At 43.5% G+C, this 576,716-nt stretch overlaps 1 long non-coding RNA gene and 1 pseudogene across 1 annotated transcript; one reads left to right on the top strand and one right to left on the bottom strand.

Moving 5' to 3' along the window:
* Positions 1-228,759: 228,759 nt before the first annotated feature.
* Positions 228,760-490,530, bottom strand: LOC124790109. Its single transcript, XR_007016225.1, has 3 exons — positions 490,420-490,530; positions 348,338-348,484; positions 228,760-228,874 (listed from the first exon to the last, which is right to left on the bottom strand). It is a non-coding gene; the product is annotated as an uncharacterized LOC124790109 (long non-coding RNA).
* LOC124790431 lies at positions 266,975-267,092 on the top strand (annotated as a pseudogene).
* Positions 490,531-576,716: the final 86,186 nt, after the last annotated feature.

Here is a 576,716-nt window from a genome sequence, read left to right as displayed (position 1 = left end):
CTGCGAAGAAACCATAGGTAACAGAAGGAATACTTCAGTTGTTCGATGAAGGAAGGAACTACAAAACTGTTCAGATGAATACAGGAATACAAAAGTACAAGTCAGTTAGGAATGAAACAAATGGGAAACGCAAGGAAGCTAAGACGAAATGGCTGCAGGTAAAATGTGAAGAAATCTAAAAATAAATGACTTCCAGAAGGACTTACCTAGCCCACACAAAAATCAAAACTGTCTTCGGTTAAATTAAAAGCAAAGATGGACATTAGAGGAAGAAATTTCTGAGAATTTACGTTTGCGGCACAGGATTTTATGTTAGATATACAGGGACTGTGAGAAAACCACGAAAGAAGAGAATCGGAGCATTTTAGGTGTGTTACTACAGAAGAATGTTGGAAATTAGGTGGACTGATAAGGTAAGAAATGAGGATGTTCTCTGGGAAATCGGCGAGGGAGGTAATATACAGGAAACACTGAAAAGATGGAGAATGGTAAGACATCAGTTAACACTTCACGGAATAACTTTCATTGTACTAGAGAGTTGTAGAGGGCAAACACTGTAGAGGAAGACGGAGATTGGAGAACATCCAGCACTTAATCAAGGACGTAGGTTGCAAGTGCTACTCTGAGATGAAGATGTTTGCACAGGAGACGAATTCGTGGAGGGCTGCAACAAAAGAGTTAGAAGATTGATGAAAAAAATTAATAAATAAGAAAAATTCTACCTGTCAAAGAGGTGGGGATGCATACGGATAGTACCACATGACGCTTGAGCACCCGTAATTTAGTCAACCAGTGTTTGAGAATGAGAGCACTTAGGGACTTACAACTCTCTTTACACCTTCAAACTCTTACGAAACTGTTTCTGGCTGATGACCCCCACAAAATGATGGAGAAAAAGTTTTTGCTTACTACATTTCCGATGCTCATGTAGTAAAACTGCCGCATGGATCGTAACCGTTTACTGTAGCATTTCTTTACTGCTACCTGAATTCGCGACGTGTTTTGCATATATTATTCACAAATACCACTGAGAGTACGCAAAAAGTCATCGTACGACACATGGTTCTGGAAATATAGCGTCATAAACACTGAGATGCGTCTCGCCGCATCATGCAACATGTTTAAATTTATTACTTCGTTGCTACTAACACTGTTCGCAACAGTTTTCACAGACAGTATCCGCACCTATAAAAATACGTCATTGTACGGCATATATTTTTGCCAAATACTGAATTGCGTGAAAAATTGTGGCGTACTGTATGACCTTTTAATTTGTCACTTTTTTACTACTAACTACCAATTTCGCATATGATTGTAATACACATAGTGCAGGAGATACGATGTCATAAGCGCCGTGATGTATGAAAAACTACCATATCATATGTGACGTTTTAGTTTATTACTTATTTCACAAGACATTTCGTAGAGTAGCCACATATACAAATGGAAGTACCTGCAAAATTATGTCACTGTTCAGTACATAGTTCTCGAGATACGACGTCATGGACATTGAGTTGTGTGAAAATGAAATTGCAGGGCGAAATTCGCTAGATATACAGGTGAAATATATGAACAAATACGTGTGAAATATGTTAAATATATGTGAATTATATTTGACACGAATATCCGTGGAGAAAACCACGGATAAAACGATCATCCTAGACAGCTTGAAAGATTTCATCCAAATTTGGAACACATACTAGTTACGGTCATGGGTTGAGAACCATCAGAATCCTATATTGACGAGCGTAAATAATGCCTTATGAGAAATGGAAGGGAGGAGGAGAGGTAGGCACAGGTAGGGGGAGGAGAAGGTGGACAGTTAGAGGGTTGAGGGAAATGGGCAGAGAGAGGGGAGAGGAGGAGATGCACAGAGGACAGCAAGAGGAGGGGGTGGACAGAGACAGGACAAAAAGAGATAGCTAGGGAGTGGGGAGAGGAGATGAACAGGGGGAGGAGGGAGGAGGATATGAACAGACATAAGGGGAGGAGGAGATGGACAGAGTGTGGAGAAGGAGGGGATGTAATTAGAGGGGGAGGAGGAGATTTACAGTGGCAGGGAAGGAGCATATGTACGCAGGGGGAGGACCAGATTGATTAAGAGAGGCAAAGGCAGAGGAGGAGATCTATGGAGAGAGGTGGGAGAAGGAGATGGACAGAAAGAGGGGGCAGGAGGAGACTGACTAATAGAAGATTGGAATAAATATACACTCGAGCAAGCCCAGATACTCATCTAGTAGAAATTCCTTATCTCTAGAGATTGATTTTTCACTTCGCAATTGGGCATTTCACATGTGTATTAATGTATTTTCGAAATGTATTTAGTGCTTAAAAATAGATCATATATGACAATGGGATTCCCCGGTTGGAATATCAACAATATTATGAAAAGTACAGATGTTAGTCACCGTAAAGATAACACGCTGAGCTGAAGCCTGGTACAACGAAAAGGCTGTTACACATTCAGTTTTCGGCCAAAGACCGAAGGACTCTTTGTATTGAATAATTATCATTCAATAATTGTTAATGATCATATCCATTTGTTACTACGTAACACGGTTACATGCAGAACCTGATTCGAGTGTACCACAACTTCGGTCATGTAGTTAGTTGATTCAGCAATGAATTTCGTTGTCGGTTTTAACTTATATTTAGTCGAAAATTTTAGTTCTAGACCTCTTTTACTAATTCTTGTAATGTACTTATAGAGTTCAGTGTTCACGTTGTATTGTGTCTCTTATACACTCCTGGAAATTGAAATAAGAACACCGTGAATTCATTCTCCCAGGAAGGGGAAACTTTATTGACACATTCCTGGGGTCAGATACATCACATGATCACACTGACAGAACCACAGGCACATAGACACAGGCAACAGAGCATGCACAATGTCGGCACTAGTACAGTGTATATCCACCTTTCGCAGCAATGCAGGCTGCTATTCTCCCATGGAGACGATCGTAGAGATGCTGGATGTAGTCCTGTGGAACGGCTTGCCATGCCATTTCCACCTGGCGCCTCAGTTGGACCAGCGTTCGTGCTGGACGCGCAGACCGCGTGAGACGACGCTTCATCCAGTCCCAAACATGCTCAATGGGGGACAGATCCGGAGATCTTGCTGGCCAGGGTAGTTGACTTACACCTTCTAGAGCACGTTGGGTGGCACGGGATACATGCGGACGTGCATTGTCCTGTTGGAACAGCAAGTTCCCTTGCCGGTCTAATTGGAGAGAGCGAAATCAAGGACAACAGGAGAACCAGGAGATTGAAATTAGACCTCCAAATCCTAATGCACGTCAGAGGAGGGGGAGTCTAAGAAGGGATTGACGCTAGTCCATAGGACTCCACCACTTCTCTCACACAAAGAAGTTCGTGGAATAATAGTAGTTTAAGTGGTGTACATAGTAGAATAGGCAAATATACGAACCTTTCTTCGGGGAACAATAATCGTTGCATTAATAGATTAAGATTGTTAAAGTATTAACACGCTGCGTTTTCTCGCATAAGAGTTTACTGCTGTTAACTTTTTTTTGTCTATGTTCGCGATCTCCTCTGTCGTTGCGATAAGAGGCACTACCTTTCCATGAGCAATGTTTTTGTCCTTTCCTATCTGGTGTCCATGTTAAGGGATAAAGATGAGTGACGAGATGTCGCACAAACGGGCGCATACAAGAACGTGCTCTTAGAAGCGTTCTGAGAAGTCGTGATACGCTCCATAGCGGCCACAACCAGTTCGTGAGACGCTCATACCAATGCTTGCAGGCACGCGTCAGTGCACTGCAAGATTGTGGTATATTGCTTGATTTCGAGGATGAATATGGGCAGTATAGTTTTTGCAGAGCTGCGCCAGCATCGTTGTGTTGCAAGTAGGGGTGAACCTGTGAGCGTTTGACTCCAGTGGTGCCCTAGACGATAGAAATGCGGGCATAAAGCCTACCATGCCAATGTGCTGGTTGGGGATTTAGCGTGCTGCTCGTGACTGTCACAGATGAATAACCAGGGAGTTATACTTGGAAATTCGTGACATACTGTATAGCTGGTGTGTGGTGGGCGACGGAATCCTCAACAGGAACCAGTCCTGGCTTGGTCATATTACATTGCCTCTGGAAAGGTGTGCTTTGATCACGAATACTGCATAACCTAGAAAAAGAAGTTGCAACTATAAATTTATTGTCTTGTATAGCCATGGCTAACACAGTCTCTGGAGTTTCAGTGAGGCGTAGTGAGAACTCGGAGGCCATGTCGTACGGCGCGCACATCACTGTCGTCAATAGCGGCGAGCAGCGAGACATCTCAGCGTAACAGGAATTATGTAAGAGTGTTGTATAAGGTAAAAAAAATAAAAAAATAGAGAGAGTACCATATACTAGGATAAATTAAACTTTAGGATTTTACAATAACTAGATCCTTATTATTGTGGCGGTTTTCTACCACAAGTGTTTGACGCGCGCCTGTTGGGATGCTATTTTTCAGGTCACCAAATCACAGACCCGAGATGGAGGGACGACAGGCGAGCGAAAGTAGAATAGTTGCATGTTCTTTATAGCACAGTAAAACTTAGACCTGCATAACAACATAATTTAATTAAAAGACATAGAGTGTAGATCGTTGGCAAATGGTAGTTAATTCTTGAGCATGTCTACTGTCGATCTATATAATTAATAGTAATATTAGTGCGGGCCCGCACATTTAATTGTTCATCCAGTACAGTGTCACACACCATGTACAGTAGTGAGATCGGTCTCTACACAAATGTCAAGATAGATTATTTCCATGTCTAGCTTAGATACACCAAGATTTGGTTATAGTGATAGCCGTAGATTGATAACTATAAAATTAAAATAAGAGTGTCTGAAATGACAGACCATCAATGTATCGTTATGTAAATTTATTATAACATAGAAGGTCATGGGAAAAAGTTAGGCATAAGATTTTTGTCAGAACTGTGCAGATGACGGGAATCGTGGCAATGCAGAGGCCAGGCAGAGCAAAAACAAGAGGTCATCGGCTACCTGCAAGGAGAGCGTCAGCGCGCCACCTGACGTGAAGGGCGCGAGAGCATCCGGTCCTACAAGCTGACAGTCACCGGGCCATATACCGGAGGGATTAGGCGGCAGACAGCCGTCGCTGGGCCACAAGCGAAAGTGAGGCTCGCCGTTGACACTCACATGCGACCCACACGCGACAGCCTGCCAGCTCTCCGGACGCAGCAGCCGTTTGGAGGGATTCCCTGCAGCAGACCATGTTGTCGTGAGTACACGAAGATCACATATCGTGTCAGAACCTGCGCCTCATGTGCCTCAGGACAGAAAGGGACGCTATATACTCACCTGTTTGGGTTTTTACAACTCACTAGCATTGGTCGATCTGCATACGCAAAGCAGTATCGTGCCACACTAACAAATGAATGGTCTCATTTCTAACTTCTCCTCTCTATTAGAGAGCAGTTGTAGCAATCGTCGCTCCTAGTTCGATCCTGTATGGATGACCTCACACACTTGTGGAGTCACTCCACGTGCCATCATCCCTCTTCGGACTGCAATATTGGGAAACGTAAAGTACTGTTCAGCGAGAGAAGAGACCTAGACTAGTGATGTATCCCAAAACAAGTAGACCTCAGAGACAATTAATCGACGTGAGGAGAGCCTATCACTGTGTCTTCCTACCGTACTGCCGTGATCATATGCGTGGGTCTTGGTGCAATCTCAACAGAGTACTGCAGATGCTCTAGCACACCCTATTGCCGTTGCAACAACGTAGCAACAACACCCGACGTTTAGCCCTATGTGATGTCAGTACTGTGGAATTTGTGAAGTGCTTCGAATATTTCTAACAATGTGATTTAGTGCCTCATTCTCAGCACAGTCGTGAACATTGTGCACTGTGCACGCACAACTTGACGCCCCATGAACCTTGTTTTTTTTCTTAAATTTCTTTCTCTAGTGTTGTTTTTGTAATGTATGTTATACATTTATGTGTTTGTGTTTTACACTGTAATTCTTATTACAAATTACTGTATTGTTGTCCACACCATGTTTTTTTTGTATTTTGTATTTATTGTTGTGTGTATGAAAACAGTGTGCCTGAAGTCCACATAAACTGAAGCAGATACCACCACTATCATTGTGAATGGACCATCAGTTCAGGGAACATTTTGTAAAGGTTATTCTTGCTGCAGGGAGACAGAATGAATTGGAGGTTGTAACTAGATTCTGAAAGCTCACAAAGAGATTGTTAACTTAAATAGTATCATGTGTGAGTGAGTTCAGGTTAGTTTCATGATTCAAATTGTAAAATCTTGGGCATTTAATTGCGGAGCACTCCAACTCTGATTGTAAAGAATAAACTGCTCCAGATTTGGCTCACATGCCGGGCCATATTTAGAGCGTGAATGTCTGTGTGAATCGGTATTTGGAAGGGGCTCCCTGGGTATGGATTTGTGATGTGTTACTGTTCCATATTAAGAAGGTGAAGTTGGCTACATCATAAATAATCCTCCCTCTATGAGCTGCATTTTTCAGTTGCAATGATTTTTTTAATAGAGTGCGGCATGTGGAGTCAGTTTGTAAGATTGTTCTTGGGCGATTGACTCACTACCTTGCTCCTAAGTGAGCCAACCGCTCACCAATTACAATCTAAAATGGCTTAGGGGCTATGAGAGGTGGCATGAGCCCCTTCTCATATTTCTATCTTACGATTTTCGTCTCTAATTGCATGTGGTGAAAAGTTGCTATTCCTTCACACGCGGACTTCCCACGCTCCGTCTCTCGTCACCTGGGTGGTCCGGTGACAGGCGGGCTCTGCTGATTTTGAAAGGGTAAGCCGATGAGTGTGAGAGAGTCGAGTGAATGCTTTCCAGACGCCGACATTGTCAAAAGACACGCCCGGAGGGGTCTGAAGTAGCGGCTGGGCTAGAGGTTCCGTTACTTCGCAGAAACTTAGCGAAAACACTTTCTGGCGAGCTACCAGCGAGGCATGGGAATGACTTGTGTACCCAGGCAGTTGTGGCGGGAAAATTCCCGCGCTTTCTGCAAAATAGTAACTGTGATTGGCTTGCTCAGGGCATAGCTCCGTGACGTAGCAAAATCAGCGAAGAAATTGGCGCCAAGAATCTCCATTGGTGGAATGGTAGTGTTCCGGCAATAGAGTGGAATTTTCCGCCGGTTTTCGAGTTGCTGATTGTAACGGTTAACCACGGCCACTGTCGTGGGGGCGGGAGTGTTCTGTGTTCGGTTTTGTACGGGTGCTCTTGTGAGTAGTCGTCTCTCGCCTTTCGGTGGAAGTAGGTTACAAGACTGAGCTCTTGCTGCTCGGGTCGGCCTGCCTTCTGTGGGCTGCCTAATATGCTTTTATTTTATTGTAACTGTTTGACGAAGTTGCTGAAGTTTCGGCTTCAACGTAACTTTCCGTGTACAGTTGGCAATTGAGCGTTCTGTGTACAAGAGGCCTATGTAGTCTGTCTTGAGCAGATTTGGCTAATGTTGACTGTATCGGACTTACTGGGTGACTTCGCTTGTTAAAAGCAATCACTGTACCATCAGTGATTGTGTGGCGAGCTTTCTTCGTCTCCCTCAGAGGCGCATTTGTATTGCTAGGAAGTCTTTAGTCTGGAACAACCAGGCCAGGACAATTTGTGTCGGGCTATACTCGCGACGTTATCATCACCATGACGGGCCGTCGAAGCAACCAGCCATCGCCTCTGGTACGCCAAATCGTGTTCTTGCAGTTAAGAAGACAGATTGGTAATGTATGTCCGCAGCACCGGCAGACAGGGATTTTCCTAGGTGATAATCAGAGCTCAGCAGAGCGCGCCTGTTCGTCTTTTTCTAACTTTGTTCTGTCTTGGGTAGCAGCAATTAATGTTGGGTTGGCTATGTGTTTTCTCTTAAGATTTGAGTTGCAAGGAATTGGCTCCACATACCACTTCGTCATAATCCTCACAATCTAGTTTAGGCACAACTTCACATTCACAGCGTTTGTTTGAGTATCCAATTTGAGCCAATTTGATGTATTGTAAATGTTTCATGTGTTTTTGTTTATTATTTTGTGTTTAGTCTTAATAAAGCATATTGTTATTTTGGACAGAACTTTCATTCTGTTAATCGGTAGAGCAACCCTATCATTCCTCACTATGTTAATGAAACCTTCGTTTATTTAACTTATTTATCAAATTAAATTATTGCAGGTGCCAAACTCTCTTCTACTCCACTGGCAGGGTTGATTAGAGTCAGTTCGCGTATTTTTTTTAATCCTTGTGCAACAGCAAAAGTCGGAGTTAGAATAGGGGGGGGGCTTAGAGCATCATTTACATATGTAGATTCTAGAAGAATTTAGGGTTAAATACACTGCTAGCCCCGGCACCTGGCAACTTCCTGTTGCACATCCTCTTCCGACAGGAATCGTCGATCCTTCAAAGACCATTTTTGAGGGACCGAGGGCGTGCTAATAGCATGATGAGGACTATAGGGCGGATGCTCGAGTGTTTCCCATTTCAGAGGGCGTAACTTCTTCGTTGCGACAATTGTGGTATGGGGATGTGCGTTATCCCGAAGCAGCGGCACCGCTTGTAGCACCATTTCACAATGGCGGTATCCGACAGACATGGCTGCCCCATACGCATTCTCCGGTAGATGTCTACCGGTGTTCGTCCCGTTGGACACTTAGTTCACGTTTCTGCATTTGCCGCACGCGTTTCGGAAAGACACAAATGCAACAGTAATCGTTTGCCTACCCGCACCGGAGTCCCACTACGTTGCCTATACGCTGCATCAGCGTCCTCAAACGGAAACTTGTAGTCGCGTCTTGTATTTCAATTTTGTCACAGCAACGCGTGTTGCCGGACAGCTTAACAATCGCTCTCCAGCCTGGACTGCCACTGCCGGCCGCAACGGGAAATGCTTTGAGTGCGGAGGAGCGTCTATAATGTGACTTTTAGGCGTGACTGTTTATGTTGGGGCGCCGGACCATCTTTTTGCCGCCGAGTGGCGGCTGCGCTATAAAATTCGGAACGAATTAGGGGCGGCCGAGCGGTATCTGGTCGTGTTTCCGAGCTGGCGGCGGGCATAAAGATAGGAGGGGACGAGTGGGCGGGCGTCGCACCGCTGCTCGCAGACCGCCTACGGCTCCGGAAGCTGCGCCGATGTCGGCCGGCAGCGCTCAGCAAGCAGCAGAGAGACAGAATCAGCTCCCTGCCGACATCGGTGAGGTCAGAGAGCGACTTCCTTGGCCTTAAGGCAGTATCCGTATAACTGGCGTACTCAGTCCTCTATATAATTTTGGGCCAGTAGCCCGTTGGTGATCTGTTCCACTAATATAAAGATAGCTCGAACAGCAATGCAAAATTCACAGTACCTCGTAAATGTAAGCACTACAAAAATGAAATTTTGTGGGGCGATGCAGTGGTGTCGGATAGGTCATTCAATATGTGACCGGTTTGTTTCACTGCAGTGTATCCCATCGTTGTTTTCATGAAGTGATTGCACTGACGTAAAAGTAGTGAGATACGGTATTGCATAAATGCATGAGACCTTGATTTAGCTCGTTGTCATCTCGTAACGTTTCCCACAAAGTGTGCAGTATGTATCTTAGTACCCAGGTAGATGGCACCAAAACAAGGAAAGCCTGATCTCACGCTGCCACAACGAAATCTCATGTAGCGTTGTATATAATGTCGGTTACTACAATACTGACAATGTGAAATAAAAGACATTTGTCACATGGAAATCATGTGTCAGCCCCCTGACAACTTGTTCGCCAGTATTACCCAAATACAAAATTTTCTTCTCTTTCGTCGTTGTTCCTGTAGCCCCTTTCTATCGATCTCCTGCTGTTCCCTTTCTTTGTCCATTTTCTCCTTCTCCTCTGTATGTTCAGCTCCTTCTCTCTCATCTCTCTGTCTATCTCTTCCTTCCTGTATCTGTCCATCTCGTCATCTTTCCTTTCTCTGTTCATGTTCTCCTCCCCTCTTTCTGTCAATTTTCCCCTCCCATCAATCCTTCCAACTCCTCCTCCTCCTCCCCCCCCCCTATCCGTCCCCTTCGCCTTCTTTCCCCTCGCTATCTGTCCATTTCCTTCACGTTATCACGCTCACCTCAATAGGGTGCTGGTTGTTCTTATCGCACAGTATTTCTTTCCAGATAGTAACTAATTTCTGTACTAAATTTGGCTGAAATCGTTACAGAATTTAGAGTGAGCTTTCTGCCCATGGCGTTGCCAATTTCACATATATTTAACATATTTCACACGTATTTCACTTGTGTCTCTCGCGAATTTCGGCCTGCAGTTTCATTTTCACGCAGCTTAATGTTCACGATGTCGTATCTCCCGAACTATGTGTGTTAAAATGATATAAGCTTGCAGGTACATCCAGTGCTATATGAGGCTAATGCCTGCAAAGTTTGTTGTGAATAGAGTTAGTAGTAAGGAAATAATGAATTAGAACGTCATCCATGATGCGGCAGTTTCAAGCATCTCAGTGTTTATGAAGTCATACTTGCTGAACTATGTGTCATACAATGATATAGTTTTCTAGGCACATTCAGCGGTATGTGTGGATACCATCTGGTAAATGGGTTGCGAATTGAATTAGTAGGAAAGAAGTAATAATCTAAAACTTCATACAACACGCTGCAGTTTTTCACGCATCTCACTATTTTACGTCATGTGACCTGAACTATGTGTCGTACAGTGATATAATTTTGATGCAACTTTCAGTAGTGAATGTGAATACTGTGTGCAAAATGCGTCGCGAATACAGATAGTAATGAAGAAGAATAATTGAAAATGTCATTCCTAATGTGGCAGTTTTACTGCATGAACAGTTAAAATGTAGTAAGGGGTAAACTTTTTTCTTTCATCATTTTATGGAGGTGGTCAGCGAGAAAAGTGTCACAAAGATTTTAAATTATATGTAAAGTTCGTTGCAAGTCATTAAATGCTATCATTCAGAAATATCAGATGACTAAAGTATGGCTATTCACGTGCCGTGAACTACACTGCTTTTTCGTGCCCGTCACCATAGCCTCGACAGGTAGATGCTCTGTACCCCTGGGTAACAATTGAAATTACTCTCAGCCACCTTATCTTTCCCCTACAGAAGCGTTGTGATGTTTAACAGAAATAGCGCAGGGCGTATCTAAAGATCAAAATTGAGATAATGCCCATGAACAGTGAAAGCTTATCAGCTAACAGTGAAGAACTTCTAAAAGCTATGTATCGAGATATAAATTGAGTAATGTCGACCTCTGCCACCGAATGTATCAGGATGACTAAATGCTGTGGGAAGACACCAAATGTAGTGGATGGAGCCAGGAGGTGCCGTATTAAAACTCGGCGAGAACTTTCCAAATGATTTATTTGTTTCCACTACAGTGGCCCATTCACCTCGGTCTGCATCAGAGGGTCTCGCAATGCTGAGGCCACCACCCCAGCAACCCAGTGCAAGGGGCTGCTGTATGTCAGCCTTGTAAGACTGTGTCATAAGGGCTGCACCTGCAGCCAGCTGAGCAGTCTTCTTCCCCACTGACTCTGCACTGCTCAGCTGGGAGCCACCGAGCAGCCCTCTGCTTCCTTCCTCCCTGGCATAGCTGAGACCACGGCATCATCGAGTGCCTGCAGTCTGGCGTATGAATCTGCGGCCCTTGCTTCGGGATGCCTCCGACATGTGTTGGAAGCCAGGATGCCTGCCCACAGTAGCGAGCCGTGGAGTGGCCCTCCACTGGCTGGCTGGCTGGCTCGCTATGGATCCCGCATTGGCTTCAGGGGGTCGAAACAATGACCAGCCATGGGCTGGAATGCTGGCGCCTCATCTGCTCTGCATGCAGCGAGTGGTGAGACATGCCCCACCATCCAGGAGAGCTGCTACACTTGAATGAATCTCGTTAGAAAACGGCACCTATTTATACTCGGCTGTGCGCCTCTGTTTCGCTAACGTGCTGCTCTGAGTCATGTACGTACATCACCTGGGTTGCGCCAGTGGGCCCCTTCTGCCTGTAACTTGCGACATGAAAACCGCTGCGTTTACTCTTTTCAGCGGTTTGACAGCCCTGTGGCCTCCATTCAACTTCGCAACCGCTGGTCAGTGTCACTTACTGTCGTCAGGCCTGCACCTGGCTGTAACTTGTGTGCTCAGGAATCTAACTTTCCCATCTTAAACTGTGGTGCCACTTCAATTGTGACGTCTTGTGAATGCAAGAAACGCACCGAGACATTACTCAACGAAGACCAAAAATAGCAGGCATGCAGACTACCATTGAGAGACCCCACAAGCAGTATGGTAGTGCCATTTTTGTGAGACATGGTGTAGCAGTGCTCTGTTTCTCTAACAGAGGAGAACGATACTGAAATCTTAACAGTTTAGCTTAGCAGTTGTACAATAATATCCATCTACAAGCCTCCTGATGACAAATTTAACTTCAGTCCACCAGTGAATTTTCAAAACCAGGACACTCACTTTCTCGTGAGCGACTTTTAACAGCCACAGTAATGTATGGGGCTACAAGGATGATGATGTAAACGGAGACAAGGTATTGGAGTGGGCTGACTGCAGAAGATTAACTCTCTTATTTGACATCAAATTACTATCTTCTTTTAACAAACAGGTCTGGGTTACAATCAATTTTCCAGGAAAGGGGGTTATCACCCCGACCTGATTTTCGTCAGCGAAGACTGTACCATTACCTGTACCTGGTACCCAACATTGGCCAATCTGCTGTCAGGTATTTGCAGCCACCAAACCCCACGTGGCTCCGTTCTGTAGGCTGTTCAACTTTAAAAACTCCTACTGGAGGAGTTTTGCGGAAACTCTGGATGAGGCAGTACTAAGCATCGAAGCCGTGGTAGACTCCTACGGCAGTTTCGTAGATGCTGTGAAGAGGTGCTCTAGCGCTTTGATCCCCAGAGGCTGCCGTACAACCTATATTCCAGGTGTGAATGAAGAATTAGCGTCAAATCTGCAAGAATACCTTAGATGTTTGATGACGACCCATTCAGGACGGATGCAGTAAAATTAGGACAGATACTATCACAGGAACTGGCGAAAGCCAAACAACATCTATGGATTGAAATGGTAGATAGTATTTACGTGTCTAAGAGTACCACAAAAGCTTGACAACTGCTCGAACGATTCAGTAGTGACCCTGCTGTCCCCAAAGTAAGACCAAACGTTACCCCAAATGAAGTCACCCACCAGGTGCTGCTAAATGGGGAAATTGAAGGAAGAAAGGAAAAAATAGGGATAACCCGTCAACATCCAGAAACAAAAGTGCTGTCCGCTAAGTTTACTTTGGAAGAACTGAAAACTTCTGTAAAGAAGTGTAAACCCGGCAAAGTGCAAGAACTTGACGATTTACTGGTGGAGCAGATGAAGCATTTTGGGCCTGCGATTATGGGATGGCTACTACAATTCTATAATAACTGCGTAAAATATGGAGAAGAACGCTACACTGAAACCCGGCAAACCAGTTTGCGATGCCTAGAACTTCCGTCCTATCTCTCTTTTGTGCCATCCTTATAAAATCCTCGAAAGAATGTTGCTCAATGGTCTCAGCGCTGTCATCGAGCCACAACTGATTACACAACGAGCTGGATTTACAGCAAATAAAAATTGTGTAGCACACATACTCAATCTGACACATAATACTGAGTACGGTTTTGAGCGGGGTCTGATCGTAGGAGCAGTATTCAAGGATCTCTCCGCATCTTATTGTACTGCGCAGCACAATATCATTTTGCAGATACTATATCAACTATCGAGAGATTATAAATTTACGAGCTTCATAGGAACTCTAGAACCGTAGATTTTACGTCGAACGAGAAGGCAAGAAGAGTAGATGGAGAACACAAAAAAGTGGTCAGCCTCAGGGTAGGGTCCTAGCACCAACCTTGTTTAACATGTTGACGATCTGGCGCTAATATCTCAAGCCAAAGACTTTGAAACAGTAGAGAGACATCTAACAAATGGACTTTACACTCTCGCGGCATACTACCAAAATAACTAGCTGAAACCGAATCTGGCTACAACTCAAGTATGCGCTTTTCGTCTACGAATAAAGATGTCATCAGAAAATTAAAAGTCGTATGGAATGGCATAGAGCTGTCACAATGCACAATATCCGGGGGTCACGCTGGACTGTGCTCTGACAGCTTAGGAAGCACTGCCTAAATACAAAACAAATAGTATCCGCCCGCAATAATGTCATCAGGAAGCCCACAAATAGCGGATGGTGTGCCTAGCCGAAAGTACTGAGAACATCGGCACTTCCCTTATGTTACTCTGCCACTGAATACGCCTGCCCTGTTTGCTTGTCCCAGGCATTTGGACGTTGCCATCAATGAGGAATGTATACTAACATCAGGATGCCTGAGAGCAACGCCTACCTACAAACTCTACAGCCTATAGATGGACAGAAGGACTAGGAGGAGACTAAGAGAGACATGGTGGAGGAGGAGGAGGGGGAGGGGGAGGAGGAAGTAGACAGAGAGAAGGAAGAGGTTGGTGGAGGGAGGGAGGGAGGCGTGGAGGAGAAGGGCAGCAACATGGGGGATGGATAGAGAGAGGATGGAGGAGACGTTGAGAGGATGGGTAGTGAGAGGCGTTGGAGAAAGTTCGCAGAGAGGGGGAAGGAGGAAATGGACAGAGAGAGAGGGGCAGGAGGAGTCGGATAGAGAGAGGGGGCAAGAGGAAATGGAGTGAAAGACGAGGGAGGAGGAGATATAGACTAATAGGGGATCGGAATTAATAAATACCCAGGCAATGTCGGGTTTCTCGGCCAGTAGGTTATAATTACGTGCAGCTGTCCTATGACCCTTGTTGAATCTAGGAACGACCTGCACTTTTCGCCAGTCGCTATGTATTATTTGTTGCTCCAGTAATCTACGATAGTTAGCCTTAGCTTATCTAAATCGCACCACGATATCTCGTTGTGGATATATTAGACATGGCGTGTCGTGACTGCCCCACACTGTGTGTGTACACAATAACAGTGGAGTTACCTGTAGGAAAACCGACGGTAAGAAATAGTGCCCATCTGTTACCTGTTAGGCTCTCTTCATTGAATTAAAAACCAATCCAGTAGTCGCCAGCCGCTCACCAAACATTCGTATCCCACTGCCTCTGATATTCGACCAGCCTCACCGAGCAAACGTTTGACCAAAACGCATAGAACGTTCATACAACCATGTGGAACTCTTAGAAAAGCTCCTCTTTGGGATGTTGTTCAACTCGTGCCTCACATTGATTTGAATGACGGTTTGTAAGTAGCTCGTTTACCCTTCATCTGAAAATCTGTTATTTTACTGTAGTTCTATTTGATAACACCATGTCTGATCACCCGTGGTGGTTGTTTCCAGAAAAGAAATGTCCACATTTTGCATTTCAGTCAAGTTGCGGTAGGAATTCAGTCCTCCTTTTTATTCTGGAATCAAAGTGTGGGGGATAAACTTTGCACATACTTTAATCTTATAAAAAGCATCCTGGAGAATGTCTCGAACACTCGATTTAGAGCTGTTGCTTCACTGCAGTTGCCGCGCGGAGTGGCCGCGCGGTTTGAGGCGTTATATCGCGGACTGCGCGGCCCCTCCCGTCGGAGGTTCAGGTCCTCTCTCGGGCATGGATGTGTGTGTCGTTCATAGCATACGTTAGTTTAGGGACCTATTACCTAAGCAGTTTAGTCCCTTAGGAATTCACACGCATTTGAACATCCACTGCAATTTGTGAGACAACAACGTTGGTATACAATGGCATCTCGTCAATTACTTAACACTGCCAGCTCACAACTGACTGGTCAAAAGCATAGTTGTTGTTTTCAGTTCTTAGTTTAAATTATGATTGGTGTTGTCACACAAGGAATGCAATCAGTCTCGCAACGTTTTAGACGGACCGTGTACATACTACAACCGTGCGGAAGATGAACAAAATATATTGATGATCCAAAGTTTTACTACCAACTGCTTAATATCGCGTTGTGATACTTTCTGAATGCAATACAGAAGCTGTTAAGCGTGGCATAGATTCGACAAGTCCTTGATGGGTTTCTGGAGGTATGTGGCCCAAAGATGCCTAAACACAGGTCACACAGTTCTCATAAATCACGCGACACTTGTTTGTGACTATGTCCCAGATGTCTGCAGTTGTGTACATAATAGCCGAATTTTGTTGCCAAACGTGAGTTCAGCATCGTGTTTCTCCAACCTCTGCAGCCCGAGTCTGGTGTTGAGGCACCAACAGTTATCCTGCTGGAAGAAGTGATCACCGTTGGGAAAAATCGGGCAAGTTGTCAGAAATAATGTTCACGTAGTCCGCAGCTGGCATGGTGCCCATGGAAACCGAGATGAATATCCCCACAGCTTAATGCTATCGACCTGTATTGTGCTATGATGTGTATCTCAAACGGTAAATCAAATGGATAATGCATATCTGGACATTACCATCGACGTGGTGTAAAGAGAAATGTGGTGCATGCGACCAATCGACACATTTCTCTCTGTTTTCGGTCCAATTTCGATGATCCTGTATCCACTGCAGTCCCAATCGACAATGCTGCTGGGTCAAAAGGAGGCTCCACAGTAGAGGGCCCCTAAGCCTTCCTGTGTCCAATAATGTGTTCTGATCGTTCTGTTACGAAACACTTGTGCTGGCACGAGCATTGTACGCTGTCATCAGGTCTGTCACAGAACTCTCCCATCTTACTTTACAGACAAGCGTCCGACCTCCACGTTCTGTGATGAGCCTTGACTGTCCTTCAACAACGTTCCATATACACGATGTTGCAGTGCTTTTGTTATTCTGAATTCCGACTACGGTCGTTATGAAGTACATTAAATGTATTCGCAGTGCTATGGAATGACGACAGTGAAACTTTGTGCCAGATCGAGATTCGAACCCGGATTTCCCGCTTATCGCGAGCGGTCGCCGTACCATTTGGCTATCCCTGCACGACTCATGACCTGACCCAGTTTCCACATGTTGCCAACCATGCACGCATGGATGTTTGCATGTCCAAAGGAACTTTGCATCGTAATTCGGAATGACGTAAACACTGCAATATAGTATTTATCCTTTGACAATGAGCAAGCGACTTTCAAGTAAAATGTCTCACCTGCAAGGGGATATACATAATGGATGTAGGAGTACAGATTATAGATGTATGGTTGACTACATATGGAAGTTTGGATATGGCTATGAGTCATGCACGGACAGCCAAATGGTAAGGCGACCACTTGCGATAAGTGGGCAATCCAGGTTCGAGGCTTGGCACAAATTTTCATTGTCGTTATTCCTTTCTGAGCTTATCGTTGTCTGTCTTCACAAATGCGAATACATTTAATGTACTTTCCATAAACTCTCACGACAGTGGTTCTCAGACAACCAACCAGCTTTCTCGTTTTCATGATTCTCGTTTCAAGACGCCGGACCATAACAATTTGCCCTTTGACGAAGTTGTTTGCACCAGTAGATTTCTTATTTGCGGCCGGTATTGTCTCTTGAATGTTACCCCATTCGTCTCTGTTGTGCTTATATACTGGGTGTTTATAATTAAAGTGCCCCTACACACAAAAGTCCATTGTGGACTATAACTATCATATGAGAGCGACACCTGGAAGATATGCTAATGCGTTAACGTCGAACCGACTTACGTAAAAAAAAAAAAAAAAAAAAAAAAAAAAAAAAAAAAAAAAAAAAAAAAAAAATATGTTCCAGTTTTGGCCACCAGGAGCAAAACTGGCGCTGTACAGCATGCAGTGCTCATACTGAACAAATTGTGTAAGTGGCAGTTAATAATAAAATCAGTTATTTGATATTTTTATGCCCACATCCTGTTTCTAACCCATTACACAAGGAAATATATCCGTATATCTTTCTTGCATTCGCAGCACCAGATATGCATATGGTAGCCAAAATTTGAACTAATTTTTTTCCTGTATACATGTAAATCAATTTTGCATTCAGGCATTAGATGATCTACCAAGTTTCGCTGCCATACGACAATTACAGCCCACACTGAACCTCTGGGAGTAACTGCACTTTAATTACAACCAGTTGGTATTTTTCTTACTGCATCGCTTTGGCCAGTGGTAATTACGTTTTGGTTCATACATGTAGATGAGCTGCTGAGTGTTTGCTTCCCTTCTGAGGTGGAGGAGCGTTACTAAATTTAGTTGACGATAAAATACAATGAAACAGTATTCAAACCTCACAGCTGAAAACAGATAAGCCAATTTTGAGAATAATGGATGCCTAGGATACTTCGTTACAGAAAGACATCACACAACTCTGCTAATCTCCTTGACCGAGCGCCAAAGAATCGACTGCGCCCAAATATACAATCAGCTAACGGCTCTGTCTCAGTGGTAGCACAGGTTCCCGTCAGATCACCGAAGTCAAGCGCTGTCGGGCTGGGCTAGCACTTGGATGGGTGATCATCCGGTCTGCCGAGCGCTGTTAGCAAGCAGGATGCAATCAGCCCTTGTCAGGCAAACTGAGGAGCTACTTGATTAAGAAGTAGCGGCTTCGGTCTCGTAAACTGATGTACGGCCGGGAGAGCTCCATATCCGCATCCAGTGACTCCAGTAGGCTGAGGATGACACGTCGGCCGGTCGGTACCGTTTGGCCTTCATGGCCTGTTCGGGCGGAGTTTATTCAAATACACAATCAATCGTCTTTGAGTCCCATTCACATTCCAGAGAGTATGCGTTTCCGGACGGTAGTTTGTTTTGTTTTTCTTGTCTAAGTGACTTGTAATTTTTTTTATTTATATGCTGGCATTGACTTCTCATCCGCTGCCTATGTACTGTAGCAAGTCGTGTTACACCAACCATTATTGTTTTCGATTGTGCACGTTTTGTCATCAAAAAGATGTGAATATTATCCAGCTATGTTACGCTATCGAATTAGTAGCTTGTAATGACATCTTACATTAATAACTTAGTGTATTAGTATGTTATAAATACGTCAGAATTACGCTGTAAGCTTAACCGATGTTAATTTAATCGAATGGACTATTTGCTGTTACACAGATGTAGGTTTGCCTTTCTACAGCCCATTTTCGAAGAGAGTTGTAGGGTCACAGTATTGCCTTGCGTGTTCCTATAATATCTCTGGAACCTATACTGAACTTCCTCGAGTCCGGATTTCACCAGTTCTTTCATCTTTTTGCAAATAATTCGTGTTAGTACATTGCATGGCTTAGTAAATTGATATTCATACCTGTCAGTACTTGTTCTATTTGGAAGTGGCCTTCCTACATTGTTCTTGAAATCCGAGGGTAATCCGCCTGTGTCATATTTCTTGCATACCAGGTGTAATAGTTCTGTCATGGTTTATTTTCCCAAGATCTCAATAATTGTGAGGAAGTGTTGCCTTCTTTCAACTTAGTCCATCAGTGCTCTATCAAATTCTTCTCGCAGTACCGTGTCTCTCATCTCATCTTCATCTACCTTCTCTGGCCACTCTATAGCGTTGTCTTCATTTAACTTTTTTTCCTTTATTGTATTTCGATTCCCCACCCAAGGGGGGGGGGGCGGTAGAAGTGTAATACGGTGCTCTGCAGCGTACAGATAAAGTTAAAAAACGTAATGAGGAGATATAACAATAAAAAGAGGTGATAAAATGGTGACTTTAAATCTGGTACATGGCGAAAAAGTTGTGAAGAAAACTTAAAAAACAAAGAGGTCAGAGATGCTCTACTTCGTGTAGATGCTCTACTTCGTGTAGATGCCGCTCCTGTCGTGGTGGCGTCCTAGTCGGCGTGCTATTGGCTGACGTCCCGTCTCGCAGTCCTCTCTGTTGTATCGTTCTTGATCTTCGTAACGACGCTTGTCGCTATGCCGGGACAGAAGTGTTTCCATATGTAGTGGATTAGGAAAAATACGTGAGCAGAAAAGGGCAAACAAGTGAGAACGGCATCATGTTGATTTTGTTATTGACCGCCACTTACACACTTTTTTCATTGTGAACACTGGAGATATCGACGAGATGCTGCATCCGTAAAACGACGTGATGAATAGCGCAAAATAGGAAATAATTTTTCCCATCGTAAATCGATTCCGAATTTAAGCATTAGCAAATCTACCAAGTTCCGCTACCATATGATAATTACAGCCCACACTACACCTGGCGTGAGTAGCTACACTTTAACGATAACCACGCGTTACATTCCCACCACATTTCAGCTTTCCATTCCTTCATTAGTACTGGCTAGTCTTCTGAGCTCTTGTTATGCATACAACTGCTCCTCTTTTCTCCCAAGGTATATTTCATTTTCGTGTCGCCAGTATCTATCTCTCCTCTAGCCTTGCATTCTTCTGTAGCTTTGCTGTTGTTCTCTAACAATTTCCGCTGAGGTATTTTACACTTAAAATATTTTTGTAGGGTGTGGGATGGGGATGGGTGGGGTGGGGGGATGGGTGGGGGGTGGGAGGGAATCAGTCTTCTGATTGGTCTGATACGGACGCTCACGACAGCCTCTTCTGTGCAAATCTCTTCAGCTCAGAGTAACGCTTGCACACAGCGTCCTCAATTACTCTTTGGATATATTCCAGAAGAATGTTGAAAATTAGGTGGAATGATACGGTAAGGAGTGAAAAGGTTTCCCGCAGAATCGGCGAGGAAAGAAATATACGGAAGACACTGACAAGAAGAAGGGACAGGATGATATGACGTGTGTTAATACATCAGTGAATGACTTCCATGGTACTGGAGGGAGCCGCAGAGGGTAAAAACTGTAGAAGAAGACAGAGATTAGAATACATCCAGCTGCTCTGGCGCATAAAAATAGTTAGGAAAAAACATACTGATGAAGTAAGCTCTGCTTTTATTCATATTTAAATATATTTAAAAATCTCATTTTCAATGAATATTCTATTTATTTTTCATTAAGTATAAAATTAAAATAAAAGGTTTGTTGTATATATTTTTTTAAATGATGACCAATTACAAGAGCTGAAGCAATATATCATCGATTTGGACTGAAGAGGTTTTGGACACAATAGGCTTCGGACTGACAAGGCGTGACTTTGCTCCAGATGTCTACGTACGTGCTGAATTTGAGAATATAGAGTACAGATTCGGCAAAGCCCAAAAAATGACTGAGAAAGATTTTATTCAAATTTTCCTTTCATAAAACAGAACCTACGTCGGCAGCTAGATTAGCTGCTTTTAATAGTAGAGAAACTTTTAAATACATATAGAGAAATAAGAAAAAAATACAAATTTGAGCCCAGCAGATTTTTAATGTTGATGAGGCACGATGTTCAGATGTTCCCACGAAGGTACCACAAGTACTGAGCCGTACTGGCAAAAGAAAGGTAATAAAGGTTTGCCCTTTTGAGAGAGGAACATATGCTTTACCTCTTTTACGTCAAGCTGCACCTAAAGAGGGTCCAAGAAAACGAGAAAATAAGTTGCCATCTCTAAACACATCCACCAAACCCGTGAAAATAGCTCTGGAAGAAAGAGGAAAATGAGAAGAAGAAACAGGAAAGAAAAATGAAGAGAGAGACAAAAATTAGAGAGGAATGCAGATGCAACTTAATTTCGTCTACTTCGTGGCTCCAATTCTGATATTAAGTTTATTTCTGATCTCATTTCTGCTACTTTTCGTAATATTCGCCTTCCTTCTCGGCTCAACATCGAGGGAAGTGGTGCGGTGGTTAGTACACTACTGGCCATTAAACTTGCTACACCAAGAAGAAATGTAGATGATAAACGGGTATTCATTGGACAAATATATTATACTAGAACTGACATGTGATTACGTTTTCACACAATTTGAGTGCATAGATCCTGAGAAATCAGCACCGAGAACAACCACCTCTGGCCGTAATAACGGCCTTGATACACCTGGGCATTGAGTCGAACAGAGCTTGGGTGGCGTGTACAGGTACAGCTGCCCATGCAGCTTCAACAGGATACCACAGTTCATCAAGAGTAGTGACTGGCGTAATGTGACGAGCCAGTTGCTCGGCCACCATTGACCAGATGTTTTCAGTTGGTGAGACATCTGGAGAATGTGCTGGCCAGGGCAGCAGTCGAACATTTTCTGTATCCAGCAAGGCCCGTACAGGACCTGCAACATGCGGTCGTGCATTATCCTGCTGAAATGTAAGGTTTCGCAGGGATCGAATGAAGGGTGGAGCCACGGGTCGTAACACATCTGAAATGTAACGTCCACTGTTCAAAGTGTCGTCAATGCGAACAAGGTGTAACCAATGGCACCCCATTCCATCACGCTGGGTGATACGCCCGTATGGCGATGACGAATACACGCTTCCAATGTGCGTTCACTGCGATGTCGACAAACACGGATGCAACCATCATGATGCTGTAAACAAAACCTGGATTCATCCGAAAACTGACGTTTTGCCATTCGTGCACCCAGGTTCGTCGTTAAGTACACCATCGCAGGCGCTCTTGTTGGTGATGCAGCGTCAAGGGTAACCGCAACCACAGTCTTCGAGCTGATAGTCCATGCTACTGCAAACGTCGTCGAACTGTTCGTGCAGATGGTTGTCGTCTTGTAAACTTCCCTATCTGTTGACTCAGGGATCGAGACGTGGCTGCACGATCCGTTACAGCCATGCGGATAAGATGCCTGTCATTTCGACTGCTAGTGATACGAGGCAGTTGGGATCCAGCACGGCGTTCCGTATTACCCTCCTGAACCCACCGATTCCATATTCTGCTAACAGTCATTGGATCTCGACCAACGTGAGCAGCAGTGTCGCGATACAATAAACGGCATTCGCGATAGGCTACAATCCGACGTTTATCGAAGTCGGAAACGTGATGGTACACATTTCTCCTCCTTACACCAGGCATCACAACTACTTTTTACCAGGCAACGGCGGTCAACTGCTGTTTGTGTATGAGAAATCGGTTGGAAACTTTCCTCGTGTTGGCACGTTGTAGGTGTCGTCACCGGCGCCAACGTTGTGTGAATGCTCTGAAATGCTAATCATTTGCATATCATAGCATCTTCTTCCTGTCGCTTAAATTTCGCGTCTGTAGCAAATCATCTTCATGGTGTAGCAATTTTAATGGCCAGTAGTGTAGCATACTGGATTCGCATTTGGGAGGACACCGGTTCAGATCGGCGTCTCACCAACCACATTTAGGTTTTCCGTGATTCCCCTAAACCCCTGAAAAGGCACGGTCGAAATCCTTCCCCATCCTTAAACAATCGGTCTCTAATGAACTCTCTGTGGATGGAATGTTAGACCCTAACCTTACTGCCTTGCTTCTCCTAGGCATACGGAGAAGTAAATACTGTGAGTTAGTGCCAGAAGGCCCGCGGAACGGGAGGCAACCGGTCGAGGGTTTTTGCTGCGGCTGCTGGATATTGTCCACACAAGACAGGGCGCGTGGTTTTTGTGGCGGGCGCCGCGGCTGGAGCAGCCTCCGGTCCAGCCAGCGCAGGCGCGGCCGCTCCCTGTCGCCTCGCGTGCCGCCGCTGCAGCAGGGCTGCAGCCACTCGCCACTTAGGCCGCAGTCGGTTCCGGATAAGAGTACACTCGCCAGGAGATACTATGAGACCAGGACAGCGCAACAGATTTCTCCCCTTGTGTATACACTGTGTGGCCAAATGTCGCGGGAAAGGCGCTGGGTGCGATGTAGATCGCCGGCTGCTGAAGCCTATGCTTTCGCTGTACAGTGCTGGCCGGAACAGCTTCCTGACAACCTATATTCGAGTCGGGGGCGCTGTCTTATTTACAGTGGCCCGTCGATCGTCCAGCACGGGTCTGCGTCAACTGTTCTGTGATTCGGATTTACGCGCGTGGCGTGGTTGTCCCTGAGGAATTCTAGGTACTCTTGATCCCGGAATTATTGATCAATCTCCGATATGGTATGACTCATAAGATTTGCACCGACTGCAAAGCCCGTTAACTCGACAGGTGCTGCCGCGCTCGCTACACACTTGCTTGTAACAGATTGTTCGCAGAAACTCAAGTATCGTACACTTTCATACAGTATGATGTCAGATCCAATTAATAAACAGGAAGTAGTAAATACATGAAGTATATTCGTAGCTGCGGATAAAGACGACCATCAGCTGTATAACGGAATGACGATAATGAAAGTGTGTGCCGGACTGGGACTCGAATCCGGATTTCCCAATTATCGCGAGCAGTCGACTCACCACAAGGCTATCCGAGCACGACACTCGGCCAGACCCAACTGCTATATGGCGTAAAGTACGTGGATACAACCTGCACCCGTACATCCATTATGTATATTCCCATACAAGGAAGACACCACCGAGTAGTTGAAACGTCGCTGGTGAGAGAATCGGATATGACTGATCATATACTTTAACAAACGAACGTGTCACAACACGGACGGAAACGAGAAGACATGCCGGGTGCATCATTTCCACGTGTCTGTTACTACTGTTATTTTTCGTTTTTCTTCTCAATGTCTATGACACGCTAGAAGCGTCGTTGAGTTTCCTCCCTCTGACTTAGCTCGGCGTGCCGTATGCCTTCCCCTTTGGTTCTTCATGTATGCATAAAAATGAGATAAATAAAATAAATAAAGAAAATACATAACGTAATTGTTCCCAGAATGAGATTTTCACTCTGCAGCGGAGTGTGCGCTGATATGAAACTTCCTGGCAGATTAAAACTGTGTGCCCGACCGAGACTCGAACTCGGGACCTTTGCCTTTCGCGGGCAAGTGCTTGGTAGAGCACTTGCCCGCGAAAGGCAAAGGTCCCGAGTTCGAGTCTCGGTCGGGCACACAGTTTTAACCAACGTAATTGTTGTTCTAGGGCTGTCAGGCTGCAGTAGCCGAACGAGACAGACGCAGCAACAAGGAAGTAACCGCTTTTGTGACATTTAAGAGTTCCTAACCAGGAGCGAATTTTATTATATCATCTGTGTGCTTTAATAGTTTAGTTTCTTGAGTTTCTGCGTGTAAATTTAGTATCTAATAGCCACTGTTCTCGCGTTTTCGTTTGCGTCGGAAAGTAAACAGACTTTGTGACATATTACAAGTTTCCATAATGACATTTTCATTTTGCAGCGGAGTGTGCGCTGATATTTTTCATATTAGCGCACACTCCGTTTCAGAGTGAAAATCTCATTCTGCAAACATCCCCCAGGCTGTGGCTAAGCCATGTCTCCGCAATATCCTTTCGGCCAGGAGTGCTAGTTCTGCAGGGTCGCAGAAGAGCTTCTGTGAAGTTTGGAAAGTAGGAGACGAGGTACTGACGGAAGTGGAGCTGTGAGAACGGGACATGAGTCATGCTTGGGTAGCTCAGATGGTAGAGCACTTGCCCACGAAAGGCAAAGTTCCCGAGTTCGAGTCTCGGTCCAGCACACAGTTTTAATCTGCCAGGAAGTTTCATATTACAAGTTCCTAATCAAGGGTGAATTATTTAGTTTCACCTGAGTGCTTCGGTAGTTAGGTTTTTAAATTTGAACAGTTCTCGGGTATCCGACCGGGTAGCGTCGTAATTTCTCCACAATATTTCGGCAGACGTACACGCTGCCATCTTCAGGTGGTTCCTTACGAATGCTCAAAAAAAAAAAAAGAAAAAAAACGTTTCAAATGGCTCTGAGCACTATGGGACTTAACAGCTATGGTCATCAGTCCCATAGAACTTAGAACTACTTAAACCTGACTAACCTAAGGACATCACACAACACCCAGTCATCACGAGGCAGAGAAAATCCCTGACCTGACGAATGCTGTGCTGTTCCTCTTGGCGCCCTATATATACTAGCCGTTACCCCCTCCACCGATCCTCTCCTGGTGTCTTCGTTGCGGCCGGCGCGGCGGCTACTGGAGGTGGTGGGGGAAGCGGCGCCTGGGTCTGAACTGGGGTCTGCAGTCTCCCTGCTGCCGCCGTCGAGGGCGGTCCTCGTTCTCTGGGATCACATCTTTCTCTGCAGGCTGAGTGCAGAGTTCCAAGCCTGACTAAGTTGAAGGCCGCTGTCTTTATTAATTAGATCGTCCTGTAGTCGGATTTCGATGGCCTCTTTAGTAACGCAGTCTCAGAAGTAGGATTATTGACAGAGTATTTTTGTTTTTTTTTTTCATAGTCCATAGTATGGACGCTGCCCCGTCGGATACCTGAGAACTCTTCAAATTGGAAATACGCTGGGAAAATTTCAGATCGCAGGTTTTTGAATATCTGCGTATTATTAGACACAATTCCTGCGTTTTCGTAAGGGTCTATAGTAGAGTTGCGCAGCACGTGCCGATAGTCCGTTTATCTGCACAGTTTAGTTTTCCACGGTCTTTAGTGTGGACAGGGACTGTGATTGTTGTGTGCAGATGCGAGCCGATTTTGTGACACTTCGCTGTCAGCTTCAGGCTGTGATGGCTTCGGTTACACAGATTGAGGCTGCAGTGAATGGGCACCACTGTTGTGGGCCGGCCGTGGGGATCCAACGGACGTCCAGCACGTCAGAGTCCTCTGATCGGTCCTCACCGGTGGCCAACCCAGTTACTGCTTGCACTGAGGCTGACCCCTCACCTGTGGTCGAGTGGGAGGTCGCCCCGGGGCGAAGCAGGCGGCGTAAGACATCCCAGGCGGACGCACGAAAGGCCTCCCCGGTTTGTCTGACAAACATGTTCCAGGTGCTCTCTGTGGCTGACACCGTCGCTGAGCCAGATGCTGTCGCCTGTCATGCTTCAGAGGAAACCACTCAGCCTGCAAGATCCGGGCAATCATAGAGGGTGGGATTATTGGTAGTTGGGAGCTTCAACGATAGGCGCGTTATGGGGCCCCTTAGGAACTTGGCTGACAAGAAGGGTAAGAAAACCAATGTGCTCTCCGTGTGCACACCGGGTATGGTCATTAGAGATGTGGAAAGGGTCTTCCCGGACGCCATGAAGAGCACAGTCTGCAGCCAACTGCAGTTGGTTGCTCACATCGGTACCAATGATGTGTGTCACTTTGCATCAGAAGAAATTCTCTCTGGTTTCGAGCTGCTAACATAAGTGGTATAGGCTGCCAGTCTTGCTTGGAAGATGAAAGCAGAGCTGACCATTTGCAGCGTAGTCGACAGGACCGATTGCGGACCTATGGTACAGAGCCGAGTGGAGGGCCTGAATCAGAGGCTCAGACGGTTCTGCGATCGTGTAGGCTGCAGATTCCCCGACTTGCGCCAAAGGGTGGTTGGGTTTCGGGTTCCGCTGAATAGGTCAGGTGTCCACTATACGCAGGAGGCGGCTGCACGGGTAGCAAGGGATGTGTGGCGTGGACTGGGCGGTTTTTTAGGTTAGAGGGTCTCGGGTAAACACAAGAAGGGCTTCAGTCACAAAGGGTGCAGGGTGAACACAGGAAGAATGTAGATACAGGAACCATTGGTATTACAGTTATAAATTGTCGTAGCTGTGTTAGGAAAGTACCAGAGCTAATAGGAAGCACTGATGCTAAAAACGCTATAGGCACTGAAAGCTCAGCCGAAATTTTTGCGAAGAACCTCACGGTGTTCCGAAAGGATAGGCTAAACACGTTTGGCGGTGGCGTGTTTGTTGCTGTTAGAAGTAGTTTAACTTGTCGCGAAATTGATGTAGATATTTCCTTGAGTTAGTATGGGCAGAAGACGTTGTTGGCAACCGGAATAAAATAATAATTGGATCCTTCTACCGATCTCCCAGTTCAGATTATACAGTTGCTGAAAGGTTCAAAGAAAACTTGAGTTTGATTTCAAACATGTACCTGACTCATACGATAATAGTTGGTGGTGACTTTAATTTACTCTCGATATGTTGGCGAAAATACGTGTTTAATTCCGGAGGTACGAATAAAATATCTCCCGAAATTGTGCTAAACGCATTCTCTGAAAATTATTTCGAGCAGTTAGTTCATGAGCCCACGCGAATAGTAAAAGGTTGTGAAAACACACTTGACCTCTTAGGAATAAATAATCCTAAGTTAACGACGAGCATCAAAACCGATTGAGGGATTAGTGAACACAGGGTTGTCGTGGCGAGATTGAATACTGTAATCCCCAAATCCTCGAAAAATAAGCGAAAAATATACCTACTCAAAAAAGCAGATAAAAATTCACTTGACGCCTTCCTGAGAGACAATCTCCATTCATGCCAAATTAATAATATAAATGTAGACCAGATGTGGCTTAAATTCGGAGAAATAGTATCGGCAGAAATTGAGAGATTTATACCAAATAAATTAACAAACGACGGAGCCGATCGACCTTGGTACACAAAACGGGTTAGAGCACTGTTGCAGAAACAACGAAACAAACATGACAAATTTAAACAGACGCAAAATCCCCAAGATTGGTGATCTTTTACAGAAGCTCGAAATTTAGGGCGGACTTCAATGCGAGATGCTTTAACAGTTTCGGCAACGAAACTTTGCCTCGAAACCAGGCAGAAATCCAAAGAGATTCTGGTCGTATGTGAAGTACGTTAGCGGCAAGAAACAATCAATGCCTTCTCTGCGCGATAGCAATGGAGATACTATCGAAGACAGTGCTGCCAAAGCAGAGTTACTAAACACAGCCTTCCAAAATGCCTTCACAAAAGAAGAGGAAGTAAATATTCCAGAATTCGAATCGAGAGCAGCTGCCACCCTGAGTAACGTAGAAGTAATTATCCTCGGAATAGTGAAGCAACTTAATGACTTAATAAAAGCAAGTCTTCTGGTCCAGACTGTATACCAATTAGATCCCTTTCGGAGTATGCTGATGCATTAGCTCCATACTTCACAGTCATATACAACCGTTCGCTCGACGAAAGATCCTTACCCAAAGACAGGAAAGTTGCACAGGTCACACAAATATTCAAGAAAGGTAGTAGGAGTAATCCACTAAATTACAGGCCCAAATCGTTAACGTCGATATGCACCAGGAATTTGGAACATATATTGTGTTCGAACATTATGAATTACCTCGAAGAAAACAGTGTATTGACACACAGTCAACATGAGTTTAGAAAACATCGTTCCTGTGAAACACAACTACCTCTTTATTCACATGAAGTGTTGAGTGCTATTGACAAGGGATTTCAGATCGATTCTGTATTTCTGAATTTCCGGAAAGCTTTTCACACTGTACCACACAAGCAGCTCGTAGTGAATTTGCTTGCTTATGGAATATCGTCTCAGTTATGTGACTAGATTTGTAATTTCCTGTCAGAGAGGTCACAGTTCGAAGTAATCGACAGAAAGTCATCGAGTAAAACAGAAGTGATTTCTGGCGTTTCCCAAGGTAGTGTTACAGGCCCTTTGCTGTTTCTTATCTATATAAACGATCTGGGAGACAATCTGAGCAGTCGTCTTCAGTTGTTTGCAGATGACGCTGTCGTTTATCGACTAATAAAGTCATCAGAAGATCAAAGCAAACTGCAAAACGATTTAGAAGAAATAACTGAATGTTGCGAAAAGTGGCAGTTGACCCTAAATAACGAAAAGTGTGAGGTCATGCGTATGAGTTCTAAAAGGAAATCGTTAAACTTCGGTTACACGACAAATCAGTCTAATCTAAAAGCTGTAAATTCAATTAAATACCTAGGTATTACAATTACGAACAACGTAAGGAACACACAGAAAATGTTGTGAGGGAGGCTAACCAAAAACTGAATTTTATTGGCTGGATATTTAGAAAATGTAACAGACCTACTAAGGAGACTGCCTTCACTACACTTGTCCGTCATCTTTTAGAATACTGCTGCGCGGTGTGGGATCCTTACCAGATAGGACTTGCAGTACATCGAAAAAATTCAAAGAAAGACATCACGTTTTGTATTATCGCGAAATATGGGAGAGAGTGTCACAGAAATGATAAAGGATTTGGGCTGGAAATCATTAAAAGAAAGACGTTTTTCGTTGCGACGGAATCTTCTCTCGAAATTCAAATCACCAACTTTCTCTTCCGATTGCGAAAATATTTTGTAGGCACCGACCTACATAGGGAGGAACGATCGCCACGAAAAATTCGTACGGAAAGATATAGGTGTTCATTCTTTCCGCACACTATACGAGATTGAAATAATAGAGAATTGCCAAGCACTTAAATGTGATTTGCAGAGTATCCATGTAGATGTAGATGTAGGCTATGTTGTCTTTGTTCCCTCCCTCCCTCCCTCCCTCCCTCCCTCCCTCTCTCTCTCTCTCTCTCTCTCTCTCTCTCTCTCTCTCTCTCTCTCTCTCTCTATTTCTCTCCCCCCCCCCCCCCCTGGAGTTGTAATGGGGACACCGTGGCCAGCCCTCGGATTGTGACCTCTTGGGCACTCTACCCTCTGACCCCTTCTTTGTACCTCAGACCTTTTTTATGAAAAATTCGTAAGGCGACCGCTCGCGGTAAGCGGGAAATGCGGGTTCGACTACCGCTAAGGTACAAATTTTCATTGTCATTTCATTATAGAGTCGACGGCCATCCATATTCGCAACTGAGAATATATTTCATGTATTTCATAACGGCCATAGACACCACAGATGTAACATCGCCTCATGCTTCTCAACAACACAGGCACTGCAATATCGTATCGGTAGTAGTAAAGGTGATGAAAAGCATCAAACACAAAATAACAGCAGATGCAGACGAACTAACAGTGTTGCTTATAAACTGCACTGCTTCACGAATTGCAACCCTCTTCCTACACATTGCTAATTTAACATTCACTGTGGCAGTGTTCCCACACAGATTAAAAATTTTGAAAGTGGCACCTGTACTCAATCGTGGCATTAAGCATAAAATTGAAAATTATCAACCTGTATCACTCCTCTAGGCATTCTCAACAGTATTTGAGAGATCAATGAAATAAGAAATCTCCCAGTACTTAAACGACCATGAGCTACTGAATAGCTTTCGATCAGGTTGAAGTATAGAGACAGCAATAATGAATTATACAGATGTAATAATTAGAAACTTAGATAACAACAACAGTGTTGTAGGAATTAATTTAGATCTTTCCAAAGCTTTCTGTATTACATATTAGTCGTGAAATTCGTATAGCTAATTTGGAAGTAAAGGCATAAACAGAATAGCAAACGAGTAGTTTCAATCATATTTGCAAAATAGACCACAAGTTTGGATCTTACTTCATCTCATTTTAATGATAAAAACAGATTATTATCTGATGCAAAGTCGAAATAGGTTACCACAGGGTAGTGTGTTAGGTCTACTTCTGTTTCGTATTGATACAAATGACATACAGATCTCAGTAAGAGCAGCTAAGATCATATTGTCTGCAGATGATGCTACTGTAATAGTGAGAGACGTTAACAATGCTCTGTCTACAACAACTGATCATATCATCAAGTCCCTATATTCACTGTTCTCTACCAACAGGCTGGCGTTTAATGTGAAAAGAACAAATTACTTTCAGTTTGAAAAAACGAATTAAAACGAAGATCTCTAACTGGTATTCGGCGGAACTGAAAGAAAGTGTACGATAGACAATACTTTTCTAAACGTTTGTTAAACAATAATTAATTAAGGATGGGTCCGTCTTTTTGGAAGTACACAATTATTGTTTTTCTATAATACTCAAACATGTTCCATCACAGTTATGGCATCCTCAGAGAGCTTTTTATTTTTGTTTTTCTGAAATACCTACTGATTATATTTAGGTTAGGAAATGTGTTACATGGAATTTTGCTATTGTTTAAATTAGACATGTACTACTTTATCTTGTAATTTACGTTGTGTGTTTGTCCTGTGGCTCCCAGTGGCAATCAGGTACAGGTCTAAATTAGTACACAGTGTCGTCTACAAATATAAGGAACGTTAGGATATTGTCTGCACTGAATTTTTGTTTGTAATCCAACATTTAAAATATATTTTCGGGTAAAAATCGTAGCATGTGCCCTTTTCGGAATTACCATTGCTGTATTTGGCTTGTCCTGAGCTGTGACTGGTTTGTACTTGTGTGCCGAACATGTTTTTATTGTTTTTATGTAGTGTGATTGACTCTGGACATCGGTAAAAAGTTTGTGAACGTTTGGTATGGAGAATTGTTCGGAGCAGTTGGTTTCTCATTAATTATATTTCGTATTTTAACTATGTTTACTCACGCTTTTTAGAGCTCATTTATGACTACTGTGTCTAAATATAATCTGTACTTATGTATTTCAGAAAAATATGAAAGTACGAGATGAAGAGATATGCTTGAAGTCCTTTGAGGGTGTAGATACTGCGGTAACGAATAGGTCAGTAGGCAGTTCAGTTGAAAAGAAATGGGCATCTCTCAAAAGCGCAGTCACGAAAGTTGGAAAGAAAAACATAGGTACAAGGAAGGTAACTGCGAAGAAACCGTGGGTAATATATGAAGTACTTCAGTTGATCGACGAAAGAAGGAAGTAGAAACCGTATTCAGGGAAATTCAGGAATACAGAAATACAAGTCACTTAGGAGTGAAAGAAGCAGTGAAGCGAAGATGAAATGGCTGCATGAAAATTGCTTAGAAATCGAAAAGGAAATGATTATTGGAAGGACTGACTCAGAATACAGAAAAGTCAAAACAACCTTCCGTGAAATTAAAAGCCAGGCCGGCGACATTAAGAGCGCAATGTGAGTTCCACTGTTAAATGCAGAGGAGACAGCCGATAGGTGGAAGAAGTACATTGAAGGCCTCTATGAAGGGGACGGCTTGTCTGCTGACGTGTTGGAAGAAGAAAAAGGAGTCGGCAGGTAAGATATAGGAGATCCTATATTAGAATCAGAATTCAAAAGAGCTTTGGACGACCTAAGATAAAATGAGGTAGAAGGGATAGATAAAATTCCATCGGAATTTCTAAATCATTGGTGTCAGTGACAACAAAACGACTATTCACATTGGTGTGTTGAATTTGAGACTGGCGATATATCATCAAACTTCCGGAAACACATCATCTACACATTTCCTAAGACAGCAAGAGCCGACAAGTGCGAAAATTACCTCGCAATGCGCTTAATAGCTCACACATTCAAAAAGCTGACGAGACTAATATACATAACACTTGGAAAGAAAATTGAGGATCTGGTAAAGGCGGTTCTGTCTTTGCAGTAGAAAATGGAAGCAAAACTGAAGAAAAAATGAAGGCACGGTCACAGGATTTGTTGACCTGGGAAAAGCGTTCGACGAAGTGAAATGGTGTAAGGTGTCCGAAATTCTGAGAAAAATAGGGGGGAGTTGTTGGGAAACTCGGGTAATTGCAGTATTTACAAGAAACAAAATGGAACAATAAGGCCGGAAGACCAAGAACTACACTCCTGGAAATTGAAATAAGAACACCGTGAATTCATTGTCCCAGGAAGGGGAAACTTTATTGACACATTCCTGGGGTCAGATACATCGCATGATCACACTGACAGAACCACAGGCACATAGACACAGGCAACAGAGCATGCACAATGTCGGCAATAGTACAGTGTATATCCACCTTTCGCAGCAATGCAGGCTGCTATTCTCCCATGGAGACGATCGTAGAGATGCTGGATGTAGTCCTGTGGAACGGCTTGCCATGCCATTTCCACCTGGCGCCTCAGTTGGACCAGCGTTCGTGCTGGACGTGCAGACCGCGTGAGACGACGCTTCATCCAGTCCCAAACATGCTCAATGGGGGACAGATCCGGAGATCTTGCTGGCCAGGGTAGTTGACTTACACCTTCTAGAGCACGTTGGGTGGCACGGGATACATGCGGACGTGCATTGTCCTGTTGGAACAGCAAGTTCCCTTGCCGGTCTAGGAATGGTAGAACGATGGGTTCGATGACGGTTTAGATGTACCGTGCACTATTCAGTGTCCCCTCGACGATCACCAGTGGTGTACGGCCAGTGTAGGAGATCGCTCCCCACACCATGATGCCGGGTGTTGGCCCTGTGTGCCTCGGTCGTATGCAGTCCTGATTGTGGTGCTCACCTGCACGGCGCCAAACACGCGTACGACCATCATTGGCACCAAGGCAGAAGCGACTCTCATCGCTGAAGACGACACGTCTCCATTCGTCCCTCCATTCACGCCTGTCGCGACACCACTGGAGGCGGGCTGCACGATGTTGGGGCGTGAGCGGAAGACGGCCTAACGGTGTGCGGGACCGTAGCCCAGCTTCATGGAGACGGTTGCGAATGGTCCTCGCCGATACCCCAGGAGCAACAGTGTCCCTAATTTGCTGGGAAGTGGCGGTACGGTCCCCTACGGCACTGCGTAGGATCCTACGGTCTTGGCGTGCATCCGTGCGTCGCTGCGGTCCGGTCCCAGGTCGACGGGCACGTGCACCTTCCGCCGACCACTGGCGACAACATCGATGTACTGTGGAGACCTCACGCCCCACGTGTTGAGCAATTCGGCGGTACGTCCACCCGGCCTCCCGCATGCCCACTATACGCCCTCGCTCAAAGTCCGTCAACTGCACATACGGTTCACGTCCACGCTGTCGCGGCATGCTACCAGTGTTAAAGACTGCGATGGAGCTCCGTATGCCACGGCAAACTGGCTGACACTGACGGCGGCGGTGCACAAATGCTGCGCAGCTAGCGCCATTCGACGGCCAACACCGCGGTTCCTGGTGTGTCCGCTGTGCTGTGCGTGTGATCATTGCTTGTTCAGCCCTCTCGCAGTGTCCGGAGCAAGTATGGTGGGTCTGACACACCGGTGTCAATGTGTTCTTTTTTCCATTTCCAGGAGTGTATTAAAAAGGATAAAAGAGAGGGATTTTCGCACCAACTGTTAAATATATACATCGAAGAAGCAATGACGGAAACAAGAGAAAGGTTCAAGACTGGGATTAAAATTCAGGATGAAGGGATATCAATCATAAGACTATCTGATGACTTTGCTATTCTCAATGAAAATGAAGAAGGATTACACCCTCTGCTGTATGGAATGAGCAGTCTAATCAGTACAGAACATGGATTGAGTGCAAACTGTAAAAAGCAGAGGTAATGAGATATGGCAGGAATGAAAATAGAGAGAAAATTAAGATCAAAATGGGGGACCACGAAATAGACGAAGTTAATGAATTTTGCTACCTTGGTTCAAATGGCTCTGAGCACTACGGGACTTAACATCTGTGGTCATCAGTCCCCTAGAACTTAGAAGTAATTAAACCTGGCTAACCTAAAGACATCACACACATCCATGCCCGAGGCAGGATTCTAACCCTCGACCGTAGCGGTCGCGCGGTTCCAGACTGTAGCGCCTAGAATCGCTCGGCCATCCCGGCCGGCTGATAAGACATCAGGGAATGACTTTCATGGTACTAGAGGGAGCTGTAGAGAGTAAAAACTGTAGAGAAAGGTAAAGATAGGAATACATCCTGTAAACAATTAAGTAATTGAGGATGTACGTTCCATTTGCTACTCTCAGATGGTTGGGACATGAGGGGCATTCGTGGCTGGTCGTATCAAACCAGTTAAAAGAAAAAACAAAAAAAAAAAAGAAAGAACTCGCGAAGGTTTACAAAGTTCCGGCTGATACAGGTTCAGTAGTAGTAGTTTATCATAGGCCGATAATCAATAAATAAACCTTTCCTGTATTCTGTTAAAACTGACAGCAAGGACGAAAACAAATACAATATTTGTTGAAAAGAAAAGGAATATATTATACGGGAGAAACAATTTATCTAATGGTTTAAATGGCCTACTATCGCAATTAAAACTGATGCGAAAAAGAAAACTAAGCCACACCTTTTCACATCACCACACGGAATTTTCATTCTCATAATCGGTTTTAACATAAAACCTGCACATTATATTTTAAAGTAACATGTAGCAGATGTCAGTCTGTATGATTATTAGAGCATCTTGAAAAATTTGAGGTAAATCGGTTGATAACTTCGAGCTTACGTCCGTCCAACCGCTTAATTAGTGTATCGTGTGTAGCTTTGAAGTAAATCTTTCAAGGACTTTCCGAGATTTTTTATAACAGAGATAAAAGATCTCTTGTCTTCGCGTATAAATGACAGTCAGACAAAAAGGAGACAGGTGGAAAAAGTAAGTAAACTGTTTATTATCTCAAAAGATATCGCCAGCACCGTCAATACGCTCTGTGCGACAATATGGTCAGTGCTATCATCGAAAAATATTTGCTGCTATCTACGGAGCCTTGAATGTAGTCAGGTGTGCACCGCTTCATCCGATGCAAATCAACGCCCACGAATGTCTTTCTTTAGGGCTCCACAAATTTGGAATTCGCATGGGGAGAGATCTGGAATTTATGGAGGCTGTGTAAGGGCTCCCCAGCGAAATGTCTGCAGTATAGTCGAAACAACCTTGGCAGTATTTGGGCGGACCACATGTTACCAAGGTTATTTGGAACGTTAGCAGCCATAGCAGCGCGGTTGCGGACAGACATTGCAAACATGTCTAAGGAAGTAAAGACTGTAAAGATTAGGGAACGTACGTAGAATTGCACAGTAGAATTGCTCCAAAGGAGGAGTCATTGCAACAAGATTTTGACGATTGACGTGCTAAAAGCCCCCAGCATATTTCTGTAGCAGTAAGGAATATTAGATCTCTGAGGGGGTGTGAGAAATTAAAGAAGAGTACTTGCGCAAAAGCAGAAAATAAGGAGAAAAACTTTATGGTGTGAGTTTGCTTGATGCGCAGAAATACTAGAATGGAGAGCAGCTACGTAGGCGGGTGCGTCGCGCGTTCTGCGCAGAGAGAGAGATAGAGAGAGAGAGAGAGAGAGAGAGAGAGGGGGGAGGGGGGAGATACGTTCCGACGCTGCCAATTTCCTTCCGTCATTTCACGCACAGAGACAGCTGACAGTGCGCTAGCATAAACATCGTTCCACAGTGAACTTTAAGAACTGCATTTTTAGTAACGAGAATCCTTTCGCGCGTCCGCAGCTCGTGGTCGTGCGGTAGCGTTCTCGCTTCCCACGCCCAGGTTCCCGGGTTCGATTCCCGGCGGGGTCAGGGATTTTCTCTGCCTCGTGATAACTGAGTGTTGTGTTATGTCCTTAGGTTAGTTAGGTTTAAGTAGTTCTAAGTTCTAGGGGACTGATGACCATAGATGTTAAGTCCCATAGTGCTCAGAGCCATTTGAACCATCCTTTCGCGCGCGCACACACAACCTTCCACATAAAATTAATTAATGTTGAACTCATTGACAACATTCCCAGTCGTATAAGATATCGAGATAAATAATGTCTCTACATTAGATTCTATATGGTTGAAGACGCCAGACTCTGAAGGTAAAAGAGTTGTAAAGAAAACATAAAAAACAGGAAAACCACTGCTTATGGTAACAAGGTGTATATGCAAAACTTTATCCTGTGTTCAGGTTTGTAAAAACTTTCTTAAAAACTCTAATTTACATATATGCAAGTAATAATGAATATTTTTCCTATTGTATAACAGAAAGCAATTAAAAGCCCGGCGATGATGCTTAAACGTCAACGAAACGTCCAGTGCGTGATAGCACAAAAAGAAACAATTGTGTTTTGCTCAAGGCGGATCCCCTTCAAAAGACCAGTTTATTATTATTGAGCTTCAACCTCAAGACACACACTATTTTGTCAGTAATCATGATGGAGCTTCATTCTTTTTTTATATACTGTCAATGTTTAATGTTCCGTCTTTTGAACGACAACGATTTATTTCGTTAATCAAAGGAATTTTTCATTGGTTACCTTAGGCACTGACAGTGATCGAATACATTTAAAGCATTTTCAAGTTTTAAGAATTTGTGACCATAAGGATATCAGAAACAGATAGTTTAATGTGTTTCTAGAAGCTAATTTCCTTTCACTGTGCAACCTGCTCCGGCGTGATAGTATGCGTTCTTAATTGAACTAAACATGTTTTACGAAGAAAACGACATTACAACGTGGTCAAAGATGAAACTTGAGCTACTAATAATTTTTTATTCAGCAGCAGGCACGTCTTCGCTGTCCAACGTCGATGAATCAGACTCAGCAAGATTTACGACGAATGGTTCCATAACAGTGTCCCTGCCGATTTCCCTGTTGTAATCTTCATCTTGCAGTTTTTCTGGGTGTCTTACTCGTTCGTAAGTCTCTCAACATCTGTAATTTTGAATGTATTTTTCTTTTCCGCAATATATGCTTTCGTCTGAACCCATACCAGCTCGATCGGATTGTAATAGCAGTAGTGTGGGTGTAATCTAACGATACAGTGACCGTACTGCTTTGCAATTTCATCTATCTCATAAACTCTGTATGCACGATTGTGTTGACAAGAACCAGCAATTCTGCTCTGGCCTGCGACGAGTTATGAGGTATTCGGTTAGATGACAACCATACAGTAATGTCTGCCTTTTTGGAATTCGTATTTGGAGCTTTGTTCACTTGCACTGAGTGGCTGCTCGCATTGTCCATGACTATAACTTAGGACGCAGGGATATGTGGCAATAATTGTTGTGTAAACCACCTTTTGAAGACGCTGTATGTCATTTCAGAGTGGTTATCCTCAGAATTCGTAGCCTTTGATGCCTTAAAAATCAGCTTACTCTGGGGAATAAAGCCAGTATCTGCTGATGTGACATGAAGCTCTATAATCCTGTTACCCTTAACAACTGAAACTTTTAATCCACCATACCTATCGCTCATTTTCCAGCACATAGCCCTTGCCTGGATCTGATTAACGAAAGCAGGAGAGCTTCTGTGAAGTTTCGAAAGGAGGTACTGGCGGAAGTAGAGCCTGAGTCGTGCTTGGTTAGCTCAAATGGTAGACCACTTGCCCGCGAAAGGCAAAGGTCCCGAGTTCGAGTCTCGGTCCGGCACACAGTTTTAAACTTCCAGGAAGTTTCATATATGCGCACACTCCGCTGCAGAGTGAAAATTTCATTCTGAAAGTTTAATATAAGTAATACATTCGAGATGTGCCAGCTTCTCTGATCTCGTGCATTCTTACCAAAAACACAGTCCTTGCAGCTTCAGTATAGCTTCTTTCCGTTAATAATACCTGAACCCCATGTATTTCAGTATCCTTAACATGGGCCATTTGCTTCCATTAAAATTTTCAGCTTCTTTCATACGCGAAACTAGTTTCTCTGCTGTTGGATACTCGCCTTCAGCATACATGCTGAACACTACGCTCCGCAAAACGTTTTTCGCGAAATCGTAAAGCTCACCAACTTCTTTTTTGCGATTGTGTTGCTTCCCTGGTGATTTGAAAACAGCTGAGCCACAGGCTTGCATAGACGCCTCTGCTTCGCTGGATATTCTCGGAACGTTCCTCAAACCATCACCACAGGCTTCAGCTGTCTGCTCCTGGCATTTGCCAACGGAGCGACCCGCGCCTTGTGCCGGCGTGGATTAAGCGGAAGATTGTTTCTCAAAGTATTGGTAACACAGAACACTATTCCTCTTGCTGTTTGTGTAGCACTTGGCGTGATTGCTTACCATCACTCATAATGAACACTATGAAGGCAGTCAGCACTCAGCACGGAACACTATGACTGAAATAAACAGTTAGAACTTCCGAACACAGCACGACCCGCACAGAACGAAGACAAGAATGTCACTGGCGCGCGATTGACTGAGAGTCACGTGGTACACTTCCGCATGCTTCTGAGCATCCGGCCCTCACCCGTCTTCGTAGCTGCTCTCCACTCTAGCGCTGTAGAGGTTAACAAGAGTAATGCAGAATTATCAGCTTCAATAATATAAGAAATAGTGGCGTCTACAGTAGGTATAGCACCAGGCGAAGTGTGTGCTGTACTGAAGTAAACGAGTGTGTGATCAGAAACATGGGTGATTGATTTAGGTGAAGTAGTATCTACTCCATTGTGTGACAATGGCTGTTCTTTGGAAGCCATGGAGTCTGGGCCAGATGTACGGGGAAGTACATGTGCCACTGGTTTTTGCGTCATGTAGAGTGGAACAGCAGACATTGATTTTCTTGCAGATACCACGGAGGGTACACAGGAAGCTATTGAGCAGTAAAAAGTTTTCGATGGTGTCGAGACACAGTAATGCAATATTTTATTTTAGAAGACCCAGGTTCGTCGCTACCTTTGGGGGCACGGCCTCCTCAGGAGGAGATAGGAAGGAAGGGAGGAAGAGAAGAAAGAGAAAAAAATTCTTTTAAGACTAATGATCGGCCAACAAGACTGCTGATCAGTAGGTTTATGAAGCTCATGATAGTTGCAATGATATAGTTATTGAGAGTAAGAAGAGATGTCGTGTAATTATTCTTGCGCAGCACACAGTCAAATACAAAGAGATGCAGATGATACATTGCTGTAACTTTTTGTTGTCATGAAGGTAGAATAAGCTAAGCTGAGTACGAAATCATTAAGATTCAATTCGCACCGTACAAGGATGTTGGTTTTGCTAAGAAGAAGTGGAAGAAAGCATGGCATTCCAAGAAGCACTCAATCTGTAATTGAAGTAGAGGGAAGATTTTGAACTACCGACCAATTTACTGTGAGTGGTAGTACCTATGTAGTTTTTTATGAGCATAGTTTTAAGGATGTGCTTTCTGAGAAAACGTAGGTGTAACTTTTGTTTCAAAGAGAATGTTTTGGATGATGTGCCAAAGTTGCAAGCAGAGGAACCACCGAAAAGACGTGTTAAGCAGGAGATATCACAGGACTAGGATCATTTACTGCTAAAGACGACTGCGTAGTATGTTTTGTTAAGGGGCAAAGAGTTTTGCAGTATTATTTTTAGTTCTTTCTGTATTTACTCACATAACACGTTATTGAAATAATACTTATTTAAGTAAGAATTAGATAAGAGGCCGCCTGATAAATGGAAATGCTAACTATGAGATGAGTTTGAGATGGACTGTTTACTGTTAGGTGACTGTTGAGGAATTTGCCGAGAAGGAAGAATTTGCTGATGTTATTGCACTAGTCTGTAAGTGAAGGTTCAGTGGAATCATGTTACTGTAGTGAAGCAAAGAAATGCAGTGGTCTAAACGTAAGAAATAGAGTTTAAAATTAAGGAACGTCTAATAAACATCTTGGTTTGAGCAGAACTAGAGTAAAGGAGAAAACCAAATGTACTGCATGTAATCATCAGCTTGTAAAATATGTATCGAGATATTGTACAGCTTATAATCTCCCCCCTCCTTCCTCTTTCCACCCATTGTCCACAATAAACAATCCCCAGTCTAAGTAAGAATAAGCAGAGTCTTTTCTGAAGATTAGAAAGGAGCGAATATTATAATACATTTACAAGTTTATGTAGCTTGTCATGTTGAGATGGCTCCGGTTCTTCTTGACTAGGGTCTGATTCTTGAAGCTGAAACCTAACATCAGGTCTTCACGGTTGGCTCGAACCAAATAAATCGGAAGATTGTCGTTGCAGAATTTCTTACGTAAATATTTTTTCCACTGAATTTCTCATATTTTTGTATATCATACAGTATTTTGATTTTTCACATTAACAAAGCCTAAATTACATTGTTCGCACCTATTATACAAAAATACGTCCGATTACATTAGAGGGAAGCTTACGACTCTCTCACTATGCGGAAATAACAATCTTCCAAAGGCTTTACAATTTTTCTTAACAAATCAAATCCTACTGGTTTTCGTTACATTATTAATTTTGATTATTATTTTATAAATGAATCCAGAAATAAACGTAGTAAACGGTACAGGATTGAGTAATTAAAAATAGAGATTTAAGTTAATTTAACTGTACATTCAGAACTAGTACTTATCGATTATAACATCGAAACTAAAATAATTTATAACTTAATTCCTTTTCATGAATTTTAACTTGAAATATAACACACTGTTTCTAAAATTATATCAAAGTTTTCTGAAAAGCAACTGAGATAATATTTACCTGTCCAACATTCGAAAAATAATACTGGTATCGACTACTACTATTGAGGAAAAGTAATGTTAGTGGAGGATATACCGTTACAAGCTGACGAGAGCTGTAACTGACGGGCTGAATCTACTGAAAGAGGATGAAGAAATGTGCCACAAATAAAATTCACTGGGCACGGCAAAGGGAAACTGATACACCTTCCACGGCTAATGCAAGATGTCCCGGAAGCGGGTCAATTTGGGTTTGCTAGGCGAAGTTACAACAGGGCATACCTGCCGATATGATAAGTACTGCCTCCATGGCATGGTATGGTTCTGGTATGGCTAAGGTAATAGAAACAATGTAAACAAGGCTGCCCAAGCTCGTATAAATACTATTCATTTCTAGTCAGTCTGCCAGCCACCAGCTCCGAGAGGGACCTTATGGCAATCTACTTGTCTACGAGTCTATATGGTTCAACAACTCACCACTTCTTGACTCTGTCACTGCCAGCTGCTATTCAGCTATTTGCACTGAATCCAGTGCTGCTGACTTAGCGTCCTCTGACTAGTGGACCACCTGCGGGTACGTCAATCAATGCCGGCCTCCTATCCTGGAAGTCTCCAGTTCGAGGTTCGTACCGTGCAGCCGCTCAGCCGCCAACGTCCATGGAGGCAACTCGTTGCTGCACACCTTTGCTTGCGGGAACAGACGCTGCTGCTGTGGGCCGTATCGTCAACACTGGATCCACACGTAATTGCGCGCCCAGGAGCTCCCCGTCCTCAGAAACCATGCTGCCTCTGGTCTGCATTGTGGGCTGCCGCCCACTGCTGCAGTCAGCAGTTCGATCGATCGTGTGACGCTGCTAGCTGCCGCGCCGCCTGCTGATGGCTGCACCTCTTCGCCGGCTGTGAACAGCTTTCGTCCTGGTGGCTTTGGCCTCTCTCAGCTTTGTCATGACTGCTGAAGTTTGTTGACGGTTCCCTCGGTGGCTCTCCAGTCAGTACGGCGGACTGCTAACCGTAGGGATCCGAGCTCGATTTCCAGCCGGATGGGAGATTTTCTCTGCTCAGGGACTGGATGTTGCGTTGTCCTCACTTACATAGCGTCATTTTGACATCCTAAAGTTGAGATGGCTGTATAGGCAGGTCCCAAAACCCACTAAATTAAAAAAATAGTACGTTTAGCAATAAATGTATCTTTAACAATGATGTTTTCATGACGATACGGCGTACGACTTCTCGCTCCACTGCTACCAACTCCAGGGTGGTGAAACACTGGCCTCCTGACAACCCTGTTCGACCACCCACCATAGAGATCTGGCAGCGCCGGCCTCTACAGTAGCTTCTTTTAAAAATATGTTTCCATAAAGAAATTCATAATGCGAATGATGAACGCAGCATGTCATTCTCAATGGAGAGAAGTCTTCCGAAGTAAGAGAGATTTCAGGTGTGCCGCAGGGGAGTGTCGTGTAGGACCGTTGTTATTCACAATATACATGAATCACCTTGTGGATAACATCGGAAGTTCACTGAAACTTTTTGCGGATGATGCTGTAGTATATCGAGAAGTAGTAACAATGGGAAGTTGTACTGAAATGCAGGAGGATCTGCAAGGAATTGACGCATGGTGCAGGGAATGACAATTGAATCTCAATGTAGACAAGAATAAAGTGCTGTGAGTATATAGAAACAAAGATCCTTTATCATTTAGCTACAATATAGCAGATCAGCAACTGTAACCAGTTAATTCCATAAATTATCTGGGAGTAGGCATTAGGAGTGATTTAAAATGAAATGACCATATAAAATTAATCGTCGGTAAAGCAGATGCCAGACTGAGATTCCTTACAAGAATCCTAAGGAAATGCAATCCGAAAACAAAGGAAGTACATTATACTAAAATAAAGACCACAACTGCATCAGAAAGCACAGAAGCGTTAAATACGTGCAAATGGTTCAAATGGCTCTGAGCACTATGGGACTTAACATCTCAGGTCATCAGTCCCCTAGAACTTAGAACTACTTAAACCTAACTAACCTAAGGACATCACACACATGCATGCCTGAGGCAGGATTCGAACCTGCGACCGTAGCGGTCGCGCGGTTCGTCAAATACATCAAACACAGCAATTAAACTACAATCACATATCTTCACTAACAGGAAAATATTTTACATGGTCGAAAACACATATTTGTGAATGACATCTTAACATAAAATAGTAAAACAACGACATAAGTTGTCTCATACCGTACCGTATTTTACAGACTGTAAGAGCCTACGGACTATAAGATGCACCTTAATTTTTAAGCAACATTTAAAAAAATAACATTTTAAAATTTTTATTACCAGACTGCAAAGCCAGACTAAAAAAATTCTTAGTTTTTATAACCAAACTGACTTAGAAAATCACTGAAAATTATCATCTGAACTTTCTTCTTCTTCTTCCTCTTCTTCTGCCTCTTCGTCGTCATCGCTGACGTCTTCATAAGATGGTCTTCCCTATCATCGAAAACATTTCTTATGCCGCACTTCTTGAATAATTTAACAATAATTCTTCTCTCACTCTAGACCACGACTGTTTTATTCACTGACACACCTGTTTGATTATAGGTTGTTTTAAAGCTCCTTTCGGCGCGAATTCATGTTGGGTTTCATCTGTCATACACTTGTTCCATTCCCCTCTCATTTACACTTTAAATAGTTTATTTATCGAGACATCAGGAGGTTGCAATTACGAAATAAATCCGCCCGGAATAACGGCAAGCTCTGTATTACCTGCCTCAATTTCTGTTTCAAAGAATTTTTCAGATGACTACTCGACTGATCCAGCACAAGAATAGAACCCATCATCAGTAAAGCACTTTTCATTTTCTCCCACACTTTGTTAATCCACAATTTCATATCAGCCTCGCCCATCTTACGCTTGTCATGTACGTGAGCAACACCTGGCGACTTTTAAGAAGGTTTTGGCATAGTTTTGCGCTTGAAAACGACCATTCGACTAAGTTTAGTGCCGTTAGCATAACGTCAAAGGACAACTGCTTATTGCCTTTTTCATGTCCACTTGTTTTTATAGTACAGCTTTAGCATCTTTCATGGCAACAGTTCTCTTACGAGGCACCTCAAATATCAGAGGAGCTCCGTCCATATTCGCCATTGGGCTTAGTTCTACTCTGGTTTTCTTTCGGTGTTGAATGATAAAGCTATGGAAACACAATACTTTCGCTTCACACTCTTTCGACAGTTTCTGAATTTCTGTTTTGGTTGGCATGCTAAGTCCATGACGCTTCATAAACCTGTAGCACCTACCAGCTCCACCCCTAGTCTTAAGTTCCATTGTAACGCTAGCTTACGAACGAGTATTTGAATTATTTCTGTATTAATTCCAGCGCCATTTTGCCAGTGTCCTTGAATCCATTTCAGTACGTCACCTTCTAGATTTGGCCGTTTTGTATTCAGTGCTCTGTTTTCGCATTTAGTCTTCCTCATTTTTTTCAGTTCTTCCTTACTAGCCCGCTAATTGCGAATGGTTTTTTCTGTTGGTGCAAGACCTAAATGCCGCTCAGCTGCTCTGTTTCCATTTTCTTCTGCATAAACTGTTACTTTCAATTTAAAGGCCGCACCATGTGAATACATTTTATTTTTTTCCATTACGAAACTAGGTACTAACAAAAATATTGTTACCGATAACACAAATCACAGTTCAAGTTCCCTGCCACCGTGGACTGCAGTGATGCGTCATAGGCTAGACGGTGTTCCGGGTTTGTGATGGGTGGACGGGACGGAGACAGACAGTGTTAGCAAGCTTGTGAATACCCGCAACTGGTCTTAGTCACACCGGTGCACTGCTGGTGCCAGTTGATTCCAGTGTTGCCAGATAAAAACAGGTCCCTCGTGGTTCGAATATTTTTAAGACCGGCGGGAATTTAAAGTTAAGCACTGGACATTTTTATATTAATTTCTTGTATGGGACGCACCTGAATTTTTGAAGACAATTTTAAGAAGCAGAAAGTGCGATTATTGGTCTCTAAAATACGGTATACAAGTTGTAAATACAACAAAGCAAGAACTGTAACCTCGTCTGTGTTGATAGAATCTTGTCAACCAGCAAATAACGGTCGAAATAATATAATTATTGCAGTTTTGAGAAATTACACCAAACAGGTAGTAACACAGGCGAAGAACTTGCAGTAACTTATGTAGTATCTTAACAATGTAAGTATGCCACTAGCCAAACATTCAGGGGCCAATAAGAGATTACAAATAAAAAACCCATAATACTGAGATGTTAAATAGTCTAAAATCAACCATAATCACTAGTCATACAAGGCCTTCACATAATGTATGTGGTTGCAAACACTGGTAAACATTTAAAACCGCGCCAAAGAGTGCAACTCTATATCAACACATGATCGTAGGTAAGTGACATGAATAAACAGCTAGGATACAAGAAACTGACATGGGGATACTGCGATAAGCTGCACCATAATTATGAATAAGCCAAAGAGAGCATTCATCATTGAAAGCTTTATCAGTATTAATTGTAGTCTAAGCCACAGAGAAAGCGATTCTTCAGACTCTGGGTATAATAAACACAAAAACCACATTGCTGTATCTAAGTTAAATGGCGGGGAACGTAGGTAAATTTAAAAAATGACTTTCTGTGAAGAGTTTGGACGGTTTTGAACCAATTGACAGAACTGGAATTGTAATTAAGACAGTAAATTTTATATATATATATATATATATATATATATATATATATATATTTGCGTTTTGGTTCTACGTCTCTGTCTGGACTGAAGATGCTCTTGTCAGTTTAATATTTTTGTTCTGTTTTGTAAGCTTACAAATGGCACTGTATTGAAATGTGTTCTTCAGTCTATTATAGGATACAATTCGTGTTGAAACAGTTCCAGTACTTCATTTTTTATGCTTATGTGTTTATATGATTGTTTTAATAAAGAAAAAAAAAGATAGTAGAGCACTTGCCCGCGAAAGGCAAAGGTCCCGAGTTCGAGTCTCGGTCCGGCACACAGTTTTAAACTTCCAGGAAGTTTCATATATGCGCACACTCCGCTGCAGAGTGAAAATTTCATTCTGAAAGTTTCATGTAAGTAATACATTCGAGATGTGCCAGCTTCTCTGATCTCGTGCATTGTTACCAAAAACACAGTCCTTGCAGCTTCAGTATAGCTTCTTTCCGTTAATAATACCTGAACCCCATGTCTTTCAGTATCCTTAACATGGGCCATTTGCTTCCATTAAAATTTTCAGCTTCTTTCATACGCGAAACTAGTTTCTCTGCTGTTGGATACTCGCCTTCAGCATACATGCTGAACACTACGCTCCGCAAAACGGTTTTCGCGAAATCGTCCAGCTCATCCACTTCTTTTTTGCGGTTGTGCTGCTTCCCTGGTGACTTGAAAACAGCTGAGCCGCAGGCTTGCATAGACGTCTTAGCTTGGCTGGATATTCTCTGAACGGTCCTCAAACCAAAAACCACCACAGGCTTCAGCTGTCTGCTCTTGGTATTTGGTAACGGTGTGATCCGCGCCTTGTGCCGGCTTGGATTCAGCGTAAGATTGTCTCTTAAAGTATTGGTACATACAAGACACTACTCCTCTTGCTGTTTGTGTAGCACTTGGCGAGATTGCTTACCATCGCTCATAATGAACACTATGAAGGCAGTCAGCAGTCAGCACGGAACACTATGACTGAAATAAACAGTTGGAACTTCCGAACACAGCACGACCCGCACAGAACGAAGACAACGATGTCACTGGCGCTCGATTGGCTGTGAGTCACGTGGTACACTTACGCATGCATCTGCGCATCCGGCCTTCACCCGCCTTCGTAGCTGCTCTCCACTCCAGCGTTGTAGAATTTAACAAGACTAATGCAGAATTATCAGCATCAATAATATAAGAAATCGTGCCGTCTACAGTAAGTATAGCACCAGGCGAAATGTGTGCTGTACTGAAGTAAACGAGTGTGTGATCAGAAACATGGGTGACTGATTTGGATGAAGTAGTATCTACTCCATTGTGTGATAATAGCTGTTATTTGGAGGCCATGGAGCCTGGGCCAGATGTACGGTGTAGTACGTGTGCCACTGGTTTTTGTGTCGTGCAGAGTGGAACGGCAGACATTAATTTTTTTGCTGATACCATGGAGGATACACAGGAAGCTATTGAGCATTAAAAAGTTTACGATGGTGTCGAGACACAGTAATGCAATATTTTATTTTGGAAGACGCAGGTTCGTCGCCACATTTTGTGGCACCGCCTGCTCAGGAGGAGGAAGAGAAGAAAGAGAAAAATAATTCTTGTAAGACTAATGATGAGGCCAACAAGACTGCTGATCAGAAGGTTTATGAAGTTGATGATATTTTCAATGATATAGTTATTGAGAGTAAGAAAAGATGTCGTGTGATTAGTCTTCCGCAGCACACAGTCAAACACGAGATATTGTTTGTTCAAAGAAGATAGCTGCAAATGATACATTGCTGCAACGTTTTGCTGTCACGAAGGTAGAATAAGCTAAACTGAGTACGAAATCATTAAGATTCAATTTGCACCGTACAAGGATGTTGGTTTTGGTAAGAAAAGTGGAAGAAAGCATGGCATTCGAAGAAGCACTCAATCGGTAGTTGAAGTAGAGGGAAGATTTTGTACTACATTGCTGTATCTAAGTTAAATGGCGGGGAACATAGGTAAATTAAAAAAAAAAGACAGGTAGAGGAAGAGGGCATGAATTAAATAATGAGAGGACTAAAAAGGGGGGAAGAGAAAGAGAGAAGGTGGGATTGAGAGGGCGTGCGAATGGGGTTATGGCAATGAGTTACATTAGTAACAGAGGGCAAAAATTTTATTTACCTTCTTTTTATGACAAAATGGTTCAAATGGCTCTAAGCACTATGGGACTTAACATCTAAGGTCATCAGTCCCCTAGCTTTAGAACTACTTAAACCTAACTAACCTAAGGAAATCACACACATCCATGCTCGAGGCAGGATTCGAGCCTGCGACCGTAGCAGCAGTGCGGTTCCGGACTGAAGCGCCTAGAACCGCTCGGCCACAGCGGCCGGATCTTTGACACATTGTGAAGTTGCATGAGGACTTGATATTGTTCCTTTGAGACTTGTCCAACACGATACACCAAATATCTGGAAACAAAAATAATTATTTATGTTTTAGAATACCTGGACAAAAAAAACTCCTGCATTGTGTATATAGGGTGAGGCAGCTAAGAAAAGCCTCCACAAATACATCCAGAATGAATAAATATATCGAGGTGCGCAATTTTCCAAGTTAGTTAGCAAATAACTTTTATCGTTCATAGTCGCCGAATTACGACACTGACTTCCTTTTTTTGTAATGGAACATATATACTTTTCTCTGTGGCTTTTGAAAGAAACTTCTGAGAGAACTGCAACGACATAAAATGTATGGCACTTGATCAAACAATATCAAAATAACAGGGACGCAAACTCCTGTCCCATCGTCAAGAGAAGAGGTTCCACAAACGCCTATCCTATTATACTAAATGTAAACAAACACGCAACTGAGGTACGGTTTGTGTGTTTGTGATCACTGCGTCATACCAAGTATTCGTGATGTTGGTCTTGAGCGTTGCTAGAAGCTACAAAGTGATTCCGCAGAAACAATGCTGCATATTGAATTTCATCAAGAGTTAATGTCAGCACAGGCACGTGTTATAATGCAATTCATGAATTCTGGAGTCGTCGATGCTTCTAAATAGACCTCTTGTTTTAATTTTCGCCGTACATAAAAGTATAGAAGTCTTAAGTTTGGTGAGTATGCACACCATTACGTATTTCGTGAATGGCTGTTCCAGTGTTCTCCAAATGCTCTCTTAATAGGGTCTGTCATTACATGTGCGGAATGGGAAGGACATACGTCATTTTAGTACCACACTGATTGAATTATAAAGGTATTTGAATGTGTTTCGATTCCTGCGAATGACATAGGGACGAATCATTCGGGTCACGAAAACCATGCGCCAAATGTTGTTAGACCGAGAGCGCTGTTTTTATTCACTTCTTTGAGTCAGAGTGGATTTTCAAATGACGATGAGTACATATTTTCCTTTGTCTTTCCTTTCATGCCTTTTATGAGAGGAATATGTACAATACATTGAGGATTACTTCCGTTTATTTACAGGGGAAGTAACGTAAAAACTGAAAATTAAAAAAATATTTTTTCGTGAATGACGCCACTCCATGACCCGTGGCTTAATGTTCTGTACTTTTTACGCTGCGCCAACCGCAATGTAGAAACAACGCTATCACAAATGGGTCTTGCCTCATCCGACTCGCACCAAAAATGTTATTTCTTCCAAACGCTTTTCCTTCTGCGGCTCCCACTTCTGTCACTTCCATTTATTGCCATGTCCCACATTCTTTTCTTTCTTCTTTTTGAGGCATAGGTCTTTTGACTGCAATCTACGTCACAATTATTTGCTGAATATATTCTAATCTCTGTCTTCCTTTACAGTTCCCAACATCTCCCTTTAGTACCGTAGAAGTTATTTCCTGATGTCTTTACGAATTCCCTATCACGCTGTCTCCTTTTCTTGTCAGTGTTTCCCATATATTACCTTCCTCGCCGATTCTGCGGAGAACATCATTCCATAGCTTATCAACATTCTTCTGTAGCACCACATCTCAAATGCTTCGATTCTCTTCTGTTCCGGTTTTCCTGCAATGCATGATCCACTGCTCTACAGTGCTGTAGTCTAACTGTACATTCTCGGAAATTTCTTCCTTAAGTTAAGGCCTATGTTTGACACTAAAAACTTCTCTTTGCCAGGGATGCCCTTTTTGGCAGTGCTAGTCTGCTTTTCGTGTCTTCCATGTTCCGTCCATCATAGGTTATTTTGCTACGTAGGTAGCAACATTCTGTAATATCGGTTTAAAGACCACATCAGTAACACTTTGGTAGTTATTCACAGCTTCGACAATATCGTAGCCAGCGTTCTTCCATGCATAAAGAAGTTTTGGTCTTCTTGTTTCCACAGATAATTGAATATAAATGACAGAATACATTTCTATGACAAAGAATCTGTCATGCAGTTTTGGCTGCATGTTCCTGGAATGTAGTTTAAGAAAGTCTGTTATCCTCTTTGCATATATTTTGTATTTCCCGAAGAAATACACGTCCAAAGGTTGTGCATATTTTGTAGTTTTACGTGGAATAATTTTTAAAACTGCATTTTTTCCTCGAGAGGCTTCCAGCAGTACTTGTTACTCTTTGTGTCCAGATCAGGAGTCACAGGGTACTAGTGACTTTGTCGGCAAATGTTGATTCAAAACTGACAGAAAGAAAGGCGTCTCAGACGATCTTTCATCATCTTGTCGTTCCCACATGCATCTTCAAAGACATTTTGTGGGCACCATTTTTCTTTTTACGTTGACTCGTGGGCTACAGACTTTCGATTTGGTTCTTGGAATCGTGTATGAAGTTTGTCTGCCAATCGTCCGTCTATTGGTATAGCAACATCGATCGTGTAGCTGCATGTTGCACTGACAGCTGAACTGTCATCACAGTTCCTTACAGGACCCGTATGCATGTTTACTGTTTGTTTTTCGCATTGACTTAAGCAAAAAATGTTTCAGCTCTTTGAATCGTTTCTACTTCGTCATTACTTTTCGTGTTTGGATCTGAATTACACGGACTGATGTTATCCTAAATGCCTTTTTAACGTAAGTAATAAATCCCAGAGATGCTGTATTGTATAGCCAAAATTTCTTGCTGCGCCCAGTGCCAGGTGTTCTAAATGAAAGAAATGATGAGAAGAACCGCATTCTCGAGCTTCATTAGATTTCAGCATTACAAGCTGCTTGATCATATTGAGCTGTAGCGTACGATTTTCTTTGAAAACGGTATTGCCATCTCTTTTCTTCGTCACACAGTCCTATACGCTTTTAATATTAGTTGGTAAATGGTTCAATCGGCCACAAACACATTTTAAATGTTTTATTTTAGTGCCATAACCGGCTTCGAGCTACCATGCCCATCTTAAGTTGGATAGTATTTTTCGTTACACCATGTCGTCTGCTCCACACTGTAGAACAATCTTTGAGTATTTAGTGCCATATTATCAGTTGTTTCATTGATAAAAATACGCTAAAGTGCATATATGCAAGCACTTCCGCGTGTTTTCATTAATGAAACAGCTGATAAATTGGCGCTAAATACTCAGATATTCTTGTGCAGTGTGGAGCAGACGACATGCTGTTGATCAGAACATCTGTGTAACGAAAAATATTAGCCATCGGAAGATGGGCATGGTAGCCCGAAACCAGTTATGGATCAAACTAAAACATTTAAAAAGTATTTATGGCTGGACGCGTAATACACAAACTATCAGTTAACGGCCGCGGAGTTCACAAGATCCAGCATGGAAAAAATTGCTTTTAATGTTCCTTTTTAGACTTCAGTTTAGGGTATCTTTTCAGGAGATTGTTATATGTGTTGTGACCCGTGACGTGATAGTCATCGTGTGTGTTCTCTAATGTGGTCTCATAAAACATAGTGGTGACATTTTAGACTGGAAACTTCTTATCAGGAGAAGATAGAATTCACTTTCAGTGGTTCCATTGCCTCTTCTCGAACTTTCCGTGTAACTACCGTTTGCAGTGAGGTGTTCGTCTTTATCATCACTAACATAGTAATTACGTGTTAGTGTTACAATTGTATTCGTTTCCAACTGGTGCTAATGTTTTTGCACTATAATAGATACCAGAAAACATACGATTACCTTCTACACTATCCTCACGAAGAAGTGTTCATCGTAACTTCATCTGAACCAATTGCAGTATATTGGGGGGGTTGATTACCAGTCGTTGACCCATCTGAGGCTTCATTACACCTGTAACTCCAAAAATGCAGCTTCACATACACACTGTACCGTCTCTAGTGGTCTCACTGGCGTAGCGGCAGGCAAAGCTCGAAATCGTCATGCCATACTCAGAGGCCTCTGATGGACGACTGCAGAGGTTTGCAGGTAAACGAGTATCACCGTTGCAACAGGAGACCTTTAAATCATCCCTCACGGGTTTGTGGTGTTCAAATGGTTCAAATGGCTCTGAGCACTATGGGACTTCTGAGTTCATCAGTCCCCTAGAACTTAGAACTACTTAAACCTAACTAACCTAAGGACATCACACAAATCCCTGCCCGAGGCAGGATTCGAACCTGCGACTGTAGCAGTCGCGCGGTTCCAGACTGTAGCGCCTAGAACCGCTCTTCCATCCCGGCCGGCGGTTGTGGTGTAAATGAGGTTGTTCGAGCTCAAATACCTTTCTCATACCACGTGTACCGGTATGAAATGAGCGTTAAGATACAAATGTGTCGATAGGGAACATTTGTTGTGAACGAGCCTTAATTTTTTTTTGTTTGGTTGGTATGACATTTGTCAAAGATATTTAGTTTACATCAAGTCATGGAACAAATATCATCATATGTTTTCATCGTGTTAACAATGTCAAATTTTGTAACAGAAAGTGATGATTTGCGGAAAGCATTAATTTTTTGTTTTCATTTGAAAAAAAGTGCTGCAGAGTAGCATCGAATGCTTGTCGAGGCATATGGTGATCGTGCTCTATCAGAAGCAACTTGCAAAAGATGGTTTCAATGGTTCAGAAATAATGATTTTGATGTAAGAGATGAAGAACGAGGAAGACCACCAAAAAAGTTCGAAGATGCCGAATTGCAAGCAACATTGGATGAAGATGATACTTTGAGTCAGAAGCAAATGGCAGCAATGCTAAATGTTGCACAACAAACAATTTCTGACCGTTTGAAAGCTATGGGAAAGATCCAAAAGTGTGGAAAATGGGTGCCTCATAAATTAAATGAAAGACAGATGGAAAACCGAAAAACCATTTGTCAAATTTTGCTCTCTGTGTTTGGTGGGATCAGAAAGGTGTGGTGTATCATGAGCTTCTACAACCCGGTGAAACTGTGAATACTAATCCCTACAGACAACAAATGATCAATTTTAATTACGCATTGATCGAAAAAAAAAACAGAATGGGCCAGAAGACATGGCAAAGTAATTTTTTTGCACGACAATGCACCTGCACGCAGAGAAAAACTGGTTCAGGATACAATCAAAACACTTGGTTGGGAGCTGCTACCCCACCCGCCGTATTCATCGGACTTGGCCCCTTCCGACTATTATTTGTTTTCATCATTGGGGCACTCAATGTCTGAGGAACATTTAGATTGCTACGAAGAAGTCGAAAATTGGGTGTCTGATTACTTTGCTTCAAAAGACGAACATTTCTATTGGCGTGGTGTCCACAAATTGCCAGAAAGGTGGTCAAAATGTATAGAAAGCAATGGTGAGTATTTTGAATAAAATGTTTTTACTTTTCAATTCAAAATTAGTGTTTCATTTTCACAAAAAGACGCTCATTTCATACCGGTACACCTGGTAAGAGCAGTAATAACGTTCGAGGAACGCTGCAGTAAATCTGGAGTCACGAGTACTCGGCTGAGACCAGGAAATCAGTCACATAAAAAGGATTTGAAAGAAGCTGAGTTCTTGCAAGAGGCCGCAAGAGTGTTCTTTTCTCGCAATACTCTATTACCTCCCATTGTCATGCCGTCAGCCCCATGTGAATTCAGCCGTATATTAAAATAATAGGAAAATATAAAATGACATTTTCCAGTTTCGACTGTATTTATGATCATGCGGGATGTAATCAGTAAATACAGACGGAGGAGGTAAAGATTTATTTCACGGGTTCAGCAGATTGCATACCTGCCTTATCAAGAATATTCAGGTGCAGTCGCACATGCCTGCGAACAAAATGCTGATCACGACCTACAGTACTACCTTTTCCGAAAGTATTGAGTACTTGCTTCTGCGGAGCTGCCAGTCTTGCAGAAGGATCTGTGCAGAACCCGTAAGCTCAGAGACGAGCTCGTTGAAAATTAAGGCTTTGAGTCAGCCCTGGGGGTGATGATAGTGGTACCTCACAGTAGTACTATGAGTACACTCCGACACATGTTGCGAGGTTGCTCGCGGCTTATAGATTTAGATGGCATACAGTTTTAATACAAATGGGCATCGCATGGTTTACCCCGTTACAACTGCATCTACAGCTACGTACATACTGAGTAATGCACCTCACGGTGCGTTGCGTCATTTCCATTCCTGTTCCACTTGCAAACCGAGCGAGAGAAGAACGACTGTCTATACTCCTCTTACGAGCTCTAATTTCTCTTATCTTATCTTCGTGGCCGTTACACGAAATGTATTTTGGTGGCAGTAGAATCGTTCGGCAGTCAGCTAAAAATGACGATGCCCTAAATTTTCTAAACAGTGGCGAAAATTGCTGCTCACCATTCACCATGTCCGCCTGTCATTTGTGTATATAGATTGCAAAAACTGCAATAAAGATGTCTTCTGAGACGATGTGATCATTCTCTATGTACAGATGCTAAAAATACTTCATATATGTACAAACAGAGCGTCGCATTTTTAGGCACATGTTCCAGTGAGGTCATCAGCCTTTACTTTTTTTCCGTAGTGGGCACAACTGATTTCACGGTGCACTAGAGGCTCTAAATTCCGCGCTCACCGCCGTATCTGCCGACACGGATAACCCCGCTACACTGCCCGCCGCGCAGCGTATTATTTTGAAGAGGACCAGCTGGCGGACGGAGCTATCTGCGGCTCTGACCGAGCCACGAGTGTGACCCAAGCCCGCGATTAGGGAGCGGCTTATCTGCTGCGCCCGCCGCAGCGGCTCACTTACGAAACTGCGTACTCCCCGTTCACCCTCTCACGTTTGGAAGTCCTGCCGATGCTCTCCTCTCCCTCTCCGTTTATTTAACCCTGTCACTATTTATCTGCCACACTCTCGCTGGCTATTTGACCAATAAGCTCACCTGATAAAATTCGAGGGGCGTTCAATAACTAAAGCGACACATTTCTTCCTGAAAGTACACTACTGGCCATTAAAATTGCTACACCAAGAAGAAATGCAGTTGATAAACGGGTATTCATTGGACAAATATATTATACTAGAACTGACATGTGATTACATTTTCACGCAATTTGGGTGCATAGATCCTGAGAAATCAGTACCCAGAACAACCACCTCTGGCCGTAATAACGGACTTGATACGCCTGGGCATTGAGTCAAACAGAGCTTGCATGGCGTGTACAGGTACAGCTGCCCGTGCAGTTTCAACACGATACCACAGCTCATCAAGAGTAGTTACTGGCGTATTGTGACGAGCCAGTTGCTCGGCCACCATTGACCAGACGTTTTCAATTGGTGAGAGAGCTGGAGAATGTCCTGGCCAGGACAGCAGTCGAACATTTTCTGTATCCAGAAAGGCCCGTACAGGATCTGCAACATGCGGTCGTGCATTATCCTGCTGAAATGTAAGGTTTCGCAGGGATCGAATGAAGGGTAGAGCCACGGGTCGTAACACATCTGAAATGTAACGTCCACTGTTCAAAGTGCCGTCGATGCGAACAAGAGGTGACCGAGACGTGTAACCAATGGCACCCCATACCATCAAGCCGGATGATACGCCAGTATGGCGATGACGAATACACGCTTCCAATGTTCGTTCACCGCAATGTAACCAAACACGGATGCGACCATCGTGATACTGTACACAGAACCTGGATTCATCCGAAAAAATGACGTTTTGCCATTCGTGCACCCAGGTTCGTCGTTGAGTACACCATCGCAGGCGCTGCTGTCTGTGATGGAGCGTCAAGGGTAACCGTAGCCATGGTCTCCGAGCTGATAGTCCATGCTACTGCAAACGTCGTCGAACTGTTCTTGCAAACGTCCCCATCTGTTGACTCAGGGATCGAGACGTGGCTGCACGATCCGTTACAGCCACGCGGATAAGATGCCTGTCATCTCGACTGCTAGTGATGCGAGGCCGTTGGGATCCAGCACGGGGTTCCGTAGTACCATCCTGAACCCACCGATTCCATATTCTGCTAACAGTCATTGGATCTCGACTAACGCGAGCAGCAATGTCGCGATACGATAAACCGCAATCGCGATAGACTACAATCCGACGTTTATCAAAGTCGGGAACGTGATGGTACGCATTTCTCCTCCTTGCACGAGGCATCACAACAACGTTTCACCAGGCAACGGCGGTCAACTGCTGTTTGTGTATGAGAAATCGGTTGGAAACTTTCCTCATGTCAGCACGTTGTAGGTGTCGCCACCGGCGCCAACCTTGTGTGAATGCTCTGAAAAGCTAATCATTTGCATAACCTAGCATCTTCTTCATGTCGGTTAAATTTCGCGTCTGTAGCACGTTATCTTCATGGTGTTGTTGTTGTTGTTGTTGTTGTTGTGGTCTTCAGTCCTGAGACTGGTTTGATGCAGCTCTCCATGCTACTCTATCCTGTGCAAGCTTTTTCATCTCCCAGTACCTACTGCAACCTACATCCTTCTGAATCTGCTTAGTGTATTCATCTCTTGGTCTCCCCCTACGATTTTTACCCTCCACGCTGCCCTCCAATACTAAATTGGTGATCCCTTGATGCCTCAGAACATGTCCTACCAACCGATCCCTTCTTCTGGTCAAGTTGTGCCACAAACTTCTCTTCTCCCCAATCCTATTCAATACTTCCTCATTAGTTATGTGATCTACCCATCTAATCTTCAGCATTCATCTGTAGCACCACATTTCGAAAGCTTCTATTCTCTTCTTGTCCAAACTATTTATCGTCCATGTTTCACTTCCATACATGGCTACACTCCATACGAATACTTTCAGAAATGACTTCCTGACACTTAAATCAATACTGGATGTTAACAAATTTCTCTTCTTCAGAAACGCTTTCCTTGCCATTGCCAGCCTACATTTTATATCCTCTCTACTTCGACCATCATCAGTTATTTTGCTCCCCAAATAGCAAAACTCCTTTACTACTTTAAGTGCCTCATTTCCTAATCTAATTCCCTCAGCATCACCCGACTTAATTAGACTACATTCCATTATCCTTGTTTTGCTTTTGTTGATGTTCATCTTATATCCTCTTTTCAAGACACTGTCCATTCCATTCAACTGCTCTTCCAAGTCCTTTGCTGTCTCTGACAGAATTACAATGTCATCGGCGAACCTCAAAGTTTTTATTTCTTCTCCATGAATTTTAATACCTACTCCGAATTTTTCTTTTGTTTCCTTTACTGCTTGCTCAATATACAGATTGAATAACATCGGGGAGAGGCTACAACCCTGTCTCACTCCCTTCCCAACTACTGCTTCCCTTTCGTGCCCTTCGACTCTTACAACTGCCATCTGGGTTCTGTACAAATTGTAAATAGCCCTTCGCTCCCTGTATTTTACCCCTGCCACCTTTAGAATTTGAAAGAGAGTATTCCAGTCAACATTGTCAAAAGCTTTCTCTAAGTCTACAAAAGCTAGAAACGTAGGTTTGCCTTTCCTTAATCTTTCTTCTAAGATAAGTCGTAAGGTCAGTATTGCCTCACGTGTTCCAGTGTTTCTACGGAATCCAAACTGATCTTCCCCGAGGTTGGCTTCTACTAGTTTTTCTATTCGTCTGTAAAGAATTCGTGTTAGTATTTTGCAGCTGTGACTTATTAAGCTGATAGTTCGGTAATTTTCACATCTGTCAACACCTGCTTTCTTTGGGATTGGAATTATTATATTCTTCTTGAAGTCTGAGGGTATTTCGCCTGTTTCATACATCTTGCTCACCAGATGGTAGAGTTTTGTCAGGACTGGCTCTCCCACGGCCGTCAGTAGTTCCAATGGAATATTGTCTACTCCCGGGGCCTTGTTTCGACTCAGATCTTTCAGTGCTCTGTCAAACTCTTCACGCAGTATCATATCTCCCATTTCATCTTCATCTACATCCTATTCCATTTCCATAATATTGTCCTCAAGTACATTGCCCTTGCATAGACCCTCTATATAATCCTTCCACCTTTCTGCTTTCCCTTCTTTGCTTAGAACTGGGTTGCCATCTGAGCTCTTGATATTCATACAAGTCGTTCTCTTTATCTCCAAAGGTCTCTTTAATTTTCCTGTAGGCGGTATCTATCTTACCCCTAGTGAGATAGGCCTCTACATCCTTACATTTGTCCTCTAGCCATCCCTGCTTAGCCATTTTGCACTTCCTGTCGATCTCATTTTTGAGACGTTTGTATTCCTTTTTGCCTGTTTCACTTACTGCATTTTTATATTTTCTCCTTTCATCAATTAAATTCAATATTTGTTCTGTTACCCAAGGATTTCTACTAGCCCTCGTCTTTTTAGCTACTTGATCCTCTGCTGCCTTCACTACTTCATCCCTCAAAGCTACCCATTCATCTTCTACTGTATTTATTTCCCCCATTCCTGTCAATTGCTCCCTTATGCTCTCCCTGAATCTCTGTACAACCTCTGGTTCTTTTAGTTTATCCAGGTCCCATCTCCTTAAATTCCCACCTTTTTGCAGTTTCTTCAGTTTTAATCTACAGGTCATAACCAATAGATTGTGGTCAGAGTCCACATCTGCCCCTGGAAATGTCTTACAATTTAAAACCTGGTTCCTAAATCTCTGTCTTACCATTATATAATCTATCTGATACCTTTTAGTATCTCCAGGATTCTTCCATGTATACAACCTTCTTTCATGATTCTTAAACCAAGTGTTACTTCATGGTGTAGCAATTTTAATGGCCAGTAGTGTTAGATGGTTTTATTCGGGATTACAATACACCATATTATTCCTCATTCTTTTGGCTGCAAAAACTTGTTTTTCAAAATAATCTCTTTTCAGTGTGACAGCCTTATGTCACTTTACTAGGAGGGCCTCTATGCCCATATGGTCTACTGGTCGACGTCGGAGCCAACGTCTTGCTACTTTAGTAATCTCCCCATCATCACGTAACGCTTTCTGACGAGTGCATCCTTCAATGGGCCAAACAGTTGGCAGTCGGGCGGTGCGAGATCCGCGCTGTAATGTTGATGAGAAAAACTGTCCTTTGAAGTTTTGTGAGCTCCTTTCGGGTGCGCAAACTTGCCTAAGGCCTTGCGTTGTCGCGGAGAAGGAGAAGTTCGTATGCATTTATGTGGTGACGAACACGATGAATTCTTTTGTTGTGTTTCGTGAGGGTAGCACGGTACACTTGAGAGTTGATGGTTGCACCGTGACAGAGGGTGTCAAGCGGAATAATCCCTTCAGAATCCCTCAAGACCGTCGCCGTGACTTTATCGGCTGAGGGTGAGCTCTGACCTTTTTCTTCGGGAGAGAGGACATGTGGCGCCACTCCATGGATTGGCGGTTTGTTTCCTATTCGAAGTGATCAACCTAGGTTTCATCGCCTGTGACGGAGCTAGACAAGCGATTCCGCAGAGATGGTCTCTCGTTGCTCTTTACGGTCTTCTGTTAGGAGGCGAGGAATCTATCGGGCACACACCTTTGAGTACCCAAACTGGTGGAGGAGTATGTCAGCAGTTATGCACCAAAGTCTTTGATTGTGATCCGTCGATCTCCCCGAGTGAGAATGTCCGCACGTTCCAACAACTGCGTGCGGCCGGTCGGCTCGCGGGAGATCGGACGGGTTTGCGCGATCCTGTTGTGATGATGACAGATGCCTCGCCCAACGACTCACCGTACTTTTGTTTACTGCCAGGTCTCCGTAGACATTCTGCAAGTGCCTACGAATATCTTCGATGCTCTGGATTTCCGCCAAGGAAACTCAATGACAGCTCTCTGCTTTGAACGCACTTCCGTTACAGACTCCATTTAGACGGCTAAGTGTAGCGCCACCACCTATCGCAACGACGCTAAACATATTCCACGAATTGTGCATTTTTATCAACTGAAATTGGCTGCGAAAAAAAAATGTGTTGCATTAATTATTGAACACCCCTCGTATTAGCGACCTCCTTAAAAGATTGCAATGATCGCTTTGCAGCGATGTGCATGACTGTAGAGCTGGTGCCACGTGGCTGTGTGACACGCAGCTGCTCACGCAAAGCTGTCCTCGCACCCCCAATATTACTGACAAAATAACATTGTGCTAATACGTTTTCCAATGCACTACACCAAAAACACCACAATATTACTGCGCAATATTTGTCTGGGAGGCATCAATTAGAATTCTGACTTCATAGCGGGGCAATGACAAGGAAAGTGTTTCTGAAGAAGAGAAATTTGTTAACATCGAGTATAAATTTAAGTGTCAGGAAGTCGTTTCTAAAAATATTTTATGCAGTGTAGCCATGTATCTAAGTGAAAAATGGACGATAAACAGTTTAGAAAAAAAGAGAATAGAAGCTTTCGAAATGTGGTGCTACAGAAGAATCCTGAAGATTAGATGGGTAAATCACATAGCTAATGAGGAGGTACTGAACAGTATAGGGGAGAAGAGAAATTTGTGGCACAACTTGACTAGAAGAAGGGATCGGTAGGTAGGACATGTTCTGAAGCATCAAGTGATCACCAATTTAGTATTGGAGGGCAGCGTGGAGGGTAAAATCGTAGAGGGAGACCAGGAGATGAATACACTAAGCAGATTCAGTAGGATGTAGGTTGCAGTAGGTACTGGGAGATGAAGAAGCTTGCACAGGATAGAGTAGCATGGAGAGCTGCATCAAACCAGTCTCTGGACTGAAGACCACAACAACAACAACAGCGGACGTGTTGGCACTCGACGATGTGGATGTACGCAGCCCTGTCACATTAATGCAACCACCTGTCAAAATCCTGAATAGATACATTTTCCAGCACGGACCAGTCAGGTTGTGGAAGGTACTGATAAGGATGTGGAGTCAGGCTGGCACCACAGTCGTGGCCAGCTGCGTTAGGTTTCTCGGTTGAGGATCCACGGCGCGAACAGCCGGATCGGGGTAGTCCCACAGATTCTTGACTGGGTTTAAATCCGTTGAGTTTGGTGACCAGAAGAGTAAGGTAAACTCATCCTGACGCTCTTCGGACAATGCTCGTGCACTGCGACCCTCGTGGTACGTTGCATTGTCCTGCTGTTAGACGCAGTCGTGTAGAGGGAAAAACAGACTGCATGTGGACCTTCAAAGATAGATGCATACTTCTGATGATCCATTGTGCCTTCCAGAATGGCGAGATCGCCCAGGGAGTGCCACGAAAATATTCCCCAGATCATAACGCTCCCTCCTGCGACCTGGACTGTTCCGACGACTGTCGTTGGGCCATACACGCCAACGGCCATCTGTCCGCTGGAGCGTAAAACTGATTCATCTGAAAAGGCCACAAACCGCCACTCATTGATGACCAATTTGCGACACTGGCTTGAAACTTCGAGCCTCTGTCGCTGACGAACAGCAGTTAATGTGGGTACATGAATGAAGCGCTTGCTGTGGAGGCCCATACGCAGCAACGTTCGATGATCGGTCGTTGAGAAGATGTTGTTGGTAGCCCCTGGTTGATCCGCTGGTCAGCTACTCACCAGTTGCACATCTGTTCTCCCTTGCCGGCAGGTATGGCCGAGCGGTTCTAGGCGCTTCAGTCTGGAACCGCGCGACCGCTACGGTCGCAGGTTCGAATCCTGCCTCGGGCATGGATGTGTATGATGTCCTTAGGTTAGTTAGGTTTAAGTAGTTCTAAGTTCTCGGGGACTGATGACCTCAGATGTTAAGTCCCATAGTGCTCAGAGCCATTTGAACCATTTTTTTTTTCGATTCGCCCGTACACATATCCGCAGCCGTTGTTCACCACTGACATCTATGGTCCATGGTGCACCGCAGTTGTCTCGGCGCCGTTTTTGGATAGTGCCATTTTGCTAAACACGGTGTACTTTAACAACAGCAGCCCGTGAACATCTTACAGACTTATCCGTTTCGTAAATACTTCCACCCGTGGTCCGAAAGATAATGGTCATGCCCTTTTGGACGTCAGATAAATCGCTCCGTTTCTGTATTACGAGGACGACTGCACTGTTGTCCGCGTTCCGCCAATACGTTTTGTATACCCTCCACTGTTAGTGCTTCCACTTTCCGCCTGTAAGTTGTTATTGCACGTTGACGTCGAACACAGGCTGTGGTCTGTTTAAAGTGAGCGTGTATTTCTATACCATAACAACAGTTGCAATCGCAACTGCAAAAGGAGTAGTGAAGCAACTTAAATAACTTAACAGAAGCAAGTCTTCTGGTCCACACTGTATACCAGTTACGTTCCTTTCAGAGTACGCTGATGCAATAGCTCCATACTTAACAATCATATGCAACCGCTCGCTAGACGTAAGGTTCGCACCCAAAGACTGGAAAGTAGTACAGGTCAAACCAGTATTCAAGAAAGGTAGAAGGAGTAATCCACTAAATTACAGAACCATATCATTAACGTCGATATGTAGCACCATTTTGGAACATATATTGTGTTCGAACATTATGAATTACTTCGAACAGAACGGTCTATTGACACACAGTCAACACGGATTTAGAAAACATCGATCTTGTGAAACATAACTTCGTCTTTACACACAAGGAGTGTTAAATGCTACTGACAAGGGGTTCGAATTGAATCAGTATTTTTATAATTCCAGAAGGCTTTCGTCACTGTACCACACAATCGGCTTGTAGTGAAATTGCTTATGGAATATCGTCTGAGTTATGTGACTGGATGCGTGATTTCTTGTCAGAGAGGCCACAGTTCGTAGTAACTGACGTAAAGTCATCGAGTAAAACAGAAGTGATTTCTGGCGTTCGCCAAGGTAGTGTTACAGACCCTCTGCTGCTCCTTATCTATATAAACGATTTAGGAGAGAATCTGAGCACCCGTCATAGATTGTTTGAAGATGATGCTGTCGTTTATCGTCAGGTAAAGTCGTCAGGAGATCAAAACAAACTGAAAAACGATTTAGAAAAGATATCTGAATGATGCAAAAATTAGCAATTGACCCTGACTAATGAGAAGTGTGAGGTCATTCACATGAATGCTAATAGGAATCCTTTAAACGACAAATCAGTCTAAAATAATGTCCATAAATTCGACTAAGTATCTAGGAATTACAATTACGAAAAATTTAATTTGGAAAAAGCACTTAGAAAATGTTGTGTGGAAGGCAAACCAAAGTATGCGCTTCATTGGCAGAACACTCAGAAAATACAACAGGTCTGCTAATGAGACTGCCTGCTCTACATTTGTCCCTCCTCTTTCGGAGTACTGCTGTGCTGTCTAGGATCCTTACCAGATAGGATTAATGGCGTTCATCGAGTAAGTTCAAAAGAACAGCACGTTTTCTATTATGGCGAAATAGGGAGAGATGTCAAGGACATGATACAGGATTTGGGATGGACACTATTAAAACAAAGGAGTTTTTCGTTGCGGAGGAATCTTCTCATGAAATTTCAGTCACCTTCTCCTCCGAATGCGAAAGTATTTTGCTGGCGCCGACCTACATAGGGGGAAACGATCATCATAATAACATAAGGGAAATCAGAGCTCGCACGGAAAGATATATTCCGCGCGCTGTAGGAGAGTGGAATAATAAAGAATTATTATGAAGGTGGTTAGATAAATGTTCTGCCTGGCACTTAGGTACGATTTGCAGAGTATCCATGTAGATGTAGATGAATGAAACAATTATGCTGATTGGTAGCTTACATGTTCTTATGTCTGTGCTCTGACAACTGTTGCAGGAACAGTAACCATGTGAGGTCGCTGATCAGCTATCCTGATCTTATTCACTAATTCTGAAAACAGCTGCAACTAAAATAAACATTTATGCTTTCATGGCACCGTGATCTTCTGCTGTTGTGGACATCGAGGTATCTTCAGAGTTTCCTGATCAATTAGGAACTTCATTTCTCCGATTACCACACGGTGCTTTCATACACCCCTTCCAGCCCCCTTTCTAGTGTTTTCTCTTATACTTCTTTAATTCTTTGTGGAAACGAGTGCGGAGCGAAATTTCTCTCGGTCTCGGCAGGAGATTCAGTAAATTGCCCAATACCATCCCTACATGGTACAATTTATTGGGCAATATATTGAATGAGAGTTAATATTTTGAAAGCTCTGCAGTCCATCTCCAAAACATCAATAACGATCTCAGATGACTAATATTATTTCTCAGCACTAATAAATAAATACTGAGCGTGTGAGGGCCTCTTAAGTCGTGGTGATGAACTATTGTGTGAGTAGTACTCAGTTGTGTGGAATCGTAGCAGTAAAACTGGCCGAAGTGGAAATGTGACAGAACAGCAGAAAGGAACCGTCGTGTTTAGATATGCCCATAACCACAATGAGTACGAGAGAGCCCTATTGCAGTATATCTTCACTGCACGATACGAATGCTAATATTAGCGATGACAGCGCCATTAAAACGGAATTATTAAACAAAGTTTTTTGAAATTCTTTCACGAAGGAAGACGAAGAAAATATTCCAGAATTCCAATCAAAAACAACTGCCAAAATGAGTAACTTGGAAAGCGGTGTAGCGAAGCAGCTTAAAGAACTTAATAAAGACAAGCCTTCCGGTCCTGATAGCGTACTAATAAGGCTCCTTTCGGAGTATGCCTATAAAATAGCCCCATACTTAGCAATCACACACAACCGCTCGTCGACGAAAGATCCGTACCAAAACACTAGTAAATTGCACAGGTCACACCAATGTTCAGAAAAGAAAAGAGGACTAATCCACTGAATTGCAGAGTCGTATGAGTGACGTCTGTTTGAAGTAGCGTTTTGGAACATGTACTGTGTTCGAACATTATGAATTACCTCGAAGATAACGGTCTATTGACACATAAAATATTGATCCATAAAATATCGTTCTTGTGAAACACAACTAGCTCTTTATTCGCACGACGTAATGATTGCTATCGAGAGGGGAATTCAAATTGATTTAACATTTCTAGATTTTTAGAAGGCTTTTGACACTGTTCCTCACTTCTAAGCAAAATTGCTTGCCTATGGAGTGACTCTTCAGTTGTGCGACTGGATTTGCGTTTTCTTTTAATGTTTTTTAGTGGTAAGGTCACACTACACAGTAATTGTATATATATATATATATATATATATATATATATATATATATATATATATATATATATAATAGAAATGATATCCTCTGCTGTTATTAATCTGTATAAAAGACTTAGGAGACGATATGAGCAGACCCTTTAGATTGTCTGCAGATGATCGAAACCGATTGGAAAATGACTTAAACACCATATCTGTATGGTGCAAAAAGTGGCAGTTGTCTCCTGTTCAAGAAAAAGTGCGATGTCATACCCATGTGCACGCAAAGAATTGAATTAAATTTCGGTTTCACGGTAAATCACGCAAATTTAAAGGCTGTCAGTTCGATTGATACCTAGGAATTACAATTAGGAAGAGCTTAAATTGGAACTATCACATAGATATTGTTGTTGGGAAGGCGAACCAAAGACTACATTTTATTGGTAGGACACTTATTAGGTGAAACAGGTCTGCTAAAGAGACTGGTTACATTATGCTTTTCCGTCCTCTGATAGAGTACTGATGAGTGATAGGACATCGAGAATGTCCTAAGAAAGGCAGCTAGTTTTGTATTATCACGAAATTGGGAAGAAATTGTCACAGTACCTGACTGTAACAGTATAGTCTGGTCCGAAGACCTGCTATTTTCCCTCTTTGCAAATGATTCATGGGTTGCACTGCACAAACATCCAAACGAGGCTATTAACCAGAAGCTTGTGGTGGATGTATTTCACGGTGGAGGGGGTTCTGTGACTTTTTGGATTGTTTTTATGTGCCATGACTTTGTCCTCTCATCCACGTATCCACGTTACCTGAACATGAACAAGGATATTTATCTCAAAATTCTCTATAACCAAGTGTTGCCCTTTCCTCGAGTTTTTCATGGTGAGTGAGCTTGGGACTCACATCTTCGAAGCTCACAAAAGCTGTTTTCACAGGATTGTACGCATAAGTTACCGGTTTGACGTACGCTGAACACACTAGCGTGCCTAGGCTGTGAAAGAGACGACGTAGCTTGTGTATTTTACATTCGTATGGAAACAGGATTCGTATTAAATTTAATTTGCATCTAGCAGCTTGTGTACTCAATAGTTGTATTGAAACAGCACTCATAATTTATTTAATGTGAATCTGGTGACGTACACGGTGCAGTGCTTCTGCACCTGCTATTTTCCAACGGTTTCTGGAACAGTGTCGAACTGTTCAAACTATTTAGATAATATAGTAGCAGATCGTAACCTGAAGATCATATTGCAAATTCGCATGCTTCGTTTCGTGTGTTATCTGATGCAGAACTAAAGTGTAGAATGGACAAGTGTGATATTTTTAAACGTGTGTTGCAGTATCTTGGTCATGCCATAGACAGTTAAGGTGTACATCCTCTTCATCGTATTTGTTAGCGATTCGAGATTTGCCAGTTCCTCGCTCTGTCACAGAATTGCAGTCAGTCTTAGGGAAAATTAACTATTATACTCGGTTCATACCGAATACTGCACAAATCGCAGCTCCATTGCATCGCTTGCGTCGCAAGAATGTACCCATTGTCTGGATGGATGAGTGCCAAGAAACTTTTCAAAACCTTAAAGACGCATTGCTCAGAGGTTGATGCTTAGTTCAATTTCATCCTGACAAAACAGTTGTGTTGCAAGTTGACGCTTCCTCTTACGGAATCGTTGCAGTGCTTTTGCACAGAATTGTTAATACAGACAGGCCTATCGCTTTCGCATCAAAAGTTTTTTCCAAAGCTCAGCCACGCGGGATAAGCCGAGCGGTCTAAGGCACTGCAGTCATGGATGAATGTCGGACATTTGCCACGCCGGACATTTGCCACGCCGGACATTTGCCACGCCGGACATTTGCCACGCCGGACATTTTCCACGCCGGACATTTGCCACGCTTGCCCCTTCGCCAGGTAGCGATCCCTCAGGTAAGGGTTGCCCTTCCTCGTACTACTTCTGTCCGCTTTCAAACCGCCGTCTCCACATCTTACTCGATACAACCAGTATGTAAGGGACCTTCTTCTTCGACATCTTGGTCAAATACAGAGCTTCTTTTCTGAAATCGAAATATATATAACTTTTGGGAAACGAAAGAAATGCCGACGATTATGTCAGCATGTAATTAGTTCTGCCAAGTGTAAATATAGATCCCTTTGTCTGTACGGTAGCTTCCTTTCACGTCGCCATGGGAGCAACAAGGAAGGAACGACGTAAACAGAATGCGAATGTACGCTAATCATTTCTTTTTGATCATTGCATTTGTGCCTACTTTAATTACTACAACTGCATGCCCAAAAGACAATAAGGAAAGAAGAAATGGGTGTGTGAATGTTTGAAAAGAAGAACGACATACTCCATATTAATTTACTCTCTAAAATGCGATATTCTTTGCGGTGAAACATTAGTTAATAAAGTGTAGCGGGAAAATGTTCAAAACATCGCTGAAAATACGTTTACTAAATAGAGATAAGAACATCTATGATTGACATGTCATCTAAAGTCGACGTACAATTTTAAAATTTTAGAAGTAAGGAAATGAAGTAATACAGAATGCTATGCTTGTGACGTACGTTGTTGTTCTACATTGTTTAGCTCTGGTATTTACAGGGCCACAGAGAAAGCATCCTAGGTTTTGGAGGGAAAAGCCGTAATTGTAATGATATGCACTACAACAGAAACAAGAAAATACAACTTAAGGAAAAATAATGTAATGTGTGTTCCAGCTCACAAACGACATTGAAGCAGATAGTTCCTGTGACTTAGTATGGACAGAGGTTATATTCGACAACCGGAATAAATTAATAACTGGCTCCTTTTACCGACCCCCGGTCTGAGATGAAACAGTTGCTGAACAGTTCAAAGAAAACTTGAGTCTCATCACAAATAGGTACCCTAATCATACAATTATAGTTGGCAGTAACTTCACTCTACCTTCCGTATGTTGACAAAAATACATTTTCAGACCCTATTGTAGATAGAAAACAACTTCCGTGATTGTTCTAAATGCTTTTTTTAAAATTATTTTGAACAATTAGTTCACAAAGCCATTGAAATTGTAAATGGTTACGAAAACACACTTGACCTCTTAGCCACAAATAATCCTGAGCATCAAGACGGATACAAGGATTAGTGAACACACAGTCGTAGCGAGGCTCAATTCCGTAACAAAGAAATTCACCAAAACTAAACGCGAAATATATCTATTTACAAAAGCAACTAAAAATTCAATTGACGTCTTTCTAAGAGTCTCCAATCCTTCCAAACTATGTAAGTGAAGACCATATGTGTCTTAAGTTCAAAGAAATAGTATCAACAGCACTCGAGAGGTTCATACCAAATTAATTAATAAGATACGGTGGACTCTGATCACAATCTATTGGTTATGAACTGTAGAGTAAAACTGAAGAAACTGCAAAAAGGTGAGAATTTATGGAGATGGGACCTGGATAAACTGACAGAGGTTGTACAGAGTTTCAGGGAGAGCATAAGGGAACAATTGACAGGAATGGGGGAAAGAAATACAGTAGAAGAAGAATGGGTAGCTCTGAGGGATGAAGTAGTGAAAGCAGCATAGGATCAATTAGGTAAAAAGACGAGGGCTAGTAGAAATCCTTGGGTAACAGAAAAAAATAATGAATTTAATTGATGAAAGGAGAAAATATAAAAACGCAGTAAATGAAGCAGGCAAAAGGGAATACAAACGTCTCAAAAATGAGATCGACAGGAAGTGCAAAATGGCTAAGCAGGGATGGCTAGAGGACAGATGTAAGGATGTAGAGGCTTATCTTACTAGGGGTAAGATAGATACTGCCTACAGGAAAATTAAAGAGACCTTTGGAGAAAAGAGAGCCACTTGTATGAATATCAAGAGCTCAGATGGAAACCCAGTTCTAAGCAAAGAAGGGAAAGCAGAAAGGTGGAAGGAATATTAGAGGGTCTATACAAGGGCGATGTACTTGAGGACAATATTATGGAAATGGAAGAGGATGTAGATGAAGATGAAATGGGAGATACGATACTGAGTGAAAAGTTTGACGGAGCACTGAAAGACATGAGTCGAAACAAGGCCCCCGGAGTAGACAACATTCCATTAGAACTACTGACGGCCTTGGGAGAGCCAGTCCTGACAAAACTCCACCATCTGGTGAGCAGGATGTATGAGACGGGCGAAATACCCTCAGACTTCAAGAAGAATATAATAATTCCAATCCCAAAGAAAGCAGGTGTTGAAAGATGTGAAAATTACCGAACTATCAGTTTAATAAGTCACGGCTGCAAAATACTAACGCGAATTCTTTACAGACGAATGGAAAAACTGGTAGAAGCCGACCTCGGCGAAGATCAGTTTGGATTCCGCAGAAATGTTGGAACACATGAGGCAATACTGACCCTACGACTTATCTTAGAAAATAGATTCAGGAAAGGCAAACCTACATTTCTAGCATTTGTGGACTTAGAGAAAGCTTTTGACAATGTAGACTGGAATACTCTCTTTCAAATTCCAAAGGTGGCATGGGTAAAATACAGGGAGCAAAAGGCTATATACAATTTGTACAGAAACCAGATGGCAGTTATAAGAGTCGAGGGGCATCAAAGGGAAGCAGCGGTTGGGAAGGTAGTGAGACAGGGTTGTGGCCTGTCCCCGATGTTATTCAATCTGTATATTGAGCAAGCAGTAAAGGAAACAAAAGAAAAATTCCGAGTAGGTATTAAAGTCCACGAAGAAGAAATAAAAACGTTGAGGTTCGCCGATGAAATTGTAATTCCGTCAGAGACAGCAAAGGACTTGGAAGAACAGTTGAATGGAATGGACAATGTCTTGAAAGGAGGATATAAGATAAACATCAACAAAAGCAAAACGAGGATAATGGAATGTAGTCGAATTAAGTCGGGTGATGGTGAGGGAATTAGATAAGGAAATGAGGCACTTAAAGTAGTAAAGGAGTTTTGCCATTTGGGGAGCAAAATAACTGATGATGGTTGAAGTAGAGATGATATAAAATGTAGACTGGCAATCGGAAGGAAAGCGTTTCTGAAGAAGAGAAATTTGTTAACATCGAGTATAGATTTAAGTGTGAGGAGGTCGTTTCTGAAAGTATTTGTATGGAGTGTAGCCATGTATGGAAGTGAAGCATGGACAATAAATAGTTTGGACAAGAAGAGAATAGAAGCTTTCGAAATGTGGTGCTACAGAAGAGGTAGATCGCGTAACTAATGAGGAGGTATTGAATAGGATTGGGGAGAAGAGAAGTTTGTGGCACAACTTGACTCTAAGAAGGGATCGGTTGGTAGGACATTTCCTGAGGCATCAAGGGATAACAAATTTAGCACTGGAGGGCAGCGTGGAGGGTAAAAATCGTAGAGGGAGACCAAGAGATGAATACACTAAACAGATTCAGAAGGATGTAGGTTGCAGTAAGTACTGGGAGATGAAGAAGCTTGCATAGGATAGAGTAGCATGGAGAGCTGCATCAAACCAGTCTCAGGACTGAAGAAAACAACAACACAACGGAACTAATCCCCCATGGTACACAAAACACGACAGAAAGCTGCTGCAGGAGCACCGAAAAACGCAAGTATAATTTAGACGAATGCAAAATCTCCAAGATTGGAGAAATTTTAATGAGGCTCGAACTTTGGTGCGGATTGTAATGCGAGACGCATTTAATAGTTTCCACAACGATACTCTCTCTAGAAACGTTGCGGAAAATCAAAAGAGATTCTGGTTCTATGTTATGTAAACCAGCGGAAAGGCTCAGTAAGCGTTGAATAGGAGGAGGAGGAGGGGGAGTAAGGGGCCCAACCCTTAGGAACAAGTAAAATCGTGGCAAATATCCGGCGTGGCAAATGTCCGCACATCGTCATGGACTGTGCGGCTGGTCCCGGCGGAGGTTCGAGTCCTCCCTCGGGCATGGATGTGTGTGTTTGTCCTTAGGATAATTTAGGCTAAGTAGTGTGTAAGCCTAGGGACTGATGATCTTAGCAGTTAAGTCCCATAAGATTCCACACACATTTGAACATTCTTTCCAAAGCTCAGTGTAACTATTCACAAATTGAGAAAGAGGCTTTGGCTATTGTATGTGATGACAAAAAATCCACCACTATTTGTATGGCAGAAAATTCTACCTAGTAACGGATCACAAGCCATTTGAGTCCTTGTTTCATCCGACTAAACCGTTTCGTGTAGGAACTGCCGAAAAGTTGCAAAGATGGGCTTTGTTCTAATCTCAATACCAGTAAGAGATTGTGTGTCGTCCGAGAGCTCAACATGGTAATGCGGATGCACTTTCACGTCTTCCAATTGGCCTTGATACAGTCTCTTATGCTTCTGCTGTATCTTGTTCTCACTACGATGCTCAGGATTCTGAATTGCTTGAATCTTTTTCGATGAACAATAGAAAAAATGCGCAGGCCACGGAAGCTGATTCAGATTTGAACATTTACTAACACATTCGCTCATCTTGGCCTCGTTCCTTGCGTAGCATAAAGAACTCTGTAGTGCGCCGATACTTTGCACGTCGACATAGCCTAGCTATACAGAAAGGTGTGATTCTTGTTCAAAATGACAGTGGACAGTCACGTGTGTTGATCCCTAAACCTTTGAAAAAAAAGTGTTGCAGTTACTTCACCAAGGACGCTGGGGATTGTTCGTACCCGTTAGCGCGTCGACACTGTGCTTGGCAGGGTATGCATACCCAAATAGAACAGATGACGTCACAGTGTCACGGAAAATCAGTCCACTCTACCACAAAAATTCTCTGCTTTGCCTAAGCCGCAATCACAATAGCAACGTGTGCACATAGACTCTGAGGGATCCTTTGGGAACACTCGTTGGTTGATTGTGGTTGACTCGTATAGCAAGTTTCCTTTTGCTGTGCCAATGAACTCGACAACGTCACGTAGCACAATTCAGGTGTTGTCCTCTATTTTTTGCCTCAAAGGTTAACCTGAAGTCATAGTGTCAGACAACGCCCTCAGTTCACGTCAAATGAATTTGAAACGTTCTGTGAACGCAATGGCATACAGCATCTAACTAGTGCACCGTTCCATCCACAATCAAACTGTGAAGCGAACGTTTTGTCAGAACCGGCAAGCAGCAGACGGCTAAACTTCGGTCCGCACACACGAGATATAAAGCTTTGCAACTGTTTCTCGCCTCCTGTTGCTCGCGTCCACGAGGTCGACCACCGCTGGTGGAATTGTTTCACAGCCGCCGCCATCTGACACTGCTCCACCCTCCTCAGCATCCGGCGCCGAAGGAAGGTTGCAAGTATCGCTTCGCACCGCATGATATTGTGTTTTACAGGGCTTTTAGCGGCAGCAGACGGTGGGGGCTTGCTTGTATCTCATTTCAGGTCCAGACGGCTTGCAGCGCCGACATCAAAATCAACTTCGCCACTGTCATGTGCACGGTGATCCTTCTGTGTCTCTTTCCCTAGATTCAAGGGTCCCAAAGACTCCGCGGCCACAGCAGCCTCCAGAGGGTGTCATCACGAGACCGCGGGACGTCCCCATGGAGACGGAGCTTTCGCCTCCTCCGCCTCCTCTCGTCCTACCGATGGAGCTGGACTAGCCCACACCGCAGGAGCCGACGCCTTCTACATCTGGTTATTGGCTTCACGAGGTGGACGCGTACCCTTCTGGTCGTTTTCCGGGCCGGATGGCGGGGTACGACTGGAAGCTTGACGTCCCCTGCAGCCACAGCTTCCGGTCCAGCGAAGCGTCCATATTCCTACCTCCCAAGCCGTTGTCACCCTCCCTGTACGACGACGGTCCGTCGCTTTGGGGGGAGGAATATTCCGGCGTAACGACAAGCGCCGGCACGACGATCAAGAACGAAAAAGCTGACAGGGCTGTGAGACGTCAGCCAATAGTACGCTGCCAAACCCCCCTAGGACGACATCAAGACAGGAGCGGCCTCTACACGAAGAGAATATAAGTGCCGCGCCGCCTAGCTGCGAGCGGATTGGATGACGAACTGTCGTACAAACGCTACAGTAGTGGCTTATGAACTGTATTGTTTTACTAGCAATGACGTTGCATATACCGAACGACATTGATAATTTGCGTGTCGCCATTTGCTTGCGACACACCTTTGTCAATACGCAAAGTTAAGTATTCATAATATAACTTACTGTAATAAACTCCATCAATACGACTTGCTTGAATTTTTGTCTAGCGATCAGAGAGAACAGCTTCCTAGGCACCCTATATTAGACGAGTATTGCATCATCTCGGTTCCCAGAACTTCTGAAGACAGACGTTGACTGTGGATATTGTATCACAGGCACAGTCCGTTTGACGATTCAGAGATGTCACTAAACCAGCACAAAGATTTGAACAACCATGCATGAGCAGCACCTATTAGACGGAGGGGGTCCGACAGCCGATCAGTTCCAGCCATTCCACCAGGATGGAGGTACACGGCTCGTGTTGTCTATAGTTCAGCCATGCCTAGACGGTCAATACCGCGGTTCTATCGCGTCCGCATTGTTACTGTGTGCCAGGAAGGGCTCTCAACAAGGGAAGTGTCCAGGCGTCTCGGAGTTAACCAAGACAATGTTGTTCGGGTATGGAGGAGATACAGAGGGGCAGGAACTGTCGATGACATGCCTCGCTTAGGCCGCCCAAGGACTACTACTGCAGTGGATGGTCGATACCTACGGATTATGGCTCGGAGGAACCCTGGCAGCAACACCACCATGTTGAATAAGGCTTTTCGTGCAGCCATAGGACGTCGTGTTACGACTCAAACTGTGCTCAATAGGCTGCATGATGCGCAAATTCAGTCCAGACGTCCATGGCGAGGTCCATCTTTGCAACCACGACACTATGCAGCGCGGTACAGACGGACATAAAAAAAAAAAAAGGTCCAAATGGCTCTGAGCACTATGCGACAACTTCTGAGGTCATCAGTCGCCTAGAACTTCGAACTAATTAAGCCTAACTAACCTAAGGACATCACTCACATCCATGCCCGAGGCAGGATTCGAACCTGCGACAGCAGCGGTCGCTCGGTTCCAGACTGCAGCGCCTAGAACCTCACGGCCACTCCGGCCGGGATGGACCCAACAACATGCCGAATGGATCACTCAGGGTTGGCATCACTTTCTCTTCACCGATGAGTGTCGCATATGGCTTCAACCAGACATTCGTCGGAGACGTGTTTGGAGGCAACCCAGTCAGGGTGAACACCTTAGACGCACTGTCCAGTGAGTGTGGCAAGGTAGAGATTCCCTGATGTTTTGGGCTGGCATTATAGTGGGGGGGGGGGGGTCGACGTACGCCGCCGGTGATCATGGAATGCCCCGTAACGGCTGTACGATACGTGAATGCCATCCTCCAACCGATAGTGCAACCATAAGGCAGCATATTGGCGCGGCATTCGTCTTCATGGACGACAATTCACGCCCTCATCGTGCTCATCTTGTGACTGATTTCCTTCAGGATAATGACACCGCTTGACTAGAGTGGCCATTATGTTCTCCAGACATAAACCCTATCGCACATGCCTCGGATATATTGAAAAGGGCTGTTTATGGACGACGTGACCCACCAACCACTCTGAGTCATCTACGCCGAATCGCCGTTGAGAAGTGGGACAATCTGGACCAACAGTGCCTTGATGAACTTGTGGATAGTATGCCATGACGAATAAAGACATCCATCAATGCAAGAGGACATGGTAGATGTACCGATGTGTAGAGCAATCTAGACCACCACTTCTGTAGGTCTCACTGTATGGTGGTACGACATGCAATGTGTGGTTTTCATGAGCAATAAAAAGGGCAGAAATGATGCTTATGTTGATATCTATCCCAATTTTCTGTACAGGTTCCGGAACTCTCGGAAACTTTTTTTGGTGTGTGTAAACGACATTTGGTTCAACCCTTACGTAACAGAGAAAGCAGAAAGCAAATATATCTATAGATAGTCATTTATTCTAGACCAGTTGTAAGACGTGGTAGTCTCCTGACCTTCAGTGCTTACATATTCCGCCCTCACAATCATGTTCAGCACATCAAGACGCTTCATTCGAACCCAAACTCGATAAGATAAAGTCAGTGTTGTATGGATTCATGTAAACGATATGCAATTGACAAGTGAGCGCACAGTGGTTGAAATACTCCAGACTGCCATGCACACAAACATTCCAGACACGATGGTCACAGAGGCTTTTAGTTCGGGAGAGAGGCCGCACAACGGGATGCCAGGCCCTTCAGAGCACGACCCAGCCCATGTCGGCCGGTGACAGCCTATAGCGGACAGCGTGGGCCCGAGTGGAAAGGGGGGAACAACCCTGTGTTCAGCTTAAAAGCAAATTCCGCTGCATTGTGTGGGAGCGGCCAGCCTACGCATTCTTTACACATAGCACGCAGTTTCAGAGATCTTCACAGGGAGATAGCAAATGCCAAACGCCAAAGCTACAGGTTTCCGGGTTTGTCGCCTTAAACGAAACGTCATTCTCCCGTTTAAGAAGAGCAGTGCTGATTGGCGGACGATATTTCTGACGCCTTGAGCTGAAGGAATAATGGAAGAGACCGAAAGATATACTCCTTCATGTCTGGCGTGGAGAGGCGCCATTCCGTTTTTGCTCTTGGAGCGAGAACACGTAACGAGAGCGTACTCGCTCGTATGTGTACTCGAAAGAGCGAGGAACTTCACTGGGAGAGCACCTCTGTCGAGAGCGAATCGAAGTGCGACTCTATATTGAGTTCTTGCGATTAAGCGTTGTTCACTGTGTTGGCTGACACACTTACTGTGCGGTGTGAACGGACAGAGTTATAGTTAAACGCCTGAGAGCGAATTTTGAGTGGCATCGCGGTGGACTGGTTATCTGACCGGTGTACCATGCCAGTAGTTAGACTAAGGGCGAATAGGAATCCTTGACTTCATCAAGGCATAGGGAGAGTTTGATTGGCGAAGATCAATCCAGATGGAACGAGAGTTATCTTATTTGTCAGCAGCGAGCGGCGCAGACAGCAGTCATCGCAGCTTGCGGTATTGTGCGCTACAGCTATTGCGAGCCCCATATTGCCTCCACAACAGTACACTTCACTGCATTTGACATGCGACAGCCTCGACCGTGCCGAGCAACATTCTAAAGGATAATTATTCAAGTTGAGTAGGCGCGCCTCTCAGCCATTCTGCCAAGGCAACAAGCATCTTAAACTTTGTGTAGAAATTTCATTAGCGAATCCTATCCTTGAAAGGTAATTTCACGTTCCGAAAAGAACCAGGATATAACTTGTTCAATTCATAACTAAAAGTGTCATTGTGATTTCTCAGAATTTTTGCAAAATAAATAATAACTTTAGTTAGTTCCATGTTTTTCTTACACTAACTAGCACTACTCCAGTACCCAAGTATCCCACTAGTTACGTAAGAAGTTTTGTGAATTTTTGTGTCATTTGCTTACAGCGGACGACTCCAGAAAATATTTATTGCTGAAAGTTTTTCAGGCATTTCTCTTTAGATCGTTAGGAGCGTCTTTCTGACTTCTGTAGTAGTGTGGGGGTGAAAATTGCATCTTGCAGGAGCCACAGGGTAAAGGGTACATCTCGGATTAATCCGTTGCGCAGAATAACAGAATAACAGATCAACCCCACACACCTCAGACATTCAACATTTGTTGATTGACTAGGTCTTAGAACACACAATCAACATTGTTTTATGAAAACGCGGGACGCTGACACAATCTGTAAAATTGTTCTTCAAAAAGTAATATTAGCTACCGAGACACTGATACGGATGTTCAGCTGACCTGTTGCAAAAACATTTTATATCATGCGACACAATTCAGTTCATATTTACAGAAAACCTATAGTGCCTGTAGATGCCTGTAACCTCGCGAAACTAACATAGTTGGAGAATAAAAAACAACAGTACGACTATCTGAAACCTTTTCTGGATCAAAGATTTTAAGCTGTTTGATTTGTATCCTCCCTCTGTAGGATCTGGTAACAGTGATGGAAATAAATTATGTTCTCAACGTACACTGTGACAGTTTTAGGAGATTTCTGCATTTTCGTATCAACAACACACAGCGATTTGCCATTCACCACAGAACCAATTATTAGAAGGTCGGAGACGTGTTTGGAGGCAACCCAGTCAGGGTGAACACCTTAGACGCACTGTTCAGTGAGTGCTCCAAGGTGGAGGTTCCATGATGTTTTGGGGTGGCATTATAGTGGGGGGTCATGGAAGGCCTCGTAACGGCTGTACGATACGTGAAAGCCATCCTCCGACCGATAGTGCAAGATTACGTCTATTCTTGCAGGTACAGCTGTTCGCAACTTAAAATGGTTCAAATGACTCTGAGCACTATGGTACTTAACATCTAAGGTCATCAGTTCCCTAGAACTCAGAACTACTTAAACCTAACTAATGTAAGGACATCACATACACCCATGCCCGAGACAGGATTCGAACTTGCGGACCGTAGCGGTCGCGCGGTTCCAGACTGAAGCGCCTAGAATCGCTCGACCATAGCGGCCGGCAGTTCGCAACTTACATAACGATAATAACCTAGCTTCTGTCCATGAAACGAAATAGGTTTTAGTGTCCCATATCAATATCAAGGAAGGAAAATTAAGATTTAACTCACCTTCGACATCGTGATCTTTAGAGGCGGACTACAAGCTCTGGTTGAGAAAGGATGGGGAAAGAAATCAGCCGCGCCGTTTTAAAGGAACGATCCTGGCATTTGCCTTAAGCAATCTAGCGAAATCATGGAAAACCTAAACCTGGATGATGGAACGCGGATCTCAACCACCAGAGTGAAAACCCAGTGTGCTCACCACTGCAGCATTCCGCTCTGTTATCAATATGAAAAACCGCGGAGGATTTTGACACAAATGGAGCTTTGTACCTTAACCACATACAATCTTTGAAACCTAACTGTTACTAAATTCTTACAGACTGTAGTACTAAGTGTCGCTTTGCATTGCCTGAATACGGCGTAGGGATATTGGATCATGATTTTCAGTGACGTTTTTCCGTTACATGTGTGGACTGTGTCTCCACTTTTTGTCTGGGGACGTCTATGTCTCATTACAATCATACCTGGGCAACGATCAATGAAATGCTCCTGAACTTCTCCCGTATAAAAGCAGCTTTGAGGAACGTTGACTAATTCAGGAAACTTACCCCACCATCTTATTTCCTTAAAAACATGACAATATATCACATTATCTTCCCAAATGTCCACAAAATTCTGTGCAGGCGCCCGGCTTCTGAACTACCACTGTGCGGCACACATGCTCGCGATGGCAGAACAGCAGTTCTTAATCATAGAGTATGACGTCTTTAGAGCTGGCCTGAGAAATGGGGTAACTGATGCATCAGATTAACTGTCCCCATTTGTTACATGATCCTTCGGTTCTCTGTTGACGTCTCGTCTATCGGACAGAGCAAATTAGTTCACAATATTTATTGCAGATTTCAAAGGTTTACTAATCGGCATAGCTTTGTGCGTCCGTTGCCACAGATTGTTAAGTATACAATGCATTGTAGGCCATCATATATTTTTCACTGAGCAGAACCTGAGAGGGCGTAAAGGGAAACCAGTGGCAGACGCCCAATCAGTGACAGTGCTGAGGCGTGTGCGTATTTCGAGCTCATATGGCATAATCCTTTCCATAACATGAACCTGTCAATAAATCGATCTCTGTTAATCTAGTGGAAAAGTCTACTGTGACGACAGCTCTCGCGATAGTGGTGCGGCGAGGTGAGCCGATATGGAATGATATCCGTCATTGACAAACATAGAAAGTCCACTTCTCCCATAGAGCCTGTTCTTTCTGTGAACGCTACGTCTCCATACAGCAAGGCCAGAAAAATGCTTAGAATGATTTTCTTGTGGGTAGAAACCTCTAATTTCTGCAAGACTAATTTCTATCTTGAGAAGGGAAGCATGTGACAATGGTGAAACGTCATTGTACAACGGCGTCTATATTAGGAAAAAGTTACAATTCTTTCCTGATAGTTACATTTATACTATTAGCAACAGCCCGACCCCTAACTTCACGCAGGAGCTTGAAGAAGTCTTTGATGCCCGTAATTCTTTCTTTTCTCTCAAAGACCGTAACAGATTACGAAGCATCACTCCAGGGACACCAATTTTGGGTTCGGAAGTTAAAATACATACACATATTTGGCCCATTCGTCCAATTGTTAATTCAATTGGTAACTGGTTATTTCTTAACAGGAAACTACTATTTCTTCTCAAGAAATATTATATGTATTAAACATCTTTTTTATGAACGATAGGAAACAGCTATGTAGCTGTTTAAATAATTCCACCTTTCCCCCTGGCCATATGAGTACACCACTTGATACTATAAATTTTTACGCCAATATTCCAATAGAAGTAACGATTATTACTATCGAAGAGAATCTCACTAAGCACAGGAAATTAAAGAAATCATAACACTTTCGAGACTTACTCCTAAATATAATTGAGCTATATCAATAGGATAAAGGCCTCGCCGTGGGGAAATACCTCGGTCGGTGATACTACAATCGTATTAAAAGGAGATGTGAATTATGTCATATCATTTGAGAGTCCTTGAATTGCTGCCAGCCTAAAATTAAATTTACAACTGAATTAGAAAATGACTGTCATGTATTTAGCTTCTTCGACCTGAAATTGGGTCTAGAAGATTGACTTTGGCATTTACAGGAAACGCACCATGACTGATAACATCATTCATACTTCTTCCTGTGACCCCCTCTGAGAACAAATTGGCATTTCTTCATGGTATGATTTGACCGTATGTTCGAGGTCCCCCTAACCCATTCTGCTATTGTTACTGGACTTAATACGAAGTACATAACAGTGAACAACGGGCATCGGGCTACTCTTGTACAAAAACTTTCTGAAAGAAAAAACTTATTAAAAGGAAAACTAATAAGAACATTGATTCTTGTTTGAAATATAAAATGACTTCGTGGTAAACAAATATTTTGCAGTACCTTACCTAGGTGAAATTTCTTTTTGTATTGCTAATGCGTTTAGAAAATATGGGCTCAATGTCTCTCATACCGCTAATAATGTCTCTAAGCTGCTTTTTATATATAATAAGAGAACTGTAATAGTCAAATTTCTCCAATCTGGGATAAATAAAATTCAGTGTAATGGATGTCTGAGTTTCTACACAGGACAGACAGGGCGGTCATTCAAGATCCAGTTTCATGGACACTTGCTCAACAATGACGGTGAAAGCTGTCTTTTATTATAGCCAATTTCCAAGTATCATGTTTTACTCGACTGTCACTAGCGAGCAATCTTTACTGAAATATCTGTGCTCGCTAATCGACTATCCTTGCAGTTTCTCCCGCTACTGCTGCGCTGGTTTGTCTTCGGAGCGAGCGCTGGTTCAGCTATTGAGAACTCAAGGCGATCGTGCAGAGAGCATGGACTGCGTGTCTGAAGGTGGGAAAAGTTTTTCTTTTTTTTTTGTTCCGCTTGGTGCAGGTTTTCGTTCTGTTCACTTATTGCATATGTTATGGTCTGGTAAGAATTATACCGAGAAGGATACACGGTGATGCATGAATGCAGCCTTGGTTTGTATATGTGAAGTTACGATGAGAACTGAGTACAACATTTCTCCATGTACCTGCACAGGAAAAGAAGGTGACATTTTTCTGTGAATGCGAGCTTGGTGAACCGTATTGGAACGAGGGCTTCCTGTCTGTAATGCAGCATGAGTAGCGAATTAGCACTAGCAGTTACGATCAATGTGGTTGTTTGATCTGTAATCGGGTTGAAATCCAAATATTTTGACCATAATGAACGTCCTATAATAAAGTATCGTAAGTTGTGACCGTAATACTCTGGAGATACATAACTGTTCTCAAGTCCAAATACTGAAAAAGGCCTGTACCGCGGCTTAGAAGTCGTCACTGTGACAGGTTATGAACATTGACCTAAGATACAAATGCCAAAGTTTCAATTTCCGGAACTGGTTATCCTCGTATGCCACTTGGCGAAGAACCCTGGCATGATATATACCTTTTCTCTGTCAGTCTGACGGTTGAACATAAGTCTCTTAGGTAGGCGATATTTTCCATGTTATATAATTTGCTCTGTGTTTCATCTCCTTTTTTATTACATATGTTCCGACATACTATTACCGTAAGTAGCTGACATTGTACAATATTTTATGTTTAACTCGATGTATTGTACCAATGGTTTTGCTGCAATATTGTACAAATTAGAGTATGTACTTCAGGGAGAAATATTGTAACTGCAGTATTATGTTAATAATTCTTATGGGTTATCATAAAGTGGTAGACCAAATTTCATTTCATTCGCCGATTGTAGCTTGACCTGTGCAGCTCTCTCGAGCAGTGATTTTATATTAATGGTGTATATTAAATCCTGCAGCATTACTAATGTAAATTACACTACTGGTCATTAAAATTGCTACACCAAGAAGAAATGCAGATGATAAACGGGTATTCATTGGACAAATATATTATACTAGAACTGACATGTGATTACATTTTCACGCAATTTGGGTGCATAGATCCTGAGAAATCTGTACCCAGAACAACCACCTCCGGCCATAACAACGGCCTTGATACACCTGGGCATTGAGTCAAACAGAGCTTGGATGGCGTATTTGTGATCAGGGCTAGTAAAATGTTCCCACAAGATGGCTACACCATTGTTCATCATTTTTCAGGTGGTACGGACTGCTTGACAGCGTGAAATTGCTTTCAGCATTCTAGTAGGTTTCTTTCAGATCAGAATTTCGGATGATCAGCTGTGCTGCTGTTTTCCAATCAAAGTTCTGTGAAAATTTTATATTATCAGCTTCCTTGTAGAAAAGTCTTCGGAATCATATTCAAGAGGAAAGCATGCTCGTTGCACCTGGTTTGCTTATAAGGTGTAACATAGGAAATGTTCACTGGATCATGTGTTAGTTTCTGTGATATGAAGGCCGTCATTATTAAACAGTAAGTAATTCAGTGGCCTGTTTTTACTATTGCGCTTCGTATGGGTGTCTGTGTTAAATTGTTCCTGAAGGGTGGTCAGAATGTGTCCTGATATTACGTTTGTGGGTCAATATTCATAAAGAGAAGAATATAGTTTTCGTTAGGGCAGTTTTCTGTAGCACTTCAATATTTACTAGTTCAAACATATAGAACTCACAGATAACATACATATGGACGACCCTGCCATGATAAAGAGCAGAATTATCCTTAGTTGCTTAATAAATAAAATTTCCCCTTTTAAAGAGTATTCTTATCAGTATTTTGAAAGCTTTTTATCTGTTTATTAAAAACTTTTTCTTTGAAGCGTTTATCTGTTTGGCATACATTTTATTACATAGTATAATTACTTACACTTAGAACACAGAATTATTGCATTAAAGCTTACGAGATTCTTTTAGATGTTTTCTTCATTAAGGAACTTAAATGTTCAGTATCAATATCTGGTGAGATTCCGTAGAATTTAACTACATTATTCAGGTAGTAAACGAAAGTCGTAATAAGTGAACATGAAAGTGGAATATTTTGCGTTAGAAACCGAATTATGCATGCTAACGTCAAGAGATTATGATAAACTAGAATACCTAACTGTGTGGAACAATGATAAAAATTATATTTTCAGGCTTTTGTGAGAACTACTGCAATAAATAAGGGGGTCTCGGTGAGTGATTCTTCGGTTTCATCAGATTTATCCTGTTACACTTACATAATACTTTGGGACGATTTGGATTAGTTACTTATGCTCTAAGAGGTGTACAGGTTGTTAATTATTACTTACTGATACTGTTCTGTGAAATGAAACAAGAGAGTGTGGAAATTTAGCAGATTTTACTATTTGGGGTGCAATCAGCATTTTTGTATGTAAGTGTAAATACACAGCAGAACTTTTTTCAGATGCCTGATGGGCAGATGCTAGCGGAGAGAGTGATTACTGGCAGGTTATTGCGTTGTTAAGTAATACACTTTTCTTGCTGATTATTTTTTGCTTGAATCAGATGAATATTTTCTTGCATTGTATTGAAATGTTTATTCAGTCTCTTGAGAAATGGATCTTGCAGTGTTAATTTCCATTTTTAGTCTATGCATGTTTTGATATGGACTTGAATTTCAGAGTCTGGGTATTTGTTCACTAGAAATGTGTTTTCTGTGTAGAATGCAATTGGGAATATGGTTATTTCACTGAAATTGGAAATCTGCTCATAAGTAAAGGGATGTTTGAGAGCTCTGTGGTCAGCAATTCATTTAGTTATAGTGCAGACAGAGGTACAATTCATTAGATGATCCAATATTTGTTGAGCTGTAGCTTAGAGTTGAGAATCCACCCAAGGCCCCTTCTTCCCCACCCCCTCCTACAAGTGCACTTTATTGCAGCTGTGCTTGAAGATAGATTGATGAGGTATTGCCAGTTTTTTCAAGAACTCTAGATATATTAGTCACAATATAATTATGTAATTCAGTTATTAATCTGCTGATTTTGGAGGGAAGCATCTGCGACTTAGAACCTTTGCATGAGAGTCTAGGTCTGGAGTGGTGTTACGTACACTGAAGGATTGTTGGGAGTACTAAGGTTACTGTGGACAGTAGACAAAACTTGTGATCAATATCTTCCAGAATGTGGTTAGTTATTGTTGTATTCCTGTTTTGGATGGTCACAGATTTTACTGAAAGGATTGTTAGGATAATAAAATGTTTTATGGTGAGTTATTGGAGACATTGTGGAGTCTTTTTCTAACTCGACTTGAGAAAATTCTGGTCAAGTTGGTGTCTGGCGAAGACAGTCTGAGGTTTTTGTTTGGTTCTTGGTCTATTACTATGTTATACATGATTGAGAAGCCCCGAAAATTAGTCAGAGGGAGACAAAGAAAGCACATTTTGGGAAAAGGAAGGAAAGAGGTGAAGAATCTAAAATGATGGAACAAATGATTCAGATGTCTTATCAACTGCTGCTATTCAACAGAGTGATAATGCATTAAATAGTGATTCTGTTAGTACATCTGAGAGGCAGGGACAGTGTGCTCTAGCCAATGAAGTTAGCACTGAAAATCAGGGAAATAGTACATTGTCATAGGTGAGATGCTGATATTTCTTATGTGGGCAGGCATGTGACTCTACTAGAGAATCATTGTAAAGGCACACTGTAGAAACAATTTACATATCATATCGCAGTTTGGATTCCAGAAGGGTTGCTCAAATTCACCCACCGAATATTACACGCCTAAAATAGTAAAATATTGCCGGTTGTATTTTTTTACACGTTGAGAAGGTGTTTAATTGTGTATATCATACTGAACTACTGGAAAAACTTGAGTTTTGTGGAACTGATGGCTTTGCATATAACTGGTTTGACCCATACTTTACAAACAGAATGTAAAATGTTATGCTGTATATTCAAACAATGTTGGGATGGTAGAAGAGTTTAATGACTGGAGAGAAATCACAGAGGGAGTCTCACAGGGTTCAATTTTGGGTCCACTCCTACTTCATATAAATGTGAATGACATTCCACTTAACATTCACCAAACAAAACTGATATTTCTTCCAAATGATAGTAGTATTATAATAAAATCCCATTAGAGAGAAAACAACAAAAGAGTTTTTAATGACGTTTTTCAAAGACTTACTAAGTGGCCACTGAAACTATACGGGCCCTAAATTTTGAGCGAGTATACTAGAGTTATCTTTGGACAACAAATAACAATAGGTTATCAACAATTGATGCAGCACTTGAACAGGAGTCAGTAAATAGGGTACAATGTTTCAAATTTTTGGGTGTATGTACAGATGAAAATTTGAGCTGGAAGAAGCATATTATTGAGCTTCTCAAACACTTAAGCTATTGTTTGTTACTCTTTGTATAATTGCTAATGCTGGATACAAAAGAGCGAACCTGCCAATATAATTTCATTTTCCCACTCAGTGATGTCTTACAGGATATTTTTCTAGTGGCTAGTGTAAAGAAAAAAGCAAAGATAATAATAAAGAACTGAGTAAGGAGTTACCAGAGAATATAGAAGCTAGTGTTACTTCGATACAGGGACAGACACATACTTTGAAACAAAAACGTTAATCTATTAATGAGTTGTGTAAAAGGAAATTTAGTGTGCTTCGTACACAGCTGAGGGAAGAATTCCATACAGAGTTTGATGGGAGAATTTCTAATGTTGAAAGTAAACTTGCCACATTAAACATGCTGAGATAAAGTTCCAAGGAGCTATAAATGAGCAAAGTAAACTGTTTCAAGGTGAATTTCAAAACTGAAGAGTGCAGTGAAAAGAATAATGCAGATTTCTCAGAAAAAATGGAAGTGATGACTAGACAGAAAGTAGTTACTCAGATTAAAGAATATATTTCTAGTGATGATACATATAACAAGGTTTTGAAAATAATTTTGTGGAATTACTTCAGAGAAGAAGATATCAGATGGTAAAGAAGAAATTAAACATTTAAGAAGGTAGGTGTTTGCTAATTTCTGTTGCAAAATTTGTTGTTTATGATAAGTAAATGCTAGTGGTGCTGCGCCTGGAGCTGTTGCAGAGTTTAAAGAGCTGAAGATGTATTAAGGTGTAAGAAAGCCCAGAATTAGCAGGAGGAGAATGAAATTATGTCAAGAATTAAGTGAAAGAGTGTCTAAGATTGAGGAAAGGTCAGGTGAAGGTGCTACAGGGAACTGTTACAGTAGATGTCATTGAAGTGGTGATGTGGATTAAAATCATGAAGCTGAGCCAGATACTGTGTTCCAGTATGCGAGGAGGAGAACCCACTGTAGTCACTGAGAAATCAGTTGGGAGAATGTAAATAGTAGAGATATGTCTTCAAAGTTCAAATGTGTGGGTCTTAACTGATTAGGTCATCAGTCCCTAAGAGATATGTCTGTTGTTGACTATAATCATTTCTTATCTGTCAAAGTTTTAAGTGTTTAAAAATACAGCAGATGGCATTCATCTTCAAGTTTGATTGAAGAAATTTAATTTTACACTTCCACCTACTTGGCTGACTGTCCACAATATTGCATTGGTTGTAGTTGGTGGAGGCCTTTGGATGGTGTTTAAAGGATAGATAGGGGTGGAGATGTGGACACCTAATCCATGGAATAATATGATATGAAATGCCCACTATCACATCACATAGCGTACAAATTTTGCGGTAGTTCTGGGACTGGTGATATAGTAGGAGCTGTCTCTTTTCCTACACTCCAAGCAGTGTTGAATCTATGTTTTGATGAATATGCAAAAAATGTTCCAATGTGTGTGAAATCTTATGGGACTTAACTGTTAAGGTCATCAGTCCCTAAGCTTACACATTACTTAACCTAAATTATCCTAAGGACAAACACACACACCCATGCCCGAGGGAGGACTCCAACCTCCGCCAGGACCAGCCGCACAGTCCATGACTGCAGGGCCTTAGACTGCTTGGCTAATCCTGTGCGGCGATGAATATGCAGTCAGGTAGAAGAATTTGAACCACTTCATTATATTTATTAGTAGGTCTATCTTTTGAGTGGAAGTTTGTTGTGAATTACGGTATTGCTAATGCAATTCCATTATTAGTTTGCCAACGAGGTGTCTGCAATGTACAACAGACATGGAATCAGGTTGTGTGTGTTGGGAAGGTAGATGAAGTAGTGAAAGGAAATTTATTTGAGGTTATGCATCATCATTCCCCAGTGTTCTCTTAACACTCTGATAGTAACGTGAGGTTTTTATATCAGTTTGAAGATAAGGAACATGAGAGATTTATAATGAAGAGATTGAAAGAGAAATTGAGATGATGTTGCAGCAAGGGGTAATTCAACTTACTATTACTTATTACAGTATGTTGTTAAGTGTGCCACGACCGGAGATTGTATTAGCTTGGTGATGGATTAATACAATTATTGTACCAGAAACTGATAGACTCTTTTCATTAGATCAGTCATTGCAAAAAATTTATGGTATTAAGATACTATCTTCGACTGACTTAAGAGTAGGCTACTGGAAGATTTAGCTGAAGATGCGTAGCATTATTTTGTTCTTGCTCTCGCTATCAATTTCACAAGTTACCCTTCAGACTGAATTCAGTTCACCTGCACTTATCTGAGGATTTAGTAGCATTCTTCGCCTTGATCTGAGAAAGAGACTGACCACCATTGCTGACGACATTTGGATTGCAGACGAGAGTTTGTAGGAAAATAATGAAGTTTTGAATAGGTTGTTAGATACTTTCAGAGAATATGGTGTCTCTGTTAATCAGAATAGAGCCTGCACATTCAATCACTAATAAAAATGCAACCCACGAAATGTTTTAGTTACTCCAGTGGTTGACTGAATAATAACTGAAAACGATACTATCACTGGAACTGGGATTAATGGTGCTGTGGCAACGGTACGTCCCCTTTGCAAACATCAGTGCCCTCCTATTGCCGGTGCAGATGCATAAGCTGACCCAATCTGCATGGTCGAATGTGAAGAACCAGAATATCGCTCGTCCTGAACTTCGAGTCCTCGACATTAAAGCGACCTTTCACATCCCAGATACAAACCAAGGGTGTCCGTCTTCACGTGTCCCTGCTCCCGTCTCAGTAGTTTGCACCGTTCTGGCTGCAACCGCCAATCGGGAAAAAATGTTTCTGTCTTCCAGCAATAGCGTGAAAAGTGTCACGTTTAATGAATTCCCACCACAGAATGTCTCCAGACACGTGTCAGTCAGAGCACACCTTCACCGTCAGTTTGCTCTAGAGATTCTCGTCTGACTTCTGTATGCGATGGGCGAATCAGATCGTTGTTTGTACAATTTTCAATTTCCGGAAGTCTAAGCGAAGAACGGTAACTCCACAAGGCTCTCCTCCCACAGCGTAGACCATACACTCCAAGACTTGTGATTTCTCGCCATAAACTATTAGGTGGCAGCTAGCACTTGAGACAACTGCTCTCAGTCTTCTACAGAGCCGAACCGTGCCGTATACTGCGAACCCCGTCCTACCTTGATTCACAGGGGAGTTCCGTGAGCCTTCTCAGATGATTCCTTAACACGTGTAAACCGGAACAGAGCCTCTGTATGACGCGTGGTCTCCCTTGTCACACTCAGAGCTCTAAATGAACTAAATGGGTCTCACACATTCTTAGGCTGGAACTACCAGCCTCGACTGACAGCCACTCAAGTTTGATAACATGCATTCCCCAGTATTAAATACGAATAACATTATGAGACTTTTAGCATGATGAAACTAGTGTTGTGCCTACCGCCAGGGGATGAATTTAGCATATAAATGGAAGTAGGCAAGTCAGACGGCTTGTAACCCATCACTCGGAACACCGTCAGTTTCATTATTAACTCCCGGTACGTTTTAAGGCCTTTACAATATAGAGCAGGCACTGTTGAGATGTTTGCTTTTGCGACAGCACTTGTAGGTAGCCGTGACCGACAGCTGCACAATGTCTGCACGAGCGGTTCTTGCGGCCGTGCAGAAGCAGGGAGCCGCCTGACGGAGAGACGGCGGCGGTCCCCGGGGACGCCGGCGCCGCCGCTATCTGTGTGGGCATCGCGCCGCGCCGTGCTGTGCTGTGCTGTGCTGCGGCGGCCTAATTTGCCCGTCGTTGGCTGCGTCCAGCTGCTGGCCGGCGAGCCTCTGCCGCCTTCCTCCTTTTTTGACCCCTCCACTGCTCCGCCGGTCCGCCGCTACGGCGTTGTTTGCTCCAGCGCGGCGGTCCCGCTCTTTTTTGAGGCGCCCTGCACCGCCGCCGATATCTTAATCTCGTCTACGTCACTTCCGGCAGCGGCCGCCCTCCCGCGCTCTCGCCGCGAGATGCGTTGCCGCAGATACCGGCCCGCTGCCCACTGCGGCCGCCGGCCGTCCGAACTCCTCCAGGCCAACGCCGTTTAGCGTTACCGACGAGTCCCAAAATTTTCTACTTGTTTTGTTATGAAAGCGACTCCTCCACGAGTGTCCTACTGTTTTGGCAATTCGAAACGAACCATAAGTTGAACGAAACGGATGTCACTTGTTAAAAATGTAAAAAGACATTGTTTGCTGTGAGGCAAAATAAAGGTATCGTAAAATTTTCTTCGTCTTGCAATAGCTAGCTAATTTACGTAGTGAACTTTTGTAAACCACAATGATGCGACGGGAAGGTCTGTCAGTCATCTATAGTTGACGATTATCTGCTGTCACGCTAACGTTTAATTTTGATGTGGCTATGTTTTCTTTACTTGTTGTTGTCGTGGTGTCCAGCCTGTAGAATGATTTGAGCAGCTCTTCACACTGTTCTTACCTGTGCAAGCCTCTTCATCTCAGCATAACTACTGCACCTTACGTCCCTCTGAATCTACTTACTTCATCTCTTAGTCTCCCTCTACGATTTTTACGCTTCACACTTCCCACCAGTACTAAATTAGTGATCAATCGATGTCTCAAAATGTGTCATAAGAACTGATCTCTTCTTCTAGTCAGACTGCGCCGCAAATTTGTTTTCTCCCCAGTTCTTTTCACTACCCCGTCATTAGCTACGCGATGTACCCATCTAATCTTCGACATTCCTTTGTAGCAGCACATTCCAAAAGCTTCTGTTCTCTTCTTGTCTAAATTGTTTATCGTCCGTGTTTCAATTCCATACCTGGCTACACTCCACACAGATACTCTCAGAGCAGACTTCTTAACATTTATTTGATGTACTTGCTAGATATTCGACGTCAACAAATTTCTCTTCCTCAGAAACGCTTCTCTTGCCATTGTCAGTCTATATTTTATCTCCTTTCTACTTCAACCGACATCAGTCAAAATTGGTTCAAATGGCTCTGAGCACTATGGGACTTAACTTCCGAGGTCATCAGTCCCCTAGAACTTAGAACTACCTAAACCTAACTAACCTAAGGGCATCACACACATCCATGCCCGAGGCAGGATTCGAAACTGCGACCATAGCGGTCGCGCGGTTCCAGACTGAAGCGCCTAGAACCGCTCGCTCACATCGGCCAGCGCCAATATGTTATTTTCTTGCTCAAATAACAGAGCTCATCTATTTCTTTAAGTATCTCATCTCCTCATTTCATTCCCTCATCTTCACATAATTAATTGGGCTACTTTCCTTTACCCTTCTTATACTCGTAGATTTATTGTTGTTCATCTTACATCCTACTTTCAAGACACTGTTCATTCCGTTCAGCTGCTCTTCCAAGTCTTTTGCTATCTCTGATAGAATTATGATGAAAATTCAAAATTTTTAATTCTTCTCCGTAAACTTTAATTCCTACTCCTAATTTTTTTTTTACTTTTCCCTTACTGCCTGCTCAATATACAGATCGAATAACATCGGGGATAGGCTACAACCCTGTCTCAATTCCTACTCAATGGCTGCTTTCCTTTCATGCAACTCGAGTCTTACAACTGCCGTCTGGTTTTTGCAAAGTTATAAATGCCTTTTGCTTCCTGTATTTTACCCAGCTACCTTCAGAATTTCAAAAAGAGTATTCTAGTCAACATTGTCAAAAGCTTTCTTTTACTCTACGAATGCTATAAACGTAGGTTTACCTTTCCTTAACCTGTTTCCTAAGTATGTCGTAGGGTCAGTACTGTCTAGTGTGTTCCTACGTTTCTCCGGAATCCAGACTGATCTTCCTTTTACCAGTTTTTCCATTCTTTTGTAATAAATTCGTGTAACTACTTTGCAACCATGATTTATTAAACTGATAGTTCGGTATTATCCACACCTATCTGTACCTGTTTTGTTTGGAATTGGAGATATTATGTTCCTCTTGAAGTCTGAGTGTATTTCACCTGTCTCATACATCTCGCACACCAGATAAAGGAGTTTTGTCCTATGGTATGGACATATATATTGATCACTTGAGGAAACCTTCGGAAAAAGGAAAATCTTACGGAATCAGTTCAGTAACTATGCGTTTTCTGTCTTTCATCATAACGAACTGTACTACGAGTACCGGTGCAGAGGTACTGCACGAAAAATTTAAGTTCTACAGAAGATACACCGCCATCAGTGCCAACCGCGGACGCGAAAATACTTCTACATTAATGGTTCAAAAATGGTTGAAATGGCTCTGAGCACTATTAACATCTGAGGTCATCAGTCCCCTAGAACTTAGAACTACTTAAACCTAATTTAACCTATGGACATCACACACATCCATGCCCAAGGCAGGATTCGAACCTGCGACCGTAGCAGTCGCGCGGTTCCGGACTGAAGCGCCTAGAACCGCTCGGCCAACGCGGCCGTCTACATTAATGGTCTAAAATCGAAGGACACAGATTTGGCGCACCAATGGCTGATGCCGAGAGACCTATCAAAGAAAGCTAGTGGCCCCACAGATAGAGCGTTTGCGGTTCTAGTGTCTATTTATCCGTATGAGTTCACGCTTCTTGTTTCGCCCCTCGGCTTGTCCCACATTAGCAGTGGTGGCTGTTGTCCCACATCAGCAGTGGCGACTATTGTCGCAGATCACAACAGCACTATGGCTCTGAGGACTATGGGACTTAACTTCTGTGGTCATCAGTCCCCTAGAACTTAGAACTACTTAAACCTAACTAACCTAAGGACATCACACACATCCATGCCCGAGGCAGGATTCGAACCTGCGACCGTAGCAGTCCCGCGGTTCCGGACTGCGCGCCTAGAACCACTAGACCACCGCGGCCGGCAACAACAGCACTATGGGAAGCCATCGGTTTGTTGAAGTTTTTATTATTTTACGAGCTCCTTGCCAGGCCGTCAAGATCCAAGGGATGTCTACCGGCCGCCTTTTAGTCCTCTGCCTGTCGGCGTCATGCGGATGCGGTATGGAGGCACAGATGGTCAGGACACCTCTGCCCCGTCGTTTTCCAGACTTTCCAGACCGTGGTGCACTACTACTCGGTCAAGCAGCTCCTCAGTAGGCATCAGGAGGCAGAGTCCACCACTTACCAGTCCTGATACCAAGCAAAAGTTCTTGGCAGTACAGAGAATCGAAGTTTGGTCCCTCTATAGGAGCCATCTACGATGACCACTCAGCTACGGAGGCTACGTATTTATTATGGCGGCGGCGGCGGGGGGGGGGGGGGGCGGCAGGGCTTTAATTACATAATTGTTGCGTTATTTGCTATATAATTTTTACACCCCACACTTATCTCCATCACGAAACTGACGATTACCTGATGCCTCAGGATGTGTCCTGTCAACCGATCCCAAATTTTAGATCTAATCGTCTAGTATTTCGTGGACGTCTACTATCCAACCACCCTCGGAAAAGACTTCATAACTCTTAAATGTATGTTCGATGTTAAAAAGTTTGTCGGCACGGGCTGGGCGAGGCATGCCGCATTGTTCTAGCGTGCTTTCCTGACAGCTGTTGGCGCAGCGGAAGGCGTACGAAACTGTAACCTGAGGATCATATGGTCAATTCCCTATGATGAAACCTTTTCTTTAAAAAAAAATCAGTTTTTACATTACTTACACCGAAAATAAACCGAATAATGCTCATTATATTGTATTTGTTCATATTTTTACAAAAGGCATTACAAGAAAAGGTAAGGGAAGCTTTGTTGGATGAGTACCTGACATAATACAGCAGTGTCGTCATTTCTTCATCAAAATCTGGGAAACATACAACGAAAGTACACAAACCTTTTTTGATGATGTGGTCAAGTCTGCTGTTAATTGACTTATGGGGAGGACAAACAAATCCACAGTTGTAACACGAGATTTTTCCAGATGAAAGTGGGCTTCCATCATGTAGTACCTATTCAAAAGGCTATCTCACCCCCGTCCCCTCCAATAGATTCACTAGTGCAAACCTGCGATGCCTCTTTCTATCTTCCAGTAAGTAATTTGACCAAAATGCTGCAAATCTCTCTTTGCCTCATCGAGAGAGAAATGGAAATCACATCCCCAGCAGATTGCATAAAAAGGCATACCATTGCATATCACCAGCTATCGCTGTTAGTATTTGGAAAAATGTTGGTTTACAGATGATTTGCTGCCAAACAGTGCGCTAAGAGAGAACATTTATAAATGTAAACCAAGTTTGTTTCTCTCTACGTTTATGATGTGTGCAACATGCTAAGAAAATTACTGCTTCCCATGTTTTCACGATGAGCATCGTTTCATCACACGTGAAACATAACCTCTAAAATAACACATATATCTTATTTTGTGTACGTAGTTCTCGTGTACGCCGAAAGATCGATGCGCGAAGCGTATAAAAATTTCCAACGTCATTCCTTAGCAAAAGATCTCGCCGAGAACCCGAGACAATTCTGGACTACGGAAAATCGTTTAGCGGTCGAAGGTTTCTATCTTGTCATTCCTTGACCAGTCTCGTGTGGCAACAGAAGGCGCCAAAAGGAATCCTGAAGGCATGTCTTCATTGGTCATCGGGGCTCAGTTCGAAGCGGGACTCATCACTGAAGACAATTCTACTCCAGTCAATGAGATTCCAGGCCGATGACATGTCTGGAGGCGCCCCGGAGAAGCGTGGGATACCAAAGAGACTGTCGTCCGCCAAACGGGCGGACATCCAGGAATAATGGTTTGGGTCGCCATTTCTTTTCATAGCAGGATCCCTATGATTGTCATCCGCAGCACCCTTGCAGCACAGCGGTACGTCGATGATATTCTACGCCCGGCTTTGTTGACGTTCATGGCAAGCCTACCTGGGTTTACATTTCAACAAGATATTGCCTGCTCGCATACGGCGCGAGTTTCTACTGCTTGTCTTTGTGCTTGCTAAATCCTGCTTTGACCAGCAAGGTCGCAGTATCTCTCCACAACTGAGAATGATTGGAGCATTATGAGCAGGGCTCTTCTGGCAGTGCTGGATTTGACGGTCTGTGACGCCAGTTGGACAGAATTTGGCACGATATCCCTCAGGAGGACAGCCAACAATTTTGTCAATCAATACCAAGCCGAATAACTGCTTGTATAAGGGTCAGAGGTCGTCCAGCGCATTATTGATTTGCTCAATTTGTGAAGGTCTTTCTTTTGAATAAATCTTCCAATTTTTCTGAAACTGTCTGTACATATGCATTATATCTACAGATTTACGTCACAATCGAATAATTCCTTCGTGATGCCTCAATTTGTTTGTTTCTGAGTGTGAGTACGGAACGTTTTGTCTCTTCTTAGTTGTAAATAAGGCTCCAATCTCCCGTATGAGCTACAATCAGCAGGGTACGTCATTTGTTTATTTTATTACGAGCTCCTAAATAGAAGTCTCGTACTTAAATTTCTCCATGTGCTTCCATAGTTAGAAGATTAATTTCTTTTGTGCTTGTGCACTAACGAGGCATAGAATCACTTATATTTTGTAGTGCACCTTAAAGCCATCGTTAACGCTTAACACCATTGTTTAGGCTGGATAGGGCTGTGAATGTAGTATTTGTATACTAGGTGAGTTCCTTCGCTCACAGCTCCACGGAGTGCTGACTTCGCAGTTCTCGATACGAGTAATATCGTACTACTTTTCTGCGAACTAACAGACATATTTTTGTGACAATATTCACATTTGATTTTATTAATGTATAGGTACTCCGATGTATCGATATATTACAGTGATATGGTTCTTGTGTGTATTCATTTCTGTGAGACTATCATAATCTTTGACTTACTTGTAACCGTTTTGGCGCGAATGCGCACAGAGCAGTCTTTGTTTCACTTTGCAGAAGTTAAATTGTTATTTCGTTTTGTAAAAGAACAGCCAAGTCTTATGTTTGGTTAAAGTGGAAATTAAATATATAAAGATTGATGCAAAGCTGTTTTCTTGATGATGTGACAATTAAGAAGAAGTATATGTGAATTTAAAGAAGTTTAATAAAAATGTGGATCGTGAACACCAAGTCAAAAATTATTTCTACCATACAATTGTTCTGATCTGGGATTGTTTGATGATTATGAATTTCCTGAAAAACGCATTTGTTAGGTCTTCAAATATTGCTAAAATACAGATCTGGACCTTCCAGCAGTCAAAGTGGAATCACCCTAGAATGACCAAGATTAACCATAACAACTTCGACGAAATCTAACTGGGAATCCATTCAAGACAATGCCAAAATTAATGACTTTTTTACAGTGACTTCATTATTCCATTCTGACGATACCATCCACAGTCAATAACTTTGTTGTTGCCCGATAAAGCGAACATATGCTGCGTGAGCAACATTATTAATCTGATTTATAACCTACTTTGCAAGAGGTGGTATTTTTAGAAGTTGCTGCCAATGCCATCACTGTAGGGGGCTGGACTTGATGGTCTAAGGGGCGTACAGCATTTTCCACCTGCTCCCCGATAGATTCAGTGCTGTAATGGGCATGGCTGCTGCTCGCGTTGAGGTTCACCCCTCGTGAACGGTCAAATGGGACGTCGTTTCAAAGTGTGACAATCTGTGAAAACATTTCCGGGTGATTTATCAACGGGTTTGTCTGATAAGTAGGTATCCGGTGACATCTGTGCTAACAATGATCCTGAGCAGCTGCAGTCGTTTGCGCCGTATCAGAGTATGTCTCTCAGTCTGCAAGGTACGTACACTCACGGAGGGTGAGATTACTGTTGGTTTGGATCTCCACTTTTAAGTGTGTGATGGAATTATGGCCGCCAACGATAGGAAGAAATCCAAAATGCATTCTGTGTGAAGATCGGAAATTCGGAAAATGCTGAGGAAGCAAAAGCTTTTGCACTGTCGGTTCAAAAGAGAACGCGCAAATGACGACAGACAAAGATTAGCAGAGATTTGTGCGTCTGTAAAAAGATCTATGCGCAAAGCACATAGCATCTGCTACGTCATATCTTGGCTAAAGATCTGACGGAGAACCCGAAAAAATTGTGGTCCTACGGAAAATCTCTAATGGGTCTAAGGCTACCACCAACTCACTCGTTGACGAGTCTGGTGTGGCAATAGGAGATAGCAAATGGAAAGCCGAAGTTTTAAATTCCACGTTTAAGAAATCGTTCACGCAGGAGCTTACAAACGTGCCGTCGTTTGACCATCGCACTGAATCCTGTATGGATGACATGGTAATAAGCATCCCTGGAATAGAGAAACAACTGAAAGAGTGAAAACAAATAAGTCACCAGGTCCGTATGGAATCCCCGTTCGGTTTTACAACGAGTACTCTACGTCATTGGCCCCTTACTTAGTTTGTATTTCTCGCGAATTTCTCGACCAGTGCAAAGTACCAAGCGAAAAAATGCGCAGGTGACTCCAGTATATAAGAAGAGTAAAAGGACGACCCGCGAAATTAGAGACGAATATCATTAACGTCGGTTTTCTGCACAATTCTAGAGCATATTCTGAGTTCGAACATAATAAATTTCCTGGAGACCGAAAAGCTCATGTCTGCAAATCAGCACGGTCTTAGAGAGCATATGTCGTGTGAAACCTAACTTGCTCTTTTCTCACGTAATGTGCTGCGAACGATGGGTGAAAGGTAACAGGCAGATTCCATATTTCTACATTTCCTAAAAGCATTCGACGCGGTACCCCGCTGCAGACTGTTAACGAAGGCACATGAATACGGAATAGGCTTCCAGATGTGTGACTGGTTCAAAGACTTCTTAAGCAATAGAATCCAGAATGTTGACCTCGACGGCGAGTGTTCACCTGAGACAGGGGTAACTTCAGGAGTGCCCCAGAGAAGTATGATAGAGCCGTCGCTAATTTCTATACACACAAATGATCTGGCAGACAGGCTTGACAGCAATCTGCGGTTGTTCGCTGATGATGCTGTGGTGTACAGGAATGTGTCGAATATAAGTGACTGTAGCTTGATACCAGATGACCCACACAAAATTTCTAGTTGGTCTGATGAATTGCAGCTTACTCTTAATGCAGAAAATTGTGAGTTAAGGAGGATGAGTAGGAAAAACAAACTCGTAATGTTCGGATACATCATTAGTAGCTGTTTGACACAGTCACATCGTTTGAATAACTGGGGCCGCGTGGTGTAGCCGTACGGCCCAAGGCGCCTAGCAACGGTCCGCGCGGCTTCCACCGTCGAAGGTTCGAGTCCTCCCTCTGACATGGGTGTATGTGCAGTCCCTGGCGGAAGTTACCTTAAGTTAGGTTCAGTTGTGTGTAAGCCTAAGGACCGATGACCTCAGCAGTTTGGTCCCATGGGAACTTACCACTAATTTCCAGATTTTCCAAATATCTGGGAGTAACGTTGCGAAGCGATATGAAATGGAAGGAGCATGTGAGAATTGTGGTAGGGAAGGCGAATGAAAGAAGACATCGAAGCAGTTCAGGAGCGAGCTGCTAGATGTGTTACAGGTAGGTTCGATCAGCATGCAAGTCTTACGGATATGCTGCAGAAGGCCAAACGCGAAGCACTGGAGGGAAGAAGACATTCATTTCGAAGAACACTAAGGAGAAAATTTAGACACCAGGCATTTGAAGCTGACTGCAGAACGATGCTATTGCCGTCAAATACATTTCGCTTAGGCACCACGAAGACAAGATACGAGAAATTAGGGCTCATACGGAGACATACAGACAGTCGTTTTTCTCTCGCTCTACCTGCGAGTAGAACAGAAAGGAAACAATTAATTGTGGTAAAAGGTACCCCCCGCCACTCACCGTGCGGTGGCTTGCTGAGTGTGTATGTAGATATAGAGGTAGAAGTCATTCAAAAGGAATAATGATTCCTTCCTGATGCCTTGAAGGACAGAGGGTGTAATCAGCTGTGTTTAGTGGCTCACGGCGGTCGCACTGATGTATGTCGCTTCAGATCAGACGAGGTGCTCTATGGTTCCCAGCGCCTATCCGAGGTGATGAAGACAGCCAGACTTGCTTGCTGGCTGACGACTGCAGCATAGTTGACAGGACCAATTGCGGACCTTTGATACAGAGCCGAGTGAAGGGTCGAAATCATAGGTTCAGATGACGCTGCCACCGTGTGGACAGAAGATTCTTTGGTTTGCGTCGTAGGGTGGACAGATGTTGCGATCTGCTTAATACATAGGAGTTCGCTACACACATGGGCGACTACACTGATAATGGAGTTTGTGTGGAGTGGACAGGGCGGTTTTTTTAACTCGGAGGCTTACGAAAACGTTCAAACACGGTACGGTTTAAAGCGAGAAAGTTGAAAACGGGACGAGTGTAGCGTCAGTAAACATCGGTATCGTAGTTGCAAACTGTCGTAGCTGTGTTTAGGTAGAACCAGAGCTGCATTCCTCGAGAAATCTTCCAGCACCTGATTGAACGTATGCCTGCGAGAGTGGAAGCTGTCATCAAGGCTAAGGGTGGGCCAAAATTACCGATGGAGGGTGCCACGAACTTGTAAGTCATTTTCAGCCAGGTGTGCAGATACCTTTGATCATTGAGATATATTTATGTGTGTCATGAATGTACGTATATACATCAGTACTTTGGTTACTTTTTCACTCCATCGGCAGAAAAGGCAGATAAGAACTCTCTTAATGCTTTTCTAAGAAGCATTCTCCATTCCCTCTATACTATGTAACCGTCGCTCAAATGTGGCTCAAAACCAAAGAAATAGTGTTCATCGAAAGTGAGAGTTTTATATCGAGTAAGTTAATAAGGGCTGGAAGAGATCCTTCATGGCAGAAAAAACAGTTGAAAACCGTGTTTCAGAAGCAACGAATCCAGCATGCCACATTTTTTAAAAATAAGCAAATTCTTCTACGTTGTCGGTTTGCAGATGCTCGAAACCTAAAATAGACTTTCAAGGGGGGTACTTTTAATAATTGACCGCAGCTCGTAGTCGTGCGGTAGCGTTCTCGCTTCTTGCGCCCGGGTTCCCGGGTTCGATTCCCGGTGGGGTCAGGGATTTTCTCTGCCTCGTGATGACTGCGTGTTGTGTGATGTCCTTAGGTTAGTTAGGTTTAAGTAGTTCTAAGTTCTAGGGGATGTTAAGTCCCATAGTGCTCAGAGCCATTTGAAGCATTTTTTAAATAATTTCCTCAACACAACTCAGTCACGAGGGCGCCCATGAAAAACAAGGGATCGTAGGGCACTGAAGCTTTGTGCGAACGTTTGTAGGGACATGCGGAAGAGAAATAAACGAGTAAACAGTTGAAAGAAACACATTCTAATTTCCACTTGAGAGGGAGACATTTGTTTATTGGATACAACATTTACGTTCCAGGTTATAAACGTTGCTCAATGACGACTATCAGAATCGAGGACGGCCTGTAACCGCGCTAGAGATACCATTTCACAATCGTTTGCAACATTGCTCCCTGCCGCCGTTGGATAAGCAGCTGCCAGCAGAAAGTCGTATACTCCTAGCTCACTTATGTTACATAGTTTAATTCTTAATTTCTTTTCGTGTTTTTGGTACTTGCATTGTTTAATTCATAAATTTCGGGCGTATTATAGTATTTGAGAGTTGTAGCATCGCATTTTAGTACCTGAATAGTGTAAAATCGCGTAGTCTCCTTCCGCCGCCGAGCAGTGTGTCAGCAGTGCGCAAGTAGCAGCATTACTGCATTTACTAGGCAATCTTGTATTTCAATAACCGTTTAAATTTTGTGTCGATTTGTTTGTGCTCTCTGTAGATTAGTTCAGACGTTCTTTGCACAACAGTTTTTATCATGGATAGGGACTGCAACTGCAGTGTTCGGATGCAGGCTGAGTTGGCATCCCTTCGCTCCCAGCTTCAGGCAGTGTTGGCTTCGGTCACACAGCTTGAGGCTGTTGCCAATGGGCATCACTGTGGGGGTCCGGATGGGGGTTTGTCGGGGACGGCCAGCTCGTCCCACGCATCCCCCGATCGGACTACGACTGTGGCTGCCCGGGATACTGCCCACATTGAGGCTGATCCCTCACCTGTGGTAGAGTGGGAGGTCGTCTCGAGGTGTGGCAGGGGGCGAAAGACATTCCGGAGGGCTGAACGGAAGGCCTCTCCAGTTTGTCTGACGAACCGGTTTCAGGCTCTGTCTCAGGCTGATACTGATCTTCGGCCGGACATGGCTGCTTGTCCTGTTCCAGAGGTTGCCCCTCAGTCTGCAAAATCCGGGCGATCGCAGACGGTAGTTGGGAGCTCCAACGGCAGGCGTGTAATGGGGCCCCTTAGGGATAAGGCAGCTAGAGAGGGGAAGAAAACCAATGTGCACTCCGTGTGCATACCGGGGGGAGTCATTCCAGATGTGGAAAGGATCCTTCCAGATGCCATGAAGGGTACAGGGTGCACCCATCTGCAGGTGGTCGGCACCAATGACGTGTGTCGCTATGGATCGGAGGAAATCCTCTCTGGCTTCCGTCGGCTATCTGATTTGGTGAAGACTGCCAGTCTCGCTAGAGGGATGAAAGCAGAGCTCACCATCTGCAGCATCGTCGACAGGACTGACTGTGGACCTTTGGTACAGAGCCGACTGTAGGGTCTGAATCAGAGGCTGAGACGGTTCTGCGACCGTATGGGCTGCAGATTCCTCGACTTGCGCCATAGGGTGATGGGGTTTCGGGTTCCGCTGGATAGGTCAGGAGTTCACTACACGCAGTAAGCAGCTACACGGGTAGCAGGGGTTGTGTGGCGTGGACTGGGCGGTTTTTTAGGTTAGATGGCCTAGGGCAAGTACAGAAAGGGCAGCAGCCTCAAAGGATTCGGGGCAAAGTCAGGACACGCGGGGACCAAGCAGCAATCGGTATTGTAATTGTAAACTGTCGAAGTTGCATTGGTAAAGTATCGGAACTTCAAGAGCTGATAGAAAGCACCGAAGCTGAAATCGTTATAGGTACAGAAAGCTGGCTGAAGCCAGAGATAAATTCTGCCGAAATTTTTACAAAGGCACAGACGGTGTTTAGAAAGGATAGACTGCATGCAACCGGTGGTGGCGTGTTTGTCGCTGTTAGTAGTAGTTTATCCTGTAGTGAAGTAGAAGTGGATAGTTCCTGTGAATTATTATGGGTGGAGGTTACACTCAACAACCGACCTAGGTTAATAGGTGGCTCCTTTTACCGACCTCCCGACTCAGCAGCATTAGTGGCAGAACAACTGAGAGAAAATTTGGAACACATTTCACATAAATTTTCTCAGCATGTTATAGTCTTAGGTGGAGATTTCAATCTACCAGATATAGACTGGGACACTCAGATGTTTAGGACGGGTGGTAGGGACAGAACATCGAGTGACATTATACTGAGTGCACTATTCGAAAATTACCTCAAGCCATTAAACAGAGAACCGACTCGTGGAGATAACATCTTGGAGTAATAGAAGGCAGATTTCAGACTACCTAACAGATCAAAACGAAAATTTCTGTTCCGACACTGACAATGTTGAGTGTTTATGGAAAAAGTTCAAGGCAATCGTAAAATGCGTTTTAGACAGGTACGTGTGGAGTAAAACTGTGAGGGTCGGGAAAAACCCACCGTCGTTCAACAACAAAGTTAGGAAACTACTGCTGTAAGTAGGCTGTTTAGGTTTTCTTATTGGTAACGCCACGCAGCGCTCTGTATGAAAATCACTGGCTGTGCTGTGTGCACTCGGTGGCTAGTTTGCATTGTTGTCTGCCATTGTAGTGTTGGGCAGCTGGATGTTAACAGCGCGTAGCGTTGCGCAGTTGGAGGTGAGCCGCCGGCAGTGGTGTATGTGGGGAGAGAAATGGCAGAGTTTTGAAATTTGTAAGACTGGATGTCATGAACTGCTATGTATATTATGATTTTTCAACACTATTAAGGTAAATATATTGTTTGTTCTCTATTAAAATCTTTCATTTGCTAACTATGCCTATCAGTAGTTAGTGCCTTCCGTAGTTTGAATCTTTTATTTAGCTGGCAGTAGTGGCGCTCCCTGTATTGCAGTAGTTCGAGTAACGAAGATTTTTGTAAGGTAAGTGATTTGTGAAAGGTATAGGTTAATGTTAGTCAGGGCCATTCTTTTGTAGGGATTTTTGAAAGTCAGATTGCGTTGCGCTAAAAATATTGTGCGTCAGTTTGAACACAGTCATGTATAATTGTTCTAAGGGGACGTTTCACTGCGAAAGCAAAGAGAGCTTCACTCCAAGTTTAAATGCAGTCAAAACCTCTCAGACAAACAGAAGCTAAACGATGTCAAAGTTAGCGTAAGGAGGGCTATGCGTGAAGCGTTCAGTGAATTCGAAAGTAAAATTCTATGTACCGACTTGACAGAAAATCCTAGGAAGTTCTGGTCTAACTTTAAATCAGCAAGTGGCTCGAAACAGCATATCCAGACACTCCGGGATGATGATGGCATTGAAACAGAGGATGACACGCGTAAAGCTGAAATACTAAACACCTTTTTCCAAAGCTGTTTCACAGAGGAAGACCGCACTGCAGTTCCTTCTCTAAATACTCGCACAATCGAAAAAATGGCTGACATCGTAATAAGTGTCCAAGGAATAGAACTGAAATCACTGAACAGAGGAAAGTCCACTGGACCTAACGGGATACCAATTCGATTCTACACAGAGTACGCGAAAGAACTTGCCGCGCTTCTAACAGCAGTGTACCGCAAGTCTCTAGAGGAACGGAAGGTTCCAAATGATTGGAAAAGAGCACAGTTAGTCCCAGTCTTCAAGAAGGGTCGTCGAGCAGATGCGCAAAACTATAGACCTATATCTCTGACGTCGATCTGTTGTAGAATTTTAGAACATGTTTTTTGCTCGAGTATCATGTCGTTTTTGGAAACCCAGAATCTACTATGTAGGAATCAACATGGATTCCGGAAACAGCGATCGTGTGAGACCCAACTCGCTTTATTTGTTCATGAGACTCAGAAAATATTAGATACAGGCTCACAGGTAGATGCTATTTTCCTTGACTTCCGGAAGGCGTTCGATACAGTTCCGCACTGTCGCCTGATAAACAAAGTAAGAGCCTACCGAATATCAGACCAGCTGTGTGGCTGGATTGAAGAGTTTTTAGCAAACAGAACTCAGCATGTTGTTATCAATGGAGAGACGTCTACAGACGTTAAAGTAACCTCTTGCGTGCCACAGGGGAGTGTTATGGGAAATGACCTAGTAGATAGTGTCGGAAGTTCCATGCGGCTTTTCGCTGATGATGCTGTAGTATACAGAGAAGTTGCAGCATTAGAAAATTGTAGCGAAATGCAGGAAGATCTGCAGGCACTTGGTGCAGGGAGTGCACCCTTAACATAGACAAATGTAATGTATTGCGAATACATAGAAAGAAGGATCCTTTATTGTATGATTATATGATAGCGGAACAAACACTGGTATCAGTTACTTCTGTAAAATATCTGGGAGTATGCGTGTGGAACGATTTGAAGTGGAATGATCATATGAAATTAATTGTGGGTAAGGCGGGTACCAGGTTGAGATTCATTGGGAGAGTCCTTAGAAAATGCAGTCCATCAACAAAGGAGGTGGCTATACTTAAGTATTGCTCATCAGTGTGGGATCCGTACCAGATCGGGTTGACGGAGGAGGTAGAGAAGATCCAAAGAAGAGCGACGCGTTTCGTCACAGGGTTATTTGGTAACCGTGATAGCGTTACGGAGATGTTTTGCAAACTCAAGTGGCAGACTCTGCAAGAGAGGCGCTCTGCATCGCGGTGTAGCTTGCTCGCCAGGTTTCGAGAGGGTGCGTTTCTGGATGAGGTATCGAATATATTGTTTCCCCCCACTTATACCTCCCGAGGAGATCACGAGAGAGATTCGAGCGCGCACGGAGGCTTTCAGCCAGTCGTTCTTCCCGCGAACCGTACGCGACTGGAACAGAAAAGAGAGGTAATGACAGTGGCACGTAAAGTGCCCTCCGCCACACACCGTTGGGTGGCTTGCGGAGTATAAATATAGATGTAGATGGACCTTGGAATGTTCAGCTGTCGCGACACAGCTCGTATGCTGCTTGAAGATCGCATAGTGCATCCGGCATCCTCAGCCAAGCCACAAATCGCCAGTTATTCGAAGTTCCGAATACTTTTCTACAATTCCGGTATGGAAGGACGACCTCTCCGTGTTCCTTTAGTACGTCGCTACTTGCCACACCTTCACGATTTAAGTCCTACTCATCTTGTTCAGACCCATGTTGACTGTCTGGAACTGTAATGCACACTGATTCTTGTGTTTCAACCCTATGGGAAGTTGTGACAATAATACGACTAACAACGCAAGTCTCGCAGCGGACAGTCTGATAAATTCTGTTGAGTTGGTACCGTTACGGTAAATAGTTTTCTGTCCACACTGACTCAAATAACGAAAGTTTAATTAAACCACCCTCTATACTAGCGGCAAGACAAAATCAAACCTCACTATGTGATAGTAATTATAATGTTGCCAACAAGAACGCAACTACATTTGAGTTACTAAACACAATTTTGCGAAATTATTTAATAAAAAAGCTGCAGTAAATGTTGCAGAATTCGAGTCGTTGCCAACATGAGAAGTCTGGAAGAAGATACCTTGGTGTAGTGAAGCAACTTCAGTCACTTCGTCGGTCAAGTCAAGTCTTCTAATCCATATTGTGTACCATTTTGGTTCACTTCAGAGTATGCTGATGAAAAAGCTCCATTTTTAGCAGTCATATAATATCGTTCGCTCGACGAACGATCCGTACCTAGAGACTGAAAAGTTGCACAGAGGACACAAACAGACAATGAAAGAAAACAAGTAATCCACTGTATTGTAAACCATGTCAATGATAATGATTTCTAGTAGATTTCAGAACATGTGCTGTATTCCAACATTATTAATACCTCAAAGAAGATAACCTATTGACACAAAACCGGCATTCATTCGAAAACATCATTGCTGTGAAACAAAACCCGCACTTTATTCACACGAAGTAATTAGTGCTGTCGACAGCGGATCTGAAATTGATTCCATTTCTAGATCTTGAGAAAGCTTTTGACGCCATTCCTCACGGATTAATTTGCTGGCCGTGGAGTATCGTCGCAGATATGTGACTGGATTCGAGATTTTCTATCAGAGAGGCCTTAGTTCTTAGTAACTGACGGGAATATATCTAGAAGTGATGTCTGGGGTACCCAAAGGAAGTGTTATGGGCTCTCTGTTGCTCTTAATTTACGCAAATGATTTAGGAGACAATCTGAGAAGTCCTCTTAAATTGTTTGCTGATGATACTATCATTTTCCGTCTAACAAACACACCAAAATATCAGAAAGAATTCCAAAATGATTTATAAAAATTATCTGCATATTGCGAAAATGCAATTCCACTTTATGGTGTGATGGCTGTTTGACGACGATGTTTTGTTTTGGGGCTCTCAACTGCGCGGTCATCAGCGCACGTACGAAGTTGCAATTTTTATACGGTCCGATCTAGCCACTGTCACGAATGATGTCGATGAAATGATGAGGACAACACAAACACCCAGTTCCGGGCAGAGAAGTTCCCCAACCCGGTCGGGAATCGAACACGGGACCCCGTGATCCGGAGGCAGCAACGCTAGCCACTACACCAGGAGCTGTGGACATGGCTGTTCGTATATCACATATGAAATACATAATATCTAAATAAAATCAGTAGTTCTTCACAGTTTTCTCTTAAATGTTTTCATGTGTACAGTCAGTGCATCGCTTAATGCTGTGATTATTGTTACGTGTTGATATGACTTAATCTTATAATTAATTAACATACGTATTATAAACAAAGTTTAGAACTAATGAATCAACTGAAATAGACGACTTTTTCCGAAAACATTTTTATATTCCTCTCGATTCACTGAGCCTTCAGCAGTATAGAGACTGACTGCACACAGTACGTCCGTTATGCTCCACACTATAACAGAAATTTGGTCGACTACAGTTTGAATCACACATAACAAAGAAACCTCTTCATTTTTAACGCTTCTCACATAGTAGGTGCTTTCTTCGCATATGGAGAACATCAATTTATCTGAAAATCTAATCAGTGAAATAGGTAGTTAGCCAAAGAGAACCGATTTTAAAAGGCTGTCTGAATGGAAGTAGTATTCAGTCCCATTTTAATGGTATGTCGTAAGAAAGATTTTATTTTGAAAATACTAAGAAATTGTAAAATTGATCCTTTATATCGCTTCAGTCACACCCAAAATGATTTTTTAACCTAATTATTCCAATCGAATCCCTTCTTAGCCATTTCAGAAGTTAATTAGGCTCTCTTTTTTTGACCTCTGGTCCGTGAGTCCTACAGTAATGCGTTTCTTCAAACGGTCTAGTTGTGCATGTACTCCTGGTTCTTCTAGGTATTTGTTGAAACCTTGCTTTGCAAACTGGATGAGTCTACATTGTATTATTGTACTCACTCTGTTGTGCACATTTGCGTTATAAAGCAGAGTGACAATTACGCCTGTTATTTAATCTTGTAGTAAGTCTATTTTAACAGAAACATTTTTGGTAAAAGTTCACTTTTTCTGCCATAACCTCAAAACATTAATATCTTTACAAAATACTAATATATTCCTTAAGCCGTTATTAGAAGATGCATCACGTTTAAAATTTATGTATATAATCCTTGAATGAAATAAATTTACGCAAGTTGTTATTAAGAACGCACAAAACCACACGAAAAACACCTGAATTGTTCCAGCAGTGTTATCGACACTGCTTAGTACACAGGAATAACGAATTCATCAAACTTATTACATTTCATGCTTTATGAATATATTTCTTAGAGTGAAAGAAAGGAGTAATTCCAAAAAGAATTTCGTTTTGAACCTTACAATTTTCACACTTCTGTAAATTACCTAACAGGCAAGCTACAGACCACAGCCGTCTAATAAGGGAGCAGTCCAAACCGAGGGTCTGAACCTGCCACGAAATGTTTTATTACAGGAAGAATACACTGGAAGAAGCAACATGTCAAAATTTTAGTGCCAAGACAAACTGAAACTAGTTTTAAGAAATGTTGAAAATTGCCCAATTTGTAACTCGCCAGGTGGCTGGAGAAATGTACACCCCCACTCTAGCTGTAGCAGACGGCGTATGCGCAACTTGGCAGGCTCTAATACTTGGCCGACGAGACAACGCTAAACAGATAACACTGAGTAACGGCATCACAATTTGTTCAGTGAATTTCAGTTTCCATTGACAGTTTGTCTGGCACAGTTGTTGAAGTTACTATTCACCCGAGTTATTAACTCATTAAATATCCATAATGATTAGCAGTTGCTTTGCGGGATCGCTAAATGTTAACAATGGAGATAACGCTGAATAAGTGTTTTTTTTCTTTGTATATGGTTGCCAATAACATTTGTCTCTGTGCAGGTTCCAGAGTTTCACAGTAATGTGTAACCCAGTTAATGTCTCAACTTGCCAAAAATGAAATGTGAACAACGTGATACGCAATCGAAATGATCTGTTTCTCAGGAAAACCTACATATGTGTTATTTATTCGTTAATTTCTTGGACATTCATACGAATTATGTCGACATTTCGTTATAAATCGTGGAAACATTATAAGAAACAGGAAATAACTCCGACGATTCCATGAACTGTGATTCGGACGGTGGCTGTATTGCTGATGAAAGTCAGGAACAAAGAGACAGTATGTTCCTAGCCCAAAGAATACATTACGTGAATTGAGAAGGTTGTACATTTTTTGTTAAATGAAGAAAGGAGGAAACGCTAGAAGTTAAGCAGTGTGCTAAGCCACTTTCGTTTCGTAAAATCTGAACGTTTATTGTATAAACGCAAGGAAGAGTTACGCTAAGTATGAGATAAGCAGCAAAATGAAACTTATAAATGTGTGAAACAAAAACTATTAGAAATATTTAGAACTGTTCGTGATTCAGAGCTCCGTTACCGAGGGAGATTTTCGAGAAACAAGTGGGTTGAAAATTACTGATTTCCAAGCTTCATTGACCTGGTTAAAGAAATTCAGGACATTATATGGAAAAGGCTGAGGTAAGAACTCATGTCAAACTAGTGCATTTCAAGATTGTTATTGTCTAGAACACCACTACCTCACAGTGCTCCTGTATGAGAGAGTGAACTGTGATGCTGATAAATTTGGAAATTTTTGGTAAGGACTATGGGACCAAACTGCTGACATCATCGGTCCCTAGGCTTCCACACTACGTAATCTAACTTAAACTAAATTACGCTAAGGACAACACACACACACACCCATGCCCGAGGGAGGACTCGAATCTCCGACGGGGGGAGCCGCGTGAGCCGTGGCAAGGTGCCCCAGACCACGTGGCTACCCCGCACGGCGATGATACTGATACGGTCATCGTCTCAGTATGTTCCTCTAACGTGTTTTCATAAACGCAAGGAACACTCGCACATCTTAACACACCTTCTCTGTACTTCACTGCTGGCGTTACACATGATGGTAGGCAACGTTCTCCAGGCATTCGCTAAACCAGAACCCTTCCGACTGATTGCGTGATTCTTCACTTCAGATAATTTGTTTTCAATCATTCACGGTCCAGTGTATTCGAACTTTACACCACCTCCAGCGCCCCTTAGCACTGAATACAGACATGTGTGGTTTATGAGGAGCTGCTCGAATAGGGTACCCATATTTTTTTGGGTGTTCTTTTTAACTTCATACTTACATTCATTGTGCTAGCTGGGCTGCTGGCACTACTTTGGTACTCAAGAATGATTCCTTATACCGATTTTAAGCGATTTTTACAAGCATCATCCGCAGTGAGTCCATCCATCTGTAGATGTGGTCTTCCCGGTCTTCATATGGCTGCGAGTATTCCTTCGAGATGTCACTTCACAATCACGTCATAAACAGACGCTCTGGGTAGCCTTAGAAGGGTTGAAACGTCCCTGATGAATTTGTTGGATGATATCCAATGACTAGTCCACGTTCGAAGTCACTGAGGTCCCCTGAGCGACCCATTTAGCTGTTGGTGCTTCCCTGCTGACAACACAATATTACCCGCATGTTTTTATACTGGCAGGTACGCTTCTCGTGAAATGTAGTATAGATTTCGGCATTGCATATGTACGTTTGATCAGACAGTGTACTTAGGAAATGCAGGAGAATTCTAAGAAGAGAGATGCGGGGTATAAAGATTGAATACATTAAAGGGCCGAATATTGTTAGGCTACACGATCAGTGATTTGTACCAGAAATTAATCAGGAGTATTTGTGTAGAGCGATTTAATGTTGAATAAAAATGCAACTTTAACTTTGTTTAGGTGGCTGATGATGATCTGAGATTTACTGAAGAAAATTTGTTGAGCTGTAATTCATCCAAGAATTAATCCACCAACAAAATCCTTGTGTGACAAATACTTGAGCAATACCCCTCGGTGTAAGTCTCTCACAAAGCTTGTTTTACGAAATAGGCGGAGAAGATGGGATTAAGAGTGCCCAAATCGTTCCTTTATCAGTTTAATTATCGCAAGAGCGCCACAGAAGTATTCAATACTCTCCAGTCCGGAAACGTTGCTAGAAAGGCTATTGTGTCACAGACACATGCCTCGGGCATGGATGTGTGTGATGCACTTAGGTTAGTTAGATTTAAGTAGTTCTAAGTTCTAGGGGACTGATGACCTCAGATGTTAAGTCCCATAGTGCTTAGAGCCATTTGAACCATCAAAATTCAGCGACTCCCATGTTCCCGTATCAATCAGGGAAATATGTTATTTCATTTCTACTTTCATTTCAAGTAGTGGCCTCTAAGTTGTAATGTATCTGACAGACGAGACTCACAGCCTGCCCCCGGATCTAATACCCACCCGACGACGGAGGTACAGGTCGGATACAATATCCATCCGACGTCGGAGATACAGGTACCTATGTAGCTTGAAATCAGAGACCGAAGGACGCCATAGTGCTCCATCCTACTACCCGCCCCCATCCTCGTGTCCCCACCCCAATTCCTATGCCTCCGTTGTAGGCCGAACCTGGGCCCATATCGTTAGGCAGGCTTAAAAGCAAACGTTTGCAGATTTGAAGGCACTTTTCGAAGAGAGGACAAACTGCCTTGCTCATATGAGACAGGATAACTTCCTGTATCATGCGAACCAGTCTTTGAATTTCACCCAACAAGTTCATCAGGGACATATAAACCCTTCTGACCCTACCCAGAGCGTCTGTTTATGATGTGATTGTGAAGTGAAAAAAATGGTTCAATTGGCTCTGAGCACTATGTGACTTAACTTCTGAGGTCATCAGTCCCCTAGAACTTAGAACTACTTAAACCTAACTAACCTAAGGGCATCACACACATCCATGCAGGATTCGAACCTACGACCGTAGCGGATTGTGAAGTGACATCGCGAAGGAACAATCGTAACTAACTGAAGACCGGGCAGCGCACTACGTGTTAGTACACACTTAATAACTGATTGTTCCAGGTCGTAATCAGTTAGTATTTATTTTCATTCCTCAAAAAAACTAAAAATACTAACAACTTGTTCAGTATTGAATTAGTGTGCCGAATTGACCTAATCACAACTTAGTTATTGATAAACAATAAAATCTGTTTAGTCTCTGTCCATGAAAGTGCTTGAAAGACTATAAGTTACACAGAAGTATTCACTAGGACGGGAGTCACTGCAGTTTAGAATAGGAGTAATAAGTCTTGCGTTCATTTAGCACTGGCCCCTATTCATGAATCACGGCGACGTCTGTTCTGTAGTACAGTGACAACATCTGCTAAACACGCGCGCAAGTCTACGTTTCAGGCGAGAGTTCCGGTCTTGGAGCATCGAGTGCGCAGGAGGCCGAGTCGGAGGAGGCGCAGTTCTTTGCGCGACGGCTGGCTGCTAGTAGTGACTGCGTTGCAGTACCTTCCAGATTGGACTGCTGTCAGAACTGTGTGGTGTAGATGCAGGTGGTCGTTCTGCTCCGAAATTATTTCCAGTGACTCAGCAGACTGAACTGACAGAGAGTGGCTGGGCGCTGTACCGATCGCCCGGCAGGGTGTCATCTGCTCAGTACTTGGATGGCACCTGATCCGCGGTGGCAAAGCAGTGCCTTCAAATGTGGCGCTGTTGGTAGGGATGCACGCGCTGGTGTTTCGAGGATGCCGCCTTTCGTGGCGAAGCCATTGACGTAGCTTACCACTGTTACGGCTGGAGATCCACTTCAAAACAGACCGCCACGGTTTGGACACCTCGTTACCATCTCATTCTGCCAGTGGAGTGTCTCCTAGGTAGCCAGAGTATGGGCAACTTGCTGACCGTGCCTGTAATACAGCAGCTGTGGTGGCGGGCCTTGGATACACCGAAAGACACACAACTTGTCCAGCAAGGGATTGCCTACCAAGAATAACTTCATTTGCTCTTGTTTGTGGTCTTTCTGGCAGAAGTATTCTGGACGAAACCTAAAAGTCAAGAAAGTCCTAAAATAACTTTATTGGCCAGGAAAAGAACATGAGCTGGCCAATTGGTACAACGTCAGGCCCAGAGAGAGATCTCCACAGAATGCTAAGAGAGATCGTTCTAGGGGAGAACTTGATTTAGAAGCAGCAAAGGGGACATTTCCCAGAGAAACTGTATTGTTAAGAGCTTACTTGGAGACGCTAGAGAAGAGACATCAGTGACGATCTTGGCTTCTGACCGTCACTGCCGCTGACGTAGGATATTCAGCTCTGATTACTGGCGAAGTACACGTACCGCCCACTGCATCCGTGCTGCTGCCCTGATACGCTGCCAACCGACTTCGAGGTCTGGAACAAAGTCCAAGTTCTAACTCATTCCAACGCTGTTCCATTCGTTTGGCACAGGGAGTCAGGGCAGGCCGGTCCGTTCAAGAATGTTACTGTCTACAAACCAACTACATCTCAGGTGCTGATCTCTACAACCATATGATACTCCTCAAGCCACCTAACAAGCCTCAGCGTACTTCTTGCACCACTAACTAATCATCCCGTCCTTGTTCCACTCGCGAATGGTGCATGGGAAGAATGATTGTCGGTAAGGCTCTGTATTAGCTCTAATTTCTCGAATTTCCCCATTGCGGTCATTTTACGAGATGTATATGGGAGGAAGTAATGTGTTTCTATGATTCCATTTTGTATAAATGGAAAAATGATACTGCATTTGGTCGACGACTTGCAGAAAACAGATATCCAACAGCCGTAAATATATAGAATAATTTTATTGCACTAGTAGTTTCGGTGCCACAGTCACACCATATCAGACCCCTAGATACTAAACCAAACATTATATCAAACTAGTTTTCGTAGATACGTACACAGCAGACGTGGGAACTTCACACAATAACGACGATCTTTGGTTAATTAATTGATTAAAGTAATCTATCATCTGATGTTACCTACACAATTGGTAAGCTCTTGTTCTTGTGCTACCTTTGCACTCGAATTTCTGAAGACGAAAATAATTCCGAAACACGTCATGTACATTTTGTGATCAATAAAATCATTCTTCATCTGTTGTACGACTTTTATGCAGCCTAGTCAGCTTAACCACAGATCTACGCATATTTACTAGGATAGTCGCTAGCCTCCGACGTTTCTTTATGTCACACCTTTATTATTAGGTCTTCCATCTGCAAAATCTTTCCCTTTTAATTCCCTATTTCTCAACCGTACTAAAAATCTGTACTTACACAGTGAACAAACTCGGACATTGCTTCACATCCGTCTGACAACTGAAACAAACCTACTGTAGACTTCCGAACTGACATGACCCCCTCTGAGTACAGTATTCGCGAATTTACGCTTATTGTTAACAACAGACAGAGACACAACGGTTGTAAATATGTGCAGGTATTATCTCAAAAATCTCATTCATTGCAGCCCGGCTCCTGACCGATTCTCCCCATAAACACTCATGTCAGATGTCAGCCTTGACTCCAAATTTCAGACAGGTAATCCATGATCTAGCGATTGATTCGAAGTTGCAGTACCCAGTACTGTATTTAACTTCTTTTATACATTCTCCATGATTAGCTTATTAAAATTGTTCTTTTACATAATCTGTTCAGCTATTCAGCCGGCCTTGGTGGCCGAGCGGTTCTAGGCGTTTCAGACCGGAACCGCGCGACCGCTACGGTCGCAGGTTCGAATCTTGCCTCGGGCATGAATGTGTGTGATGTCCTTAGGTTAGTTGGATTTAAGTAGTTCTACGTTCTAGGAGACTGATGACCTCGGATGTTAAGTCCCATAGTGCTCAGAGCCATTTGAACCATTTTTTTGTTCAGTTATTGTGAATGACTCTAACTCGAATTCTTCCCACAACTCTGGTCTAATACGTACCACGCGGTCTATAGGTAGATTCACAGGCTCTCCCTGCTAACACCAGAGGTACTTTATTCTGCCTGACTGCTCCTTACATTGCCTGTGTTGCTCCCGTTTGATTCTTAAATTACGCTGCACAGTTTCTTTGCACTCTGTCAATCTCCTGTTTAAATTTTTCATTTCCGTGATAAAATCCTCACTTTGTTTTTTCATTACCTCGATAAAATCGTCATTTCTTTTACGGTATTCTCCCATTTCGCCGAGTAACTTCTCTTCTTGTTTGCTTGCTTTTTCACCAGTTTTCGTTTCCCTGAGAAAATTCTCATTTTGCTTTTGATTTTTTTAATCCTGTGATTAAATTTTTATTCTCTTCTTCACATCGTTTCCTTATTTCAACACTCACATCCTTAATACACTCTGTGAATCCTGCTTGATTCCAAGGTCCAACAAATGTACTTCATCTTTACCCAGCTGTGTGCAATCCCATGCCATTTCATGTAAAATTTTATGCTCATACACAAACAAAATTCAAATTTACCAAAAGCAAACACAATAAATTAGTAACACACAGCTATCAATTTCCCTACACTTCTCCTCACAAAATCACACAACTTACAACGGAAATAGGAAAATCCAAAACCACAACACAAATAAAAGCCACAGGAGAAAACTTCCACCCACAAAACAACACTATTCTGTACGACACTGATAGACAACAAAAACTATTTGTACCTTAAAAACGAAATCATTCATTAGAAACCCTCTTTATCCTATTTCCTCTCTTTATCTAATGGTTTATCAGAAGATTCGAACTATAGTTCATTACTCCAGGTGTGGTCGCCAATTAAACAATGAAATTGCAGGGAAGTCAACTGAAATGTTTTTACTCTGTGGAAAGGTGAATGAGAAATCCTAGCAGGCCCACTAAATAAAAGGTACCTACTCTGTCCAAAGCCGGGTCAAATTCAAGCATATACAAGTGCAGCCATCAGCCCTAGTCAATCAATAATCAAAGAGTAACAGAGGTTAACTATCTGCAGAAACAAAAGGAAAGGGATTCAGTGTCTGCACTATTTGTTCTACAGGAATCTACATATGTGGGAAAAAACATAGCGAACATCTGTATTCAAAACTAACAAAAAAGAACATGGAGCGTTAAACCAGCTCATTTACTATTTATAAGCACATGACTGGCCCACGAAGTACTGGTAAACAATATAAACAACTTGTTACTTCCAGGGATCGCGACCAATTCAACTTTAAACATTAAGGCAGAAATAAATGCGTTAGCCACGATAGGAAGAGGAGTGCTTTTCAGGAATTAATACATCTATTTGGCAAAATAATGGCAAGCCCTGAGAGTAGGAGATTAATTGTAATAAGAATTCACTCTTGATTCTTGAAAGAAATGAAACAACTAGTTAGACAATCGTGAAAATGGCATTCAACTGTAAGAAACGGTACCGTGAAGTTTCTGGCAATCACATGAGGTACATCTTATAAGCTTTCAGTTGAAGATAAGTCCGAGGTGAGATACACTAAAGAGTCAGCACAACGCTTATCTCAAATGTCCAAAAACTCAGTGTCTATAACCTCCTGGCTAACTATGAAGAAAGGAAGTACACCAATCAAGGCTCGTAGCTATTTGTTGACCTATCAGACAAGAGGAAATTGTCGCCTTGAAGCCCCTCCACTTCTGTTGGCCCCGAGATAAGTGTGCCCCTAAAACTATAAGTGGCTTCGTTATCCTGTGAGACTAGAGGAACCGCTTGCACCATTCCCCTTCTCTTCTGAGAATAACGAAATAAATCACAAGACCAACCAAATACCAAGAAAAGGCGTGCTTTAAGGGGGGTAAACATGCAACGAAATGCTATTACTTCAATAAAATATGAATTGTTCATCTCTTTCTATGTAAAATGTGCATCCCGTTGTACATAAATGCTGTTAAAATGGTACTTGGTATTTCTCATATCACAATTACTTCTGCTCTAACTGATATCTGCTCGTTCTTACATTGGAATGACTATAGGGAATAAATCTTAAAAGGAGGTAGAAGTTGCATTCCATGAATCAAGTCAGCCAGAAACCGACTGACACCTTTAGGACAGAAGCACATTTAAGGAGTTATCTATATTGATCTTGTTACGCACCAAGATTGTAAGGTCATAGCGTATCCGTAACACCCGCCAACGGAAAATCTTACTGGGCCAACGGGTGGGCAACCCGCCACACTCCAAATCACCTGCGTAATGCAACGATCTTCAGCACATTTGAGTCTTGCTTTGGATTCAGAGATTCTGCTCCGGCTTACGAAGCCACTGAAGACGCAGTGACAAGACCTACGTTGAGAAATAAAAGAAGTGATGTTTAATCTTGTTTTATTGCGTCTGATGACGGTGCACAGGTTCCTCGGTCTTTGTCCTGATGAAACAGTAGGGGTTTCAATCTCAGGAGTTGATGACCCCACAAGCTTATTCATTTCTCTTTTTGTTACCAGTATTAGACCGCAGGGCCATATTACCTCGTTTGGAAAAGAGGTAAGGTATGTGAACCCTAGTAATTATTGATCTTGAAACCACAGAGAGTAAGATTACTCGTTTTCATCTGAGAGGCTTACTACCTTTGCAGACAGGTAGTGAGTGGGAGAAAAAAACAAAGATAATCAAGAAAAGTAGTAAGATGTATTAGATGGATCTGACAGATCCACCTCAGTATGCCGCCTTGGAACACATTCCGGTCCTGCACACTCATTATGCCAGTCATGCAGAGCAGCCTAAATGTCAGGGGTTACCAAACTTTTCACCCCCAACGCTGTGGGAGCTCATAGATTCATACGCCCATTGTACATCTTTCCTCATAATACATATAATTTGTACCAAATTTAGCCGAAATCGATCCAGAAGTTTAGGAAGAGATGGGGAACATCTTACACCCAATTTCATATATGCGTTGATTACACAGAGAATGAAAGGAAAGGAAACCACAAAACAAAAAATGCTATAGAAAAAAATTATTATAGAAAGATAACATTCTATGTTCCTCTTCACCTTCTCCTCCCCCTCCTCCTTCTCCTCCTCCTACTACTCCACTGCATATTCTAATGCACACTTCGTTAATTTGCTGACAAAACTGTCAAAGTTCATCATAATCCATTTCTTCTTTCTCCTCCTATTCTATCTCATCCTGATCCATAAAAATGTCAATAACTGTAGAGAAAGAGAAGAGCATGAGATAATGCAGTTTTCCATTCATGATCTTAATTATAAGAAACTGTGAAATGTTATAAATTCAAATGAAAATGAACTTACATTCGATGGTTCTGTTACCCTCCTCTTCTTCCATAGCATCAATTTGTCCAATAATTTCATTAATTCCATCACCTTCTTCTTCTTCACCATCTATAACAACCCCCTGCTTGCATTACGTCAACTTTGGGACTGATATTTACAAGGAAAGAACAAATCATGATATAATGAATCATGATATAATGCGTTAAGCTACAGACATGAGGAGAATAGAAGTTTATGAAATGTAGTATTTCAGAATAATAGTGATTAGTTAGATAGATGTGGTAATCAATGAAAGGGGTGCAAAATCGGCTTATGGATGAAAGAGCATTACGGCCCAATATGTCTACATGAAAGATTAGGTTGCTAGGACACATCTGAAATGTCAAGTAGTAATAAATTCGGTAATGAAATGAGATGAAGGTTTGAATAGAGTAAGCAGGTATAAAGAGATGTGCACTGGACAGACTAGCATGAAAAGTAGCGTGCGTTGTTGTAAATGACAGAATCTAAGAAGAAATACCTAAATAGCTCTACCACCACTGTAGCGGTTTACTCATAGACATCTTAGCATTTCTTAGCATTTTTTTCTGTATGCTTACGTGAATGTGGGAAAACTACGTCTTTTTGAGGACATTGCACCTGTATATTCTTCTCGCCACAACAATGCATTTCGTAATCCTCATCTACATGGAGATTACTGTTAAAATGCTATAGTCGTTTGCATTTTAGAAGTAGATATTTTTGCTGTAGCGAAGTAACTTACGTCACTTGATTAAGGCAAGTCTTCCAGTCCAGACTGTATACCAGGTACGTTCTTTTCGGAGTACTCTACTATATACCTCATTATTTAAAAATCATATACAAGTGCTCGTTTGACGAGGGATCCGTACCTAAGAACTGGAAAACTGTACTGGTTATACGAACACACGATAAAGAAAATACACGTAATCCGCTGAACTATAAACCCGGTCACTGACATCAATTTGCAATGAGATTTTGGAACACATACTATGTTTGAACATTATGAATTATCTCGAAGAAAACGATCTATTGACACAGAATGAACATAGATTCAGAAACGTATCATTCTTGTGAAACATAAGTAGCTCTAATAAATTATAGAGTGCAGCAATCAGTCGTCCTTTTTTAGATTTTATTACGCAAGTCCAGACTTCGGCTAGTGGCTAGCTATTCTCAATGCACTATTTTCTATCCTCGATGCATGTAAGTCCCTGTTGTTCAGGCCGCAGTCACATTTCTTTGAGTAATACGTACATCGAGGATAGAAAATAAAGCATTGAGAACGGCTAGCCACTAGCCGATATCTGGATTTGCGTAATAAAATCTAAAAAGGGACGATTGATTGCTGCACTCTATAATTTATAAGCCACATATGAGTCGCTGAGTGCACCTACTTTCCGAATGGAAGGTAACCCAATAAGTAGCTCTTTATTTAGACGAATTAACGAGTGCCACCGCCAGGGGGCTCTCCAATTGGTTCCATAGTTTTAGAAATTTCATAAAACTTTAGACACCATTTTTCTAATTAAAATGCGCTTCTGTGTAGTATCGTCGCAGTTGTGCGACTGGCTTCGAGCTTTCCTATCAGAAATGTCATAGGTCATAAAAACTGATTGGAAGTCTGCTAGTGAAACAAGGGTGATATCTGGGATTCCCCAGTAAAGCCCTATAGACACTTTCTTTTTCTGAATTCTTACAAACTATTTATGAGACAATATGAGCTGCCCGCTTTGGTTGTTTGCTGATCATACCATCGTTTCCCGTCAGGTAAAGACATCAAAAAATCAAAACGAATTCCAAAATGATTTAGAGAATTTATCTTCATCGTGCGCAAAGCGGAAACTGTCCCTCAATGATAAATAGAGTGAGGCCTTGCACTTGAGTACTAAAATAATTCTGTCTAATACGATATATTTCAAAACTTTAAAGTTTTTTGATTCATCTAAAAACCTCTGACACACAAATAGGAACAGGATAAAAATGAACCATTACACAGAAAATGTCGTAAGAAAGTTTAACGAAAGATTGTGTCTTACTGGCAGAACACCTAGAAAGTGTAACAAATCTACTGAAGAGAGTACGTACATTATGCTTGTCTGTCATCTGACCTGCTTAGATCGCCTTCTCTCCTGCTCTACAGATCGGGTAAGACCTTGACTTCCACGTTCTTTCATGAAACATAGACGTCAAAAACCTTGTCGCGTACTTGTGATTCCACCATCTTTCAACCACATTCCTTAGATGATCACGACAGCAGCACGCAAACAGACGACCAGCTTCACCATTTCCGTGGTAGACGTCCCCAGGCGCGATGAGTTAACAATCGCCCCTCCCTCACTGACTTACGAGTATGCCAGTGACTTGCTCCATCAGTGCCCCACGTTGTCGCTGGACTAATTTCCCATTCGTCTCGCCCTGCTGATGTACTTTCCTTAAAGAGTCACTTGCCTACAACGCCACCAGACGGGCCGAATTCAATCTCGCTGTGGGCAGAGGTCACAAAATGTTTTGTCCCATGAGTGTACTGTTATAAACAGATTAGATGATAGAGGATAACATAACTTTATATTTCTCTTTGTTCTAGTGTTAAATCTGTACAGGTCATTATTCGAACAAAACAGGTAACAGCAGTTTCAAAACGCGATCTACAATGGTTTTTTATTCATTAAATAGTGTTCTAGTGATTCACATTCCCTCTAACAAAAATGTATTGACCTTCTTCGGTACTTAAGGCTAGCTCTGTTCTGTTGTTTTGCTTCTTGGATAATAGCAAGTCGTGTCTACGATCATGAATCAACTGCACATGTCTGCTGAATTTCAAACAATTTTCAGTAAATAATGCCTGTAGTGTTTCATATTGGATATGGTACCGTATAAGGAAATTCTCAACAATTATTTCGGTGTCCACTAGACATTGCCCACAACGATTACCGTTATTTCCAAGTCTGGTACATGCTACGCCCATTCACTGCAATCACTCGATACTACGTAAACATACTCCCTCTTTGGAGTCTTAAGGTTTTACCGCAGTGGTATCCCGTCCCTTACCAAGTCTGGGTATGTCACCAAGAGTACCGTATCGTGATGCGAGTCAGAGTATCTAAAACAAAACAGACTGCAACACAGAGTAAAACAATGAAAAACAAAATCTGTTCCGCTTTGGGTGCATTCTGTAATTATTAATGACAGATATCTGCCCACTTGGGGATATCTGCTGCTAATACTAATAACGATTACTTTCCGGATAGAAGCCTTTGTAGGCATGGAATTTATGGGTTTAGTTTCAGATACTGGACTTCCTTGTGTAAAGTTGATAGATACTACCGCATGAAGCTGCATCGCAGTCAGTTTTAAGGCTAGCTTTATGTATTGGAGTTTGTATGGGAGGTCCAGGTTTAGCGTATGTCTCCTTCCGTCAATGTAGCGTCTAAATATAACCGCATATATTGCCTTCGAGTTTCCAGGATCTTATCTTTGTTCAATATGTGAAGCGTAATCCTGAACACTCCCCTAACAGCTAGATAAATGGAAACTAGCAGGGTGTTTCCTATCGTGAGATCCTTAACTGACATGCAGGTTATGAGGCAGAACACGAAGTTATGCAAATCACATCCAAGTGGGTTTATATTGACTCTGCACGATATAATGGCCCTGACATAATTCCTACGTGGGGTGGTTAGACTCTCGTGTACTTTATTTATTAAATTAATACATTAAAGTTTCCCTCTTAAAATGATGATGGGCAAGGATTCTGCTTAGTGTGACAGCTTAACAGCTGCCACCCTAAAAATTTACAATTACATTTTTTTTAAATGGGACATATATTGATCATGAATTTTTCAAGGAACAATGACGTATATTTACATAAACCAAACAAATCAATAGTCCTCACTTGATAGAGGTGTAGGTAACAATCTAGTTAAAACGACACTGCATGTAATATAGTGTCCTTCTCTACTACAAGAAGGGGGAGCAAAGAGAAAGGGAGAAGTGTGTAACTTCGATAAACAAGTGGCTAATCGAATGCTGTACCACGATGTCACCTAAAGAGGTAAAGTGGTGCTATGCATGCTACATCTGAGAGACCTCAATTCGAATTTTCGGTGGCTGAAAAATAAACTGAAATCCTACTGGCCGGAGCTGCGCATATTACAGACAGTATGGCGCAAGGCTATGTGCTGGTGGCGGTTGCTATTAGTGGTCGGCTGCGATGCATGGAGATGGGGCTCGGCCTTGGAGACCGATCTCCTTTGAGTTCCTCATCGCTCCTCTCAACGAAGCCAATGAGAAACCATGGCAAGGTGTCAGCAATGATGTTTGTACTGCCCTTTATGTGACTGACCTGAATATCAAACTCCTGATGAGCCTGCTTAGATGTCAATTTCGCCGTGAGCAGAAATTCCAAAGCTTTGTGTTATGTATAAAAACTTATCCTCCGACCGTATAAAAATACCTGAAGTTCTGGAATCCCCAGGCCAGGACGAGTGCTTCCAGCTCAGTTATGAAGTAGTTTTTCTCACTTTTCGTGAGCATTCGACTCCCAAATTCGATTGTTCTTAATATCAAATTTCCAGGATTCCTATAATTTTGGAAAATCGTCGCGCCAGGTCAGGAGTAGGCGTTATCTGTCACCACATAGACATTCTCCGCAAGGTTGTGGGATAACAGAATAGGGGTCTCAAGTAAGGCCCAGCTGAGCTCCTGGAACTGCAGATCAGCCTCCTCGTCCCATCCTCAGGGCATATTCTTTCCCATCAATGTAGCAAGCTGCGGACAAAAAATGGTTCAAATGGCTCTGAGCACTATGGGACTCAACTGCTGAGGTCATTAGTCCCCTAGAACTTAGAACTAGTTAAACCTAACTAACCTAAGGTCATCACAAACATCCATGCCCGAGGCAGGATTCGAACCTGTGACCGTAGCGGCCTTGCGGTTCCAGACTGCAGCGCCTTTAACCGCACGGCCACTTCGGCCGGCCAAGCTGCGGACAACCCAAGTTATAGTGTGCAGTAATCGCTCTATAAATTGATGACGCCGAGAAATGCGCGCAATTGTCGCATTGTCGTTGGGCGAGGGTACTTCGCTATGATCTCTGTTTTCTCTGGATTTGGTGCTATTCCCTCTCCCGTAATCACATGTCCTAAGAAGTCAACTTTTGTTGATCGGGAACATGATTTTTCAATGTCGACTGTAACACTGTGTTCCTTGAAGGTGTTCAATACGTCTCGTAGGTCCATATTGTGTTGGCACCAGGGTTTCTCTCCTATGAACAGATATGCAGTGACTCTCTCCTTGAGGATAAAGTTCTCTGATAAAGGGAGCTGACGAGATATTCGAACCGAACAGCTGCCTCGTAAGCTGATAACACTTGTCGAATGCAAGGAAGGCTATGTACTGCCTACATTCCAGGTGGAGTTCAGTATGCCAAAATGTACTGCAAAACCGATCGACGAGAAAACTGACACACCGTGATAATTCTGGAGCAGTCACTTCAGCGTCTTTATTCTATCGGTCTCCGTATCGATTATCGTGTTAATTTGTTGAAAGTCTAAAACAAAGCGACTCGACCCATCTTTCTTTTCCACTGCCTCGGCAGGATTGTTGTAAGCAGAACTTGCTTGTTCTATCTCCCTGTCTTTTGACATCTTCGAAATTTCAGACGAAACATTTTTCCGATCACATGCGGATTGGCATGAGGCGCAAGAATTTTGCGATTTGACCCTAAACTCATACGCAAAATCTTTGATCGTGGTTCGGTTTGGCATAAACAATTGAGTGTTTGCCATGAACACACTTTCGAATTCCTTGTGTTCCGTTATCCCTACTTTGTGGACCGAGATCACTTTCTCTTTGATGATCTCCTCAATTTATCTTTCTGTGCGGATCTTTCCTTCCTCACGAACGTATTTAGGTTGGATGGCCACTCTATCAAAACTATTGTTGTGTGGCGCGTATTGTGAGACTATTAGCCGGTAGCTGAGCTCAGATAGCTTGTTCGTCAAATTTTATAGCCATCTCGGTTTCCCTATTTAGGGTAAACAGGCTCCTGTTACCTCAGAAAATTCATCCCAATTACAACTCCAATCGAGTGAGTGGGATCCACTAGATATTTGTCTCTAGGCGGTGCCCTTGGCACTTAAATTCGAGTCTGACCTGCAAGTTCACGTTATTAACTCCCCCTGCCATTACACCTTTTATTTTAATTGTTTTCATTAAGAGAGTTGACCAGTACTTGTCTTCAGTACTCGACGGAACGCCTGTTGACCGTAAAATTGCTTCCACTATCAACAGTCCCACGCAGTTAAACATTTCTTATTCTGACCATAATTACTGGATGCAGGTCCTCCCTGCTAACCACCCCTTTTTCTTCTTTAAGCAATTCACGTATGTCCTCATAACCGACTGCATTTTTGCGGTTCTGAGCAAATTTCGATGCAGAGTTATTCTGAACCTCCTACGCACGTTGCTGGCGTCAGTTATGATTGCCACTGATTCGGACCACTAATTTCGATTCTGTCACCGTCGTTGTTATTATGGTTACGTCTACCCCATCTGTTGTTTTCCTGCCAGCTATGCCCTTGTTCACACCAGTTTCTCTCAGACCTATGGTCATTCTCAGCTCTTTAGCCCTGGTTCCCGTAATCCCTTCAGTCTGATCGTGCTACTCTTTCCCGTCGCACACTTTGCTGTTAGTTTCACTCATTTCTCCTTTCGTTATCCTTGCGGGTATGTTGATTATTCCCCTCGTTTGCCGTTCTTCTTTCCCATGTATTTTGTTTGTCAACACAAGTTCCACTTCATACAGCAAACATTTAAATGATTCAGTGTTGTCACCGCTGTTGTTCTCTATATACGTAAATGATTTGGCGGGCAGGGTGAGCAGCAATCTGCGGTTGTTTGCTGATGGTGCCGTGGTGTTCGGTAACTTGTTGAATTTGAGTGACTGTAGCGAGATGCAAGACGTCTTAGACAAAACTTCCGGTTGGTGTGATCAATGACAGGTAGCCTTAAATCTGGAAAATGGAAGTTAATGTTTATAGTAGGAAGATCAAACGTGTAATGTTCGGATACAGTATTAGTAGTGTCCTCCATGACACAGTGAAGTCGTTTAAATATCTGGGTGTCACGTTGCAAAACGTTATAAGATGGTACGAGCATGTGAGGCGAATGGTCCACTTCGCTTTATTGGGAGAATTTTAGGAAAGAGTGGTTCATGTGTAAAGGAAGCCGCTATAGGACGCTGGTGCGACCTATTCCTGAATACTGCTCGAGTGTTTGGGATCCGTACTAGGTTGGATTGAAGGAAGACATCGAAGCAATTCAGAGGCGGGCTGCAAGATTTGTTATCGGTGGGTTCGAACAACATGTAAGTGTTGCGGAAATACTTCGGGAACTAAAATGAGAATTCCTAGATGGAAGGCGATGTACTTTTCGAGAAATACTGTTGATAAAGTTTAGAGAATCGGCATTTGAAGCTGACTGCCGAACGATGCTATTACCGTCAACATACATTTCGTATAGGCACCAATAAGATAAGATACAAGAAATTATGGCTCATACGAAGGCATACAGACAGTCGTTTTTCCGTCGCTCTATTTGCCAGTGGAAGAGGAAACGGAAAGGCAAGTAGTGGTGCAGGGTCCTCTCCGCCACGCACCGTACAGTCTTGCGAAGTATCTATGTAGATGTAGATCTCCCGAGTAAAGCGTGCTGGTAGTGGGTGGAGAGTTTGCTAAAGCAAAACCAAATTATCCTGGACATGCTAATTGGAGAATCTAAGAATTTATTTTTTCTAAGCAACGTATCGAACAAGTTGAGAGTGCTTTTGTATCTAGACGTTTCTACATCTGGCCACATCATTATTTCTTGCTTAATGCGGTATTGCATTTCTCGCAGTCATTATGTACCCAGAAACGCGTCTCTAAATCCGTCGAAGGAACTACAGCGTGCTGCAATGTCTCTTATTTTTTCCGCACTGTTACTCTTCACGCTAGCACAAATAAATTCCAGCTTCGCGTTCAGTAGCCGCGAAGAGAGGAGTGACTTGCTAAATTGTCCAAGCCAAATCCCTACCTCTTTGAAGCTTTTAAATGTCAGGACGGGCATAAAGTGTTTGGATCGAATGGGGATGTTCCTTCCACGCTTGAACATTTCATCGACTACGATTTCTGAGCAGGTTCGACATGATGTGTTAAATCATGTCTACAGCGACCAGATTATGAACCCGAATTACAGATAAGGGTGTCTGGGCATCTGCTGTTTCTCCTCACGTGTGTCTGGAGTGGATCTCCGAGTACAAGTTGATCGCATCTGTGCTCAGATTGAGTGAGACGCCGCTTAAACCGGAAACCGCAGGTAAATATTGAATCTACGGTGACTTACATAACTGCACATGCTCCTGTACATATTCCCTTGCAATGCACGTTTTGAATGCTTGTTCAAGACACGAAATCATCCATTTCTATGATTATATTCGAGATGCTCTCGACCACGACCTCACCATCTCTTAGTCGACTGGTAAACGTCTTTTATTTTCTGATTCGCTGTTTGTTTCGCATGCTTAGCTCTCCCGGGCTGTAGTGATCGTTATCTTCTTGGCTCCTGCCACTTCTAATTTAGCCAAGCGAGCAGCTCTTGTAGTGGCAATTGCAGTTTGTTTTGCTCCTGCATACGATTTTGCTAATTTAAACATCTTTTTTCTGAGTTCACTAATTTCAGTGAAAATGTTCTTCGTAAGTTCTTTGGCCTTCTCTCATTCTTCCTGCTTTGTCTCTTCTTTTATCTGTTTCCTCTCTTTTTCTTTCCGCCTCCCTCAGAACAGCTAAAATAGCATCTTGTTGTAGTTCATATGCCGTACCGTTAACAGGGTATGCAACTCTGGGTTCTCGGGCTGGGCGTCTGGTGTTTCTTCTCACGTGTGTCTGGATTGTTACCATGACTTCAACAGGTTCCATACAGTGTGGCTCAAGCGAAACCGCATTGTCCTGAATGAAGTGTGTTCCCCTTCATGATCTATCGCAGAACAGTGAGAAACACTGGCATCTGGAACTTTCTGCTCTGTGTTCTCCATCACCTCATTCTCTGACAGGTGGTCGCCTCTACGGTAAAATTGCTCCATCATGTGATTTGAAATTGTCCGATTCGTGTCTCTTAACAACGTCTCTTTACTCCTTTTAAGCATTCAGAACTAAATTACATTACCAAACCTCCCAAATTCAAGCAAAAACGGATACAATAAACTACTTTCTCGATACAATGACTAAAAAACATACTCAAAAACAAATCTCATAAAAGTTTGCGACACTATTTATAACTCTGATTTGCGATAATCTCCCCCATGAATGTGGTACAGAAACCACAAAAACTTAAGGGGAGGTTTTCTATCTTTGGCCCGAAAAAGCATCTTTTTTGAGAACATTTTCTCGGGATGTGTTATAGACATCAATGTAAAATTTGGTCAAAATGTTTAGTGATATTTCCACTACAAACTGGAATTTTTTTCGACCGGACATGTCGGAGAGCAAAGGCGGAAGTGCAGTCGGAACGAATCAAAATTTCTTTGTAGACCTCCACGGTCGGTGTGTAACAGGTCAGGACGCTCGTCTGAAATCAAAAGTGAGTTGACGTTAGCGACGTATGTAAGATTTTTTAGGAGTTGTACCTCGCTTAAGTTATTTGGACCATAGGAAACAAATTGGCGGCCATTGAAAAAAAAGGTTTTTTTTAATCGATTTTTCGACTTCGTCGGCCAAGTAAAAATATTTATAGTTGATGGAATGGAATAAAAGTGGTACAATTCCTAGACAATTTAGTTAGCTTCGTCGGAAACAAAGAATCGTCCCAATCGTCATTTCGAGAAAACGCGTTTGAAAGTTTGACTACATATAAATGCAATATTATGCAACTTACGTTCAATCTTTTATTCCGGGTCCATAAACTAGTCCTTCCTCTTCCTCACAGAGGGCGTTCTGCTCGACGTGGGCCACCTGCGCTGCTCCAGAGCCGCCCGTACGGCCGGTGACAAGCTGTTTTCGGCCGCTTGAATCCGGTGGTCGTCCGAATGCTTGGCGAACTGCGTCGAATAGAGTTCCAGGGTGACATCAATCGTTGTCATGGTCCTCAGAATTGCTGAATACCCTTCGTTGAAGCTTCTCACTGCCAGGAAAGTCGCAATCTCCTCAGTCTTCGCACCGGAATGCAAATGCCTGGGGCTAACTTCCAAACACAAGCGTTCAAACTTTCATTTGAATTTTGTGTGTTTCCTCCCAAGCGCCGGTACAATAACTCGACCTCCGAAAGGAAAAACTGGTGCGTGAAAAAGGCCGATTTTAGGCAGGTGCATGATATTGCTCAATCGCGAATAACAAACATTTCCGTTCCGTATTCGGAAAAACCGTTTCAGGAGTAGATTCTAAACACTATTATGGATGCAAAAATGCAATTTAAAAAAATTGATTTTTTGAACAAAAGATAGTAAACCCCCCCTTAAGACACCATGGAAGGCAACTCACTAAATAAGAGATAAAGAAAACATAGGGATTAGCACATAGGTGCCGCCAAATTACATCTAATGCATATCTAAAAAAATAATTTCAGGTAAAATAATTCCAGGTAACTGATGAGAAAGAGGAAAAGAAACTAAGTAGTATCAGCGTGATCCGTAAGGTACGAGTACTAAAGCAAGGATCGCCAATACGGGAAGTGTGCGGGCGTGGGACTCTTTAACTGATATGCAATGAGGGTACAGAATCACGACGTTAAGGAAATCACACCCAGACGGGTGTACACTGAATCTACATGAGGTGTGTAACGCGATCTTATAATGGCCCTAACATAAATCCTACGCCACGTTGCTAGCCTCTCACATAACTCACTCATTAAATTAATGAATCAAAGTTACGTTCCAAAAATGATGATGGGAAAGGATTCTGCTGAGTGTGACTGTTTAACAGATAAAAGCTGTCCCAAAAATTTACAGTTACGTTTATTTTCTTTATATGGAACACAAAACTGACCTTGAATTTATACAAAGAACAGTCATGTATATTAACATAAACCGCACATGTAGCAATCCTCACTCGATAGACATGTTAGCAAAAACCTAGTACAGACTCCACTGCGTGGAATCTAGTGTGCTTCTCTACTATAAGAAGAAGGAGCAAAGAGAACAGCTGAAACGCAAAATATCGATAAACTAGTGGGTAATTGGAAGCAGTGCCACGATATCACCTGAAGAAGCAAAGTGGTTCTATGGATGCCACCGCTGAGAAAGCTCAATTCGTATTTTAAACGGCTGAAAAATCAACTGAAACCCTACAGGCCGGAGCTGCGAATATTACCGACAGTATGGCGGAAGGCGTCGTGATGGTGAAGGCTGCTAAACGTGGTCGGCTGTGCTGCCTGGAGATGGGGCTCCACCTTGGAGACCGATCGAAGTACGAGTGCGAAAAAAAAAAAAGAAATAAAAAACGTTGTTTGTCCTACTGGCCGGGCAAGTGAAACTACTAATGGAATTGCCGACAGTCACTACAAACACATGCTGACGTAACAGTCGAGCAGTCCATCATAGCCTCCGCCAGGGCTTTGCGCACGTATCTTCAGAGCGATGGGCACCACCAGAATTGGGCTGCTGTGTGTGGTGCCATTCTGTTGGCTATCCTGTGGAAGTCGGCGACCATTTCTCCAACACGTCCCAAACAATAGCATAGATGTGGCGCAAAGCTGGTGCATTTCTGCCCAAACCACGAGGCTTTCACTAGAAAACGGCTCCCAGCCGTCGTAAAAATAGCGAGCGTATATCACTCTCGCCCCTGAGAACTGACATCAAAAGAGAAAGCCGCAGCCCAGGGGTCGGGAGGCTGTCCGCAGTTCCCAGTGACCGGATGCCCCCACTTTCTGCTATTGTGAGCGGCTGGCCTCTTCACAGCCGAAAACTTCCCGCTTGTCTCCTGTGTGGAATGAGCAGAATAATGAAATGCATGCATCCTACTCCCTCTCATGTACATGTCGGTACATTGCATCCCATTATCTAGGAAATGAATTTGCGTGTAAGCAATGTAAAGTATGTATGTAGAACTGTAAACGGATCCTAGCCAAGGCTCGACATACGTTACGGACCGAGAATAATGGAGATGTAACCCTTGTGCGCAGTTTCTGGTTAAGCCATCTCACAAGGAAAATTATAAATTTAAAAATAATAGGGTCGCAACCAGCCCAAGCCTTTCCTAACAATTAAGAAAAGACCGAACTGGAAATTATCAGTTTAATTAAATTAAGAATTTAATCATACGAATGTAATTTTTAAAAGAAACTAACAAGATGAACAGCGTTGTATGTCGTATATCAATTAGCTTAGTTAAATGCGATAATTTCTTAATTTTGAGACAGTACACCGTTCACTTTGATTTTTTCTCCCGTTTTTGTTCATTACAAGGAAGCAGATAAGCTTAAAAAAATCAGGGAATAGAGAATTAATTTGAAAACTGGCAGCAATGAGAAAGATAAAGGACGCAGAGTTTATCTTTCACGTATCACGTTTATTTCATTACTGAATTTGATGCGCATCCTATGAATACACATGACTGGTGCCTGAATAAAAAAGTTTAACTAAATAATTCGCAAAAAATTGTAGAATCGCGCAATTAAAAATGGAAAACACGCAAAAGGAAAGTGGAACACAATAATTCAATCATTCCACCTGCATACCCACGACTGTCCGAAAGGAACAAAGCAACTTCCACACTTTTAATTTCAACCACCATCATCGCCGATTTTTAACAAAATAATTATGCCATATTCCGAAAATACGTAACTACACACTCTTCAGTTGAGCTGAAGTACTTAAATATGCCATGAATTTAGCAAAGGGAAGATCTGATTCGAACTACCTCCTATCATCAGAAACCCACTCTAGGAGCTACTAGCTGTACTCACCAACCGCTAGCTGCAAAGTGTCCTTTCTCTACCGAGTTTCGCCTAACTACCGGTGCAGCGGAAGCTACTAGAGGGGTAGGCTTCCGCCACCAACCTGACAGACAGACCAACCTCAGACTAAAAGGGGTAAACCTCTCTGTCCAGGTACTGGGATCTTAATTTGGTCATCCTGTGCTGCCCTCCAAACGAGAATCAAACGTCACCTGCACCTAGCATACGACAACCAACTCAAAAGAAACCCGAAACCACTCGTAAAAACACTCGTTCAGTCACGTTCACGCACACATAGGGTAGGGTGAAGAGAAAAAAGTAATCAATACAGGACATGATTTCCTGTTGTTGTTGCGGTCTTCAGTCCTGAGACTGGTATGATGCAGCTCTCCATGCTAATCTATCCTGTGCAAGCTCCTTCATCTCCCAGTACCTACTGCAACCTACGTCCTCCTGAATCTGCTTAGTGTATTCATCTCTTTGTCTCTCTCTACGATTTTTACCCTCCATGCTGCCCTCCAATGCTAAATTTGTGATCCCTTGATGCCTCAGGACATGTCCTACCAACCGATCCCTTCTTCTAGTCAAGTTGTGCCACAAACTTCTCTTCTCCCCAATCCTATTCAATACCTCCTCATTAGTTACGTGATCTACCCACCTAATCTTCAACATTCTTCTGTAGCACCACATTTCGAAAGCTTCTATTCTCTTCTTGTCCATGTTTCACTGCCATACATGGCTACACTCCATACAAATACTTTCAGAAATGACTTCCTGACACTTAAATCTATACTCGATGTTAACAAATTTATCTTCTTCAGAAACGCTTTCCTTGCCATTGTCAGTCTACATTTTATATCCTCTCTACTTCGACCATCATCAGTTATTTTGCTCCCCAAATAGCAAAACTTCTTTACTACTTTAAGTGTCTCATTTCCTAATCTAATACCCTCAGCATCACCGGACTTAATTCGACTACATTCCATTATCCTTGTTTTGCTTTCTTCAATGTCTTCGTCATCTGCAGAGCTAGTTGGCATATAAACTTGTACAACTGTAGTAGGCATGGGCTTCGTGTCTATCGGCATATAAACTTGTACTACTGTAGTAGGCATGGGCTTCGTGTCTATCTTGGCCACTATAATACGTTCACTATGCTGTTTGTAGTAGCTTACCCGCACTCCTATTTTTTATTCATTATTAAACCTATTCCTGCATTACCCCTATTTGATTTTGTATTTATAACCCTGTATTCACCTGACCAGAAGTCTTGTTCCTCCTGCCACCGAACTTTATGGAACACAAAAAAATCAAACATAATATCAAACTTCCTGGCAGATTAAAACTGTGTGCCCGACCGAGACTCGAACTCGGGATCTTTGCCTTTCGCGGGCAAGTGCTCTACCATCTGAACTACCGAAGCACGACTCACGCCCGGTCCTCACAGCTTTACTTCTGCCAGTATCTCGTCTCCTACCTTCTCATTCTGGAAACATAATATCAGTAGACAAGCCTTACTTTGATTGCTCAATCTTTCTGGAAGAGTCAAAAAATTAAACCACAATTAGGCGGTGGACAGAATAGTATGCACAGAATCCAGCGAGACAAGCGTCTGTGAAACGACTCCACAAAGACGTTTCAGCTAATTGAGCTTTTAGAAATGCAAGATGGGCTGATTTGATGGCACTGAATAAGTGTGTGAAGAGGCCTTCTGCCCTGCTGCCTACTGCTTTGCATTGCTGCTTGTGATGTGGAAGTTGTGAAATAGTTTGCTACTACCAAAATAATGTATTGTAGTACAATCTGCACAAAAGACTTCGCCCGTCTATGCACAGAGGGCGTGGTAGAAGAGGGGACAGTGGTAGTGTTCGAGGTCTGGCCTGAACGGCCACTACGCTGTAGGGGAGCGGGACGGGAGCAGTTCGACTAATAAATCCTATGAAGAAATGCATGTTCTGCATAACGTATAAGTAGCAACTAGCAAGTCTGCAAACTTTCGTATTAACGAGTTAATTAACAATGTAGGAATAGACAGATTGCTACTTACCTTAAAGAAGACACATTAAGTTGCAGACAGGCACGATTAAGAGACACTTACGTAAAGCTTTCGGCCACAGCCGTCATCAGTAAAAGACACACACACACACACACACACACACACACACACACACACACCATTCATACGCAAATGGAAGCATACCTCATGCACGCATGACCTTAGCTCCAGAATCTGAAGACCGGAATGCCACAGGTTTGTCAATACTACCAATCATTCGACAAATGTACGCCTTCAAAGCCATTTTTTCTCACTAGAGTACCGAAAAAGAAATACAGCTTTGTAAACAAAGGATCAACCAAAGCAAAACAAGTTTCTCCACGCGCTGCCAAAGGAAAGTCCATAAAATAACAAATAATAGCAGGCAATGTCGCTAACTGCATATTGACCATGTAAAATGAAGTACGGAGGCCACGTGGAAATTATGTGTAAGCCACATTGAAAACCTGTTCGGCAATCTGTATAAATACAAATATAAATTATCGTTTTTACAAAATCGTAAATCTCCGAAAGTTCTTCACCTATTTGCTTTAAAATTTTGACACAGTATTGTATTTGAATACATGGGTGATTTATATACCCACCGGAGGGCCATATGGTATATCAATGCATGTGTATTAATGAGGGGGATACGTTATTGGCAAAAATCTCATCTCCGTTTCTACAAAATAGTAAATCTCCAGAAGTGCTTTGCCAGTGCCTTTGAAATTTTGACACAACATTGTATTCGAATGCGCGCATGTCTTTATGTAGCTGCTTTAGTGCCATAAGGTATATACACACACATGTTATACACATAATAAACAAAAGTTTAACAAATAGCAGCGTGGTATTAGCCGAGCGGTCTAGGCGCTGCAGTCATGGACTGTGCGGCTGGTCCCGGCGGAGGTTCGAGTCCTCCCTTGGGCATGGGTGTGTGTGTTTGTCCTTAGGATAATTTAGGTTAAGTAGTGCGTAAGTTTAGGGGCTGATGACCTTAGCAGTTAAGTCCCACAAGATATCACACAGATTTTAACATTTTTTTGTAAACAAATATATTGTTCATACCAATAGAGACAGCGTATCGTAGGTGTAACCACAATGGAGGGGTATCTGTGGAGAAGCTAGACAAACGTACGGTTTCTGAAGAGGGACAGTAGCCTTCCCAGCGGTTGCAGGGACAACGGTCTGGATGACTGACTGATCTGGCCTTGTAAAAGCCGGCCGCGGTGGTCTCGCGGTTCTAGGCGCTAGGTCCGGAACCGCGTGACTGCTACGGTCGCAGGTTCGAATCCTGCCTCGGGCATGGATGTGTGTGATGTCCTTAGGTTAGTTAGGTTTAAGTAGTTCTAAGTTCTAGAGGACTGATGACCACAGATGTTGAGTCCCATAGTGCTCAGAGCCATTTGAACCATTTGGCCTTCTAAATCAGCCAAATAGCCTTGCTTTGCTGGTACTGCAACAGGCTGAAAGCAAGGGGTATAGCCTTCATTTTTCCCGAGGGCATGGTTAAATGACGATGGTCTCCTCTTGCACAAAATATTCCGGAGGCCAAGTAGTCCCCCATTTGGATTTGCGGGCGAGGATTCTTCAGGAGGATGTCGTCATCGAGAGAGAGATAGAGGGAGAGAGAGAGAGAGAGAGAGAGAGAGAGAGAGAGAGAGAGAGAGAGAGAGACGATTCGGAGCGCGGAATTTTAGGTCCCGTAATCGAGCAGATAGGTTAGAAAATTTAAAAAGGAAATGGATAGGTTGAAGTTCGATATAGTGGGAATTAGTGAAGCATGGTGACAGGAGGAACAGGGCTTCTAGCCAGGTGAATACAGGGTTATAAACACAAAATCAAATAGATGTTCAAATGGCTCTGTGCACTATGGGACTTAACATCTGTGGTCATCAGTCCCCTAGAACTTAGAACTACTTAAACCTAACTAACCTAAGGACATCACACACATCCATGCCCGAGGCAGGATTCGAACCTTCGACCGTAGCAGTCGCGCGGTTCAAATAGATGTAATACGGGAGTGAGTTTAATAATGAATAAGAAAATAAGAATAGGCGTGTGCTGATATGAATAGTATAGTAAACGCATATCGTAGCCAAGATAGTCAAGGAGCTCACGAAGTCCTGTGTTGGGACACAGCAGTACAAGTTTATGTGCGAACCATCACCGCTTATGATGAAGAGATCCAAGACATGTATGATGAGATAAAACAAATTATTCAGATGGTTATGGGAGACGAAAATTTAATTGTGACGGGAGACTGGATTTCGACAATAGGAAAAGGAAGAGGAGGAAAAATAAAGGGTGAATAAGAAACAAAATGAAAGAGGAAGCCATCTGGTAGAATTTTGTGCAGAACTTAAGATAATCGTAGCTAATACTTGGCTTAGGAGTCATGGAAGAAGGTTGTGTGCGTGGAAGAGACCTGGAGAACCCGGAAGGTTTGAAACTGGTTTGTAATGGTTAGACAGAGACTTCGAAACCAGATTCTAAATTGTGAGACCTTTTCAGGGGCAGATATGGAGTCTGACGACAATTTATTGGTTATGAACTGTAGATTAAAACTGAAAAAATTGCAAAAAGGTAGGAAATTAAGGACACGGCACTTGGATAAGTTGAAAGAACGAGAGGTTGTTGAGAGTTTCAGCGGGGACATTAGGTAGCTGTTGACTAGAACAGGGGAAATAAATACAATAGGAGACGAATGAGACAGCTTTGAGAGATGAAGTAGTGAAGGCAACATATGATCAAATACCATAGGTTAAAAGACAAGGCCTAGCAGAAATCCTTGGATAACACAGGTCATATCGACTTTAACTCGTGAAAGGGGAAAATATAGAAATGTAGCAAATGAAGCAGGCAAAAGGGAATACGGACATATATGAAAAAAGGTTGACAGGAAGTGCTAAATGCGTAAGCAGGAATGTGCAGAGGGCAAATGTAATGATTTAGAAGCATATTTCACTACAGGAAAGATAGATACCGTCTACGGGAAAATTAAAGATACTTTTGGAGAAAAGAGGAGCTACTGTTTGTATTCAAGAGCTCAGATGGAATACCAGCCCTAAGCAAAGATGGAATGCTGACTGCTGGAAGTAGTATGATACAAGTGAGATGGGCCACAAAAATAATGTTAGAGACATCAAAAGCAGACTAGCACTGGCAGAAAGGACATTCTTGGCCAAGAGAAGTTTGCTAGTATCAAACAAAGGCCTTAATTTGAGCATGAAATTTCTGAGAATGTGCCTTTGGAGCGCAGCTTTGTATGCTAGTGAAACGTGGACTGTGAAAAACCGAAACAGAAGAGAATCGAAGCTTTTGAGATGCGGTGCTCCAGAAGAATGTTGAAAATTAGGTGGACTGATAAGGTAAGGAATGAGGAGATTCTGCGCAGAATCGGCGAGGGAAAGAATATATGCAAAACACTGACAAGAAAAAGATACAGGATGATACATCATCTCTTAAGATATCCACGAATTACTTCCATGGTGCTAGAGGGAGCTGCAGAGGGTAAAAACTGTAGAGAAAGACAGAGACTGGAATTTATCCAGCAAATAATTCAAGACGTAGGTTGAAAGTGCTATTCTGAGATGAAAAGGTTGGCACAGGAAAGGAATTCGTGGCTGTTCGCATGAAACCTATCAGGAGACTGATGACTGAAAATAACAATAGAAAGGGTCAAGCTCAGAGAGAGGGGGGAAGAAGAGATGAACGGAGGAATAGGACGAAATTCACATAGAAAGCAGGAAGGCGGAAATGAACAAAGAGAGGGGGCATAGCTAATAAGATAAAGAGAGAGGGGAGGAGAAGATGGATATAGAAATGGGGAGGAGATGATGGACAAAGAGAGGGGGAGACAGAGGGGGCAGGAGGAGGGAGGGAGGGAGGGAGAGAGAGAGAGAGAGAGAGAGAGAGAGAGAGAGAGAGAAGGAGAGGAGAAGCTGTAAGCTGTACGCAGAAAGGGAGGATGAGGTGATGGACAGAGAGACCTGGAGAGAGGGGTAGAAAAAGGATAGAGAGAGGGGGAGGAGGATGAGATTTACAAGGAAAGGGAGAGGAGAATATGGGCACAGACAGGAAAGAGAAGGAGATTAGGACTTATATCCAACTGCCATACATGCCAGAAACGTGTGCTTTCGCTTGTGTTCCTTTTCCATTTAACCAGAATGAGTCATACTCGTAGCAACGTTTTCCCGGGAACTGCTAGTACTACATAAAAATTAAATTTTCTTCTCCTTCTTCCACTTCTTTTGGGCGTAGTGAAATCCTTGAAGTACTTACAGCAACATCCCCCCCCCCCCCCTGCTCCCCCCTCCTTCTTTATTTCCTTTATTGTGCACTGTTGAGCCCTCCTACGTGCAGCTTTAATGAAATTTTTGGTTCCTTGTCTATTTCTTCAGATATAAATTTAATAGCACTGCGTGTAACCACATGTGCCTTATTACGAAAAACTTTCTCTGCGGCTAGTTTGCGTGTAGATTGCGGTGCCATACTACGTAATGAAGAAATATCAACGAGAATGTTCGAAGCACACAGGTCGGCACGCAACTGGCGACTCAGGCGGAACAAGGGGGGCGGACTTGCTCAGTGTTCAGGACGAAATCGCCTTTGTGCGCCAGGGCTACCACGTTTTGTGTCAGATTTTATTGAAAGTTAGTTAAAGGGTGCGGCCTACGTTTATTGCGGATTTAAAGATGTATTGTTGACGTTTGCGTGGACATGAGACGGCCTTATGATTTTCTTCCTGGTTTCCCACAAAAGTACATGTGCATCCAATTTCCGTCCAATCAACAGCTACCTGAAACCTGAGTCACTTATTTTGTGCTTACAATAAAAGTGCTAAATTGTGCAGTTACCAAGGCCGCCACAAAGTAACGTGTAAGTTGTTTTAGAATGCTCTGTTCGTTAAAATCTCCATTTTGTGGTCTGAGTAATGTTTGTATCACACAACGTTTGCACACAATCAGTAGCTCTTCACAACTTTCTCTTAAATGTACACTCAGTGAAACGGTAAGACACCCCGAAGGGTAGTCAGCATAGATTCAGAAAATATCATTCTTGTGTAACATAACTGACTCTTCATTCACACGAAGTAATAAGTGCTATAGACAGCAAATCAAAGGGTGAACGGTAAACTTTTAAATGGTGAAACGGTTAAACGGGTAAACGGTTTAGAAAGGTAAGTGTTTAAATGGTTAAACAGACTAATAGAAAAATAGTTAAATAGTAAATGGTTACTTGGTAAATGGCTAAATGTCTAAACGGATAAATGGTAAATGGTTAAATACAATTGTAAGTTAAGACATCGATGCCAGCATGTCAGATGATGATGATGATGACGATGATGACGATGATGAAGCACATGTGGAAATATTGTCAGCAAGTGCTAGAGAGGGGATTCCCCGGAATTTCTTATCTCATGTGAAACGCCGAGTTGCTGCCACTTTCCAGGCGAGACCTGACAGGCAAAAAAGCGATCGCTACATGTGAGCTGTAGTATAAACAACATGTTTGCTCATAATCGTTTTAGTTGTTGATTGAGCGTAGCGGTTGTTAAGATGTTTCTCAATTGCACTGTCGTAAAAGTCAGGTGTTGAAATCTCGATGAAATATCCGCAGGAAATTGGCGTTACTGCAACAAAGCTAAGCGTAAGTTGAATCTTTACTGGAAAATAAGTTTAAATCGATTTCTCAACTGCGACAGAGATTTGGAAAGCTATTCCAAAAGAAGATCTACCGAGGCGGAGAAGATGAAGCCAAAGAAAACAACAGAATTAAAGCGGATGGCGGAGATATTGGAGGAAGACAAGAAGGAGACAAAGAAGCTGGATGCGACGTTTAAGATGACGACTGAGATGAAGAAGAGTCATGAAAGTAAACTATAGTAGGGAGAGGAGTAAAATGGCACCATCAGTTTTTGTTGAACCAACAATCAAAATGCGGGATGCTGTATATGGCATCGGATTTGAACCGGTATCAAAAGTTTGTATGATTGGTGGTTCACCAATAGATGTTGATGGAGATGACTAATAAATCATACCCGGGAAAGAGAGGATTATATGATCTATATTTTAAAATTAAACCTCTTGTAAAGAGTTACACAACATAAGGTCTTCAAAATTATGGTAAAATTCCCAGGGTTACCAACGCTCGTAAGAAAGGACATTTCTCCTACAGCAAGTAAATTCTGATAGAAGCTATAAATACACCCATATCGTTAAGCCTGCACTAGATTAAAATGCTTGTGAATCATTACTGAGAGATGACATACATTTTCATGGGAAGCAATTTCAGATTCTAATCCAGCTGTGCCTATGGTTGGATGCAAATATCTCGCCAGGTATTGTTTAAGGAGAACTTCGATACAAAAAGTACACAATTCAGCTTCCTGTAGACCCGTTTTTCAACTGCCACAGAGACTGGAGCAGCTATTCGAAAAGAAGACAGAGCAAGATGAAGAAGAAGCAAGAAGAGGGTAAGACCGGAGAAAACAATAAATTGACGAATGCTGAAAGTGGAGAAGGAGGAGAAGAAGAAGAAGAGGAGGAGGAGGAGGACAGTTATCATGAGGATGATGATGGTGATGATTACGAAGATGAACAAGAAGATGATGAAGAAGAAGAGTATGATAATGATGACGGTCACAACTGGAAGACAGTCTCCAGTGAATCACCAGCGGATATCGACTGGAATAACCCGAATGAATTGGTATGGCGATGAGTTTCCTTGCTGGCTTCAAAAGTAGTAGGCAATAATACACATGATAATGAAATAATATCTTTTGTCGAGGAACTTCGAGAAGCGTCAGTAATTGCGTGAAGTAGGGGGAAATATAGTGAAAACCTCAGTGATAAGTTGCATATAACAAAATTAGGTCATACCTAGAAAAACAAAGTGCTTCGATACATAATGATGAACTTACTTAATTGGTACAGACCTGTGCCTATTGAACTGAAACTGGGTAAGTTGATGTGGGAAACAGCTCCACCCTCCCAGAGGTTTCCTGTCATTAACAAAAAGCATTCCGCATGGGATGAATGGTGAACAGTTTTTTGCGAGCACAATACATTGCCATTGTTTACTGTGGTGCCTTTCATCGAGAAGTGTACTTTGAATGTAAGTAAGATTAGTAATTGTACCCAAGTGGGTGTATGTGTGCCTTTTTTTTGCAACCTATTTTTATGTATTTAGATGAATTTAATGCGTGGTTCAGAGATAGAACTATGATCATATACAAACCTATAATTAATTTCAGTAGCATTAGTAAGAAAGCCATGTGTATTTTATGTATTTTAAAAACTTATTCAGACAATATGGAGTCCATTTTGCTTACAAAGTGCATTTTATGCTCGAAATCTTATATATAACACAGTGTTATCTTGCCGAAAAACTCTAATTTTAGACATTCGTAATATACTTGCGTACAACCTGTTTGCGTTTTGATAAACTGTTTTATTTTCGAGATATAGACTCAGTCTTGTTGCACCATCGTCCTTGGTGATGTTAAATCTCCGTCAGCATACGTGGTCATTTTGTGTGTAAATAAAGCAGGCTTTCGCATTGCATACTGAAAATTAAGTGATACATCGCAATGAAATTTTTATGCACTTTTAATAACTTTTCTCATATCTTGACCACACTTTTATTTTTCAACAACCTTACGCGTTTCGACTTCCCGTCATTTTCAAACCCGTAAGGTTGTTGAAAAATAAAAGCGTGGTCAAGACATAAGAAAAGTTATTAAAAGTCTACGTTTTCTTTTCGGTGTAACACTTTTAACCTTCTAAGTCAATACAATCAAAAATACATGCCCATTTATGTCACATACTTTCAATTTCGCAAACTCACTCGTCAAAACCGGTAGGGTACTTCCCTTTGACATAGACATGAAATTTGCCGAGAAGCAAGCTTTTACAGTACAAGTAAAGGAAAAAATTAGCATATTGTTAATTTGTAATTACTGGAGACTCTCGACCATCCGGCCTAATACGGCGGGAGGTCAAGCCGAATAACAAAAATCCGGATAGGTCAGAGTTCTGTAAATTCTCTCTTTCCCACTTTCACTGTATTTGGCGCGAAATTTCTTCCTAGCCAACTTTAAACATTTGTCTCCATTCTAATAGCGATACATGTTTTTATATACATTCTCTATTTTTCTTCGCTGCTAGACATCTTTGAAGTACTTTATTCTAGGTTCTCCCAATGTCAATTTTACTGACCAATTCATTAAGATCACAATGTAATTATGAAAACGCATCAGTGACACAATACCTCTCTTATCTGACTCATATTAAACTCAAATTGTCGTATTAATAACATCCGTCGTATCAGTTTGCTGTGTAGCAGACAACAGTTTTTCTGAAACGTGCTCTTAAGTGCTCTATGATCAACATAAAGCACGACTTTGTGTCACCACAGAGAGCCTTTAACTTTTTTTTAAAACCCCAGACAATAGCTACAGTGTCCTTTTCGAAAATAGTATAGTTTTTCTCGTACTTAAGTGGATTCCTACACGTGAAATCTGTTGTGTGATGCTCTTTATTTTCTCCTTTCCCTGCTTCTTGGAAAATATGGACTGTGATATCGTAGTTGCATGAATCAGTTACCACATGGAACGATAAAGCCAGATCAGGGTCATGTAAAATTTGACCTTCCATGAGTTCTTTCATACATTTTTCGAAGACTGCTTGGCACTAATGTATCCAGACAAAAGTTATATTTTCCTTTAGCAAATGACACGAATCCAGGTTATTAAAAGCTTGCCTCTCCAGAAACTCTGAATAGAAATTGCATAGTCCTACTATTGTTTTCTTGTTTTAGGAGGTAGACAGTTTTCCCTTGCTTCTACCTTCTGAGGATTCTTGATTATTCCTGACATTTTTATAATGTCACCAGAAAATTAATTTTTTTCTTCAAATTTTCATTTATTTACGTTTAACATCATTCCATCAACTCATATTGCTTGGAAAAAACTAAATTCATTAATCTGCAATGTTATTCCCATGATGAAGTTACTATTAATAAGTAATCATCATAGATCATGACTCCAACATTGACTGCTTTTCCTAGTATTCTGTGAAGAGCTTGAATGAAAGCTGATAGCGATGTGTTCAGTCCAAAAACGAACAACTTTATGCGGATAACATTTCCTGCCGAAGAGAAGAGCTGCAAATTTTCTCTAGTCTAATCGCAAATGTATTTACCAGTAACTTGCAACTAAACTTCTATAGTACTGCAAATTATGATATTTTTGCAACATTTCACTTAAACATTTTGGACGATCTGCCTCACATTTAACAATTTTGTTTAGAGTGTGTGTGTTTATCACCTCTGTAATGTCCTTTTTGTCTACAGTCATCAGTAGATTACTGTCTTGGCTCTTACACCTCTCGATAATTACTCATTCTTCTCTATGGTCTGTTTCCTGATCCACCATCTGTTTATCAGATAACAGTATTTGTCATGGATGTATATAATGGTTTATAGAGCAGAGTTTCTGTTTTCTGTAGCAGCGTGTTGCACCTGGAGGACAGTGTACATAGGAACACAAGATGTTTCCAGTTGGTGTTTTAGTCTAGTGACTGATTTTAGAATCACATGAAGGAATGCGCACTACAGTCCACTACAAGCAATTTCAGGCGTTTGCTTTGTGTATAGTTTGTAAATATAACAAGTTATACATGTCTAAGTGCTGCATAATATACTAAAGCTGTTTGGGCGATATTGTGAATTCTACAGTTAGTCAATCTAATCGTGAGTGAAAAACTGTAGATTTTAAAACTTGTGGATTGTTAAGCCATACTTTGTTGGTCATGCACCATCTTGCACCATGAAACAGAAGAAGGTCTTCTACTGTGGAACTCATGATACATGCAAATGAACTGAGTTTCTTTAATGTCTTAACAATTTTTCTTGTCTCGAAAATAGAAGTTTGTGTTAACTGCCAATATCTTCTATTTCAGTTGTTTTTAGCTTCTAACTGGTATCTACAAGATTTTCTCGTTTAAAACACTTTTTAATTTGACTTCCCATTAGACAACATGCTGGGTGTCAAGTGAGCACCGTTCTTGAGCAATTCAAAAACTTACCTGTACAGAGAGAGTTTGTAACGTATTCCTAGGGGCCTGCAGGCAGGCAACTCCTTGACACCTTCGACTGAGTGGCACTACGCTGTTGCTCTAGTGCCTGATTGTGGGCATTCGGAATCTCGGAATCCAAGAGGTATTTGGGGGGGGGGGGGGGGGGGGGTTAGCAGCCTGCAGGCTCCTAGGAATACATCACAGGTTATCTCTGTACAGGTATATTTTCAAAGGCTCAACGGCTCAACAAAGGTGTGCAGGTGGCACTGAGGGTGTTCCCAAACTAGGCATCTTCCACCCAGTATCAAGCCACAGAAGGTTTCTAACGATCAATAGTGGTTCCACCCTGTACACCAGAGCAAAAATTGCGGTCACACTCACTCCGAAGGGGTGCTGAGCCACAATATCCTGAGAAGTGTTGAATGATCCGGGAGATGTCGGCAGTGCCAAAGGTTGCCAATAGTGTCGTCCTCTTGCTCATCGCACTGCTAACTGTCGTTTTCAACTGTGAAATCTGTGGGAATCAACGTCCCAAGGGAAGGGGTCGTTTCATTGTCGCCCTTTATCCCGCTTCCTGATACCTTTTCGTGTTGTTTCTAAGCGATGATGTGTCTGAAATATTTTCCTCGGCCACCCAGGACCGGGTGGTTTCAACGTTAGACGTTGCGGTTCTCAAGTCCGTCGCAGCGACGACAAAAGAAAGGGTGAAACTTGGGTAGGGGGGTGGGGGGGGGGGACATACGACGACCTTCCCGTCGTGTGACACGTCTACGGTACCATAGCAGAATTGCGGTGAAATTTTGTGACAATGAGGGTCCAACTTTCTTGTAACAGAGCTCTACAGATAAATAAAACTACCACTACTACCTCATAAGCCCACCTTACATCTCAAATGAACTTCTGACTACGGACTTTTCAGCTATTACATTCAACACTTTAAAAAATTAATTTAAACCAAAGCTGATTGACTTGTTTCACATGGTGAGGTAATAGCTAAGTAGCATGACCTCACAGTAATGTTCAAACAGTCTAACTTCGTTACAGATAAACGTAATAGTTTACTATGAACAGCGTCATAATTATCAGTAATGCAGCCAAGTTTGATACAGAAAACCAATAACTACACAAAACTGAATAGTACATCTGAATTAAAGATTAAAATTTACTATTCTCTGTAAGACGTATTGCTGGTGTTTAAATGTCGTTAAAGTTGTATTAGTATTATATTTATTAACGGATTAGATTAACCGGGAAAATGATTTTATTGAAGTTGGAAAAAAATTAAGCTTTTGTTTTTTGGAACACTCAGTTCTCTTAAATTACATCCTTTTCTTCTTTATGTGTGGCATTGGGATATTAGGAAGACTGGAAAAGGGTGCTGCTTATGTAATAACGATTTGAGTAAATAATTGAGGTAGGATTAGGGTTAAAGTTTTACACATATTGTGTATTGCACAATAAAAGGCTCTATGACACTGGCAAGTTCTTTGCAGCTCTAATCGTATGAAATGGTACGGTCTTACTTGACGTGAAGCTACTGGCGAGACGTAATAGTTTGGCGGTAACAATTACTTAAGCGAAGGTTTAGCTTCCAGTTGCTGACAGCTTTTGATACGCTTTGACCACCCGCAAATTTTCTTGAAGCTTCTTCCTTAAATGATATTGTACTGTGATCCACAAATTGCATGCTCATCACATCCACAGAGCTTTGCTACAGGGTACTATGCTACCACGCCGTCGACAAGAGCAATCTTTCGCGCACTTCTCTCACAATAGAATAGCATCCAGCAATCTCTTCCACAGTCAATTTCACACTCTCCAGTTTCTCTCGTGTATGCCACAGATGTTGGTACCACTCAGACCGTACATCTGATTTTATACAGAGCAAGGACCCCGACATTTTCAGCATGCCTACTTACAAAATTTACAGGGCTGTTTTCAGCTATTTACAACAAAGACGTTTCATAATATTGCAGTTTATCATCACTGACAAATAAAGGATGAATATATATTTATCGTCAAAGAATAACATTGAAAAATGCAAAAGAAATACTGTATCAAAGTATGATGTACTCCGTTGTACTGCTACTTGCTGTTGTATATCCATATATAGAATACGATACAGAAATGTTGAATGTCGTCTAGGAAGATGACTTTACATGTAGATTGCATTTGTTGGCTGTGTTAATTAAGGTATGTTATCGGCAGTGCATATCAGAATAGACGGCATCCAACCACGTGCCACACATGTTCATTGTTGGACAGGAATTATCAACATACTGACCAGGGAAATTGACCAAAACCTTGCTGAGTGACTAAGGTTGGAGCTGTTCCCATGTGTACCGGCGTCACATTATCCAACAGTTGCTAGTTCTCTGGCTGAGACCGCACTTGCAACAGACGAACAGTGACGGTTATCAAAAGTTTGCGTGGTGTCTGGCACTACACCTTCGAGATGAACTGACTAGTGATGAAGTGTGAAGCCCACAGAGCAGCTCATCTGATCCTAGCGTATCTTCCTCTAAAGCGTTCGTGACAGTGCTGGCTGGCGCCCTTGGAGCTAGTACGCCGTGCGATGAGCAATGAATGTTCATCTATTGCGGCGAGCAAAGCTTGAATTCCGATTTAACTACTGTCCTTAACCATATCGATACCAATGTGTGTGCCCTGGGTCACACCACTAATACGCTGTTATCCTCTCATGTACGGCTGTATATTTGGAAGACCATCCAAGCTTCAGGAAACCAAAAATACGTCTTCCCTGAAGTACAGTTAACTTCACGAATTATGCAGATCAGCACCGTCTTGTACGTTCACTGAACCGATACAATGCTCATATCAACGAGCCAATTTCACAGAAATTGTTTTGCTCCCCGTGATTTTTCCTCAGAACATTCTTCTTGCTCTCTTCACAACCAGGTAGACTGAAAACAAGGAGAGGAGATTACTGTTTATGATCCTACCGACGACGAGATAATTAAAGTCGGGGTTCATGCTTAAGGATTGGGGCGGATATTAGAAATGTTCTAACTGTCGCAGCAACCATCTTAAGTGAGCTTGGGGAACCATTGAAAAACTGAATATTGATGGTCGTACGGAAAATTGAATCCAACTCTTCCAGAATGTTAGGCATGTATTTATCACTTCGCCACATTTTTTGATACCTGTGGCCTGAAACACTGCCTTTACTGCCCTCTCTTGCCCCTGATAAGATGCCCATGTCATCAGTGTTGACGGGGTGTATGCTGCATCTGAAGTTATTGAGTAATGTCAGAGACCACAGGGAAAGCAACGCATTCATGTGAGACAAAAATTGGTAGAACTTGACAGATTCTGGCAACAGGGTGTGAATTGAGGTAGTGCAATAAACAATGATGTGGAGCTTTCCGGTCTGATAGAAGGGCAGTGTAGGACTGTACGGGAATCTGAGGGAAACTACGCGTAAGAAACTGAGTGACCAAGTCTGGCAAGACCAATGGAGGCTAACCACATTGTGCGCCAAACACGTCCTAAGCCCTTCACGTCCGCGACTGCATCCGGACACAGAGGAGAGTCCCGCTAGAAAATCGCTTGTCATCTCACACTTATGATCGTATATTAATAGAAGCCGGGCTACCAAATCGTCGTCTAATGTATGGGTTGCCATTAACACCAGCGTACGACAGCTTCGTTTGTAGTGGTCCTTGCCTGAGAAGCATAGACTGCTTACAACTGGCGTTGCATCATTTTCAGTGAAAAATCTATATTCTGCGGTACTATGGACTACAATTGTCTGCTTGTATAGAGGCGCCTAGAGAAAAGGCCATGTTGTTGTTGTGGTCCAGAGACTGGTTTGATGCAGCTCTCCATGCTACTCTATCCTGTGCAAGCTTCTTCATCTCCCAGTACCTACTGCAACCTACATCCTTCTGAATCTGCTTAATGTATTCATCTCTTGGTCTCTCTCTACGATTTTTACCCTCCACGCTGCCCTCCAATACTAAATTGGTGGTCCCTTGATGCCTCAGAACATGTCCTACCAACCGATCCCTTCTTCTAGCCAAGTTGTGCCGCAAACGTCTCTTCTCCCCAATTCTATTCAATACCTCCTGATTAGTTATGTGGTCTACACATTTAATCTTCATCATTCTTCTGTAGACCACATTTCGAAAGCTTCTATTCTCTTCTTGTCTAAAATATTTATCGTCCATATTTCGCTTCCATGCATGGCTACACTCCACACAAATACTTTCAGAAACGACTTCCTGACATTTAAATCTATACTCGATGTTAACAAATTTCTCTTCCTCAGAAACGCTTTCCTTGTCATCGCGAGTCTGCGTTTTATATCCTCTCTACTTCGACCATCATCAGTTATTTTGCTTCCCAAATAGCAAAATTCATCTACTACTTTAAGTGTCTCATTTCCTAATCTCAATCCCTCAGCATCATCTGATTTAATTCGACTACATTCCATTATCCTCGTTTTGCTTCGGTTGATGTTCATCTTATATCCTCCTTTCAAAACTCTGTCCATTCCGCTCAACTGCTCTTCCAGGTCCTGTGCTGTCTCTGACAGAATTACAATGTCATCGACGATCCTCAAAGTTTTTATTTCTGCTCCATGGATTTAGATTCCTGGTCCGAATTTTTCTTTTGTTTCCTTTACTGCTTGCTCAACGTACAGATTGAATAACATCGGGCCGGCCGCTGTGGCCGAGCGGTTCTAGGGGCTTCAGTCTGGAACCGCGCGACCGCTACGGTCGCAGGTTCGAATCGTGCCTCGGGCGTGAATGTGTGTGATGTCTTTAGGTTAGTTAGGTTTAAGTAGTTCTAAGTTCTAGGGGACTGATGACATCAGATGTTAAGTCCAATAGTGCTCAGAGCCGTTTGAAGCCATTTGAATAACGTCGGGGATAGGCTACAACCTTGTATCACTCCCTTCCCAACCACTATTTCCCTTTCATGCCCCTCGACTCTTACAACTGCCACCTGGTTTCTTTACAAATTATAAACAGCCTTTCACACCCAGTATTTGACCCCTGCCACCTTCAGAGTTTGAAAGAGAGTGTTCCAGTCAACATTGTCAAAAACTTTCTCTAAGTCTACAAATGCTAGAGACGTAGGTTTGCCTTTCCTTAATCTATCTTCTAAGATACGTCGTAGGGTCAGTATTGCCTCACGTTTTCCAACATTTCTACGGAATCCAAACTGATCCTCCCCGAGGACGGCTTCTACCAGTTTTTCCATTCGTCTGTCAAGAATTCGTGTTAGTATTTTGCAGTATTGACTTATTAAACTGATGGTTTGGTAATTTTCACATCTGTCAACACCTGCTTTCTTTGGGATTGGAATTATTATATTCTTCTTGAAGTCTGAGGGTATTTCGCCTGTTTTATATATCTTGCGCACCAGACGGTAGAGTTTTGTCAGGGATGGCTCTCCCAAGGCTATCAATAGTTCTAATGGAATGTTGTCTACTCCCGGTGCCTTGTTTCGACGTAAAATCCAGTGCTCTGTCAAACTCTTCACGTAATATCATATCTCCGCCGCACGGATTAGCCAAGCGGTCTGAGGCGCAGTAGTCATCGTCTGTGTGGCTGGTCCCGGCAGAGGTTCGAGTCCTCCCTCGGGCGTGGGTGTGTGTGTTTGTCCCTAGGATAATTTAGGTTAAGTAGTGTGTAAGCTTAGGGACTGATGACCTTAGCAGTTAAGTCCCATAAGATTTCACACACATCTGAACATTTTATCATATCTCCCATTTCATCTTCATCTACATGCTTTTCCATTTCCATGATATTGTCCTCAAGTACATCGCCCTTGTGTAGACCCTCTATGTACTCCTTCAACCTTTCTGCTTTCCCTTCTTTGCTTAGAACTGGGTTTCCATCTGAGCTCTTGATATGCAAGAAGTGGTTCTCTTTTCTCCAAAGGGCTCTTTAATTTTTCTGTAAGCAGTATCTATCTTACCCCTAGTGATATACGCCTCTACATCCTTACATTTGTCCTCTAGCCGTCCCTGCTTAGCCATTTTGCGCTTCCTGTCGATCTCATTTTTGAGACTTTTGTATTCCTTTTTGCCTGCTTCGTTTACTGAATTTTTATATTTTATCCTCTCATCAATTAAATTTAATATTTCTTCAGTTACCGAAGGATTTCTACTAGCCCTCGTCTTTTTACCTACTTGTTCCGCTGCTGCCTTCACTATTTCATCTCTCAAAGCTACCCCTTCTTCATCTACTGTATTTCTTTCCCCCATTCTTGTCAATTGTTCCCTAATGCTCTCCCTGAAACTCTCCACAACCTCTGGTTCTGACAGTTTATCCAGGTCCCAACTCCTTGAATTCCTACCTTTTTGCAGTTTCTTCAGTTTTAATTTACAGTTCATAACCAACAGATTGTGATAAGAGTCCACATCTGCTCCTTGAAATGTCTTACAATTTAAAACCTGGTTCCGAAATCTCTGTCTTACCATTATATAATCTATCTGAAACCTTCCAGTGTCTCCAGGCCTCTTCCACGTATACAAGCTTCTTTCATGATTCTTGAGCCAAGTGTTAGCTATGATTAAGTTATGCTCTGTGCAAAATTCTACCAGGCGGCTTCCTCTTTCATTCCTTACCCCCATTCCATATTCACCTACTACGTTTCCTTCTCTTCCTTTTCCTACTATCGAATTCCAGTCACCAGTGACAATTAAATTTTCGTCTTCCTTCACTATCTGAAAAATTTCTTTTATCTCATCATACATTCCATCAATCTCTTCGTCATCTGCGGAGCTAGTTGGCATATAAACTTCTACTACTATGGTAGGAGTGGGCTTCGCATCTATCTTGGCCACAATAATGCGTTTGTAGTAGCATACCCGCACTCCTGTTTTTTTTATTCGTTATTAAACCTATTCCTGCATTACCCCTATTTGATTTTGTATTTATAGCCCTGTAGTCACCTGACCAGAAGTCTTGTTCCTCCTGCTACCGAACTTCACTAATTGCCACTGTATCTAGCTTTAACCTATCCATTTCCCCGTTATAAATTTCCTAACCTACGTGCCCGATTACAGGATCTGACATTTCACGCTCCGATCCATAGAACGCCAGTTTTCGTTCTCCTGGTAACGAGACTATATCCTGACAATATTTTGGGGAGCAATCTGGTGTGACGCCTAGTGTCATGGTGTGTGGAGTGATCAAGATTGACTTTAGAACACATCTGGTAGTGATTCAAAGAGTTCTGACGCCTCAGCGGTGCGACACTGACATCCTAAATTCTCAAGATTATTCCTTATGGGAATATATACTTTGTTAGTATCTATGAACTGCCTACATTATGCTGAGTCACTCCGTTTATCAGCAAGACCCCCTATCTGTTCCCAATAGCGAACCAAGTTGGAAGTCAACTCCTTCCCAGTGCCATTATTAAGGACACTGCTATCTACAGTAGCTGATTGCCAGTTTAGCCTGGGAGAGACCACAATGGCTAGACGACACAGTTTCTAACTGAAACAGTCATATATTCACGACCAAAGTGGGTGTAACGTCCTACTCCAAAGTACCAGCAGTGGCGTCAATTGTATTGATCATTTAACGTGACTTTGTACCAAGGAAATAAAATCACCTAGCCTCTCCACGCGCCATTTTTTTAAACCTTCGGTATATTGTGTTATGGTTCTATGTTCCGCTACTCATTTAAAATACTGTAATGATATCATAGAACGTGCTGAATAAGTACGTAGTGAAATGTAGCATGCGGAACTTTTGACGCAAATTGAATAAAATATGAGAACACCACGACTGAAGTGTTATCACGTTAAAGGGTTTAAGAGCCGGTTTTGCGTAAATTATGTTATCGACTTTTGTGTGCGACGCGTGAACAGGGCTTTTACCCACTAAAACTGGGGTGAGTTCAGAATGTACAGAGTGATTATAATTAAAGTTAAACTTTCAAACTGTTGTAAAAATAACACCACTGATCAGAATGACGTTAAATTGCAACGGAATATTATCGGAGAAGTGCGAAAACGTATGGCAGAAAAAAAAATCACAAAATGTAACAATAGATGGCTCTGTAAGTTTCATAATTTAATAGTGGTCGACTACAAATGACAAGTGAATCACACAACAATGCCTAAAGTCTATGTCTGACGCTAAACAAACTGTACTCCTCTGTGTGCATGGGTGTATAGGTGTGGTACTGTTAGTAACGTAAGCCCATCCACCACGGCAAGGTCATATCACATCGGATGGGAAAAATCCGTTTTTAATTGTCCTGGGGCCAAAAACCGCATAAAAAGCATCACTCACATCTGTTTTGAATTGTCCTGAGACCAAAAACCACATAAAAAGCATCAATCACATTGTCTTTTAATTATCCTGAGGTCAAAAACCGTATAAAATCCATCAATCAAAATCAAATTGGATTTTTAATTTCCGTGTGACTGGAGCAAAACTTTCAATATGCTGTCCACCGTTTTCTGCAACAAGCTGAAATCGAGAAACAGCATGTTCCACAACTGATCGAAGTGTTTGCAGGGTCACGTTGAGAATGCGTTGCGCAATGCGTGCCTTCAATGCAGCTAAGTCTGCAATCAGGATACTGAACACATCTTTCAGATAGCCCACAGCCAAAAGTCACACGGATTAAGATCAGGTGATCAGGATGGCCAGGCTGTAGGGAAATGCCGGCTGGTAATTCTAGCACTTCTGAATCGGTGCTTCAGCCACTGCTTAACTGGATTTTCAATGTGCGGAGGTGCACCATCTTGCATAAAAATGATCCCATCTACACATCCACGCTACTGGAGAGCTGGAATGACGTGGTTGAGCAAAAGACACTCATAGCGCTTACTAATGACAGTGCAGGTAACAGGACCGGAAGCACCTGTCTCTTCGAAACAATATGGCCCTATGATAAATGATGCCGTAAACCCGCACCATACAGTAACCTTTTCAGGATGAAGTAGACTGGTTGATTTCCGTGTGGATTTTACGTTGCCCATATCGACAATTCTGTGTATTGACATATCCTGTCAGATGGAAGTGGGCTTCATCTGTCCACAAAAACTTCCACGGCCAATCATTGTCCACTTCCATGCGAGCAATAAATTCTAAAGCAAAGATCTCTCTTGCTGCCAGGTCAACAGGAAGCAACTCGTGCACGTGGGTACTTTTGAATGGATAGCAAAGAATGATGTTTCGTAGGATTTTACGCACCGTGCTCACGAATGTGTCCGAGCAATTCTCCATGCACTACACGTTTGCGCACCACCACTCGTCTCCTCCTGCATTTCTGTGGCCACTGCTTCCACTGACGTCGAATCAACTCGTTTCCTCCCTCTATCAGGCTGCACACCAAAAGAACCCGTCTTTTCGAATTTCCGAATCATTTTCTCCAGAACCATGGAAGTAATCGGACCAACGCCTTTATTCAAACCCTTCAGTGTCCGAAAATTCTGCAGAGCGACGTGTGGACAGGCATCATTCTCGTAATACAGCTTTACAAGCAGAGCGCGATCCTGCATTGAGACAGTCATGGCGGACGTCGCAGACGCGAAAGGAGGAGAAGCCGTGTACCCGGCGTGTTTTTATCAACTTCAATGGGTCGTGCGCGTCACAGGTGTTTCATTTACGTATTCAGACCACACAGCGCCCTCTAGTGATCAACTTTCACACTATTTTTTTTCTTCTGCCATACGTTTTCCCTCTTCTCCGATAATATTCCGCTGCAATTTGACATCATTCAGACCAGTGGTGTTATTTCTACAGCGTTTTGAAAGTTTAACTTTAATTATAATCACCCTGTATTGCACGAGTTGGCTATACTGGACATAGAGATTATACACGTCCGCTTGCTCCTGCCGTTTTGTAACCTGTCTCTTGCTTGTCTTCTTTCGCGGTAGACTGAATGATGAAATCAATACGAACAATTCAGCAAAGGGAAGAAAAAGAAAAACTGGCAACTTTAAAAGAAAGCGTAAACGTGGCGTAGGAGTGAGTTGTAAATCATATCATACATAGCATGCAAAAGAAATACCCACAAAGATTAAATCAGACAATGACTTAGGTTTCGAGGTTATCTTATTTTGTTTTCTGGTTCTGGGCTTTTGCCCCTGTTTACATTTGGAAACTGTGTTATTGTCTATCTCTGACTTTTCCAGAATCCACATGACTGTCATCTGGAGTACCAATCAGTTTCACCCCAAATGAAGGAACGACTTTTCGAACAGTTAGTTGTATATTGAAAATAGAAAAACATAACAGACGTTTCCAATGGGTTTTATTCACGTCATTTCTGTAAACTGCAGACGAACTAGAAAGTATACCAACAAAGCCGGAAATCATAAACGAATCTGTAAGCGTAATTTCGCGGATATTGAAAGAAATTGAGTTCTCTGCTAAAAAGAAGAAGAATGGTGATATAATATATTGAGAGGCACCCACATGCCTTGCTCATACTGTGGCATCAAGCAGTCAGGCCTGCAAGATGAGTGGTCTGCCAAGCGAGTGGATTCATTCTTATTTATCGAGTAACATGAACTCTCGTACTCACACTTAAGTTACAAATTATCCTCCTATATGAATGATACCCAACGGAAACGCACATCTATCAGTAATTTACAGAACTCTGACTGTTCACTACGCACTGGCAATACCACATTTTCTTTTTGTCTTTTATTTAACGGCTTTTGTCAACACGTGGCCACCGCACTGAATATGAATGGCGCACACATTATAAATTCGGGACATTATGACAACATACAATTCGAAGGAAAAGTCCACCAATCTTTTTCTTTTCACTATCTTATTTATTCCGATAGATTCTCTAACCTAAACACACAAATTCTATAACCTACAACAATAACACATGAGAAATTGCGCCCAGTGGGCATGGCTTTACAATGGTGAATCTCTATATTATGGTCTCGTAATTATTTTAACGCTACAGTGCACTTTCTGGATAGGATGGTGGATCTTTTATTATACCTCACACTTCGACTCTCACAATCATCATCACTAAACTTTCCTCCAGACCGAGCGGTACCGAAGGAACAAGCATAACCCACTAATATTTTGAAACTACCTCGCTACTCTTCCATGTAAACCACACATACCCAAATTACATGACATACACCACACTACAACATGAAATACTACACAGAGAATGGTCACAACATTATCACTTTCAGCTTTCCCACTTCAATTAATATTTATCCCAATTTCACACGACACTGCCCCACTTCGTAATTCTACTTTCCTACTATGAACTCTGGAGATATATGCACGTCTTCCTGTGCAATGCAAGCCAAGTGGCGTTGCTGGATAGACGGCCGACTCACCTTGCTTCTCTCTCAGAGTTCGAATCTAGCGTCACACGGAATCATATCACGCAAAGTAATATTAAGAATGTATTCATCACACACGCGAGTCCTCAACTGATACCATGGACGAGTACTTCTCTTTATCTTTTGTCTCATACACAGTTTGAGAGTCATACAGTACTCACCACGTGGAAGTACTCGTCTCTAATTTCAAGTCCTGCACACGCCATTTCTTAAATATTTCAACTTATGGTACACACGCTATTTCTTAAATATTTCAACTTATTGTACACACGCTAGTAATTCAGCTTAACTTAAGCACACGGAAGTATTTCAACTTATTGCTACATGTGGTTTCATTGTGACCGATGGTAACTTCCGAAGATTACTACAATCCCATTAATATTACCTGCCTGACATTTAATTCTCCCCAAAAAAGTCCCTGAAACAGAGAAATTATTATTTCAAACTACTCTTAAATATTCCACATGCATACCATGTCTCCACTCTTTTGTCATTACGGAGCACAACTAAAACAGGTCTTAACAGCACAAGATCCAGCGGCAGAGTGCTGAAACATGGCCGTTCTCTAGGTCATCTCGCACCTCTGTCGAGGTGGGGGAAGACCATGCAACCGTATTGGTCAGCCACATTTCAGGCGCTCAAAGCTCAGGTAAATTTCATCTCTTTGGTCCCACCAAAGGTGGCCAAAGGATCGTCTCAAAGATGATCGTATATTCACATTCACTATCTGCAGTTAGCAGACGACCATACATTCATTCATTTCACAGATCTCACCAAACTGGATGTAGGGATTTATTTTGTGGGAGTGCACATGTGATCAATTAAATAAATAAATTGTCATTCTTTCCCACACTAGTATCCGGCTTCGCTGTATTAATTGAAATTGAGTTATTTTACAAAAAAAATTTGTTGTTCTGACAAAAAATAATGAAGTATGTTGTACCTATTTTCAATGTCGGGCGGTACTGTACCCTTTCAATATCATGATGGTCGAGCAGGAGAAAGCGTCACAAGTACTTAGATCATGATCTATGCCAAATAAAACAACATATAAATTCAATACTAAGAGACACTGTTTACTATTTTCAAAATATGTGAAGCAAAGAATATCTGTCTCCTGACCTCAGCATTAACAGTCTTTATAAGGCACTAAAGTTAAGTATTGAGAAAGGAGAATGCATTGGTTATATTATAGACGATTGTTTGGCGTCATTTTCCACATCCGAGCTTTAGGCGTCCTAGAACAGACACATGTAAGACGTTTCATTTACATAACATGCAAATTGAAGGAAATACAAAGGATTCTCCATAGAGCAAAAGACTATAGCAACTATACCATACAAAATCTAAAAAAGGCAGTTGAATGTTTGTAAAGAAGACAGTACAGATTCATGTAGACCTGGAAGTGAAGTTTGAACTTCGGCAGTAGACCTGCAACAGGTGTTGTTAGCCCCAATCTAGCGCATTCAGGCATGCTTTATATGAGGCAGCAGTGATGCTGTAACTACGTCATATATATGACACAAGTCATAAAAAAATCTCTTCAATCCAGCCACACAGCTGGTCTGATATTCCGTAGGCTCTTACTTTGTTTATCAGGCGACAGTGCGGAACTGTATCGAACGCCTTCCGGAAGTCAAGGAAAATGGCATCTACCTGGGAGCCTGTATCTAATATTTTCTGGGTCTCATGAACAAATAAAGCGAGTTGGGTCTCACACGATCGCTGTTTCCGGAATCCATGTTGATTCCTGCAGAGTAGATTCTGGGTTTCCAGAAATGACATGATACGCGAGCAAAAAACATGTTCTTAAATTCTACAACAGATCGATGTCAGAGATATAGGTCTATAGTTTTGCGCATCTGCTCGACGACCCTTCTTGAAGACTGGGACTACCTGTGCTCTTTTCCAATCATTTGGAACCTTCCTTTCCTCAAGAGACTTGCGGTACACGGCTGTTAGAAGGGGGGCAAGTTCTTTCTCGCACTCTGTGTAGAATCGAACTGGTATCCCGTCAGGTCCAATGGACTTTCCTCTGTTCAGTGATTTCAGTTCTATACCTTGGACACTTATTTCGATGTCAGCCATTTTTTCGTTCGTGCGAGGATTTAGAGAAGGAACTGCAGTGCAGTCTTTCTCTGTGAAACAGCTTTGGAAAAAGGTGTTTAGTATTTCAGCTTTACGCGTGTCATCCTCTGTTTCAATGCCATCATCATTACAGTGTCTCGATATGCTGTTTCGATCCACTTACTGATTTAACGTAAGACCAGAGCTTCCTAGGATTTTCTGTCAAGTCGGTACATAGAATTTTGCTTTCGAATTTACTGAACGCTTCACGCATAGCCCTCCTTAGGCTAACTTTGACATCGTTTGGCTTCTGTTTGTCTGAGAGGTTTTGGCTGCGTTTAAACTTGCAATGAAGCTCTCTTTGCTTTCGCAGTAGTTTCCTAACTTTGTTGTTGAACCACGGTGGGTTTTTTCCCGTCCCTCACAGTTTTACTCGGCACATACCTGTCTAAAACGCATTTTGCGACTCCTTGAACGTTTTCCATAAAAACTCAACATTGTCAGTGTCGGAACAGAAATTTTCGTTTTGATCTGTTAGGTAGTCTGAAATCTGCCTCCTATTACTCTTGCTAAACAGATAAATCTTTCTCCCTTTTTTTATATTCCTATTTATTTCCATGTTCAGGGATGCTGCAACGGCCTTATGATGACTGATTCCCTGTTCTGCGCTTAGAGAGTCGAAAAGTTCGGGTCTGTCTGTCTGTCTGTTATCAGTAGGTCCAAGATGTTATCTCCACGAGTCGGTTCTCTGTTTAATGGCTCGAGGTAATTTTCGTATAGTGCACTCAGTATAATGTCACTCGATGCTCTGTCCCTACCACCCGTCTTAAACATCTGAGTGTCCCAGTCTATATCTTGTAAACTGAAATCTCCGCCTAAGACTATAACATGCTGAGGAAATTTATGTGAAATGTATTCCAGATTTTCTCTCAGTTGTTCTGCCACTAATGCTGCTGAGTCGGGAGGTCGGTAAAAGGAGCCAATTATTAACTTATCTCGGTTGTTGAGTATAGCCTCCACCCATACTAATTCACATGAAGTATCCACTTCTACACTCCTGGAAATTGAAATAAGAACACCGTGAATTCATTGTCCCAGGAAGGGGAAACTTTATTGACACATTCCTGGGGTCAGATACATCACATGATCACACTGACAGAACCACAGGCACATAGACACAGGCAACAGAGCATGCACAATGTCGGCACTAGTACAGTGTATATGCACCTTTCGCAGCAATGCAGGCTGCTATTCTCCCATAGAGACGATCGTAGAGATGCTGGATGTAGTCCTGTGGAACGGCTTGCCATGCCATTTCCACCTGGCGCCTCAGTTGGACCAGCGTTCGTGCTGGACGTGCAGACCGCGTGAGACGACGCTTCATCCAGTCCCAAACATGCTCAATGGGGGACAGATCCGGAGATCTTGCTGGCCAGGGTAGTTGACTTACACCTTCTAGAGCACGTTGGGTGGCACGGGATACATGCGGACGTGCATTGTCCTGTTGGAACAGCAAGTTCCTTTGCCGGTCTAGGAATGGTAGAACGATGGGTTCGATGACGGTTTGGATGTACCGTGCACTATTCAGTGTCCCCTCGACGATCACCAGTGGTGTACGGCCAGTGTAGGAGATCGCTCCCCACACCATGATGCCGGGTGTTGGCCCTGTGTGCCTCGGTCGTATGCAGTCCTGATTGTGGCGCTCACCTGCACGGCGCCAAACACGCATACGACCATCATTGGCACCAAGGCAGAAGCGACTCTCATCGCTGAAGACGACACGTCTCCATTCGTCCCTCCATTCACGCCTGTCGCGACACCACTGGAGGCGGGCTGCACGATGTTGGGGCGTGAGCGGAAGACGGCCTAACGGTGTGCGGGACCGTAGCCCAGCTTCATGGAGACGGTTGCGAATGGTCCTCGCCGATACCCCAGGAGCAACAGTGTCCCTAATTTGCTGGGAAGTGGCGGTGCGGTCCCCTACGGCACTGTGTAGGATCCTACGGTCTTGGCGTGCATCCGTGCGTCGGTGCGGTCCGGTCCCAGGTCGACGGGCACGTGCACCTTCCGCCGACCACTGGCGACAACATCGATGTACTGTGGAGACCTCACGCCCCACGTGTTGAGCAATTCGGCGGTACGTCCACCCGGCCTCCCGCATGCCCACTATACGCCCTCGCTCAAAGTCCGTCAACTGCACATACGGTTCACGTCCACGCTGTCGCGGCATGCTACCAGTGTTAAAGACTGTGATGGAGCTCCGTATGCCACGGCAAACTGGCTGACACTGACGGCGGCGGTGCACAAATGCTGCGCAGCTAGCGCCATTCGACGGCCAACACCGCGGTTCCTGGTGTGTCCGCTGTGCCGTGCGTGTGATCATTGCTTGTACAGCCCTCTCGCAGTGTCCGGAGCAAGTATGGTGGGTCTGACACACCGGTGTCAATGTGTTCTTTTTTCCATTTCCAGGAGTGTATTTCACTACAGGATAAATTACTACTAACAGCGACAAACTCTCCACCACCGGTTGCATGCAATCTATCCTTTCTAAACACCGTCTGTGCCTTTGTAAAAATTTTGACAGAATTTATCTCTGGCTTCAGCCAGCTTTTCGTACCTATACCAATTTCAGCTTCTGTGCTTTCTATCAGCGCTTGAAGTACCGGTACTTTACCAACGCAGCTTCGACAGTTTACAATTACAATACCGATTGCTGCTTGGTCCCCACATGTCCTGACTCTGCCCCGCACCCTTTGAGGCTGTTGCCCTTTCTGTACTTGCCCGAGGCCATCTAACCTAAAAATCCCGCCCAGCCCATGCCACACAGCCCCTGCTACCCGTGTAGCCGACCGCTGGGTATAGTGGACTCCTGACCTATCCAGCGGAACCCGAAACCCCACCACCTTATGGCGCAAGTCGAGGAATCTGCACCCCACACGGAACGATTTCAAGTGGAATGATCATATAAAATTAATTGTTGGTAAGGCGGGTGCCAGATTGAGATTCATTGTGAGAGTCCTTAGAAGATGTAGTCCATCAACAAAGGAGGTGGCTTACAAAACACTCGTTCGGCCTATACTTGAGTATTGCTCATCAGTGTGGGATCCGTACCAGGTCGGGTTGACAGAGGAGATAGAGGAGATCCAAAGAAGAGCGGCGCGTGTCGTCACAGGGTTATTTGGTAAGCGTGATAGCTTTACGGAGATGTTTAGCAAACTCAAGTGGCAGACTCTGCAAGAGAGGCGCTCTGCATCGCGGTGTAGCTTGCTCGCCAAGTTTCGAGAGGGTGCGTTTCTGGATGAGGTATCGAATATATTGCTTCCCCCTACTTATACCTCCCGAGGAGATCACGAATGTAAAATTAGAGAGATTCGAGCGCGCACGGAGGCTTTCCGGCAGTCGTTCTTCCCGCGAACCATACGTGAGTAGAACAGGAAAGGGAGGTAATGACAGTGGCACGTAAAGTGCCCTCTGCCACACACCGTTGGGTGGCTTGCGGTGTATAAGTGTAGATGTAGATGTGAGGCAGTTACGTGTTTTTGGCATGAAGGTCTAAGGTGGTAGGAGCATCTCATCTCTTTAAATTCTGTTCGCGATATCATGCCAAAGGAAAAACTCATTACGTGGAGTTATAACTTTAGCGCCAGCGCTGAAAACAAAGATCGTATCATGATGTTTCTCCATATGTTGTATTTAAAGTTGTTCAGATGAAGGGCGGTTATGTTATGGACTTTCGATAAGGAGCTAAGGCTCTTGTAACTTCTGCCTCATGGATTAAAATCATCACGCCTGGGTAAATTCAGATAAAAAGGACATTTGGTGAAATAGAGGGATGGGAAATGATAAGAGTGTTGGAAAAAGATGGCAAGGTGAATATTTCAAAAATATCTCATTCACTGATGTCACTGACGCTAAAGGATTGTCGGGATCGTGCCAAGAGATAACTTGCTTTCCTTAAGTCAATGAGCAAGTGTTAATGTGGAGTCAGTTCTTATTTATGTTCACGTTATTTGAATTCAATTTATCCTGAATAACGTAGAAAGTACATTTTGATACTTAGCCCATTTAGCGTGATGACTGAGCAAAATAATTTGTGTTAGAACTTAAAATACTTTTGAAATGTGCAAAATTCGTGTGGCTATTCCGGGTAGTACAAGCGACGTCACTACTGGCATCACTCTGAACAACAGCACAAATCGCACTGTGAGTTTGGTGCTGTGATTGATGTTGTCTATGAGCTACACAAGAAGTGAAACTCTTGTTACAAAACTGCCGAGAGCTCTGCGCGAGGCTGATGCGGAGCACTGAGAACAGATACACAACTCTCAGGAGCATCTGCAAGCTGTCCAGCGACATCAGGATGTAGAGACGATCAGTACGAATGCTACATCTCTGTGCACTCAGTAGCTAGGGGGTGCGGCGATGCCCAGTAGCAAAGGTCAGTAGTGTCGCGGCTGCCTGCAGTATGTACTTGGAAGTGTGCATTTAGCATTTAACGATTATTTCTGTTTTAGTACACCTTTGAGAATGCTTGTTTTGCCACTACAGCGGTTACTATAGGAGCATAAAGAGAACACCATAAGTGTTACGTTACCTACCGACGGTGCTGGCATTCAGTGCATACAGGGTGACTCAAAAGTAACTGTACACGTTTCATGGGTGTATTGTTTGCATAAAAATAAGTGTAAAATGTCGAATAAAGTTTTGTCTGAAACGGCTTTGTTTCAGAGTTATGGAGTAGAGTAGGGGCCACAAATGGAATACAAACAACAATTCTTTACGGAAAGCAACGACACCAAGGGACCCGAAATACAACTCAACTGCGTATTGTACGTTTACCCCAGGACATGTTCAAAACGATGTCCATGTAGAAGACTTCCTGTCGCTCTGGCAATATTGTGGGCTCCATTCATCTCATTCTGGACAGCTGCACAGGTGTTTTCAATTCGCTGCTGTAGTTGTGCTGCATTCTCAATTGCAACACCATAGACTAACCACCCGAGACGGCCCCAAAAGTAGAAGTCCAGGGCTTAAGATCCGGAGACCTGGCGGGACAAGCTAATGGACCTTCACAACTCGTCTGCTTATCGGGACAAGCTACCTTGAGATACTCCGTTGCCTCCCGACTGAAATGTGCAGGGCAATCGTCGATAGAGTAGCATCGGTCGATAAGCAGGCGAACACGAAACGTCAGAAGCCTGTACTGGCCCAAGATGTAATGTCTACTGCAAATGACACTATGCATCATAAGTCCAAAATAGTAGCTTCAGAAAAACTTTTTTAACATTTTACTCTTATTTCAATCCATTAATTACACCCACGAAATGTGTACAGTTACTTGCGAAGATACTGCTTGTCCAACCACGTCTAATAATTCATAAACAGTAAAAGTGATGCACCTGAGCGTAGAAAAAAAGTATTAAAAATGAAAAGGAAGCTCTCTGAAAGGAGACGTCACAAATCTGTATTAGTTTTAGTGAAGCCCTTACGCCCTTTCAGGGATGGTGATTTAAGACGTTCGGAGCCAAGTGCAAAATATTTGCAAAGAATTTGTTGCACGTTATTTAGCGCTCTATGATAGTGTAGATACCACAGGCACACAGCTGTATATGACACTCTTAGCAGTGTTGAAGAAAGTTTAGGAAATATGGGTATGTCACGGAATATATTAATTTACATGTCTGCAGACAAACGCCAGTCATGCTGGAAAACAAATCAGGATTCATAGCGCAAGTGAATGGGAAAACGAAAAAGCTTCCAGTCAGCAGCTTACACTGACCTGCAGCTTGAAGCAACTGATCTGCAGTGCTTCAGGGAGTATGAGGATGTATAGATTCCTCCAAGTAATTCCGCTCAGGATTGATTTTCCCGTTTACACGTGCCTCCACACGGCTCCCCACCCTGTTCCCTGTGCTCCCAGGCTCGCGCTCACCGCCTCATCGTGGAACACGCTGGCTGTGAAGCCCTGCCCTAGACGACTTTAGACAGTGGTGTGTATCCCATCTGACTTCCCCACTCTCTCGGCACGAACTGTGTTACTCTCAAACGGGTAGCAGTCCGTGACGAAGCCATGACGTGGTCCTATTGCTACTCCGCTGTTTTGCATTCACAATTTAACAGACGACCACACCGATGATAATGTAGTGACAAAATCCTCAGTCGTCATAGGTGCCTGACTGCCTTTGCAATAAAATGTATTTTTTCCTACAGGAGTCAGTCCAGTAATGAAATATTTTAGAAAGTCATAAACAACAGAATTTCTTTGGATAACTTGATCCATTTCTTTCTATCCACACATCAAGAATATCATATGAGAGGAACACAGACTGCATGTCTGTGATTGACGATCTTTCCTCGGTCTATGTGGAATATCTCCTTTTACATCCATACCCCACAAGATAACGTCTGATCTATGGTGGAGGGTACTTCGTGTATGGCTCCCATTTATCCTTGTCGCTGTTCCAGTCGCGAATGGTCCACTGGAAGACTCCGTGTGGACCAGGGTCTCTGTAATTTTTCTTTTACGGTCTTTTCGTGAGATATACGTAGGCGGGGCCAATATATACCTTTCCTCCTCTAGGAACGTATGCACTCGGAATATTAACAGTAAACCACTCCCAGTAAGTGCAACAACTCTACAGAAGCGTATGTCACTGCAATTGACTGAGCTCTTCTTGACGCTTTCACACTTACAAAATGAACCTCACACGAAACACGCTCCTCTTCTTTGGATCTTCTTTATTTCCTCTATCAACCCTGTCTGGTACGAATTTCAGACTGACAAGCAATATTCAGATGTTGGCAGAACGAGGGTTTTGTAAGGTATCTCTTTTGTAGGTGGATTAAAATTCCTCAGAATTCTTCCAATGACTCTCAGCCTGGTATCTGCTTTACCTGCGATTGGTTTTATGTGGCCCTTTTCACCTTAAATCGCTCCCTATCCTTATTCTTCGATATTTATTGCACGTGATTGTTCTGTAATCGTTTAACCATATAATAATGGGTATTTACATCTATTTAGGCGCAATAGCTAAGATTTGTTCATGTTGGGGGTCAACTTCCACATCCTGTACTAAGTGTCGATCCTCTGCAGGTCTTCCTGTATTTCGCTATAGTTTTGTAGCTTTCAGACTTCTTTTTACAGAGTAGCATCATCCACAAACATCCTCACAGAGCTTCCAACGTTATCCACTAGGTTGACTGAGGACGGTGTACTGAACAACATTACATCAGTATTTACGTGTTATCTGCAGACTAATAACTATAGCTTATAACCATTACAAGTTGTGTGTTTTTAGATTGATTAGTATCTTCAAGTATATGTGGCAAGAGGAAGCCATTAATGCTTATTTTCCGATGGGCGGCAAGTCAACTGATTGGTCTATGCTGACAGGCGTTGTCCACTTAGTGGTGCAGTACGATCGTGTAGAAAACATCAGGTCGCAAAGTTTGTGATGTGTTCGTGGGAAGACTGTTAGGTGGAGAGAGAAAGTGAGAAAGTAACTGAAGCACTGATGTGTGTACGTACATTCATGCCACACATAAAAATATCTCACTTACACTATGTGATCAAAAGTAACCGGACGCCTGGCTGAAAATAACTTACACGTTCGTGGCGCCCTCCATCGGTAATTCTGGAATTCAGTATGGTGTGGGCCCACCCTTAGCCTTGATGACAGCTTCCACTCTCGCAGGCATACGTTCAATCAGGTGCTGGAAGGTTTCTTCACGGAGTACTGCACTGAGGAGAGGTATCGACGTCGGTCGGTGAGGCCTGGCACGAAGTCGGTGTTCCAAAACATCCCAAAGGTATTCTATAGGATTCAGGTCAGGACTCTGCGCAGGCCAGTCCATTACAGGGATGTTATTGTCGTGTAACCATTCCACCACAGGCTGTGTATTATGAAGAGGTGCTCGATCGTGTTGAAAGATACAATCGCCATCCCTGAATTGCACTTCAACAGTGGGAAGCAAGAAGTTGCTTAAAACATCAGTGTAGGCCTGCGCTTTGATGGTGCCACGCAAAACAACAAGGGATGCAAGCCCCCTCCATGACAAACACGACCACACTGTAACACAAACGCCTCCGAATTTACCGTTTGGCACTACACACGACTGCAGATGACGTTCACCGGGCATTCGCCGTACCCACACGCTGCCATCGGATCGCCACATTGTGTACTGTGATTCGTCATTCCATACAACGTTTTCCATTGTTCAATCGTCCATTGTTTACGCTACTTACACAAAGAGAGGCGTCGTTTGACATTTACTGGCGCGATGTGTGGCTTATGAGCGGCCGCTCGACCATGAAATCCAAGTTTTCTCATCTCTCGCCTAACTGTCATAGTACTTGCAGTGGATCCTGATGCAGTTTGGAATTCCTGAGTGATGGTCTGGATAGATGTCTGGCTATCACACATTAGACCCTCTTCAATTGTCAGCAGTCTCTGCAATCAACAGACGAGGTCGGCCTGTACGCTTTTGTGCTGTCCGTGTCCCTCACGTTTCCACTTCACTATCACTTCGGAAAGAGTGGACCTGTGGATGTTTAGGAGTGTGGCAAATGGTTCAAATGGCTCTGAGCACTATGGGACTTAACATCTGAGGTCATCAGTCCCCTAGAACGTAGAACTACTTAAACCTAACTAACCTAAGGACATCACACACATCCATGCCCGAGGCAGGATTCGAACCTGCGACCGTAGCGGTCACGCGGTTCCCGACTGAAGTGCCTAGAACCGCACGGCCACACCGGCCGGCGTAGGAGTGTGGAAATCTCGCTTACAGAGGTATGACACAAGTGACACCCATCACCTCACCACGTTCGAAGTCCATGAGTTCCGTGGAACGCCCCATTTGCCCTTTCACGATGTCTAATAGCTACTGAGGTCGCTGATACGGAGTACTTGGCAGTAGGTGACAGCACAATGCACCTAATATGAAAAACATATGTTTCTGGGGGTGTACCGATACTTTTGATCACATAGTGTATAACCATTACATCCTGTTAAAAGTAATAGTCCAGTAACATTTGCTATGTTTCTGTTACGTCTGAATATTTGCCCCATTAAAAATGTCATGCCGTGTTTTCTTTACAAGCAACTCTTCAGTAACAGATAGGAATAGGAAATAGTCATTTGTGCAGAACGTGGAAACCTGTTATGTATAGCCTGCGAGTTGGTCAGGTAAAAACACTTAGGTGCCATTTAGATGCCAAGCCGAGAAAATTTTCATTCCTCATACATATTTCCTCAGTGAAACGCGAGTGTTGTGGCTTAAGCGCGACTGTTTATTGCAAGTGAGTGCGAGGAGTCCGTACAGACTGGAGTGTCGTATTTGTGTTATCTGACGATTCAAGAATTGAGGCAGGGAATATAACCTGGTGGAGAAACGTAACATGACGCATCACCATAAAATATGTCAGTTCCGTCTCTCCATGACATGCTGGTTAATATGATTGTATCAGCGACTGTTCGTGGTATCGTCTCCACACCTTCTCGGCCAACTGCTGACGATAGGACCGGACAATAGACGAAGGAAGGAATGTATGGGAAACACTGAATGGAAGAAAGGGCAGGCTGATAGGTTATATCTTAAGACGTCAGTGAATAGCTTCCGTAGTACTGAACGGAGCCGTAGAGGGCAACAGCTGTAGACGTGGAGATTGGCACAGAAATCATGACGGGCCGAATTAAACAAGTCAGAAGACTGGTGGGAAAAAAGAAAAAGGATCCGACAATACACAACCGCCAGATTGATCACCACTGCAATGGCGTTCACTTGGGCTTTCGATTACAGTGGAGGAGTCCAGTCCGAAGCAGTTATCAGTATTATCTACTCTCTTTAAGAAAACAACACAGTGATGATCTCGCGATGAGACAACATTGAATGACGCTTTGGCGGCTGCCAAAGCCACAGCCACCTGTTGAGAAGGAAAGAGTTTAGCTGCTTCCTTATCGTCGAGGCGACGAGGGACAGGTTGTGCTGGTGTGTAGAGCGGGGCAGCTGGCGGCTGGTGGAGGCCCCCAGGGCCCCTTATCGCGGCAGCAGGACGAGGATGCAACACGACGCTGCAGTGCGGCGCCACGCTGCTCGACGCGTGGGAATTTCACGATCGCCGAGGAGGCCGGCGGCTGTTTGTCTTTCCCAGCGGCGCGCAGACCCTGCCCGGCCAACACGGTTCGCCGCGGTGATTGGCGACGCCTCACGTTCGCAACTTCTGCATTCTCAGAAATCGACGCATTTGCCCCTGGCGTGACGTCAGTGCTGCATTGAGGAGGCGTGGATGCCGCCGATCGATAGCCATAAGAATCTTAGCACCGGCAGATTTGTCCACCATCATCACTACCATTATCATTATTATCATCACGACGTAATCTTTTCCTACTGTTATATCGCTTCGTTTAGAGGTCCAAAACCTGATGAAACCACTCGTTATGGAAGTGGTACACTTTTATACAGGCTGTCCCATTTACGAGTGGCGTTCAGTAAGTAAAACAACACTTTTTTTTCTCGGCGAATTTAGGTTTAAGAAATGCTGGAATTGTTTTGCGACATTGCAAAATGTTTCTGCTTCAGTCCCTACAGTTTCATGAAGTTCGGAAAGGTGGCAGCACCACACGTGATCTGAAAAATGACTTCAGTAACGAGGATGAATTCCAAGTAAGGAGCTCTTATTAAGTTTCCTTTGGTGGAAAACTAGAGACTCGCAAATATTCACAGGTGCTTGCAAAATGTCTACGGAGATCTGAAGTAAACAAAATCACGGTGAATCGTTGGGCGAAGCATCTGTCATCATCACAACAAGGTCACGCAACCCTGTCCGATCTCCCTGTGTCGGCTGTGACTCTTGACGTGGTGAAATGTACGGACACACTCATTCGAAATGATTGACGGATCACAGTCACACACCTGGCAGCACAACTGGACGTCTCTGTTGGTAGAGATCACACACTCGTCCGGCAGCTTGCTTACTCACAGGTGTGCGCCCTCTGGGTTCGTCGCCTCGTGACGAAAGACCACAAAGAGCATCGCTTCCAACCGAAAACAGAACGGTAATCTATGGTGTAGCGCCACACCACCTCCTCTCGGAAGAAAAAGTTCAGAGCAGTACCCTCAGCCGGTAAAGGAATGGCGACGTTCTTCCAGGGCTCTGAAGGGGTTATTTTGTTTCGTGTCCTCCATGTTGCAACGATCAGCTTTGAAATGCATTGTGCTACCGTGAGGAAACTGAAGAAACTACTTCAGCATGTTCGTCGCCATAAAAATAAAAACGAACTTCTCCTTCTCCATGACGTCACATGGCCTCACACGAGTCTTCACACCCGTGAGGAGTTCACAAAACTTCACTGGACTGTCCCTTCTTATCCAACCTACAGCTCGGATTTCGTACCTCCTGCCTTCCATCTGTCTGGCAGAATAAAGGATGCACTCCGTCGGAAGCAGTACGAGGGTGACGTGGAGTTTATTGATCCAGCAAGAAGTCGGCCAGTACATTGGTACCATGCGGGTATACAGGCCTTTCCGTATGGTGGCGTAAGGCCGTCTCATTGAATGGAGATTATGTTGAAAAATAGATTTTTGTATCCAAAAGAGTGGGAAATAAACTAATGTATTGGACTACTGAATTAAACCAACCTGCTTTCAAAAAAAAAAAAAAATACGTGTTGCATAGCTTATTAAGCGGATCTCTTATTCACCACTCCAAAAAACTACTTGTCCAGAAGTAAAATATAAAATTTTGTTTAGCTGGCGGGGGGACATCAACCAGCATGACTGATTTCTTTGTAACTCTTTGTTACAACTATAAGAACAGCAGTGCGTAGTTTTTAAATAGCGGCCTATATTTTTTTATTGGGTAATATGCTTCTTACCCTGCAGACCTGTCCAGAAACATTACAGGTTAACATTCACATAAAGATGAAGTAATTAAAAACGTAAAACAAGACTGACTGTGGTTCAAAAATGGTTCAAATGGCTCTGAGCACTATGGGACTCAACTGCTGAGGTCATTAGTCCCCTAGAACTTAGAACTAGTTAAACCTAACTAACCTAAGGACATCACAAACATCCATGCCGAGGCAGGATTCGAACCTGCGACCGTAGCGGTCCTGCGGTTCCAGACTGCAGCGCCTTTAACCGCACGGCCACTTCGGCCGGCTGACTTTGGTTCTTCTGTACTAGGAAATAATGCTGATATCTGGGTAACATAACTAGTCCCCTTGCTGAAAACACAGTTGACAGTAAACAAATGATGCCTGTGTATGAGAGTAATTTCAACATTCAGTTTGTTGGTGTGCATTGTACGCACAAAAATCTTCAATTGAAGACACCTGACCGAGTGACTGGTGTGCATTTTTCTTGTGTTTCTACTTGTTAACGATCAAGTTACACGTTATATCACACCGGTACCTGCTACTAAACAAAGATCTTCTCTAGTCCTTCGATAGATGCTTCCTGGCACTACTGCCGGCCGCGGTGGTCTAGCGGTTCTAGGCGCTCAGTCAGGAACCGCTTGACTGCTACGGTCGCAGGTTCGAATCCTGCCTCGGGCATGGATGTGTGTGATGTCCTTAGGTTAGTTAGATTTAAGTAGTTCTAAGTTCTAGGGGACTTATGACCACAGATGTTGAGTCCCATAGTGCTCAGAGCCAGCCTGGCACTACTAACCTAGTTACTGCATTTCGACATGATGCTAAAAATATCAACAGAGGTAGAAAATACCGCTTCAGCTGTAAATTACTTTATTTTCACACGACCGGTTTCGGACTGTTATAAGCCCATCCTCAGGTGTCGTAGCTGTGCTACTTACTGACAAAATATATAACATACTGCTTGAATGATGCTAGGTATAAATTTTACATACTCATATGTATTAACAATTATCAGACATCCAATTTACTGATTATACACGGACAAGTTTGGTACACTATCATATCATTAGTAAGGTACTGGAGACAGGCGCAGAAACATTCCCCTCAAGACACCCCATTTCGGAAAAAAACACACCATACACATCACGATTTAGTATCGCATTCCCTATATCTCACGGAGCAGTGAGAATGAAACATTTCACTTTAGAAGCTCGAAATTTTGTCCATGTGCACTGTTGACGAAAGTTTCAGACTCATTACCGATAAACTCTAACTGTGAACAAGAAATTGGGTTTTAGTGACTACACGTTCAGTTGTTAAAAATTTAAAAACTAACAGTATGTGCAGTAATAGACGTCCCAAACAGAATGAAACACTTACTTCAAACGTCAGTGACCTACGGTTTCAGTTTGAATCAAATAGAACCTCCTGACACTACAACAAATTCACTAGATGCTATTGTCATGGTCTTCAGTCGAAGACTGATCTGCTGCAGCTCTCCATGCTAATTTGGCCTATGCAAGCTTCTTCATCTCCGTATAACTATTGCAATGTAAATCCATTTGAAACAACTTACTGTAAACAAGCCATTGTATCCCTCTACAACTACACTCCCATCCCCATCCCATCCCCTGTATCCACTTCCGTCCACTACTAAAACTGACGATTTCTTTCTGCTTGAAAATGTGGCCTCTCAGCCAATATCTCCATTTAGTGAAGTGCTACAAAAATTTCTTTTCCCCTTGATTCGAGTCACTACTTCTTCAATTGTCATATTATCTTACAGCACCACATTTCAAAACCTTTTACGCTACTTGCCTGAAGTCCAAGTTTCACTTTCGTAAAAGATAAGACTTCCTATTACTTTAAACGATTTTTGCTATTGCCAGTTTGCATTTCATATCTTCTCTAATTCGGCCGTTATCTGTTTATCGTTGAACAAACAACGAAACTCATCTATTACTTTCAGTGTCTCATTTCCCGATCTAATACCCTCATCATTGTCAGATTTAAATAAAGCGTTTTCGATTATCTTTGTTTTACTTTGGTTGATATTTGTCTTATTACGTCTCCTGAAGAGATTTTCCATTATTTTAAGCTGATTTCCGAAATACTTAGCCGTTTCTGTGTAATGAAACAAGTCTTAAGGGAACTTCTAAAGAAAGCGTAAATTTGCAATAACACTTCGTTTTTCAGTAATAATGTAACTAAATTTCAGTTACAATTTATGTGATACATGTCTACCAAATCTTTGTGTCGTACATTGATGAATTTAACAAAATTTCCCCATTTCCAAAATTGGTAGGTAACATAATAATAATTTTGCATATTTCTGTGAATTTATGCTGCTCTAAGAAAAATAGCGTTCCTATAGATTCTACTTTGTAGGAGTTACCAAAGAGGTCACGTGTTCCACGTATTTGTGATTATTCACGAAAAATATTTTTCATTAAGTATAAAATCGTTATTATACACCAGAAACAGATCTAATTTTTCATAAATACAGGCATTGTCTTAAGCACGTGGCATATGTCGACGTATTTTAAATTATATTTTTAGTTTATTTAAAGCAAACTAGACTACTAAATTTGTTCTTGCATTTTTGTAAACTTCAGAAAAGATATCTTTGCTTAAATTATTTACTACTGATAAATAGGAAATGAACTGACCTGACAATGAATCATTAGCGTTTTTGCAACATTCCAGAAAGAAATGTTCTAAGGTATAGAAAACTGGAAGTCGCAGTCGACAGTCGTGGTACGTTCGTTGTTGAGGCAGTATCAACCATCCAACTTATGCACGAACCGCTTTATCTTTGTCTCATATAGTTCTTTACTGATCGACGTAAAGCTTCTTTGCTATAAATCATCAAAACCTGAACCTATCCATCACTCTTGAACACCAAAGAATTGAACCTCGAACCTAGAGCCATATACAGATGAGTACAACAGCATTCTTTCGTAAGAGCTTTCTTATTATCTGTTATTAATGTCCACCTTTCTGATAATGTTAGAAATGTACTGAAGAAGCAGTGTCTGTTGTTAGAAAAGTGCGTATTTCAATACAAAATTGTTTATTACATAGAATAACAAATAATAACGGGGGCATTACATCTGATAGATTTAAAATATCACCTTCGAAGCTCAAAGATCATGGTTTTCCTCCCTGAACGTTAATTCCCTCCTAATATGCCGAGTTGGTGACTTAGAGTGTCAGTGAACATGCTGAATTTCACTACAGAAGTCAACAATCAATGAAGAAATATTTTATTTAACGGCTAAACTGGTTTTGACTTTAATGTCATCGTCAATACTCAAAATACGAAAACATCATCTGGGAAAGATGAGAAAATGAATGTTTCTGAGGAGTCTGAAATTTGCAGCACCTACAAAAATGAGCCGGAGACTTTACTTAAAGAGCAATATGGATAGAGTATGAACGATATTTACAACATGTTCAACGACTTCCTTTGAGACTACCACTCCAGTTTTACGTGTTTTAACACACCAATGTCCGTTGTTTATTGTTTTAAATCATGTTTACCTTTATTGTTATTATTTATTATTATGTACTAAATACGGTGCAGTTGAGGTATACATCGAACATTTTACATCCGTGCTTGTTATTTTCCCGCCACCTCAAGACGGTATAGAGTGCTGTTATCTGGCAACGCTCTGCGGACCAACGCAATGGCAATCTCGTCTACGAGTAATCGCTAGCCTGCCTACGATATCAAAAGACATCTCTTCAGTTACGCCGCCGTCGCTAAGCGTCAGTATGCTGCTCGGCCAGCGCTGATGTTGCGTCAGCTACAATCAGTCAGTTCTAGCTATGTCTGCTGAAAGCATTGCTAACTTCTTATGCAGCCTCCATCTTTGATTACACACCATCAGCTGCAGACTGCCATACACGTGACAACGCAGTTAGGGGGGGTAGGACGTCAAAGGGGCTGACTTGGAGCAGGAGAGGCACCACAGGACATTTTAATTTCCACTGTCTATACTTTTACAAATATATTCATGTAACTTTGTCAGCATGACCAGGAAGGATTCAGAATTCACGCTCATAGCAGTGGAAGTTCGAAAACATAACGAAATGATCTTTGTTACATGTGAAATTTCATCATTTTTTCACTTGCTAATGTCAGTATTTGTTGCTATAGGTACACTTTTCTTCATAACTAAGAGAGATTCTTCGACGAATTTTGCACAGCATACAAACCATATTTACAGGTGTACGAAACTCTAGAATTTTCCAAATCTATTAAAAACTGTGGTAAAAATTGAGATAATTAACTATAAAATTTGAGTTTTTTGTAAACATGAAGTTTAAAATATAAAATTTGAGTTTTTTCTATACATGAAGTTTAAAATGTAACACCACATTTACTTTTTCATAAATTAAATAATTTCTAAAGTTTCATACACCTGTAAGTATGGTTTGTATGCTGTGCAAAATTCATCGAAGAATCTCTTTTACTTATGAAGAAACGTGTACCTATAGCAACAAACGCAGCCAATAGAAGTGAAAGAAATGATGAACTTTGATATGTAAAAAAAAATTATTTTGTTATTTTTTTGAACTTCCACTGTTATGATTGCGAATCCTGAATCGTCCTGCTCATGCTGACAAAGTTTTATGAATTTATTCATAAAGGTATAGACAGAGGAAAGTAAAATGTCCTGTGGCGCCTCTCCTGCCCCAAGACGGCCCGTTTGACGACATATCCCCGTTAAAAAAATTGAACACGGATTTGTTTTTATTTCTAACGGAGAAGCAAAATACAAAATTTTCGTAGCTTGAGCTCCAAAAATGCTTCCACGATGAAATATTTCGATAAAAACTATTTAACCCCCCCCCCCTGGGCGTTGAATTTTCAAAAACAGTGCAACGCTGAAGCACGTATTTTTTATTTCCAACCGAGAAGTCGTATGCCTGTGTTTACAGAGGTAGCTTTACAAACGTTTTACTAGTACTTTAATATTGATCTACTTTAAAAGACATTCACTATTTTACTCCCTCTCTGGCTGAATTTCAAAAAATGCCGAAATACATATTTGTTTATTTCTGACCGAGTTACGAAATACCAGTTTTCGTAGTTCTGGTTTCAGAATTGATTTAATAGCGACATAGTTTCATAAAACGTTTCATCCCCCATTTCATGGCTTTAGGGGTGGAATTTCGAAAAAACGCTTCTTGAAGGACGCCTGCAGTATAAGGTTACACCAACTCCAAATTTCAGTTGCTATTCACTGCGGTTCAGACTTGGCAATGATGATTCAGTCAGTCAGGACATTGCCTTTTATGCACTGAAGCGCCAATGGAACTGATATAGGCATGCGTATTCAAATACAGAGATATTTAAACAGGCACAATACGACGCTGCGGTCGGCAACGTCTATGTAAGCCACCAAGTGTCAGGCGCAGTTGTTACATCGGCTACTACTGCTACAACGGCAAGTTATCAAGACTTAAGTGAGTTTGAACGTGGTGCTATAGTCGGCACACGAGCGATGGGACACATCATCTCCAAGGTAGTGATGAAGTGGGGATTTTCCTGTACGACCATTTCACGAGTGTACCGTGAATATCAGGAATAAGGCAAAACATCAAATCTCCGACATCACTGCAGCCAGAAAAAGATCCTGCAAGAAAGGGACCAACAACGACTGAGAAAATAGTTCAGCGTGACAGAAGTGCAATCCTTCCGCAAATTGCTGCAGATTTCAGTGCTGGGCCATCAACAAGTGTCAGCTTGTGAAACATTCAACGAAACATCATCGATATGGGCTTTCGAAGCCGAAGGCTCACTTGTGTATCCTTTGTGACTACACGACGCAAAGCCTTACGCCTCGCCTGGGCCCGTCAACACTGACATTGGACTGTTGATGACTGGCAACACATTGCCTGGTCGGACGAGTCTCGTTTCAGATTGCATCAGCGGATGGACGTGTACGAGTACTCAGACAACCTCATGAGTCTGTGGGCCCTGCATGTCTGCAGGGGACTGTTCAAGCTGGTGGAGACTTAGTAATGGTGTGGTGCGTATGCAGTTGGAGTGATATGGGACTCCTGATACTTCTAGATATGACTCTGACTGGTGACACGTACGTCAGCATCCTGTCTGATCACTTGTATCCATTCATGTCCATTGAGCATTACGACGGACTTGGGCAATTCCAGCAGGACAATGCGATACCCTACACTTCTATAATTGCTAGAGGGTGGCGTCAGGAACACTCTTCTCAGTTTAAACACTTCCGCTGGCCACCAAACTTCCCAGACATGAACATTATTGAGCATATGTGGGATGCCTTGTAACTTGCTGTTCAGAACAGATCTCCACCCCCTCGTGCTTTTATGGATTTATGGATAGCTCTGCAGGATTCATGGTGCCAATTCCCTCCAGCACTACTTCAGACATTAGTCGAGTCAATGCCACGTCGTGTTGCGGCACTTCTGCGTACTCTCGTGGACCCTTCACGATATTAGGAAGTTGTACTAGTTTCTTTGGCTCTTCATTGTATATATAGACTGTTAACGTGTGCAGTTTAATTCTCTTTATAAAGTTCTCCTTAGTTTCTCCACAGCTTTCTTACTTTACAAAAAGAATAACAACAGGGATGGGCTACAACCCTGTCAGTATTGCCTCGCGTTCCTAAACTTTTCCGGATACCAGACTCAACCTTCCGAGGTCGACTTCTTCTAGTCTATTCAAGCCAGTATTTTGCAAAGATGAATTATTAATCTGATGGTTCGGTAATAATGATACCTGTCAGCACCTGCTTTCTTTCGAATTGGAATTGTTATGTTCTTCTTGAAGTATGAAGGCATTTTGCCTATCTCATATACCTTACATACCAGGTGGAGTAGTCTTGTCATAGTATGCCTAGTTAAATTTGCTTGTATCCCTTGAAGATATCGATCGAGGTGGCGCGATGGTTAGCACACTGTACTCGCATTCGTGAAGATGACAGTTCTAACCCGCGTACGCCCATGCTGATTTGGGTTTTCCGTGATTTCACCAAATCGCTTCAGGCAAATGCAGGGATGGTTGCTTTGAAAAGGCACGACCGACTTACTCCCCCATCCTTCCCTAGTCCAATGGGACTGATGACCTCACTGTTTGGTCCCCTCCCCCATTTCAACCAACCAATCCTTGAATACGTGCCTTTGGCTTTATTATATTAGAATATGTTTTAAACAGGTATGTTTCTTCACATGTTTAAGCTCTTTTTAGACAGACCTGAAGATGATTACCGTGGAGCCAAATCATAATCTGACAACAATTTCGATTATCATAGATTGGAATTAAAGAAAGAATAACTATGGGTGAAGCAAGCATGCCTATAGATTCCCCGCCCCGGCCGATGTGGTTCCACCTACGACATGGCAATTATTATGTAACGTTGAGGCACGCAAACCACTTCACTGTGGAGGGTCCGCTGTTCGAGCAGGGGAGGGTCATTAGATAGAATATCTGAAGTTCAAAGCATAGCATAAATGTTCTGTCACACAGAGAATTCTATCAGGAAGAAGTAAAACTGTTATTCTATGTATTTTTGTGTTTCGCCATGAATGAGATCCACTTATTTTCAAGGAATTTGCCTTCATGGCTTTAGCGTAGACAGTCGTGTTATATTAGCAGTCAGTACGCCAATGCCGTTCCATAAACCGTTAATGTCGCTGAAAACTAGACAGACTGTTCAATGTTTATCTAAATCCCATCTCTTGATTTCTTGGGATAGTGCAAGGATGTACATGGCATGGTCTGTTGCTCTGATCTTTCCATTGCTCTGAAAACCGAGTGTATTTTATGGGTCATGGAAACCAGGTTTCAGGTTACGTTTTAACATGCTGGAGCCATCAACTTGGAAAACCAAAAACGTCCATCATTATGTCATCTGAAAAGGAAGTCACCACTTATTACTTACAGAGTAAAGGATATTGAATGTTTGTAGTGGCCAATGTATACCTTATTTTACGCCAAATACGGTCAGTAAGAAACGATTATAATTGAATTTACTTCCAAAGACACTAGACGTGTCCCATCCGCCCCCGTTTAAGAAAAATTCAATTTGTGAATAACCCAGGTGTAATTATGAACCACTATAGAATCTGTATGATTGCCAAAATTGGAAATTATTCTTGGAGTCAGCAACACCATGAAGCCTCCGCCGTTTTCACCGAGGCTGCAGACTCATCACAAGTGCTTTGAGCGGTGGTGCTGGAGGGGGGGGGGGGGGGGGAGGGACTTCAGTGTGTATCTGCGTGGCATATCGCCGCAAAAGCCACCAGTCTGCAGCGCGGCCACCGCAAACGTGTTATCGCGTGTGGGAACAGCTAGGCAATGACCCTGACGACTTGTACATAGCAGTGGTTTAGGGGAACTCCGAGTAACGTTTATCGCGATCTGTGTATGTGAGTATGTTTGACTAAAAATTCAATGCGTAGCCTTTGCGAATCTTTTATAATGCGTATCACGAACCGCCATTTAGCCGTCCTGTGCCTGTCTCTACCTGCACTAAAATCTTGGAGAGTTCGAGCGCTGCTGAACTTCTGATGCTAAGTGAGATGAAAGTATTGGCGGCGTTTGGCGACAGTCGTTACTGACAGGGTAATAAACTTGTAAATTAACGTACGTATTTAAACAAAATTCTTGCATACCTAGTGTATCTGCACCTATTCTGAATGAGCTACTATTCGATTTTCAGATTTTAATTGAGGTAGGAGTAAATTATAATAGACAAGACAGCTAGAATAGGACAATAAGGAAGAGAACAATGATTGCATCACACAAATCTACATCTACATCTACATCTACATGGATACTCTGCAAATCACGTTTAAGTGCCTAGCTGAGGGTTCACAATTCTCTGTTATTCCAATCTCGTATAGCACGCGGAAAGAACGAACACCTTTGTCTTTCGGTACGAGCTCTGATTTCCCTTATTTTACCGTGGTGATCCTTCCGTCCCATGTAGGTCGGTGTCAATAAAATATTTTCGCATTCGGAGGAAAAAGTTGGTGATTGCAATTTCGTGAGATGATTCCGTCGCAACGAAAAACGCCGTTCTTTTAATCATGTCCAGCCCAAACACTGTGTCATTTCTGTGACACTCTCTCCCATATTTCTCGATAATGCAAAACATGCTGCCCTTCTTTGAACTATTTCGATGTACTCCGTCAGTCCTATCTGGTAAGGATCCCACACCGCGCAGCAGTATTCTAAAAGAGGACGGACAAGCGTAGTGTAGGCAGTCAACTTAGTAGATCTCTTACATTTTCTAAGTGCTCTGCCAATAAAACGCAGCCTTTCGTTAGCCTTCCCCACAACATTTTCTATGTGTTCCTTCCAATTTAAATTGATCGTAATTGTAATACCTAGGTATTTAGTTGAATTTACGGCTTTTAGCTTAGCCTGATTTATCGTTTAACAGTAGTTTAACGAATTCCTTTTAGCACTCATGCGGATGACCTCACACTTTTCGTTATTTAGGGTCAACTGCTAATTTTCGCACCATTCAGATATCTTTTCTAAATCGTTTTGCAGTTTGTTTCGATCTTCTGATGACTTTATTAGTCGATAAACGACAGCGTCATCTGCAAACAATCGAAGACGGCTGTTCAGATTGTCTCCCAAATCGTTTATATAGATAAGGAACAGCAAAAGGCCTATAACACTACCTTGCGGAACGCCAGAAATAACTTCTGTTTTACTCGATGACTTTCCATCAGTTACTACGAACTGTGACCTCTCTGACAGGAAACCACAAAAATGGTTCAAGTGGCTCTGAGCGCTATTGGGACTTAACATCTGAGGTCATCAGTCCCCCAGAACTTAGAACTACTTAAACCTAACTAACCTAAGGACATCAGACACATCCATGCCCGAGGCAGGTTTCGAGCCTGTGACCGTAGCAGTCGCGCGGTTCCAAACTGAAGCGCCTAGAACCTCTCGGCCACCGCGGCCAGCCCAAGAAATCACAAATCCAATCACATAACTGAGACGATATTCCATAAGCACGCAGTTTCGCTACTAGCTGCTTGTGTGGTACAGTGTCAAAATCCTTCCCGACATCCATAAATACTTAATCGATCTATCGATCTGAAATCCCTTGTCAATAACGCTCAACACTTCATGTGAATGAAGAGCTAGTTGTGTTTCAGAAAAACGATGTTTTCTAAACCCATGTTGACTGTGTGTCAATAGACAGTTTTCTTGGAGGTAATTCATAACGTTTGAACACAGTATATGTTCCAAAATCCTGCTGCATATCGACGTTAACGATATAGGCCTGTAATGTAGTGGATTACTCCTAATACCTTGCATGAATATTGGTGTGACCTGTTCAACTTTCCAGTCTATAAGGAGCGTTCAAAAAGTTTCCTTAAATGCTGCATCTTATATGCAACCAGCGCTATTCCAATGCGGGCGTATAAGCACTACTATGCAGGGAAGGAATTAGTGTGCATTCGTGTCTTGCCGACGTACTTGCGATAAATGCGGAAACGTGAATTATAGCAACGTCGTTACCAAACACGTCTAAATAGGACCAACGTGCTGTTATTCTTTCCTCAGCTGCCGAAGGACAAGCATGCGTAGACACCCATCGGAGAATGGAGAAAGAGTATGGGGCAGCATGTCTGTCGATATCCATCTGTGAAATGGCGCACCAAGTTCCGTGCTGGTCGCGATTTGACATAAGACGCCGGTCGATCAGGAAGGCCAGCCTCATCGGTTACCTGGTGTCTCCATCACTGGGGAACGCTACTACACAACGCTTGCTTTCAGTTAAGGCCAAATGTCCGGTAAAACTGCGACAAAGGCAGCTGGTGCTACATGATAACTGTCGTATTAGTATTGTTATCGTAACGCAGAAGTTATGTCAACTCAAGTGGGAGATACTCGAGCAACCGACCTATGGTACTGATATCTCCCGTGCTATTACATTGCATTCAGTGCCTCAAAAAAGCTTTAAACCTCGACGGTTCCTGTAGGATAAGGATATGCAGCAGGCAGTTAAGGACTATTTCACGTAGCAGGGCACGGTGTTTTGCCGAACAGGTAGATGTCCAGTCAGTAAGGACATCAGATTAGATGAGTTTCATTACACAAAGTGCCAGACAAATTTGCAGACCTTCTCCCACATAAACAATCATTATTTTATCATTCTCACGTTGTAGTAAACCCCAAGGTTCATTCTTACTTGGTCACTGCTTCTGCAATGCGCATCAGAATCGAAGGATCACTTTTCTGAAACCCCCTAATTGTCTCCCATTTCGAGGCATAAGTTTAAAATTTAGCTCAAAGGTGCCTGTTAATTTCTTCTGTAATGACGCAAAAGCATGGCGCCCTTAGAGGTATCTCTCCGTCCCCCCCCCCCCCCCCCCCCCCCACCTTTCCTTCCCTGGGCTCGAAGACGCTTCAAACAGCACGGTATCGACAAATGTGAGAAAAAGGCCAGAGGTCAGAAGTTCATGCGACGTGGTAAAATGGCACCAAATTACCCTAGAATTCTGCCCAACGCCACCGTGGACGTCCCACGCGATAGTAAGGTCGTCATAGCCCTTCTTACACACATTTAACTCCTTCTTTTGACGCCTATCTGCTGGTAGTCGGAACCGCGACGCCCAGCGTTGTAATTACAGTTTCCTTAGTGGTAGCGGGAGAAAACATTTCAGACACACTGCCGCTCAGAATCTAAACGGAAAGGCTTCAGGGGGTCGTATGAAGGGCGTCAATGAAATCCACCTCATGCCTTGGGACGATGACTCCCACACATTTCGCGCTCGAAAATGGCAGTTCGCGGTGCCAAGAGCAACGGGAAGACTTTCTTGACAACCTTTTGGACTGTTGACACACCCTGAACGATTCAAAACATCTCGACAGGCACCACAGGTTAAAATGGTTCAAATGGCTCTGAACACTATGGGACTTAACATCTGTGGTTATCAGTCCCCTAGAACTTAGAACTACTTAAACCTAACTAACCTAAGGACATCACACACATCCATGCCCGAGGCAGGATTCGAACCTGCGACCGTAGCAGCCGCGCGGTTCCGGACTGCGCGCCTAGAACCGCTAGACCACCGCGACCGCCCGCACCACAGGTTACAACACCGTTTAATGTGTTCTCGTCTCTTTTGAAGCTCTGCTGTACAGTGAAGAACCACTAGGGACCGTACAAAACCATTCCACGATATTTGAACGTGATCTGAAGCAGTAAACGGTTCTTACGCTTTATCAGTGCTCCTGTTTCACACCCTCCTGTGTCATGATCATGGGGTGTGACACTGACACATATGTGGATAAAATGGCAGAGCGTCCCTCTTACGCACCCCAGTTCGGTGACACCCGCCCGCATTTATTGAGTATTTTAACGTGCATTTACAGGGATACATGTGAAATACTGCTAGGAGTCTTCAGACAGGTAACACGCCTCAGAAGTGTGTCAAGCGGTTGCCTACCTGCAGCCCCCTTGGGGTACTTGGCGGGTTTTCTCTGTAAAGGTACATTTCTAAAATTCTCAGTAAATGTTGGCGGCTGCCACCGAGGGTATTGGTGAAGTGGGTGAGGCGAGGGGGTCTTACGGGGACCCTTTGCCGTTTTATTCACGCTTGTGTCAGTGTCTTGATAATGCTGCAGGAGGACGTGAAGTAGGAATGCTGAAACAGGGTAAGGATTCTTTGCTGCTTGATCATGTTCAAATATCGTCGAATGGTTGTCAGTGGCTCCTAGTGGTTTCACCGTATATACCGAAGCAGAAATTGCACTACAAATGAGTGAGATCACTTTCAATGGAGATAGAGCTTCTGATGTCACTCGGGAAGAGCTGAATAGCCCAAGAGGTGTCAACAGTGTTGAAGGTTGTCAAGAACACCTTACTATTGTTCACCGCCTTGCAAACTGTCGTTTTCGATCGCAAAATGTGTGGAAATCAACGTCCCAAGGAAATGAGTGATTTCATTAACGGCCTTTATAGCACCCCTGAGGTGGTGTGTCTGAAAGGTTTTCCTCGGCCACCCATAAGAAAGGTGGGTGTCACGGTTCTGACCTCCATAGCAAAGATGTCAAAAGCAGGGATGAAATGTGGGTAAATGGGGCTGTGTCGACTTTCCTATCGTGTGACACATCCACTGTGACGTTGGGCAGAATTGCGGTGTAATTCGGCACTATTGTGACACCATTAATCCATATTCGACGTCACATGTACTTCTGAGGTCTGACCTTTTATTCGTGTGTGTCGCCTCGTTGCTTCTTGAATTTTCGTCGTGCTAGAGGGAGACGTCTAAAGGGCATCACGCTTTCGCACCATTACAGAAGAAGATAGCAGGCACCTTTGAACCAAATTTCAAACATATGCGTAGGAATGTGAAACTATTAAGGGGCTCCGAAAAAGTGATTCTTAATTCTGATGCGCAGCGTATTAACTAGCAGAATTTCTAGAACATGTGAAATATAAGACTTGGAACAAGAGAGTGCAAAATATTCTACTGCAAATAGTGATGATTTTCTTATAGATTAAGCCGAACGTATTATTAATTTAGTGCAGTATTACTGTTATATTTCTTGTCAGTATGTACATGTGTGTGTGTGTGTGTGTGTGCACATAATCATGAATAATAGTTATAAAAGAATTATGTTTTTTTAGATAGGTAAATAAACAATGAATTGTCATGGAATCAGTCAGTGATGAGGAAATCAGTCTTGGAATTCGTTGTTCGATGTTCCTAGTATATTCGCATATTCAAAGAAATTAACTCTTGATGGAGAGTACACTTATTATTTACATAACATCGAATAATACAGAACATACTTCTATTAAATTAATAAGAAAGTCCTTGAACCTTTTAGAAAACATCAACGTGAATAAAAAAATTTAATATAGTGAAACATGGACCAACCACACATAATTTTATAGCTCCAGACTGTATCCACTACACTGTTCTAAACGTGTGTAACATTGGCCCATGACTTTTATTTTAAAATTTTCTGAAGATCTTAAGCGCAAATCATGTTAACTGACACTTAATTAAAACTAATCATACTAAAAACAACGCTTTTTCGTTTAACCTTCAATGTGCTCTTGCCTTGAAACAGCATACATTCATAATACGCAAGTTATAATACGAAAATAACCAGATACGAGAATTCTTTAACGACGAATGACGATTTCCGTCATTTTATTACAACAAATCGTAGCAATAATGTGCTGCAGTACGGGACGTAATATAACAATATAATGATATAAAACCAATCCAACAAGGGCTTCAGCTGAATACGATTAAAATCAATATGGTGAAAGGCTTTTGACTAACAGAAGAGACTTGTCTAAGCCGGATTTCTGTGTTAGTAAGACCAATAAATTCTCTAAAATCGTGATTCTGTCGGGCATAATAGGGAAGCTATCTTTCCTGCAGGTGAGAAAGAGGGTTACTCTCTATGCTGAAGATGACCGCTCGAAGAAAAGTCATGGAACATGCGTAATTAGACTGTAGACCACTTATTACAAGAATTCAAGGGAACTGGCTTGACGGTGAATCTGTGGAAGTATGTTTTCAGGTGTAATGAAGCAAAATTTCAGCAGTATGTGATTACATCGAAAGGATTCTGTCCTGATCTGAGAAAATTACGAGCTACCTACCTTCAAATGTCATGTCTGTGCATTTCTCACAGTAACAAATTTTTCTAAGAGATTTATCAAGAGCATAATAAAAACCCTATCGTTGTGCCAACTAACCAGCGAGAATGTAATCTTGTGTGAGTATGGATAGTTACAACGGGAGTTTGAAGTGCTGAAGGACGATCTAGTGGATGCTCCAGCCACGGTCCATCTGGATTGGGACAAGGAGTTTTGAATTTTGTCAGATAGATCAAGGATCACGGTAGGCATTCATCTTTTCAAGGAAGTTGAGCAAGACAGTGCGACAGTCCAACATATTGTCAAATTCGCAAGTCAAATTTTGGCAAGTCAGAGGTAAATTACTCTGTGAATGAGTTAGAGGCTCTTGGAATTGTTTGAGTTTCACCAATTTTTAGCACTTCCTATTTCGAAGGACTACTGAAGTATGTAGCTACCATAAGGCTCCTGCAACTCATTGAGACAACAAAGTTGGCTCACGTTCGGCTGGGCCCCTAGTCACTGTTCTTACAGGGATTCATGATTACAATTCAATATCTACCAGTAAAAGACAGTTTAGTGTTCTATGTATCGTCTTGAACACCGGCATGACTAACGAGAAGGGGTGACAAGGACTTATGTGAAAATTGTTTTGATGTGATGTACGTGAAGGACATGGCCTTTGAGAATTATGTTGGTGTAACCCTGACAAATATTGCCCGTGAACTGAACAAAGATCCAGTCCTTAAAGTAGTAAAGTCAGAAATCAAGTGAACATTCATCGGTTCTTACAAATAAATTGGAGTTTTGTTCCAAAAAGAGAAAGTAGGGGAATGATAACTTGTTTCTGCGCTTCCATGAGGAATTTACAAACAAGTTTTGTGGTACAGAAACTTGAATTACGGACATTTTGGTCCAAGGAAGTGCTACAACAAGTTGTGGGCCTCTGCATCCTTTAATAACATGGAGAAGAGGATTTGGAGAATACTTGAAACTTACAAGACCTGTCAGAAAGTGAAACCCCGATTGTTTAGTACAATAGTTAGTTGTTTCTGGTTGTGCTGGTGAGATTGCAGGAATTAGCCGCCGTCAATTCGTTGGCCCGTTACCTCAAACATTCCATGGTTTACAGTTTACAGTATGTCTTGGCTGCGCTGGAGTTAAATTCCAACTTCGTAATGTTTTCCCCCTTGCATATGGCCGCAGTGAGGTCTATGACCAAGGCATTTGTGGATAAATTCTCGACAGATGCAGGAATAGTAGACAAGGTTGGTTCTGATAATGGTGGCCAATTCTGGTTACATAGATGGCGAAATCTGTTGCGACAGAGGAAAGTGAAGGCTATATATACGTCTCAGGATCGTCCTGCCTGCAGCCCAGCGGAAAGAATGATGATACTGCGAGGGAAGTTGTGCCGACTGTACAACCATTCACATAAACGAACCTGGGACATCTCCCTCAAAAATTTCCAAGATGTGGTCGGTAAACTGCCACGTTAGCCCACAGTGATGACTCCCATTCTTGTTTTGAAATTGCAGTGCCTGGCTGCTAAGTTTAGAGAATCGATTATCTTTCCCACTGTGAGGAGAAGTAGGGACTCTTTGCTTATGACATCAGTGATTGAGGGGATACTAAGTCATGCATAAAAGCAAAAGAATCAGAAAAAAGGTGTTTCATGTGAGATAAGCCTAGAAGTTGAGTTGAAAGTGTTAATCAAATCGCATCAACTATCAAGGAAACATGTACTGCAGTTTATTTCTAGTATGTAAGGTATTACATTCGAATGTTGTTAAAGTGGAAATGTTGGTACCAGGAGGTCGTGAGGAGTGCAGCATGTAATGAAAGAAGAAACTACAACACTGTGGTGGATGACGAACCAAGATGCCAGAGCCCAGAAGATGTAAAGATCAAGCAGCCGAGAAAGTGAAAGCGAGAGATATGGAGGAAAGACAGGATCACCTTTCCCCATCATAAGAAATCCTGTAGGGGAGTGAATAGATGAGTGAGGAACAAGGTAAGATTGATACGTCGACACCCTCATTTAATGTCATCCAATGAGAAGAACTTATTGTAACACTTTTATTCTAACTGCGAGAACTGTATAAATCTTCATTATCTTTCAGAGCTGTTTTTTTCTAACAAAATGTGTGGAGAAAGGAGCTTTGACGCATACATCGAAGCCGGCCGCAGTGGACGAGTGGTTCCAGGCGCTTCAGTCCGGAACCGTGCGACTGCTACGGTCGCAGGTTGGAATCCTGCCTCGGACATGGATGTGTGTGATGTTCTTAGGTTAGTTAGGTTTAAGCAGTATGTTCTAGGGGACTGATGACCTCAGATGTTAGGTACCATAGCGCTCAGAGCCATCTGAACAATTTTTAAGAATACATCGATATGGTGAAGTATTAACAAAGTGTTCTCTTGTTGTGAAGGCCGTAGAAAAATTGGAGACCATACATTATTTGATTTCAGACGAATGAAGGATATGGAAGTTAATAGGAATATGAAAAAAGGGAGGAGGGTTTATCTGTTTAGCAAGAGTAATAGAAAGCAGATTTCAGACTACCTAACAGATCAAAACGAAAATTTCTGTTCCGACACTGACAATGTTGAGGGTTTATGGAAAAAGTTCAAGGCAATCGTAAAATGCGTTTTAGACAGGTACGTGCCGAGTAAAACCGTGAGGGACGGGAAAAACCCACCGTGGTTCAACAACAAAGTTAGGAAACTACTGCGAAAGCAAAGAGAGCTTCACTGTAAGTTTAAACGCAGCCAAAACCTCTCAGACAAACAGAAGCTAAACGATGGGAAAGTTAGCGTAAGGAGAGCTATGCGTGAAGCGTTCAGTGAATTCGAAAGTAAAATTCTATGTACCGACATGACAGAAATCCTAGGAAGTTCTGATCTAACTTTAAATCAGCAAGTGGCTCGAAACAGCATATCCAGACACTCCGGGATGATGATGGCATTGAAACAGAGGATGACACGCGTAAAGCTGAAATACTAAACACCTTTTTCCAAAGCTGTTTCACAGAGGAAGACCGCACTGCAGTTCCTTCTCTAAATCCTCGCACAAACGAAAAAATGGCTGACATCGAAATGAGTGTACAAGGAATAGAAAAGTAACTGGAATCACTTAACAGAGAAAAGTCCACTGGACCTGACGGGATACCAATTAGATTCTACATAGAGTACGCGAAAGAACTTACCCCCCTTCTAACAGCCGTGTACCGCAAGTCTCTTGACGAGCGGAAGGTTCCAAATGATTGGAAAAAAGCACAGGTAGTCCCAGTCTTCAAGAAGGGTCGTCGAGCAGATGCGCAAAACTATAGACCTATATCTCTGACATCGATCTGTTGTAGAATTTTAGAACATGTTTTCTGTTCGAGTATCATGTCGTTTTTGGAAACCCAGAATCTACTCTGTAGGAATCAACATGGATTCCGGAAACAGCGATCGTGTGAGACCCAACTCGCTTTATTTGTTCATGAGATCCAGAAAATATTAGCTACAGGCTCCCAGGTAGATGCTATTTTCCTTGACTTCCGGAAGGCGTTCAATACAGTTCCGCACTGTCGCCTGATAAACAAAGTAAGAGCCTACGGAATATCAGACCAGCTGTGTGGCTGGATTGAAGAATTTTTAGCAAACGGAACTCAGCATGTTGTTATCAATGGAGAGACGTCTACACGCGTTAAAGTAACTTCTGGTGTGCCACAGGGGAGTGTTATGGGACCATTACTTTTCACAATATATATATAAATGACCTAGTAGATAGTGTCGGAAGTTCCATGCGGCTTTTCGCGGATGATGCTGTAGTATACAGAGAAGTTGCAGCATTAGAAAATCGTAGCGAAATGCAGGAAAATCTGCAGCGGATAGGCACTTGGTGCAGGGAGTGGCAACTGACCCTTAACATAGACAAATTTAATGTATTGCGAATACATAGAAAGAAGGAGCCTTTATTGTATGATTACATTATAGCGGAACAAACACTGGTAGCAGTTACTTGTGTAAAATATCTGGGAGTATGCGTGCGGAACGATTTGAAGTGGAATGATCATATAAAATTAATTGTTGGTATGGCGGGTACCAGGATGAGATTCATTGGGAGAGTCCTTAGAAAATGTAGTCCATCAACAAAGGAGATGGCTTACAAAACACTCGTTCGACCTATACTTGAGTATTGCTCATCAGTGTGGGATCCGTACCAGATCGGGTTGACGGAGGAGATAGAGAAGATCCAAAGAAGAGCGGCGCGTTTCGTCACAGGGTTATTTGGTAACCGTGATAGCGTTACGGAGATGTTTAGCAAACTCAAGTGGCTGACTCTGCAAGAGGGTCGCTCTGCATCGCGGTGTAGCTTGCTCGCCAGGTTTCGAGAGGGTGCGTTTCTGGATGAGGTATCGAATATATTGCTTCCCCCTACTCATACCTCCCGAGGAGATCACGAATGTAAAATTAGAGAGATTCGAGCCCGCACGGAGTCTTTCAGACAGTTGTTCTTCCCGCGAACCATACGCGACTGGAACAGAAAAGGGAGGTAATGACAGTGGCACGTAAAGTGCCCTCTGCCACACACCGTTGGGTGGCTTGCGGAGTATAAATGTAGATGTAGATGTATAAGGATGAAGAAACCACAACGGGGAAGAGGAGATGACTGCTTGAATTGTGTAGACCATCTTTTTGTACATGGTACTTAGTGAACATAAGCGTAGATTAGTTAAAGAGTTGTCAGAGCTGCTTTGGAAAACACATTGTAGTGTAGTTTGAATTTTCGTGGTAATAGAGTTGGTAGTTTGGTATGAAGTGCGAGCCACATCTGTATTGGCGGATATCTGCACCTAAGAAACTGTAAACGCCAATATCTTGCATGGGAACGTAGTTGACCATGCAAGGCATTTGGTGTTTTGTGTATCACTTTCCAACCCCACTGTGTGAGACCTTATTCCCCAGTTCTCCAAGAGTAATTTTCCTCATGTAAATAGTTTGCGGACTAGTGTAGAGGTACCCCAATTATGTTGCAATTTTTCGGTACGAATAAATAAATTTTGCATCTCATTCAAATGATGGAATAATTTAAAGCTGTATCGGACGCATTATATTTTGTCTTGTAAATACTGTTTATCGGTTATTATGTTTTTTTATGTTCAGGGATGACAGTTGTAATACAATGTTATTACCTCTGTCAAATGCATTCCGTTTTGTAAATCTTGTTTTGTTGCCTTCGACTTGTGTTGTTTCCCTGATTTGTGTCAAAGGTTTCACATGCAAATCACGCCATCCTGTGTACTTTCATTATTATTATACACTGGTATGTTATTTTCATGATGATGAAGGTTTTCATGGCGAGAGGGGGAGAGAAGAGACACCCTCAGATTTGGGGGTAGGAAGTGGTGTAGGTGTTATTCTTTCTTGTTCCTCTCCCGCCGGACCTCAGGCTTTACGAGATCCTGCCACCACTGTCCTGTTTGCGGTGACGCTTCCCCCCCTCCCCCCTCCCCCCTCCCAGCTCCGCCTGGAGGACACCAGCTAAGCGTCTTGCAGTGTGGACACCGCCCTGACTCCTCACCCAGCCAGTAAGGCCACCATCGGCTGCTCGTTACTAACGTAATACAGCCAGTGGCAGTCAGAACGGTTCGAGATGACTCAGTTTCTGATGTCACGTAGAGCTGCAGGGTGTGCGGACCATTGTAAAGAGGGTCTGAGAGAAGTCAGCCTTTTGGAAGGCCATTAGAGTTGGTCAGCCGTGGAGCCTTAAGGTGGCAAGGAAAACAGGCAGGCTTGCTAGTTACCTTCTGGAGATAGGTGACGAATGGAAAGGCATGTTGCCTCGTCCCTTGGGTACGTATGCATGGACAAATTTTGATTCATGAATAGTGAGCACACGACAAGCATCTTTGCCTAAAGTCAGCTTATGCTTCAGGCCAATTTCTGATAAACTAATATGAACTCTGTGAGAAGATTAGACGCGAGAACATTCGTTAAAACTATATAGATACCTACACAATCATGAACACTTTCTATTACTAGGTGTCTTGCTCATTGCTGATGGGAACTTTGAAAACGAGTTGTTCCGGGGCTCATGCGATTTGATCATTAGTAAACAATATTTTACTAGTCAGGCCTGTGTAAACGTCATGGAGATTGAATATTAACTATCTGTCACGGATGCAATAGAAGTCGGTGATGTCTGAATGGCATTGAAAGGAACTAATTAATAGATCGAATGAGAGACAGTCAAGAGGCCGTAATTCAGGAGTGTCTTCAGGCGAGCTGCATCAGATAATTTGCCTTCATATTCGCCATCAATACATTGCGGTAGAGACCCTCATGCCAATGTCCGTCCGAACTTCGAAGTCATTTTTTGTGTTCCTGTTGTACAAGCGTCGTGCCTTCATAAGATACTTGTGTTTCTGTGTGAACTATGATGCGATGTACATCTCTTCGTTTGTTGTTACTGTAGACAGACAATTGATACTTCAGTGCTTAAATGTTTGTTTATGTCGTGGCTGATGGTATCCAAGTGACCACATTTCTTTCTAACTGTAAAAACGTTCAATAACCAAGATTACATAAATATTTCTTTATTTACAACAATCAGTTTCGACAAACTTTGCTGCCTTCTTCACGTCTTCAAAGGTCTTTTTTTGTGAAACGTGTTCATTTTACGTCGGACCTCACGCCAAGCTGTCGTGTGAATGAAAATCAGCACATTATAAAAGACTTGTCAAAGTGAAGTATTTAAAAAGATAAAGCACCTTGCGCAAACGGCCATATCCATATACATACGGTTCACAGATACTTGTCACGTTACAAAAATACAGTGCGCAGCAGCGCATCTGTTTACATAACCTGGACATTAGAACGTGACTTGAAGATGGCAGAAAAGTCTGTCGAAACCGGTTGTTTTAAATAAAGAAATATTTGTGCGATATTGGCTGTGGAACGTTTGTATCTTCTCAAAATGGGATGATTCAGTTCTATCTGATGTGTGTTTTCCCTGATTCTAACAAACAGTATTAGTTTTTGTGTGTCTTTTTTTTTAATGTATAGCTAAATCACATTTAATGTTACCCAAAAGAGCTATTAATCACTTCTTATTTCCTTTCTGTCCCTGTTTGATATCATTTCTGACTGTTCCTTGGTTCAAGGTCTGTCATTAATGTTATGTACTGATAAGTTTTTGTAAACGTCCTTGTAATCTCTGTTACTAGTCCAAGTCCTGTCAACCTATCCTCTTAGTTTGAGATATGTGCTAATTTTCAGTAAAACAAGCTTAGTATTTGCGGGTATGTCTCATACTTACATAGACAGTCATTTCAGCTGATAGGATTTGTAGTGTTTCTAATTTTCTTTCGTTTTTTAATACGTTTGTCAACTGGATTAATAAGAGGCGATTATTGATTCTAATTTTGCGTTTGATGTTTTGTCCTTCAACAATCAACATAAATGTAATTTTGTCTTTAATGCTTCCCTTCCTTATACAAGATACTAATTTTGTCTTAATGTTTTTGTTCTTACACAATCAACATAAGTGTAATTTTGCCTTTGTGTTTTTGTCTATGCTATTGACATACAGACACACTAAGAGTATAGTTGTTTTTTACCTCTTTAATTTTTTGAAATACTGCACAATTTCAGTGATGACCTTTTTTTTGCCCTTCTCAAAATGATTTCTGCCTTATTTCTTTAAGATAAAATTTTAAAAAATTGCTTCTTCTGTAAACTTTTCCGAAACATCGGCGTGATGAAAGGGATACCTTTTTCGTCCGCTTTCATAATTTTTGATTCCAAGGATTGCTGGTATCTCTAGTTTGTTGTTGTTACTGTATAATTGAGGTCGTACCGATATTTGTGAATAAATGCAATGGAACAATACTGTTTTATTTCTTTTGAGATCAACAAGATTTTCCTTTCCTCTTGTCAAGCCATGAATGTCTGTCTGTCCAATATGGATGTTTGAGCGAGTGTTATCAAATGTTCTGGGGCCGATCAGAGGAGTTTCTTTCCCTCAGAGCGTACCAATACCAATCTCCCTGTTTCCATTCCATACAGCATCACAGCATGCTGCAAATCCAGAGCTCTCTTGCTTCTTTCGTGTTCACTCGACTGAACAACCAAATGTCGTCCACCCACTCCGTACAGAAAACGTTTTCTTGAGGTACTCTTGCTGCCGTCTCCAAGATGTGACTGTGCTTAATGTACTGGAACTTGTTTCAGTCTGAGTTGGGTTGCTTTGTGCTTGTTATGATGTCGTTAAGGATGAACTGCAGTATCGTGTACACTCATAATTAATAATACTTCGTTTAGTGATGTTTGCTTATGAGTCTTGTTAAAGTATAAGATCTTGTGGACATGCTTTCTCCTTAGGCAGTATGCGGACACATGGGCTGATCGTGTTAATTGCTAGATTCAGTATTGCATATGTTGTTATTGTTTAATATCACTGGTGCTACGAGTGTTGGTTCCGCGCGCTGTTCCTCTGTAAATTCTACTTATAATCCCTTCGTTTAATCACTATCGGTAAACTTTCCTGTTATCATTCCACCGCCGTCCGTGTTGCTTTCGTTCATTCCATATTATATGTTCAGCAGTTTGAACCAGTCCTTTGTGTAGCGCTCAGAGTATGCTGATGAAATAACTCAATATTTAGCAATTATATACAACCACTCGCTCACAGAAAGATCCATACCTGAAGACTACAAAATTGCTCAAGTCACAACAACACCCAAAAAGGGAAGTAGGAGTAATCCTCTGAATTACACACCTATATCACTAACGTCGATTTGCAGTAGAGTTTTAGAACATATGCTGTGTTCGAACATTATGAAGTACCTCGAAGAAAACGATTTATTGACATATAGTCAGCACGGATTCAGAAAATATCGTTCTTGTGAACCACAACTAGCTCTTTATACTCGTAAAGTAATGAGTGCTATCGACAGGGGATGTCAAATTGATTCCACATTTTCAGATTTCCACATTTCGACACCGTTCCTCACAAGCGCCTTCTAACCAAACTGCGTGCCTATGGAATATCGCCTCAGTTGTGCGACTAGATTCGTGATTTCCTGTGAGAAAGGTCACAGTTCGCAGTAATAGACAGAAAGTCATCGAGTAAAACAGAAGTAATATCCGGCGTTCCCCAAGGAAGTGTTATAGGCCCTCTATTGTTCCTGATCTATATTAACGACATAGGAGACAATCTGAGTAGCCGTCTTAGATTGTTTGCAGATGATGCTGTCATTTACCGTCTTGTAAAGTCATCAGACGATCAAAACGACTTGCAAAATGATTTAGATAAGATATCTGTATAGTGCGAAAAGTTGCAATTGACCCTGAATATAGAAAAGTGTGAAGTTATTCACATGAGTACTAAAAGAAATCAGCTAAATTTTGATTACGCGATAAGTCACACAAATCTGAGAGCTGTAAATTCAACTAATTACAAATAACCTAAATTGGAACGATCACATAGATAATATTATGGGTAGAGCAAACCAAAGACTGCGATTGATTTGCAGAACACTTAGAAGGTGCAACAGGTCTACTAAAGAGACTGCTTACACCACGCTTGTCCGCCCTATTCTGGAGTGTTGCTGTGCGGTGCGGGATCCGCATCAGGTGCGACTGACGGATGACATCGAAAAAGTACAAAGAAGGGCATCTCGTTTTGTATTATCGCGAAATAGGGGAGATAGTGTCACAGACATGATAGGTGAATTGGAGTGGCAATCATTAAAACAAAGGCAATTTTCGTTGTGACGGGATTTTCTCATGAAATTTCAATCACCAGCTTTCTCCTCCGATTGCAAAAACATTCTATTGGCACCCACATACATAGAGAGAAATGATCATCACGATAAAATAAGAGAAATCAGGGCTCACACAGAAAAATTTAAGTGCTCGTTTTTCACGCGTGCCGTTCGAGAGTGGAAGGGTAGCAAGACAGCTTGAAGGTGGTTCATTGAAACCTGTGCCAGGAAGTTTATTGTGAATAGCAGAGTAATCGCGTAGATGAAGATGTAGCGATGTCTTCCCCGTGGTTTCGAATCTATGCTTTACATTGAGAAATCTATTAGAGGGAGAACAATGCACTGTGTACAGTGATCACGACATCCATGATAACAATTTTCTGCAACCGATTTTACTGGATTTAATTTGTTCTGTTTTCACACAGTAGCTTCTTCTTCCCGTATCTGTCCGTAGGCTCCCTCTCTAGTCGCATGACACTTATTATCCTTATGTGCATGATAACCATCCCCTTGTTCAGATATCATCGGAGTAATTCTTTTATACTGGGTGTGCCGAACGTATATTTCCTCCTACTCTTGTGTGGTTGGTCATTGGAGGAGATCCAGTTTTATAGGTTTTTTTTTTTTTTTTTTTTTTTTTTTTTAGTAATTCCGAAGCATCAGATCCCACGTTGCCCTCTGAGAGATGGTTGCTGCTTATCAACTGAGTTAACGAGGTAAATATTTCCCTTGTGTAATGGAATTTTGTGAAACAATATTTCTTCGTCGTATAATGACTGATTTCGGTGCGGGAAAGTAATTATTTGAAATAAAATGTCAGTTTTATTGGAACTAATCTTTAACTGGTTCACCCTCCTTTCATCCTTTATACCTATTAGTATTTCATATGTGTTAAAAATGAGTGGGCTTCCCCCTCCCCCCCCCCCCCCCTTAAAAGACATTTCTTAGAGCAGAAGCATTTGTGAGATGTGTTCACTCTCGAAATGAGTAATGAACTCATGAAGAAACGACGGCCACCATATAGCCTCGCAGAATCCCAAGCGTTGTTTTCCTTTGCGCGCCTTAATGTTTTAATCGCCAGTTTAATCTAGCATTTAAACGTTAGTGCAGTACGACCTTCCGCGTACAGTGAGCGGCGATATTATTTATATAAGAGTAACAGTAGAAAAGCATTTCGTCACAGTTGTCTGAACTATCTCGGTAATCAAATAAAATCCACTTGACATATAAAAAGAGAGGATACGCACAGGAAGGCTAATCAAATGTTACGAAACTGTAGAAACCATTCTTGGTAATCCTCAGGTTAGACATAATCGAGAGAAACTAGGTAGGGATCGTTTTAAACCAACAATAGGGGGCATATTTTAAGATGACTTTTGGTTTGACTAATGGCGATGAAGCCTGGTGCACTGAAAACAAGAACTCAGTCAAATTTTCTCTATATCCGCTCTAAAAATGCCCATTCACTACATTTTATTGTCAAACGTGGGCTCTATACCACGCGAAATACCACCCCCAACTTGGGGCTCTAAATCACGTGAGTTACAACAGAGCGTTGTACTGTACGCAAGAGAAATATGGGTGATGAACACATCGAACAAGAGGAGTAGATGCTTTTGATATGCAATGCTACAGAAGAATGCTGGTGATTGGATGAGTTGACTGTCTTAGATAATGACAAAGTACTGAATCGAAATGAGGAAAACAGAAATTTTTGGCACACTATGACTAAAAGAAGGGATCAATTGATGGGGCACACCATGAGACATCAAGGAATCATCAGTATAGTACTGTAGGATAGTTTGGTGGGGGGGGGGGGGGGGGGGTGTCGAACGTTACGATTGTGTAGGAAACCTATTGTTTCACTACAATAAACAGGTTCAGATGGATACAACCTACAGTAATTATGGAGAGATAAAGAGGCTTGCATGATATAAACTTGTGTTGATAGCAGCACTGAACTAGTCTCCAGACTGAAGACCACAAGAACAACAAGTACGTATTTAAAACAAACGGTTAAAGCAGGATGGAGGTTGGAGAAGCACTGAACTATCACGTTGAAGGAAAAGCTCTAGTGCTGCAGGAGATTCCGGAAAACCGCATGCAACTTTACACTGCTATGATGTCGTATTTAACAAAACTGATCCCCTATAAAGAACGTATAGGCTGAATCCTGCATTCTGGTCCCCGATGCGGACCACCCAAATGCTGCAGCCGATGAAATACATCTTCAGTCTCAGATCTTCTGGTTCAAAAAAATGGTTCAGATGGCTCTGAGCACTATGGGACTCAACTTCTGAGGTCATTAGTCCCCTAGCACTTACAACTAGTTAAACCTAACTAACCTAAGGACATCACACACATCTATGCCCGAGGCAGGATTCGAACCTGCGACCGTAGCGGTCGCGCGGTTCCATACTGCAGCGCCTAGAACCGCAGGGCTACTTCGGCCGGCTCAGATCTTCTGGAATGTGTCAAGTCTTGCACGGCTGTACTGTGAACTATGTGCGCCAGATCATTCGAGCTGTGGCTAGCTGGCCGCGGTGGCCGAGCGGTTCTAGACGCTTCAGTCTGGAACCGCGCGACTGCTACGGTCGCAGGTTTGAATCCTGCCTCGGGCATGGATGTGTGTGATGTCCTTAGGTCAGTTAGGTTTAAGTATTTCCACGTTTTGGGGGACTGATGACCTCAGATGTTAAGTCTCATAGTGCTCAGAGCCATTTGAACCATTTGGACTGTGGCTAAAGACTACGTAGTACACGAATGCCTTTTAAAATAAATGAAATTAGGCAAGTTGATCACGGCAGAGTTGTGCTTAGGAAATGATCACAGATTTAAGTTCCAGAAACTAAGATCCATGCCCATCCAGATATGTCCAGAGATCAATTGGAGAAGAGGCAACAGAGATTCACATTATGGGAAGGAACTTTATTTCGTAAGTGCAGCGTGGAAAGAGGGCTGGACACGACGATGCCAGATTGACTGGTATTAACAGCGGCAGCTGACGCAGTACACGGTAGTCGGTAAGCTGTTCACCGTCATTCCAGTCTGATTAGTCCGGGGGAGGGGGGGGGGGGTGGCTGAGGCTCTGTCTGTCTCCCATTACTTTCCATAGATATTGAAATTATCAAGTCCACCTTGCGAAATGAAAGGAGCGGCTAGACACGCACTCGTTTGACATGCTGTGCGCTGGGGAGCGAGTCCAGGGTCAGGCGAGCATAGCTCTCAAGAAGGTAGCAAGTAGAGCTGTCCGTCTGACCAGCAGGCGACGACTGACCTACTGCCGCGCGGGATTAGCCGTGCGGTCTGAAGCGCTGCAGTCATGGACTGTACGGCTGGTCCCGGCGGAGGTTCGATTCCTCCCTCGGGCATGGGTGTGTGTGTTTGTCCTTAGGATAAAGTAGTGTGTAAGCTTAGGGACTGATGACCTTAGTAGTTAAGTCCCATAAGATTTCACACACATTTGAACATTTTTTGACTGACCTACTGATATTGGCGAAGAATACGGACCACGAAATAAGTCGGCTGATCAGATGGGTATCAGGTAGTCTGAACGGTTAATGCAACTGGTTTGCCCCAGCCGAGTGGCCATTGCACATCCGTGTGGTGGCTTGAGAGAGCCGCCATGGCAAAAACCCGAGGCCGCAAGTTATTTCGCAGCCACCACATACTAACTCTACAATAACAATACAAAGAAGACAAAGGCACCACATGAAAGAGAGACAGGGGGGCGAGGAAGCACGTATAAACACCCACTCTCTACACTTAATAGTACTTTAGATATTGAAGATGTAAGATATGAATACTTTTAATTTCTATAAAAATTAATAACTTCTAAATACATTGAGCGATCGTAGCGACCGAAGTATTAACTGATATTGCTTGAATAGAACTACCGGAAAACAGCTTTAGAGTTTGTATTGAAGCATTATGGTTTCAATTATGAGTCAGAATGTTGATTCTGAGGTAAAAAAATATATTTTAACGTGAAATAAATTACAAAACTATAACTGTTACATAACATATCACAATATTATCGAATGAAACTGCAAGTTTACTGCTAACAGTCACTATATATTTGTATTCGCAATGCGTGTCGATGGTGTAAACCTCTATCAGGTGAATTTATATGGTGTCAATACCACATATGTGTGTTATGTTATGACTCTGGAGTTACCTATGGTAATGTCTAGTGGAGAAACAGAACACTATCTCAAATGATGGTTTTGAGGAAGACTTTGACTCAAAACTAAACATAAACGTAAATGTGAAAATGAAACGACTAAAACATAATAACTCCAGTGGTAACAGTCTCCTTTTTCTGTCGTAATATGTCTTGTGAACAAAGATGATGTCTGGAATCTACCAGGCGCAAAGGACATATAGCAAAAGCAGAAACATTATTTCGAAATACGAAGAACATACAGTAATCCAACGTAATTATATCAGAGTAAGTTTTAAAGAATTGTGGAGGTCTTTGGTTGAGTTGATAAATACGTACAGTGGGATAAATATTTCAAGTGATATACAACTCCTTTTCTCTCAAATTTATATAGATTCATTTTCGTAATCGCTTGTGTAACCATGTGACATGTCGCAAACCTTAAGTGCAATAATCATTTTGCCAACAATGGTAAATTTATACATAAATAACGATTTTGGATGGGATTTACAGATAGAGCATGAAGGATTGTGGGAAAGAGAGCTATGTTTCGGATACGCTAGAGTTGTAGATTTGTTAAACTTACATTTAATAACTAGAAAATGCTGAAGTAATACCTTGATGCCTAGTTGAAAATATGCAGACAGATATGCTATAAGTCATATAAGCAAGTATACATGTAATATCAGGCTGACACGGGGTACAAATTTTTTGCTTTTTTTGGATGGATCTATTGAGTTTTGTGACTTAGGCAAATTAATCTCAGTTTGGAAAGAATCAAAGGAAACATGCAAATAACTAAATTAATTAATTCATGGAAAATATCCTGGGGAGAGGAGAGAGAGAGAGAGGGATAGGGAGAGAGAGAGAGAGAGAGAGAGAGAGAGAGAGAGAGAGAGAGGTTCAGGTATTCATGTACAGAGAGTAAAGGAGTGACTGAAGCACCCCAGGGGGGGGGGGGGCGACGGTATTAAGATTATATTTCTTGCATGTTGTACCTAAGTAAAGCTGGAGTAATTCATTGACTATACTTTAAAATATGTAAATAAATACCTTTCTGCATATTTCTAACTTGGCATTAATGCGTTAAGTCAGCGTTTACTTAGTTATAAGACGTAACAGATGTAAGTTCAACAAACTTATAGCTCTGCATATTCAAAACTTAGCTCTCTTTCTTAAAATCCTTTCATCCTCTATCTCTGAAACCCAAACAGAATTGTTATTTATGTACCACCTTACCACGGTTAGCAACATAATTATTCCATATCAGGTCTGTAGCACGTCAGCTGACTACACAAATGATTACCAAAGTAACGCCACACAGAATTGACAGAAAAGGACTTGTATACCATTTAAAATTTTTTTTCTAGTGTATTTATTCGTCAGTTCAACCAAAGATCTCCATAATGCTTTAAGACTTTCTCGGGAATATTAGTGTCGTTGTGCTATATATTCTTTGCATTTATGAATAATGTTTCTGCTTTGCTACATATTCTTTGCACCCAGTAGATTCCTGACAACAGCTTTGTTTACCAAATGTAACAGATTATAAGTGATATTTTACGACTGTGGACGGAACCTCTACCAATGGAGATACTCTCTTTTAGTTGTTTCATTTTCACATCCCCAAAAACATGTTCTGAAATATTGTTTTGTTTCTTCACTAGACAGTGCCACAGATTACCGAAAAGTCGTAACAAAAAAAAATGGCTCTGAGCACTATGGGACTCAACTGCTGAGGTCATTAGTCCCCTAGAACTTAGAACTAGTTAAACCTAACTAACCTAAGGACATCACAAACATCCATGCCCGAGGCTGGATTCGAACCTGCGACCGTAGCGGTCTTGCGGTTCCAGACTGCAGCGCCTTTAACCGCACGGCCACTTCGGCCGGCCAAAAGTCGTAACACATTAGACATGTATCGTATTTACACATATCATATAACTCCACCTGATGATGGCGGCTTAACCCTTCTAAAAGCGTTGTGGATGTAAATAAATAGTGACTGATAACAGAAAACTTGTTTCATTTTATATGCTAAAAGGTTGCATTTAAAGCTACAATACCTAGTTGAAGAGGTTTGATTCTCCTTCAAAAAATCAAATGTGTGTGACTTAACTGCTAAGGTCATCAGTCCCTAAGCTTACACACTACTTAACCTAAATTATCCTAAGGAAAAACACACACATCCATGCCCGAGGGAGGACTCGAACCTCCGCCGGGACCAGAAGCACAGTCCATGACTGCAGCGCCTTAGACCGCTCGGCTAATCGATTCTCCTTAGTATTAAAATAGGTAAATAATGCTAGTTTTAACAGTATCACTGTATAAGCCCGCCCGGTTAGCCGTTCGGTCTAACGCACTGCTTTCCTGGCTGGAAGGCGTGCCGTCCCCTGGCCCGAATGCCGCCCGATGGATTAGTGTCGAGGTCCGGTGTGCCGGCCAGTCTGTGGACTGTGGATGGTTTTTAAGGCGGTTTTCCATCTGCCTCGGCAAATGCGGGCTGGTTCCCTTTATTCCGCCTCAGTTACACTATGTCGGCGATTGCTGCGTAAACACTATCTCCATGTTCGCGTACACCATAATTACTCTACCACGCTAACATTGCGGTTACACCCGTCTGCTGTGAGACGTTCCCGGGGTGGGCCGAACCGCACTATAACCCTGGGTTCGGTGTGGGGCGGCGGTGCGGTAAGTGGACTGCTGTAGTCTGTTGTTGTGTTGTGAATCACTGACAAGGGGACCTCCCCATCGCACCCCCCTCAGATTTACTTTTAAGTTGGCACAGTGCATAGGCCTTGAAAAACTTAACACAGATCAATCGAGAAAACAGAAAGAAGTTGTTTGGAACTGTGAAAAAAATATGCAAAATATACAAACTGAGTAGTCCATGTGCAAGATAGGCAACATCAAGGATGACTTGAGCTCAGAAGCGTCATGGTCTCGTGGTTAGCGTGAGCAGGTGTGGAACGAGAAGTCCTTGGTTCAAGTCTTCCCTCGAGTGAAAAGTTTACATTCTTTATTTGTTCGTTCATTGACGTCTCTGTTCACTGTAAGTTTAGGGTCTGTGTTTTGCGACCGCACCGCAAAACCGTGCGATTAGTAGACGAAAGGACCTGCCTCTCCAATGGGAACCGAAAACATTTAATCGCAAGGTCATAGGTCAACCGATTCCTCAACAGGAAAACACATCTGATATATTCTATACGACACAGGTGACGACATGTCCGTCACATGACAGGAATATGTTGTCGACCCACCCAACTTGTACACTTGACGAATCGGTAAAAAGATTCTTCTACCTTGCCTGATGTAGCTTTTCTAGTGGTTGTGATAATCACACCCAAAAAAGTAATGAAAACATAAGAGTTTGTCAATAAACTGCAACAAATGAATGCAACAGTTTCACAGTCGCACAGTTTTCCCTGTGCTCTGTCAAAACATATGTTTTTAACGTTTTCAAATTTTTCCTTATGTAGACCCGTCTGGTGTGAGACGTTCCCGGGGTATCCACTGGTGGGCCGAACCGCACTATAACCCTGGGTTCGGTGTGCGGCGGTGCGGTAAGTGGACTGCAAATGTCCAAGCAAATGTGAACATGTCCTGGAATTTTGGAGAGCGAAGCTGATTATGTGTGAGTGCCTAAACTTTGGTAATTGTCTGAAAATAGAAATTAAACTTTTCACTCGAGGGAAGATTCGAACCATGGACCTCTCGTTCTGCAGCTGGTCACGCTAACCACGGGACCACGGCGCTCCTGAGCTGACACCAAGCTTGATGTTGCCTATGTTGCCCATCGACTACTCAGTTTGTATATTTTGCTTATTTTTTCATAGTTCCATACAACTTCTTCCTGTTTCCTCAATTGATCTGCGTTCAGTTTTTCAAGGCCTATCCACTGTGCCAAATTAAAACTAAATCTGAAGGGGGTGCGATGGGGAGGTTCCCTTGTGAGAGCTACGGCGGGGACGGAGCCTCTCTGTCGTTTCTAGATTCCCAGTTCCATATCGTACAATACAATACAATCACTGAATAAGATGCAAATACCACAAAAGAACTAGTCATCAAAGCAAAAATCGAGGACGCCACAAAAGCTGTTGAAATTCTAGACTTGAAAAATGTGTGATACCTATAGTAGGGTTAAGTTTAATGTTATTTTTATTCACTATAAAACTGATAAAAAACAAAAATCCTCCAAACAGGCCTTCAAGGCTGAACGGTACCGACCGGCCGCCGTGTCATCCTCAGACCTTGGGCGCCGCCGGATGCGGATGTGGAGGAGCATGTGGTCAGCACACAGCTCTCCCAGTCGTTGTCAGTTTTCGTGGCCAATGGCCTCGGCGCTGTGGTAACACTGTTTCTTGTCACATCACCGAAGTTAAGCGCTGTCAGGCTTGGCTAGCACTTGGATAGGTTGCCAAGTGCGGTTGGCAAGTGGGGTGCACTCAGGCGTTGTGAGGTCAGTTGAGGAGCTACTTGATTGCGAAGTAGCGGCACTGTTCACGAAAACTGATAACAGTCGGAAGAGCTGTGCGCTGACCACATGCCCCTCCACATCGGCATCCGGTGACGCCTAAGGGCAGAGGATGACCCGGCGGCCGGTCGGTAGCGTTGGGCCTTCAAAGCTTGTTCGGATGGTGTTTGTTTGTTGTATAAAATTTGGAAGCAAATAACGAATGATATTATGTTAGATTTTTCTGATAAAAAACAATGAAACTAATTTTCTTTAATCGTTCATAGGAATCAGCACGCGACTGTGTCGTATAAATTCTATAGACAGGTATTTTTTTTCTACTAATATGTCCAGTATGTCCAGTTTTGTAGACTCCGCAGCGATGAATCTAGGTTACATAAGGCTCGTGGCCTCGATGGCCTGGGCAGTTCACTTTGCGAGTTCCGTTGGTCAGAAGGTGCACTGATTAGCGACGTATCAGACGCGATTAATGTGTTTGAAATTTTCCGCGAAAGAAGTTTAGGGATTTTTGTGGAGCTGCTCGGGAACTTCGACAAATTTTCGACAGTCGCGTACATGGACTTTAACTACGAACAGTGGAGCAGTGTTAAAGACTTGTAAAATTTTGTATAGGTGCAAGGACTGTTACTCTGAACAGCCTCGTGATGTTAAAGATTTGTAAAATCGACTCGTGGATTTCAACTGTGAACTGTAATAGCGTGTGAAATTTCTGTACAAGTTCGTCGACTTTGAAAAGTTATCCACAACCGACTTTTTTAGTTTTAAACTGCAATGTGGTGAGTCTTGTGCATTCTTGCTCGAGATCCCAGATCAATCTGTCATTACACTCACAGTATTAAGCAAGGGCTCAATAAACATTGTGTTTATTGAACAGTGCCCAGCTTGTGTTACGGATAGGTATACATTTCGCCAACCATAATGCTGCTTGGAATTTAATCAAGTTATAGAAAAGTTAAAATAACGGTAACAGCGAAATGTGATAAGTGTGACGCCGTCCCAGAGACACATATTAAACCAACAAACGTAAAAAAAGTGACATTTAGTAAAGATATATTACAGAAAGAGAGTGAATAAGGAGTTGGAATGTAGCAATCTGTGCAACATTTCGCAGGTCTCTTGTTTTCAACGTATATGTAGATGACTCCCTGAGACACGATATCGGAAACTGTCCAATGTTGGCAATTAACAACCGAAATGACACAATTTAACAAAGTGAAACGCCTCCCTTTAAAAACAGCGGGTACCCATATTGCTTCCTAGATCTTTTGATCTGCAACTACTGTAAATTGCCCTTTGGGATCTATTTACAGTATGAAATGAACATCATATTTTGGTTCAGAAAACTTGTGAAATAATCTGAAAAATTGTCTGTAAGCCCTTAACATTTTGTAAAGTCTGTGAAAGGATTATGTCGTACCGATAAACATTCTATTAAGGGGTTTTTAAGATTTAATTTTATGTGTTCTTGCCTTCTGTTTTATTTTCTCTTCAAAACCTTAATCATCTTCGCATCACCTTACATTCCACCACCTGAGTGTATTGTTACAAATAGATACAATCTCTCTCTCTCTCTCTCTCTCTCTCTCTCACACACACACACACACACACACACACACAGAATAATATATTATAGGGTTCAAACAGACAGAGCAGGAAAAACAGAAAACAAATATATAAAAAAAGCGATATAACAAGCTAATATCAGATTCTATTTGTATTTCAATATATTACACATTTTAAATGGTGTTTCAATAGACACAAATACAACAAGGACTTGCTTTTATCAACAATCATTGGTATAGGCTCGAACATTTAACACATTCATATTTGGTCTACAGTACAGCACAAAAACAATATTGTGTCTCAACCGACAGTTTACAACGTAAGTACATATATTTTAAGTTTCCATTAAAATAGCACAACAAGTAAACGATATGAATCTATGGCGTAACATGCAACATACTACCTAATCAGTCCTCAGTTCGTATTTTTTTTTTCAAAACAGCACACATGCGTAAACTATAATATATCGTAAAATAATATTCTTCAAAATATACTTAATAAAACAATGTACAAAGTTTAATACTTCCGGGGATGAAAATAAAAGGACATTAAATGATTTTTCTTACATTTTTACTTCGTGAATGTCTTTCTACAGCTGCAAATGTCAGCTGCGCGACAAGTTCAGAAACACACGGTAATAACACAAAGGCAGCATGTACTCCTGGACGTAGTAGGAACTTCTGCGTTTCAGGCCAGGAGGAATAATGGGTCTGAGAATTTCTTTCTGTGCGTCGATGTATTCTGAAATCTGTGCAATGACTGTATCAAAATGAGTCGTCATAATTCGATGTTTCTGACATGTGTGTACAATGTTACTAAATAACGAAATCAAGACCGAGCGTATCCATAATACCTATTTACTTCCTTCAAGATAACAATTCAATTTTTCTATTAACAAAAGTTTCCCGTTTTCTTGCGTGTAATGCAAAGCTCCATTGCTATTCTGTGTCAAACGCTCATCTGCAGGTGTAAATATGTATTACCTAAGTCGTTACGTCACCGCTGATTTTGAGTGCCTTTCTTATTTCTCTTTCTTTCGTGCTCATGAAAGTAGACGGCAGCCGACTGGCGTATTCTTCTCCTCCTTTAGCTTATTTTGGTCGTCCGAGGCGATTGGGCTCGGCTCTTCGGCCGAGAAATCGACGCCGGCCAGTGGCCATTGGAAGTGCAGCGCCGCAGGACACAGTATATTTGTGCCGGCTGACCATATATACCGTATCGTCATGTTTACGGCGCGAGCAAAAAAGCCCGGCCCCGTAATGAAATTAAGTGTTTTCTTTCTCCGGCGACGGCGGCGCGGCCGCTGCACGCCGCTCTCGTGTTTCCTTTTGGGCGGCGGAGTGTTGAATGCTGACGTCATAGGCATGGCGACCTGACACGAGCCAGAGGGTACAGTCGCTGCGCATACTGCGGCACCCATGCGCCTCCCACCCTAACAAACATGGACGCATTTTTGTCTTTCTGAGCGCGTAACGCCATTTGTGCTGTGAGCCAGCTTAGGAGACTGCGGGAGAAGGGTTGTGGGCCTCTCTAGCCAAGCGTGCGCCGTGCTCTTGCGCAGGTGGTTTTAAAAATGGAAGTACTCCTCTCAGAAATGGAAGTTCTCTCTTAAGTTATCGATTTTACGTCCCAAGGCTAAGGGAATGCGCTTAGAGAAATACAATTGTCCTGTAAAAATACAGGACAATGAATGACAGCGCAAGACCCACATCGCGCCGTATAGCGTATGGGTGAGCATACAGGGACAATGAAAGATGCATCACATAGTACCCAAATGTTCCCTTACTTTGAATTGTGCGCACAGATTGCCATGTGTACAGTGAAACGCCGCTAGGTGTCTCCTCAAACATCCCTTTTCAAATCAGTACAATAAGTGGCGGTGAGCTGAGTGATTCGTTTAGTTGTTTGTGAGCCTATTTCCAACGTAGTCTTCCCGTCAGTTTGTAATTACACGACGGATGACTTGAAAGAGCAGCTTGTCTACACAAAAGTTTGTTTTAAATTTCGTGAAACCGCTGCAAATATCCACCAGATACTGAATTAAGCTCTTAGAGACTCGTTTCAGATTAGGCACAGAGTTATGACTAGTATCAGATTTTCGGTAAAGGGCCGACAATACTGATCATAAACGACCTCTTCGGTCGGCTGTCAACTAGGGTTACACCACAAAAGTTCAAAGTGAGGGATCTGATTCTGTAACATCCCTGTCTTCAACACCTTGGGGACACCTTATGGTACCTGCGAACGTATTCTGTGAGCACGAGAAGAACTGCGGCGAAGTTTGTGCCCCGTCTGTTTCAAGATGACCGGAAGTGACATCGCACGTAACTTGGCAGGGAACTTAAAGGACTTCTTGAACCTGATCCAGACATCCTGTCAAGGTTGACATTGGAGACAAAGGTTAGGTCTATGGCCATGCCCTGGATCTGAGCAGCAATCATCGCAGCGAAAGATCATTTTTCACCTCGACCTTTTACATAAAAAAGTTCGTCGGGCTTCGTAATGTAGTCCATCAAGATTTCTTTCGCGTTTTGGGTGAGAACATGAGTAGAATAAGAGTACAGAAACAGCGTACAACGACTGGGTTCTCTAACACGATAATGCCCGAGCGCATACAACCGACGTTATCCAGGAATTTTTGACTAAAACCAAGATGACAGTACGTTTCCCATCCTCTGAACTCACAAGATTTTGCTGCAAAGGTGATGATGCAGAACTACATCTCTATAAGACGTAATAATTTTAAGCAATTTATGTCGGAAACTTTTGGATATTACGTTATTTCTGTGCTATAACACATAGTACGGAATTCGGCATTACCCACGACTGCAGTAGTAGCACCATCAAACCAGAAAAGTTTAGAGGAACTTCAATGAACAAAGAGTACTGCGCATATATTCTCTTTTAGTCCTACGGTCTCCGAGTGATGCACATCAGTGTAGTGTATAACAAGAAACTTGTATTACTTAAAACGAATTTGTAGTGCTCGCTATAAGGAGACGTTGTTTATGGATATGATGCCATTTTTAGAGGGTTCTAACGAGCTCTGATGTAACAATTTTAGTGTGTGGTGTCAACTATGACAATTGCACGGTTGACAATTTTTGACCGAAACTAGCAGTGTTTGACAGCAGACCACAGTGTAGTCTGAAATGAGATCAGTTACAGAAAATGCGACAGATAATTATATCTTGCTTCTAGATCGAAGCAAAAGGCCAACTGCATCAAAAACAAATAAGGCACGGATGCATCCAACTCACAGACAAGATAATAAGTAAATGGTGTGGAACATGTGACGAAATTGATTGTTTTTAACAAAGTGATGCACAGCAACTGTACAAATCACAGTTTTTTCAAAAATATTGTAAGCTTTATAATCGCCTTCTTAAGACAACGAGGAGTTTAATAAGTTTACTGCTTGAGAATATCAATCGATAAATTATTTCTTGGCACAGCGTTCGTCGATGAACACACACAAAAATACTTCAGGTAAAAATAATACAGAGCAAAAGAAGAAATGATCGTATTATTACGCTGGCTGCCCTGTCAGCGACTAATATCTCTCCCAACATAAGATGTGACAGGTACAGTCTCTCATGTCACTTTGTGGTGATTTATTAATGTGCTGATTAAAGGTGTTCAAACGAGTTGTTGATGCTGTTTTTATGGACATTTCGACAACCCACATAAGTGCGCATAATGACACAACTCGCAGCACTTGAAGGACACGATTCAGTCACTGACTGCATTATGGGGATAAAAATGAAATCAACAATTCGGCGGAACATCGGAAAGCACACCATTATGAGAGGTGGAACGCATATTGTTTCTTCCAAATGTCAATAACCTTACATATTGTCCTTAGTGAGAACCAAAAGCATTTCAACGGGGTCTCGTGAAACTCAGGGGTCTTGGACGTCGAGCACGGTGCTGAAGCTTCTATCCATTTAGAAAGACCAGCGAAGGAAAGTTATGAGACACTTCAGTGCTCCTGTTCACTGGCATCACTTCGTCACCAGCGTGAAAAACTGTCCATTTCGCACCACTACAGGTGGAGACTGACACTGGTAGTTTTTGAACTGGGGGAGAATATTTCTTTGACAGAGGTGCTACCGCCCAGTCAGGAGAATGGAAGGGCCGGTGCCAGAGGGCGTCACAGGTTGGCGCTGCAGTCCGGGTAGCCGGCCCACAGGTGGGCGGGCGACGCGTCGGCGTCGAGCGGCGTGTGGTAGGCGGCGCGCTGCGGCAGGTACTGGCAGTGGGGCAGCGCGTACTGCGCGCCGTAGCCGCCGTGCTGCGGCGCCGCCTGCGGCTGCAGCTGAGGCTGCGGCTGCGGCTGCGGCGGCGCCAGCAGCTGCTGGCCGTACGCGTCCAGTTTGCCCGGCTGCAGCTCGTGGTACGACACGTCGGCCGCGCCCGCGCCCGCCGCCGCCGCCGCCTCCAGCAGGTACTTGACGTTGTTGTTGCTCTCGCCGGCGGCCGGCTGCTGCGGCGGCGCGGCCACCCACTGCTGCTGTTGCTGCTGCTGCTGCGGGGGCGGCGGCGGCGCGTAGTAGTACTGCTTGAGGTACTGGTCGAACTCGGCGGGCTCGAGGCCGCCGCCGTCGATGATGTCGAGCAGGCCGTAGCGAGGCAGCTCCGCCAGGTAGGCGGCGCCCGAGCGCGCGTATGCCGGCGCCACCAGCTGCGACGGCTCCGCACACAGACCTGCACCCGAGCGTGCGTTAAGTCATACATTGTATTTACATGTACACTTATCAAAAATACAGTGCTGGCTCTTCCCTGTAGACAGCAAAGCAACAATTGTCAGACTGCCACTAAGTGTACTACATAATTGGATTCGCACTTGTCATGCGAACGTGGAAGTGGTAGATGTAGAATACTCGACGCCATACAAGATCTCAGCGGTTCCACGCGGCTAGTGCCAGAGAGGACAATTGTTCTCTCATTTGTGCAGGATTGTATAGTCTCGTCAGGTACCACGAGTCAGGAAATGGGCTTGTCTACAGAGTGGCAGCCTAATGACGTCTGCTACGCTACGAACTGTCAGCGCGCAATATTTACTGTGGGTTCCTTCCCGTGGTAGGACAGAGAGGTGCCCTAACAATGGTGTGCTCAACAGCATCACTGGACGGAGGACCGATACCGCGTCGTCTTTCCAGAAGAGTCTTCTTTCCCTGCACAGCATCCGAGTGTTGATCTTCCGAGGAGAACGAACACTGCCAGGATGCTTTCGTCATCATCATAAGGGATCAACAGCCGACGTGATTTTGTGGTACCGTTGGGTACACAACGCAGTCACCTTGCGCTACCACACGTAAACTGACTGCCACAGTTTTCCTAACCCAGGCAGCATGAATGAAAGGTGCTTTCCCCAGTTAGCGGACGAGGTAAATACTGACAGGCAAACGGGATCTCATAATTCCACCCTGTATCAGACTGTGGGAAGGCATGGACTAAGGCCCTGTAAGGTGGTTATAATTTCGCACCTTACAAGCACCCATCCACATACTTTGCCGTGACCTACAAACACAATTAAGTATCATGTGATAGGTTGTACATCGTATATATGAATATATAAAGGAGACTGACACTGTCACGTACGCCTTGTAAATAATTGTTAACGCTTATTGCATGAAAGGTGACGGAATGTCTTTATTATCACACTAGTAGAGGTTGGAACGACAGTGGAAATGAAATGGCAGGCGGAACTCAAGCCCTTGGTGGAAGTCCCACACAGGTGTGTTGGTACTGCTTAAACACAGGAAGTAGCAAGACGGACATTCAGACGGCTGAGCGCTGGGGCACAATGGAGTCGCGACTGGCCGGTGTTGTAGCCGGACGGGAAGGATTATACTTCAGAAACTACGAAAATCTTGACGCAGCTGAGAGGAACGAGGAAGCGTCACCTCGGAAAACGCGCAGGCTGTGTTATTTCCAAGGGAAGGCTAACCAAAGATGCGTTTTATTGGCAGGACACTTAGAAAATGTAACAGACCTACTAAGGAGACTGCCTACACTACGCTTGTCCGTCCTCTTTTAGAATACCGCTGCGCGGTGTGGGATCCTTACGAGATAGGACTGACGAGTACATCGAAAAAGTTCAGAGAAATGCAGCACCTTTGTATTATCGCGAAATATGGGAGACAGTGTCACAGAAATGATACAGGATTTGGGCTGGACATCATTTTAAAAAAAGTCGTTTTTCCTTGCTACGGAATCTTCTCACGAAATTCCAATCACCAATTTTCTCCTCCTAATGCGAAAATATTTTGTTGACACCGACCTACATAGACAGGAACGATCATCAAGATAAAATAACGGAAATAAGAGCTCGTACGGAAAGATACAGGTGTTCATTCTTTCCGCGCGCTATACGATATTGGAATAATAGAGAATTGTGAAGGTGGTTCGATGATCCCTCTGCCAGGCACTTAAATGTGATTTGCAGAGTATCCATGGAGATGTAGACGTAGATGTACTCAGAAGCGTACCATTGTACGAGTATAGGTTTTTCCTCGCAAACTTTCTGCGCTGGACGACAAAAGACTAAAATATGGTTGGTCGGAATTCGGAAGAGTCTGTAGAGAGGGAGAATATTCCGTGGTTTCGGCAATATGATTCGTTTACGGAATTACGATGGTGGCGAGCCGAGCTTTGCTGGGAGGCCAGTGGTAGAGAGACGTAGTCTTCCGTTGAGACGGTCGCTCGATATCAGCTTTGTTGGTACGGACGGACTTGCTGTCTTTGCTCTCAGGAGAGTTAATAGTTAGAACAGTTAGTCACTGTACTGTTGCGTACCTATACGATTCTGGACTTCACCTCTGGGTTGGAAGTCGTCGTTGAGTGCGCAGCGTTCAGTAATTGAGAGCACTTCTTTTGCCTGTACTTATGTTGAGACGTTATCTGAACGCCGTCCTTGTGGCTGCGAGTTCGCGTTTCTCGTATGTAGAACACAGAGAGGAGAAGACAGTATTAGAGTAGTATATTAGTCAGAGGACCGCCTTCTGCCGCCCTAGTGTTTGAAAGACTTTATTGGTGGCCGGAGTTCTTCCATCGTCGCAGACGAGTACGAGAACCATCATTTCGACGCACCGGATATAGTGTATACGGTGATATCGCAAATTGCTTCGGATTATTAGGGCTATGAAAGTTAAGCAGCTGTGATTACGTTAGTTTATTTCCACTGAGGTTCCACACCACCGTAGATCATCTCTGAAAGTAGTGTCTTCTAGTGTTTGTTAAGTAGATGATGTCAGTCATTTCGCGTTATTGATGTTAGACCGTGCTGCGTATAATAAGGGGCAGAGCTGGGCAATTGATTAGAAATCTTACTTAGGAAATGTAAACTTTGTAATATAAAGTTTTTTTTAATCTGCAATAGTATACAAGCAGAAACAACGTTTATCATTTAGTAGGATTAGTAGCATTCATCATTCATTTATGTTTAGATTGTAATTCATAGAATTAAGAGATCCTAAGAGCTGCTTCAGGGTGTAGTCAGACAGGGCCAAATCTTCATTTTAGCGTTAATTATTCTTCGCTGCGCACCCGCCTGGAGTAGCATATTGGAGTCCTACCTGCAGGAAGCCACTGATCCGAATGGACACTGGGGGAAAGGTGGCAGAAATCGCAACACAAATAAAGGATTTAGAAACTAATACAAAGAGATATATTCTGAAGTCAGCATGGATCATAGTACTGTTATCCTGGGGCAGCCTCCATTTATATAGAGATAATCACAGCACGACGTATAGAAATAATATACACCCATAACCACACGAGTTTTGTGTGTGAGCACCCCCGAGAGAGAATACTAAACTATGAGTACCAGGTTTCGACAACAGAAATGGTGAATCTTACGCATGACTGGCGCTGCTGATCCCCCGTAGTATCGCGACATACCCACGATCGCCAAACGACTGAAACGGCGATCGTATCCGAGCAGTGTTACTAGACTGTGCCCGAAGTAACGATCCGTTTGATCCGCGTGGCGTAGCGTAACTACAAACAAGAAGCGGTCGCAGGGGAGACTGTAGTTGGTGGACCTTCCAAGAAGGCGTTACAGAATGGGCAGGAGCAGCGATGCTCAGGTGTTCTGTTAGCTGGTCGGCACCTCACACAGTGTGCCTCCGGCTCAAAAAAAGTAGTTCTGGTGGCAACTTGCTGAGTAGTTAAGCAGTTAGATGTCGCCTGTTGAGCCATAGAACACGCCGCTTCTCTGGTACAGCTGGGGCAGCGGGATGCTCTGTGTTGGTGCGCGCCGCTCCATCTGAACTTGAATCTTTTTAACTGAGCTGCCATGTTGCATAATTTATTCATTCCTCTCAAAATGACGGCAGCTGAAATCTGTTTACAGATATCGGTTCATTTGTATGTAGGGAATTATTATTATAAGGTTTCTTTAGTTTATGTAATTACGTAGGTGCTTTAATTTGGGGGTTGAATCTTTAGATACTTCAAATAAAATTGATACGCAAATTATGGGTGGAGGAACGGTTTGTTCATCGTCAGTTGGTTCCGAGTCCGTCACCTAATTTCATATTCTTTAATTGCCTCTCGACTCATGCTTGTGCAGACGCCTACGTGCTCATCACTGCACGTGACTTTCTTGGGAGGGTTCGTAACAAAATGTGTTATAACCTCTGGTTCGCGTAGCCGCATTTGGATAGGATGCGTTGCATTTCTGGTGAGCAGAGTCCGTTAGCTTTCCCATGACTTCGAAGTCTCTATGATACTGTCTTTCAACAAGATAATCAGAGGCCGCATGCTGCCCGTGCTGTCCTGACCTTCCTCCGCACAGACGGTGTTACCCTGGAGAAAGGTCCTCGGAATCACTCATCCGTTGGAAACATTGGGTCATGGGCGGCCAAGGAACTGTCTCTGTCCTCATAGCATAGAGATGAAGCAGCATGGAATTACGAAACTGTATCTGTCACCCATGCTCAGTTCGAACAGAGACCCAGCCGGGATGGAGGTGGCAGACTTAATTTCGCACACTGTATATTACTATACTGTATACGCACAATAGCTAAAATTTCGTTATTTGTTTCCTTCTTGGATAGAAGTTTTAATGGCCAGCTGTTTATCTTTCGGTGGAAATTGTGGAGATCTCTCGTAAGTGCTCGTAAATTATCAATACGCTAGAAATCTGCAGTCTCATTCTTCCTGCACTGTAGCAGTAGATGCAGAACTGACAGCTAGTATCAGAAAAATCAATTCAAGCCAAACAATGCTAATACCCACACATGCACCTTCCACTTACCAAACACTATGGACTCACCAAATTGATCGAGAGGTAACCAGTTAAATCACTGCCCCGCACCAAATATATTTGGGAGTGACACTAAAGAGGGACTTACGTATATTTACACAAATATTTCTGAAGTCACATAGGAACAATAGCAATCTCCTTAATCAGTATAACAAAAACATTCAACTGCTACTTGTTATTCACTGGCACATTTTATTATGTGCGCAGCTCCGTGTACTGGCTCCAATGTCACTAAGGAGTTAGTGGTCCGAAGATGGTAACATTTTGAAACTGGTTACCACAATAAATAAATGTTAGTTGTGATATAGATTGAATGTTCCTGTTATACTATATATTTATCTACTTACTGTTTTACATTTGACTCCGTTGTCTTGTGACATTCTGCAATGTGGCACAAAATAAAGGATCACTTTTTCGAAACCTCATAATTGTCTCCAATTGCAACGCATAAGTTTGAAATTTGGCTCGAAGATAACTACAACCTTCGTCTGTAATGTTTCAATAGGTTGGCGCTCTGCGATATCATCCTCGACCTCGGTGACATCAGACAGCAAACATTTCACTCCTTTTGACGCCTCTGCATTGAAGGTCAGACCTGAGGCACCCAGCACTGAAATCAAGCGATTTTCGTGTGGATCGCCGAGGAAAACATTTCAGACACAGCTCCGCTCAGAATTGACACGAAAAGCTCTGGAGGTCGCATGAAGGGCGTCAATTAAACCACCTTTTCCCTTGGGGCGCTGATTCACACACCTTTCGTGGTCGAAAACTACAGTTCGCAGTGAGATTAGTAACAGGAAGATGTTCTTAACAACCTTTGGCACTGTTGACACCTCCTGGACGCTTCAATCCTACTCTAGGGACATTGCGTGGTTGCAGCCTCACTGAAGATGATTTCACTCCTTTGAAGTGTAGTGTAACAGCAATTTTTGCTGTGCAATACAGGGTGGAACCATAACGGACCGTTCAAAGCCATTCGACGAAATTTGAACGTGATCCGAAAGCAGTATAGTGTTTTATGCTTTTTCATCCCTCCTTTTTCACGTCGTCCCGTAGCGTGATGATGAGAGGATTCGACATTGAAACGTGCACGAATAAAATGGCAAAGTGTCCTTCTAATATCATACAGTTCGGCAGCATCCTCGGTGCCACCCTTGCACCCACGTTGAGCTCGTCAAAAATGTGCCTGTCAGAAACTTTGAAACCAATTCAGTCTGACGCCTCCTCTAGCGCCTGACTGTTAGGCAGCCCCTTCGACACCATGAGGATGAGTTTCTCTGCCTTCAGGCCCTAGAGCAGTTGCGGGACTAAATTGGTGTCCAAGTTTCTGACATGTAAATTTTTATCGCGCTCAACAGAGATGCAAGCGTGGTACAGAGGGTGCCGCTGAACTCGGTCATCTTAAAGGGACAGTTTGACATTTTAATCGAGCATGTGTCGATGCTGAACCCTCCAGTGATCAGGCCACAAGAGGACGCGGAAAAGGAAGGATGAGAAAGCGTAAAAAACTTTTCTGCTATGAATCACTTTCAAATGTCGTCGAACAGTTTTGAATGTTCTCTAGTGGTTCCACCCGGTACAGCACAGCAAAAATTGCTGTCACGCTACGCTCTTAAGTGATGAGGTCATGTTCAGAGGGGTTCCTGCACCACAATGTCTTCAAAGGAGGGTGGAAACGTGCAGGCGGAGGCATCAGTGGCCAGATTTGTCAAGAACGACATCGTCTTGCTCATCGCACTACGAAATGTCGTTTTCGACCATGAAATGTGTGGGAATCAACGCCCAAAGGGACAAAGTGGTTTCATTGACACTATGTATGGTATCTTCTGAGGCCTTCTCGTGTCATTTCTGAGCGGAGGTAGGCCTGAACTATTTTTATCGTCCATCTATAAGAAAACCGCGTGATTTCAGAGCTGGATGTCGTGGTTCTGACTTTCATCTCAGAGACATCAAAATAAGGGGTGAAATGAGGGTAAGAGAGGGTGTGACGACATTACCATCGTGTGAAACGTCCACGGTGATGTCGTGCAGACTTATGGTGACTTTCTCTCTCTTCCATGTTTTTAATGCGTGCCACCACGACATTTCTTTCCTAAATTAGGGCCTATGTTTGATGCTAGTAGACTTTTCTTGGCCAAGAATGGCGTCTTTGAATGTCCACTCTCAGCCATCATCAACTCTTCGTCACCGCATGACTAAGGGCAGCATGGGCAGTGACACAGGTGATTCATTGTCTCCACGCCTCTGCAACAAGATTGTGACGGCCCTTTGGAGTATCTCCTTTCGACAAGGTTGTCTCTGAGTTTACCGACACCTGATCTTGGCCTCTTCAATTATCGCCAGGTGGACCCATCTAAAATGCCTCAAGGCGGTAGACGGTCAGCAGGTTTCATCCACATTTGAAGTTGGTCACATCTAGATGCCCATAGTGAACCTCCGGCAGTGCGTGGAGACATAGTCAGTGTTGACGCTGAACTGAGGAAACTTCATCTTGATTTCACCCGAGATCTTGGTGGTTGATGACCATGAAGTGAGTGTAAATGATTATTGCAACCTTTTACCTTTCAACGTCTTCAGCCACTTTATCAACGTACATCCCTTGGTGCAATACATGCCATGCGATTAACTTTGTCTGCTGGTATCGGGTTCAGAAATACAGTGATCAGTACTGCTATGAAATTTCCTGGCGGATTAAAACTGTGTGCCGGACCGAGACTCGAACTCGGGACCTTTGCCTTCCGCGGGCAAGTGCTCTACCAACTGAGCTACCCAAGTACGACTCACGCCCCGTCCTCACAGCTTTACTTCCGCCAGTACCTCGTCTCCTATTTAACAAACTTCACAAAAGCTCTCCTGCGAACCTTGCAGAACTAGCACTCCTGGAAGAAAGGATACTGCGGAGACATGGCTTAGCCACAGCCTGGGGCATGTCTCCGCAATATCCGTTCTTCCTGGAGTGCTAGTTCTGCAAGGTTCGCAGGAGAGCTTCTGCAAAGTTTGGAAAGTAGGAGACGAGGTACTGGCGGAAGCAAAGCTGTGAGGATGGGGCGTGAGTCGCGCTTGGGTAGCTCAGTTGGTAGAGCACTTGCCCGCGAAAGGCAAAGTTCCCAAGTTCGAGTCTCGGTCTGCCACCCATTTTTAATCTACCAGGAAGTTTCATATCAGTGCACACTCCGCTGCAGAGTGAAAATCTCATTCTGGAATCAGTACTGCTGTTTCATTCAGTGCAACGTTCACTTGTTTTGTACGGGCACAGCTACACCATACAGTGCACGCACTCTCTCCTACAAAGAAACAGAGTAACATGGCGGAGGTTCTGATAACATGAGACTCGCTTCCCAAGTTACTGCAAGTGACGTTACAAACAATGTTTTTTTCTGGCTGACATTTAGAATCAGGCGTTGAGACAGTGTTTTTGGCCTGTTGAGATCTGTCTGAAGTTACGCCAATGTATTTAGGTGTAAAACAGTGCCCGAACTCGGTGCAATATAAATCAATATTATTTAGTTGGGTTGCTAAGGCAAGACCGTCAGCAATATATGAAGCTTTAGCGCGTGCTAGGCCTTGATTAGTCATTGGTGTATATGTTATAGAGAGTAAATACGGCAAAACGCTTCCTTCGAGCGAGACATTCTTTTGGTTTCTCTAGCGGCTTCGTATTCCTTGAGCAAATGTACAACGAAATGCCTAAAATTTCCATGGAGCCACAATTGTGTGTCATGCTGTACACCTACTGCAGCATTACATGAAGGTACATCAATAAAAATAACCCAGTTGATGTCACCTGTTTCAAATCCGTCCTGTATGTATTTGGTCTGAAGCATACCTGTTCAGGTATTAATAGACGGATAGGCACAGGGTCAAACGGTCCAAAAGAAGCCATTCAAATACCTTGTAAAGATGGCAGAGGAAATAAGCGGATAACATTTGAGGTTGGATGGTTCTCTCCCAGATTTCAAGAAGGCAACTACTTTGTTTTTTTCTCGATATTTAAGTGATCTGCTTCTGTTGAAAGCAGTTATTAAGAAATCCATGAAGCCATTTCATCGGTGCTTGTCCAGATCGTTCATTTGCATCCAGGACAGTTCCTATACGAGCGGTTCTAGGAGCTTCAACCTGGAACCGCGCGCCCGCTACAGTCGCAGGTTCGAATCCTGCCTCTGGCGTGGATGTATGAGATGTCCTTAGGTTAGTTCGGTTTAAGTCGTTCTAAGTTCTAGGTGACTGATGACCTCAGATGTTAAGTCCCATAGCGCCCAGAGCCATTTGAACCATTTGAACAGTTCCCATATGCTTTTTGCATCCCTCAATTAACAAGTGCCAAATACTAGTAGTCAAAGGGTGTTGAAAACTTGTATTTCACGAAAGAAAAACAAAACTTACGTAAATCATGAAAGTGGTGCAATATTTTTTTAAGCTGTTGTGCTGTATGGAGACGGGCAATGATTTTATAGAGAAATGTGCCTGAGATTATAAATGTCCACGATAAGTAGCACGAAGTATTAGGAGTAATGTGTAAAGTATAAGAGGCAGTCAAATGAAAACGACACAGACAGAAAAAAAGTAAGTAAACTATTTATTATTTTAAATCGTCATAGCTGTTAATGTGTTTATTCTACTGTGAGAGATGTCGGTCAATGCCCTTTATGGAACAATGTTTGCAGTTGCCTACAGAATCATGATTCTACCCAGGCGTGCACCCTAAAGAAAGACATTCGAAGCAAAACAGCTGCTACGAATTTCTTTCCTTAGGGCTCCAGAAATATGGAAATCGCAAGGGGTTGGATGAGATTGTACGAAGGACGTTTAAGGCTTTCATAGCCAAACTAATGTAGTATAGTCGAAATAGCCTTGGCAACATGTGGGTGAACATTATCCTGTAACAGAATGACGCTGTCTGTCAACACTCCTGGGCGTTTGCACTTCATGGCGCGCCTCAATTTTTGCAAAGTACACGAATACCGCTGTGCGTTAACTGTGGCTTTGTGTTCCATAAAGTCAGTAGGCAATGGGTTGACGAACATCATCATTCTGTTTCGTGATAATGTCCGCCCACATGACGCCAATGTTGTATCGACTACGCTGCAGAAGTTTCTCTGGGAAGCTGTCACATATCCCTCACAAGCCATTTTCCTGTGGTGGTGGTCAATTTGGTTCGAACGAAGTGGTGCACGCCTGCGTACATTCTGGTTCCGTAGGCCACGGCAAACATTTTTCCATGAAGGCACTGACCGTCTTGTCTCACAGTAGGGTGAATGTGTTAACAGTTATGGCTATTACATTTGAAATACTGTAATAAACAGTGTACTACTTTTTTTGGATCTATCTCGTTTCCATTTGACAGCGTCTTATACGTACGAGATGTGGTGATGCCTATAGAAACGGCCATACGAGATGAAAAGGAAAAGTTTTCACATAGACTGGCTTATGCAGCCGCAAGGTTGAGGTACAAAATGATACCACGAAACAATTATGTTTAATATAGTGCGAGAACCTGAATAATAGGTAATACTGAGACGGTGGTTCCGCCCCATTCTTTCGCCTCGAGGTACCCTCATTACTTTATCATTAGTGACACACTATTCACTTTCACGTCTTTCGTCGAGTACCGAGAGCTAAGAGAAGTTTACCAGTACCAAACATAGGCCTTCATGTGAGGAAGAAATTTCTGAGAATGTACGTTTGGAGCTCAGCGTTGTATGGGAAACCGGCACAGAACAGAATCGAAGAATTAGAAATGTGGTGGTAAGGATGAATGTTGAAAATCAGGTGGACTGATAAGATGAGGAATGAGGAGTTTCCCCGCAGAATCGATGAGGAAAGGAATGTTATGGAAAACACTGACAAGAGCAAGAAATAGGATGATAGGACACGTGTTGAGACATCAGGGAATAACTTGCATGGTGCTAGAGGGACCTGTAGAGGGTAAAAGGTGTACGGGAAGAGAGATGTTGGAATACAACCAACAAAGAATTAAGGACCTAGGTTGTAAGTGCTCTTCTGATACGTAGAGACTGGCTCGGGAGAGGAATTCGTGGCGGACTGCATCAAACCAGTCAGAAAACTAATGACTCAGAAAAGAGAGACAGAGAGTGCCTTTGGCGAAGGGATGGACACACGATTGCTTTTGTTTATGTATTTCATATTGCCCATTCTTTTCCTATTCCTGTTATGTTGCTCTCAGTTATGGAATGACTTGAGTGTTTTGAATGTGGTTTCTTGAACTGAGCAGCTGTACTATAAAGATACACGTTTTACTTAAGCATTGGTGCTAACCTAATGCCTGGGGTGAACAGTCCACGATACACCTGTGCTGGTGGAATCTTGTGGTTGGTAGGAGCCTCTTCTCCTTCCCCTCGGCGACGAGCAGAATGACTGTTAGCTGGCACTTCGCAATTATCAGGGATTCTGTTCTCAGGTGGCCCAGAGGATAATTGCACGGAGCAAGGACCATCTGCTTCGTAAGTTAGTTAGGAATAGGGTTTGCGTGTACTGCGAGTGAAATTTTGCTGTTAATTCCAGATCAGTCCCACTCGGTGAGTGGGTATTATATTTCTGGCATTGACTTCCAGTTGCCCATGTAGTCTGCACGGTCACTGCAAATTTATCGATCTATTAGAATTTCAAGTAGGCTAAACGTGTGATCGTGTGAGAGATTTGTTAGGATGTTCTGATGATTTATATGTATTTTATCATGTGTGTTTCATCTGTTTGACCCAGTTTTATGATATCTTGAAGTTACTCGTTGATTATTCTCGCCAGAACTGAAACAATAGGCATGAGCCAGTGTATGGATGGCATGAAAATAAAAGTTACGTATCGGAATCACATTAATCCTAGAAGTTATATATTTTTCCTCCTAATCCCACGCATAATAACTTACGAGGCCGCTTAGGTTTAGACACTGGCCCCCTCAGCGCCAAATATATCATATATGCTTTGTTCAAAAAAATGGATCAAATGGCTCTGAGCACTATGCGACTTAACTTCTGAGGTCATCAGTCGCCTAGAACTTAGAACTAATTAAACCTAACTAACCTAAGGACATCATACACATCCATGCCCGAGGCAGGATTCGAACCTGCGACCGTAGCGGTCACTCGGCTCCAGACTGTAGCGCCTAGAACCGCACAGCCATTCCGGCCGGCTGCTTTGTTCACCATTGAGATTTGGACCGAGTCCCAAAATAAACGGTATCTTTAACAAGAATCAACGTCTGCGTTCACGGTAGTAATTTCAGTCACCTGACCCCACCTGATAATGCAGTCCTGAATAGTTTTTTCTCCCAAAATAGCACTGAAACAGTCATTAAGTAAATGATACACAAAGGTGGGTACTTATAGTGGCAGACAGTGGTCTAAATGCTTTCATTCAGCTACCTCCTATGGCTGCTTGCCCCCTCCCATTGCATTGTGGATTGTGCTAAGTTGTTCATTTCAAGGTTTATCTAATTAATTGATTAAATAAATATTGGGGCAGCCCTCCCAATTATTATCAACAGCAAACATTGAATCAGAGAGAGCAGCACTACTTTAACGTCCGTCGCCAGGCAATGATTCAATGTAAATGAAACAGAAAGTGAAATGGGTCCTCTTGTCGGAGAAGTAAAATTGTCAATAGAAGCAGAAAAGTTAGCTAATGGCGTGAATATCCATTATCGTTATTTCTGTATTATAATAATATGGTTCATTCTACACATGCCCGTATCGATTTGAAAGTTGTTTGAATCCAACAGGAGTGAATAATATTATTAAAAGCCATCGATGTCAGTCTTCTGGAAACGGACATCTTGTCGTTGCAGGAAACTAACATTGGCCTGACAAGAGGTCGTTTTTCAGAATCTCGCAGCTGTTTATGCAATGTTCCAGACAGTAGCATCTCCTAAATTTTACAGGCATTTTAACGAGCTCGGAGTAGTTTTGCGTAAAACAACATTTTATGATGACAATAAAACCAAACAAGACAAATGATACCTTTTTACATTACAGTTATAGATGCCTACAGATGTTACCAATTTGCTGTTGGCTACAACACAGTATAAAAATACCAATACTTTGCCAAAAGATAACAGCACAGAATTGACTAATTTCTCTCAATCTGGGGCCAGTTTACTTGGTTTTCAATTTATGTACACTGCAATGTGCTATAGATGTGAAAAGGGTTAAGCACATAATATGTAAAGTTAACTTAAAAAACTGCATATAGTGTTGAATTTGTTTCTTAAATATGTGCAACTAAACAATGGTACTAAAGTGAAACTTTAAAACACATTATTTCAAAAAACCCATCTTGCGTCACAAATATTCAAACTGTCACTCAAAATTAGAGATAAAATTCCTTTTTTTTTTACAAATTGTTCAAATTTAATACTGCACGTAGAATTTTAAGTTAAAATCCAAAAGTTTCGAAAACAGGTCCTTTTCGCTTTCCGTTTCACGTACTATTCGACGAATAATAAAATCATATCAGGCGAATTCTACCCGCGCAGAAGTAAAAGCAGCACTGTGCAAGGGAAGGAAAAAGCGAGCGGACTACAAGTGCTCCCGCCGGGGCAGTGAAAGGGACGGCAGCTGCAGCTGCAGCTGCGACACTCACCGCTAGTGGGGCTGGGCGAGCCGTGGGCGGCGCGGCGGTCGCGGTCTGCGGCGCTGCCCGGCGTGGTGGGCGGCGTCAGCGACAGGCTGCTGCTGGAGCCCGCGTCGCCCGCCTCCTCCTGCTTGAACACGCGGCTGCCGGCACACAGAAGACACACCCACTCACACACCACGTCTGCGACTAGCTCTACAATACTAAGTTTTACACTGCCTCTTACAGTAAAGACCATTGCCAAATTCTTGCGAGGACTGTACAATCTACTTTTCCATACATTTTATTTCAATATACAAGGCTTACAGAAACAGTTCCTTCCTCGAACATACGTAAAGGTAACCAGAAAATCTCCCAAATCCATACGTATAACACTGAAGGGCCAAAGAAACTGCTACACCTGCCGAACATCGTGTAGGGCCCCCGTGAGCAGGCAGAAGTGCCGTAACACGACGTGGCATGGACTCGACTAATGTCTAAAGTAGTGCTGGAGGGAACTGACACCATGAATTTTGCAGAGCTCTCTACAAATCCGTAAGAGTACGAGGGGTTGAGATCTCTTCTGAACAGCATGTACCAGACATACCAGGTATGCTCAATAATCTTCATGTCTCAGGAGTTTGGTGGCCAGCAGAAGTGTTTAAACTCAGAAGAGTGCTCCTAGAGCCACCTATAGCAATTCTGGACGCATAGGGTGTCACATTGTCGCGCTGCAATTGCCCAAGTCCGTTGGAATGCACAATGGACATGAGTGGATGCAGGTGATCAGACAAAATGCTTGCGTACGTGTCATCTGTTAGAGTCGTATCTAGACGGCTCAGAGGTCCCATATCACTTCAACTGCACACGCTCCCCACCATTACAGAGTCTCCACCAGCTTGAACAGTCACCTACTGACGTGCAGTATCTATGGATTCATGAGACTCTCTCCATATCCGTACACGCCCATCCGCTCGATACAATTTGAAGCGAGGCACGTCCGACCAGGCAATATATTTCAAGTCATCAACAGTTGAATGTCAGTGTTGACGGGCGCAGCAGAGGCATAAGACTTTGTGTCGTGCAGTTGAAATACTAAACACCTTTTTCCAAAGCTGTTTCACAGAGGAAGACCGCACTGCAGTTCCTTCTCTAAATCACCGCACGAACGAAAAAATGGCCGACATCGAAATAAGTGTCCAAGGAATAGAAAAGCAACTGAAATCACTCAACAGAGGCAAGTCCACTGGACCTGACGGCATACCAATTCGATACTATACAGAGTACACGAAAGAACTTGCCCCCCTTCTAACAGCCGTGCATCGCAAGTCTCTAGAGGAACGGAAGGTTCCAAATGATTCGAAAAGAACACAGGTAGTCCCAGTTTTCAAGAAGGGTCGTCGAGCAGATGCGCAAAACTATAGGCGTATATCTCTGACATCGATCTGTTGTAGAATTTTAGAACATGTTTTTTACTCGCGTATCATGTCATTTCTGGAAACCCAGAATCTACTTTGTAGGAATCAACATGGATTCCGGAAACAGCAATCGTGTGAGACCCAACTCGCTTTATTTGTTCATGAGATCCAGAAAAAATATTAGATACAGGGTCCCAGGTAGATGCTATTTTCCTTGACTTCCGGAAGGCGTTCGATACAGTTCCGCACTGTCGCCTGATAAACAAAGTAAGAGCCTACGGAATATCAGACCAGCTGTGTGGCTGGATTGAACAGTTTTTAGCAAACAGAACACTGCATGTTGTTTTCAATGGAGAGACGTCTACAGACGTTAAAGTAACCTCTGGCGTGCCACAGGGGAGTGTTATGGGACCATTGCTCTTCCCAATATATATAAATGACCTAGTAGATAGTGTCGGAAGTTCCATGCGGCTTTTCGCGGATGATGCTGTAGTACACAGAGAAGTTGCAGCATTAGAAAATCGCAGCGAAATGCAGGAAGATCTGCAGCGGATAGGCACTTGGTGCAGGGAGTGGTAACTGACCCTTAGCATAGACAAATTTAATGTATTGCGAATACATAGAAAGAAGGATCCTTTATTGTATGATTATATGATAGCGGAACAAACACTGGTAGCAGTTACTTGTGTAAAATATCTGTGTGTATGCGTACGGAACGATTTGAAGTGGAATGAGCATATAAAATAAATTGTTGATAAGGCGCGTGCCAGGTTGAGATTCATTGGGAGAGTCCTTAGAAAATGTAGTCCATCAACAAAGGAGGTGGCTTACAAAACACTCGTTCGACCTATACTTGAGTATTGCTCATCAGTGTGGGATCCGTACCAGATCGGGTTGACAGAGGAGATGGAGAAGATCCAAAGAAGAGCGGCGCGTTTCGTCACAGGGTTATTTGGTAAGCGTGATAGCGTTACGGAGATGTTTAGCAAACTCAAGTGGCAGACTCTGCAAGAGAGGCGCTCTGCATCGCGGTGTAGCTTGCTGTCCAGGTTTCTGGATGAGGTATCGAATATATTGCTTCCCCCTACTTATACTTCCAGAGGAGATCACGAATGTAAAATTAGAGAGATTCGAGCGCGCATGGAGGCTTTCCGGTAGTCGTTCTTCCCGCGAATTATACGAGACTGGAACAGGAAAGAGAGGTAATGACAGAGGGACGTAAAGTGCCCTCCACCACACACCGTTGGGTGGCTTGCGGAGTATAAATGTAGATGTAGATGTAGACATAAAGGGTACAAGAGTGGGCCTTCGGCTCTGAAAGCCCGTATCGATGATGCTTTGTTGAATAGGTCGCACGCTGACACTTGTTGATGGTTCATCACTGAAATCTGCAGCGATTCGTGGAAGGCTTGCACTTCTGTCACGTTGAACGATTCTCTTCAGTCGTCGTTGGTTCCGTTCTTGCAGGATCTTTTTCCGGCCCCAGCCATATCGGACATTTGATGTTCTACCGGATTCCTGACATTCATCGTGCACTCGTGAAATGGTCGTGTCGTAAGGGGAAATACCCACTTCATTGCTACCTCGGAGATGCTGTGTCCCATTGCTCAGACGCCGACTATAGCACGACGTTGAAACTCACTTAAAGCTTGATAACCTGCCATTATATCAGCAGTAACCGATCTAACTACTGTGCCACTTTTTGTCGTATATAGGCGTTGCCGACCGCAGCGCCGTACACTGCCTGTTTACATGTCTCTGTATTTGAATACGCATGCCCATACCAGTTTCTTAGCACTTGAGCGTATCATTGTGCAACGCATAATTCAGGAGATAGTATGTCATAAACATAGAGCTGCGTATAATATGTTAAATATATGTAAAATACATCTGACATGTGTGTATGCAGTCAAAACCATGAGTAGAAAGCTCCTAAGCCCCCGAAACGTTTTCAACCAAATGTGGAACACATCCCACGTACAGTCTGGAAAGAAATACTGTGGGGGTAGGAACCACCAAGCTCCTATTGGCGTGAGCGTGAAGGAGGAAGAAAGACGTAGAGACAGCAGCAGGGAAGAAAGATATAGGCACAGGTTGTGGGGTGGGTTAGGAGGGGTGGTTTACACAGACAGTGGAGCAGGAGTAGATGAACCGAGATTGGACGGTGTAGGAGGTGGACATATAGAGGGGGTGGAGGGGATGAAGTAACAAAAGATTTGAATAAATATGTACCAAGTCCACGCCGGATATTTAGCAGTATATTGACTAAACTTATCAAGTCTTAGCTAGAGCTTATTCTGAACCATCACCTAAAAATTACTCCCAATGACAGCAAAAACACCGATCCCATCACTTATGCTACTTTTTAAATGCACCCTGTCATTGTACTTTGTGTGGGGATCCCTTAAGTCTAAGGTGTATCGCAATAACCCTCGTAGTCTTCAAGACTTGCAGTAGAACATTTCGAATGAAACTGCAACAATTCCAACAGCTTCGATCTGTCTTTAGTTGCTTGCTGACCAGGTCCCAGAAATGCCAACAGATGAATGGCGCTCACTTTCAACATCTGCTATTGTCAAGTTGGTAATGTGTTTCTTTTTCTCTGCTGTGTTTCTTTTAACACTGGAATTCTGTTCTCCGGGCCACTTTTATTTGCCCCATCCTGTATTATTTTCTGTTAATACCCATAAATTTTAACCTAAATAGAAAAATGAAGCTCATTTAAAAAAGTAACTGTAAAGAGAAGTCAATTGCTCATTACAACTCTACAAAGGGTTTTTAAGCACTTTCGTTATCAATTTATACTTTTTCTATAAGCGTTGTTATACCTTCCTGTAACGGAAGCGTTATTTCAGTTGTACCAGTGAATGAAAGAGACAGTCTCCTGATAGAATTTTGCACGTAACATAATTTAACCATTGTTAACACTTTGCTTAAGAATCATGAAAGAAGGTTGTATACGCAGATGAGACTTGGAGACACTGGAAGGTCTCAAATTGTTTAAATTATTGTAAGGCAAAGATTAGACATTTCCAGAAACAGATGTGAGCCCTTGCCACAATTTATTGGTTATGCAATACACTTCATATTGCGCCAGTAACAGCTGTAACAATGCATTCGCGTAAAACAAAACGGTAGCAGTTTTTGAATAATCCTTTTTAACTACAACCAGTTCAGCAACCTAAAATTGCGTCATCATGTACACAATCAAATCACTCACAGCGAAATGTAGAGATTACTGGACGCTTCAGTTCTCTCAGACCTTTAAAGGAAAGAATTTTTAGTACAACTTGACTGAGAGTGATAGGGGGTATCCAATTGTCTCTACGTTTTGCTGTACATGATTTGAATATGTGTCTGATAATGCAACTTTAGGTTGCGAAACCGGTTGTACTAGTAAAGGATTATTCAACAGCTGTTGCCATTTTGTTTAATAAGAAAGACTGGTCATGAACTGTAGATTAAAACTACTGAAGAAATTGTAAAAAGGTAGGAAATTAAGGAGGTGGCACCTGTATAAACTGAAAGAACCAGAGGCTGTTTAGAGTTTCAAGAGAAACATTAAGCAAGGACTGAATGGAACAGGGGAAAGAAATGCAGTAGAAGACGAATTGTTATTTTTGAGAGATAGTGAGGCCAGCAGTAGTAAAAATCCTTGAATTTCACAGGAGATATTGAGTTTAATTGATTAAAGGAGAAAATATAAAAATCCAGCAAATAGAGCAAGCGAAAGGGAATCCAGACGTTTGGAAACGAGACTGACAGTGGAAAATGGCTAAGGAGGAATGGCTGGAGGACAAATGCAAGGCTATTCAAGCATGCATAACAAGGGAAAAATAGATACCATCTATTGGAAAATTAAAGAGACATTTGGCGAAATGAGAAGTAGCTATACGAGTATCAAGAGCTTACATGTCAAGCCGGTATTGAGAAAAAGCAATGAAGGGAAAGCTGAAAGGTGGAAGGAGTGTAAAGAGGGACTATACAAGTGCAAAGAGGCCACTATTACAGAATGGGAAGAGGAAGTAGATGAAGAAAGGATACGATACTGCGAAAAGAATTTGACAGAGCAGTGAAAAACCTAATTCTAAACAAGACTCCTGGAGTCCATGCCCGAGGCAGGATTCGAACCTGCGACCGTAGCGGTACTCCAGCTGGTGTGCAAGATGTATGAGACAGGCGAAATTACCCTCACATTTCGATAAGAATGTAATAATTTCAGTTACAATTAAAGCAGGTGCTGACAGGTGTGAATATTACCGAACTATCAGTTTAATAAGCCGTGGTTGCGAAATACTGTGACGAATTATTTACAGAAGAATGCAAAAACTAGTAGAAGCCGATCTCAAAAAGATCAGTTTGGATTCAGGAGTAATGTAGGAACATATGAGGCAGTACTGAACCTACGACAACTCTTAGAAGACTAATAGCTTTTGGCAATACTGACTGGAATACACTTTTTGAAATTCGAAGGTAGCAGGGGTAAATATAGGGATCGAAAAGATATTTACAGCTTGTACAGCTTGTACAGAAACCAGATTGCACATACCTCCTATAAGGGACAAAGGGCATGAAAGGAAAGCGGTGGTTGAGAAGGGAGTGAGGCAGGCTTGTACCCATTTCCCAATGTTATTCAATCTGTACATTGAGCAAGGAAACTAAATACAAATTTGGAGATGGAATTAAAGTTCAGGTAGAGGAAATAAAAACAGTGAGATTTACCAATGACACTGTAATTCTGTCAGAGACAGGAAAGAAACAGCAGCTGAAAGAATTGGACTGCGTCTTGAAAGGAGGGTGTAAAGTGAACATCAAATAAAGCAGAACGAGGGTAATGGAAGGCAGTCGAATTAAACCAGGCGACGCTGAGGTAGTTAAATTAGGAAGTAAGATAGCAGATGATTTTTACTATATGGGGAGTGAAATAACTGATGATGGCGAAAGTAGAAATGATATAAAATGTAGATTATCAGTGTCAGGGAAAGCGTTGCTGCGTAAGAGAAATTTGCTGACATCGAATGTAAAGGAATTTTTATAGAGTGCTTTTTTTTTAAAAAGAAAAGATCAATTGCCAGTCACCTGACTTCTCCTGTGCTAACCTCTTCATCTCAGAGTAGCATTAGCACACTAGATCCTCAATTATTTGTTGGACATTTTGACATACACTCTACAGCTCCCTCTAGTACCATGGAAACTATTGCCTCATCCCTTAACTCATGTCTGATTGTTCTGCCCTTTCATATTATCAGTGATTTCCACATGTTCCTTTCTTCGCCGGCAGAGACGAAAGACTGCATCCCTGCCTCACATCCTTTCTAATCCGAGTACTTCGTTATTGGTCTTCCAGTCCTATAGTTCTCTCTTAGTTCTTGTACATATTGTATATCAACTGTATTTCCTTATAGATTACTCGCATTTTTCTCAGAATTTCGAACATTTGCACCATTTTACATTGCTGAACTTTTTTTCCAGGTATAGATATCCTGTGAAAGTGTTTCTTCTACACATCAACTTGAATCTCAGATTTCAGAAATTTAGATGGAATCTATACCTTCTGCCATATTTGATCCGCCTTGTATGGGAGTGAAACGTGGATGATAAGTAGTTCAGACAAGAAGAGAGTAGAAGGTTGAGAAATGTGTTGCTACTGAAGAAATCTGAAATTGAAATAGGCAGATGGCCCATACTAACGAGGAAGTATTGAACGGATACAAGAAAAGAAATTTGTGGCACCACTTGATTAAAAGAAGGGAAGGGTTGACAGGACTGGATGCAAGGAATTATCAATCTAGTACTGGAATGTAGAGTGGAGGGGGCAGGATTAAAAATTATTGTGGAAGGGGAACAAGAGATGAATGCAGTAAGCAGGTTCAAATAGAAATGGATACAGATTGCAGTGATAGTAAGGCTTTCGCAGGATAAAAGATAAGAGTAGCATGGGGAGCCGCATCAGAGTAGTCTTCAATTACGCAGGATGTATTCATTAGTAGAGGTAGGCGACGATTCAAATTTCACACAAATTGCAGTTATGGAAGTATCTTGATCGCATAATTCTTTATTAAATGCTACTCATTTCAAAAAATCATTTTCAGACATAAACTGTGGGACAATGTACATAAATTATGAAAAATGAATGGCACATACCTGTATAAAGCATAATCGCGGCAAACGCTCTATGCGCAGTTATTTCAGTACTTGCATGTAGATCTGGTTTTAGGCTCAAAAAACTGAGTACATGGTATCTATACCGTAATACAATTCTCATTCCATAAAGATTGCATATGGTAGTACAAAAAATGGTTCAAATGGCTCTGAGCACTATGGGACTTAACAGCTATGGTCATCAGTCCCCTAGAACTTAGAACTACTTAAACCTAACTAACCTAAGGACATCACACAACACCCAGTCATCACGAGGCAGAGAAAATCCCTGACCCCGCCGGGAATCGAACCCGGGAACCCGGGCGTGGGAAGCGAGAACGCTACCGCACTATGGTAGTACAGTTATCCATTCCATGAGAGCAGGTGTTAAACTGGCTGTAGCTATATGTCGCTGTAGTTTACTTCTTCGTTAGCTTAATACTCTACAGCCAACTTGGCACTTGCTTTCATTGAATTGATAACTTATTACCATATGCAGTCTTTTTGTGGGGTATGGAGCATTGTGAAAAACAGTCAATGTGCGTTCCCATCCAGCTCCAACAACATTGGATAATATGCGACCGTCGCCGCACAGCAACAGAAGCCAATGCAGTAATTCTGCAAATGGACGCAAACGTATGGAACGACTTTAACTATCGTTCGCAAGTTTGTCCTTTGTGATTAGACACTGATCGTTTACGAAATGTAAACGAAAAGTTAAGTCTTCCTCCGTAGCTGAGTAGTGAGTGCGGCGGCTGCAATGCGGAGGACCTGGGTCCAATTCCTGGTGCTGCCACGGTTTTTTTCTTGATGAGAAGACTAGTACAGGGTGCAGTTAACCTCGTGAGGCCGACTGAGGAGCTAACCGACCGATTAGTAGGTTCCAAAGAAAAAAAAAAACCAAACAAAAAACGACAAAGACCGAAAGAGCGGTGTGCTGACCACGTGCTCCTCCATTCCGCATCTGATGACGGCATTGGCTGAGGATGGCACGGCTGTCGGTCAGACCGCATTGACGTTTTAGGACCAGAACGCGGAACTAAATGAAAACTTTGATCTCAAACGTAATCCTCAAAAGCAGCCGAGGTTGTGTATAGGTGTAAGTAAAAGATATTCATTTATAAATCTCTTATTGTTCTGTGTAGTCCTACGCTTAAGTCGAAATTCACCCCCCGTTTCTAGCTTAATTCAAGTGAAATCGGAAGGATTGTTTTGAACGGCCTTCCATGCTGCTCTACCCTTGTTATGGACAGCAGTGGCTGTTACATGGACAAAGTAGAGCAGGGCCCCATTCCTGAGAGCTTAATCTACGGGATTCGGAGTCGTAAAACGTTGGCTAGACACGCACCTGAAGACGACTCCGTGTTGGTGCGAGACGGCGTGCAGCGGCGGCGGCGACTCCGCGGCGGCGTGCGAGTGCGCGTGCGCGGCGGCCGGCTCCTGCTGGCGCGCCAGGGCGCCGCCCGCACCGCCCCCGCCGTCGCCGGCGCCGCCCCCGCCTCCGGCCGCGCCTCCTCCGCCCCCGGCGGCCCCGCCCTTGCGCCGGCGCGGCTGGTACTTGTAGTCGGGGTGGTCCCTCTTGTGGATCATGCGCAGGCGCTCTGCCTCCTCCACGAACGGCCGCTTGTCGTCGTCGCTCAGGAGCCTGCGGGCACGGCGCGAGACGTTGGCTCAGCTACTTTGCTAAGGCTGGACGTAATCGGCGCTGCACTTTACAGCAGCCGTACTGCTTAGGAGTGGGTCCTGCTCTCCGTACATGACCCACTATTGCCACCGACGACATGGACGAGGCGTGAATGCTTAGAGAAGGTAAATTAGAGGTGGCCTCTGGTACCGTCGCTAATTACATTTACATCCTCCTGAAAAAGAGTAGTTAAGTGAAATGAGGATACATACTGAATATAAAACTGTCACTGTCGCGAAGTTACTTTTATTTAAAGTAAAGCGTTTCCCCGTGTTTAAGCATCATCAAGTTACATAAAAGTGTCACATGAAGTTCATTGCGCCGGTTACCAAAGCTCTATTGCAACCACATACACATAAAAAGACTGGATGGAAATCCGGTCGTCAGAATAACTAAAAGGGACCGTGTAAACTTTTGAAAAGTTATAGCAGCCAGAAGAGCACAGCGCAGACCCATGGGTACATCACGGTGCCGTTATCAAGAGCATTTGGAATTGGCATTCTCAGTATATAATATGGATATATAAAAAAAATTATACACATAATAGGAGCTGTGAGGCAGTCCTCACATATATGCAGTCTAACTACAAAAAATGTTACATAACTTACGTCATGCTGCAACGAGTAGAATAGTTTTTTTTCCTTTATTGGATTTCGATCACCCCCCTTCCGAAGGGGGCGGGCTGGCAGCAGCTTAGTACGCCGCTCTTCAGCCTACAGAATTTTTAAAACATATGAAGATAAGAAACAATAAAAACAGGCGATAAAACGGTGATGTAAAATGTAAATCGGCGGAAAATTGTGGAAAGTTAAAACATAAAACTAATGGTGGGTGATGATAACAAAATAGAAAGGAAGCAGACATGGAAAAAGTATACAGAGAATTAAAAAAAAAAAAAGAAAAACACGGCGACAGCATGATGTCCGTTTGCAACACTTCGCAAAAGACGCACAACACTGAACAATCAGTAGGAATACTGCACTAAAAGGTCAGCACGAAGATGACACTCCACAGGCAAGGGCAAAGGGGAGATGGGAGGGGGGATCTGGACAGAGGAGGAGGAAGAAGAGGGGGAGGAGAGGAAAAAACGGAAGGCGGGGGGGGGGACGACGACGAAGGGAGAGGACTCAGAAGGGGGGAGCAGGGTAGACACGAGAGGGAATGGGGAAGGTCAGAGGAAGGAAAACGCAAAAGGGCTTGGGGGAGAGGAGGCAGAAAGAGGGTAGGAGGGAAATAAACAGGATGGTGGGGGGAGGGGGAAGTGGAGAGGGAGCCTGGGAAAAGGACAAAGGAAAGGAGGGGGGAGGATCAGAGTTGATAGGAGGGATAAATGGAGGGAGACAGGCCATCATCAGGGAGGGGGGTTGATGGAAGCCACCTTGGGAAAGGAGATGAAGAGTGTAGAGATGGAGGGTAGGGGAGACACAACAGTGAAGGCGTGGCAGAGGGCTGGGTGGGAGAGGAGAGGAGCAACCAGGGGGTGAGGGGGATCAAGGCGACGGGAGGTGTAGAGTATGTGGATATGTTCGAGGAATAGGAGCAGATGGGGGAAATGAATCAGGTCGTAGAGGATCCGTGTGGGGGACGGGAGGCGTATATGGAAGGCGAGGCGGAGTACGTGACGCTCAAGGATCTGGAGGGACTTACAGAGTTTTGGGGGCGCGGATATCCACGTGGGACTGGCATAACAGAAGATGGGACGGATTAAGGATTTGCAGGTGTAGACGATGGTAGAGGGGTGCAACCATCATGTCCGGCCAGAGAGGAGTTTGAGGAATCGGAGGCGGTTATGGGCTTTGGATTGGATGGAGCAGAGATGAGGGATCCAGGTGAGGTGACGATCAATGTTGAGGCCAAGATAGGTGAGGGTGGGGGTGAAGCGGACAGGACGGGCGCAGACGGTAAGGGAGAAATCTAGGAGCCGGAAGGATCGAGTGGTACGACCTACGATGATTGCCTGGACAAGAATAGTAAAAGTCAAGTGGATTTAAAAGGTTTTGCGCCGAAGGACACCATGAGATAAAACTATAGGCCTGCAGTTCTATACGTTAAAACTACTAGGATACATTAGCTTAAGAAGAGTTATTCGAGAGTGTTTCAGATTTTCATATTGCATGTGTTTTTCCAAATAAATGCTAAAGTTAATTATTTGGATTTAATAAAAGTGTAACATATATGGAACGGAGGGGGCGTCCAAGTCGAGCGTAAGGTTACGTCCTCTAACGTGCAAAATTTAAACCACTAGAAACTGTTAAGAGCTCCAGCACGTTAAAGAACGTAACGTGCCGTTCACTGCACGTATCCTACTTATTATTAAATCCAAATAACTACTTTTAGACTTTATTTGAAACACATAAACGGTGGCTGGCCGTGATCAGGTTGTGTGGCCGATGGCGGCGGCCGGCCGAGGCGAGGCGAGGCGAGTTCCCGTCAGACAGGACGGCGGCCCGCGGCCCGCGGCTGTTTGCTGACGCAGCGCCTAATGACGATGACTGGCGGCGGCGTGTTTACGCTGCACGCCGTGATCCCACGCGCACCGTTTGTTGACGTTCGGACACGCGACGACGGTCGCTGTGGCCGGACCATTGCTCCGGGAGGCCGGGCAGATAGGGCGAGCGGCCGAGACGACGACTAACCCGCTCGCCTACTAGGGGCCCGCTCTCACGCTTTCATAGCTAACGAATACTCGCATCATTTCGAACGCGCAGCCAACAGCACACTAAGTCCGTCGAAAAGATTCCGAGCCTGATTTTATTCCTGGCATGTAAGCGACGTCAGCGTACTAACTACGGTGGCATATTCAACTACCAATTGTAAACAAACGATGTGCATTCCACCACCACTCAGCTGCTAGCAGGCAGTGTTCAGTAGCGGACGTACGGCCGCAGGGTGTCAACGTTGTTGCGTCATAAATCCCAACGCAGCAACATATCTAAAGCAACTATGCACGGCATTCTGTAGAAGCTTTTGGAGAAGGGAAAAGTTTGTGGAAAGTGTGTCCCGCTCATTTTGACTCCAGAAAAACACAAACAATCGTGGACGCCTGCCGTGAATTGATTCAAATTCTAAACGCGAATAAATCTTTGTTGTAAAAAGTAGTAGCGACAAAGTGCCGAAATTCAAATGAACGGTCAACGATTTGACGACATGGCAGACTTTAGAGGCAGTGTCACGCATGAGTTGAGCACGATCTCAAATAAGGAATTTTCTGATCGTTTTATGCGGTTATATGAAAGACCGGTGCGTTATACTGAAGTCAAGGAGGACTATGCAGAACACCAGTAGCATTAAAATAACCTTCTTAAATTTTCTTTGGTTTTTCTTCATCCAGTCTTTGTGGTATCACCCATCGAGATCACTCTACGGCGTATCAGGGCTGGTAACAGAATTACAAGTTTCCGCCTGACACCGACAGCGGTGGCGCGGGGTGCAGCAGAGTAAATGGCGTTTTCACCGCTGGGCCAGGCCTGCAGCGGCTGTGTAGCAGGTGCGCCTTCCGCTGGCTCAATACAAGACGGCCGGCAGCAGCCTCTCACCTCATCTGTGTTTAGAGCCGCTAAGCTAGGACACATTCGTTCGTGCTCCAGCTTTGTTGACAATGATGAGCTGGACTATGCTTCTTGCTGCGGTATTCATAATTAATCTTCGTGCGTTTGCAGAAATACGCGTTAAGTAAATAAAAAAAATGTCAAATGTGTGTGAAATCTTATGGGACTTAACTGCTAAGGTCATCAGTCCCTAAGCTTCCACACTACTTAACCTAAATTATACTAAGGAAAAACACACACACCCGTGCCCGAGGTAGGACTCAACGTACGCCGGGACCAGCCGCACAGTCCATGACTGCAGCGCCTCAGACCGCTCGGCTAATCCCGCGCGGCTGTTAAGTAAATCTTCTTTTTATTGTGTTAACTTATTCGCTAATCATATCTGCTCCCGTGCAGCTTTTCTACGATGACAGCTGCTGCACCATTCTGTAATCCATCTTTGCTTACCGCTGTGTGCGAACTGTACACAATAGTCTTGAAACTACACTCCTGGAAATTGAAATAAGAACACCGTGAATTCATTGTCCCAGGAAGGGGAAACTTTATTGACACATTCCTGGGGTCAGATACATCACATGATCACACTGACAGAACCACAGGCACATAGACACAGGCAACAGAGCATGCACAATGTCGGCACCAGTACAGTGTATATCCACCTTTCGCAGCAATGCAGGCCGCTATTCTCCCATGGAGACGATCGTAGAGATGCTGGATGTAGTCCTGTGGAACGGCTTGCCATGCCATTTCCACCTGGCGTCTCAGTTGGACCAGCGTTCGTGCTGGACGTGCAGACCGCGTGAGACGACGCTTCATCCAGTCCCAAACATGCTCAATGGGGGACAGATCCGGAGATCTTGCCGGCCAGGGTAGTTGACTTACACCTTCTAGAGCACGTTGGGTGGCACGGGATACATGCGGACGTGCATTGTCCTGTTGGAACAGCAAGTTCCCTTGCCGGTCTAGGAATGGTAGAACGATGGGTTCGATGACGATTTGGATGTACCGTGCACTATTCAGTGTGCCCTCGACGATCAGCAGTGGTGTACGGCCAGTGTAGGAGATCGCTCCCCACACCATGATGCCGGGTGTTGGCCCTGTGTGCCTCGGTCGTATGCAGTCCTGATTGTGGCGCTCACCTGCACGGCGCCAAACACGCATACGACCATCATTGGCACCAAGGCAGAAGCGACTCTCATCGCTGAAGACGACACGTCTCCATTCGTCCCTCCATTCACGCCTGTCGCGACACCACTGGAGGCGGGCTGCACGATGTTGGGGCGTGAGCGGAAGACGGCCTAACGGTGTGCGGGACCGTAGCCCAGCTTCATGGAGACGGTTGCGAATGGTCCTCGCCGATACCCCAGGAGCAACAGTGTCTCTAATTTGCTGGGAAGTGGCGGTGCGGTCCCCTACGGCACTGCGTAGGATCCTACGGTCTTGGCGTGCATCCGTGCGTCGCTGCGGTCCGGTCCCAGGTCGACGGGCACGTGCACCTTCCGCCGACCACTGGCGACAACATCGATGTACTGTGGAGACCTCACGCCCCACGTGTTGAGCAATTCGGCGGTACGTCCACCCGGCCTCCCGCATGCCCACTATACGCCCTCGCTCAAGGTCCGTCAACTGCACATACGGTTCACGTCCACGCTGTCGCGGCATGCTACCAGTGTTAAAGACTGCGATGGAGCTCCGTATGCCACGGCAAACTGGCTGACACTGACGGCGGCGGTGCACAAATGCTGCGCAGCTAGCGCCATTCGACGGCCAACACCGCGGTTCCTGGTGTGTCCGCTGTGCCGTGCGTGTGATCATTGCTTGTACAGCCCTCTCGCAGTGTCCGGAGCAAGTATGGTGGGTCTGACACACTGGTGTCAATGTGTTCTTTTTTCCATTTCCAGGAGTGTATTTGGATTGATGTGGTAAACGGGATGTTCCATGGGCGTGGCACTGGCTAGCATTACAGAAGGACAAGTTTTACTAAAAGATGAGAATATTCGCAAGTAGAATTAATAATTTTAACGTTTGTATTTGCCGACATACATTGCGTACAACGGTAACTGTAGATTTTGTAAATGGGGCGAGGTATCCTCTTAACTGCACGCTGTAACTCTCTAGAAGAAGAAAGCAGTGATACGAGAATTATTCTGAAACTAATGCTTCCTATTTCTTTAGTTACCTTTGAGTGTCAGAGACAAATTACGTTCGCCTAGTACCAGTTATTGAATATTTCCGGAAATTTGCTGTTGGTTCCGGTGTTCTACGCTAGATGGTGGCAGAGTTCCACAATGACGTCTGACGTGGAGCTGTGTATAAGACAGACACGCATCTCAGAATTCGTCATTGCTGAAAAAACTGCGGTAAGTGAAATATATCGATGCTTACTAAACGTGATGGGAACGGTACAGCATGAGTAATGTAGAGGAAACTTTGCACCTTGAGGATAGTGTATCTAGTGTACTTAGTTTCTGGTCGATGTTTCTGCCTAGCGACCGATTTTAGAATCACACAGAGGAACTCGCCCTACAGACCGCCATAAGCATTTTCCGGCTTCTTTTACTCTTTCGGCTGTTGGTAGACATTAGGCTGCCTTATTTTTCCAAATGTTTTAGAGTCACGTAGTATTTTGATGATGTTGTTACTTCTTCAGTTACAGAATTTCATAGTGAGTAAAATTCTGTACATTTTTATAACTAGTTACTGAACTTGTGGGCTATTAAGTCATACATAGTCAGTCGTGCACCATCTTGTGCTTTAAAAAGAAGTTCTCTTTATAATAGGACTCGTGATATTTGGGGAGAACTAAGTTTCCCTAATGTCTTAACAATTTTCTCTGTCTCAAAAATGAAATTTTGCTTTACCAGTCAATAGCTTTTATTTCAGAATGTTTTTATTTGCAAATGGTTTTAATAACATTTCTTATTAATTTGATTTCGGTGGCTGTTTATTGGTCAATAGCGTAACGCAAAGCAAGCACTGAACAAGTGGGAATGTGCGGGCTCTACATTACCTACATGCACTTTCCACAACGTTTTCTCGGTTGCAACATTTTTAAATATGAATAGAATATTCGTCCCTAGGTACATGAACATGTTGTATCTTTAAAAAAATTTTCAAATTTGGAAAAACCTTATTTTATCAGAGTAATTTTTGTAATTTCAGAAAAAGACTTCAAGACATATAACGTAAATGCTTTAATTTAAAACAGGTTAAGAAAATTTATTAAACTTCTAAACCAAGGCTTGCTGGAGGTGGAAGTCTGAGAGCTCTCATCTACTGTGTTTCAATGGCGCCGAAAATATCCTGAAGAGCCATGTCCCAACCGATCCCGCTCATCCGTGATGACTGGGGGCTTACGTACAAGGAACTGTGTATTCGGCTCAATGTCAGCTGCAATATGCCTTAGATAAGACGTATCGCAACCTTGATTACTGCAAAGTGTGTGCCGGATGGATTTCACGAAGCTCACCTGAGGCCAAAAATTATGGGATGAAAATTTGTTGAAACCTGCTGAACGAACGTAAACACCATCATCACAGGAGATGAGACGTTGGGTCATAATCTGGAATCTAGAAAGCAATCTGTTAAGTGGCAACACCATCAGAGAAGAAGTTTCAGACGCAACCATCAGCAGGCAAAGTGCACAGTTTTCTGAGATGGGCATGGTGTGGTTATTTGTACTGGGGCCAATTCAGTACGCTACAACATAAGCTCAGTTTCAGGAGTCAGGCCAGAGAATAAAACAAACGTCCCCTTTCACGACGATAATGTCAGGCCACACAACACTGCCAAATTTGCTTGAACTGTCCTATCACATGCATTGTATAGCCCTGATTTAGCATCTTCAGGCTTGCATCTTTTTGGGCCTAAGAAAGATGCACTGTGTAGCCACCATTTTTACAAATGCTACCATCAAAGCTTTAAGACAGTGACTGGTTCCAGCTGTTTAATTCTGGAAAAAAAAATGATAGTATGTAGCTGAAATCTTGCTCCTAACTTTATTATTATCCCTTATATATCTTCTATAGTTTCTGTGAGAATGAATGGGAGGAATTAATTGATTTTATATGTGAAGACATGCGTTTCGGTCTGTGATACCGTGCAGTTTTATATTTGCTTAGAGATATTTATCGGAAAGTTGGAGGGAAACCTGCGCCGGCAGTTTTGGTCTTCATCTTCGGAACACGGCCAATCTACTTCTTGCCCCATTAAAAGCCATTTTGAAAATTAACTAAAAGCTCTTTCGTAAAATGTGCTAAGCACGTTACAGTGTTAATTTGGAGAGACTGACACGATATTGTTCATATTAGTTGATGTGTAAGATGATTTTAAACAAAACAATGTGAAAACTTGCTTTAATGTTTTTGTAGGAAAAAAAGTTGCTAGAGTACGGCTAAATCCTCGCACCTCTTCTTGCAATCAGCTGTCTGAATCGTGATTTGAATATAAATCTGTGGACTTCCCCTGCTGCTAACAATTGTATTAAAATCATCCGTGGTGTACTGGCGTGTTATCATATTAAAAATTTAAAACAGTAAAGAATGTCAATGTTTCGGACGTATTGCAGCAATTTTCCTCATATACATTGATTTTCTCGGCAAAATATTTGATCAGAGGCACATCCGCAAATGAAGGACATATTAATAGAACAAAAATCTGGTCCACATTAAACAACCGCACGGGAGCTAGTATCAGAAATTGTGGCGCACGCTTCGTCACCACTATTCGGAAGTGATATTGGTGTGGCTGTGACTCCCCATGACTGACTCGACCGCCACATGTTTACGGCTCTATAATTACACTATGTGATCAAAAGTATCCGGACACCCCAAAAAAACCTACGTTTCTCATATAAGGTGCATTGTGCTGCCACCTACTGCCAGGTGCTCCATATCAGCGACATCAGTAGTCATTAGACATAGTGAGAGAGCGGAATGGAGCGTTCTGCGGAACTCACGGACTTCGAATGTGGTCAGATGACTGGGGATCACTTGTGCCATATGTCTGTACGCGAGATTTTCACACTCCTAAACATCACTATGTCCACTGTTTCCGACGTGATATTGAAGTGGAAATGTGAAGGCACACGTACAGCACAAAAGCGTACAGGCGACCTCGTGTATTGACTGACAGAGGCCGCCGAAAGTTGAAGAGGGTCGTAATGTGTAATAGGCAGACATCTATCCAGACCATCACACAGGAATTCCAAACTGCATCAGGATCCACTGCAAGTACTATGACAGTTAGGCCGGAGGTGAGAAAACTTGGATTTCATGGTCGAGTGGCTGCTCATAAGCCACACATCAAGCCGGTAAATGCCAGACGACGTCTCGTTTGGTCAAAGGAGGGTAAGCAATGGACGATTTAACAGTGGAAAAATGTTGTCTGGAGTGACGAATCACGGTGCACGATGTGGCGATCCGATGGCAGGGTGTGGGTATCGTGAATGACCGGTGAACGTCATCTGCCAGCGTGCGTAGTGCCAACAATAAAATTCGAAGGCGGTGGTGTTATGGTGTGGTCGTATTTTTCATGGAAGGGGCTTGCACCCATTTTTGATTTGCGTGGCACTATCACAGCAAAGGCCTTCACTGATGTTTTAAGCACCTTCCAGCTTCCCACTGTTGAAGAGCAATTCGGGGGTGGCGATTGCATCTTTCAACATGATCGAACACCTGTTCATAATGCATGGCCTGTGGCAAAGTGCTTACATGACAATAACATCGCTGTAATGGACCGGCCTGTACCGAGTCCTGACGTAAATCCTACAGAACACCTTTGGGACGATTTGGAACGCCGACTTTGTGCCAGGCCTCACCGACCGACATCGATACTTCTCCTCAGTGTAGCACTCCGTGAAGAATGGGCTGCCATTTCCAAGGAAACCTTCTAGCACCTGAGTCAACGTATGCCTGCGAGAGTGGAAGCTGTCATCAAGGCTAAGGATGGACCAACACCATACTGAATTCTAGCATTGCCGATGGAGGGCGCTACGAACCCATTTTCAGCCAGGTATTCGGGTACTTATGATCACACAGTATATTTGGTGACACCTGAAGATGAAGCCTTTGGCTTCGAAACCGGTCGTGCAATAAATAAGAAATTACGAGTAAGTGAAGCGGAATTTTTATTATATTAAAATGATTTGTCGAAGTTGTATACAACGGTATATTGCATTTTATTGCTGTCAGTAATTTTCATTCACATTGGCCCTGAAAAGTTACTAATCCTCATACCCTTAGTTAAACTGATACTTGTTGTTTTAGCATAACGTACACACTCATACCGCCGTTATCATGAAAGAAAGCTTCCAACTACCCAACTTCCACGGTAATGTAAAACGCACCTCTCTTGATACCTGACAGGTATAGCATCTGACAGATAAGGACCGGGCAGAAACCCGACACCTGTTTATTCCGCCATTCGGGCACATCTGATTCAATGACACTGTGGAGAAACCAGGAAATGATAGTGGGAATGGAGTGTGGACCCTGAACCTCCAATGTCTTAACCAGTGCGCTACACCAATCATGTCTGGACCACAGAGACCTCGTTCTCGTAACGCATTACATCGTTACGTAATGCAGAACTGGTAGTCCGGTTTCCTAGCCTTTTTCCTTTTTCCATCGATTATCTGAGGAAAAAGGAGAGAAGTGTTATCGGCAGGAAGTTAGGTAACGGTGAGACTCGGAGGGCCGGCAGAGGCGCTGCCGGCGGCTGCGAACTGCGGCGCCCTGGGTGGTCTCGATGGCTTCTCCTCGCCTCTCCTCATGTCCACTGCACTTCTGTCTAGCGGCCACGTACTCGCTGCGACGCGATGCAGACCAGCCGCTCGGAAAAAAGCATCCAATTCCAACCGCTCACCGTCTACTGTTGGCCAACACTGGGCAGCGAAGCTCCAGAAAGAACTCTACCGAGGCATCAGAGTCTCGTGAACTGTAATTATGTGAGTAATGAGTAACCCTGCCTACTATTCCGCGTATTTGAACTTTATCAGAAGTACTCAAAGCTGTTATAAAATGACGCAGGCATTTCGTTAACAGTGACACAAAAGTAACTCAGCTCTTGTCATATAAAGTTCTTTACGTTAATTTAACTCAGCGCTGGGGCAAATTACAGTAATGTAGTCCTTTCTGTCACATCCTTTCTTTATATAGGGCTCCATCAGCTAAAGTACCTTGCACCCTACGAAAGATACCGAACTTCGCATGCACAGCAAAAGTTAAAGCTAATTTTATTCCTGCTATGAATCAGTTGTTCGAGATCAATAACGGCGCTATTTGTTCTAATGAACTGCGTGATTAACAATCGATGGTTAGTGTTTTCTTTTTTTTTGTAAGATCTAACCTGTATAGGATTCTTCCTTCGACAAAACTAAAATTGAATTCTACACCGATTTTAATATGACAGCGTTTGTAACGATGTCCTCGCCGTATTCATAACCTGTCTGTAAAATTAAAAATCGATAGCACTTCGAAATTCGTCAACGCTAGTATTATGGTGATTATGGTAATGGATTCTGCACGTACAGACTCATGCATAGCATGTAAAATTTAGACTTACGTTGAGGAGCTAAAAACAGCAGCTGCTGATGGTCATTGGTGGCCTGGGAGATTCTACAAAAAAAAGTACCAGTTGCCTCTCAGCCACCAAATTTTTGGTCGTGCGTATTAATGAAAACTTAAACTGCAAGAAGCATATTACTAGGCAATTCAAACAATTAATTCACCTGTTGTGCTTCTTCATATTTTCGTGGCGTAAAGACTGTTCCATAAAACTTCGAGCGTGCAGCCGCATAAATCCATCTTCTTCTTCTAATATTTCGGCTGAATACCGTCCAGCCATCTTCAGAGTGAGTCGAGGTGACTAACGCTGCTGCACTTGCTCCGTCCTTTTACACCCGAGCACCGAAGCACTGAGTATGCGGCCAAAGATACACATGGCGCCAGAGACGTTGGTAGGCGGCAAAGAGGTGTAACATCTGCATGGAAATGAAATACACTCCTGGAAATGGAAAAAAGAACACATTGACACCGGTGTGTCAGACCCACCATACTTGCTCCGGACACTGCGAGAGGGCTGTACAAGCAATGATCACACGCACGGCACAGTGGACACACCAGGAACCGCGGTGTTGGCCGTCGAATGGCGCTAGCTGCGCAGCATTTGTGCACCGCCGCCGTCAGTGTCAGCCAGTTTGCCGTGGCATACGGAGCTCCATCGCAGTCTTTAACACTGGTAGCATGCCGCGACAGCGTGGACGTGAACCGTATGTGCAGTTGACGGACTTTGAGCGAGGGTGTATAGTGGGCATGCGGGAGGCCGGGTGGACGTACCGCCGAATTGCTCAACACGTGGGGCGTGAGGTCTCCACAGTACATCGATGTTGTCGCCAGTGGTCGGCGGAAGGTGCACGTGCCCGTCGACCTGGGACCGGACCGCAGCGACGCACGGATGCACGCCAAGACCGTAGGATCCTACGCAGTGCCGTAGGGGACCGCACCGCCACTTCCCAGCAAATTAGGGACACTGTTGCTCCTGGGGTATCGGCGAGGACCATTCGCAACCGTCTCCATGAAGCTGGGCTACGGTTCCGCACACCGTTAGGCCGTCTTCCGCTCACGCCCCAACATCGTGCAGCCCGCCTCCAGTGGTGTCGCGACAGGCGTGAATGGAGAGACGAATGGAGACGTGTCGTCTTCAGTGATGAGAGTCGCTTCTGCCTTGCTGCCAATGATGGTCGTATGCGTGTTTGGCGCCGTGCAGGTGAGCGCCACAATCAGGACTGCATACGACCGAGGCACACAGGGCCAACACCTGGCATCATGGTGTGGGGAGCGATCTCCTACACTGGCCGTACACCACTGGTGATCGTCGAGGGCACACTGAATAGTGCACGGTACATCCAAACCGTCATCGAACCCATCGTTCTACCATTCCTAGACCGGCAAGGGAACTTGCTGTTCCAACAGGACAATGCACGTCCGCATGTATCCCGTGCCACCCAACGTGCTCTAGAAGGTGTAAGTCAACTACCCTGGCCAGCAAGATCTCCGGATCTGTCCCCCATTGAGCATGTTTGGGACTGGATGAAGCGTCGTCTCACGCGGTCTGCACGTCCAGCACGAACGCTGGTCCAACTGAGGCGCCAGGTGGAAATGGCATGGCAAGCCGTTCCACAGGACTACATCCAGCATCTCTACGATCGTCTCCATGGGAGAATAGCAGCCTGCATTGCTGCGATAGGTGGATATACACTGTACTAGTGCCGACATTGTGCATGCTCTGTTGCCTGTGTCTAAGTGCCTGTGGTTCTGTCAGTGTGATCATGTGATGTATCTGACCCCAGGAATGTGTCAATAAAGTTTCCCCTTCCTGGGACAATGAATTCACGGTGTTCTTATTTCAATTTCCAGGAGTGTATAATGTCGAAATTTTAGCCTTTCTGGGAATCAGTAGTGGAAGAAGCAATTCGGTTGGCAACGAATTTAATTAACAGAGATGGCGGCTTCAGCTTGGACAAATCATGGAATCCCGCAATTTCCGTAATTAAATCACAAAGACGTCGCGACGGTGCTTCTCTCCGTAACACATCGATATCACCGTGTGGAACGACTGCGCAGCCATAGATTTAATTTCCGTGCATATGTTACACCTCTTTGCAGCCCATCAACGTCTCTGGCGCCCTGTGAATCTTTGGCCGCATACGCAGTGCTTCGGTGCTCGGGTGTAGAAGGACAGAGCAAGTGCTGGAACGTTAGTTACCTCGGCTCTCTCTGAAGATGGCTGGACTGTATTCAGCCGAAATATTAGAAGAAGAAGCTGAATTTACGCAGCTGCACACCCGAAAATTTATGGAACAATTAATTCACCTACTTTTCCGCTTCGTGTAATTGATAGTATTGAAAAAAGAAAACGAATCACCTCCTGCAATATTTTGCGTGTTTACACTCAATAATGTGTTACGGAATAATTTTCTGGGGGGGGGGGGGGGGGGGGGAATTCACCACTCGGAACGAAACTACTCATTGAACAAAAGCGATCAGTCAGAATAATATGTGGTATTCACCTACGAGCATCATGTAGGTTGGTACTTCTTTAAGGAAACAGCCACTTTAAATGCGCCGTCACAAATTCGTAATAATTTATCTATCACAATTTGAGAAGAACGGTGACATCCACGACTACAACGCTAGAGGAAAAAAATGACCTTTATTTCTCGTTATTAAACCTGTCAGTGGATCAGAAACGAGTTCAGTATGCAGAAACAAAAAAATTTCATAATTTCCCCAACAGCATAAAATGTCTGACTGGTGCCAAAGCAAGTTTTAACTCCTACCTAAAGTCAGTTCCCCTTGACAGTTCCTTCTATACCATGGAAGAACTTGTATTTAAAAACTGGTATTCTGAGAATAAAAGACGCCTTGGTTTTGAGTCTAGTTGCATTAGCAGGACTAAAAAATAAAGTATTTATTACTGTCAACAGTGATCACGTATTTATACTGTACCTGGTTCATTCCACATAATTTCGATAAAAGAATCGTTCAAATGATATATGGAACATGTAACTAACCACGAGAAAAAAGAACCAAAGGATGAGGAATGTCTTTTAACATTTTACGCAGGAGTAAAGAGAAAGACGCACAATTGTGGCGTACATCGGATCTTTACCAGAGTCAAAACCCGCACTATGTTTGAGGTGAGTGAAACGTGATGGCGTAGTGGCATATTTTCGGAGAGTTGCAGTGGACAAGGATGGACAGATGACTTACAACCCGCAGAGAAGTCATTACAGCAGGATCATCACTTCAGCTGGGTAAGAAAGAAGCAAGAAAACGTACAGGGCCCATTTGAAGCAGCCATGCCAACACGCACCTCAAGTTATTTAGAAAAACCGCTGGAAATCTAAACCAATGTTGTCGAACTGAAAGCTATCCTCATTCCTTTCAACGAACATAGTTTAGAACTCAGCGTGCGGTTCGATTTCCAGCTGTCTGAAAATTTTTCGTGGCTATAATTGAGGTCGAAATGGACCGTATGTTCCCTGATCACAAAACATGGAAATGCTAACTTGCGTTAGATGGCAAGCGTCTCTGCGGAATCAAATAGCGTGAAGGACCCTATGGTGCTACACGACAGGAAATTCCGATAAAAGTTTCACCATGTTCCTTTCCCTCCTTACACACTCTTCCGTATCAAGATAGGGTCAGTATCCCAACCCAAGCACATATCACATGGCACGACATACGACACAATTACACGTTTGGCCCTTCAGCCCCATGTGGAACTGTGACAACAAGCTATATCCATAATGTCTTTACGAAGAAGATAAACCGATATTTGTCCTGAAAGCTCATTACTGAGTGTGTACTTTCCATTTCACCGCTATCGAAAGACTGTCCGACGCCTAACGAGCAACATGTGGCACTCTCCAAAATAAAAGTTATAGTCATTAGTCCCATCATTATCCTCATCATCATCATCATTATCGTCTGTACCGTCGAAAGAACATCCTTATGCCATCCTCCAGGGAGCTGGCAATTGGTGAATAACCGATAAAGGAACATGGAACAGAAAGGAAATTAATACGAAGAATTTCCGTTTCAATGGGGAAAAATGGCACTTTCAAACTAAGTGGAGATAGCACCTCCTAGGAAGTATAACACTTGCAAAAATTTCTAGAACTGAATACTGATTCACAGTTGAAGTGGTATGAACACACATAAATACCTGCAAGCAGAATGTCATCAGCATGGTATGCCCTTAAGAGTTGAGTCATCAGTGTGCAACAGGCAGTGTGTTTTAGTTACGTGCTATACACATAACTAAAGCTATGACATGCTTTTCCGGGGATCAAATGCACAAAATATAAATACAGTTTTCAAACTGCACAAGAGAGTCATAAAAATAATAACCAAAAATAATAGCCGAGGTCATTGTGAAGATCTATTGAAAATAATGAGGATTTTAAGTGCTTTATGTGAATACATTTACCAAACAGTTGTACACATCAGAAATAAGATTGGTAATTACTGTACCAACAGCTGTGTCCATGGCCTTGGTACAAGATCTAGGCTCAACTTATATAAACCAAGAAAGAACGAAGATAAAACACAAAACAGCATTTTCTCCCAAGAGATAAAAATTTACGATAAATTACCAGTGGAGATTAAAGAAATTGCTAAAACAAACTTATTTAAAAACGCAGTTAAAATACCTATTGCCGAAACATTCTCTACATTGAAGGATTATTTAGACAACACTGAGTACAGGGTTGGTAAAAAATGTACCACAAATAATAAATAACGATAATAAAACATTTAACATCGCATGTAACACTTTCACATTACTTTTTCCCTTCTTTTTTTCCTTTTCTGGAAATACTTACTCTCAAAGCTATGCAATGTACTATCTTCTTTCTGAGCTCAATATTTCACTTGCTATAGAGGTTTATAGAGGGATGGTGACTCAGTTTTTCAGTCCAGCCAATGGGAAGTTGCGATGCACAAAATGGTCCTTATATCAGCTGATAGTATGTGCGGGGATATCAAACAATGTGTATGTAGTATGAGCAGTGACTGGGGGTGAGAAATAATTGGAAAGTGTATCATTAGACTTTTATCATTATTAAATAACTTATTTGTAAAACAGTACTTTAGGCTGTGGATAAACAGAATGAGATAGCACTGTTTTAAACAGAGTGTCCCTGTATTCGCGAGGGTGGAAGATCCAATCTAGATCCAACCATCCTGATTTATGTTTTTCATGGTTCCCCTAAACTATTTAAGGCAAATGCTGCGATAGTTCGTACCATCAGGCCACGGCCGACTACCTGTCCCATCCTTATCACTCTAGCCCCATAAATCTTTCAATTCTATATGTGTGAATTACTTTATTTTTGTTGTTATTAAGCTGTAATACCAAGACATGTCCATTGTCCTTGTAAAAGAGATCTACGGATGAATAAAACTACTACTACTGCTAATACTAGAACTACCACTACACAAGTCTCTTGACTGGTTTGATGAAGACCGATGCCGAATTCTTCCTCTCAGGGTAGCACTTACATGCAACGTCTTCAATTATTTGTTGTATACAGGATGCTCAAACCAGTTCGAAAAGCTTGCTATGGTGCACGGTAGGCTGAGCCGAACGATAGTTGTTAAGAAAAAAATCTATATGTTGCGCCGTTTTCGAGTTAATTAGCATTGAGGTCAGCCAATCAGGCCGTTATGCTTGCAAATTCAAGCGGCCCGCCAGAGACGGTGTCGGCAAATGTGTTCTTCTTTTGGTTTCCTATTACCGAACAAGTGAGTGATACAAAAGTTGGACACGGGACGGTAGTCAGAATCGAATCCGACCCAAAGACTAGGCAGTCTCGTGCGCTCCCATGCACGCTGTGAGAGAGCAACCGACAGTAACTGTGTCAAGGCGCAACGGCTTGACTGGCTAATTTAAATGATCATTAATTCGGAAATGACGTAACGTATCGATATTTTTTTCTAAACATTTATTTCTCAGCAACTCCCATACAAGCTTTCCAGATTGTTTCTGACCAACCAGTATCTGGAATCTATATTTTCTGGGACAAGTTTTGCCCTCTATAGCTCCCAACGGTACGGTAATGTGGAAGTTATTACCTTAGGCGTTACCACATGTCCATTTATTTTGGTCGGCCGCTGTGGCCGAGCGGTTCTAGGCACTTCAGTCCAGAACCGCGCTGTTGCTACGGTCGCAGGTTCGAATCCTGCCTCGGGCATGGATGTGTGTGATGTCCTTAAGTTAGTTAGGTTTAAGTAGTTTTAAGTTCTAGGTGACTGATGACCTCAGATGCACTCCCATAGTGCTTAGAGCCATTTGAACCATTTATTTTGTCATTTCTTCGAGTCAGTATTTTCCTCGTATACCTTTCAAATGATTCAAATGGCTCTGAGCACTATGGGACTTAACAGCTGTGGTCATCAGTCCCCTAGAACTTAGAACTACTTAAACCTAACTAACCTAAGGACATCACACACATCCATGCCCGAGGCAGGATTCGAACCTGCGATCGTAGCAGTCGCGCGGTTCCGGACTGCGCGCCTAGAACCGCGAGACCACCGCGGCCGGCCGTATACCTTTCCTCAGGTTTCTGTGAAGAACATTGTCATTCCTTACCTCACCAACCTACATAACTTTCAGCATCGTTCTGTTACACTCAACTCAAACACTCCTGTTTTCCTATTTCCCGATTTTCTTAGAGTCCGTGATTCACTCTCACATTGTCCTGTTCTCCAGAAGTACATTCTTAGAAATATCTTTGTCAACTTGACGTCTACGTTTGAAAGCAGTCAAGCTCTTTTGCCAAGGAATGCACGTCTTGTCTCTGGTATTCTGTTTCTGAGAACAAATTAATGACTAGCAGCTTATTATTTCTCACTTTAGGTAATAAATAGGTATTTAGGATTAAAGAATTCACTCACAGTTAGAATCAGTGTTAAGAACAGATAGTTCTCGTACTTCTGAGTATATAGTTGGAACGAGGAGATAAATTGGAGATTACCTCGGAATAAGAGGCCGAAATCTTGTCACTGAAAGGATAAGATAAAATGGAGAGCAATGCGACCATGAACTCGGTATATCGGTTACCAGATTTGTGTGTTTTCGTGTCACACGGTGCGGCGAACCGGCTACTGTGGCGGGAGATATTGACTGAAATAGTTTAAGGCCGGGTCCGGAGTGGCACTTGAAAGCTGTGTCGTCACTTCCGGTGCACGTGGGCTACACTTCTGTCCAAGGGCATTCTGAGTGTAATAACCTCTGCGAGCGACTGACAGCGAAGTTCCGTTGTAAAAGCCGCGACTCATCCGCTAAGACGAAATTAAAAAGTTTAATAGCGAAAGTGAGAGAGATTATCATTTAGGTCGTGATTAACATGCCAAGCAGAACTTGTGCACTCACCCTCTCATACTTTGCATAATCATTTAAAAGCAGTTGAAACGTCGCTATTTGTGATATGTCCCTTGCGGATCGAAGGGAAATGATTCTTAAAGCGATAATGAAACAGAAATAAAAAAAACTGCAGACTGTTCCCGCAGCCGAGATGCCGGCACGGTGGCTCAGTGTGTTCGGAGAGAGGGTTAGCTACCTTCTGCAATAAAAAAACTGAGTGAATGGATCAACAATCAACTTCAGCGGGTATCAGGGGACGTCCGCACCGAACAAATACAACGAACAGTAACGGACAAAATGAGATTAAAAAAGAGAAAAAAAGATAAAAGGGTCGTTGGCGCACGCCTTTGGAATGGCGCTCGATACGGATGTAAGCCGGTTCGAATCCTGACGGTGCACGAAATTTTCACTGCCAGTATTTGGCCGGCAAGGGAAGGAGGGGTGACGGCTTATAGTTTCCGATCAGCAGTCCTTGCGCCAATGTCCTCGATTAAATTCCAAGCCTCTCCGCAGTGTCTCATGAAGTGACGGCATTTGACAACTGTTGACGGTGATCCGTTCTTCGGAGGGGGACAGTAAGCACAGCGGTCCCCTCGATGCCTTTCGAGAGGAGTCGGCTATGTGCCCGCACCGGGTTTCATCCCCTCCCTTCCCTTCATCCACGACAACACAAACCCGACCAACAGCGCACTGTTTGAGCTGTCATCACGGTGGTCACAACACAGGTACGTACTTGACTCTTCATAACAGGTCGAAGGAAGGCAACAGAAGACCACCTCCACCGGGACCATTCCATGAGGAGAGGTGCAGGATTCGTGTAACAGCTCTCCCTACCACCATTCCCCGAGTATGGAACTCTCATTCATACACAGAATATAAATAAACGCAAGCAAGCACCGAAAAAGTGGGAATGTGTGGGCTCTACATTACCTTGATCAACATTTTCGTTTTTTGTGAATGTATGGAAGAGTTTAATATAGTGGTGTCTGTAGCAGTAAGTTTCCTGTGAATATTAACAGACCCCTGTTGGTACAGTTTTGAGAGCTTCATGTCGGAAAACGTACAGTATTCTTTTCTACCTTAATGGCGAATTGGGAATCAGTTGCTCTAGACGTCAATTTCTTTCCGCTCCTCTCCCCCGCCCCTACCCCTCCCCAAGCATATCCTCCAATAGCCACTCGATTAGAAAAACATTTCATAAAATTTTAGCTGTAGTATTTCTGTGTTAATTCAGACTAGTCAATACTTCTTCAGTTACATGTATATCTGTATGCATGCTCGAAAATCGTAATGTTACGTTGCACTAGAAATAAGATAATTATAAATGTGACTGGTAGCAGCTTAACACATAATTATTCTACACTGTCGTTGTCTCTGCACTCAGTCATTGTGCCCGCAGTTAACTATTCAGCGATGTTGGGACGAATCGCCTGACCTCGACAGAATCAGTGATGAACGTCTCGGAGAGGTTCGGCGAGCCAGAAGTACCGCGCGCTTGAGTACCGGAATTAGCGGCACCCACGTTAAGGAAAGCCACAGCGACGGAGGTACTGCTGACCCAATATTGACTCAGTCCGGTCACACGGGCTGCCGCCGGCCGCTTCTCACGGCTGACGCGCGATTTGCGACCCGGCGTTATCTGGGCAACCCTCCTGTTTACCTCGAGTGCCCCTGGCCTGCAAACACGGCCAGGAGAAAATAAAAGGCCGGGGCACGGCGCCACGGCCGTGAATTATTTTCAAGGTCAAGGCCGCTCTGCTGATGATAGTGTGCGAAATTAAATTTTCACTGTGCAGCGGAGTATGTGCTGATATGAAACTTAATGGCAGATTAAAACTTTGTGTCGGACCGAGACTCGAACTAGGGACCTTTGCCTTTCGTGGGAAAGTGCTCTGCCGGCTGGAAAGTAAAAAGATAAGGTACTGGCGGAAGTAAAGTGGGCATAGGTAGTGGTTGGCTGGCCCTATCGGTAGCCGCCACGTCATCGCGTACAAGACTTGGCATTGTGGAATCGACCCGAAGACTCAAAGTAGATCTAGTTACGTGTCTAGTAATATGCCTTTTACATTGTATACTCGTTCCTGTAGAAAAGTTAGTGATGATGAAAAAATACATGTATGGATGAAAGGACTTGGTGTACTTGCTGATAATGTAACTAACTGCAGATATTACTTTGTACTCTAATTATTAATAAAGTGTGATCCTTGTCTCCTGTAACCGCTAGACTTACATCGCGAACCGGGGGCTCAAGGATGCAGCAGTTTGAAAAGATTCGAAAACATAGTGCCGCACTGCCCGCTGAGCGCCTAGCGTAATCAAGGTCACTCCCTCTCTGTATAAGCGGGCAGTGCACGCCAGCGGAACCATTCCGCTGTGAGCTCTATCTGCAACAGCATTGAAGCACTATGCCTCGTCGACGTGTGTATCGTCAACGCCGCCACCGCATGCCAGTCTACAAACATATTATAAGCCTCGAAAATAAACTTGAAGGCAATGGAACACCTCAAGCTGTAATCTTAAATGGGCCTATATTCTTCCGAGGCTGTAGGGTTAATTTTACTTTGGATGTCGCTACCGGAAATTCTGGCAGTGGTTGGTTTACCGTAGCCACTGTTCGTTGTGAAAACGCCTCCCTTCCTGGACTGGAATCCTTCGCCGATCGAGATATCATTGCGTACAAGACTTGGCAGTCAGAGGGCTGGTTGCCCTCTGTAATAAAAAAAAAAAATTAAAAAAACGAGTGAAGTATTCAACGATCAACTTGAACACGTATCATGTGACATCCGTCCAAAGCAAATGCCGAGAGCAATAAGTATCAAAATGTAAAAGAAAGATCATTTGCTCCCTAAAGTCAAAAGTTCCGAGTCCGACTCTCCGTCCAGCACCACCACACAGTCTTAGCCTGCCAGGAATTTTCATATCAGCGCACATTCTGCTGAAGAGTGAAAATTTCAATCTGTAAACATCGACCAGGCTGTGGCTTAGCCCTGACTCCGCAGTATCCTTTCTCCAAGGAGTGTTAGTCCTGCGAGTCCTGAAGTTTGGAAGGTAGGACATGAGGTACTGGCGACAGTACAATTCTGACAACACGATGCGAGTCGTGGTTGGGTAGCTCAGACGGTAGACCAGTTATGCAAGACAAGCAAAGATCCCGAGTTCGAGTCCTCGTCCGACACATAGTTTTCATCTGCCAGGAATTCTGATGCTATGTGGGTTTCTGTGGGTACTATCACAAATAGATAAACCCTCAGTTTTATTTTCCTCTCATTACTCCTGTGTAACTCCATCATTCAGCTGAAGCTGTACTGCCTTATACCTGCCACTTATCGCCCCTTGGGTATCCACGTCATCTGAATCTGAAAGAGATGTGCGTCATCTATCGAAACACTTTTAAATTCTGTTTTTAGTTTATAATCTGCATATGTACGCCGCAAGCCATCTTATATTGTGAGGCATAGCGTACTTCTGCTACCACTATCTTGCCCCACCCTCTTCCCCTCCTTTCCTTCCGTGTCCCATTTGTGAAATGTTCTTGGTAAGAATTATTGTTAGCAAACTTCCAAATGAGTTTTAATTTCAAGATTTTAAACATGGCTGAGACAGCAACTGTTGAAATTCTTCACGCTAAATGATACTGTTTGGCTGTTATCATTTAGCGTGAAGCTTTAATTTAGCTAATTTTTGGATTGTTGTCATTTCGCGAGACGTAGTTGTATTACGTAATTGAGGCAACAGAGTGGAACTATCGTGGAATTCTTGCAAACAGTTGTGATATCACAAGCGGGGCGCTCGGGTTCTGTGTGCCGTTGATTCTGGGAGGATACTCAACGTATAGAACGATTTTTAAAATACGCTGGTATGCAAAACCTAACGACGAATGTAACTTTCGCATGATGTGTCACTGCCAAGTCACACAGCTCGATGAAACTAGGATGATAGATACAAGGAACTACTGCAATATTGTACGGAAGGTAACTGAAAGAAATAGGCAATGAGACGAACAGAAATGATTATTCAAATACTATAACTGGACTGAAGTCGCCGTTATTTGTGACTGCCCACGGACATTACGCAAGGCGAGACACCGTTGTCAGTAGAGTGCGTGGTCACCACGGACGGCAATATATGCTCTGCAGAGTGCTGCTGGCCTACAAGTTAGCAATGTGTTCTTGTGGCAGGGCGTTGCATTCCCCCACCACCGCGGTAGACTAATGGAGGATGGTTGTTGATGTATGTGAAGGTACTAAAACGTCTCCCCAAACCCATACCACACGTGTCCGATGGGCTTTAAGTCGGGGTAAGGGCAAGCCAATCCATTCGCCGAATATCCTCTCGTTCCAAAAACTCCGCCTGCGCTGTTCTATGCGCTTTCGGATTGTCATCCATAAAAATTAAGTCAGGGCCAAATACATACCTGAAAAGATGCACATGAGGAAACAGTGCAATGTCACAAACTTGTATGTACAGCACTTAAAGATTTGGAGGTCATTATTCCCATGCAATAGTGCCTCCAGACATTGCAACGTCCGGACCACCAATACTATCATGTTCGCGGCGCATTACGTGCTCCCGCCTCTCGCTATGTGATGGTACGTTCAGAATCGCTTCTCAGACTGAATGTGATCACATCTGGGAAGAGCACGCGACCGTGCTCCTCGTTGGTACAGTCCCTGTGGTTCAAATGGTTCAAATGGCTCTGAACACTGTGGGACTTTAACATCTGAGGTCATGAGTACCCTAGACTTAGAACTACTTAAACCTAACTAAGGTAAGGACATCACACACATCCATGCCCGAGGCAGAATTCGAACCTGCCACCGTAGCAGCAGCGCGCTTCCGGACTGAAGCGCCTAGAACCGCCCGGCCACACCGGCCGGCCCTATATTAAATGTTGGTCTCTTCGTAACATCTGTGAACATACCGAAATATGTACAATGCCTACTTAGATTTAAGACAAGGTCTGATGTTCCTAGTCTTGACAGGATTAATACATCATCTAATAAATAAAATGTCAAATTCGCGTGTTACAAGGTTTTCTCGAGTAATGCGAGTTAGACACGTATTTAATTGCTGTTTATGTTTGTATAAGGCTGTCTGCATGTATAACTGGAAATGATACACAGTTGACTGTGTTTTATACACTGTGGATTTTTAGCTGTGGTGTAATACAAAGTCTCTGGCGTCCGGAACCTCAATAGAAACTAAAGAGGAACTGTTTGGTACAGTTGCAGCTGTTTTCTAGCTGTACAGTAGGAATATTCGACACTTAGTAAAATTTTATGAAACTCTCTTATGCATATGTTGAGCCTGTCGGTCGTCACTTTCAAAACCACGTTAAATAACAAGGTAAGCGCGGTCTTTAGTGCTTTAAGATTAGGACGCCTGCGCGTTGCCTGTAGGCACAGTGAACTGCGCAGCAGAGGGGTGCGGCGTCTTTCCTCGGCTGCAGCGGAGGCGACCCGGCAGTAGACCATAACAAAGTTGCCACCGAAAGTCGAGGAAGTCTGTATTTACTTTGGCCCGGGCGGCGCCGGCGCGGCAGTATTTCGCGACCGTAAAAGTGACGTCACGGTGGGCGGAGTGTTTAGCCGCAAGCGCACGTAATGAGGCCGCTTGTTGAAAGTGGGGGCAGAAAAAGCCCGCCCGACACGTGCCACGTGCCTCGGCGCCACCGCCCAAAAAGCGGCGCCTGCTGTCTGCTGTCTGGCGACCACGTGGCTGAGCCGCAGGTGCGGGGCGACCCGCTGCACCAGTGCCGACACTCCAGTTTATCCACGCAAATATCTTGTCAACACTGGACGACCCTAAGGATATCTACTGTAGATTCATCTCGTCAACATTTAGGTGTGACATACTGAATCCAATTTGGGTTAATATTTATGTACGACACAGGAAACTGTGTTGTTCTTCGTTTCTCTGGTTTCGAAGAAGTACAGTGTTTCTAAAGTACATGGACTGTAAAGGTGCGTTCAAAGGGGAATATTCCCGAACAGTCTAGAAAATTCTAGAACATTCTGGAATATTCTAGAAGTCTCTAACCTTCTGCAAGATTATATAAAACTCCGCAACATTCTAAAACATTCTCCAGCATTCTCGAAAATTCTAGAAGAAACATTCTGGTCAACCGCAGCCACATCAGCTCTCGATTGCCAGTTGCTTCACCGATTTCCCACCAGAAATCCGTTGGTGCGATGCCCTCTGTTGATGCCCACATCTTCGAATGCAACCCCCCTCAATTCCAAACAGAAATCTTGTTCATAGATGGGAGCTGGACGGCTACCATGTCATTTAACCTCCGTGGGGCTGCAGGGATGTGTTGCTGAGCTATAACGGCACACACGGAGAAATCACTCTTGTGTTCATCGTGTATAGTGATGTGAGCATAAAGTGATGCTATGGACCTTGATTTCTGAGATACATAATTAAAATTTCTGAACGTACTAAAGCTACCCGTCACGCTCCATTATTTTTAGCTCCATTCGCATAGCAGGGAACAGTCACTACTTACCAGTAGTAAATATGTCCGCCACAGATCTGAGATAAACTTTATGGTCCATTACCTACTTCGGCTGCGTACACACTGAAACTGGCCTCGTGTTCGTGGTCTTGTTTACTCTAAGACAGAAGACTAAGATAACCACCGCTAAAGATTGACTTTTACCATAGCATAACCAACTGACAGAACTGACAGTTGCCCACAGTTGCTGATTTGTGCAGATTGCCTCGAAATTCATTACGATTTGTTAGGCTCAAATTAAAAAGTAGAATGGTTCGTGTTAAGTCTAGAACTCCGCTAGCAGAACAATATTTCACGATACACATCATAGTTCTGTGCCGCTGGCTGTTCTACATTTGGCTCAGTGGCGGTAAACGCTCTCTGCAGAGAACGACATTTCAGACGTTCTGGAGACGACAGTGATTGCTTATTTTAAAAAGTAATGAATTTTCCGTCACAACTATAACGATTCCATTACCAGATCTGAAAAAGGCCGGCAACAGTTGGAACTGGGAATTTCGTATTGAAACATTGTTGCCGTTACGCCGGCAAATTCTCGTACATTGTTTTCCAAATAATCTCTGCCAGCAATTCTGAGGTCCAAGTCTTGAAAAATGCACAGTCTACAATTGAGGAACACAATCTTAAATAATAGCCCTGCGCCAGTTTGTAATATATAACATGTGCTTTAACGAAACAGAATTATCGAATATATTCTGAAATCATTCGAAGACAGATTCGGTTTTTGAAAGGAGAGACAGCATTGGTCGTATATTTTTGTTTATTATCGCAAAATCGATTTTCGGTCACTTAGTGACCATCTTCAGTGCTGTAATATATAACTTAAATTAGTAAGCACTGGTGTCAATAAGCTTACGGCGATCACATAGACTGCTTACTAATTTAAGTTATATATTACAGCACTGAAGATGGTCACTAAGTGACCGAAAATCGATTTTGCGGTAATAAACAAAAATATACGACCAATGCTGTCTCTCCTTTCAAGTATACCCATTATCTGGTCGTAGTGCACAGGACACTATGGAGTCGCCAATCAATAAGATTCGGTTTTATGTCACGGATGCTGTGGTATCGATAGCTACGATGCCACGGCGTAGGTGAGAGTTAAGTTGGCACCACGACCGACACCGACGATAGCGCCCTCTAGCAGGCGCTGTGGAGCTCTACGAACTTCACTCCGGATTCAGCCCATTTTATCAAGAGCACACGGCCGGAACACTTCACTTCAGCTTCGCACCTACGTACTAAGTTATGTATGCCTCTGTAAATATTCATGCACCAGTAAACCACTTTTACTCACTCTCAGTACCGACGTGTTTTACCTCACCTGCTCCTAGTCGCTTCCTTCATTCGGCCAACCTTTCAGTTTTCAGGAGAACCCACGCGCAGCCTTCCAGGCGGGATAGAAAAGATGTATTATTTCTAATGCTTTAAAAATACTGCACATCCATGTGCACTTCATGTTAAACAGTGTCATTATTTTCATTTCTTTACTGCTAACGGTTAATTTTTCCCCGAAAAATAGGCATTGCTGTGTCGGGCTCCAGACAGCGAGCGGCTCGTAACACGTGCTTCGTTTGCTATACTATACTTATAAACCGCCTCTGTTCTGTTTGTCACCACGTTGACACGAGGCTTCCAAAACCGAATTTCGTGAACCGATTTCCCAATACCGCTTCTTGTTGGTTATGAAGACATTCCATTATCGATTCTTGAAATGCTGTTCTAGTTGCCAGATTTCCTCTTGCACAGTCGTTTTTTGCTCTATTGTAATCAATCGTTTTTGAAATGTGCTCGAGTTGTCAAGTTACGCCTTGTTTCCAAAAATTTTCGGCCAGCATGATTGGAGTGACACTATGTCCAGTGGAGGAGAAGTAGAAAAATTGGACTCCGTTATTTAAATAAAGAGAAACAGCCACTGTACTGACTAAATTAGAGATCGGAACATCTTATTTCCAGAGGCCATTTCCGTAAAACAACTGAGGATCGGAGAACCTACGTCTGACCGAGCTAACAGAACCCATTCCGGCCTTAACATATAAACACGACAGCGAGAAACGATTTCCGAAGTTCGAGTCTTGTCTTTCAGAAGTTGTGTCTCATATAAATCTAACATGTACACTGTGCGACACTATTAAAGGATCACTTTTTGGGAGGAATCCGTAATTTTCTCCCATTATCACATATAAGTTTGGAATTTGGAACGAAGATGCCTTCATAATTTGTAACGGTGCTGTGATGGCACTCTCGGGATTGCCGACGCTTCAAACAGCAAGGTGTCCCACACATGAGGAAAAAAAAACAGAGGTCAGAGGTTAATGTAGGCTGTAAGGCGGATTAATGTTGTCACATTGGCACCAAATTTCACCGTAATCCTGCCCAATGCTACCGCTATATCACGCGATATGTAGGTCGTTACATATCTACTTACCCACATTCCACCGCTTTTTTTTTATGCCTCTGCGGCGGGGGTCAGAACCGGCGGCAACCAACGTTGAAATCACGAAGTTCTCTTATGGGCGGCCAAGGGAAAAAGTGGTTCAAATGGCTCTGAGCACTATGGGACTTAACATCTGAGGTCATCAGTCCCCTAGAACTTAGAACTACTTAAACCTAAGTAACCTAAGGACATCACACACATCATGCCCGAGGCAGCTTTCGAACCTGCGACCGTAGCGGTCGCGCGGTTCCTGACTGACGCGTCTAGAACCGCTCGGCCACACTGGCCGGCCAGAGGAAAACATTTAAGACACATCGCCACCCAAAAGCTACACGAAATGACCTCAGGGGCTGGCGTAAAGGACGTCAATGAAACCACACATTTTGTGGTCGAAAACGACAATTCGCAGTGCAGTGTGGCTGCAACAAGAGACGCTCTTGACAACGTTTGACGCTGCTGCCACCGCCGGGGCGTTTCAGTCCTATTCTAAGGACATTGTAAGGTTGCAACACCTCTGATCCTGATCTGACCCCTATGGAGTGTAGGGAGACTACAGTTTTTGTTTTGATATACAGAGTGGAAATACTAGGGACAGCTGAAAATCATTCGATAAAATTCGAACGTGGTATGAAGCAGCGAAGGGTGTTTAGGCTTTTCCAGCCCTCGTGTTCCGCTTCTCCCGTGACGTGATCACGCTGGGGGGGAGATGGAACATTAAGGGTACGTCGAAGACACCCCAGTTTGGCAGCACCCTCGGTGCCACCAACACACCTTTGTTGAGCAGAGGAGCGAGGAGGAGGAGTGTTTAACGTTCCGTCAAGATTGAGGTCATTAGAGACGGAGCACTGCCTCGGATTAGAGAAGGATGGGGAAGAAAATCACCCGTACGCTTTCAAGGGAACCAGACCGGCATTTGCCTCAAGCGATTCATGGAAATCACGGAAAACCTAAATCATGATGGCCGGGCGCGGGTCCAGTGTGCTAGCCACTGAGCCACTTCGCTCGATCTTTGTTGATCATGTTAAAAATGAAGCTTTCAGAAACTTCGATACACTTTCGGACACGCGCTGTTCTAGCGCCTGAGGGTTACGCAACCCCTCGGACACCCGTTAGGTTTCAGCAGGGCATTATTGTCTGACATAATATGTAATGTTTTCGTAGTTTGATGTACTTTTTATATGACCTAATGAACCAATGTCCTTCTGAATGGAGAATTAAACAAAGTAGTATGAAACAGAGGTCTTAGTTTCCGACTGCACTTTCATTTTCACCTTAATTACTTGATAAGTGATCGAATCAAAACCGTCCACTGCGACTGTCATACTACCTACAGTAGGGACGTCTGCACAGCGTACTGGCCTTATTCGCTCTACCGGGAGAATGCACGACCCTCTTACGAGAAGTCCCGGTCAGACACAGAACTGCCACATCCAAACCTTAAACACAAAATCCATTATAGTGCTAATACCAACTGGCTAGCGCCGTTTATACAATAATCAGCACCTCATGAAAGGAGTAGTAAAAGAAATCATAAAAGAGAACCAAATGTAATGCTCTAATTACTAGTCAAAGTCGAAGGAAAATTCGGAAGGTTGTGGACTTCATCACACTGAAAAAACCATGTAGATCGTAGAGTAATTCAAAATATGAAGCACTCTTATTTCCAAATATTAGATTTTCTTACTCCACTTTTTGTGCCGTTTGTATTTTAGTGCCGCACGTACGTTCGTCAGCTTAGGTGTCCGGTCATTCCAAGTTGTGTAGTGACTATGATAAGCGTACAGCATCTGTGTTTCTAATTAAATGAATGACGGAAAGCAAAAGGATACGACCCAGATACCTCTGAAGGAGAGCTAAGGTTAGCGTTCCCCTACACTGGACTGGAATGATCACCAACAGCCGGCCGCTGATGGCCGAGCGGTTCTAGGCGCTTCAGTCCGGAACCGCGCGACCGCTACGGTCGCAGGTTCGAATCCTTCCTCGGGCATGGATGTGTGTGATGTCCTTAGGTTAGTTAGGTTTAAGTAGTTCTAAGTTCTAGGGGACTCATGACCTGAGATGTTAAGTCGCATAGTGCTCAGAGTTATTTGAACCATTTGATCACCAACAACAGTATTTATACCTCCACATAATAATAAACTGCACAGAATTTCGTAACTGAATCTAGGAAATTGACTTATAATTTGGCACTCAAAAAAATGTAAACGACGACCTGCTCTCTCATTGCAGATCAAATTCCAGCAGGAAAAAATCTTCGAAGTCCAAGATTCGCACAGGATATCTCCAGATCGAAGGTTCTCAAGCTAGTAACTGGTAGCGACATCTCCCACGGATGTGGGAGAATTATTCAGTTCAGGTGGCATGAATAGATTCTGAGTTGCCCCGTCGACGCCATCATCATTATTAACGGAGAAGAGGGTTTGTAACAAGATGTGCCACTGTTTCTCACGTGTTATAACGCTGGCTCCTGTCCACAAGTGCTGACCTCTACGACTGTTTGCCAAACGTTGGGCAACATTCCTTGGAAATCTTCCATCCGACGTAAAAACGCGCCCTGCGGAAATTGGATGATTATATAATAGTATTTTGATTCAATTAGTAGCCACGCTGTCATAACAGTCTATCATTCACGACTGATTGACATTGCTGTGAAGAACCAACGTTAATCCGACGGTATATTTTTGTCTATCAGCGATCAAGTATTTGAATCAAGTCATGTAATTTTCTTTAAAATAACCACGAAACTACAGATTTTGTTGTCAAATAATTTGCTTCATTTACTGACTCTCCATTCATAATATTTCCAAGGCTATATTTCTAATATTTTAGAACAGCGACTGCTATATATGAACCCTTGTTGAGGAACCTGCCGGCTAGCCTCCCGTTTCGAAGCTCGTCATTTGTACTCTGCCCTATTTCTCTTACTGTGGATGCCTGGTAATCTCTCCACAAGCTCACTTCTCTTATTGCGGCAATTTCACACTTTTATGCTGCACCATTTAAACATAAATCGTTTCGATAAGGCTGACAGCACTGGTTTAACAGTGGAATGCCCCAACCTCGCTGTTGTTCTTGTGAGTTAGTTTTGTTGGTTCAATGAACAACTTTATTCCTAACGACTTTGGAACATTTCGAGTCCCCTGTTGTCCGTATGCACCAAGAAAGAAATAAGGAGAGTGGTTCCTATTCTGTACTCTGACGACTTTAAGCTGCGGAAGTCATTCGCAGACTGCAAAATGACTCTGAGCACTATGCGACTTAACTTCTGAGGTCATCAGTCGCCTATAACTTAGAACTAATTAAACCTAACTAACGTAAGGACATCACACACATCCATGCCCGAGGCAGGATTCGAACCTGCGACCGTAGCGGTCGCTCGGCTCCAGACTGTAGCGCCTAGAACCACACGGCCACTCCGGCCGGCTCGCAGACTGCAGATGAAGTATGATAATATAACTATCTTTATGATCAAAAAATTTTCGATTGGATGAATCGCTTTAAAAGTAAACGTGTATTCGTCTGCGACGAAGAGCCTTCTCGTAGACCATCCACTACGAAAACTTACAAAAACTTTGATACAGTCAGCAAATAATTCGTGCCAGAATTGACAATTGTATTGTATGGAACTTGGTACCTGGAAACGAAGGAGAGAGGCTTCGTCGCCGCCTAACCCTCAGTGGTTCGGGCGGATTCGTACCGGGGACTGGCACCCTTGCAGCCCGGAAATTTTTTAAACATAGCTGCCCTTCAGCGACGGTGCATGTAGAATCTTGAGAATACGGGAAAATAACAGCCAACCAGTTGTACAAATACAGGTTTATTAATCTTTTACCATGGTTTCAACAAACACAAATTTGTCTTCCTCAGAAGGAAACTGGACCAGTTGAACAAATTATCACAAAATAGTTACAAATGGCAACCAGAGAAGGAACCAAATTTGATAAACAAAAATTTTTTTGGAAGAGTATAGTCACTCGTGAAATCACATTTTGACACAAACGGATGCTTATGCCATAACGGTCTTGTCTAGTGCAATTGTGCATGTCACCCACAAATATCAACAGTGAAAATGCATAATTGAAAGTAGTAAGCCAATAAAACAGCGCTTTCTCGTAAAACCTTAAAATGAAACACACGTGACATTGGCTCCAGCAGACCTTTAGTATGTCACACACAAGGCTAGTGATATAAGCCGACTGCCTAATAACGTGCATGCTCTGGCGACAGTAAACTGCGGCAGGTGACGCTTACTGAGCAAACGTGTAGCTGCACTGAACAGCCAATGTCTGATCCAGCAAATAAAACGGTGAATAGCTAATATTGAAACAGAATAAAACTAATGAAAATAGGACAAAAGCAGAGAAAACGGGGAGGGGGTAGGAGGGCCTTAAAGTTGTAAATAAAAACCAGAAGATTCGAACGTAACAGTATAATTATGAAACCAATACACTTCGTAAGGCATGTTGGCATAATGTATGAAACCATAAATACATAGAGCCGTGTTAACGAGCACGTAACTCACTTGAAAGAGAAGATGCTTATGAGAAGGAATGTAACAGATTAAAAGACAAGCAAAAAGGCGGGGGAGGGGTAGGCGTGGAGGGGGATTACTATAACCTATGAAGTAACAACTAAGGAATTAAATTTTGATGAATCCTGCAGAATCGGTAAGCTCCACCTATCGTCAATGCCTGCAGATCTTACAAGGGGAGGCCAAGACGTTGGAATGACGGATTTACTTCAAACTTCGTACAACTTTAATAGGACATTAAAACACAAAGTAGTGAAGTGCACTATTCTGGCAATTCCTAGAAAATCACAAGAGAAGTTTTACACGTCTGTTACGTGACTGATGTATCTGTCCATAGGTGACGAACGTTAGGGTTCATGGTGGTCGAATGGTTAGCGTACGAGCTTCGTAAGACGAATGTGTAGGAGGCGACGGTTCTTGATTCCCTCCGAAACCTTCATTTTTGTAGTACAAGTGTAAACTCTATGATATTCACAAAATTTGCACGTACACTATTCGTTCTTGCTACATTAGCAACGTCTCCCCGCTGCGCAGGTTAAGCACCAAATGAGGCCTGCCTCTGTGTCTACAGTTCGACGTCGAGGTGCAAAGTAGTTCCGGGTATCTTACGAGGTTGATGTATAAGGGATTTCGCAAACCACAACAGTCATACATTTTCAAGAAAACTCTATGCGTTTCTTCATATACTTGTCGATAGTTGTAAATATAGTTGTTCTAATAATTAAATTTAATTAAAAATAGTACGTAGTCAAATAACATGAAATTCACTAATACTTCATGCAAATACACTTGGAATTTTTTAATCATATTACCTCTCAAATGCCATATAAAATAAATAATACAACCAGTGATAAAAAAATGTAGATTAAAAATTAAGTCACCTCATACACATTTGTCTTACGAAGCTCGAAGGCAAACCACATGACCATTGTGAACTCTTAACATTTCGTTCCTGCGCACAGATACATCAGTTACATAATAGACACGTAAAACTTCTCTTGCGATTTTCTCGGAATTGCCTGAGTGGTGCACGTTACTACTTCCACATTATGTTGTTTTAATGGCCTACTGAAGGTGTATAAAGTTTGAAGTTAATCTGCGATTCTAACATCGTTGTCACCCCTTTTTAGTCAGTCGGCTCATGCCTCTAGCCTTGTACGTGCCATACTAGATGTCTGTGGGAGCCAAGGTCACTTGTGTTTCATTTTAAAGTTTTATGACGAAGCCTTACTCTATTGGGTTACTATCTTTAAACAGTTGATATTTGTGGGTGACATGTACATTGGTCTAGCCTTATGGTTTCAACATCCATTTATGCCATTACGTGATTTTACGAATGAATACGCTCTTCTAAAAAAATTGTAATTATTGTTTATCGAATGTCGTTCCTTCTCTGGTTGACATTTGTACCTATTTTGTAATAATTCGTGCAATAGGTCCATTTTTCTTATGAAGAAGACAAATTTATGTTTGTCGAAACAATGGCAAAGATGATTAGTGCTATCATACAACTGGTAAAATAATCCATTACATTCACGATCTTGCTTTGAGATGCTGGAGCTCCAACCATATAGTCCTGACCTAGCTCCTAGTGATATTTACCTCTTTGGTATGATGAAGGAGCACTTGTGTGTAGTTGTCGGATGTCGAGTTTGTGGACGTGGTACAAGACTGGATGTTCATTATGTTGCAAAACTTTTTACAGGACGGAACTAGTGACCTTCTCAAGGGATGGACCATGAGGATAAGTTGAGAGAGGTTACGGAGAGAAAAATGTTACTTGTGACGTAGTTTTTCCAATAAAAAGCATCTTTTTAGTGAATAGCCTTTACAGTTTCTCAATTTCCTCGTTCACAGGAGTAATACTACTAAGTGATTTGAAACACGACGAAAAAATAATATTAATAGTAAGGATGATGATGTAAGAATATGGAGAGATTTCTGGAAAAGTGCAGTGTATTTCTTAAGAAAAGCTCATAATGTACGATAGTGGTACATATTCTAAGCACTGCTCCAGCATTTCAAGCTTTTGATTAGGTTGGCTTTACGATTTACTTCAAATTCAGAGACGTGTTGCTGTATCTCTGAGGTCGTCCTGTCATAGAATTTTGGAACATGTTTTATGCTCGCTTAATACTAGATTTATGTAGACAAAAGAAATCCTCTTTAGGAACCAACATGGGTCCCGAAAACAGCGATCTTGTGAAACCCAGCTCATTCTGTTCGTGCACGAATTAGTTGAGTTCTTGACTTAAGAAAGGCGTTCCACTCTGACACCTAACGAACAAACTTCGGCCGTGCGAAATATCAGACCAGCTGTGTGACTGGACTGAAGAGTTTCTAGCAAACAGAACACAACATCTCATTCTCAATGGAGAGAAATCTGTAGACGTCTACTTCGTGCCTATACCGAGGTTGTGTACGGGACAACAACTTTTCAAAATGCATACATAAATGACATAGAGGATAAAGTCGTTAAGACCCCTGAGGCTTTTTGGAGATGATGCTGTTCTATACATAGAAATCGCGACGCTAGAGGATGTAACGAAATGCAGGAAGACAGCGTGGGATCGACGCTAGGTACAGGGAGTGGCAGCCGATCGCCAACGTAAACAAATGTAACGTATTGCCCATAAATCGGCAAAAGTCACATTCTCTTATTATCACACGATTGCAGAACAACCACTGGAAGCAGTCACATGTATTAAATACCTAGGAGCATGCGTGCGAAGGGGTTAAAGGAGAACGACTGCGTAAAAGTAACCGCAGGTAAGGCAGATGGAAACTGAGATTCACTGAAAGAATGCTCTGGGAGCTCAGTCCACCCTCAAAGAAGGTAGCTTACGAGACCCTAATTTGATCTGTAGTTCAATTTTGTTCATCTCTTAGTGGTTCAAAAATGGTTCAAATGGCTCTGAGCACTATGGGACTTAACTGCTGAGGTCATCAGTCCCCTAGAACATAGAACTACTGAAACCTAACTAACCTACGGACATCACATAGATCCATGCCCGAAGCAAGATTCGAACCTGCGACCGTCGCGGTCTTGCGGTTCCAGACTGTAGCGCCTAGAGCCGCTGGCCACTCCGGCCGGTCATCTGTGAACCATAGCAGATGGGGCTGATCCTGTAAATAGAGAAGATCCAAAGAAGAGCAGTACGATTCTTTACAGGTTCATTTAGAAAGCACGATAGCGTCACGAAGACGCTCAGTCGACTCCAGAGGCAGACGCTGCAGTAGAGGCGTTCGCATCACGGCGTGGTTTACAGTTAAAGTTCCGAGAGCGAACGTTCTTCTTCCCACGAATACCTCGCGGAAAGACCGTGAAGATAAAATCAGAGAGTTTCGAAATCACAAACAGGCTTAGCACTAATCGTTCTTCCTGGAAAGTATTCGTGACTGGAGTAGGAATGGGCGTTAAGTGACATTGGTACACAAAATAACCTCCGTCGCATAGTGTGTAGACACAGTGTAGATTTACAGGGGGCGATAGTTCGTACGAAAATGCATCGGAGAAGCTGAGGGAACATCATTGCGGATGCTTGGATGAAAACTTTGCCTTCGCGACACCCTGTAGGTTAATGTAGAATCCTTATTTAATTAAGAGCACACCAGAATTCTGCTGCTTTCGTCGTATATCTCTCGTAGAACTCATGAGAATCTGACTGGAATGTTTTAAAGTGCAAATGGGAGAGGGACGGAGGGGGGAGGGAGTCCATTCAACCATTTTCCCCTCTCTCTATACTCAAATGTTTAGTTTTGGGTTGGTGCATAAGTTCGGAGTGCTTTCCCACAGTTAAAAAAAGATGCGCATAACAGAGACTTCAATAATGAATAATATATTCTCCTTCATTATTTACAACACTCTGCCAACGCTGGGGTAACTTTTCGATTCCGCGACAATAGAAGTCACGTGGGTTTGAGGCGAAGAGTTTGGTCAGCCATGTTCAGAGCTCATTTTCGTCCAGAAAGAAAGTTTCTTTAACGTTGTTCGATAGAGGGCTGTAAAGGTGAAAATCCGAAGGCGGAAGATCAGGTGAATAAGGTGGACCCGGAATGATTCCCCGAAACAACTTCAGCCTAGTGTTTTTTGTCAGTCTAGCAGAATGCGGGCTGGCGTTTCACGCAGTCTTCCTGGTCATTGTTCTTGAAGTGCATCTGCAAGATGTTTCAGTTGTTGACAATGAACTTCAGCAGTAACCAGAATGAGATTTTCACTCTGCAGCGAAGTGTGCGCTGTTATGAAACTTCCTGGCAGATTAAAACTGTGTGCCGGACCGACACTCGAACTCGGAACCTTTGCCTTTCGCGGGCAAGTGCTCTACCATTACACAGTTTTAATCTGTCAGGAAGTTTCGACGTCAGCAGTGGCGGTCATATGTCGGGGAAATAATTCGTAGTACACCACACCGTTGCTGTTCCACCAGGTGCATAACGTTACCTATTGTGAACGTGCTCAGGTCTTTTTACAGGGAGTTGCTGCTTGTTTGGGCTCAGCCATTCCTTTTGTTTTCCGTATGTTAACGTAAGAACAGCATTTCCTGTCACCAGCAACAATACAGAACAGGAATGATCGGTGTTGTTCACGGCCCAGTTGATGACGTGCAAGCAGAGATGCGCATTTGACCATCCGCAGATTTTTGAGATTTTTCGCTTAGACTGCAGTACCCATACAACCGATTTTTGAACCTTCCTATCGCATGTAAATGTTACACGTTGGTGTAATGACTACAATTTAGCACATCTGCCAGTTGCACAATGTACTGACGTGGATCATTGTGGATTAATACGTTTAAACGATGTTCATCAAACCCCGATGGTCTTCCTGAGCGTGCAGCGTCACTAATGTCAAAACGGTCCTCCTCAAAACGAGGAAAGTATTTTCTGGCCATGATCTGTCCAAGGCTCTGAGCACTATGGGACTTAACTTCCGTGGTCATCAGTCCCCTAGAACTTAGAACTACTTAAACCTAACTAACCTAAGGACATCACACACATCCATGCCCGAGGCAGGATTCGAACCAGCGACCGTAGCAGTCCCGCGGTTCCGGACTGCGCGCCGAGAACCACTAGACCACCGCGGCCGGCATCTGTCCAAGGCATTATACCCATATACAGCGCAAATGTTTCTAGCTGCCTCCGCTGCTGTCACCCCTCTAACAGAAGAGTATTTCGGAAATGTTCCCATTGGCACTCCATTTCCTTGCGTCCACAGCTCCACTCGCTATCTTCAGATGACAAAAAGACAATATGTAAACTGAAATAGCAACCGTGAACTACAAATAAAAAAAGTTACCATCGATAAATAAAACCATACCAACCAGAATACCAACGTGCAAAATAAAAACGCTACGTATTTACGGACCAACCTACAAATACAACTTGCAGTAAGAGTACTGGCACGAGCTGTCTTCCGCCATGCAATCGACAGCGGCTTGCGGTGTATGGGCGAAGGAAAATATCACTAGAACAGAATTCGTATACAGTTTTAAATTATTTTCTGTGGCATACAGTGACGAAGTTTCTAACGAGTGAGAAAGACTCGAAACATCAACGGAAGTTTCGTTGACGCCCTAATGCCCCGCCTCGACATTTTTTTTTATCGATCTCATTTAGGCGTCGTCGCCTGTGCCGACAGTAAGTGGTGCCGGGGCCGCAGGCGTGCCGGCCGCCCAGTGTAAACCACGGCTCAGCCGGAGGGTGGCGGGCCGGACGCTAACGAAGCGGGCGGGTCGTAAAGCGCGGCTGAGTGGCGGGGGTGCGGGGGCGGCGAGTGACGGCTTCCAGCAGCCGGCAGCGGCGGCCGGCCGCCACCCAGGAGGTGGCGTGGGGCGCTGCGCCGCGCTGTCAGCGTCGGCCCGCCGCCGCCGGGGCTCTCGAGCAGCCGCTGGCCTCAGACAGCCCTCTCTGACTCACCGACCACTCGCACGCTCTTCCGGAAACCGCGCCGCGCTCCGAGTGGACGCCACAATCGCGCTCCGGCTCAGCCCTCCTTTGAAACCACACGCCATGACCACCGATAGTTTACAAAATTTTGAGTAGGTGTGAGCAGAACTCGCCTAGGGTTCCGTACAATGTATACTGTTAGTTCATGGGCAACGGCCTTGCCGCAGTGGATACACCGGTTCCCGGGAGATCACCGAAGTTAAGCGCTGTAGGGCGTGGTCGGCACTTAGATGGGTGACCATCTGGGCTGCCATGCACTGTTCCCATTTTTCGGGGTGCGCTCAGCCTCGTGATGCCAATTGAGGGGCTACTCGACCGAAAAGTAGCGGCTTCGGTCAAGAATACCATCGTAACGACCGGGAGAGCGGTGTGCCGAGCCCACGCCCCTCCTATCCGCATCCTCCACTGGGGATGACACGGCGGTCGGATGGTCCCGGTAGGCCACTCGTGGCCTAAAGACGGAGTGCTTTTATATATATATATATATACAGACAGTTCATCCATCCCACGATTAGAGAATCTCGACGATTTTTGCCTGTTATCGATATCGGTAATGGCAAGATATACGTCTATCCATCGCTGAGAAAACGCGGTCTTAATGGAAGGACGGACAGTCGGATTACAAATGACAAAAATTTTTTTCGTTTGATATAGTCACAGATTAACCATTTTTGAGTTTTTTCGTTCGCTTGTACTGTGAATCCTTGCTTCCAGTCAAATACCAGCATTCTAGGTCAGTGGAAACTACCATATACGTCTTGATGACTAGATTAGTATCAAAATACCTTACATAAATGGCCGTATCTTTTAATTGCATTGACTTAGAAGCGTCAGTTCTTTACACTGCTAACATGCCGTAGCCCTTAATATGTGACAATTCAACTTAATACGTGTACCCGTTTCTGAGAAAAGCGGATTTTAAGAGTAGCACTGAGACAGGCTGACAGACGGACAGCAAAGTGATCCTATAAAGGTTCTGTTTTTACCGATTGAGGTACGGGACCCTAAAAAGGACCTGTTACCGAGTATGCAAGGTTTAGAGTTAGTACTTCAAATATTATGCCTCTCAAACGGCTATCGAAGATACCCATTCGTTAGCAAAACTGAAAAAAAAAAAAAATGGTTCAAATGGCTGTGAGCACTATGCGACTTAACTTCTGAGGTCATCAGTCGCCTAGAACTTAGAACTAATTAAACCTAACTAACCTAAGGACATCACACACATCCATGCCCGAGGCAGGATTCGAACCTGCGACCGTAGCGGTCGCTCGGTTCCAGACTGTAGCGCCCAGAACCGCTCGGCCACTCCAGCCGGCAGTAAAACTCAATTTTCACGTATTTCAAAAAATGAAAGGTCAGAAACGGTCATCCGCAACTTGTTTGTTTTTTTTTTTTTTTTTTTTTTTTAACCGACCGATTCTGAAAATCAATGTCGTGTGCATGTGTCCCTCTAACCTAGGTCCATGCTTTCATTTGAACCTATGATATTCAAAGTTAAGCTTATGTTTATTGAGGGACTTTATCAGGGGCCCAAATACGGAAAAAGTATAAAAAAATCTGTACCAAAATACTTTTATTCTCATCGCAATGAAAAACACGAAATATCACATACAAATTTTCCAGATGAATGTGGCTTTGACATATCACTTACCAACGACGAATATACAGGGTGTGGGAAGATTCCCCCTAACACCTAGTATCTAATCTAAATTGATTTGTTTTGTTTTAGCACAAATACTTACTTACGTATTAAATGTCCAATATCTTAGTATGTTCTCCATCATGCTGTAAACAGACTTCCACGCGTCTCCATGTTCTTCTTGTCATGCCTCTGAGCGTGTCCGGTGACATAGAGCGAAATGCATCCTCAACAGTATTGTGCCGTTCTTCGTTTTTTGCGTAATGACGTTCTGCCTCAATGACTCCTCATAAGGAGTTTTTAGGTGCTGTGAGGTCAGGACTGCTTGGTGGCCGTTTCAAGGGAGCTGGTGTTGCTGACGAAACACGACCTGTCCACGTTCCTCGACGTTTTTCATCTAGTAACTCACTCACTGCAAGAGCGTAGTAAGGACGGCTCCTTCTTTCTGCAACCATATGCGTTCTTTATGGTCCTTTTCCTCAACATGAGGTATTAAAAATGTTTGTAACACGTGCATATAATTTCCGCCACTCATAGTCCCTTCAAAAAAGTACTTGAGGCGCATTTGCTATATAACTCGACTGTGTAATGAGGATTCTCTTTGGCCCAAACGGTAATATTTATAGCACGTGATCTGCGATAAATGGCACATTCATCTGAAAACATTATGTTGGCGCGGTTCCCTGCATTTGGAAATTGAATTAACAAAGCATGGTGTGCTAAAACGCGCTGATTTCGGTCTCTATCCGGTAACTCGTTTACGAACGACGGCCGAAAAGTCTGACCTTAAGGTATTTTTTCACATGATCTCGCCTTGTTGTCTTCGTTATACCGACTTCCGAAGCACCTTTACGTGTCGACTTCGTAGGAGATTGTTCAATCGAAGAAGAGAATCCGGCGCATGCTTCTTCTCGTCTCTTCTTCCTTCTACTCAGTTGTCTGTCTTCGTTTCTGCCAAAACAAATGCGCGTCTTTCCCAGTCCATAAGTGCTGCCGTTCGTTGTGGAGCCCTATTAAACTTTTTTCTGGAATGCTTCCATAATCCATCTCATTGTCTGCCTTGTGTGTTGTCGTTCGTGCACCCACACACTTGTCTTTAAGCTCTCATTAACAGTGTACCTATGACCGCTCACATATACCATGGTACAAATTAAAACTCGACTACGAGTGCGACTGCGAAAACATATACCACAAGAATTCCAACTATTGATAAGAATTAACGTAGCTAACAACCTCCACAATAACATTTGATACGGCGTACGAGAACTTCTCGTCCACCCTGTACATCCTACTAACTACTATGATGTGCAAACACCCCAGAACTAGTAAGGCGTAAGAAATTTTTCAAAAATAATATCTTTATATTTTTGAAAAATAAATCATATTTACCATTGACTGTATAAATAATTTATTTTCCCTATTGCAGTTTCTCCTTTAGGACCATTATCAAGCGCAAAAGCTAAAAAGTAAAGAACGGAGTGTATACAGGGTTGTCACAAACAGTCTGAAAGGCTTGTAAGTGTGTTGCAGGGTAGATTGTGCTCAGAAATTACTGTAAAATGTAAACTTTCAAGGCCGGAAATGTCACAATTAATAAAATGTTAGCCGGCCGCAGATTCGCTGATAACATTGCAATACTCAGTGAAAGTGAGAAAGAATTAAGGCTCTTTAGAACAGACCGTACAGTCTAATGAGCAGTGAATATGGACGCAGAGTGAACCAACGATAATGTAACTAATCGAGAGTAGCAGAAATGAGATAAGCAGTTAACCTGACATCCAAACTCGGGCCACGTCTTAGATGAAGGGAAGGAATTGCGCTAAATTGCAAGCAGAATAATGCAACAAACTATAGATGAAGGATATGAGAAACAGGGTAGCACAGGTCGTGCTGTCTTCATCTTGATCAAACTCGATACAGAGGGTGTCCGCCAATTGCCTTGACCAGCACATTTTTCACATATCTTCTTCTTCTCTCTCTTATGCCTTTGTCCCGCATCATCGCGTGGTCCGCGGTGGCCAGATGTTTTTCCTGTCGCCACCCCGTTTCCGTGAACCCCCTGCCCCTCGCCCCCAACTGTACTGAGGCGGGACTTGGCTGCCGGCCCGGTATTCACCTACTGGGATGGGGGAATCCGTCTAAATATCACTTCGAGGCTGGCCGGCGCACCGACCCCCGTCGCCAACCAACCGGGCGGATCCAGTACGCGGCCGGCGCGCCTCCTCGTCCTGGAACGCGAGCTTGAACGCGTGCGGTTACGCAGGAGGGTATTCTCCAGATCTCTTCCCCGTCGAAAACCTCTAATTTGCTGAGAAACTGACACATCATCTCTTGTTACCCACTACAATCGATAAAATTTGGGATAGAGTCGAAGCAGCATGATCTCATGTACACGTATCTGTCATCCAGATCAGTTCAATGCGACACCTATCATCGTTACAGCCACTGTGTTTACCAAAGATGGCATCCGTCCTTACTGAATCTAACGCTCTGTATACTCTCAGATCACCCACAGATTTAACTGGCACGCATGCTACAGCATACGCTACCAATATATTCCGAAACGCCGCGCATAAAAACATGATTTTTCATACTTGGGGTTCTATTGGTGACCGAAAGGTAGGGTCATGTGTTTTGGGTAGCCCTGAGGGTGGCACCTTTTGTATACCCGACATAAGGATCGTCTTACTGTAACCATCCTGCAGTACAGGGTTGAAGTTAGAATATTACACACATCCTCCAGCTTAGGCAAATGGAGCAAATGAGTTTGTTCTTTCTGCGTTAGATGTAGTCTACAGTCTACCTTAAAGGGCTTACGAAGGCATCATTTAGTTCATGGGCGGTTCCTCATTAAACCAGAAAAAAGGATTTTCCACGATTTCTTCACCGTCCGTTGCGGATATCTAAATACCTAACCTCAAAAAATTGCTTAAATTTTAACGGTATACTCTTTGGGCATTTATTTAGAAGTTCCATCTTCCCGTTTTCAAAAATCGTCGTCCATTACCGAGAAACACCCTAAAAACGTGGTTTTTGGGTACCAAAACCAAGACCGTGATGCGCAGCATATTCCAAATATCCAGATCTAGAACAACTTTGAAAATTTTCTTTATATCTTTGTCTGTTTCCAAGCTGTAGGTGTTCGAAGTTACCCTACATGGACACGTAAACTACGCACGTAAAATCCGTTGTGAAGCGAGAACATTGTTTATAAAGTGACCTAGAGTGGATAAATATACTATAAAGTCTCTCTGTTTTGATCATAGGGGTTCTTGGCACCTCATGTTGTCATACTAAAGCACATGCAAAATTTTTGTGCACCCAAGATCTTGTCCAAGGTGTAAAATTAGTTCTGCGTTATTTTAATTTCATACAAAAACTTTGTGTTCTGCCTTACGGCAGGTCTTGTCATGGGGGGAGCCTCGTCAGAGAGGTCCACCGCATGAACGTCTAGGGAAGTGATTCCAGTGGTGATTTCCCGTTGCCTTCCACTGATGATGATGAAATGATAATGAGGACACTTTTTTTTCACTAGCTGCTTATTTTTTATGACCCACCGTCTAATTTCTTATGGTGGGTCTTATGTTGCCACTTAGCCGCTGTGACTGGGTCCGGGGTTCGAAGTGACTGAAAGTAACACCACCCCAGTTCCCGTCCCCACTCACACCGTTGCCCGGGTCCCGCCACGTGGAGGCGGGCTCTATTTGTTTACATTCATTTGATATCTTTTTTGTGCAGCATTAGAAAAACTTATAACTAATACAAAATCAAGTGAGATATTAATAAACAAAACGAAATTAAATATGAGGACAACACAACACTCAGCCCCTCAGCGGAGAAAATCTCCGAACCAGCCGAGAATCGAACCCGGGTCCCTTGGCGTGACAGACCGCCGCGCCGACCACTGAGCTATCTTTTTTTTTTTTTTTAGGGAAGCTAACGCTCTTACCGAACACGGGTTTTTTTACCCTTTTTTTTAAGAACAAATTGTGAGGAATAAATAAGGAAAAGTTTTTTTTTTTCGAAAGAAAACAAAGACTCCGATTATACTGGTTTCTCCTTCCAGTAGACAAAAATGAGTCTCCTTCGTCTTGTTGGCGAAGAAGCAATCCTTCGGAACAAAAAAAAGTTTCTCAAAGCCAAAATCAAATTTCTTTTTCCTTTAAGAACAAACTATGAGGAAGAAATAAGGAAAAGCTTCTTAAGTCGTCATGCGACTTGTAGTTAAAGTCCAGTTCTTACAGGAGCTCCTGAAGTGTATCCGCCTACAGCATGCCAGCTCGTCCAAACGTGTCTTCTCATGGCGTAGGCGTGAGTTCTGGGTAGCAGATCTATTCAGTTCGGTTCGTTTTATACAGTTTTCAGCTTCTCAGGGCTTGGACGTTCCAGCTACTAGGTGGGTCATCGAAAGTGCTCCGTAAGAAATTAGAAAAATATTGTTTATAGCGTGGGTTGCGTATCAGGACGCAGTGTCGTTCGTTGAGATAAGTCCAATATCCTAGCGTAGACTTGTCGCCTGAAGTAAAAAGATAGCGGATCGTGTGGCCACAGATCCAATTCACAGAGTTAGTTTTGGCTGAGGGGTAGAAAGTCTTATCGGGGTACAAAAGCATGTGGACGTCGATCTGAGCCGGTGTCTGGCGAGTAAGAAACGCCAAAATTCGCCGCGCAAGTGTCCAGACGTCTAGCGCTGTGCCACAGTGGAACCGGTGGACATCCGTGTCATCCACGCCACAGTGGGTGCAGAGGGATGAATCGGCGAGATGGATGCGGTGCAGACGATCTCGGTTAACTTGTTTGCCATTCACGGTGATGTACCACGCTGATTGAACGTCTGATTCGAGAAAACGCGCATGGATCGCCTTCCATATGTGTCGCCACACGTACTGTGGATACTTACGTTCGATGGGGTTGGACGGGCGGCACTGTTGTAACAATTCGGAGACTGTTTTCGTGAGGTACAAACGTGTAAGTGGTAAGGACCGGTAGATATAACTGAACTCCAGGAAAAATCGTTGGATGTAATAAAAGGGGGTTGGATTGGTCGATATCAGTACTGGGGCGGACAAGGAGGCCGGTGCAAAGTTGTGAAGCAGGAGGCTAGTAAGGCTCTGCGGGCAACGATGCCAAAGTTTGAGTTGGGAGCTGACTTATAGTGCCTTGACACGAGTCGGCACGTGGACGAGTCCCACCCCGCCACGATCTCGTGGCAGTGCAAGGGATTCATACTGCACCTTGAATAACATCCCCGAGCTGACGAAGGAGCCGAAAGCCATCAACAGTCGTCGCGCCAGGAGATTTGGGACTGGTAGTACTTGAGCCACGTGTGGTATACGGGAAGCATGATACATGTTCACGTATTGCGCGCGTTGGATAACGTCGAGAGCTCGCAGCCGGTGATCTGCGAGATTTGCTCTGATTGTAGCAAGCGTCTACCATTGATAGCCGCTGAGCGGCGCAGGTCTGCTGTGAAATCAAGTCCACAGGTCGACACTAAAGGGGGCAGCGCATCTCTCCGGCAAGCCCTCACCAATGAGCAGGACCTTGGATTTTGACACGTTGAGGCAGCTCCCCGACGCTTCGCCGTAAGTCGCCACCCATGTCAGTGCTGCTCGTACTTCATCTTCACTGCGCAGATATAGTACTATGTCGTCTGCGTAGGCTGTACAACAAAAACGGTGGCCTTGCACAGCCATGCCTTCCAAACGTTGGCGCATGCCCTGGAGCAGGGGTTCCAAAGCGAAAGCATACAAAATCGTGGAAAGAGGGCATCCTTGCCGTACAGATCGGGCGATGACCAGGGACGGTGTAAGACGACCATTGTACATGATTTTAGAGGTTGCACTACTCAACAGGCGCATAACCACTGTTACAATACCGCCAGGAAAACCCATATGCTGAAGAACTGTCCGTAAATAGAAGTGGTCAACACGGTCGAAAGCCTGGCTAAAGTCCAGTGAAGCCAAGGCGCCAGAGAGACGCTGATGATGCGCTAATGCTATCATGTCTCTGTAACGGCAAAGGGCCGTACGGATGTTGTTGTCGCCTCCTAGGGAAGTCTGGTCGCAGGATGTGACGTAACGTGCGACCTTCTTGAGTCGCGATGCCAGTAGCCGTGTGAAAATTTTCATGTCGCTGTTGAGCAAAGTAATTGGTCGATAGTCCTGGACCCTCGATAACCCGCGCGGTTTATGTACGGGGATAATAATTCCTTCTAGAAAGGCGCTCGGGACCACTGTCCTCGGTGACATCAGCTCTTGTGCGATTGCCGTCCACGTGGAAGCCAACAAATACTGAAAACTTTTATAAAATTCGATGGGTATACCGTCAGGTCCAGGAGACCTGTTATCGGAACCCGCCTTGATAGCATCTACTACTTCATCTGTGGTTACGTCGTCTTGGAGGTCACGCACTGCATCCTCCGGAAGAGTGTTCGTAGTGAGCTGAGCGACTTCTGTGATCAGTGCTGCAGAATGCGGTACGGCTGCGTATAGCCCGGCAAAATGAGCATGGAGAGTACGACCGATGCTTTGTTGGGTGTCGTGCCGGCGCCCTTCCACATCAGTGAGGACTTGGATCAGAGCTCGTCGTCGTCGTTGTCTTTCCTGAAGGAGGTGGTACATCTACGGACGTTCTTGAGGGATTCGATTAGAAGCTCGAGAACGGATTACAGTGCCTTCCAAGTTACGCCGCATGATCAAGGAGATCTGCGCCTTCGTGCGATGGACCATCGACTGCCGGGCTGGCGAGAAAGGCATCGTCGCACAGTCACGTAGAATGGTGTAGTAGAAGTGCAGGATATTAGTTTGCCAAACCTTTAATTCCTTCCCAAAACTCATCAGAGTCTTCCTGAGGGTCGGCTTTGCACAGGAGAGCCACCATGATAAGGTGGAGTCATAGGCTGCTCGACGATGGTGGCAGCGTGCCCACGCTTCTTCTACCATACGGCGACAGTCTGAGGAGGTCAGGTGAGCGACATTGAGTTTCCACAGACCACGACTATGCCACACTTGCTGTCGGGCGAGAGTGACGTCACAGAGGTATGCATCATGGTCTGAAAAGGCCAAGGGCCAGACTTCGGCATGACGTGTGCCATCAGCAAGGGAGCGGGTAACGTAGATGCGATCTATGCGGCTTGACGAGTGAGAGGTGTAGAATGTATATCCCGGTTGAATTCCGTAGAGCTTCTTCCATGTGTCAACAAGTCGGAGACGGTCGATGACCACTGAGAGAGATGCACAAGGGGAATGTCGCGGGAGTTGGTCCGCGGGCTCTTGTGTCGAGTTAAAATCCCCACCGAGTACCAAATCGTCCTGCGGACCGGTGAAGAGGGGTGTGACGCTTTCGGCAAAAAAAGTTTGTCGGTCATGACGGCGGCCAGTGCCGGACGGAGCGTAGATATTAATAATACGCACGCCGAACAGTGTGAGGGCCATACCTCGCGCAGTGGGGAGGTAGATGACGTCCTCTGCAGGGAGTCCGTCGCGTAGCAGGATGGCGACGCCGCTACCAGTATCGGATGCGGGGGAAACATGGGCGTTGTATCTGGTGGGAACTAGGAAGTCAGCCACAAACACCTCTTGTAAGAGTGCTATATCCACATCCGCAGAGTAAATAGTGTCTCTGAACGTGGCCAGTTTATGGGGGGCACGAATGGTGGCAAGATTCATCGTGGCGATACGATATTGCTGTGTGCGGCCATCTTCAGTATTCGCAGAACGTGCGGTAGAAGTAGCCGGCAGGTGGAGACCCGCCGGTGGTCCCGCAGTGGTGATAATTACTGGCGGGGCGCCAGCCCCAGTGTCGCCGAGGTGGACTCCTGTGCAGACACGCTGGCAGTCTGTTCCGCTTCTTCTTCAACGTCATCGGCCCAGGAAGCTGACGACGTGGACATGTGACGGTCACGTACTTCCGGAACGGGTGTTGTGGATTCCGCAACATGAGTGGCAGGGGGACCGCCGTCATCATTCGTTGACAACGGCGAGGACACGCCCCTGGCTGGGAGAGTAGGCGTCACAGGAGGGGCTCCTGTTGCTGCCACGTCGCGTGACTGGACGCAATGTGGGAGATCACCGTCAGACATCAGGTCGACATCTCGTGGGGCCGTCTGAGAAAGGGCGTCATCGGAAGGCGTTCGTCGTCGTTTCCTGTGTTTGCGAGGCGACCGCTGTTTTCTGATGTGGCCTTCTGAATCAGAATGTGGTCGCCCGTCGTCTGACGCCAAACCCGTCTGGACAAAGGCAGACGTCGGCACGACACCGAGGTCGACGTCCATGGTTCCAACAGGAACATCGGTTTCGGTCTGCAAACCGGACGGTCCTGAAGCGAGCACTGGAGGTGACGCCGTGCTTGTGTCCTCGGCGGGTGGCGTTGACGATGCTGCTGGCGCAATCGAGATTGGTACGACGGGGTCCTGTGCAACCTTGGCGTAGGTGATGGGTAAGGACGTGACCGTCGAAGCCTGGGTCTCTTCACGTAACGGCGTCTGTATTAAACGGCGGTGTAAGCATTCGGAACGTACATGTCCCTCCTGGTCACATCCTGCGCACGTTCGTGGCTGTCCATCATACATGACGATGGCCCTCACACCGCCAATCAGCAGGTACGATGGGACATGTTTCGTCAGCTCAATTTTTATTTGCCTGACGCCATTTTATTCGGGGTAGGTCGTAAATGTTTGCCACTTCTCCGCGACGTGATCCAAGACGGTGCCATATGGTTGGAAAGCGGCAATGACCACATCCTGAGGCACCTCGAACGGGAGTTCAAACACCCGCAATGTCCGGAGACCGAATCCAGCATGGGCGACTGTCACAGCACCCATATGTCCATCAGAGTGTTTAAATTTCAGTCCGGTGGCGTGACGGTGAATTATGTCATTGCAAATTTCCTCCGTCGACATCTTGATGTAGACAACACTTGCAGTGATGGAAAAATGTATGCCGATTACGTCCTGGGGATTCAAACGTAGATCCTCACGTATGAACTGTTCGACTTCGAAAGCTCTGGGTCATGGATGTTCGGCCTGAAACGTTACTTTGATCGTTGCACGGCGGTACGAGTGCGCCATGGTGTACGTTAGTACTGGACTCGATAGACACAAACACCGCGACGCGGAAGTAAACACCGCCAAGGGCGGAGCGTCACACGGCGCGCGGAGCAGCTCCGCACGCTAGCACGGCAGCGAGCCGACTATCCTACTATCGGGGCGGACTTAAGTTCATATACGAGTAAGCAAAATATCAAAATTTTACTGTCCCGTAAAATTCTTTTCATACGTCTGACATAATTTTATGTAGTAGGGAAAAGATGGGAAACAGCAGGAAAATGCAAATATGCTCCTCCCTATTAAGATACTCTTAGTAAAAAGTGGGGTCCAAGCTGCCTCGTTCTTCCTTCCTCAGTGCCTTTAAAAATTTTCGAAAAAGTGTTGACGTGCGAGCACAACCGCGTTTTTTATGCTCAGAGAGAAGGAGACAGTGTCAGTGGAAAATAGACGCAGAAGAATAAATACCGGAAGATAGTAGACAGTAGCTACAGTACAGTAAGAGCGAGGGAGAAAATGGCAGCGTGAGAGAAAGATTGGGACGCATTGCCAGTGGGATGTAGTAGGCAGTAAGAGAATAGCGCTAGGAAAGGAGTGAAGGAGACAGTAACAGTGGGAGAGGAATAAAGAGCAGAAGAAAGTGTAAGTGGATGAGTCAATGATAATGAGGGACAGAGTCTGTGACAACGACGAAGAGGAAGAGGGAGACTGTGGCAGGGAGAAGAGAGGGCAGCAGTGGGAAGGAATGATTGATAAGAGATGGCAAGAGGAAGGCAGTGGCAACGAGAGGAGACAGTGACAGTACGACAGAACTGTGAGATAGGAGGCACAAAGAGACTATGGCAATGAGTTCGGCTGAAGGAATGAGTGGGAATGAGCAAGTGGGAGTGGACAGACATGAGCGACTTAACAGGGATGAACTAGTGGCTGTGATCAAGTTACAGTGAGGGGAAAGTATGGAAGTGAGAGGTGAGTTGCATATTAAAAAGAGAGCGAATGTGTTCTCATGCCAAAATTAGTTGAGAAATCTATAAAGGTGCTGAGAGAGGTAGAATGAGGTAGATGGTACCCCACCTTTTAGACCGAGTCTCTCAAAACACTAGCATATCAGCCTTTTTGGCGCTACGATAGGGGCGTTTTTCTGCTGGTCGTGTATTGTTCTCACTGTACTGTAGGCGCACAATAAATGAAATTCCGTTATTTGCTATTTTTCCTGTTGTTCCAATTTCGATGAGCAGATACTGTGCCTTCGTGGTGTACGGGGGGGTGTGAGACGGCAGGGAGTCAGGTGCCGGCAGGTGTGGCATAAGCTCGGTGCGCCGTGGAACAGGCGCGGCAGGGCGCGGATCTCAGATCTGCACGCGAGGAATCTGCAGCTGCCTGGCCACCTGGCGCCCCGGCGATACGCCCACAATGCGCCTCTGTTGCGACTTGCGTAACCCCCCTCCCCGGAGGCGCCGGCGTGTGCCGGCCGCGTGTCGCGTGCTCTGCTCCCCCCAGCGTCTCCGTCACCGCGCTGTGCGTCGCGCCTTGTAAAGAAGGTCCCACTCTCGAGATGTCTACTGTCTCAGGGGCTAATGGTAGACTTCTTACAGCGCAACCCAGGGTGAGAAACAGTTGAAGTAGAAACACATCCCTAGTAACGAGCGGCAGTTCTCTTTCGTGTTAATTACTAAGACAACGCCAACTGTAAATCTGGCTGTTGTAGCTGCACATTTTTGCTTGGCACTCGCTTTAGAGATGGCCGGTTCGTTTTCTGGCGGTGGACGTAGCTTTCAACACCGTTTTCTAACTGACAGGGGGACTGTAGGTGGCGGCGAAAAATTTCTGATCGTTGGACTTCCTGCCAACGTCTCGAGTGCAAAGCTCTCCGCGCTAATGCAGTACAATGGCATGTGCCTTCAAGACCCAGCCAAAGGGTGGTATGGAGACTTTCTTACACCCTTTTCCCCCATAACATTACACTTCTTCTGTCTTTCTCGGCATAACAATGACTGAAATATGTTAACATATTTGAAAATTTATGCTAATAAATTATGTTATAAAGGTGATCAACAAGTTTTCGTTCGAAGGCCGTGCACTCCAAAATCGGTAGGCCAAACAAAAAAAAAACATTGCCGTGTACGTTGAGGCAATCATCCCATCGACTTGTTGATACCCGTTTGATAAAACACCTCGTCCTGCTGCGTGATAAAGTCCGCAACTGTCTGCTGCACTACAGCGTCCGACAAGAATCGTACACCTTTCGAGGTCTTTTTTAAGGGGCCGCATGGGGAGAAATCAGGACTACGGGGAGGGTGCGCAAGTGTCTCCCAACTGCGTTGGCGTAATTTCTGCTTCACGACATTTGCGATATGGGGACGTGTGTTATCATGAAACAGTTGCACCGTTTGTCGCTGTTTTCCTCGGACGTGTTGCTTCAATTGCACGCCGTAATTTCTTCTGCGTTGCACAGTACCGTTCCCCTGTGGTGGAGATATCAAGTTCCTCGAAATCGATAAGCAATGGGCCCCTCCCCGGACGTAGTACTTTAATTACACGCCGTAATTTCATCAGCGTTGCACAGTACCGTGCCCCAGTGGTGGAGACAGCAAGTTCTTTGAAATCAGTAAGCAATGGGCTCTTCCCCGGACGTGTTGCTTTAATTGCATGCCGTAATTTCTTCAGCGTTGCACAGTACCGTGCCTCAGTGGCGGAGACACCAAGTTCCTCGAAATCAGTAAGCAAATGGCCCTGGTAATCAATCGACCGGCGCCTTGTGTCGAATCGCTACCAGTGCGGATCTTTGCACTTTCGACAGGCATGCTGCCCCACACACGTTCTTCATTCTCTTTGGATGTCCACCGGCAAGTCGATAAGACACGAATGTCACACTATCCCCTAGCCTTCATGGCGGTGCTTATCTACTACACGGGAGTCGCACTACGTTATATGTACGCTGCAACAACGGCATCAATTGGAAACTTTTTAATCGCCGCTTATAATAAGTGAAACGCGAATGATGAACAGCCTGGACAAGAAAAGAATAGAACCTTTTGAAATTTGCTGCTACAGAAGAGCGCTGAAAATTAGATGGGTAGATCAGATAATTAGCTAAATGTAATCACTCGAACGGGATAAAATAAATTTATGCCAAAAGAAGGAATCGGTTAATAGAACTTACTCTGAGATATCTAGAAATTGTGGCAGTAGAAGCGAGTGCAGGGGCTTAGACTGTAAAGGGAGAGAAAGGTTGAAATAGATGTAGGTTGCAGTAGTTATACAGAGTTGAGCCTTGCACGCTGAGAGCTTCATCAAACCAGTGTTCCGACTCAAGATAACATCAACAAACAACTAGTATGTACAACTCTTTATGTAACATTTGGTCTGTTTTGTAATCTAAAAGCACTCCGTCTTCAGGCCATGAGTGGCCTACCGGGACCATCCGACCGCCGTGTCATCCTCCGAGGAGGATGCGGATGGGAGGGGCGTGGGGTCAGCACACCTCTCTCCCGGTCGGTATGATGGTATTCTTGACCGAAGACGCTACAATTCGGTCGAGTAGCTCCTCAATTGGCATCACGAGGCTGAGTGCACCCCGAAAAATGGCAACAGCGCATGGCAGCTGGATGGTCACCCATCCAAGTGCCGGCCACGACCAACATCGCTTAACTTTGGTGATCCCACGGGAACCGATGTATCCACTGTGGCAAGGTCGTTGCCACGTTTTGTAATCTAAACAACAGGTTAAAATAAAACAGTGAACAAACAAATAAAATATCCTGGGTTCGAACCTCGCTGTGGCGGCCTGTGAAGTGAGGGTATGTCATACTTTTGATACTGATGGTGTCTTTAAGATGGGTGACTCGACGTATGCCTCTGAATGTGTGTCTTAAATGGTTTATCTGTTAGATGTTTACGAAATGGAGTTATATAGAATACTTGAACACGTTCCCCCTGAAGTGCTTGGTCTGAAGGTACACTCATATTCACTACCTACTTCAAGTTAAATCTCAGTTCATAAAGGGGTTGGTATTCTTCCTGTTTGAGAACAGTTTCTTAGCCATGAGGCTGCTTGAGGTTCGACATGTAACATATAACTTCCGCCTCTCTGGCCAAGGACAATCCAGTCTGGACCGACCGACCGCTGTGTCATTGTCAGCCAATGGCGTCTTTTGGATGTGGTATGGAGGGGCGTGAGATTAGAACACCTCTCTTCCTGCCGCTGTCATCTTTGCAGCTCTCGAAGCCGCTAATTCGCACTCAAGTTACTCCTCAAGGGGCATCACGAGGCAGAGCGGACCGCGTTCCAGTCCTCCTGGGAATACCGGGAATTGAATGCAGGTCCTTCCCATGGCAGCCCTGTATGCTGATCCCTCAGCTAAGGAGGCGAACTCGATCCATTTTCCTGCACATTAATTCCGATTCTTTGTGATGAACATTAAGTAGCGTTGCATCTGGTTGTTCAACATAATGAAAGACAATTCCATTTCCCGCTTTCTCTGTGTTACGATCGCAGTCATACACTTCGTACGATCAGCTGATTTCGGCGATGTGCCTTTTTGAAGTGCTTACGTGTAAGAGGTATATTTGTCATTTAACTATACAGGGTGTCCCAGAAATGCTACAACAAACTTCGATGATTTGTAGAGGGTATCTTGAGGAACAAAATGAGGAAGGCGTTTCCGGAAACGTCATTCAACGATATTATCGGGCATGGAAGCTATAGGCGCCAGCACTTGCCACTAGGTCACCGCTTTGGCAGTAAACGTGACTTTGCACACTCATGGATCGTAGGCGGAACGTCTCGCAATGTTGTTAGTTATTCGGTGATCGTGACTGATTGCCAAGATAGCCAGTGGAGAAGCATTTTTACGCGAAAAAGTGGGCAAGTTCCTGTCCAAGAACTAAATATTAAACTAAAAGTAGTCGGCACCAACATATCAGTTATGTACATTACAATAACAGTCGATTGCGCTATTCGATAGTCTAACTGAATTCGAATATACCCTGGCCACAAAAGTTTGTTCCACATCTGGTTGTGTGTATTTTATTGCCATAAAGACATAGAGTAGAGGGAATAATAATTAAACTCAATAAATTAGAAACGAAGTCATTACATGGTGGGAAATTAAGCCATCCGTGACTTACTCCAATATTGCATTTTAGGCTACAGACTAGCCCCAATGACAATAACAATTTGTAATTAAGACTGTACTTCTGTACCCAGCGACGAAAGTAAAGAATATTAATGGCTACAGGGAAAAGAGTATAGGTGTCACAAAGATTCAGCCCCAAACTAAAGCGAAAACTTTCAGATATCAATTCTTTGCAGGAAACGTAAATATCACCAGGTCGAATTAGAATATTAAAGAATGGAGTGTGAGGAACACAGAGTGAAATGTATTCACATCTTATGTAGTCACCAACCTTCTCCTCTGACTGCGAAAATATTTTGCTGACACCACCCTACACAGGGAGAAATTATAATAGTAATAAAATAAAAGAAATTAGAGTTCGCAAGGAAAAATTGAAAAGTTCGTATTTCTCACGTGCTCTTCGGAAGTCGAACGGTAGAGAAACAGTTCGATGAACTCTCTTCTAGGCACTTACATGTGAATTGCAGAATAGACTTGTAGTATGTAGGTGTTTTTGAAGCATTTGTTCCGTTGCTGATAGGTGAGAAGATATTGAAAATAATTCTTCGGTGACTCTGTAGAAAATACTGCATTAACATTAATCAGTTCCTTATAAGTAGTTCGCTGGATATGACAGTAAGTACGTAAAAAGAGAAAAATACTTTGTTATATACCTTATGGACTCCAAATAACGACCAAAAGAAAAGCATGTTTCTCCCGAGACGATTTGTGTCTCGTACTCAGTAATTTGTAAGGAAATGGAGAGTCCTTTTTTTTCCTGGTCCAAACGTAATGTACTAGTAGTCAAAAATATCTTTCAAACGTTATGATGAAATAATGCGTGATAATCACGATTTTCCTGAACCAAGTGAGAAAGTCTGTCTAACTAAAGCAACACTAGAATCTGGCAGATTTTTTTTGTTATTGTTGAGTAACGTCTACCTCTAAAAGACACGAGTAGCTGTTGGCTCTGCCACTACCCCCACGTACCACTCCCACCTCTAGTATCACATGACCTGGCACCATGAATCTACCAGTGTTTTCACAGTTGAAGAGGACATGAAGAATATTAAGTTGGATAAAATAACCAAAGCAGCGAGTGAAATGGAACTTCCTTTGCAGACCAGTCTCCAGGATTATTCGTGTACAGGTTCAAGAGTTTTAACTGAGTTGGAGTGGTGCTGCTTATTCAGAATATTTCTCGTTAAAAACCTGTTCATTGACACCCTCGTGATTAGAAGTTATCATCACATTAAGAACGCCTGGGAAATAATTCGTTGGGTGCGGAAGAAGGCTGAGTAAATTTGTTTTAGTGTTCATCACAGCAGAGGCCGATCGATATTTTTGGGGTCACGGAGAGGCTGAGACAGATAAGCGGAAAACGCCAGCGGAAGCGAGGCGGGACATGATATATCGACAGGGCGGCCGTATTACCGGGCCAGCGCGCGCCCTTTATCTGTACCAATATTTGAGGCGCACAACGACGGCACCGGCACCGCGGGCGCACCGTCCACACGTGGCGAGTGCCGCCTTCTCGACGCAGACTTCGAGCCTCTGGACTGCACTTTCGCCGTCTCCCTCCTCCTCTCCCTCTCATTCTTACTCTCACTCTCATTCTCATTCACCCTCCCCCTCTCGCTCTTAGTCTCATTCTCACTCTCACTTTCATTCTGATCCTCGTTCTCCCTCCCCTTCTCCCTCTCATTCTCACTCTCACTTTCATTCTCCTTCTCCCTCCCACCCTCGCCTTCAGTCTCATTCTCACTCTCACTTTCATTCTCATCCTCATTCTCCCTCCCCTTCTCCCTCTCATTCTCACTCTCATTCTCCTTCACCCTCCCCCTCTCCCTCTCACCCTCAATGTCAATCATGCTCCCTCTCCCTCTCCCCCTGTCCCTCTCCCCCTCCCTATCCATCTCCCTCTCCCTCTCCCTCTCCCTCTCCCTCTCCCTCTCCCTCTCCCTTTCCCTCTCCCTCTCCCTCTCTCTCTCCCTCTCCCTCTCCCTCTCCCTCTCCCTCTCCCTCTCCCTCTCCCTCTCCCACACCCTCACCCTCACCCTCACCCTCACCCTCGCCTTTCCGTATTAAAAGTATTATTTGTAAAATGGTAGAACTATAGTGTTGTCATACATATAAAACGACACACCACCAAGGAGTTATCTGAATGGGACGGAAAACGGTAGATGTGATGAGTTCATGTACAGACAAACAAATATTACAATTACAGAAAAACTGGATAACTTACCCAAGAGAAGGAGCTTCGCAAATTGAGCAAGTCAGTAACACGTTGGTCCACCTCAGACCCCTATGCAAGGAGTTATTCAACTTGGTACTGAATGATTTATTTCGTGTCCTCCTCGGGGATATCGAGCTAAATTCTGTCCTGTTAGTGCATTAGGTCATCAAAAGCCCGAGATGGTTGGAGGGCCCTGCTCATAATGCTCCAAACATTCTCAGCTGGGGAGAGATCTGGCGTCCTCGCTGCCCATGACAGGGTCTGGCAAGCACGAAGACGAGCAGCAGAAACACTCACCATGTGCCAGCTGGCTTCATCTTGCTGACATGTAAGCCCTGAATGGTTTGCAACGAAGGGCACTAAACGGGACTTAGAATATTGTCGACATATGACTGAGCTGTAAGGTAAGGGTGCTGCGGATGACCCAAAGGGGTCCTGCTATAAAAGGAAACGGCATCCCAGACCATCAATCCTGGTTGTCAGGCTGTATGGCACGCGACAGTCAGGTTGCTATCCTGCTGTTGTCTGGGGCATATCCAGATACGTCTTTCCTAGTGACAGGCGCTCAGTTCAAAGCGGGACTCGTCACTGAAGACAGTTCTTCTACAGTTAGAGAGACAAGTCTGGAGAAGCCCCAGACGGTGGTGGAATAGCAACCTGACTGCCACCCGTCATACTGCCCGACAATCAGAAGTGACGGTATGAGATGCCATTTCCTTTCATAGCTGGGCTCCTTTGGTTGTCATCCATGGTATCCTTAAATCAGAGCAGTGCGTCGACGATATTCCACACACCGTTTTGTTGCCCTTCATGGTAAGCCGCCCTTGGCTTAAATTTCAGGAGCATAGTATGCGACCGCACATAGCAAGATTTTCTACTGCTTGCATCTCTCCCCACGTGAGAATGTTTGGAGTACTGTGGACATGGCCCTCCAACCGGCTCGGGATTTTGACGGTCTAAAGCGCCAATTGGACAGAATTTGGACGATATCCCTCACCAGCACATTAAAAACTCTGTCAATCAATGCCAAGCCGAATAACTGCCTGCACAAGTGCCGATGTACACCATCGCGTTGTTGACATTCTCAATTTGTGAAGTTCATCCTCTTCTTTAAACCATCCATTTTTCTGAAATTGTAACCATTTGTATGTATGTAAATGTACGCCATACCTAACGATTTCCGTCCCATTCGGCTAATTCCTTTGTGGTGGTTCATTTTCTTTCTTTTTTCCTATCCTGTACTGTAAATTTTACGGTGAATGGGTAACGTTCCTACTTCCACCGAGAAGTATCCAGAGATGTATCACATTAAAACATTTCAGACACAATCGATTATGGATCGGCAGTAATCGTACGTAATGTGACTACTACGCATCCTGACACACCATTCCGCCCCTTCTTCGGAGTGAATCACGCACTTTTTCAAATACACCGGGCTGAATTCTGACTGCGTCACAACCGCTGGTCACATGCTACTGGAACGACAGCACATTGTCGACGGGTTTGGCATACACAGCTGTCTCCACAGCCAGAAATCCAAAGGATTCAGGTACGGTGAACAGAGAGGATGTACCACCAAGTCCCCATAATCAATCTGTAGCCCGTGTGAAGTTTTGGTGAGCTACTGTTTCACGTTCCGTAAAAAATGAGGTTGGCGCCTCGTCGTGCATAAACCACTGTTGTTTTCTTTCTGCAAGGGTACAGTACTCCAATAGCGCTGGTAATTCATCGCGCAGAAATCGGCGATACACTGCACCTGTTAATCTTCACGGTAACGTGTATGGCTATACGAGTAAAAATTCCTGTCCATATTCTGCTACTGGAGCGATCCTGATGTCTCACCTTCATGATCGTTCCATGATTTACATCTTCCCGCACGTGCTAGTTGTGGTGATCTTTTGTACTGTCTCTTGTGAATGCTATAAATCGGTATGGACTACATATGACATTTACGCCCGACTTTTAACCTGTGTGCTGTGTTGCTTGAAATAGATTATCCCGCAGGACAATAGCAGGAAATGCCAATAAATGCAAACTAGAATGTGTTTCTAGTTTGGCAGTGACGGTGGTAGACTTTCAGTTTAGGCCACACATGGAAACCAGTTCTTTGACACTCGCCAGGCTTGTTAAGGGTTTACAGTGGAAGCGTAACTGGTCCACACCTTCATGTGTTTTTTCATCTTCGAAATGGAGAAGCCAGAAAGAAACCACTGGAACTGTTCTGGAGTATTGCTGTAAACGTGAACATGATAAAGAAACTTTGGAAAGCACTCATTCGTTCAAGCATAAGCAGCGTTGCAGCATGAATAACCTCCTCTCCAAAAACGTCTTCTAGAAGAGGCCAACTTGCCCCATCACCCTGCGCACAAATACTTCTCGCTCTGCCTTTCAGCAGTAGAATATCTTTCTCGCGCGGCGTATACTTTTGTGCATGCATAACACGTGAGTTTCTTAGTAAATGAAATCTGTTGTACCTCTGCGGGTGCTTCAAAAAGAGTGGAAGCGTTTAATATGCTTCTGATGTGCGGAAGAGCAATAATAGCATTGCGAAAAGCGGTTGTAGTTGAGGTCGAGGTCAGTGAACTGAATCGTGTTGTCACAAGCCTTCAAAACAGAGGCGAACGTCGAGAAGGGACTTATTGGCAACCAAAACATCTTTCTCTCATGGGCCGGCCGCTGAGACCGAATGGTTCTAGGCACTTCAGTTCGGAATCGCGCCACATCTACGATCGCAGGTTCGAATCCTTCCTCGGGCATTGATGTGTTTTATGTCCTTAGGTTACTTAGGTTATCAACATTCCTAGAGTTAAGATATAACCATTGATCAGCTTTAGATCGTAATTTATAAATAACATATGTATGTTTAATGATTACTGTAATTGTGTTACACGATTCCTTTGGCGCCTTTGACACGTTGACTAAACATATTTACGCGAATGATTATGTTTCAAAACACAGCATGTTTTCTAAAGTCTGCAGAAATGAAGTGGTTGCTTAAAAGGTCAACGGCACTTTTTCATGGTATTTGAGCTGTAATGTTTTATGTTAGTCATATAATACTTGTTTTTTTTTCTTATTTTGAGCTAAGAATACTACCTACTACAAAGCATTATAGTAATTATGAAATTTTTCGTTGCTTTGCATCCACAAACATTTCCATCTCTTCCCTTTGAAGCACACCGCAGCATATCGTTCCCCTCACAGTCAGAATACACCGCACTTGGTTGGACTTACTTTCGACCCTTGCTACGTTAAAGGAAGTGAGCTATCCGTACCTTAAGTAGTATATGACAGACTCCTCCGTACACTTTTTGAAACGGAGATGGAGATAGAAATGCCGTGTGGCTAGGGCCTCCCGTCGGATAGACCGTTCGCCTGGTGCAAGTCTTTCGAGTTGACGCCACTTCGGCGACTTGCGTGTCGATGGGGATGAAATGATGATGATAAGGACGACACAACACCCAGTCCCTGAGCGGAGAAAATCTGCGACCCAGCCAGGAATCGAAACCGGGCCGTTAGGTATTACATTCCATCGCCTGACCACTCAGCTACCAGGGGCGGACTGAAACGGAGATGAGCAATGTTCTTACAACGAAGACATGTTCTTGGGATATAATTATATGGAGGATATGCACTGAAACATGCCAGTGTACCTCGGCGTAGAAGCGACAACGTCTGTAGTGACGTCAGCCTCGTGCCAAGATCTGATCAGTGACGGAGAAAAGAGCATAAAAACCAAATTTCTGTTGCTTGAAATGCCAAACATTGAGACTTAAATGTCACAGAGAATAAAAAGAAACGCTGAGAAACAAATGAAGGCAGAATTAGCTTGGGAAACAGTTCCGTTTGCGTCAACATAGTCCAGTCCAGATGGCGTAGGTCTCCAGTCCCTAACACTGTACAATATAGTGATTTTTCTAAAATTAAATACTGCGATATTGCCTGCATACATGTACAAAGGAACTTGGGATCGTAATCAGAATAGCACATACATTGCAATATCGTATTTATCTGCCAATAACGGGCAAGCGACTTTCAAGTGCAACGTCTGAACAATGGATGTAAGAGTTCAGGACATAGACTCATGGTTGACGACATATGGAAGTTTGGGAGTGGCTGTGAGTCGTACACGGATAGCCAAAAGGTAAGGCGACAGCTCGCGATTATCAGGAAATCCGGGTTCGAGTACCAGTCCAGCACAAATTTTCATTGCCGTCATTCCATTCTACACCTCATGATAGCCCTTATTCGCAATTGCGAATTAATTTGATGAATTAAATACTGGGTTACTAAGAGATATTGTTCGAAAATTAACCACAGAATTCAGAGGATACAGTGCTTTTGTAGCATCTGACATTGTGCTGAATTGCTGGCTTACACAAAATAACTTGAAAATGGCAGTAAAATGCACTTGGAAGAACCAGTTACCTTTTCCAGGTGCCTCTACCCCGTCGCTACGTTGACGTCAGAGTGAACAGTCCTATCATGTTCGGGGAGGAGGTGACACACTCTGATTAGTGAGGTGTAACCATGCCCTTTGGGCGACTGCAGTTGCAGGCTGTGTTTATTGGTTCCCGCTGCGTGTGTGTCCTTCTCAGTAACTTAGAGGAAATATTGTAATACTGAAATATTGTAATACTGTATTCGTATATCATTTCCTGGCAGTCCGAGTGTGATAGCTCTGTTCGTTGTTGCAGTCACCTCGAGTAGTTACCAGTTGCTGGGAAAGGGGCTTTTCGTTCCACTTGGAGATCGTGGGGTGGGTGTAATCCTCCTAAATGGGTGGTGGTCAGCGCCGACTAAGCTGACTTTGAGGACCAGTGATTTTCCCACGACGGCCTGTGTTTTCCAGTATCCGTGCCAGAGAAACTCCTAAGAGTCCTGTGAGGAAGCATCACCTTGCAGAAGCTCTAGTACCAGGAATAGGAAATAACCCTACTCCTGGTTCTGATTGGCTAGAAGACCGAAACAAAGAAAAATTTCGAGAAGCGCTTTGGTAGTCCGCGAAGTTGGGAGTTGGTCAGCAGCTGTCGAAGAGTGCAGAAGTCGTGTGCCCCCTGGGGAAGAGGTGGTGTTTTCGCAGTGTACCTCACGAGTTGGTAAAAGGTGATTCTTCGTGATCTTGCAGTACGGAAGACTGAGGGATTCGAAAACCGCGTTTTTGTGCGCCACCGTGGATTTCAGGTTGAACCACAAAAGTTTTCTAGTCGAGTGTTGCCGTATAACTAGCTTGCAGACGCTCAGTGGCCAGGAACTTTAGAAATCGTTCAAATGGCTCTAAGCACTATGGGACTTAAGAACCGAGGTCATCAGTCCCCTAGACTTAGAACTACTTAACCTAACTTACCTAAGGACATCACATACATCTATGCCCGAAGCAGGATTCGAATTTTCGACCGTAGCAGCAGCGCGGTTCCGGACTGAAGCACCTAGAACCGCTCGCCCACAGCGGTCGGCCAGGGACTTAAGACTAAATTGTGGGGCCTATAAGCTAACTGGGTCGTGGCATTTAGCTTACGAGACGGACTTGTCTAGGTTTCCGTTGAAGCCAGTGAGCTGTAAGCGGCGACCAACAAATTTCCGTTTGAGGGCTTGCTGCAGCGTATATGGAACCTTATGCGACTCCTATGTGGGTATATACACTGAGGTGAGAAAAGCCATGAGATACATCCTGATATCGTGTCGGAGCTCCTCTTTCCCGGCGTAGTGGAGCTGTTCGACATGGCATGAAGTCTACAAGTCGTTGGAAGTTCCCTGCAGAAATACTGAGCCATGCTGTCTCTATAGCCGTCCATAATGGCGAAAGTGTTGCCGGTACAGGATTTTGTGCACGAACTGACCTCTCGATTATGTCCCATAAATGTTCGATGAGGTTCATGTCGGGCGGTCTGAGTGGCCAAATCATTCGCTCGAACTTTCCAGAATGATCTTCAAATCAGTCGTGAACAACTGAGGCCTGGTGACATTGCGCATTGTTAGTGATAAAAATTCATTGTTGTTTGCGAACGTGAAGTCCATGAATGGCTGCAAATGGTCTCCAAGTAGTCGAACTTAACCATTTCCAGTCAATGATTGGTTCAGTTGGACCAGAGGACCCGGTCCTTTCCTTGTAAATACAGCCCACACCATTAAGGAGCCACTGCCGGCTTGCACTTTGCCTCGTTGACAACTTGGGTCCATGGCTTCGTGGGGTCTGCACCACACTGGAACTCTACCATTAGCTCTTTTGCCAACTGAAATTGGAACTCATCGAACCAGGCCACGGTTTGCCACACGTCTAGGATCCAACCAGTACCGTCACGAGCTCGAGAGAGGCGCTGCAGGCGAGGTCGGGCACTCGTGTCGGTCGTCTGCTGCCAAGGATCATTGATGCCAAGTTTCGCCGCACTGTCCTAGCGGATACGCTCGTCGTGCGTCCCACACTGATTCCTGCAGTTATTTCGCGCAGTGCTGGTTGTACGGTAGCACTGACAATTCCTCTCAAACAACGCTGCTGTCGGACGTTAAGCGAAGGCCGCCGGCCATTGGTTTGTGCATGGTGAAAGGGAATGCCTGAAATTTGGTATTCTCGGCACGCTCTTGACATTGTGAATCTCGGAATATCGAATTCCCTAACGCTTTCCGATATCGAATGTCCCCTGCGTCTAGTTCCAACTACCATTCCCCGCTCAAAGTCGCTTAGTTATCGTCGTGCTACCACAATCAAGTAGTAAAAATTTCCACACGAATCACTTGAGTACATATGAAAAAATTTGGAAATTTGTTTTAAGATCTTATGGTACCAAACTGCAGACATCATCGGTCCCAAGCTTACACACTAATTAACCTAACTTAAGCTTACTTAGGATAAGGACAACAGACACACCCATGGCCAAGGGAGGGTGTTTTTATATAACATTAGGTGCCAAATGACTAACAATTAGAAGGATGAACTCGTCCCGTTCATCGTGTTTTCCGGACTGGAGAAAAGAGTGTGCGAATTCTTAAGGGTCCAAACTGCTGAGGTGATCGGTCCCTAGACTTACACACTACGTAAACTAACTAACGCTAAGCACAATACACACACACATGCCCGAGGGAGGACTCGAACCTCCGAGGATCGAGATGACTGGGTGTTTGTTTGTCATCATTTCATCATCACTCATGAAAATGGCGAGATTGGACTGAACAAAGGTTGAAATTTGTACGGGCACTGATAACCGCGCCCTTTAGTGCCCCACAAACCAAACATCATCATCATGGTACCTCCGACGGGTGGGGCCGCGCAATTCGTGACATGGCGCCTCTAACCGCGCGGCCACTCCACGCTGCCCGGGCTCGAGAAGTACCTATTCATTTCAACTACTGCTCGCTTCGAGAATGTCCCAAGAAATGGTCATGAATAAAAATATGATAGTGGGAGGTTATGGTTCAAATGGCTCTGAGCACTATGGGACTTAACATCTGAGGTCACCAGTCCCCTAGAACTTAGAACTACTTAAAACTAACTAACCTAAGGAGATCACACACATCCATGCCCGAGGCGGGATTCGAACCTGCGACCGTAGCAGTCGCACAGTCGCCTAGACCCACTGGACCACCGCGGCCTGCTGGAGGGGGGAGCCGCGCAGACCGTGACAAGGCGCCTCAGACCGCGCGGCTGCCCCACGCGGCAAGAGTACAAATGACAGCTCCGCCCATGCACTGCCCTTTTATAGTTTGCATACGCGATACTGCAGCCATATGTTTATGTACATACCGCTATACCATGACTTCTGTCACCTCAGTGCAAGTCAACTACCGCTACGGTCTCGCACAGTACATGCGGCATGGTGCTGGCGATCGCTGGTGTCATCACCACATATAGGGGATGTAAACACGGCTCCGCGGCCGTGGGGCGTGGCGGGTCAGCTAATCCGTGTTCGGGGAAGGCCCGGCGCCGCTTCCTGGCCGCTTATGGCCGTTTTCCCGCCATAAAGCGCCACGCCGCGCGGATGTTCGCCATATACCGCGACACGGCGTCGCCCGCTTCCTGGCAAACAGGGCCGCCGCCGCCGGCGCCGCCGCTATGGCCTTCTCTCGCGGTTCCCGTAAATTCCGCCGTCCGATACCCTCGATATCTTCTCGCCGCCAGGAAGCGCCGCTGCCTCCCACACGACCTCCAGCAGACCTTGGTGGCCGAGTGGTTCTAGGCGACTGCGTGACTGCTACTGTCGCAGGTTCGAATCCTACCTCGGGCATGGATGTGAATGATGTCCTCAGGTTAGTTACGTTCAAGCAATTCTAAGTTCTAGGGGACTGATGACCTTAGATGTTGAGTCCTATAGTGCTGAGAGTCATTTGAACCATAACCTCCCATTATCATATTTTTATTCAGGACCTTTTCTTGGGACATTCTGGAAGCGAGCAGTAGTTGAAAGAAATAGGTACTTCTCGAGCCCGGGCCGCTTGGAGTGGCTGAGCGGTTAGAGGCGCCATGTCACGAGCTGCGCGACCCGACCCGTCGGAGGTTCGATGATGATGATGATGATGTTTGGTTTGTGGGGCGCTCAACTGCGCGGTTATCAGTTCCCGTACAAATTCCCAACCTTATTTCAGTCCAATCTCGCCACTTTCATGGATGATGATGAAATGATGACAAAAAATGGTTCAAATGACTCTGTGCACTATGGGACTTAACTACTGATGTCATCAGTCCCCTAGAACTTAGTACTACTTAAACCTAACTAACCAAAGGACATCACACACATCCATGCCCGAGGCAGGATTCGAACCTGTGACCGTAGCGATCTCGCGGTTCCAGACTGTAGCGCCTAGAACCACGCGGCCACTCCGGCCGCCAAATGATGACAACACAAACACCCAGTCATCTCGAGCCTCGGAGGTTCGAGTCCTCCTTCGGACATGTGTGTGTGTGTGTGTGTGTGTGTGTGTGTGTGTGTGTGTGTGTTGTCCTTAGCGTAAGTTAGTTTACGTAGTGTGTAAGTCTAGGGACCGATTACCTCAGCAGTTTGGTCCCTTAAGAATTCACACACACATTTCTCGAGTCCGGAAAACACGATGGACGGGACGAGTTCATCCTTCTAATCGTTAGCCATTTGGCAGCTAGTGTTATATATATACCTTCGCACGCATTTTGGTGTTCAGAGAATTCTAATGCGCTTAACCCATCATCTGTTGGGTCGCAGTCTGTCAAGCCATCATAAAACTACGAAATCGACTGTAGCCTCGCTGGCGGAGTCATCCTGACACGATTTAGAAATATAGCGAAAATCCCAGATCGGAATAACAGGGCGGAATTCTGAACCGCGTTCCAACTGACTAGGCGTCCAGCGTTTCAACCTCTGCTCCCATTCGCGCGGTGATTGTGTAACTGTTCTTAGCCACAAGCGGATAAAATGAAGATACAGAAAGCACAAATCGTGTGAAGAGAATCTGGAGTTCTGAAAAATAAGAAGCATCCCCATGTACCGGCACCCATAGTTCATCTGCTCCCATTACTTAATCAGTAGTTATAACATGAAAAAGGTAATATATGTCAGTAGACAGAGTGAAAAGAAAAAAAGCTTATGTAGATCCCGAAAAAATTTAAGACGGACTGGAAAGAATGAAATTACAATGAAATGAAGGGGCTGATGTAAATCAACGGGGACAGTTCAAAATGTGTGCCCCGACCGGGACTCGAACCTGGGATCTCCTGCTTACATGGCAGAAGCTCTTTCCATCTCGGCCACCGAGGACACAGAACATTGCGCGACTGCAGGGACTTATCTCTGGCACGCCTCCCGTGAGACCCACATTCGCAACTTATTGTCCCGCACTATATTCATAGTGCCCTTGCCCATTATACTCATTACTCGCGGCTTTACTGCCGATTCCCGTAAGAGTTCGGGCACTGTTTGTGCATCTGCACAGAAGAAGATGGTCAAATGGCCGGTGAGTCTTAACTATGTCCGAAAGAACAGATACCATCATCATATATCTATATGGAAAGAATGAAGGTCATTAAGCATGATATTTTTGTCGACCCTGGACGCCATACTCGGGTGCGAAAGCTGTTTGCGGATCTCGCCAGGATTGATGCTTACCGTGAACGGCGGCCCTTTTAACGCCGTGGAACACCAACTGTACGTGAGCCAGCAACCTCTTCTGCCGCCCCCTAACGCAACTGAAGGTACAGCGTCCCAGTGGTGAAAGCTGGCGTGAGCGATGAGCCACTATCGAGTACCTCTGTCAATACATTCTATCTGCCGAGTCAGAAATCGTAGTTTTTTTTTATAAAAAATAAAACAAAAAGTCCAAATTTTACTTAAAGGATGACCCTTGTCGCTTCAAGATACAGTTGCGATAACGAGACGCAGTGGCAATCATTTGTGGCTTATCACACACCATTCTGTGTCCCTCTGTTAGACCCTCTTAGGTTGTAATAATCGTGTGTGGCGATGGTGTTCAACACATCTGTTGTGAATGGTGAGAATTGTTTGGCCGACATACGTTTTCCCACAATAGTAAACACCGGACTTCCTCTATCCTGCCTCATCTTTTATCGACAAAAGAGGGATCTAATCCTGGCTGGCGGACGGAACACTCTTTTGATGTTGTTAAAAATCCTCCCTGTTTTTTCTAGATACTTCACAGCATACAGCAGGAAAGCCACCGATCGACACGCATGTTCTACTGGTTCCGAAGAAGCTCCAGAATCGAAGGCTCGACAGTTTTGTTTGTCTGTGTAGTCATTTTGCTTGAACACGCGCTTACGGTGTTCCAGATCTTGTGTCAAGCTTACCGCGTCTGAAATAGCGTAAGCCCTCCTTTCCGAAGTCCCCTGTGCGTTGGTACGGTGGATGCCAACTTCTATGTAGACACCAATCCGTGGTTTTTCTTTACACTCTTTGTCCCAGAGTCCCATCATCCTTTCTGTCCATTAACCGGTCCAGAAACGTGAGTTTTCCATCCTTTTCGATCTCCGTTGCGAATTTAGAGTTGGGCGCAATTGAAATTATCAGGGAAATGATTCAGAGCGACCGTGCCATGGGGCCATACCATAAAGGGCCGCCGTTCACGGTACGAATCAGTTCCGGTGAGATCAGAAAAGTGTTTTCATTCCTGAAGATGGCGGCCAGATATACTGTAGAAATACTGTATCTAGATGATTATACGATCCGCTACAGACTTGACAAGAATACCATCATTTAACGCGCCCGGAAAGTCTATGCGTTCATGTCATTTTCTATGTGACACAGTAAATAAAAGTTTTCTGAGGCTCATGCTCATATTTACTACACCACACTCCGCGTAACGGTGTGGAAGCCTTCGACAAAATGAGGTTTGCTCAACGAGCGAGAAGTAAAGAAAGACATGCTAGAAATTACTGAGAGGCATGTGATAATGAAATACGTTGTTAACACTACAATGAAAATAAAAAGGAAGTCATCTGTGCAGGCGGATAAATTCCATGGGATAAGAAAAGACCGAGATGACGGACTAATTGGAAGAAGGTGAAACATATAAGAAAACATGAAAAACCACCATGAATGCAAACAGTTGTAGGTTATACTGCGTGGAAACTTTTATTTAGCGGTCTACTTCATATAGCATAAAGTAAAAGTCAAAACAGAGAAAAATCAAGAGATGAAACTAAAGTCGGCTTGTGTAAAACAAGGATAATCTTCAGTATTTATCTGAAACAAACAGAAAAGACTTCAGTAAGAAGAGGGAATAGCGATAGATCTAAGGAAAATTTGTAACCATATTAGGGATTTTCAGTGAAATGAATATTAAATTACTCTCTAACCTAGTTGAAATGATTAATTACGGAATTACGAGTATTACCTGAAGACGAGAAGACAGTCAGTAGCAGTTCGAAGCTGGGTACAGTGTAATATGAAGACAGGTGTTAAAAAGACAAGGCCGTTGGTGAATGCCAGGTTCAAATGGTGCAAATGGCTCTGAGCACTATGGGCCTTAACATCTGAGGCCATCAGTCCCCTAGAACTTAGAACTACTTAAACCTCAGGACATCACACACATCCATGCCCGAAGCAGGATTCGAACCTGCGACGTAGCGGTAGCGCGGCTCCAGACTGAAGTGCCTAGAACCACTCGGCCACAACGGCCGGCGGTGAATGCCAGGTAAAAAAGAAAAATCTGAGAAACAGAAGAGAGAAAAGAAAGATCGTAAATTTAAACATGTAGCGGAGAAGAAGCGCAGTGGATGTGAAAGTAAAACTACAGGCCTTTTTTTAAAGAATAAAGGAAATGTTATGCCAGCAACTTGATAAGTAGCTAGGAAAAAGTGAATTGCTCCATAGGGGGTGTAGAGACGAGGCAAAGAACAGTGTTTAGAAGGCTTCTAAATGTCGAACGGAATGAATATAGAAAGATTAAACTCAATCCGACATTTATTTTCTTCATTGTAAAGGCATAGCTAACCTACAACCAGGTTAGCTACGCCAGCGTTTCTCACCTGCCGTGTCGCGACAAATTGATGTGTCGCAAATACATGTAAGGTGCATAACGAGATTTTTAATGTCTTCTAATATTCCTCAGGTAAAATATTTGGAACATAAAAAAATTATCACCATTTCGATTCTCGGAGTAGCTCAGTTTGCAAGACATCTGCCATCACTGTACGTAATTATACGCATAATAATAAAAAATGTGTTCTACGTGCTTTGTGTTTGCCTTTTTGCATCTAGGGAAAAAAGCCACACGTAGCTGTGTCGCAGAAGTTTGAAACGTACGTAGATGTTCCCTAAGAGAAAAAAGTTAAGAAATGCGGAGTTGGGCGATAGGGCTGCGACGTTTGAGCATCCAAACAAACCTAATAAGGGCAATTCAGGGTTTGTATGATGATAAAATCAAGATATGTGTCGGCTCAACTACACTGAGGAGCCAAAGAAACTGGTGCACCTGCCTAATATCGTTTAGGGCTCCCGCGAGTCGCAGCACGACGTTGGCATGGATTCGACTAAAGTCTGAGGTAGTGCTGGAGGGAACTGACACCATGAATCCTGCAGGGCTGTCCATAAATCCGTAAAAGTGCGACGGGGTGGAGATCCTCTCTGAAGAGCACGTTGCAAGGCATCCCATATATGCTTAATAATGTCCATGTCTGGGGAGTTTGGTGGCCAGTGGAAGTGTTTAAACTCAAAAAAGTGTCCCTGGAGCCTCTCTGTAGCAATTCTGGACATGTGGTGTGTCCTGCCGGAACTGCCCAAGTCCGTCGGAATGCACAATGGACGTCAATGGATGCAGGTGATCAGACAGGATGATTAGGTACGTGTCACCTGTCAGAGTCGTATCTAGACTTATCAGGGGTCCTATATCACTCCAACTGCACACGCCCCATACCATTACAGAGCCTCCAGCAGCTTGAACAGTCCCCTGCTGACATGCAGGGTCCATGGTTTCATGAGGTTGTCTCCATACCCGTACACGTCCATCCGCTCGATGCAATTTGAAACGAGACTCGTCCGACCAGGCATCAACAGTCCAATGTTGGTGGTGACGGGCCCAGGCGAGGCGTAAAGCTGTGTGTTGTGCACTCATCAAGGGTACACGAATGGGCCTTCGGCTCCGATAGTCCACATCGATTATGTTTCGTTGAATGGTTCGCACGCTGACACTTGTTGATGACAGAGCATTGAAATCTGCAGCAATTTGCGGAAGGGCTGCACTTCTGTCCCGTTCTTGCAGGATCTTTTTCCGGCTGCAACGATGTCGGAGATTTGATGTATTACCGGAGTTCTCATATTCACGGTACACTCGTGAAAAGGTCGTACGGAAAAAATCCCTACTTCATCGCTACCTCGGAGTTGCTGTGTCCCATCGCTCGTGCGCCGGCTATAACACCACGTTCAAACTCGTCGAAATCTTGATAAGCTGCCTTTGTTGCAGCAGTAACCGATCTAACAACTGCGCCATTTAGGTGTTGCCGACCGTAGAGCCGTATTCTGCCTGTTTATATATCGCTGTATTTGAATACGCATGTCTATAACTGTTTCTTTGGCGCTTCATTGTAGTACAGGAATGAGAAGAATCATACAAGGAATCAGACAATGACGTCCCTTATCGCCCACACTACTTCACACATAAATGACAATGTCAATAAATGGCAAACGAATATGGAGGATTCTTACCCACCCAGTTGGACAGTATTTAACTCGGTTCTTTTCGCAGCTGACCAGGTTACACTGGCGGATACGGAAGACAATCCACAACGAGCTATATGGTGCTTACATGCAATGGGAAAACAATATAATTTGACCGTGTCCACGAAGAAACCTAAAATTATGGAAATGAACTTCTTAAAGCTAAAACCGCAATAAAGAATGAATATTGGAAAAGGTCCATATATTCAACCACTTGGGCTGTAATATCTCTTATACTTATGATAATAACGATCGAAAGAAACTAGAAAGACACTGCACTTGAATTCTACTCGGTGTTTCCGTAAGTGCGTACAAAAATTTAACAGGACATAAGAGGATGCTCCACTGAACAATTTGAGGTAGGGAACCTGGGATCGAAGAAACCAGCTTAAGGAGATAATAGGAATAAACTCACATTACTGTCTACTCTTTTATTTACATTAGTTACATTTAATTGCAAATACCATCTCTGACACAAGATTCTGACGTATCCTGACAAATATCCCTGGTGTGTTTCGAATCACGTCATAGGCAGTTGCAATCGTGGCAACTAATTCCATCTCCGTATCCACTAGGATCTCATACACAAGTGACTTTAGAAGTCCCCATAAGATGTATGCTCCACTGAACAATTTGAGGTAGGGAACCTGGGATCGAAGAAACCAGCTTAAGGAGATAATAGGAATAAACTCACATTACTGTCTACTCTTTTATTTACATTAGTTACATTTAATTGCAAATACCATCTCTGACACAAGATTCTGACGTATCCTGACAAATATCCCTGGTGTGTTTCGAATCACGTCATAGGCAGTTGCAATCGTGGCAACTAATTCCATCTCCGTATCCACTAGGATCTCATACACAAGTGACTTTAGAAGTCCCCATAAGATGTAATCAAGGGAGTTCATGTCAGGTGACCTCGCAGGCCATGTAATAGGACCTCCCTGAGCGAGTGGTGCTCATGTTGCCACGTGCCTTGTTTCTTCTTTCCAATGAACCAGTCTCCCGTATTCGTCGATCGAGAGAAATAAACACTCGTGGTGACGGATGGTGCCTATTAGGAAATCGTTCCCTGTACAGCCTTTCAGCAGCTAGAGCATTACAAGGTATTTCCCCACACACAGGATGCATGTCAGTGAGTTCTGCGATACTCTACCGGTACTGCGCCATCGTGTTGCACTGTACGTCTCTGAATAGCATTGAGTAATGAATGGGTCTATCGTTGATTCATAGCACGTTCTGTCATGGGATAACGTAAATACCATACAACCGAGCCAAAGTAAACAAAAAACCTGCATCATGACTTCCTAGTAAACAGGCTCGTCCTCCTTGTGGCACAGTACGTGTAAACTTGCAGGGATGTTAGTTGTTAACAAGCTGGAAAACAGTAATGCTAGACAAAGCGATAGACAAGTTTACTTCCACATCTCCTTAAGCAGGCTCCTCCTTTCCTTGGTTCCCTACCTCAGATTGTTCTGAGGAGCTTTCTTTATGTCCTGTTATATTTTTACGCACAAGGAAACACCATGTATAGTGCTATAAGTGTACCTTTACTGCTCTATAGATCTGAAGTGTGGGCTCTAACGTCCAAACAATTACAGAGAACTGAAGCGGCAGAAATGATACTTCTAAGACCTTTGCAGAAAAAAAAGTTTCAAATGGCTCTGAGCACTATGAGACTTAACTTCTGAGGTCATCAGTCCCCTAGAACTTAGAACTACTTAAACCTAAATAACCTAATGACATCACACACATCCATGCCCAAGGTAGGATTCGAACCTGCGACCGTAGCGGTCTCGCGGTTCTACACTGTAGCGCCTAGAACCGCTCGGCCACTCTGGCCGGCAGGCCTTTGCATGATACAAATTAAATCATGATAGCCACAGCAGGTTAAGAAAAGATCTTCTTGTCCTAGGAATAGCAGAAAATATCCAGTAGCTTAGAAGTGAATGAGAAGACTATCTGCTACATATGTTTCAAAGTAAGATACGAAGAAAAACATGTGACTCAAACCAAACGTTAGAAGAATTATAAGACGACCAGGAAGATGATGGTGCGGCCAGCTTTAAATTTCTTAGCTTCAGAACAGGCAAAATTGTCTAACTAGAAAATTTACATGATGATAATGAACTGTAAATTCAAAATAATGAATGCAGATAGATGTATGAGAAGAATGGATGATGGGAGGCAGTTACTAAGGATAATTAGTAACAAGAACAGAAATTATAGTAATCGATGAAAAAAAACTCCATAATCGAGGATGTTTTACAAGGAACTGTGATTGGACAAACAGTCAAAGGATGGAGAACAGACGATAAGATTTTAATAGCGGAGAACTGAAATATTGTTTGCGAGTATGGAGGGCAGGGGTGGAGGAGAATAGATAGACTGGACGTGTTGCATTTTATGTTCCTCTAAGGCAGACACTTGATGAGTATTATGGGTTATGACGTTAATTCGATTTCCGTAAAAGATTAGAGTCACAAAATTTCGACGTGACGCCATATCTCACTGGCAATCGGTTTATAAACGTTGGAAGACGTACCAGGTAAATAAATTTCATCCTTTCGCCCAAAGCTCTCCAGGGGGGATGTGTTTGCGAGAAGAGGGAAGATGGACGCCATGTACGCGCCGACCGACAGCGCAAGTGGCTGGCCAAAAGCCAACGAGCGCTGCTGCTAATTGTTTGTCTTTCTCGTGCGGCCTTGTTTGCTGAAAGAGTAAAACTGACGCACAGGGAGGTGCCAAGTGACGCAGAATTCTTTCTCCGCTAGCTAAATGGGGGAGAAAAGAAAGTATTCCGCCTGTATTGTTTGCGCAATTGCGTAGCGTTCGGCGCTAGCTAGCGAATGCTGGCTGACGAATAGGCCGCGTTTAGCGAGCACATTCTCGGCACCTTGTGAAAATTCCGTTCGGCCCGCGCGCTGCAAACCAAATGCGACACTGATCCGCTAAGAGAAATGGGATGGAGTACTCGTTGCTCATTTCAGATCTAACTAAGCATATTCCGATTCATCATTTCTAACACTAATTTCTTGTGACATATTACACGTAGAGTCAAGAATCGAAGATTCTCTTATGGCGAGAAATATTGGAACAACCTACTGAAAGAATTCTGTGTGGAATCATCTTATGCATCCGAAAGTGTAACCGGGTATTACAAGGCAGTTCATAAGTTCTAATTGATTCGGGCCTCCCATCAGAAGTTTTCACAGGAGCTACTTGGGACCAAGATCACTGTTGATAATGTTGTAACATGTCAATGTCAGGGCTGTAGTAAAGTCCATCTCCAATCTGATACACCTAAAAAGGCAACAGAAAGGATCTCTGCTGCAGTTCGGGTACATACACTATTGACAAAGTTATCTGTCGTGAGTCCACTCTGCTGTCCAAGATCGCTGACCACAATAGCCACTAAACGACATAATGGTACAAAGTATGCCGTCGGTGAACTTTGGAGCAGTGGGACGAAGTTAAGTGAAATAACTATTCGCAATACGTAATGGGGCAGTCAGATACGTGTGTCTAGACCTAGAGGGCGTCTGGAGAGTGGTGCTTAACTGATTTATGTTTTGGGAGTCAAGAAAATTATGAGGAGATACAGAATTTTGTTAAGCTCGCACCATTAGTTTTGGTAGATTACAGAAGGAACGCGGGTGTTTTTTTACGTTTCTTAGGCAGTAGCACGCTTCCCACGATAGCAAAGTAGATTCTACATCTCCATCTCCATCTACACTACTTCTATGCAATCCACAAATAAGTGATTGGTGGAAGATTCATCGAACCACTTTCAGATTACTCCTCTACTGTTCCAATCTCGAACAGAATGTGGCAAAACCGAGCACTTAGATCATTCCGTGCGAGCTCTGATTTCCCTTACTTTGTTATGTTGTTCACTTCTTTTAATGCAGATGGTGTCAGCAAAATATTTAGCATTCGGAGGAAAAGTTGACGAAAAGATCTTCGTTTTAATGATTGTCACCTCATCTCCCGTTTCATATCCGTGATACTTCTTCCTCCTTTGCGCCATAATACAAAACGAGCTGCCCTTCTTTGCACCTTTTCGATCTCCTTTGTCAATCCATTCTTGTAAGTATCCCACACCGCACAGCAGTACTCCAGAAGAGGACGGCAAAGTGTAGTGTAGACAGTCACTTCATTAGATCTCTTGCAGGTTCTAAGTGTTCTGCCAATAAAACGCAGCCTGTGGTTCGCCTTCGATGCAATATTTTCTGTGATCTTTTTCGAATTTAAGTTCTTCGTAACTAGATATTTAGTTGAACTGATAGCCTTTAAATCTAACGAACTGCTTTTAGAACCCACGTGGATGTCGTCTCACTTTTATTGTTTAGAGTTAAGTGCCACTTTTCGCTCCATACAAATATGTTATCTAAATGATTTTGCAATTTGGTTTCACCTTCTGATGACTTCATTAGATGATAAAAGGTAGCATTATCTGCAAAAAACCTAAGAGGGCAGCTAAGATTGTCTCTTAAGTCGTTTATATAGATTATGAACAGCAGGCAGCCTACAAAACGTCCTTGGGGAACGCCAGATATCGCTTCTGTTCTACTCGATGACTTTTCGTCAGTTACTACGAACTATGACCTTTCTGACAAGAAATCACGGACCCAGTAGCATGATTGAGACGATACTCCACAAGCACGCAATTTTCATAAAAGACGGTAGTGAGTCTTCTCGAAATCTAGAAATATGAAATCAGTTTGAGATCCCATGTCGATAGTAATCATTACTTCGTGTGGATAAAGAGCCAGTTGTGGTTCAGGAGAATTATATTTCCTGAATCAGTGCTGACCAAGTGTCAATAAATTGTCTTCTTCGAGGCAATTCACAATGTTACAACACAGTATAAGTTCGAAAGACATACTGCAAATCGATGTCAGTGATATGAACTCAAGCGCTGACAATAATGGCTCCGAAGTTTTAATCATTTGCATTGAACACTCTGTTTCGAGTCACTTGCGCTATTTCACTGTTGTCTGACAATTTCCTTAGTGTTTATTCCTTGGTGTAGTATAATATGGGTCTGTAGCGTGAACGGGAGTGAAACAGAAAATAATTTACGCTAAGATCTGAATAAAATAACGTACGCACAAGTAAGAGCTTTCACTAGTTTCAATGTTCACATTCAAGGATTCGTTGCGGAATACCTATACCGTTAAACAACAACTTCGTAGCAAGCTTCATGTTATACACTGTCCAGTATCATTAATACGACCATCGCCTGTGTTCGACGTTAACGTGCAATAATCACTCACAGCTGAAAGGTGGGAGCACTAGCAGTGGAGGTGATATAAAGCGTATGAGGTGGACGCAGAAAACAGTGCAGTCATTGTCGTAGTGCGGAACCAGAACGATTTGTATAACTTCCAGAAGGGCAAGATTGTTGGCTTTTGGGCCAAGAGTGGAAGCATTTAAGAAACGGCTAAGTTCTTAAACTATTCTCCTGGCGCCGTGGTTTAAGTATACGGTGCATATCAAAATTGTGCTATTCAAAACTGGCTCCGAGGCAACTGTTGTGCATCACGGGAACAGGTGACATGGGTGTGGAGATGTGTACGGGCGAATAGAAGTGCAGCTGTGTAGCAATTTATCACCCAGATGGACTATGGGGCTATCAACAGTGTCTTCTCAACGACCATTCAGCGAAAGTTTCTGCGTTCATGTACCCTTGCTGACTGATGATCATCGGCGACGAAGGCTGAAATTTGCACGCCAGTACCGTAACTGGACGTCCAAAAAAATGGTTCAAATGGCTCTGAGCACTATGGGACTTAACATCTGTGGTCGTCAGTCCCCTAGAACTGAGAACTACTTAAACCTAACTTAAACCTAAGGACATCACACACATCCACGCCCGAGGCAGGATTCGAACCTGCGACCGTAGCGGTCACGCGGTTCCAGACTGAAGCGCCTAGAACTGTACAGCCACACCGGCCGGCTCTGGACGTCCACTGAGTGGCGACAGGTGGCCTTTTCAGAGGAATCACGTTTTAGGCAGAATCGGTCAGATGAATGTTGGCGTATACGAACCTGCAACAATCCTTTTACGGTTACGGGCAGCAGGCGGGACCGTTATGGTCTGCGGAATGTTTTCGTGACGTCTTGCACCAACTACCATCACGTGCTCGTTGTTTGTTAGCTCACAACGTGCCACCATGTTCGCTACGCATCTACCTGTAACAGATTGATCAGGTACTGTGTCCACACTCGCGCCATACTCCCATCTAGCGGCCATAATCGGGCGTCACACACGGCACATCTTCAAGTGGGAGAAGCCTCCACCGATAGTTTACAAGATGCTGCAGAGATAATCGTAACTGTGATACGAAAAATGCCAGACAAAACAAAAAAAGTCACGAGGAAATGTCTATTTTAGATCTGTATTTCGGACGGAAGGCAAGAGTTCCGCGATAGATGTATAATTCGCCTACCGCGACTTCTTTAGCATCAGAGCAGCGCGACGGGCGGATAAGGACGGTATTAGAACCGCAAAGTAGATGAAACCCTCTGGCCTGAAGCGGTTTCAGAGCACCACAAAAAAGAATATATTTCTCACCTGGCCACCTGGATTGCAGGATTGTAACATGAGCTTCAACATAACTGTGTCTCATTCACGACAGTGGCGAGATTGGGCTGAGCAAAGGTTGGAAATTTGCACGGGCGCTGATATCCGCGCAGTTGAGCGCCCCATAAACCACACATAATCATCATCATCATCATCATCAGAACTGTGCCACTATTATATAAGCACACAATGCACTTAGGCACGTTCAATCACCTAACATTGAAATATGGAGCCATTACGATACATTTGTCATGACAAGATATACCAGTTTCTTTTCCTTAAATTCACTATACTAATGTTTAGTGATCCGTGAGGAATAACTGTAACGACGAAATTATTTAAGTTGTCCCGAGAACTGTCCAGGAATACCAGTTGCTACAGCAAGATAACCGTTCCTCTCTGACTGATGGATCGACTTGAATGACGTGTAATTCCCATTTTCTACGAGACACGTCAGCTTTCGTTTTCATCCAGGGTTCGAGATACAATCTGTCGATGAAACATCCTTACTAAAGTATGAATCCAAATCAATTGAATTTCAGCTGACAAGCAGTCTTGTCCAGGAATGTATAGACACGAGACGCTTGAAATGCATGAACTGACAAGAATCAGAAAAATACAGAAAAATGGTGACACTATTGTAGTAAATATCTTTGCAACACTAAGAGAGCATTTTCACAGAGTAATTAAAAAAAATTTATGAAAATCCGTCCTCGCTTACAAGATTCTTTAGAGATTATGGGCAAACGGGATTCATGTGAGCTTCCGAAAAGTATGGACACCAGTTTTTGGCCAGTATAAAAAAATTATTTCACAAACATTATCATTTTTGTACGCTTCGTACCATCCTATGTGAAAATTTGTTACGGTCGCATTTTGCACCTCTTGCCATTTATATGAACGTCTGCAGCAGAAATGCACGAGAGGAAACTGTAGTGTAAAAGTTGGTAAATGGATGTTTTCCCTTATGAATCTGGTTTCCATTTTAGCGTCAGTTTTCTGGGTCGTTGTGTTCTTGCTATCTATATTTTTGGCGATACTCTGCCAGTCACTACAAATTGCACGGTGCAAGATGCGGTTCATAAAGAGATTCAAGGTTCTCCTACTGCTTCCCTTCTATCCGAACACCATAAATAACTGGTGATTTTCTGATCGTTTCTTGTGATTGTACTAATGTGAGTCAACTGAATGCTTCGGCGTTTACTTATGATCTTCAAACAGAAATAGAGCAGAATGTGAGTCTTGAATCTCACGTCTTGCGCCATGCAGTTCGCAATGACTAGCAGAATATCGTCACACATGAAGACATCAAGGACACGTGTATTCGCAATCTAGACATACTATGCTGATTACCTTTCGGGTCCCTGTGGTTGATGGACTGCAGATGTTTGTCGATTGTTTCGTTACAGTTAAAGAAATAGCCTGTCGGATCAGAGTTACTGTCTAGCTTCTCGATCGCCCTCTGCAGCTTGTGTCCCGTACGTGCGCACCGGACTGTTTACGAAGCGATACGCAATCGGAAGCAGCGGATAGTGGCACGGCCTGCGGCAGTCAAACAATGCCGACCGCTGGGAGCCCGCGAAAAGCGAGCCGCCGACACTCGCTGCTATCTGTGTGTTTGCTCAGGTGGTCCGCGAAACCGACATCTAAGCGATAAGGAGGGGGAACTGTCTTAGGAATCGTAGTGGTACCACTCAAACACTGCGGAAGTGGGCACGCCTATTGTGTAAAGATGCTCTGGGTTGTCCTCGACTTGTAGACCCTATTTCTGTCTTGACAGGATCGAGGTCTCATACAGGCTGACTGTCCTACACTTGTACACAGCAGATATAAATAAAGACCTCCCGGTAAACAAAGGTAAATAATGATCGAAGAGAAGAAGAGTTATTGCGTGTAAAGCATCGTACATGTGCTTTACTCATACTAGCTGATAGTTTCACGACAAACCTAGGAACGGCAATTATCTAATTTCAGATTTTCATTAATGGCAAATCTGTCAACGTGTGTGCATGTAAAAAATACAATAACGGCATGTGCCAGATAAATGGCTGCTAGTGGTAGTAGTAACGCGTGTAGTGTTCGCGCCAAGAAAATCCTTTTCAGGGACGATTTATATGAAGCCGATGATATTGTACATAACTACGACTCAGATAAAGATCCTGAATATTTTCCTGAACGCAAATGCGCTTCGGAAGTTGTAGGTAATCAGGCAAAAGTGAATAATTAGTTTAGCAAGTGAACAACGTTATGTCCCTTACCATAGTTTTGTGGATTTATGTGACAGTGTGATGGCAGAAATTTTAACGGCCGTCCTTAACGTTATTTACGTGCTGTAGTAAGACGACAGTGACATTAAATTTACATTGTGCTGAATCTTAGATTAATTTTGGTGGTTGTTTTGCTTTATTATTGCAAAAATTGATAAAGCAATTCGAACCCCTCTAATTTGTGTTTTTGTAAAGGTCCATAGTAACGTTTCGTTAACTTGTGCAGCAAGTAAACAGTGGTAAGTCAACGCTAATTCATGTTACTTGCACTCAGTTTGCAAGTGAACAATGTTAAAGTACCCATTGACGTACTTTTAAGAAAACAATTTTGAATAGAAATTACAATTTAAAAAAATTGTTACTAGTTCAGAAATTTTTGAAAACAATGACTTACCTGAATAAAAAAATCACAATGGACGTACCTGTAATATCTCATTATTGAGATTTTATTGAAACCCTATTGTATAATTTCTCTAAATAGCGAACTTTTCACTTACCATTTTTTACGGCAAAGGTCTTCAGATGCCAACGGGCTTGCCGCAGTCGTAACACCGGCTCCCGTCAGATCACTGAAGTTAAGGGCTGTCGGGCTGCGGTAGCACTTGGATGGGTGACCATCCGGTCTGCCGAGTGCTTTTGGCAAGCGGGGTGTACCCAGCCCTTGTGAAGCAAACACAGGAGCTACTTGATTGAGAAGTAGCGGCTTCGGTCTTGTAAACTGACATACGACTAGGAGAGTGGTGTGCCGACCACATGCCCCTCCATATCCGCATCCAGTGACGTCTGTGCGCTGAGGATGACGTGGCGGCCGGTCAGTACCGTTGGGCCTTGGCGGAGTTTAATTTAGTTTGTTTATAGGTCCTCAAATATACAGGGTAGTCAGAGACAGTCTGGAAAGCATGTAAGAGCGTTGTAGGGTGCGTTGTGCTGAGAAATAATTGTCAAGATAAAAATTCGATACCCTGTGCCGTTTCCGAGTCGATAAGCATTGAAGTAGGTCAATCAGGCAGTTGCGAGCGCAAATTCAAGTTGCCCCCCCCCCCCCCCCCCCACAGATACAGTTAGGGCCGGTTGTTCTCGCAGTGCAGATGACAGCGCATGAGACAGCTCACACTTTGGCTCGGGTTAGATCCCATGTTCAACTTTTGGATTGTTTTCCCGTTCAGTTTCAGGGAACCAAAGGAAGAACACGTCCAGCGACACCGTCTACAGCAGCCCGTTTGAATTGGCGCGTGCAACGGTCTGATTGGCCAACTTCAATGTTAATTACGTCTAAAACGGCGCAGCGTATCGAATTTTCTTCTTAACTATTATTTCTCGTCGCAACCAACCCTTACAAGCTTGTCACACTGTTTCTGACCAGCCTGCATAAGGATCATCAGGAGGTGCGTTACCCGATTACTGTATACTCACCCTAGGGGATATCGACAGTGTAGGTAAGTATCTGACTGTCTGCTTGTGTTGTAGTGATCCGCCAGCATTCACTGCTTACCCAGCAATTTGTTTCTGTGGTAGAGTTTAGGGTCAACCGCAGCTTGAAAACATTATTCCTCATTTTCTACCCTTCTTTGCTCTCTTTGTAATTCAAACTTTTAAAAATGTAGCTTTGCGTCGCCTGTGACACCACAACTATACGGGGTATTCCACAATTCCTATTACTTACAGCGGGCACTTAGTAAACAAAGTTTTGATAAGGAACCCTGTTCGGAAATGTACCGTTTGCGTATGAAATAAGTTTGAAAATCGGACCACACACAGGTCTCCCGCTTCTCGCTACGCACAGAAACTGAGAAGAGGGTGCCGTTGTCAGCCATTGTAATAATTATGACATTGCCTACCATTTTCACCCGACTGCAAAACGGCTTCGAGAAACTGATACGTTCGCAAGTACAGTGGTAGATTCTGGTGCTTCACGGACGCGTCACACAGAAGAGAACCCGATGAAGAGATCTTGAAACACCGTCCATGCCATGGTCTCCTGTAGAGCACACTCCTCAGAGCTCACTGTTTCCGCCGTGCGTACCGTTAGCTTTGGAAGTGATCCAATCTTCAATCTTATTCCACAAATAATGCGAGCTTTTCCGGACATGAGCTACTTACCAAAATTTTTTCCATAAGGTCCCTCTACAACCTCCAGAATGCAGTAATAGGAACGGTCAAAAATCTGTATAGTTTTACGCCTTGTTGCAGTTGTCTCGCTCTGTCTGCAGGTCGTTTCCGGTTGCTTCGGCTAGTAGTTCCTTTTGTTTTCTTCGAGACTAATGTGTAAACACAGGAAAATGTGGCCAAAACTAGGAACAATGTTGACCCCGCGGACAGGCTTCATCTGCTGACCTTGCCTTCGGTGATGTTGGGCACATAATGTACAGACTGCAGCGTCCGTGCTACCGCGGAGTCTCGTGACATACATTATGTTGTTGCGCCGTCCTGTGCAGCTAACTCAGTCTGCTCATCCTTACTCGAGAGTGACTGGTAATCTACAGTAGGTTCAAAATAAATGGGTGCAGGTCGAATGTTGTCTTCTACCCCTTAGCAAGTTACACGAGCTGCCGCCCTGTACTGAGAGCACACGTGAACCAGTAAAGAATACTTCATCTGTTGAGCCGATAGCCGATCTCCCAGGAAAATCGGAACAATATGGTAGATGTGTTGTTTAATGGCAACTACAACTTTGCCGGGGGGGAGGGAGGGGAAGTGGGAAGAAGGTCCTATACGTATCCCAGCAGAGAATTTTACTCGACATCTATGAAAATTACTGTGAGCAGTTAGAATACCCGCTATTCACGGTAACGTCTTAGATCTACTGACTACAAAAAGAGCCAAACTTTTTGATTCAAATATTGCAAAGGAGTGAATCAGAGGCCACAATGGAGATGCAAAGCTGAGATTCATTGGAAGAATCCTCAGGAAATGTAGTCCGCCCACAAAGGACGTGGCTTACAAAACCCTCGTTCGACCAGTGCTTGAACGTTACTCGTCAGTCCGAGGATCCGTACCAAAGAGGACTGAAGAAATAGAGAAGATCAAAGAGTATCGCGTTTCGTATAACTAGGTAAAAGCTGCATCTTATTTGTTGTCCTGGAATGAACTCATCGCTTTGAGTTATTAAGTGCGACTATGCGCTGTAGAAATGCTGCTCCTTGAAAACTGATAAACAACTATCGACGTGATATCACGGAGCACTGTCAAGAGAATATTTATATGGTAGGGAGGCACCTGTACAAACACGGCCGCCGATAACAAGATGTCATATTTACGTTTCACTTTCCTCTGCTCCTTTGTCATCCCCCCATTCGTGCGGCAGATTACCATACTCTTACGTTGCACATCCTGCTTTGCGAAATATTGACACGGTCACAACTTCAGCGAAATCTTTACTTTGCTCTTTTGGTTATCAGCTCCCAGGACCCTACCTCGCGATATCTTTCCAGGTTACTGCGTCTCAGACAATGCACTGCTTCCTGTCGGAACGAGTGACGATAGAGGGAAAGTTTCAAACTTCCGTGAAAAAAAAAGACAGCATGCGTTGTTTATGTTATGTATATGGTAACAGTTCACTTACAGATACATCTCCCGCGGCTAATCAGTCGAGGTTTTTAGCTCATGTTGTATGAAGTTTTTCCAGAGACATATGTCACTTGTTATTACAAATATTAGAATAGAATAATAGAATTCTAGACTTCGCTAAATGCATTTAAATAAAATCTACAAGGCATAGAATTTTTCTCAGAAAAAGCTATGAGCATTTTTGATCATTTTAATATTTCGAACTTGCTCTTGGACCACCATCTGTGACTTTCGTGGCAAATGCGCTACGGACCGACACAAATATTCATCTCGTCGGTATTTTCTCACCATATATATCAAGGCGCTTTCAAGTTGTGGACAATATCCAGGTCCAAGCTCGACATAAAGCCTTACCTTGCTATAAACGTTCATAGCACCACAAACCTCGCCAAAGAGTACACATATGTCCAGGCAGTGAATCTAACTCTGCCTGGTCACTAACAACTAAAACAACGCGCACTGAGGAACTAATGAAATGGGTACCAGGAAAAAACCTCATACCTAATACTAGGATGTAAGGGTACTAAGCTAAGAAGAAAGAGAGTGAAGAACGAAATCGCACTCTGTAGACATACGCAGAAATGAAACAAATAGACAGCTTTTTGTTGTTTTATATTCATTGACTTCGCTTTAAAAGTGTGTAATTCAGGGCACGATCACTTTAGATTACATTATTACCGTTTTCTTCCGTATTCAAGGAACGTGAACTGAAGTAGTTACTTGCAGTTTTACGTAACGTTGATACTGAACTGAAAAAGGAATGAGCATGCTAACTTTTCCATATTTATCATTTTTGGTTACACAACAGATATTTTTCTGGGAGATAAGAGTTGCGAAACTAGTATCATAATTTCGTCAACAGAAACGTAACAACGAATGTTTAATAGACGCTAAGACCCATGGTCTACGGATGGCACCTTTAACTAGTAATCAAAGCATCATCGGTCGCGGATTCAAACCCAGACACTGCTTACATTTTGTGACCCGCCTTCTGCCAACGGCCTTGTCAAAGACGGCGGGAGAGTGGACAGAAGTTTGGGGAATCCTACTGCCCTTGTAACGGAAAACTACCTCTAAAAGGCGGAAGAATCAGCACTGATGAACGAAATGTGTATCCACAGGACATTTGACCTATAATAGAAAAAAGTCTCATATAACCTCTCAGTTTGCGGAAGATACTGGATTAGATCCGATGCGGATCTCCGGAAGAAGACTGGTAAGGAGGAGGTAACATTGAGAAAAATATTTATAAGTAACGAAAGAGTAACACTTTAGAAGTTGGAGAGTGGAATGTTGTAAGTCTGAAAATGGTGGGGAAGTTAGAAAATCTGGAAAGAGGGTATATAAAGGACCGTGCTATGTAAAGTGGGCGTCAGCGAAGTGAAATAGAAAGAAGATCATGACTTCTGGTTAGATGAATACAGCGTGATAGCAACAGCAATAGAAAATGGTATAACGAGAGTGGGATTCATCATAAATAGAAAGTCAGGGAAAAGAGCAAGTTATTGTGAACAGTTCAATGATAGGTTTATTCACAACAGACTCGACAGCAAACAAAGCCAACAACAATGTTTCAGATATACACACGAAGTCTCAAGCGGAAGATTCAGAGATAGAGAAACGGTACGAGGATATTGACCGTGGATTGCATTATGTAAAGGAAGATGAAAATCGGATTATCGTGGGAAATGGGAAAGGTGTAATAGGGGAAAGAATAGAGGAAAGAGTTACGGGAGAATATGGGATCGAAGGATGGGACAGGGGAAAGGTTCAGTTCTACGAATAGTAATAGAGAATACACTATTCCGAAATCACAACAGGAGGAACTATACTTGGAAAAGGCCCAGAGATATCGGAAGATTCCACTTGGATTGCATCACGATCAGACAGAGCTATAGAAACCAGATATTGGTTTGTATCCAGAAGCAGCTATAGACCCGCATCACAATTTAGTGAAAATTAAGAGTAGAGTGGAGTTAATAGAATTGTCCGTAAGAACAAATGAAGAAAGTTGTGGGAAACTTATGCTCTCAGGAAGGATGTGACATGTTTGAAGTTTTCTAAAGCTGCTGACATACGATAATGAATGCCATCATACACACCTAAGGTGAAGAGCAATGGACATCACTAACAAGAGTTGAGCGAAAGGACGACGTTCTTGTCAATGTTCGATACTGCTGCCTTCGTGGGATTGCAACCGCCTCAAACGGAATCTGATCCCTTTGGAGTGTACGTGACCGCAATTTACAGCGTGAACCAACTAGGGGCCGTTCAAAACCATTCGATAAAATATGAACATCATCCGAAGCCCCAAAGAGGCCTTCGGTTTCGCGCCATCCATTGTCGGAGGGAGGGGGGGGGGGGGCGACGGGAGAGAGGGAGGCAACGTTAATATGTGAATAAATAAAACGGTACAGGGTCCCTCTAAAACATCATCCGTGCCATCCAAGCACCTTTGGTGAGCAAGTTAAAAATGGGCCTGTCAGAAACTTCGACAGTAGTTCAGCCTCACAGACGCTCTAGCGCCTAAGCGTTATGCAACTCCTTAGACGCCCGTTACGTCTACATCTACATCTACATTTATACTCCGCAAGCCACCCAACGGTGTGTGACGGAGGGCACTTTACGTGCCACTGTCATTACCTCCCTTTCCTGTTCCAGTCGCGTATGGTCCGCGGGAAGAACGACTGTCGGAAAGCCTTCGGGCGCGCTCTGAGCTCTCTAATTTTACATTGGTGATCTCCTCGGGAGGTATAAGTAGGGGGAAGCAATATATTCGATACCTCATCCAGAAACGCACCCTCTCGGAACCTGGACAGCAAGCTACACCGCGATGCAGAGCGCCTCTCTTGCAGAGTCTGCCACTTGAGTTTGCTAAGCATCTCCGTAACGCTATCACGCTTACCAAATAACCCTGTGACGAAACGCGTCGCTCTTCTTTGGATGTTCTTTATCTCCTCTGTCAACCCGACCTGGTACGGATCCCACACTGATGAGCAATACTCAAGTATTGGTCGAACGAGTGTTTTGTAAGCCACCTCCTTTGTTGATGGACTACATTTTCTAAGGACTCTCCCAATGAATCTCAACCTGGCACCCGCCTTAGCAACAATTTATTTTATATGATCATTCCACTTCAAATCATTCCGTCTGCATACTCCCAGGTATTTTACAGAAGTAACTGCTACCAGTATTTGTTCCGCTATCATATAATCATGCAATAAAGGATCCTCCTTTCTATGTATTCGCAATGCATTACATTTGTCTATGTTAAGGGTCAGTTGCCACTCCCTGCACCAAGTGCCTATCCGCTGCAGATCTTCCTGCATTTCGATGCAATTTTCTAATGCTGCAACTTCTCTGTATACGGGGCTTACCTGCCTTCCAGCGTCTAAAGAAGGTGTGATTTACGTGTAAGAGTGGGTGTGAGAACCTTTCCACCGTGTGGCATGTCTGCAGTATATTTGGCAGTGTTGTGGTGAGATTTGGTGTCCATGTGAAATCCTTAACCCACCTTAAAGCTCATATAAGCTCCTGAGATGTGGTCCTTTTTTTTGCATGTGTCGACGTGTTGTTTGAAGTGTCGCCGAGGCCGAGGATGATGTCTCAGGGCGTCAAGCTTTTGCACAGTTATAGAGGAAGGTTGTAGGAATCTTCGAGCCAAATTTCAGACTAACGTGTCGCAGTTTTCTTTCTGAGCCCTTCCGGCGGTGTGGGAAGAAAAGTGAATGAGGCACTACAGCGATGCACAAAACTAGGGCCACACTTGTCAGGCTATCCAGAGAGTGGGCAGCGGGCTGCGGCCGCGGCCGTGACGCGGCACCGGCGGATAACGAGCCGAGGACCACCCCGCGGGCCGCATTCCGCCCGTCACCGCCCAATCAGCGCCTCTTGTCGGAGACAAAGCCAGCTTTTGCGATCCCCGCCTCCCCGGCAGCGGCGCGCCTTTGCCGGCTCCGCCGCCTGCCCGCCACTCGACATACCGCTGACAACACTCCTGGCTGGCTGACTGACTAAAGGACCGCCGCCTGCCGCGACCGTGCCCGCTCTTCTGGCGTGCTGCGCCGCGTCAGCTGGCTACGCTCTGTGAGACCAACACCGCGTAGCTCTCAGATGCGTGAAAAGTGTGTTGCCGCAAGTGGTGTTCCTTCTACATCGACGCAACTAAAGATGGACCATTCCACTTTCATCTTAACATTTATTATGGTGAATAAAACCTCCCGCCCTGGCTATTAAAATACTTGTATTAGAAAGTCACAGCAGGTTTCGTATCATTAGATACCTGAACAAGAAATCAAAACATTACAGAACTACAGTGGCTTGAAAAGAGGTGTGTACTACCATAAAAAGCCAGATATCAATGAGAGCTGTGTTTTTTAATCAGTCATGGTGCGAGGAAGTAATTGCTTAGAACCAAGTCCCATCGTTCATCAGACAGAACGATTAAAATGATTGTACAGCATTTCTGTAATGTTTTAATTTCTTGTAACGATCATCTGACGATGCATCACTATTGCTGCGAAACCGGCAGTGATTTTTTAATAAAAGTGTTTTAACAAGCAATGAGGAAGATTTGATTCAACATATAGAATTCTGACTTTGTTTGCCCGATGTTCAAAATAAGATCTTTGACATTTATTGTTGTTATTGTGGAACATATGACCATCTACCTAATAACCGGCACGTTCACCTTTGGCATGTATAACAGAGGCGACCCGTCGTGGCATGGAAGCAGTGAGGCCTAGGTAGGTCGCTAGAGGGAGTTGACGGCACATATGCACGAATGAGGAACCTAATTCCCGCAAATTCCGGGGATGGGGGCGATGACCTCTGACGCTACGTTCAATCACCCCAATCACATCCCAGATGTGTTCGATTGTGTTCAGATCTGCTGAGATGGGGTTCAGCACATCACGTGGAACTCGCCACTGCGTTCCTCGAACCACTCCATCACACTCCCGGCCTTGTGACATGGCGCATTATCTTGTTGAAACATGCCACTACCATCGGGAAACATGATCGTCATGGAGGGGTGTGCGTGGTCTGCAACCATTGTACAATACTCCTTGTCCGTCATGGTGCCTTGCGGAAGCTTCACTGGACCCGTGGACGCCCACGTGATTGTTCCCCAGAGTGTAATGGACCCGTCGCCAGCTTCTCTCCGGCCCACAGTACAGGTGTTAAGGAGCTGCCCCCCTGGAAGAAGACAGATCCGCTCCCTCCCACACGCGCGGGGTAACCGTGCGGTCTGTGTCTGAGGCGTCTTGTCGCAGTCCGTCGGCTCCCCCCCCCCTCCTCCCCCCCTCCCGTCGGAGATTGGAGTCCTCCCTCGGGGATGGGTGTATGTGTTGTCCTTGGAGTAAGTTAGTTTAAGTTAGATTAAGTAGTGCGTAAGCCTAGGGACCCATGACCTCAGCAGTTTGGTCCCATAGTCCTTATCACAAATTTCTAAATTTTGCACCCTCCCATCGGCGCGATGGAGAAGATATCGTGCAGACATGCAACGCTCTGCCACTTCGCCAACGTCCAGTGTCGATGGCCACTTGCCCATTTGAGCCGTAGTTACCAATGTCCTGGCGTCAACATTGGCACATTCATGGGTCGTCGGCTGCGGTAGCCTATCGTTAGGAGCGTTCGGTGCACTGGTTGTGTTCACACACTCTTGTACTCTGCCCAGCACTAAAATCTGATTTAGTACCGCCACATTTCACCGACCCTCCTGTTTTACCAATCTACCCAGCCTACGACTTCCGATATATGCAATGAGCGGCGGCCGCCCAACCCCACGACATCTGGACGTGGTTTCGCCTTGGTTTCGCTACGTGTTGAAGACACTCACCACAATACTCCTCGAATAGCCAACAACTCGCGCAGTTGCCGAAATGCTCGTGCCAAGCCTACTGGCTATCACAATCTGCCCTCGGCCAAACACAGACAGATCGCGCGCCTTGTGTGGCTAGCTGTCATTCCTTGCCAGGTGACGATGCTATCGCCTGCAAGAGTTTATGTCGATAGTAGATCCGTGGTCATAATGTTGTGGCTGATCGTGTACTTCTTTTCAAATGTATTGGCTTTCGGGACGTGCCTATACAGCCAACTCAGCAACTCAGGAATGTAATGACAGTTATGACGATACGAACGTAAGGACAACACAACAGCCAATTTTCAAGCTGAGTAGACTCTGTAGTTCATCCGGGAATGGAACCTATCGGTTAACAATCGGCCACATATTTTACTGAGTGACTGGTTTCGACAGAGAGCTATTCTGTCATCATTGGATCTTACGCCTTAAATTTTTTTATCAGCAAATTATCCATCAGTGTTGCAAATCTCTTCACGCTGCATTTGCAACTGAGGATAATTCCAGATCGGAATGTCAGATAAGAATGTGTTATGTACAAACATAAACATAACTATATTGCGCCGATTACAAGGGTTTATGTTCACCTCCATCTCGCATCTGACCCGCCTGGGTGGTGAACATGAGCCCTTGTAATCGACGCAATATAGTTATGTTTATGTTTGTACATAACACTTTCTTATCTGACATTCCGATCTGGAATGATCCTCAGTTGCATATGCAGCGTGAAGACATTTGCAACACTTATGTATAATATGGTGCAAAAATTTTAAAGTATAAGATCCGATGATGACAGAATAGCTCTGTCGAAAACAGTCATCCAATAAAATGCTTTTTTAGCGATCTTGGCTGATGAAGTTTTCTTCAGTTATCATAAAAATCTCCACTAAATTTCCATAAACACGACCCGGAAACGAATGTAATTAGAAGCTCTTTCCAAAACTGGCAATGCATGCCTACAGTGGTCGATAATCGCACACTACTTGACAGAGAAGGCACCAGCTACAGAAACGGGTTTTCCGTGGACGACGTAGTTTAATGGCAGACCACTGTGCATCGGTAACGGAAAACTTGCCGATACCTCATTGAAAACTTACAAATTGGTCAAAGTTTCAAGGATCCAAGCCATAAGCGCTTAAATTGGATCGTCTTTCCTTTCTCATCCATTACACAGTCGTCAATGATCCTTGAGAGGAAGTTGATTCAGACTTGACGAGAAACTGCTGAAGCCTTTATGAAGCCTTGTCGAGTCTTCAAAGCCAAATGTAAAACTACAAATGGAGGGACCCCTTAACGTGACTCATAACGGTGCGAGTGGACTATGCGTGTACGTAGCGGGGACCGGCTGTGGTCTGCGGCGCACGTGGAGGCGGTCGCGGAGTGAGTCGGCGGAGGCGGCGCCTTTGAAGGCAGCCGCGGGGGGCGGCGCCGCTTCGCCAATTCGTGACTGCGGCCCGCGCCTAACGAAGCCCCGGGACCATTAGCGGCGACACATTTCTGTGGGAACGCGCGTCGCGCAGCGTCCATCACCGTCTCGCCGCCCGCACATTCGCTGGAGACGTGGCTGTGTAACCTGAGACAGGCGACGGAAGTCATAATGTCTAATGTACCAGGTTTCTGTGTCAGCGTCAGCAAGTCAGAGGCCAGAATGTCGCCTTTTGTCTCGAGCAGTGACGTATTGACAATGTTGCAACGAGTCCCTATAGGCCTAATACATGGACCTCACAACAGGTGTATTTATTGCTGGTCCTTCTCCGACTGTTTTTATTGACGAGTCACTTTCTTCCCCCTTACTTGGGGGCGGGAAGGCAGAGGATAAATTGGCTTCGTCCGTCTTCAGCCACTACATTATAAGATTTTACGGTTTTAATGTAAAAAAGTTTAATAGGGTGAAAGCGCTCAGTTTCAGCCCCCTTTCATGGCGCTGCTGCAGCTTTCACACAAGACAGCTCGATTCCGATATGCGTATTTAAGCACCGACATGTAGGCGAGAGATTAGTGTGGCCGGTCGATCTGGGAGGACAGCCTCATCCATTACGGACTCTCGAGCATCGGCATAGTCCTGATCTCTCCCCAAGCGATTATCACACCTTTGGTCCCTTAAAAAAGACCTTAGAGGGTCGACGATTTCTGTCGGGCAAGGATGTGCAAAAGGCAATTACGGATTTCTTCAGACAGCAGGACACGTTGGTTCACCTGGTAGGTACCTTCAACCTGGTGCGATGTTGGGATGATTCCCTGAATAGTCACGGCAGTTTTGCCTGATTGGCATACCGATACTGTACTGAACGGGCTTCGGACGGAAACTTTTTGATCACCTCTTACAAATGTCATTTTATTTTGTTCACTTCGGAATCAGCTTCGCAGCTTAGTTTTCTGCTATTTTTGCCACACTTCTATCCTGTTCTTGGAGAAGGAATACGTAGAGACCAATTTGTTCGATTTTATGTCTCCTTTCGGTAATCCACATCACGAACAAGCTTTGTAATATGTTGATATGTGGGTAATTGAGGGCACCAGTAGGCATCAGGGTTTCTTTCTTTTCCTATGTAGAGTCGTGGATATTTTGCATTGACTCCTGTTTAAACTTCTTTACTAATGTGGCCTGGCATAGAGCAAAACCATCCCGTCATTTTTAGCGTCTTTTGATTGGTCAAGGACCACCGGCCTTTTTAGCGATATTGCAATTGGTCAAGTACGCCTCTACCTGATCCCAGCGGTTAACGGACACACACGCTTCCTGAGGATGTCACACTGAGTGTCTGATGCTCCTCAGAGTACGCTTATCATGAGGTCCAGTTTAGTAGGAGTTAGTTAAATTTTCGTTTCATAATGTTCCTGATCTATATTAATGACATAAGAGACAATCTAAGTAGCCGTCTTAGATTGTTTGCAGATGATGCCGTCATTTACCGTCTTGTAAAGTCATCAGATGATCGAAACGACTTGCAAAATGATTTAGATAAGATATCTGTATGAAGTTATTCACATTACTAAAAGAAATCGGTTAAATTTCGATTACGCGATAGGTCACACAAATCTGAAGGCTGTAAATTCAACTAAATACTTAGGGATTACAATTAGAAATAACCTAAATGTGAACGATCACATAGATAACATTGTGGGTAGAGCAAATCAAAGACTGCGATTCATTGGCAGAACACTTAGAAGGTGCAACAGGTCTACTAAAGAGACTGCTTACACCACGCTTGTCCACCCTATTCTGGAGTATTGCTGTGCAGTGTGGGATCCGCATCAGGTGGGACTGACGGATGACATCGAAAAAGTACAAAGAAGGGCAGCTCGTTTCGCATTATCGCGAAATAGGGGAGATAGTGTCACAGACATTATGCTTGAATTGGAGTCGCAGTCATTAAAACAAAGGCGTTTTTCGTTGCGACGGGATCTTCTCATGAAATTTCAATCACCAGTTTCTCCTCCGATTGCGAAAACATTCTGTTGGCACCCATCTACATAGGGAGAAATGATCATGACGATAAAATAAGAGAAATCAGGGCTCGCACGGAAAAATTTAAGTGCTCGTTTCCCCACGTGCCGTTCGAGAGTGAAACGGTAGAGAGACAGCTTAAAGGTGGTTCATTGAACCCTCTGCCAGGCACTTTATTGTGAATAGCAGAGTAATGAAGTAGATGTAGGTAATTATCGCATGCAACTTGAATTATCAGTCAAAGAATTCTTTCCGGAAAGGCCACACTTTCATTTTCAAAGGTTTCTCAGCTTGTTGTGGACTTCGGTGATTGTATACTTCATACTTGGTGTGATGCTGAAATAGTGGATTCAGCGCTATCGACAGGTAAATTCAGGATTTGCTTCTGTGGTTACTAGGTGATTAACGCATGCTTGCATCCTGTGAAGTGAATGTTTGAATAGATGTAGCTTGTTTTTATGTGAGCTTTGAATGCAAGACTTTGTACCGAGTTAAAATTGTGTAAATTCCTCAACCATTACAGCTTATTGATGGCTTTTAGCGAATTATCTGTAACTCCTGTTTTCTATTTTGATTATTCAAATCGTGGCTCCGTACATGTATGGTTACTCAGGTTGAACTTATACATCTGTGCAGTGCTAAACACCACGTGGGCTCTAAGTACAACTGTTCCCACTAGAAGACAGGATAATCGAATAATTCTCATCTCACTGAGCATAGTGAATACCTAAATGTGTATTCAAACTTGCGAATGTCGAAATTTACCGACTTTATTAGATTGTGACGAACTGAGTCAGGAACTCATGTCCCTCCTCAACAGTTTCTGTATCTTATAATTTTCTTGAAGCAACATTGCACAGCTGTCAAGTACTTGAAATAATGCGTTAGAGGTCATCAGATTTACCAAAAAACTTTATTCTTCTACCGTTTTCGGTTCATAAAACCACCGTCACTGAAGAGCTATAAAAATGCAATGCACAAGACGTAGGATACAAATACAAACACAGAAAAATGTTCTGACAACTTATAGCTGTAAGGTTACTTACAAATCTGGACGCCGGAGATTTACGCTTGCACATCGGTACAATGACAGTTCACTCTGAATTTGCCTCTGCCTTGGTTCACACAGTATTCGCTAATCATGACAACAACTTATGTCAGAAGATCAGGATCACATACTTCATATACGGTAATCATACTCGTCAGGTTACGTTTTTTACCATGACAAAGCGCCAAAGATAACATAAAAAGAACTCACAAAAACACATGACCATCAAAGATCTACGAGTGTGGTCAGTAACGTCCATAGGCCTTCTGATCTATGCCAACAAAATTGGCGTATACATATTGTTATTAATACACACACACACAGTTAAAGAGGACAACAGCAAAAAGTGCATACTTAGTGTCATTCATACGCAAAAATTCTGCACATTGATGTGGCCACTTGCATTTCTAAAACAAGTAAATAAAGTAAGAAAAATTTCCGTGTACAGTTATCATAACCTATAATAACCTCTTTTGGAATTACCAATGGACTATGAATACATTTCAGCCTATTAACAGAAAATAATAGTTGTCAGTATGCAATATTACAGCTGGTTAATGTATCAGTTTACGATCCAGATATTCTTTGAGCAGTCAATCGAAAATCTATACATTTGTACTTTGCTCTTTCTTTGACAGTAAAACTAGTGTTATATTATTTATGAAAGTAACAGTCCTCACATCTCTACGAATACATGGCCACGAACCTACTAAAGGGTTGCCTCTAGGTGCTAAGGCCTTATTTTAATACCTACTGTGATAGAATAAAAGTTTTTATAACCCGCTTAATATGTCTTGCTAGTCACAAAAAAAAAAAAAATGTAAGACATAAATCTTCAACTGTAAGTGTACAGGATTTAATTAAGAACTATTGTAAAAATAAGACCCTTATAAGTCGAAACTGGTGTCCCGAAGGATATCTAAATATGAATGAGAATATGGACCACTTTTTAGGTAAATTAGGTGATGATATCTGCTGGATGGTTGCGACGTGTTACACATTGTCTTTATTATGAGGATATGGTGGGGGCTATTAGGACTGTGAGTAGAGAGAAAAATGGTTCGTGGTTCAAATGGCTCTGAGCACTGTGGGACTTAACATCTGACGTGATCAGTCCCCTAGAACTTAGAACTACTTAAACCTAACTAACCTAAGGACATCAAACACATCCATGCCCGAGGCAGGATTCAAACCTGCGACCGTAGCGGTCGCGCGGTTCCAGACTGAAGCACCTAGAACCTCTCGGTCACACCGGTAGGCAGCTGTGAGTAGATACTGGGATCTGAGAGGTATTGGGGGTTATTATGTGGAAAAGGATGGGAGTTGTCTATTTGGGAAAGAACTAATAAGTAGATGTTAGGAGATGACTGGAATAGCAGTTGGGCAAGGGATGGCAGGATGGAGCCTTAGTTGGGGATTAGATGGGTTGGGAATGATAAGTTATGGTTAGAAGGAAGGGTAGATTTCAGGAATTAGTTCATGGTCTGCGAGGGGGAGACAATTGAAAATACATTTGGAGAGAAAGGAAAGGTGGAGTGTGCTAATAAAGACACGACAGCCGGCCGAGTTTCTTAAGAATGGACACTACAGAGTTGTGGAACTTTAGTTTATAGGAGATGTGGCAGAGGTGAAGGTGTTCTAGGTATTTTGACAAGGTATAGCTCTCGGTGCGTCACAGACAGACACCCGTTAAAGCCTTATCCAAGAATATTTCGGGATTTTCCTCGAGAAAAAGAAAAAATAATTAACTTCCACTCGACCATGACATTATTAGAAGTTGAACATTAGCTGAATTTAACTGAAATAGATAAAATACCGCCATAGTTTCGTTCAAAGGAGAATCGTGACTTTCGTCTGAAGTGACTACGAAAACCACTCAAACTGAAGACATTGGAATGGGACATTCATATCTTATTACCCTATATCGTTGCTAGATGGTTGCTCTGCTGAATGCAGAGTTTCGATTATCGGTCATCTGTTGGTTTAACAATTTTTTGTTGCAAGTGACACGACTTTCACCTTTGATAATGGTTCGTGTGAGAGAAACTAATCATTTCACTTAACTCACTGGATGCTACGTTAAACTATGTGTGTTTGCATACAACTGGCTGAAGGAATCAATTGACAGGTCACAGAAGACAATCTCCATTCCTAATGAGGCATAGCAGTATTCAAACCAGCCATTGCATTGATGACAACATTATTATTATTATTATTATTATCTCTCTGGAGTACTGCGTAACCTGAATCGGGTGTGCAACTCTCGAACTGCTCATTTTACGCGCATAAAATGGGTTGTGTGAAATATTGGTCGCTGCTAATACCTACAGGTGAAAAAGCACTAAGAAATGGAGGACAGCGTAGAGTGTGTCGAAAACAGACTTACTAAAGAAAAGGATAGCTAACGTTCAACTACTGACAATGTGATGTTAGAAATGTTGGTAAAGAGAAAAGTACAGGTATTACTACCAGATTTTCAAAGAGCTTATGACAGTATTCATCAAAATGGACTCCACAAAATCCTGGAGGAGTTCCGAATCCCAAATAAGCTCACTGAAATGATTGGAGTATATACGAATGAATGGAGAGCGATAGTAAGAACTGATGGAAGATAGTCACAAACTTTTCTCATAAGAACTGGGTTAATACAGGGATATGGACCGTCATGCGTACTATTTGGTCTCAGCTTGGAGAAAGCCGTAAGAGAGAGCGAAGTCGAAGAGTGTAATGGGCTACAAATGGAAGGTGACGAGTTTCAGAAGTTGCTTACGCAGACGACGTAGTGTTAGTGAGCAAGAATGAGCAATATCTTTGGAATTTGTGTAAACAGATAGCTGTAGCAGCAAGTAAAGCAAGATTACTCATCAATAAACAAAAAGAAAATAACATATGCAAGTAGGCAGAATTAAATATGCACCAGAGCACTTCATAGTTGACAAGTATGTTGATATGTTCAAGTACCTAGGAATGGTACAATTGTAATGAAATATCCATAGAATTTTTGCTGGCACCTGATGTCTACGTTGAAGACAAAAGCCATATCGCATTCTGCGAAAATTAAGACCTTCAATGCCGTTATATGCCCCATTGTCCTGTGTGGTTCTGGAAGGTGGACGCTAACTAAAAGAGAGACGTAAAAGTGACTAACAAGTACGTCTTCTGGGAGACGGAGATACGTGCAGATCAAGAAAGAATAATGAATTTTATAAGATCATAAACCAGCAAGACTTTTGCAATATCAGAAGAGCAGACGACTCCAACGGGCAGATGAAGTAATCCGTATGCCAGAGACCCGACGTCCGAAGCAGACTCTCATTGCCCACAGCAAAAATACGCATGAGTAGGCTAACGAACAGATGGTACGACACCGTAAAGAAAGATACGAAAGCTCGGAATACAGTTAATTGCGAGGAAACACAACAGACAGAATTTAATGGAGACTGATGGTTGATGCAGCACATTATCTACAAGGCCTGTGACCATTGGATAAGAGGAAGGGCATGAAGTTCGAAATTTTGTCTCCATAATCTCACAGGGTGGCGTCGTTGTACATCAGGCGCCACACGTCGAGGCTGGTGGATGAATAGGAGACGGCAGCGGTGTCCCACGCGCTTGCGCTGTGCCCCAGCGCCCCGGGGCGCCTGGATTGTGTCGTCGGGTGGCGGCGCCCATCGTTCTCCGGCTGTGTACACACAGCACAGCGCGACATGTCGACACAGTGCACCGCAACACGACGCAGCACAGCACAGGGCAGCGCGCTCCGTGCTGCCTGCGCTGGAACGCGCCTGCCGCCCCTCCACACGTATACCGGACATGGACAGTCTCCTGTCAATGCTAAGTAGGCCGCCGCTCATCTTCATAATGCAGTCTTTACCTTCCGCTACAAATCTAGCCATCCCTCGTTCCTTCCAGGAGCATATTAGCTAAAGCTGTACGTTTGTGCCTACTACCCTACACCGAATGCGACAGAGTTAAGCTAAAGTCGGAGGCAGTGGTGCGAATCTCCTTGGCAGAACAACGCTTATTATCGTAAGTTGCTGCCGACAGTCTCTGACTGGGACGTGGCACAAGGCCTAATTTTCAGAATTAGAACGATTTCAAAGTGACGGGCATTTGATTGTATCTTTCATCAAGAGGAAAGCTTTCATGATTGCTGGAAGCATGGGAACGCTTCTGGTCTATGCCCATCGCATTTAAATGGCGTTTAGGACGCCCTTCTCCGCTATGAGGTATGTCTTTAGACGGTACGATAAGTCTAGAGGCAGAAAACGTAAATGAGATCAAGGAAAATGGCCACTTGGAAGCCAATTGTCAGTGAAAAGACGATAGAAAATTGAATGAAAAATCAATGTTGATGAAGACTCTACAAAACCAATTGTAACGAACTCATAAAAAACATACTGGTACACAAGCGCATGGAAACGTAGGCATCTCATTAAATTTTATAGCTGTTAATGGACGGGATACGGTTTTGAAACTTTCTGCCACATTAAAACTATTTACCGGGCCGGAATTCAAGCCTGAGACGTTTGCCTTTTGGGACCAAGTGCTCCACCAACTGAGTACACGAGCGCCATTCACAGCTTGTCGTAACAGCCAGACTTCGCCAGTACCTCATCTTCTTCCTTCTAAACTTCACATAAGCTCTGCTGCGGAACTTGCTGCACTAGCACTCCTGGAAGAAACGATATTCCGGAGACACAGTTCAGCCACAGCCTGGTGGTTATTTCCAGAATGAAATTTTCACCCTGCAGCGGAGTGTGCCCTGATTTAGAACTTCTTGGCAGGTTAAAACTGTGTGCCGGCCCGGCACTTGAACGTGAGACCTTTGCGTTTCACGAGAGAGTACTCTGCCAGCTGAAATACATGACGGACATACCGCAGGTCTGTTCAGAGCCTCAACACGCGTCGGAGTTGGCAGGTTTCGGATGAAATGTAAGCAATTCGCGTGTTACTACAGAGCTGTATCACAAATAACTTCACTAGCAAAACGAGTGAAAAGAAAGCGTTGTTAAAGAGCAATGAAAATTCTTATCAGATAATTATTGGCAAAATTAAACTGACGGACAGGACAATAAAATGTAAGTATACAACCAGAATGAATTTGGTGAACGCAAGAGTAACAAGATGCTAATATGTTTGATAAGAGGGATGGAAGGTTGCTGAATCCGGTGGACATCAGTGCATGCAGTGACACTGTTACTTTCTCCAGCACGCAACATGCAAGCTACGTGACGGACCAAGCCGCCAATAAATTCATCGCCACCTAGTAATTGTGTGCATTAAGGAACCAGAGTAAAATCCACCTCTCCTTGAAGTCACTCGTAACTAACACTCAGGAAGGTGGTCCTGACATTATAATTAACATACTGAATATACTGTTGTTTCTCAATCCGTATTTTTGATGGAGAGGTGTCACTTATTTTGGGTTAAGCACACCCGAGAAAGATAATAAATAAGTTTAGAACGGGTAGCTACCGTAAATTTAGCCATAGTACTTATACAACTATATATATACTCTGCAAACCACCGAACGGCGCATGGCAGAGGGTATCTTTCTACATTACTAGCCATTCCGTTTCCTTTTCCACTCGCAAATAGAGAGAGGGAAAAATGACAATATGTGTGCCTCCGTATGGGCTCTAATTTCTCGGATCGCATCTTCATAATCCTTACGGGAAATGTACGTTGACGGCAGTGGAATCGTTCTGCAGTCAGCCTCAAAGCTGGTTCTCTAATTTTCCGCAGTAGTGTCTTGCGAAAAGAGCATCGACTTCCCTCCAGCGATTCCCATTTGAGTTCACGAAGCACCCCCCTAACATTTGCTTGCTGACCGAACTTATCGGTAGCTACATTCCTGCACTTGGTGCACATAACCTTTCGATATTAATTTTATGTGTATCAAGTGCCACGGAGATATGCATTACTTCAATTAGTCTGACTTTCAATTCTTCACATTTAATGGAAATGTGTGTAACAAATGGAACTAATCTAAATTAGCTTTACGAGCTTAATAGCATGAAAAAGCCATTACCTCATAAAAGACTTGCTCAAACGGCGACTCTAACGGGGTAAACTATATAAAATAGCTTTCCAGCATAGGGTTAAAAAATTTCGGACTGTAACATATACCTGCACAAGTAGGAACACAGGTCATTGCGGCAGAGAAAGAGAAACAGTGGTCCATTGTCCAACAATATTGAGCTCACTCATTGGTACATGAACGTCTCTACCTCAGTCAACACTTCTCACGTCAGTGGACTTGTTACGCAGGGACAGCAGCTGAGGCATGCACATTTTCATGTACTGTTTTCCAAACAGGCGAGTATTTCAAAACACGCGCACGACATGTCACGGAGGCGAGCGGTCTCGGCTATGTGGAACCATGGTCGGCCGGATTCCGAACTTGAGGTTGTGGAGTCTGGCTGCAGTTTTCATCATGCTGCAACGTACTTATTGGGTGCGATCGCAATGTGCTCAAGCAACACTGTTAACAAGTATTCGATTGTAGGCGCGTTTGTTTCTTCGAGTTAGGCGGAGTAAATTCTCCTTGTTCAAATTGAAATGGAACTTAACTTTTTTGTGCTCAGTTCATAATCACGTGCCCGAGTGGATAGCAATGTCCCGTGGTGCTTGCTTCGTTAGCGCCAATTCGTGGTATCTGCTCTCATTGAGTTATACATGAGCAAACTATTTTAATAAAATCATTTTTGTGAATATTGTAAAACGTGGTACATTATGTATGCTCTTTACGTAGTATTTGAGTAATCTCATATTCTATGTGGCATTGTAGCTTTTCAGTAAGTATTGTGTCGCAATTTCTTGCTAAATGGAGTTCCATTGGTAGCTCCAACTTAATATCAGTTCGATTAAGAAGTTCGCCAAAAATCGCTACCACTCATAGAACTCAGACTTCAGTGTTCATTCAAATCTCACAAACCGCATATACGTGTGCATTAACGAGTGCTTGTGCGTAATGTGAACCTCTTAACCCAGACCCTTGCATCTATTTCAGCCATATTTGGCATAGAAACAGCAGGCATCAGAAGTATCATCACCGTAAAACAGACATATTATGTGGGAATAGTATCGCTCTGGTAAATCGACCTCCTTTGCCAGGCAGCCTACATTTCTAGGGCAAGAAGTAATATTTCTAGGTCTCGACATGTAGGCTGTCATGGATGACAGGCATGTTATGGGAGTAGTATAGGCCCACTTTACTGAACTACTAGTGCCAATGAGCATGGCTGGGTACTAGTTGAAATGGGTAGAGTAGAGAATGGACAGAGTGAGAGGGAGAAGGAAATAGAGAGAGGGGTGGAGGGGAGGTGCATGAGGCATGTGGAAGGTGTAGAAAGGTAGTGGGCAGGTGGAGTACGAAGAGGGGGAGGTGCAGGTAAGAAATAGAGAAGGGTAGGAGGAATAGTCACAAGGTGGAGGGAGGAAGACATTGTCATAGCGAGGGGCTGGAGGAAACGGGTTAGGTTAGATTAGAGACGAAGTGACATAGACGGTGGGGAGGAAGAGATAGATAGAGGTGGGAGGTGCCGATATGAATCTTCCTTGTAGATTAAACTGTGTGCCGGACCGGGACTCGAACTTGGGGTCTTTGCCTTTCGCGGGGAAGTGCTCTAGACTCTAACCTCGAACTCGGGACCTTTGCCTTTCGCGGGCAAGTGCTCTACCACTTTTTTTTTGTTTTGCAATTGCCTGAGAAAGGAAAACGTCCCGAGTTCGAGTCTCTGTCCGGCGCACAGTTTTAATCTGCCAGGGAGTTTCAGTTTACATTCCTGTTCCACTTCCAGCGACGTTACCATAGTTGAGCTGGCGCATTGTAATAGCAAACCAAAACACACAAGACTGGTCGTGTTGAAGAAGCGTGGCGAGATCGGGGCTACCAATGCCACCTGGACATCTTTTAGTTTTATGATAAAACCAATGTCACACAAAATGTGACTTTCAGTACCAGAAAGAACGTTCACTCTGCAGTGGTATGAGCGCTGATTTGAAACTATCTGGAAGACTGAAACTGTGTGCTATATCTGCACTCGGACCTGAAATCTTTGCCGATCGCAGGCAAGCGCTGTACTGTTTGAGCTATTCAAGCACTGCTTACTACCCGCCCTCATAGCTCTATTTCCTCCAGTACCTCTTGCGATATCTTGCAAACTTCACAGAAATTCTTGCGCATGCCTTGCGCGGCTAGCATCGGAAGGGAGGATATTGCGCAATAAATGCTTAGCCGCAGCCAAAGAGCTGTTTTAGCAGTTGAATATTTTTTAAGTAACGAGTATTTTAGAATATGATACTTCCCTACATTTTTACTGTGTTAAGGAGTTACTTAGCCCAGTCACATTAATGTCACCACCGCTTATGTTCGACGTCAGTATGCAATAACCACTCACAGACGGCAGGTCACAGCACTAACAGAGGACGGCATATGAAGACTGTTGGGGGAAAGGGACAACAGTGCAATCGTTGTAGTAATATGGAAACGGAGCACTTTATCTGACGTCCAAATGGGTATGAACATTGGCTTTTGGGGCAAAAGTGGAAGCGTTTCAGAAACAAGTAATTTTGTAAACTGTTTGCGTGTCGCCGTACTTGGTTCAAATGGTTCAAATGGCTCTGAGCACTATGGGACTCAAATGCTGAGGTCATTAGTGCCCTAGAACTTAGAACTAGTTAAACCTAACTAACCTAAGGACATCACAAACATCCATGCCCGAGGCAGGATTCGAACCTGCGACCGTAGTGGTCTTGCGGTTCCAGACTGCAGCACCTTTAACCGCACGGCCACTTCGGCCGTCGCCGACTTAAAGTATACCCCGCTTGACAAAATGGCGCTTTGCAAAATCGGCGTCGAGCAGCGGTAGTGCTCCAGGGGCCATAGATGACAGGGGTGAACGACGGCCGCGGAGCTGTGTACAGGCGAATAGATACGTACGAACAGACGTGGAGCTGTTGAATAACTAACTGCTCAGATGAAGCAAGGGACTATTTAGTGTCTCCTCAAAGAACGTCCAGCGAACTTTACTCCGTACGGACCATCGCAGCAGGCACCTGTTTCATGCACCCATGCTGACTGCTGTTCTCGTTCGCTTCTATCAGCAGGACAGGGCAATGTGTTACACAGCTCGGACTGTGTGTGGGTGGTTCAAGTAGTACCGTGATAAGTTTACCGTACTCCCATGGCTACCAAACACTGCGGATTGAAATCCAGTTGAGAATCTGTGGGACCAGTTCAGTCGGGCTCTTCGCGCCAAGGATACTCAGCCGAGAAACATAGCGCAGGTGACCACGCATTGGAGTCGGCATGGTTCCACTTCCCTACTGGTACCTCGTTAGCTGTCCTCCTGCACGTCATGCGCTGCAAAAGTGGTTATTCAGGCTTTTGACATCTGGTCATATGAATGCGACTGGACAGTGTGTAACGTAGGAGGAGCTGTATGTTTCGGGGTACTTCGCCGGTGAGAAGCAAGAAACAGCGCAGTGGGATCCTCGGGTTCTTCGATATCAACTTGCGGAGGTTCACCCGGCCTACAACGCAACTCCTCTGCAACGCGGTCTCCTGCAGTCGGGCCAAGCAACTGGAAAGATGCCGGCAGATAGACAGGCGAACCTCACTGAGGCGTGTAGGCGCCAGCGACCAGCGAAAGCTGCGGACCGAGAAACGAGAGCAGCATGTGGGGGCGGCAGCGGCAGCGCCACAGGACGGGACAGCGCGCCTCGCCGGGCTGTGGGAGCCGCCGGCGTTCCCACAGCGAGCAGAAGAGCGAGCGGGCGCCCACCTCAGCGCTCGCCGCGTCTGCTGTCTCAGGTCTCCCGCCTCCATCTGCTGCAGCCGTGAACGTACTTAAAATCAGGAGCCGTAGACAGGATCTCATTTCCATTTGTAGCCATGGTGGAAACAATGTATGAAACAGATGCCGCCTTTATACACTACTCGCCATTAAAATTGCTACACCACGAAGATGACTTGCTACAGACGCGAAATTTAACCGACAGGAAGAAGATGCTGTGATATGCAAATGATTAGCTTTTCAGAGCAGTCACTGAAGGTTGGCGCCGGTGGCGACACCTACAACGTGCTGACTTGAGGAAAGTTTCCAACCGATTTCTCATACACAAACAGAAGTTCACCAGCGTTCCCTTGTGAAACGTTGTTGTGATGCCTCGTGTAAGGAGGAGAAATGCGTACCATCACGTTTCCGACATTTATAAAGGTCGGACTGTAGCCTATCGCGATTGCGGTTTATCGTATCGCGACATTGCTGCTCGCGTTGGTCGAGATCCAATGACTGTTAGCAGGATATGGAATCGGTGCGTTCAGGAGGGTAATACGGAACGCCGTACAGGATCCCAACGGCCTCGTATCACTAGCAGTCGAGGTGACAGGCATCTTATCCGCATGACTGTAACGCATCGTGCAGCCACGTCTCGATCCCTGAGTCAACAGATGGGGACGTTTGCAAGACAACAACCATCTGCACCAACAGTTCTACGACGTTTTCAGCAGCATGGACTATTAGCTCGGAGACCGTGGCTGCGGTTACCCTTCACGCTGCATCACAGACAGGAGGGCCTGTGATGTTGTACTCAACGATTAACCTGGGTGCACGAATGGCAAAACGTCATTTTTTCGGATGAATCCAGGTTCTGTTTACAGCATCATGATGGTCGCCTCCGTGTTTGGCGACATCGCGGTGAACGCACATTGGAAGCGTGTATTCGTCATCGCCATACTAGCGTATACCCCGGCGTGATGGTATGGGGTGCCACTGGTTACACGTCTCGGTTACCTCTTGTTCGCATTGACGGCACTTTGAACAGTGGACGTTATATTTCACATGTGTTACGACCCGTGGCTCTATCCTTCATTCGATCCCTGCGAAACCCTACATTTCAGCAGGATAATGTACGACCGCATGTTGCAGATCCTGTACGGGCCTTTCTGGATACAGAAAATGTTCGACTGCTGCCCTGGCCAGCACATTCTCCAGATCTCTCACCAATTGAAAACGTCTGGTCAGTGGTGGCCGAGCAATTGGCTCGTCACAATACGCCAGTAACTACTCTTGGTGAACTGTGGTATCGTGTTGAAGCTGCATGGGCAGCTGTACCTGTACACGCCACCCAAGCTCTGTTTGACTCAATGCCCAGGCATATCAAGGCAGTTATTACGGCCAGACGTGGTTGTTCTGGGTACTGATTTCTCAGAATCTATGAACCCAAACTGCTTGAAAATGTAATCACATGTCAATTCTAGTACAATATATTTGTCCAATGAATACCCGTTTATCATCTGCATTTCTTCTTGGTGTAGCAATTTTAATGGTCATTAGTGTAGATGTCTGAAGTACAGGATTTTTCGTTAACTACCTCCAAGCTCCCAGAAGACAGCTGCGCTACAACCATAAGACGTACAGGAAACAGACACTTATCAGTGGACAAGAGCATCTCTCCAAGTTTTTAACGCACATGAGAGGTGCTCAACGTGGACACCGTTTGTGCGTCAAGATCATAGAAACCGCTGACACGAACTGCGTGGAAGGCGCAAGAGCAGCCCGCTTTGGAAATTCGTTGACTGGGTTGCCTACCTGCAGGCGCGAGCTGATTCGATGGGACACTACAGAGAAGATAGTATGTCTACATGTTCTCACGCACCTGCACTGTAGTGGAACTACGCCACGGTGCTTGTTAAAAAACTTTGGCGAGATGCTCTTCCCGCTGTGCAATTTTTCTGTATGCCTCGTAATTTTGGTACAGTCGTCTTTTGAAACCTCAGAGGCACGTATGAATAAAGGTTTCGAGAAACAGCTGCAACCTGTCACCTTTCGTTATCCTTCAGTTTTTATTTAACAATGATCGGTTTAGAGTCGCCTAATGATTCATCGTGAAATGGGACAGATGTACTAAAAAATTGTGGCATTGTGGAAGGCGTTAGCTGAGGCAAGACGTAAAAAAAAGAAAGCACCTGAATTTGCTAAGAATTATTTACATCATGAGATCCATTTAAAGGCATGGTTATTAACATCTGATAGTTCTGTAAAACATAATGTATGTAATAATGTTAAATCTGTTGCACTACACAAGCTTTGCCACAGGCAGCAACTCCCACGTGCTTCACACAATTTAAATAAACCAAAGTGCGTGACTCAAGTTGTGTTCACAGACTTTTTTTTCTCATCATTCACAATGCCTATTGGTGATATATCGATTTATAGTACATTAATTCTTACAAAAGCAACATATATTCAAATTCCAAAATTTATATGTGCTATCTACAAAGTGTATCAATCTAGGAGTTCTTTGCTTATTGCATGGTAAACACTGATAGTTATTAATGGATTAAACATCAGAACTTAGCATGTGGGTTCATTTAATGAAATTTTAAGTTATGTGTAAATTTCGGAGAGGGATATACGGAGGGGGGAGGTGTGTGTGTGTGTGTGTGTGTGTGTGTGTGTGTGTGTGTGTGTGTGTGTGTGTGTGTGTATGTGTGTGTGGGTGTCTGTGTGTGTGTGGTCTCCTTAAACGCTCACTCAACATCAGCATCATAAACATAGATCCGGTCTCTTCCCCACAACATGCAATACGATTTCAAGCCGAGCCCACACAGGCTTATACCCAATTATTCGTCTTTATCCACTTTTTTACAACGTGTAGGTATCGATTTCAATGCGCCAGTAAACTGGCTATCGTAATTATCAACTTCGCCGTAATCAAAAATGCTGGAAACATCCGAAATCACCGATAATTCTACTGTTTTTCTCTTTGTTCTGGTTTTCTTTTCCTTCTCTTCTGGGTATCCAGTAAGGTACGCGCGTACAACTGTACCTTTCTTGTTTTTCAATCCAATCCGGTTTTTTTTCTCATTTCTTACTTTCTTCTTCAAATTCTTCCAGCTTCTTATCCACGAGGATGTGAACTTGTTCTCTTTCGATACATCATTATCCCAGTCTACCAATATACACTTACGTGATAAGATTCCCTATCTTTCACTAGTATATTCAAAAAGCAAATCCCTGCAATGACCCAATGAATTACAGGTTTCAATAGCATATTCAGATAAAAGTAAATCAGTAATACCTGTAGGGTTCCCTTTTTTTGTGGCTGCTAAAGCTAATTGTCATTGGCCTGCTTTATTGCCTCACAATGACGCATTCCACAGCTCAAATGCCGCCTGTCTTCTTGTTCGTGTTTGTTACTTAACAGGAAACAGAAGAGAGCAGTAGTGGACGGATGTCGCCATGTTTATCATAAGCTTCAAAATAATACTGAATGCGCACAGTTACCCACTGCACACAATGTTTCAACCCACCCTTACTAAATTATCAAGTAATAACCATGATATGAAACTTTCTGCCACGCACATTTAATCTGCCACGAAGTTTCAAATCAGCACAACTTCGCCGCTACCCGAAAATTAATTCCTGGAAGCATGATACGATCGTATACAGTTTTTCAGAGATAGATGACTGCTTTTAAGAATGGTTAATACGAGGGCTGGAACTTTAATAGTGCCAACTATTTATTTACAGCTTCACCAAAATAGACATGTGTTTCAAAGTTTTACTGACCTTCAAAGTACTCGCCACCTGGTGGTAGGTTGTGTTCCAGAAATGAACAGCATAGACTCGGAAGTGTTTACACTTCCTGCAGGACCTGACCATCATTTTGCAGGACAATGCTCAATCACGTACAGTGCAAGTTGTAACTGATTTGTTTGACTGATGGGGCAGCTAAGTGCTATATCATCTACTGCACTCCCCTGACTGAAGCCCTCGTAAGTTCAACTCGATTTCTAAACTGAAGGAAAAACTTCACCGCATTCGCTTCAGAACTGCTACAAATTCGTCGGGCAATAGACCGCGCCGCTTGAACTGTCAACACAACTGGCACTGCCAAGAGTATCCTACGACTTGCATATCACTGGAAACGGGTTATACACACTACTTTGAAGGTCAGTAAAACTTTGAAACACGTATATTCTTTTTATGAGCTGTAAATAAATAGTTGCCACTATTAAAGTTCCAACCCTCGTAGAGTCCAATACATTTTATTCGACGAAGAATGTTCAATAGAAATGAAGTATCGAAGGAGATTGCTCGAAGATAAGATGATATGGCCTCTATAGTTCTCAATTTAGAAATATTTATAATGTAGAGCCAACGGTTCTGTCGATGGTATTGTCTACATGACTGTGTCGCCATTGGATGGTCGTAAGGGATTGTGGAAATACGTCGACGTAATTTCCACTTGGTGCAGTGAATGACATCCTCTTTACATATGGAAAAATGCAAGATAATGCCCGTAACATAAATAAGTAACCCGATAAAGTACAATTGCAAGATTAGTAAAAAGCTTTATGGGCCCACCATATGGATTAAGTGTCTGGAGTTAGCACTAAGAAAAATATGTTATAGGGTGAGAACGTAAAATCAGTAGTAGATAAGGCAGATGCCTTCCTGATTCATTTATTGGGTGAGAACTGGCGTAAGTGCCGCCATTTCGCGATCGAAGATATTGCTATATTAAGAAAAAGCCCATGAATACCAGTTTTGTATGCTGGTTCCTATTTCGATTATAAAAGAGGTGGGATTCTTCCTACGCGCCTGGAGGTGGCGTAATATAACACTGAATCTGGTAGCACAAAAGAAATAGATTTGGAAATTTAGACGGCTGCAAATGTTTTGATTTGATGTTTTATGCCTACTCAAATCTTTCGGACTGCAACACCATTCAAGAGACTTTAAGTCTTATTGCTAGCAGTTATTCAGAGTTTCATATTTTACTATTGTGATTACGGTACTGGGTTCACATCAATATCGCACAGTGACCAACTATAAGTTGTCCATTATAATATTGTGAACATTGTTAGAATCTTGTGACTGCTATTTTATCTTCACTATTGTTCAGTTTCGGATACTATGCCTGATATTTTTCTGTTCCACGATTAATATACGCGTGTGCTGCTCATTCAAATATCTTTCCTCATAATACAGCCAGATTTCGTTTCTTGTGGTGTTACTTGTATCATTGACAGGGCTGTTACAAGATACAAGTTCTTTATATCAGGACAAGCTAGGTTTACTTGGCACAATATTACGTATTTCTGAAGGGAGCACACCATTTAAGAAAATGGAAATTAGTGGTAAGTCCTATGGGACCAAACTGCTGAGGTCATCGGTCGCTAAGCTTACACACTACTTAATCTAACTTAAACTAACTTACGCTAAAGACAACACACACCACCATGCCCGAGGGAGGACTCGAACCTCCGACGGGTGCAGCAGCACCATTTAAGACATAAAGCCTGAAATGAAGGCTAGTGAAAACGTGTACGGCGATTAATGTTATATTATGGCATCCATTAATTACGTAAGAGTTGCTGCCAACGTTAGAGAAGAATGTCGTGTAACCGTAACGTAAAATGAGAAGAGATTAGTACATATTCATATCAACCAAGTACTTAACGAGAGGTATGATAAAACGATCATAATATGTAAAACAAAACATAAACGTCATAAAGGGATCAGTAAACATTGTCAAGATTGAAATGCAAAAAGAGCAAATTCATTACTCATTAAAAGCTACGTTTGTTGTTCCCTTTTTTAAAATTCATTTCAGTGGTGTTGTTGAATAGGGTATAGCACGAATGGCATCCGTGAGCAAATATCTTTATTTAGAAGGCCACATCAGAGGGAGACAGTATGAAAGTAAGGAATTCAAACACGGTCCAACTATTCTTGTTTGTTACAACACTAAAGTGCACCCCCTTCGTCAACTTTTGTTGCTCGTTAGGTTTTTTGTTTGTGCCACGATTGACGTAACTGTTGTGCCCCACGGCCCCCACTTGCATGATCTCGAACCTTTGAACATTCGTTTCATTACGGGGAAGGTCCCGCGGTTCATCTGAAAGTGTTGGTGGAAAGTATATAAAAAGGTATAGCTCCATCGCTCTGGCCTCAAACGGGCCTGTTGGAATCGACCGACCGCCGTGTCATCCTCACAAACTGTCGTCATTTGATGAGGAGTGGAAGGGCATGGGGTCAGCACACAGCCATCCTTGCCGTTGTTGGCTTTATAGCCCACGGTACCGCTATTTATCATTCAAGTAGCTCCTCAGTGGTCACCACGAGGTCCAGTCATTCCACCAAGGAAAAATCCTTGTCAGTACAGAAAGTTGAAACCGGGACCCTAAATGGTAGCAGCCACGCTGACCGCTCAGCTACGGACGCGGACATTGAAAGAGTTATAAATTACAGAACAAAAGGCAACTGTAGCATTCAAATTGCTGTCGATAAAAAGTTATAGGGACAAAGATATAAAAAATATTACTGTACTTCAAGACGGGTGAAAGCCCAAATCAAAGTCTTATCGTAAATTAAAGCTATACAAAAAGTACCCTGCTGTGTGCCATTAACATGTACACGTCAATGGAAAGCCGTTCAATTGAAAGTAAAGCCGCGAATCTTATGGAATGGTTACGAAAGTTACAGCTAAACAGCGCTATGTTTGTGCTTACTGTTAGCTTTAAACATACAAGTCAGTGAAACCCATAACTTTGCTGACCGCGTTCTTCTTCTCGGAAGACTGGCGGAGAACCGCCCATATTTGTGTGTGGCCAAGAGGTAAACAGCGCAAAGAAAATAATGGGCTCTGGTGCTCACGAGACAGCATAGTACGTGGCGGTTTCCCGCCCGTCGACAGGATGATGGCTCGCTGGATTACGCGGTCAGAGGTCGTTGACTGCAGGTCCGCGGGGCACCCCGGCCGCCGCCTGCAGCCGGAGGGACACGTGCTGGCCTCGCGCTGCTGTCGTCGCGGCAGCGCCCCGTTGTTGCGTCTGCGCCGGGATTCCCCGAATCCTCGTTAAAAGGCGGGCCACAGCTTTTCGGGAGCCGCGCCTCACTCATAAATGGCCAGCAGGTGGTGGCGGCGGCGGCAGCCACAACAGCCTCAACGCGGCCGGCGTTGGCGGGTCTGACACGTGCGCGCGCTCTCTGCCCTCCCTCCCTGTGCCCTAACGAGCATGTTTGGGGTGCTGCCACCAGCCGCCCCCTACCTCCGACAAGCCATGTGCGGCAAGGGAAGGCCGCGCGCCTCTGGGTGAGCTCTTACGAACTATACAACCGAAAGGAGAGAGCCACGTAGAGAGGCATTTGACTTTAGAGCGTTCTGAAGTACTCGTAATTTAGAAAACTTTCTCGAACAATGGTCGGGTGCCACGTGTGCCTATATCAACGGGTCTAAATACGAGGGCCGTTCAGAACGTAAGTCTCGTTATTGCCAAAAGCAAATACACCGTGACATGAGGAACGATACACTGAGGTGACAAAAATCATCGGAACTCCTTATGCCGTGTCGGACATGCTTTTGCCGGAGTAGTGCGGCAAATCGACACGGGGCGGACTTCACAAGTCGTTCCAAGTCACCTGCAGAAATTCTGGGCCATGCTGCGTCTGTAGCCGTCCATGATTGCGAAAGCGTTGCTGGTGCAGGATCTTGTGCACGAACTGACCTCTCGATTATGTCAAATGGTTCAAATGGCTCTGAGCACTATGGGACTTAACTTCTGAGGTCATCAGTCCCCTAGAACCTAGAACTGCTTTAACCTAACTAACCTAAGGACATCACACACATCAATGCCCGAGGCAGGATTCGAACCTGCGACCGTAGCGGTCGCATGGTTCCAGACTGTAGCGCCTAGAACCGCATGGCCACCCGGCCGGCTCGATTGGGTTCGATGGGATTCATGTTGTACGATCTGGCTGGAGGGATCATTCGCTCGAACTGTCCAGAACGTTCTTCAAACCAATCGCAAACAACTGTGGCACTGTGACATGGCCCATTGTCATCCATAAAAATTCCATCGTTATTTGGAACTTGAAGTACATGAACGGCTGAGAATGGCCTCCAAGTAGCCAGACATAGCCATTAGCAGTCAATGTTTAGTGTAGTTTGGACGAGAGGGCCCAGTTCATTCCATGTAAACACAACCCAAATCATTATGGAGCCACGACCAGCTTTCGCAGGGCCTTGTTGAAAACTTGGGTCCATGTCTTCGTGGGGTCTGCGCCACACTCGAACCCTACTGTTAGTTCTTACCAACTGAAATATGGACTCATCTGACGAGGCCACGGTTTTCCGGTCGTCTTTGGTCCACCGATATGGTCACAAGCCCAGGAGAGGCACTGCAGGCGATGCCGTGCTGTTAGCAAAGGCACCCGCGTCGCTCGCCTGCTACCGTACCGCACTAACGCCAGATTTCGCCGCACTGTCCGAATGGATACGTTCGTCGTACGGCCCACATTGATTTATAAGGTTATTTCACCCAGTGTTGCTTGTCTGTTAGCACTGACAACTCTACACCGCTGCTCTCGATCGTTAAGTGAAGGCCGTTGGCCACTGCGGTGTTCGTGGTGACTGGTAATACCTGAAATTTGGTATTTTCGGCACACTCTTGACGCTGTGGATCTCGGAATGGTGAATTGCTGAACGATTTCCGAAATAGAATGTGCTATGCGTCTTGCTCCAGTTACCATTCCGTGTTCAAACTCTCTTAATTCTCCTGATGCGGTCATAATCACGTCGGAGACTTTTTCACATGGATCACCTGAGTACAAATGACATCTCCGCCAATGCTCCACCCTTTTTTCCCTGTGTACTCGACACTACCGTCATTAGTATACGTGCACATCGCTATCCTACAACTTTTGTCACCTGAGTGTATACCTGCACTACTTCTCGATATAGTCGTCACCGACATTGAGACATTTGCTGTAGCAGTCGGTTTTTAAGAAACCTCTCTAACAAATCTCGGTACCCTGCGGAACAAGGGACTACCGCATATCCTGCTCAGCTCAGCTTTGGTTTGAAAGTGACACCCCGAGAGTTCAGTTTTCAATGCAGAGAACAGATGAAAGCCCGATGAGGCAAGATCAGGGCTGTAGAATGGGTGTTCCAATCTCTCCGATTCAGCGCGACTAACCCACTCCCGTGTGAGCATTGCTGCGTGTGGTTTTGCGTTGTCGCCCAAGAGCACAGCTCCTTCAGCAAATAGCCGAAGTCTCCTTCGTCGAATTGCGGACATGAGTTCAGTGATGGTGTCGCAGTAGCGTAACGCGTTTATGGTTCCTTGCTGGAGGAAACCCAGGAGAATCACATCTCGCACGTCCCGGAAGACTGTGGCTATAAACTTTACTGCGGAGGGTGACACTTAGAATTTTTTCTTCACTAGTGAACTGGGATGCCATTGATTAGAAATCTCTCATACGAAATCGCACCCCACCCCATCACTTCTGGTGGAAGTGCAGCTTGTCTAGCAAGTAGATGGGTTCTGCGTCTGCATCTGCATCTACATCTATATCTATATCTATACTCTGCAAACCGCCATGAAATGCATGGCAGAGGGTACGTCTCATTAGTTACACGGTTTCTTCCTGTTCCATTCTCGTATTGTCAGTCAACGAGCATTGCGCTTCCATTTAAATATATGGCCGAAAGAGTCAGGCAACAGGAATTGTGAAACGAACCCTATCGTCCAGGACCGTGTGCCACAAAGCGCACAGATTCACCACGAGTTTAATAGTATTTAATTCTCTAGTAATGCAGGGAATGAAGCCACAGTAATTTTAATCTACCGTCCTTCATAAACTTTCATGGTGATCCCAATAAAACTTGAATATTGATCATATCTATAATAGTTTAGGATTTTCTGTTAAAGTGAAATTCACAAGTTTTGTAACAAAGACCTGAATGCTAAAATCTGAACGCTTTAGTCGATCTTAACGATCGACATTTCATATAGAAGCGCATCATTGAAATGACAATGTTGTAAATATCAACACTGTAACTTTATTTGTTTAAAAGTATAGTAAATTTAAATTATCAGTATTTTCAGTTAAGCATCAGATTATCATTTCCTCCACACAAAACACAGTGAACGATGACAGCATGACACCTTATTGAATCGTTATGTAATAGAATATTTGTTATAAAGTTTAGTGCGTAATAGTTACTTTGTTCTTTACTTATTTATCAGAAAGCACGTTGGTGCAAGTCTACTGGCCGTGGCGTTCCAAGCTAAGAAGGAAAATGGTATTGGTTTTACGCAAAAAAAAAAAAAAAAACGGCTCTGAGCACTATGGGACTTAAAATCTGAAGTCATCAGTCCCCTAGACCGTAGAACTAATTAAACCTAACTAACATAAAGATATCACAGACATCCATGCCCGAGGCAGGATTCGAAATAGCGACCGTAGTGGTCGTGCGGTTCCAGACTGAAGCGCTTAGAACCATTCGGCCACAGCGGCCGGCGGTTTTATGTAAAAGAATTTAACGTTTATTATGTAATGGATATTATTGTTACTTTATTTAGAACGTGAAAGTGGTCAAGCTTTGATTATTTAACTATGTTAAAATGTAAAATAATGTAGAACAACCTGAATAGCCATTCAGATGGACGGCTTCAGGAAAGGGAACTGCCCTAGTCAGTTGAGAGAGGATATTCGGCGCGCGGGGAACGCTGCCAGGGACGGGCAGAGGGACAGTGCTGATGCAGACACGAAAGCGGACAGTTCGGCTCGAGACACCAAAGGGTACAGTTCGGATTGAGACGCGAAAGCGGACAGTCGGTCTTTAGGCAGCTAGGAAGTGAAACGACTTAGAAAATTTCGCGTTGTGCGGTATCTGAGCGGTGAGCAGCCGCGCGCCTGGTGAGAACTCTAACTTTCGTGTGAATGTCGAGTTGGAGTATTGGACCTGTGTTTCGTGATGAGATTGTGAATGATCGAACTGTGTCAAATGGATAAGAGCTCGAGTTTAATAGTAAACCTAAATACGACTACTGTCTCTATTAGTTTTATTTCTAGATAAACATTATTCTAACCAAATCACAACTGTGTGACCTAGATCATTTATGGGTCGTTAATTTAGTTCTCTATATTATTATTACATTAACTTTGTTTCATGCAATTTCGCAAACTTGCTATCAGCCAGACAATTTAACCAAAGGGTCACAAGTGTCTAATTTAGGGAGTGTAATGCGACACGTGCGGTTCAACCCCTAGACGAGTTTGAGCCAACCGCATGTGAGCCTGAACATCTTTGGGATGTTAGTTCGCAGTATGGAGGGCGAGAAGAACGTTTGTTAGAATGCATGTGTGTGTGCTGTAATTATTCTAATCTTGTCTCTACGTGAGCGATACGTAGGGGGATGTAGTATATTCCTAGAATCATCATGTAAAACCAGTACTTGAAACTTTCTTAGCACACCCGAAATTACTTCTACATCTGACAATGAATCTCCATCTAAGACAACATGCTGCGTCCTCCCTGTCAAAAAGTCCTCAATCGAGTCATGAATGTAACTTGATACGCCAGATGACCGTACTTTTGACAATAAGCGTAGGTACTGAGCTAAATGCTTTTCGGAAATCAAGAAATAATGCATCTACCTGACTGCCTTCATCAAAAGCTTTCAGTATGTCATGTATCCACCGTCAGTGCGACGGAATGTCCTGCTACAGGGCCAGGGTTCGATTCCCGGCTGGGTCAGAGATTTTCTCCACTCAGGGACTGGGTGTTGCCTTATCTTCAACATCATAACCTCTTCCCCATCGACGCGCGGGTCACCGAAGTGGCGTCAACTAAAAAGACTTGTACCACACGACCGGTCTACCCGACGGCCCCACGAAATTTCGTTTTCAGTATGTCGTGTGAGAAAAGTGGAAGTTCGGTTTCACATGATCGATGTTTTTGAAATCCATGCTGGTTAGCATTGAGGAGGTCATTCTGTTCGAGATACCTCATTACGTTCGAGCTCAGAAAATGTTCTAAAATTCTGCAACAAACTGATGTCAAAGATACTGGACGGTAATTCTGTGGATCACTTCTACTACCCTTCTTACAGAAGGATGTGACTTGTGCATTTGTCCAAGAAATAGGGACGGTTTTTGTTCGAGGTATCCACGATAGATTATTGTTAGAAGAGGGGCTAACTCAGCCGCAAATTCAGTACAGATTCTGAATTGTACCCTGGAGCTTTTATCAATTTTAACGATTTCAGCTGTTTCTCAACACCACTGACACTAACGCTTACTGCATTCATCTTTTCAGTGGTACGAGGATTAAATCAGGGCAGTTCTCCTGGGTTTTCCTTTGTAAAGGAAAGTTTGAAAACGAAGTCAATCATTTCAGTCTCTGCTTTGATACCCTCTATTCAGTGCCTGTCTCTTTCGCTATTTGCTGGACACTAACTTATTGCCACTAACAGCCTTTACATACGACCAGAATTTCTTTGCGTTTTGTGGCAGATAGTTTGACAATATTCTGCTGTGGTAGTCATTGAAGGCTTCACACATTACTGTCTTGACAGCCAAACGCGTTTCATCCAGCATCTCTCTATCTATAGCTCTATGCTTTGATTTACACCTGTTATGCTGTGACGTCTGTTTTTTAGAAGTTTCCTTACAGTGATTGTATACCATGAAGGTCCCTCCCATTACGAACTCTTCTACTTGGTCCGTATCTATCCAGTGCATGGTCAATTATTCTTTCAAACGTGAGCCATAGTTCTTCCACATGCACCTGCCCTGTGCTGATAGTTTCAGGTTCCTCACTGAGATATGATACTGCTGATTTTTGAATGTAGTTTACTGAACATACATATCTTTTAACTTCTTTCAATTGTACTTCGTAATTTGGTAATCACTGTTGCCACAAGTGCGTCATGATCACTGATACCAATTTCGATGTGGACATCCTCAAAGAGGCAGTTACGTACAATATATTTCAATCATGAACCGGCTTCCGAAATATCTGTTCTAGGTAATTTTCAGAGAAGGAAATTCGTAATGTTTCACAGGATGTCTTATCAGGCCCACCACCAATGAAACTGTAATTTTCCCATTTGACTGTTGTATGATAAAAGTCTCCATCGATGATTACAGTATGATTGAGGAACTTAAGTACAAGTGAACTGAGGTTTTCTCTAAAGTTTTCGGTTACTTCAGAAGATGAGTCTGATGGGCGATAGAAGGGTCCAATTATCGTTGTATGCCCACCAATAATATCGTCTTCCCCAAAAAATCTCACATGTAACTTCAATTTCTAGCTCGGTGGATTTGAGTTTCTTGTCTACTGCGACGAATATACCACCATCATTTCCCTTAAATTTTCCCCAAAAATCTCACTGGTGTCAAATTCAAGTTTCAGCCAGCTATCTGTACCTAGTATTATGTGAGCATCACTGCTTTTGAGGAACGCAGGTTGGTTGCAGGCCCTCAGCTAGCCTTCTTCTCACCAACGCACGGCCATCACTGACACTGAGGCAGAACCAACTTTTATCAGGAAACACAACAGACCTCCACCATGCCCTCCAAGAGCTCTCGCTTGACACGACTGAAGTCGCAGGTGGCAGCGGTTTGGGTCAATGGAATGCACGCTACAGGGCGTCTGTCTCGGAGCTATCCTTAAAGTAACGGATTTGTAACGGTTCATTGTGTCACTGAGGTGCCAACTGCCGCTCGGATTGCTGCTGCAAACGCAGTACGACGCGCCACAGCCATACGCCGAACACGATGCTCTTCCTCTAGGTAGCCTGGTCATCTTGCGACAGTACTTGCTCGTGACCACTGCTGCCAGCAGTCTTTCTGCATTATGGCAGAAGGAACATGGAGCTTCGCGTAGCCGTATTACACGGCGTCGTTCAAAGTCAGTGAGGTGTCAATAACGGCGTCTTTGTCGCCTTAAAGGCATTCTTGGCTGATTCAGCACATCTAACCTAAGGTAAATAACGCCCGCAACCGTTACAGCGTGTATTTAAAGCAAACCTGGTTTGCATTCTCACAGTGGCGCCACTAGCGCCACTGTCATACGACTGGCGCGAAATCTGAGTAGACGTCGTCCTTCAGATGTAGGAACAAGCGTACCAACTTTCGTTTATGTCGCACAACTACTTGGTTTTGCGCTTCATTTTTCTTCAGTGTATACTGTATATTCCACACTCTTATAATCTCTTGTTCCTCTAAACTCTGTACCTCTTTAAAGTAAAAGAGTAATTACCAATACTTTCTTAATTTTTACATTCAAACAGGTAAATGTCGACTGCCGCACTTTGAATTCACAACGACCATTATGAGCTACTGCACTACTGGGCATTCCTTATTAGACAACATATACAGCTGCACGCAAAGTGAGTGCGAATCATAAATCTTGAGAATGGTTTTAAAGCAAGACCGAATGCAGTGGCGTGTTTAGAGAGTGTATAAACTACATCACATAAGGAATAGAGAATATAACATTCGAAACTAAAATCCTGGCTCATCACGGGAAATACCTCACTCAAAAATAATAATAATATCTAATGAGCAGGTCTGCAGCTATAATTGTTTAGATGCGGTATAACCTTCAAGAATGCAGAAAAATGAGAGTAATAAATGTTAATAAATATGCGTAATAATAAATAAAAGAAGCCAAAACAAAATACGGAAGGAGACAAAATTAAATTAAAAAAAAAACGCGGCGACGCTTCTATGCCCCACAGTAGTCAGTTACGGATCCCGAAAGAAATGAGATAAATTACAAGCTGTGGAAATTTCTCAGGAAGGTTAGAAGTATTACCAGCTAAAACCGTATAAGGAATGGTGATATTAGGACACAACTAGATGTTCATAATTTTACTGAAAAGACCGAAGAAAATAAAACATAATCAACTACAGGCGATGATTTACCAGCCTAGAGGAAGAAGGAACCTAGGAAGACAGAAGACGTAGAACGAGATAGTCGTGAAAAGTGAAGACGGGACATGCACAAGTTCCTAAACATGGAAATGCAGAAGAAGAAGAAGAAGAAGAAGAAGCTTAGAAGATACTGACAAAGGTTAGTGTGTTGTATGAAGGCAAACTGCTAATTATTCAAGAGGGAATCCATATCCGGAAAGGTACAATTACGGAATTGTGGACGTCAGAATTGGAGAACGGTGGGGTCAAAGGATCTTCGTAATTAGTTGTGCAACCCATTACCTAAAGGGTGACAATTATTGAACTATACAAAAAAATCGTAAATTAATTACAAACTACGGCGTGCACACACTTTACTCAACATGTAAACGTCACTACAGATATTCGGATTTAGGTTATGGTATGTTCGATACGCCTGCGATCATTGGCGATGACGTGGCGCAAACGAATAGCGATATTATGCACGGTCTGCTGAAGTGTCGGAATATCGATGCTGTCGATGACCTCCTGAATGGCTGTTGTCAGCCCAGCAATGGTTTAGGGGTTATTGCTGTACACCTTGTATTTAATATAGCCCCACAAAAGGCGTCGCATGCGTTCAGATCCGGAGAATATGGCGGCCAATTGAGGGCGCGTCTGGGTACCCCAGAGCCAGAAAGCGGTCCCCGAAGTGCTCCTCCAGGACATCAACCACTGTCCTGCTTCGATGGGGTGGAGCTCCGTCTCGCATGAACCACATCATGTAGAAATCGGGGTCAATTTGGATAGTGGGCATGAAATCATGTTCCAAAACCTTCACGTAGCGTTCGGTAGTCACTGTGCCGTCAAACAATATCGCACCTATTATTCCGTGACTGGACACAGTCACCCGTTGAGGGTGAAGAGACTTTTCGGTCGCGAAATGCTGATTCTGTCCCCCAAATGTGCCAAGTTTACTTATTTACGAACCCACCCAAATGAAAGTGGCTGAGAACGACATGGCGTGTGGACATGCGCATACTAATTCCCGTCATGCCCTGCGGCGAACAGTGCAGTTTGAACGTCGTAACGCAAACTGTTCAGAAGTTATAACGATTTTATTTCATATAGTATCAAGGTAAAGTAGAGGCGAGGACTGGGACTGATTAGCGATTAGTATATTGGTTCCTCAGAAGAAGGTTGAAAACAAAAAATAAAGGAGAGAGAGAGAGAGAACTGAGAAGGGCAGTAAACAATTTTTGGAGACATGAATAGTTTCCAGATTTTCGTGGTTATGGTCATGCGGGGTGTCCTACTGGAGTATGGATACACCTTGCACTGTTGGCTAATGGGTTGAATAACTAATTAGACTACCAAGAACAATCCAAATAAACAATGACGCCACCGTTCTAAAACGCCCAATCTAAGAATGTCGTGACAGAGGGTGTCCCCCTCAACATATTTACAGACTGAAAGGAGTTCGTCATCCCCGAATATACTTTCCAAAATATGAAATGTCGATAGTCACGTAGAGCGCTTGTCGTTACAGAACGTTTTTCTGAAGACCATTATTTATCTTTCATCGAAACAAATATTCAACACAGATGATCCATAGTACTTGCCGATCTACAACTGATATTGAACTCTAGTCGCCACGGGAAAAAGAGGCTGATGCTACTAATCAACAACTTGTAAACCGAGTAACTATAGCACAACAATAAGGTCTTTGTCACACACAGTAGGCTGTCAGAATTTCGTGTGGGTTTGGACTACAGTCTTAATGTTTTAAAGAGTGAATCTTAAGCGGCGACGAGAGTCAAGTGGTGCGACGAGAGCAGGCAGGCAGACCCACCTCCAGAGCTTCCCCAGCGTCTTGCTGAGCTCGGCGTTGTGCAGCTGCGGGTACTGCTCGGCCAACTTACGCCTCGCCGCCTGCGCCCACACCATGAACGCGTTCATCGGCCGCTTCACGTGCAGCTTGCGCTTGTCCGACGTTCCCCTGCAGAAGAAATAGTACACCGTCACAAGTACATCCGAATGCGGCACGTAAAACGGAGACACAACGACATTCCAAAGAGTTTCTGTAACCTTTTTTCCATATTTGGTGTGTTGATGTTTTTTTGGAGGTGAGATACATTTTTGTTGCTGTATGATATTTACATTATTGAGTAGCTAAAATGGTGACCCCGCCGCTGAGATACTATTTGTGAGTTTCCCTTACTAATGGCTTCAAAGGGCAACAAAAATTTGTATTTCACTATTTTATATAATTATTGGTGAATTTGAAAATTTTAAATGCTGTCACAATCTGCTTCATTAAGAGGTACAATCTTACTTTAAAGATTTAACACAATAAGTCAAGTATTATAGTCAGAAACTGTGTACATACTTGAGGCAGCATAACTCACGGTGCTCAAATTACCCAGACTATACTCTTCCAGTGTTTGATAATGAGAGCTGTTTTATGTATGGGAGTTCGATTCTTTAGGGAATCGCGCGTGGAGGAGAGGGGTTACAGCTTGAAACTAAAAGCAAAGTATTATTACAGTCAATTCAGCATACTGCTTAAGCCCAAAAAATCTCATCTCTGTAATTACTTAATACTGGCACGGAAAATCGCCTGTGTGTCGTACATCATCTCTCTCACACGACTTCATTCACAATACTATGTTTATATTAAATTTGATTTGTAACTTAAATTAATTATTATAATAAAATTGGAAACACAACGATCTGTATTGAAATTCATAAGAAATAATAAATTCTAATCGCAAAAATATTTGTTGCATATTTTTAATTATACACTCCTGGAAATGGAAAAAAGAACACATTGACACCGGTGTGTCAGACCCACCATACTTGCTCCGGACACTGCGAGAGGGCTGTACAAGCAATGATCACACGCACGGCACAGCGGACACACCAGGAACCGCGGTGTTGGCCGTCGAATGGCGCTAGCTGCGCAGCATTTGTGCACCGCCGCCGTCAGTGTCAGCCAGTTTGCCGTGGCATACGGAGCTCCATCGCAGTCTTTAACACTGGTAGCATGCCGCGACAGCGTGGACGTGAACCGTATGTGCAGTTGACGGACTTTGAGCGAGGGCGTATAGTGGGCATGCGGGAGGCCGGGTGGACGTACCGCCGAATTGCTCAACATGTGGGGCGTGAGGTCTCCACAGTACATCGATGTTGTCGCCAGTGGTCGGCGGAAGGTGCACGTGCCCGTCGACCTGGGACCGGACCGCAGCGACGCACGGATGCTCGCCAAGACCGTAGGATCCTACGCAGTGCCGTAGGGGACCGCACCGCCACTTCCCAGCAAATTAGGGACACTGTTGCTCCTGGGGTATCGGCGAGGACCATTCGCAACCGTCTCCATGAAGCTGGGCTACGGTCCCGCACACCGTTAGGCCGTCTTCCGCTCACGCCCCAACATCGTGCAGCCCGCCTCCAGTGGTGTCGCGACAGGCGTGAATGGAGGGACGAATGGAGACGTGTCGTCTTCAGCGATGAGAGTCGCTTCTGCCTTGGTGCCAATGATGGTCGTATGCGTGTTTGGCGCCGTGCAGGTGAGCGCCACAATCAGGACTGCATACGACCGAGGCACACAGGGCCAACACCCGGCATCACGGTGTGGGGAGCGATCTCCTACACTGGCCGTACACCACTGGTGATGGTCGAGGGGACACTGAATAGTGCACGGTACATCCAAACGTCATCGAACCCATCGTTCTACCATTCCTAGACCGGCAAGGGAACTTGCTGTTCCAACAGGACAATGCACGTCCGCATGTATCCCGTGCCACCCAACGTGCTCTAGAAGGTGTAAGTCAACTACCCTGGCCAGCAAGATCTCCGGATCTGTCCCCCATTGAGCATGTTTGGGACTGGATGAAGCGTCATCTCACGCGGTCTGCACGTCCAGCACGAACGCTGGTCCAACTGAGGCGCCAGGTGGAAATGGCATGGCAAGCCGTTCCACAGGACTACATCCAGCATCTCTACGATCGTCTCCATGGGAGAATAGCAGCCTGCATTGCTGCGAAAGGTGGATATACACTGTACTGGTGCCGACATTGTGCATGCTCTGTTGCCTGTGTCTATGTGCCTGTGGTTCTGTCAGTGTGAACATGTGATGTATCTGACCCCAGGAATGTGTCAATAAAGTTTCCCCTTCCTGGAACAATGAATTCACGGTGTTCTTATTTCAATTTCCAGGAGTGTAATTGTAGTGTGTCTCACTTTTGACCATCATCATTAGACCATTACACGCCTCTAAAATGTAGATAATCAAGGACATAAGCTAAATATTGATAACGTGTACAGTAAAAGTAATGAGAATGTATAGACAGATATACATCCTCTGGTCGCGTGAAGAGATGCTGAGCGAAGCACGCTTCTACACACTTCCTTCTTTCACCTGTTTTTTAGACAAAAACAGTGAAGTATCAGCCAAGTGGCCAACTGACGTTTTTGTTTACGTGGAAAATTGTGTCTATGGTCGAACTTATATCTTACTGACAGATTCTGAAAGCACTATTTTAGTTTAAACTTCTGCATGATTGAAAAAAATTATAACTGCTTAGCATGAATGTGCTGAGTGGCTGTATGGTTATTTATAAAGTGCAGTAGCGACTGGTTAAATGCGTATGTTGATTATTATAAAAGATTTTACGCGTACGTGGGCTTAACCTAGAAATAGTCCTTTCATAACGTGTAAGTAAAATATAGTTTTTACGATAGATACAATATTCCGATGTAAACGAATATTTCAGTCGGCAGCATCGTGGATACTACGCTTTTCTGTGCAAAATCTTAGTGAAAAGTGTTTATGCTACGATTATAAAGGCGAAATTTGGAACAACTTCAAGCAGAGTATAAAGTAAATACATTTAATGAGTAATATATTAAAAATATACAACTAGCGAAGTGTATTAGGTAAATACACTGCACAGGCCAGCTGCGTTATCTAAATTAACTTTCACGTTTTAACAATGTACAACTGAAGACTGAGTATGTATTATGCTAACTGAATATGGGTGAAAGCCTGAAACGTATGTTGCCGTAAAGGAAAAGGAAGTGAAAGAGTTGCTATATTTCTTAAAATAATGTGATCCACAGCCACGGAGTCAACAACCAACAAAATGGATTAATTATTGGGCGCAGTATTTCGGGAAACTTTTATTCTAGTTTAGAGTTGCTACAGATAGAGTATACAGCCACAGACTACACTTTCCACTCAAAGAGTATTGCGGGCAGAATATCTTGTCTGTATGTCCTACAAGTAAAATCTTCTTGTAAGAAGTAGAGGCATGAAGTGAAACATGATGCAACCTTTACGGTGACCTCAGATAAGAGACTTTAATCTCTTGTGTAGTTGTTGGCTTAAAAATATCACGAATCCTGTCAATTTCAAGTTCATGCTTCCAGTCAGGAGATATCTTTAGGACGTGAATACCACTGTGACACTGTTATTCAGTATCATTTCCATTATATACAGATAAGGCGCTACATTACGACAGCCTGCTTGGTAGCGCGTCTGTCCATCTTTGCAATTCAGTACATCAGCGTGTCTGCATCTAATGACTTTTACAAGTGCCTGTTAGATATACGGAGATATGTGCCACGAGATGTCCACGTACAGGTCATGCAGTTCCCTTAAAATACGGGCCGCTAGTTTGTGGGCACGCAGTTAGCTGGTTCAAAAAAATTGTTCAAATGGCTCTGAGCACTATGGGACTTAACATCTAAGGTCATCAGTCCCCTAGAACTTAGAACTACTTGAACTTAACTAACCTAAGGACATCACACACATCAATGCCCGAGGCAGGATTCGAACCTGCGACCGTAGCGATCGCGCGGTCCCAGACTGAAACGCCTACAACCGCTCGGCCACAGCGGCCGGCGTGAAGTTGGCGACCGAAAGTGTCCCAGGTGTTCCATCGCGTTCTCATCAATTGAATTTGGTGGTGAAGACATCAACGTAACTAGAATTCTGCGGAAACCACTGTAGTAAGCCGTTATCCTGCCTGAAGAAGCCATCGCCGTATGGCAAGATATGAAGCCTGAAGGGATGCAAGTTGTCTGCAGTAATGTCCACCAGGTATTCCACGGCTGTCATGAGCGCGTTTGATTAGTGCCACAGGTTCCATGAAAGTCCAGGTGGTTGTACTCCGTAGCTTAATAATGTACGCAACAGTCTGAGTTTGTGGCGCGGTACATGTCTCTGGCAGCCATTCGCCTGGATGACGATGTCAGAAACGACAATCGACATAGTGTAACAAAAAATTCAATTCATCCGACGAGTGACACGGTTCCGAAACATCATTTTCTTCGAATCTTATAGATATGTGCTAGCATGTTCACCTTCATGCAGCCCGCCCGGCGAACCGCGTGGTCTAACGCGCTGCTTCTCGAGCGGTAAGGCGTGTCGGTCCCTGGCACGAATCCGCCCGGCGGATTAGAGTCGAGGTCTGGTGTGCCGACCAGCCTGTGGATGGTTTTTAAGGCGGTTTTCCATCTGCCTCGGCGAACGCGGGCTGGTTCCCCTTATTCCGCCTCAGTTACACTATGTCGGCGATTGCTGAGCGAACATTGTCTCCACGTACGCGTACACAATAATTACTCTACCAGGTAAACATTTTGGGTTACACTCGTCTGGTATAAAACGTTCCCGTGGGGAGTGGGGGAGGAGGGTCCGGGGGTCCAGTGGGGGCCGAACCGCACAATAACCCTGGGTTCGGTGTGGGGTGGCGGTAAGGTGGGTGGACTCCTGTAGCCAGTTGTGGGGTTGTGAACCACTGAGGGCTACATCGGGGACGGAGCCACTCCGTCGTTACTAGAACCCAGGTTCAATACACACAATACACAATACCTTCATGCAGATACTGAACTGTACCTCTGTTTGTATAGCTTTTCTAAGTTATTCTGTGCTTTACGTAATAGTAACTTCTGTAAAGCCTAATAGATGGCTCTTAGTGGTACTTAACCTGCTCGACTACTGTGTGTTTTCAAAAATGCATTAAGCACTCTTCCTTCGTATTTTTTTCTATTATTTCTGTTACAATGTTTCAAATGGGCACACGTCACTATCCGCGCCCGAAAGGCGGCGCAACTTGTATTGTTTTCGTGGCAGCAATGTAAGTCACTTGGTCTATCAGTCGGATGTTGTTCCCAGGAAGCCACACGTAGCAAAGGCTGCAAAGTGTTTTATTTTATTTTTGGCTTGAGCATAACTGCTCAAAAATTCTGACGCTTTCTCGCAATGAAATTTTACCTAAGTAACTTTTGTATGTCATGACAATTGACACCTTGGATAATGTGTTCTTTTGTCATACTAAATTTTCTATGTGCTATTTTATAGGGTTTCTCAAAATTACATTCTGATGAAGACATCTTTAGTACGTGTCGAAACCTAGGTCATGTACATCCAGTTGTTTGCAACCGGTTGGCTGTATAATCATATGTTGACACGGTTCCATAGAACCATAGTCCAATCTCGATCATTCCGAGCCTATTGAGATTGTAATTGAAGATATCGTTGGGATAACATGGGGACATGTATGGGTCGTCTGCAACGAAGCCAGATGACCAACAATATGCGCTGAACGGTGGGTTCCGCGTCTGCACCATCAGTGTAGGGCAAAGTGAGCGGGTAGTGGCTTGAAATCGGGTATCCTATTTCTGATGTCACTATTTACTCCCTCTGGTGACGAGATACACGATCATAGCCAATAACTGAAGAAGGAAAAGCGACTGTACAGGCGTGTTGTTGGTGTTCAGTTCAATGCGCCTGTGAAGGTAAGTTTGTTTTACGGTATGAATTGACTTTGTTCTTTTGTTCTTAAACTATGATTATCTCATAGTCATTACTCTTGTAAACTTTCTATTTATACAGGAAAATTAGATGACTAGTATTTACACACTAGCATACAACACCGATTTGGTTCTGCAATAGCGTGCTTTTGTTCCGTTTTCATAACCTCTGCTCTTCGGGTAAGAACGGGTACGTTAAGTGAGCAGTAGCCGGTCTTGCCCGACCATATAATATTGCACTACAAACAAGCCATCTAATGGTAACCGAATTCTCTTGATTTGGGAAGGGCATGTGTCACATAGGAAGAGACTCCATCTGATCAGCTTGGCCCGAGGAAATCATGTTACTCTGTTGGGTTTCCCACCACATTGTTCCCACTGAATGCAGCCACTAAACGTGATCTTCATAGCTCCTTTGAACATCTATTACAGCCAAGGAATTCATCGATGGCTGGAAGGGCTATGGCCTTTCATAAAGTAGCCACATTATTTGGTACTGTTTTCTCAAAGGGAATGCAACCTGCAGTAGACGGGCTAAAAAAAGACGTATTTTTCCACCACTCGACAGAATTGTTTCTGGACCACTTGTTTGCCCTGATCCTACCGTTCCAGAAGAGAACCTATTTCTATAAGAAGACCCTACTCTAGAAAAGATCTCACCTCCACAGGCGAATCTCATTACAGAAGAAGACCCAGCTGCAACATAAAATCGTACACCACAAACAAAGAATAAACCCGAAACTCTAATTAAGCCTCGGTATTTTTTAGAAAACAAGAATGTTGAATCGTTTGCGAATGAGCATTGCTGCTCTAAAAGTTGGGAACCAGAAGCTTTTGGGAGTCACGCCTTGGATACGTCGTCAGTGTTTGCTGTATCATCCAATGGGATAATGCAATCACTTCAAATTGCAAACAGGAAAACAGAAAGAAATGGTAAAATAAGGGGGAAACTCGTTTTAAATCCTCATCTTATAAAGCTGAATTGGAATGCCAATTAAAAGAAAAGAAAAAAATACACGAGAAAATTGTATAAAGCAAGAGAAAGTTGTTTTTTAAAGACGCGAAAAATCAGAAAAAGAGGTCAAAGCAGATCAGCCAAAAAGAGACGCATGTGAATAACCACCACAAAAAAGAAATTTCATCAAAAAATTCTCAGTCCTACGATAATGACTGTATGGATGAAGACTATAAAAACAAATCAGACGTCAATTGCTAGCACTGTGAAGAAGAAGGAGACGGTTGGATTCAGTGGGGAAAATGTCTTGGATGTGCCCAAGAAAGCTATATTGGAACCGCTGAGGAGGACTGTTACTTTACGTGTGAATTTTTCGAATAATATTGCTCATTAAATTATACTGCAACAAACATTCCTTCTGCTTTCCCTCTGAAAATGTTTTGCTACGCTCCCCTAACGGTAGCATGTGCTCCTGCTCTTACCCCAATAGTGAGGTAAGACCGGATGATTTGTCTTTTTCTGTAAAAGAACCTCTCATTATGGGGCAAGTACGCGAAAGCGACTAAAATTGTGAAAAAATGTTTATTGGATCTTCATTTACTACACGATATTGAGGTTTCAGTTCCTGAATATTACGTTCCAATTCCACTCCTAAGTGTTATAAAAATAATAATTAACAGAATCTTGCACGGGGCCACGCCCCTACTTTGTTCTTCTATATTTCCTCATATTATTCATTCCTGCGACGATTTCTTCCAGTTTTATGCAGTCGCAATATGGGGGATATTTCCGTGTTTAGCAGATCCAGAACTTCTACAAAAGCGTGTGCATGAAAAAACTAAAAATCCTAATGAAAGTTACAACTTTCTGAAAGGAAAACCAAGCCTGAAGACATTTTTTTCCATAACTGCTGTTGAAGTTGCAGCGAAGGAAGCTCATTTAGTTTTTAATTGTGCTAATCTTGGCAGCTACTGTCTCTACAGAAGCCAGGATTTGATACAGCAGCTTTCACACTGTCGATACTGAAGGAAACCGGTAACAGGAGAGCTTATGTAGCTGACATTATTCTTACTGAGTTCACATTAACCAAGCAAAGGAAAGACTGCTTGAGGGTGAAAAGGAGAATGCATGTGGTTTTCACTAGTACACCCAGATAAGGTAAGGGTTAATACAAACTCTGTCATGCTTCTGATTCACGTTGCCCGTAACTTACATTTTGGAAACCTTATGTATCTGTCTCTTACAAATCACACATTATAGTACTTAAATTTAGCATGCACTTAGTCAATACTACAGTGAAACATTCTGTGGAAGGAACTTTCATTTATTACAGCAGTAAAGCATTTTGCATATTTTTTTCACAGAAATTTGCAGAGCTGTAAAAGTCTAGCAAAAGAGAATTCTCTTCCACAGATATTTGCAAAGTTTCTCCAAAAATACATTAATTTCGTTGTGACAGATTTTTCAAAAAAGGAATACTTGTACTCAGCTTGTTGAAAAAATTTCAGCTGTTTGTAATTAAAACCGTATAACTTCAATAAGCATGAAAACGTTTGTTTGTATCCATGTAACATTCCTCTACAACTGTGCCAAATGTAGTTACATTGCCTTGACAACTTTGGTCTTTATAAGGATTTTTTCAAAGCAATTACAACTTTGCATACGTTCCCTTTTAATGAAGTACTGGGGCTGCAACCCTTCAAGAGTAATGTATTGTATCCCGTTAAAAATGATTGTTTTTGCTAAATCTCACAATCTCTAGGTCACATAGTTTAGCTCCAAAGGGCGTTGGAGTACTGACTACCCGATCTTACCCCACTTCCCTTTCAAATGGTTCAAATGGCTCTGAGCACTATAGGACTTAACTTCTGAGGTCATCACTCCCCTAGAACTTAGAACTACTTAAACCTAACTAACCTAAAGACATCACACACATCCATGCCCGAGGCAGGATTTGAACCTGCGACCGTAGCGGTCGTGCGGTTCCAGACTGTATCGCCTAGAACCACTCGGCCACCCCGGCCGGCCCACTTCCCTTTCTCTGTTATCAGTTTTGCCACAGATAGCCCCCTATCCTGCTTTATAGAATGGGCAAGCCTACGCCCTCCAAGTTCATTCTCTGGTGCAGAGCGATAAAACCTGTGCCTCGTCAAAGTCGCTTATGCCAGTAGGCTTCCCTATCACAGCCAGAATGATTCCCCATTCATCTCCGGTTATATACGAGTGCCACTCGAAAAGAAATACACACTATTTTCGTAAAAATACAGTTTTCATTCCGCATGTGTAAAAGTTTTACAGTGTGTAATACATCTTTCCCGCTTGTTTTCAAACTTAGTTCAACCTGTTCCCGTGAATGGCGCCGTCACAGCATGTCTTCAAGATGGTGCTACACTTGACGTTCGTCAGAAGCAACGTGCTGTCATAGAATTCCTGTGCTGTGGAAACGAGACAGTGGGAGAAATCCACAAGAGGTTAAAAGGTGTATGGAGATGCTGCTGTCTATCGCAGTAGAGTTCGTCGGTGGGTAAGCAGGTTACATGATGAAAGCGGGCACGGCAATATTGAGGATTGTCCTAGCAGCAGCAGGCCTCGTACTGCACACACTGCAGACAATGTGCAGAGGGTTAACGAATTGGTGACTACTGACAGACGCATCACAGTGAACGAATTGCCACGCTACGTTGGGATAGGGGAAGGAAGTGTTTGAAGAATACTGAAAGTGTTGGCGTTAAAAAAGGTTTTTACCAGGTGGGTTCCCAGTATGTTGACAGTGGCTCACAAAGGAACAAGAAAAACGGCGTGCAGCGAACATTTGGAACAGTATGAGAATGGTGGAGATTAATTTCTTGGAAGAATTGTGACAGGTGGTGAAACATGGCTCCATAATTTTTCACCAGAAACGAAGAGGCAATCAATGGAGTGGCATCATGCAAATTCACCCAATAAAAAAAAAATTCAAAACCACACGTTCTGCTGGAAAAGTTACGGATACGGTGTGTTTCGATTCCGAAGGACTCTAGCTTGTGGACGTCATGCCAAGCGGAACCACCATAAATTCTGATGCAAATGTGACGACACTGAAGAAACGTCAAGCTCGACTGAGTCGTGTTCGAGCACATCTACATCCATACTCCGCAAGCCACATGACGGTGTGTGGCGGAGGGTACCTTGAATACCTCTATCGGTTCTTCCTTCTATTCCAGTCTCGTATTGTTCGTGGAAAGAAGGATTGTCGGTATGCCTCTGTGTGGGCTCTAATCTCTCTGATTTTATCCTCATGGTGTCTTCGCGAGATATACGTAGGAGGGAGCAATATACTGCTTGAATCCTCGGTGAAGGTATGTTCTCGAAACTTCAACAAAAACCCGTACCGAGCTACTGAGCGTCTCTCCTGCAGAGTCTTCCACTGGAGTTTATCTATCATCTCTGTAACGCTTTCGCGATTACTAAATGATCCTGTAACGAAGCGCGCTGCTCTCCTTGGATCTTTTCTATCTCTTCTATCAACCCTATGTGGTACGGATCCCACACTGCTGAGCAGTATTCAAGCAGTGGGCGAACAAGCGTACTGTAACCTACTTCTTTTATTTTCGGATTGCATTTCCTTATGATTCTTCCGATGAATCTCAGTCTGGCATCTGCTTTACCGACGATCAACTTTACATGATCATTCCAATTTAGATGACTGCTAATGCGTACTCCCAGATAATTTATGGAATTAACTGCTTCCAGTTGCTGACCTGCTATATTGTAGATAAATGATAAGGGATCTTTCTTTCTATGTATTCGCAGCACATTACGCTTGTCTACATTGAGATTCAATTGCCATTCCCTGCACCATGCGTCAATTCGCTGCAGATCCTCCTGCATTTCAGTACAATTTTCCATTGTTACATCGGCAAAAGCAGCATGTTTTGCTGTTGCACGACAGTGCACGGCCACATGTCAGTCAAAAACCCATGGAAGCGATCACAAAACTCGGATGGACAACACTGAAACACACGCCTTACAGTCCTGACCTGGCTCCATTTGACTATCACCTCTTTGGGAAACTGAAAGACTCTCTTCGTGGAAGAAGGTTTGAAGATGATGACTCCCTTGTGCACGCTGCCAAACAGTGGCTCCAACAGGTTGGTCCAGAATTTTACTGTGCGGGTATACAGGCGCTGGTTCCAAGATGGCGTAAGGCCGTTGAGAGGGATGGAAATTATGTGGAGAAATGAAAATATTGTTCCTAAAGGATGTATCTACACACTGTAAAACTTTCAAACACGTAGAATAGAAGATGGATTTTAAAAGAAATAGTGTGCATTTGTCCTGGAGTGACCCTCGTACTTATCCTCAAACGCCACTAGACAGCATCCAGTCTCGCGGTATCAATGGGCATCAGCGCCCGTCGGGGTATTTCACCTGAAATTCCATTATTACTCGAATAGCAAGAGGTTGTGGTGCAGGTCTCAGTGATGAGAATAGTAGTGAGGTTAGGTTCAGAGGCGGAAAGATTCGGCGTGGTTGCGGCGCACACAGAGTCCGCAGCGGAAGTGTGAGGTGCACAGTGGTCCTTTCCGGCCATCACTCCTCGGCTGCGAGCACAGCTCGTGCCGTAGCGCCGAGGCGGGTTTACACACCGGCGTCGTCGGCTCGTGCTCCGTGTTGGCGTTGCTGGTGGTAGCGGTGTGGGGGGGGGGGGGGCGGGGGGGGGGGGGACAGGAAGAGGTCTGGGCGCCAAGGGACAGGTAGTGCGGGGCGGAGGGCGCCGGAAGCGGCCGTCAGCGGAGCAAACAGCCGCTCCCGCGCCTGCGATCCGGCGGCCGTGGGCCACGGGCTCCCAGCCCCGTCTTACACGCGGCATCTGTTCATCGCCTACCCCAGAAACTCGCTTCTTCAGTATTACCCAGTTTCGAAAAACACGCTCTTCAGTTGCAGCGTGAATGCTTTACTGTATACTTGTTTATCACAAGTTCAACCTCAATCCCGGGTTCCCGGGTTCGATTCTCCGCGGGGTGAGGGATTTTCTCTACCTCGTGATGACTGGCTGTTGTGTGATGTCCTTAGGTTAGTTAGGTTTAAGTAGTTCTAAGTTCTAGGTGACTGATGACCAAAGATGTTAAGTCCCATAGTGCTCAGAGCCGTTTGAACCATTTCAACTTCAGTCTAAACCAACGCCCACTCAACGACTCATCGTCGGTAGCGGTGTACCTACACCGGACATTTTGGCGCCACAGGAAAAAGGCTCTTCTTATGTCAGTTATTACATCTTTATTTATTTATTTAATCGTGTCAGAAGCACCGTACATAAAATCAGAATAATTACCACATACATATGAAGTATATAACAAATACAAAAAGAGTATAAAAGTATACAGATATATAAGCAGGGTCAAATTGTTTTTTATTTTGTGAAGTCTTGGACCAGAACCTGGCCACGTCCAGCGCTTCCGGGGTGGCGTTCATCAAATCCTTCACGGTGCAGGTGCTCGGGCACAGCACACACTGCGTGAGGTGGGTGGTGGTTAGAGTGTGTTCGCAGTCACACAGCGCCGGTTCATTTGAGAGGCCCCATTTGCGCACATTCTCTCTGGATCGTGTGACACCAGAGAGCAGCCTATTAAGAGACTTCCATGTCGTCCATCCTTCCATATGGCCGGGAGGGAGTTCTTCGTTTGGGACTAACCATTCCCCAAGGTGCGCGTTTTCTTCTCGCCACATTGCTAGCCCCACTTGCTGCGGTGTCCCGACGATGTTTCCTGCTGTGTGCAGGAAGCTTTTTCTAGATTTTAGTCGACGGCGGGCTGGCTGGTGTTTGTACAGCGGGTGGGCAGGTGGGTCAACACCTTTGTCTTTTCCTTCCTGGCCGCTACTTTCCTGGCCGCTACTTTCCTGCCAGGCAGTACGATTTATCAGTCGGGATATCTCAGACATCCTGTGATGATGCGGCAGGGTTCATTAAGCGGTATGTCCACTTGCTTGTTGTGGCTAGAATTGTACCACACTGGGCACGCGTACTCCGCTGTTGAACAGCACAAAGCAAGAGCTGTGGTTCTCACTATTGCAGGCTGTGCCCCTCATGTAGTACCCGTTAGTTTGCGCACAATGTTGTTTCTTGCGGCTACTTTGTGTTTAGTGCTCATGCAGTGCTTTTTATAGGTGAGTGCTCTATGCAAGGTGACGCCTAGGTATTTTGGTGTTTCGCAATGTTCCAGGGGCACTCCTTCCCAGTTAAGTTGTAGTCTTCTTGCAGATTGTCTGTTCTTTAGGTGGAAGACGCAGGTTTGGGTTTTCCCTGGGTTGGGTTTGAGCTGGTTCCCCTTATACTAGGTGGCAAGCTGTTCGAGGGCTTCTGACAGATTCTGTTCAACAGCTTCAAAGCTGTCTGCGTGAGCGGTAATGACGCAATCATCTGCGTATATGAAGCTTTCGGTGCCTTGGCGGAGGGGCTGGTCATTAGTATACACATTAAAAAGTGTTGGGGCCAGTACGCTTCCTTGGGGGGGAGGCCCTTTTTCTGTATCCTCCACCGGCTTCTCTGTCCCTGAAAATCCACGAAGAATCTTCGATTCTGGAGTAGGTTTCCAATCAGTAAGGTTATTATTCTAAGACAAAAGCCACAATGAGCGCGCTAAGGCTCATAGGGTAAACAGCTGATGATGTTGTGGTATACGGTTAAGTATCGAAGATGAGTGACTGTAAGAAGGCAGAAGAAGACTTAGAAAAAATTTCTAGTTAGTGTGATGAAAGGAAGCTGAGTCTAAAGGCAGAAAAATGTGAGTTAATGTAGATGAGTAGGAAAAACAAACCCATAATGTTCGAATACACCATTAGCAGTGTGCTGAATGACACAGTTACGTCGGTTAAATATCTAGGCGTAACGTCACAAAGCAGTGTGAAATGGAATGACAGCGTAAAGACTGTAGGAGGAAAGGCGAATGGTCGACTTCGGCTTATTGGGAGAATTTTAGGAAGTGTTGTTCATCTGTAAAGGAAATTGCACATAGGACGCTGTTTTTGAGTACTGTTCGACTGTTTGGCATCGGCAGCAGATCGGATGAAAGGAAGACATCGAAGCAATTGAGAGGCCGGCTGCTAATTTTGTCGCCAGTAGGTCCGAACAACACCCAAGTATTACGGAGATGCTTCGGGAATTAAAGTGGGAATCACTGGAAGCATGGCAACGTTCTTTTCGAGGAGCGCTGTTGACAAAATTTAGAGAACCGGCATTTGAGGCTGACTGCTGAACGATTCTGCTGCTGCCAACAACGAGGGCTATTCGGAAACTAAGGAACGATAGGTCATGAAATGGAAACCACAGTGAAAATCAAAACTGTTTTATTTGCAACAAAAATGGGTCAAATGGTTCTGAGCACTATGTGACTTAACTTCTGAGGTCATCAGCCCCTAGAAAACTGCTTAAACATAACTAACCTAAGGACATCACACACATCCTTGCCCGAGGCAGGATTCGAACCTGCGACCGTAGCGGTCGCGCGGTTCCAGACTGAAGCGTCTAGAACCGCTCGGACACCCCGGCCGGCTGTTTGCAACAGTTAGCTACAACTTCCAGCTACTTATCTCCATAGGCGCCGATCCGACTTAGACGTTTATCGTAGAGTTGTACCAACTTTCCAATACCCTCGTTATAGAAGGCAGCCGCCAGTGCTCTCCGCCAATTCTCTACGCTGGCCTACAGCTCGTTGTCTGTGCCAAAATATTTTCTTTATAGCCAGAGGTTATGTCAGCACAGATGCAACTCAGAGGGAGACAAGTAAGGGCTGTATTGTGAGTGATCAAACATTTCCAATTGAAAACGATGCAGGAGCCCTGCAGAATGCGGATGAGAATTGTCTTGAAGAAGAAAACGCACAACATCTATGTAATGTTGGCTGCATAGCTTCGGGCGAAATTTCTCACCAGGCCATCGCACTTGGCAGAAGACACTGTTGTTCTACGAATCTTTATGTGCTCCCTGTGTGCTCAGAACTAAAAAGAACGACGAAACGCGATCGACGGGCATACTAGAGACACTGCCCAACACACCTGTGCAAAGCTTCATCGGATTTTCACTGTGGTCTCCATTTCGCGACCGAGCGTTCCTTAACACGAAGATAAGATTAAAGAGATTAGGGCTTGTACGTAGGCATATAGACAGTCGTATTTGCCTCGCTCTGTCTGCAAGTGGAACAGGAAAGGAAATGGCTAGCAGTGGTACAAGCAACCCTCCACCACGCACCATACGGTGCCTTGCGGCATCTCGCGTATGGACCAAGAGGAGAAAATTCGAGAAATTAGAGACAATACACAGGATTACCGACAATCATTCCTCCCATGCACTATTCGCGAGTGGAACAGGGTTGGAGGGATCAGATAGTGGTTTCGAAAGTACCATACACCATTAGGTGGCTTGCGGAGTATGATGTAGATGTAGATAGTGTGGTTGCATGTGCATACTGATTTCCAAACATTTGAACACGATGCACTTACCAGTCAACATTACTGTCTACACCTTCCCCATGCGTCTTTTCAGGGATGCATTCGGCTCCGATATTATTTTTGTGGATGATAATGCCCAACCGTAAACAACAGTGCAGGTGAAGGAGCTCTTGGAACGAGACGATATTCGGCGAATGGACTGGTCTTCTCATTTCCCCAATTTAAATCCCATCGCGCATTTTGGAATGCATTGGGGAGACGTGTTGCAGTACATTCCATGGCTCCATCTAGCAGTTGTCAACAGCACTGGTGGAGCAACCTACCGCCCAACCACAAGAACGCTTTACCAACCTCGTGGCCAGCATGCCAGCACGTTCCACAGCATCCATAGCTGTCGGTGTTGAACACACACCCTACTAAGAATCAAATTTCGCCTTTTGTAATGTCCAGGGGACCATCGTAAATGACGGTTACTTACTGTAATTCGTATCTGAAAAAAGTATTCTTTCCGTTAGTCTCATCGCGTATTTACGTCAGTTACCTTCTCTAATACATTTTTGTAGTAATTTCTACGTATGGCCCAAGCTTCATCGAGGTATGTTACTTGGCAGTGACACGTCAAACGAAAATTATTTTCCTCTTTAAAGTTTTGCTCACCAGTGTATGTCAGTTAAGATGATACTAAGCAATCGGTGACAGCCTTGATCATGGTTATGCTGATACCGTCATTGCCTATTGATTCAGAAGATAATGTCGTTATTGATTTTATTCTTGTATTTACAATTAGTTAAAATTCTATTTTTGAAATCTTTACCCAAATATGTTGGTATTTTTATTTGTTACAGATGGAAAACCTGGTGGTTATTTATGTACTTTGGGGATTCTTATGGGTGACAGTTCTTTGCCACAGGGGGTTGAAAGGTCGGCTGAGACCTGAAAAACAGTTTCTGATTTTGCCTTCCCAACAGCCAACCTACGGAGCAGACTCTTCCACAGAGCCGCGACTTCGGAATCGCTGCATACAAGGGAACGAGCATGTCTGATTTTGGCGTCGCTAACGCATTGTTTTACCCTGTTTCGTAGCTTTCTGTATTCTTCGTAACTATCGGATTTCGGATTTGCTGTGAAACATCTATGGGCAGCATCGCTATTACTCATCGTCTGGCACTCACTTGGGGCTATCCGGGCCTGGGAGTACCCTCTGGTGTCCTTTACCGGAAGCCCATCTGCTCCAGTGTTCTGCTTTGCTGGATGAGTAGCTTCAGATAACCTGCGAAGTTTTTTATCTACAAGCGATATCGCTCTCTCGCGGCTTCCACCACACAGAATTCAAGTCGCTCGCTTTTATTCTGAATAGCTGCGTGGGAGGACTGTATCGTTACAAGTCACCAAACCACGTCAAATGACCGTGTTGGCTTAAAAAAAAAATGTAGTTGGTGCCTCACGCCGTCTCCTCGGACGTCTGGACTGTCTATACGATCGGCGGTTTGTCGATTGGCCTCCGAATCCTGCTGACTGGACAGTATACTTGAGGATTCTCTGTTGCGTGTGCCAGATTATGTCGAATTGATGACGGACGCTCGCGTTAACTGCAGGCACGAACTTCAGCGGAGAGACCGGCGTTCCTAATGCTGACTTATAAGGTCGATCGAGAAATGTAATACAGTACAGGCTATTCGTCAGGCGCGTGCGCTAATGAGGACCATATTAATTGGTGTGGGAGTGGTGTAGGAGTATGGTGGGTGAGGGGGGGGGGGGGAGTGGGACTGTTAGACGAGATGGTGGCCGGCGATAGCGGCGGCGAGCACAGAGCGCCGATCGCGCCGGGTCGGCTCGCGTTACGCGCGTCCGTCACGCCGCGCCGCGCCGCCTGCGCTGGACGCCGTTTTTTCTGCGATCCTGACGACGGAGGGCGGTGCGGTCAGCGGAAACGCCACGTGTTCCGCGCCGCGGTGTACGTTACACCGAGGCGTGCGGCGTGCTGCAAGAAGTCCCCGCCATCTGCGTCTGGCAGCAGGAAATTCTTATTTAACGACCAGAATCGACCTGTTTGTAAGTCGAGCCGATCTGGCTAGTAGCGCACAAGGGCGCAGCATAACGTTACTCCGTACATGTCTCGAAATCTGGCGCAGCCGATGTACTTACTGTATATCTATACAGTAACCACGAAAAAACTAGAAGCAAGTATTATATTTCCAGAATGAGATTTTCACTCTGCAGCGGAGTGTGCGCTGATATGAAACTTCCTGGCAGATTAAAACTGTGTGCCCGACCGAGACTCGAACTCGGGACCTTTGCCTTTCGCGGGCAAGTTTGGAAGGTAGGAGACGAGATACTGGCAGAAGTAAAGCTGTGAGGACCGGGCGTTAGTCGTGCTTCGGTAGCTCAGATGGTAGAGCACTTGCCCGCGAAAGGCAAAGGTCCCGAGTTCGAGTCTCGGTCGGGCACACAGTTTTAATCTGCCAGGAAGTTTCATATCAGCGCACACTCCGCTGCAGAATGAAAATCTCATTCTGGAAACATCCCCCAGGCTGTGGCTAAGCCATGTCTCCGCAATATCCTTTCTTTCAGGAGTGCTAGTTCTGCAAGGTTCGCAGGAGAGCTTCTGTAAAGTTTGGAAGGTAGGAGACGAGGTACTGGCAGAAGTAAAGCTGTGAGGACCGGGCGTTAGTCGTGCTTCGGTAGTTCAGATGGTAGAGCACTTGCCCGCGAAAGGCAAAGGTCCCGAGTTCGAGTCTCGGTCGGGCACACAGTTTTAATCTGCCAGTAAGTTTCAAGTATCACATTGTTTCTCCCTACGAGTGTCGAAATATTATCAGTCCTCAACGATATTTTGGGTTAGCTAGTGAAAAAATTGGAATCACGTCCAGGACCACAAGTAAAACCTTAATATAAGCACGTATATAGAATGTAGGGACGAATGAAAATTAGTACTAAGGGTAGGATTTGAGCCCCGGTCTCACGATCAAAAGGCTGACGCGCTAACCACTACGCTACCCTGGCACAGTGGCTTTGCACAACTCATCAGCCCAAATTCCTAGCCTAGCTTCACGCCACTTCATATTCTTCCTAAACTGGAACAGCACTGTAGAGGCTCTCCAACTGTATTGGAATAGGGTGAGTACCAAGTGGGCTGTAGTGTGGTTGTGAATTGGGATTGAGAAGGGAGGTGTGTTATGGCAGTCCATACAGTTGTGCAAATCCACTGTGCCAGGGTGGCGGAGGGGTGTGAGGTGAGTGTGAAGAACGAGCAATTATCGGCGAAAGCAATTTAGGGCATAAGACGCTGCCCCAATAGTCTGTGCGGTTACGTAGCCGTGCGTTGTGCGGGGACGAGACCGTTGGTAGTGGCTCGGATGTCGGAGAGTTTGCGATCTGGGAGGCAGTGGAAAAGCACAAGAAAAAAGATAAAGAACGAACACTGACTAAAGTAACGCAAATCTAAAGGCAAATGACAGAAATAAGACAACTACAATAAAAGTAAGCCGGCCGGAGTGGCCGAGCGGTTCTAGGCACTACAATCTGGAACCGAGCGACCGCTACGGTCGCAAGTTCGAATCCTGCCTCGGGCATGGATGTGTGTGATGTCCTTAGGTTAGTTAGGTTTAATTAGTTCTAACTTCTAGGCGACTGATGACCTCAGAAGTTAAGTCGCGTAGTGCTCAGAGCCATTTGAACCATTTAATAAAAGTAAACAGTGCAACCATAATAAGTGAGGCTAACTGTAATGGCACCCCATGTCCGCAGTCATGTTGTGTTATCTCCGTTGAGGCACTGTTTAATTAATATTGCATTATTGCCTTTGTTAACAACGTGAGTATACTTTGAAACGTTTCTGTCTTTGCGTAGCAACCTTGTGGTATAAGACTGAATAAACTACCATTCTCTGTAATTACCTACCTCAATCTTTTATTGATACCACGCATAAATCAAAACTTGGTCCTTTCCCACATATTTAATCTTCTCCAACATCGTGATGAATGTTGGAACAGGGAACGAAGCCAATTTATTCTGTCGTTCCACGCGTTACTACGTAGCACTGAGCTTGCATGCTAATGCTGAAGTTATCCCTTGCCCATACAGTCAGTATCAATTGGCTTTATTTAGCCGGTTCAGTAGTAGAGATTCAAGAATTCCACATGAGCCCTGTATGACGTGAACTTAAAATGAATACCGTCCTCAAATCCGGTTCATGTTCAAGATACCCTTATTTATCCTATAATTACGTTATATAGATGTCAACTTCTTTAAATTATACCCCTGTTATCTAAAGCTACAGCCTATGCACAACGTTTGTTATCACTATAGAGATATGATAATAGTGCGTCCCAAGTACCAAAGAACAGTAATTCACACACGCCTCCTCCCCCCCTTTTAAATATATATACGAAATTCACGCTTTTGAGAATTGGCTGTCGTATATTTGGGGGGGGGGGGGGGATTGAAGAATATGGGTCGGGCTTCATGAACAATGGGCTGTAATAGACAATAGAGTGCAGTATGCACCGTTTTTCAGTTCCTACTTTTCCTTACAAATTTAGTTTAATCCGAGTAACCGAGCAATGTTGTTTCAACGTCCTTACGTGAAACGTCTAGGGGTGATAAATCACGTCATGGGGAATAACTTTAGTTGGAGACAAAATGTTTGTTAACGCTTCCCCGTGACACAGGGTGTGTTTTGTTTCGTCATTGAGGGGTATCAGGGCGTTGGCAACGCGTAGCGTGAGTATATAATGTGTTCTGCTTATAGGGCAGTCATCTTCTCCGCATGAAACGGAGTAGGCAGAAAAAAATGAATATTTCTGATTCGCTTCAGAGATATCTTCTTCGACGTAGAGACACTGATTCGTCAAGTTTTCGTGCAGAAAATCACTCTATCAATTTATTGGGGTAGGTATTATGCGAATGTAGCACGCATTTTAACTCTAGCAAAAGTTGCTCCCCATGACGTGATCTATATCACCCACTGACGTTTCATGCAAAGACGTTGAAACACCCTGTCTATAATTCATTCGAAACCTTCGAATACGGGCTAAAAGATTAACAGTAGAATTTACAAACTGAACGTTTACTGGTTAAGTGTGTCTAAGAAATATCTGCAATCTACAGTGTGATTATAATTAATGTTACAGTTTAAAAACACTATAAAAAACGAATCACTGCTCAGAATGGCGTCAAATTTGAACGTAATATTATCGAAGAATGGGGAAACTTTATGGAATCAAACAAAAATAAAATTTTATCACTACATAGCGCTTAAGAGGCAGAATATGCAAAATGAAAGAGATGGGGTACACGGCTGTTCCTTTGTTGTATCTGAGGCGCTTGAGATGACTGTTTGAAACCAGAACCGAGCTACTAGTAAAGTTTTTTTTTTTTTTTTTTTTTTTTTTTTTTTTTTTTTTTTTTTTTTTTTTTTTTTTTTTTTACAAGAACCCGACTGTGCTCTAGTACCTCTGCAAAAGTTCCGGACACTCAAGGGTATGTAAACAGATTTTGGTCCGATGTCCGCCGAGGGTCTGGAGAAAATGATTACGAAATTCGAAAAGACAGAGTCTTTTGAAATATAGTGTGACAGAGCGAGGAAAGCAATTTATCCGACGTCAGTAGAAGATGTGGCCACAGTATTGCAGGAGGGGTCGAGTGGTGATGTGCAAACACGCAGTGCACGGGGAATTGCCCCAGCTTTGGACATGCCTCTGAGTGCGGTGCTTAAAATTCTGCGAAACATTCTGCACTGCTGTCCATACAAAATTATCCATGTCGAGGAGCTGCTACATGCTGACCTCCTAGTAAGACAAACGTTTGCTATAGAATTTCTTGCTTGCATAGAAGTGGACAATGAATGGCCACGGAAAATTCTGTAGACAGAAGAAGCCCATTTACATCTCCAAGCACATGCCAATACAAGGAACTGCAGATTATGAGCAATGGAAAAGCCGCTGTCAAATAAATCCGTACCTCTTCATCTTGCAAAGGTAACTGTGTGTTGCGGGTTGACAGCATCGTTTACCACAGAGCAACATTTTTTCGAGGAGATGAGTCCTGTGGATCCTGTTATCTGTACCTCACTGCTAAAAGCTATGATGTGTCTTGGGCACCAACGTATTTCCAATTCTTCAACAGCGTGAATATGTGAGTAGGATCATTTTTATTCTAGATGGCGCTCCTCCGCACATTGCGCAGCCAGTGACGAAGCTGCTGCACAGACATTTTCGAAATGGTAGAATTACCAGCCGTCATCTCCACACTGCCTGACCATCGAGATAACATGATCTTAATCCGTCTGACTTCTGCCTGTGAGGTTATCAGAAAGGTGCAGTACGCTGTGTCCCGATTAAAAACGTAGATTAATTGAAGGCACATGTAGCACAACACATACCGAACGTGACACCTGAGTTTCACCTATTGTGGAACATACTGTTGCTCGATTTCAGCTTGTGGCAGAAAGCGGTGGGCAGTATACAGCATGTCTTTTACCAGACACACGACAATTAACATCCGATGTCATTGTTCGCTTTTCTCGGTTTTCGGCCAAGGGGTAGTTAAATATCGTTTTTTGTTGGGTTTTTTTCACGCGATGTGGCAGGAAAACAACACGACCTTGCCGTTGTGGATAGGCTAACACTGCCACACCGTGAAACTAGTGCTATCATGCAAAATGCACAGCACGGTTGGTTTAATGTGCAACTCTCACGACAGATGTCATATTGCGATTCATCTGTCATTTGTAGCCAAACCTAGGTACCTTATAGCGGGAAAATTTTCGTTAAATTTTTTTAATTTCCCTGATGATTCTCCCCAATTTTGACGTCATTATGGGCAGCGGTTCCTTTCAACCGTGTTCTGTAACTGTAAGTTTAATTATAATCACCCGGTATATCATAAAATACCACATTTGGTTCGTTTGCACAGACTGAATAACGTCCCATTTCTACTAACCTCGTGGGCGACGGGACGGACTATAAGTTCGCTTCGCTTTTCCAAAGAGACCTTAGAGGAAGATCTGGATTCAAGCGTGTATCCAACCACTGTGATTAAGATTTTCGATTGTTTTCCAAGGATGACTCCTGACACTGACCTGGGGAATACCGATACACTGGCTGTCGCATTTCTTACACTGCAGAAAAATGTCGTTGTTTAACTGCAAAGTTTCAACAGAACACCAGTGAAGAAAAATGAACAAATTCAATGATTAGTCGTTGATCAATTTCTGTTGCACTGGTTTCCAATCCAGAGATTGGTTTGATGCAGCTCCCCATGCTATTAAACCCTGTGTAAGTATCCTTTTACTATAGCCTACATTCACTTGAACCTATTTACTTTTGTCAGGTCCTTGTGTGGCTCTAAAAATTCTACTCTTCACACTTCGGCCCATTACCACATTAGCTATTCCTTGATGGGACAGGATGTATCCTATCCCTTCAGTCAAGTTGTGTCATAAATTTTGTTATATATACTAATAACTAAAGGATAGAATTAGAGTATTGCTGTTGATAGTAGTATTTTTCTGGTAGTGTTTCACACGAAACCGTAGCTCTAGCTATCACCTTCGTTGTTGACGGGCATGAAAACAGTTTGTGCATGCTTACATCAGATCACTTACGTCGGATAAACTTTGACACGTATAGTCGTGTGCTAATGTTGTCGCGATATGATAGAAGCAGCTATTTTCTGGCTTGCATTCCATGGAATGAGCCTCTTTACGCAAGGCTGACGTGGTCTCCCTGTCTCGTAATATCGTTTCGGAGCAAATAAAGGGCTATGCATCAAGTGAAAAGACGTTGTGGGACGGAAAAGAACGACACTGCCAAGAAGAAGCAGACAGCTGGTCACAAAGAAGACAGATGACTCAACGACAATTTGGGTAACAGTATGGAATGTAGCATCATCATTCGAACAACTCGTAAATATGTTAACAATAAATCTCCTAGAAGAGCAAAGATGTTAACTTGGCAGCTTTATAAAGATTCACATTGCTCTGGTTAGTCAGTAGAAGCAATGATAGAAATGACAGCTCTTTTTCATACTGCTGCTCTAGATGCCTAGGGAGCTCGTTTTGTGGGAGGTCAAATGGGCAGAACGAAAGACTGGTCAGACTGTTGGAACTATTTGTGAGAAGAACTCATCTGTTGTCAAGCCATGGTAGATCTGTATCACAATATCAGTACGAACATCATGAGGAACCATAGGCATACCTGACTTATTTAACACAACAAGTTTCGGTACTACGTTATCGTATTGTCAGTACAATACAAGAAGGAAAAACCAAATCATTACTTCGCATTATTGCACATATTAACATACATGTCACGAAAACTGCCTGTATTACCATTAAGTGTACGTACCTTAAAATTAATATGTCATTAGCGCAGTCAAAAATAATAAGCAAATAGCAAACACGCATTGTCAAAAACACAAGACGATGGCACATAACGCTGACTCGGCTCTCCGTTTACTAACGAAAATGCTGCCAATTACCCACCAAAGATTCTACTATCTTGTTACGTAAACATCTATGGAAGTAATAAAAGAAGAGAGTTGTCATTATGTCACAAACTTGAAGCCAATGTCCGACATCTTAAGTAGCCCAGAACATTCGGTTCACCGCATTCATACCTCCATGGATCAACGAGGTAATACTTCTCCGAAACGTCACTCTGACGTGTTCGTGCCCAGTTTCTACAAGTGTTTGGCGCTTTGATTGTGTGGAGGCGTAGTTGTTTCATCAAAAATGTTAGCTTGCCATGTGCACAGGTGTACTGTTAGATCCCATCGTAATCTAAATTTTGAAGGAATCACATTTCATTCGTAAGTGGAGGTGTTCAAGCAATATTTCCTTTTGTATAAATACTCGTATATTATGGTTGCACTGTGTACTTTTATTGTAGTTGTCTTATTTCTGTGATTTGCTTTTAGATTTTCCTTAATTTACTCAGTGCACGTTCTTTCTCTTTTTTCCTGTGTTTTTCCATTGCCTTCCAAATTGCAAACGCTCCGACATCCGATCCACTATCAACGGTCTCGTTCCCGCACAACGCACGGCTACGTAACCGCACAGATTGTCGGGCCAGCGTCTTATGCCCTAAATTCCTCCCGCCGATAATTGCTCGTTCTTCAAGATCCCCACCCCCCTCCATCGCTTTAGAAAATACTATTTCTAGAACAGCCGCAGACAGTGGTCATGTGTCTATTATTGTATGAATGTATATGCGTTCTTTGCTTCCTTTCTGAAGAAGGCTTTGCCGATGTGAACAGTCTTTTCGTCGTGCCTGACTGGTGCTCGGCGTGTAACTAGCGTCTATCCGTGTCACAGTATAGTTATTCCCTCATGAAGTTTGCAGTAAATAATCCACTGCACTTCAACAGAAACAAGATGTACATAACTACAATACAACAAGAAAAACTGACATTCATTACGCCGCATTACGATTGTGTGTAGCACAAACAGAGGTTGACAATGCTGCACCCAAAGCTTTTGTTCACTTACCCGTTGACATAAAATGTCTAACAGACGTTAAAGTAAAATTTGAAACTAACGTGAAAACGTCTCTCTTTGATAACTCCTCCAATTCCACAGAAAATTATCTGTTACTGTAATGTGTAAATGGTGATGGATGGAAATTACTGTCTAAAGTCTGCCTGTCTTTAATTTTTAACAAAACGAAAAAAGCTAATAAATGATCAGCATGGAGGCATATTTACAAAAAGAAAAAGAAATTGATATCAGTATATAATGATTCATTCCACATCATTACGAATTATCGTGCAAATTATACATGGAACATGAAACTAAGTAACTAACAACTGGTATATCAAAAAGCATGATATAAGGCCTATATACTTTTAAAACCTAAAAATGAAATTCGAAATAAAATCAACCAGATGATCAAAGAAGACGCATATTCAAATTGTGTTATGTTTGGTGATTGCTGAAAAACTGTCAGAGTTACTGGTGACAAATATTCCGGGGAAGGAAGGAAATAGGCTACTGTTGAATAGGTAGGCCACATTTTACACAGATTAGGCTATCATTACCAAAAAATTAATTACATACATGTTAAAGCAAAATGTCCATTTTAAAGTTACTTAAGGATTGAGACCATTTCCTTAATCACATTTATAGCGTTCCACAATGCCGGAAGATATTTAAAAAATTATATCTTTTTCTTTTGCCCTGCAGATTGCTATTATTGACCACACACTGAAAGGCGCGACATATGTAAGATTCCAAAGTGAGAAGATGTGTAAACTACAGTGCGACTAATGCACTGGCATTCTAATAAAACAAGAACTCTATTCTGCATGCAGTCCTGTTTCGCTGACATTTCAACAATCGTTCAGTTTGTTTCCGTACACAAGATAAGATAGCATGCCTTGCATCTTCCCTCACTGCACGCGTTTATAGGCTCACAAAGGCCACGTAGGTAAGTTTTTTGCAAATGTGAACATTGAAAGTGCTCTGCATACGAGTTGAAAACCGAAAATGTAACGAACAAGGAGCAGTACCAGTAAGTAAGCAAGTATTGGTATCGGAGTTACAGCTTCATTTGCTGTCGGTACAAATACAGTAAAAGTGGAATAAAGTAGATTACTAAAGCATGTTTTTCACATCACATCCTTATCTTCTTGGTTATTCGAATTACCATCAACAAAAAACAAATTACATTAACGTGGCAAATTACTACAGCAAATACGCATTTAAGAACAAAAAATTATCGAAATTGCCTTCGTGGTACTATGTTATCACGTAAGCACTGTAATTTTTAGCCTATGAAACAATTGTTGCATGTAAACGACAGAGATAATGGACAAGAAGCAGTCGTAAACAGTAGTGTGCTAATGTTCTGGGCTATTTAAAAATGGTTCAAATGGCTCTGAGCACTATGGGACTTAACATCTATGGTCATCAGTCCCCTAGAACTTAGAACTGCTTAAACCTAACTAACCTAAGAACAGCACACAACACCCAGCCATCACGAGGCAGAGAAAATCCCTGACCCCGCCGGGAATCGAACCCGGGAACCCGGGCGTGGGAAGCGAGAACGCTACCGCACGACCACGAGATGCGGGCTAGGCTATTTAAGACGGCGTCAGACCCCGCCCATTCTGGCTTCAAAACATTGTACAGCGTGTCTATAGTGCCATCTCCCTTCTTTGTTACCTCCATACAAATATCAGTGCCACCAACGATGCTGCTGTCGACAGTAAAATCTTTGGGAGTTTATGTCTCAGGTAGCAAATCCTAAAAACAGTCTTACATCTATTTTACAGTGTTTATTACCATTGAGAAATGACAGTTTTGCACCTATTTTACAATGTTTAATTCTATTGAGAAATGATATAAGAGTGGTGGCTTTTAAGTAAATACCATTTTGATATAAAAATAAAAACATGTCGACTTTTTTAGCAATTTAATTTTTACGCGAAGGCTTGTGCCTTAATCTACATTTCTACATACTTCCCACCAATAGTAAGGCACTTATAGTATCGTCGAGAAAATTATTCATGTACATCAAGTCACTCAGAAGGAAAGGGTTCTCTACTTCACATGAATAGGAAGTGGCTGTCTCAGTTTTCACCATCGCTTGTTTTTCTGTAGTTAGGTTTTGTGTGCGTAGTTATGCATATTAAATGATAGAATTTGCATTTAATTCCCAATTGGAATTATGGGAAAAATATTTTGTACACTTTTTTTATGAGGCGATTTAATCGTTCTAACTACTTAATTTGTAAGCAGCAAGTCACCTAAATCGGTGAAGAACCTGCTAGTGTTTAGTAATGTCTTGCTCATAGTAGCACTGGCGTCTTTGTGGTCTGGAGCAGCTGCTGTGGCAAACAGCAGTTTTCTTCGTCTGGCACTGCGCATCGCAGCTAACTTACACGTATTTTACGAGCGGTCCGCAGGAGGTCTGCCAACGTCCGAAGATTGAGCGGTGGAATGAGTACTTTACAAGAAACATTGAGAAATACAGAGCTCGCTTGAGAATTGTGAAGCATGTGTGCTTCAACGCTGCTAGAAAATATGTGTTGCCCGCAGCTGCTGTGTTAAACCCAAAGCAATATTTGTGCTAATGAGTATTCCTCATTGACAGCTTCTGTTTTTTTTTTTCCACGCTGTGTACAAAAACGATAACTCTTCTGTTTTCGACGAGTGACGGATTGCGGTTTTGCTGTTTTCGTTACATACAAAGTGGGCATGACTTCGGGGTAGTCTTGAAGCTCCCGCTGCGTCATTTATCAACGCAAATTTGGAGGGTCTTACACAGCCACAATAATGCTCTTTTTTTAAATTACAGATATTATTTTCAGTGATATCTACACCACGGTCTAAGACTGCACGCCGTTGGAAAGCTTCAGACGACAAGAAAAATATTGTTTGTAGAATATCAGTGCGAATCCAGCAGAAATAACTGCACGCCAGCTTTTCAAATTGAGAAATTTGACGCGTGTGAATACAGACAACAGAACCCGTCGGTATTCAGAGATGCAATAACGCTTTTAGTTTTCCTTTTTGCTTCTATTTATTTTCATGCAACGAAAATAGTTGAACAGTACTGTAGTGTTCACCATGATAGTCATGGGAAGTACCTGTTCATTACTGACTGAGAAACAGCTAGGGGCCTAAGTCCCGGAAATGACTACTGCGGCTGCAAAGCATTTTTTAAGAACGAATTTAGAAAAATGGAACATTATAACTCAACTGAATTTTTAGATCCGTGCAGCTGGCAAATTTCGAATTAGATTTGTACTCGGAACACTATACCCTAGCTACCGCGTATTACAACCGGTCAAATAAGGGGCCTGACACCAGAGGGATTATGCATGTTGCCCATCCAATGTTGCGGTATTGGTGCAGTTCCATAACCGGTGACGTCTACCTTTGTATCTGCCGCCGAAGCGAGATCCCACTTGAAGTCTTGAGTACCAACAAGTATGTGGTCAAGACGAGCGAAGACCCTTCCAGTGATTCCCTATTTGGGAAAACGAAGGAAAATTTTGTGCAATAGGTACACACTACGCAGCAGAATTACAGGTTCACTCTTTCGAAATCGCGTAATTCCCACCCATTACTACGCTTAAGTTTAAAATTTGGCTCAAATGTGCGTATAGTCTTCCTCTAACCCTGCAACGTAACCATCGAACTCGACAACGCTTCAAACAGCAAGGTGTTGACACCTGCGAAGAAAAAGGCCACAGTTCAGAAGTTCATGTGGCGTGTGAGGCGGGTTAACGATGATGTCACATTGGGACCAAATTTCAACACAGTTCTGCCCAAGCCACCGTGGACGTGTTACATGACCAGAAGATCGTCAAACCTCCTCTTACCCACATTTCACCATTTCTTTTGACGCCTCTACGAAGGAGATGAAAACCGGGACGCACAGCTTTGAAATCATCCCCACGTCCAAGGCAAGTACCTCACAAAACAGAACCATTAATCATACCTTATTTATGAGTTACTGTGTCATTACCACTATTAAAAATAGGCGTAACTTAATGACAATTTTATTGGAACCACTGTAAAAATAGTTTAAGACAGTAATAAGAAAGCAAAGTATCCAAAATACTGAAATGTTATGTCAATCATCGTTTCAAATAACAACGATCTTTGTACTGAAAATCAACATGTTATTAGTTACCCGTCCTTCGCTCTCTGGAATTAGGGTAGAACAGACGCTTATTAATCGTGCTGTATGATTTTTGTAACTAATAACATTGTGTTTAACTCAAAAACCATTTCCTTTCAGTGAACTGATTAACCAATGATTCCTCTCGTTTTAATTGAGTCATGGGAATGGGTTTTGGCCTTTTTAACTGAATTGGAAGGGGTTTGTTTGATCACGCAACGATCAAGTGTTATCAGTGGTATATCGTTGGCTGTTTATTTATTGAAAGGTGAACCTATAGTTTAAATAGGAAATCCGATAAAATTTTTCAAAACGCTTTTCTGTGTGAGAATTTATCTTACTTACGCAGTCATACGTCGCCAAACGTACTGACAACAAACATTGACTTTTAGCCATTAACTCCAGTATTTTCACTGAAGTAATTCGTTAAGAAACTTAAGAAAATTGATCAAAAACACAATTGGTGATCATATGTCAAAGATACAGAATTTTTATTCCACCATCGTTGAAGTGGATCCTTTCGATGAATGCTTGTAAAAATACTACTACTGTGGAAGTTAAACTAGTACCACAAAAGGAAATATTTCACTGAGTATTAATAAGGTGCACTCTGAAATGATAGAATTACAGTGAGAAGCCCCTAATAAAGCCTCATTACATGTAGGAATACGGAACATACGTAGAGAGGAGAATTTTAAATACCTTTGTATATGGTTCAGTAGATATAACTATCTAAAACAGGAAACTAATCAGTATATTGTCAATAGGTCTAAACAATGTCGTCAAAAACTCTGTCACTTAAGATCAGACTTAAAGCCTATAATGCAGTGATAATAACAGTATATTTGTATGGTACGGAAACCTAGACCTTCGCAAAAAATGATAAAGAGAGCCCGATGATCTTCAAACGGAAAATCGTGAGAGAGATCTTTGGACGAAACCGCGAAGAGAAAACCTGGAAACATAAAATGAACCACGAACTGTACGACGTGATGGAAACAGCCGAACGTGGTGCAGAAAATGAAAGCGCGGAGAATAAACGTGTCAGCACACAATGACACTTACCGGGTCAAAGATGTATGATAGAGAAAAACTAATGGAACTTGTCCAATTGGAAGACCAAAGAAGCATGGACTGTATAAGGATTTTCAGCTGCAGGGTGTCCATTAGAACTGGATCCAAAGTCCAAAGTCCAGCTATGGAGGAAAGTTGTATCGTTGGCACATGAACTTCAGGGTTCGTGATCGCCATGTGTAGTAACTACCGGTTATTGCAAATACATTAACCCAAAGAGAACGAAACTGTTCAGTTTTATGGAGAGAGAATTTGCTTCAGTCTTGGATTAAAAGAATAACCTGGTTAATTCTATTACAGAATTCAGTCAAGCAGCTTCATCAGTCAGAAACTGCATCGCAGATATCTGGCAGTCGCACTTGTCGTACTGGATGAGAGTCGCGGTTATCTTGGAAAGTCTGCTCATACTGCGAATAGAAACACGGATGGTGGGTTACATGTTTCCCTTGCGAACGTACCATGTAAGTGAAGCATACATAACGACAGCTTTCTGTGTTGCTCAAACATACAAATGGTGGTTTACTGGCTAGCGGTAGAACAGTAATTGCTAGATTGGGAGGTGGGTGAAGCCGAATGTAACAGTAGTTGCTGTATATGTGAGCATGAAATTTCACGTAGAACATCTTTTGACTTTCGAATTTGTTTGAGACTGTCGGGTAATTGGATTTTATTCAAATGCAGTGCCCTTCCCTGCTGACTTGATGTCATGTCGCACGGTCTTCTAGTCAACTTGAACTTTGATTTGACTCTTGAGAGAGGATACCTCTCACAATAGTTAATGAGCCCTATACATGAAATATTTGAAAACTGGGTCCTAATTTCAGTCATCAGCTACAACATAAAAGGGCTTCTTCAGAATGGTCAGGGGACCTTGGTTAGCTTCGCCTTTGACGTAACGTTGCAGAGCGACGAGATACAGTAGCGTTCCTCGCCTTGGCAGAAGTCCCAAGAACAATGTCACGGACACCGCTTCCGGCCAGTGCTGTAGTTATGAATTAAAACGACTATCTCTGCTTACATTTGACTGAAGACGTGAACAGCTTTTCCGTGTGAATGACATTGCTGCGCACGCGCGTGCCGTCCAAGGTTTCAAAACAGCGCAGCAGTCTCCTTTTGGGTCACTGCACAATACAGAGGGGACAAGTGTCATGGGATAGCGATCTGCACATATACAGTTGGCGGTAGTACAGGTTACACAAGGTGTAAAAGGACAGTGCACTGGCGGAGCTGTCATTTGCACTCAGGTGAGTCATGTGAAACGGTTTCGATCATGATTATGGCTGAACGACGGGAATTAACACACTTTGAACGAGGAATGGTATTTATACCTAGTCCCATGCGGCACTCCATATCGAAAACAGTTACGGAATTCAATATTCAATATTCCGAGACCCACAGCGTCAACGGTGCGCCGATAATACCAAATTTCAGTCATTGCCTCTCACCACGGACAACGCAGTGGCTGACGGCCTTCACTGAACTATCGAGAGAAGCGGCATTAGCGTAGAGTTTTCAGTGCTAACGCCGGCCGAAGTGGCCGTGCGGTTAAAGGCGCTGCAGTCTGGAACCGCAAGACCGCTACGGTCGCAGGTTCGAATCCTGCCTCGGGCATGGATGTTTGTGATGTCCTTAGGTTAGTTAGGTTTAACTAGTTCTAAGTTCTAGGGGACTAATGACCTCAGCAGTTGAGTCCCATAGTGCTCAGAGCCATTTTTTTTCAGTGCTAACAGACAAGCAAAACTTCATGAAATAACGGCAGAAATCAATGTGGGACGTACGGCGAACGTATGTATTTGGGCAGCGCGGCGAAATTTTGCGTTACTGGGCTGTAGCAGCAGACGACTGATGCGAGTGTCTTTGATAACAGCAAGACGTCGTCTGCAGCGCCTCTCCTGGGCTTGTGACCGTATGGGATGGACCGTAGACCACTGAAAAACTGTGGCTTGGCCACACGAGTTCCGATTTCAGTTGGTAAGAGCTTATGGTAGGGTTCGAGCGTGGCGCAGATCCCACGAAGCCGTGGACCGGACCTGTCAACAAGGCAGTGTGCAAGCTGGTGGTGACTCCATGATGGTGTGGGCCGCGTTTATGTGGAATGGACTGGGTCCTCTGTCCAACTTAAGCAATCATTGACTGGAAATGGTTATATTCGGCTACTTGGGGACCATCTGCAGCCGTTTATGGACTTCATATTTTCAAACAACGATGGAAGCTTCGTGGATGAAAATGTGCCACGTGACTGGGCCATAGTTATTCGCGACTGGTTTGAAGAACATTCTGGACTATTCGAGAGAATGATTTGGTCATCCAGATCGCACGACATGAATCCCATCGAACATTTATCGGACATAATCGAGAGACCAGTTCGTGCACAAAATCCTGCACCAAAAAGATTTTGCAATTAAGGACGGCTCTAAAGCCAGTATGAATCAATATTTCTGCAGGGGACTTCCAATGACATGTTGAGCCCATGACACGTCGAGTTGCTGTGGTACTCCGGGAAAAAGGAGGTCCGACACGATATTAGGAGGTATCCTATGAATGTTAACACCTCAGTGCGCAGTACGTCTCCTCGTGTACGACATGCTCTAGTTTCTTTTTGAAACTTGGAATCCAGTTTGAAGAGAAACTTTACACTGTCAAAGTATTCTCAACAAGGAAAGAAAATGTGGCAGTTGGGAGTTCCTAATCACCATATTACGCACCAAGGGATCCAGGAATGAGCATTTCTTTATAGTAGCAAGCTGACTACGACAATTGCTCGAAAATTGTTAAATCCAAAATCGCGTACCTGTGGAAGTTGTGAGGATTTTTTTCCGTTTTGAAGCTTTGAAATATGCCACATTTTAAGAAGTTCTAAAATATTTGCAAACATTGCGGGAACATACCTTTTTCACTTTTATTTTATCAATTTTTTCAGTTTACCTGCACTGAAAATGACACCGAAAGATATAACAGTAACTTACGTAGAAGACGTTACCCACTTCCTGACGAAATCAGCGTAAATTCTGGCTGGATTAAGTAAAGAAACCAAGAAAACTAAACTCAGCGGTCGGAATGTTCGAACAATGGGATGTGCTGCAATAACGAGACGCATTATTCGGAATTGACATCGCCCCGACAGTAGTGTTTCCAGTAGTACATGAACTGAGGAGTCAGCAGCAAAGATAGATTCCGTTAGCTGTATACTGGACAGCCCATCGTTCAGGGAAGCTTTAATGGTAAAGAACACTCAGAATATCGCACATGGTACTGTACTTCACTGGGAGCGTGTGTTGTGTTTGTTCTGTACTCTCCAGGAACACCCTTCACACGAAAACGGGGCAATTTTTGGCTAACAATAGTTTTAAATGAATACTGAGCTGTCTTTCACAATACCAACAGTTTATGAACATTTGTTCAGTGTGAATAATGGACACATTAGATTTTTTCTAATTTTCAATAATTACAGTGAAACAGTTTTTTTTTTCGGAAGTAAAATATAGGCAGAATTTTCGACCTGTTAAAAGGGATATCTTATTGAAACGAAGTTAATGCTACCTGTTGCGAGATAAAAATATATAAAAGCAACATGTCAAATGTTTCGTGATAACAACACAAACAGTGTTAGTCAGTCATACATTGCAACGTATTACCAGTAGAAGTAACAGATCATTGTAACGGATAATATCGCATTAAACGTATGATAGTAATACTTAACTGATAGAGAGCGGCTGAAGTACGCTCAGAAACGGTTTGTAGTCGATAGGTGACAATTAAACTTGTATAGCTCCAGAGATTCATACAGTTACGGATTAGTTTGTTACACGTGGCTTTTGGTTTCAGCAACGAAAGGTCTGAATAAGAATTTTGGATGAAGTCTGTTCAGATATGAGACCGGTTTTTTAAGAATCGCTGGAGCACTGTCGATAATCTTCACACAAAATTTATGAATTATGGGGTAATGTGAGAACGAACAAAACGCAAATTTTCATTTCAAGCGTCTCATTAGTACTCTATATATGCCAGTGAGCCCGCTTCAGAATATATTAACAAAGTAATACTAACATTAGTCCATTTTGTCGTTAATAAAAGGATGGTTCTCAACGCGAACAAAGAACCTCACTGAAAGAAATAATAAGTGAAAATCTCTGTGTAAATCATTAACTGCGACGTCGCAAATGGATTAGTTTTAAATTTAAGCGGCGTACAGTTCATGTATTCTATGTCTTGTCAAAATACCCGACCTCAATTAATGTAGCGTATCATCTAGAAATAAGAAAAAGTACTTTTATGAAAACTTTCAAGTATGAAATTCATAGACTAGAAACGAGTTAACACTTGTGTTCTACAGGATAATAAGTTCCGTCTTACTTAGATAAAGAACATTAAATCTGATTATATGTACGTCTTGCAGGCATCTGTTTAAGCAGTCGGAAATATTAAAGTATTATATCACATTGAGCCCCAACTCCCAGGTTCCGATCAAAGTCTGTCGAAGGTTTCCCTTGATTGTGAAGTATGAACTGAAAGTGGAAATTGCCTCCCAATTATCCCCAGTAGGGAGCTCCCTGTCACAGCCACAGATTGCTAGGATCAGACTGGAAAGATCAGTATCCCACAATCCGCAGAGACCTCAAACCGCCTGATTTAGATAAGATATCTGTTTGGTGCGAAAAGTGGCAATTGACACTGAATAAGGAAAAGTGTGAAGTTATTCACATGAGTACTGAAAGAAATCAGCTAAATTTCGATTACGCGATAAGTCACACAAATCTGAAGGCTGTAAATTCAACTAAATATTTAGTGATTACAATTACAAATAACCTAAATTGGAACGATCACATAGATAATATTGTGGGTAGAGCAAACCTAAAAACTGCGATTCATTGGCAGAACATTTAGAAGGTGCAGCAGGTCTACTAAAGAGACTGATTACACCACGCTTGTCCGCCCTGTTCTGGAGTATTGCTGTACGGTGTGGGATCTTCATTAGGTGGGACTGACGGGTGACATCGAAAAAGTACAAGGAAGGGCAGCTCGTATTATCGCGAAATAGGGGAGATAGTGTCACAGACATGACACGTGAATTTGATTGGCAATCATTAAAACAAAAGCGTTTTTCGTTGCGACGGGATCTTCTCATGAAATTTCAATCACTAGTTTTCTCCTCCGATTGTGTAAACATTCTGTTGACACCCACCTACACAGGGAGAAATGATTATCACGATAAAATAAGAGAAATCAGGGCTCGCACAAAAAAAATGTAAGTGTTCGTTTTTCCCGCGCGCCGTTCGAGAGTGGAACGGTAGAGAGACAGCTTGAAGGTGGTTCACTGAACCCTCTGCTAGGCACTTTATTGTGAATAGCAGAGTAATCACGTAGATGTAGATGTAGACCCTACGTTATAGTAAGGAATCTAATGATTAGGACAGGTACATGTACTTGTCGAGGGGAACTGTCCTTTCGAGTTTTTGAGTAGTAGAGATATTCTTAGGTACAGTTCAGGAAGGAAACATTATCTGTTTTACTGCCTAGTAAGCCTAACTCTGGCACAAGAAAAGAGGGAAGATATTTCGGGGTTATAAAAATCTTTGTCAATTTACCAACTGAAATAAAATGTCAGAGACAGCGAAAATAGTTTTTAGATGCAGCCGTTGATCGACTTATGTAAATTTTTATACGTCGTAGACGAGCTCCTGTACAAAGATGTACAAGTTATTTATAGATCTGTAAACTGCCGGCTTTTAAATATAAGGGGCGATCAAAAAGTACCCGTTTGAGCGAATTACTGCAGCGTATATGGAATGTAGCGATACTCCGCTATGGGTATATAACCACCAACATGCAGGTAAGGGATTAGTGTGGCATTCGTAACTTTCTGAAGTGTGTGCAGTAAATGTGGTAACGTGAACTATGGCGACGTTATCACCAAATGCGTGCAAACAGGACCAAGGTGTTATTCTTTTCTTGGCTGTCGAAGGACTAACACCGGTACACATCCACTGGAGAATGAAGAATGTGAGTGAGGCAGCATGTCTGTCGAAAACCATCACTGTGGAATGGTGCGCCAACATCGTAAATGTCGTAACGCAGAAGTTAGGCCTCTCAAGTGGGGGACACACAAACACCTCCCCCATAGTCCTGATCTCTCCCTGTGCGATTATCACGCCTTCTGTGCCTTAAAAAGACTTTTAAGGGCCGACGATTCCTGTCGGGCGAGGATGTGCTGCAAGCAGTTACGGACTTCTTCACACAGCAGGACACAGTGTTTACCAAAAGGGTTCAACCTGGTGCGTTTGTGGGATGATTGCCTCAGTGCTCACGGCGATATAGCCTGACTGGCACACCGATTCAGGACTGTAAAGACTTCGAACTAAAAACTTTCAATTTACTCTTAAACAAGTATTTTTTAAGAAATCGTTGCAAATTTCGCTCTCTTGATATTTTTCGCATGATAACCTTTGTCCAGCCACCTTCAGAATTTGAAAGTGAGTGACTGAAGGTGGCTGCGGTAAAATACAGGGAGCGAAAGGCTATTGTACAGAAACCAGATGGCAATTATAAGAGTAGAGGGGCATGAAAGGGTAGCAGTGGTTGGGAAGGGAGTGAGGCAGGGTTGTAGCCTATCCCCGATGTTATTCAATCTGTATATTGAGCAAGCAGTAAAGGAAACCAAAGAAAAATTCGGAGCATGAATTAAAATCCACGGAGAAGAAATAAAAACTTTGAGGTTCGCCGACGACATTGTAATTCTGTCAGAGACAGCAAAGAACCTGGAAGAGCAGCTGAACGGAATGGACAGTGTCTTGAAAGGAGAATATGAGATGAACATCAACAAAAGCAAAACGAGGATGATCGAATGTAGTCGAATTAAATCGGGTGATGCTACGGGAATTAGGTTAGGAAATGAGACGCTTAAAGTAGTAAATGAGTTTTGCTATTTGGGGAGCAAAATAACTGATGATGGTCGAAGTAGAGAGGATATAAAATGTAGACTGGTAATGGCAAGGAAAGCGTTTCTGAAGAAGAGAAGTTTGTTAACATCGAGTACAGATTTAAGTGTCAGGAAGTCGTTTCTGAAAGTATTTGTGTGGAGTGTAGCCATGTACGGAAGTGAAACGTGGACGATAAATAGTTTGGACAAGAAGAGAATAGAAGCTTTCGAAATGTGGTGCTACAGAAGAATGCTGAAGATTAGATGGGTAGATCACATAACTAATTAGGCGGTATTGAATAGAATTGGAGGGAAGAGAAATTTGTGGCACAATTTGACTAGAAGAAGGGATCGGTTGGTAGGGCATATTCTGAGGCATCACGGGATCACCTATTTAGTTTTGGAGGACAGCGTGGAGGGTAAAAATCGTACAGGGAGACCAAGAGATGAATACACTAAACAGATTCAGAAGGATGTAGGTTGCAGCAGGTGCTGGGAGATGAAGAAGCTTGCACAGCACAGAGTAGCATGGAGAGCTGCATCAAACCAATCTCTGGACTGAAGACCACAACAACAACAACAACCTTTGTCCCACATATGTTCAATAGAATATATAGCTAATAAACTAAGTTAAACGAACTTACGTTACCTGCCGTGTATGTTACTTGAGGAGTTTTAGAACCGAAGGACAAGTTGCAGTTTACGGAAAAAAACCATAAGGCCGTGGAAGGCGGAATATTACCAGAGAGGGGCTGAGGCAGCCACGAGGCCGACGTATTTCGCTGGGAAAAATGGGAATGAGTCAAAAGTGTGCAAAGCGCATAATGAGTCGATGGCGGTGGGACTCAAATTGGCTTCTACTGCGGCGCTAATGAGCGTACTACGCGGCCAGCTCAGCCCGGGCGGCCGTTTGCAGGCTCTCCTGGCTGCTGTTGGCGGCTGTCTGCGCACCCCGTGCTGCCGTAAACGAGGAAAACGTCTTTCGTAACTCACCTGACTGGAACAGTTGCGGAGGGCCATTCTTCAGTGATTTCATAGCGTCACACTTCTTCGAAAACTTTTGATCAAATTGATCAAGTTACAATAAAAGTTTGTCAGCATTGTGTACCATGTTTCATATGAAGTGAGGAACATTTATGCAGACTTTATTTCCTATGCTTTTTCCGCCTATTGGTCGCTTGTACAGGTGTAGTTACAGTGAATGAAATAGGAGATCTGGGTCGAGCGTTTGGTTTCAGCTACGCCTGCACTCGTGTACTAAACTTAGGGACGAAAGAACGTCTGCGTGAACTGGCACCACCAAGTAGTATAGTTCGAAGAAACTCAGACCTTAAACGGGAACACTGCTACAGCATAGTACAGAAGCTAACTGAAAGAAATATGCAGTGAGACGATCGAGAAGTGACGCTTTTATTCAGATACAATAATTATGATTGTTTTTTGGATATTACGGAAGGCGGGACATGGTTCTCGACACGGTGTGTGATCACCACGATCTGCGATGCATGCTCTGCAACGAACTACCATGCTGCCCACAAGGCTGATAAGAAATTCTTGTAGTAGGGTGTTCCATTCCCGCACCACCGTGATTGATAGCTGCTGCGTGGTGGCTGGCGTATTTGGGTGCGCTGTAATATGTTTCCCTAATGCATCCCCCAAGTATCAGGTGGACAACACAGAGGAGCTCGCCAGTCCATTCGCCGAACATTGTATCGTCCCAAAAGGTCCTCCACCTGCACTGTTCGATGTGGTCGCGCATTGGCATCCACGAAAGTGAAATCTGGGTGGACTGCATCCGTGAAAAGACGTACACGGGAAAACAGTGCAGTATCGTAATAACGTTGACCGGTGGCTGTACCGTGTTCAATTATTTGGAGGTCAGCACGCCACAGCAACATTATGCCTCCCACGGCGTAGCACCGGACCACCAAAAGAATCGCGTTCGACATTATTCTGCTGATATACAAATCTCTGTTGTACACTCACCGGTCAGTGTTGTTGTGACAATGACACTGTACTCCTTCCCAGAGTGCGTCTTTTCAAGGGTACATTCGACCATGACTTCATTCTTATGCTCAATGATAAAAACTGCTGCAGTTGTAAAAATTATTTATTTACATTTTTTTCAACTTTTGGTCGTCCTTGACACTTGGCTGATGGTTGAGTATGCAGCATAGGATTCGTATGACCGCCTATATGTTTTCATGCGGATCCATGTGTGGCACGCCCTTAAGTCCGAGCCGTTATTCTTCTCTGCGAACCGCTTTCTGGAACGCCTAGGATTAAAGAGGATAACCTGCTTCATGCCATGCACCAAGCATACATTATTTTAACATATTTTAAGCTATTGTAACCTCAGTTATGCATCCTTCGTAGAAGGCATTTTGATATGCTCTTGAAAATGAGACACAGGTCCTGAAAGCGGGGTGTGCATTCCAACTTGGAAGTAACTGATTATTAAAACTGTTGCTCATTTTATCATTCAGAGGGGATACGAGTCAAACACTGGTGTAAAGTAAACTTAATGTCCAGGGCACCTGGAACAGGATCTGTCAGCCCCGTCGGTACCGACCGACCGACGTGTCATCCTCTGTCAATGGCATCATTGGATGCGTTATGGTGGGGACTGGGGACCGCATAACCCTCTTCCGGCCGTTGCCAGTTTTCGTGACCTGGGGCCGCTACAGCTGGATGACATAGCAACTGAACTGGCGTCACGAGACTGAGTTCAAACCGTTTAAGTCCTCCCATTAAGGAAAAATATCACAGGCAGTACCAGGATCGAACGCGGACACTCCTCACGGCTGTGAGCCAGGCTGACCACTCAAAATCAGCTACGGAGGCAGACAGGAGGTCATTGACACCAGAGATGTATTCATTGTCAGAAGGTTGTAAGTAGGCTGTTTATGTTTTGATGGCTGCTAGCCATCTCTACAGGGACTACAGTGGGTCTACACCTTTGATGACTCACCAATACCATTATCTCTACAAGGACTACAGCGGGTCTACACCTTTGATGACCCACCAATACCATTATTTCTACAAGGACTACAGTGGATCTGCACCTCTGGTGGCCCTCCAATACCGTAACCTCTACCAGGAATACAGTGGGTCTGCTCTTTGATGACCTACCTACCAATATTCTTCAAAACTTCGACTGACTCTGCTGTGAGTTTGCTCTGTTGTGGCCCATTACCTGTCTGCATGTCAAGAGTCAGCACTGTCTTTCCGTTGGAAGGACAACACTACTTCTTCAAGACTGCATGGAAATCCACTACTTCCGTGTGCATTCTCTTTTACTGCTCAGACTTTGAGAAAAAAAAAACAACACTGCAATTTTACTGTGATGAATGATCAGTACTGTCTTTATGGACTGTGAGAAAATTTTAGCTTTTGACCAACATTGTATCAATAAGTGTGTGCATTTGTTTTCTTTGTTATTGTAATGATGAAAAATTTTATCGAATCATTATTGGCCACTGCCCAAAACAATTTGTAAAATTTTTTGTGGGGAGCATGGGGGCTATGTAAGTAGGCTGTTTATGTTTCCTTATTGGCAACGTTACGTAGCGCTCTGTATGAAAATCGCTAGCTGTGCTGTGTGCAGTCTGTGGCTAGTTTGCATTGTTGTCTGCCATTGTAGTGTTGGGCAGCTGGATGTGAACAGCGCGTAGAGTTGCGCAGTTGGAGGTGAGCCGCCAGCAGTGATGGATGTGGGGAGGGAAATGGCGGAGTTTTGAAATTTGTAAGACTGCTGTCATGAAATGCTATGTATATTATGATTTTTCAACACTATTAAGGTAAATACATTGTTTGTTCTCTATCAAAATCTTTCATTTGCTAACTATGCCTATCAGTAGTTAGTGCCTTCAGTAGTTTGAATCTTTTATTTAGCTGGCAGTAGTGACGCTCGCTGTATTGCAGTAGTTCGAGTAACGAAGATTTTTGTGAGGTAAGTGATTTTGAAAGGTATAGGTTAATGTTAGTCAGGGCCATTCTTTGTAGCGATTACTGAAAGTCAGATTGCGTTACGCTAAAAATATTGTGTGTCAATTTAGTGAATGTTTGAGTACGTTCAGTTTTGTTTGAAAAGCAAATAATGTAAGAGGTTTATCAGCACAGTAATTCATAAATTTTTCTAAGGGGACGTTTCAAGGTGTCCAGGCATGTTTGCCACATAAGTCTCTGTATGGCTTGAAGCAGGCTAGCCGACAGTGGAACCTGAAGTTGAATAATATAATGCTTGAAGTAGGACTCAAAAAAAATCAACAATTGATCCCTGCGGATATTATTCTATTGACATATCAGTATCTACTAGACAGTTCCGTGACTTTCCAAATAGATCCAAGAAATTATTTTTTTTTTTTGGGCCTTCCAATCAATCAAAATCAGGAGCAGAATGTAGACATTCTCTTTGGCCATACCCCGTTCGCCGTAATGAAGCTTCTGTAAGGGAATGCTTTAAGGTGGCACTCCTACTAGTTTTTCTGCAATGGCTGTCTGTACAGCCCCTGCTGCCAAATCAGTAATGTTGTTCTTTACAAAGTGTGTTGATGATATACTAATTTTTGCTACACATCATCGAAACAAACCAGAAACCAAAGAAAAACTAACACAGAAATTTTGCATCTAAGATAATGATGATTTACAGACCTCCAGAATGTCAGAGATGAAATAGGATCGCAACTTTAGTGAAATAGATGTTTGGAGTACCATCGTATGTTGCATTAGGAAGTTTTCTTTATTTTTTTAATGGTGACTACTTTCGGACTTGCGTCCGTTCTCATATCATCCTATGGGAACAGAATGATGAAGTGAAACAATATATTGGCATGAACGTAAATACAACCTGCAAAGCTGATGTGAGTAAACAAGACCAAAAGAAGTATATCAATAAAGTACTGCTTCATTTTAGCATGTCAAATATTAGGTATGTTTGAACTTCCATTGAAGTGAATACAAAATTTGGCAGAAGAGACAACATACCCTACAGACAGACGACAGGATGTCTGCTATATCTTTGTCAAGTAACAAGACTGATAATTAATATGGAGTAAACAACGTAAGCCAACACTCCAATTATTCATAAAACCAACACTGGGCCGATGTGAAACCAATTCTCAGATATCTTCAGGGAACCAAGAGTTTGCAACTTTGTTACATTAAAAAAAGACTCAACAGAAAGAACTGGATATTGCGGCGGAGACTGGGACAATAATCCTATAGACAGAAGATCCTGTACTACATTTCCCTGGTCCAAAAATGCAGTACTGCATGGGATTCGTGCAAACAGCGAAGTGTAGCGTTTTCTACGGCGGAAACAGAATACATGGCGACGGCGTCGGTAACTCAAGGAGCTCTGTGGTTTACCAGCTGCGCTGGCCGGTGTGGCCGTGCGGTTCTAGGCGCTTCAGTCTGGAACCGCGTGACCGCTACGGTCGGAGGTTCGAATCCTGCCTCGGCATGGATGTGTGTGATGTCCTTAGGTTAGTTAGCTTTAATTAGTTCTAAGTTCTAGGCGACTGATGACCTCACAAGTTAAGTCGCATAGTGCTCAGAGCCATTTGAACCATTTTTTACCAGCTGCAAACCGAACATGGTCATGGAGGGAATAACGCGCTAGTCACACACTGCGACTATCAAAGCGTAATATAGTTGTCATCCTCAGCCTGCTCCAATCCGAAGACGAACATTTAGCAACCGTCTGAACTTTATCGGAGATAAAATCCGAGGTCAAGAATGAAATTTGTGTTCATTAGAAGATGTGGCATAGAGGCTATCAGTTTGACAAAAGGAACGATATACGACAAATATTTGTATTGTGTTGATAAAACAGGTTTGCTTTCTTGTGGGGTTGTTAGATATTAAAATGCAAATCCTTGTACGCTCTCCCAGTCTCATGAAAGTACAGAGTACATGTAAACACTCATTATGTCAAAGATGTTTTAGTTAGGCACAGAATTCAGGTAAAAAAGATTAGATGATATATCCCTAGAAGTCTGTTTTTATTATTATTATTTATTTGTCATGGTTGCTCCTGCCTCGTGGAATAAGCGCCCGTTGGGGACGCTGCGGCAATGGGAAGATAAACTTTTGCAAGTTTGGGGAAAAGTGACTTCTTATCCTCCCAGATATCAGTAGAGCCTCTTTTTATTAGTGTAACAGGAAACGATAGGTACACGTAAACCACAGTTTCAGTAATGTTTTCATCAGATGTTGACTTATTTCTCATGTTTTATGTGCCAACTGATTGTGGTATTTTCAGATGTCGAAATCTGAACCTTCTTTAATCTCTGAAGCTTTTTTTTATGAGACGGATGCGTTGGTCTTGATTGTAGGTACGTTACAGTCCCGTACGTATTTGTGCAAATAACTAATTACCTTTGATTGAGTGACGGCATCTCTGAAGTCCATAACTGGAAGCTTGGGTCAAGAGACGTTGAAATTGCCAGAATGGTGGAATGTTCTAAGCTCTCAATCCTTCTTGCCAGTTCTTCCTTTATTTCGTTAATAAATTGAACAATCATGTTATTTCTAGGCTGTATCAGGAACGCGACTATCGTGATCGCTTCGCTTTCTAAGTGTGCCCTGAAATTTTTTGTTACTTTTTCAAACTGTCGTAGCGATTTCGTCATTTCTTGGACACAGTCTAACTCAGATTTATCCTCCTAAAAGTATCGCTGTGACAACGGACACTAATTCTACAGCCGGCCAGGGTGGCCGAGCGGTTCTAGGCGCTACAGTCGCAGGTTCGAATCCTGCCTCGGGCACGGATGTGTGTGATGTCCTTATGTTAGTTAGGTTTAAGTAGTTCTAAGTTCTAGGGGACTGATGACCTCAGAAGTTAAGTCCCATAGTGCTCAGAGCCATTGGAACTAATTCTACAAATCGTTCTAACATATACAAGCACGAAATTCCGTCGGGTGTGAACGTATATTTTATTTTTTCTTTTTAATTTGGTCTTGTTTCCGTCCTCTCTCTACCTGTCTCTTCCGTAAACCGTTACTTGCATTGAAGCTCCCTTTAATATATTTGACAATATCTCGGACCTTACTTATCAGTTCACTGCAGTGTTCCGCATCATCAGTGAACTTAGTTACCACTAAGTTAATCATATGGACAAAACAAGGGATAGCATGTTTTTGCCACACACGTCGCGGTTGACCTTCATAATAGTGCTGGCATTACCTTCGCTGGTTGCTGAAACTTTTTCAATTTAAATGTTCCATTCGGAGAAAATATTTGTAAGTTTTTATGTGAATGGCTGCAACGGCTCTAAGCACTATGGGACTTAACATCTGAGGTCATCAGTCCTCTAGACTTAGAACTACTCAGTGTGCGATTTGCTGGGGGGGGGGGGCATGGGGGGGATGGGGGGGATTCCCCCCCCCCCCTCTGCATCAGACCATCCCCTCCTCTGGTTTTAGTTTATGCATCCCAACCTGGGATGTTTATTTCCCACGCTCTGGAGTAAAACTTTATACAATTTAAATTTGCGGAGCCGAACACTGAAAGTTTTTAATACAGTCTTACTATTAATACTGTTAATATGTTTGCTTACTAATTTTGACGAAGTGTTATGTAGTAGGTAAGCATTTCAAAACATTTAGAACTAAATGACAAGACGACGCACGCCACATTTCCGTAGCATGCCACAATGTTGCAAGACGTCGCCCCAGCGTAAACGAGGCTTTAGAGCCAGGTCTGTATTGTATGGTGGATGTGATGTGTTGCGTACTAAACTAGAACCTGCAATCAGATCCAAACGTCGTGGAAAACTGTGAAAAGGTGTCATCCTGCAGCAAGATAACGATCGCCCACATTCTGCCAAACGGACAGCCGACGCAATAACAGAGTTGAGATTCGAGGTGCTGGAACATCCACCATACAGTCCAGACCTGGCTGCAAGCGATTTTCACATGTTTGGACCCTTAACAGAAGCACTACAGGGAAGAAGATTTGAAAGTGATGAAGATGTCATTGCTGCGGTGCAAAATTGGTTACAGATGCAACCGATAAACGTATTTTCTGATGAAGTAAAAAAAAAACTCGTAAAACGTCGGGAAAACTGCATTGAAGTCGAGGGATGTTACGTAGAAAAATAACGAATGTTTCAGTTTTCTATCGTCAGAATAAGTACAGCTTTTCACAAATGTACCTTTACTTTTTGAATTCCCCTCGTATACCTCTATGTAGATGATTTTGTAAATAAGCTTTACCTATGATGCACTTTTAAAGATATAACAAGGGATGGCTTTTCTGATAGTGCATACGCGTGAATAGTGAGTTTCGGCATTAACATCTATATATAAATAACTGTTTAACCATGGGTAACGCCACGGTCCAAGCTAGTAACATATATAATTATAATAACCCCCGAGGACATCTCCCCCACTGGTAAAAGCACAAATCGCACACTGGAACTACTTAAACCTAACAGCGAGACAGGATTCGAACCTGCGACCGTAGCAGCAGCGCGGTTCCGGACTGAAGCACCTAGAGGCACTCGGCCCCAGCGGCCGGCTTCTGTGATGTACGCTATGTGTAGTGTTCAGTCAGCTTAAAAACACCCAACGTTAAGGTTAATAGTAACGCCCAGAAATGTATGTACGCTTTAAAAATATCGATCATTGCCACATACTTATCGTCAATACTGGTTTTTTATTGATTCTCGACTTGGCACCACGTACAGTGGACATTGGGACTACTTAAAGTAAATTATTATTATTATTATTATTCACGTTTGGGCCCTACTGGACCACGCGAAGTACAATCACGGGGCATTCAGTTATTTTCTTTTAGACTTTCTCTCTGCCCAAATTGTTTTCATTCTCTCGGAATGAGCTCTTTTCCTTTCATCAGACCATGTGGTTCCAGTTTTCTTTGGTTTTTCAGCTTGACCAACTACCCAGTCATGAATTTTTTGCCTAAATAATTTTCTGTCTTGAATTTCATCTTGTTTTATATCTGCCTCTTTCATGTCCTCTTTTATAGCAGCAATCCATTTTATTGTCTCAAATTTAGCTTTACTTCGATTTTCGTAGAATTCCACTACTTGTTTAGTTAGTCTGGTAGCATCCATTCTTTTAATATGCCCATAAAATTTTAATCTGCGTTTTTTCATATCCGAATATATGCTGGTGTATTGTTGAATTTCACTATTTGCTCTTAGCCTGTATGTTCCTTCTTCAGTATATTTTGGACCTAGAATTTTTCTGATTACTTTTCTTTCTCTTTTTTGGATTTCTTGAATGTCCTTTTTTCTGTTTAAAATTAGCGTTTCAGCCCCATAAAGGCACTCTGGTTTTATGACCGTGTTGTAATGTCTCAATTTAGAGTACCTCGAGAGACATTTTTTGTTGTAGATGTCTTTTGTAAGTCTAAAAGCTGTCTCCATCTTTTGACAACGAATTTCATTTCCAATTTTTTCTAGACCAGTCTCTGAGATTGTTTCACCTAAATATTTGAATTGCGAAACTCTTTTGATTTTTCCATACTTAGTTTCCAAAAGTTTGGGTGCCAGTTTGTTGCTAGTCATATACTGTGTTTTTTCAAATGAGATTTGGAGACCTACTCTTTCTGCTGTTTCTTTAAGAATTTCTATTTGTTTCTGAGCAATTTGGATGTCCTGCGTTAGAATAACCAAGTCGTCTGCAAAGGCCAAACAGTCTATTCGAATATTTGTTCGTCCTAATTTCACTGGTTGGTCAATTTTGAACTTCAATTTTCGTTCGCGCCACTCTTGTATTACTTTTTCTAGAACGCAGTTAAATAGCAACGGAGAGAGTCCATCACCTTGCCTCACGCCTGTTTTTATTTCAAAGGATTCTGAAATTTCTCCTCTGAACTTTACTTTTGATTTTGTACCAGTTAGCGTGTCTCTGATAATTGCCGTGGTTTTAGGATCCAGGCCTTGTTCTTTCACAATTTGGAAAAGAGATTCACGATCCACTGAGTCATAAGCCTTTCTAAAATCTACAAAGGTACAAACTAGTTTTTTATTGTAAATTTTTTGATGTCTGAGAATTAGTTTGAGGACTAAAATCTGTTCTGGGCAAGATCTATTTGGCCTGAAACCTGCTTGATATTCGCCAATTTTCCATTCAAGTTGTTGTTGTGCTCGGTTCAGAAGACATTGAGAGAGGATTTTGTATGTGACTGGAAGAAGAGAAATTCCTCTGTAATTACTAACATCAGTTTTGTCTCCCTTCTTATGAAGTGGGTGAATCAAGGCGGTTTTCCATTCATCAGGAATTTTTTCAGTTTGCCAAATGTTTTGCATGATTGAAGTAATTTCTTTAACGGTTTTTGGACCAGCTGCCTTTAAAAGTTCTGCAACAATTCCATCTTCACCAGATGCTTTGTTGTTTTTCAACCTATGAATTTCTTTAATGATTTCCTCTTCATTTGGTGCAAGTGAAACTGGAGTGCATTGTTGGGGAATTTTTGGTGGAAATCTTTCTGTGGGCTCGGGGCAATTTAGAAGATTCTTAAAATATTTAGAAAGTTCTTTGCAATTTTCTTGGTTGTTAAGAGCCAACTGTCCATTTTCCTTCCTGAAGCAAAGATTCTGGGGTTGGTACCCCTTTATTTTGGTTTTAAAAGTTTTATAAAAATTTCTGGTATTGTATTTCTGAAAATCCCCCCCATGAACCATGGACCTTGCCGTTGGTGGGGAGGCTTGCGTGCCTCAGCGATACAGATAGCCGTACCGTAGGTGCAACCACAACGGAGGGGTATCTGTTGAGAGGCCAGACAAACGTGTGGTTCCTGAAGAGGGACAGCAGCCTTTTCAGTAGTTGCAGGGGCAACAGTCTGGATGATTGACTGATCTGGCCTTGTAACAATAACCAAAACGGCCTTGCTGTGCTGGTACTGCGAACGGCTGAAAGCAAGGGGAAACTACAGCCGTAATTTTTCCCGAGGGCATGCAGCTTTACTGTATGATTACATGATGATGGCGTCCTCTTGGGTAAAATATTCCGGAGGTAAAATAGTCCCCCATTCGGATCTCCGGGCGGGGACTACTCAAGAGGATGTCGTTATCAGGAGAAAGAAAACAGGCGTTCTGCGGATCGGAGCGTGGAATGTCAGATCCCTTAATCGGGCAGGTAGGTTAGAAAATTTAAAAAGGGAAATGGATAGGTTGAAGTTAGATATAGTGGGAATTAGTGAAGTTCGGTGGCAGGAGGAACAAGACTTCTGGTCAGGTGACTACAGGGTTATAAACACAAAATCAAATAGGGGTAATGCAGGAGTAGGTTTAATAATGAATAGGAAAATAGGAATGCGGGTAAGCTACTACAAACAGCATAGTGAACGCATTATTGTGGCCAAGATAGATACGAAGCCCACACCTACTACAGTAGTACAAGTTTATATGCCAACTAGCTCTGCAGATGACGAAGAAATTGAAGAAATGTATGATGAAATAAAAGAAATTATTCAGATTGTGAAGGGAGACGAAAATTTAATAGTCATGGGTGACTGGAATTCGAGTGTAGGAAAAGGGAGAGAAGGAAACATAGTAGGTGAATATGGATTGGGGGACAGAAATGAAAGAGGAAGCCGCCTGGTAGAATTTTGCACAGAGCACAACATAATCATAACTAACACTTGGTTTAAGAATCATGAAAGAAGGTTGTATACATGGAAGAACCCTGGAGATACTAAAAGGTATCAGATAGATTATATAATGGTAAGACAGAGATTTAGGAACCAGGTTTTAAATTGTAAGACATTTCCAGGGGCAGATGTGGACTCTGACCACAATCTATTGGTTATGACCTGTAGATTAAAACTGAAGAAACTGCAAAAAGGTGGGAATTTAAGGAGATGGGACCTGGATAAACTAAAAGAACCAGAGGTTGTACAGAGATTCAGGGAGAGCATAAGGGAGCAATTGACAGGAATGGGGGAAATAAATACAGTAGAAGAAGAATGGGTAGCTTTGAGGGATGAAGTAGTGAAGGCAGCAGAGGATCAAGTAGGTAAAAAGACGAGGGCTAGTAGAAATCCTTGGGTAACAGAAGAAATATTGAATTTAATTGATGAAAGGAGAAAATATAAAAATGCAGTAAGTGAAACAGGCAAAAAGGAATACAAACGTCTCAAAAATGATATCGACAGGAAGTGCAAAATGGCTAAGCAGGGATGGCTAGAGGACAAATGTAAGGATGTAGAGGCTTATCTCACTAGGGGTAAGATAGATACCGCCTACAGGAAAATTAAAGAGACCTTTGGAGATAAGAGAACGACTTGTATGAATATCAAGAGCTCAGATGGAAACCCAGTTCTAAGCAAAGAAGGGAAAGCAGAAAGGTGGAAGGAGTATGTAGAGGGTCTATACAAGGGCGATGTACTTGAGGACAATATTATGGAAATGGAAGAGGATGTAGATGAAGATGAAATGGGAGATACGATACTGCGTGAAGAGTTTGACAGAGCACTGAAAGACCTGAGTCGAAACAAGGCCCCCGGAGTAGACAATATTCCATTGGAACTACTGACGGCCGTGGGAGAGCCAGTCCTGACAAAACTCTACCATCTGGTGAGCAAGATGTATGAAACAGGCGAAATACCCTCAGACTTCAAGAAGAATATAATAATTCCAATCCCAAAGAAATTAGGTGTTGACAGATGTGAAAATTACCGAACTATCAGCTTAATAACTCACAGCTGCAAAATACTAACACGAATTCTTTACAGACGAATGGAAAAACTAGTAGAAGCCAACCTCGGGGAAGATCAGTTTGGATTCCGTAGAAACACTGGAACACGTGAGGCAATACTGACCTTACGACTTATCTTAGAAGAAAGATTAAGGAAAGGCAAACCTACGTTTCTAGCATTTGTAGACTTAGAGAAAGCTTTTGACAATGTTGACTGGAATACTCTCTTTCAAATTCTAAAGATGGCAGGGGTAAAATACAGGGAGCGAAAGGCTATTTCCAATTTGTACAGAAACCAGATGGCAGTTATAAGAGTCGAGGGACATGAAAGGGAAGCAGTGGTTGGGAAGGGAGTAAGACAGGGTTGTAGCCTGTCCCCGATGTTGTTCAATCTGTATATTGAGCAAGCAGTAAAGGAAACAAAAGAAAAATTCGGAATAGGTATTAAAATTCATGGAGAAGAAATAAAAACTTTGAGGTTCGCGGATGACATTGTAATTCTGTCAGAGACAGCAAAGGACTTGGAAGAGCAGTTGAATGGAATGGACAGTGTCTTGAAAGGAGGATATAAGATGAACATCAACAAAAGCAAAACAAGGATAATGGAATGTAGTCTAATTAAGTCGGGTGATGCTGAGGGAATTAGAGTAGGAAATGAGGCACTTAAAGTAGTAAAGGAGTTTTGCTATTTGGGGGGCAAAATAACTGATGATGGTCGAAGTAGAGAGGATATAAAATGTAGGCTGGCAATGGCAAGGAAAGCGTTTCTGAAGAAGAGAAATTTGTTAACATCCAGTATTGATTTAAGTGTCAGGAAGTCATTTCTGAAAGTATTCGTATGGAGTGTAGCCATGTATGGAAGTGAAACATGGACGATAAATAGTTTGGACAAGAAGAGAATAGAAGCTTTCGAAATGTGGTGCTACAGAAGAATGCTGAAGATTAGATGGGTAGATCACATAACTAATGAGGAAGTATTGAATAGGATTGGGGAGAAGAGAAGTTTGTGGCACAACTTGACCAGAAGAAGGGATCGGTTGGTAGGATATGTTCTGAGGCATCAAGGGATCACCAATTTAGTATTGGAGGGCAGCGTGGAGGGTAAAAATCGTAGGGGGAGACCAAGAGATGAATACACTAAGCAGATTCAGAAGGATGTAGGTTGCAGTAGGTACTGGGAGATGAAAAAGCTTGCACAGGATAGAGTAGCATGGAGAGCTGCATCAAACCAGTCTCAGGACTGAAGACCACAACAACAACAACAACAACATTTCTGAAAATCTTCTTCGATTTCTAAGAGTTGACTATTCTCATATTGTCTTTTTGTTTGTCTAATTAGTTTTGAAGTGTCTTTTCTAGTTGTCAGGAATGTATCATATGTGTCTTCTGTCTTGTTGCTATTCCATGCTTTAAATGTCTCTTGTCTGGCTTTGATTGCATGATCACAGTTTTCATTCCACCAAGCATGTTTCTTGTGTTTTCGTAAAGGAATTTGATCTTGAGCTGTTTTGATAATCTTGTGTTTGAGTTGTTCCCAATTTTGTGCACTTGTTTTGTCAAATTCGTCTGCTAATAATGATGGTTGGATTTTACTGGTGTCAAATTTGGGGATTAATGGTGTCCTTTTGTTGAACTTTTGGGGTTTTAGCTTTAGTTTCACACGGGTTAAGTAATGGTCTGAGTCAATATTGGCGCCTTTACGAACTTGAACATTTAAAATTTCTTTGTGACATGGATACGAGATTGCAATATGGTCAATTTGGAATTCACCTATGTCCTTGTTAGGTGATCGCCATGTCTTTTGTTTTGAAGGTTTTTTCTTAAAATGACTTGACATAATTTTGAGATTGAAATTTCTGCAAAATTCTACCAGCCTCTTTCCATTTTGATTGGTCCATTTATGTGCAGGGAATTCACCGACCGTTTTTCTAAATTTTCTCTCTTTCCCTAACTGTGCATTAAAATCACCCATTAAAATCTTGACATAATTTTGAGGAATTTTGGAGACTGTATTCTCTAACACTTCCCATGACTTATTTACTTTTTCTGGATTTGTTTTATTCTCCTGGTTGATAGGCATGTGTGCGTTAATTAAACAGTACATTTTATTTGCACATTTCATGGAAATTGTCATTAGTCTGTTGTTTACTGGATTTACTTCGATTACGGAGCCAAGAATGTCTTGCGAAATTGCGAATGCAACACCCAGATGCGGAGTGTTTTTAAGAATTCTTTTGTCTGTTTTACTTTTAAACAATCGGTAGTTTCCAAAATCCATGGTATTCTCATATATTGTAAGCTTCATACTTTACTTATCTACTTATTCAAAAACACAAAAATCACGAGGACAGCAATAAATGTAGCACTTCACGAATTAAGAGACTCGACGCGTCGAAGGCTGCGCATCCCAATACGGAATGAATGAGCCACTGTCGAACAGTGTCTGTATTCTTGGACTTTTTTCATCGATACATCGGCGATGTATCGTCATTCAGCATATCAATGCTAACACCGAGGTTTTCAAAACTTCGATCTATCGTTTGCATCTCTACCAATGTGAATTTGTTTGCTCCAACAGCTGAAGAAGAGCCTTGCTGTATGGCAAATAACAGAATTCAGTCCTTGGACCTAACAGTTAAAGAAGGCACTGGCTGTGTGTCAAATAACTGTAAAGAAATTTTCTTCAAAATAAATATCAGTCCTGTCCCTCTGTTGGCGCCCTGGTCTGTGGCACCGAGCACTATAATCTGGCTTAGTGCTTGGTGCAAATCTGAAATCTTGAAGAAATATATACGTGCTTAAATGCGAAATGTGTCGCATATCGTTGAAAAGTATTTCATTAGCTTTATTTCATAAGATTTGTTCCACGTTCGAAGAGACTTCACCATGGATAGCCACCATTAGAGGAGAGAAAGAGACGGGAGGACGTAAGGAGTATGGGAGGAACGGACTTTGTGGTGCTTTCTGGAATTCTTTGCTGTTTTACACAACGTGGCTTGAGGAAACAGTTTATATTATCTTGTTAAAATAGTTGAGGTACGTAAGTGAAAGCATCAAATATAAAACTGTTCCATGAACAGCCATGCTTCTGTTTCCTTAGTGACAGATTTAAAGTATTTTTATTTGTAAGTAATTTTGTAGGCAAGTAGTTGTATATTTTCATAAAAACGAGGGAAAAAACCGCCTTCAGTTATACAGCATATTATTTGAAAATCTAAAACATCTGCAGGAGCCTTGCGCAAGAATTCCATCACAATTTGTACACAGTAAGACTATTTCGTTGGGTTTGTTACACGTACATATATTGGAAACCAGCCATTGGCAACTTATCGTGCCTGCTGTGTGATATATTCGTTGATCATAATGAAATTTGTTAGTAATTTACCAGAATCGCAGTTCAGGTACTGGATATACGGAAAACCGCATTGACGCAGCGCGCTGATCGAAAAAGGGACTAGTCAAAATCTTGCATTTTTTGGCTGAAATCAAAGTCTTGTCGGACCGTCAAATTTTAACAGTCTACTCATTAACGGCAGGGATTCTCGCAGTAAATCTGTTGCTGTGCGGACTCCGCTATGCCTTCCTCAGAGTGTTTCTTTTGACAGACTGTACGCTCTCAAGGAGGCACTTGGCTTCGCTTTACTATAATTATCGGCGGCGGTTGTTACTTGTATTTCGGTGGGTCCTGTTTACATTCTCCTAAGGCCTCTTCATATTTTAACGCCCGCCACTTAACGAGCCTGGAGCAGGAGGGGATGCATCACAGGCCACTGCCGTGGGCCGCTCAGCTACGCCAGGCGCGCATCGGAGAACACTGAGCGATACGATGTTGTATGTCCGAAGGAACTTTGCATCGCAGTTCGGAATAACGCAGGCACTGCAATATTGTATTTACCCCCGACACCAGACAAGCAACTCTCGAGTAAAATATCTCCCCTGTATAAGAAAATGCACTCCTGGAAATTGAAATAAGAACACCGTGAATTCATTGTCCCAGGAAGGGGAAACTTTATTGACACATTCCTGGGGTCAGATACATCACATGATCACACTGACAGAACCACAGGCACATAGACACAGGCAACAGAGCATGCACAATGTCGGCACTAGTACAGTGTATATCCACCTTTCGCAGCAATGCAGGCTGCTATTCTCCCATGGAGACGATCGTAGAGATGCTGGATGTAGTCCTGTGGAACGGCTTGCCATGCCATTTCCACCTGGCGCCTCAGTTGGACCAGCGTTCGTGCTGGACGTGCAGACCGCGTGAGACGACGCTTCATCCAGTCCCAAACATGCTCAATGGGGGACAGATCCGGAGATCTTGCTGGCCAGGGTAGTTGACTTACACCTTCTAGAGCACGTTGGGTGGCACGGGATACATGCGGACGTGCATTGTCCTGTTGGAACAGCAAGTTCCCTTGCCGGTCTAGGAATGGTAGAACGATGGGTTCGATGACGGTTTGGATGTACCGTGCACTATTCAGTGTCCCCTCGACGATCACCAGTGGTGTACGGCCAGTGTAGGAGATCGCTCCCCACACCTTGATGCCGGGTGTTGGCCCTGTGTGCCTCGGTCGTATGCAGTCCTGATTGTGGCGCTCACCTGCACGGCGCCAAACACGCATACGACCATCATTGGCACCAAGTCAGAAGCGACGCTCATCGCTGAAGACGACTCGTCTCCATTCGTCCCTCCATTCACGCCTGTCGCGACACCACTGGAGGCGGGCTGCACGATGTTGGGGCGTGAGTGGAAGACGGCCTAACGGTGTGCGGGACCGTAGCCTAGCTTCATGGAGACGGTTGCGAATGGTCCTCACCGATACCCCAGGAGCAACAGTGTCCCTAATTTGCTGGGAAGTGGCGGTGCGGTCCCCTACGGCACTGCGTAGTATCCTACGGTCTTGGCGTGCATCCGTGCGTCGCTGCGGTCCGGTCCCAGGTCGACGGGCACGTGCACCTTCCGCCGACCACTGGCGACAACATCGATGTACTGTGGAGACCTCACGCCCCACGTGTTGAGCAATTCGGCGGTACGTCCACCCGGCCTCCCGCATGCCCACTATACGCCCTCGCTCAAAGTCCGTCAACTGCATATACGGTTCACGTCCACGCTGTCGCGGCATGCTACCAGTGTTAAAGACTGCGATGGAGCTCCGTATGCCACGGCAAACTGGCTGACACTGACGACGGCGGTGCACAAATGCTGCGCAGCTAGCGCCATTCGACGGCCAACACCGCGGTTCCTGGTGTGTCCGCTGTGCCGTGCGTGTGATCATTGCTTGTACAGCCCTCTCGCAGTGTCCGGAGCAAGTATGGTGGATCTGACACACCGGTGTCAATGTGTTCTTTTTTCCATTTCCAGGAGTGTACATGATGGATGTACGAGTACAGGCTGTGGACACGTGGTTGACGACATATGGAAGTTTGGGACTGCCCGTTAGTAGTGCACGAATAGCCAAATGGTAAGGCGACCGCTCCCGATATGCGGGAAATCCGGGTTCGAGTTTCGGTCTGGCACAAATTTTCATTGTCTTCATTCCATTATACAGATGATTGTAGTCCTTAGTCGCAGTAGCGAATACATTTCATGTCTAACACTGAGGTAGCCAGAAGGCGTGGTGAGAGAATGGGACAAACAGGGGCAATTCGTGAAGCAGCTTCCGATTGCACCCTGCGTGAAGCAGAAGATACGTAATGTTGTCTACTGTGAGCCTATACGTAACCGAGGTCATTAGGTGTCTTGAAGGCCTCAATAAATGATCTTTACGACGCTATGCTTTATTTCATAAAGTGTTAGAGTGACCAATACAGTAGTAAATTCCGGCGGCTGTGTAATTTGCGATCGGTGATACTTTCTCTGTGGGCGAAAAAGGAACACCTGAAGACACTCGTCGAGTAATTTGTGCAGATTATGGAGGGAACTTTACGTGTGGCAGTCCGTGAGACAATAATGTCCCATGTTTTTGCAGGGATGAAGTGATAGGATCACATAATCAAGGCATTATTAAAACATTTTCCAAATTTTTTCCTAACAGATTGTGCTAACCGACTGATTATACTAACACAAGATTTGCGCTCAGCTTTGCTTCTGACGATAATAGTACACAGGGAAAGGTTCCGGAACTCATGTTCTTGATACGTTATTCAGTGATGGTACCCATTTCCTTGACCACATTTTTGCAGTTGGTGTGACATGGATTTCGTACGTGAACATCTATCGAATGAGCTCATCCCACTTAACCATGAGAGCCTCTGGAAAGAGATTAGATGTTCTCTTTTAAGAAGGTTGTTGTTAGTGGCTTCTGTGGACAGGTGCGGTGTAATGCTAGATCAGTAACTGCAGTGAGGCTACAACAAGAAGTTCAGCAATGTACAACGAAACGTTAAAAAGGTACGAATAATAACTCAAGAACTGTCATGCTAAAGGGATTTAGTAACAAAAGGTACTTTCTATCTTATTCAGAATAAACTTTATACAAATAACGTGGACATAAATGTGAACGAACTCCACATTACACTTACTCATGGACTTAAGGAACGGAAGTTATCTCTTGGAGTGATCCAAAAATAGCAAATAAACGCTGACCTTCCTAAATAAATTTGCACTGAAATGCGAAACTAAGTTTTCTGAGTTATCCAAGGCTGTTGAAATTCCACAAACTAGCTGCTTCTCGTCTGAACTACTTGAAATGGTTGCTTATTGCGAGCTGTTGCTCTGATGTTCATTACATCATCAGGAACAAAAAGCTTCCCCATCTTCACTCTTATTTAAATAACTGACCTCTTTTAGAGTACCAGGTTTTCTATTACTTCCCTTTCCTGAATTATCCATATTGTTTTCACTGTCCATTGTCTTTCCAACGGGAGGAGGAAGCGGAAGTGTATAATTTCTATGTACAGTATATCCAAGTCGTGTAATACATTCGGCACTTACTCCATTTAGCATTAACAGTTCATATGACTTACCCTCATGTCATCTACTGACCATCGAAGCACCTACATCGGTCATCATTGGAGACAGTCCTTTTAGTATGTAAAGGCATTGTTCACATACCACTCAACGAAGCATAAAACACAATGTATGGAAAATTGACGTGTAACTCCTTCAGTATGATAACCATTGAATTAACAAAAAAGGACGCGGCAGTTGATTTCTGGCGTGGCAGGCAAAAGACAATTTCTAGCTTTACTGCACTGCCACAAAAATTCTAGAACTTTTGAGAAATTTCAAATGGGAGCTCTTTAACCATGAGCCCAAAGGACTCCTACATACATCACGGCTAAAGTAGTTCGCGACAGAGTTCTTTGACGAGTGTATACGGTAGCTGGCTCATTTCTAGTGTCAGAAGCGTAGCACACCGCCTGTTTTAATGCTGAATCTGTTTTAATGCGATATCTGTCTAGTGAGATAAAGAAACAGACAACTAGTTCTGTTAACTCATTATATTTTAGTTCAGATATTAAGCAGCAACAATAATGTAGTAAGAAAGTCTGTAACGAAAATAATCAAACGTAAGTTACTTTCGGAATTTCTCTCGTATATAAGTGGCTAGTAGTCGTAAGAAACAGCTGACGAGTAGAACATGTCAAGTGGTCATAATCCGATTACGCAGAAACTTCACTCATTGAAAGAGGGGTCAAAATAAGAGAATGCGTGTCTCGGCATATGCCTGTATACTCGACCGTTTCAGGAAAAACGACGGTCAAAGTTTTCAAGGTATACTGCAGGCACTTAATGTGCCTTTTACCACACGATATCCTAAAATAATGACGTGGTGGCACAGTGGTTAGTGTCGCGGCTTTTCAATTTTGGGCCTTGTTTTCGGAACTCGATTGTTACCTTTTTTGCTTTTCATTTATATACCCATGTATGTAGAACATTACTACACGAATGTTTTCCAGTGTATATTGATATAACGTAGTCCTTGTTCATCTACTGATTTTGTGTCAGACGAATGGATTAAAAAAAGGAAAAAAGAATGAGAAAAGTATTTGAAATTGTTATAGGTGAAATTCTAGCAGTCTTTCTTGATTCATAATCAATTGCAAGCGCCAGTTTTCAGAAAAGTGATCCGTTATGCATGGTTAGCCCCAAAATCATTGCCATTGTGCGAAATCTTCAGCAACGTTAACGAAGCTTCTTTTCCGAGAGAGAGTCATACCAAGAAATGCCACTGTGGCAAACCTGTCTTTACACAATGCTCGTGGTGTCCGGAATATCTGTGTTTCGAATGTTTCTACGATCGATATCATCCAAGGTAATGAACCAAATCTTCTTGAAAAATAAACAAGTGAATAAGATACAAGAATTAACATAAGAATTGATGTTGTTGTTGTTGGGGTCTTCAGTCCTGAGACTGGTTTGATGCAGCTCTCCATGCAGAATTGATATGAGAATGAAATATCAGAATATGAGAATTTAGAAATACAATAAATGTTTAATACTTCTCGTTCAATCCAGTTGCAATTTTTCATTTGATATAACGCCCTTGTATCCCTCAATTTGATAAGAAACATTCGTGTAATAACCTTCTACGAACATGGGTAGTGGATTGAAAACAATAAATATAAAATAAATAAAAGCAATAATCGGGTTTCGAACATGAAGTGCAAAATCAAGGAACCGTGACGCTGACCACTGATTATATCGCGTGGTAAAAGGCACATAATGTACCTCGAAAATACCTCGAAAAGTGTGACCGAGTGTCTACGGATAAGCCGAGACACGCATTCGCTTAGTTTGACTCCTCTTCCACTGAGCGAAGTTCCTGGGAAATCGCGTAATGGCGCTTGCCGTGTTCTCTTAACTGACAATTCGTACCGAGACAGTGATTTTCTTACGGGAGTTTGAAAAATACGAATAGGAACACAGAGTTTAGCAGTAGTCAATGTTTGACACATGGGATCTAAGCAAACATAACGTGCACATTCCAGCGAGCGCCACGAGAAACTGTTCGAGGAAAAAGAAATGAGAAGCATAATTCGTGAAGTCTTGTGGCCGTCGGCGGGAGCACTGTAATGGCCATCTCTTTAAGAAGTATAGCGCGTGCTCCTAATTTGGCAATAATGAACTCTGGCGTCTCTGCTTTGTTTTTCCCTTGTAGAAGTTAAGCACATATCTCAAGTCGACAGGCGTACGTGCGAATGTTTTGCTTGCTTTTGCTCTAACGAAAAGCAAATGAGTCACAGGGGCCACGGTTCTTCTGAATACTCGTGCAGACTTTATACTATGGATTGGACGGGACCGATGTGATTGATATAGATATCTGCAGTCCCGTTAATTAATGAGAGGAGGACTGGTTTGCTGTCCCCCACTAATAAATTATCATCCAGAAACAAAATGAGCACAGTCAGCCACAGCCCATTTTGCAGTAACGCTACAAATACCTACACTTCCTCAAACATAAAAATTAGAAGAAGCCTAACACGCAGTCTGTTTTGGTGCTGAACAGATGTGAAATCTGTCGAAAGGCAGGAATAAAATAGGTAACTGGTCCTGTTAATTTATTCAGTTTCAGTTCAAATATTGAAAGGCAACACTATTGTAATTTTTTCTTCTTAGAGCTCTTTCTCCCTGTTTTACTCAAGATTTTTAACAGGAAAATGGGCAACTATTGTTTACTCTTTTCGATATCAGGAATAATGATGAGGTGGAAAATAAATGAACTTGCATAACTTGTTAAGGTTTGAACTTGCGTTATATTGGAAACGAAAATGGTCACTGAATCGTAGTAGAAGGTTATCCTGGAGGAAATACTTGCTTTCTGACTCTTTGAAAGTTGTCGGCGAATCTGGGTCAAGATAATGATAACAGTCGATCCACGCCTTCAGTGAAACCGTCGCAATGTCGTCTTCTGTTCCTTTGGTGCTCTGGGCGAGTAAGGTTTTCATCTTTAGCACCCTTCCTCCAGTCACTCAACCGTACAACTCAGTCTCCAAGAAAATAATTGTAAACCAGAATATTATCTTATTCAGATGGAAAGTAAAACAATACCCAATATGTAAAATCTACCGATGGAGCAATCAGGTTTTAGGCTTAAAAGAAATTGCTGTGATCAAGTCCTTGCCCTCACAGCTTTAATCGAGAAGCGCCACCAGGATAAGAAGAAAACGGACGTTGTCCTTACGGATATTTAACATCAGCATATGATATAGTATTGAGGAATGGCCTACTTAAACTGATAGAAAAAGCTCAATACATCCAGATTTATACATTGATGGCCAATTTAACTAAAGGAAAAATTAGAGCAACACTTATCGGCAAGACCAGCACATGCATAGCGCTCAACAGTGGACTCCCGCACGGGTCGGTACTGGCCCCGCTATTATTTAACTTGTACGCTACGGATGTTCCAGGTTCAACGTCCCGTAAGCTTGTATACTCTCATGATATGATAATAGCTTATCAAAATAAATCTTTCGAAAAAATAGGGCAGAAACTGAACGAATATATAAACTTGCTGCACCTATATTACACTAAATGGCATCTACAGTCCAATCTAGGCAAGACGATCTCAATAATAGAGAAGCCAAAAGAAATTTGAAAATCTGCAGGAATAACCAGATCATTAAGCATGAAGGTAACCCTCGGTATCTTGGAGTAAGGCTTGACTGGACTCTAACGTACAGAGTCATACAGAGGACACAAAACGAAAACTCAAATCTAGATATACAATCCGTCCCAAACTCAATGGAACAACCTGGGGGTGTGATGTAAATACCTTTGCTAACTTCAACCATGACACTGGCCGAATATTGTGCGCCTGTATGAGCCAGAAGTGCAAACGTGTCAAAAATCGATACCCAATTAAGAGATGCAACGAGAGTGATATCTGGAACGCTTAGACCTACAACTACTGATTGGCTACCCGTATAGCACCATCTTAAACCCGAGGAAATCAGTTAATATTCAGATAAGCAACGGAGATAGTGACAACATGGGACCTCTCGAACGACCCTGAGTGCGAGTTTGGACTCAGCCAATCGATGGACCACCTGACCCAGTGCACTTTGTGTGACTTTAGTGGTGAAGCTGAGAACATACATAAACTCATGGACAATGCCGTTGATTGACTTAAAAAATAAGTCGTATTGTGTAAAATTTTGTATTATATAATACTTAATGTGTCTTATTTTATGGTGTAGTCTCTTTTTTTTTATATGTGCTCTGCAAATCACTGAACGAATAAATAAATACAATAATTATCAACAATTTACGATAATAATATTTTGAAAACAATAACAGCTGAATAATTGCAAACTCTCAATCAGAATTGTGAAAAGCCAAGAAACAATAATAATATGAAAATTGACAGGCCCTACACTACCATCTGAAAGTACAATGATTGCATTTCCGCTAATCTAATTTTTATTTTGGTGTCAACTCCAAGGCCAACTGTTTTGACGTGAAATCATAGCCTTAAATTTGGCAGCGAATGAATTAGAGATATCTCCGAGGTTCTTTGGCTGTATCAGAGGCCGTATCCTTAAACAACATGACCCGTGAGGGTTTTTTCACTCTAGGGAAGGAAATTACTGGCATCTAATGGCTCTGAATTCATAGTTTTGATACGAGACACCGAAGCTCTAACTATACAGTCCCCAGATTCAACAACAATAATAGCAATAGCCATGTAATTACTAATTAAGCTGACAGGAATGTGTTGCAAATTTATAGTAATGGAACTGATTTTGAAATAGAAATAAACTAATGGTTAAGGACGAGAAACAATGAAAATTACCTTTAGTAAGTAAATAGTCTTCTAAATATCCACCTTTTATTTTTTTAGATGATCTGTTGAAAGAGTAAGCGAGTGGGGCCGCACGTGACAGATACATGAATGGTCACAGGTCTAATGCTCGCGTATTATGCTACTCAGGAGCAGGCAGACGTAAATGTTTGTTGCACTCGCTCCCAAGCCCCGTTCCAGCCTCAAAAGCTGCTTCCTCGGATACAGCCTAGTTCGTCGATTGTGCGCGCAGGACAAGCCGCGGTAGTACACAAGTTCATCCGTAAACCAGAAACCTTTATTTAGAAACTACGCAATAAAAATACTTTCCTTTGCATTTAACTGTAAATTTGAGTACAGGATGAGGAAAAGCTAAATGCAGATGCCACGGATGCAACTTCGCTGTGGCTGCGAACACTGAAAATAAACGCTAATAAGGTAGATAACGAGTAAAATGTTCTTTAACCGTCAGGTGGACATCAATTAGCATGATTGCCTTCGTTGTAGCTTTATTTTTTACAAAGATGTGAAGAGCGGTATGACTTTTTTAAATGGGACCCTGTATCTTTTATTCGGTAATTCCTTTCCTCTTTCCTCACACCGTGTATATATATAAACTGATTGTGGCAGACCTGCACCTACTAGAAAGCATTATTAGTGACAGAGCACACATCGTTCATACTTCAAAGTATAAATAGCGAAATGAGCAACCAGATGTGGTGCCAAAATATACAGGATGTTACAAAAAGGTACGGCTAAACTTTCAGGAATCATTCCTCACACACAAATAAAGAAAAGATGTTATGTGGACATGTGTCCGGAAACGCTTAATTTCCATATTAGAGCTCATTTTAGTTTCGTCAGTATGTACTGTACTTCCTCGATTCACCGCCAATTGGCCCAATTGAAGGAAGGTAATGTTGACTTCGGTGCTTGTGTTGACATGCGACTCATTGCTGTACAGTACTAGCATCAAGCACATCAGTACGTAGCATCAACAGGTTAGTGTTCATCACGAACGTGGTTTTGCAGTCAGTGCAATGTTTACAAATGCGGAGTTAGCAGATGCCCATTTGATGTATGGCGGAGCAATAGCCGTGGCGCGGTACGTTTGTATCGAGACAGATTTCCAGAACGAAAGTGTCCCGACAGGAAGACGTTCGAAGCAATTGATCGGCGTCTTAGGGAGCACGGAACATTCCAACCTATGACTCGCGACTGGGGAAGATCTAGAACGACGAGGACACCTGCAACGGACGAGGCAATTCTTCGTGCAGTTGACGATAACCCTAATGTCAGCGTAAGAGAAGTTGCTGCTGCACAAGGTACGTTGCCCACCTCACTGTATGGAGAGTGCTACGGGAGAACCAGTTGTTTCCGTACCATGTACAGCGTGTGCAGGCACTATCAGCAGCTGATTGGCCTTCACGGGCACACTTCTGCAAATGGTTCATCCAACAATGTGTCAATTCTCATTTCAGTGCAAATGTTCTTCATTCCAACGTGATCAAATTGTAAATTTTCACAATCAACATGTGTGGGCTGACCAGAATCCGCACGCAATTGTGCAATCACGTCATCAACACAGATTTTCTGTGAACTTTTGGGCAGGCATTGTTGGTGATGTCTTGATTGTGCCCCATGTTCTTCCACCTACGCTCAATGGAGCACGTTATCATGATTTCATACGGGATACTCTACCTGTGCTGCTAGAACATGTGCCTTTACAAGTACGGGACAACATGAGGTTCATGCACGATGGAGCTCCTGCACATTTCAGTCGAAGTGTTCGTACGCTTCTCAACAACAGATACGGTGACCGATGGATTGGTAGAGGCGGACCAATTCCATGGCCTCCACGATCTCCTGACCTCAATCCTCTTGACTTTCATTTATGGGGGCATTTGAAAGCTCGTGTCTACGCAACCCCGGTACCAAATGTAGAGACTCTTCGTGATCATATTGTGGACGGCTGTGATACAATACGCCATTCTCCAGGGCTGCATCAGCGCATCAGGGATTCCATGCGACGGAGGGTGGATGCATGTATCCTCGCTACCGGAGGACATTTTGAACATTTCCTGTAACAAAGTGTTTGAAGTGACGCTGGTACGTTCTGTTGCTGTGTGTTTCCATTCCATGATTAATGTGATTTGAAGAGAAGTAATAAAATGAGCTCTAACATGGAAAGTAAGCGTTTCCAGACACATGTCCACATAACATATTTTCTTTATTTGTGTGTGAGGAATGTTTTCTGAAAGTTTGGCCGTACCTTTTTGTAACACCCTGTATATTGTGTGCATGTGTTTTGAGAAACAGTCAAGTCCTAAGTTATCTGTTGAGACATACTATATGAAAGATGAGTACTCTGTCACTAATAATGCTTTCTAGAAGGACTTACGTTTTGACGAGGTAAAACATATGCATAAAAGTTGAATTACTTGCTTCTATCTATTAATTGAACTATTTCTTTCACACTGTTTACCGTGTTTATTGCCTCACTACTGCTGCCGCCAAATTGGTAGAATAACAGTATTAACTCTGTTTTTGACAAGCGCCGTTGCTCAGGAGGTAAGATTAGAGTTTAAGGTCCAGTAAAACAGTGCATTTTTGTAGTTAAAGAAAAGCATTTCTAATACTTGGGAGTACAAATAAACAAACTAATTTCAACTTGGTTTCGTCGGTGTTCGTAGTGGTTTCCACGTTGTCTGAACCATATCACTATGTGCTAAAAACAGCTACTGAACCCCCCCACCCTGTTAGACTTTTTACTATGCACGCTCGATAGATAATTCGCGAAGAGGTTTTGAAAGTAAAAGTTCGTGCATCAGTATTTTGAAAGATGAGTTTTGGCGGTTTACATGTACGAGTATGTGAGGTATGGGTAGAAAAGACGGGGAAAGGGGGGGGGGGTGAAAAAGTGGGCTACCTTCAGTTTTAGTGTATGTGTCTATTATTTTCGTATTTACTGACAGTTCCTTGTTACCGCTGCTTGTTATCTAATTACATTTCTGGTTTTCAGGAACCACGAAGAAAATTGTGGTAGCCGTAACGCTCATATGTTGCTAACAATTTGGATGCGATAAAGAGCCTCCTGCATTAGCGATCAGAGAACTCGAAAAATATGGATTGTACTGTAAGATTTTGGATTTGGATTGAAACCGAATACGGGAGATTGGATAATAAGGGACAAATTTAAAGGGAAAACAGCTGCCTGTCTCTAGATTTTTTGATCTCGTAGGCCATTACTGTAGCTTTTAGTCAAAACTAATTTATGATGCCAACGAGCAGTCGAGGGGAGGTCCCGAGCACACACACACGAAAAAACTCACAATTTTCTCCTATCTTATTTTATTGCTCGCTGCCAGAGGGCAAGTATGAAAGCGCGCCTTGTCCTGTTGTATCGCGCGCCACATTTATATAACGGCAGCGTTACTGGGGGAGATACGTAGCACGTTAATTATTTTTATTGGCTTGTGCCGTGCACCCACGTAACGAATCATAGTTTAAACGGTTTTTTCGCCGGCCGGAGTTTTTAAATAACGAAGTTTGTCAGTTCGTCGGAGTCGCCCTAATACATGTAAAGGGAACTGCACCTGATCCCCTTTCGTCTTCTCCTTTGTATCTCATTTACCTCTTCCCAGAAGGAATTTTATGAGGAGTCCTCTGTAATGATGACTCTTTTTGTTATCTATCGAATACTTAATTTTTCCTGGTCCTACTCTATGTTGCTGACTGTAAGTTTATGATATAGTTGAAAGAGGTATCTAGTCTGGTTCTTTCATTCAGTTCGCCCTTGTAGTTTGAAACAACAAACACGGGCAATGAAAGAACCTAATGTATTGAAATAAAAAATGCCATTTTTTTAATTCTGCAAATGTTAGGAGGAAAAGTACTTTATGTGGATGTCATCAATTTAAAAGTGCGTCAACTTTATAGGAAAGACTATAGGACCTCGAAGGTCTATTAGAATGGCTGTTATGTGAAAGCAATTATGTAGCAAAGGTTTTCAGAACAGCGTAAATCAAGATGACATTATATTAACATAGAGCACCTCGAATGATAGGAAAGTATGCTTCACATAATGAAAGAACAATACATCAATTTAAAAGGAGAAAAATAAAGGGGCATGACTTCTAATAAGGATAATCGCAGAAACTTGTTAGAAAAAGGGCTATAAAAAGGGTGATGCAGAGAAACGTGCCCCTAAAATTTAAATTTCAGCGACAGTAAATAAAAAAGAACTTTCCTTGGTCAGTCGAAAACACATACGTATTTGTGTGAACAGCCATAATGACAGAATTTTAGATCAGTCCAAATCAGTTGCCATAGAATGCTGCTCAAGGATATTTGAGCACATAAAATATGGAGATTAAGCGCAAGAGGATTGAGGAAGAGAGTGTATGGAAAAAACTTCTGCCTACCATTCCACAACGCATTCTGCCACATCAGCACCACTGCAATATGCGCGTACCGCCACAGGGTGATAAATGAAATAGAATTTAATTAGGCTAATGCGATGTATGTCTTTCATTAGTCAGTATGTAAATATTTATTGAAAAACTGTTTTATTGGCCAGTTTTGAATACATAAGATATAAAGACGAGTGATAATATGGAACATACAGTTATTTGGGCAGTTGGTTGCGGTAAGATCGCTGTCCAATGAAACAGATTAGTGAGTTAATCTAAGATCTTTGATATAGACCTTTGTGGGCAGTGTGTAAAGGTTTTCTTATTGTCACCACTTAACATCCGCGAGTTATAATATCGATGGAGTCCTTACTGTTCTGCCGGCCGCGGTGGTCTAGCGGTTCTAGGCGCTCAGTCCGGAGCCGCGCGACTTCTACGGTCGCAGGTTCGAATCCTGCCTCGGGCATGGATGTGTGTGATGTCCTTAGGTTAGTTAGGTTTAAGTAGTTCTAAGTTCTAGGGGACTGATGACCATAGATGTTAAGTCCCATAGTGCTCAGGCCATTTGAACCATTTGAACCTTACTGTTCTATTGAATTTATGAATACAGAAATTTTCTCGATTTTATCAATGCAATGTAAGTGAAATTTCAGTACAGGTATAAGCACAGATACAAAATGGTAACGGTCGACAAAACATCAGGTCAGTACTGCTAAGCTTACATTATGTAAGCTCTTCAATGACATGTCTGATGTCATGATGGAAGTATATACGGACGAAGACTATATGCACATGAGGCAATCACTTTCATTCCTGCAAGAATAATGAAGGTTTTGAGCTTCTAATGCTGAACAACATGTGCGGTAAGTGATTCACGGTTTGTACCTTTCTTTTCGAGCCTCTATACGCAGAAAGAAAAGGTTACCTTAATAATTACAATTGTCTGTTGAACTGAAACCAGAAATTTAAAAAAAAGTAATTTGTATTAAAAACTAGTTTCTGAAATAACGGATATAGTTTTTTTTTATTTCCCAGCACTGGCTGTTGTTTTTCACTGAAAACGAAGTCTACTAGCAGTTGATATTAAATTTTGATACTATGACTTTTAGCAGCCATGTTAAATTGTCCTCTTCTAATTTTAAAATAAAAAATCTAATTTCTATATACTTCACGCTCTCAGCAATATGACCTCCCTTACCGATAAAAGTTTCTTTTCCTTTTTTTAGATGCTTAACTCTGTCTTTATACTTCGATGAAGATATTCAGCACGTGGAGTAAGTAGCCAGGCGGTTACCCATCCAAGCAGTGACCACATCCGGCATCGCTCAACTTCGGTGATCCGCTGATAACGGTATATTCAGTGAGGCAAGGGCATTAGAGACTTGGTATGTACTATCTGTACGTTGCTGCTTCTGATATCGGATAGAAACTTGAGTCTTACCCCTCTCAGCATAGTGTCTTTCGTGCCGTAGTTTTCTCATCATCGAAATACTCAACTTTATCCTTTAGTTTGGGCGTTCCATCATCATTTCCACCTGTATTCTTTCTTGCTCCTTGTCATCATTAACAAATGTAATGAAATTAACAGCAAGTCGCCACGACTGGCCGCGAAGGTATCTTCCACAGTGAATTTTCACGGTTTCCCAACTATGTAAAAACGCGCACTACTTTGAATCGGAACGTGACTGTACCTTGTCACGTGACCGACTTGGTTCCCACTACTTGCTTTTTCGAGTGATGTGACAACTTGGAGTAATCTTGTGAGAATCAGGCGTTAGTAATGTTGGTGGTTAATGACACAATTGTTCTTACAGACCGAAGCGACGGTTGTTCCTTCTATCCATTTAGAGTTTGCGAGAAACCCTCACTGAAAAGACAGGCAAGATGTAAATTATTCCCTAACCGCAATAATTCAACGTCATCAGTTGTTTTCAGACTGGAGGACAAATTGTTATCTAACTGTGCGAAGTAGTTTTTGAAACTTATATACAAAAAAAGACTAGATCCATTTACTGTAAGGAAATACATCAAATCTTGCATGTTTTCTGTTACGTATTTTTTACCCTCAGTTGTTCGTAGGGATGTTACACTTATTTTCTGCCTCAGTTCATTTGTTGTCAACAGTGAACGTCTGTGTAAATATAACGACATACACTCCTGGAAACTGAAATAAGAACACCGTGAATTCATTGTCCCAGGAAGGGGAAACTTTATTGACACATTCCTGGGGTCAGGTGAATTCATTGTCCCAGGAAGGGGAAACTTTATTGACACATTCCTGGGGTCAGATACATCACATGATCACACTGACAGAACCACAGGCACATAGACACAGGCAACAGAGCATGCACAATGTCGGCACTAGTACAGTGTATATCCACCTTTCGCAGCAATGCAGGCTGCTATTCTCCCATGGAGACGATCGTAGAGATGCTGGATGTAGTCCTGTGGAACGGCTTGCCATGCCATTTCCACCTGGCGCCTCAGTTGGACCAGCGTTCGTGCTGGACGTGCAGACCGCGTGAGACGACGCTTCATCCAGTCCCAAACATGCTCAATGGGGGACAGATCCGGAGATCTTGCTGGCCAGGGTAGTTGACTTACACCTTCTAGAGCACGTTGGGTGGCACGGGATACATGCGGACGTGCATTGTCCTGTTGGAACAGCAAGTTCCCTTGCCGGTCTAGGAATGGTAGAACGATGGGTTCGATGACGGTTTGGATGTACCGTGCACTATTCAGTGTCCCCTCGACGATCACCAGTGGTGTACGGCCAGTGTAGGAGATCGCTCCTCACACCATGATGCCGGGTGTTGGCCCTGTGTGCCTCGGTCGTATGCAGTCCTGATTGTGGCGCTCACCTGCACGGCGCCAAACACGCATACGACCATCATTGGCACCAAGGCAGAAGCGACTCTCATCGCTGAAGACGACACGTCTCCATTCGTCCCTCCATTCACGTCTGTCGCGACACCACTGGAGGCGGGCTGCACGATGTTGGGGCGTGAGCGGAAGACGGCCTAACGGTGTGCAGGACCGTAGCCCAGCTTCATGGAGACGGTTGCGAATGGTCCTCGCCGATACCCCAGGAGCAACAGTGTCCCTAATTTGCTGGGAAGTGGCGGTGCGGTCCCCTACGGCACTGCGTAGGATCCTACGGTCTTGGCGTGCATCCGTGCATCGCTGCGGTCCGGTCCCAGGTCGACGGGCACGTGCAACTTCCGCCGACCACTGGCGACAACATCGATGTACTGTGGAGACCTCACGCCCCACGTGTTGAGCAATTCGGCGGTACGTCCACCCGGCTTCCCGCATGCCCACTATACGCCCTCGCTCAAAGTCCGTCAACTGCACATACGGTTCACGTCCACGCTGTCGCGACATGCTACCAGTGTTAAAGACTGCGATGGAGCTCCGTATGCCACGGCAAACTGGCTGACACTGACGGCGGCGGTGCACAAATGCTGCGCAGCTAGCGCCATTCGACGGCCAACACCGCGGTTCTTGGTGTGTCCGCTGTGCCGTGCGTGTGATCATTGCTTGTACAGCCCTCTCGCAGTGTCCGGAGCAAGTATGGTGGGTCTGACACACCGGTGTCAATGTATTCTTTTTTCCATTTCCAGGAGTGTAGATAACGTGTACAATTAATTACTACTTCTAGTCATATATTTTTATGATTTAAGAGAGGTTCATCCCCTACTCCACCCCTCTCCCCCAAGCATACAGTTTTTCCCATACGCGGAATAGCTATTTCAAAATCAGTACAATTTTAGAACACATTTGCTACTAAAAAAATTTCAGTCTCTGGAAACAGAAATCTAAAAATACGTAGAGACTCAGCGCTCGGGATCTGTTTAGATGTCTAGCAGTCCATCGCTGCCAATACAACAGAAAATCGATAATGCGAGAAATAACAATAGACATGGAATCACTGTCAGTACGATGGTTACTTTTTTCAAGGTCCGATCGATCGCGAAATTGAAACCACGGTGAAAAGTCAGAAGTTTTTTGTTTGTAACAATTAACTACACCTACCTAGATACTCCCCTACACAGTAGGCTCCCCGACTTAGACATTTGTTGTAGCATTGTACCAACATTCAAATACCATCGTCATAGTAGGTATTCCTCTGTGCTATGCGGCAATTCTCTCAACTTTTCTGCAGCTCGTTGTATGTGCCAAAATACTGTCCTCGTAGCCAGCTGTTCTTGTAAGCAGAGAGACGAAAATCAGGGGGAACCAAGTCAGGGCTGTATGGTGCGTGACCGAACACTTCTCGTCGCAAACTTGATAGGAGCATCTTCGTTGTAGCTGCAGTGTGAGACCGAGCATTGTCGTGAAGAACGACAATGTCTGATGACATTCCTCTTCGCATATTCTACATTCCCCTTCGTAGACGATTTTCTCTCCATTCGCTGAAACAAGATCATCAGTTGACACACGAGTGATGCGATCTTTGTCTTGACCGACAATTTTACGAAACCATTGTTAAGAATCTGATTGGAGCCGAGCATTCGTGACAAGCAAAATCATAATAATTTGTGTCGTTAGGTTTCTACCTAACGACACCCTCAAAAATTGCGACATATTCAGAAAAAAACAGCAAAATATTGGTGTCGGACAAAACTGTAGACATGACTGCCCCTCATTCTACTAGCAACAATTTAAGCTGTACTCTTACATTTCTGCCTAACTACACCTTTGGAAATCGAGACATGTTCGAAAAAAAATGGCCAAATACTTAAATACTTGCGACAAGGAGGAATCTAAATGTCATTCCAGGTTGTAAATCTGCGACATATTCCGAACAAACAGAAAAGCAGAGGTGTCAAACAAGACTGTAAACATGATTGTCCCTCGTTTTACTCTTATCAGTTTAAGCTGTACCATTAGGTTCCTGTGTGTGAAGTTCCAAAATGGAAGGAACAAATTACTCAGAGAGCATACTCTATAAATAACATCGAATACTGCAGAACATATTCCTGTTACACAAAATAAGGTAGTCCCAAAACGGGTTACAAACGCTAAGATGAAAAAAAAGTATTGTTATGTATCTAGATGCGAACCTACAACCTTCAACATTGCAACACCCTGTCTTTTACCACATGACCGCAGGAAACAGGCACGGGCTAGTACTTTAAAACAGTTGATAGTAAGTTTTAGTATGAATTTTACAAAAAATGTTCCATTATCTGACATTGAGTTACAATAAATGGCAGCTAGAGTGATAAATATTTATTGTGTCTTTGTCTTATAACGTCGTACTGTCACAACACACAAGTTATAATGCAGAAAGTGCCGAACTATGATGAACCCAATATGACGTCTGGAAGATAGCGAGCGAGGGACGACACGTGACTGCTTTCCGACTTCAGCGGAGTGCCAGACGCTCTTCGGATTTTTAATCAGTCGTAGTTGACACTCACTTTCTTTCTTTACCACCTGCATCATGAATGCCTGAATGTCCTGCTTCAAAGTTCCTGCACTGTAGCCACTCTTCGCTGTCACGCGTGACTGTTACGTTATGTGGGCGGCATGAAACCAGGCAGAACTAGTCAGCATGAAGAAATCGAATGACAGCATGCACCTCACCCATGACAGGAGACTCTATTATTCCAGGAATCTTCAATGCTTACCTCACGTTCATAACTGCATCGTGCAATGAGACGCTGTCGATGGGCGTACTGGAGACACTGAGCAAAGCTTCATTGGATTTTCACTGTGATTTTAACTACGCGGCCGATTGGACCATTACGTCATACCGACTGCGTGAATTGCCTGGCGGAATTGTGCCGCACTTACAAGGGGGGCATATGTTCGTTCAAACGCTCTATGAGACCAGCGTTCTCTTAGAAGGAATCTCTGGTTATTCAGTGCTATTGTTGCTTACGAGAAGATAGTTTTGTCTAAAAGCTGTAGAGATAATCACAAATGTGCTGGATACATTTCATGCTTGAAAGAGTTAATGACTAGTAGCAGTTATCCAACAGTTATCGACTGAAGACCCAATGGCCCGTAACTGAACGAATTAAGGCGGCCTGTTATATCGGCATAACAAAGCATGTTGATATGAAGTGCAATGAATTTATTAATAAGATAAGTGGTAAGATTAAGCGTTGTTATGTGTGCAGATCTCTCTAATAACATATTCTTAAGAATTTTTTCAGTATATGTGTTGTTTCGGAGCTCGACTTTGAATGGATAGTTCACTTGGCCACCCCTTTCACCCGAGTTAAACGCCCTGGACTGCCACCTGTATTCGACAGCTCGTGTGAATGAAACTACTCTCCATGAAACGCATTGTGGTAGCCTCTCAGACAATACGAATTCACCAGACATTTTTGAATTCCATGACGTGACGGTCGGAGGTCTGTATTCGGGCGAGAGGAGGTCATTTGAATATTTCGTCTGATACGTAACCAGAGTGTACCGCCTCGCGCTACAGACCTAGAGTACAGTTTGTAGGAACTGAGGGTCGAATAAATCTGTGATTTCCGTCGAGTTTTGGAACACCCTCGATAGAAACCTTATGATGTAGGTATAGAAAGGTAGCTTACTTGGCAGGTAAAATTACTGAAGTCGAGAGTACCACGCAGTCTCTGTCACTCTGTGTGATAAACGTAATGACTTGATGGTTCAGCCATAGATGGTATGCCGAATGATGAACTACATTGTACAATATCCAGTGAGAATTCAAGATTACAGCTGGAGGATTTGTACTCGTTGCCTCGATATTTCGGCTAACAAACCAGCAGTTATCCTGACGACTCGTAAAATTCACCTGAAGACGGCTGCTTGATTGTCAGGCAGAAAAATGTCATCGACATCTAGATGCAATTTAAAAAATAAAATAAAAATAAAAAATGACTGAATTCACATTACGGCTACAAACTTTCAGCATAAACATAGTGGAATAGATTCGGAACACGTAATACATTAAAAAGTCTTAAAATGCCAGTAATGATAGCTGAAAGTTATTATTAACGAAAATAAATTTCTGATACCAGCAGGCGATCAAAATGCTCTTTAGGAATAACCCCCGTTTTAGCGATCTGCGCGTAATGGTGCATAAAAATAATGAGAAGTCGGAGATACTTACTCAACTGCTCGAGTGTGGCAAACGAGCCGTTTTTCTCTCTTCCCCTTTTTTGTGGCGAATAGAGAAAGCTCATACTTATTTACACTCAGCTGAAAAAAATCATACCTCCTAATATCGTCTCGGACTTCCTTTTGCCCCGCATAGAGCAGCAACTCGACGTGACATGAACTTAACAAGTCGTTGGAAGTCCTCTGCAGATATGTCGAGCCATGATGCCTCTACAGATGTCCTTAACTGTGAAAGTGTTGCCGGTGCAGCATGCTGTGCACGAAATGTCCTCTCGTTCCACAAAAACACAAACCACGCTATTATGAGGCCATTACCAGCTTGCATAGTGCCTTGTTAACAACTTCGGTTCATAGCTTTGTGGGGTCTGTACCACACTCGAACCCTACCATCAGCTCTTAACAACTGAAATCGAAGCTGACCAGATCACGGATGTCCAGTCGTCTTGGCTCCAACGGACATGGTCACGCGTCCATGAGAGATGTCGTGCTGTTAGCAGGGCACTCGCGTCGGTCGTTTGCTGCCTTAGCCCGTTAACGCCGAACTTCAGGACACTGTCGTAACAGATAAGTTCGTCGGACGCCCAAAAGTAATTTCTGCAGTTGTTTCATGCAGCGTTGCTTGTCTGCTAACACTAACAACCCTATGCAAACGATGCTGCTCTCGGTCGTTAAGTGAAGGTCATCGGCCACTGCATTGTCCGTGGTGAGAGGTAATGCCTGAAGTGTCGTATTCTCGGTACACTCCTGATACTGTGAATTTCGGAATATTGCATTCCCTAATTGTTTCCGACACGGAATGTTCCATGCGTCTAGGTTCAACTACCATTCGCGTTCAAAGTCTGTTAATTCCTGTCGTGTAACCATAATCATGTAGGAAAGCTTTTCATATGAATCATCTGAGTACAAATGACATCTCCGTCAATTCAGTGCCCTTTTGCACCTTGTGTATGCGATAATGTCGCCAGCTATATATGTGCTTAAAGCATCCCTTGACTTTCGTCACCTCCGCGTATATTAAAATTGTTACTTGAGAAAGCACTGTGAAGACGGAGTAGAGAATGTTTGCAAAATTATTTCACCTTTTACACCAATCCGTCAGAGACTTCGCCGAATACAACTGTTCAGATTCTGAAGTTCTCCCTGCGTATGTGCCGGGGGAGGCAAGTGGTGTTGACGGTGACAGGCAGTTAGGGTCGCGTATGTCGTCGGGGTTACTTAATTAGACTGGTGTCGTCTAAATTTAGGCGCGAGTGACCGCGGCTGTGCACGCCGCTTGTTTTTCCTCAGCTGCGGCCAGATAAGGCGTGGCAGCGCCGTCCCGCCGCCGACAATGGCCAGCCGACCCGGCTGCACAGTGTCTGCGTCTGGCCGCCACCTGCCCGCCTCCCGCTGTCGATGCGCCTCTGGCATCTGGCTCTCCCTCTCCCCATCCCCTGCGCCCGTCGACGGCGCTTCTTAAAACAAGCCAATACCGTAGCCGAGTCACTGTGTCATTACAAGCCTTTCGGCCAGCGATGTTCCTGTTCACGATATCTGTTATAGCAGTTGCAGTTCCAACAAGGGTCTTAAGGGGTCATGCCCCATTCCCCTCCTCCCCCCCACCCCCCGCCCTCCCGTCCCAAGAACATTTTACCGGAAGTGTATGTTTTGAAAATGTTCAGCTAGCTTTCGGAGAATATAGTTCCATGGCACGAATGAAAATGGCAAGGAATTCTAGAAAAATATATGTTTAACGCAGGACATTTTCAAATTACTTGCCAGACGACTTGACCGCTTGATGGGCTGGCAGCCTGACGTATCAGTCACTAAAATACGGCTCACCACAGGATGACCATTCCCGTTGCCACGGTTCTTAAGTTCACTGGTAGCGCCAGCTAATCACATTAAGTTGAGTAAGGAAGAACAGAAAGGGAATGACCGTCCGTTACAGTAAATAAATAAATAAATAACATAGACTACTTTTCCCGATTGTAAGCGAAAACGACAAACAAATAGCACCTCATCCCCGCCGCAACTCGACGTCGCTCGGCTGCATTGAATCTGAAAATAATTTTAAAAAAATTCTCAGTGACTGGTGTCGACTTTTAGACAAAAAGAGACTCTAGGAAGCAAATGCATGCATAAATATATTTGCAGTCAAAGTGGGACAGGGCATGTGCAACCGAAGAATTATAACACTTATTAGAACTTGGAGAGTTTTAAACATGGCTGCATGATCAGCGACCGTTTACAAATTAAAGTTAAAGCAATTACAGCCCTCGGTCGCAAAAATTAGAGCACTTTTTTTTTTTTTAATACGATGGTTGGAACTTAAAAAGTGGCAACTATTTATTCACAACCGATACAAAAGAGTTGCCTGTTTGCACCTGTTACTGTCCTTCACAGTAGTCACGAGCGTTGTGTAGAACCCGTTGAAGAAACAGACGTGCATAAATGGGAAGATCCGGGCGTTCGAGGGAGACAGCTAGCACCGAATATCCCCAAGGTGTACGAACTTGCTAGAAGGCTAAGGTCATACAGTAACTACAGATTTAAATAGTTGATAAACATAGAAATAAACCAAAACAGAAATGTAAACAAAACCACTGCAATATGTACACAGGCAAAACCATCTCAGAGTCAATATGGGCAGAAGATCACCAGGATAGACACATCCCGAGGCATCAACGAATAGTCAGTTTGACAGTGAGGGGTAGGGTAGGGACTAAAAACTTTCCGTGTGCGCAGTTGTGATCGGTGCAGTAGATTTTTAAAACGTCGCAATAAAATTATAATAAGTGTTACATATTAACGAATAATTTAATTAGCAATCTATTTAACACAATGCCGTAGTCTCGTATTTGCTCGACACTGGAAGCGACCTTTCCCCTGACTTGCGATTTCTATAATTCTGAACATATTTACGAGTCATATGAAACGACATCTATCATTATTTTGTAATATCCAATTTAACATCGATTTTCACTTATATCCCGGCGAATATATGTAGTGTGTCGTAACAAGCAAAGATTTACACTGATCAGCCAGAACATAATGACCACCGATCTACTATGGATATAAACCCGTCCAAAGGATAGCAGCGTCACCTGGCGAGGAATGACTGCTAGTCAGACACACGCACGGTGCATCTGGTATCAGTGAGTGTGCTGTCCGTGTGTAGAACGGGGAAGGCACGCGATCTATCTGAGTATGACCGAGGACAGATTATAATGGCACGGAGGCTCGGCATAAGCATTTCGTAAACCGCAAAACTTGTCGGGTGTTCGAGGAGTACTCTGGTGAGTGTCTTCAACATGGGAGAAGCTAAGGTGAAACCACCTCCAGACGTCGTGGGGTCCGGCGACCACCCCTCAATACAGATTTTGGACGCCGTAGGTTGGGCATATTGATGAAACGGGACAAGCGGAGAACTGTGGAGAAACTAACATCAGACTTTAGTGCTAGCCAGAGTTAAGTGTGAACACACAGTTCGCTGAACACTCCTAACGAAGGGCTTTCGCAGCCGACGGCCCACGCATGTCCCAATGATAGCACCACATCGGCATCTCCGACTGGAATGGGCACGTGACCATCGACACTGGACGTTGGTGCAGTAGCACAGCTTTGCATGGTCTGATGAATCCCGACGCCTTCTACGTCATGCCGATGGGAGGGCGCGAATCTGTCGTCATCCCGGGATACAGCTCCATGACACCTGTACTGCGGTACGGAATCAAGCTGGTGGCGACTCCATGATGCTCTGGGCAGCATTCACGTAGGCATCAGTGGGTCCAGTAGAGCTCGTGCAAGGCACCTTGACGGCCGAGGAGTGTCTTTCATTGGTTGTTGACCACGGACACCCCTTCATGACGATCATGTTTCCCGACAGCAGTGGCGTTTTTCAGCAAGATAATGCGCCATGTCACAAGGTCAGGGGTCTGATGGAGTGATTCGAGTGGGGAATTCCAATTGATGTGCTGGCTACCAAACTCGCCAGATCTGAACCCGATCGAACACATCTGGGATGTGATTGTACGCGGCGTCAGAGAACATAGTCCCCCTCCCCGGAATTTTCGGGAATTAGGTGGCTTGCGTGTGCATATGTGGTGCCAACTCTCTCCAGCGGCCTCATTGGTTCCATGACACGAAGCATCGCCGCGCTATCCGTGCCAAACTTAGATGGTCATAATGTTCTGGTTGATTAGTGTATTTCTGGAGAAGGTCGAGCGGATGCACCAAAATATTAGATCACTCTGTTAAAATTTAAGCAATCTAAGATAGTTAATTTTGAATCAACCGATGTCCATAGGAATGACGTTTATTTGATAATGCCGCTGACACTTCGTTATCCCTTCGTTTAATACAGAATGACAGAAATAGGTCAATGTTCAGTTGGTTATGAACTTTAGTACATAGTTGTGTTAGAACGCACCCTGATCTGTTGAAGTAAGACGAGCTGTCGTCGTAGACGATGATTACGGAGTGGGGGTTGAGCAGTGCTGCGGTCTGATGTAAGTAATTTTCCGCTAGTGGCGGAGCATGGAACTTCTTCAGGACGTGTCTTCGCCGACGTCTCTCACTCAGTGTTGCTCCTGGCACCCATTGTCCTTACTAGTGGTTCCTTCACGAGGTACTAACTTTGACATGGGATGACACCACAATATTTTAAACATCTCGCTTTTGGTCCTTGTAGTGCACTCCCAAGCTCTTCACAGTGCCGTCCGAATCAATTTTGTAGCCAAACACGTGTCCACGTTATATTAATTATAACTCTACACACAGGCAATTCGTAATAAATCGCGCGCGTGAGTTTCCACTGGTTCAATGACGTCCGAGGCAAAACAACTACTGCGTGTTGATCACGTGCATATGTATCCGTTGTGGGCTCAACCACTAACCACGCATTATTAGTCTCGTATTTATTGGCGATTCAAATATGATGATATTTTGCTTGTCACACAAGAAAGTTCAATCGACGAGCCAATAGGTGTTTTCACATCAAAACTGTAGAGCGAGACCAAGACTTGAGTACAGTAAGCGTGTTCACACTGGCGTAAGTTGCAGTAGTTATGAGGAGATGAAAGGTTCGCGCGGAGTGGACTAGCGTACAAAGATGCATCAAAAGTCTTCGGAGTACAGCAACAACAAATGAAGAGTATATTTCCAAAAAGTGATTTACATTCGTAAAATAATGAACTCCAGAAATCATCTTTTTCAAAATTGGGTCCTAAATATCTAATAAGCACATGTGAAACTAAGCACCTAACTTAATGATCTACCAGTGAAAGACGGAAAGTGTTACTAAAATTCTTGATGCTTGGAAGTGCAGGAACTGGGTTCGTGTCTTGTGGAGTTAAGACACATTGACACTAAAATAATATTCTTTAATATTTTTCCCGATTGCAATATGATAAAAATTGTATTAAATAGTTATTTAAGTACTTTTTACTTTTTAATGTGGAAACAGAGGAATAATTTTTTAAATACACCAAAATGTCGCATTTGGTAGAGCCAAATATTTACTAATGAACGTCACAGGAATACACCTTTTAATACTTATGTACTGATTTACAGACGCTCAATCTGCATGGTTTCGTATCAAAACTGTGATAAATCATAGGAACATAAGTCTGATTTCATGCTTTCGTTATCACCTTCAAAACCGAACATCTTTTTTACAGAAAGGCATAGCGGTAGTATCCGGTCCTACACGTCGTCTGGAAACTAGTTTTTTCACATAACTTATTTATTCTATTTTTTCATTGTTTCCCAATGATAACCCTCGCACATTCAACACTTTCTCCATCTTTTCGGTACACTACGTTTGCACATGTCTCTTAGAATGGATTACACCAACCTACACTAAACTTCACCTCGATCGATAAAGAGTACTTTCATGTCAGCTATTCTGAAATTCGTTAGCTTGACGTAATTCACATGACTTGAAGCAGCGCCTGTTGGCCAAGTCAGATAGCAAATAAAGAAACGAAGCAATAAAGTCACTTAGGAAATAAACATACATTTCTATCATACTTGTAGACAGGGCTTACCCAGTTTTGGAAACAAAATGTTATAAGTAACCTATGATAGGAGAGACATATGAGAATGTGACAATAGCGTTATCTCAGCTTTTTTAATTTTTTTAGTGGCGTTAAGTCAGTTTGTAAATACACTATTCAATTACACTGAGGTGACAAAAGTCAGGGGATACCGTGTCGGACCACCCTTTGCCCGGCGTAGTGCAGAAACGCGACGTGGCAGGGACTCGACAAGTCGTTGAAAGTCTCCTGCAGCGCTGCCTTTATAGCCATCCAGAATTGCGAACATGTTGCCGATGCAGTATGTTGTGCACGAACTATCTCTCGTATATGCTCCATAGATGTTAGATGGGATTCATATTGGGCGATCTGAGTGGCCAAATCGTCCACTCGAATTGTTCAGAATGTTCTTCACATCAATCACGAACAATTGTGGCCCGGTGATATAGCGCATCGTCATCCATAAAAATTCCAACGTTGTTTGGGAACATGAGGTCCATGAATAGCTGAAAATGTTCTCCATGTAGCCGAAAACAGCCATTTACAGTCAGTAATACACTACTGGCCATTAAAATTGCTTCACCAAGAAGAAGTGCAGAGGATAAACGGGTATTCATTGGACAAATATATTATACTAGAACTGACATGTGATTACATTTTCACCCAATTTGGGTGCATAGATCCTGAGAAATCAGTACCCAGAACAACCACCTCTGGCCGTAATAACGGCTTTCATACGCCTGGACATTGAGTCAAACAGAGCTTGGATGGCGTTTACAGGTACAGCTGCCCATACAGCTTCAACACGATACAACAGTTCATCAAGAGTAGTGACTGGAGTATTGTGACGAGTCAGTTGCTCGGCCACCATTTACCAAACTTTTCAGTTGGTGACAGATCTGGAGAATGTGTTGGCCAGGGCAGCAGGCGAACATTTTCTGTATCCAGAAATGCTCGTACGGGACCTGCAACATGCGGTCGTGCATTCTCCTGCTGAAATGTAGGGTTTCGCAGGGATCGAATGAAGGGTAGAGCCACGGGTCGTAACACATGTGAAATATAACGTCCACTGTTCAAAGTGCCGTCAAAGTGATCAAGAGGTGACCGAGACGTGTAGCCAATGGCACCCCATACCATCACACTTGGTGCTACTTCAGTATGGCGATGGCGAATACAAGCTTCCAATGTGCGCTCACCGCGATGTCGCCAAACACGGCTGCGACCATCATGATGCTGTAAACAGAACCTGGATTCATCCGAAAAAATGACGTTTTGTCATTCGTGCACCCAGGTTCGTCGTCGAGTACATCATTGCAGGCGCTCCTGTCTGTGATGCAGCGTCAAGAGTAACCGCAGCCGTGGTCTCCGAGCTCGTAGTCCACGCTGCTGCAAACGTCGTCGAACTGTTCGTGCAGATGGTTGTTGTGTTGCAAACGTCCCCATCTGTTGACTCAGGGGTCGGGACGTGGCTGCACGATCCGTTACAGCCATGCGGATAAGATGGCTGTCATCTCGACTGCTAGTGATACGAGGCCGTTGGGATCCAGCACGGAGTTCCGTATTACCCTCCTGACCCCCATCTATTCAATATTCTGCTTACAGGCATTGGATCTCGACCAACGCGAGCAGCAATGTCGCGATACGATAAACCGCAATCGCGATAGACTACAATCCGACCTTTACCAAAGTCGGAAACGTGATGGTACGCATTTCTCCTCCTTACACGAGGCATCACAGCAACGTTTGACCAGGCAACGCCGGTCAACTGCTTTTTGTGTATAAGAAATCGGTTGGAAACTTTCCTCGTGTCAGCACGTTGTAGGTGTCGCCACCGGCGCCAACCTTGTGTGAATGCTCTGAAAAGCTAATGATTTGCATATCACAGCATCTTCTTTCTGTCGGTTAAATTTCGCGTCTGTAGCACGTATCTTCGTGGTGTAGCAATTTTAATGGCCAGTAGTGTAGGTTGAGTTGGACACAGCACACAGTCCATTCGGTGTAAGCACAGCCCATACCAATAAGGAGCCACCGAAAAGTTGCGCAGTGCCTTTTAACAACTTGAGTCCATGGCGTCGTGGTGTGTGCGCCACACTCGAAACCTACCATCAGATCTTACCAATGGAAACAGGGTCTCATCTGACTGGGCAATGGATATCCAGTTGTCTAGGGTCCAACCGATATGCTCACGAGCCTAGGAGAGGCGTTGCAGGCGATGTCGTGCTGCTAACAAAGGCACTCGCGTCGGTCTTCTGCTGCCATAGCCTTGTAACACTAAATTTCTCCGCATTGTCCTAAGGGACACGTTCGTCGTATGAGCCACATTGATTTTGGCGGTAATTTCACGTAACGACTCCACACAAACGCCGCTGCTCTCGGTAGTTTAGTGAAAGCCGTCTGCCACTGCGTTGTCTATAAAAATGGCTCTGAGCACTATGGGACTTAACATATGAGGACATTAGTCCCCTGCCGGCCGCGGTGGCCGTGCGTTTCTAGGCGCTCCAGTCCGGAGCCGCGCTGCTGCTACGGTCGCAGGTTCGAATCCCGCCTCAGGCATGGGTGTGTGTGATGTCCTTATGTTAGTTAGGTTTAATTAGTTCCAAGTTCTAGGGGACTGATGACCACAGTAGTTGAGTCCCATAGTGCTCAGAGCCATTTGAACCATTTTTTCATTAGTCCCCTAGAACTTAGAACTACCTAAACCTAAGTAGCGTAAGGACATGACACACATCCATGCCCAAGGCAGGATTCGAACCTGCGACCGTAATGGTCGCGCGGTGCCAGACTGAAGCGCCTAGAACCGCTCGGCCACACCGGCCGGCTGCGTTGTCTATGGTGGGAGGTAACGCCTGTAGTGTGGTATGCTCGGCACACTCTTGACAATGTGCATCTCAGAATACTGAATTCCCTAACGATTTCCGAAATGGAATGCCCCTTGCGTCTAGGTCCAATAAATAACCATTCCACGTTCAAAGTCTATTAATTCCGTCGTACGACCATGATTACGTCAGAAACCTGTCACATGAATCACATGAGTACAAAGACAGCTCCGCCAGTGCATTGCCGTTTTGTACCTTCTGTAAGCGATACTATAATGTGTGTATGTGCACGTCGCTATCCCATGAGTTTTGTCACGTCATTGCACGCTTAAACTTTTGGCTACTTTAGTTTGTTTTCCTATTCCTATTCCTCACGTCCTCCAATGGACAGGCTGACCCAGAGTGTGAGCGGCGTCTCCGAGGGTGGCGGGCAGGAGACGCGGAGGAAGGGGTGTGGGCCATTAGCGATGGTGAGTTAATGAGTCCGCCGCGGCGCGGCGCTGGCCACACGCGCCCCCGACCGCCTAATTGCTGCGCAAACGCGCTGCCTGCCGCCGGCCCTCGACTCGGACGCCAGCCCAGCTCCGGCCGAGGAATTTTGCGAGCCGCCGCGTCGCGCTTGCCGCCACTGCGATAATTGCCTCTGCCGCGTAGCGCCGCGCAGCGAGCCACAAAAGAGACCAAAACGAGGCACCTGGCGGGGCGGGCGCGCTGCGTTTCTCTGCGTCTCCTTCCTCATTCCTGTCGAGAGCCCTCAGCCGCCCCGCCCGGTTAGCGCGGCGACGCCAACGCACTAGCGCAGAGGTGACACGACGCAAACTGGTTCGCGCTCTGCTAACGGCGCCCACCAACGAAATCAAGTCGCGCCACTTACGACCTATGGACACCAGGAAACTTACTATTCTCTTATTCCTACTTACGGGGAGAACACGGCAAGTGCCGTAACCTGATTTTCCAGAAACTCCGCACAGTGGAAGAGGAGTCAAAATAAGCGAACGTGAGTCTCGGCTTATCCGTGGATACTCGAGCGTTTCTGTAAAAGCGCAGATCAAAGTTGTTGAGGTACTTCATACGCCTTTTACAGCTTGATATTTTCACACGAAACGGTGGCTCAGTGGTTAGAGTCTGGGCTTCTTAATTTTGTCCCCGTGTTCAGAATTAAGAAGCTGCGAAGCTAACCACTGAGCCACCACTTCGTCTGAAGATATCGCGCGGTAAGAGGCATTTAGAGTACCTCGGAAATAGCTGCAAAACTTTGACCGTCGTTTTTACAGAAAAGATCTAGTATCTTCGGATTTGCCTCCTCTTCCACTGATCGAAGTTCCTGGGATATCGGATTCTGTCACTTGACGTGTTCTCTTCGTTAGTAGGACCATCCGAAAAGGCAGTAAAAGACTTGTGGGTGATCAGGCGTCCTAATTCTTCTCGTCCAGTCTCTTCTTTGAAACTCAGAGTCAGGAATTCTACTCAGGGATTTATCTTACGAATCATCTGATGTTCCTAGGTTGCTGAACGCTGCCGTGCCTTCAAAGGATTCCAATCGGCTCCTGAGGGGTCTAAATGGTGAGTACTGGAGAAGAAATTTGACGTATGCTGTGGCCTAATAACCCATAACATTTTACTTTCAAGACAAAGGCCACAAAAGCCCCCACACTTATACAGTGCAAGTATTTTAGGTCAAGTTATAATTTTGACGTAGTTCCCTGAACCAAATTTTAAAGAATGGATGAAATTATGTAGAGCGATGGGGATTACCTATCGAGTTCACTATTCGCCGATAATAAAGTAAAATTGTTGTCAAATGACTGTGATATCGAGTACATGATGATGAAAACCTTAGAAGCGTGCAATAAGGCCGGACTAATAATAATTTTTCTAAAACGAAATATATTTCAGTAGGAAGTAAACAACATGAAATTATCATAGATGGAAATGCTATTGAGATACGTCAAAACTATAAATATCTGCGAGCTATAGCGTCACATCAGTACATCAGTAAACAAAAAATAGCGCAGACTATAACACATGCTGAACAAACGATCAGTAAGTTAAATTCCATCTTTTAATGAGATAGGATTAGCAAAAAGACAAAAAATTTATATGAATCAATAATATTAAGCATTTGTTTGTTTGGATCAGAATCCTGGGAAATGGCGATACAAGATGGAAGAAGACTCGAACCCTTAAAAATGAAGTTTTTGAGAGGAAGAGGTGGAAAAGCGGGGTTTAAAATGATATGGATATGCGATGAGATTAGGGGATGAACGATGGCTGAAGAAAGTACTTTGTTGGCAACCTGCACATAAGAGAGAAATAGGAGGGCGCTCTGCAGAATAGAAAAATCTAGTGAAGGACGATATGCAACGAAGAAATTTGGAAGAACATATGTACAAGGATCGAGAGCCTTGGACAGGAGGTTGTGAGAGATGGCCCAAAGAGATGTAAACAACTCGCAAAAAGGTCTCTATTAGTGTATTACACTTTGTCTGAAACTTTTCCGGAGGTATATTCAGTTCTTTAAATGCAGCATCAGAAGACCAACAAAATTACCATCCATAGTGGCCTGAAATCTCTTCACTGGTATCAAAAAGTTTTCCACACACAAATTATTTAAATATTTCCAGAAATAGCTGCAGGCAGTCGCCTTTTGTGATGCTTCAATTTTTATTTACTATGACCGGTTTCGAATCGCCCAGCGACTCATCATTACTTGGTACACATATTTAATGAATATTTGGAGCATAGTAGGGGTCGTGTTGCTGTGATAAGATGGAAAAACAAAACAAATAAGCGAGAACTATTTATATCATAAGATCGATTTATCCACATAATTCTCGCTATATTCACCGCTTACTTGTTTCATTTTTCTATCTTGTCACAGCTGCACTACTTCATAATGCTCCAATCATTCATAAAAAAGTACCAATGACGATTAGTTGCTAACCGATCGTGGCAAGTAACACAATTATCCAGTTATTACTGGAAGCTTTATTGATCATAGTCGTAGTGTTTCACATCCATAATGAATGAGAGTTTTACAAATTACGTATGTGTCGTAAATAGGATGAAGTAAGAGAAAGTGTAATCTGTTTAATACTATGGATGTTGGTAGGCGAACTTGAAGTCTTTCATTTCCTCATCACTAAAGCAATATTGTAGGTAGCTTCGCTAACAAATTTTTCTTTTGACATCGAGGATTAAACTTACGTAATTTTTTTCGTCAAATTGATACAGAACCCTTGCACGGTCAATTGAAATTATCGATACCGAACGGCAGCTTTGACTCGTGACGTAATGAACTTACGGCGTGTGATGTCATACGTGCGCAAACCAGAGAAATGTTAGAGCACTGACAATATTTGTTTTACTTCTATATTATTTTTTGGATGTATCTTATAGTGACAAACTGATTAGCCGGCCGCGGTGGCCGTGCGGTTCTGGCGCTGCAGTCCGGAACCGCGGGACTGCTACGGTCGCAGGTTCGAATCCTGCCTCGGGCATGGGTGTGTGTGATGTCCTTAGGTTAGTTAGGCTTAAGTAGGTCTAAGTTCTAGGGGACTGATGACCTAAGATGTTGAGTCCCATAGTGCTCAGAGCCATTTGAACCATTTGACAAACTGATTAGTAGTGTAGCCAGGGGCTTACGGCTGACTGGCAACTGACAGTTCGCTTTGGAGTGAATACGAAATCTTAGTTTGTTTACATACTAATCTATAGCATAGAGAGGCTACGAAGTCTAGGATAGGTCGGAATGCTAAAACTTGCTTGTGAGTTGGTGAAGCAAACAAATATTCTATCATGAGAATAAGTATAAACCTCGTCACGGCGTATATTTGACGAATGTTGGGTTTCAATGAGTGGTTTAAGTCCACAATTTTGAGGATATCGTGGGACAATGGTAGGTCCGATATTTACAACATGCTTAGTGTTAGCTAGTTATTATTGTACCTTATGTAAAGTAATAAGTAAGAAGAATCTCTCTTGCATACTTGTAGAAAATGACCATGACATTTCGCCAAGATGAAATCTGCATCACCTTTGGGCTTCTATCCATAGCATTGATATCTGTTTCGTTTCTAGAATTAGATTGTGAATTATACATAATTTGTCTGTTAAGACATAAAAATGATAAAATTTCTCATAGTGGAATGGGAAGTTAGTGATCCTTTGTGTTGAACCAGGTTACGTTTCCTTTGTGCTGAACGAGATTATGTTACGCCTACGAGCATTCCAAAGTGTGTTCCTGTAGCAGGGCGTGGAATTCGGCATACTCTCTTCCGGATTTCTGGGCAAGCATGCGAGCGTGCGTATGTTCGTTAAGCAGAGGCCTTAGATCACATCGCGGAGCAAGAGGCTAACTGGAATGTTGGGCTTGATAAAAGAACGGACTTGTTTAATTGAAGCCAATACATTAGATGTGTTTCCATGGAGATTATGCTAAGGGCCTGCTAGAGGCGATGTTTCATCTGTGAGAGGTTTTTCGATACGATCATCAGATCTCGAAAATTTTCTAAAGAAAAAATGGTTCAAATGGCTCTGAGCACTATGGGACTTAACTACTGAGGTCATCAGTCCCCTAGAACTTAGAACTACTTAAACCTAACTAACCTAAGGACGTCACACACATCCATGCCCGAGGCAGGATTCGAACCTGCGACCGTAGCGGTCACGCGGTTCCAAACTGACGCGCTTAGAACCGCACGGTCACACCGGCCGGCAAAATTTTCTAAAGTTAGTTGGTTAGCTATGAAGATTCAACTGTGGGCTGAGGAGTAATGATAAGTTAAACCCTGGCTTTCGGGTCGAAGCGAGGCTGGCGTCTTGATTTACTATTCCAGAATAAAGTTTGGTGGGTGGGAACTGAGGTACTGGCGGAAGTAACCCTGCAAGGGCGGGTACTGAGTCGTGCTTGGATGTCACCGTCATTAGAGAACTTGCCCGGAAAGGAAAAGTTCGAGTCCCAATTCCGCACACCCTTTAAAACTGCCACGAAGTTTCACTGGTTTAATACTGTTACAATGCAGATGATTAATACAGATCCGCCACTAAATGTTTCCAAATAAATGTGTGGAACACTGTACATTGTAATTTATCTCAGGCACCGCATACCACTGGGTATGATTTTTTAAAATTAACTTTCGGGACTTGTCCATAAAGCCAACTCAGCAGTGCAAGATACAACAGAGTATTTCGACAATTTAGAACATTCAGTCGCGGCAAGGCGTGCCCTGGTACGAAGTTAACATAGGCTTAGACTTGTCATACGATGCCATGCAAGCGATATTCGTGCCAGTTAGGTCGGTGCGCAGATAAGGACAATACAACGTCCAGTCCCAGAGCAGAGGAAATTTCGGAGCCGGCCGGAATCGAACACGAGCCCTTTCGATTACCAATTCGCCGCGTTGATGCCGCTGCTACCGGGGTGGACATGTAGCTAAGTAAGTTAGTATCGAGGACTTGCAGCGACATTTCCTCGCGCGTTTTAGCAATACATGAAACAATGGAGCCACGTACTTTACTGCAGTGAAGCTGCGAGGACGCAGGAGAGGTACACGTATTCGCAACTCTGGCAACAGCTCTCATCAGCTTGACAAGTAAGCAGCCGGTTTTCCTGTGGAATTTTTTATTGAAGAGGCGAAGAAATGCTCTGAAAGATGGGTCACATCTCGCAAGGAATACCATTAGGATGGAAGCCGTATGGTTTCAAGGGTATAATACATCTCCTCTTAAATCTACAGACGGATCATGCACACCTTTCTGACTTCCGATGAACTAACACATGATGAGTCCAAGAGCGATGTTGTATTTCTTAATGGATTCACAAATGAAAAAAGCAAACACTACCTACTTTCTTGTCTCAACGTACATACCGATTGCCTTCCAGTCTCATACTACTGCGCGATTATCGCTGCTATCCGGCGTGTGTGTACTACAAATATTTCTGACATCACATCGTCGCAGGCAGACGCGACTGTTCTAGATCTACATATATACTCCGCTAGCCACCAAGCGGTGTGTGGCGCAGGGCACAATTCGCGCCAAAGTCGTATTTCCCCCCTCTGTTCCACTCGCGGACCGCACGAGGGAAAAACGACTGTCTGAACGCTTCAGTACGAGCTCTTATTTTCCTTGTCTTTGAATGATGATCATTATGCGATTTGAAAGTTGGTGGTAATAATGCTCTACATCCTCGGTGAAGATTGGATTTCGGAATTTAGGGGGCAGCCCCTTCTGTTTAGAGCGTCGTCTACATGCAAGTGTGTCCCTCCTCAAACTTTCTATGAGATTTGTAACGCTCTCGCGATGGCTAAATGTACCAGTCACGAATCTTGCCGCTCTTCTTTGGACCTTCTCAATTTCTTGAATCAGACCCAACTGGTAAGGGTCCCATACGGACGAACAGTACTCCAAGACTGGACGAACTAACGTATTGTGACCTATTTTGTTTGTTGAAGGACTGCATCGATTCAGGATTCTACCAATAAACCGCAATCTAGTGTTCGTCTTACCCGTTACTTGTGTAATCTGATCATTCCATTTGAGATCATTTCGAATAGTCACACCCAGATACTTGACTGATGTTACCGCTTCCGAAAACTCATCATTTATTTTGTACTCATACATTAATGGGGATTTTCGCCTTGTTATGTTCAAAATGTTCAAATGTGTGTGAAAACATATGGGACTTAATTGCTAAGGTCATTAGTCCCTAAGCTTACGCACTACTTAATCTAAATTATCCTAAGGACAAACACACACACCCATGCCCGAGGGAGGACTCGAAACTCCACCGGGACGAACCGCACAGTCCATTACTCCAGCGCCTGAGACCGCTCGGCTAATCCCGATCGGCGCCTTGTTATACGCGGTAGGTTACACTTTCTAATATTGAGAGATAACTGCCAGTCATTACACCACGCATTTATTTTCTGCAAATCCTCATTGATTTGTTCACAACTTTCGTGTGATACTACTTTCCTGTAGACTACAGTATCATCGGAAAACAGTCTAAGGCCACTGTCAATACCATCAACCAGATCGTTCCTCGCTCGTGTGCATCGAGCCCGAGAGGTGTGTACATTTTGGACGCGGCTGCGAGTAGGAGCTCCGATGGCGGGCGGTAGGAACGTTTCTATAGGGATAAGTATGACATACACCGAACATAGCTAAAGATCCGTTCTTGCAAAAGGGGCTGTTTGCACCGGTGAGTGGCAGGTAGTGAGTTCAGAGCACAGCGGCAGGTTGTGGTGGCCACAGGTGGCATGGAGACACGCCGGGCCCGCTGCTGCGCAGGCGTCGGGTGTGGCTGCTGCTGCTGCCGCTGCTGCAGCGATAGCGGCCGCGCCCTGAGTGTTTTGTTATCGTAAACACTGGCTTAGTGGCCGCTCGAGAGCAGCCACAAATATTTGCCTTAGCACTCAGCCGCTTCTCCTCTCTGATTGTTTGGTAAGAGCAGTAATGAGCACCGCAAGTCGGCTCTCTCCTAATGCCCGCCACTTTCTCCGCAGTACGCAGACTATTACTAGAGTCGTCACGTGCAGTCGTAAGTTACAGTATGTTATGCAGATGCAGCTTTTGTGTATATTATGGCTGTCTTAATGTGAGATGTGTCGATGTCACAGAGCAACAGTTGCAATGGCTGTAAGGGACGCGCTGATTTTTCTGGGAGAGCTTCAGGCTTCATAAATCCGTTAAATCACAGTTGTTCAAGAAAGTGCATCGTGAAATATTACCGCTTCAGCCCATATAGCTTCATAAAGTTCCGATTGGTGGCGGCGCTATACGTAAACGTCAATATGGTGTCTCTAACGGGGGCGCGCTCTTAGTAGATAGCCGGCTGGAGTGGCCGAGTGGTTCTAGGTGCTACACTCTGGACCCGTGAGACCGCTACGGTCGCAGGTTCGAATCCTGCCTCGGGCATGGATGTGTGTGATGTCCTTAGGTTAGTTAGGTTTAAGTAGTTCTAAGTTCTAGGGCACTGATGAGCTCAGCAGTTAAGTCCTATAGTGCTCAGAGCCATTTGAACCATTTTAACCTAGTAGACAGTTTCTTTTCGCGGAAAACCACAGCACAGCAGATACGCATAGACGCTTGTAGAATGTCTACGGAGAAAATTTGGAAATTTGTGGTAAGTTCCTGTGGGAACGAACTGCTAAGGTCATCGCTCCCTAGGCTTAGACACTACTTAAACTAACTTACGCTAAGGACAACACATACACACACGCACATACACACCCATCCCCGAGGGAGGACTCGAACCTTCGACGGGGATAGCCGAGCGAACCGTGGCAAGGCGCCCCAGACCGCACGGCTACACCGCGCGGCCTGTCTACGGAGACTTGGCAGTGAACAAAAGTACGGCGCGTCATTGGATGAGGCGTCTGTCATCATCGCAACAGGGTCGTGCAAAGCTGTTCAATCTACCACGTGCCACCCGGCCACACACAGCTGTGACTCTTGCAATACTGGAATGTGCGGACACACTCTTTCGAGGTCATAGACAGATCACAATCAAACATCTGATGATGATGTTTGGTTTGTGGGGCGCTCAACTGCGCGGATATCAGCGTCCGTAAAAATTTCCAACCTTTGCTCAGTCCAGTCTTGCCTCTTGTATGAATGAAGATGAAATAATGAGGACAACACAAACGCCCAGTCATCTCAAGGCAGGTGAAAATCCCTGACCCTGCACTCGGGAAGCGAGAACGAACCACGAGACCACGAGCTGCGGACCACAATCAAACATCTTACTGCTCAGTTAGACGATACTGATCACACACTCGTCCTCTAGTTGGGATGCTCAAAGACGTGCACGCTGGGTTATTCGCCGCCTAACAGAACACCATTCGGTTCGGGCTCTTATACGCCCATCTCCACGTGTCGTAACTTGGTGCTGTGACCCCCGAGCGCCGCGGTTGAAGCGTACCGAACCTTGTATACGTCAACCGCGGCGCTCGGGGGTCACAGCACCAAGTTACGACACTTGGAGATGGGCGTATAAGAGCCCGAAACCGGTCGTATGATAATAAAATAACTTTACAAGTGAATCGGTATTTTCAACCTCTAGAACTGTTAATAATGGCTTAACCAACATCAAATCACTGCGACCAGTCTCAAATGTAACTAACGCCCACGATCGTTACAGAGCGTATTTAAAACAAACCTTTTTGCATTCTCATAGTGGCGCTACTAGCGCCATTCTTATGCGACTGGCATGAAATTTGAATAGACTTCATCTTTCAGGCCGGCCGGTGTGGCCGTGCGGTTCTAGGCGCTTCAGTCTGGAACAGCGTGACCGCTACGGTCGCAGGTTCGAATCCTGCCTCGGGCATGGATGTGTGTGATGTCCTTAGGTTAGTTAGGTTTAAGTAGTTCTAAGTTCTAGGGGACTGATGACCAAAGATGTTAAGTCCCATAGTGCTCAGAACCATTTGAACCATTTTTTTTTCATCTTTCAGATGTATAAACACGCCTTCCAACTTTCGTTTATCTCCCTGGTGTTGAGATTTTTTTCCGTCAGTGTATATATCTTATAAATAAATTGTCTTTGACTGCTTGTCTTTCGAGATTATTATTTTTTGTTCGTATTACGGAGCAAAAGATCCTGCAGCAGAGTTTCCAGTACTGACTGAGTCTTTCTGTCATGACTTGGTGAAGGAGAAGCACCTGCTGGTGCAGGGTGCCTGACATCCGCTTACGACGCCTCGAATAATAGATTTACACGTATAAACAACTAAATATAGGTGTAATATAAGTCCTGCCATAAAATGAGAAATTCTGCTTCCCGTCAGGGCTTTTCAAAACAGCTTTTCCAACATCTGCCGGGAAATATCTGACATCCTGAAAACCCTCGCTCCCCACCTCCTTTCACCCACCTCGCGGTTCTCCACGACAACCCATTTCGGAGGATTAGGGAAAGACTATCCATCATTCCCAGGCTGGAGAAAGCCTCCTTCCCCCTGAATACTGGAAACCGGCTCTCCCGTACACAGTAGCTACAGGGCGAGTACACAGCTGCGTCCATGAAATGATATGTTGCGTAGACTCATACCAAACTCGAAACACTGAAACATTGCAGTCTGTCCACTTTAAATGTTAGTCTCTTCCTTCTTCCACATAGTAGCGCTAAGATCCAATACCATACCACGGCCTACTCAGCACGTACTCACGCACTGAGAAGCAATGTCGGCCCACTTAAACAGAGAAATAAGTGGTCAGGACTCCAAGCCCGCGCTCGTGACGCAGACCAACTCTCCGATTTCACGAATTCCAAGCAACTCTCGAAGCTGTTTAAACATTGGAGCCGTTTGATCAATCAGCCATGTCTCAATTGTCATCACCTCTGTCCTGCATATAATTCTTCTCTGCTAAATGCTATCCCCTAACAGATATTATCCCACTCTAATTTTCAAGGTACTAGGATATTCCTGGCATCGTTGGAAAGTCCACAACTCGTAAGTGAGCCTTTTACACGCCGGTCACAAAATTCAGGGTGGGTTGTGAATATTCCGAATTAATGAAGACGAACTTATTATCTACGTGGTGCAGAAAAACTCGAGCACCTCTCGCCGACGAGCCCTTAAAAATTTCACAGAAATTCCAACAGGCGCCGGCTCTTCTCTGGCAGACAGCTACGGCCACATTCCAAGTAGAGCTTGTCTATCGGGTTAGACTCAACTGAAAGTGGAGAAACTAACACAATTAAAAACGCAGATCGGATGATCAGTCCTCTGAAGACTGTGCTCTACAAGCCAGGAACTGTTAAAAGTAAAGTGTGGTGTATCAGAGTATTCCTGTGGTTGAAGCGTTATTTGACAAACTGCTAACGTGTTCATCGGGAACTATTCCAGTATGCACTGCAATCCAAATTCAAGAAGTCCCAGTACTCCCTCGAACTTGTCGCCTTCGCTCATTTGAGCAACCTTCAACGAAACCCGCTGGCAGAATAGTACTGCAAGAGAACTTCAAACACCGCAAGAAACAATGCATGATCATATTAAAAGAACTGAGAATGAAAGGATTGGTAAAGATGTTTGTGGATGAATTAACTGGCAATTACATGGAGCGTCGAAGGTTCAATCTACCTTGCATCTCTGGCACAGTTTCGAAGTACCATGTCTTGCTCAAGGTATTTTTTGAAGAATTAAAACGGAACGAGTGTGGTTTTCTGGTCTAAGGATAATCTCCATTGCACGTAAGCGTTGGAAACGAACAAGTCTCACGTTATGATAAGGACTATGATGCTATTCGGATACCTTCCTGAACCTTATTTTTGTAAAGAATACACGAATCGAAATTCTTATTAGAAAATGTTGCAAACGTCGTTAATACCTCATCTCGAAGACAAGGGAATAATGAATCATGTTTGTTTACAAATATTCAGGAGCGTGAGTTCCTTGGAGACCAATTTCAGGCTGCTGAAATGGACGTGCTTCAACATTTCCAGCCCCATTGAAATGATCACCGCAGAAGTGGACTTTGCCTCGCCAGACAACTCATTATGTTGAATATCAAGCCCCGTGTGGCGCACTGTGCTCAAAGTGTTAAGGAAGCCATTAGAAGCATAAACTCGAGGGTGACGGGGTGTCAAGGAGGATTGCAGAGGCATAAATCTGTATGTGAAGCACGAAGGCACTCATAGAAGTCCACCGTCCGCCCCGATAGCTGAGAGGTCAGCGTGACGGATTGCCGACCTACGGGCCCGGGTTCGATTCCCGGCTGGGTCGGGGAGTTTTCTCCGCTCAGGGACTGGGTGTTGTGTTGTCTTCATCATCATTTCATCCTCATCCGGCGCGCAGGTCGCCCAACGTGGCGTCGTATGTAATACTCGTAAGACTTGCACCCCTGCGGCCAGACCTGCCCCGCAAGGGGCCCCCCGGCCAATGACGCCAAAAGCTCATTTCCATTTCCATAGAAGTCCTCCTTTTGCGTAGTTTTAGTATGAGAGTACCCTAATACTTAAAATATTGTTTTGACCTGAAGGTATGGGGACTTACCTGGCGCACTGTACAATGCCAGCTTCTAACAGGTGGTTTCATTATTTTCTGTCCACCTCCTTAGCTGAAGGGTCAGCGCGTCTGACTACCATACAGCACGCGAGGGTTCGATTCCGGCCTGTGACTGGATGTTGTTTAATCATTATCACTTCATCATTATCGACACGCATTCGCCCAAGGCTTCAACTGAAAAGACTTGCACTGGACGGCCGAACTTCATCAGGTGTGGGCTCCCAGTCTCAATGACATATGACCATTTTTTAATTATTTTCTGTTTACATGTGGCGACAATCCTGTAATATTTTAGAAACGATAATATTTTGTGCTTGACCTGTTTGACGAGCGGCGTTCAATACGCATACATTTTTTCCTGAAAGCAGGTCGGTTTTATTCTTGATTCCAACACACCATATTATTCCCCAATCTTTTGACTATAAAACCCTGTTTTTGATCTCCGTTTAATGCGACGACCTTACACCACCTTACAGGGAGGCCTGTATGCCCGCATGATATCATTCTACTGGTCGACATCGGAAACAATGTCTTGCTACATCATAAACTTTCCCAACATTCACGTACTGAAGGAAGTCAGAAGGTGCGAGGTCCAAACTGTAGGGTGGATGAGGAAAAACAGTCGAATGAAGTTTTCTGAGCTCTTCCCGGGTGCGCAGAATTGTGTAAGGCCTTGCGTTACCATGGAGAATGAAAAATTCGTTTGTATTTTTGTGTCACCGAACACACTGAGTCGTTTCTTCAATTACCTGAAGGTAGCACAATACATTTCAGAATTGGTTTCTGTACCATGAGAGGTGACATGAAACAGAATAACCACTTTAGAGTCCCAGAAGACCATCGTGATCGCTTTACCGACTAAGGGTGCGGGTCTGAACTTCTTCAGAGGAGAGAAGGTATGGAGCTACTCCATGGATTGGCGTTTTGTTTCCGGTTCGAAGTGATTAATCCATGTTTCGTTGACTATGATGATGCTTCACTAGGAATTGGCACGATCAGCATCGTAGCGCATAATCAATTCTGCATAGATGAGCCTTCGTTGCTCTTTATGGTGTTCTGTTGGGCGGTGAAGAACTTTAAAACTGAAGCGGTATCTTCAGCCTCTGGTATAATGCACAGTTGCTGATGTTCCTCCAACAGGTTTGTTTCCATTATCAACAGATCACTGACTTTGAATGAGGTTGTGTACTAGGGCTACGAGAATCTGGATGTTCCTTCCGCAATAACTTAGGAAGACTTGGCGGAAATAAGTCGTCTGTACACGATATGTGGCAGCGATGATCAGAGCAGGTACGGTTGCAAGATGACAGGGCTCCAGGCGACCACGTGGCACTACAGAGAGGGAAAACCGTCGTGTTCGGACTGTCGGTGTGTACTGCGTCTGCGAGAGCAATTTGAGCAGCAATTGGCACCAAAGTGACACGACGAACTGTTACAAATTGGCCGGCCGCTGTGGCCGAGCGGTTCTAGGCGCTTCAGTCCGGAACCGCGCGACTGCTACGGTCGCAGGTTCGAATCCTGCCTCGGGCATCGATGTGATGTCCTTAGGTTAGTTAGGTTTAAGTAGTTCTCAGTTCTAGGGGACTGATGACCTCACATGTTAAGTCCCATCGTGCTCAGAGCCATTTGAACCATTTTTTGTTACAAACCGGTTGCTTCAAGGACAGCTCCGAGACAGACGTCCTGTAGGGTGCGTTCCACTGACCACAAACTCCCGGCATTTCCGACTTCAGTGATGTCAAGAGAGAACTCATTGGAGGGGCGAAGTGGAAGTTTAGCGTGTTCTCTGATAAAAGCCGTTTCTGCCTCGGTGCCAGTGATGGTTATGTGACGGTTAGAAGGAGGCCAGTTGAGCGTCTGCAACCAGTCTGTCTGCAGCCTAGACACACCTGCATCTGGAATTATGGTCTGGGGCGCGATTTAGTATGAGAGCAAAAACACTCTCGTGGTTATCCCACGCACTCTGACAGAAAATTTGTACGTCATTCTAGTGATTAGATCTGTTGTGCTGCCATTCAGTAATACCATTCCAGGGGGCGTTTTCCAGCAGAATAGCGCTCGCCGCTGTTGTAATGCAACATGCTCTACAGAATGTCGAAGCGCTGCCTCGGACTGCTCGATCACCAGATCTTTTTCCAATCGAGCAAGTATGGGACATCATGGGAAGATAACTATAGCGTAATCCACAGACAGCATTAACCGTCGTTATATTGACAGAGCAGGTGCAACAGGCATGGTACTCCCTTCCATATCAGGCAAATCCGCATCGAAACTTCCCGAAATTCGGAGATCTCAGTTGAGTTGAATTTGTCTCAAAAGAAGAAACAGTTCTGTTATAGCCCACTGCGCCCCTTGCGCTGAGAACGAAAAATGGAAAAATGGGAGAAAATGTATAAATAGTTGTAGTACGTCTGTCTCCTCGTTCTAACGCGAGACTGTTGTTTGGAAATATCCTACAGTTACTGATATAAGTTCAAAAGAAGGAAGATAAGGATTTAACGTCCCGTCGATGACCAGTTCGTTGGCGACTGATTCCAGGATGGGATTGGGGTAGGATGGGGAAAGAATTTGGTCGTGCCCTTTCAAAGGAACCATCCTTCATTTACCTTGAACGATTTAGGTACATCACCGACAGAGATACCATGCGCGGTCGTCTCTAGTGCGTGTCCAGTATCTCACCATCACCCCACCTCTCTCGGTAAATATAACTTTGATATAGTATTGCGAGCAGCCTAATTTATAGCTAGCAGTTGACTGGGAACTTTGAGCGTTAGTTTGGTGTGTGGCACTAAGTCTTACATTAAGACAGGAGTGGTAACGGTTGATATACTAGCAAACGTAAAAGACTTTAGTCCTTGATTTTTTGCACAGATAAAAAATAAGTACTAATTTTTTTGAGAAATATTTAAACTGAATTCACGATTATGGTGATTTAGAATGTATAAAATGAGATGGAATGGATCGGGTTTAGTACGCAGAACACGTGTAATTCGAAAGTTAAGAGCACTCAAAACTGTGCTACCATGTACGTACCATGCCCAGACGGAATGAGTATGTGAAAGGATATGTAGATTAATGATTATTGTAATACGCGTAATTATTGTGGCAAATGCGGTTCTCATGTATCGAGTGAGACCGTCGCCTGGTGATTGGTGTCCGCGCAGACGGCCAGGCAGCCTCGGCCGGCCTGGCTTATCGAGCCAGTGTTTTTGAGGCCGCGGCGTACGGCTTCCATTCAGCCGCCCATTCATGAAGCTGGATGCTCCGCGGAGGCCCAGCTATCGTCCTTCCCTTCCCTTCCCTTCCCACTGATAGCAGCCGCTGCCACGGGCAAAGGACGCCGTCGCGCTGCGTTATCGGCTGTCCGGAGACGCGGGGGACGAACGGAAAAAGGAAGACAGCGTCGCGAGGCGATGGAGACGGGCTGGTGCCATCAGCCATGGTGTCGGGGTTGTTAACCCCCGGCAGAGCGGGCTGAGCTCACATCTGGCGTCGCGCCTGATGTCCACTTGTCTCTCTTCAGATTCTACTCTGCTCGAAAATCTTTCGTCTCTCATTTACACCAGCACACAATGATGCTCCTAAAATTATCGTAAAGTATGACGTATGATAAATATTTTTCCGTCATGGTTAATACTTGTATCCACTTATTTTATTTGAAATGTTAAAATCCTTTATTTTTATTTTATTTTACTTATTTTTTTTTTACCATCCTCAGTTTCTTCCTGTCTTTTCATCTCCGTATACCTACTACACCGCGTGCCCAACAAACCACTTACCAAATTCTTGTCGTTGTCAACGCTTACACTTCTACTCTAGTGCCCATTCCTGCGCCACGCCTCCTATACCAAATGTCTCATTTGCCAGTAGTAAGCGATCCGAGGCCCTCGAGAATGACAGGCCGTGGTGCGTACGTCACAGCAGTGACACTGCAGGTCTTATCATTGCCAGCAGCCGTCTCCGGGGGGAAGCGAGTAACTATTTCATACTAGATTAATAATTATTGACTGCGCGTCTAAATGCATGCAAGCTCTCGACAGCACATGACAAAGTTACGACCTTTAGTTGGTACGCGTCCAATTGCATATTGATTTCCAGTGGGTGCTGCATGGAGCCGAGCTTCGCGAACTTTGGCGCACGAGTCGACTCGAGGCCTACGATAAAGACAGGCCGCGGCGCGTACATCACGAAGGTAGTCCTGAAATCGCTCGCTCACTTAGCTCAGCTGACAAAATGCGTTTCTAAACCTGTTAACTCGCAGCTGGGCGTGTAAGTACTAACAAGAATTGCATCTTCCACTGGAATCGGCTATTATGAAGTGTCACTGATTAACAGTACTACAGCAAAATTTAATTCAAGATCAATACTCGATATAAATGGTATAACGGCTTGTTTATAGCATTTAGTCTCTTCTGCTTAACTGTACTCATTACCTGCTGGAAGTGGTGCCTTATGCAACTGATAATCATTTTAGCATGATTTTATTTTATCGTACGCCAATACAGCCGTAACAAATTATAAGTAGGCCCATGCTCTTCCCCATCATTATAGGACTAATAACAGTAAGATTCAATAATAGCGGATTACAGTAGAAGGCTCAGTTTTCGTTTGTACGGACACGCCTAGTTAAGAGTCAACAGGTGTAGAAACGTAGTTTGTCTGCTGATTTGAGCGGGCGAGCGAGCGCAGGACTACCTTCGTGACGTACGTGCCGCGGCCTGTCTTTCTAGTAGGCCTCGGAGTCGACTAGTGTGACGTCACAAGTTCGTTGCGGGACTCGTATTTCTCGTGGGCCCCTTAAGCGTTCTCCCGCTAATGTATCATTCCTGACCCCTCCTGTGGACTCGTCCTTTTGGCTATTGTAGACGTCAGAAGCAATTTCTGTTACCTAAGGGAATGACGGCTTTCACAATTCTAAATAGCTTATGGTGGACTACTAGGAACGCGTGGATCCAGAATTTGGTTTTCAGGTGGGAGGGGGAAGGGGTACGGGGCGTACGCCACAGTTTCTGTCTCCCCCTGCCCGTGCCAATGTCGTGGACCCTTTTAACATGATAAATAATCCTACAACATTGATAATTATGACAATGAAATATACAAAGTGTTTTAACATAATAATAATTAGAAATTATTTAATGCAGTAAAAAGTATAAAGTGTTAATATAAGTTGTTTAAATCAGCGCATAGCATATCATTTTGTCATAACTTCAAAGAAATTGTGATTCAGAGAAACACAGCACTTGAGTGCATTCATTGGCAAATTTGAGTAGATGTCTTGTGCAACTGATTTGACGACTATAACAGCAGTACAGACCCGAACAACTCCAATGTTATAATATGAAATCGTATTGTGCAGTCACCATCATTATTATTTCGCTTTGTACTACGACTGTGAACAGTCTGAGACTTTGGTTATGCTACCCTGTAAATGCGGGAAATGGCGTGTTTTGCACTTTTTTCACCATGTTTGGGAAGCCCGTCTGCATATTATATTTTTCATACAGGAAGAACTTTCTGTTTCTGTCTTTTCAAACTCATCTTCCTGCACTTTGCTGTTTCTACCCGTTCTGCGACAGCGGTTGAGCTTTAAGTTTACTCTTGTCATGTCATCAATATCTGAGCCCGGTCAGCAACATACTGAGATGACTCCTCCCCATAACATCATCTTAGGTGGAAGTAATGCAGCGGATACTATTGAACATCTAAATTTGAACAAGGGTGGCTCAATTAAACATATGCTATGGGTACCATAGCTTGCATAGATATAATGAGAAACGATTTAATAGAACTGTGGAATGAAACTAAAGGTCACAATAGTTTCCTGTTTATTGCTAAAACGCATGGACTTGACTCAAAACATTCAATAGATAAAAAGGTAATTATTAAGTGTACGGTGGTTCAAATGGATTATTAAACATACACGATAATATTGTGGCACAAGTAGGTGGAATTGGAAAGGAAATGACATAAACTGTCAATGATTGCTGAATTAGCAAACAGAGTGAAGGAAATACCTAGAAAAAGTACACATGAGCACCAGTTCCCATACTTAAACGCTTGTTGAGTTCTACTAGCTGAGTGCGTTAATTAATTGAAAAAAGCAATACTAATTCAAAGAAATGACTCCACGTCGCCTCATCATGTCATGTGCAAACGCTGCTCGTGCTTATCATCATTCAAAAACTGAAATGCAGAGAATGATTTCAATGCTAATTGAAAGTTAAAAGTTCAGACCCAGCATCTGTGATCGGCTCTGAGACAGCGTCTCAAAATAACCATCAGCTAAAGCCTTATCTGCTGGAATCACAGATGAAGACGTGTCCTCCCTGCTGCATTACGGTGATGTCCCCATATACTCGCTTTCTGAAAATCTTGTTGGTTCTTCCAGCACTGGATTATTTCTAGCCAATGCTGGGGCCTTCCGAGTTCCGCCAAATCAAAAATTCATAAAAGTACAAAAAATCTCCCGTCTCTTAAGGATTCTACTATTATTAACCAGTTACTCATATTCCTCTCTTAGTGAGGGGCAGAAAGCGCAAATTCTTTCCTAGTTTGAGGTTAGTTCCACGTTGCGGTCAATAATAACGGCCGCAAGGAGACACACGAGAGTGTTCATCTCCGCTACAAAAATAATTTAGGTGCGCCAGTCTTGGGTTTCCTCACAAAACTTGTGTCAATTACTGCTGACTTCCTCTGAGTCGAGCAGGTACCTCTCGTTCTGACTGTTTCATGTTTCCCCATCCTCTAAAAGATCCCTATCCTTGTACAAAGCGTTCTTTTCGCTACTTTTCACAATGCAAGTTTACAATTTGCTGAGTTCGGCCTCCTGCTCCCTTCTATGTCAGCGAAAAACAGTTTTGTGACCTGTTTACTATTCCACCCCTATCACCCTCGCGTTCTCACAGTCTGCCAGCGGACTCAGCTCACCGAAAAATTGCACGTAGCTGTCACTACCGCACAAAAACGAACCGAAAAAGTTCTCATTATGTTCGTAATCACTAGTGTGTGTTTCAGTTTCATGCATACATTCATGCGTCCTTGGTAACTTGAATTGACTTGGAGGTCTAATTTGAAAGTCGTTTATTAGTTATGTTACCGAGCAGTTTTGAGAAAACTGTCCAGTAATAATGTGCATCCAAGAGCCGTGTCGGATTGGTTGCTGATAGCAGGTAGGACCAGCCTGTGGATGACTGCCTGTCCTGGCTGCAAAGTTCTCTGCATGTCGGAACGCCTTCATGCGAGCGACCGAGAAGGACCCTATGTTCACAAGCAGCCTCCAATTTCCTCTCATTTTCGGATTTCTTAGTCTTCTTACAGCTTTATTCTTTGAAAGTTAGTTCAAAAATTTGGAAAATTAAATACCTGAAAATATAAACGTTTTCGTAGACTTGACTTTATTTTTTTAAGCGTCATTACCTCCATGTCACCCCCCCCCCCCTCCAAGCCTTGGATCCGCTCCTGTTAACGGTCGGGCTAAAGGGCTAGTGATTTTCTAATGACTTTAGCTATGTTCCAAGTCTGTTGACGAGAAACTTTTGAAGTGTCCTGGTAAGAAGCAGCCCCTTCCAGAGGCAGTAGCGACTGACTGCATTTCTGCTTCTGAAGTTGACTGGCTGAAAGTGCTAAATGTTAAAACAAAAAATTCATTTAGGGGTTTGGAACTCGTGGAAATTAGGAATCGACCGGTGGCTATCTAGGGTGTAGGAGGCCCTGCGAGGTGGATGTGAAGTTGTAAGGAGTTAAGTATATCAGTTCGGGATGAGGGATCCTTAGTAATCAGTAAAGTTGTTCTGTCAAAAAAGTAAGCGCTGAAAGAGTTCGCAAGTGCTTTCCCGTGCGTGGATGTGGAATTCTCCCGAACATTTCTGTTGTCTCGGGTTGTATTGTGGTTCAGTGAGCACACATGTGTCCGATAAGCAGAGGCTTCAAAGCAGAGTTGGAGGTGATGTTTAATGAAAGTGACTGACTTGGCGAAGTCTAATTGAGGTAATAAATTACATACCCTAAACTAACCAAGCGAAATGCTTTAATAACCATGCCGACCCTGCACCGTGCGGGAGAAAGAAGGAGATAGGAAGAAGTCTTGGTAAGTAACGTTCATTAAGCTGATGAAAGTGTAAATATGAGGCACTGATGACCATTTTGGATTAATATCCTCAAAACAGTTGTGATTTCTAGGAGCGAGTTTTGTAAATAGGAGGAGAAATTCATTTAGGAAACTAAAACGGAGTAGATATGGAATGAAATGGGTTTGGAAGTAGTTTATTACTAGCGTTCTGATTATGGTGGAACCTCTTTTACGATAGGTGGTGTTTCTTTATGTGTACTGCGACAAATAGAAGGCGTAAAACACAAAAAACTGGTCTTGAAATGCTAAAAGTGGCTTTCTGATTTTTTAAAAATTTTCTGGTAATTTCAGACCTGTACACAATTTCGAATTCTAGCATTATTTGCTGTGTCTCTAGATCGATGGTCACTCTCAACGCGTCAAAACGCTTGGATTTCGTCAGCGAAGCATTACAACTGTTGTTTTTCTTTCATGTCTTCTGTTATTAGAGGTATGAACCACAGATGGAAAGTAGTCATTCTCGTCGGAAGTGCTTGTTGTTATGTTATATTGTAAGAGGTGGGGGAAACTTGGTGGCAGCTTTGTCATAAACTAAAAAATCATAAGTGGTGAGTGTAATATAACATGACTGGTACAGCGACAATGAACAACGCACTTACGGCACTCGTTAAGCAAATGCGAGATAATACTGAAAGAAGAAATTCTGGTATGCTATTATCTGCCTGGAAGTTAAAACGACTTCTTGAGTCCATGTTGTGTTCAGTTGCTGCACTACGCTAGACAGAAGGACGTCCGATACGATATTAGGAGGTATCTCATGATTTTTGCCATCTCAGTGAACGTCGTGATGCAAAGAGAGACACTGCAAGTGACACTTTCTTGTTGTCGGCAATGTACTGTCTGCACGCAGTGGGCACTTATGTATTTCTCATATCTGTGTGATGGCGTTACTTCTTCGGCAGTTGCTTTCCCGTCGATGACAACGGTGATTATCCTCGAACAATTGGATTTTCATTGAGAATTAGCAGGAAAATTGCAAGGAGAACATTTAATACAACAAATCCGTTGCGAAAGACTTCGTGGTTATATGAACCAGGATGTTTATATTAACACCAGTGAGCGCCTGGCGTTGCCTGTGTGCGTATTTATTCCAAATCTAGTAGTCCATTTCCTCTTCCCCCTCCCTCTCTCTGTCTGCCTCCTCCGCAATGTTCCCAGTACACCTCCTCGCAAATCTCTATCTCCTCCGCCCCCTACAGCTGTCCATCTTCTCCACCCCTGTCTTTCTGCCTATTTGCTCCTCCCCCCGTTCACTCTCCACGGTATCACTCTCCCCTCAATAGAACGCTGCTGGTTCTTACCCCCACATTACTTCTTTCCACATAGTAATTAACACGTGTAACAAATTTGGCTGAAATCGATCCACAGGTTTAGGAGTTTTTTATTCACGGCTTTGCTTGCATACGCAAATTTTTCATATATTTCGCACATATTAGTACACTAATTTCACTTGTATCTCTAGCGAATTTCACCTTGTAGTTTCGTTTTCAAATATCTGAATGTTTATGACACCATATCTCCTGAACTATATGGCGTACAATAATATAGTTTTGTAGGTACAATCAGCGGGATATATGGATACTGTCTGCAAAATGTGTTGCAAATAGAGTTAGTAGCAAAAGAGTCACAAATTTAAATGTCATTCACGATGGGCAGTTTTTCACACAACCCAGGTTTTATGACTTCATATCTCCTTAACCATGAGTCGCACAATGATATAATTTTGTAGATACGTTTAGTCGTATATGCGAATACTGTCTGAAAAGTGTGCAGCTAATACAGTTAGAAGTAAAAAAGTATTAAATTAAAGCGACATGATTGATGAGGCAGTTTTACTGCATGAACAGCGAAAATGTAGTAGCTGATAAACGTTCTCCTTTTATCATTTTGTGGAGTTGTCAGTGGATAAAAGTTTCGTAAAGGATTGAAATTATGTGTAAATTTTGTTTCAACTCACTAAGTGCACTCATTCTCAAATACTGAGTGAGAAAATTCTTGGTATTCGCACGTCGATGGCTACCCTTCCTTTTGACCTTCGCCCCTCCGATAGGTAGGAGGATCTTAACACCCACGGCGATTCTTGCCAGACATTCAGACAATAAGTGATATCTCTACCAAGTTTGGTTGAAATCGGTCCACTGGTTTAGGATATGATGGAACATGTCTAAGTACATCCATTTTTATAATATATGTGGATTGTCGGTGACGAAAAGTTGTCCTTTCTTCAACTTCACCCTTACCTTCCAAGATGACAGGTGCTCATGGGGCTGCAAGCATACGTTCCTGGTCGACGAACACTCAGGCAACCTATCAAATGGTTCAAATGGCTCTGAGCACTATGAGACTTAACATCTGATGTCATCACTCCCTTAGAACTTAGAACTACTTATACCTAACTAACCTAAGGACACCACACACATCCATGCGCGAGGCAGATTAGAACCTGCGACCGTAGCAGCAGCGCGGTTCCGGACTGAAGCGCCTAGAACCGCTCGGCCACAGCGGCCGGCGGCAACCTATCGCACTTCGACTGGCGCGCTAAATCCTCCGATCTTAATTCAATAGAAAATGCCTGTGACTTCTTGTAACAGCGGGTATCTCTGCGGGCTCTAATCATCAAATAATGGCTTCCGATGCATATGGCATTCGTGAAGAAACTTGTACACTCTTTTCCGCGCCGACTGAGGGAGTGACCAAGGCGAGAATGCGCCTCCATTGCTGAGTGGTTAACGCAACAAACCCCCTTGCTGGAGACCGTGTTCGATTCCCGGCAGGACCAGGGAGGACTGGACCGAGGCGCATTCAGCCTCGTGATGCCATCTAAGAAGCTACCTGACTGAAAGGTAGCGGATGCATAGTCGAAACAACGACAACGGCCGGGAGTGCGGTGTGCTGATCACATGCCTCTCCATACCGTATCCGATGATGAGTGCTGAGGTGATCGGTCGATTATCGCGTTGTCTTCAGGGCCTGATCGCGGGGTTTTCTTTTCTTTCTTTTTTTATCAGAGCTAGAAGAGATGCTTCTAGGTATTATCGTTATGTTTCCGATTGCTTACTTCGTTAAATAATTTAATAAAAAGCTGTGATGAAAGATGTCAACAGATAAGAGTATCTGAAGATCGGTTGTTGAAGTCCGAGCAGTCATCAGAACTAGGTGCTCTCTGTTTATCGATCTTTCAGTGATAATCCCAGTAATGGTGTGCCGCACTGTGATGTCTATCCTTTTCGTTTATTGATATTACATCATCTCATGTGCAAGTGTTATTTGGTGACTTATTTTTTGATACTGAACTTATATAAGTGTGTGTCGTCCTTTTCTTGAGTGACTGTTTGCTGTCATTCGAGAAATACTCGGCAAAACTTTCGTGGTGTTTCGAAATTTTACATTAGTGAATGAAGCCTGTGCCGGGTCCATTGGAAAAAAGAGCGAGTTAGTGGCCACGATCACACTCGTGACGCGACGGAATGGGCGCGGGCCGGCGGAGGAAGCGATACTCGTCGATTTGCTGCTGCGCGGGCTATCAGAAGCGGCAACCTCGTTCATGACTCAAGGCCCGCCAAGTGATTCTCCATTTCCTGTGTTGCCACACTGGCTGATAAGGGGCGCATGTCGCTGCGGCCGAGCGCTGAGCGTCGCAGCGCGCCCGCCCGCTCTGCTTCGCTTTTGGGCCGGTGCTTCCTGTCCGGCTAGAGCCGGCGCGTGACTAGGGCACGCGCCGCCCGCCGCCTTTGTTTCTCGCTTCTTAGCAGATTATGACGAGGCTTTTCGCAGTATACTGGAAACTCGCGCCCTTGTAGCACTCACCTTGGACTACATTATGCCTGCCCCCTCTTGCGAAACTCAAGCTTGTGGCGCAACCAGCGAGAGAAATTCCATTTTGCGGCTTCAGGGTCCTTGCTCTTCGACAACTGCCGTTGTTACCTAGGGTTATATTCTAAGTTTCAGCAAAATTTATTGAAAAAGACTTCAAAAACGTCAGATACGTCTGATTTCTCATTTTCTTTCAAAATTACAAGTAATCAAAATAACATCAATATCAGGTGATATCCTATAAAGGTGACCACCCGCCTGATAAGCCGAGACCGCTAATGCTCTGCTTCCTGGACTCGGGTAGGCGCGCCGGCCCCGGATCGAATCCGCCCGGCGGATTAACGACGACGGCCGGTGTGCCAGCCCGCCTGAATGTTGTTTTTAGGCGGTTTTCCACATCCCCCTAGGTGAATACCGGGCTAGTCCCCACATCCCGCGTCAGTTACACGGCTCGCAGACATTTGAACACTTTCGTACTATTCCATGGATTACACTAGTTGCAGACAGTTGGGGTACACTACTTCCGTCCCAGGGGGTACGGGGTGGCGGCTGGAAGGGCATCTGGCCACCCCTTCCACTAACATTGCCAAACCCGATTAACCATGCGGACCCTGCCTATCTGCAGGAAAAGGCACAAGCGAAAGAAGATCCTAGAAAGGTGACCATCTCTGTAATGAATGAACAAACATTCTTCACTGAAACGAGTATGATGATGGATTGTTTCCATCCTGCACAGAATAGCAATTCTTGGTAACGGTTCATCCAATCTCGATTTTGATGCAACTACTTAAGCGTTTCATGAGAAATCGTCTTAGTTTGTGATAGATTTCTGTCCCTTACGACCATGGCAGTTTTCCTGTGAGATGATTCTAATTTGCACGCAGGCAAGAGACATCTTCTTTCTGAGCATCCCAACGGAAGACGCCGAATTTCCTCAGTCGACTACAGATCGACTCTCAATACGGCTTTCCAGCGCTAACAATATACGAGAGCATGTTGCAAAGTTGTGCCTCCGAGTTTTTATGTGAAAACTCTTAAAGTTTTTTTAAATAAAACAAACGGTGTTAACACTCTACAGCTTTATTCTTCACGTCTTCTTATTTGCAGCGCTCTTCCGCTGGAGGGCTCCGAATTGTAGCGTGTTACATAGCAGTGTGTATCGTAGCTATATCGATGTGTGAGAACACTTCATGTTAAATTCAAGTTCGAACAGTTCGTCCACACATGACGCACCCTCTTCTTCAGCATGGCAGTGTCAGATCACATATGAGTGCTGCGACATTTACAACAATGCGACGGGTTGGGTCCGCTATCATCAATCTTCTTCCGCAGAATCCCGACTTGGACTCATCCGATTTTCATCTGTTTCCAAAACTTAAAGAACACCTTCCAGGTCTACAGTTTGATAGTGATGAAGCGGCGCAACCAGAGGTGACGTTGTGGTTCCGCAACAACACCAACTTTGTACAGTGACAGTATCAATAAACTGGTCTGTTGTTGGGAGACATATGTTCGTCGCCATGGTTCTGTGTTGACATATAAAAATGTAGACATGAAGAATGAAGAAGAAGAATGGTAATAAAGTTTGTTTAATTAAAAAACTTTAAGAGTTTTCCCATAAAAGATTCGGAGCCATTACTTTTTAACACCCCCCTCATAGTCTTGCAAGAGTTTCCGGGCTGAGAGTAACAACGTTTTTCATAACGTCATTGGAGGTGTTAGTAAGGAGATAACAGGAATCTACATCTACATTTATACTCCGCAAGCCACCCAACGGTGTGTGGCGGAGGGCACTTTACGTACCATCTCATAACCTCCCTTTCCTGTTCCAGTCGCGAATTGTTCGCGGGAAGAACGACTGCCGGAAAGCCTCCGTGCGCGCTCGAATCTCTCTAATTTTACATTCGTGAGCTCCTCGGGAGGTATAAGTAGGCGGAAGCAATATATTCGATACCTCATCCAGAAACGCACCCTCTCGAAACCTGGACAGCAAACTACACGGCGATGCAGAGCGCCTCTCTTTCAGAGTCTGCCACTTGAGTTTGCCAAACATTTCCGTAACGCTATCACGCTTACCAAATAAGCTTGTGACGAAACACGCCGCTCTTCTTTGGATCTTCTCTAATTCCTCTGTCAACCCGACCCGGTACGGATCCCACACTGATGAGCAATACTCAAGTATAGGTCGAAAGAGTGTTTTGTAAGCCACCTCCTTTCTTGATGCACTACATTTTCTAAGGACTCTCCCAATGAATCTCAACCTGGCACCCGACTTACCAACAATTAATTTTATATGATCATTTCACTTCAAATCGCCCCGTACGCATACTCCCAGATATTTTACAGAAGTAACTGCTACCAGTGTTTGTTCCGCTATCATATAATCATACAATAAAGGATCCTTCTTCCTATGTATTCGCAATAAATTTCAAGGGAGACTGGCTGAATATTAACCAACCCGTAAGCGTCCTTCATCGCTACTGTCCAACCCCCAGCGAATCGAGAGTTAGAGAGAACGTCTTCGAGGAATGTGAGTGTGGAGGGGAAGTAGTGCGTGGGTGGACAACGGTACAAAAGGTGAAAATATCTATGGACCTTTGTAACATAAAAGCAATGAGTATCGGCTGCATTTTTTCTTATTATTTCATGTGAACAGTGCAGTCAGACGAAACCATTAACAATGAAACTGTGTTAAAACCATGAGAAAGTGTCATCCCTTTTCTTTCTGTACGTCCAAGTAAGCTATCGCTTGATATTGCTGACGTTGAGCTCAGATGCAAACAACAAGCGCAAGTAAGTTTTAGTTTGGTGGACGATGTGGCGCAGAGCCTGCAAGTTAACAGCATTTGGTCATCGGTCTGAATAGTTGAAAACGTGTTTGGGAACTTACCTGCAGGCTGAGACAAGAACTGACAATGTCGGGGGATTAAAATTACGTTTGTGGTCGCCATTGATATCCAATCAATCCTTAAGTCGCTTGTCGTCCACTTAAAATATTTTGGAATTACTAGAAACTAAAGTGATGGTTGAGTCTGTAACAGAACCCTGCTGAAAACAGTGAGCATGTTTGGAATCTTGCACGACAAAATGTGGTGGTGGTTTCCAAACAGTTGTTATTTTCGAAACGAATGTTACATTGATGCTACCCTGTGTTTGAATCAGGGCTGATAGCTGGAAAGTATGTCGATCTGAGGAATGGAGTACGTTAGATTTTTGAAGCGGAAATTAAGTATTTGTGCGAATGTCACTGACTGTTGTACTTTTTAAATGTTATTCCCAAGCATTTTGTAAGTTGTCCCGGTGTACGGTAGATGCTTTTAAATTCAATGTTGAACTGAAAATATTAATGTGACCCTGTGTATGTGATATAATTAAATCGTTACTCACCATTACAATAATAAAGGATTAATAACTTGAATATAAAGTATTAATGTTCCGCAATAATATTTGTTAGCTCGTTACGTACAGGCTTTCTGCTTCTTAGGCGATCGTCAGATAATTTAAAGCTAAACAGGCAGTCCACACAACTTCAGCGCGAATCACAGCTGTACAAAGATATGTGACATGTTATGATTATATCGATACAAAACACGCATGATGTAATACCTAAAGTGACTCTGAATAAATAAATATTATATTACTGTATATTCAAATACTAAAAGTAAGTGAGTGTATAAAACAGAAATGTTCTACAAGTGAGTAATGGCACAGGCTACTAAGTTATATGGCCAAACTGGTGAATGTGACGAAAAGACCGAATAAAGGGAGGGGAAGAAAGAAGTGTGTGGAATGTGGGTGTGGAACAGTTATAACAAGCTTATTAGGTAATGGTGAGAGGAATAATAACTGGCTGGTACTCTAATAAGTGTGAGTAATGGAACTGTGTTTGGCCATTGACGACCAGGTCAGGATTCCATTTCACATCATATGAATGACATTCATTCAGAACATGTTCAGCAAAGATGGAATCTTTCTTTTTCCCTCTACAACTCCATTCATCATTATTAAGGTAGCAGCCAGTTATTACTCCTCTCATCATTATCCAATAAACTTGTTATAATTGTTCCACGCTCACATTCCATAGGCTTTTTTCTTCCCCTCCCTTTATTCTGTCTGTTCGTCATGTTCACCAGTTTGTCCATGTCTTATTACCCACTTGTAGAACATTTCTGTTTTATACACTCACCTAATTTTAGTATCTGAATGAACCGTAATATAAGATTTATTTGTTCAGAGTCTCTTTAGGTATTACACCATGATTGTGTTTTGTATCGATATAATCATAAATTGTCACCTATCTTTCTACAGCATTCTTTTCACAGCTATGAATGTTCGCTGAAGTTGTATGGACTATCTGTTTAGCATTAAGTTATCTGACGAAGACCCAAGAACCCGAAAGCCGGTTCATAACGAGCTAATAAATACGTTATATTCAAATTATTAGTATGTCTATGTTCCTCAAAGAACCGACGGAATATTCCATGAATAATAAAGAGTTCGTTTTACTACATAATTAAACAAGGATTTCAATCAACTTACTTTATTACACGTAAATCCAAAAGAAATAACATGATTGACAGTAATAACTTAATACCTTGGCAAACCTGGACAAGAGATCTATAATGTGACTCAAATCAACAAGTACGTGGATAAAACATTTGCGCTGAAGTCGTACCGCGATTCCCGACGAGGGTTAGTGCAAAAGGATAGACACTACAGAAGAGTATGCATTTTCACGTATGGACGGACTGTAAACAAACCTTCAGAGTGAAGACTGAAACTACTGACTATCGTTAAAAAGATTCGACCGCAGTTCAGCTCGCTGTTGCGGCTGGATCTCACCATACTCATGACCTGAAAACGGCTGGAAAAATGGCTGCAGAATCAGTCATTGGCTTTGTACCGACAACTCACATCTGCATGTAAGTTCAACACAGCCTGATGAGAGTCTCTCGTCTCTGAAGCGATGTCCGTCCATGGAGATCCCTGCCATTGAAATCTATCTATCAAGACCCTCTATTGCGAATTAACTTTCTATAGTGCACTTCCAGAAAGAAGACTCGGTCCTCTGCATTTTCATGGCATCACGTAATTTTGATTGGGTGAATGATAAATATTGCGAGTGCTGATCAGTAACAAGCTCTCTTTAAAGAATGCTGGTCTCCCTCCCTTACTGTTATTTCAGGTGGTTAATCAGTTACAAAATTCGTTATATCTGGCGCTCTAAAACTGTGTCCATCTTTCTTCCTCCTCTGTCTATGTTAAAGGGCTGGCCAGTCAGGGTGGACCACTGTAAGCACAGTCGTGTTTCTTATTCCCAGTTCTAAATTATTTAGGTTAACCAGTGGTAGCTACTTTTACATTTTATTGAACATTCTGACTTGCGGGCCCCAGTGCAGGAGCCGTGTTTCACGGTTTTCAAAGTAACCCTTAACTGTTCTGTCTCGTTCCACTTTCGGCGCTGTTATCTTAGTGGCGCATACATTTCAACGAATTCTGACTGCCTGCAGTTCTCTCAACAATATCCGATCTTCTGGGACTCTGCTAATACAGTAGGCAGCCCCCAACCGCGCACAACTCGCTAAAAACAGTGTACATCCTCCCTGCGCAGCTTGGAGATATAATCTATATAGTGACATTGGTACGTCCGACACTTTCAAAGTCTCCAGTTTGTGCACACTGGCGCAATGCGTCCCATGTGTGCACGCGGACCTTCCTCGAATTCTGCCGGGGCCGTTTCATCTGCCGGTTTTTATGATCCTTGGCTCATCACCTCGCCTGCAGCCAAGCACTTATTACTTCCACACAAGCTTCTTATCTAGGTGCGCATGCAATACAAAATAGGAGCTTGTAATCTAGTAGTAATTAAGTACAAGCAATCACAGGTATTGATTCATATTTCCTTTATCGGCAGAGATTAATTTATTCCGACTTGATGCACCTTTTTCATTCAGGTTTTATATCAGTTATGGGAAAACCGGACGCAATACAACTTCCCTCCCGAAATTAGAAGATAAAGATAAGAACCAGTCGGGATATTAGGTGGAAAGTGTTGGCGGTGGTTATTTTCTAGTCTGGAGTAACTTAGTCAGCAATCCGACATTAAATAGCAACGGCGCTCGATTCAGTGGTGTAGGAGTTATGTCTAATCAAATTAACCTAAGAACAAGCGAAGTTGGCGATCCTTATTATGTCAATTTCTCACGTATAGGAATATAATAAGTGGACCCACATCTAAAATGTTTCACATGTTTCATTAACAAGGAAAAATAAAATTACACACAACAGACGAGTAATACACATTCGTGCCTTCATGGTAAATGACAGTGATGGGGATTATTACTCGTCGACAAATAATGTTCCTTTGATAGCTGTTCGCTTTTGTTGTTTAAGTCGATCTTAGTTCACAACATTTTATTACTGAATGGTGGATCTTTCTCGTATGTCAGTCACCGAATAACGATATCCTATTATAAGTAGGCTGTTTAGGTTTTTATGTTGGTAACGCCACGTAGCGCTCTGTATGAAAATCACTGACTATTTTGGGTGCAATCTGTGGCTGGTTTGCATTGTTGGAATATTTGCTATTGTAGTGTTGGGCAGTTGGATGTGAACAGCGTGTAGCGTTGCGCAGTTGGAGGTGAGCCGCCAGCAGTGGCGGATGTGGGGACAGAGATGGCGGAGTTTTGAGAGCGCATGATCTGGACGTGTGTCCATCAGAAAGAGTAAATTTGTAAGACTGGATGTCATGAACTGATATATATCATGGCTTTTGATCATTTATTGCAGTAGTTCGAGTAACGATGATTTTTGTGATGTAAGTGATTCATGAAAGGTATAGGTTATTGTTAGTCAGGGATTATTGAAAGTCAGATTGCGTTGCGCTAAAAAAATTTTTTTGCGTCAGTTTAGTGATGATCAGAATAAGTAAAGAGAGAAATGTCTGAGTACGTTCAGTTTTGCTCAGCTGTTTGAAAATTAAGTAACGTAAGAGGTTTATCAGCACAGTCATTTATAATTTTTCTAAAGGGACGTTTCACTATACTTGTTCAGACAATTACAAATGGAGCAAGCTTTCACATTTCGACCAACAGATGATCTTGTTGGAATGTACCAGGAGATTTACGCTAATAGCTGAATAAGTTTTCATTGTGTTCATTCCCTCGGCAGTGAATGAGGTATCATTACGACGCATTGAAGAGAATTTCTCTTCATACCTCCAGAAAACAGGTGTTTACTCGGACCTTCCCTGCTCAAACATTATTTGTTTCGAAAGCCGCGGACGCTTTTTCGCTGTCGATGATTGTGTAGCGGCGGAAAAAAGGGAAGTATTGGGTTTTACCCATGACAGAAATGGGGTTTTATCCGTATAGAATCAGCCGCTAAATTGGAGACAGAACTGCTCGGTGGTAGTAAATAGACGAGGGTAAGTGTTTACAAGCAGAGAATTCACCTGAGATTTTATTTAAAAGTGATTTTAAATGGCAGTGGCTGGCCGTTAAAAGAGGATCAAGCCGGATGTGTTCTCTCAAATAAAAGATCCATATTTCATACGCCCTACTTACTGCCTCAAAGAGTTTATCGTGTGCCTAAGGAAGGAAGGGGGGTGGAATGTCGAGCGCTGATCGATTGATTAATCACTCATAAGAGAGCGCACTCCTGATTGAGAAAGAAGTACAGCATCCCTGGAAGAATTTATTAGGTTCCGTGGAAAGTAAATTATATTAACTACTAGGCGGTCACGTTAATCACTGCTGACAGCAACTGCGTCTCGTATCAAATGTAATCGCCTGCACCCACAAGACAAAATTTATATTCGCCTCACATTTCAGTCGTACTATAAGAGATACACCTGGATCTAACTTGCACAAAGGAGGTGAATGAACACATAACAGTCCGCCGGTGTGGCCGTGCGGTTCTAGGCACTTCAGTCTGGAACCGCGTGACCGCTACGATCGCAGGTTCGAATCCTGCCTCGGGCATGGATGTGTGTGATGTCCTTAGGTTAGTTAGGTTTAAGTAGTTCTAATTTCGAGGGGATTGAAGACCTCAGACGCTAAGTCCCATAGTGCTCAGACCCATTGGAACCATTTTTTTGAACACATAACGGTTTTCCAAAGTACACAGTATCCGATCCAAATTTCGGAAATATGCAGCTACTTTCAGCGTACACAAATTTTATAGTCCTATAACGCAGGTAGCAACAACAATTCTCTTCGGAGGTCATCTTAGAGTTTGAACAGGGAAAATAGTCAAGGTGATGTGAATTTGTGTAAAAAGTTTGAAGCTTTTCAGTGTCGTGACTTTAATGTTTCTTTCCGCAAATTGCTACTTATTTTTTTATTAAAACGTGTAGAAGATGCAGCTGAATCTATTACGGTATGTTCCGAAAAATTCGTTACTGCGTTTTTCCGTACTTTTGTAAAATTAAAGGCTCTGTATATGAAATATTTAATAATTTCGCATTGCTGCCGCTAATTTGTAGCAGCTCGAGATGCTCTAAAATACATTAAAGAAAAATATCGGAAACACTCTTAGTGAGAGAAGGCAAAGCCCAGTTGGTGTTAGCTTCTTCTCGACAGGGCAGGGGCGACGGGAGTGAATTTCATACGAGAGATATGCAATGAAAAAGTGAAGGACCTCCGTTTGGGAATTCCCATAAGGGATCAGCTTCTCTTTCAAAGATTAAACTGAAATTCAGTTAACGTTTTTCTGTAGGATAAAGTAATAATTACCTCTTCGAGTTGACATGTTGCCAAATATATGTTGTACCAATTTTACGTGGAATTGATCTTGTCCATTTCTGTATGGCTTAAGCAACTGTTCCAACAATTTAGCTTTGGGTCTTTCAGGAACACCAATTTCTGTCTGTCTCCAGGAAGAGCGGAGGAGCAGCACTTGTTAGCGCTATGGCCGGAATAATTTCTGTGCCCGTATTTACAATCTCAATAGCTATGAAATGATAGTTTATTTGAGAGTCTGGCACAACTCATAAGATGATCACAAGCAACCGATAAGGTCCAGTGTCACGGTGTAAGAAGGGTGCGGACACAGTCAATTGCAGGTCTCCAGAACATTTATCTACAAGCTTTTATCATTTGCTAATAACGTACTCGAGCGAGATTCAAAGCAAACAGAAAAGGTGCTCGTTCTGTTGATAACGTGAAAGGAGAAGCTACGAGTGGAAACACTGAAGTGCTGAGGGGAATGAGAGCTTTGAGTGGTGATAACGCAAGCTAAACATAAACAATCAAGAAACAAAAGCAATTAATGGTTGCTGAATATTCTTTCATCTTTTTAAAGCTAGTTTTTAGAATCTAAAATACGTTCCATAACAGACAATGATACTGGAAATAAAATTAGAAGCGCGTAACATACCCCACAAAAGCCTTAAATATGAAATTGGAAAATAAATGTAAAATACACTGATTCGCGCCAGTGGAGATATTATAACTGATTTAAGGGACTGGGAGATGCGTATCTTCAAAGAAATAGAAAAAAATTACAACAAATTAAACGATATTTTGAAAAGCGTGAAAGGCTACAGAACTAACTAAACATGCTTAGGAACGAATGCATAGGAAATGAATGTATGTTTATGGTTTGGAAAATGTTTCAAAATGAAGAAACTGAACAAACATCTAGAAATAAAGTTGTGTAATTATAAACTCAGAAGTAGGTCATCGCAGTGTCGGATATCCGAGAGCAAAATATCTCCCAGACCATGTCATGAGGTGCTAACGGCAGTGAGGATGAGTATGACGAATAAAAAAGAAATAAGTGACTAGGAATTTTAAGCATCAGAGTAGAAGCAGAGGTATATGCAGAGGTCAGCCATTTTAAATTTTGTCGAGAATACCGTACTTTCGGCTGTAAACAAGAAAGATGGCTTGACCATCATAGCGTTTCATCACACAGTATTACTAATGATGATTTACAATTGCTTTTCTCCTATTTCTGAACTGTGGCAACTGCGCTTAATGTTGGTTACACAACTTGACCTAAAGTATTAAGGTAAGAATCTTGTTCAGTCTCAGAAAGCGTCTTGCAGTCAACAGAGAAGAGAGATTCTTACTTTCTGATTACTTAAAAGAATTAACCAACTGAAAACCAGTAATTACAATGTATTCCGTAAATGAGGTGAAGTCTTCGCCTGATCTGACGGTCCCTGCGATAGTTTACAATGAACCGTCTGACAGCGTTGTTAAAGATGCTCCAGTCAGTGTTGCCTCGTTATATTCAAACGAAAGAAGTTCAGGAACCAAAAATTTATTTTAGATGCCCAAACCTAGAAACTGTGGGAGGAATGATCTTAAAGCCTTTTTTTTTTTGGTGGGAGGGTGTATCCTATATAAGTTTAATAAGATTTTTGTGAAAAAGAGTTAATTTTATTAGGCGTAATTCACTGATCAAGTTTAGCAACTTTCTGTATTCAGATGCAGAAATAGTTTTTAGAAAATGAATTACCTTGTGGTGGACATGACGATGGGAGAGGGGAAACGAACGGGTTTCGTGAATGCTATTTTCGGATAGCGAGGCAAAGCAGTTTGTGCAGGTGGCTTTAAAGCAGCATTAAGGAATGTAGCATCCAAACTGCAGGAAATTTTCTCTTAGCTTCGTAACGTAAAATACTGCATTCTTTCTTATGATATGTTTGTGAGGCCAGGATATAAGACATACTTAGTTGCCGATAGTTTAATAAGGTCTGCAATCAAAGTTTTTTGTTAAAGCTCACGTCTTTCGACTTCTGTTTTAGTTATGAAGTTATTTCGTCTCAGAAGCAGTAGATTTCATAAATTCCAAGCAACAGTTGTCGCAAATATAACAGAACATCAACTTTTAAATTCATAAACATTAAGACTTTTTTATCGTAGGAAAATCAGGATAGTGCTTTGCTAGTGTTGCTGCCTTGTCGGACGTTCGAAGAAAGTCTGTCGAGCCGTACTGCATCATATTTTGAGGACAGGTTAAAATACACAGTTGACGAATCACGCAACATGTACCAACATAAAGTAAATGTTAATTTCAACGCAATTTCTATATCAAGGCGAAAACACTTCCATCAATCCTAATACTAAAATCGATTGCTTTCGTAATTAATGCCGATTTTCTTTCATGATACGCTGTAACCCTCCTACATGTGTTAGTCGCCATGTGGCCAATGTCTGCTGTCAAAATACGTGGCACAGAACTTACCCATGACCACGGGGGGTTCACATCTATGACTCTTCTATTACCTTTTACTCCCGCGCTTGACTGAGCTAGTAGGAGGGTTTAAATATAATTTACGATTGTAGTAATGTGGGCAAAGAGGTCAACCAGGACAGCCGAAACGGCCACCAGTAAGGATAACGGTATGTACAAGTAGTATAAAAAATTTGGCCTTTACAATCAGCAGATAAAACCTATTAAATATTTCGCAAGTATATTCTGTTTGTCGTGGTGAAGCTACCGAAATGAACGTAAGTGACAAAGTATGAGGCGAAAAAATGTATAATAAACATAAATGATGAAATCTGAGATGAAATACGAAAATATATGCTGAAGAACAGACCATCAGACCCAATTAAAAATGCAGGGAATACAGAAACTTAAATGACATGCGATGTTTTAAAAGTGAACTAGAAAACAATCAGTCGCATAGCATGTGTGTAATGGATGGGTGAATGGCGTCCTAAACGGGTTAACTATGCAAGTAAAATGAAAACGCGGCCGTTCGAGCCGATTTTGGAAACGGGAGACGAATATTGGTGCATCTGTATAAAGTGACCTATTTTTTCGCCACACTGTAGTTGCCTGACTGTGTAAGTTTCGTTACATTCAGTTCCTCACGTATCTCTGAATATTAATGTCTAAAAATGCAAATTTTGAAAGAATAATATTTGTATAATGGCTTTTCCCATGAATGTCTGACCGAGTGAGCTGACACAGTAGTTAGCACACTGGACTCGCATTTGGGAGGACGACGGTTCAATCCCGTGTCCGGCCATCTTGATTTCCCTAAATCACTTCAGACAAAAGCAGGGATGGTTCCTTTGACAGGGCACGGCCAACTTCCTCCCCCATCCTTCCCTAATCCGATGAAACCGATGCTTCGCTGCTTGGTCTCTTCCCCCAAGTCAACCCCACCCATGAATATCGGCACTCATTACTATCAGAAATTTAAAAATGTGCAATGTAAAAACATCTAGCTTGAAACGCGTCTGTTTATTACTCCATGTTTTATTGATTGTAAAAAGCTCTGCTTAGCATCCAGCTACGATGCCTGAAAAAAAAAAATAGTCCTTGACATAAGGTTTGAATCACGCCGTTCCTGCCGGTTACTGTAGACTATAAGAACAAAATAATGTTAGAAGTTGATGTCTCTTCGACTTCTGTCTCATTAGAGACGCCACATTAGCACAGCTAGAGAAGTATGGGGGATATCATCTTATTATTGACGAAGCTGCCGTTGAGGCAGTCCCAAGTCCAATTCTGTTAGTCAGATTGTCACCTATACGCCTTCGGACTAACGGAAAAGATCCGGAAAGTTCAAACACGTACTGCAAGACTCATAACAGGTTCGTATATGCCTCAGAGGAATTGTCAGAGAATCTCAACAACTTCCAGTGAGTGGCTCTCGAAGAAATTAAGCGAACCATCGTTTCGAGAGAAGCCGAGGCACTTGTGTTTCCCCACCCGCCTGCACCTGTAGCAATGAACGAGGACGCGTATCAAAATCGAATACAACAGGAAAGTGAAAAAAATATATTGGAACACGTTACATCGCTCCGGATTGCAGAATGTGACTTATGTAACTCATGGAATGCATAGATCAAAGTTTGTAGGCTGAAACTTGGAGGACTATATTATCAATCGCGACACCGCTGACTTCACCACTGTGCAATTTCCCACATCACGTGTTGCAATTACGTCATGCGCACTATTGTTATTAGGCCTACATACAAGATAAGTTTCGAGTATGTAGTTAAAATATGTTTTTGCTTTTAATTTTGACACCGAATATGTACAAATATGCGAGTTCATGTGTCTTGCGGCTCTTGATTACACATCCCGTCGTCAGTACACATTTAAGAACTTCACAGGAAGTGTACTGAATGTTAATTACACCGAACCCAATACACGTTGAAATGGAGTGTATCACTGAAACTATCTTTACGTGATATACTTTTTCTGTAAATGAGATTGGGTACTGTCTAATTGATGTAAGCATCCTAACTCGCCTTTTCCGACGTCTTTCCGGACAAATGCCGAGCCACGGTCATGGTCGCTACCCTTCTACGTCTAGAGAGTGAACCAAAAACCCGTTAACATTTGAAAATTCACTACTTCACGGAATAAAGTAGGTACAGAGATAAAGATTGACACACACGCTTTAAATGGCATAGGATTTTACTAAAACCAAAACTGTGCACGAAATGACCAACAGATGGCGCTTCATATGATAATTGGCGTAAAAATTGATTTTTAGCAAGGACGATGAACACGTCGGCCGTCATTCTTCAATACCTACAGTCGATGTATAATGTGGTGAACGGCACTGTACGTATAAAAGTAGGCATGTTAAGACTTTGATGTCGTATGTTGTCTTTTACAATCCCTAATGAGGCCGGACGATCGCGGTAGACTTGCGTCTTTAGGTAACCCCACAACAAAAAATCATAAGGATAGAGGTCTGGGGACCTGGGAGGTCAAGCATGACGGACGTGGCGGCTCCGCACGCTATCCTCAATAAACGTCGTGTGCAAGAGGTCTTTCATGCATGTGGCCATTATGGGGTTGAGCGCCATCCTGTATAAAAGTTGTACCTTCCAGCACAGCAAGTTTTCATCAGCCAGGTTAGGAATGAACTGACATCCTCTCTCACTAGAGCTCATTTTATAAACACGATTCTCATGCGACGTCACTGACGTGTTGCTGTCCGACGCCATCTGTTGGCCAATTTTTGCACTCGTTTCCTGTTTCAATAAAACGCCATGTCATTTCAGGCATGCTTGTCAGTTTTTACCACTAAATTAGTGCATTTTGAAATGTTAACGGACTTTCGGGTCACCCTGTACATACATACTGAAGCGCGGGAAATATGACTGTCTATATGCCTCACTACCAGCCCTAATTTCTCTAACTCTGTCTTCGTGGTCCTTACACGATACAGGAAAGATAAATTGGCAGCATTAGAAGTTTCTGCAATCAGCCAGAAATGTCAGTTCTCTAAATTTTATCAACAGTGTTGTGTGTGTGTGTGTGTGTGTGTGTGTGTGTGTGTGTGTGTGTGTTTGGTGCTTACGGGCGCTCATTGGCGAGGTTATCAGTGCTCTTGTTTCGCGAAGAGAACGTCGTCTTCCCTTCAGGTATTCCCAACTGAGTTTGCGAAAAATTTCCGTAATACTAGCTTGTTGGTCGAACCTACCTGTAACTGATAGAGTGGCACGCCTCTGAACTGGTATGAATTCTTTCTTTGTAAGGTGGCTATAATTTCGCACCTCACAAGAACTCATCCACATACTTTGCTGTGATTTGCAAACAGGTATCATGTGATAGGTTGTACATCGTATATATGAATATATAAAGGAGACTGGCATTGTCATGTACGTCTTGTAAATAATTGTTAACGCTTATTGCATGAAAGGTGACGGAGTGTGTTTATTATAAAACCGGCCTATACTAGTAGAGGTTCGAACGCCAGTGGAGGTGAAACGGCAGGCAGAACTCAAGCTCTGGGTGGAAGGCCCGCACAGGTGTTGGTCCTGCTTAAACACAGGAAGTAGGAGACGGGCGTCGTAGCACCTAAGCGCTGGAGCACAATAGAGTCGCGACCGGCCGGTTGCGTAGCCGAACCGGAAGGATTATACTTCGGAAACTACGCAAATCTTGGACGCAGGTGAGAGGAACGAAGAAGCAGCACCTCGGAAAACACGCAGGCTGGGTTACTTCAAAGGATTTTTACTCAGAAGCGTACCATTGTACGAGTATAGGTTTTTCCTTGCGGACTTTCCGCGCTGAACGACGAAGGACTACAATATGGTTGGTCGGCGGTCTAAAAAATCTGTAGAGAGGGAGAATATTCTATGGTTTCGGAAATATGATTATGATTCGTTTTCGGAATTACGATGGTGGAGAGCCGAGCCTTGCTGGGAAGCTGGCGGGGGAGAGGCGAAGTCTTCCGTTTTGAGCTCCAGTGTGTAACGGTCACTCAGTATCAGCTTCTTGTTGGTACGCACGGACTTGCTGTCTTTGCTCTCACGATATTTCATAGTTAGAACGGCTAGGCACTGTACTGTTGTGAACTTATACGATTCTGGGCTTCGCCTCCGGGTTGGAAGTCGTCATAGAGTACGCAGCATTCAGTGATTGAGAGCACTTCTTCTGCTTGTACTTACGTTGAGACGTTATCTGAACTCCGTCCTTGTGGTTAGGAGTTCGCGTTTCTCGTCTGTAGAACACTGACAGGAGAAGACAGTATTAGAGTATATTAGTCAGAGGACAGCCTTCTGCCGTCCTAGTGTCTGAAAGAGTCTAATTGTGGCTGGAGTTCTTCCATCGTCGCAGACGAGTACGAGAACCATCATTTCGACTCGCCGGACACAGTACATACGGTGAAATCGCAAATTGCTTCAGCGTATTAGGGCTACAAAAGCCAGACAGCTGTGATCACGTTAGTTTATTTTAACTGAGTTTCCACACCACCGTAGATCATCTTTGAAAGTAATGCCTTCTAATGTTTGATACCGTAGATGATATCAGTCATTCCGCGTTATTGATATTAGAACGCGCAGTCATAATAAGGGGCAGAGTTCGGCACTTGATTAGTAATTTTACTTAGGAAATATTAACTTTGTGATATAAAGTTTTTTAATCTACGGTAAATATATAAGCAGGAACAACGTTTATCAATTAGCAGTATTAGTTGCCTTAATCATTCATTTATGTTTAGGTTGTAATTCATATGTTAAACTCCATTAAGAGATCCTAAGATCTGCTTCAGGGTGTAGTCAGACAGGGCGAAATCTTCCGTTTATTATTTTCCGTTACGCATATTCAGTTTACACCCGCCTGGAGTTGCATCTTGGATATTTATTTCGATCTATGGGGGGACCTGAAAGCTACGAGCAGTGCTCTACAATACATGGCACAAGTATCGTAAATGCGGTATCCTTTATATAGAAGCTATACTTTCCTACAATTCTCCCAGTAAACTGAAATCGACCATTCGCCTTTCCTACTACAGATCTTACGCGCTTGTTTATGTTCATATCACGTTCTAACGTTACGCTTAGGTATTTAATCGACGTCACTACGTCAAGCAACATACCACTATTACTATATTCCAACACTATTGCATTCTTTTTCCTACTGATCTACATTAAGTTACATTTTTCTGTATTTAGAGAAATCTGCCATTCAGCACACCAAACGGAAATTCTTTCTAATTGTAAGTCATCGTGTATCCTCTTACAGTCACTCAACGAAAAAACTTCCCCTAATGCTACAGCGTCATCAGCAAACAGTCGCCTCACCCTGTCCGTCAGATCGCTTATGTATACAGGGACTGTGAACCACACGACACAGCAATATGCTTCACACACCTTATTGATGACACACGCAAATAATGCGATACTTATAACCTTCTGAAAAAGGGCACAAGTGCTGAAACCAGTAAAAAAATTATTTTGTGCAACTGCCGGCCGGAGTGGGCGAGCGGTTCTAGGCGCTACAGTCTGGAACCGCGCGACCGCTACGGTCGTAGGTTCGAATCCCGCCTCGGGCATGGATGTGTGTGTGATGTCCTTAGGTTAGTTAGGTTTAAGTAGTTCTAAGTTCGGGGGGACTGATGACCTCAGAAGTTAAGTCCCATAGTGCTCAGAGCCATTTGAACCATTTTTGGGCAACTGGTTGCTTATCATTTTGATAAATTGTTTAAACAGTTTAAATAATGTGTGGAATATTGTTTATGTAAACAGTTTGTGAGATACAAGGTGGCACTGCAAAACAGACAGCTGCGGCTTGCGTGTATATAGTAGTTCTAACCAATTCCACCCCGACATAGACCTCGACCAGTTTAAAAACTCCACTTTATCCAATCGGAGACAGCAATGTTGTAGACCACACTACTCGAATTTCTCATGCGAAATGTAGATTTCTCCCTTCTATACAAGTTTTTTTTGAAAACAGAAGAAATCTGGGCATACACGCTTTTTCACATCGCTGAAGTATCACTACATGCTGTGAAAATCCTTTAACAGTATGAGATAGGCTGCATTTTCTCTAAGTATTTTCTCTCGTCAGGTAGAAATACTCTTTCCTCATCTGTTACGTGGTGCATCACGGGACTAGAATATTAAATTCATTTTTGGCTCATGGCGGAGTGCTAAGAGCATACTCTACCTCTGTTACTGGACGCCTCCTCACTTTCAAACTCTCTCTTAAATTAACCAAATGCCTCGCCACACATGAGGTCTTAAGGTAATAGCACAGAGATGTTGAAAATATTAGGTTTATACTGCGTATCGCTTTATAAGTTCGGTAATACATCTGATTTTATTACGATGGTCGGCTCTCCCCATGTAGTTGGGAGATTCAAATAACGTTAAAAGATATTATCCCAACGAATAAAACGTCAAGTCAAGAGTCATATCTAGTGTGCCCTAGCTATTGCTTCCACCCGACAGGCAGCTCGTCATTGATAGCAAATGTATAGGCTAATTAATTAAACTGATCTTGAGAGTCATTTTGCATGGCGAATATTTCTTGTTTTTCAGCGGTTGGAGTATATTCACCAGGCATTTGAAATGTAAATCACTGGAGGGATGACGATAATTTTATCGGGGAATACTACTGGGAACAGACATTTGAATCTGGCCGTTGAATGATTCTACTGCAGCATACATTTCGCGTAAGGACCGCGCTATTAAAAACACGATCACAATGATTATGTTACTGTCACCCTGCATAAGAAACGGTCTCGGTTCTACAGGCAATTGCTGTCTGCGATTTGGAATCAAGTCTACCCATTCCACCACATACTTTTGTTGGATCCTATGGAGTATACAATGTGGTCACAAGTAGCTTGAAAATTTGTAAGGAACTTGCAGTGTAGTTTCTGCTGAGAAATAATTGTTAGTAAAAAAATCGATGCGTTGCGCCGTTTGCAAGCTTATTAGTATTGAAGTCATCCAATCAGTCCGTTGCGAGCGCAAATTCGAGCGGCCTACCAGAACGCTATCGCGGAAAGTGTTCTTCGTTTGCTTTGCTAAAACCGAACAAGAGAGCGAACAAAGTTTGTACATGGGACGATAGTAAGGATCGAAACAGAGCCAAAGGCTGAGCAGTCTCGTGCGCTGCCATCTACGCTGTGAGAACAATTGACACTAATTGCATCTAGCGAGTCGGTTGAATTTGCGCGGACAACGACCTGATTGGCTAAATTCAACGGCAATCAACTGGGAAATGGCACAACGTATCCAATAGTTTTATTAACAATTATTTCTCGGTGCGCTGCAGCATCATGATAAGCCTTTCAGACTGTTCATGACTACCAAGTACAGAGAACAAGAGCGATCCTGTCACGCTTTCCTTGCTCATTGTTAAGCTTTAGAATAAGGATACGAATTCGAATCCCATGTTTTCATAACCTTTATTGAATTCATCGATCACCGTTGTTCTCTCTCCCTCTCTCTCTTTCTCTGTCGTGTGGCTGCTCGCCGCCGGTTGCAAGTCTTTTTACACTACTTGCCATTAAAATTGCTACACCACGAAGATGACGTGCTACAGACGCGAAATTTAACCGACAGAAAGAAGATGCTGTGATATGCAAATGATTAGCTTTTCAGAGCATTCACACAAGGTTGGCGCCAGTGGCGACACCTACAACGTGCTGACACGAGGAAAGTTTCCAACCGATTTCTTATACACAAAAAGCAGTTGACCGGCGTTGCCTGGTGAAACGTTGTTGTGATGCCTCGTGTAAGGAGGAGAGATGCGTACCATCACGTTTCCGACTTTGATAAAGGTCGGGTTGTAGCCTATCGCGATTGCGGTTTATCGTATCGCGACATTGCTGCTCGCGTTGGTCGAGATCCAATGACTGTTAGCAGAATATGGAATCGGTGGGTTCAGGAGGGTAATACGGAACGCCGCGCTGGATCCCAACGGCCTCGTATCACTAGCAGTCGAGATGACAGGCATCTTATCCGCATGGCTGTAATGAATCGGGCAGCCTCGTCTCGATCCCTGAGTCAACAGATGGGGACATTTGCAAGACAACAACCATCTGCACGAACAGTTCGAAGACGTTTGCAGCAGCGTGGACTATCAGCTCGGAGACCATGGCTGCGGTTACCATTGACGCTGCATCACAGACAGGACTGCCTGCGATGGTGTACTCGACGACGAACCTGGGTGCACGAATGGCAAAACGTCATTTTTTCGGATGCATCCAGGTTCTGTTTACAGCATCATGATGGTCGCATCCGTGTTTGGCGACATCGCGGTGAACGCACATTGGAGGCGTGTATTCGTCATCGCCATACTGGCGTATCACCCGGCGTGATGGTATGGGGTGTCATTGGTTACACGTCTCGGTCACCTCTTGTTCGCATTGACGGCTCTTTGTACAGTGGACATTACATTTCAGATGTGTTACGACCCGTGGTTGTACCCTACATTCGATTCCTGCGAAACCTTACATTTCAGCAGGATAATGCACGACCACATGTTGCAGGTCCTGTACGGGCCTTTCTGGGTACAGAAAATGTTAGACTGCTGCCCTGGCCAGCACATTCTGCAGATATCTCACCAATAGAAAACGTCTGGTCAATGGTGGCCGAGCAACTGGCTCGTCACAATACGCTAGTCACTACTCTTGATGAACTGTGGTATCGTGTTGAAGCTGCATGGGCAGCTGTACCTGTACACGCCATCCAAGCTCTGTTTGACTCAATTCCAAGGCGTATCAAGGCCGTTATTACGGCCAGAGGTGATTGTTCTGGGTACTGATTTCTCAGGCTCTATGCACTCAAATTGCGTGAAAATGTAATCAAATGTCAGTTCTAGTATAATATGTCTAATGAATACCCGTTTATCATCTGCATTTCTTCTTGGTATAGCAATTTTAATGGCCAGTAATGTAGTTGGCGCCGTTTAGGAGATTTGCATGTTGGTTATGATGAAACGGTGATGATGATGATGATGATAAGCCGGCCGAAGTGGCTGCGCGGTTCTGGCGCTGCAGTCTGGAACCGCGAGACCGCTACGGTCGCAGGTTCGAATCCTGCCTCGGGCATGGATGTGTGTGATGTCCTTAGGTTAGTTATGTTTAACTAGTTCTAAGTTCTAGGGGACTAATGACCTCAGCAGTTGAGTCCCATAGTGCTCAGAGCCATTTGAACCATTTTTTTTTTTTGATGATGATAAGACAACACCCATGCCCCGAGTGGAGGAAATCCCCGACCTGCCTGGGAATCGAAACAAGGCCCCTTCGGTTAGCATCCAGCCACGCTGACTCTGCACATACCGAGTCATACCTTACCCTAATTGTTTTCATTGTTTAACAGTTCAGAATTCTGTTATGTTGATTTTTGCTCTTAAAAATCGTGGATATGTTCTTTGAAGTTGTGTTATTGATCCATTGATCCAGTGGAATAAATTTACGTACTGGAAGGAAACTATGTGAAAGATCAAAGTGAGGTGTTTGATACGCTGGCAGTATCTGCAGGACCGGAAGAAAGCAGTATGGCGTTCTTTAGCAGCTCGGGCTTACAGAGTCGAGGCACACGGTGGTTTGCGCAGGTAGCGCTGACGTTACTTTGGACAGCAAGCTAGCATCGAGCGGACCCCATCTCCAGATGAAAGAGAGCACCTGGCGGCTGGCAGGACCGTGGGCCGTAGTGGAATGGTTCAAATGGCTCTGAGCACTATGGGACTTAACATCTACGGTCATCAGTCCCCTAGAACTTAGAACTCCTTAAACCTGACTAACCTAAGGACAGCACACAACACCCAGCCATCACGAGGCAGAGAAAATCCCTGACCCCGCCGGGAATCGAACCCGGGAACCCGCGCGTGGGAAGCGAGAACGCTACCGCACGACCACGAGATGCGGGCGGCCGTAGTGGAGGCGTGCCCAGCTGCCTTTCTGTGATTGTGGACAGCGCAGTCTTGCAGTGTCGAGAGTCGTTGTGGAGGTTCCCCTTTCAGTTGTAGGACGTCACCCGACCACTACACATCAAAGTTTTAACACATGACAGAAGAAGTATATTTCGATCATGTCGTGGAACATTAGTGGAAAACTTAGAACCGCTGCCCGCTTCCAACAAATTTATAGAAATTTTGTGTTTAGAAAGACATTGCTGTTGAAAAGAAGAAGCGTAATTCCATTAATATTCAAAACTTGTAGGAACAAGTAACAGATTCCTCCGGCTGCCGAAAGCTCTTTGCACGAATTTTTCCTTAGGCTACATACTGAGATTCCATTGAAGATTTCTTGCTCAATATGCGATACAAATCACTGCAGTCGAATTCATAGAAACTGGTTTATGTCTGTCACCGCAACAAATGTCTACATGAATGTTTCAGATGAAACAGAGCTAATGTTTGATAAGAATATTTTTCATTGCAGCTGCTCACATATCTATGTTTAAACATTGTTGTATGCATATTAAGAATAAAATGTCTGCGAAAATAATGCATTGCTTAAGGTACAAGATATAACCGTCACCCAATTGATACTTGCTCTCAGAACTTTACGTTTGATGGTGTGAGGAATGCACGCTAATTACTAATTTATTTTATTTTTTCGTGCGGATCATTTCCTGGTGCAAGTTATCCGGTTGACGTCATTTAGTGCTATTTACGTGTCACGGAACGTAGCTGTAACTGTTGCGAGTAGGAGACTGTGACGAGTTCGTGGAGTGTCTGTATTTTTGTTGTTGCTTTTTACCTCGATGACGATAAGAGAAATGCTTAAATCAGGTCCCGGCGCATAGCCTACTCCTCGTGAACAGCGCCGAGGGAGCTGCCATCCTTGGGCCGGATTACGATAAACATTGTTACGTAGGGTCACTCCACGAGGCTCTGCGATGTGGTTTGGAATTTAACGCAGGATAGTGGTGCGTGGTTTACTGATCAGGAGCTTTTGGTTGTCACCTCCCCTTGTCCTACCGACCGAATACTAGTGGTGAGAATGGATGTGTGTGATGTCCTTAGGTTAGTTAGGTTTAAGTAGTTCTAAGTTCTATGGGACTGATGACCTCAGAAGTTAAGTCCCATAGTGCTCAGACCCATTTTTTGAACTAGTGGTGAGAAACTTTTCACCATCTTCGAGTAGCGCACCACAGCACAACCATGTATTTAGTTTAAAAACATGTGTATTGAATTTCTTTTATGTGAACATGGATAATGCGACATTGTCTTGCTACATTGCGCTTTTGGCCAATAATTCCTGTAACCGTTCTAAAGTTCTGTATTTGCTCCAGGTCATTTGTCGCTAACAGCTCTAGTACGTTATTGCCGCCATTCACGCTTACAGAACTAAGTGCTCAAAACAGTTCTCACAGATAATAACTGGGAATCAATTATTAATTTATATCCGTTATTGCTCATACTAACTGCAACAAAAACGTTACTCCGCAAGGCACTCTACAGTGTGTGGCGGAGGGTATTGCAGGGAGCAGTGTCTTTTGCGCCAGTCGAAGGAAGTAGCCCGAATCTTCTCGGGACGTACGCTCTCAAAAATTCAACAGTAAGCATTTCTCGTCATGCACGATGCCATTCCAATAGTGCCTGCCACTGCAGTCTGTTTAGCACCTCCATTACGCTCTCGCTGCGACTAAACTTAATGGCATTCAGTCCCTGTTCATACGTCAATTTTCCCGAGAGCTTATAACCTAAAAAATTCTCCCAGTCCACTCCTCAAAGTTTCGGTTACCCATGTAACTTCCTGAAGTGTTTGTTGAAGCCCTCATTTATTTAGAACTCAACAAGTCTCTACCTGCTGACCAAGTCGAAGAATCCGAAGTCCACAACGTTGCAGAAATATCTAAGCCTTTGTACATGATCAGCTCCGCCTTCACCTTGCAAGCAGTGCCGTCGTGTTCAATCGCCGCTGGAAATCAGAAAGACTCTCTTCCGATCTCAAGCGACGTACATCGCTAGCACCTAAGTGACTTACTACCTGCAGTGGTATGGAACCTGTGTTACATACGAATAGCGTCTGGAAGGACATGCTCCACGTTTGGGATAACTCGCCCTCGCTATACGGACAGGGTGCACGCTGCATTTCTTCCCCTCCTTGGCTACCATATCCTTAAGTGGCTACAACGTTGCAGCCCCCAAATATAAATAATCCTACCCTCTCCAAATGACCAGAACTTGCAGGCCGAGAGGCAACTTGCGAAACAGGACAGATGATCGCAACTGGCTCAATTTTCATCGAACTTATTGACAAATAAAGGGATTAGTAATCACAACATCGTAACATCCAAGTCCACTAAAAAAAGGCGAAGCATAGATATTTTTTCAAAAAAGCGTATAAAATACTTTTTACGCCTTTATGAGAGATGATCTCTGATCTTTTAATGATACCTTTGTGGTTCAACTTAAAACAAATATGGTGCAAATGACAGAGCAATATATTCCAAGTAAATTAATAAAAGATAAAATATCTCCCATGGGACGTAAAATATATTACAATTGCGTTGCAAAATCTGGGAAAGAAGCAAGCCAGATTCAAAGGAAAGCAAAACCTTCAACATTGGCAATGATTTACAGAATCTCGAGATTTACTGTCAATTTCGGTTTCTGGTGGTAGTCTATATAAATTATTTGAGTTGCAAGAGAGAATCATTCCCTTCATTGAGTGATGGTAATAGTTTTGCTACAGACGAAATTTCCACTGATCAGTGTTACTGATTCGTGCGAGTAGGTGACAACTGCGTTCTAGAATAATTGACAATTAAATCCCCTTGGGAATGCCAAGCGCTGAATGCGCTGGTACAGTTTATATCACTGGGCACCTTTCAGACCAAACTAACAAAATAGCTCCACTTTTAGCAATCGTCTTTTAGCTGTCGACAATGCATCCGTACCTAAAGACTAGAAACTTGCACAGCTCAGACCAGTAAGCAAAAATAGGAAGTAGAAGCAACGGGCAGAATTATAGACCCATTTCACTAACACCGATTTTTAGTAGCTTTCGGAAATCATACCTTTAAGCTGTGTTCACAAAAATACGATCTATTAACATATAACAGTCAGAGATTCAGAAAGTATCGGTCATCCGAAACCCAAGTGGCTCTTTATTTACACTAAGCGCTGAGTGCTATCGGCAGAGGATTTCAAGTCGTTTCCACACCAGTCCTCACAAGCGGCTGTTAATCAAATTGCGCAGCTATGGAATATCGTCTCAGCTATGCGACTGTATCGTGATCTCATTTCAGAAAGGTCATACTACGTCGTAACTGAGGGGAACTAATCTGGAGAGACAGACGTTGTGTGCGGCGTTCCTACAGTGAGTGGGGCGCTGTCGTAAGACAATGGACTCGTATCCAAGAGAACAGCGATTCAAATCCGGGTACTAGTATCCAGATCGAGGTTACCCCTGATTTTTCTAAATCGCTCAAGGCGGATGTTGGGCCGAATTCATCCCCATTTAGGGTTAAGTGCTCTTTCTCTAATGCCCTCGTCTTCTACGGAACGTTAAATCTTAATATTTCTTATTTTTCCTGGTGTTGCCGAAGTGTAGTAGACTATATCACGTTCTTTTATTAACGTAAATGAATTACTAGACAATCTGCGCAGCCTTTTCAGATTGTTTGCAGATTATGTCGTCGTTTACTGTTTTGTGTAATCAGCAGAAAATCAAAACGAAGTACGAAATGACTTAGGCGTGACATATGAGAGGTGGAAGAATTGCAGTTCAGTTACCACGAAATAGGGGAAACGGTGTAACGGATCTGACAGTGAGTTGGGATTACAGTAGTCATCGAAACAAAGGCGTTTTTCATTGCGGTGAAACGTTTCACAAATTTTCAATCAACAATATTCGCCTCGGAACGCTAACAAATCTTTGCCTGTCTGTTATTCAGGAGAAAGTCGGAGCCTGCACTGAAGAGTTCACTAAAGTGGTATGATACACCCTCCGCCAAGTGTTGATGTACGAATCAGAGAGTAATCATATAGGTATGGACTTAAATGAAGAGGAATGTGGCATTAAGGTCCGTATACTCAGTTTGTAGTCTACTGTTGGCAGTCTTCACTAGCCGAAGACTTAAAAAAATGCGAGCAGCCTATTAACTTGATAGTAAGATATCTAGTAATAACAGTGTCATATGAAAATATTCATCCCAGTATCCCTCCAAGTTTACCAATAGAGCTCCCATTCGCACCTGGCACGTAGACCAAATCGATAACCATAGGTGCAAAAGTGTACTATGAAGACGTACAGACAGCAGTTTCTCAGCACTAGCGCCCGTGACCAGGATAGGAAGGGAGGGGGGAGAGGGCTCATGTGAGGTAAGTCAGCTGGCTCTAGATGCCTTCATCCACTCAACTATGCAGTACATACTACCTTCAACGCAGTGCTGGCAATAGGCACTGTGCCTGTCACAGGCGATAATGCAACCAATATCACAGTGTGCACCAAATAGATCAGATGGTCATCCAGCCAGCTGGATTTCACAGGATCGCCAACATAAACATTGGGTATATTCGTGCAGTATCGGATGACTTGCAGTACCGGCCAACTGGTCACTACTCTGATTTCCCTTTCCGCTTCCCAATGTCGGACGTATACAATAATCAGAAGCAATCTTGTATATCCATGTGCACTGTACTCGGATATCTTGTTCCTCTCTGCGTTGCTTCATCTGCTCTGAGTGCTTGGTGGTGATTCTGGTACGACGCAGAAGATATTTTGAGTCCTGTGGTAGCCGTTTTTAAGGTAAGTGATTAATTCCGCTGCTATATTTCGGATACCTATGTCACGTAAGGAATGACATCTAACACATGTTTCATGATAATTTCTATAAAAGGACGTACAATATGAGTTGATCCTACTGCGTGTCTGTCGTACAGTACCGGCCAGCCGATTGCCTTTCAGTGTCGGCCAGAAGTAATTTCACTTTTTAAATTACATTTCCTTCTACTTACTTCTTTTCAGATTGAAATGGCGGAAAATGAGGAAACCTAAGAGAAAAATCTAAAGAAGAGTGTCTGAACATGGCTGTGAGCAGAGTTACATCTAGCAAAATGACCACGATGGAGCCAGCTGACCGTTTTCAACAATTAGAAAAGAAAAAGATCGCCACCGAAGAGACGAGATTAAAAACAGAAATAATAAAGTCTAAAAGAGAGCTGACGAAAGCTGAACTTAAGTCGGGTGTTCCAAAATAAAATAAACTAGCGAAGGGTGGTCATGAAAAGCTAATTATAAAGCTGCGGAGAAGACCGAAATTTACAGGAAATAATGGGTCAACAAGAGAGACTGAATCGAGTATTATGTGTCTGGAGTCGTTTGAAGACGACTGGGTGCTGCGTACCAAGTGTAGAGGCAGGGAACGTGATGGCTGTGTCGATCAGGGGAATATTTTTTACTTTGTTCGCGATATCTGTCAAACTGAGGTAAACGTTGGCGAACTAAGCTGAAATAGTAACAAGTTCCCTTGATTTTGTGTATTATTACTATTCAATAAGTATCAGTGGAGCGTATCAATGATAACCGATATTATCACAGAAACACAATGGTCCATACTGCTAGACCCAGCAGGCCGTTGTGACCGAGAGGTTCTAGGCGCTACAGTCCAGCACCGCGCGACCACTACGGTCGCAGGTTCGAATCCTGCCTCGGGCATGGATGTGTGTGATTTCCTTAGGTTAGTTGGGTTTAAGTAGTTCTAAGTTCTAGGGGACTCATGACCTCAGAAGTTAAGTCCCATAATGCTCAGAGCCATTTGAACCATTTTTGCAAGACCCTTTCTACAAGCCTTGTAATGTTAGGTCTTTTACTTTCGATGTATTTAAGTACCATGAATAAACACAGAAGTCGTTACACCGTGTTATTCCTAGATCATAGTAACACTCCGATTAACCACCACAGTTACACAGTGAAGTTAAAAAACTTAAGTCGGTCGATACTGCACGACTCTCCCCTACACACAGTCAGAATAATACTTTAGCTACTCTTTCCAGGAGAAAGAATGTCTGTTTCAGTGATTATAAGTTGCTGAGCAAAATGGACGAAATGTAAAGGGCGATCAAAAAGTTTCCATTTGAGGGTGTTGCTACTACGTATATGCAACGAAGCGTGACTCCGACGAGGGTATATAAGCACCGACATGTAAGCAGGGGATTGGTGTGGTATTCGTGTCTTTCCTACATGCGTGCGGTACATGCAGAACCGTGAACTATGGTGACGTAATTACCAAATGCGCCCTAATAGCATTTACGTGCTGTTGTTCCTTCCTTGGCTGCCGAAGCACAAACACCGGTGGACATCGAAGAATGAAAAATGTGTATGGGGCAGCATGTCTGCCGGAAACCAACATTTTCGAATGAAACCTGCGACAAAGGGGCGCGGGTGCTTCACAATAACGAACGTCCCCCTATCGCAAACGTCGTAACGCAGAAGTTAAGTCAACTCAAGTGGAGACTCTCGAGCATCAGCCCTATAGTCTTGAACTCACGTCTTCGATCCCATAAAAGGATAGACGATTCCTTTCGGACGCTGCTGTGCAACAGCCAGCTACTCTTCCCGCGGTAGGACACGGTGTTTTACCAAACGGGTATCTTCTACATCTACATCTACGAGATTACTCTGCTATTCGCAATAAAGTGCCTGGCAGAGGGTTCAGTGAACCACCTTCTCCACCGTTCCACTCTCGAACGACGCACGGGAAAAACAAGCACTTAAATTTTTCTGTGCGAGCCCTGATTTCTCTTATTTTATCGTGATGATCATTTCTCCGTATATAGGTGGGTGCCAACAGAATGTTTTCGCCTGGTGTGTCGATGAGATGATTGCCTCAGTGATCACGGCGATTGTGGTTGATTGGCGTACCGATTCTGGACTGTAGGGCCTACAAACGGAAGTTTTTTTATCACCCCTTATAATTACGTGCTGATAGTTTTCAGATAGTTTATTCGACGGAAACAAACATTAGTGGGATCATCGGAGTCAACAAGAATGTAATTTTTCAAATGTCGCTGCTATCACGCACCACAAGTTGGATTTTCTGGGCTATTGTAGTAGAAAAAACATTCTGATATGTTCGCAGCGCAGCGCCATTATGTCGGAAACTACACAGAGAAACTCAGAAAAATAAGACGTCGAAGAACAAAGGCAAGAAGACAACAGGTAGACGTCAAACAACTTCCAACGTTCACAGTTCGGGACTTTAAAAACCTAGTGTCAGGTTTGATTGGGCATTCGAAAGCGCGACATGCATACGTCATGCTACCCCAAGATTACTGTCGTAGGTGTGGCCACGGTCTGAAAGAGAAGGCACGTCTCCACGCCAGTGTAGTGCGACTGTGGAAGCTATGGGAAGGCTATGTTGGAGCACTTACTAGCGTGCAAACGAATTAGACTGTGACAGGAATTTATGTTTTCTTCATTTGCCCCACATGGTAATTGTGAGGACAAGCTTTTAGTATTCAAGTTTACATGACACATTAAGAAAAAAGGATTCATCAGTTAGTGGTTCTTATTATCTGAAGTGAATAACGAAAGAGATTGTATCCATTTTCTAAACAGAAAATTACGATTTGAAGTTATAATAACTTCGGGGTTTTCTAAAAGTGACTTGGCGTTTTCTACATAATTCACTTTTTTATTGTGAGGTGGAACCGACAGGAAGCGCTTTGACAGAAATTCGTTGACCACATTGTTAGATCGGACAAGGAACGTGTACATCACCTCCAGTACGACCATACATAGAAAAGTCTGCGGTGGATAACAACATCTTGACGCACAAACCTGACCGAGGGAGGTGGCGCAGTGGCTAGCTCACTGGACTCGCATTCGGGAGGACGACGGTTTAACCTGCGTCTGGCCATCCTGATCTAGGTTTTTCCTGATTTCGCTAAATCGCTTCATGCATATGCCGGCATAGTTCCTTGGAAAACGCACAACCGATTTCCTTTCCCAACCTTCCCTAATCTGAGCTTGTGCTCCGTTTCTAATGATCTCGTTGTCGACAGTACGTTAAACTCTAATCTCCTCCTCCTTCTCTTCCACAAAGCTGGCGATGAGAGCAAGCTGCCGAAGGGTATTTCATAAAAGTGTATGGACGACGTGGTAAGCATTTTGTTCATTTATTGATATTATTAAGAAGATAGTATCCCTTAAGAACTCAGTTCTAAGTAGTGGTTTGCAGAGTTTGGGTCAGTCTACGGTCAGAAATGTTTCAGACGTCACCAAGAAATGGACATAACAATGAAATGAAAATCCAGCACACATACCTACTTGAAAGTCCAAAGATGAAAGTTGCAGGTGCAGTCTTCCCCTTCGCGAATGGTCGAGACTCAACTGCATCTGAACGGCCAAGGGAGATGTGGTCACATTATGAAGAATTAGTGCTATTGTTATACTGCTTCGTATGGTTGTGGCGCGGAGCGACAGGCAATGAAACATTCTGTTGAGAACTGCCCACGCTATGCATGAAGTGATGCCGCGTGCTTCGATCTGCTTATCAAATTTAAATGTTAGCCTGTAAATATACTGTTTATGTAAATGTGTGTATCCTGCAACGCTGTATAGTACCAATAATGTACTGAAGTGTTAAGTAAGTTGTAGATGTAGGCTGTTTCCGACTTGCAAAAAAACTACGTTAAATTTCTGATTTTTTTCTTTTCTCGCAAAGTATATCAGTATATGTGGTACAATGCCGTCATGAAAATGCACTTCCATGTCCTTTCCTCAAGCTTAATTCGAACTATAGTTTAGTCATGAGACAAATACTACATAAAAGAAGAAATAACTAAAAATATGTGCTAAAAGTAATCCTCTTATACATGAGCCCGGTCGGACACTAATAAAAACAGGGAAAGAGGCACCCACAGTGAGAAGAAGTAGATGTTGGTTAACAGTTCTAAATGTGAAAGTAAAACCCGTTTGAATAAAAAGCTGAGTCTGAATTCAAAAACATATATTGAGTGAGAAATGAACATGCACCAAGAAAGGATGAACTAGCCAGTCTAAAACACGTTAATGCCCAATGATTGGGCCAGAAGTCCTAACCTTAGACAAAATTTTAAAAACATTGCCCACACTTGTCTCACAGTTACTTAATGCAGCGGACAAACCAAGAGAATCTGCTCCCCTCATGTCAGAATATAAAATGCAGCATTAAGTAAAATGTGGCGCACGGCAGTGTCACGCCACAAGCGCATCACACAGGTGGGTCCTCACGGCGAAGGACGAGCCTTTGTGTAAGCGAACAGTGCCCCATTCTCTGTCGCGTTAAAGTGCTGCTCTCCAACTGTGTGACTGGAACGATGTTCACTGTGGCAGAACTATGGGCTTCACCAGCCATAATTTGTTTTTTAGGACTTCAGCCACATGTTCTCCTACTGATATATTAATCCTTCCGCTCAACAACGAGGTAACAACACCCGACGCCTCTTTGCTTACATCCCTACTGCTGCCGCGGCGATAACTGGCATAACAAAAAGTCCTCAGCCCAGTTGGATATTAAACATGAGGTTTTGGCTTCGGAACGTGCAAATGCTTTTCCTGAAAAAACTGTCGTTTCCCGTTATCCTGTGCCATGAAGCGCAGTGCGGTCTGCGGAGTGTAAATGTAGATGCGGCACTTCTGGGTTGCTCTTAGCTCCTTTTTCCTACATCTACATTCTGCAGACCACTGTGAAGTGCATGACAGAGGGCACGTCTTGAAGTACTAGGTGTTAGTGCTTCTACCCGTTACATTGACAAACGGAGCGCGATATCTGATGAAACACCGCTGCACATGCTGTAATTATTTTTATCTTTGTGGTCGTGATGTAAAAGTATGTGGGTGGGTGTACTATATTTCTAGATTCCTCACTTAAAGCTGTTTCCAGAAGCTCGGTAAGCAGGCTTTTTTGGGGCAGTTTTAAGAACGAGTTTTCACTCTGCAGCGCAGTGTTCGCTGTTGAAACTTCCTGGCAAATTAAAACTGCGTGCCGGGCTGGGACTCGAACCCGAGTCCCTTGCCTTTTGTGGGAAGATGCTCTACCGACTTACCTATCCAAGCAAGACTCACGACCCGGCTTCGCAGCTGTACTTCCTCCAATACCTCATCTTCTACCTTCCAAACTTCACAGAAGTTCTGCGATACTTGTGGGACTAGCACTCCTAGAAGAAAGGATATTACGGAGTCATGGCTTAGCCACAGCATGGAGGATTCTTTCCGGAATGAATTTTCACTCTCTAGCAGAGTATAGCACTTGCCCGCGAAAGACAAGGGTCCCAGGTTCGACACACAGATTGAAGTGCCGGGGAGTTTCTCGGGATAGTTTGCGTCTATCTACAGCGTTTGCCAATACAGTTCCTTTTCTTTTTTTTTAGCATCTCCTTGATCTCTCCTATGGCCCAAACAAACTTGTGACTATTTGTGCTACCTGCTTTGTGTACGTTTTATATCCCATGCGAGTCCTGTTTGGCATGGGTCCCATACGGGCCGTTAAAGTGTTTTGTAAGCAGTCTCCTTTGTAGACTGATTGCATGGTGCTAGTATCTTACCAAATAAACAAATTTTTTACCTATTTTAAAAGAGTAAACCACCATTTGACTGTATATAATTATATTTATCGTTTGAACTATCCAGACTTCGGTTTTATGCCATTATCAGGTACAATGCTAAATGTTGTTAGATCATTATTAAGTCGCATCTGTTAAGGCAGGTAACCAAGGATAACACATGTCTTTCAGATGTAACTGTCAAAGAATGTGGACTCTACAAGACGTAGTACATATCGAAGATTGCTTCCGGAATGAATTTTCACTGTGCAGTGGAGTATAGCCCTTGGCTACGAAAGACAAGTGCCCTAGATTCGAGTCCCTGTCCGACACACAGTTTTCACTTTCCAGAAAGTTTCCATATTCACTATGTCCTCTAGAGTCTACAGTCTTTAACAGCTGCATCTTAAAGACATGTATGAGCTTCGTTTACTTGCTCTGGACTGAATTAACTTATATAACTTAATACTGGTCTAACAACTTTTGGCATTGTAGTTGATAATGGCATAAAAGCCAAAATCTGGGTAGTGCAAATGATAAATATAATAATACACAGAAAAATGGTGATTTACTCTTTTAAAAAGTATTGCATGACAGTGGATCAACGTCATCGAAAACTTTTTACTTTACCTATGACTGCCCCATCGTATTTGCTCAGTTTCACATGTGCACATCCCAGGTATCCATACGACCTGTTTCAAATGTCTCTTTCGTACTGTAGTCATAGAATACTACATTTTGTTCGTGTTTGGAGATGCACAATTTTAAATTTCTGAACATTTCAAACAAATTACCAGCCTTTGCTGCACTTGGATATCCTGTCAAGATGTAACAGAATATTTATGCAGCTTTTATTAAACTGTACTTTATTACAGATACCGCACCATCTGCGGAGGGCCTAAGGTTATGATTAATATTGTCTGCAAGATCATCAATATACAACATGAAGAGACGCATTGTAGGACAATCACTGGAAGCAGACTCTTCCATAAAATATCTACGAGTATGCGTACGTAGCGATAAATGACCACACAAAGCTAATCACAGACAAGGCAGATGCCAAACAGATTTCTTGGAAGGAACTGGTGGAAATGTTGTCTATCGACAAAGGAAGAAGCGAAGCATCCTCGCACCAATTGTTGAATATTGTTCGTCGGTCTGGAATCCGTACCAGCTATGAGGTAGAAAAGATCCAAAGAAGAGCAGTGCGTTTCATTACAGGCTGATTTAGTAAGCAGTAAAGCATCACGCAGATGCTAACCTCTGCAGGAGAGGTGTTACGCATCGTGCTGTGATTTACTATTACAAGCATTAGAACGTACGTTACTAGAAGAGTCAACCAATATATTGCTTCCTCCCATAAATTTCTGAAAGTATTTGTATGGAGTGTAGCCATGTATGGAAGTGAAACATGGACGATAAATAGTTTGGACAAGAAGAGAATAAAAGCTTTTTAAATGTGGTGCTACAGAAGAATGCTGAAGATTAGATGGGTAGATCACATAACTAATGAGGAAGTATTGAATAGGACTGGGGAGAAGTTTGTGGCACAACTTGACTAGAAGAAGGGATCGGTTGGTAGGACATGTGTTGAGGCATCAAGAGATCACCAATTTAGTATTGGAGGGCAGCGTGGAGGGTAAAAATCGTAGAGGGAGACCAAGAGATGAATACACTAAGCAGATTCAGAAGGATGTAGGTTGCAGTAGGTACTGGGAGATGAAGAAGCTTGCACAGGATAGAGTAGCATGGAGAGCTGCATCAAACCAGTCTCAGGACTGAAGACCACAACAACAACATACATTTTTCGTGAAACGTCCATGAATATAAGACGGGAGCTCACATGAAAAGTTAGCAGCAGTGATTCTTCCCGCAAACTAAACAAGAAAAGCGGGGAACGGCAGTGGTACACACAGTACCATTCGCTATACACCGAAACGTTGCTCTCCGAGTATACAGTGAGTCGCAGAAAAAATGATCAGTATTCAAGGATATGACAGGAACTGTCATTCGAAATAGAAAACTGTAGTAAATATGGGTTCTAATATGCATAGTTAAAGAGTTATGTGAACACATATACTGTAAGTTCTCTGCTTTCCACATTTTTATGGATTGAAAGAAGATGAAAGTGTCTAGTAATCAAATGGCTCTAAGCACTACGGGACTTAACATCTGAGGTCATCAGTCCCCTGGACTGAGAACTACTTAAACCTAACTAACCTAAGGACGTCGAACCTGCGACCGCAGCAGCAGCACGGTTCGGGACTGAAGCGCCCAGAACCGCTCGGCCACAGCGGCAGGTCTGTCCAGTAATCATGGGCTCCGAAGTGCATATATTAAGAGCTATTATCACTTGTTAATCTTCGCTCCTCGTAGGCCTTAACTTATGCATTTTAGAGCCCATGTGTTCTAGACTTTTGATTGAACCTGTCAAATCCATGAACACTGACCATTTTACGTGGGACACCATGCAGATGTGGATGTAGATGTGGGATCGCAACAAACATTCCTATGACACACCTGAAGTTACTTCTACATCTGTCGATGGGTCTCCATCCGCGATAATGCGCTATATTCTCCTTATCAAGAAGTCCTCAATCCAGTAACAAATTGCGATCGATATCCCCTACGATCGTATTATGTTGGTGCATAAGTTCGAAGAGTTTACAAGAGATACACATAATAGAGACTTTATGATCAGTGACATATTCTCCTTCACTATTTACATCAGCCTGCCGACGCTGGGGTAACTTTCCGATTCCGCGATTATAGAAATCACATGTTTTTGAGCTGAAGAACTCGTCGAGCCATTTCGGAACCCATTTTCATACGGAAAGGAAGTTCCATGAAGGCTGTTCGATAGAGAGTGGCAAAACTGAAAATCTGAAGGCGCAATATCAGGTGAATAAGGTGGGTGCAACCTCTGTGTAGCGTTTTCTGTCAGTCTAGATGAATGCGGGAGGGTTTTATCGTGGAATAGTCTTCTTGGTCGTTGTTGTTCGATTTCGTCAGCAAGACTTCTCAGTTGTCGACCATAAATGTCAGTAGTGACGGTTACACCCCGGTTACACCGTCGCTGTCCCACCAGACGTGGAATATAATCTTTTGAGGTGCGCGAAGTTCTTTGTACAGGGAGTTGCTCCATTGTTTGGGCTCGACCATTCCCTTCTTTAACTTGGGTTAGCATAAAGACACAATTTCTCGTCACCAGTAATGGCACAGGATAGCAATTGTCGCTGTTTTTCACGAACGAACGGATGACGAACAAGCAGAGATTCGGATATGACCAACAGCTGATTCTTGTGATTTTGGCTTAGACCGCGCGATAGTCATACACCTGATTTTTGAGCCATCACCATTGCATGCAAATGTTGCACGTTGGTGGAATACTGACGTGCGTCACTGTGTATTGATGGGTTTAAATAATCATCACCAAATCGTGAAGGTCTTCCTGAACCTGGAGAGGCGCTAATGTCAAAACGATTCTCATTAAAAAGAGAGAACAATTTTATTGCCGTGCTCTGTCCAAAAGCATTACCCCCATACACGGTGCAAATGTTTCTGGGTTTTCTCTGCTGCCGTCACCCCTCTACTGAACTCAAACAGAAGAGTATGTCGGAAATGTTCCAATTTCTGCACATGGCACTCCATTTTCTAGCGTCCACAGTTCCATTCGCAATCTCCAACTGACAAAGTGACAATATGTAAACTCAAATAGCAGCAGTGAACTATAAATAAAAAATGAGAAGCTGTAAATCTACCGGGTGATCAAAAAGTCAGTATAAATTTGAAAACTGACTAAATCACGGAATAATGTAGATAGTGAGGTACAAATTGACACACATGCTTGGAATGACATGGGGTTTTCTTAGAACCAAAAAAAAATACAAAAGTTCAAAAGATGACCCACAGATCGTGCTTCATCTGATCAGAATAGCAATAATTAGCATAACAAAGTAAGACAAAGCAAAGATGATGTTCTTTACAGGAAATGCCCTATATGTCCACCATCATTCCTCAACAATAGCTGTAGTCGAGGAATAATGTTGTGAACAGCACTGTAAAGCATGTCCGGAGTTATGGTGAGGCATTGGCGTCGGATGTTGTCTTTCAGCATCCCTAGAGGTGTCGGTCGATCACGATACACTTGCGACTTCGGGTAACCCCAAAGCCAATAATCGCACGGACTGAGGTCTGGGGACCTGGGAGGCCAAGCATGACGAAAGTGGCGGCTGAGCACACGAACATGGCCAAACGACGCACGCAAGAGATTTTTCACGCGTCTAGCATTATGGGGTGGAGCGCCATCCTGCATAAACAGCGTACGTTGCAGCAGGTGTTTATCAGCCAGGCTGGGGATGATGCGATTCTGTAACATATCGGCGTACCTCTCACGGTAGCCGTTTTTCGGTCCAACGCCATCTGTCGGACACTTTGTGAACTTTTTTTGTTCTAATAAAACCCCATGTCATTCCAAGCATGTGTGTCAATTTTTATCTCTCTATCTACATTTTTCCGTGGTTTATTAAGTTTTCAAATTTATACTGACTTTTTGATCACCCGGTATGTATAGCAATAGGAATACCAACAGGGAAAACAAAAACGCTACGACCTTATGCGCCAATACTTTGGATGACAGGTGTGGAATGCATTCGTGGAGCTCGCAAGGAGGGAGAGGCTAGAGCGGCTGACTTACTTGTTGGCGATGGGCACGAGGGACCAGTCGTAGCCCTGCAGCACCTTGGCGACGGCGCTGTCGATGCCCCTGGTGGCGTGGCTGGTGTCGGGCGCTGGCAGCTGGCTGCAGCCGCGGCCGCGGTCCATCTCCGCCACGGCCGCCGCCGCCACCGACGCCGCGGCGCTCGCCGTGATCTTCAGCAGCGGCTTCTCCCCGCTCGTGGGCAGCATCGCTGCGCCCGCGTCCAGCGCTCTGCTACTCGGATCACCGGAACCGGGACTCGTAACCAGTACTACTCCTTCCTCACAACTACTGAAGACGCGTATTCATCCTAGATACGCGCACCGGTGCACTGAATCTCGTTTCTCGAGAGTATACGATGGGAAAAAACTCGTTGGAACAGCCAATACTTCATCAGTATCTATGTCTACAAGTACGACCTAACTCCACCAGCGCATAAAACCAGATGGCAACGTAAACGTGTCCATTACTTTAACGGTCTTCGATGCAGAAGCGTGTGTCAAAGGTACTTCCCTAGAAAATGACAGTCTTAACCGTGTTGATGCAATTATTGTTTATTTAGGCATTCGCAAATGTCTTTTGGTACCCACTTCACTCACTTTTATTAAGTCCCGACCGCTGTATTAAGTAGGTACACACTCGGCCGTCACACGCCCGTGGGCTGGCGGCACACCGCCCGTGCAGACAACAGGTGGCCGACTGACTGCCAGCTAATAGCCGGTCGCGCGCCGGCAAAGAGCCCGGGGCCGCAAAAACGACAGCGCGCGTCAAAAGGCGTCTCCCACCGAGTGCACCAGCCGCCCCCGGCGCCGGCGATATGAAGAATGCGCCCTTGTTCGGCCGGCGGCCCGCTTTACATAGGGGTGCGGTGGTGGGGGATTCGAGGCGCTAGTGGGAGGCAAAGACGGCGGAAATTGGCTCCGCGCGGGGTCGCTGGCGGCGGAGATGTGTTTCGTGTAACGATCTGGAAAGGGAGCTCACCACTAGGGAAGAAAAGCGAACACGACGAGCGGCGGTGCGCCTCGTTGGCGGCCGGCCGGCCGGTGGGCGGGGCGAAGCGCCCCTCCCTCGCGCCCTCATTGGTCCGCTCCGCCGCCGGCGAGCGTGCCCGCTGCCTCTAGACCGTTCTCACCCGATTGCCTTCTCCTCGAACGCCGATGCATCCGCGCTCGTTTAAATTAATACAGCAGTTTCTACACTCCTGGCTCGCACGAGGATGCACAATAAATAGACTGAGGTCAGAAGTCCTGCGATGACGATATGCACATAAACAGATGGCTGTAGTATCGCGTAGATAAGCTGTAAAAGAGCAGTGCATCGGCGGAGCTGTCATTTGTACTCAAGTGATTCGTGTGATTATGGTCGCAGGACGGCTATTAACATACTTTGGACGCGGAGTTGTAGTTGGAGCTACAGCCTTGAATCATTCCATTTACGAAATCGTTAGGGAATTCAGTACTCCGAGATTCACAGTGTCAAGAGTGTGCCAAGGATACCAAATTTCAGGCATTACCTCTCACCACGGACATTGCAGTGACCGAAGGGCTTCACTTAACGGCCGAGAGCAGCGGCGTCTGCTTAAAGTTGTCAGAGCTATCAGAGAAGCAGCACTGCGTGAAATAACGGCAGAGTTTAATGTCGGAAGCACTATGAACGTATCCATTAGGACAGTGCGACTACATTTGGCATTAATGGGCTATGGCACCAGACAACCGACGTGAGTGCGTTTGCTAACAACAGCGCCTGCAACCATATCTGTTGAGACCTACACGCCTGGAAAACTGTAAGCTAGTCAAATCAGTCCCAATTTCAGCTGCTAAGAGCTGATGGTAGGCTTCGAGTGTGGCATAAACACCACGAAGCCTAGGATTCAGCTTGTCAACAAGGCACTACGCAAGCTGGTGGGTCTCCATAAAGTTGTTGGCTGTGTTTGGATAGAATGGACAGGATTCTCGTTATGTTAGGTTACTTGCAGACAGTTTGCAGCCATTCACGGACTCGATGTTTCCAAACAGCGACGACATTTTTATAGATGACAATGCGCCATGTTACCGGGCCACAACTGTTCGCGATTGGTTTGAAGAACATTCTGGAGAATTCGAGCGAGTGATTTGTCCACCCATATCTCCCGTCATGAATCCTATCGAACATTTGTGGGACATAACCCAATATTTCTGCAGGGGACCTCCAACTATTTGTCGAGTCCATGCTACGTCGAGTTGCTCCACTACGCTGAGCAAAAGTAGGTCCGACAAAATGTTAGGAGATATCGCATTTACTTTGTCACCTAATTGCGTCTTGTATGTCACTGCTTTTGACGCTAAAATGTTTGACACCGCTAAAATGTACGACACAAATCTTAGCTGTGGTGTCGGACTGATTTATATCGAGGTTTAGGTCAAGTTGAAAAGTGCTGTAGTTATGAGTTGGTGAAGCTAACGAATGTCAGTGGGATTTAAGGTTACGGTAACAGATTCATCTGTAGCGTGGTCTAAGGTCGACCATCGCACCATATTTAACGCACTTTACCATATTTACGTAATATTTGTTATAAATACCAAAAAACGCAAGTTGAATTTTGGAAATTCGTATCAAATAATGGACAGGTGCTCTGCGAGTACAAAGATGCATATTATGTACAAGGGGTGAACAAAAACATGGAAACACCTAAAACACAACATATTTACGACTACGATGAAGGAAACCAGTGGCCTTCAAAACAGCTTTCAGTCCTCTCGGAATGGATGAATACAGGTGCTGTATGGCTTTCGAGGGAATCTTATAGGCTACCGTTCTTGCTGCCAAACAGTGGCGAGTATACGTAACGATGTACGAGGTAGATAGCCAGACCGCAAAGGCTCAATATTGTTGAGATCCGATGACTGTGGTGCACAAGGGGGATGCTAAATTCGTCTACGTGCTCACAGAACCAGTCCTGAACGAAGCGACCTTTGTGGACAGGGGCTCTGACGTCTCGAAACACAGCGTCGCCACTGAGAAGCAAGCATTGTAGCAGAGGGTGGGCATCGTCAACCAAACTGGTCACATAATCCTTGACAGTAATACGGCCTAGCAGAGTGACCATGGAGCCCGTGCACTACCACTATGTGACTGCCCAAATCATCATCGAAGCCCCGCCATGTTTCACTCCTGGGACATATAAACCCGGTCAGAAGTTGTAAAGAGTATGCAACCAAGACTCATCCGACCAAACTACTTTCTTCCAATGCTAAACAGTTCAGGTTATTTGGCTTCGGCACCACATTTTCCTGTTACGCGCATTTGCATCACTGGTGTGTGATTTTAGTGTTCTATCTCGTCCTGCAGTTCCTACTTACGAAGCTCTCTTCGTGTTGTTTTGGTGCTGACAAGGTTGGCGAGTGGAACGTTCGTTTCTGCAGGGACTTTTGTAGCTTTCATCCGCTGATTTTTCGTCACAATGCACTTCGATGACCGTCCGTCGCGATCACTCAACACACACTTCAGTCCACGTTGTGACTTACCTATAGAATATTTCTCCGCTTTCCCTGTATGCGGTATGAATCTCCGATACGTTGCCTCTTGAAAGACTAAGTACTTGGGCTGTCTTGGTTATGGAAGCACCCACCATACAATTTGCCGACGTTCGAATAATGCTCTCACAACCACACAGAACACAGTTCTGGCCTCAAGTGGTATCGTTGTGGTCTTCAGTCCAGAGACTGGTTTGATGCAGCTGTCCATGCTACTCTATCCTCTGCAAGCTTCTTGATTTCCAAGTAACTACTACACGCTACATCCTTCTGAATCTGCTTAGTGTATTCATCTCTTGTCTCCCTCTACGGTTTTTACCCTCCACGCTGTCCTCCAATACTAAATTGGTGATCCCTTGATGCCTCAGAACATGTCCTAGCAACCGATCCCTTCTTGTAGACAAGTTGTGCTACAAATTCCTCTTGTCATCAATTCTATTCAGTACCTTCTCATTAGCTACGTGATGTACCCAACTAATTTTCGGCATTCTTGTGTAGCACCATATTTCGAAAGCTTCTATTCTCTTCTTGTCTAAACTATTTATCGTTCATGTTTCACATCCATGCATGGCTACACTCCATACAAATTCTTTGAGAAAGGACTTCCTGACGCTTGGCTTGAATCTGTACTCGATGTTAACAAATTTCTCTTCTGCAGAAAGGCTTTTCTTGCCATTACCAGTCTACATTTTATATCCACTTTACTTCGACCATCATCACTTATTTTGCTTCCGAGATAGTAAAACTCATCTACTACCTTAAGTGTCTTAAGCGGTATTGCGAACGTATAGAGGACATTGCACAGGTGCCTTTCGTGGTCAAATACAACAATGCATCCGCAGGCTTGGTTAGCATCTGCATTTATGCTGAAGTATTCATTTCTCGCGCTGTTCACATATTTTTCTTCAACCCCTGTATTCACACTCCGTGACAGAAATAGTGAAATACCCAAAGGGGAGGAGCAAGGGAAGTAAAACTTCACGGGTTGAGACGCTAAATGATGTTCTTTCATCGATTACAAAAACGAGTCAGATTTACAAAGAACTTGTCTATATCAGCGCACTTATTAGAATGAAGTTGCTCCCCCTCTGGCCTAGGTGCAAGCACTGTTTCGGTTGGAAAGGGTGTCATAAACCCGATGTATGGTTTCGGGGTGAGTCCGCAGCTCGTGGTATAGTGGCTAGCGTTTCTGCCTCTGGTTCACGGGGTACCAGGTTCGATTCCCGATCGGATTGGGGATTTTCTCTGCTCGAATACTGGGTGTCTGTGTTGTGTTCATCACTTCATCACCACCATCATCATCATCATTCGTGACAGTGGCTAGATTGGACTCTGTAAAAACTGGGACTTTGTACGGGCACTGACGACCGCGCAGTTGAGCGCCCCAGAAACCAAACATCATCGTTTCCTGAGGCAATCTGGTCTATAACTGTTGTAAATGATCTCTGATACCTAGGATAACACATGTTATATAAGGAAGATATCTGGGGATCTTGCTGGCCACAGGAGTTTCTCAGCATCAGGCACACAGTTCACAGACATTTTCTATGTATGGACGAGTGTTGTCCTCCTAAAAAATGGTACCAAGATACTATTGCTGCCCACATCAAGACACCAGTAGTAACAGCACTGTGTTTCTCCAAAGCATTGGAATAACTGGATCTTCACCGTGGTCATCTGGGGCGTTGCAGAACCGCTTTTCTTTGTTAAATTCAAAGCGACGCCAGTCATTAGTTGGTCGCGGCACCGCTCCAAACGCCTACGTTTGTATTGTGTTGATAACAGTAGCCTGCTTATGGCACGGTAATTCACTAGTCCTACTGCTGCTGCTGGTCTCCGACCAATGTTTCAGGATGACACAATGTTACAGGGAGTCTATTACTTGCTATCGAACGGCGGGCTCAGATGTGAAGCTGTTACCATGTGTTGGGTGAATAACACGGCGACCCTCCATTGTAGTGGTCAGACATGGTCGAGGGAACCTTGATGACGATTACGCCACCCCTTGCGTTCCCATACAGTCCTCATAGGGCAACTGTCACATCAGAATGCCATACAGAACTTGATATTGCGCTATTCGACCAACCGGCCAAATTGTGACCCACAATGAGGCCCCTTTCAACTCTGTCACATGCTGGTAGAGCTATATCACTCTCGTACGCGACTTCTCCGTGTCCTTGACAGCAATAACCCAACAGCTGACGCTTCTTGCGCTTCTTGTATACTCTGTCAGGTCTCGTAACAACACTAAACATGAACAACACTAATGCACTCTAGTGGCCGTTCCACCTGTTGCTGAGAATGACAACTACGATCATTTACATACCCGGCAATGGTTTGCTTTACTTTTTTGTCAGGCAGCGTACATCGTACATAAACTACGAAAAATTCAGGGTGGTCAAATATGTAACTTTTAACGCCTTCGAAGGTAGTGAGACAACATCTGTAGTATAAGCTGCACCATACCTTGACAGAATTTCAGTTACATTTTACGTTACATATACAGGGTGAGGCAGCTAACACGGGCCACTCCAAATACTCGTCTATCCAAAATAAATAAATATATCGAGTGGTCGTTTCCGCCATGTTGTAACGGACAATATATCGAAATTCCTAACGTTCGCATGTAATTTTTATCGTTTGCAGTCTCTGGATTACGACAGTGATTTTTTTTGATGGAACCAGAAATTTTTTCTGTGGCTAAAGACATTCAACAGTCTAGATAGTGTAAATGTTTCTTTTAACACAACCGGTTTCGAAAGGCTTTGCTGTCATGTTCAGGTTTGTAACAAAGCGCATATAAATGTAATATGGTTCAAATGGCTCTGAGCAGAGGTCATCAGTCGCCTAGAACTTAGAATTACTTAAACCTAACTAACCTAAGGACATTACACACACCCATGCCCGAGGCAGGATTCGAACCTGCGACCGTAGCAGTCACACAGTTCCGGACTGAAGCGCCTAGAACCGCTCGATCACAGTGGCCGGCCAATGTAATATGTCTCATAACATGAGGTAACAAGCAGTATTTGAGATAAAAGTTTTATCTTGGCATTACAAAAAAAGGAACAGGATCTATACATTTACATACCTTAAAACATCTTTTTGCTATGAAATGTGTTCATTTTACATGGGACTTCACGCCAAGCTGACACGTGCATCAGTACATTGTAAAAGGTTTTTCATAAATAAAATATTTTAAAACGTAAAGCACATGACGGCTCCGCGCGAGGTCCAACATAAAATGAACATGTTTCATAACAAAAAGATTTTTGAAGGTGTGTAAACGTACTGTTCCAGTTCCGTTTTTTGTAATGCCAAACTAAACTTTTATCTCAAATATTACGTCTTAACTCATGTTACGTGACATATTCCATGTATATATACTTTGATGCACACCTGAAGATGACAGCAAAGCCTGTCGAAACCAGTTCTCCTAAATAAATAAATGTTGATACGATATAGGCTGTTGAATGTTTTAGAAAGTAAAAGAGATCGCTCCTCCGGTCTTCTCAAAATGAGCAAATTCAATTTTTCTATGGCATTTTAAAGAAGCTTCTAAGAGAACTTAGACGACGTAACAAGTTTGAGACTTGATTAAATACACACACTGGTTCCCAAAACTCCTGAAGGTAGAAGTTGACTGTGGATATTGTATCACAGACACAGTCCCTTTGACTGTTCAGAGATGTCACTAAACCCGAAGATGTAAACAACCATGCATCAGCAGCACCTATTATACGGAGAGGGTCAAACAACCGATCAGTTCCAGTCATTCCACCAGGAAGGAGGCAAAGGCTCGTGTTGTCTGTAGTTCAACCATGCCTAGACTGTCAATACCGCGGTTCGATAGCGTCCGTCCTGTTACTTTGTGCCAGTAAGGGCTCTCAACAAGGGAAGTGTCCAGGTGACTCGGAGTGAACCAAAGCGATGTTCTTCGGACATGGAGGAGATACAGAGGACCTTTTGATGATATGCCTCGCTCAGACCACCCAACGGCCACTACCGCAGTGGATGACCGCTACTTATGGATTATGGCTCGGAGGAACCCTAAGGCCACCATGTTGAATAATGCTTTCCGTGCAGACCCAGGATGTCGTGTTACGACGCAAACTGTGCGCAATAGGCTGCATGGTGCGCAACTTCAATCCCGACGTCCATGGCGAGGTCCATCTTTGCAACCACGACATCATGCAGCGCGGTACAGATGGGCCCAACAATGTGCCGAATGGACCGCTCAGGATTGGCATCACGTTCTCTTCACCGATGAGTGTCGCATGTGCTTTCAACCAGACAATCGTCAGAGACATGTTTGGAGGCAAACCGGTCAGGCTGAACGCCTTAGACTCACTGTCTAGTGAGTGCAGCAAGGTGACGGTTCCCTGCTGTTTTGGGGTGGCATTATGTGGGGCCGACGTACGCCGCTGGTGGTCATGGAAGGCGCCGTAACGGCTGTACGATACGTGAATGCCATCCTCCGATCGATAGTGCAACTATATCGGCAGCATATTGGCAAGGCATTCGTCTTCATGGACGACAATTTGCGCCCCCATAGTGCACATCTTGTGAATGTCTTCATTCAGGATAACGACATCGCTCGACTAAAGTGTCCAGCATGTTCTCCAAACATGAACCCCATCGAACATGCCTGGTGTAGATTGAAAAGGGCTGTTTAAGGAAGACGTGACCCACCAACCACTCTGAGGAATCTACGCCGAATCGCCATTGAGGAGTGGGACAATCTGGACCAACAGTGCCTTGATAAATGTAAGTGTCGTGTGGCTAGGGCCTCCCGGCGGGTAGACCGTTCGCCAGGTGCAAGTCTTTCGATTTGACACCTCTTCGGCGACTTGCGCGTCGATGGGGATGAAATGATGATTATTAGGACAACACAACACCCAGTCCCTGAGCGGAAAAAATCTCCGACCCAGCCGGGAATCGAACCCGGGCCCTTAGGATTGACATTCTGTCGCGCTGACCACTCAGCTACCAGGGGTGTTCAGTGCCTTAACGAACTTGTGAATAGTATGCCACGACGAATACAGGCATGCATCAATGCACGAGACGTGCTGCTGGGCATTAGAGGTACGGGTGTGTACAGCAATATGGTCCATCACCTCTGAAGGTCGCGCTGTATGGCAGTACAACAGGCAACGTGTGGTTTTCATGAGCAACAAAATGGGCGGGAATGATGTTCCACATCTACATCCATACTCCCCAAGCCACCTGACGGTGTTGGCGGAGGGTACCTTGAGTACCTCTATCGGTTCTCCCTTCTATTCCAGTCTCGTATTGTTCGTGGAAAGAAGGATTGACGGTATGCCTCTGTGTGGGCTCTAATCTCTCTGATTTTATCCTCATGGTCTCTTTGCGAGATATACGTAGGAGGGAGCAATATACTGCTTGACTCCTCGGTGAAGGTATGTTCTCGAAACTTCAACAAAAGCCCGTACCGAGCTACTGAGCGTTCTCTCCTGCAGAGTCTTTCACTGGAGTTTATCTATCATCTCCGTAACGCTTTCGCGATTACTAAATGATCCTGTAACGAAGTGCGCTGCTCTCCATTGGATCTTTTCTATCTCTTCTATCAACTCTAACTGGTACGGATCCCACACTGCTGAGCAGTATTCAAGCAGTGGGCGAACAAGCGTACAGTAACCTACTTCCTTTCTTTTCGGATTGCATTTCCTTAGGATTCTTCCAATGAATCTCAGTGTGGCGTCTGCTTTACCGACGATCAACTTTATATGATCATTCCATTTTAAATCACTCCTAATGCGTACTCCCAGATAATTTATGAAATTAACTGCTTCCAGTTGCTGACCTGCTATATTGTAGCTAAATGATAAGGGATCTTTCTTTCTATGTATTCGCAGCACATTACACTGTGCGCAATAGGCTGCATGATGCGCAAATTCACTCCCAACGTCCATGGCGAGGTCCATCTTTGCAACCACGACGCCATGCAGCGCGGTACAGATGGGCCCAACAATGTGCCGACTGGACCGTTGATCTCTATTCCAATTTTCTGTACAGGCTCCGGAACTCTCGGAACCGAGGTGACGCAAAACATTTTTTGATGTGTGTAGTATCAAGACAACAGCACCGCAAAACACTGTCCTCCCGTCAGGAGAAGAGGCTCACAAACTTTTGCTCTGCCATATGAAATGTAAGCGGGCACGTAACTCAAGTACTGTTCGTGTGTTTTCTATCACGGGGCTCAAAATGCTGACCTTGTGCGTTGTTACACGCTATAAAATGATTCTGGAGGAACAATACTGCACGTTGAATTTCATCTGGAATCAAAGGCAGCATAGGCCTGTGTTATAACGCATTCCATGCCTTCGGGTATCGTCGGTATTTCCTAATAGACCCCTTTTTGTTAGTTTCACCACAGATAAAAGTACAGAAAAGTTTCGTGAGTGTTCAGTCCATTTTGCATTTCCCTCAACGACCATTCCAATACTCTTCAAATATTCCCTTAAAAGGGTCTATCATTACATGCGCGAAATGGGACATCCTTTACGTTGGTACCACACTGCCGTATGTCCACTGGACTGTCATCCAGTACCTACGGCAACAGCATATCTTAAGAACTCGCCATTCTGAGTCTTTAGATTCCCGTCAATAAACGGGGACAAACGATGCGGGCCTTGAAAAACACGTACCATATTTTGACAAACCAAGAGTGTTGTTTTTATTCCACTTCTTCGAGTCAGAGTGGATTTTAAACTGACGAATACTGTATCCGAAGATTGACTTGCAAATAGTTTCTAAACTATGCTTCTTTCTTAAACAAAATTTTCCATAGATATGCCACATCACCTTGCAGTATTTGTAGATAACATTCGGAGAACTGTAACCAATTTTGGAAGTCATAACCATGAAGCTGTAGATGCAGCTAAATGTGATGAAAATGAAATGCGATGGTTGATCCCTCTTGTGTTTCCGAGATGGTTCTTAGTGACATTTAGAATGTGTGTTACTGCTGCCAAAATGTCGTTTCCTTTCTTTCGTCTGTTATTCTTCTATTTGTTCAAAAATGTTCAAATGTGTGTGAAATCTTATGAGACGTAACTGCTAAGTCATCAGTCCCTAAGCTTACACACTACTTAACCTAAATTATCTTAAGGACAAACACACACACCCATGCCCGAGGGAGGACTCGAACCTCCGCCGGGACCAGCCGCACAGTCCATGACTGCAGCACAACAGACCGCTCGGCTAATCGCACGCGGCTATTCTTCTATTCTCGGCATATTTTTGTCTCTACACTTCCAGTTTCTATAACTTTTATATAATATAATATTTGCAAAGTGGATACATGGCGCGCGATCTGGATTCTCTTCAGCGTACAACAGCATCACTGCTCTAATAGTTAGGCGAAATTCGCGATGAACGATATTCACTTTTCTGACTGTCGTATGCACTGTAATAGTCTTTCGAGAGGGTTATCTGATTGCTACAACAGCAAAGTGCAGAGTGATGGCCTTCAAGCACCCAGGTAAATGCAAGAACCATACCTGAGTTACGTGTTTCCTTACATTTGATATAGCAGAGCAGACGTTTTTGAGGTTGGAGAGACTGCCTTGTCCCGCTGTAGCGGAACCCCTGCTTTATCTGGGTGAACGAGTGAGCTTTGAGGATGAAGGAAGTTGGCGACAGAGTATTTCAAAGTTTTGCCGACGGGTACTAGAGAACGGTGCGCTTGTTGTTGTTAGCGGGCACAGGTTTGAAGCACCACTGTTTGTTTGCCGAAGCTCCGCTGGACAGAGCAGTTAGCGCATCGCCCGGTGTGTATGGAAGACACAGTGGCTTGCAGCAGGCGGCCTGCACATAACGGTTCTCTGGAGGACAGATGCGCGAATTGAAATGCAGCTATTATGATGACGGAAAAATGGGTACAGATACTGGCAGTCGGCAATACTACTGTCGTCATTCTTTAGCGCTACAGGACTAGGGGGTGCATTCATTTCTTGCTACTTATGTGAGCGATTATAATTATGTTTATTTTAGAGGCTTGACAGCTACTACTGAGTAATGACGGTGGTACTATACAGGGTGTTACAAAAAGGTACGGCCAAACTTTCAGGAAACATTCCTCACACACAAATAAAGAAAAGATGTTATGTGGACATGTGTCCGGAAACGCTTAATTTCCATGTTATAGCTCATTTTAGTTTCTTCCACCTACGCTCAATGGAGCACGTTATCATGATTTCATACGGGATACTCTACCTGTGCTGCTAGAACATGTGCCTTTACAAGTACGAGACAACATGAGGTTCATGCACGATGGAGCTCCTGCACATTTCAGTCGAAGTGTTCGTACGCTTCTCAACAACAGATTCGGTGACCGATGGATTGGTAGAGGCGGACCAATTCCATGGCCTCCACGCTCTCCTGACCTCAACCCTCTTGACTTTCATTTATGGGGGCACTTGAAAGCTCGTGTCTACGCAACCCCGGTACCAAATGTAGAGACTCTTCGTGATCATATTGTGGACGGCTGTGATACAATACGCCATTCTCCAGGGCTGCATCAGCGCATCAGGGATTCCATGCGACGGAGGGTGCATGCATGTATCCTCGCTAACGGAGGGCATTTTGAACATTTCCTGTAACAAAGTGTTTGAAGTGACGCTGGTACGTTCTGTTGCTGTGTGTTTCCATTCTATGTATAATGTGATTTGAAGAGAAGTAATAAAATGAGCTCTAACATGGAAAGTAAGCGTTTCCGGACACATGTCCACATTACATATTTTCTTTCCTTGTGTGTGAGGAATGTTTCCTGAAAGTTTGGCCGTACCTTTTTGTAACACCCTGTATAAGCAACTAGTTCTGGTGCACTTGTCGAACCAGTTATTTATACACTAGTATTAAGCTACGGCAGGGGCCAGAATGATTAAAGTTGAAAAAGTAAATTTGCTAGTGGGTTCAAGAAGACTGTTTATGCAAGTATAACTACTGAGCTGTTTCAGGGCAAAGACCTAATGTTGTATTGTATTTCTGTGGACTGTTGTAGACTAATGATGGACTGGAATGGCATTGTTAATGATGAAGCAGTGGTCGGGATACGACCAGCCGCTTATAAAAACATGTTGCATCTTAGATTATGTACTACTCAGTGAGCGTTAACGTCTGGTAGATTTTTTTTCTAGTGTGTGAAACTGTTAATTGCTTATTTACTTGTGTTTCAGTTGCTTTGTTTATGTGGGCCTCGTAAGACAGTGTGAGACAGGCAGTTCTTTACTATTTGCGTAAAATAAACACTACTGAAATTTCTTGCCGGATAAAGTTTTGGTTACTTTATTAAATTGTGTACTTTGTTGGTTTAGTTGAGAAGCTGTTGGTTCCTTTCTTAGGTTTGTGTCAAAACTAAGGTACTGTTTTTAAATATTTGTCTCTGAAAGTGATTGTTGTTTCAACGTTTCAGTGTTTAATAAAGGTACAGGAATGGTGGCCCAATCTACAGAGAATTTTGTGTGCGGTGATCAGCGACCGAAATTTGAAGCAAATTTGTTCTTCATATTGTTCGTTCCTTCCTTCATATTTGTTCTTTAATAAATGTTTAAAATAGCAAACGTAATCCAGACTCAATCAATCGATCCATCGTTTCCCAGTATAGGCCAGCTATCCGCAACAGCGGTGAAAGACTGCAAGTCCTGACGGATTACCTCTTTCCATTTTAACTACAGTTGTGGCGTGTTCAAAAATGGTTCAAATGATTCTGAGCACTATGCGACTTAACTTCTGAGATCAGCAGTCGCCTAGAACTTATAACTACTTAAACCTAACTAACCTAAGGACATCACACACATCCATGCCCGAGGCAGGATTCGAACCTGCGACCGTAGCGGTCGCTCGGCTCCAGACTGTAGCGCCTAGAACCGCACGGCCACTCCGGCCGGCTGTGGCGTGTAATAAAGTGATTTGACGTTGACTGTATACTGCTGGCCTCGCTACCTAGTTCCAGTGGGTAACAGAGCGACGCCTCTTTGCTTCTGTTGACTAAAATTTTTTTCTGATCTCTTGCCGCTGTGTGGGAAGAGAGCGGTTGCTCGCTGCTCGGGTATTTACCGCAGGGGCCCACTCAATGGGCCGGAATTCTCGGAAGGTGGAAGAGCCTCACTGCGGCCACAATGGCTGGGAGCACGCCAGGGCTGGTGGCTAGAGCCACAGAGTAACATATTGTTGTCTGTGCTAGAGCACATCACGGGAGAGGGTTGCGCAAAGCCCGGGGTCATTTATGAATCGCGAAAGCGTTACGGAGATGATAGATAAACTCCAGTGGAAGACTCTGCAGGAGAGACGCTCGGTAGCTCGGAACGGGCTTTTGTTGAAGTTTCGAGATCATACCTTCACCGAGGAGTCAAAAAATGGCTCTGAGCACTGTGGGACTCAACTGCTGAGGTCATTAGTCCCCTAGAACTTAGAACTAGTTAAACCTAACTAACCTAAGGACATCACAAACATCCATGCCCGAGGCAGGATTCGAACCTGCGACCGTAGCGGTCTTGCGGTTGCAGACTGCAGCGCCTTTAACCGCACGGCCACTTCGGCCGGCACCGAGGAGTCAAGTAGTATATTGCTCCCTCCTACGTATATCTGACGAAGAGACCATGAGGATAAAATCAGAGAGATTAGAGCCCACACAGAGGCATACTGACAATCTTTCTTTCTACGAACAATACGAGAGTGAAATAGAAGGGAGAACCGATAGACGTACTCAAAGTACCCTCCGCAACACACCGTCAGGTGGCTTGGGGATAATGGATGTAGATGTACACGACGGGGCGTCGCAAAACCACCAGCGGTGTCCTGTTTTTTTTGCATTACGGAGCATTGTTCCCAATACTAGCCGGACCGCGTTTTTATAACTTTCAGGAGCTATTGCACAGTGGGCTGGTGGCTTCCAAAATTATTGTTGTCTGTTAAGATAGAAAATTTTTCGCAGTTAGCAGGTATCTGCAGGCCGACTGGCCAAGATCCTTTATCTTCTTTTTTTCTTTATGGGGACAGTATATGACAACATTGGGAAACGTTTCTCCTCAAAATTTGAGATAGTCCTGCACTGCTGTGTGTCCGATAGTGCAGTTAGTGTATTTTTTGAGCTGTTTGGGTTCCCACCTCTAGCACGCGCTGAAAATAAGTATCATGATCGGGAATCAGTCGGTGACATCAGAAGACTTACAGGGGCATCAGTCATTTTTGGCGGTAAGCCACCCTACTGGGGGAGTGATTTTTGCCTGTCTCCTGGAGAGAGAATGAGCGATTTTAGATTATGCAGTTGCCATGAAGAAGTCCTACCACGTGCAACTGGTAGTTTGATTTTTTTTTTTTTTTTTTTTTTTTTTTTTTTTTTGAGAAATGGGCTTGGGGAGAATTTTTTGGGAGTTTGTCCGGGGACGGTGTGGTGTGAAGATTGAAGGGTTGGCCCAGGAGTGGCGATCGAGGTGGAGTCCAACATTCGAGTCCGAGTACGGGCAACCAAGATGCGAACTTGAAGCTTTTGTAGCGCCGAGAACAGGGTTGACTCACGGTGGGTAGCTGCCTGTGACGGGCATCTTTTCAGCTCTGTCACCGGAAACAAAATGGCAGTTCATGGAGTGGAGTTACACCACCTTCCTCCGAAGGAAAACTTGAAAGCCACACCCTAAGCCCGTTAAGTAATGGCGACGGTCTTCTGGGACTCCGAACGGGGTTATTCTGTTTTATATTCTCCCTCATGGTGCAACGATCAACTCTGAATTGTATTGTGCTGCCCTCAGAGAACTGAAGAAACGATTTCTACGTGTTCGTCAACCACAAGAATGCAAACGATCTTCTCCCTCTCCATGACAATATAGGGCCTCATACAAGTCTGCGCACGAGAGAGGAGCTCAAAATACGTCGTTGGACCGTTCATTTTTATCCACCCTACAGACCGGATCTCGCACCTTCCGACCAGCGAAGGATGCACTCCATGGTATATGGGTGACAGAGAGGTTACTGACCCAGCAAGACATTGACGTCGACCAATAGAATGGTACCATGCAGGCATACGGTTCGTCCAAGTAAGGTGGCGCAAGGCTGTCGGCATTTTGTCGAAAAATAGAGTTTTGCACCCAAGAGAGTTGGAAATAATATGTTCTATAGGAATCCTGAATAAAACCAGCCTGCTTTCAAGAAAATAATGTGAGGCGTTACATATTGATCACGCTTCGTATAGGGATGGATTTAAAACAGATATTTGCTGTAAAAAATCATGTGAATTCATGTATCTTATTAAATTACGTAATTAAGGTACTCATTTTTGTGCATAATCTTTACTGTTCTTCATACTTGTTCAGTATAAAGTCATTGTGGGATGACCACTGATTTGCTATGTAAGAGGTTTTTGCAGACCCATACAAGAAATGATGTAGTACGAGCACACTACACCGCCAGCGTCCAGAGGGTGCAAACGGGCAGGCATATTTGCGACAGGAACCAATGAAGTGGGCGACGACCCAGCTGATGAAGAGCCTCTGAACTACCTTCCAAGAGACTCACAGCAGCTTGAGCAGAGGGAGTCCTTAATGGTATGGGCAGCCCTCGCCTACCTGGACAGTTCCACAGCGGAATGGAGCGCCTTGCTGTTCATAAACATGAGTAGCAGATAGCCTCTTCACGGAGAGCATATTGCGCCTATATTATAAAGAGACTTGAAAACGATGGAGGTACACAGATGTTTCTCGCTTAGTACGAGAACAGAATAGGAAAGAAAATCGATAGTATTGGTGCAATATGCTCTCCACCCGCACTGCACAATGGTTTGTGGAGTCTATCTCTCTATGTGTAAAGATGTAGTAGAATAAGAGATTGTGACAAAATTCATGGTCTCTGATGATCTACAAACTCAATGTTCTCTTCGATATCGAGCTTGTTCCAAATAGTCTATTACAGGTTTATGGGAGTCTACAAAACTTTCGCTGGGAACGTTACTGTAGTAATAGAGGAGGTTCTGAGGTGCTCCTTTTATCTGACAAAAATCCCACAGATATATCATGTACAGGAGAAACGTGGTAATAAGGTCACAGCAGTGTAAGGGACGCCGAGTATCACAAAATTTCCAATTTTAATCTGCCAGGAAGTTTCATAACAGAATTTGCTACATAATTATATGTTGAAAACTCACCGTCGTGCCACTTCAGCTATAAATCTACAGTCAGTCGCCTTCAGACATGGTGCGAACAGGGGCACAGTTTCTGCTTCATATGTTAATGTATCGAGAGAAAGGACTGTAGTCATGCAATCGTCAGTGTACTTCAGCTTGCTGCACACTTGATCCCACTCCATGTCATTGAAATGCTCCTTTGTACCCCGCCAGACATTGTCTTTTTGTACTATAACTTCCAAGTTTCTGTCAGGTGCTAAACGGACGTTAATACACAATGACCCATTAGCTGTCAATTCATGAGTAGTGTTAAACAGTAGCATCCTGAGACGACTCAGTTGTGACTGCACGAGTGATGCAGGCATTGGATACAGTGAACATTCAAAGTATGCGAACAGTTCTGCAAGCTAACTTGCTTTCCATTCCGTGTCAGGACCTGCATCCTAGAGCAGTATCTGTGAGCTGACTTGATTTCCACTGCTGCTCAAGTGTATCAGACACTGCTGTGTCTACATCATGATGTTACTGTACTGATGGAAAATGAGAAGCAAACCACGAAAACACGCATACATATACATACACAATTATTTATTTATTTATTCTGTGAGTCTATGCAGATCCTCTAGTGAACCGCCCCGAAAACCATGAATTTCATACTCGATTATGTGCTGCATCGTCTGTATTTCGCCGCAGTCACAGTGAGGATCGTCCACGTAACCCCACTTGGCCATCAGCTCGTTACACCGTCCAACGGCAGTTCTCATTCTGTTTTGTGCCACCCAGGCTCTTCGAGGGATGTTGAGGCCAGGAACACGATCAGCCGGGTTCTTAATGAGGTGTCCATTGTTAACATTTTCTTGTTGCAGGTGTTTCCATTTTGCTATGGTGTCCCAATTATTCGAGGAGTGGTTCCAGAATGAATTTCAGGATTTTAATAGTGTCGGGCCATGCAAATCAGCGTGTATTGGGAGTGTGGTGTCAGCAGCAATTTTTTGCATTTCTCTTTGGATTGCGTATTGTCTGCGGAGTTAGGGAGGTTCAGTGTTTGCCAGCACAGAGAGCCATGGTGTTGGGGTAGGTCTCACTGTTCCAGTTATTGTTCGCAAGGTGTCATTTAGGCGAACATCTACTTTGTTGACGTGCGAACTGTTGGCCCACACAGGCGCACAGTACTCTGCAACGCTGTAGACTAGAGCCAAGGAGGAAGTGCGAAGTGTCGTAGCAATACTTCCCCAGGTAGAGCCTGCGAGCTTCTGGATGATATTGACTGCCTCTGAGTTTTTGGCTGACATCCTGCACATATTTTTTGAATGTTAGGCTGCAGTCCAGTTTAACACCCAGGTATTTTGGTGCTCTTTCATGTCTTATATTCTGGTCTGCTATATTCAAGCGCAGCTTCCTGTCTGCTTGTTTGTTATTCAGGTGCGTCACTGTGCTTACTGTTTTTGATGCATTAAGGATCATATGGCAGGTCCTGTAGTAGTTATGAAGCTGCACCAAACCAGAATTTAGGCCTGATTCCAATTATTCGAATGACTCGTCATGCAAAGCAATAGCCAGATCATTGGCATATGCGAAATTCTGTTATTTCAGTTCCAGCATATGAGAGATGTATAAATTAAACAGTAAAGGAGCTAACATAGCGCATTGTGGCAGTCCATTATTGAGGATTCGGGCTTTGCTTGTTTTTCCGTGAAGATGTACTCTATACTTCCTTGTGGATAGCATATTATAAAAGAGCTTTAATGACGTCTTACGTTTGACTACTGTAACAAGCTTATACAGTAATCATTTAATCCATACTGTGCGTATGCAGCTGAGAGATCTATAAATGCTACATCAGTCTTCTTCCTGTTCTGAAAACCACGTTCAATATGCGTGGTTAGTGCCAGGACTTGATCGCAGCAGCTCCTCTTCGACCTGAAACCAGCTTGCTCAACTGGTATTGCTGCATCTATTAGGTGAGTCACTCTCTTTAGGAGAATTTTTTCGACAAGTTTGTACATCACACACAGCAGAGAGATAGGTTTGTAGCTCTTGGGATTTCTCTCGGCCTTTCCAGGCTTCAATATAGCTATTATCTTCGACTCCTTCCATTTGTTTGGGATGTTTCCAGTCTCAAGTATGGCGGATAAAAATTTGCAGAGCCATGTGCGCGCTCTTGGACCTAGGTTCTTTAGAAACTCCGGATGGATTCCATCAGGTCCGGCCACTTTCCTTGATTTGATGTCATTTATTGCAATTATCAACTCTTCTTCAGAGATAGCCACGAGTTTTCAAAGGTCCTTCTTCTGTTGTGTAGGGTGTGGATCTTGGAGTTTTCAGGTATAAGTGAGCTTATTTTATTAGGGTTAACAGCACTCTGTTTGGAGCTAGGATGTACAGCACACCCTAATTTTCTGAGAAGGACCCAACTTTTACGGCTGGAATGGGTGAAGTCAAGCTGCTCAACTAGCTCTTGCCAACGTTTCCATCTTTCTTCGTCAAGAAGCTTGGTCAGTGAGTCTGCAGTCTGGGGATTTCCAGTGTTGTTGTATTTCTGAAGAAGAGATTCACATTGCTTGGGAAAGCCTGGTATGTATTCTCTTCTAGCTCCACGTGGGATAGTTTCTTGGGCTACTCGCAGCAGCAGTTTAGTAAACCGTTCATCGTTTCTCGGAATCGGAGGAATTCTGGTCACAGTTCGTTCCACGCGAGATTGGAATTTGTCTCATTGTGCCTTACGAAGGTTCCAGCGGGAGATTGGTGCGCTGTCTATGACTGGTACCTGCAGGCTAATATCCACAATGATTGGTGAGTGCTGGCTTTTCGGCAGGCGTGTCAAAACAGTTCACTTTGCTTGCATTAGGATCCCGTCATTACTGGTCGTCACAAAACAGAGATCTGGCGAAGCTGAAGATTTCCATGCATTCGAGGTAAATGTGGCCTTGTCCTTAGCATCGTACTAGAGATGGATATTGTTGACATCTGCCCATTCTGCAAGCTGGAGACCTTGGTCATCACAGGAGTGGTATCCCCATCTGAAATGGTGAGAACTGAAATCCCCAATGTACACTACTCGGTGGCTTACATCAGGAAGGACAGGAGATGCCCAGTCTTTGGATGGAGGTTTGTACACGTTGACTACCGTTAAGTCATTTACTTTTATTCCTATGGCAAAGTCAGTGGGCATGGAAAGCTCTATAATATTATTCAGTAGTTCATTTTTAATAAGTATTGCGATTCCATGCTTTTCATGGTCTTTGGAGGCAACTGTGTGGTAAATCCTTGCACTTTAAGTTGGCAAGCTGAACTCTCATCGGTATGTGTTTCTTGAAGTGCCAGTACGTCTACCTCATTTTCTTTCATAATTTTGGAGAGGGTGTCACCTTTGGATCTGCTATAGCCTTCAATGTTAACTTGACATATTCTTAGAACATGCCTAATTATCGGTTTTTGATGGGCTGCATTCTGCTAGCCTTCGAGTAGTGCATCTGGCAGGGCCGGGAGATACGAGTACGTCCAGCCATCCCTTGGGAGTGACATTCGCTTCGTCTTTCGCTCATCCTCTTCTTTTCACATCGAAACACTACTAGGGAGTGGGCCACGTCGAGGCTGTCACCGTCCACTCCACATACACAATGAACAATAATCATCATTATGAAACGTCAACATAGATCTGCTACCTCCAGACGGAAAAAAATGGGGCTCACATTATTATTATTGTACGTACACAACGAACAATAATAATAATAAACTGTACTTACATCCAAATGTGAGCCTCATTTTCTTCCGTCTGGAGGTAGCAGATCTATGTTGACGCTTCAAAATGACGATCATTGTTTCCCTGTGGTATATAGAGCACAAGTGACACATTCACCTGAGGGTCAGTAAGCCTGGATGCTGAGGATAAGTGGTGAGGATAGGTAACTGCAGCGGCATACGTGTTGGAACAACTATTTTGGACTGGCAACATTGGCGGCTCTGCCTGTATCTCTGGGCAAGCCACACTGATTGCCATTTTCTATTGTGAGATTGTTGGTGACGTCATTTCAGACTGTGATGTCATAGGTCCACCACCATAGATTTTAAACTTGGCACAAGTGACCTACTTCCACTGCAACGTCATGAGAATACACAGTAGGATACAGCTGTGATGAAGCAAAGAAGTCTTTGGTAACAGCACTGAACACTTGTGAAGGCTATGGCGTTGCATCTATTAACAGTGCCATAACAGCACGATCCGTGTGTGAGTGACTCAGAACTTCAACTGACCTGTTGTGTTGGATCTGTCCTAAAGCTCCAACAGAACTCTACAGCTTGCAGGTATTCAGTGAATTTACTGCAACATAGTGATGTATTGGATAATTTGTTACGATTTCACTGTACCAGAGACATTTTGTCAGAAGTTTTGCTGTAACAGGTGGAACTTAGTTACAATTTTTGCTGTGACAAGGACATTTGGTTTTAACTCTAACACAGTTGCTATTTCTTGTAACTGCACTATAACATGCTGCTTTTGTTGCAGTTTTCGCTGTAACATAGACTTTTCTTACAATTCTGCTATAATATAGGGTATTTTTTTTATAATTTACAGTAATATAGGGGTAGTTCGTTATAGATTTGTTGTAACATGGAAGAACTTGCTAAAGTTTTTGTATAAGTCGCAAATGTATGAGTTGAAGCATCATATAGTCTCCATACTGCAATAGCATTTTATCTCCGCCGCATTTATTAGCATCCTAACAGGATCACACATTAAGAATCATATGTACGTCTTAAGTACAGTCGAACATACACTCCTGGAAATGGAAAAAAGAACACATTGACACCGGTGTGTCAGACCCACCATACTTGCTCCGGACACTGCGAGAGGGCTGTACAAGCAATGATCACACGCACGGCACAGCGGACACACCAGGAACCGCGGTGTTGGCCGTCGAATGGCGCTAGCTGCGCAGCATTTGTGCACCGCCGCCGTCAGTGTCAGCCAGTTTGCCGTGGCATACGGAGCTCCATCGCAGTCTTTAACACTGGTAGCATGCCGCGACAGCGTGGACGTGAACCGTATGTGCAGTTGACGGACTTTGAGCGAGGGCGTATAGTGGGCATGCGGGAGGCCGGGTGGACGTACCGCCGAATTGCTCAACACGTGGGGCGTGAGGTCTCCACAGTACATCGATGTTGTCGCCAGTGGTCGGCGGAAGGTGCACGTGCCCGTCGACCTGGGACCGGACCGCAGCGACGCACGGATGCACGCCAAGACCGTAGGATCCTACGCAGTGCCGTAAGGGACCGCACCGCCATTTCCCAGCAAATTAGGGACACTGTTGCTCCCGGGGTATCGGCGAGGACCATTCGCAACCGTCTCCATGAAGCTGGGCTACGGTCCCGCACACCGTTAGGCCGTCTTCCGCTCACGCCCCAACATCGTGCAGCCCGCCTCCAGTGGTGTCGCGACAGGCGTGAATGGAGGGACGAATGGAGACATGCCGTCTTCAGCGATGAGAGTCGCTTCTGCCTTGGTGCCAATGATGGTCGTATGCATATTTGGCGCCGTGCAGGTGAGCGCCACAATCAGGACTGCATACGACCGAGGCGCACAGGGCCAACACCCGGAATCATGGTGTGGGGAGCGATCTCCTACACTGGCCGTACACCACTGGTGATCGTCGAGGGGACACTGAATAGTGCACGGTACATCCAAACCGTCATCGAACCCATCGTTCTACCATTCCTAGACCGGCAAGGGAACTTGCTGTTCCAACAGGACAATGCACGTCCGCGTGTATCCCGTGCCACCCAACGTGCTCTAGAAGGTGTAAGTCAACTACCCTGGCCAACAAGATCTCCGTATCTGTCCCCCATTGAGCATGTTTGGGACTGGATGAAGCGTCGTCTCACGCGGTCTGCACGTCCAGCACGAACGCTGGTCCAACTGAGGCACCAGGTGGAAATGGCATGCCAAGCCGTTCCACAGCACTACATCCAGCATCTCTACGATCGTCTCCATGGGAGAATAGCAGCCTGCATTGCTGCGAAAGGTGGATATACACTGTACTAGTGCCGACATTGTGCATGCTCTGTTGCCTGTGTCTATGTGCCTGTGGTTCTGTCAGTGTGATCATGTGATGTATCTGACCCCAGGAATGTGTCAATAAAGTTTCCCCTTCCTGGGACAATGAATTCACGGTGTTCTTATTTCAATTTCCAGGAGTGTATTTCAGTGTCCTTCAGACTAGAAGAATTCCCCCACATTCACATGCACAGCCATTTCACCACTCATCTCCAGCATCCGCTATTGTGACCATTCTCAATCATGACTATTAAAAGACTGCCTGTACAAGTGTCCTAATTGTTTGTGGTATACACCTTATATTATACTACAGTCTTTTGAGCTGGGTGTATGGAATAATCAGTCACAAATGAGCTTTGTCTATGGGATGGTTTAATACAAATCACAAGTGAGTTCTCAGTATGAACTGATGTGTACATGAGCTAAGGATAGAGGTGTACCCAGCACATCAATGCAACTAAACTAGTGTACATCTGAAGTGATTTAGCTATCGAGTGCAAACACCATCCGTCAGCAAAAGATTTCCCACACAGGAACCTTGTTGGAGGAAGAGTACATGCATTTATTAGAAATGATTTAGAAATCTTGTGGAAACATATTATGCTTACAACATGCTTATAGATGTGTATCTAGCAGTAACTAACACCATCTGACTATGGTTCAAAGTCAGATTTTATATCAGATATTCACAGCAAACATTTCGCTGAGAGATGCAGAAACTGTGCTACATTAGTTGGCTATGTCTGTTGAGGTTTCCATCACTTTTTGTTGACATGGCAGTAGGTGTATAAAACTTCAGTGTGAAGTGTGAGATTTTGTCATGTCCTGTCTTTAAATCAAGAAATTTCATTGCAGAAACATCAACAAGCCATTATATCATTGCAAGTATGTTAGTATTTTTCAGTTTATGTTAAGGTTTGACTGCTCATGTTTCCAGGCCATGAAAGTATCACTGCTCTGTCACCTAGCTAGGAGATTGCAATGCAGCATGAGGTATGCTATCAGTGCTCACCTGCACTGTACAGCACCTCTGTGGCTACCTGGAGCTAGTGTGGTGGCCAGGTGGCCTACAAGGGTGTCTCTAGAATCTATTTGTTACTGTGTGCCATTTGACCAGTGAGTTCGAAGTCACTACACAGCATTGTGCTCTGTTGCACATGATTGATCAATTTTTTCAACAAGAAATATCTCACACAAATAGGTTACTAATCTCATAAAAATGTCTTTCATTTACATATTTGTATTTGTAGCATTTCGATGCTCATGTATCTACTTGTCACTACATATCAATATGTTTTGTTCCTAATGCGTTTGACATGTGCCTGAGGTATACTATCTTAACATGTTCAGATGTTTTTGTAGCAGCTGTCAATTGGCATAGCTGTCATCCATCCTGGATATTAATTTATTGTGGTAAATTTTGCAAGTATAGTGTTAGAAGCTATTTTTTGTTTCCTAAGTCATTTGCAAAAGTTCTCAAAAACCACAAATGTGCTTCAGTTTTTGAATATCCCTGTGGACTCTTCCAGGCTATTTGTTATTTTGAGTTTCCCACCATTTATCTATATGGGATGAAGGCCAAATGCTACAAGAAAAGTTGGGTGCAGGATATCAGGTCAATCATTGTGAAACTTAGCATCAAGTGTCGCCAAGTGACAGAGAACATAGATCTGTTGCAAAGATTTTGATGAAGAATATCAGGCGCTTATCATAGGAGGAGCAGGAAACATCCTGGCTAGCAGCTTAGGATATAGAATTTAATGTGACCTGGAGCAGCAACAGCACCCACCAGTGTGGGACAAAGAACAGTTTAGACTGCTTTTGACTGAAAAGAAGTCTTATATCTGTTTTACAAAATGCGTAACACTGTGCTGTTTGTGTTAATATTATTTATTTTCCTCTGGATCTCGCTCTTGAACCATTATAAATGGCAGCTGTAAAACGTACAAAAGGGTACAATATGACAATGCCAAACGAAATAAAATCAAAATAGGGACTAATGGTAGAATCATTGGAAATACTCACAAAAATTATCATAGATTTCCCACATGTCATACATGCTTAGACATACATTATTATTGAAAATCATAACTGCCAATAAAAATTGCAAACAACCAATTCTGTACACACCTGACTGATTGCAAACTGATTCTTGATGAATATTGTGGTGTAATTTTTGCCCTAAATTACCTTCAATTGGAAATGAAATTATAGTGCTACTTTTTAAAATAAATATTTTATTTTATCAAATTTTTCCACAATATGGAATTTATCTTTTCCAATGTGATTTCCTATCAACCTAAATTCTCTTTAGCTTCGATTTTTTGAAATATAATTTCTGTACTAATTCAGAGTCATAACCGTTTTTGGTTGCATTGTATTTAATGATATTTATTTATGTTTTGATCAGACAGTGGCAATTTTGTTTAGAGTGCAATAAAATATATATTGGCCAAACAGGAAGGGAAATAAGAATTAGATTTAATGAACATTTGTATCCAAGTAGCACCTCTGTGTTAAGTATGCATTAAAGGTCACACCAGCATTCATTGGATAGAATTGCTGATCAGACAGAAATGTGGCACAGAGCTGAAAAAGGTGTGATTATGAACCTTCTAGAAGAAACAGAGATTTTTGCAAATAAGATTATTCATCCAGAAAAAGTTCTCAATGAACAGGTGGAACTCAAAAACAAACACTTCTTAAATAATTTTATTGTCAGTTTCAAATATTTGAGTGGGCCTTCTTAAACTACAATTCTCTTCAATTATACCCCCCTTTTTATTCAAGTTGTGTTCCTACCCTCCCCTCTCCCCCTTGTCATTACCCACTTTTTTGTGTTTTAACCTACAGGGCCTTTTTTACACATGTTTCCCTTTGACTTTTTTATCATACCATATCTCTTTATCAATTTTTATCCCTATGATAATTAGAATTTCAATTACATTTTGTGATTGTATATATATGACATGACAATTTATTCTAACTAATGTGTAACAGTTTATATGTTTTTTACACATAAGTATTTTACTTTGTTTTTTATCCGATGACACCTCTTTATTAATTTTTATCTGTATGATAAATGGAATTTCAGTTAAATTTTGTGATTGCATAGAACTGACTGACATATTCTTCTAACTAATGTGTAACAGTTTAGATGTTTTTTACATATATGTTCTACTGTAACTTTTTATTGTACCCTATCTCTTTATTAATTTTCATGAGTGTGATAAATGGAATTTCAATTACATTAAGGGATTGTGTAGACACTGAATGACATATTCTTCTAAAAATGTGTAATAGTTTAGACATATATCCTGTTTCTTCACAAAAAAAAAAAGAAATTTGTTAGAGTGTGGCAGATGCAAAATTTTTTAGATGTTTTACATATATATATATTCTAAATTCCTTTTGTTTTCCTTCAGTCTTAAAATTGCATTTTCTTCATGTTAATGTATTTGAATTTGTATTTTTGTCAGATATGGCTTGACTGATTGTAATTTCATAGACTACTCTGTAGCTTGTATTTTTACTGGACTGTAAAATTGTATATATTCTTAAATTCATCAGTCTTGTTGTTTTTTACTTTATATTTATTTTATTAATGGCTTTATGTATTATCAATCAAATGTAGAATTTTTAATATCTTAGTTTTGTAATCTGATTGCCACAGAAGAGTTTGATGCCATCTTGTTTGGATTTGGTCAAGACTGTCAACTTTAAAGTTCTTGGACTTGTATTGCTATATATCACACGTTGTCCTTTTGTCAATGGGTCGTCATATTGTAATCTTGCTACAATTTTCCATTTTTATTGGCAATTATGGCTTTCAGTAGCAACATATGTCAAAGCATGTAAGGCATGTGATAAATCTGCGATAATCTTTGTGAGTGTTTCCATTGATCCCACGGTTTTCCCTGTTTTAATCTTATTTCGTTTCGCATTGTCACATTGCACTCTTTTGTATGTTGTACAGTTGCTGTTGATTACAATTTAAGACCGAAACAGGCAACAGAATAAATAACATTATCACAGACAGCACAGCGTTATGCATTTTGTAAAATTCGTACATGCTGTTGACCAGCGCCTAAACATGGTTTTCTTATATCTGTACTGTATCTGATGCTGTAATTGGGAGATGGGGCACACTAACCATGGCCTGAACCTGAGTAGGAGGTGAAGGACAAAGTACCTGAACATCTTGCTGACAGTATAAGGGTTTCCACAAGCACTTGAGACAAAATCCCTATGATTACAAGAGTCATGGGGGCACATTTTATTTTATATTGGTGTCAGATTATAGATAGAGTCTTCAAAGGGATTAAAACAGGACAATAGCAGTTTCCCTAAAAAGAAATAATTTTTTTATGGCTTAGCAGGCTGATAAACAAGGTAAATGAGGTTCTTGAATTTCCAGAACATGTTGAAAATATTGAAGTTATAGACATTCTGTGCCTGTCTGAGCACCACGTAACCACCAGAAGAGAGCAGTTAAATATAAGAGATTATATGCTAGCACTCTTTTTATGTAGAGTTAACACGAAAAAAGGATGTGCTGCAACTTACGTAAAAATTGGGCACAAAGTCAAAAACATTGAAATAAACAGTTTATCCCCTCTAGGATCAATACAACAAGATCTAGATGTATTATTAACTACCAGTGATACAACAAGAAACACTTAGTACTTCATCGAGATTTCAGTGTAGACGTCTTAAAAGCTTGTTACAAGAAAGGCGAAATGGAATCATTGTTTGGGTTCCAGTCTGATTTCAGTAGTAAGTTTTCCAACTTCCGTACAGCAATGTAGCAGCATCCTGACTGATAACATATTTGCAGACAGTGCTCAAGCTGAAACAGTTATATTATTGAACTATCTAATCATGATGCACAATTAATGGACATAAACAATGTAGTACATTGTAAGTTTGAGACATCTTCATGTATAGCAGGGAGAATTATTAATGATAACAGGGTAAAATATTTTAAGAATAAGCTAAAAGACGTGGTACTGAATAAGATATATATATCAAAAGAGATGCTAATGTGAAATCTAACGTATTTCATAGTAAATTTGTATAGTAATGTAAGCATTTTTCCTAAAAAGTGAGACATCGTAACTAAAGGGATTAAAATTTCATGCAAGGGGAAAAGCGAAATTTGTTTAGAGACTAGAAAAAGACAAAATCCGACGCTGCTTGCATTCTACGAAAAGTACCGTAGTATTTTAAGCAAAGCCATTAAAATTTCCAGAACTATACACGTCGCATCAAAAATAAATAGTGCAGATAATAAGATGAAAACTATATGGGATATTGTGAAACGGGAGACGGGGCAACTGTTCATTGCACGAAATACCACAACAGTTAAATTAAACGACAGCGTTGTGACTGACAATTCACACATTGAAAGTATTTTTAACGATGACTTTCTAAACATAGCAGCAAAAATAGAATTAAATCGTTCAGTTGAACCAGTCACGCTGGTGTGCCGAAATTAAGGACGAAAGTAACTTTCGCAAGATGTGTCACTGCCAGATAACATAACTCAACGAAACATGGACTATACATAGAAAGAACTGCTACGAAATAGTACAGAAGTTAGCTGGAAGAGATACGCATTGCGACAAACAGAAATGTCACTTTTATTCACAGGCAATAATTACATCGAAGTCACCGCGGTTCATGATGGTCCCCAGGAGATTACAATGCGGGACCTTAGTTCTTAAGATGCGTGAGCACCACGACCGCTAATGCTTGCTAAACAACGGGCTCCCATGTTCGCCACAAGGCTGGTAAAGATCTCCTGTGGTAGGGCGTTCTATCCTTCCATCAGCGTGGTTGACAAGTGCTGGATTGTCTTGTGCGCATGTGGGCGTGTTGCAATACACCACCCCTGTGCATTCCACGAGTGTTCTATGGGATTTAAGCCGAGGGAATGGGCAGTACATTACATCCGCCGAATATCCTCTTGTTCCACGAGCTTCTCTACCTGCGCTGTTCGATGCGGTCGTGCACTTTCATCCATAAAACTAAATCAGGGAAAGAAGTACAGTGTCACAGTAAAGCTGAAAGGTGCGTGTAATGTGTTCAAAGATTTGGAGGTCAGTATACCAATGAAATATAATGTCCCCCCCCCCCCCCTTGAACCATCAAAACAATCATGTTCAAGAATATTCCTGGATGCATCATGTGTCTCAGCTTTCATCACTTGAGGGTACGTCCAGTATTATTGAACATGATCTTTTTGGTGGTTTACGTGTTATGATGTCGGAAGTGATAATGCTGCGTGGGTGTACTGACCTCCATATCTTTGAACACGCTACACGTACCCGTCGACGTTAGTGTCACGCTGCATTTTTGCCCCCTGTGCTTCTTTTCAGAGGTACATTCAACTCTGATTTCATTTTTGTGGATGCCAATGCTCGACCCCTTTCAAGGTCATGCCTTGAACTGTCAAAGCTTTTGGCCGTTTCTGTAATCTGTCTGGTTGGGCCGTCCTGGAATAAGAGTGCTTCCCATAAATTCAGATATGTAATCAAATTTGTCACGCAATGGATCACGTACTTAGAAAGAAAAGGACTATGGTAAATGAGTTCTGAGCGTCGACACTTACAAAATTCAATAAGGACTAACGACTGGGGAAGATTATCTATGTACTGAATTGATAATATTGGTCCATGTTAACTCCGGTTTAATTTGTAAGCACACTCCCCACGGAAAGAACAAATTAATATGACATACAAATAAAAAAGAAGAAATGAAAATACAAGCAGAGAACATTGGGATATCCTTAAATGCATCTTCAGTTTGTTAAACAGGGCCCCAAGAAACAGATAAATTAAGAATGACCATCGCCTCAGTAAATCCTCTCTTTAAAAGCATAATTGCTGTTGGGTGTATAACAACTGCTCCGATCGTACTACGAAACAAGGTATTTGTCACATAAAACATCTAAAGTGCTCAGGCACGGATGAGTCCTTGACTGTAAGACATTGTATCAAGTAGCGTTATCTGACCTTGTTTAAAAGGAGCCAAATGAAAACCTAATTATTCTCTTACTGTGATAGCCCTTGCTGCAAGCTCTGCTTACAAGTCGAAGACTCGGAGTGATAAAATCTGCGTCGTCTGCGGTCTGCTAAAACCAGCAACTCATCAGTTATTAAGTGATCAGCTGACTCTTGACTGCAGGCCCACACTGCTCAAACCAAGTGTCTCCATCCGCGTCTTTTCTTAAGCTTCAGCCCCAAAATAATGCTGTGCGGGTGATCACTCTCCGTTCCACGCAGAAATCCGCAAAACTTTCCCCCACCATTGGTAAAGCCCGACCATTGATTACCCAATGAAATTTTAAAACACGGAACCCAAATATCCTACTTGGTCGGTATTTTTTAAGCTACCCGACGCGCTGCTTCCCCATCCCAGTAGAGAAGAATTTTTTTTCCTTCAACCGGGGATATTCCTTTCCGTATCTTCCTCCCGTTATGGGTGCTTCAGGCGGCCCCGTGACCGAGCGGTTCTAGGCGCTTCAGTCCGGAATCGCGCTGCTGCTACGGTCGCAGGTTCGAATCCTGCCTCGGGCATGGATGTATGTGATGTCCTTAGGTTAGTTCTAAGTCTAGGGGATTGATGACGTCGCCGGCCGGAGTGGCCGAGCGGTTAAAGGCGCTACAGTCTGGAACCGCACGACCGCTACGGTCGCAGGTTCGAATCCTGCCTCGGGCATGGATGTGTGTGATGTCCTTAGGTTAGTTAGGTTTAAGTAGTTCTAAGTTCTAGGGGACTTACGACCACAGCAGTTGAGTCCCATAGTGCTCAGAGCCATTTGAGCCATTTTACTGATGACCTCAGATGTGAAGTTCCATACTGCTTAGAGCCATTTGAACCATTTTGGGTGCTTCAGATTTTTGTCAGGATGCCTTAACTGCCTCGTCAAGTGTATGTAACTAGAGATATATATCGCTGATATAATTAGTTTAAGATTTGTGAACACGTTCTTTAATCGAGTGTTATGACTAGAGTTGTATTCTACCAAAAGTAATCTTCAGTACAGTACATAAATGACGTAGTAAATGGTAGAGTTAGCAGTAGTGTTGGTGGCACTGGTAGGCAAAGAAACATAAATGAATGCATGAGAGAGCAACTTCTCTTTGTCTTTCACTTGTCTCTTTGCACGTAGCCCTAATTAGAACCACACATCGTTCACTGAGTGTATTTTTATGTCCTTACGAAATACAGGTTGAACATTAATAGAACCGACAAACTGCAGGGACGGATTTCTGACTGGAAGTAGAGCATAAAAACTCCTATGAACATGTGTCCGGAAGTGCATCGGAGCCGTGATAGACGGCACTGACGAATGACAGTTCCTCTGACCATGTGCCGTGTGTTTCTTGTGTGTTATAGGCTGTATGATTGACGCAGCGCACTGTAAGGGCTGATGACGGAAAAACTTTAATTGTGATGGTATAGAGGAAAACCCATCGACAAAATCCTTGCCGTAGAGGAAAATCCGCTAGTGATAATCCTTGCACTCGTTTCAGGTGACAAGGATAGTAACGGCTGTCATGCATGATACACATAATTGTACTTTGACTTACATCATCTTGGCGGACCATTTACCTGGAGCTTGTACTTGGGTTCGTCTCAGTATCATGTAGAACACGGGCCTACAAATCTGATGTACGCACAGTCCGCGGCCTCCCTGTACGTTCGCCTGTCTGAAAGCACCCATTATCACACAAACGTCCAAAATGGGCTTGAAATGTTATGTGATGTGGCTGACGTTTGTTAGCGCACGTATTTTGTTATAGCCGTACTGCCTCTAGCCAATTCCACCTGCTTGGCAGTACACAAACACCACCTCGGCTTGTTGCCTACATGAATAACGGACCACTTTGTTGCTTACAGTACGTTGCGTCAATCACACAGCCTGCAATACACAAGTAACACACAGCACGTGCTCAGAGTATCTGTCATCCGTCAGCGCCATCTACCGTGACAACGAAGCATTTCCGGACACATATTTAGAGGACATTTTTTCCTCCATTTCCAGTCAGTAATGTTTTTCCCGCAGTTTGTCGGTTTTATTAATGTTCACCCTGTATAAACTGTATTTTATGAGTACTAAAAACTAGCTGTTCACGTAACCAAAGCAATTACTTTCGATGCAAGTACAGTTTTCATGCACAAACATAGAAATCTCTATTACTATTGTTGATATTTGTGCTCAATAGAACGCTCTTCATCACGACCAAAAGCGAGAGTTTCCTCTTGTTATTGATAACTGCGACAGTTGTTTAGCAATAACAAATACATGCTCTATATAAAATCGATGAAGTATTGAAGCGATGTTAGATACGTTTTTGTTCTGCGTTTTTTTAAAGTTTACAGTTTTTTGAGGAAATTGTTCTCTACCGCTATATGCCAATTCTAAGCAAAGAAGGGAAAACAGAATGGTGGAAGCAGTATATAGAGGATTTATACCAGGGCGATGTTCTTAAGGACAACATTATGGAAATGGATGAGGATGTAGAGGAAGGGAAAATGGGAGATACGATACTGCGCAAAGAGTTTAAGAGAGCACTGAAAGACCTAAGTCGAAACAAGGCCCCGGGAGTAGACAACATTCCATTTGAACTACTGATAGCTTTGGGATAGCCAGTCCTGACAAAATTTTACCATCTGGTGAGCAAGATGTATGAGACAGGCGAAATACCATCAGACGTCAAGAAGGATATAATAATTCCAACCCCAAAGAAAGCAGGTGTTGACAGATGTGAAAATTACCGAACTATCAGTTTAATAAGTCACGGCTGCAAAATACTAACACGAATTCTTTACAGACGAATGGAAAAACTGGTAGAAGCCGACCTCAGGGAAGATCAGTTTGGATTCCGTAGAAATGCTGGAACACGTGAGGCAATACTGACCCTACGACTTATCTTAGAAAATAGATTAAGGAAAGGCAAACCTACGTTTCTAGCATTTGTAGACTTAGAGAAAGCTTTTGACAATGTAGACTGGAATACTCTCTTTCAAATTCTGAAGGTGGCATGGGTAAAATATAGGGAGCGAAAGGCTATTTACAATTTGTACAGACACCAGATGGCAGTTGTAACAGTCGAGGGGCATGAAAGGGAAGCAGTGGTTGGGAAAGGAGTGAGACAGGGTTGTAGCCTATCCCTGATGTTTTTTAATCTGTATACTGAGCAAGCAGTAAAGGAAACAAAAGAAAAATCCACGGAGAAGAAATAAAAACTTTGAGGTTCGCCGATAACATTGTAATCATGTCAGAGACAGCAAAGGGCCTGGAAGAACAGCTGAACGGAATGGACAGTGTCTTGAAAGGAGGATATAAGATGAACATCAAAAAAAGCAAAACGAGGATAATAGAATGTAGTCTAACAATTGGGTGATGCTGAGGGAGTTAGATTAGGAAATGAGACGCTTAAAGTAGTAAATGAGGTTTGCTATTTGGGGAGCAAAATAAATGATGATGGTCGAAGTAGGGGGATATAAAATGTAGACTGGCAATGGCAAGGAAAGCTTTCCTGAAGAAGAGAAATTTGTTAACATCGAGTATAGATTTAAGTGCCAGGAAGTTGTTTCTGAATGTATTTGTATGGAGTGTAGTCATGTATGGAAGTGAAACGTGGATGATAAATAGTTTAGACAAGAAGAGAAATTAAGCTTTCGAAATTTGGTGCTACAGAAGAATGCTGAAGATTAGATGGGTAGATCACATAACTAATGAGCAGGTACTGCATAGAAATGGGGAAAAGTTTGTGGCACAACTTGGCTAGAAGAAGGGATCGGTTGGTAGGACATATTCTGACGTGGAGGGTAAAAATTGTAGAGGGAGACCAAGAGATGAATACACTAAACAGATTCAGAAGGATGTAGGTTGCAGTAGGTACTGGGAGATGAAGAAGCTTGCACAGGATAGATGATTGAGTAGCATGGAGAGCTGCATCAAACCAGTCTCTGAACTGAAGAACACAACAACATAGTTTTTTTTTTTTTTTATTTTTTATTTTTTATTTTTTTACTACTACTGCGTCCGTCTCTTTCGCGTTACGAATCTACAATTTTCTAATAAAACCTGATATAAACATTGACTGTTTCAAATTTTCTATAAATGCTGTTTATTTTTAAGTAACAGAGGAGGATAATTATATAAAACAAAAATGTACCGTAGTTTATGCGGAACTTTGTACGCCCTCACTGTTTCTAGACCGTGCATCGCTTACGGTTTCCAGCGGATTTTAGTAACAAGCTGATCGCTTATGCCAAGGGTGGGCAAACGTTGCACGCGGCTCATGAGCGCACAGCGCTGCACGTGGGCTGCTCGCGTGCAGTCGTCGACCGGGGCAGTGGCGACGGCCGGCAGGTTGCGGCAGTGTCGTACAAGGCCAAGATGCGGACGTCGATGCGAAGCGACCACTACGTAGTGAACCTTGTATTTCAAGAACCGGAAAATGCAGAGTGAATCAAGGAAACGGAGACGTGGAGATTTGCCATCTTTTAAAAGGGAATGGGAGAATCACTTTATCTTTGTGCAAAAACGTGAAAATTCGAAATGTTTAATATGTGGCAGTATTCTTGCTGGTCGGGGAAGTTTAGTATTGAACGCCATTATAATAAATTTCACAAGGACGAGTACAATTTATTGTCGGATTCTGAGCGGATGGGGAAATTGACTGAGCTTAAGAAGGGCGATCTGACGATACTAGATGAATCTGACGTAAGTTGCTATTGTCACGAGAGATCTGCGACTTTCTTTCGTCATGTCTCTCATCTAACTGATTTAACATTTTGTGGAGCACTGTTTCCAATTTTTCAGGAGGACAACAGTGATAGCGCAGCGATACGTGCAAGTCATAAGATTGCGCTTAATATAGCGAGAGCTGGAAAACCATTTGCTGAAGGTGAGTTTATAAAGGAGTGCATCAATGACGCTGCTGATTTACTTTGCCCACTGAATGCAAATCAGTTTCGAGCTTTCACTGTTTCTCGGCGGACTGTAAGTCGTCGTATAAGTGCCATGGCAGGTGACGTTTACCGTCAATTAAGGAGTGCAGTGCAGGAGTTTATTGCATTTTCCATTGCACTTGATGACTCCACAGATATTTCAGACACCACTCAATTAGTGATTTATGTCTGCGGCGTGGACACTGCTCTGCACATAACAAAGGATTTCTTAGATATGATATCTTTAAAATGAACGACCACCGGCGCGGACATCCTAAAAGCCGTTGAAGAAGCTGCCGATTCAGCTGGCTTAAGCTGGGAACGTTTGGTGTCAGTGACAACAGACGGAGCACCTGCAATGAAAGGGGAACAAATGGGATTTGGTGGATTACTAATAAAAAAGCTACAGCGTACAGAAGAATCATTGTACAGCATCCACTGCATTTTGCAGCAAGAAGTACTCTGTGCAAAAGCAGCAAAACTGGGGGACGTCATGCAAGTGGATATTCGGGCAGTTAATTATTTCAGATGCCACGGGCTTACACACAGGCTGTTTCACACGTATTTAGCTGAAACTGAGGAAGAGTACGGTGACATACCATACCACAGTGAAGTCCGCTGGCTCAGCTGAGAATACTAATAAATCAGTTTTTAAAGGACAAAGGAAGGTACGACACAAGTTAGAAGATCCAGAGTGGGTTGCCGACCTTGCATTTTTAGTGGACATTACCGGACACATGAATGCAATGAATACAAGTTTGCAAGGAGAAAATCAGCTAAGTTGTGTATTGCCTGAAAAGGTGCAAGCTTTCACTAGCAAGCTTGATCTGTGGGAACGACAGCCCTCGTCAGGGAACGCAGTGCATTTCCCTACTCTGTCTACTGTGCGAGCACAGAATTGCAAAGAATATGTTTCCGTACTCAGTGCAATAAAACAGGAATTTCTCAGGCGATTTAGGGATTTATCATATTTATCCCAAGCTTCTGAATGGTTCTCGAGACCATTTGCTGTTTCTGTAGATTATATTCATCTCAATTTGCAAATGGATCTACAGTGTAATTCTCATCTGAGAGGCAAGTTCCTTTTGGAAAGACGTGTAATTGACTTTTATCACGACTTTTCACAGCAAGAGTTTCCTCGTCTCCTTCGCGAAGCCGCGAAGATAATATCAGTGTTTGGCTCTAAATATATTTGTGAGCGATTTTTTCTGTTATGAAAATTTACGTAACTGTTTGCGTTTGTCTGTATGTAGAAATTTTGTTCCAGACATTAAACGTATTGTAAACTCCACCTGTGATAATTAAATAAAACGTATCGTAGGTAATAGGTACTCTTTCAAACCATGATTTTTTACAAGCACTCCTACTAACCCTATTCCTTCATTCAATAAAGCAAGCTAGGAAACAAAACTCATTACACAGGAAGGAGCGGAGAGACGGTATGGTGGGGAGGTGAGAGAAGCGAGTGGCCAGCTTGCCCCTGTGTGCACGCAGAACACATGTTAACTGCACGCGTGCAAGTGCACTGCACACGTGCGGGATTCCTTCCCGCCCCTGGCTTATGCAAATAAAGCAATCGAATTGAGGCAACGCCCGAGAAGTATGCAACGCACATAACGTGCTGATAATGTAGTTACACGATCTTAATTGATGAAAGCTACCAGGAAAAATACAGTAGTCTATACTTGCTAACGATAGTCTACTGTAGCCTAAGGTAATTCTACAACTCTATATATAACATTTGGAAATATGAAAGTTGCTGTACAGGAGTCAACATGAATTATGAAAGCGACGATCTAATAAGACTCAGCTTGTTCTGTATGTCTGTGAGCTCAACTACGCCCTGAATAGAAGCGGCCAAGTTCATTAACATTCATACCATCTTCCCTGACAGGCAGGTGGCATTCGGCACTATTTCACGCTGTCACTTAGGAAACACAGTACAGCTTACGGAGTATCGGATAAATTCCGGGAACAAACTATTGGCTTCCTAGCAAATAAAACAAAGTGCAGCGTTATCGACGTGAGGTAAGTATTTGACGCACCCTAAGGCAATGTTATAGGGTCGTTGCTATTGGTGGTCTATATTGTCGGGGAAGCGTCGTGCATTAAGAGTAGTGTAGCGGTTGGCGTCGCTCACTGGCGTGTTGCGTGTCGCTTACTACCAGAAATAATTTCTTACTTAGTATTTATCCTTTCTGGAATGTTCCTGAAATATCTTTTGTCTGTAAGCCTTTTATGTTCTGGAATATGTTTGTAAAAATACCTGCATTATGGAATATTCGAAGTTTGTATAAATAACTGGACTCTCCTTCCAGAAGTTGAATTCTATTATGACTTTACGCTGGTGTCTGTAATAAATATGCCTTTAGCACCAAGTGTTGAACTTCTTTGATGCCTCTGCCATTATGTTTGAACTTGAATGGGGGTCAGATGTGACGTTTTTTTGGTTGGGAAACCGGATACTTCGAAACATCTGCACCACGTTGGCTCCAATTAGGCAACTTAAAAGCCGTCGCCTACACAAACAGAAACCAGAATATAAATAGTACATCGCTCCTATAATATGTATATTGAGGAAATTCCAAAACAGCAGTAAGTCAGCTGCACTCCAGGCATCCACCAGTGTTTTCAGGACCCGATGGAACGGCTCGAAGGATCGACCGAGTCGTCAGTTACAACAAATGGGATGATATGATTTGGAAAATCTGTAATTTTACTTTGACGACAGCAGTGGTTCGATAACAACGAAGAGAAGCTCAGTAGCTGGGACAAATTTCAGGCAGAACAGAAGAAAACGTTTCGTGACACTCAGAAGGAAGTTCACTCAGCGGAAGAACAACTGACGAACGGGGCCAACGTCATAGTGAATCGACTCAGTCGTACAGAGGGGAAAACGGCTTGGGGTCGCTTTCTAAAGGACTTGGATTGGGAATAATAAAGCGCATAGGGGCAACGCCAAATCAACTGCTTTACGAGCCGCTATCTCTGTTAAAAACACATAGGTAAGTGTCGTTTTTGTACATACAAAATGTTTTGGACCTGTGCTGCACTGTGGAATCTGATAAGACAGCCGACAAAATCTCATGATTAAAGGAGTCGCAGAAAAAATGTACGAAGCGCTTCGGATGAAAGGTGTCACAAAAGCTGCTGCCAGCGAATAGAGAAAACGCAACAGAAAAGAGTCGCACGAGAGACTGATGACCGACTGCCGAAAATGGTCCCTACCGCAGTTCTGGAAGACCTGTTGCGTCTCGGCACAAGCCGCAGTGTCAGATTTAGGTGAAGGTGTGGCCCGGATGACGCAATCAGGACATTGACAACGATGTGGGCGGAGGTATACTAAGATATCTTCGACGGAGTGAGTAGGAGAAAGTGTCCTAGGATACTTAGCACGGGTGATTTTGGGATGGAAAGGAGAAGTTGTTGGCTTTGTACGAAGTGAATAAGAGTGCAAACACTTAAGAATGTCATTTAAGAACAATTTATTCTTGATGGTTCAACCCTATTCGGAGAGGTTTCTTGCAGTGGCTTTATGCCTTTACACATCAACTATTGGATCCTACCTCTCCATAATTCTATAAGTTATACCCTTCTAGCAATTTTTGGTTCCTGAGTATTACTTTTCATTCTTGAGATGCGCTTTCTGCTTACAACTCGTTCTGACACTACCCAATCAAATACTCTAACCATAATAGGAGACAAGGGTGAGATAGCTCTTGTTCCTCTCATATTCTGATACAATGAAAATATTAGCTCGTTCCTAATACTGGAGACGAACTCCACAGAGTTTGGTCTTTACCAACAGGCAGAAAACTCGAGATAATAACTGTTGCTGGATATTTATCTCAGTTCTCCTTCCTCAAATGAGTACAGTCTTCTCATAGTTTACTGCAGCGGCATCGAAGTTTCACTCTATGGTGACTTCGAGGCGCAGCTACAGTACTGTTTCTTCTCCCTCCTGGTAGTGACTTCGACTGAGACTGCAACTGTGACTGTGACTTAGTGCTGTGCACTAGTCACTCACAAACTGGACGAGTTTTTCTAGCAACGTTGCTTTCCCCTGGTGCTACGGTAGATCTTCCTAATTTCTGGAAATTTCCAATCTCAGTTGAAATAATTCTCAAATGTTGTCAGCCTCACTACCATTTCTGTATTTTGCCCCGGCTGTCTGGCTGCTGTTACATACTAGCCTTTTACTGTAGTCCAGTAGTCCAGCGGCCACGGCTGTGTATTTTTGCAGTTGCACTCACGCTACACTCTGTCGTCCATATAATACAAGTAGCGTGCCTTCGCAACACCATGTTTGTGCATTGTCTCAAAATTAATCTTAATAAAAGTTTCTCTCCTCACATTGCATCCAAGACACTCCTCACGTTAATAAAATTTGAAATCCATGACACCTATTACATTAAAATTTGACCCTCATAACACCTATTACATTAATAAAATTTGACAGCCATTACAGACAAACACCAGATCGCCTCTCTCGTACGGCAGGAAGTAAGCGAAGAAACAGGTCCTACACCGGTGTATGGTAGCCTTCAGTGCCAACTCGATAAGTCAGAAGGTAACAGAGAATGTTGAACAAGTGTATCGATTATTAGCACCAGTCACCGTCACCATCCGAACGCATCATGGCAATGGACATAGCCTACGTCGCAGCCATCAGACGACAATCCCGTTCCCGACCAACAAAGGAACAACCAACTCCTAAGCCAACTAGAACGTCCTGTAGAAGAAATAAACATTTGTAAGATGGAGAACAACATTCCGGAGTGTGTCCACTGTGGACAGCCTGGATTCGTATGCTACTACCGAGCGAGGTGGCGCAGTGGTTACTGGACTCGTATTCGGGAGGGCGACGCTTCAATCCCGCGTCCGGCCATCCTGATTTAGGTTTTCCGTGATTTCCCTAAATCGCTCCAGGCAAATGCCGGGATGGTTCCTTTCAAAGAGTACGGCCGACTTCCTTCCCCGTCCTTCCCTAATCCGATGAGACCGATGACCTCACTGTTTGGTCTCTTCCCCCAAACAACCCAACCCAACCCAAACCCGTATGCTACTGAAAAGGAAAAGAGCAAATTTCATATTAATACAGAAAGGCCAGACGTCAACCATAACAACATATCTATTCATACTAGTCAGCTGCAGACTATTTCAGTCCGTCATACGCTTGGCCAAAACACTTGATCACGTCTAGTCCATTTCGTTACATACCGGATGATCAAAAAGTCAGTATAAATGTGAAAACTGAACAAATCACGGAATAACGTAGATAGAGAGGTACAAATTGACACACATGCTTGGAATGACATGGGGTTTTACTAGAACCAAAAAAATACAAACGTTCAAAAAATTTCCGACAGATGGCGCTTCATCTGATCAGAATAGCAATAATTAGCATAACAAAGTAAGACAAAGCAAAGATGATGTTCTTTACAGGAAATACTCAATATGTCCACCATCATTCCTCAACAATAGCTGTAGTCGAGGAATAATGTTGTGGACAGCACTGTAAAGCATGTTCGGAGTTATGGTGAGGCATCGGCGTCGGATGTTGTCTTTCAGCATCCCTAGAGATGTCGGTCGATCACGATACACTTGCGACTTCAGGTAACCCCTAAGCCAATAATCGCACGGACTGAGGTCTGGGGACCTGGGAGGCCAAGCATGAGGAAAATGGCGGCTGAGCACACGAACATCACCAAACGACGCGCGCAAGAGACCTTTCACGCGTCTAGCATTATGGGGTGGAGCGCCATCCTGCATAAACATCGTACGTTACAGCAGGTGTTTATCAGCCACGCTGGGGATGATGCGATTCTGTAACATATCGGCGTACCTCTCACCCGTCAAGGTAGCAGTTTTTCTGTCCAGCGCCATCTGTCGGACACTTTGTGAACTTTTTTTTTTTTTTGTTCCAGTAAAACTCCATGTCATTCCAAGCATGTGTGTCAATTTTTACCTCTCTATCTACATTATTCCGTGGTTTATTAAGTTTTCAAATTTATACTGACTTTTTGATCACCCGGTGTATAGAGTTAAGTAATGGTATTCGAGTTCTAATACAGATCGATCTTTGACCAGGGTAAAGGAGGCATGTGATTTGCATATATTTACATAATTTTTTATAATGATTTCCAAAAAAGTATCTTTGTTGTAACATAACAACAATTCTCGTGACAGATCGTTTTTGCTAGCTTTTCTGTTTTCCTTCATATTTTAATTTTTCTTTATGATTTCCTTTCTTTCCGGCGCTAGTGGCATCCTATCCTCAGGGGCATTTCCCTTGTCGCCCAGTGCTAATAATGCCGCAGTTACTATCAGTGGACAATTTCCTTAATTATGTGATGATTATTTTCGGCATATCCTCTTGAATAAACAAACGAATACCGACGTAATCTTAGTTCTCAACAATACAGGGATCTGCGTAGCTGCCGACGCTGTTGCTTAGCATCAGTTTGAGGCGAGTCAAATGACGAGCAACATGAATGTTTACGTCTCCATTCGGCGAATTTTGGTAAATCGACTGTAAAATGTAGCAAGATCATGGAGCAACGATAGCAAACGGAAGGTAAGCCATTGACAACCACCAGGCTTCTGCCAATCCGTGACAGGCAGAAGATAGATATTAAATGTATTGAATACGTAGAAGCATAAAACAGGTTATCATGGGAAAGTAAAGCAGTCATATTCACCGTAATTTGAGTCTGCAAACTAGTCACCCAAAATGTTTATAACAGTGTGTTGAGGCAGTTTGTGTTGGAGAAACATGACTTTCATAAATCTTGTAATTACAGGAAATACTGCCCGTTATACATTCTCCTATGACGTTTTCGTGCCAAATCTTGTCTGTATCCGTTCGTATAGATAATGTTCGACAACTGCAGTATATCACTATGGTGTCTCAAAAAACATATTTTCCGTAGTTGTTTCTACTTAGGAATAACTAGACAAAGGAAGTTAGTTTTATCGTCTTTGTGCCAGTACAGTTTGTATCTTCAATCCCTGAACAGTGCCTTGTCTTTACCATTGTACTTAATCAGTAGACGACGCGTGAATTCGAGCTGTTAATATGCTGCTTCCTGTCGCTGCTTATTTTGCCAATCAAATGATTCTGTGCGCAATAGGCCTGCCACTGTAGTCGAAATTGCTTAATGCTGTATTTCATTTAGATGATAAATAATATATATATGTATGACCTTCGAATTGGCGTATCAACTAGTTTCGTCGACGACAAGCTCATTAAGCGCCCCGCAGACCAATAAGATATTGGTGACGATCTCGGGAGCACTATCAATTCAGATCGGTCACTCACAAGTTTCAAGCGACAAGAACCAATATTTCTAACGATTCTATTTAGAGATGCTCTGTTATTGAAAATTATATGCTATGTTTAGCAAAACTGCGTATGTCGATTAATATTCTTAAAAAAAAACGAGAGTTCAGATGTATTTAACTCGCTCTGCAATATTTTTATTGGTAAGTGTAATCTGTCCTCCAAGGAAGCATTCAGTCTCAAATTATATGATATTTACAGAAGAAAAATGTGTTGAAACTGTTAATATTTCTGGAACTATGTTTGATCCGTTCATTACAACTTTCAAAAAAATTCCTCATTTTCGTGATTCCTTTTTCCTACCTCACTTTCACTATATTCCTAATAGTTTTAATTTCGTTGATCAGAGAATTTATTTGTCACGCGAAACAGTTGAAATGGTGACAGTGGACTCGTATTCATCAGGACAGATATTCAAATTTCTATCTGACTGCGCAGTTTTAAGCTTTTCGGGATTTCCACAAATCAGTAAAGGCGAATACCTGCGTAGTTCCTTTGAAAGTGCAAAAGACGATTTCCATCCCCGTCCTTGGCCACTCCTTTGTTCTCCTTCTCTTATGATCTCTACGTCGACAGGACATTAAAGAGCAGTCTTACTTGCCTCTTTAAAAATACATACATTTTGACTCTATTACGATTTGACTTAGAATTTTAAAATCCAGTTAGTACTTTGTTTTAACCCTCTTATCATTCAAGTCTCAGCACACTTATTCTGCATGATATTCTGATTAAATTTTCAGCCCGGATTTTGGAACACTCGACCTAAATACGCAGGTTAAGTTTTTAGGACAACTCTTTTCAAAACAGGCTGCCTTTGTCTATAATACAGAATGTGTTATATTTCTCATTCAAGCTAAATGTGTTGTGTCCATCTTTTCAGTTTGTATTTCTCAAATACAAATCCTCATTCTCTCACAACCATACATACATATCACGTGTATTCCCTTTCCTTCTACACATCTAATGAATTAATTTTCGAGTCCTGTAGATCTTTGAGCTGGATAACAAATGTAAATGCTTCGCATGTAGTTACCTTTGAAGGATTCGCAGTGCCAATTTTGACTCTTTTAACAAAAGCAAGTACTTCACTTCTCTGAACTATTTCACTAATTTTTCCACACTTTCATTTCAATTTCTTTTTTCTTTTTTTTTTTTTTTTGTTTCTGTCTCTAGAGCGCCAGGGCTCCTTATTCTCGGAGGTCACAGAGGCAATACCCCATGTCCTCTAACTAGTTTCCGGCTGCAGTGGACGAGCGGCTCTAGGCGCTACAGTCTGGAACCGCGCGACCGCTACGTTCGCAGGTTCGAATCCTGCCTCGGGCATGGACGTGTGTGATATCCTTAGGTTAGGTAGGTTTAAGTACTTCTAAGTTCTAGGGGACTGATGACCTCAGAAGTTAAGTCCCATAGTGCTCAGAGCCATTTTAACCATTTTCGAACCCGTAGGTTTAAGTAGTTCTAAGTTCTAGGGGACTGATGACCTCAGAAGTTAAGTCCCATAGTGCTCAGAGCCATTTTAACCATTTTCGAACCCGAACTACTTCCAAATATCCTGCTTCCTTGCTGAGATCACTAATATGCAAATGCTCACGTCATTTATGTAACTTGACTGATTTTATCAGTAGACTAGGGCTCTCTGTCTGCATTTCGTTAGCTTTGATGTAGTACCATTTTTTATGGAAGTTCCTCTCGTAAAGTATTTTGCACTAATTAGAACAAAATTTCAGCTGCACATTCCTACTTAGTTCGGCACCTTCTGTCTTCAACCTATTTTTTATGCCCAGCCAATTATTTTTTGAATTGACTGGCAGGATCTCTATAGTTATCCCTCTGTCTCTCCACCTCAGGTGACAGAGTTGAGGACGGGGGAAGTAGAGTAGGTTTCTGGGTCTTGGTGTGGTAAGGTGGTTAGGTCTTGTGCGGCTTATTGCCAGCGAATGTTAATTTATAGCGTGGTATGCAGTTGGTTCGGACACAATCATTTCAGTGCAACAGTTTGCAACGTCGTAATGTTTGCTGTATGCTAATATAGACTTTTGATATTGAACTTTGTTTTTGGTGAATTATTCATATAAACTTGAGTGAACTGTTAGAGTGGGGAATTTGTTCGTGTTAACCATCTAGTGCATTGCGCAAATCCATTGGCACAAATTAAACGGTGCCCGTGTACGCTCTGCTTGCTTTGATAGCGCTGTTCTTTCGGCTCACTTTGCATAATATTAGCCTCTGTAAGGCCACTGTTCATTATAGCTGGCTTTCTTGTGCAAACTAAGAGTGAAGCCTAATACTGGTGTCAAGTTACATCATTGCCATAACAGATTATCCCTACATCATCTGTTAATATTTCATAATTATTTGTACTTTCTTGTTTATTCGTTGACTCTTCATTAGCCTGAGCATTCATCATTCAAAAAATTTTGTTAGGGTATAATGCAACAGCTCACAACCAGACCCATAGGTTAGCAACTGAGCCACTGAATTTCCGTATGGTTGTGTGTTCGCCCTCCGATGGTTAGGTAGCAGCAATTAGATTTCATCTGACGATTGATTTCACTTCATTTATTTGTCATCATAAACCACCTTTGTCGAAAGAGTGTCTGTATGCCTGAACACCGTTCTCCCAGACACACATTTTTATTACAAAAGTTAAATATTTCAAATATTTAAACTATATATATTTGAACAACTGGACACGAACATAATTTCATTACAGTTAAATATTGCCATGTGATCAACTTTAAGTCGCATTTTGCATATCACGTAACCGGAACGGCAATCGCTCGTAGAATATTCTACTTTATTCTTTGTATAGAAGAAATGTATTTGCAGTTGTGAACACTGTTAGACTTCAGGTGCATAATCTATTGGTGACAAATGAAAATTTGTGCGTGATGGGAACTCGAACCTGGATTTCCCGCTTTACGCGAGTGGCTGCTTCGACCACATCGGTCATCCGGGCAGGCCTCCTGGACAGATCCAACCCCCGTACGTCACCGTGGGTCCACGGTCTGCACTTACACACTGCTGTGGTTCAAGAACAGGGAGAGACATTTTATTATTGTCGCGGCCTGTCTAGACATGTAATATTGTTTTGCAATGTCTGGGTTTTACGGTGTACTATGCAATGGCCTTCTCATAAGTATGCTACTCAATCCTGTGCAACGGTCTTCCTCTCCGAATACCGTCTGCAACCCATTTTCATTTTAACCTTCTTACTGTCCTCATCTCATGGTATCTCTCTGCAATTTTCACCCCTCATACTTTCCTCCAAAAGTAAACTGACGATTCCTTGATACCTTAGAGAGAGTCCTATCAACCGGTCCCCTGTTTTAGTCAAGTTATGTCACAAATTGGTTTTCCCTCCAATTATCGTCAGTATCTCATCATTAGTTACTGGATCTACGTATACGACATTCACATTGAAACTTTCTGGCAGATTAAAACTGTGTGCCGGACCGAGACTCGAACTCGGGACTTTTTTCTTTCGCGAGCAAGTGCTCTACCAACAGAGCTACCCAAGCACGACTCACGCCCCGTCCTCACAGCTTTACTTCTGCCAGTATTTCGCCTCCTATCTTCCAAAATCTCATTCTGGAAACATCCCCCAGGCTGTAGATAAGCCATGTCTCCGCAACATCCTTTCTTTCAGGAATGCTAGTTCTGCAAGGTTCGCAATAGAGCTTCTATAAAGTTTGGAAGGTAGGAGACGAGGTACTCGCAGAAGTAAAGCTGTGAGGACGGGTAGTGAGTCGTGCTTGGGTAGCTCAATTTGTAGAGCACTTGCCCGCGAGAAGCAAAGGTCCCGAGTTGGAGTCTGGGTCCGGCACACAGTTTTAATCTGCCAGTAAGTTTCATATAAACGCACACTCCACTGCAGAGTGAAAATCTCATTCTGGGAACATTCACATTCCTCTGTAGCACCACATTTCAAAAGATTATATTGTCTTCTTGTCAGTATTGTTTGTCCTCATTTCACTTCCGAACAAGGCTGCACTCAGACAAATACCTTCAGAAGAGACCTCTTAACACTTAAATTTATATTCGATGGTAACAAATTTGTCTTCTTCAGAAACGCGTTTCATGCTATTGCCATCCCACATTTCATATCCTCTCTACTTCGGCCATCAAAAGTTATTTTACTGCCAAGTAGAAAAACTCATCTCCTAATCTGATTCCTTCATCATCGCCTGATTTAGTTCTGCTACATTACATTAACCATGTTTGGCTTTTGTTAATATTCATGTTACATCGTCCTTCAAGACACCCTCCGAGTCGTTCAACTACAGTTCCAAGATCGTTTAATCTGTACAATCTGCGAATTTAACGTAATGATAAGATCAAATTACTTATTTAGTATTTTGTACCCACAAAAGGGGACGGGAATGGTTTCTCCACTACATAATAGTTTGGTAACGCCACAGGATAGTATCCTCGGGGCCCACTACAAATTCGTCCAAGTTCCACCTCGGTAGCTTCCAGAAGCCGAACCGCCAGTGTCAGTGACCAGTAGACTGCCAGCTAGGGGATATGCTGAGTGGGTTGTGGCAACCGGGAACACCGAGCGCCCAGGTCTGCAAGCGACACATTAATGAATGGTTCAAATGGCTCTAAGCACTATGGGACTTAACATCTGTGGTCATTAGTCCCCTAGACTTAGAACTACTCAAACCTAACTAACCTAAGAACATCACACCCATCCATGCCCGAGGCAGGACTCGAACCTGCGACCGTAGCAGCAGCCCGGTTCCGGACTGAAGCGCCTAGAACCGCTCGGCCACAGCGGACGGCGGCACATTAATGACATCATGGAAGCCAAGAGATACCTCCACACTAGTGACAACGTAGAGTTTCATAAAGGAGGCTAGGTACGACGCAACAATAAGTACTAAGGTGCTGAACCAGTAGCAAAGAGCCCCTGAAAGATGAAGTTTCGAATGTCTGAAGTCACTAGAGGAGCTGACAGCGAAGGAAAACCAGGATACATAATGTCATAACCATCACCACCGTCGCAAACGCACAAGAAGTGACAACATAGATACTCCACGCTTCTTAACTCAAGTCGGAGTGCTGAGTGACGAATGCCGACTGCCCAGCACGTAGTCACAGCCCTTGCGTCAGTTGCAACTATCCAGTGAGAGGGTAGGCTATGGTGGTCGATCCTGGGCACGCCTAGCTGTCTTCGATACTCTATAGAACCAAGAGTCTGGCTGGAAGGACGTTGCCGCTACCAGCTGCACTGCCGATTTCCGAGGCAACACTGATGGGGCGCAGAGGCCGCCATCACCTTGCATGTCTGCTGGACTCTTCATTGCATGAACTGGACATTGCCCATTGTCCGTCTTCGAGAGAGGAGGCACTGCTGTTGCTCATCCAGTTCTTTTGCCAGACACTGATGCAAGCAGTACTTCAGGTGGACCTGGGGCCTGACTCCTGAGAGCAAATCTTCGATGTCAGCGAGTGCTCTTTGGAGATGGGTACGTAGAGCTGGAGGCCGCGAATCGACGGCTGCCCCATAACGTAGCGCCTCCACCCGATGCTTCGCTGTGCTGGCAGTACTGCGAGTCGAGCGCACGCCAGTGTTCCGCTGCTGACAAGGCGCTGCTCTGCCGGCCTGGAATGGCGCAGCACTTTCGAAGACAATCTCTTACTAATGCCAAATAAATGTGCTGTTGTCAACGATGTTTTCTTCGCGCTCTCGGGCGTAACTAGGTCGTCGCCACCGCATCCCGCCTAGCTCTCTTCTGACGACCGTAGGAGTCTGGGACCAGACTTCTATATCTGATGTCAGCAAATGGTTGCCAGTGGTAGAGACTTCTACACCCGGTGCCACACCCACATGGCTAAAATAGCAGCAGCCGACCGTCTATGCTGCTGACATGAGGTGATCAGCTTCAAGATGAAGTTCGTAACTATGTGGTATGCTGAGTGACTGATATTTGTTTGATTTCTTGTTCTGTATTTTCTTAAGGCCGTGTTGAGCCACAGGGACCTTCTCAGTGCATTAAAAGTGTCATCTGTCAAACCGTAGGAACGTACAGACTTGGGAACACTAGAGAAGTTTACTTGCAGCCAGTGAGACGTCTGTACTATAATATATGAATATTTGGGTATGATTTTCAATGTGTTCAAACTGTCTCAGCTACCTATAGTACGTGTAGATGGGTTGATCACGAGGCACACCGGTGCACAGAATCTCGTTAGGCTATGATACCATGTAAAAAATGAGTATAGGTTAATTCCTTTTTTGCCTCTTGTGTGTGCAGTTTCCCTCTTTTCTGGTATAACGGCAAATCGAGTTTACACAAATGCCAGAAACACGAGTAGCGACTCTGAATCAAACGGTAGAAGTTCTGAACGGGCAGATAGCCGCTTTATTACAAACTATAACGCAACAGGTGTAAGACAATTAAGCACTGCGTAGAAGAATAGAGCGATGGGAAGCCGGTGGGGCCGAGGACTCGTTGATTCAGGTGCAAATAAAGCCATGTTGAATGTACTCAACCATTCCATCAATCTCGCAGCATCTAACCTCATAACACCACCTGCTGGGAAAGAAACCGAGGATGTATCTATTTTTATTAGTTATGTAAATGCTGCTGCCAAATTAGGAAAGTGATTGGAAGAAATGTCCTTGAACATCACTAAATTAAGGTTATTGGGTGACGCGAAAACGTACGTTAGGTACAACTGGACCCTTAGTCAGGGCTAAAGGTTTGATGAACTGACTAAAGGTCTAACACAGTGAGGCGTTACTTTCGTTTTGCCTCAGAGTACAGTAGGAAGTAATTATGTTTTCTATATCGAGATATAAGTTTTTCTTTTGATTGCTAGCAGCTTCAATACTTCGCTGGGTGAAAGGAATATTTGACGCATTTATTTCTCTTCATCATTTCACAAAGAGGTCACACGCCGTTTATATGTATACTCCTTGTTCTGTATGAGTGTGCATGGGTATGAATGGAAGTCAAATGTAGCGGGAGCATGGACCAAAGGGAACAGTTTAAGGGAATAGCAGTCATTGCCAACATTACAAGAATAACGGCAGGTAGGCCAGAGCAGCAAGCAAAGATGAAAACAGGCACGAGGGTAGGTTGCAAAGTTGGTGCGGAGGTGAGGTGAGTCTCCCCACCACCGCGTTTGAAAAAGAACGTTGGTCGGATTTTGGCACGTGAGATGTCTGTACTATAATATATGAATATTTGGGTATGATTTTCAATGTGTTCAAACTGTCTCAGCTACCTATAGTACGTGTAGATGGGTTGATCACGAGGCACACCGGTGCACAGAATCTCGTTAGGCTATGACTGTGGGGCCAGCCATGAGACGGACCGGACGCGGGAGCACAGCAGCTCGCAGATTTGGTGAGATAGAAATGAGGTAATATGGCTAAAAATTCACGACAGGCTATGCTCATAGCACGCATTCAACATACCTTCATCGGTACAGGTTACGGTTTTAATTTATTTGCAATAGTTTTCTCTGAAATATGTTTGTGAAATTTTGCTTTGTGGTAGTGAGCATGCAACAGGAACCATCAGTTCATGTAGCTATTTCCCGAGTTATAAGCTTCACTTTTAGCTCAATGAGTGTAGATTGCGTATCGGATGGTAGATCGAGAAATTTCTGTCGCGAAATTTAATTATTTTTGGTACTTTCTTTGTGAGTTCAGTTCGCACTTCATTTTGGCGCCGATAGTACATCATTTTTGCCCAGAACCTTTTCTCTGATAGAGGTTATCTATCTTCAGCAATGGCCTACCTTAAATTTCTAGTGGTGTAATTCATGTATGACGATAAGTGAGTCTTAGAGAATGAATGACGATTTTCCCGCTAAAGAAGGTGTGGCCCACTTATGTATTTTTTGTGTTGTTATGAAATTATGTGTCATATATGAAATTATTCGTGTAGCGTTTTCGTTTTGTCATTGTCGTACCCATGAGAGGTAACGCTGAAGTTTTGTAATTGTAATGTGTCGGCTTCTTAAGTTTTCATCAAAGTAGAAAATAAATCTATTAAATGAGAGTCAGCATTTCAGTTAACAAATAGTCCCCCAGTCACCTGACACATGAAATGGGTAGGATGTATCTTATTCAGTCCGATTTTCTAAAGTTAATGAAAGACAGAAATAATCTTAAATGTGAATTTAGATAGGCTATCAGCTGCTATAGGACGGCTTTGAGCTCAACCACCCAAGAACGTGTTATCTTAGAGAAACTCGCGCAAGTTTCCGTTGCGCATATTTCAAAAATAATTAATTTGTTTATTAAATTAATCAAATAAAGGTCACAATATAGACACCTTTTCTTATGGGCCTGGAATATTAGCAGCCAGGACGCAAAGTCGGGTACAATTCTCTAAGGTAACGCGAGGAGATGGTCACACAGGTTCAATATAAATTAGAAATATATAAAGAACCAGCATAAAGCCAACGAACAGTCTTATAGCAACATCGCTATCGGAAACAGAACTGCGCGGGGTTCTTTAGGGAAAAACTCAATGGACTATAGCAGAAGTACGTTCTAGCAAGCAACAGTTAAACAGAAATGGGGGTGTCTCATGCGTAAAATGGTATTCCCTGTAGAACATGAGACTGCAGAGACGGAGTGTCGTTTACTAGGCAAAGCAGATGCTAGGGAACATAAATTTCTGGCGGACACGGGGGCTCATGTGCCAGGAGTCACTCTGGACATTTTGGGCTGAAAGAGATTATGTCGCCAAGGTATAGCTTAAGCAAAGTGGGTGCTAATGGCGTGAAGTTATTGGGGACAATGCTGTTCAGTTTTAACATGCTCCCTGCCGCCGTTGGATAAGCAGCTGAGCAGCAAGTCGTATACTCCTAGCTCACTCATTTGTTACATAGTTTAATTCTTAATTTCTTTGCGTGTTTTTGGTTCTTGCATTGTTTAATTCATAAATTTCGGGCGTATTATAGTATTTGAGAGTTGTAGCATCGCGTTTTAGTACCTGAATAGTGTAAATTCGCGTAGTCGTTTGTCTACTGTTTTGTTTTGAACGGCCAGTGTCGGTTGGTCGCAGTCAGTGTGCTCCCTGCCGCCGTTGGATAAGCAGCTGAGCAGCAAGTCGTATACTCCTAGCTCACTCATTTGTTACATAGTTTAATTCTTAATTTCTTTGCGTGTTTTTGGTACTTGCATTGTTTAATTCATAAATTTCGGGCGTATTATAGTATTTGAGAGTGTAGCATCGTGTTTTAGTACCTGAATAGTGTAATTTCGCTTAGTCTCCTTCCGCCGCCGAGCAGTGTCAGCAGTGCGCAAGTAGCAGCATTACTGCATTTACTAGGCAATCTTGTATTTTAATAACCGTTTAAATTTTGTCGATTTGTTTGCGCTCTCTGTAGATTAGTTCAGACGTTCTTAGCAAAACAGTTTTTAGCATGGATAGGGACTGCAACTGCTGTGTTCGGATGCAGGCTGAGTTGGCATCCCTTCGCTCCCAGCTTCAGGCAGTGTTGGCTTCGGTCACACAGCTTGAGGCTGTTGCCAATGGGCATCACTGTGGGGGTCGGGATGGGGGTTTGTCGGGGACGGCCAGCTCGTCCCACGCATCCCCTGATCGGACTACGACTGTGGTTGCCCGGGATACTGCCCGCATTGAGGCTGATCCCTCACCTGTGGTAGAGTGGGAGGTCGTTTCAAGGTGTGGCAGGGGGCGAAAGACATTCCGGAGGGCTGAACGGAAAGCCTCTCCAGTTTGTCTGACGAACCGGTTTCAGGCTCTGTCTCAGGCTGATACTGATCTTCGGCCTGACATGGCTGCTTGTCCTGTTCCAGAGGTTGCCCCTCAGTCTGCAAGATCCGGGCAGTCGCAGAGGGTGGGCTTACTGGTAGTTGGGAGCTCCAACGTCAGGCGCGTAATGGGGCTCCTTAGGGAAATGGCAGCAAGAGAGGGGAAGAAAACCAATGTGCACTCCGTGTGCATACCGGGGGGAGTCATTCCAGATGTGGAAAGGGTCCTTCCGGATGCCATGAAGGGTACAGGGTGCACCCATCTGCAGGTGGTCGCTCATGTCGGCACCAATGATGTGTGTCGCTATGGATCGGAGGAAATCCCCTCTGGCTTCCGGCGGCTATCTGATTTGGTGAAGACTGCCAGTCTCGCTAGCGGGATGAAAGCAGAGCTCACCATCTGCAGCATCGTCGACAGGACTGACTGCGGACCTTTGGTACAGAGCCGAGTGGAGGGTCTGAATCAGAGGCTGAGACGGTTCTGCGACCGTGTGGGCTGCAGATTCCTCGACTTGCGCCATAGGGTGGTGGGGTTTCGGGTTCCGCTGGATAGGTCAGGAGTCCACTACACGCAACAAGCGGCTACACGGGTAGCAGGGGTTGTGTGGCGTGGGCTGGGCGGTTTTTTAGGTTAGATGGCCTTGGGCAAGTACAGAAAGGGCAACAGCCTCAACGGGTGCGGGGCAAAGTCAGGACATGCGGGGACCAAGCAGCAATCGGTATTGTAATTGTCAACTGTCGAAGCTGCGTTGGTAAAGTACCGGAACTTCAAGCGCTGATAGAAAGCACCGAAGCTGAAATCGTTATAGGTACAGAAAGCTGGCTTAAGCCAGAGATAAATTCTGCCGAAATTTTTACAAAGGTACAGACGGTGTTTAGAAAGGATAGATTGCATGCAACCGGTGGTGGAGTGTTCATCGCTGTTAGTAGTAGTTTATCCTGTAGTGAAGTAGAAGTGGATAGTTCCTGTGAATTATTATGGGTGGAGGTTACACTAAACAACCGAACTAGGTTAATAATTGGCTCCTTTTACCGACCTCCCGACTCAGCAGCATTAGTGGCAGAACAACTGAGAGAAAATTTGGAATACATTTCACATAAATTTTCTCAGCATGTTATAGTCTTAGGTGGAGATTTCAATTTACCAGATATAGACTGGGACACTCAGATGTTTAGGACGGGTGGTAGGGACAGAGCATCGAGTGACATTATACTGAGTGCACTATCCGAAAATTACCTCGAGCAATTAAACAGAGAACCGACTCGTGGAGATAACATATTGGACCTACTGATAACAAACAGACCCGAACTTTTCGAATCTGTATGTACAGAACAGGGAATCAGTGATCATAAGGCCGTTGCAGCATCCCTGAATATGGAAGTTAATGGGAATATAAAAAAAGGGAGGAAGGTTTATCTGTTTAGCAAGAGTAATAGAAGGCAGATTTCAGACTACCTAACAGATCAAAACGAAAATTTCTGTTCCGACACTGACAATGTTGAGTGTTTATGGAAAAAGTTCAAGGCAATCGTAAAATGCGTTTTAGACAGGTACGTGCCGAGTAAAACTGTGAGGGACGGGAAAAACCCACCGTGGTACAACAACAAAGTTGGGAAACTACTGCGAAAGCAAAGAGAGCTCCACTCAAAGTTTAAACGCAGCCAAAACCTCTCAGACAAACAGAAGCTAAACTATGTCAAAGTTAGCGTAAGGAGGGCTATGCGTGAAGCGTTCATTGAATTCGAAAGTAAAATTCTATGTACCGACTTGGCAGAAAATCCTAGGAAGTTCTGGTCTTACGTTAAATCAGTAAGTGGCTCGAAACAGCATATACAGACACTACGGGATGATGATGGCATTGAAACAGAGGATGACACGCGTAAAGCTGAAATACTAAACACCTTTTTCCAAAGCTGTTTCACAGAGGAAGACCGCACTGCAGTTCCTTCTCTAAATCCTCGCACAAACGAAAAAATGGCTGACATCGAAATAAGTGTCCAAGGAATAGAAAAGCAACTGGAATCACTCAATAGAGGAAAGTCCACTGGACCTGACGGGATACCTATTCGATTCTACACAGAGTACGCGAAAGAACTTGCCCCCCTTCTAACAGCCGTGTACCGCAAGTCTCTAGAGGAACGGAGGGTTCCAAATGATTGGAAAAGAGCACAGATAGTCCCAGTCTTCAAGAAGGGTCGTCGAGCAGATGCGCAAAACTATAGACCTATATCTCTTACGTCGATCTCTTGTAGAATTTTAGAACATGTTTTTTGCTCGCGTATCATGTCATTTCTGGAAACCCAGAATCTACTATGTAGGAATCAACATGGATTCCGGAAACAGCGATCGTGTGAGACCCAACTCGCCTTATTTGTTCATGAGACCCAGAAAATATTAGATACAGGCTCCCAGGTAGATGCTATTTTTCTTGACTTCCGGAAGGCGTTCGATACAGTTCCGCACTGTCGCCTGATAAACAAAGTAAGAGCCTACGGAATATCAGACCAGCTGTGTGGCTGGATTGACGAGTTTTTAGCAAACAGAACACAGCATGTTGTTATCAATGGAGAGACGTCTACAGACGTTAAAGTAACCTCTGGCGTGCCACAGGGGAGTGTTATGGGACCATTGCTTTTCACAATATATATAAATGACCTAGTAGATAGTGTCGGAAGTTCCATGCGGCTTTTCGCGGATGATGCTGTAGTATACAGAGAAGTTGCTGCATTAGAAAATTGTAGCGAAATACAGGAAGATCTGCAGCGGATAGGCACTTGGTGCAGGGAGTGGCAACTGACCCTTAACATAGACAAATGTAATGTATTGCGAATACATAGAAAGAAGGATCCTTTATTGTATGATTATATGATAGCGGAACAAACACTGGTAGCAGTTACTTCTGTAAAATATCTGGGAGTATGCGTACGGAACGATTTGAAGTGGAATGATCATATAAAACTAATTGTTGGTAAGGCGGGTACCAGGTTGAGATTCATTGGGAGAGTGCTTAGAAAATGTAGTCCATCAACAAAGGAGGTGGCTTACAAAACACTCGTTCGACCTATACTTGAGTATTGCTCATCAGTGTGGGATCCGTACCAGGTCGGGTTGACGGAGGAGATAGAGAAGATCCAAAGAAGAGCGGCACGTTTCGTCACTGGGTTATTTGGTAACCGTGATAGCGTTACGGAGATGTTTAATAAACTCAAGTGGCAGACTCTGCAAGAGAGGCGCTCTGCATCGCGGTGTAGCTTGCTCGCCAGGTTTCGAGAGGGTGCGTTTCTGGATGAGGTATCGAATATATTGCTTCCCCCTACTTATACTTCCCGAGGAGATCACGAATGTAAAATTAGAGAGATTAGAGCGCGCACGGAGGCTTTCAGACAGTCGTTCTTCCCGCGAACCATACGCGACTGGAACAGGAAAGGGAGGTAATGACAGTGGCACGTAAAGTGGCCTCCGCCACACACCGTTGGGTGGCTTGCGGAGTATCAATGTAGATGTAGATGTAGATGTAGATGTAGAGATGAGTGTTTTCGAGAGCATGTGCAAATATTTCCCTGGGTTGCCGACGGGTATTGTGCGACCTTGACACTCGAATTTCTTGCTAAACGTCACGCAAAAAGTGACCTTTCGTTGCGTACATCTGAACTTGGTGGGGACATTTGTTCCGCCTTGTAGTTTGTAACCAGTGTTACACAGTCGTAAGGTTGACCAATCATGAAGGTGGTGCCCAATGAAATGCGGTCACAGGCACTAAAGACGAATTCATTTGATGTGATACCGCAAGACACAGCGAAGTTGATTTGGATGAGCGTTTATACAGATGCACCTAAGGATTTATTATATGTTGTGGAGCAATTGGAAAGTAACAAAGAACCGGGTAAGTAACACTTTTTTATACGCATAAATATAGTGTCAGTGAAGGGATGGAGGGTTTATGGTTCTGGTCAGTATTAATAATTTTGGCAAGGACGGAGTGAGTCTGCCAAAGGGATTACTAATTGCTAATTTGAATGGTTTGAAGGAAGATGGCATGGATTTATTTAATCCGAGTGGTCCATTACTAGCGACGTCACTCACGCAATACACAATACCAGCAGGAAATAATGCTCCAGTGTACAAGGACCCATGTCGAATTCCGAAATCTATGCAACCGATAATGGAAGAATTTATCGACCAGCAACTACCTAATGGTATCATTGAGTAAAGTGATAGCCCCTGGGGGCATCCATAATTCTGGTTCTAAGACAGTCATCAGATGGCATTTGAAAATAAAGATTTGGCTGTGACTACCGATACCTCAATGTACAAACGATTACCGATGCATATCCAATGCCGAACTTAACCGAGACTCTCGGCACCTTTCGTCAGTGTAACTATTCCTCCACAATGGATTTAAAGAGCGGATGTCATCAGATAGAAGCAGCGCCAGAGGATCGACCAAAGACAGCTTTTTCCTTTCGGGGGAGGGGGGGGGGGGTCGTTTCCAGCATCGTCGAATGCCATTCGGACTCAATGCACCCGCCACATTTCAGAGATTATTGTATGGCGTACTTAGGGGACTGAAACCTAAACAATGTTCGATCTATCTGGATGACATAATAGTGTTTTCGGAGGACATGGAAGAGCATGTACGATGGTTGGAGGAGATATTCAAAAGACTGAGAACAGCATAACTAACGCTAAGCAGCGACAGATGACGTTTTGCGTCAACGGAAGTAAATTATCTTGGGTATATAATCGACAAGGATGGAGTGAGAACAGATCCTTGTTTGGTCTCGGCAGTTCAGAATTTTTCGCCTCCAGAGACAGTTAAACAGTTACAGAGCTTCAATGTTTTCTGTAATTATTGTTGTCGATTCGCAAAGAAATTTTTGAAATTGCCAGACCTTCGAACCATTTTCTACAGAAAGCAGTAAAATTTTAACTGTCTAACAAATGTCACATAGCATTCGATGCTTTAAAGCGATCACTGACTCAGACTCAGTTTTAATGTTCTCCGATTTTGAAAAATAATTTATTCTCTTTTGTGATGCAAGTAATACTGCTAAGAGGTCCTCCTAGGACAGAATATACGTGGTAAAGAGCGTCCTGTAGAGTACACATCCTCACACAGAAAAAAAAATTATTCTGCGGCTGATAAGGAGATGCTAGCAGTAATCTATGGTATTACATACTTCCGCTGTTATTTATATGGCCGAAAGTTTAAGATTGTGATGGATCATGCTGATCTCGAATGGTTATTAGGATTGAAGGACCTTTGCAGCAAATTAGTAATGTGGGCACTCCATTTAAGTGAATCTGTTTACTTGGTAATACAGAAACTAGGGAAAAGGCATGCTAACGCCGACAGTTTGAGTAGAAAAATTGCATTTCTACAAAAACTGGGCCATAGCATGTCTGAATGATGCTGACTGTCAACAATCCAAGCTGCAACCTCAGTTTGTGACGCACGACAGCCTGCTTTGCAGAACAACAAAGTGTGGATTACGAGTGGAATTACCAGCAACTTTCTGGAATGATTTCTCGGCACAAGCACATGACTATGCATTATCAGGCCATGGTGGGTGAAGAGCAAGTGATAAACTGATAAACAAACTGCCGAAAAATTTTGATGGAGACTTGAGAACGAGATGTCAAGCAATATGCCAGGAACAGCGTACCTTGTGTACAATAAGCTGATCTTAACCATCGACAGATTCCGTTACAGTGTCTACCGGAAGCATATAACCATTTTAAATGCTTGGAACGGACATCTTAGACCCATTTAATAGAATACCAGCAGGAAACAAATACATATGGACTATAACTGACCATTTTTCGGGTTATGTAGTAATTCATGACCAAAAAGTGACAACAGTTGCTCAAGCATCACATTTGGCATTCTGGACACTTAATTACAGACCAAATTCATGACTGATCTTAGGAAGCAATTGTGTTGATTGCTCCGAATCCGCAAGCTGTTAACAAGTTCCTTCCACCCTCAAGCCAATGGGAGAACAGAGACATTTCTTTATATGAGCTTGAAGATGTTGAACTATTATATTAGCAGTAATCATGAAAACTGGGACGTATATTTGAATTTTCTAACTGCCGCATCTAAAGTCTATACAGCTATCGGTCTTTCGCCATATGAGGTAGTAGACACTAACTGATCAGAAGTATCCGGACACCCCCAAAAACATACGTTTTTCAGATTAGGTGCATTGTGCTGCCACTTACTGCCAGGTACTCCATATCAGCAACCTCAGTAGTCATTAGAGATCCCGAGAGAGCAGAATGGGGTGCTCTGCAGAACTCACAGACTTTGACAGTGGCCAAGTGATTGGGTGTCACTCGTGTCATACGTCTGTATGCGAGATTTCCACACTCCTAAACATCCCTAGGTCCATTGCTTCGATGTGATAGTGAAGTGGAAACGTGAAGGTTATAATATAGTAAAATAATGGAATATATGATAATAAAATGTTGAAATGCGTGGCTTTTTAAAATGTATTGAATTAATGAGATTAATTTTTCGGCATGAATGACAAGCACAATAAGCTGAGCTATGCCTGGAAATAAGTTCGTATTAGTTCATATTATTTTGCAGCGCGAAGTAGTTTCTTTCTCCGCTGTAGATTTGTGCTTAACCATTCTTTATAATGTTACGTTTGGTCGCCGTGTTCGCCTTTGAAGTCTTGACCGTGTTCCCATTAAGCTTATCGGATCTTTGTAATTTTCCAAAGTACACAGTTGGGCTTCAGTTCTTGTAATTATTGTACTATTTGAAATAACAACTCACACGACCTTTCTGTTAATAAAACAATACTGTATTTTTCTAAACGGTGCACATATGAAATAAATACTCCTCACTTATTCATAGCGACCCCAAAATGACGGTCTACAATTACTCGCTAAAAATGGCGTGCTTCTCACTCGTTCACTAGCTGAGCGCGAATCCTTCCTTCCTCCGACTGGTACTAGAAAAAATCCTCTGTTTTTTAACAACTGAAAGTCAAAAAATACGTGACGGTAGACGTAGGCTCTATGATGGGCTACCGCTTCATCTTCTCTCTTTGCCTTTAAAGAAGACGAAAACATAAAGGAAATGCAAAACGTTTATCACAAATGCCCCCCTATTGTATACTGTCGGAAATAAGTCTCTTTATTTAGGGAGACAGTATACAGTAGCCTTATTAACCTTGGGGCTCATAGTTCAGTCACTTGGTGCACGTCAATGGAGTTGTAATGCCCTTATGCTACTACAAGTATATCTACAAAGCTCATTTTCTCGGCCATTACAAATTCATAGATATAAATACATTCACATATACTTATATCACGTAATTACATTCACATATATTCATATTACGTATCGCACGTCCATGGCATGCTAACGTCGTAGTCTCTTATTTCTCCTTACATTTGTTAAGCAGTATTACCAGGGGGAAATGTTACATTTCTTAAATTGTCCTTTCACTATATTTTAATAACTATTTTTCTCCTTGGCTTTTGGTTCATTAGCCGTTCTGAGAAGCTGTCCTTTCGGCACACGTTATCTCATTGTTCGCTGCACTTATGGCCAGCAGCAGCTCATTGTTTAACGCGCCCGACGCAGTGACGCAAGCGTCACGTAAGCAGCAGCACTGCCCGCGCACACACTGTAATGTCGCTCCAGGCTCATGAAGTCGGTGTTGTATATGCCCTCCAGTCCGGAGACTGGATACGACGGATTCAGCTCCAACGCTCAACCCGAAGAACACCAATACCTCATCTCGCGCCTGGGCGAGGCTTTCGGCCAGTGACATTGAAGGTAAGAGCCGCACTGCAGGATACGGCATTATCTTCCGTCGTGCATTATAGTTCAGCGGTTCTCACACCTCAACTCGTGGTTATACGGATTTCCTCTGATATCTCCGTCGCACACGCATCACACACTCTGTATTCACTTTGCTAGACTGTAGCGTTTACTCATATTACGGCTGAGTCGTTATTTGCAATATTATTAGGCCTTAATGTTTTTGTATCACTTCACACGTGGGAGTATTTTACTCGTCCGTCGCGTTGCACTTCACATACATACATAAGTTGTTGTTCTTCAAGTATAAAATCTCACATAAAATTGAAAATAATGCATACATAGACATAAACATTGACAATAATAGAGTTGACACATAAATTTACAATTCATATTCACATTTCATATACGGACTCCATGACATGCACCCTCTTACACACTAATATGTAAATCAGGAGGTATCTTTCATTTATTCTGAATATTGGCATTTTATATTCTTGTCTTGCAGGACCGACCTCCTGCGCGTTTTTACGTCCACAACTACACATAGAAAAGAAGAAAAGAGTACATACATACATTTTACATAGACATCGACATTAACAATAATATAGTTGGCAAATAAATGTCCAATTCACATTCACATTTCATATATGGACTCTATGTTAAGCAGCATCTGACACAGCAATAAGTAAATTAGAGGGAATCTTGCACTTGTTCTGAATGTTTGCTCTTTCTTGTTATTGTCTTGCAGGACCGACCTCCTGCGCGTTTTTACATCCACAACTACAATAGAAAATACTACATACATATTTTCATAGACATCGACATTGGCAATAGTAAAGTTGACACATAAATGTACAAATCACATTCACATTTCCTACATGGGTTCCATGTTAGGCATCATCCATCTTACACACTAATAAGTAAATTAGAAGGAATCTCTCATTTGTTCTGAATTTTTGCTTTTCTCTTGACTTGCAGGCCCAACCTCCTGCGCGTTTTTACCATCACAAATACATATAGAAAATACGTTCCAGCACTACTCACTACATGGAAAACAGGATTCGCTAAGGTCTGCTTCAGAGATCGAGCTACTTCTAGGATTGCTATTTGTAGTGCGTCGTAAGTGTACTTACTCTATCCTTGGCATTTTATAAATCTTCGTACTATGTATAATATTTACAAGTGCTCGTTTGTGAGCGAGTGTGGGGGATGTTTTATCCCTTGACAATCCTGACTTCATCACTGCTTGTTAATCGTCGTAATATTCCACATTCGTGAACACATATTTCAAGCCATATTTCTGCCTTATTGATTCGACGACATGTACATGTTTACCTTCGTGACATGTGACCGATAATTTTACCGTATTTTTGTCATGTGTAGCTCCACTCATAATTCATTATCGCTAAATAAGAACGCGCATGTGCTAAAATAATGCTTTCGCTCTTGCGTGCGTCAAGAACTCAGTGTAGAAAATATTGTTTCACTGCATTTTGTGTTCATTCCTCATACGAATCGTGTATCATATTTTCATTTATATTAACCTTATAGTTTCTCGAGCTGTAACAGTTAGTCGCTAAGGAAATATTTTTCATACTAGGTTGTTTTACATTCTGATGTCTGTGTAGCAAATCACTGTGCTGTGGTGTGTTTTAAATGTTATCATGTACCGTTGTTACTATCGACTTCACTGTTTCTTCTATACTCCTCACTGCTTCCTCGTGATGTTCCATTTCATAATTACTTACCGTACATGCATCATCATACTTTGTTTTCCACACTCATACAACCATTCATTCTAAGACTTAAAACTATATAGTATATTCTTTCTTACGTCGGCTTCGTGGCCCTTTCCTAGGTACCCTTGTAATATTAATCCTCATATTCATCGCCGTATACCCATATAATTATTCATTCAAATACTCCACATAAATCGCCATTCATACTCATGTAGCCGGCCGCGGTGGTCTAGCGGTTCTAGGCGCTCAGTCCGGAACCGCGCGACTGCTACGGTCGCAGGTTCGAATCCTGCCTCGGGCATGGATGTGTGTGATGTCCTTAGGTTAGTTAGGTTTAAGTAGTTCTAAGTTCTAGGGGACTGATGACCACAGATGTTAAGTCCCATAGTGCTCAGAGCCATTTGAACCATTTTTATACTCATGTACTACCTACAGGGTTCTCACACTAGAACCACCGCCCTATTTATTTCTTCCCACAAATATATATAAACTCGTATTACTCCAATACACTTTCATTCTCTTCCTAGATTCACTCCATGCACAAACGTAGATTAACTAATTAATACCTTCAATCGAATCTAATAAAACCTTTCCCTCTCTCCATTTCAAAATATTATCCAGCAGTGAAATTTCATTTATTTCTCCATATTGCTTTTGTCAACATACAGTACTTACCTCAGTTCTTTTGTTTTAAGTTCATGTAATTACGTTGTGTGCGTATTGGTTGGTTTTTATATTTACTTAGCTTATTTCCCGCGTGTTGTTCAATTCATGTTTACAGCTTTATTTTGCTGCTTATACTATAAGGTATCGTGTAATTAATAGCAACTAACATAGGTGAGTTCTGCAATAACAAATTTATGGATATGTATTCTCCCTGTACATTAAGCTCACTACTTCTAATGTTGTCTTTAAAGAAGTGTAGTTCTATAAGTGTACAACTGCTCCTCTCGCTAAATCTTGTACGATATGTTATTTTATAGTTTACATCTCAGTCACACGCATTTTTCTATGTTTATATCTCATTCTACCTTTCACATCGTCGCTCACTTATGTGTTGTATGTAAGTCGCTTAGTTCTTAAGTTATGTGCTAATCGCGTTCTTTCAAGTGTACATGTTGTTACTTCCCTTTTCAACTTGTCTTAATCCTGTTGTATATAGTCGGATAGGTCATTTCCTGTGTTTATTCTCTTCTACGTTGAATTCTGAGAAATAAGTATAACTATGTACGTTCAATGGATTGTGTTAAGTTCACAAATTTAGCGCATTCTACTCTTCTTATAGTTTACTTGCGTCAGTGCGCTCATTTTCTTAAAGCTGCATATGCTTAACTTATTGATATACTTTTTAAATTAGTGCTCTTTACAGTATAGTCGCCGACTTAGGAATAAGTGTCTCTATTCGTTTAGTTTGTGTTGCTCATCTACGTCAGAGTAACTAGCTGATAGGTACCCCACTTCGTGCCGCTTCCGTTTTGTCCAGCTGGTTGCGCGGTGTGAATGCCGATTCGCTTAAATTCTAGAATGGTTTCCGTCGCGGTGCGCAGTGTGTCTTTGCGCATCGTACAGGGGACACTGAGCTCAACCTTGCTTTTTGCCTACTTGGCCCCTACGATCAGCTGTTAGCCGCTTCGTATATAATTGTTGAAGTACGCTCTGCTTTAAGCGCGGCAGCATGGCTCAGTATACCTCATCGCTCATGCCCCTCGCTTAACGCTCGCGCGCTGTGAATTAAGTCTTAAGAAAGTACAATATCAAAATACAAGGAAAATTTATTTTCACTAGGCTGCATCTCACTCTCTGCATGTTAGATAGCAAAAGAAAATTGAACATTCCTTATTGATTAAGCAGGATAGTAGAAGAGGGAGAGGGCACGGGAAATATAAATATTATACCCCCTAGCTGGAGAGGAGCAGAGCGCCAGTCGGTTTATTCGTCAAAGAGCGACAAACCTCCTACCTTCTTGCGTTTTACTGATGCAACAGATAAGGACAGAATGAGATTTGAATTTTCATTTAATAAATTTCCGCAAATCTTTATGTGGATACATGCCTTTTATTTTACCATTTTTTATATTTCCTATCAAGTGGCACCCCGGATGTGGCTTGTCAACAATGATATACGGACCAACATATAACAATTGCCATTTGTTATTCAATGCCCTTAATTTCGATGATTTCGGATGCATTCTTAGTAGTACCTCCTGTCCAATCTGGAATTCTGTTACGTTTTTCAATTTCCTGTCGTAAATTCCTTTCCTTATTTGAGTTTGCTCTTCCAATGTTATAAGCGCTCGCCGTACTTTCTCATCTAATACTACGACTTTGTGCTGTAATTTAGGTATCGGTTTTGCCCATTCATCTAGCTCCACCTTTTCAAACATTAGTTCGGCCGGTGTGTGCCCTGTTGATGTGTGTGGTAGGTGATTTACTATGTGCTGGAACGGACCCAGGTATTCAATCCATTTCCTTTGGTTCTGTGGTATATATGTGCGGATAAACCTATTAAATTCACGGAAGCACCGTTCGACGGGACTTGCTTCCGGGTGGAACCTGGATACTAAAATATGACTATGTTTTGTGATTTTAAAAATGACTTCCATTGGTCACATGTAAAATTTGAGGCGTTATCAGTTAGGACTGCTTGGGGTTTCCCAATGCGTGGTATGTAGTCTTCCAGAATTCGCCTTGTAATTGGCCCTGACCTAACTGTTGTGACTGCGTACAGCTGGAGATACTTACTAAGAACATCATACAGGGCTACGATGTATTTAACTCCGGCGCGGGCTTGGGGATAAGGTCCTGCGGCGTCAATAGATACAAGATCTCTTGGTTGCTTTGGTATTATTGGGTTTAGTACGTTAAGACATGTCCTATTCTGATGTTTGACCTTTTGACACACCGCACAGCGTCTGATTACTTGCTCTATACGTCTCCTCATATTAGGGAAATAACAATACGCAGAAATTTTGGCGGCACACTTTAGCACTCCATAGTGCCCCCATGTGCGGTGCGTGTGTTGAATTAAGTTTTCCACATATTCCTGAGGTATGCACACACACCACTTATCCATTCGTCGATCTCTTCTGTGAAAGAGGACGCCATTATGTATAATGTAATATTGCTCTAAACGTTCGTGTGTTCTAGCCTGCAATTTTTTCATTACCTTGCTCCATCTCGGGACTTCTTCCTGTAAACGTTGTATATTTTTGCACATTTTAATATAATATGGTTTAAAAGTTCCATCATTTATTAAAAGCACCTTGAAGTCTGATGTTTGTTCCTCTAACTCGTGGAAATCGGTAAGACCTTTAGGTAACCGTGATAGTGCATCTGCCAAAACATTCTGTTCCCCTTTTGTGTACACTATCTCAAAATCAAACTCTTGGACATACATGCGCCACCTCGCTATTCTCTTATGTAACAACTTGCACGTCAGAAGAAAGGACAAGGCTTGATGATCACAGTAAACTTTGGTATGTTTTCCCCAAAGGTAATATTGAAATTTACGAAACGCCCAAACTACTGCTAACGCTTCTAGCTCAGTTACGGAATAAGATCTTTCACATTCTGGGAGGGTTCTACTGGCAAAACTGATTACATTGACTTCTTCCTTACCATCCTTTGTTATTATTTGAAACAGACTCGCACCGAGCCCCTGATAACTAGCATCGGTGCTTAAACAAAAATCCAATTCCATATTTGGGTGTTTCAGGATAGGCGCGTTAATCAGCGCCTGCTTAATCTGCTGAAAATCATTTTCACATTCTTTAGTCCACAACCAACTGTGGTTTTTACGCAGTAAGTTTAATAGTGAACTACTGTTCAACAATTGTTGTGGCAGAAACTTCCTGAAAAACGAGGCCATTCCTAGAAAACCTTTTAATTGTTTCTTAGTATAGGGTGTTGGGAAATTCCGTATCGCATCTAGTTTACTGGGGTCAGGTAGAATTCCTACCGGTGAAATAATATGCCCTAAGAATTTTATTTTTTCCTTTCCGAATTCAGACTTTTTAAAGTTAACTGTGACATTGTATTCATCAAATTTTTGAAAAATCCTTTCTAAAATACTTACATGTTCATCCCATGTTTGAGTTGCAATTAATAGATCATCAACGTAGAGTGTAACCTGGCTAAGCAGTTCCGGTCCAAGTACCCTGTCTAATGCTTCAATAAATACACCAGCGCTCACATTTAATCCGAAAGGCAGCACCCTAAATTGGTAGCTCCTCACGGCATTTATGAAAGCTGTATACTTTCTACTCTCTTCATGTAATAAAATTTGCCAGTACGAAGCTTTCAAATCAAGGGATGTTAAATACTTAACGCCATAAAACTTTAATAGCTGCTCTTCTAGATTCTCTGGCCTTGTTCTTATATGAACGATGATTTTGTTTATTTCCCTCCCGTCTAACACCAACCGCACCGTTCCGTCAGTTTTACCAACTGCGAGAATCGGATTGCAGTAAGGTGAGTGCGATGTTTCAATAACCATCCACCTAAACAAGTCTTCTTTCATTTCTGCGTCCTTATCATACCTTAAAAATAGATTCCGGATATGCTGTATGTGTAGGTTTGTTTCAGTGTCTGCTTTCTCCTTTCCGTTCCTGTTCGTTTTAGTGTTTAAGTCGCTCATATTAGTACTGTGGCACACTGATAGTTCATTACCTTCTTCCTCTAGTCACGCTCGATTATTATTTCCTGGGGCCGGTAAAGGTGTTGTTTCATTTTCTGCCGTCACTTCTACTATGTTTACCGTATGTTCGCGTGCTCGCCAGTTCGTGTCCCGGTTGTTTCGATTTGACTGTACGGGCTGCCTGTTATCTCTCGGATCCCTGTGTTGCATATTCCGTTCCTGGTAATTTGCATTTCCTTGTCGCCTATTGAAGTTTTCCCTCGAATTTCTATTGTCTCGGCCATTACCGTACCTATGGGGCTGATATTTAGTTTCGTACCCTCGGTCACCCTGTGGCTGATGGGTAGACCGATTGTACGGATTTCCGTTGTGGCGCGGCGGTGCATACGAATGCCATTCATTCATACGCACACGACCGTTATAATTTCCAAAGCCATTGCCGTTACCGTAGTTCTTCCCGTTTGGGTTGTGTCCATTGCCGTTACGATAACTAGGCGTGGCTTGCCCATCCACATGAATCAGATCTATTGAGTCGAGCTCTGAAAGAAAACACTCGAGATCATATTCGGGAACAGTTATTAATTTTTCCCTAACATTCGCAGGTAACTTGTTCTTTAAGATTTTCGGTACATCGGCATGAGATATCGGATTATTCCAGTAACGGGTCTTGTTTAGGTATTTTTCAAAATAGCTTCTTAGCCCCCCGAATTTTGAATGATATGGTACTGGGTTAAATACCTGTCGTCTTAACCTCTCCTGGATAGCTGTTGACCAGTATTTATCTAAATATGCATCCTCAAACTGATCATATGTCTCGCAAAGTTCTGACATCTCCGTAGCCCACAAAAGGGCATCACCCTCGGTGTGTCCTTCTACATATTTAATCTTTTGAGCTTCTGTCCAAGTCCTGGGCAGTACATTTCTAAAGGCTCGGACAAACACTACCGGGTGCGTTCGCTTTTTCTCATTTGAGAATACGGGAAACCGTCGATGTTTTATTAAGCTCTCATCCATTAACAACGCTGTCCAGCACGGCGGAACAGCATTTCCCTGCGGTGATGGTATATTTGTTTCAGGGAAGTTTTGCCCGCTGCTCGCGTCGCGCGTCGACATGCGGTCGCGCGGCGTGGGTTGGGCATTGTTGTCCGAGCCACTGATTCTCCCACTGGCGGATGGCTGTTTATCGCTCCGCTTACCGCCCCAGGCGATGATTTTACCGTACTTTGTTTAACTATTTCGTCTCTTAACCGTTGTTCTAACTGTCTGATATCATGTCCTACGCGTTTTAAGATTTCTTCTTCCTTGTCCCCCATTACTTCCTTTACCGCTTCCACATAGGTGCGCTGTTCACGTATGCATTTTTCTGCGAACGTTGTATTTTCGTCCTTTGCGTTGCTCTTTACCGATTCATAAAGCTGCACAATGTCTGAGTTGATCCTCTTGTGTTCTAACTTGAGTAATCCTACCTCCAATGTGATTTTTTCTACATTTTCTGGCAGGTCGTCAAAGAAAGAATGTAGTTTCGCTACTTCTGATTGTACATTGTCTAAGTTGACCTGCGTATTCTTTTGCATTGCCTGTAAATTCTCTTGGGTTTCTCTAATTCCGGATAGCTCCTGTCGATACGTGTGTGTTAGTGTTTCAAATTTTTCGCCCATTATGCCTTTTAATTTCTCACCCATATCGTGAACCGAAATTTGTACTTGTTCATTAATTTTCCTATCCACCTCCGTGGAGATTTGTGAAATCTGCTGTGTGAACTTCGTGTCCAGACTATTGAGTTCTGTGCGCAAATTTTTTACCTCGTCTGAAATGTGTGTCATGTTTGTATTAACCGTCTCGATCTCGGACTTTACTGTGGTCATGTCTGCTTTAATATTAGTCATGTCTGCTTTCATATTAGTCATGTCTGCTTGTATCGTTTGTAAACTTGACATTTTAGTCTCTAAACCCGACATTTTTGAATTTGTCTGCTTTCATTGCATTCATGCTTGTTTGTATGGATTCTGCTAAGGCTCGAAATAAGGCTTGCATATCTTCCGTATTGACTTCCGGCCTACGCCTGTCAGTATCTGTGTCCGTACTACGCGTACTGCTCTCATTTAAAATATTCTCTGGCCTCGAGGTGCCATTAGTTACGTCTACTGTAATTAACGTATTGCTTGTAATTAAATGTTCTGTATTCACGGGCGTCGAATGCAACAATGGCATGTCGCGCCCCGCATCCAAATAATCACCGCTAAACGGTTCCAAACCGCTCATTGTTGCATTTTGCAAATGAACATCTACTACATAGGCATTCTGATTTTCGAATGACATATCCTTATTGTTTTGACCCTCCACTATAGAAATCCTTATACCACTGCAGTTATCAAAATAAAAATTTTCTTTTTTAAGATTTTACTTCCGGGTTACTTCTCACACGAAAAAATGCATGTACAATTGTATGTAATTGTAGTCTCAACTGTTCTTCAATCAATATATTTTCTGTACTAATAAAGAAATGTCATTATCTCTACTTGGCTACAATAGCGTTAATCTCTGAAGCTTTAGGTTCTGGATTTTAGGAAATAGGTGGATGGATTTTCTAATAGGTCTACTGGGAACGCATTCTCTATATGCACTGCGCGGTCCTACCTGATTGTTGTCTTGTAAATGGTACTTCCTCTATTGTGCTTTGTTGTGTGCTCTTGGTATTGTCGCCTTCTTCCTTCTAATTTATTTATTATTTCCTTTTGATAGTATTTCTTCAGTATCACATCACCGTCCCCATCACATCATCAGCGTACATGGAACATAAAGAAATTGTTAACATACATATATATTCATTTTCCTAACAATACTAGTACTCACAGTTTTGCTCACTACGTATCGTGCCTGTCACCTGTCATCACTTTATGATGTAATAAACTAATGGAATAGATGATAATAAAATGTTAAAATGCGTGGCTTTTTAAAATGTATTGAATTAATGAGATTAATTTTTCGGCATGAATGACAAGCACAATAAGCTGAGCTATGCCTGGAAATAAGTTCGTATTAGTTCATATTATTTTGCAGCGCGAAGTAGTTTCTTTCTCCGCTGTAGATTTGTGCTTACCATTCTTTATAATGCTACGTTTGGTCGCCGTGTTCGCCTTTGAAGTATTGACCGTGTTCCCATTAAGCTTATCGGATCTTCGTAATTTTCCAAAGTACACAGTTGGGCTTCAGTTCTTGTAATTATTGTACTATTCGAAATAACAACTCACACGACCTTTCTGTTAATAAAACAATACTGTATTTTTCTAAACGGTGCACATATGAAATACATACTTCTCACTTATTCATAGCGACCCCAAAATGGCGGTCTACAATTACTCGCTAAAAATGGCGTGCTTCTCACTCGTTCACTAGCTGAGCGCGAATCCTTCCTTCCTCCTACTGGTACCAGAAAAAATCCTCTGTTTTTTAACAACTGAAAGTCAAAAAATACATGACGGTAGACATAGGCTCTATGATGGGCTACCACTTCATCTTCTCTCTTTGCCTTTAAAGAAGACGAAAACATAAAGGAAATGCAAAAGGTTTATCATAAGGGGCACGGACAGCACAAAAGCGTACAGGCCGACCTCGTCTGTTGACTGACAGACTGCCGACAGTTGAAGAGGGCCATAATGTGTAGTTGGCAGACATCTATCTGGACCATCACACAGGAATTCCAAACTGGATCAGGAGCACTTGCAAATACTATGACAGTTAGGTGGGAGGAGAGAAAACTTGGATTTCATGCTTGAGCGGTTGCTCATAAGCCACATATCACGCTGGTAAATGCCAAACGACGCCTCGCTTGGATTAAGGAGCGCAAACATTGGACGATTGAACAGTGGAAAAACGTTGTGTGGAGTGACGAATCACGCTACACAAGTTTCGATCCGATGGCAGGATGTGGATATGGCGAATGTCTGGAGAACGTCATCTGCCAGCGTGTGTAGTGCCAACAGTAAAGTTCGGAGGCGATGGTTTTATGGTGTGGTCGTGTTTTTCATGGAAGGGGCTTGGACCCCATGTTGTTTTGCGTGGCACTATCACAGCACAGACCTACAGTGATGTTACAAGCACCTTCTTGCTTCCCATTGTCGAAGAGCAATTCGGGGATGGCGACTGCATCTTTCATAATGCACGGCCTGTGACGGAGTGGTTACACGACAATAGCAACCCTGTAATGGACTGGCCTGCACAGAGTCCTGACCTGCCTCACCGACCAACATCGATACCTCTCCTCAGTGCAGTACTCCATGAAGAATGGGCTACCATTCCCCTCTAAACCTTCCCGCACCTGATTGAACGTATGCCTGCGAGAGTGGAAGCTGTCGTCAAGGCTAAGGGTGGGCCAACACCATACTGAATTCCAGCATTACCGATGGATGGCGCCACAAACTTGTAAGTCATTTTCAGCCAGGTGTCCGGTTACGTTTGATCACATAATGTATTTGTATGGGCGAAAAATGTCTTCACCTTTAGAAGAGATTAAACCGAAGTTTGCATAGCGGAATAACAATAAGTAGCACGATCGTGACTAAGCACGCGCGACATTTCGTCTACCAGCTACGATCAGGGGTATGACCACACCTAAGTGGAAACACCCTAAGATGTACCAGCCCGAGAAGCTGTTAGAGGTGCTGCCTACCCAAAACACAGCCATACATAATAATATCCTGAATCCACACTTTTTTCTCACTAGACAAACTAGTAGCAATGCAAAAAAGAGAGAATTACAGCTGAACATATGCTCCAGCACATACTGGAATATTACCACAGACGTTATCATAGTACCATGAGTATAAGTGTGACATCTGCCAGCACTGTAATGGTTCTGATTGCGATTTGTGTGATCTACTTCTGTTTTAAACGATTTCAATGGGCCACTAATATTTACTCAGATACTCGTTGATTAGTTTGTCAATCGCTTTGATATATCAACCATTGAAAGCCATGTAAATTAGCTGTACGGTAACGTATTAATAACCAAAGCTGTATAATATGTAATTATTGGTGCAAAATATATATTATGAGTATATTCCCGGTATTGCAAGCCGAAAAATTCGAGATGAATTTTATGAAGGAATTAGGAGATGTTACGCTCCAGGATAATATCCACGGTAGACACTGAAAGTTCGTCCAAGTTCTGTCTTTGCAGCTCCCAGAAGCCGAACCGGATGTGTCGTTGACCAGTAGACGGCCAGCTAGAGGGAAATGCTGAGCGAATTGAGACAAACGCGGAAGCTACCGCAGAACTGGTGAATGACCGAGCGCCCAGGTCTACAAGCGAAGCATAATGATATCACGGAAGCCGAGAGGTACCGTCATGCAATGCAGAGTTTCGTAAGGATGGCTAGGTACAAAGCAACAATAAGTATACAGGTGCTGATCCAGCAGAAAAGAGCCTGACAGAGATGGAAATTCAGGACACATGATGTCATAACCATCCCCGCCGCTGCAGAGCGCACGGGAACAACCAACATAAATACTCCATCCTTCTTAACAGAAAAGGAAAAGACTTTTGAGTGGCGATTGCCGATTGCACAGTGCGTAGTTTCTGCCCATGTGTTAGTCGCAGCTATCCAGTGAGAGAGGAGGCTATGGAGGTCGATGCTTGGCATGCCTAGCTCTCTTTGATCGTCTAGGAACCAACAGTCTGGTCTAAAGGGCGTTGCTGCTATTAGTGTACTGCCAACTTCCCAGGCAGCGCTGATGGGGCGCGGTGGCAGCCATCACCCTGAAGGTCTGCTGGAGGTTTCATCTGCATGAGCAGGACAGCCGACCGCTGTGGCCGAGCGGTTCTAGGCGCTGTAGTCCGGAACCGCGATGCTGCTACGGTCGCAGGTTCGAATCCTGCCTCGGGCATGGCTGTGTGTGATGTCCTTAGGTTAGTTAGGCTTAAGTAGTTCTAAGTCTAGGGCACTGATGATCTCAGAAGTTAGCCGGCCGCGGTGGTCTCGCGGTTCTAGGCGCACAGTCCGGAACCGCGCGACTGCTACGGTCGCAGATTCGAATCCTGCCTCGGGTACGGATGTGTGTGATGTCCTTAGGTTAGTTAGGTTTAAGTAGTTCTACGTTCTAAGGGACTGATGACCTCAGATGTTAATCCCATGGTGCTCAGAGCCATTTGAACCTTTTGAGTTTCTTGTGTAAATCAGGACAGATTCCTTGCAATGTCCAATGTATCTTCAACCAATCTCGTAAGTGTTGCAGAGTGGGACAGAGCGCCAGACAAGAAGATCTATATAACTCTTTGTCGTCCACCGTGGTGTCTCGGAGGAAGTCATTGGGTACCAACAAACAGGTTCCTCGTTCGATTCCCACTTCAGGCATCTACCTGCTTTTTAGCACTTGTGATTCCTTAGAAGTGTTGGTTCTTACTTATGCGGGAATATGCATCCTGGAATGTTACCTTTTTTAAGTACTCTTTAAAAAGCTCCGTGTGACAAAAATGAAAAGACAACCGGAGATTTATTCTAGTCCAACATATCAAACTTCTTGCGAATTTTGTAAAACAGCTACTCTTTGTTATTTTAGCAACCGAATGCTAACTTCACTTGTCTGATAAACGTTTCAATACCCTTTATCTTATGGGAGCTTGAAGAGATTGGATGTGAATTATGTAATATATGAAATGTTTTCGCAACTGCAAAACTGGACAACCTACAGCTGTGTAGTGAATTGACGACAGTGAAAATTTTTGCCTCACTGGGACTCGAACGAGGATTTTCCGCTTATCGTCAGTGGTCGCCATACGATTTATTTATTTATTTATTTATTTATTTTGCCTTTCGCGAGCAAGTGCTCTACCAACTCTTTTTTGTTTTTTTTGTTTTTGCAAAACCTTCATGAATAATTATAAATTAAAACAAGCATTTGAAAAAACAAAAAGAAAACAAAAGTAGCATAGATTGGCCCCGGACCAGGGTCGCCCGGACGGGGGTGCCTCTCGCTTGCCACTTTTTTTTCCCTCTATCGACTTTTTTTTATAAGGAAAAAGGCGTCTTTCAGTTACGACAAATAAAATTAGAATGTACATCCGTAGCAACAACAGAACAAGAGTTCCTTCACCATTTAGCTATACTAGCCCTACTCAAAGCCACACTCAAACTTCCATATGTAGTCAGTCATAAGTCTACAATGTCTGCAACCTGCACTGGTACATCCACCACGTATATTCCCGTACAGGGGAGACATTTTACTTGGAAGTCGCTTCCCTGGTGTCGGCGGATAAATACGGTATTGCAGCGCCTGCGTTATTCCGAATTACGATGCAGTATTCCTCCGGACATGCATGCATGCACGATTACAGTTCGTGGAAACATGGTTGAGGACATATAGAAGTTTGGGTCCGGCCGTGAGGTGTGCTCGGACAGCTAGTAGTCTGGTTTAGAAGCCGAGTAGTGTGGACGCGCAATGTTTTTCCGCCTGCGACGCGCACAGCCTGTCTTATAGAAGTTTGGGTCCGGCCGTGAGGTGTGCTCGGACAGCTAGTAGTCTGGTTTAGAAGCCGAGTAGTGTGGACGCGCAATGTTTTTCCGCCTGCGACGCGCACAGCCTGTCTTCTTTACTTTTCAGACTTAGACTCCGCTTGCTTGTGAGCAGGAACATGACCAACTGCTTCAGGAAAGCAACACTTCGATTCACCTTTAACCACGATAATAAACAACCAAAAGCGCTGGAAGTAGAAAGATTCCTCCACGATGAGGCAGAGATACCACCATCGGACGTACAGGGAAAACACCTTTCCATTCTTAGTGGTGCCACATATATAAAGGTCGTTGAGAATGCGGCGCATGACAGAACCTTTAAATCTGCTCAACATGGTCTACGGCTTTGTCACGCTGACGGAAACATCAGCGCAGTCATGGTGGCGTATGCAGTCTTGTGCCTGCGTACCGTACATGTGTTTGAGCTGCCTTTTGAGCTGCAGGCGGAAGACGTCATAGCGACCTCTCGGCCCTACGCCGTGGTTCACGATCACACCGCAGAATGCTGTGTGCAGTTCAGTATGTACCCCGTTTTAAACGGGGTGCGTCAGATCACGATAGATCTTCATTGTCATGTGCAGTCCTATTTAAATATCAGTGGGTGTTATGCAATCGTTACATACGACACTCAACACAAGACTTTCTGTGGGTGTGGCAAGGACGGTCATCTCCATTCGGAAAGCCTGCAACGGCGCGTCATTCAACTGTCACTGGCTGAGATGCCGAGAGAGACTCCACCAACAGTATTGCCTGTCACCTAAGTGGTAGCCCTCACTTCGCCGATCATCAGCCGGTGAGCAACAGAGCCACAGTCACAAGTGACATGCCTATCTGTGGAGTCCGACAGAACGTAGACGCCTACGTCCCTCCCTCCTCCTATCACATCAACACCTGCGAACGCCGTGCCAGATACTTCAGTGGAACTTTCAACATTCATCTTTCCTACGACGACTTTTGTACCAGAACATCGGGTATCCCTCCATCTTCGATAATGGAGCTCTGGTGCACAAACAGTGGTCACCAAAGAAGTGCAAGTGGCAGCGTCCCATGACCTCTGACGAGGATGCCTCGCCTTATATTGATGATTCAGTGACTGATCGCCCTGATGACACCTCGATGATTCCTCGAGATGAAGAGATCCACACTGCTACTTTGGCAGATGGGCCAGCTGTGACAAGTGTGACGCTTGTGCAAACTGACGATCTGGAAGATCTCCACCCCACTGGTGACTCGGCTGTGTAACTGCAGCCGTCGGCAGTGTTTTCGGTGGATCGTATGGACACATCTGAGGCGTGACAACATCAGCATGGAGCGACGACGTCAAAGGCGCACCACATCCTACGCAGACGCCTGCGGAACTCAAGACGGAGCAATAAATGCAGTGGATTCCAGGAAAACACAGCAAGCGGCGCTGCCGGCTACCCATTTCTGTTGACTACCAGCATTCCTCCACGCGGCGGGCCACAGCTTTAAACGTACGGAATGACTGTGATTAACATCAACAACATTAGTACTTGGGTGAAACACCAAATTCTGCTTGAAATGGTTTGGTCTTCCTACATTGACGTCGCACTGCTTCAGGAAGTGCACTTGGCGGCCATGCCAGACACGGCCGGTTACCCCTCGTACACCTTATGCCTCTCCTCGGCGTGGAGTAGACCCATATGTTCCTGAGGGCATATCAGTTGAAGACGTCATGTACTTACCATCCATGGTGGTATGGGACTTACCATGATGGCCACCCGCATTGTAAATCTGTACGCCCCGTCTTGCTGTGGCCATAGAAGAGATAGAGCTCGATTTTACTCTTGGCCGCTACGAATATTGTCTGCTTGGCGGCGGCTTCAGTTGTGTTTTACATCGGAAGGAAAAACTCCAATCACTGCAGGAATTGTGCTTTGTCGTCCACAATCTTTCCCTCTGCAAAACATGGGAGATTCGCCAAGGCGATTCACAATGCTATATGTATCAGATAGGCTACTCTGCAGCCGCTTGGAAAGGATTTACGTCTCCCAGGGGCTCGTCAATGCTATCCAAGATGCATATTACTGGCCATTGGTGTCCTCGAACCACCGTGTGTACATCAGCACTATCCTCTTCCCACAGCAGATGGTGTCGCGCAGTTGTGTGCTGCGGAAATCAAACACCACACGCATTACCGAGCCTCAGTGCCAGCAGCGTCTGGCGGAGGTTTGGACAGCATGCGAATGCTGGCATCAATGATGATGCCGTGGTGGCTGGAGTGCACCAAGCCTTCACTATAGCGAGTCATGATGCAGTTTGGTAGGAAATTGTCTGCATGAAACCGGCATACAACAGACTTCTATTTCACCATGCATTGTGATCTTCATATGTAACCACCCTCCCCCAGATGTTCAGATGGATCGCAAGAGGATCAAGGCTCACATAATTGTATTGGCCCATTGCAGATTGTAGGGAGTAGTCGTGAGGACTCGCTGTCAAGGTACGGTGTGGCAGGAAGACCTCTCAAAGCACCGCATCGTGATTGACAGGAAGCACCGCCAGCAACAATTGGTCTTGGAGTTCGTCACTCGTCTGGGGCTTCGGGCCACCAACCAAGAAGATATCGAGACTGGCTTGTGAAGTTCATGATTTGGAGCCAGTTTCGTCCCATATTACTTGCACCATCTGGGGCACCAAAGTGGAAAGCCTGATGGAGAACATCACTTGTGATGACTTCAAGGATGCTATCAAAGGGAGCTCCAAAGAAGTCGCCAGAAGCGCATGGTCTTCCGGTGGAATTTTAGTGGGCTTTCCACGACTTGGTGGCGAACTGTTGACGACAGCCGCCACATTTTCACAGCCATTTGTCGAAGGTATTATCATCTCAGCACACAAGCCATCGGAGGGGAATACAGTTGCCCATTATCGCACCCTAACCTTACTCAGTGCCGTCTACAAGATATTTCCATGTATTTTGGCTACACGATGTCATCGGATCCTAATATCCACAGAACATAAGACGCTGGGTGGACCTGTACGTGCCCAGTAGTGAATGTCGAGATGTGACTGTGCAATCTCCATGCAGCGCTGGTGGCTGTCTATTTTGACAGTGCTCCTGATCGGGTGCAACATGGTTACCTCTTTGCTGTCATGGAACAGATGGATACCCTATAACGTCTCTATGCCAACGACCACTCCCTTTCCCAGGTTAACAGTTATAGCACCGAACCAGTACCGATCCAGCGTTCCTTACATCAGAGATGCCCGCTGTCGACGCTCCTCTATGCTCTCTCCGTGGAGCCACTTATTAGGAGTTTGGTGACGCACTTGTCAGGATTCACCTTGCGCCAATACTCGTTCTGCTACTGTGCCTATGCAGACAGTCTGTTGCTGCTCGTACGTTATGGGAAAAGAACACACGTGTACTTGATCTGATCTCCACGTGCAGGGCTGTAGCAGGCAGTTCTCTGAGTGTTGTCAAATCTACGGTGATGCCATTTGGCTGCGGACTCACTCGAGAAGAATTGGCGCCTCTATATTTCGTCCAAAGCCTCTGATACGTAGGCATCGTCATTACATCCACCACCTGTGGCATGACATTTCGGCAACATCGCCTCCGTTGAATCGAAGCTTTGCAACGTGTGGAATATTTGAATGTGCATGTAGTTTCCAAGCTGGTGCACATAGCACAAGCCCTTCCGCTTTCGCCAGCGATTGGTCGTAGGCTGCAGGCCGCGCTAAGGTACTTCCTGAAGGCTGGTAAAATTTTTAAGGTCAAATATAATACACTTATCCTCCCCCAGAAAGCCAGATGACTTGGAGTCAACAACGTTCGGTGCTGTACAGCGGCCTTAATTTGGCCCCTATGAACAAACAGCACTCGGCCTCAATGAACTCGCTCGTGCGAAAACACGTTGGCCTCCATCTCCCTGCCGGTGTCGGTAGGACGTGTTGCCCCTCTATTTGCGCATGTGTCTTCTTTGTCGCGCTTGCCTCCCACGTACGCGCTCCCCACGTCCATGGGACTTCTATATTCAGTTAATACTTGGCATACCTTGCAAAAATACTGTGATCAAGTATCCATTAACGAGGTAGACAGCAGTGCGGTACAACCTTCTTCAGCTCGCACCTCCCGACTTCAGTCCGAGCAACACTGTATCACGTTGCCTGTGGAAAATTCGCCACTAACAAACGTTTACATGCAATTGGTTTAACGCACAGACCTTTATGCTCCTCCTGTCACTCGGTGAACGATGACGTTAATCGCCTGACCTGTTCGTGAAGTATGGACACTGGGGAGGCAAATGGTCGCCTGTTTCCTCCGCGCCCCTCCATCCTCGGTCGAACTGTACACTTTCGTTCACCCGGAGGACAGGACGGGTGTTTCCCTGCAGTGAAGACTCGAGTGATAATTTGGCTCAACGGATGGACAGTCGCCTACCTTTATGGAGTCGGGGCCAAATCGCGGCTCGGTCTTTTGACCCTCCTACAGAATGAGGATGCAGTGACTGAACGACCTCCATGCTACCACCCCTGTTTCGCCAGTTCCCTCCCTGGGTTTTGCACGACCCGCCACTCAGCTGGAATGTTCCTTGCGTTCTTGGCTCGACTGCTGTCAAGGTGCGCTACTACCACCCCTTTCACGTTATTTCAAGCCCCCGGCGGGTGCAGCGCCTGATGCCGAACTGTCCTTGTTTTATACTCTCGTCTCTCCCGCCTACCACTGTTGTGTCACATGATGAGATTTCATGGCTACAATGAAGGATCTTCTTCCTCTTCCAGTTGGTTGGTGGTGCTGCGGACGCCATGGTAATGCCTCGAGTGGTCGACCCCTGCCCACTCCGCCACCGCCCTGTCGTCGAGTCGGAGGAAATCTACAAGTACTATATTTCCCTCGCCGGTCGGTGTGGCCGAGAGGTTCTAGGCGCAACAGTCTGGAACCGCGCAACTGCTACGACCGCAGGTTCGAATCCTGCCTCGGGAATGGATGTGTGTGATGTCCTTAGGTTAGTTAGGTTTAAGTAGTTCTAAGTTCTAGGGGACTGACGACCTCAGAAGTTAAGTCCCATAGTGCTCGGAGCCATTTGAACCATTTGAACTATATTTCCCTCTCAAAAAAGGTGTGAGGCTACCGTTCGCGATAAGCAGGAAATGCGGGTTCGTGTGCGGGTCCGGCACAAATTTTGACTGTCGTCAATCGATTATGCAGCTGATGGTTGTCCAAGGAACATTGCATCGTAATTCGCAATAATATAGACACTGTAATATCGTAAATTATGTGCTACTATTTTCTGGCAATAATTAACCTATGTATCATATTTTCCCAGCAAATAATTGAGGAATTCGTGACGGCCAGTATCAAACTGATCAGGACACCAATAATAAAAAGAGTTCTGTTGTTAACTCTTCGGAAGACCCGCCTGAGATTAATAGGTCGATTGTTTTCTTTCCCTTGTGAAATTTTCCGCATAAGATTTGTTCTCAACTGATGGTCAAGCATCATCGAACTCCACCCAACATGCTCACTCGCCTGAATTACATCTACGTTTCCATCAGTATCTCTCATGCCACCTGTATACTTTCCTGGTGGAAAGTATACTGGTGCCATCAACTGATCCACCCTTCCCTGTTCCACTCGCGAATGGCGCCTGGGAAAAATGACTGTCGGTAATCCTCTATGTTAGCTCTAATTTCTGGAAAGTATTCATCGCGGTCATTTCGCGATATAATCATGATAAATCCACCTCGATTGCACAAACTACCTGGTGTTTACCTAGGTTTCAACGTGGGTAACCACGCCTTCTTAAGAACAAATATAAAACAGCTTGCCTAAATAGGCGTAGTCAAAGTCTAAAATCAACACCTACAGCGGCAAGACCCCATAAAATTTTTTTTACAAATACACGGTACATATGTACCAAGTCAATAATATTACTTATCTCAACCCTGTGTGTACTGCCTCGCCCCAGCCAACGTACGATGGTCACAGGCTCTCCACCGAACTGAGGCACCGCAGGCTGCTCCTATGCGCGGCTTTCGAAATCACTGCGCATGCGCGCGTCCAGGAAACGCTCTTCTTATGCATGGGAGCGGGATTACAAAGTTAACACGGATCGGGACCTAACTGACTGTCAAAAATTGTCGCACCAACAGCAAATTGAGCAAATGATAAAAGCGATGATGCGGGAATTAAGACATATTTAATAGCAACGCACGACAAACTTTGTGTACGACGGATGGTAAATCAGCCACAAGCTAATATGGAGGCCCTAGAATTAGGTAGAAATTATAACTAAACTAAAAAGACAGCTATGCTAAGGACGTTATTGTTAACGGATAAGACCGCACTAATAATATCTGCAGCAGAAACAACCATAGTCGCTACATCGCCATAATACTAAGCGGCCGACCAGGCCATAATCAGAAGACGTTAAAGATTTATAACATACCATGGCTCCATCATCTTATAATTACATAGAAGCCAAGGAAGGTACATAAAATACCTCCTAAAGCGCGCAGCAATAAGAAAATACAAATGGTATTCTTCTTCGGTAACCATTTGTATTCTATCAAGGTCACGCAAACGTGTTGGATCTCCCGCGTGCTGGCCGGCCACGCAGCATTGTGGCTTCTGCAATGTTGGAACATATGGACACTCTCATTCGAGGTGATCGGCGCATCACTATCAAACACACCACTGCACAACTGGACATTTCTGTGGGTAGTTCTGATACACTTGTCACAAACGTTCTTTGGACTGTTCTTCCTCATGCATCAGCCCGGATCTCGAATCTTCCGACTTCCACTTGTTTGGCCCAGTGAAGGGTGCACTCCACGGGGAGTAGTAGTACGTGGATTATGGGGAGGTTACTGACACAGCGAGACGTTGACTCCGACATCGACCACTAGCGTAGTGCCATTCCGGCATACAGATCTTCCCAGTAAAGTGGCATGAAGGCGTATCATTGAACGGAGATTATGTTAAAAACCAGGGATTTGTACCGCAAAGAGTGGGGGATTATATGAAGTATTGGAATCCTGAGAAAATAGTGATGCATTACTTACTCAACGCCACTAGTAATATCATGGTATATGGCGTAACTAAGTAATAAGTCATTTCGCGATCAAGCTCTAAAGACCACATAATGCTGGACAGCCAGCGTGATTTGGATGCGGTATGGAGAGGGGTTCGGGCCACGGTTCTCTTGGTCGTTATCAGCTTCTAGGCTTTGGAGCCGCTACTTCTTATTCAAGAAGCTCCTCATTGCGCTGAGAAACCCTTCTTCCAGTCGTCCCACCAAGGAAATATCCCAAGCTGTGCTAGGAATTGTACCTGGGTCCTCAGCATAAGAGTCAGACCCGTTCATCACTCAGCTTAGGAGGCTGACAAAATGCAGTGTTAATAAATGAAAAAGGGATTGTATCCAAGAAGTACTCGCTATTTAATGATAGGAAAGTTATTAGAAATGTAACTTACTGCCAGATTAAAACTGTGTGCCGGACTGAGACTCGAACTCGAGTTCGAGTCTCGGTCCAGCACACAGTTTTAATGTGCCAGGAAGTTTCATATCAGCGTACACTCATCTACAGAGTGAAAATCTCATTCTGGAAACATCCTCCAGGCTGTGGCTAAGCCATGACTCCGCAATGTCCTTTCTTCCAGGAGTGCTAGTTCTACAAGGTATTCAGGAGAGCTTCTGTGAAATTTGGAAGGTAGCAGACGAGGTACTGGCGGAATTGAAGCTGTGAGGACGGGTCGTGACTCGTGCTTGGGTAGCTCAGTTGGTAGAGCACTTGCCCGCGATTGGCAAAGGTCCCGGGTTCGAGTCTCGGTCCGGCCCACAGTTTTAATCTACCGGGAAGTTTCATATCAGCGCACACTTCGCTGCAGAGTGAAAATCTCATTCTAGTTGAAATGCAATTCGCATAAATGAAAAGTTAAATTAAATCTATAACACAGTCATACACTACCTGCCACAATGAAAACTCTTGCGCAAAAAATTGAACTCCAAAGTACAGGGTGATTATAATTAATGTGAAACTTTCAAACCGCTGTAGAAATAACACCACTGGACGTAACGACGTTAAATTTCAACGGAATATTATCGGAGAAGGGGGAAACGTAAGACAGAACAAAAAGAATAGTGTGAAAATTGACCAATAGATGGTGCTGTATGTGTCAGAATACGTAAATGAAACACCTGTGACGCGCACGACCCATTGAAGTCGGTATAAACACGCCGGGTACACGGCTTCTCCTCCTTTCGCGTCTGCGACGACCGCCATGACTGTCTCAATGCAGGATCGCGCTCTGCTGGTAAAGTTGTATTACAAGAATGATGACTGTGCACACGTCGCTCTGCAAATCCGGACACTGAAGGGTTTGAAAAAAGGCGTTGGTCCAATGACTGCCGCGGGTCTGGAGAAAATGATTCGGAAATTCGAAAAGACAGGTTCTTTTGGTGTAGGCTACAACATGGTAGAGGGAGGAAACGAATTGATTCGACGTTAGTGGAAGCAGTGGCCACAGTAACGCAGAAGACAAATGGTGGTGTGCAAACGTGTAGTGCACAAAGAATTTCCCGAACATTGGACACACCCGTGAGCAGAGTGCGTAGAATCCTACGAAACATACTTCTTTGCTATCCATTCAAACTTACCCATGTGCACGAGTTGTTTCCTGTTGGCCTGCCAGCAAGAGAGACCTTTGCTTTAGAATTTCTTGCTCGCATGGAAGTGGACAGTGATTGGCCGTGGAAGATTTTGTGGACAGACGAAGCCCACTTTCATCTGATAGGATCTGTAAATACACAGAATTGTCGATATGGGCAATGGAAAATCCACATGCAAATCAACCAGCACCACTTCATCCTGAAAAGGTCACTGTGTGGTGCGGGTTTACGGCATCATTTATCACGTGGCTACATTTTTTCGAAGAGACAGGTGCTTCCGGTCCTGTTACCTGTACCGTCACTGGTAAGCGCTATGAGTGTCTTTTGCGCAAGCGCGTCATTCCAGCTCTCCAACAGCGTGGGGGTATCTATGGGATCATTGTTATGCAAGATGGCGCACCTCCGCACATTGCAAATCTCGTTATGCAGCTGCTGAAGCGCCATTTCGGGAATGCTAGAATTTTCAGCCCCATTTCTCTACAGCCTGGCCGTCCCGATCACCTGATCTCAATCCGTGTGACTTCTGGCTGGGGGGCTATCTGAATGTTGTCGTGTTCAGTGTTCCGACTGCAAACTTAGCTACATTGAAGGCACGCATTGCGCAACACTTTCTGAAGGTGACTCCGGAAACACTTCGATCAGTTGTGGAACATGCTGGTTCTCGATTTCAACTTGTTGCAGAAAACGGTGGACAGCATATTGAACATGATTTGCTTCAGTCACACGGAATTTGATAGTCCAATTTGATTTTGTTTGATGCTTCTTATGCGGTTTTTGTCTCAGGACAATTAAAAGCCGATGTGATTGATGCTTTTTATGCGGTTTTTTGCTTCAGGACGATCAAACACCGATGTGATTGATGATTTTTATGCAGTTTTGGCCTCAGGACAATTAAAAACCGATTTTTGCCGTGGGATGTGATATGACCTTGCCGTGGAGGATGGCCTTACGTAACTAACAGTATTACACCTGTACACCCATGCACACTGAGTAGTACAGTTTGTTTGACGTCAGACGTACACCTTAGGCATTGTTGTATGATTAATTTGACATTTGTAATCGACCACTATTAAATTATGATGCTTACAGCGCTCTGTATCCACTATTAAATTATGATGCTTACAGCGCTCTGTATTGCTAAATTTTGTAACTATTTAGTTTTCTTCTGCCCTACGTTTTCCCTCTTCTCCGATAATATTCCGTTACAATCTGACGTCATTCTGACCAGTGGTGTTATTTCTACAACGGTTTGAAAGTTTAACTTTAATTATAATCACCCTGTACATTAACTGCTGCTGTGTCCTTGAGTGAAAATAATACAAAAAAAAAAAAAAAAAAAAAAAAAGAGTTTGGAACGTCCTCACAGATTAAACTGCATATTCGAGAGGGGATCGAATTCAGAACATTGATTTTTGCGAGTAATGCTCTTACCGACTTAGGTATCCAGGCACAACTCTGGACGAACCTCCTCCCCCCCCCCCCCCCCAGCCCCCCACCCACCCACACACAAGCTTTATTTCAGCCTCTTTACTGTCACATGGTTTACAATCTTCACAGAATTTCTCCTGTACAGAGAATGGAGCTAGCACACCTGGAATAAAGAAAGTTGTGGAGAAACGGCGAAGCCACAGCGTATGGGATTGCTTGCAGAATGAAATTGTGTGATGAACCGTGAAATCTCCATACGAAAGCTGAAATGTGAATCGCTAGGTACAGAAATTCAGTGTTTATTATTTGGATGGTAAAAACACTGTGTATTAACTCCATGTTCACCATATAGCACTATACATTCTAAATTTGAAGTAATATGACATGGTGTACGACAGGGTTCAATTATGGGTCATATGTTGTTGTTCATATACTTAAATGATCTCCCACTTCCTTTATCAGAAGGTGCAGATTTTGTTCTTTTTATAGATGATAGAAGTACAGGAATAGAAAATAGCTCCAGCGTTTTTACTCGTAATGTATCTAAAGAAATATTCAAAAATTTTGACCGATAGTTCCAGGAAAATGGATTAGTATTTAACTTTGACAAGACTCGTTACATACACTTTACTAATTCTAATAGATTTTAAGAGGTAACAGCCACAGTCTACTCAAATAATATTCAAGATGTTGGCGTTACAGACATATAGCAACCTAAAATGAAATCCTGCCTGACAGAATTAAGTACCTTACTTCTGTTGCATTTTCAGTACATGGGTTTACAGCTAAAGATGATTTTTTAGGGAATTGTACACCCAGTCATTAATTAGTTTGAGAATCATTATTTGAGGAAACTCAGCTTTGAGTGTTAACGCTTTTAGACTAGGGAAGCATCTTATAAGAATCATATTCCTCAAACAAATTGATATTTCCATAACTGGTTTACAAAACAAAAGGAAAGAAATTGCATTCATAATGCATTCATAGTAACTGAAATCTTACAACTTTGCCATTTACGAAATATTGATGGCATTTCTCATTTTTTAAAAATTACGTCCTTTAGATGGCGTCCTTCTATATGAATAAGTTCGTGAAATATGCTGTTGAGATTCCTTATTGACCGCTGCAACATACCATCTGGGATACTATGAATTGTATCCGAATTCTCTGTTTTAACTCATACAAGGTTCTTGGTCGAGTTGTGTAGACTTTGCTGTTGAAGTAGCCCCACAAGAAAAACTCAGAAAGGTATAAATCTGCCGATCTAGGGGGCCAGGGAATGTTACCTACTCGTGAGATCACACGGTTGCCAAACAATTCTCGCACATATGCCATTGACTGCCGAACAGTGTGTGATGTCGCTCCGTCCCGTTGAAACCAGGCTTCTTGAACGTTTGGAAAGTTGTTCAATCCAGGTGTAATGAAAGTTCGTAACATCTCAACGTAACGATCGCCATTGACAGTTATTGCGTTTCCCTGTTCATTTACGAAAAAATACGGTGCGATAATCCCATGTGATGAAACGCCACACCTTACAGTCACTTTACAAGCGTATAAAGGGCGCTCACGAATGTCGTTAGGATTTGTGTTCGCCCAGTAACGGTAGTTCCGTTTATTAACGTAACCTGTGAGATGAAAATGTGCCTCATCTGACGTCCACAAGTTGTTTAGAAATTCATCGTCATTGATTATTTTTGTTATCGTTTGTTGACAGAATTCCAATCGTAACCGGTAATCGTTGTCCATCAATTGTTGTGCCATCTGTAGTTTGTACAGATGAAATTTTAAATCAAGATGAAGAATTCTGCGAACACTCTCCCGGTACATTCCAACCACTGCTGACTGCTTACGAATTGAACGCTGTGGGCTCCGTAAGACAGGCTCGCCTACAACATCAACGTTCGCCGGAAAACGCACACTTGTTGGTCGTCCAGTTAGTTTCTTCTTGAGGGCAGATCCAATCTCTTCCAAGTTATTAATCCAACATTTAATCGCATTTTTGAACGGAACGGAATCATGACGTCCTAAATTATAAAAACGTCGACACTCCCTCTGCGCCAATACCAAACTATCATTGTTTTTATAAAACATCTTTATGACTAACGCACACTGTTGTCCGGTCTACTGATGAATGATTACTGAAATGGCGATTTGTTTACTCACTGTCACGAATCCGCAGTGCTGACACCTCCCATGGCTGCCACTACTTATTTCAGACATTCCCGTTATTCTGTGTCACCCTTTACAAAACCTTGTTGAGTGTATTAGATATCTTTTGAGTGACACAGTGGAGTTTAAGAGGAAATAAAAGATCCATGTGTTTTATTACGAGCTTATACCGCTGCCGACGGGGAAATGCATTTTCGGACTGTTAATAGACACCCTATGATTACCATCAGTATTCATTGTCGCAGTATTCGTGTGGAAGACCACTTCATTCGGAAGCAATACCATACCTCGATTTATAATGCATGTATAGTTTTTAACACTGATGTCGTCAGCGACTCTGGCATGTGCCTGTAGAATAACGACCACTTTTATGCAAGGTGCCACTAACATAGTCATTATGATTGTGTTTTTGGTAGCATGGTCCTTACGCGAGATGTGTGTTGCATGCGATAGAATCCTCGTGCGGTCAGCTTCAAATGTCAGTTCTCAATAGTATTCCTCAAAAAGAACATCATCGCCGGCCGGTGTGGCCGAGCGGTTCTAGGCGCTTCAGTCTGGAGCCGCGTGACCGATACGGTCGATGGTTCGAATCCTGCCTCGGGCGTGGATGTGTGTGATGTCCTT

The sequence above is a fragment of the Schistocerca piceifrons genome, chromosome 3 (genome assembly GCF_021461385.2).
Source record: "Schistocerca piceifrons isolate TAMUIC-IGC-003096 chromosome 3, iqSchPice1.1, whole genome shotgun sequence".
NCBI classification, from domain to species: Eukaryota; Metazoa; Arthropoda; class Insecta; order Orthoptera; family Acrididae; genus Schistocerca; species Schistocerca piceifrons.
This window is presented reverse-complemented; position numbering and strand designations above follow the sequence as displayed.